The 443,560-nt window shown below is 42.0% G+C and overlaps 2 protein-coding genes and 2 long non-coding RNA genes across 7 annotated transcripts; 2 read left to right on the forward strand and 2 right to left on the reverse strand.

Annotated features, from left to right (window-relative positions):
* The first annotated feature begins 690 nt into the window (after window positions 1-690).
* PTPRG (protein tyrosine phosphatase receptor type G) lies at window positions 691-391,696 on the forward strand. The gene is made up of 29 exons (XM_063164912.1): window positions 691-860; window positions 87,890-87,994; window positions 210,025-210,204; window positions 215,548-215,696; window positions 257,269-257,364; window positions 282,185-282,251; window positions 293,468-293,625; window positions 297,785-297,977; window positions 311,356-311,540; window positions 313,473-313,581; window positions 315,264-315,313; window positions 317,628-318,423; window positions 325,120-325,252; window positions 349,600-349,691; window positions 361,786-361,877; window positions 371,579-371,675; window positions 373,276-373,358; window positions 373,586-373,720; window positions 374,374-374,508; window positions 374,913-375,085; window positions 376,238-376,373; window positions 376,718-376,864; window positions 378,716-378,809; window positions 380,077-380,153; window positions 380,569-380,697; window positions 382,938-383,084; window positions 383,812-383,954; window positions 386,896-387,031; window positions 387,735-391,696. Exons 1-29 carry the CDS (start codon window positions 776-778, stop codon window positions 387,879-387,881), a joined length of 4,269 nt encoding a protein of 1,422 aa, XP_063020982.1. The 5' UTR covers window positions 691-775; the 3' UTR covers window positions 387,882-391,696.
* A 15,831-nt stretch (window positions 391,697-407,527) lies between these two features.
* Window positions 407,528-411,365, reverse strand: LOC134422639 (uncharacterized). Of its 2 annotated transcripts, none has more exons than XR_010028859.1 (3): window positions 411,265-411,365; window positions 411,031-411,157; window positions 407,528-407,851 (listed from the first exon to the last, which is right to left on the reverse strand). It is a non-coding gene; the product is annotated as an uncharacterized LOC134422639 (long non-coding RNA). The 2 variants fall into 2 exon arrangements; XR_010028858.1 differs by having other exon boundaries at window positions 411,031-411,160; window positions 411,265-411,361.
* LOC134422638 (uncharacterized) lies at window positions 410,620-420,223 on the forward strand. 3 transcript variants are annotated; one of them, XR_010028856.1, is made up of 4 exons: window positions 410,620-410,678; window positions 412,033-412,113; window positions 417,583-417,657; window positions 420,158-420,223. It is a non-coding gene; the product is annotated as an uncharacterized LOC134422638 (long non-coding RNA). The 3 variants fall into 3 exon arrangements; XR_010028855.1 differs by lacking the exon at window positions 410,620-410,678 and adding an exon at window positions 410,843-411,086; XR_010028857.1 differs by lacking the exon at window positions 410,620-410,678 and adding an exon at window positions 411,087-411,130.
* A 10,964-nt stretch (window positions 420,224-431,187) lies between these two features.
* On the reverse strand, window positions 431,188-434,664 carry FEZF2 (FEZ family zinc finger 2). The gene is made up of 5 exons (XM_063164914.1): window positions 433,836-434,664; window positions 432,632-433,473; window positions 432,408-432,542; window positions 432,184-432,316; window positions 431,188-431,756 (listed from the first exon to the last, which is right to left on the reverse strand). Exons 2-5 carry the CDS (start codon window positions 433,415-433,417, stop codon window positions 431,500-431,502), a joined length of 1,311 nt encoding a protein of 436 aa, XP_063020984.1. The 5' UTR covers window positions 433,418-433,473; window positions 433,836-434,664; the 3' UTR covers window positions 431,188-431,499.
* Window positions 434,665-443,560: the final 8,896 nt, after the last annotated feature.

Here is a 443,560-nt window from a genome sequence, read left to right on the forward strand (position 1 = left end):
GGGGCGGCACAACGAGACACGGAACTCCCAGGGGCGAGAGCGCGGAGCCCGAAACTGCGAATTTCCGCGGCTCGGTGACACACCGGCCCCAAACCCCACCGCTGCCGGCGGCGTCCTCCACAGATCCACGCACACGGGCGGCGGCGGGAGCGTGCACGGGAGCGGGAGCGTGCACGGGAGCGCGCCCCCGCCCCGCCGCCGCGGCCGCTTTAAGGGCGGCGGGGGCGCGCCGCCGGGGCGCCCGGCGCGCCGCCGCCTCTCCTCGCCTCGCCTCGCCGCCGCGCCGCGCTCTCTCTCCCTCTCTCTCCCTCGCCCCGCTTTAAAGTCTCCGCCAGGATCCGGGCTCGCCCGCCACTTCCTGTACGGCAGGATGGAGCGCGCCGGGGCCCCGGCTGACCGCCGCCCGCCCGCCCGTGCGCGGAGGCGGCTGTGAGCGCCCCGTCCGTCCGCGGCATGCGCGCCCCGCCGCTGCTGCCCGCCTGAGCCGCGCCGCCCCGGCCCGCCGAGCCGCGCGGGGGGGTCCCCGCGCCCCGCCGGCGCTCACTCTGCGCTCCCCCTGCTCCGCGCTTGGGGGGATTTTTTTTTCCCCCCCGTAAAGGAGGCGAGCAGGAGCCCCCCGCTTTCTCCCGCAGGAACAGGGGTGCGGGGAGAAACTTATTTTCAACAAGTTTTTTTTTTTTTTTTGCCCCCTTCCCCCCCCCCCCCTTTTTTTTTTCCCTCCCCCTGTGTGTTAATTATTTTAGCCCCTTTCCCCTTTCGATGTGCGGCTTTGGACATGCGGAGGCTACTGCAACCGTGTTGGTGGATCTTTTTCTTGAAAATCACCAGCTCCGTGCTCCATGATGTGGTGTGCTTCCCCGGTGAGTGAGCGCGGCGGCTGGGGGGGCTCCGGGTGCCTCGTCCACACGTGTCCGCGACCCCCGTGGGGAACCGGCGGGGCGCCCCGTGGGCGCGGGGGATCGCGGGGACCCCTTTGCCGGGCGGCCCCAGCGCTGGGTGTCCTCCCGCTCCGCAGCACTCTCCCGGCTGCGGGCAGCGCTGCCCGCGAGTGGGGCCGTGAGCGGAGCACGGGCTGGGCTCCGCGCTGCCGGCGCGGTGTCCCCGGTCTCCGGTGCATTGCAGCGCGGGGGGGTCCTTGCGCGCTGCTCTTCTTTCGTGGGGCTGCCTGGAGCTCCCTTTGTGCTGCGGGACCGCCGCTCGCCGCCCCGAAAGGCAGCGTGACTCCGCGCTCCGACCCCGCGCCGCAGCCCCCCGGCTCCCCCGCCAGAAACTTGGCGCTGCGCGGCTCCCTGCCCTCCCCACCCCACTCGTGTCCGCGCTGGGGGTCTCGCCGTGCCGCGTGCTGACCTTGGCAGCGCGGGAGACAGTCCCGCGGGGCTGCGCGCCCGCTCCGCACCGGGGCTGGAGCTGTGCGGCCACCACCGCGCACCCGCGGGAGGGGGTTCCGCGGGCGGGGGGCACTCGGCGACCACCGTACAGTTCTCCCCCCGCTCCGAGCCCCGCGGCCGGTGCTTGCGTATCGCTTCTCGCCCCGTGTCGCACCGCGGGGCTCGCGTGTTCCGGGGCCGGGTGTGCGCCCTCCCGCCCCGCAGTGCCCCGCGCTGGGACGCGCGGCCCCGGCCCGGGGGAACTCGCGGGGCTCGGGCTCCCTCCCGCCGCCTCCGCAGTGCCCGCGCCGCCCGCCAGGGGCGCTGTGGGGCCGCCGGCGCCCCCGCGGGGCGCGCGCCCCTCCGCCGGCGCGCAGCGCGAGCCCCGCCCGGCGCGCCCCCGCCCCGCGCGCGCTCCCGCCGGGATCCGAGCGCCCCGGGCAGGGCCGGGAGCCCCGAGGGACCGCGGGGGTCACAGTGCCCGGGGCTCCCTCCATCCCTCCCTCCCTCCATCACGGCGGGGATGGGGCTCCGGGGCACCGCCAGCCCCTCTGCCAGGGATCTGCCCCCTCCGCGGCTTCTCCCGCCCTTGCCGTGGGCTCCGGGGGCTGCCCTGCCTGTTGGCCCCGGCCAGGTGTGCAAGAGCCTAATGAAATAATTCAGTTCTGGAGGTTCTATAGGAACTTTCACTTATGCGTTCTCATTTTTTTTCCATGTTAATTTTTTTTTAATTTCTTCCTGGAATGCCCTTTTTATCCTAACACCAAATGCAGAGCTAAGCAGATAGACCCATCCCATTCCTTCCAGCAGCTTCTCACGTGGTAAAATGATTTGAAGCAAAAAGAAACAAAGTTGGGGAGAGGGTTAATACCTCTGCAGCTTTTGACGAAACATTTATCTTCTTTGCATTGATTTGTTCTCAATTTCAGCCTTTGGAGTGATGCCTTTCTCTCTGGTTCTGATATATATTGTATAGTAATTACATCTAGAAGGCAGGCTCCGGGAATGCTGCAGGAAAACAAGCCCTGATGTTGGTTTAATATGACAGTATTGTATGACTTGCTGATTTAGATCAGCGGTGTTTGAACCAGATAATATTTGCATTATGGTTCGAATATGAAGATGGATGCAAGCAGAGGGGTAGCAGGACGCTTGCAGAGTGTTGGTAAACTCTTTAATGCCAGGAGCCATAAACCAGCTGTGTAATACTCGGGAATGTTTCAGGGCTCTTCGTTGCTAAAGCTTTGCCTGGAAAGCAAACTATTTTCCAGAAAGGCTTTTATACCTTTAGTTTTTGTACAGAGCTGCCGTGTTAGAGCCCGGTGCCTGCTCGCTGCCCGAGCTTCCCTCTGAGGAGCAGCCGGGGCTGCGAGTGAAGCATCCCCAGGAACGGGAGCCTCCGGCTCTGATCCCGCACATCGGAGATGCCCGAGGCAGGGAAGCTGCAGGGAGGATCTCTGTGGGCTGTAACAGGACATTGGTGCTGACAACATCCAATGGCAAATCATCGGAATTTGTGTTGGCAGGGAATCCCGGCCAGATATTAACCATTTAGTATCTACCACGAATGCTTCTGTACCTTTTCGTGGCATTTTTTAGAGAGGATTAAAGGAGTAAGGTGTTTGTCAGCTTGGTTTCAATTTGTAAGCATCCTTCTTGCCTCAGTTTCATATCTAGCTCCCTTTAAATGGAAGAGAGGTCACTACTTGTTTTCTCCCCTGCAAATCACTTTACTTTGTGAGGAGACATAAAGGCTATTCTTTTCTTTGTTCAGTAACAATAAATGAACCGTGTAGAAAATAAGTCTTTGCAGTATTTCTTTGTTAGTGGTGTTGTAACAGGGTTTCACTGTTTAAGTAGGTATTTTTGTTGTTGTGCCTTTGGTTGCAGTAAGGGAAAGGAGTCACTCTGAAAAAAAAATGTCTGTAAGGTTTTCCTCTTTCTGAACTGTTTAGTGCATTTTTCTGTGGGCTTGTCACTGGTAATTGCATTGGTTAATAAATCAAACCAGGACAAGGTAAGAGAGGTTGTTTCCATGGGGTCTGTTTGCTCATTAATCTAAATTCACAGTACCAAACATCAGTAAGACATAAATATTAGCATTAAGGCGATATTCTTACTATCTGATTTCTTGGTGCTTTGCCAAGAGACAGTAAATATTTTTTTGTGAAGTAAAAGGTACACATTTGTGCAGTTCTTAGCTCTTCTTTGACATTCCTGTCGTCTAAGCAATGACAATTGATACCATTATCTTAGGATGGATGCATAAATAACAGTAATTTTCTTGAGTCTGGATTAGCTCTTTGGTAATGAATCAAATTGTTGCTAACCTGGTAACTGCATAAATGGGATTTTGGATTTTGAATCTTCACAGATCTGAGCTGAGAGTTAATTTTGCATGTAACTGTCTTCTGCTTGGAGGAAAAATTATACTGGGAGCTATGCCTTATGAACTAAGTAAATGCTACTTCAGATATTTCTAAAGGTACAGAGAGGACTGGCTTTGTCTAGTGAAGGTTTTGCAGAGGAAGGTGCATTGTGCACGTAGAGAAATACGGAATGTACAGGAGAGGGCCCTCCAAGACTTTATTTAGTCCTGTGGCTTTTATGAAGATGACACTTCGTACATTTTAATTATCCCTTATTTTCAGTGCTGTTTCAGAATACGTTACAGGAAGTTGCTAATGGAGTCCTTGCAGATAAAGAGAGTCAAGTGAGCCTTCCCAGGCTGCGAGAGCTGAGCTTGTGGTTTGCTTTTTGTGGGGGGAAACTCCAGGGAGAGCTTTGCTAGTGGTTAATGGGGCCTGGACCCAGCTTGCGAAAGTCCTCAAGTGGTCACAGGAGCTGTCTGTGCTGGCAGCCAGAGGAAGAGCTTCCTAAAGCTGGGAGGGAGGAAGAGGCATCACAGAAGGAAAGGATTTTAATGTGTTCAAAAAAAAAGAAAGGAACACAATTTGAGGGTAACTGGAATTCCCTCACTGATACTGCAATGCCTACAAAGCCTGCATCCAGGCTGGGGATGTTGCTCTGCTTGGAAGAACAAGGAGGATTTTTTGCCTGTGTGTATGAGTTAGCATTTCTTTTATTGCTCTCTTATCCCCTATACCCTCTCTTTTGTGTCTAGGGAAGGAGGATGTGAGGGGTTCTAATCCTGTTCAGAAAAGGCATGTCTTAGAGCAGAGATGGACTTCTGTGAGTCAAGCAGAGATGGGTCCTTCACCCATCCCACCTGCATCCACACTGAAAAAACCTTTGTGGAACAAATAGATCCTGCTTGGTACCATAAAAAAATCCCTGGAAATCACGTATTGATTCAGTAGGGTGATGGTTTCACTCCCAGTTTCTGGGTCTTTGCAGGGCCAAGTGTTGGCTGCGCTGTTATCAAGTTCTGTAAGTTTAATAGTTGGAATTTGTTTCCAGTTACAGAAAAGACAGCTAACAGCTCTATCCATCTTATAATCAGCACTCAAGGACTAACATACTTACACTTTTCTGAAATAAATGTTATTAAAGTTGACTCTAATTTAAATGTTCAAGTTTCATGGTTAAATTAAGGAATGACTTCAAACTATTAATCTCAACTGTCCTTGGAAAAAAGTGCTAATCATTTGGTTGCTGCTTTTTAGCAGCCAAATGAACATGTGGCATGATGTGCTCTGAAGCCTAAGGGTCTAGTAATAACACTATGCTTTAGCTAATATATAACTTTAATCAGAGAAATTATGAAAAAAATGAGCCCAATTTCAGTTTGCCCAAGTTATTGTGCTTCCATTTTATAGAGTTGCTCTTGTGTGTTGATGAAATTGTAGTTATTTATGTTTATGTGCCATGCCACTTCAAGTTTAATTCTAAACAACAATTCTCAAGTATTTTAGGAAGTGAAGCTTGTCAGACAAATGTTTTTAAAAATATGGAGTCATCTGAGGATTTAGCTATGCACCATATGGGTTAATTTATGGTTTATATACTCCTTCTGGGGACTGCTTGCTGCTTTAGGTGTCTAAATATCTTTATCAAGTTTTTCCTTCTTCGTGAGGTAAACTCACGTCAGTGTTTCCTCCAAGTGAAAATTGTGGATCTGCATTTTCTTGCACAGGTTGATGGGAACATAACTTCACAGATGGCCAGGTACAGCCCAGTTCCACCAGGGAGTATCAGTTTTGTGAGCACATGCATGGGTTGGAAGCAAAGCAGAGAAGGAAGATGTGCATTAATGCCCCTTTCATCCTGAGCAGAAGAGCCTGAGGTGTGGCCAACTGGAGGTGCCCAGTTAGAGACTCACTTTTGATGAAAGCAGCTGATTTCCACATTTGTGTGTCCATAAACCTTTAGAGGAAAAAGAAAAACACAGAAAAATGATCCTTGAGTGCTGTTAATTTTCCCATTCCTCAGAATCTTGCCCTGATGATCATGTTATCTGTTTTGCAGGGTACAGATTACTTGCCCCAGGGCAAGTCAAATTGGTTTTTTCCTTTCAGTGCTGCTAACAGGTCCTCCAGTGCTCCCAGATGATCTCAGCCCACTTCACTGAGGACAAGTGCGCTCTTGAATGAATCTGGGCTGCGCTGGTTGTGTCTCCAAATGCCTGCATTTCAGTGTGCACTCATCTTCTTGAGGCACAGCTGCCAGGACACAGCAGATTCCAGCTTTATGCCTTGAGCTGTCACATATTTGTGGCCTAAGCAGAATCTCTTCCCACCCTGAAAGTGAACAGATGAATTAAGGGAGCAGATTGCAAGCACAGCAATGATGCTGCTGAGATACTCCATGGATATTGCTGCTCTTGTCTCATTTTTCCTTTCCCCTGATATTACTGCTGGAGGAAGCAGGGGTGGGAATAAACTCCCTGCTTTGGAGGAGGAGGAGTGAGGGCACAGGGCACTAAGGGAGCTCAGGAGTTCATGCAGTCACTGTGTTCTGCTACACTGAATGGCTCACTTTACAGCAATTTCAATTAGTATTCAAGTGAACTATGGTTAAAGTAAAACAGTTACTGTATGGCCTTTTGTTTTTTTTTCATGTGGTTTTATTATGCATCTCCAAGTTTGCTTGGGAGTTGAAGTACTAGTGCTCTTAATTATCAAGTCATTTGAATAATGATGAACAATTTTCTAGAACTTAAAACATGTCTGCATCATGCACCTGCCAGCAGTACTGGCACATAAAATCTCAATTGATGTGGGTGTTGGAGTTTTTCTGTGCACAAATGCTGCAGTCATGCTTGTGAGATGTTTATCCTGTCCAGTGCCTGCTTTGAGGGACTTTGCATTCATAGTGTGGGGGCCTTTGTAAGGAAAATCTAGGTGTTTTGAGACTTGGATGCTCAGCTTAGGAAAGCTCCTTTGAACAATCCTTTTCTCTGCTTGCAGCAATGTAATGAATGAAACCTTGAGCCCTGAGGAGCTGCAGTGGTATTTAGGAGCAAAATGCAGAATGTTATTTGGTCTTGTGGCAGCTGCTTTGTTCTTTTTTTGAAATAAAATGTGCCTGTCTCTCTGACAGAGTGCTGTTAAAAGTTCTGTTGGGAGACAATTTATTCTCCTGGCAGGAAAGGAAAGCTATCTGGTGACTTCTCACTGGCAAAGTGAAGAGTTGTTCAGTTTTCCCAAACCTCATTCTTTCCATCTTCTGTCCTTGCAGGAGGCTTGCAGGAGACATAGAAAATGCTGTAATACCTGCTTTAACCAAAGCAGCCCTTGTCCTTTTCTTGCTCCTATAAAATATCTACTTGGATTATTGTTTTTTAACAGTCTGAAGTCTTAGACCTGGAGTTCCTTGGAGAGGTGTCAGGCTGGGGGATGACCAGTGTTGGTTGGAAGAGGACTTCAGCGTAAGGAGAGGTGAACACTGAATAAGCAGGATATGTTGATAATGTTGTCCCAATGCACTGTAATAGTAATTTTTCTGCTGCAGAGGTAAATAAAAACATTTCTGTCCTGACCCATGTTGATGGTCCTCAGCTGAAAGCAAATTACTTTGGTCTGTACATTTCATTGGAACGAGAATGTCCCTGAGTAACTCCCATCACTGAGAACCACTCTCTGCCTTTGTGTCACTTTGGTGTGCTCAGAAATGCTTCCCTGAATAATCTGTTTTCCCCTTCCCCACCTTCCCTCTCCCCTTCTGGATTTTACAAGAATTTGGTTTGTATCTTAGTGAAGTTTGTGATGCATGCCTCAAAATAAATAGGTTTTGACAAAGAGTTTTTTAGGGCAAGTTTAGTGAATTCTTTTCCTTAGACATGTTTTTATTAAACCTCTGTTTAGTGGCCTCTGTGTGAGGCTTGTGTCCAGCCATCCCTCCCCATTCCCAACCCCCTGGAAACAATAAAGATACCTAGTAACTTTCAAATAATTAAGTGCAGATCTACTTTGCTATCAAAATTGAGTTTAAGGATTAATTTTTTATAGACTTTCATTGACATTTAGATTACTAAGGTGCTTTTAGACTTTTGGAGATTATGGTATAGATTTACTGCAGTCAGAGTGGAAATGAGGGATTGTGTAGCCTGTCTGTCCCTTAAACATTGCATCCATTCACTGGATGTGCAGAGAGAACCAGCTGAAAGTCTCTTCTTGTTGGCCTCCATTCTCCTTGTAGGTAGTTGACTTATTATTGTTACAGTGCAGTAGCTTGTGTATTTTGTATTTAAATCCATGCTTAAAATGCAACCAAAATTTGCCTGTTGACAGCAGTTGCATCATATTTTAATTGGTGAGAAGTGCTAATGGAGTGTTCAGGTTCTAAAATTAGTTGTTTATTTTTCCTTCTTTGCCCAAGGGTTTTGCATCAGATTATATCGTTTCTGTATAACTGTTTGTGTTCTGAAGTGACACCTTTGTACAGTTTTAGCTATTTAAGTAAGTGTTAAAAGTTTGTGCTCAGTGACAGCAGTTTCAGAAACTGTGACTTTTTAAATTGTTTCTTACTACATTGTTTATGCATTGCAAAGCGCTTCCCTCCTGTTTACTGTGAATTAATTCATTGTTATAATTGCAAGCTGGGGGTGCAAAATGTGCAAGTTCTGTTAATTTCTTCTCTTGGTGCAATGGCAGAGCCTCAGCTGCTGCACACCATTGTGGCAGGACTGCTGCTGCAGCTTTCACCAGGTGAGGGTTTGTGCCATAACCCTCATCATGGCATTATTCTGAAATACAACTGTGCTTGTTATTGTCAATATTCCCTTTGGGTGGCCTTGTGTCAGAGAGGTGCTGTTTTAATACTGTCTTTACACTTCTCTGAAAGTTTTTCTTTTTCTGTGTGGTGAAATGCAAACCCAGCTCCTTGTATGAGTCTGCCTGTGGTGAAGCAGAGATGTTCAATCTGTCCATTAAAATTCTGGCTCTCTGGAGGATGCTTTATTATATGTATCAGTCCTTGGAATTGCTGGCAGTTGTCTCCTTTAAATAAATTATTTGTTTGGTGCCCATTTTGAAATTATCCCAGACTTCTTTCTAAGAGTAGTTACCAAAATAAATAAGCCATCAAAAAAAGTGATGCTTGAATTACTGACTATCAAACTATAAATATCCAACTACTTTAACAACTGTCTCTTATCTGTTTCACTTTTCTCTACTAGTTGAAAGAGCCCTCTGATATTTTGTTACCATGAGAGTACTTCCACATTAGGATAAAACCATGTTACAATGTCCTGATTAACCCGGTGACCTGAACCTCACAAACCCTTTGTCATGAGATTTTATCCAGTCCTTGAACAATTTTTGTCAGGTTTTTTTTTTTTTTCAGCTTTTCTCTAGATTTTTTTTTTCTTTTTCTTTAGAAAGGTGCACACCAGAACTGAACACTGGTTTTGTTCATATAATGTATGTGCAATGCTATTGCCCTTTCTGTTTGTCCAGGGATTTTCAGTGCCCTATTTTTCTGGCACAGCAAGGAAGCTCATGTTGATTGTTTGCCTAGTATGACTTCTAGATCATTACTGGAGTCAGTGCTGAACGAAAAACTCTGCAGTTCAGTGGATGTGGCCTGGATCACTGATTCTTAGGGTTTCTAACTTTACTTACATAAGCTCTTCAAATTCATTTTCTCTCCCCCTTTTTATTTTTTATTTTTAACGTGGCTGGAATGCTGCTCTAATGGGAATTTTAGAAATAGAAAGAAAAGCTTAAGTCCTCTGCAGTCTTAGTGCTCAGATAATTTCTTCTGGTTTTGTTTGTTTCCTTTTTAAGCCCAGCAGTTTGTAAGGGAGTAGCAGTCTGTGCATCCTCTAACAGTCCAGGTGTGGATCTATCTAAAGAGGGTAACTCAGGCTTTGATTTCTGTCAGACACTGAAGGTTTCACACAGGTCCAGAACCTGCTTGTGGCTTTCTGGCCAGATTTATCACCCTGGAGTGATGACCTGGGTGTGGATAAGGGATGAGCTCCACCAGACACCTGGAGTGGGCATTGCAGTGTGTGTGGTGCAATCCCAGGGAGGCACTGCATTCCCAGGAGTGTGGGGGAGGCTTTGCTGTGTCCATGCCCCCGCCCTATTACTGTTAAAGGTAACAGTAGTAACAGGAATGGGAACAGTTGTAGTTTTTTTGGTAGAAAGTGTTTCTTTTCCTCCTTTGCCGGAAGTGAATGGGGGGAATGATATTGAGCTGTTTGTGCTGCAGAGCAACAGGTTGAACTGAGTGGATCCCAGGTAGCTTGGGAGGGCTCTGGGATCTTTGTGGCAATGTTTATTGTGCCAGCAGATGTCCTTAGGGGACCCAATGTCTTGCAGTGCTAAGTATGAGTACACAAATAGTGAAGAAGTGGAGGTGTGTGTTCTCCAGGGAGGATTTTTTTTTTGTCTTTTTGTTGGTGTTTGTTTGTTTGGATTTTTTTGTTTTGGTTCTCCCCCCTCCCCTTTAATGGCTTGAATTCCTTTCGGACACACCTGTCATGCTACGCTTGAGAATAAAAGAGCCTTGTTGTCTTCTGAGGTTCTCTGACCAAGGGGATGCTACAGCTACACCTTGTAGATCGGCTCTGTTACTGTGGCCCTGTGTCCTTTAGGGTGGCTGTGGGCACACAGCTTGTGGTAATTGGGGTGGGATTGTGCCTCATCCCCAATGAGCTGCAGCTGTGGAAAACAGGTGAGCAGCATTGAAGGTAACGAGCCAGGGAGTGCCCAGGGGCTCTGACCAACCACCAAAGGGAACAGAGGGCACACAGGTGCAATGCATTGACCATGAGGGTATAAAAGGTTGGGCTGAAGAACAAGAGGGGCAGTTGCTTGCAGCCTCCTGGAGTGGTGTGGTGTTACTCTGTCTGGGCAGATGCCTGAAGCCTTCTGATGAGGTAAGGTGTTACTCTGTTGGGGGAATGCTGAAAGCTTTCTGAGGTTGTGTGGTGTGTGTGTTGTGACCATCTCAGCTGTGATAGGTGGCCTCTCTTGGATGCTTTCAGCTTTTTACCTCTAAAGTTGTCATAGCTGCTATCACAGTTTCCCTTTGCTGTGGAATTTGGTTCGTGGGCTTCCTCAATGTCTTTGATTTGGTGTTTATAGAGAGAGGGAAGAGACACAGAGGCAAACTTCATGGAAATCAAAAGGAAAGGAAAGCAAGTTACTTGAAATCTAGCAGGCAAACTTTGACACTAAATGCTGAAATAACTTCAGGTGCTGCATCAGCCTATTTTTGTGGCATTGCAACTGTGTTTTTCCTTTGTTAAGTGGTTTTGGGTTTTTTCCCCCACGTAGAGACCCATGCAGAAAATGCAAGATGAAAGAGACCCTGGAAGAGAAATGTAAAAAATCTGTATAAAACGGATAAAATACACCATAAACTAGGGAAAAAGTTCCATGTTGGTATGAAAAAGTTGGTACCATGTATCAAATGGTGAAAAGCCAGTCCCTTCTCCCTGAGCTGATGTTATCTGGGAGGAGCTTGGAGTATGCAAAGGTATGTGCGAAAGTGGAGTTATTTATGAATAAAGGAGAGAGGGAGACCTGCCTTCCAAATATAGCAGCCTTCACAAAAACTCCTTAGAAGACCTGATGTGCACCTACCAGGTAATGCTGGCTCAAGTTCTGGTGTGCTGAAAGGCTCATAAATCACCCTTGATTGATCCTGATGCTGTGGTGTGCTTCAGGCAGGCCCTGGCAGTGCATGCTGTCTGGAGAGCAGAGAAGAGTGACCAGGCAGTTTGCCAGGAAGGTTTTAATTAGCCTTTAACGTGCTGGGCTGGATGGCCATCACCAAAAGTCCCTTGTAGAGCTGTTCTGTGCTGCACACGCTGTGCCTGTGCACCCTGAGCCTGTGCTGGCTCTGGAGGATGCAGTGCCGTGGCTCAGAGCAGCTCCTGGGCAGGGATGGGCACGGTGCTGCTGGTTCTGGGACCTGCTGGAGCGTGGAGCCCGTGAGTAATGGTAATGGGAACGCATTTCAATTTGTAACCCGTTCTCCTGTATCAAGATTGGACTACTTCTATTCTGTTGCACATGTGCATCACTTGGGGAAACATGCTGATAGTACTAAACATTTAATTGCTTCTCTTGATTTTATTTGTAAATTAGAATCTAGAGGATCTGTAAGGAAAAAAAAAAAAAAAAGCAAACCCAGAGCTTAATTGGACAACATTTTAGAGTTGCTAAGGAAAAGAGAACATAGCTCTCCAGCTTTTGGAGCTGAGACAAATGCAAACTTATTTATTGATCCATACATATGATATCATATTTTAACTACTGTCTAAACTGGAGGTCATCTCTATACTTGATTGCTTAAGAATCTGTCTATCTTATCACATCTTGTACTCATTTATAGTTGTTTCCATTTTTGGCTTTGTTGGAGAGACAGCTAGTGTTTCAGCCTAAATTAAAATCAATAAGAAGCAATTTCGTTTGTTTTTTAACTACTGGAGCAGACTTTTTTTTTTTTTAAATGAGTCTCTGTGTGTTCAACTAAGTCACTTGGTTCTTTGCATCAAGATAATTGCCAGGCCTCATTAATTCCTAATTTTTGCATATGTAGGAATTGGTTTATTTTCCAATGTACCTAACAAAATGTCAAATATGATTTAAAAATAAGCACTTAGTCTAAGTCATCACTGAGAAATAAACGCAGTAAAAAAATCCTTGGCAGTTAGAAGTAGTTTAAAAATATCTTGGGGGCTGTAGTGAATGCTGAGACCCTGGAGTCCTGCACTGGCAAGGTAGCTCAGGCTTTCCCTGGCACATTTGGGCAGTGATCTGCAGGGATGACTTCCAGTGGAAAAAGCAGAGTCTGGGTCTCTGTGCTTCCAGTCTTTGGCTGGGATATTCCTGCATTATGCCAATTCATGTAAGAAGCTGTTGTGTTGTCAGCTGGCTTTTACCCCACAGCCAGCAGATTGCCAGCAATAACAATTACCCTGAGTCAAATTCAACATGGAATTCACACTGCAGCAGTGCTGGGGCTTCCCAGGTAAGGCAGTGCTGAGCCGTCGTGTAATGTTAGAGACAATTCCTGCAGGCAGTGCTCTGATGAAATGTCCAGAAGAGGAAGAGTTGCTGCTCTTGTGAGTTGATCACAGGGTGATCAGGGTGACAAGGAAATCATCCTTGGTGGTTTGCTGGAAAAGTAAATGCCTGTATTTTTATCAGGTGGTTCTTTGTGTTGCTGTGATCTTGCTCAGTGCTTTTTGTAACTGAAGAAATGTTGAAGAATTCCTGGAATGCTTAATTCTGAATACAAGAACCTTTTGCTTGGTCTAAATCTCATTTCCTGTTTGACCTTCCTTTGAAGTGCCTAAGTGTTATGAGGTGCCTGTTACTTTAATTTCTTGGGTTCATTTTTCTCTCACCCTTTCTTTTCCTTCTGTTTGCTTTGGTTCAGATACATTCATGGGTTAAGGAAGGGGGCAAACTGAGGGCAAAAAAAGGCAGATCTGGCTACCTTGGTAATCAAAGCAAGAGACTGTTCTCTTAAGTTAACAGCTAAAGCAGTGTTTTCTAGGAACAAAACATGGTTAGTAACTGGATGACATGATGAAGAGCATATTTCCTTCACCCTTGGAGGCAGCATAGGAGTTGTGTATGAATTTCTTGAATTTGGTTACAAAACAGCAAATTAGTTAATGAGTAACTTAAAACCACGCAGCAATTTGTGTTTATGTGCCAAGAAACCAGCTGGGTTTAAAATCCATAAGCACACCTGGGAGGGATCCAGGGGTGTGAGGTAAAAGTGACTTGTCCACGCACCAGTGACACCAACCTTAAGCGAATCCCAAGCCATGGCTCAGTGTAAGGGGTAATACATCACAGCACAAACAGATGCTCTGCCAAAAAGGTAATTAATACTTCATGTCAAGCACTATCTGCATGTACTGCTTTCCCTATTTCATGCTATTAAGCACTGTGACCTTTTCTCTTTCAACAATTAGTTTTCAAGGTGAAAATCAACTTAGGAAGAAAATGAACTTTTTTCGTTGGCTCTGTGGAGTCTTAGAATTTCACAGTAATCTTGATTACACCTTCACACTGTACAGTTCTGACTTCTCTCTTGATCAATGACTCTTCATTCCTGTAGTTTGAGATTGCATTCCCCCCTTCACTCCTGTATTTGGGAGACATGATCAGGCATTTTGGGTGCAGAGGCAGATGAGGTCTGTAAGATGCTCACTGTCAATGAGTAACAACTCCAACTCATTTGCACCCTATTAGTAAGAAGTTCACTTGCTAAAAAGCTGAAGAGCAGGGCAGAATTACTGATGTGCCTGATGGTTTTGCTTTCAGTTGAGCTGAGGCTATGAGCACTTAATTTCCATAATGAAGCAGTGCTCTTTCTAAACTCTGTACACTGAGACATTGGCCTTACAGTTTGATTTTTACAGCCTCTCTGCTTCTGATTTGCCTTTTTGCTTCTCTTTGTGTAGTAGAGGCCATCCTGGAGTTTGCTGCTTTCAGTTGGATTCACTGGATGTTGTTGAAGCATGTGGGCCTTACTGGAAGTGTTGTTTCTTGGTGAGGTGGACATGAAATACATGACTTTGGTGAACACATTTCCACTGGCTGGCTGGGGCATGCAGTACTGAGTGAAATAAAGGGTCAGGGGTAGTGTCCTGTCTGCTCTGGAAAGCTGATGAAATATCCAGTGCTCCCCTTGGCACCTTTCACTGACTTTTGCTGTGATTGATGCCAGCAGCATCAGCAAAAACTGGACCTTTCTGCCTCCCCTGCTGTGTGTGACATGTGCTCTGTAGAGGTCTGCTCACTGTTTGTTGGTGTTTTATGGTGGGACTCTGCTGTCCTGCCTTGTCCAGTGCTGCCAAAGTGGCTGTGGAGGAGCTAATGCTGTGCGTCTGGTTATAAAATCAAAAAGAGCTCCAGAAACCTTTCAGCTGGACTTGTAAGGATAATGCAGTGTTAGTGTCTTGAGTATTTGCAGCATCTCGTAGAAATACCTTAGATTGAAGGACTGTATATTATTCAGAACTATCAATAACTTCAGAGAGCTGCTTTGCCATTCCTTTGTCCTTTCATTCATGTCTATCTTCCACCAATGGCTTGTTCTGATGGTCACTGCTCTGTGGTTCTTCTGATTGTGTTTGGGGTTTCTGAGTTGTTCTCCTTGGCTGCAAACCCAGAACCCAGCAGGATGTGCAGTGCTGCCTTGCTGAGCACTGAGCTGTCCTTGCTGTGGGCATTTGCCTCTCACCTGCAGGAATCCTCCCCTTGTGCCTGGGGGCTCCTCTCTTTGCCCTGTCCCTCCATGGTGTAGCTGGGCTTTTACACTCAGCAGGGTTTGCTTTCCAGCCCTCAGGGGGCAGCAGAAGGAGTTGGGGGTCCCTGGATTCATAGCTGTGGGTGGCTGTGTCATCCATCCCCCAGAGCTGAGCAGCTGGAGCACTTTAACAGACACCTGGACGTGATTTCTCAGCTATTTATCATCTCTGGGAAGGAGAATGCTCTGATGCTCTTGGATCACTGATACCAGAATGGGTTTCTTCCATTAGTAAAGCAGTAGGTGGAATTTGGAATAGAACAAATATTGAACAGATATTGTGTAGTAGAGTAGAACTGACTTTTCCCTGGGGATTTCATAATGTGTGTCTGAATACATGACTAGAGACACCATCACATAATCAGTTTGGCTTTTCTTTTTTAAAGTATAGTCCTGTCCAACCAAGTAACAAGGCTGTTTTATATGGCAGGAAAGCTCTTTGGTGTGTGATACTGCAGGCAGATGGCCTTGTGATTCCTTTGGCTGAAGTGTTCTTTGTTATTACTTTTCTGTTGACTTTGAAGCCAGAATTGTAGATGCCCATAAAAACTGGGTACCCCCTGTTAATTTTGCACCAGGGTCAAAGTGGTGGAGAAAGGCTGCATTACATAGAAACAGGTAGTTGGTTACACAGGACTATTGGTTTTGGTCTTGAAAAAAGTCCCCCTTCAGGCAGTGGAGATTTCTACCTTGAGTGTGATGGTGCAACATCAGATGAAATCTGACTGGTGAATGATTTATTGCAATGTTGACAAGAAAAAAACTTATCTACCACAGGCTACGATGATAGAGGACAATGATATTTCATTGCAGTTTCTTCCCTGAAAAGCTACAGTGGCATTGATGTTTTATATTTTACATGTTGCTTCATCAGTTTGGGCAGCTTGTGTCGTGGAAGGGAAATGTGTGGAGATTGCTTGTTTTCAAACACTGATGCCTATGGACACATTTTTTGCAATGAGGGAAAGCAGTGAAGAAACAAGCTATTTGGACAATCATGTTCACAGCCAGATTTCTCCCTTTTTCTGTCTAGGCTCTGTTTTGCCAGCTATATATTTTCTTTAGTGTTTCAAGAAAAAGCAGTAGAAACAGTGGTAACAGAGTCTGTGTAAAATACACACTGGTGTTCTAAAATCAGTTTAACATGTATTTTAATCTAAACTTCAGCTGTGTTTTTCTTTGCCACTCCTTTCCTAGTTCTTCTCTGTTTAGTGCCATCTTAAGGGTGTTTGTGAGGCCCAGAATTCTCCCTGTGGAATATGGGAGAATTCTGCAAGTGACAATTATAAGGAAATAGCATGGCATAATATACCAGATCATAGGTGATTTGCTGAAGCATAAACAAGTTGAAAAGACTTGATGATCATTTTGTGGGAAAAAAAAAGTCTGAACTCTACCGTGATTATGGGAGACTTTGTATTGGAGGATCTTAAACAGGATAGTTTCTGGTGTCCTGGTGTGAACCTTACTGTGAAGAAAGCACACCTTGAAGAGTGATGGGCTGTGTTCCCCTGATGATCTCAGTGTCTCCTGATGTTCCCATATCCCTGAGAAGGGCACCAATGGACTGGGCCATAGCTCTTTGTTGAGATGATGAAGCTGAACCAACATGCTAAAAATACCTTCTTAATTTGGCTTGTGTGTCACCAGCACTTCTCAGAGGACAGTGTGCATTTCCATCAGTTCCAGGATGTTGAACCTGGGTTGAATTGCTCTAGCTTTGATTGCTGGGGTTGGATCTGAGAGCCACAGAACAGCTGAATGTGATCCTCCATCCTTGCAGTGAAGACCAGTGTGAGCACATCACACCTGTGACTGGCAAACTGCACTCCTCTGCTCTCTGTTGGCCAAAGTCACTCCTGTTTAGAAGCAATTAAACTTAGACTAGAGCTATTTGGACCATGTTCTTCACAGTATACTCACAAAACAGAGCCTGTCCTGGCTCTTTATGCTCCTGTGTCTTGAGAGTTTGCAAGAGAAGCTCTGAGTAGGTGGCTGTGTTTTCTCCCTCTCAGCCTCTGGCTCAGCAGGGTCCTGGCAATGTCTTTGGTGGTGCTTTCAAGACCTTTCAAGGCTGCACAAGGATGAGCAGGTGTGTGCCCAGGTAAATGCAGCCCAGGCTGACTGACCCAGGATGGCTCCTCACTCTTGTGGCAAGGGAGGAGGTGAAGTTTCTGTGCTGCAGCTTGTTGTGTTTAGCTCAGCTGAGGTATCCAATGGCCAGACTTCCTCCTGCTTTACTCTGTGTAAAAGCACCGTGAGAGCAGCCAGGCCTTCCTGCCCTGGCAGTTGCACCTGCAGGTGTCAGCCTGCCTGGATTCCCTGCTTGGGAAGCAAGACAAGGAGAAGTTTGTGCTGCACAGCAACAGATTGAACTGAGTGGATCCAAGGGACCTTGGGAGGACTCTGGGATCTTTGTGGGCAATGTTTATTGTGCCAGCAGATGTCCTTAGGGGTCCCAATGTTTTGCAATGCTGACTATGAGTACACTGAGAGTGAAGAAGAGGTGATGTGTATTGTGTATTCTCCGGGGAATACTTTTTGGTTTTTTTTCTTTAATGGCTTGAATTCCTTTTGGACACACCTGTCTTATCAGACCATGCTACACTTGAGAATAAAGGAACCTTTCCTCAGTGTTATCTGAGGTTCTTTGACCAAGGGGATGCTGCAGCTGCACCTTCACCCTTTCAGCTTCTCTAAGGCTGGCTGCAGCATGAATCTGGTTTGCTCTGGAGGTTCATAATCATGAAATCAGCATTGATACTGAGCTGGTGGAATTGTTCAAAGAGGACAAATAGCAGTAGTCTTTCCATTTCTCTTTAATCACATAACCTCTTCTGAGAGAGGCTGTGAGCTGGTAAACTGATATGCAGTGCCTGAGACAGATCAAAAATGATACAGCTGCAAATTACTGATTAGTTTCTGAAAAAGCAGCTCTTTGTGGTGTGTAAAATAAATTGTCTCTGTGTGATGGTATTGGGATGCTGTTGATCATGCAATAACCATCTTCACAAGGCTGAGTTTTCATTTAAAAAGGCATCATTGTCTGTTAAATATTTGGGCATTCATATTCCTCCTGAGTTGATCAACTATTTGAAATGCATTATCTCAGAGTGCTGCCACAATTAAAGAATGGCATGCTCAGGTGAAAGGGTTTGTCTGTTTCATAGATTGGAGAGATATGCTCAGTGAAAATGAACATCCTCCCAAGGTTAAATTAGCCATTTAAAGCTCCTCCAATTACAATCTTGGATAGAAGGATTTTTTTTTACATGGATAAGAGTTAGCAGAGGACAAATGACATAATTGGAGGGGGAGACAGAGACTTCATACGTGCTTTCTTCTGGAAGAGTGAGAGGGAATAGGCAATGCCAGGGAACTGCCTCAGATCTCAGTCCCTTCTGGTTGCTGTTGTCTCAAACAGTTTTTGCAGGTTGGGAAAGAAACAAACAAGAGTAAGTGCTTGTGTAAAAATGTCCTGTGACTTCTCCCAGGTGTGCTATGTGGGGCTTGATGCTATCTGGGCTTTTTTGTAAAATGTGACTCCCATATTGGGATATATAAATAGTCTACTTTTGCTCACAAATAGCACAGGAGAATGTATTAGCTGGTGAGCTGAAGTGACATATTCCTTTGTGCACAAATTATAACAACTTAAATGAAAATTACACTCATAGAAAGCAAATGCACTCTGTTTAAATTAGATAAAGAGATTATGACAGAAAAAGATCATTGAATAAAGGAGGTTTTAAACTAGCCACTGAAATAAATGCATGACTTCAAACTTTGTCCTGCCAGAATTTATTAATAAAACACAATGAGGCATTTGGAATACAATGAAGACCTCTTCCTTTGAAGGTTACAGTGTAATTTGTGTAATTGTGTTTGTATAATTTGACTTCAAGAACTGTCCTTGTAATTTAGTAAACTGCAGATCTTGCTGCAATCTGCTGCATTTTTCTTGTGCCTCACATTGACACATCTAATTGCCTCATAAGTATATACTCTGTTTAAAGCCATTGCACTGCCCTCTGGACCTTGAAAAATTCATCTTCTGGTGTGTAATGATAATCTCTGTGTGGATCTTATCTGTGCAGCATCTGGCCACCTTTGCTTGCTCCCTTGCTGAGCACACACAGCTAATTGCCATCCTGAATAACCTCGGTTTACGACCACACAGCTGAGGAGAGCTTTACTGGATGATGCCTTAATTTCTCCCAGCTGCAGAATGCCTGCTCTTGGCAGGGGAGCCAGAACATGGAGTCACAGGCATCTTCTTGGAGCTGATCCTTGCTGAGAAATCCCCCTTTATTTTGTCCATGTGGCACAGTTTCAGCTGGTCCTGTGAGTGTGAGTCCTGTGTGAGTGGCTTTGGGCAAGGTAGCGATTGGTGTTGGTAGGATGTGTGTGAAATTCTGAATGTATTCTTCTAATGACACTCTTGTCAAATGGGTTTTACACTCTTGGGTTTTCTCATGGTGCAGGCTTTGAAAAAAGTTGCCATTTTGTTTCTGAATTGCTTTGAAATCAACAGACTCTGTAGGCAAACAATTCACGTTCGGAGGCATTAATGCTTTGGGTTTGTTCACTTGGAGAGTCTGAGTTTGCTCTTGGCTGATGAAGCAGGGAGAAATTTTAAATCTGGGGTAAAAGTTCAAAACACTGCTGAGGGAGATAAAACCAAATTGGATAAGAGATGCCTGTGGGAGAGTTGAGGGCAGAGAGTCGTGTTGAGGAGTTGAGTCACTGAACTCTGAGTGCAGGCAAAGCTAATTTAGAGATGGGGTTTTGTTGTGTTACAGTAATTTCTCCAATGGCTTTACACAGCAGGGCCTGAAGAAACGGCTGTTGTCAAAACCACTGGAAACTTAACATGCCTTTGAATCTTAAAATTACAGTGTTTTTTTTTTCCTAATTATTTGGGAAAGACACCTCTTCACATATGTATTGATTCTTAAATGAATGGTATGAGACTTGAAAAGAAATTGTGTAATTTACAACTTATTTCTGCGTCCTTGGATTGAAATATGTGTAGAGTTCAGAGCAGAAGATGTTGAGTGAAGTTATACAAGCTTAATAAAAATAAACCCATACATGACTTTGCATAAATGGAGGAAAAATCAAAGGACTAACAAATTTGCATAGATAACATTTGAATTGTTAATTCATATTGCACTTCATTGCAAGGATGTAATTTTTAATTAAGAATAAAATGTGGTAGATATTTTAAATGGGAAATGATTATAATTGCAGATGGAAATTGAGGTAATGAGAACTGGTTTAATTAATTGTTAACATTTTTCTATTTCATTTTTTTTAAGGCTTGTGGTCTGTGGACATGGCATTTGTTTTGTAGATGTGTGTATTTAAGCATACAATGATTAAGGCATGAAATGTTGGCAGCAAACACAGTTTTGGTCTTAAGTTGTATGTGTTGTTTGAAAGTCTCTGGGTGGATGGACATTGGGGAATCTTGAATCAGACTGGTTGTGATGTTTGTAGGATTGGTATGAAACTGAGGTGTAAAAATTATTTCCAAAACATCCTTTTAAAGCCACAATTATCTTTCACTGTGGACTTCACAGATGATGCAAATACTTCACTGGAGAAATTGAGGTTGTGTTTGTCCCCAGTACCCTTTGCCTTTCAAGTTCCCCATTGATGAATGTGACAGCATTGACCTGACCTGAACTCCCCAAGGCTTGGTGTGTGGCTCTGCTGGGCTCACTCTGTGCTTTCCTGCCATGGCCCTCAGGAAGCTGTGGGCAGCTCCTGGAGGGGCTGAGCAGATCCTGCCTGCTGGGGAGGGAAGGGAACCTGAGTGAGCAGCTCCCGACATCAGAACTGCTCCGTGTGTGGGGGAGGCTCCCTGCAGCTCTGCGGGGCAGGAGGGAGGGTGGTGCTGCTGGGGGCAGAGAAACTCCAGGTGCGTGCTGGAGCAGCCCTGGCGTGCCCAGGGGTGTTTCACTGCTCTGGGCACCCCTGGGTGCTCCCACTGCTGGACAAGGTCCTTGGACCCTGTGTGCACACCACACCGTGGCACTTGATAATTTCTTCTCGTCAAGGTCTCTGAAGGTTTTCACCCTTTGTTTTAGGGAAATGCAGCATGAAAACTTGCAGAACAACCATTTCCTATTCAGACAGCCGTGACACTGAAGTAAAGAAAAATACTTGAGCAGATTCCTTAGAGGAGAGATACTTCTGCCATTTGAAAACTTGGTAAACTTATTTATTGAGCTTAGAGCTCTGCGTTCAAAAAGGATTTTGAAGTGAGCAAAATTAGTGTTGCCACTTATGTTAAGAAGCACATATGAAGTCTCTGTCATCTTTGGTTGCAGAGGGACTTGGAGAAAACTACAATTAGCACTAATTGGTGTGCTGTCTGAATCTTCTGTCTGTTGGTGTGAGAATGGACCCTTGAAATGATTGACAGGAACTACCTGCCTGCTCTAATTCCCTCAAGAGCTGTTCTGTTGCATTGCAGCCCATCACAAATGAAATGAGTGTTTACCAGAAGCAGCCAGCTAACACGTGCCTGAATTATCCATGCGGCACAGATGCTGAAATTCAGTGCTAGTTACTGAATGTGCTGGGTACTGGTACCTGTAATAATGATGGGGTACATTTTTTTTCCTGACAAGTCTGGAGTTTTGACTCCTGCAGACATCATTGCTCTGTGATGCTCCACAGAATGTGTGGAAGGGATGTGGCACACCAAGCAGTTGTTTAACCTTTTCAGTGTGTGGGCGTGTTTTTTTAAATTTTGGGTTTTTTGTCTTGTCACTTGGAAAGCAGCATTGCACCTGAAATCTGCCTTATCCATGTTGGTCATGGGGAAACATTTGCCAAATTAGATAAAAGCTACCTATGTAGAAAGACATATCCCTGCTTGGTTTTGGGTAAATATAATAGAAACCTAAAGAGTAAACTAATAATCACTAAAATTATAGGAGAATTTACTTGAATGGCAATGTAGGGGGGTTTTTTTCCCCATGTGAAGTGTGCAACCAGAGATATGAAGTATGTTAATGTCACTAGGGTAATACTCAGCTGATAGCAGTGCAGTCATTTGCATTTCTTCCCCTTTCCTTGTGTTTCTTTTTCTCCCCTTAAGCACATGTGTTGGGAATTGAAAATGCAGCTTGCCTATTTTACACTGGCAGTAATCTTTCAATTTTTTTACTGTAAAAAATGAGTCCACAAACACGAGCAGCCGCTGATGTATGGGGCTATTGATGGAAATTGAATTTGCAAAGGGAAAATGGGATTTGGTTGTAGTCTGAAATGATAATGATGTAGCCCAAATGGATTTGTAATGGTCATTCATTCATTTTTTTCTGCAATTTTGTGGTTTGACAAAACATTTATGCAGGTGACTATGAAAGCAGTCCAGGTTCACTCTGTGTGGGAGTAAGCAGCTAATGGCAGGTAAAAGTATGCAAAGTCTGAGCTTGAGCCTGTGCCCACAGACTTCAATAGTGGAAGGATGTGATGCTGTGATTTGTTTTACTGAGAGGGAGGAAGTGGTTGGGGTAGTACTTTTTTGAGATCTAAGAAATAATGGTAGCAAAACGTACCTTGACATGATTCTTAAAAATGTATGGGTTTGTAGGATCAACCTAGTGAGTGCTTTATGTAGCACAACAAATGCATGAGAGACTTTGCTCTGTGTCTGGATAAGCACAGTCCTGGCCCTGAAGAATTTTCAGTCCAGCTGTGCTTAAACTATTGTGCATTGCATTGAGCTGCTGTGTTCCTGTCAGCTCTACCTGTGTGACAATCCCCACCAGCCTTTAGTCTGAATTTGGAGCTGCCAGTGGACTGCAGATTTATTTTTTTTTTAATATCCTGGGTGTAGTTTTATGTGCCTTATGATAACATCTGTATTGTTCTGATTTCAGTGGAGCTCTGTCTTCCCTCCTGTGAAAGCAAAAGAATGACATGCCAGTGTTCATATGGTCAGAATAAACTGGTGGTGACAGGAAAATGATAATTCAATGGTGTGGATGGATTTTTGGCTTTGTTTTCTTCTTGTTTCTATTTTTTCCTTCTTTTTATAGACCAGTGAACGTCACACTTGTAAACTGCCTTCCATTTTAACCAGAGTATAGTCCTTGCTAAATGTTGTATAATTTAAAAGTATGAATAGAAGTAATTATGGAGTATGGGGAAAAAGTGCTTCTGGCTTTATAAATATATCCCTTTTTATAAATTCTTTCCATTTCAAATCATTGCAGCCAGTGGTTGAGATGCAGAGGCCCATGTGTGCCTGCCCATGTAATGGACTCTGATGGACTCCCTGGTTCCTCCCTGTGCAGAACATTCTGTGGATCTGCTCTGCAGCTGCAGGGACAGAGAGGGAGCCCATGGGGAAAGCAGGGCACTGATTCACCTGTAATTAACATTGCCCCTGTTTTCATCCTGCCTCTGGCTAAAGCTGGAGCTTTCTGGCCAAGAGCTTGCCTTTAATGCTCTGGAGCCCTGGTAGGGCTGGAGCTGCAGGAAACCACCCATTGTGAGCAGGATCCCTCAAGTATTTCCTGCAATGTAACTTTAGCTGCTTTGGCTTTGGGCCTTACTGCCTTTGTAGTTCTGATTTTTTTTTTTTTTTTTTTTTTTTTTGTAACCACTCCATGAATGGTCCTGATGCAGAAAAGCCTCTGAGCAGCATAAATCTGTTTATTTTAATTGGCTTTGCTATCCTGAGGAGCTCAGGGCAGAGCTAGGTGGCTCAGAGGGCTGTGGGTGGGGTTTGGTTTGTTTGAATTTCAGTATTTGGGAGCTGCTGGTTTGTTTTAGAGCCAAGCAGGCTGGGTTGGTTGGACATCCCATTTGTGTGAACAGTTTGAGGCAGAGCCTGCTCCCCTGTCAGCATCTGCAGACCCTCCTGACCCTGGAGTACTGCAGCACTATAAGTAGCATTAAGGGACAGCCCTTCTCCCTATCTGCTTCCTCTGTGAATGACAGCAGCTTCTTTTTGTTGTTGTTTTTCATAATTTGGGATTGGCTGCTAAAGAGGCTGATATCTTTCCATGATGTGGTAATTCATGTTTCTGAAGCAGAGGTGTGAGACTACCCAGACTGTGATACCACAGAATGGGTGAGGCTGAAAATTGGCACCTTTGACAAAATCAATCTCAGAGGGAGGTGAGGCCCTAAAAAGTAATTTTGCAGATTCACCCTGGTGCAGTGGGTGCTGTGAAAGGCCAGGTGCCAGCACTGTGGGGTGAAGCTGGCACAGGGTTTGTGGGGTCCCTGCAGCAGCAGCAGAGTTGCAGGCACTGATGAGAACCTGCAGGCAGCCTCTGTGACATTTTGAGTTTGTGCTCAAGACACAGACAAATAAACATGGGTAGAACCCTTGTGGTGTTGACTTTGGAGCAGGAGCTCTTAGCCCATGTAGCAGAGACTCCTTCACACTGTTCAGTTTTGTGCCCTGTGCCCAGCTGGGTGTGTGAGGCTGCAGCCATCAGTAGTTTTGGTTTAATGCTGTGCTCTTTTTATATTGGCTCAACAGCCCATTTTTACTACTTGGCTTTAACTCAGGAACATGCTTAAACATGAACTTAACTCTTGAATTCTTTAAACGTATTATTGAATTGCAGCCAAAATGGTGAAAGTGAGAAGTTTTTCACTAAGCAAATAAATTAGCGGGGTTTTTGTTTTGTTTGTTTGTTTTTCAAAAACTATAAGTAAATTTTTTCTAAAGCCAAGTAGGTGATTTATTGCTTGGTGTTTCCCTTTTAATTTGCGAAATGTTTGTGTTGCTCTTAGAGTTTTTGCTGCATGTACAGCTCAAATGTCCTTTTCTGCAAAGGCAAGGAAATTGGTGCATTAGTGCATCCAAATTTCCTTGGCTCCAAATCCTGTGAAGTGTCTGAGTGAGGTTGGTTTCTCTCCTGTCTCCTGCAGTTCTGTAGAGGCCCACACTGCTGCAGCTCTATTATGAAATGTTTTGGTGATACTGTATTAATAAGATGGAATTGTCAAATGTAGCCCAGTAATGTTTTGGCTGATCAGTCGGAATATTTTTTATAGTTTATCTGTGTATGTGCAGATGTTTGATTTGAATGCTTTCATTCAATCACCCTGGGTTTCAATTGTTTTACTGGAAATACCAAGTATTTTTTGTCTTGCTTAGCACTCACATAAAACATTATGTTCATGAAACATTTATGGTAGCAATCCATTAAGAGGAAGATGAAGGTTTTCCTCTGAAGAGAATCTGCAGAATGTCTTGCTGAAATGACCCCTGTTTGCCAGCTGGTTTGTGTGCATTATTGCTGCCTCCACTGCAGGTTGGAAAGGTCCCTGTGATGTAATGCAGTGATAGCTTTGTGTGCAAAGCTGCTTGGAAGCAATCTGAGTCAACAGGAAAGCAGCATCTTCTTAAAGCTTGGGACATTCTAGTTTTGTGATCTTGGGTATGAGGGAGATAGAAAGGGCAAGGGTTTACTGCAGAGTCTCTTAAAGGCACGTAGAGTTCTTGAAGTAGTAATAAATGGCAGATTGAAATTGATCTCACTGAGATTTCCAATGTTAACCAGTGTTACACGAGTAAAGGACTTCAGGTTTTTGGCCGCTTTGTCAAATGGATCATGTTGTGTCATGGTGTCAAGAAACAGCTTTACCTGGGAATTTCAGCTATTCTGGGCCTTTCTGGAGTGCCTCTAGAACAGTCAGCTAAATGTAATGAATGATTGAATGACTGTTTGTGCATATAAACACACATGCATCATCCTAATAGAAGAGATAATGTTCTTGAAGACAAGATTAAGGATTCAGAGGAGCATTAAAAGCAGAAATATTTTTTTCTAAGTGAAGGGGAGATGAGTATTTATTATTAAAATGTTAAAATAATAATTAATACTGCTAGGAAGTGGTAGAAGAAAAACTGTCTGGTTGAGCTGGTACAGATGAGCAGCTTTAAAACCACAATGTGCAGTGAATCACTTCCTTCAAGTGGCACAGTTGCCTGGTGTGCTGCTGCCAGTGGTGATCCTGTTGGCTTGGGTCCCTTTCAGAGAACAGAGGGACAGATGTGTTTATATGTGCTCTTCTACAGTGGAGGGCAGCTGACTTTGTGGCTGCTGGATGGACATGGTGATGGGCTGAGATAAGCAGCTCTTTGAACACAGAGCCTTGCTCAGGTTTGCCATCAGCCTCAGCAGGCTGCTCAACATTTCCGCTGAAATCAGGGTGGCTGTGCCTGGTTTCACTGCTTCACTCTCTGGCAGTGCTCTGCTTTGGCCGTGCAGGTATTGGCTGTCCTGAGTGGGGACATTCTTGGTGCTCTCTGATGCTGAAATGCCACTGAATTGCACTGTGGGCTCCTGTGTACCCAAATACCCTGAAACAGTTACAGGGAGAAGGGAAGGTTCTAAGAAATAAATGAGGCATTTTTAAAGGCAGTGCTTTCAGTTTGGTTTGTTTTTACTTTCTTATGGATGTATGGTCTATATGAAAAAAAATCTATTAGTCATCCCCAGCACTATTATTACCCCAATAATAGGATAATATTTACCCTGTTAATATTACCCCAATAATAGGGTAATATTTACCCCATTATCTCTTTCCTGCACTTGAGTTTTTCACAGGAAGGCTCAGAGGTTTAATCTACTTGTCCTGGCAGTATTTCAGAGAATTCTAATGAAAGCTTTTTTAAAAAAAGTATGATATAATAAGTGTAGATTGTGTTTAGCTAGGCTCTATAGTTTCCAGAGGAAATAATTTCAATTTTGTCAGTTCCCAAGTGCTTAAAATGTCCAACATCTGACGGGGAAGTGCTTGGTTTTCTGGGGAAGGATAGAACTTAGTATATTATAGTCCATGGATGAATAAAGCTATTCTATTTTTGTTCTGCTGCACTGGTGTTAAATTCATGAAATGCAAATCTGAAGTGTATGTACTGTGCATATTTGCCTTACCCCTGGAAAAGAATAGCAGATTATTACTAAGCACAGGACAATTTTTCAGGGTGTTGGTTTGCATTCCTTTTGCTTACTAATGAACTATGGAAATTGGTTACTAATGAGCTATACAAATGGAGATTCTGCCTTCTCCCAAGAATGAAAGTGTTCTCCACACAGTAGGTAAAATGACTTGTTACAGGTTGTGGAGAATCCAAGCTGTTCAATATATTGCTTTCATGTTCTAGAGGGTCAAAACGCCACCAGCTCCCAATTTTGCTGTCACTGCCTGCAGTTTTCTTCTAATAACTCTGAAAAGTTTCTTCATTATCAATGCAAAAATCCTCAGCTCTTTGGTAAGCAGATTTTTGCAAATAGAAGTAATAAGCCAAGAGATGCTGAATCAAAATGGAACCTGTGCCATTTAGGTTTGCTTGGAAATGCTGAAATATTTCTAAACAGTGACTGCTTTACAGCAGTCCTTGTGTGCTGTGTGACACCTGAGAACACAGGTACTCCAGTGTCTGGTTCCTTTCTTTGAGTGCTTGAATACAAAATCTAGGGAGACAAGATCTGTGGAGTCTGTAGGAGGAGGTAGAATGTAGATTTTTCCAGCCACTTGCAGATCTGCCTGAGATGAAACTCTCAGCTTTGAAAAGAGATTAAGCAAGAGCACCTCCACCTGTGTATGTGAATTTCAAGTGTCATGAGCTTGAAGCCACTAAGTTTATGTACAAATAAAATGTTAACCCACCTTAGAGATATTGAGTGTGTGTTTGTATACACATGTGCATGTAGTAATACACAAAGGCTTTGGAAGGATTGTTATTTCTATACTGAAAGAGCCATGATGTATTTGGTGATTGGGAACAAACTAAATGCAAACAGAAATAGATGGAAACCATTTCAAATGCCTTGTTGTGCACCCTTCAAAAATAAACATTCTTTCCAGAGGAACATGAATGTATGCTTTTTCAAAAGAAAGTTCCTGGTTAGAGGGACAGAAAGCATAAATAAAGAAGGGAAACTTACAAGAAGAAATACAAACAAGGCACCAGCAGTGAAACTACTCATAAGGGAAGGTAATTGTCAGTTAAGAACTGGATGACTGATTTACATTTAATAAGAAGAAATATTTTGAATTCATTGAGACAAACCAAATATGAAATATTATCAAGGAGAAGGGTAAATTTGCCAATGTACAGTCATCTATATGGTCCTAAATGAATGTCTGTTTTGTAGTAAGAGGGGAACCAGCTGCTGTGTTTCCATATTGCAAAAATAATGGATGTAACTTTTCTCCAGTACGTTTAAAGACCCTGAGAAAAAGAAAGTGATTAGAGAACAATCCTTGCTTTCAGGTGGCTGAAATATGGATGATAGTGATGGCCTGAGATGCATTCCAGGCAAAATAAGGAAAAGTGGATGTGATAAGCAAAAAATAGTATGGATAGAAGGCAGGAATGCAATTCCTACAGATCATTGCTGTTCTATGGGAGCCAGTCAGGCTTCCTACTGTGGAATTGCATGTTTGACTGGAAGGCAGTGATGGGGTACTCTGATTTATGTATGACATTTGATTAATTTCCATGTGCCAATTTGGAAAAGAAGGCAGGGTAGGAGGGGAGCAATAGCTAAAATGGGGCACATTCACTTTGAAATAAAGCAAGAACGCTTAGTCCATGTGTCCCTGCTGGGTTGTAATGTTTGGATGCTGTCCTGGGGCAGCAGGATCAGATTCTTTCCCTAGAAATGGTAATTAAGAGGTTTCTTTTGCCCTGTCCATGAGCAGAAAGACTCATGCCAGAGGAAGCCAGGGCCAGTGTGAGCACCATGGGTTTGTTTGTTTTGCCAGCATAATACTGTCAAAGCTTTATTGAATGAGCTGACTTCAAGCTGTTGATATAGTTCAGACCTTGGCAGCTCTCTAATCTCCTTGAAGCTTTGGTGTTTGATTGCATTGGTTTGCCCTGCAAATAGTCAACTGTGTAAGTTATCTCAAAGTGAGAATATATTTTGAGCCTGTGTTTGTAATGGACAAGGTTCGCAGGAGTGCAGGGACCTTGTGAAGCACACGAGCTTGGTTTTGAATATGCAGTGAAATATCAAGTCCTGCTTCCTGCAACCTATCAAACCATGTGGTTACAAGAATCCTTTGGACACTTAGCTTTAATTATTTAATGGTTTGTGAAATTACTGTCTGCCTCTTGTCAGGTCACTGCTTTGTTTGATGGTGGCATTGCATGGTGGTGCTCTATTGGCTTTATGTAAAACAACATTTTTTGTCATTGTTAGAGGAGAGATGAGATTCATGAAGTGTGGGAGGATTTATGTTTTTGGGTTTTATTTTTAATTAACTGGTTGAATTTTGTTGCATTCTTTCGCAGGCAGGGTAATGTGTTCAAGGAAACAAATGCATGTGGTCTGTTCCTCATTGATAAAATATTTGCTTTCAACTGCATGATAGCTGAGGTACAATGTGACTTGTGCAGCTCAGGCTCTGTAAATAGTTTCCTTCTGAATGTCCCCTCCTAGGGCATTATATCTTCTTTTGGGTACCAATTTGACAAATCTGTGCTTAGTGTAGAACAGCATTTCTGAGAATCTGGGTAAAAATGTGTTTGCTGCTTTTTGATACTACAAAAAAGTGTATATTTTAAGAAATGCAGCTTTTTATTCCAGATGTTTCTGTTCCAGTCTGGTGTGGGACACAGTTGTTCAAACTGCTGTGCTTAAGAGTGGGAGAATGAACTAATGGAAAGGTGTGGGAGGATATCTACTTCCAAAAGTCTAAATGGAGGGTGCAGTTAAATTTCTGTTGTTGTTTCTCAATCTGCTGTAATAGGTCATAAAAGCTGCTGATCAATAGTACAAGCAGGTGATTAGCAGTTTTAGCTCTCTACACTTCCTTTAATTTGGTTGATGCAGTGTGCTGAAAATAGGATGCAGGACAAGGGTAGTGGTGGAATGAATGAGGGAAGGGAAAAAAAAGATATGGAGTATTTTTGTGAACTGAAAGTAACACAAAAGGCATGTAAGTTGTCAGATTGGAACTTGTTGCATTTTTATAACCAAAAAAAAAAAATCACTTGGTTACTGAGGATCATTGGCTTTGTCAAGATCAGTGGATGTACCATTAAAAGAAATATTCACTATTTGAAGAAAGTGATTCATTGCACCAGATTGTATAAAGGAATCATTATCCCATTGATGACATTTTCATCAAACACCAAGGATTTCAGTTCCTGCTTCATGCCTCCTGATAGTGCCATTAGAAATTTCTTCTTTTCAAGCACTGTGTATATCTGTCAAAATTCAACTGGAAAGGTCATAAAAATTAATTGAAAAGAAGCAGTAACGTGAGGTCTGTCAAGAAAGAGCTTTCTAACTTGCAGCCCAACTTGAAACAGCTTTGGATTGACCTGCTAGAATATTTTTCTACAGGTGTAGAACCCAAAGATAGTTTAGATTGTGGTGGCACATTCTTCAGTGCTCCTGCTCCAGTTTTGCAGTAATTTTGACATAAATCTTTTAAATATGTACAGAATTCATCTAAAGGCTATGGTGCCATGCAAATACAGCAGGCTAAAAAGTCTCTTTTGTCCAGATTGCTTTAATGTTGCCTCTTGAACATTTCAGTTTGCAGCCTTAAAATAGCTTTCCAATATAGCTTTTTGAATGGAATACACAAATAAATGCACTCTTCCTTTCCCAGAGAGGCAGGAAGGGTGTGTGAGAGTTTAACTATTTCATAATTCTTTCTCAGATGAGTTACTGACACAAAACAGTACTTCCCCCCTGCCCTATGCAGGAATTGAAAGAAGCACTACTTGGTGGAACGCGTGGTTGTATCCTGAAGTGATTAAAGAATAAGTTCAAAATTCCTGTTTTCCCCCCAAGGAAGTAGGGGTTCAAATTACCACTGAAAGCCTGGCAACTACAGAAATGCAGAAAGCCCTCAGGAAAGTTCTTATATGTTATTAACCTGTTTGAGAACTGCAGTCCTGTCCTTACCTCTGAGGCCATTCCTGCAGCAGCCTGGGAGGCCAATGTGCCGACCCTCCTGCTGAAAGGCTTTTCTCTCATGGCATCTGCAATACTGAAATCCCTGCAAGTTAAATGGTTTTCAGAACGTGTGAATTTCTGCTGCATAAATATAAACTAAGCAAACATAAAACATTTATTTCAGTTTTGCAACCATGATTTATCTGGTACCTTTCTCCTTTTTTACCTTTCTCTCTTCTTTCTGAATGTTCCAGTTTGTTATTACAGACAATTTAAATTCCTTACCCTCCTAATAATCTCTCTCTTGCACATACAAGATAACAGCCATATATATATATAGTTTTGCTGGGTTGCTAAATTGACAAAGCACCAGAATAAACAGCAGTGTGTTGCAAGAAGAATTAGCTGATGTTTTTAACCTTCTTTTTTAATTTATTCAGGTTCTTTTGCTCTGCCTGGCTCTAGTGAAAGCAGCCCAGTTGCTGCAGATCCTTTGGTGGCATGCAAAGCGATTACACCAAGCCAGCAGGGTGAATGCTGGGTGGAACCCAGAGAGCCTAAAGCCACAACATTTGCAGGGTTTTTTCGGCAGCCATCCAGGGGGAACCTGTTCAGTAATCTGTAAACGTGTAATCCTTTTAATGCGTCAACTTTGTTAGAACACATTAGTGTCAAATGTTAAGTGTAATATCTTAGTCTGTGAAGCATATTGCTGAAACAAAATTAAACTGGAAATATAATGTGATGATGGTGGGAGGAAAAAAACCCCACCTTTTGGGGTTGTTTGGAGATGGATCTTGGATTAGCTTTGTTAGCTGTTCTCCATCACCCTTCAAATGGAAGTGGCGTTACATTTCTGAGTGTTTGGCCTTTACCCTCTTGGTGGCTGCAGGAGACCTTGTCTGCTGTGAGGTAACTTTGCATTGCCATAAGTTACTGTATTGGGTTTTCTTGTTCATCTGTTAATTCATATTTAAGTGTTTTCTGATCTATAACCAACAGAAATTTAACTACTTTATGGTGGTGCTTTGTTGCTCAAGGCTCCACTTAAAGGAATGTCCTTTTCCAGTGGGGTGCAAGGAAGCTTGAGGGGCTCGAACAGTTACAGCTCTTTTGAACTCTGTGCTTTCAGCTTTGTGTAGCTTTTGGAAGCGAAAAAGAAATGTTCTTCTCAGTCTGCAGACCTTTCCTTCCTCTGTAATTTTAAACCCATTTCCTCCCCTTTTCTCCATGAACAATCCAAAGTGCGGAACTTTTTTTTTATTTTGGTTTTATTTCCCCCCTTGGCTGCAGGGTGGGGCTGGGAACGTGGGTGATAAGCTCAGCACAAGAGGGGCAGCCAGGGGCCAGAGCCACCTGCGTCACCAGCGTCCTGTGCTGCTCCTGGGCTCGGCTCCCTCTGCCCTGCCCTCATTTATTGAGGTACCCAGCTCTGGGTTTGAGTTATCAACAGCTTTTATACAGGTTGGGGATAGCTGTCCCCACCACGGCATCCTCCAAGGACTGAAGAGGGGTTAGATGGACACAGCGTCTATAAAATCAGAAGGAATTCATATAAATCAAAGCTTGCTTGGATTTAAGTAGCACGTTGGGTTGAGCCTCTTTAATGCTGCGTAACTCGGCTCTGGGCAGACACTGTAAATCTCCAACTTGCTTCCACTGCCTTGTGCAGCTCCTGAAACATCCCAACATTTTCTCTTAAACTTATCAGTGCTTTGACATTAAACATTTCAAGAGGGTTTTGTTGAGCAGAGTGTAGCTTTTTTTGCGTGTTCTTCTTAAAGGTTACTCCTTGTTGGAATGAAATCGAAGGTTGGGAGTTCTTGGCAGATGTTATGATTAAATCTGACTGGCTGTAGGCTCCTTCCTCCCCCAGCTCCCAAATGTAACATTTGGGATGATGAATAGCAGAATTTCTAAGTGATTTTGGTAGCTCTAATTGTTCAGGTTTTGTGTGTGTGTGCACAAATAAACTCATTTCCTATGAGCAAAAGCTGCAAAACTGATGGTTTTCTCTGGCTTGTAACTGTATTTAACATGTCCATAAGTCTCCTTCATGTGAGAGTGTCCTGGTAGTTGTGTATGAATAGTTTAATATATGACTTAAGTAGGCTCAGCTGGAGAGAAATCACACGAAGGACTGGATGTATGTTTAGTCTTGTCTTTTCTATATATCTGGTGGATGAGTTTTATACACTTGCACCTTTCAGCTATATTTTGTTCCTTTTAAGTGCAGGAACTAGATATTACTAGATCTCACCTTTGAAACAGTGCTTATTTCTATTTATTCTCCCAGTGAAATGGGCTGCTATCAGGCTAGTGTTGACCTAGATGTCCAATATGTGCCTGTTTTGCCTCTGGCTCTTCAGCCTTCAGTCTGTATAAACCTTGTTAAACAGAGCTCCATTGAAACCCTGAGTACTCCACCAACTGCTGATACATTTGATCGTCTTCCATGTATTTGTGTACATCCAAAGTTTGCAGGATATTGGGGAGAAATAGATTTTACTTCTCTAGTCTTTTAAATTTAGGTTTTAGTAGCAGTGCTGTGTAATGAAAATTAAATCAATTCCCCTATGTCTGAGTTCGAGAGATAAACCTTATTAATATACTTAAAAACAAGACTTCATGAAGTTTTGCATGTGTGTGTAGAGCTTATACATTCAGATAGGTGAAAACTGCCTTCTTCTTCCAAGGAAAGTCCAGGACTTTAAGATTCTCAAAATTGAGTCAGACTCTTCATTAGTAACATTTAAGCCTACATAAAGCCCTCAAATATGTTGTGTTTTGGTTTGGTTTTTTTAATTCTTGGGTCGAAGACATATTTTCAAATATAATTGCGCTTCTTTCATGTGGTACAGAATCCTACCAGCGTCACTCATGTGAGTGTAGTGTTTTGGGTGGTCCAAGGTGATCACAGAAAATAGCAATGTGTTTTTTCCTTCATGAACTCCTTGACCTTCTCCTCCTCCTGCTGCTCAAGCCAGGGAGGTGAGCAGCTATCTCATCATGTTTTTCATTGGTTTGGTCTCATGTAGAACCATCAAAGCTGTTTGCAGCCACTGCAGGCAGTTCCTAATGCCAGCAGAGATTTCTTGGTGAGCTCTGTGGAGAAGAAACCTTTAGCTATGTTCCATTAACAATACTATACCCTTGCAGTAAAAGGAATTATTTGGGGCAGAAGTCCATTATTTCTGGACCAGTTTCATTTAAAGTTACTTGTTCACCTTTGAACTGCTGTTCATTGCCTGGTGGCTTTACAAAGGAGCAGCTAAGGCTTACTGCAACTTAAAAATCAATTAAAAAAAAATCCTGCATCTCCATTTGCGACCTCAAAGTGGAGAAGGCAGGCAGATGCCAGATTGATTCAATTTTCTTCTTGGATAAATATTGATACTGAAGTATGCTTTACAAAAATCTGCTGAAATTCCTAGAAAGAATGTCTACCTTCAATAGATTGTTAGTGCCCTGACCTAGCAGAAGATAAAGTATTATTAACATATGATTTACATAGGAAAAATTAGCTGGCTGGGTGCAGCAGATTGCAGTGCTGCCTCTTTGCCTGCAGCACTGCAGAGGCTGCTAATGTGACTGAAATTCTGCTGCTGCCACAGTCCTGGGTCTGACAGTCCGAGCTGAGCAGGATGTTTGCAGTTGTCACAATGACAGTAGACTCAACATTGCTTTGTCTTTTTTTATACAGCTATAGTCTATATTTAGTGATCTTGAATCCTAGTTAGCAAGCAATATTGTTTAAAAGGAAAAAGAAAAAAAAGGAAAAGCTCTGTTCAACAACTAGGATAGGTCCTGGCCTCTCAGTGCTTTCCTGAGCTCTAGAGTGAGGCAGGTACAGCTGAGCAGGGTCAGGGCTGGTAATCCTTGGTTCAGAGTTTGAAACAGCAAACAAAAGCCCTTGAGTGATGAAGCAGGATGCCCAGCTGGGGTTGATCATATTGTCACTCTTTCTTCTCACTCAACTATTTGTTTAGCTTCTAATTTCAATGGTTCTAGGGAAGTAGTCTATTATTTTTAGTTATTAAGTGTGATGTGGAAACTGTAACATAAAGAGGAGATTTTGTTATTGCCTTCAATAGCTTTGTTTCTTGGTGCTGTTTAAAGTCTGTAAAGAAGATAACAGCCTCTGCTGATGGACATGAATTTCCCCTGTGTTGCTGCACATGAAGCCTCCAAGGAAGCTGCCATTTTAGTGAGCCAAATCCATCTGATTCCTGTTGCAAGTATGGCCAGAACCTTCCTATGTTAATGCTGCTTGAAATGGCTCTGTTCTTCAGGATGCAAAGGATGTGCTTCTGGGAACATCTGGCTGACTGTTTAGAAGGTGCCAGTGATCCAAGAGCTTGAATGAGACGTCCTTTTGGGTAAATCTGTGCTCATTATTACTTTAATATTAATAGAATGAGACAATGCATGAAATCCTGGCTGCAGCATCCTGGATGGCAGAATGCCCACTGCTTTCTGTATGCCTGGGCTTTTTTCCTTCCATGTCTTGGTTGCCATGACTTCTTTTTATTCTGTCGATGATGCTGCAATGAGCTGTTCAAGGGAAGGAGAAAAGCAAGCAAACTCCACACAATTCAGGCTGTCACCCAGCAGTCATGCTGCATGGCAGCTGGGGGAGTGTGACACTTGAGTGTTGATGCACCTTGAAGGTGAGCTGGGGCCCAGAGACCTCTCCAGGAGTGTGCTCAGGCAGTGTTCATCCCCAGAGTTCTGTCGTTCTCACTTCCCTCCTGCCTCTGCCACTGCAAATTAGAAATTGCTCTGCTCAAGTTAAAGGAACTAAATCAGTGTGAAGTGAGAAGAGATTTAAAATTGGGCCTCTTGATTTTTAAACTAATAAAAATAACAGAACTGAAGTGTGCTTTGGGGTTTTTTTAACACAGTTCTTTGAAAAAATAACAGTTCTGGCATTTGCAACTGAGAATAGAAGTTTTCCTGTTAAAGCTAACAACAGACTTAACTTCACCTCCCCCAGATATCAAGTATTGTCAAAACTGAAGGCCAGAGATCAGTGACATTTACAATAGAGAGTACATAGAGTCTGTATTAATGACAAAATATGCTCCATCCTTTTTTTGTCCTTGTGGGCACATGTGAGAAATATTTGACCTCAATGAAAATTGCTGCACTGCAAAGCTAAATGGTTTGAAGTCTTTGCTTTCATCTGTTCTACCATTCAGTTAACACACTTTTGTCTGGATTTGCTGGGCTTTCCACTATTGTGTGATTTTTGAATGTACTTATTGCTGCAAGTAAATGTAAGCTGTCTCAAAACAAAAATGCATAACCTTTTATTAACTTCTAACCATTGAAAATAATGCAAGATGCCAGGGTAATTTGACCTCTGACTTCCCTTGGAGCATAAAATTTGGAACCTGCACCTCTTGCTGCTTTGCTCTTTATTATTTGCTCTTTGCTTTTTATTTGTGTGGCAAGTTTGCACATCTAAGCTCTGCTCTTTGCTGTAAACTGTATTGAAATACCAGAACCAGCATTTTAATAGTTCACAGGGATTCAGCAGTTGAAAGTTTCTTTGTGTGTGGAGCATGGTGGCAATCACTCAATGGTAGCATTTACTCTAATGATGCAGACAAATTGTGCTTGCTCTTCTCTCTGTATATACATTTATATTTCTTCCCTGCTGTGCACAATTTTAGCGCCTGATTTATCAGCCTCAATTACAGTGGTAGAGCTTGATCTCTTTTCCTGCATCACTTCTATATGCAGCCAGATGGGTGCATTGGCTGCCATGTTTTTTAAAAACCAAAAACACTCAGCAGCCCATCTGGAATCTCGGTTGGCGTTGGGCAAAGCCAGCACCGAGCAGAGATTCCAGATAAGTGCCAGCAGCAACACATTTCTCACTTAAAAAAAAAAAAAAAAGGCATCATTTTCTTTCAGTTCTTGAGCTGCTGCTTAAGCTGGAATGAAAAACTGTGTTAGGTCCAAAAATACAAAAGCACTGCCATGTTAGAGATGCTTTCTAAAAATTCAGGGGCTGCTCTACAAATGTGCTGTGAATCCTGCAGCTTTTTGAAGAGGCTGCAGTTGTGCTGCACTGGAATCTGGATTGCAGAATGTGCAGGAATTTGCACTGAGCTCTGGTGGAGCGAGTGCTTCTACCACTGAGAATGAGCTTTGGGGGTGTGGGCTTCCATGTGGAATATGTTAGCACAGCTGGGAATCTGCTTACAGCTTTGGGTGGCTTCCCCAAAGTGAAAATGATTAAAAGTGAGGGGGAGTATGCTTGAAAAGTCTGACCATGTAGCTAGAGAAGCAGTTGTTCAGTATGGAGCTGGAAATATCTTTCTGCTTCCCAAGTTACTGACAGCATATGCACAGATTTTTAAGGTGATATAATAAGCAGTGCTAATGGGAAGTAAGAATGTAGTGGGAAACCAACAAATTCCCCCCTCCAATATCTTGCATGTGGAGCAGATACCATGTTTATCTTGGACTATGCCTGTGTGCTAGGAAGAACAAAAAGCATGCCTTGACTTCTTAATGATTTTTTAAAAAAATAAATACTCTTTGATGGTAGTTAATTAATGCACAAAAACATGTAGCAAGAGTGGGAGACACTCCAGGACCTAGTTTTGAATTTCTTTCTCCATGTTTTGCTCTTCCTTTTAATGTGAAGTAAAATGGGAAGCTTTATTTTGTGGATCAGTGGAGAAAAACTGACCCACCTGAGAAGGAACTCTGCCTTGCAAGAGAGGGAAAGCAAAGAAATTCCTCCCATCCAAAGTGCAATTACTGTAGTTGTGCTGTTGTATCTCAACAGATACTTCAACATGATTTTGGAGGAAAAGGGATGATGGAGAAATTTAGATCAGTAAACAGCTGTATTAAGAATTCAGATTCCTGAGTCTAGTTCTATCTTTAAACAAACCAAAAAGCTAAGCCCAATAAGAGTGAGGATTTTGTTTCCTTCTTAAAACTTGAGCCTTAATTCTAAGTTGTTCCAGCTTTGTATCCAGTTTTCCAACAAGGAGTGTAAATTTGTGAATATGTATTTTTTGGGTACATTGCAAAGCCTTATTATCATGTGCATGGGATTTTTAAGTTGTTTCCATTTTCTTCCATGATGAAGTATTCAGAGACTGGATGCTAACACAAGAGCCATAATAAAGTTAGATTTATTTACATGCAAGTGCCAGGGTGTAAGATTCAAGTTAATTCATACTGTTTTGCTGCATAAACTTCTTTCCATCTATCCTGTTTACGAAGCAAGAGTATTTTTGTTTCTTTAGCCTGGAAATTTACTTCTGTCTTTCAGATGTAGAGAAGAGATGGAACAAGCTTCATCTGTGCAGATGGAGCACTGCTGAAACAGTGTTACACACCTCTCTGGTTGTGTTAATGGTTTTGATTTTTGGAGCAATGGCTTTTGCTGTGTCCACTCTGAATTTTCCCTTGGCTGTCCTCTTACACATTTCTCATTGGGAATGCTTCTGAGTGAAATACCATGGTAAAAACTGAACAAATAGGATGTAGCCTGGTTGTGTGGGTTACACTGCTGTGTTTAGTGCAGTGGCTGGTGGGGTGAGCTGGGGAAGCCCTGCTCTGCCATGGGGCTCCTTGGTCAGCAGTAGCTGTCCATGGCAGGTCAATGAACAGCCCTCCCCTGAGTGACTTCTTGCCTTTCATTTTCCCTCTCATGTAAAAAGGGCACAACACTGATCAAAGTGATGCCTCCCACTTAAGGGAGGCCCTGGTTAAATGTGGAGTGCTGGATTTCTGTGTGGAAAGGAGGCTTTGATCCATGGGGAATTGACATGCTGTGGGCAGAGCTGGGTTGTGCTGTCCTCAGTCGCTGCTTTAGCAAGTGCTGTCACTTGAGCAGGCTCATGTGAGATGTGGCAACCCAAAAGTTCTGGTGTCTGTGATCTGTGAAATAGGCTGGGCTCCTGGGTCAATTTGTGGTACAAGTGGTTGCTGCCTGGTTATTGCAAACAAAGTTATGCTTGGAAGATTTTGGGCTGAACTTTTGAAACCTGCCTGGCTTGCTACCAAAGGATGCCGCTGACATTAGATGGTTCCTTACCCTCCAAATGTTTTATTGTTATTGTCAATGCTGTAGTTTAAAACAGTACTACAAAATGCTGCTATATTTATGTCTAAGGGTCCAATATTTATTTACAGTTGAGGTACTCTGTTTTATTTAATGTTCTTTATAGTCTGTCCATTTAGAGTGGTATTTGTAGAATGTATTTATAGAAACATTTTCACTGTGTATTATGGCATGGCAGTATCCTGATTAAGTTCTGGTTGGGCTTTGGCCCTTCTAATTTTCTCCCCGCATAACCTCCTGATATCCTTGCATACATCCTGAGTTGCCTGGCCCTGACTTCCAAAGGTCATAATCTTTCCTTTCCCCCCTGGATTCCAGCCAGAGCTCTGTTCAGCCAGGTCAGTGGTCTTCCCTGCTGACTTCTCTTTTGGCATTTGAGAACTGGCTGGGGCTGTAGGAGCACAAATAGGGGCAGAATCTTCCAACTTGTGTTTTGAATTTTCCAGGTGGTGTTTCTTTAGAGCTTGAATTAATGTGAGCAGTGAGAAAATGCGAAAGCTTTAGCATAATGATGTGTGGGTGTGGTGCCAGGAACTGTTATTTCCCTTGAGAATATTTGTCATTCTTTGAATAGGATCAGAAATAGATTTGAGTGCTTACTACTATGAGTGTTTCTTCTTGGTATTTATCTTATTCTTTTGTTAGGTGCTGTTCACCTTAATGTTTCCTCCTCCTCCCAATGCCTCTTACCCCTTCTGTGTGTTTAGTCTGCAGCTTGTCCTGTCTTCCTTGTGGGTTGGGACTTGTCTTGGCCAGGAACAGTGGATTCCTGGAAGGGAAGTGGTGTCTCTTGCTGTTCTCCTGCACCTTGCAGGGCCCTGAGCTTGGGAGCCATTGCTCTAATGCAGTGGTGAAGATTCTTGACAGCTCTTCTCATGTGTTTCTCATCTTCTTGAGATGGTTTTAAATTGAAAACAAAACAAAAAAGCCCTCAGAAGCAGCTCCATACTCTAAAAATAGAATATAGCCCCTGTCCCCCCCCCCCCCCCCCCCCATCCTTGCTGAACAGGATGCCATGGTTAACTCTGGCTTCAGCATCCAAGAGTGGCACAGTCTCAGCTGGGACCCTTGGTTGTGACCTCTGAAACCTTCTCCTCACCTGGGCCTCCTTAGATGCTGTTACCAGAAGGGGGGTTTGACTCCCTGAGTTTATTTTGGTTGGAAGGAAAAAGGAGAGTGGCTGCTCTCAAATTTATTTTAATCTGCTCTAGAAATTTAAACTTAACCCATGTATATGGCTTAATCAGAATTCTGAGCAGAATTCTGCTGTAAGCACAGATATGCATGTGGTGCCTGTTCAAATCTTGTAGGGTATTTGAGAGAACCTCTGACACCTGTGGGATACCCAGGTCCTTCTGCTGCAAAAGCATCACCTAAAACCCTGGTGAGTCACCCTGGAGCATCTTGGTGGTGTATGCAGGAGAAACTCCATGGTTCCATGTGGTTTTTGCCCACATTGATCATGTGGTTTCTGGATTGTGTGCTGATGGAGACAGGGAATGTCTTCATCTGTCCATGAGAGTGGACCTGGCACAGCTCAGGTACCACATAAGCAAAATTGAATCTCATCATCCATAGCTCATTTTTATTGACTTTGGTACTGATAGCAGTACATCATAAATGGGAACAGCATCTCATATCAAGCCAGCTTTCTGTGCTGCTGCTCAGTTGATGGGATCTGGGTGACAGCAGGCCTCTAACTCAAGGCATAATTTTCCCTAATTCAGGAAGTAATGTCAATATCCATGTTTTTACTGGCCTTTTCTGTTTACATGGGCACTTGTTTCTTGCCTGTGGCAGGCTGCTCTAAGAATTTTCTTCAGTATCTCTACTTTCAGTGTTTCTTTCAAGTTTTTTGTTTGCTTGGGTTTTTTTTTTATTATGAGGAAGGAATACTCTTTGTACTGTATTTCTGGCAGGATTGTTAAAATGTGAGCCTAATTTTTTTGCTGGTAGGGTATTTATTGCTCTCTGCCATGGTAGAGTTCCTTGTTGTTGTATATATCTCATTGCTTTTATTTCAGTGTCCCAAAGGAATTTAGAATATGCAGCAGTTAATCATGTCCTATTTTTCTATGCAATTATAATTTTTCAGCTTGTCAATTTTTTTGTGTGTGTGTGTACATTCCCAATACACTTTTTTGTTGGTATTTTGAGAGAGGGAGAGTGTGTGTGTATTTCCATTTGGCTGTATGAATTTACAGAGACCTGTAAGAGGCTGGTTTGCATATCTGGAATTGGAATGACTCCTTGCATCAGTACAATTTGTTATCTGTAGAAAACCTGGAGTGGTGGTGACAACTGCCATCCTGTGTGGCCAGGATAATGTGCCTTTGTTCAGCACAGTTCCCTGTCTCTGCCCAGCAATTAGCAGATGGAAGAACACTTGTACTCCATGTTTATTTAAATGTAAAAGCTTGCAAGGATCGATAGGCAGACTTCAGCACAGAGGTCACATCTGCAGTACCCAGCAGATGCAGCCATCTCCTGTAGCATGAGGATGCCAGTAAATAAGCACAAATCCCTGAGAAAATGCTGCTGTGTTTGAGGGGATGTGTGTTATCTCCTTTTATCAGCCTCTGAGCTGCTGCTGTTGTGCTCTCTACATGGGATTAGTAATAGTGGGATTAGTAATAACATACTATAACTAGGCAGAGGGAGGGGAGATGCCACATTCTGGAGCTGCAGTGCCTCCAGGAGTTGCTCTGATTGGGAAGAGCTCAGCTGTTTAGGCTATGTTTGGTGTGGGGATTTTATTGAGGACAGAAAGGACAGCTGTTGCCATTGACAGTTGTAATAAAAATCATAATAGGCTCATTTTAAATGGCCAGTATTTGTTCCTTCACCCTTTTTCCCTTCTATGAGATGCTGTATTTTCAATTTCTGCTTTCCCCAATGATTTGCGGAGGGAAGAGGTTGTTTCTTAGAGCTTTGTTCTTGTCCCCTTTGCTCTTCACCTTAACCTTCAGGCAATTTCTTCAATTCACAACTAAATCAATGCTAGCTGAGGCTATCATATCTGTGCAGATTTGTAGAATTGTCTCTGTTCACTGCTAAACTTCTGCTTTTCGATCTTGCATATTGGCTTGTTTCTTTGTGAAATGCTTTACAAATGTTCTCAGAGCAGGCAGAGTGTTCCAGAAACGTCAGCATCTCATTTGGCTCAGCACCACAGCAGACAGGTTATTCTGAGTTTTCTCCTTTTCCTCCAGGGTGTTTTCTTGTTTAGGCATTTTCCTGCTAACCTGTTCTGATTAATGTATATTAAATAAATCTGTCTTCTCAGTCCTAGTCATTACTCCTGTTGGTCTGGCCAAAACACTTGTTCTAACCCACTTGTCCACGCATTTCCTTTCTAGAAATCCCCTGTAAACTTCACATCCAGTTATTGTGTCTGATGGATACTTTTTGTCACTTGTGAAAGCTATACACAGCTGTGACCCTCTCCGTTTAGCATCGCTTGCTGGGCTTGCTGAGGTCCCTTGTCACTTCTGCTGTGCTCTCTGCTTGTCAGATATTTCATGATGCATCTTTGTGCTGCCTTCTCTGTGGCTCTCTGTGTATGTTAATTTCTGACCTCCCTGCTTTCATCTGCGCGGGTCTCTGTCCTGTGTGCTCAGTCCCTCCTGAGGACCTGTGTGCAATGCTACTCAGTGAACTGAGCTGACAGACATACAAATTGCTGACTGTTCCCTGAATCAAGGTTCAGGAAAGGGTTTGGAAAATGCTTGGCATCTATATTTGCTGGCAGCACCCACAAAGCAATAATACTTGACATGGAAATCAGTCTGACTTCTTGGTACAACCTCTCCACTTGTAACTCCTGGCATGGATGGCTGAATCATCTTTGTCTAAATAGACAGTACTGTGAACAGATGGTAAATAATTTACCAAAAGTGAAGCTGTGAGCAGCCCTAAGATTGAACTTTGTGTCATGTCTGTCTTACTGTCATAGATGTGGGCTTGCAGCTCTGAATCACAGCAGACTATACTCCATTTATGAGTTTTAAATCATTCAGGAGTAAATGAGACAAAGCTGAATTTCTTGATTTAGGCTAATAACAGGCAATGATCCCCCAGAACAAAGGGCTGTGAAGGAACTGAAATTGCCAGAAATTCATCTTCTGCCTCTACCCACAAGCCCTGGTCTAAAGTAATGCTGAAGCCACTTGTCATTTTCACTTCAGCTGTTCCAGTGACATGTTCAACCCAGCACTAGATGCTGTGTCACAAAGTTCCTTCGTGTTTGAAAAAATAACATTAACTGTGAATTCAGAAAGATACTGCAGGAGGAATAAATTCAGAATTTGAGAAGTAAGGGGCCATGTTGGTAACTGTGTGTTACCTGTGTAAACACAAGGTGACTTTGATAAAACCCTTTAATGTCCAGGATCACAGCATCTGCTTCAAGAGACGAGTGTAGAGCTAAATTACAAACCTCTTCCTGGCTGTAATAAGGGACTGAAAGTACTAAATTATGTTATTCCTGAGTTTATTATAGGTAAACTTGTAGTCATGTGTTTTTGGTTGGTGTGTGGTGTGTATAACCCCCCCATCCCCCCCAGTTTATATAACACTGATTCTCTTAAACTGTTCTAGGGGAAACACAGAGTATTAGGGCTTGTTTAATATCATACATCAATATGTAGAGCAAAAATTATCTTTCAGTCCTCCTGTGATTGTTTTTAAAGCAGAACCCAGGTAAAAATGAAGGGCTGCCCTGGCAGTCAGCAGTGCATGTCTGTGGATTCCCCACTGGCAGCTGCATTGCCACATTCCCAGTTCCAGAACTGGTACCAGCTCTTGCTGGGAGAAGGTGTCCTGAGCCAGCATAACACATCTTGGAGAAAAATAAAGCAAAGCAAAGTGGCACTCCTGTCTTTTTGATCAGTCAAGTCTGCCCAGATGTTTTGTGTCTCCCACAGCAGTTAAGGTATTGGCTGCCCAGTTGCTCCCTGCAGCAATTGTCTGTCAGAGGATGTGCTGGCTGAGGGTGCCTGAGCTCCTCTCCATAAAAATGAGTGTGTGGCTGCTGAAGTCAGTAAGCTGAATGTTGACTTTTATGGTTTGAGGTAGTCACTGCTCCCTTGAATAATTCCCTGTTCTGTAAGAGACCATGACTGACCTCTGGAGGATTCTGTCTCTGTTTTCTCCTGATGTGGACTGTTTTTCCAGCAAAGATCTGATTTTTGCCTATGGATTTGTTTACAAGAACCATTGCTTAGTCAGTAGCTGATAGCACAGCCTGCCAAGTCTTGCCATGCTTTGCATCGATACCTGCAGCTGCCCTGGGTGATTTGCTGACTTTGGGGTATATGTAGAACAGGGGGTGTGTAACCCCTTCAACAAGTGATTTTTTTATTTACACAGTCACAGCACTCCAGAGGAAAAAATAGCTGGTAATGTTTGCTAGGAGTCCAAATGGTATCTGACATACTGTAGTCAGTGTTTAGCTCTGAGATGTCATCACAGAAGGGAGTTTTATGGTGATTGATATGTGAAAAGTCTGAGATTCAGCTGGGGATTATACACTTTTTTTTTTAGATAGTTTCATAAATAATCTTTATACTTTTTAATTAAAAAAATAAATCAGTGGTGAGGCTGTTCCACACTAGTAACACCAGTTCACTGGTTGTGAAGACAGATTTCAGCCAAACTGATAAGTAGAAATTTTGTTTGGAAGTGATAATTTTGTTTAAGTACTGATAATGTAGACATTTTATCACAGAAATGGGTGATTTTATTTTTTTTCTCTTTGGTACAACTTGGATGCTTGTTCCTGCACAGAGTGAAAAAGACTGTAGTTCTGCCAAATAAGTAGTTACATGACTCATTACAAGGATCCTTAATTTTCCCTAATAATTTTTTAGGAGTAATTTGTGAAATCTATTAAGCACGGTAGCCCCGATGAAAACAGTGTGATCTGAAAACCACAAAAATTCTCAGAATTATTTTTGAGATGAGTGCTATCCTGTGCTAAAAATATGTTGTGCTACTGCAATCATTTTGTAGCTGGATTCACTCCATCACACAAGCTCTTTATCTGAAATTGCTATAAGCCATAACATAAAGCTTTTTACTTGCTCACATCTAATTGAGGGAATATTTATTTGGTGCATATTAAATTCAAACTGGCCTACTTCTGAAGGAATATTTATTACTTTAAATCTCAGTGCTTTGAAGACAGAAGTTTTAGAATGACTCTTAGTCATATGACAAAGTAAATTAGAAGTTTGTATTTCAGTTCCTGTAATATTTGAAAGGGAGTAGTGTAGTGTTTGACAGATAGGTATAGTAAATCATGATTTGTTGACAAAATTAAACTGCAAATGAAAATTTAACTTTTATTGTGCACATTTTGAAACAGTTCCAGGATATGTATGGAACTCCACAGACAAATCTGGTGTGTTATAACTCAGAGCTTATAATGCAGGAACGTCTATCGTGGCTCTTACAGCTTTTCATGCATTATGGATACATTGGAAAATAGGGACGTGTTCCCTTCCCTGCTGTTGGCTTGGGGAAGCAGCAGCATGGCTGGAAATCCCAGTGTCTTTTTATAAACTCTTGGGTTTTGTGCAAATGGAGCAATGTCAAGAACCAAAGCTGTGTCTCAAATATTTATTAAACACAAGCCAACCTGTTAGCTCTCTCTTTGTCCCTGAAGTTCTGCTGGTGATCCTGGAGCACAGGACCTGGCTTTATCCATGGAGGATTTCCCAGCTCCCTGCCATCACAGCCACCTGTCTCCTCCTCTGCAGCAGCAGCACTGGGTGTATTTTGAGAGAAAGCCATCTTCCAGTCAACCCTGCTCTCTTGCTGATGAGAAGGATCAAACTTCCCTGCTAAAAATCAGCAGTAATGAACAGCAATTACTGGGCAGAGTCAGCTGTAGTTATGTGCAGCACATGTTTAAAAATAGGTGAGAGAAGTAGTTGGTTGATAAGTTACAAAACGTGGCAAACTTTTGATGCTGCACATCTTGCACGGTTGTGTTGTTCTGAGCTGCTTGTGCCCTGCTCAGGGCTGTGCTCAGGACTCAGAGCTCTTTGCTCTCTGATTGCAGCTCCCTTCCCCCCAGGTAGGAACTTTGAGCCCTAAGAGTGCTGAACCCCAAACAGTGTATTTGGGGTGCTACTCATTTGTGGGGGAGTGGATTTGGATGGAGGTTTGGTGCAGCTTATGTGAGGAGTTGTGTTTGAGATAAGATCACTTGTTAAAGTTTTCCCTAATTGATTCATTTGTTTGCTTGTCATGTTTTTAAAAATGGCTAAAGTCTGAAATAGGTTCTTTGCTGCTGTTGAAGTTCTGAAAATGGAAATTTTTTTCAGTAACCTGGACAGAGCTCAGGCTTCAGTGTGAAAACTCTAATTATTTTATCTAGGCATTTCATATGTGTGCTGCTCTATGTGTTCTTTCATGAAGATTTTTCCTTCTTTTTTCTGTGATGTGCACATGATATCTGAGGTGTTGTGAGAGGTCCAAGCAAGTCAGATACATGATACCAGCTACCAGCTTGGAATGGATGTTGCCTTTTTGTACCTGCCCAGGTGCTGCTGAGAAAAGAGCAATACTGTCAGCTCCTTTTGTTCAAAATTAAATGAAAGCTCTTTCATTTAATTTTCAACAAAAGGAGCTTGAGGGTAAAGTGCAAAAATCAAAGACAACTCATGACCCACCTCGGAACTAACACAGGCCAAGGAAAAGATGACACTGAGAACCTGCTTAGACCATCCAAAGTCTTGACCTTGTGTCAGAGAGCTCTGGAGTACCTAGCAGAGGCTCAGGTTATGCTCTGAATGTCCCCTGAATTATTTAGAGGTCATTAATATTTGTTGGACATATTTGAGACTGATTTTAAATATAAATGTAATGATTGAAAATGCAGTGGGAAATAGGACATGAAACCCAAGTGAAGGTTACAATACATGAAGGGCAGTTTGGGGTGGAAAGGGTGCAACAAAAACCCCAGGAAAACTGGACACGTGTGGAGTCTGTAGCAGTTTTTGTGCCAACCTATTTAAACATTTTCTTCCTAGGATATTTTGTATATTTTTCTTCCTCTGGTTGGTATTCTTGAATTTCACACTGCAGTGGTTCAGCTTACAAGCTACTAAAGCAGAGCCTCGCATCTTGCAATGAAACATCAAGAAGACTTTTCTAAAACGCTGAAAACCATATGCTTTGAGGAGTAGCCTATCACAAGCAACTGGAAGGTGAAAGCCATACAATATGTTCTGCATCTTTAACTATGTAATCACAGCAGAAATGGCTTTGCTGGTAAAACAGATATCCCAGCAACAAATTCAAGGAGCCTTTGGTTTTTTTGCTATTTATTTTAAAGTCATAGTTGAATTCAGCCTCAGACTATTATGGAAAAAGGAGCAGTAATATGGCTCAGTGATCTCTGCAGGTGGGGAGAATAACTGAAAGTAGCCAGAGAAATGCTAGTGAAACCAACCTGAGCTGCTGAATAAGTCAAGGAAGAATCACCCTCTGAATGTTGTCAATAGCAGTATCAATTTTTTGGTACAGGTTTTTATTTAGTTTATCAGAACAGGGGATGGATTTCTCTTTTCTGAGTAAACATTTGCCATAACAAAATGGCAAGCAAGCATGGGAAAAGTAGACCTACTGTGGAAGGGTAGAAATAATGTTTGGCTGAAGTGAAAAAGGCCACTGATATTCCTGAGACAGTTACAGACTTCAAATGCTGAATGCATGGAGTTCACTGACCTTGTGCTTTAATTACTGACTGTCTTTAGCCCTATCAGTGGTTACAGCCAAGTGCCCTTCAGGTGGTTATTTTTCAAGTAGGAACTCTTGTTACATCCCACTTGTTAAGGGACCTTGTTTTCACTTTGTTGGGTTGTGATGGTTGTTGTATGTCTGGGTCCTTAGCGTTAGCTGTGAAGTCAAAAGTTTCATAAATAAAATAAAAGCTTATCTTGGTTCCAAATAAGCATCAGTCACTGCTAGAGACAGTATGGGACTTAGAAATGTGGGTGTGTTCCTGGAGCAGTGTGAAGCAGAATGGGATTGGGGATGGAAGTCATGCGAGTGGAAACTCTCAAATATTCTGCCAACAGTAGCTTGGATTTTTTAACATAATGTCACTTGCACAGAAGTTGCTTCTCCAAGTTACAGAAGGTATTTGAGGTGAAGGGAATGAGGGAATGTTAGACTGGATGTTACACTAGTGCTATAGCAAAGTGATTTTAACTTTTTTATTTTTAACTTTTTTATTAAAAATTACTCACTGGAAGATCTGCTCAGGGCATGGTTCAGATATTGCTTTGAGAAAACTGTGAGATTAGAAAGACCCTCAGTACAATGGTTTGCTTCTCATGGAACAGCACTGTTTTTCAAAATTGCCTCAGTCAGGGGCTGGGGCTGTGTTTGCAGATGAATGCAAACTCAGGCTCTGCTCCCAGCAGCTCTGAGCTCTAACAGGTAGCTGTGGCTGTGAGTTAACACCGTGGATTATTGGCTAAAGTGAGGAAATCCAGTTTGGCTGCACAGGCTCTGGTCCAGGCAAGCTTGGATCTGCCTGCAGAAGACTGTGAACAACCCGTGGGGAAGAGCAGACTTCCCTGCTGCTTCCTCATCTCCTTTTCTGACAGCTGCTGCCTGTGCCGAGCGCTGCGTGACAGAACTCAGCAACAACCCAGCAGGTCCTGCCAGGACAGCACACGTGGCTGTGCAGAGAAAAACAGCTCAGAAAGCTGCATCCTGGCACCTCTTAGCATTCAGAGTCAGTCTGCACTAGGAACAGGCAGGTTGTGAGATCTTGACCCTCCTAGGAGTAAATGGAGCTCCAGAAATCTAGCTGTCTTCAGTGGGATTATTTGTGATGTAAGGTAGTGTGTAACACAAGTAAGGGATATCACAATCTGTTGCCTTAAATTAGCAATCTGTTACAAAGATGAAATTAAAATCAAGGTCAAATTTCCTTTCTCCCATGCGTGTATTTGGCTGCTATGCAAGTCACCAAGAGTTCTGTGTGCGACTCGAGATACAATTTGGCCCTAAATTAATTTCATTACTAAAGCTGAAACTCAAACATGGTGTGAATGAGACATCTGCTAGTCTGCTGATTCATGTCTAAAGAGAAATGTCATAAAGGATTTTTAGAATGTAATGTTTCATAGGAGGCAGCTGCACTGACGCTGCAGATCAATCTGTTTCAAATGGAGTCTTAAACAATAAACCCTTCTGTGAACCTTTTTGCTGAGAATGTCTTGGAAAAGGCAGAGAAATTCATGTGCAACAGTGAAAATGAGGAATGTAATGAAAGACGAAGGAATCTTCCCATTAATGTGGAACCATCAAGTAAATTGTCCCTGTAACCAACTCCCCTTAAATCCTCTTGGTATTTTCTACTTTTACCTCCTTGAAGAGGAGGGCTTCAGTTAGGTGTGGCAGCATGCAGTCGTAAAAAGTCACATTCTTAGTAAATACTAGCTTAAAATTAGTCTCTTCTTGTTTTAGCTGACTAATCTCAGATTGATTTGGGGCTGGAGGGGACCTCTGGGGCTGATCTAGCCCAAATCCTCTGCCAAAGCAGCTCCATCTAGAGCAGGTTGCAGAGGATCTCATCCAGGATTTTGCACATCCAGAGAGGAAGACTACCCAGTGTCTCTGGGCAGCCTGTTCCAGTGCTCTGATCTGCCTTTTCCCTTCAATTTTGTCATATCTATTTTGTATTGGTGCTTTTTTCTTGTTGGAATTGTATTTGCTCCTATTGAGTACTCACATAATCACAAACCTTCACTAATGGTGACAAAATGTTATTTATTTATGTTTATTTGTTTTTTTTATTGGCTTTTATAGCATCTGTTTCCTTTGGCATGTGAGCTTCCCTGCTACTAAAACAGGAATTTCAAGAACGTGAGCTGAAACTGTAGTGAGGTTGCATTTGAAACTCCTTTTAATTTTTTAATTTTTTTTTTTTTTAATGGGAGCCTGGGTGTGCAGGGATGGCAGGGGTAGGTAACGTGCCTCTTCCAGTGAGAATAAACAGTAGGAACACAAGAATGTCAGAGCAATAACAGTCCTGTTTTCATGCAAATTTCCCAGGAGTAATAGAGGCATATTGTGGATGACACATTTAACAGGCTTGTCTTTAAATAGAATTTTTTTTTTCCAAGTCTTCCTGGGGGCACCAGTGACTGTGCAATGCAACATTAATGGATGCATTCTCCTGGTAGAATAACAAGGATTTGGAGACTGAAAGAGACACTAAACTTGGTTCCTGACAGATTTTGTACCACTGTTTTTCCTCTGAATCTGTACCTGGATTGAGGCCTTGCTGTGTCATAGCAAGGGAAAATCCACCCAGTGCCAGTGACCTCTTCCAGCAGGACTTGTCCTGTGGATATTTGGGAGATTGTGAGTAACTGGAGCAGCTCACACTGATTTCAATCAGGAGATGTATATTCCCTGCTGAGAATGGGAAATGTCTCCTGAGCATGGCTCATGGTGATGGAGAGATGCTGAAGAGCCTGTCCAATAATGCAGTTCTGGAGCCCACAGGTGCTGTCCACTGGATCAGTTCTGCTCCAGGAGAACAGCTCAGAGCTCCCAGGAGTTCATGCAGTGATGGAAGTGAGAAGAAAATGCAACTTTGGCCTTATTTTGAAGAGTGGTGTAGGTTTCTTCTTCTCCTTCCCAAAGAAAGTTTCCCTCTTGCCCCATATGATTAGTCAAATAATTTGGCTCTCTTTTCCAAAATATTTCACCATTTATCTGGTAATGTTTCTTTTTCTCTTTGGCCTTGCTTTCTTTTCATACCTTTCAAAATTGGGAAATTTGAAGAATGTCTCTTCTTTTATTGAAGAGGACACTGCAAATCAGTTTGGGCACTAAAACTCACCCTTTCACTCATCTCTGATTTCCTCTGTGTTGTCATTACATTTCTTCCTTTGTGTTTTGTGCTGATCTGACTGTGGCAAGACTGCGTGGAATAGCATTTTTAGCATCAGCAGGGTTTCACTGGTTGTGATGATTTTGGCACAATTTCCATCTGTGTTATGCATGATTTCCAGGTCTCTTTATGTCAGAGGGACAAGATGTGTTTTGTGTTTTGACAGGTGTGTGTTGTTTGTGTTTTAATTTACTGACTGGGATGAAGTCCTCAGCTTGTCTGGATGAAGGTGGCAGCAGTCAGCACATCACAGATTGCTACAGTGGTGTTCCAAGGACATGAAATATTTCAACCCTATCAAATATGTTTTGTGCCTCTCCAGGTTAGGTTTTTTGTTAATTTCTTTCCACTGAAGCTCTTGATGTATCCATTTTGTATTGGTGCTTTTTTCTTGTTGGAATTGTATTTGCTCCTATTGCTCCCCACTTCTGCTTAGTTTAAACACTCATTTTAGCAGAACCTGAAATTGAGTTCTTTCCTCTTGCAAGTTTTCTGCCCGTGGCAAATTATCCGAGCACCAGACAATTGAGCCTTTTTCTGATCCAATGAATATTTAAATATTTTATGCAAATATTTGCTATATATTATTTGAGAGCAAGTGAGCAAACAAGAATATCTCCATATGCTGATGCCTGGTATAGTGGGGGAACAGGAGCTCCAGTGCATGCTTTTGCAAGTTGTTGTTAGGCAGAATGCGTAGCTTTGATGTGGGGTTGCCCTTAGAATATCCTGTAGCTGTGTAGTGTAAGGACATTTGGTGAGTAGGAGATCCAGATCTGCCAGAAAGGAGGTTTCAACCTGCTTGTCTGCAGGTGAATGTTGTGATTACTTACCTAAATTGAAGTTCATGAGCAATTTTTGTTTCTTAAAACTGTATTTTTGGGGGTTTTTTTCCAATTCACAGAGGGAGGAGGAGTAGTCATTTTTTTTGTATTGGAAAGGAGCATTTTGGATCTCAGTTTATGCTACAGAATCACCTCTACTTGTGAGGCTGTCCTTCTGCAGAGGCCTGGAAGAGCAGGGCAGTGCTAACACAAATCCCCAAATGACTGAAATGCTCCAATACACTCCAAGTACTCATTTTTAAAAACATGAAAATTAGAATGGACCATATATGATAATTTAAATTATATTGCTTGTTTCGTGACTTGGCGTCTCTGAAATGCTAGAGCAGCCTGTAAAGAGTCATATGCCATTTCAGCCATTGATTTCTTTGCCATAACTCCCTTCTCTCTGAAGTACAAGTAGCAAGAGGAAATAAAAGCAACTAAATGAAAAAGGAGCGGCTAATCTTTGCTATTTTGTTTTACATTCACAGCTGATGTGCAGGTAATAATTAGTGTTGCTGCTCTGTGTAGCAGTCTGTAGATGTGTTTAAATGTCAGTCTCCTGTCATGCAAGCACCTCTGGCTATTACTGAACTGTTCTCTTGGAGTGAACGAAAGGGCTTCTGAGGAAAAGAGTAACAGAGCAAGGCTCTTGTGTGTGTGAGATTTTGTTTACCTTGTTCTTCTCAGAACTCTGAGAAACCTGGTGAGGGAGAGGGCATGGCAGAGCACTCTGCCAGGGCTCCCTGTCCTGGAAATTATCCTGGATGGATAAGGAGGTTGCTTGTCTGTGTTGCCAATCAGAGTTATTCTGCTTTGAATGATAGGGTAGAGCCTTCTGATATTTTTCACTCTTATCTTGGACTTGCAGGATTGAAACCTGTTATTTTACTGTCCACTAATTCTTGCTGTTAATATGGTAAACAACACAGACATTTTTCAGCAAATAAGCACACATCTCCATGAACACACAAGTCTGGCAATCACTTTGCTGCCAATGCTGCAGGAAACAATAAAACATAGCAGTAGGAATATCACTTACTGTATACCCTGGAATTCAACTCTGGCTCAGACTCACCCCTCACTGAAGGAAGGCGCTGATACCTTTGTATAGTTTCTGTATCTCCTGTTGTATAAAAATAGACATGTAGAAAGCTTGTTCTTCCATAGCCCAGTTATTTATCTTGGCTGAACCTAACAGCAGTTCTGATTTGTTCTGCCAAGATGGGGTGGGGGAAAAAAGGACACAACAAAAACTCTTCCCCAAACAAGTATCTAATTTAGTAGATTTGTTTGAGCTGAAAGAGACATCAGAGCTGGCAAGTTTTGCAACGCTGTCTTTTCCAGCTTAATGAAGCATTTTCTTTTAAAGCTAATTATTTCCCAGTCCCAAGTTAAACCCCACCTTCAGTCAAAACCAGAGTTCTGACAACACACTTGTATGGAGCTGGAGCAGCTGCCATGGTCAAGGACTGGGGGTTTTTCTCCTTTATTTTTTTCTTCTGACCATCCTCCAGAAGAGTAACCCAGAACATTCAAATCCATTAAGAAGCAAGACTCTCCAATATGTAGTCAGTTATTTATGTGTTGATAAATCATGTTAGTTCTTCAGAGGAGAATCAGGAGGGCTTCTGTATGGAAGTGGGAAGCATTGGATTTCCATTTTCAGCTCTTTTGCTGGATGTCTAGTACAGTTGTTTGACCTTAATGAGATAATTAAAAGGAGAACTTGTAGTAATCTTCCAAAAGTCAAGAACTTTTGAGCATCTCTGAAGGTGGAGCAGCTTAGAATCAGATGGCAGAGCTGCTTCATTTAAATTAAAAAGAAAAACGTTTTTTTTATTAACAGAAGTCTGAAGAATTTTTAGGTCAATGCTTTTAGGAAAACTTGTTTTTCTAGTAAATTTTAAGAGCAGTTCACTGAGATGGCTTTAGAATGCCTTCAGCACTCTTATACAACAGTTTTGAGATACATTAATATTCAGCAGTATGTGATATAATCTCACAAAGTAATTGATAAAATGGCTCTGCCAATAAGAAAGCTTCATTTTCCCATTTCTGCTAAGATCCTGGAAGCTGCTGTTGCCTGCAATCCTTGTCAGTGTGGGAACTGGGCTGTGAGCAGTGCAGTGACCCAGGGCAAGAGCAGGGTAAGTCACACTGCAGCTTGGTTTAGTCCTGCCTTTGTATCACCATGTGATGATCTGCTGCATCAGATACACCTTCCTAGAGCAGCAGAGAGTTCTGCAGCTCCCAGGTTTGCTGCTTTGCCTTTTTTCATTTGTGCTTTATTATTTAGAGAGATCTCCATCCAAGAGCAGAGAGCACTGGGGTTTGTGCAGTGTCTCAGAGCTTTGGGGCTCACTGAGGAGGGCAAAGCTCAGCCTGGGGCACCTTTGGGGTGGAGACTGAGCTCAGGCAAGATCCTGAGCTGAACATGGCACTGCAGACAGCAGGCTCTGCACTTCCAAGGCTGCTCCCAGCTCCTCCCTGAGCCTGCAGCTTGGGGAGCTTCGTGCCACTGATTGCAGGTGCTGCTGGTTAAATTAGCCCAGGAAACCAAACCAGGCACTGAGGGGAGGTTCTGAAGTGAATTTCAAGATGAATTGAGCATTAAAGATGAATGGATGTTTGAGCAAGCCCAGGGTGTGCTGGAGCAGTCACACAGGATGCTCTCAGCAGTGGCTCAGGGCAGTTCCTGCCCGATCCTCTCCCAAAGTGGGGATGAAGCAAAGGTGCCTTTGTGGGACAGCATGGTTTATTGCCCAGTAGGTGCAATTTAAAAAGATCTGAGGGAAGAGGTGGGAGATGTATGGGGAACTGATGTCCAAGTAAGGTCAGTTCTGTTTGGATGCCCTAGTATATTTGTGTTTTGAAATGTCTTTTTGAGAAGGAGCAGTCTTTAAAGGAAGAGTAAAGCCTTGCCAAACAACATGCTGTTTGATTTTACATCAAACCTTTAAGACAGGATAATATTCACTCCAGGGAGGAAGAACAGCTAAATAAACATGGAGAAACTTAAAAGGTACTGGGGTTTGGAGTAATCAGTGTGCAGTGTCCAGTGATGTCTGCTGAAATTTCCTAAAACAGCTCTGTGAATTCAGTCAGTGGAATTTACCCTGCACTGTAATTACAGGGTTTTGCAGAGGCAGTTGCCTCTCATAGGTTTGTATCAAAGTTTGTTCAGCCTGTGGTTTTTTGGTTTTTTTTTTTTTCAGTGACCCATGACTCTGCCCTTTCCAAGTCATCAGTCTTAACCCCCAGCCAATATCACCAAACACTTTTTCAGCAGGTCCCTCAAGTCTTTCTCCACTGCTTTGGTGACCTGAACGGAGCCCTTACATAACTGCATGATGTGATCCTCTGTGCCTCCTCCCTCTGGCATCTTCACCTCTTACCTTTGCTTCTAAAGTAGAGAAGCAGCTCCTTGAGAGGGCACCAGAGTCTCTGGCTGTGCAGGACTTAGCCTGGTGGATTTCTGGTCATGGTCAGGGCCTGTGAGCTGTGATTTATTGTTTTAAGAATGTGCTTTATTCACTAATGAAACAACTAATAGGGGGAAAAAACCCTGATGGAATGAAAAGAAGTGGCAAAGAATTGGAAAAATCCTACTAGGAGAGCAACAGATGATCCTTCTGCGGTTTTCCTTGCCAATTTAATATTTCATAGTAGGCAGTTTGGGGGTTTTTCCCCATAATGCAAAATTCTTGGCAGCCGTATAATAAAGTGTTAATTTTTAATAGCCTTTTTTTTTTTTGGTTTTGGGGTTTTTAAAAAATGTTAATGTAGGGTTAATCTGTCTGGCTGTTTGTTGTGTGTTGGTGAGGTTTTTTTTTTAATTCATATGCAACCTGACTTATGCTGTGAGGGACTCTCAAATATGAAGAACCTCCCCTCCCTGCTCATCACTGGTAAATCCTTGTTTGCTGCCTTAGGTGTCTGGCTCAGTAGAAGCCAGGGTGGGTTTTGCTCCTCTCCTGTGGTCCCTCTGGTCAGTGCTGCTCTCTGCCACTCTCAGGGAGGGCCTGCAGTGCCAGCAGCCAGCTGTGAGCAGCACAGAGGAAAGCTCTCCATCTTTGCTATGAGCCACCAGTAGGCTCATAGACACTTCTCCCTGCACCCCCTGCATACAGCTCATTTTCTGCTGGTTCTGTGTTCAGTTTTATTGATCACAGGCTGCTGCTCCTTCTTTGCAGTCATGGAGACCAGTTTGGGCCGCCCTTGGTGCCAGAATGGTTGCACGTCCCCCTGGGGAGCCCCTGGTGTGGTGTTTATGATCCCACACCATGCCTTTAGAGCAGAGCCATTCACAGGAGATGAACGGGACACTGGGAGTGTAGGGAGGAGGCTGTTCCAGGGCTTTAGGACCTACTGAGGCTTGGCTCCTTTGTGCTGGTTATTCCAATTTTTGTGATATTTAATCAGAAACCGAGGGCACTGCTTCCCAGAGAGCCCGGGTCCTGGAGACACAGCATTATACAAGGAGCCTGTCTGGGTTTTCTGTATTCATGTGTGAGTTGTTTGCTGGTTAGTGCAGACAGAATCCTGGGTCCTTAGAGAAAAACTTCAAAAATGTCACCCAATAAGGTTCTAAACCCAAAGCAAAGATTAAAAAACTAATGTTGTATTTCTGTACAAAACACCCAACAAGGAAGAAAATCCCTCTGCAGCTGTTTGTGAGCAGTCTGGGCTATGGTGCGCTCTGGGAAGTGAATGTGGAGAAGAACTTGCAGATTTGCATCCTGTGTTGCTTTTCCCCTTTTCAAAAAAGAAACAAGATGAGGGAGAAATAACAAATCTTTGAGGAGGAATTGTTCTTGAGGAGGGTATTGTGGATATCTTAAAAAGAACAATCCTTGCCAAACAGCTGCTGCTCCTCTTTTAATTTTTAAGTAGCTTTAAAATCAGGAGCTTGATAGTGGGGAGGATGGCATCTTTGCCTGCTTCTAGCTCAGAAAGGAATATTTAGTCATGTAGAAAGGGTTTATGAAAGCAGATTCCCTTTGCAAAGATGATTGTCACAGTAGCTTAAATTGTCTGTCAAGCATCATAATGGAGTTTTACTACTGTAGGAAAACAAAAGCAAAAGATAAGCTTAACTCAGTGAAACAAAAGAGAACAAAGGAGGGAGAACAGCAAAGAGCCTTTCTGATGATAGGAGAGCACAATGATTTTCCTGCAAGTAACAACTCAAAAGGGGCTCCTGAATTTAGGTTAATACACTGAACAGCTGCAGAGGCTGTTCAGGGCTAGCACAGGGCAGTAAGAAGTGTGGGCAAACAGGTTTGTGGGCTCCAGAGCAAAGCCAGGGGCGAGCTCTGAAGGAGCATCACCTAAGGCCACATACCCATCCAAAAGTTTTGTAGGGCAGAGAAGGAAAGAAATTCCCAAGTAGGAGGAATCATGAAGTAATGTGGCCCAAGACAATTGCTGACAATTCCTTGCCATCCTTGTTCCCCTGGTGGAACACTTGGATAATCTTGCCCTTCTCCTGTTTTCAGCTGTACTGGAGGCATGACTTAGGCCAAAAGATGATTTGAGAAATGGTGCCTGGATGAGGCAGGGGAATATTTGCCTTTAAGTTAAGCAGTTATGAGGCAGTGGCACTGTCGGGAAGCCAGAGCTCACTATCAGTCTTAAAATGTCATGTGTAGTTTCTGCCTAGCCCTTGCAGTCTCTATGGCTTCCTATTTTGCTTGCATTCCTGAAATTGTTTATAAATATTCATTATTGAATGTGAAATGAAGGACTGAATATCAACCAGGTGAATAGTTCCTAGCCTGTAAGAAATACTGTGTATCGGAATGTGGCAAGCAATCTTGGTTACCAGAAATTCAGCTCTGATCTTAGCATGTGCTAAGACATTTGGGCTTCCTGTAGTGAGTATTTGTGTGTCTAGATTTAAACATAGGACATGAATCTGTTTGTTGCACTGTTATGCTGAAAATGGAAAGACTTGCCAGGATTGTGTTGCAGTTCTTCTTGAAACACCCCTAGACCTTCACTTTCCCTATGAAAATGGAAAAGAATATATGGCACAAAGCCTTAAAAGACTAAAAACAGCATGACCAGGCTACTTCTCCTTTTTAAATGTGTTTGTAGTGGAGTTTTTTTTTTTTTTTTTTGCTTTATTTTTATATTTGCATATTTTTACATATGTATTTAATGTAACTACTAGCAGAATGGCAAGTGTGTGCCAGATGTTCACCCTGAGCTCTCCTACCCCATGGCAGTGAGTCAGTGGTGATGCTGTAGGTTGGGGATTGGATGGTTGCACCTCCTGTTTAGAGCTGTAGAATTCATTTATCTCTTTCCTAGAAAACAGATCCCTAATGTGCACTCCAGAGCAGTCGTGGTCAGCTGCTGATTGTGCCCTTTGCCTCTGCCTGCCTGAAGGACAGGGATAAAAGGGTTCATCAGGTGGCTCCTCAATGCAGAGAGGCACCAGGAAGGGCTGCAGGGCCTGAGTGGCCCAGGCTGATTTTGGGAGTCTTGTGTGAGCAGCTTTTCTGCCATTTGTCATTCATGTGCTTTTTCAGTGTGAGTTCATAACCAGCTGATACCTGTACTGCAGTTACTGTGCCTTGCTGCTAATTTGACTGGTATACATCAAATGTGCTCTACAGTAGGCTAATATCCTCTGGAGATAAAGGAGAGGCGATTTTGAGATATTGATATCAGTGTCTTGCTGTGGATCAGTGTCTTGCTTGGGTGTTGGATGCAAACCTGGCTAGGTAATGGTTGTGAGACCAATCAGAGGTTACTGATCAGTGGTTTTTTTCAGAAATGTATGAGATAATGTACTGAGCATGGCTCAGAAAAGGTCTGTCCTGGCACCAGCTCAGTTTAACATTTCTGTATTCGTAATGACTTGGATGATGCAGAAGGGAGTGTCCTTATTAAGCTGGCAGATGATGTGAAGCTGGGCTGTAAATACGTCACATAAATAATCTCTTTTTTTAAAAAATGGATGTGATTCATTGAAGAGAAATGTAGAACAATGGCTTGGATTTGTGCAGAAGGCTTCCAGAAAAAAATCTGGAGCTGTGGTGTGTCAGAAGCTGAACGTGAGTCAGCAATGCCATTGCTGCAAGAGCACTTTCCAGAGAAATGAAAAGTCCTTGTTGGGAGGAGCAGCCACATCACATTGGCTGTGCTGCCTGCAGGTCACCTGGTGTCATCCTGGTGTTTCCTGCTGTTCCTGAGACCCATGGGAATCCTCTGAGCCTGCTTTGGGGCACTGAGCTTCAAGGGACTGAGTGGGCTTGACTTGAGGCTGGTTACCCTCAAGAAGGTTGCCAGGAGCTGTGAGAATAGGCTTCAAGAGAGAAATCTGTTCTCTCCATTCCTTGTGCAAGAAACTTAATCAAGTGGAAAAGCTGAACAGTAAGGCTGGGAGGATTTGGGAGGGTAGTTTGAGAGGCTGTGGGTGTGTTTGACAGCCTCTAGGAACAGGCAGGTGGGGTTTGTTGGGCTCAGGGAGAGCTTTGGTGCCCTGTTCCCTATGGATTACAGTGGCTGTTCCAGCTGTGCTGGGTCCCATCCTCTCTGTGAAGGAAAGGGCACCATCAGCAGCTCTGGCTGTGCTGTGAACCTCAGACAGGGGCTCACTTGGCCTTGGAGCTCAGGCAGGATGCTGCCGTTGTGAGGCACACTGAGATGGGGGCAATGTGCTCTGTTTATACTTCTGTACAGCCCCAGTACAAGTGGTTGTGTGGAAAGGCTTTGTAAAATCCCAATGTCTGTTTGCTCCTGCTGTTGTGCATATCCAGGGATGTCTTGGTGAGTCTGTACCTGTGTGGTGGGGGATGTGGTTAAATCTATGATTTCTCTGAGGGTCAGCTTTTGCATTGAGAACTTGTCATGGCTGGGATTGGTGCTACAAGCTGTAGGGGGCTCTTCTCTGTGCAGGAAATGCAGACAGGAGTCAATCACAAACCTGCTCGGAGTGTGCTTTGCAGCTTTTCTGACGTGGAGGCAGTGCATGTTCCCTCTGCTGCTGCCTCCTGTTCCCCTGTGCTGGCTCCATGGGATGTTTACAGGCCCCCAGAGTGACCCCAGTCAATGAAATGAGCTCAGCTAAACACAGCCATTAAAGAAAACTGTTATTTTGCTGAAGGCTTTTTTTGGCTTAAATGTGGTTCCCCACTTGAACCCACAGACAGCTGCACCAGCCCAAGTGGGTTTTTTTGAGCAGGGAGAGGAATGAATGGAATGGGAGAGCTTGGAGAATGCTTGAACTTTTTCTTGTGCCAGGAAAGCGTGCCTTGCTGGAGCCCCAAGGCTCTCACACCCAGAGCAAATGGCTCCAATCCAACTGCTCTGGAATCTGTGGGCTTCAGGTGTGCCCCTGAGGCTGTTGCACCATGCAGGTGTAGTGGCTGTCAAGTAGCAAGCATGTAATTTGAATTCTATCGCCTATGTAAGCATTAAATTACATGCTGTTAGAGTTTTGAAGGAAGGTATTTAAAGCCATCTAAACTTTAATAGAAACAAGATTTCAATTATTCTTTTAATGAGAAGGATGAAAGTTTTCTAGTTTATCTAGAAAAAGCCCTGTTCTTTAATGAACCTCCATAATTAGAAATGCACTAGTCTATAACTGAATTTCTAATGAATAATCTATAGATTTAGCAGCTTCTGTCTTTTTTTTCCCCTTGCCCTTTATGAAAAGTTCCCAGTAAGCTGCATAGTTCCCACTGTGCAGCTCATAGAGCATGCTACTGTCTTGCCATATGGTTGCTTTCCTCCAGCAATTAATGGGACTGCAAAGGCCCCTGAATCTTTGGGGACTGGGTATTTGCTTGTGGTCTTGTCAGAACATGCAGCATTTTGAAAGGCAATTTCTCACATATATGTCCACTGAATAAAAAGTTGCCCAAAAACCAGTGTAGTAGAACTTAAACAGACCAATTTGGTTTATACAATCAAAAAAAAAAAAAAAGACAAAAAACCAAACCAGACCTGCAGTATAATTTCAAGTTTCTCAGGTCACATTCAAGAACTAGTTTTTATGGCTGGATACATGTAATCAGTTTCTTGGCAAGTGTGTTTACAAGGACATTGTTTACAGTCATTTTTTCCTTGCATTATTTAAAAATTAATATGACTCCATACAAGTAAACTTGAAGAAATCAACTAACATTTGTAGAGATGTAGTAAAGGATGGAGGAGAATGAAACAATAGTCAAAGGTCCCCAGTTAAAAAAGGGAAAAAGATATTGCATACCACTGGATTGAAGTTGCACCTTTAACCCAGCTACATGAGCACTGAAGCATTTGAAGATTATTTCTGATCCTTTCCACACAGATTTTTACCAGAGATGAAAACTATAGGCACCTTTTAAGAACCATCTTTGTCTGAATAATCTTTTGCTTCTGGAGCCTACTTACATGACATTTGCGAGGGCTTTGCATGATTTCCCCTCCCTCATGGCTCTCATGGTGCATCACAGCAGGAGCAGCTCTGCTCTGAGAGCTCCACAGCATTCAGGGCTGGGAGCTGCCCTGTGGTGGAGCATCCCCAGTGCTGCCTTACCCAGCTCACTGGGATTTTGTTTGGTAGGGATGTCCAGGAAGTGTCTGACAGGTGGATCTGACCGAGACTCAGTGGGAGAAGTCTTGTGTTCTTGTACAGCATGGGCTGCTCTTGAGGAAGATGTCTCAAGGGTAAAAATACAGCTCGGTTGCTTTAATGGAAATCTGAGAACCTGGGCTTGTCCATGGCTTTGGGGTAGCTCTGAATCAGCCTCTTGCTTTAGAACCATTTAGGCTGTCAACTTGTGGAAGGTGAGACGTGTCCCCTTCTGCATATATTACTGTGCCTAGTGAAAGGAACCTTTTTCTGCATGTCTCTAAGATAATATTAAGGATATCTTTTTGGCTGGAGTTTAGTCCAGCCAGGTGAGAAAGATGAATTGTGCCTTCTGCACAGAAATCTGTCTAGCACTGGGGACACGATGGGTTAACAAAGCTGACACTGAGCAAGTCAGGAGGTGTTTTAGTGCACCAATATTCTGGTGATTTGAGGGCTTGCTTACCTGCCCAGCCTTCAGGAGATTGTTCAAACATCATTTTTTTCAGTATATCAGGAAAGGGAGGCAGAGAGAGGATGATGGCAATTAATCCTCTTGTGGTGCTGGAGATGCTGACTTTATTAAACCTGTTAGGTTGCAGTGGGTCTGCCTGGAAACTGGCTTAGGGCAGGGGATTACAGAGCTTGAACCCACTGTCAGATGTGGAGCTGCAGTGCAGGGCCTTGCATCAACTCCTGCTTAAGGTCAAGGCAGCTTTGTGTGCAAACCTTGATTCCAGGATACCTCCTAAGCACCTGGGGAAAAGTTCTCCTCACACCTCCAGCTTATCTCTGAAAGGTCAGCATCTGTAGTTTTCCCCTTCTTCCACTGCCCTGCACCCTGGAATGGAAACAAGAGTGTGTCACGTTCAGCTGTGCCCTGTGAACATCAGGTAGTTTTGAGCAGATGCAAAGGATGCCAGGGAAATTTACCTCTGCAAACCTGTTGAATCTACATCAGAAAATCTGGCCAGGCATTTTATTGCAGCAAATATAGCTGTCACTCTGTTGTTGCTGTTAAAGATGGTTATATGATCTGACAATGTTAATGAGTGGGTAACATCAGCTGAGTCCAAAAAACTCATGCACTGGACGAATATATTAAATTTCATGGTTATGGCCACATTTTGCTTTCTTAGCTACCCTGATGAGGAAAGAAAGTGATTTATTGTGGAGTAACCCAAATGAATTTGGAGCAGCTGATCAGTTGATCCTTTCCTATTAAATGTCTTCAGGTAATACCTGAGCTGGAAGTAACTGGAATGCTGTGGTGCTTCAAGAAAAGTCCATGTGTTTATAATTCTATCTGGTGCAAGAATATCAAACAGCAAATGAATGGATAGCAGCTGTACTTTTATTTTGGGCTTTTTGGCGTGTGAGTGGTGGGGAGGTGTCAGCCCCCTTCCATGGTGGCTAATTACATTTCCCACATGACATTTCTCTCTCCTTGACATATCCCATCATTCGCATCAGTGGTGATTGTCACCAGCCCCCCCGGCATCTCCTGTGCTTGCCTGAAATATGAAGCCATTTGTTTAGGGAAAAAAACTCCCCGGGTTTTTTTCCACTGTCCTAATTTTCTCACCAACTTACTTGAGATGTTCTGTGAAGGTTTTATTCTCATAAATAAGCTTATTCTCCAGATAGGCTTTTTACAGATGTCCCAGCCCAATTAGATCCCTTGGTTTCCATGTGTTTGTTACCTGCAAGAGGAGTGTGTTTGACATGGTATTTTTGTAAATAGAAAAACATATTTATATTCCATACTTAATAGAATACAGCTGTTCTGTGTATTGAGTCTGAGCTTGGTGAAGCTTTGTTTAAGAAGGCATTCTCTGCATGTCTGAGTGTCCAAACAGAAATATTCTGTGTACATAATGTATTAAAAAATGACACCAGCTCCTTGTCTTCTGGAGGACAAGAAGGTTTTTATCATTTTAAAGGCCACTCAAGGAAATGAAACAATACAGTTCTAGTGATTTATTTATGCTGCTGCTGTTGTACCAATATCCCATTTAAATGTTCTTATTCCAGAACAAGACTCCACACTGGAGGTAACAGCAATTGCAGTATCTATTCCAGGAGTTGCTGTAATGGAAATGAGCGCAGTGCAGCTTCTTGGGAAGATGCTGAGCTTTAGGTCTGGTACAGGGTAACCCTTGTGCCTGGACTTTCCACAGTAAAGTCCCACAGGAATGGGATCAATGCTGTGACTTGGAGGAGAGTGCTGCCTACTTTTTGTGACTTCAGCATGAACATTGCTAAAAGCTGCTCAGAATCTCTGACTTTGTTTTTATTAATGAAAATAATTTCCCTATGATGTTGCCAAACTATGTTGAAAAGTTGTTTCCCCTTTACTGAGGCACTGCTGTGCCAGCAGATGTCCAGTTTCTGCCTCTCTAATTGCCTTTTAAACTCTTCTTCATTAACCAACTCCCACCTTCTTAAATATTCCAGGATATGTTAATCTTCATGGGGCTTTTTTTACCTTAGAAGTCAGGACTGAAACCTGGCCAAGCAATGGAACATTAAATTTAGAGCTGGGAAAGGGTTCCCTCTGCTTCTTACAAAAATGCATTGAATGTTTACGTGTGAGCTGAAAAAGGGGACAGGGAACATTGCAGAATTCTTTAGGCTGAGCTTTAGGAGCAGTGGAAGGGGGTTCAGGGATAGCTGGGAGGGAGGGTACAAGGGTGGTGGGTGCAGCACAGGAGGAGTCAAACCCAAGGCTGAACCTCCCTGACTCCTGATTATCAGGAGTCTCATGGTGACACAAGGCTTGGACATGACGTGAGCTGCTCAGTCCAATGTGGCAGTGAATTCTTGATGACAATTATTGATTCAGGCCTCAGAAACTGATATATATATTGGATTTTAGAGGCGATATGTTGAGCTATCAGAGAGGAGCAGTTTTGGCTCTCTGCCTGACAAGTGGATTCAGTCATAAGACAGCAATTGGAAGACATTAGGCTTGAATGGATCTAACTGGCTGGGGCAATTAGGGTGGTGCTCTTGTGGAAGGTGTGTTTGTCTGAGTAGGGAAAAACTCTGGAGGCTAGAAAAACAAAAAACCAAAAAGAGCAGAACTTAACTCCATTCCAGTCTTTGCCTCTTGCCAAAGGCACTGCTGAAAAATACAGTAAAGGAAGATGAGGGAATGCCTCATATATGTGTGTATGCATGTATATATGTATAAAGTACGTATAAATATTTTTATTTAGAGGACAGCAGACAGAATTAGAAAGGTTGTTACTCTTGGAAGCATATAACACATCTCATCTTTTGAATTTGTAAATTGATACCAGGTTGCTCCCATATATCTCTGAGGATCTTGCTGCTGAAAAAGTCTGTCAGCCAGCTTCTCTTGTAGTGACGTGTAAGATATGTGACATGCTGCATATCCACCTTAATCTTTTTTATTCCTAGCTAAACAGAAATGTTCTAAATATGCTCTTAGTCTGTCTGACCTTGGGCTCTTGTTCCCAAAGGATCTGTGCAGCTAATCAAAACTGGACCTGCATGCTGGTCAGTGCCTGATGCTGTATCAGGGCAGAATGCTTTGAACACTTCTAAAAGTGAGTTATAGATAACCTGGAATGTTGCAAGTACCAGGACAGCAAAGTTGCCCTGGCTGTGATAAATTGGTGGCCTCAGGGACTCAAGATTTAGTTAATGAAAAAAACTCTGTGTTGCTTTCTGTGGTTTCCTCAACTGACATTGAATGCAAAATCCACCAAGACTTGGAAGAGGAGCCTGGGAAGTCTGGTATGTGGAAAGGCAGAAGGGCTGGAGGTATGGAGGGAACCCCCAGCTGCACTTGCAGTCTGTGACATTTTACATAATAAGGCACAGCACTGAAATACCATTCAACTGTAATGCACTAAACTTTGAGATATAGGGTTTGGGGAATTCTGCTCCTAATGCTCTAAATCTGTAGATTCATTTGGGTTATTCTGTTTCAGAATAGAACAAACTATGGTCTGTTCCTCTGTTGCTTTAGAGCTTTGCATACTGGAGCACTCAGGATAAATCACTGATGTCAGTGGCAAAGCTCATGCTTCTTTTGATGGTGTCAGGTTTTATCCATCACAAATTGCTGAACATTTTAGAATTCAGTCAGATGTAATCAAAACATAAATGCAAATCGGTATCATCTCATAATGTAGCAAATACAGGGGGAGTCTCTTTCTCGTGGTGGTGTGAAAGACACATCTGTGCATATTTTTAACACACCTATGCTGTGATGAACAGATTAACTACTATGTCATTATGATCACAGGGGAGAGACATTTCATTGTCAGTGACTGATTGCTTCTGCTCGGCTCTCGTTCCTTCATCGTAAGGAGTCTGGGGATTATGATGGACAAGGCAGAAAAAATTATGTAGCTGTTTGCTGTGATTTCAGATGCTGGTGACCTTCTCTCCACCACTGGGATGTCAGATTCACAGTGAATGGTGAGAGGCAATGGGGTTTCATTCCTTGAGAGGAGGGAGAAAAAGTACCTGTGCATTATCTGGGAGTTAACTGTGATGATAAAATTACTGAGTGCTGATTTCAGTCCTGTGTGGATCTCCTTAAATCACTGTTATACTGGATAGGGTTTTGAGATGGTTTCTCAAAATATTTCAGGTAATTTCTTAAAAGGCAAGGAATATTTTCAGAAGCTTAATCTGATTTTTCACAATGCTTTCTGGAGAAAAACTTCTCAGAACATGATGTGCTGATGGTGGGATTTAGGTTCTTTACTTGGTACAATCAGTCAATTCACTAATTAAACTCTTCTTGAACCTTTAGGAAAATCATAAGTTAAACAGAACTGCTATTTTAAAACTCAGCCTTTAAAAACATTGAGGGGGAAGACTACCTCTTCCAAGTTATCTGAGTCAGCATGGGAACCTTTGTTATCCAATGTGATTCAAGTTAGGGAATGCAGCTTGTGAATCAGAAATGGGGCTAGGGTGTTAAAGAAAAGGTGGGGGGGGGGAGAACTATCCTATTTTATCTCCCAAGCAAGAATTTTAACTTGAAAGCTCTTTTCTCAGCTTCCCTGCTAATATAATGGGGCATAGCAGTGGAGGAGAAGTATGAAAAAGCCAGTTGGCAGAGTTGTAGGCAAGTTGGACAGTGATGAGATAGTTTTGGAAGTGGTTGTGTGAATTGCATAAGAAAATGGGATCAGCCTGTTCCTTCAGCATGGACCAGTGTGCCTGGATGGGCTGTGAGGAGGAGTGCAGGTGGGGTGTGCAGGCACTTTGGGATAAAATGAGCTATATATTTGTGGCCTTCTATTTAGGAAGCTTTGATTAACAGCTCTCTGTGAGGTTTCACAGTCTGCTCAGCATTTCTGTCACCAAGTATTGTGGGAATGAGGAGAATGTTCCTGCTGTTAAGGCAGTCATAAAAGAATGTGTAAAGTAAGTATTCCTGGTAACACGGTGAGTCTCCTCACCTGGGGTTTTGAATTAAATTTCTCCATGAATGTGCATGGTGGTCAAAGCAGAGACATCTGTAAGACTTTTGAGAAAGAGCTAATACATCATGCTGACACCTGTTACAATGTGACATGAAATTCCTTTCTGCTATATCACCATGACTAAAGGTGTTCTCTTTCTTTGTAGTGGCATTGGAAGTTAACCTGGAGATAGGAGCTTATGTCTCCTTCCTGTTATGTAAATTCCAAGTGTTGCTGGGGGGCTTTTAATAGTTAACTGCTTCCATTTCAATGTACTAAGCTGCAGGGTGTCCCTTAGGCAAATGCAAATTATCCTAATAATAAATTTTAAAAATATTTCATAAGAGTGTACCTACACCAGCAGGATGGAGAGTGGGGAGGAGGAGAAAAAGGAAGGCAGTGGGGTTTTGGCTGGGTTTCTAATGAAACTTGTGTAATTGAATATGTGCTAAATGAGAGCAGCATCTAATGAGAGTAGATGAGCAGAATGACAATTGAGGATATGTACTTCAAACTTAAAATCAGCAATGAAGGCAGTAAACATACCTGGGATTAGGTAGCCAGATAACAGAAAGTTTAAGACTTAATAAAAATGAGCAATGTTCTTTCTTCAGGAACACAAAAACGATTCCTGTAGCATTGTATCATGTCCTTTCTTTGTCCTTAATCAGCTGCAGCAGAGGCCTGGAGTTCAATACATATCGACTTAAAGCATATGCTGAAGTCTGAACTACTTGGGTTTCAAAACTTCGATTGTCAGGAGCAGCATACTAATCTTGGTTAAGTTATCTGTTCTTTTAAAGTTAATTCTGCAGTGTAGTCACACTTTTAATTCTAGCATATTAAACTTTGAGCTGTTTAAAAATCCATGCATCCCTAGCACTGAGCAGCCTGTTGGAAGAGCAAGCATATAACTTATTACAGAACTCTGATTGCCTTGGGAGCAGCATTGCCTGTGTCCATTAATCTCAGTAACATTATATACACATAATATATTGATAAAATGTTAATGACCCAACTTAATGCCAATAAAAGCTGGAAATGAGGGTGTAGGAGTTCAAAGTGTAGCACCCTTTAGCCTTCAGTCATTCTGGTTGGTTTGTTTGCTTACTGATTAGTTTTTTAAAACCTCTCCCTTCCCACCCCCGCATTGCCAGCAGACTGTCCACAAAAAGCACAGGTTGTGCCCAGATTCTAAACTAGCTATTCACACATCAGAGGATGAAAAATGTCCTCAGACTGGCCAACTGCACAAACATTTTGATATCCTGCTCTGCTTTGCCAGCATGTGCAGTTCTTTGGGCACCTTCTGTGCGCGGCGCTCGTCGCACCAGTGCCTTGGCCAGGAGCTGCTGCCTGCCCAGCCCTGGCTGCCCCCCGAGCCTCAGCTGTCTCCTGGCATGCCAGTCACTTAGTCCTGACTTAAAAGGCAGCTGCCACTGTGAGGAGGAGCATCCCAAGTGTAATGGTCTGGTTTGGAGCCTGTCAGAGTAAAACCAGCAGCAAACGCTTCTCAGTTCCTAAGCCAAGCTTTGCTGCTGTATTACTGGGAAACCTGATGGATTTCTGTACCTGGAACACCAGGAAAAATGCAGCCTGGGTGTAAGGTATTAAGGTTTCCAAGTGTTTCAATTAAAACTTAAGTCTGAACTCTGCAACGCGTTGAATGGACGGAAGGGAAACAGAGCAACAAAAATCAATATAAAAAGTAATTCATGCTAATGACATTTAACAGCCCTGCCCTGCAGTGTGTGATTGTCTGGGGAGGAGGATAGTGTGTTGGCTATTGAAGTCTTACATAATGTGTGATGTGGAGAATGTGTGCTGGAGGGCATCAATGTAAATCTCATAACATATTTTGAATTTTCCCCCCCTCCTAATTAAATCAAATGAAGCTTATGGTGATCCTCATAGGCTATTTCTTGAGAAGAGGGAAAAATAAACTGAGTCTAGTCTGTATGTTGAAGATTAATTCTAATAAATCAGAAAGCAAAGATCTTGTAATAGAAAAGTGTTTTCTGCACTCACCCAATTAAATGTTAGAAGCTGGATAATGGAATAATTGTAGTTAGTCAATTGCTACAAAGTCATAATAGCTTCAGTACAACTAAGACTCCAAGGCAGTAAAATGCCAGTGGTAAAATAATAAAACCATTATTTCAATAATAATCTCAAGTTAATTAGAATAAGGCAGTGCAATGTATTTTTAATATTAGACAAAAACAATTAGCATAGTACTTAGTAACAACAATATCCTTATTATCTGAAAGACAAAATAGGATTAATACAGCAGTAAAGCATTGAAATCATATGTCAACAAAAGAACACAGAGGGAAAATGACTTTTTAAATAGCCTGAGCCCCAGCACAAGTAATGGAAACTTCCACATCCAAGGAAAGGAAAATTTGCTTGTAGCAGATGTATGGATGAATTTCTTAATACAAGTATGGTGTTTTCCCAGTGCCAAATGTTTATCTGTGTGGCTTCTTCACAAAAAATCTTGAATATGTTCTGATTATTCCTCCCTCTTCTTATTCCTGACAAGAATGAGACATGATATATTCCCACATGCCTGCCTGAGTACAAAATAACTAAAATTAAGGCTAGAGGGATTATTTAAATTAGGATTTGACCTCCTGCAAAGCACAGACCAGAGGATTCTGCCCTGTTACTCTCATGTTATCAGGCTGACATTTGAAGCAGATGTGTGTTGTAGGTGCCCCAGGTTTCAGGAGTCTCTTACAGCTTGTGTCAGTCAGTACTGTCACCCTGTGACTCCTTAATAGGGTGAAAAACTGCGGTAGATTTTGTTGCAGTTGCCCTGGTGGAGATCTGGAAGGCTGAGAAAACATTAAGCATTCACACCAAGCCTCAGACAAGGGCTGTAGCCAGCCTTCCATGAGGACGTGTGAACACAGGCTTTCTTTGCAGGGAACAGTCAAGAACAAAATGCTGAGTTTTGTTCTTAAAGCCTTTTTAGTTGCTTTCAAGATGATCTCCTGAATGTTGTTGCACTTTGCTGCTTTTGGGCTGTTGTTACGTGATCATGTTTTGAGGTGGAGCAGGCACTCCTGCTCAGCCTTACCTGCACCTCATTTACTGGGGGAAAATGAGGTGCTCCTTCTCCAAGAGGGAAGAACCATTCAAGTCCTCTCAGCTCCACTGTTTTCCTCCCTCTGGGCTGCGGAGGGGAGACCTGGACTGAGCTGGAAATGGTGACCTAAATGGGAAAAGTCTTGTGGGTTGTGGTGTGGGGGGGAAGAGGTTCAGGGAAAATGAGAGCATGCAGCTCCTGGAGCCTCCTCACTGTGCAGTAGATCAGAGGTGATGGATGCCAGTGAACTGGGTACAGTTCTTTGAAAGGAAGATCTTCCTTGAAAACCTTGATAGTTTTGCTCTCCGTGTGTGTTTTACTCAGAAATACATATGCTTGTGTTCTGGCAGATGCCTCATTAGTACCAGTAGAAGAAAGGCTCTTTTTTTTGGAGCAACTTATCTGTTCAGAGAAACACCAAGAACTCCTGCACAGCTACCAGTATCTGCATTATAATATCTGCCACGTTGCAATAATATTTTGCAATTTAAGTCCAAGGACATAAATTCAGGAACTGCAGTATAGTCAATAAACTAAAAAAATTGCTTGGTGTGGATAATTATGGCACTGAACTTGCATTACATCTTAACCTACATGAGACCCTGCTGACTTGACAATGTTAGTTACTTCCTTTTCTTGTAATGCATGTTTCACTGCTTTAATCCAGCATAGTGGCCAAAAAGAAGGCCATGGATCTGTTCCACTGTGTCCAGTCCTATTTTGCAATCCAGCTGCTTGATAACCACTCTGTTTTACAGTACAGCTTTTTTATAACCACTAACTAGTTTGTATTCCTGGAAAAATCCAGGAGATGCACTGTAGAAGGAAATGCTCCCAAAGCATAACTTCAGTTTATTAGAATTGGCTGCTTGCATTTTCTTCCTTTTTGTTACCAGTTAAATTTTTGCTGTGAGTTGTGTATTCCCCTTGGGTTTTAGCCCTGGGAATAATGCCTGACATTTTGTTGGGGAGCACAAGGTGATGGAGAAGGTTAGGAAAGTTCCCTATTTCCAGTTGTGGCAGTTTCTGGTTTGATCTAGATAAAATAAGACTGTTAATGAGATGTGTCCTCTGATTAATTTGTAGCATTTTGCCTCCTGTTAATTATAACCTGCTGTCTGGGCAATAGGTAAGAGAGGGTGAATTCTCACATAGAATCAAGCATTTGAAAGACTCAAAAATATATAAGCTAATTTCCACAGACCTATCTCAAAGAAAGAGGCATTTCCCAAAGGCCCTTTACACAATGGGAAGGCTCCTATTTTCTGCAACATCCTCATGTCTGTGTGTTGTTTGAGATTTTCATGATGCTGTCAGCTGCTGCAGACATATGGCTCCAATTGATTTGTCCTGACAATAACAGTTACCAGCACTCATTTCTCCACACCAAGAATGAGCCACATCTGTTATAAATTTGTTGACTGTCAGGGACCAGTAAAGGCCTATCTGAAGAACATCCTTTTTTTGTGCTTCTCCCACCCTTCCCACCCCCTCTGAAGGGTGGTTGTGGCCTGCTGTCCAAGACTGGCTATTTAAAGGCCATTTCCATGGAATGGTGTATACCACGAGCATTGGTTTTTATCAAGAATATATTGCTGTGAATAAGTCCTAAGCACACTTTCTCATTTTATTTTGGGAATTTTTAGTTATTCAGAAAGGGTTTTGGAATCTGGTTTGGTTTCTACTCAGATGGTGATTTTGCCCCTTAGTCCCATTTCAGCCTATAGGCGATTATTTTAGTGTGTACTTTTGTCTTTGAATGCCTAAAAACATTTGTTTTACTTTGAGTCTGGGCTAGGAGATTCCTGCCCATGTATAGTGGGAGCTAATAGAAATGAAAAAAAAAGCATAATCTTTTGCAATATGGCAAATATACATAGAAATGGTACTCCAGGAGAATGTTACTCCCCTGCCACCCAAATCCCTTTGTTTTGTGGGTCTCTCCTGAATGCCTGGATGCACCTTCTGACTAGTGCAGTCTGTGAAATTCTTTTATCACCTTGGGTTTAACTTTGAAGGACAAATTGGTGCAACTGCCTGGATGGAATATTCCACTGGCACTCAGGTCTGATCCTGCATTTTAATTCTGCTTTGACTGATGGCTATCAGATGATACCAGGTAATGATTTGTCTTCTCTGCACCTCTGTTTTTCCTGCCAGTGCTGACTGTCTTTGCGAAATGCTGTGGTATCTCACATTGTGCAGGACTGTGTGAGCGCAGTTTTACCCAGCTGTGGGAGCTCCATGATGTGGGAGAGCCAGGGAAGGGGACTTTCCACAGCAGGCTCTAATGTGTTCCTGCTGCTCTCATTCCCCAGAATCAGAAAATACAAATATCTAACAGGTGTGGGAAGTTTATCTCTGTTGGCACAGCAAGCAAGACACTCCTGCCTTCCAGGTGGAAGGGTGAGAAGGATGGACAGGCACTGCAGATATTTTGCTTCTTCTCTGACTGGCACAACTCATTGGAGGATGATTTCTGTTCCTTTGCTCTGCCTTTCACCTGCCCTAGGGGTGGCTGTGATAACACAGAGCAATAGCATCTCCTTGTTATCCTCCCCTTCAGCAGGAGGAATGTGCACCTTGCCTTAGGACCTTTACTCTCCGACAATGCAAAGATGCAACTTTTGGCTTTACAGGTCTATGTGAGGCTTAATGAAGTTTGGTTTTGACTTTTCTTTACGTTTGCATAAAAATGATAAAGTTTCCTTTCCTGCCTCTCATTCAACAGCACAAGCTGAAATTCATAACACTGCAAGGGAAATATTAATTTAAAAGAAAAATCCTTTTCCTCCATTTTAAATTAAATTTCAAATGAAGAAAGACATCTCTATTCCTCCCACGGTAATCTTTCTTTTGTTTTTAATACAACGTATTATAACGTCATAAATAGAAATGTAATCTTATTAAAAGGCATGCAGCAAGTGCTACTTTATTAATTTTTTTTTTTAAATAATCACTTACCAAGTTGAAATATTAATGTAGCTGGCTGGAAATTGCAGATTTTTTACTAGGGCATCTTTTAAAAAGCAAATTAAAGTAGATATATTTTCAAGAAGTGAAATTTCCGATAGTGATAGGTTTTTATTAGCATATTCTGGCACCACTGTATAGTTTTAAATTTTTTTTTCTTAAAGTACTAATATTTATTCATATGTGAAGTTAAAAAAAATTAAAGTATTTTTCTGCCCCCTCTTCCCCCTGTATTCTGCATTGTCTGTAAGTTGAGTACAAACAAAATTATCTTAAATCTCAGTTTGAATGTCACTTGGCTTTTGTATAGTATAATTAAACTTACATCAACCCAGGGGCCTTGCCTGTGAATGACATAAAGAGTGTGCAACACCTTCTCACTTACCTAATTCTAAGGGCAGAAATGCAGAGTCTGCTGAATATCTCAGCTGCCTCAGTGGCAATTAAGAACTTGCAGCTCTTTCAAGGATTTCTTCTTTCCTGACTTGATATATTCCTTACTGTGACCTGAGAAGCACCTCTTTTTCTTTTTCCTTTCCTTACTTATACTGAAAATAATGAATAGTTATTGATTACATGTTGCTTAATGGGCTCTAATAAATTTACACTTAAAATAAGATTCTCCAGTGGAGTGTTTCCAGCTAAATCAGGGCCTTGTTCCTCTGCATTAACACCACTCTGCTGCAACAGAGTGGCCAAAAATTGCAAAAGCAGCCTCCTGCTCCATGGCTTTTTTTGTTATTGTAGTGTTTGGACTTAGAGAGTGGGTTCCTGTAAGAAGATGATCAGTGCATGGGCACCCATCCATGTGGTGTGCACATTTCTGTGGCTGCTTGGTTTGCCCTGTGTTTGGGTGCTCTCCTCCTTGCCCTGTCCCCAGAGTGCCCTGGGCAGAGCTGCTCTGCACTCCTGGCTCCCACCACTGGAGCCAGGGCAGGCTGCTGTGTTCCTGTCCCAAAACATTTTCTTTCTGTGACCAGTGTCCTGCTGACCTGTCAGATCTATCCCTGACCATGGTCTGCCAGCCAGACCAGCCTGAGTGAGAATTTTGTGTTCCTTCTGTGTAGCATCCCTCAGAAATGTTCCTGCTGCTCCATCCCCACACTACACAGCCCCCAGGGTTCTGTGCTGGTCTTGTATCCTTTCAGAAAGCTGATGGGATGATTTGTTTCCAAGCCTGTTTCTTTGAGTCTGGGACTGATTTTCGCTATTGCACCAACCACCTTCACCTTTCCTGTGGCTCAGTCTTGTCCCTGATTCCTTCTCCCTGGGGCTGGCTTTGCCCCTTGCTGCTGTTCAGTTTGGTTTTTTGTTGTTGTTTGGTTGGTTTTTGTGTGTTTTTTTTTTTTTTTTTTTTTTTTTAATTGGTGATTGTTTTGGGCTTCCCAAATTCTGGCAAATCCTAGTATCCATCTTAATAGGATAACGACTTGAGCCATCTCAGTTGGAAGCTAAGCTTCTTGCAGCTTCTTGGTATCTCAGCAGATCTGCTTAAACTAACTCCTTATCTCATGTTTGTGTCTTTTATTTCCCATCAGGGCAGTGCAGTAAACAGAGGGATACAGCCCATGTGAGCAAAGATGATATATATATGTGCTGTGTTGAGATGGGTCATATCAGTTGCCAAGTGTGCTCCATGTCAGTCTTTATATTCCTGCACCTCTAAACCTAACCACATTCAGTAGATGCTATTTTCTAATCAGAGTTGCATTTTTTATAGCTATTTCAAGTCGTGTGTTCAAACAGGATTTGGCTGTCAGTTGGCAAGTAGCTTGGGTGTGTGGATGCCTCTTTGTAATGCATCAGTTTGTTCATCAGAGAAAATTACAATGTCAGGAGTCCTCTTCCTCCCCCTCCCTGAAATTTTGATGCATGTTTTGCAGAAGTCATGAAAGGATTTAAATCCAAAGCTGAAAAGCCTGACTGGAACTGATTGCTTTGAGCTTCTTGTTTACACAATATGAATTGGGGGTTAAGAAAAGAAAGACAACAAGAGGTTTTCTTATGAATAGACTTGCTTCTGATTTCTCCAGCAAAGACTGTGGTGTGCATGGAGAATGTAAAAAAGAATAGCAATAAAAGTATGTTTAATGGTGAGCAGCTTTTTTTGAGGGAATCTCATTTTTTGATAGTCTGTGCAGTATTGATAGAAGTTCTTTGTAGTGGTTAGATGCAGCTTTGCTGATCCCTGTCATGGATAGAAGGAGGCATGTTGTCACAGAGCAAACACTGTATGTTGTCAATATTTAATGCACTTGTTATTCAAAAAGTAATTTCCTTATTTTAATGTGTTTTTAAATTGCTTAGAGTAGGAGAGGATATCTGTTTTGATATGAGTATCTCCTTTTTGTTGACAAACTGGAACACAGAATATCACCACGAATAAATCTATTTAAGTATTGCATAAAAGGGTGAATCTGTTTTCAGCATTGACACTGGCTATCTGGGAGATGGAATATTCTTACAGTTCACAGTGAAAGCATAAAAGAAGCATAAAATACAGAAATAACAACTGTGGAACACATGTGCACTCTTTGGAATTAACTCGCCCAGGGGGAGTTATTTTCTAGAGTAATTAAACTTTCTGTGGGTATTGAGGACCATTCTGGGGCTTTCTGAGTCAAGTGGGGACTAAGTACAAAGCTGTATTGTAATTAAATAGCCAAGCAATCTGCCTGGGAAGTGAGAACCTGCAGCAGTCAACAGCCTTGTTTCCTGCAGGTGGGCTCAAATCTTCACGTGGATTCTCATGATCCTTACAAAAACAATTATATTTGTCAGGCTGCAGGCTGCACACCAGATTTCTCTGGCCTTCCAAGGCACAGTGCTTTTGTTGTGTTTTTTCAGTAATTGAAGCGCTTGTAATGACTGTAGGGTTAGTAGCACTGGGGATGGGAATGTTGCAGGGTGGTTGGGATGGGAGCAGAGTTCCATGCCTGGGAAGGGATGCTCTGGGAGGGCAAAGCTTGGCCATGGAGTGGGCAGCTCCTGGCTGGTTTCTCCCATGTCTCTGCCTCTCTGGGAGCCCCTCAGGAACCCCAGCCAGCCCTCACTCTGCAGACACAGAATCTACAAAATCAGAGGGTTTTGGGAGAGCTGCAAAAGGCAGGCCCCAGAGGCAGTAGAACTGTGATTAGAGCTAAGCAGCAGCCATGAGATTGGTCAGCAGAAAAATTATTTAAACTGTAGAAAAGCAAGGACAAATTGAACAATGGTCTGTGTATTAACACTTGGCTAGAATAACACTCTAAGCTATAGAAAAGTTTATCTAGCAAGATATTAGGAAGTTTGAAGCTTAATAATGGAGCTCTGTGCATTGTGTTTTAAGGCTTACAAGTAGGCATTGTATTTGAAATAAGCAAGCATTGTTTTAACCAAAGGTACCTGTGCTTATAGTGGTTGGATAGAACTACTGTCAGTGTGCTTTTGCTTTGTGTGATCAGTCAAAAAATTTACTTTGGAAGTTGTAACATTAAGTTCTTGGTCTGCTGCCTGGGCTGTGAGCTGATGGCATCTTCCCATTGTCATAGCCATGTAATGAGAGTGATGCTGGAAAATAAAACAGCTCAGGGCACGTTCCACAGCAGTCCCTTCCCATTGGTGATTTGTACACAGACCCTGGCTGGCAATGGTCCCTTTTGCAGCAGCAGAGATACCAGAGACATCAATAGAGGATAAAAGGGCTGACTCTTAGCAGGGGTTAATCCAAGGTTTTATTCTAGGAGTCCTGAAGGAGCCCCTACACCTCAGGGGGCTCCTGCTGAGAGCCCCAGGAGAGATGTGCCAAGGTCACATTTAAAGGGAGGTGGAAACCTAAAGTAGATAACATTTTTCTAACCAATAAGAAAAATTATGGTGTGGGTACTGGGAAATGGATATTTAGGTCAGTGTGTGGGGTAACACTTGGGGGGTTGATCCCTGGCCTCTGGCTGATCGCTCAATATTCTGGACAGAAAGTTCTAGATGGAGGGAATGGGATTCTGAGTGATTGACAGAGAGCCAGGGTGGGGATTTGGGGATGATCTCAGCAGAGGAAAGGGATTACACAGGTAAAGGCAGAGGGTACAATCTGGGGTAAAGCGTCTGGGAAAAATACAGGGATACAAAAACAAAGCTATTACAAAGTATAAAAACACACCACTACACACCCGTGCCAGAGCAGAGGTGTCTCCTGCTGTCTCTGAGCCTGCTGGGGAAGGCTGTGTGCCCCTCTCTGCTGCTCCCTGTGCTCTGCTCTCAGCCACAGCTCATCTCCACTGACACTCAAGCAAAGCCTGTGTTGTTCCCAGCTCTTGTGTGCACTGAGCTCCTCCTCTCAAACCTGCCCCTGCTTACTTAAATCGTGGTGTTCAGCCTGGGCCTGGCAAAAGGTGAAAGCATCCCTTTGTTCCTTACTGAGCTCTTCACCTCCTCCTCCTTCACTCTTGTGCTGTGAGAGCACTTGTTGCCTGAAGATCACCATTTCTGAGTGCTCTAAAATCCAGCTCTTTATGAGGCTTGTTATGAAAATTGATGTATGCAACAAGGAGGTGGAGGGTGGAGTGAGGCTCTGGAGAGGATGACAAGGAGCACACCAGGACATGGCCAGGCAGGGCTGAGCAGCCTGGGCTGAGGCTGCCCCAGCCAGCACAGAATAGGGCACAAGGTTGATATTAAAGGTGCTTTGATCCATTTCATGTGCCATGTGTCATCCCCTGTTGTCCCTCCCTCTCCTGCCCCAGGTCTTGGATTTTTTTGCTAAAAACGAATTTTACTTTTTTTTGAGTAATAGGCCTCAAACAGCATGTGGCACTGCAGTGACAGGCTTGCCAAAAACTGTCTAAAACTGAGTTATTGCTTCCAGTATCTCTGTGCATGTGGCCCAGGATAGCAATTGTCTTTTTCTGCAGTGGTATTGCAGCATGAACTTCCATCTAATTCATTATCCACCCTAATACTCAAGTCTTTCTGCATTACTGCTTTCTAAACAGCACTCTCTCACTTCATTCCTGCACTGATTATTATTTCTCCCCCACTGCATAGCCTTCCATTTATCTTCAGTGGAATGTCTCACTTACATCAGCCTATTTCACTGAGCTTGCCAGGCTGCTGAATGTTTTTGAGCCATTCTTGCTGGCTTCTCCTCCTCTTGGTTTAGCATCATTTACATTTATGGGCTGTGGGGTTGGCTTTGTCCTCCAAATGGTTGGAGTTGGTTGGATAGGAAGGAACCGTGACCCTGTGCCCTTTCAGCCTGTGCTGCATCCCACCCCTGTATCATTACAAAGTAAGCATCACTGCTGGTGATTTTTGGTCTATTTACTTCATCTGAGCTCTGTTAGTGCTTTTATTTGTTTGTGTTTTGGTTTTGTGGAGGGTTTTTTGTGTTATTCTTTGTTTGTTTTTATTTGATTTGGTTTTTTTGTTCCTTCTGCCAAAGGCCTCAATGCTCTTGCTTCTGGTAGTTATGAGGTTCTATGTCAAGATATTTATTGGATTCTCTGGAGACAAATGGCCAATGAACCAAGTATTAATTTGGGATTCTAAACAGCACCAGACCTTCCTGCTGGGAAAGTTCCAGAAAAAAGTCTTGCCTGGGTGAAAACACTAATGGGAAACAGAACAGCCAAGATGGAAGTTTGATTCAGTTCACAGATCAGCTCTTTAGTGTCTTCTCCCTTTGAAGAGTGCAACTTATTTGGAAGGAAAGGAGAGAGCTCTCAGAGTAGTGGGTCATGTTTTTGGGGTATATATCCCAGACCAACAACTTGTTCAGTCAGCACAAAAAAACCCCTCTATTTATGTCAGTTTCCACTTTAGATTTATATTTTGGGAAATAAGTGTGGATGAAACCCTTTGCTACAAAATCTGTATGTAATACAAGCTGTCAGCATAAAAAAATAGATGAAAAACCTTGTTTTGTGGATTATAAGCCAAATTAAATACATTTTTACACAAATAAAAATGAATGTTTGCCTGCTTGATTCTACTCAGCTTTTAAGTTTGATCCCAAAATAATTTTAGTGGATCTGGCTGGAATTGCTGTCACATGCTGGAGGCACTAAATCTGTCTACCTGGGCACTACTGATCTGTTTCAGCACGGAATGGTACAAATCTCAAGTTATTTCTGCTCAGTCCAGAGGAGCATGCACATTTATGCTCTTCCATCTTTCCCACAGGAGATTGTGCAGCTGTAGGTGGCCAGACCTGACTGCAAACTGAGAGGAAGACATCTCACAGTGGGACTCTAGAGCATTTCTCCTTTCTTTTCTTAAATAGTTCTTTATTGAGCTTTCCACCTTCGGCATTAATTTGAGAAGCAAATAACCAGGAAGAGATTGATGTGGCCTCACTTTATTTCCCACAGTCGATAAATTGTTAAATGGGCCAAAGGACACAGGTTAAAAAAATCATTCTGTATAAAGAAGGAGGGGTTTTTATTAGATGATGAGCCCCTTTCTGTGAAAACTTGAATAGTGGGGCATGTTAGATCTCATGTCATGCAGTGGAGCAGCTCTGTTGGCTTCATAAAAATGAAGCCTCAGTGGGACTGAAATCAGCACTGTGCCTTGCATTTTCTGCTGGATGAATGCTGGGTGTGCTGCTTCTTCACAGTGGAGGAGGGTGAATTTGGGGTGAATTTGGGGGATGCTTTGGTGTGAGGACTCTTGTCAGCTCACAGAGCAGGGAATGCATAGGGGGAAGCTCTTGCCTAACAACAGTTGACTCTGGGGACTCTGCAAAAGTTCAGCAAAAACCCCTGGTTTGTAGGTAGATGTTTGTCTCTACTGATGGAATCCAAGGGGGCCTTTAATGGGATGAGAAATGAAATTACAGGTTGCCAACAAGGAGGCAGGAATATGTCTGGAAAGATGGCAGTGGGTGGACAGAAGTCATGCACAAAGCAGGTCTGTGTCCCACAGTCCTTGCTATGGTTCTTTGGATGAATCTAAGATTATTTTGTACCAAGATATTTCATGTTCTTGGGGGAATCCATTTTGAAAATGTAATGAGGCTGTACTACCACAAAGCTGGCAGTCGATGCAAGCAAATTATTTCTAGAGCAGAGAGGTGGAACTGCTGATTTTGCATAAGTTTGTGTGTTTTTGTGAGTACTGCTGGATTTAGTGAAATGATAATGGTCTGATTCTGCATTAGGCAAGGCACTGGAAGTACAAAATACTCCATTAAGGTCATGTTTATTTGCTGTTCAGAGGGTGATCTTTTAGCACTGTGCGTGCTGCAGCACCTGATTATGTGAGAGTAAGAGTGAGATGGGTGGTTCCAGCCACAGCATTTTCTGTTGCAAAACCCTTAAAGTTTGGGTACTTGCAATAAGGCAGGAAGTGAAATAAAGCTCCCCTTTGCAATTGTTAATGCAGTTAATCCAGTACAAGCTCCATTATATGTGTGTGGTTTATACGTTTCCCAGATAAACCATGCCATGAGTGAAGAGACCAAAGCAGCCTCTTCTCAGAGTGCCTGGGCTCATGGATTCAATTCTCTTCTGCACAAATATATTGAGCTGCCACTGGATTCTAGCTTGTTCAAGCTTGGCTTTGAGCTTGTCTTTGTGGAAACAGTGCAGAGGTGCTGGAGCTGGCTGTGTGAGCAGTGACTTTACCCCAATATTTGGGTTTTCATTGCCTCAGCTCCCTCTGCCCAGGCTACCTAAGGTACTGGAGAATTGAGTTTATCTGTTTTCTCCCAAGTACCTGCTGTGATTCTGTCAGTGCTGGCTGAGAGAGCATCAGCTGCCCTGTGGAGATCAGCCTTGCATATGAACCTCTGCTCTGAAGTTTTATTTCTGTGTTTGCGTCACTCATTACTACAAATAAAATTCACAGGTGACAGGACCTTTGTGAAGTGCAGTGGGGAGAGAAGATGAATGAGGATGAGGATTCCTCCTTTTAAGAAATGCAGATAATGATGGTTAACAGAGTCTGAGGGACTGTGAAGGATGCACAGAGCAAGAGTTTTCAAGGTTATAGAATTTTCAGGTGCTCCCAATTATTTTTCTGTCTGACTACCAAAATCGGAGGTGTCTAAAAGGACTCCAGTTTTTAGAATATAATGTGCTTTAGTCTTCTTTAAGGTATCTCAGCTCAGATGCCTAGAGTACCAGTCTGTTTGAAAACTTTTTCTTAAAGGTAAAAGGAGTGTATTTCTGTGTTCTCTGGGAAGTGTCAGGAACAGTTTGGTGGAGTAAGGGTTTTACAGATAGCTGGTTTTGAGGTGTCTGCAGTTCCCAGAATTGGGGGATGAGTGTTGCTGGGACACTCAGACTTCATTTCTTCAGCTGTGGCAGTGGGACATGGACAGCAGACCCTCCTTCCTGAAGGAGCCCTGCAGTTGTCTGGGATATTCTTTCTGCACTTTCTTCAGGGGGAAAAATACCAGACTGGCTTGTTTGGTTCTTTTTTCATTACATGTAGCTCATACATGGGTAGATGGGAGCTCATGTTCCACAGACTGGGAACCCTTAGTCTCAGGGTATTCTGCAAGTTCTCTGGCAGAAGCTTTGCTGCAGGGCACCATCCTCTTGGCAGGGGTGATGTTGCAGTTGGTTTATTTTGTGTGGCTTTATCTTGAGGTGGAAGTTGATGGCACTGTTTGTTATCTGGCTGACTGCTTGTTCTGAGCACAAGCGCTGCAGGTGATGCTGGTTGACATCAGTGGTCCAAATTTACCAGCTATGTCACATCTTGCACAGCTGATGCCAGCTAAGTGCAAGCCATGAAAATGCAAAATCAAGCCCTTTCTAATCATCCAGCAGCATCTGTCTCTTCCTGGCCTCCCAAGCTTCATTTTCTGTGTCCCCTTAATGGAGCATCATTAATGCAACTTGAAGTTGCCTCAGTGTCTTGCTAATGAGCTTTGCTCCTCTGGGTTATGAAGCCAGGCAGGCTGAGAGCAGGAGCTGTGGGAGCTCCTGGCTGAAGAGAGTGGTGTGGTTTGCTTCTCCTTGGGAGGAGCCTGCTCTGGGGGAGAGGGGCTGATGGCACCACAGTACAGTGAGTGCCCAGGGCATCAGAGACTTCCTTGTTGCCCTTAAACTCCATCCCTTTTAATACAAGGAAAAGTCTGTGCTGCAGATCTCTTTTCCCTTCTTTGTCCAGCTCTGCTGCTCTGGGACTTTTTGCATTGTGTTGATACATTGGACTATTACAAAACTGCACTGCATTTAACTCATGGCATTGAACACGACAGGTTAGCAAGGGGCACACACCTAGTGACTGCTGTGTTCATGTTTGGGATAAGGGCTTTTAATTCTGCCAGTTAATTTAATCCCCATAGTTTGACAGCGTATTCCTTGGACTGTTTTTCATCTTCAAATTGCATTCTGCTGGTTAGTTCCTGTAGAGGCCTGCTGTGCTCTGCATTTATGTTCTTGTTCTTAGGATTTGTGCTGTTACCACATCATCTATTAGACACAGAGAATGAATGAATGGTGTGGAAAGTCTCTGTGTCAGTTTTACCAATGGACCTGTGGATTCCATTGCACAGGAATTAAGGGGCTGTCTGGGTGACTGTCATCTGGGAAAGGGACAGATGTCTCTTGGCAGCTGTAGCATCTGGGTATCTGTTATTTCACTTAAGTTGTGAGGAACTCATCCTTTTTAACTCCCATATTTCATTAATGGAAAGCTGTGAAAATTGGCTGTGTGTTCACAGGAGAACAGATCCTGGCTTTTAGCTGATAATAGGAAGAAATCTCTGCAGCATTATCAAGGGATGAAATTGCATTCAGAATATAATTTGTTGATGCTCTCTGACCACTATATGTTGTTGTAACTTCCATCCCTCTTTGGCAAGATATAAAATAATCTGCAAAATATGGAGATCCATGTCTGAAAAGTCTGTTTAAAAGTAATGCACTATCGAAATGGCTTGGCTGTGCCTGAAATATTTGTAGATTTATTTGCTGTCAAAGGGTGGTAAAATATTTAAGGCAAATAGCCTAGTTGTGTTTAGCAATTTTACCATGAAAGAGCCTAGGGAGATGAATTTAAGTGTTATTTATACTAATTGTGCAAAATATTTTAATTGCCCAATATTAGAAATTTATTATCTATCAGTTTCCTTCCTGTTCTTTTCTTCTTTCCTTCTGGCTCATTTGGCAACATTTATTCTAAGAAATTGCCTGGAAGCCTGAACTCATTTCAGCAGAGTGTGTGTTACAGTGCATAGCATTGCAATGCTCCAGTTCACCTGCTTCTCTTTAGCACAGTCCAATTAAAACACAGTGAAGGCACCTAGATAAAGGTGCTGCTTTTTGCTGGTGAGGCTTGCATGGAGCTTTAGGCTTGCAGATGGGTGTCTTGGATCACTCATCTCTTTATCTCCATTTAAGAGATGGTATAAAAGCCCTTCAAGTAATGTCTCTGTGCTTTCATGCCTTTTTAAAATGCAGTGCTGTGCAGTCTTCAAGAAAAGAATGGTTTTCTTAGTTTTGAAAAGTTGCTTTTCTGCAGGCCTTGATTTGGTACAGCACTAATTGCTAGGATACCTTATGATTTAGTGCTTTTTTTGTTACACACTAACAAGATCTTTTCTTTAACTTCCCTGCTTGAAGTATTCTCATAGTGTGACACTACTCCAGACTCCAATAGACAAGGCTCTGTCTCCAAAGGCTGGCTGGTAGCTCCGTGTTGAACTACTCAGTTAAGAAGTTCATGCGCATTAGGGACTAGGAATAAAACTGTGGTTCAGCTGCTGCTATAGTCCATGGTGGCAAGTCAGGATGATTATGACATGGACAATGTGTGTACCTTTGAATTCGTCTCATTTTAATCCAAAACCAGATTTGTGTGCAACCCTTGTCTTCAAAGAAAGCTTAAAAGAATGTGAGTGTGGCACACAATCTAGTTAATCTACCATTATAACTAATGATTTCACCATTCAGACATAATGTATCGATCTTAAAGGCTTTTTCTTTCATAGCTGATGGCTTGATACCTTTTAAACACTAATGCCAAGGGTATAATCTCTCTGAATAGTGTAATAGCTTTATATTTAAGGTAGATTGGGGATAAAATTTTGTGTTTTCATGTGAGCTATGAATACCAGTAAGGTACTCAGGCAGGAATTACCTTATCGTACCTTTGAGGGCACTTATCAAATAATTTTTATTGGAAAGTTAATCTGTTGAGTCAGAGTGATTGGAGAGCTGCTCAGGATGCTGAGTGTAGCCAGCATTGCTTTTGCTGTCTGCAGATCTGTGGCCCGGGCTGATTCATTTAGCACATCATGGAAAATCATGTAGCATTCAGTGCTGCTTAAAGTGACATGAAATGGTGTGTAAGGGATTTCTCCGCGGTGGCTTTGAAGGATCCTGTCCTCCTGGCAGGGCCCAGCACAGCTCCACAGGCTGTGGGTGTTACACCCAACACACACCGACAGCCAGGGGAGCTGCTCTGGGTTTAATATCACACTTGTGTATCTGGGTGTGCAATCTCTCCCTTTCTCTTTTAATCCTGTATCTGCAAGCCTCAGACCGTATGCTATGGTGTTCATTTCCCCTCTGCAATCAGCACTGGCTTGATGGATCAAAGGAAACTTGCAAGGCAAGGGTTTCTGCTGTGCCTTCTCTTCATCTCTCCCTCCTGCTCTGTGTCCCTCTATTCCACCCCTCTAATTTGGCTGCTCCGTGTTGAGCCTTCCTGGAGTACTTTCCTGCCCCTCCTATTGTCCTGATTTCCACTTTCCGAACTTTTGCAGGGCTCCCAGAAGAGAGGAGCATCTCCTGTTTGCTCCCTGTCAGAGCAGCCTAATTGCTGGCTTTTCTCCAGCATCCAGCTCTGCAGGAGTGGAGCAGGAAACCACTTGGCTGCTCCCTGTTCTGGAGCTGTTAACTGTCTCCCAGCTGAAAAAAAAACTTTTGGAATCCTGTAGTTATTGGTGCTTATAAAACCTAAATGTTTTCGCAAAAACTTAAACTTTTCATTGGTGTCAGGTTGTTTTGGTCAGAAGGTGCAGCCCCACCTTCCCCTCCAAATCGGGAAAAAGTAGTGATTCTACCTGAAACATAAGATTGTTTTGCTGTATGAAGCACTTCCTTTTTTGAAAGAACTTGATTTGAATGCTTTGGCTCTTCCAGACTTTTATCTGAAAAGCCACTGTATGCTCTGTTCTGTACCTTGGACCCCTTGAGGATCAGAGAGCCACTGACCCCAATTAACACTGAAGAACAGGAGCACCATGAGATTGAATCTGGTTTTCTGATGACTTAACCACTGTGAGATATGGCCAGCAATATCTGTTTGTTCACTAGCACAACAATACCTGTGTTTTCTTGTGTTTCTGTGGCCTCATGAAGAAATGCCTGGTTGTACTGTGAACTGAGGGAGGAAGGGGATGTTGTGGCGTGATTTTTGTATGAGCCAGACCATTGCCTTTCCAGTTCACAGCATGGCCAGAGATCCTGAGCTGTCATCCTTTTCCCAGAGTTTCTGTCATCCTTTTCCCAGAGTTCCTGCAGCTACCCCATAAGTGCATATCTTCTCTAAATTGCTGATGACTACTGAATTACTGCATGTTTATAAGGGGATTATTATTGAAAACAATGTTGGGCTGTCTAGCAGTGGTACAGGATTTTATTTAGAATAGGATGTTTCTTTCTCAGCTTGTTTCTTTTTCAGTCCTACAGAAGCTATTTAGCAACCAGCAAGTCTCTTCCCCTAGTTCTCTTGCAAAGTACTTGAGCTCCCTCCTGGTTTGTAACATCTTTTATGGTGGGAACAAATTTGTGTACAGCATGTCTGTTCATCTTTTATAAATACAGATAGGTGCACAAATCTATTAAGTATCTCTGCAGAAAACTAAAACTGCATATTTTTATAAGAATATGAGGTTTATAATTGCATGAATAAGATGCTGACGGAAGCAAATGTTCAATTTCACATTAAAGTTAGGCATTCAGAGAGGCTTGGATTTGCATAATTTAATTTTCTGCACAGAAGACACTGAAAATCAGTGGTATGATTCATGGCCATACCATGGTTACTGTGAGGCTTTTTGATGGCTCCAGCTACAAGTTCAGAGGTGTTTACAACCCAAGATGTTTTGCACTGACTCAGACCCCCTGTACCTTCAGCAAATACAGATTATTTAGGCTCAGTGCCTTTCTCTGGATGTAAAGGCACACAGGAGGGCTCGCTGGGCAGGAGCACCTTGCTCTTTGGAGGAGGCAGTGTCCAATCTTCCTCCTGCCTGAAAGGTTCAGACCTTTTCAGCAAGAAAAATCCCACAAATATTTGCCTTCTCTGTAGAGGATGCTCAGGAGAAAGCTGCTGTCTTTCATTTTATAACAAGGAGAGGCTTCAGGTGTATTTGTCAGCACATATGATTTTTAAGTAAATAGGTTGGCCATTTTTTTCTGATAGCCTTTCCAGCCATCTGCCTGGGCTATTTCATTGTTCTCTTCCTTGGGCTTTTCATGGTCTCTTATCTTTGTTCAGTTCTGTGGGTTTTTTGCCAAGAATGTTTGGGTCTCCTCATCCCACACCCGTTCTTTCCTGCTGAAATGAGTGCCTGTTAACTCCCAACCACGTAGGCATATAAAAGTAAATAAAAAGAAAAAAAAAGACTGAAGTAAGATGTTTAATTTAGTATTTTTAGAGAGGAAAACAAAGCATGTGAGGTCGTGTTGCCTACAAATCCTGGTAGCATGATGTGTTCCAGTGTTTCTTGTTCGCAGCCTAGGGTGAATTTAACATTTAGAAAGTTGCCAAGGAATCTGGAAAACTCATTCAAATGGCACAATTAGTACCTTTGCTTGCACAAGAGCTGATTTGGCAGGGGGAAACCTGCACTGCCTTTCCTGAAATTGCACGACTTTTCCCACCACTTCAGGGTTCCAAAACGTGCAGAAATCCTCACTGCAGAGGGAAGGGTGCACCCAGAGCTGGGCAGCACTCATGGATAACCTGGGACACAGCAGGCTCTCTGCTGCTGTGCTGCAAGAGGCTCCCAGGAGCTTTTCCAAAGGGAAAGAAAGGCAAATTCTGAGTTACTGGTGCATGATGTTCAATAAAGTCCTGTTCCAGGCTTCTCTCCAGGACAGCTGTAATTGGCTTGGGAATAGAAGGGAATGCAGACTTGGTGACTGCATATGGGCAGCAGTGCTTCATGGGGTTTTGTGAAGCCTTAATTTGAATTATTCAGCTAGTTCCTTACTGATCAAATAAGCGGTTTGGGAGAAGTTGGGCTTAAATTTCCATAAAGCCATTTGGTGCATACTTGTTCCTCACATTCCATGTCTATGGATCTAAGGTGGTTTTTGTTTGTGTGCATTTATTATGGTGCTCTGAAAAGTGTAGCTGAATTTATTACAGACTTTCCACTGACATTTGTGAATTTACACACCTCCACTTTGGTTCAATCAGATGCATAGAAATAATAAGCCAAATGTGCACATAAAAAGCCCAAATACCCCACGTCATCATGGAAGCAATTCATTCCTTTACAAAAGAAAAAATAAAAATTGTTGGAGGTATAAAAGAAAAAGTCCTGGGATGGAATGTAGGTGGGTAGTGGTAGGATGTGGGGTTTTTAAATGGTTTTCTTGAATTTAACACCTTGTTGCTTGTGGAGTTTTACAGAGATTTCTCCATTCCTGTTCTCTCCCTTTCATGCTGTAAGTCATTGGCACAGTGGGTGTTTTGACAGACATAGCTTGGCAGTCATTGGCAAAGTAAATTTATCTTCTGGGTCTGAAAAGAGAAAGTTTGGTCATAGGTCAAGGCTCATATTGTTTGTTTGTGTACATCAGAATTTCCTTATGCAAATTGCTGGGGTTGTACAGGCACCCAGACCAGAATAATGGCATCAGTGAGTCCTGGCTTCTCCTTTGGATGGGGGCAGGTTTCAGCCTGTTAAATTCATTTAAGCAATCCCTGGTTTGTAGTCTCTGCTCAGCAAAGATTGAAGCTTCACTCTGCAAACTCCAGGGAGCCAATACCACTTTCTTAACAATTCCTGCTTCTTTCCTTGCAGCTCTGACTGAAGGTTATGTGGGCTCTCTGCATGAGAACAGGCATGGGAGTTCTGTGCAGATCCGCAGGAGAAAGGCTTCAGGGGACCCTTACTGGGCATACTCGGGTGAGTGACCTCTCCAGAGCACTAAAACATGAAATGGCTCCAGAATCAAATTGTTTACTTGCGTTTTATTACTACTGTGCTCAGTTTAAATTAGTTTTACAGTATATTTTCCTTCTTCTGCCTTCCTTGCAAATTCCCCCTGTACACATGCCTGCCTTTCTTGCATTTCTGCCATTTACCTGCAGGATTTGCCTTATTATTCTCTTCATCCTTTCAATCTTGTTTTTATTTCTTGACATACCATTGGTCAGGCATGCTCCCAAACTTTTCTTTGCTCTTCTGGTCTAATCAGTACATTCCCAAGCTCACCATGTACTTACCATTTTGTGCCTTCTAGGAAGACTGTAAGCATCCATATCTATATATATATATATATAGATAGATATATATCCAGAGTGAAAAAAAAAAACACCCACAATTTTTTCAATTATTTGTTTCTGTGCATGTATTTTTGTGGTAGTGTATAATGATAACAATGAGACTTGTCAGTGAATCAAGCCAGAATGTGTGGTGCTGAAAAGATAGGATACTGGAAGGGTATTTTATTGTTTGTCCCACTGCTTTCATAAAGTCTTATGGAAGAGCTCATGCACCTGCACAATTTTGAAATACCACAAATAAAAATACACTTCAGAATGATGTGCTGGTTGAATGATTTGCTGGTTGCTGTGTTTTAGAAATGGTGTTAATAGCTGTGTTGACTCTGTGGAAGATATCCAATATCTAAAATTTTTTTATGAAGATTTCAAGCATTATATTGAACTTGTGTGTGCTTTTCTGGAAGATATGTTTCAGACATTTGTTGCTTTTCCAAGAGGGTTGTTGTGCAGGGCTAGAATTAGCTGAAGGAAAAAATATTACTTTCTAAGAGGTCGGAATGCTGGTATAAATATGCAACTGTTACTTTTTGACTGCCAACACCCCTCTTTTATCCAGACCATTGATTTCATTGGGAATGAATGATTATAGGTAAGTGTAGAGGTTTTTTCCATCAATATACACAAGTTATCTCTATTAGATGTCAAAATACAATCTGTCTCATTTGCAAATGGGGTCAGGCAGTTAAAATAAATCTAAACATTTCAGTAATGTAGGACAAATGACCACTTTTGATTTTCAGCCAGTTCAGCCTCTCCTATCTGATGCCATTCTGCTCGTATTTGCTCACTGAGGGGACCAGAGGTTATGAAAATGCTGAGCTTCTGTGTTTAGGTTGAAAGTGGGAATAAATGGTGGGTGGCAGAGCCCAGATAGCAGACAGATGTTTGTTCCTAGCTGAGCACAGTGAGCAGGATGATCATGTTATCTGCTTCTTTCTCCTTGCTTCCTCATTCCCCAGAATATTTCCCAGGAACCCTGAGCAGGGCTTGGCTGAGCACTCCATGTACTGAAGTCTGTCCTGTGGGTAGGGTTTTGGACATGCCTAGGAAGTTTGCATCAAATGAGCCTACAGAGAGGGGAAACTTCACTCTGCAGTAAGCAATTAGCCCGTGCCAGTGGTTTCCAAGCTCTTTCACAGGCATTATCTGGTAGGCTGCTTCCCTTCCCTAGCCTCAGACGGTCAGGCCAGCTCCCCTCCAGTTATTTGTACAACAGCTGCTGGCCCAGCCCCAGCAGTTATGGGCAGGGAAGGAGGCTCTGCTGGGCTGAGGCTGGAGTTCCTTCTGAGGGATTTTGCCAAAGGGAGTGAACAAGACCAGGACAGCCCCTGACAGCCATCAGCGGCAGCTTCTGCTGAGCCCCAGCACACACCATGTGTGTGAGGCTGAGCTGTGGCTTTATATTGATTTCAGTTGAGTGGAACTGATTTACAGCAGCATAGGTCTCTCTCTTTTTATGGCTGTGCCTGCCTGCTTGCAGAGCTTTTGTATTTTTGGGCTTAAGATTTCTGTAGTAAATCTTGAGTTGGGGGTGGAGAGGTCCAAAAGCAGGAGGGCTGTTGTGGTTTTCCTGCTTGGGGGTGGGAAAAGGGCACAGCCATGTTGCAGAGAGCCCTCAAATATCCATCTTCCACAGGATGTATCTGTCCTAGACTGTGCTTTAGATTATTTCCTCTGTAGCCTGTAGGAAACCATCTGCTGCTCTCAGCTCTTGTGGAGGGTGGATGGTCTAGGGGCTGGTGTAAGCTCTGAAGATGAGGAATTTTCCAGTTTTATGAGTGATCTGTAGCATTGCCCTGTGCTGCCTGGTCATATTGATCCTCTCAGGCTCAAGAGTTTAGAGAGGAGAAACTTCATTCATGGATCAGGTGTTGAACAACCCTCAGACCTGTAACACTGGTATGAGGTACCCACATCCCTAAAGGTGCCTGTGGATGTGAACTCCAGTGCCTTGTGCACAGAGCTGCACCACACTTCTCCTTTCACTGGAAAGGAAAGGATTTTAAGCCTTGTAAAATAACCCTGTCTACAGACACAATTCTGACTATAACATTTATTCTAGTTCAGAAATAAAACTTGCAAAAGTAAAGACTAGATAATTAAATGAAGAAGGCCCATTTTGAATGGGTTCTGTCAAAAAGACAGCAGGAAACACAATCAGCCCTTTACAAGAAACTTCATTAAGTCTCTGCTAGCAGCTCTTTAAACCAAATTCAGAAGTGAGCAAATGCTGAAAACAGAAGACTAGCTTGTCTTTAAATAGGAACAGCAAAACTGAATGAGACTGACATCTCCTAGATGTTCTTTTTAGGGTTTTTAAGAAGCTCAAATGACATTTCCAGGGGGAATTCTCTGCGCATGTGTATTCATGTATGTTTTGGCAAAGTATTTATTGTGTTATTTATAGTATTATTGTAAGCTTTGAAATGATTGTGTCTTAGAGTTTGTCAAAGACTTCCTAAACTGGGACTGGCCACATTACCTGTGGTGCAGCAGAAATGTGGAATAGGCACAGCACAGTCACAAGGGGCAGGTGTGGATCCTGAATGTGTTTCACTGCAGTCTTTACTTTGCCAACTCATCTTTTCTGTTAGGCTGACCACTGAATGGACAGGTTTGAAATTATTTTTAGCACATCTTTATACTTGCCACAGAACTCAGTCTGTTTCTAGCACCTATCATAGTGACAGTTAGTAACAGTTCAGGTGCTTTTTCATCAGTGTGGAGATATTTTTGTAAATGCATAAATGGTTTTTTAAACAAAAAACCAAAACAATACTTGAAACAAACGCCCACAGAAATATGCTGCTGAAACATCTGCTAGATCCAGGGCTTTCTGACTGACCCTCCCTTGTGTAATGTATGCTTCTTCACAGAGCATAATATTCCAGACCTTTAAAGATGCCTCTCAGTGTCAAATGTTGCATCTGTCAGTGCTCAGAACACTTTGCTGGCAATCTGAGCAGACCCTAGTTTTCCTTGCAGTAGCCCAAAAAATGAGTAGCTTCTGGGTCAGGGCCTTAGGAGGAGATTACAGTGTGAGATGCTGATGGAGATGGTTGTACCCTAAGTGATGGTAGCCCTGGAGGACCTGTGTCTACTCAGACCTGTTCTTTTGAAAAGCTGTTGTGCAAAATTGATGTGACAGTCATTGCATGAAATTGTGGAAAACCAGAAGTAGGAAGGGGCTTACCCAAATCAGCAAACTCCTTTTCGAGTCTTCAGGTAAAAGACATGATGTCTAATTATTCCCAGTGTTAATTTTTGCGATGAATGGGATGGGATGGGTCTGCCCTGTTCTGGGGCAGGATGCTGTAGATGATGTTCCTTTTGTCACTGGAGTTCCCCAGCAGTGCTGGGTGCTGGCACTGGCAGGGCTGGCGTGCCCTCCTCCCTTGATCACTGTTCTGCTGATCAGCTTCAGTGTTGTGAGCTGACTCATTCAAGAAATAATCTTCTGAGTAATCAAAACCATTTGGGCTTCTCAGAGAACAAAAAAACAGAGGTTGGCTGAGGATGTAGATGTGTTCTTTTTAGATGTTTATCTAAGCATGGCTTTGTAAAAAGAATCCTGTGCAAAAAGCTCATGCAGTTGTTTTTTTCCTTTAATCTTATGGTGCATTCAAGGCATCTCTTTCCTCTTTGTAGCTTTAGTCTCTCCTATTCTGTGTGAAATTATTTGCACCGCTTATGATGCTTCTGTTATTTGTGCATGTCCTTACTGATATTTTTTTCTGTCTAAAATGTTGAATCCTTTCTCTCCAAGATTCTGTGCAGCTGCTGTGAACATTAGGAGAAGTTAATAGAAGAAAAACAGGCTTTACAAGAGTAGAGATGACCCTGAGAGTGGGGAAAGGTGTCCATTAAGAACAGGAACTTTGGCCATGCTGTCAAGCTAGTGGACACTATCAGTGTGTGAATGCTTTGTCCTACAACACTTAGGCACTTATTGCTGTCCTTTAAGATGCTATTATTTAAAATATAACTGGTGGTGAATGTAAGAATTGAGTGTTCTTCTCAAAAGCAATTGCTGGCATTAAAGCAGGAATGATGGGTAATGGTTATTTCCTGAAAGAACAGCAAATGGTGTTAACTGTGATGGAATGTAACTTGGCCATATCCTTTGTAAATGTGTGAATTTCTCTCTTTGCTTAGACTGTTCTCATTAAATAAGCTGCTAATGTGAATTGGACAGGAAATAATCAGCACATAGTAAGGAAAGCATCAAGACTTATTGAACTGAGAGGTAACTAATGGGCTATTTGCTGTGGTCAGTATTTCACTCCTTCAGTCCCTCAGAATAATAAATCTTGGTATTGACCAAAACTCTGGCACACCATGTGTTCAGTTATCATTCCTCTGTGAAAGTACTCATCTGCCTTAAATGCAGGATAGTCAAAATGGGGCGGTTTTGGCTCTCTTGCTTTCTCACTCTTTTGAGCTGACTTTCTAAAGAGGAGCTAAGCTGAAAGTAGGAAAAACATTCTCATTAATATCTGATCAGTAAAGTGAGCTTTGAATATTATCTGCACTCATCAGAGATGAATGGTAGTCTTCAGTGAACCCTGCTGGAACCAGCTGCAAGGCATTCGTTCCCATATGCATCTTGTTAGGGGAACAGTTGTTCCAGAAATCAACGCTACACTCTTTCATGGGGGGAGCACAGGAAACCATAGCTGGAGAGTTTGCTGCTACTGTCTGAGCATGAACCCTCGTTTTGAACGTGCACAGCTCAAGCAACTGCTGTGTGTTTTCCCAAATAAACTGGAATTACCATCTGTATGTTTTGATTGTTTGTATTCTGATGTTTCTGGTTCATGAGGCTTCATGTCCACGGCGCTGTACAGATGTGCACGAGGCACATCTGTGCCTGCAGAATCTGCATCTAAATGTGCCCATACCCAGAGCATGTCAGGGAGAGTTCCCTTTATCTTTCTTTAGCTATCCTGCCCCTGTGAAGGAGCCAGTACCAAATACTGTCTTTTGTTTCTGTTCTGAGAATGTGACACCTCATTTCTTCAATCCTTTCCCAGAGAACAGGATACACCTTCCTAACCACAGCTTGTATCAGGAGCTCACAATCAGCTTGTGTTGAGTATTTACCATCAGCAGTTCCCTGAGGAGAGCCAGCCTTGCCAGGAGCAGCCCGAGCAGTCTCTATCATTTTTACTGAGCCATAGTGCTGGGGAGCACTGCCCTGATTGAGAGTCTTGTCATTTGCTTTGTTTGTCTATTGGCAAGTTTCTAAATAATCTGCTAAGGAAACCTCAGATAGTAATTTAGTTTCTACTTAGACACAGACACGATTTCATTATTGAATACCATTAATACTGTTTACTCTCTCTCTTGCCACCTTTTCTTGTGTGCCGTGCTAACAGTTTATTCCAAGTACTGTCATAGTCAATCCTGGTATATCCAGTCTATATGGAAATGCTTGGCTGGATTTTTAAAAGTTGGATGCCGATATGGTGAAATTCCCTTTTTTCTTTTTTTTTTTTTTTTGGAAAGGTTCTCACTAGAATTTGATTGGTTTTCATGCTTAAGTGCATTAAAGCAAATCTCTGATTTTTGAGTGTTGGGAATTTTTTCTTTACTGTTTCTTAGCAGATAGGCCATTGGTAAATGAACAGCTTTGAGAGGCCGAAATAGGAGATGAGCAAGGAACCAGTTCCCTCAACTTTCACTCCTTCATGAATGATTTTCCCTAGCACAGCACAGAAGTATAAAATAACAGCAACAGATGCTGGATGAAATCTTCAGAGCTTTAGATACAGTTGTTCCAGTAGTGCATCACAAGCATTTTTACTTTGCACTGCTGCAATCCCAACTGTGGTGACCTCCCCTCACATGAAGGAGCACAAAGAGCTGCTTTAGCTGGGGAGGGGAGACCTCTCACTTCTTTAAATGTACTGTGCTTTTTGTTGCATTTTCTTTCAATGTGAACACTGGGACATTTGTGGAAAACCTCTGGAATTACAACAACCAGTGCACTCTTTCAAAGGACTGAGAATGTGCTAAAGTGCAGCAAAAAAGTTGTCAATTTAGTTGATCTCTAGGCACTGAAATAAGTAACAGGACAAAATATTTCAAGTTCTTTAGACATAAGAGCACATGAAATGCATATATTTTAAGTAGGCAAATGAAAGATGGATTGTTTGGGTAGCAGCTCTGACTGAGACTCAGCAAATGGACTGGAGAATACTCAAAGTTTGAGTCTGCTGTTTTTGAGGTCCTTGAATGATTGCAGTGATATATTGCACTTCCAATCTTTATTTCATATGTAACTGAACACATATAGGAGAATAACAGGGAGGAAAAAAGTATGTGAACAGCAAGGATACTTCAGTGAGGAACAAAGCAAGCACGGAAGCTCTGAATAGCCTTGTAGTGTGTGGTTAAAAAAAAAAAAAAAGTAGCTTGGCACAAACGTTATTGCAATAGTCCAAGCATGAAATAATCAAGGAATGAATGAGAATTCTAGTTGCAGGATATAAGCAGAGTCTTTGTATGAAATGGCTGAGCCAGGCCAGTACTGCAGTCTATGCAGTAGATGTAGAATTATTTCCATTATTTTTGTTATATCAGATGGCTTATTTCTGTCTTTCCAGTCACTGCTCAGAAGATAATCTTTTCTTCAGTGTCTCTGCCCCAGGAATTGCCCCATCTCTCCCCTTTCCCAAGAAGTGTCTCCATCTTGCAGAATGTGGTATTTCAGATTTAGGGGTTTTAACCATTGTGATCCTTGAAGAGCAGCCCCTGCCTGCCCAAGGAGCAGATCAGCCACACTGGGCTCCCTTCAGGGTGGAGGGAGAGGGGCAGGGCTGGGCAGGGCTGGGCATGGGATACAGGTGCCAGGTGTTGGTTCTGTGTCAAAAGGCACATGTGTGCTGCAGAAAGGAGGTGTCCCATGCAGATCCTGTGGGAGTGCAGAATGAATGTTTAGCAGCTACAGGAGCTCTGGTTCTTACAGGGGCTCTGAGCTGGAGGTGTTTGACGTGGGGCCTGAGGGACAGGGCAGGGTGAGTGACTCCTGCCTGCACCCACAGCAGAGGGGGAAATTCAGCGCCAGTCCCAGGCTGTGCTCTGTCTCTGAGGCCACACATCCCACCTCATCAGATGCTGATTGGAGACACCTTGGTTGCCTGGGAGATTGCCTCCTTTGGGGGACCATGTTGGTAGCACAGCTGCTGTGAAGCTCCTCAGATAACAGAAGGTCTTCTGGAGGTGATCAGCTATGGAGCTTAATTCTTCCTTCATCAGCAAACTCAATTTCTCCCTGTGCTGGTGCTTTGTTGAAGCTCTTAGTCTGTTCGATGCTTTCAGTTTTTTCCAGTGGGTTGGAGGAAGATCACGTTCTTTTCCTATTCAATACACAGAACATTTGGCTTTAAGTTACAAAGTTGTTTTTTTTTTTAAGAGTGTATGTGCCCAAAGAAGTTGGATGGGCACACTTTTAACTTGTCAAATTAAATAAATATGAAATCCTGCAATGGAGTGCAGAGCTGTGCATATAAATTACATCCTTAAGCAGCACTTGAGTGATTTTCTGGAAATGTTTTCAACTTTCCTCTGAACTTTTAAGGGTCATCTCTGTAGCGTTTCTATCTGAGGGAGGCTATTGGCACTGGAATGATTTATTGAAGAGGTATGTTGCTCTGCAGTGTAAAAATAATGTCAAGCCTCACTGAGAACCTGAGTATCAAGCTTCTGTTTTTGTAAAGCCGGGAAAGCAAGTGGGTTTAATTCAGCTGAACCCTGAATTAATGTTTCATAAGTGTGTGTTCCCACCCATTCCTGTCTCTTTACACTGCCCAGTTGTGAGAGGAGTGGGACTGTGGGATGATAATATTTTCAGGCTAATTAGTGGGATGAGTGGTTTCATTTGTGAAGCATTAGGAACCCTTTGTCCCTGTTGCAGATACAAAGATTGGCACTTGACCTGCCATAGTAAGGGCTGGTGGGTATTGCTGACTCATGGAGCCCTTGTGGTTTCGAAGGGTGATATACATTTGAAAAACACAAATCCTTTAAAAGTATCTAAGCCTTGGCCAGCAGTAACTCTATCACCAGAGGAGTCTTTGCTGCCCTGAGTATTAGCCTTTCCATCTTCCTCCATCTCCATCCTGCCTGTTTTCTTCTGAGCAGTACCTGCCAAGTTTAACCCAAGCCAGTCTGTTCTGGCCATGGCTGAAGTGAACCCCTCTCCCCTGCATCCCTGGGTGAATGCAGTCTCACTCCATGTTTCCTCTGGAGGGTTCCAGCCCTGCAGGCACGCACACAGCTGCACATCCCTCCTTAGCACAGCTGCTGAGAGGGAAGCTCACACTGTGTGCTCAGCTGTGGAGACCAGGAGGGCACAGGCAGGCTGGGTGCCGTGGCTCATCGCCCCAGTGTGCCTGCACTGAGCTCTCTGATGCTGCCCCGTGCTGCTTTTTTTAGCTTGATGTAAATTAAAGCATTCAGGTCAACATCTAAGGTGTGCTGCTGGAGGAAAGTGGAGGAGGAGCTGTTCCATGTGGAGTTCTTGATTTCTGACTCTCTTGAGAGCTTTTCTGAGCTGTCTTGGTGTATAAATTTCCTCAGAAATGAACAAAAGAGGGAAAGTCCCTGCAGCTGAATGCCTGAAGGTGATGAGTGTTGGCATGTGACTGCAGTTTCTGTTGCTTTCCTTATGTGGAACAGTGAAACAAATGTTTCCTATGTGTCCCAGCTCCCCATAATACACTCAGAGCTAGAACTGAGGTGACAAAAGTCCCTTAAATGCTGATCATTTGCTTTTGCTCTGTGCTGGGTTGGACCTCCCAGGGCCTCTCTGCTGTATTTCACATCATCTGGTCCTTGAGCCCTGGGGCCCATCCTGTGTCTCAAGCTCCTGGACAAACAAAGCACTGAATGGATGGGCTAGAATGAAGAAGAGAAAGTGGTGTGATTTGCTTTGTGTTTGTGTGAACACATTGCCCAAGTACAGAAATAGGATTTACCCAGAGGTAGCAGAGCAGTGAAGTCATGGAGAGTTGAGATCACTTCATGTTCAGTTTTACAGGCTGTCTGTTCCTCCTGAGCTGTGGTGGTGTGGCTCAGGCTGCTGCTGGAGCCTTCTGTGGCCCCTTGGGGTATGAAAATTCATTTCACATGCCAGATGCTAGTCTGCTCCTACCCAGAGGTGACGTGAACTTTTCAGACAGATTCCAACTTGGAAGCTTCTGTGGCACTTCAGATCGTGTACATTTTAATTTATATTTCTGTTGCTGGAGACGTGAAATTGAGACCACTTATCTTCATGATACACTATTAGCATATGCTGATCTCTGAGGAAGGGGATCTGCTCTGTGAAGGTGTTTGCAGAGGATTGGATGTGACTTTTGTAAGGAAGGGCTCAGTGCACGTAGCTCAGTTACTGCTTATGTTGCACAAGGGCTCCCCAGATGTCTGAGGGACATAATTGCTCTCAGTGCAAACACAGAAAAATTATCTCTGCCTTAAATTTGTGCAAGTCATCTGAGAGGTGGCTTGGTGTTCAATGCATCGATGGCTGAAGCAGAGTGCAGTGAGGTGAAGACTATGAGCTGGAGAAGGCACTAAGAGCTTCCTTTTCCCTGCTAAAACACCAGAGCTGTGCAGCTCTGTGTGCAGTTTAGTGCTTCATATTCCTGTGAAAAGTCTCCAGTGCCTAAGAAGCTCTGAGCTTATTTCATGGCCTCCAGTTGTGCTGTGTGCCACTGTTCCTGTGCTGATGCTTGTGCATCACTAAACCAGCGGCTGTGCTGTATCTGTAAGGTCACCCCTCAGTTTGGGTCAGAGTTACCCAGCAAATTTGAGAGTGTGTGGAGAGTTGGTAGCCCAGATGCAGTAGAAGGCTCAAACACATAAGCCTATTTCTTTAGGAAATTAGGCTAATCCATGATGGGCTTCTATTCAAAATGGCCAGTGCTCCCAAGAAGCTTTTCAGAACACGAGCCAGTAAAGTTCTGCTTCTGTGAGGAGACCCCTGTGAGTGTGGCAGATGGGTTCTGAAGGCTGAAAAATGTCTGGGTGGTTCAAGTGATGAAAATATTAGTCATAATTCTGTCCTGTTATGCTAAGTGAAGTATAACTGTTCAAAGGAGATAGTCCAAGTGCAGCCTTTCCATTGGAGGCCCTGATCAGACGTGCCAATGGAGGAGGTCTGCACAGGAGCCCTTGGAAGAGGGATTTGTAGGCAACCATCTGTTTGGCATTAGCAGAAGACCTTAAATGAGGGAAGGTGTTGTGGTGTGGCACCTGAACTCATCATTCAGCATTGCAGCGTATGATTTCAGTATGAACAGTATGGTAAACATTTTCAGCTTTTTCCCCCCAAAGTACTATTGGAAACTGTAATAAAAAGTAACTGCTGGGAAAGTAGTTTTGCTGAGTTATGCTATTTCTGAAAATGCATAATGCTCCATAGGCTTTTAAGTGATACTGGGCATATTTAACATTCTTTGATGTTAATTTCCTGGCATATGGACATCTCTACTTATTAAAATAAATAAGTACTTTCAAATTTAATGAAATGATGGAGGAAATGGCCTTTTTTCACATTCACGTCCGCTTCACTGGATAATTTAATGTTTTAAAATGTAAGTTCATATTAAAGTTTAAAATTCAAGTATTGGTTTTTAAAATTCTGTAATAAAAAGGTTTTGCTGTGGGAGAGCTATATGAATTACTGAGCATGATAACACGATTAGCAAAGTCTAGCTGGTGATTTCTCTGGTACAAAATGGGAGCTGTAAATCTTCCCAGTAGGACCTGCAGCACTGGTCGGTGGGAACTTCTGGTACTGATGACTGATCCATTCCTGGGGCATTGCTCTGAAGGTACACCTGTGGAAAATGTGTCCTGCATCACTGACCTTTCCCTCCCCTCACACACACATTTTACTCACTCTTGGAGCCCACACTTGAAGCTTCTTGGGGCAGAGATGAGCACTTGTTAATATTGGCTCCCAAAAAGATCTTGCAGTTTTCTTTTATAATAAACATGTATATTTGCTTCCAATGTGTTTGCATGTAATGCGAATTATTTTCTTTATAGCTGTTACTGTGTTATTATTAAGTACAGGGAATGCACTTTGGTCCTCTCTCCTGTACTGAGGGAGAACAAGAATTCCCTGGAGAATAAGTAATGTTCAATGTAATTGACTGGATATAAATATTTGAGTCCTAAATATTTAATGGAAATCGTTGTGTTTGAATGTAGCAATGTGCAGTTGATGGAAGTTTGCTCTGTGTCTTGCATGTCTGGAGAGACTGCTCACGTGCTGTGTTGAAGCCAAGGGTGGCTTTATTTCATTTCAAGGCAGACTAGAAACTGAAGAACTTATTTTCAGGAGAAAAATGGCAAGAGACCCAAATGAAAAACCTACTCAGCTGAAGCAGAGGTGACAAAGTTCACTGTGATTATATTGATTTTAAATTACTGTGTAGAGCTGGGACCAGCCTGTGTCTAGTCCTGCTCATGATGAGAAGAAGAAAAGAAAAAGGCATGAATACTCTCCTCTCTGCTTCCAAATATTTTGTTACCAGTATGAAAATCTGAGAGCAATCTTGTCCTCCTGACATTCCCAACAGGCAAAATAAAGGTGTTCCAGCATCTTCAGTGGAGCTGAAAGGGGATAGGAGGCACAGTGAGATCAAAACCTGTTTTTTCTCCCTCAGCAGCCTTGCCCTGTGCCCTGGCTCCTGAAGGGAGGACCACTCTGTGCCCTGTTCAGTGTGGAACAGATGCCTCCAGTCTGTGTGTGCCCCCAGCTCTGCCAGAGATGACGTTAATAGGAAACAGAGCATGTCTTGAGTTTGATGCACTTTTGGTGAAAAGAACTGCAACTGCCTATGCCACAAATTAAAACTGAGCTGGAATTAATAGCAATTAACAGCATCTATATTCATCTGCTAGAAGTTTTACAGAAGAGTCATTACTGTTTAACTTTATGTAGTTTGCATCTGTCTCACTGTCAATGAGAAAATTATCCAGTCATTTAGAGTTAACCATTTGTTTTAGACCAGTCATGTGTTTTAGTATCTAATGTGTCTTTGGGGAACAAGAATTTAGAGCAAATAAAGCTAATTGTGGTGAAAAATGGATAGATTATTATTAGTAGTATATATATTATTGTAATGAAACTCTTAGCTGCCACAAGACTGAAGGAGCACAGGGGTCTGTCCTGTACCTGCAGTAAATCCAGGGCAATTCTGATGGGACATGTTGACCCTCCTTGTTTGGTGTGATGGAGAGAATGCCTGAGGCACTTGGGTAGGGAAGAGGACTATTTCTGTTCCTTCCCCATGGTTTTTCAGCAGTCTGCCATGGTGTGCATTCCTGGGCCCGTGCCAAGCAGAGATGCGGCCTCCAAGTGCGACTTTATTACTTCAGTTGTAGATGATTAATTTTGTACCAAACCGTATGGGCCTGATTAACCCAGAGCACTGCAATAATGCTGTTTTAAAGATCTTTAGTGCATCCATTACTTCTGTTTCCAGTCTGCTTTTTCACTAGGAAAAAACCACTTGTTTCTTACCATTGCATTTTGAAGTAGAGTCTGGTCCGTAAAAATTACACTGAGCTGACAGTGGCTTGTTATGTTTAACATTCTCTTCATTGAGGGAATGTCCAAGATGTCCTTATTAGTAGCACCTTTGTAAGGTCAGAGGTTATTGCTCCCTCCACTACTGTAAGGGAGAAGAGAAAACCATTGTCTGTCCTGAGCCATCCAGGAGACTCAGGAAGCAGAGACTGGGGTCCAGCCCAGGGATTGTAGATGTGCTTCATCCCTTTTGAGACACAGCCCACTCTGTGTGTGGCAGCACAGCACACCTGTCTGAGGTGCAGGTGTGTTATTCTCTGACTGGAAGGCTCCAGCTCTCTGGAGCAGGTTATTCTTGCAGTGCAGGAGGGTGCTGCCTGCCTGTGAGTATTGGGCCTGTGTGAGTGGAAGACTTGGGGTGGTTCTGCAGGCAAGGCAGGATGCTTTTGCCATTCACAACTGTCTCAGCTTTTTTAATAAGATGTTTCAATATATTTGGGGTGTGCTTGTTGGTTTTATATGTTTTCAATTTTAAGCTGAAAAGTATTTTGTAGCTCCACTGTAGAAGCGCAGGTTAAATAATCTATCCATATTTTGCAAGTCACTGAAATTTAATACCTTTATTTAAAAGCATTTTGGGGGCACTGCTTGGCTCTTAGAAACCTGCTGTGTTTGTTAAATCACTCTTTACGTTTTGTATAGTTGAAGCCTTTAGAAAATAAAAATAACAATCTCCTATTGTCCCTGGAAAAGCCTTGTACCCTTATCAACATCCTCCGGCTTGGCTGGGGAAAGCAAATCCATCCCCTCATGCCAATGGCCATGTATGGACACAGCCTTGTATCATTTCTGTGGGACTGTGACTTCTGTGACCTCTTGCTGGTGGAGAATTTGCCTGAATAAACCCTATGATAATGTGCTGCTGGCAGAATTTACCCACACTGGGGGAGCAGCGATGCTGTGGTGCAGGGAGCAGCTATTCAGACTCTTGCACTTGGTAAAAGAGGCATTTTTTGCCAAATCTGGAAGAAGAAAAACAGTGTTTGTGGGAGTCACTTGTGTTTCCCAGCTGTGGCAGTTCTGCTTTCTGCTTCTCTTCAGACCAGGTCAGTGCAGCTGAAGCTGGAGGTGATTATCTCATTGGTCTCATTATTATCTCTTCTCATCACTCCTCAATTTTCTTGCCTTCACACATCTTTCTTCCTTGAACATCCATGGCAAGACAGAGATCTCCAGCCAGTTACACTGCCCCGTCTCTCCCACAAACACTTATTGATAATTGTGCCATCTCCACAGGACTTGCTTTCACAAAAGGATCTATTGCTGACTTTTTTAGACTCCAGATCACATTATCTTGATGCATACAAGTTGTCTTCTTAAATGAAAGGGAAATTACTTTTAATCAATGAAAATATAAATGCCATTCCTGTATGGATTTAAACCCAAAATGCTGGAAACAATCTGTGTCCTGCCAGCCAGCGCCTCTGAGAGGTGTTCCTCAAGCAAGCTGCATGCCCAGGGGCTGACAGGAAAAGCTTGCTTCTTAAAATAAACCAGTTCCTAAAAGTCAGGTTTTGGCTCCCTGGAAGCCTATATTTTTGCAGCCACCTGTCCTGGCTGCTTCCTGGTGTGATTTAAAGCTGTGCAATCTGCCACTGTGTGCTGCTAGAGATTGCTGTACAGCAGGCTGGGCTGCAACCACGTCAGGATGTGCTCTAGGAGTATTTCACTGCCTCCACTACCTGGAGGTGGGCAAAAACCCAGACCCCTGAGCTGAAACTCCACATGGTTTGTATGAAGCTGTTAAGGCTGTAGACTTCAATGGCAGAGAGATTGAACTGCCAGAAACTGGGTCCATCTTCTCTGAGAAAAAGGAGAGATAAAGGAAAAAGCACTTCCCGCAGGCAACTTCCATGAGTGGAATTTTACTACAAGCAGACCTCCAGACAAGGATTTTGATTCATGAGATAACAGTTACCTTTAAAATAGTGAAGGTTGGATTCAGGAGAAGGCTGCTGTTAGATTAATGAGTGTTGATGGGGGTGACTTAAGTACAATGGGGAATTGCTGCAGTGGATGGAAGTCACAGACAGAGCCAGCAGAGGCACATTGGGTTGGTTGTGTGCTCACATTATCTCTTGGGGCACAGGGGACTCATGAACAAACCTGGGTGAATGTGGAATGAGGTTTTCTGTGTTTGCTCTGATGCTGTGACTAAGAACTAAATACCTTTTCTTTTTATATATATCTAGGAAATGCATTATCAATTAATTTAAATGAAGTTCCTCCTTTGATAGTCAGTTTCTCTCCTCATATTCAGTCATTCCTGTTGTTTTTTTTTTACTGAGTATGTATCTTAAAGCAAAGCCAACTGATGGAAAAGAGGAATATATATTCCACAGCATTAAAATAGATTGAGAGTTTTGTCTTCCATGGCTTAAGAAGGCAATTTCAAGAACTTGCAGTATAAATAAATTCTGCAGACTTAAAACTTTCTCTTTGCTTGTTCAGTTCAAAATGATACCAGTATCTCCTACAGAAATTGATAATACAGAAGAAATGGACTTCATTTTCAGGGAGAGATGAATTAGGATTAAAAAATGCTACTGGAAGGGGAAATTTGGGAGAAATCTTAATAGAAATCTCCAATTAGTTGAATGGCTGGTTATCTGTGACAAGACATAATATTTACTAGACACTGCAAGCTGCATGTATACTTAGAAAAATTTAAAATTAAATTCAAGTTTGTGTACGGTGGGTTGTAATATGTGGGTGATCTTTGCAAGGCCTTATGGCTTAAATAAGGTTTTTAGAAAATATTGGGAGAAACGATTTAGTGGATTATAAGATTATGAAAACGACTGTGTTAGGATACCTTGTTAAAATCTTTGTCAAACAGCCATTTTATTACACTTGGCTCTAGTTTGATAAGCAAGGCCAGCAGAATGAGGCTCTTTTATTTCTGTCAGTAAAGGCAGTTCTATGAAATGAGGAGTAAGAGGATCTATCCCTTTCAGCACATAAATAAAAAGTGGAACTAACTGAAAGCTAGATGGTAAATGCTATGAAGTGTGAACTCCTAAATTCCTTTCATCAAATACTTTGAGTTTAAAAAAAATAATATATAAGTCCCACTGGAAGTAATTTTATGAAAATCAGAAATCCTATTCTTAGTCCTGGAGATGGTTTCAATCTTGCAGTGATTAGTCATAGGTGTGAGGATTGGGTGAAGTGTCATTAACTTGTTTTTAATTGCAAGGGATTTTATAATGTAGAATGTCTATAAGAGACTGTAAATGCAGAAGAGAGAAACAAGATAACTCTTGAAACTCAGTGCTACGTGTGAAGTGAGCTGCTTTGTCCATCTCTCACAGTTTTCCAAGTAATCTGCAAATCATGTGTTGGTTTTCAGCAACATTTCCTCCTGTCCATATTGTAGTGCAATATTAATTTGGGGGTTTGTGTGTTTCTGAATCTTGTGTTGTGTTTTTCAGTAGAGGTGGAGCCCCATGGTGGCTTCCATGCTGCTGCTTGATGATGATAATGTTTTCTCTGGTGAAAATGCAGGACATCCAGGCCTTTGAACTGATGTGGAGTAAAACTGGGGGATGGAAATGAGCCCAAGCTGCATCATGTTTCATTGTTGAGGTTTATTTCCCTGCTGAATTTTGAATGTGCCTGCTTCCCACAGCTTTGGGGTATGAGTGTCCTGGGAGGTGCTCCTGCAAAGGGCTCAGGTCACTGCCTAAAACATTGCATCAGCTGTACAAACCCAAAGATGGGGCAGAAAGGAGTAAGAATTATTTTTATGGGTTTTTTTTCCCAATAAGAGAAGAAAATGAGGTTGTTGACATGATGGCCAATGACTAATTATCACCTGTTGCTCCCACAAGAGCTGAGCAGGGGATTAGCATTCCCTGTGCTCCCCCTGCTACTCCTGCCCTAAATTGGAATTTTTTTCAAACCATGTTTCAGATGAAAATGCAACAGTCTGGCATGAATGAACACCGATATAGATCTGTCTAAGCTCCTTTCTCACTTCAAACTCAGTGATAGTTAAGACAGGATTATAAAGAAGCAAGAAAATGCAGCTCAGAAGTCTTGAAATCAAAGCAGCTCAGTAAAACGAAGGTGTTCTCAAACCTTTGTGCCAATTAACATTGGGCTGTGACAGCAGTCTCTTTTGCCTCATAAAAATTCTCACTTGTGCTTATTTGGGTGGGTGGATTTAAGCAGGGGAACCTATAAGGCTTACTTTTGATTAGCTTTCCCCAGGCACCGGGTCAGATCAAGCACTACTTGACAGTTGGATTTTTATCACTTCAAAGAAAATATTTAGCATGATATAGAGATTAGATGCCCATGCTGGTGCTGGTAACTGTGCTGAGGACACTTTTTTCAGCCAAATACATGTCCCAGATGAGACATTTCTTGCTACCCATAAGAAGCATTTAAATTTGAAAAAATTTCTACAGATTTTGGTTCAAATCCTACCTACAGGGAATCAATTCCAGAGCTCAATTTTTGCAGTCACTTCAGCAATCGTGAAATTTGATTCATATCAGTAATTCTGTAAAACTATACCTGGTGATTATGAATTACACTGCATATATCCTCTTAATATAAATGTCAGGACGCTGACGTCCAACTGTGCATGAAATAAATAAGTATAAATACTGTTGTAATCTTCTTCAAGCTTATTTCAATATTTATTCAACCCAAATAACATCATTACTTATACAGTAGGTGTTTTTATAGTGGACCTTTTCCATTTTAAAATTCAATTAATCATGGTATGGTGTAATTATTTTTTTTTATATTTTATTCATTCCAGGGAGAGAAATAATTGGCTGCTTTTGCAAGATGTAGCTGCTTTAAAGAAAAAAAAAATCCAAAATCAAATAAGAACATTTTCCAACTACCTAGGATCCCCTGAGAGTAATTACGTTACAATATACAGAGTTCACTCCATGCACAGCTGAAATGTGGTCAGCCAATTCCACAGTGAAATGAAAGAACCATTTAACAATGCTTAAGAACAGCACAGAACAGATCAGTACATGGAGTGAGGAATATTAAACTTCACTAAAAGTTTAGAGGCGTTTAGAATGTCATTACTAAAATGGAAATTGTCAGGCTCCTGGGATTAATACCTCTGTACTTACAAAAATTGCTGTAATGTCAATGACCACAAGTAGTCATGACCTTGGTTCTATTTGGAGGGATTTTAAAGGTCTCCCATTGACCTTAAAAACCTAATTTCCAACATTTTAGGTAAGCCCATTATTGCAAAGATAGGAACGCAGGAGGATCCATGCTGGAGCAGCAATTAGGAGCCTGAGTTCGGTGTTACTGCCCAGCTGTGGCCAGTGGTTTGTGCCGGTGAATTCTTGATGAAACAGGAGCAGTTGCTACCTGGCTGCAAATCCCCCGTGTGCTGCTGCTTTGTGCAGTGCCAGGGCTGCCAGTGCAGTTTGCAGAGAGAAGGAGCTGTTGCCATGGGGATTTTTGAAAGCTGTCATTGTTTCCCCCTTTGCCAGCAATTGTGGAGAAACAGGAGCCACCGGAGCAGACTCTTGCTCAGCCGTGCCGAGATGCCTGCCCGGTGTGGAGGCTGGGACAAGGAGGGCGAGGCTCCTTTTCCCTGCCCAAACCTCTGCGGAGCTCACAAGTGACAGGGCACGTTTGGAAATTCGTGAGCACCGGGGTTACTGGGCAGTCCTGTTCTTTTCCCAGGGCTTGTGCTTCCCCAGCAGTCTCCAGGAGGAGGCTTTCAAAGGAGTTCTCGATTGCTATAGAAATAGGAAAATGTGAAAATGAAAAAGTCTTTTGTAAAGGTCAGCCTGAGTAGGGTGCTGGGTTGACATTTATGCCTTTCAGAAGTTCCTCTGAGTTGTTGCTTTGTTACACATGATGGAGAAACTTACTTAGAGGGCACTAGGCAATTTTGGTTTATTGTTTTGTTTACTTGTAATTTTTTTTTTTTGTTCTAGCACCTGTTCAATACCTGTCTGGGCAATACTATTATAGGCAGCTGCTCTTGTGGTGCAAACCCAGATTTCCTGGCAAAATTCTCTTTCAGTCTTACACTTCACAAGCTTTTCCCAAGCCAGAGATGAATGAATACTCTTGGAAAGTCTGCTAAGATTCTTTAGCCTGCTATTTTCTGTGCTGTCTAAGAATTTAATCCAATAACCATTTCTAGTGGCTGTGTCAGACTTTTGGATCAGACCCAAAGCATGCCAAAAAAAAAAAAAAAGGTTTAGATGTGTATGAGAAACATTCTTCTGTGGCAAAAGGATATTGGAGCTATGTTTGAGTGTATCCTCCTATTTTCTTTTGTTTCTTACATCTGCTCAGATAAGTTTGGGTCTATTCTCCTAATTTTTTGCATGCCCCTTAGCTCAAAAGAGATGGAAATACAACACTAATTTTTTTCCCTTGCTTGTCACCTTTGGTCTTCTAAGAAAGTAATGGTTTGATTTCTCTCTTTGTGCTCCCACTTTTCACTTTTTTCCCCTTTCACTTTTTTGCCAGTTTGCTCACTGCCACTAGACAGGTAGTGTAGTGAGGCATGGAAGTGATTCCCCAGTATTTTTATTTAAAGCCTGCAAACTTCTTGCAGGTCTTTATGAACCTATTTATCAGGCTGCAAATGGATGCCATCACCAAGCTGTTTGCTAGATGGTTGATACCTTGCTTTTGTCCCATTTTCTGTGACTTTGTGGCCGGATGGAATTTCTGGGCTTGCTATCAACACATCCTCTGTATGAATTCAGAAACCAAAAAGAAATTTGAACCTGTGTTTCCTTATGCTGCTGCCTTCTTTCTTACCTACAAGGTATTTGTGGCAATGGAGTTAAGCAGATGAAGAGCCTTATCTTTCATTAATCCATGAGAAAAGGCAGAGCTGTGCTTATGAAAACTTTTGCTCTTGGTGAGGAAATCAGCGCCTGATCTGCTAATTTTATTTGTGTACTTTTGTTACCCATTTACTTTCTCCCAAGTGAAAGATGACTTCTTCATTGAGGGTTGTTTTCCCTCGGTTATCAGAGCACAGAATAAAGCAGCTGTTTGTATTGATTTCTTTTACACTGTAAGGATCATTTAGGATGCAGGAGACCAAAAACTTCACAAGCACTACAAGAAATCATGTGAGTCTAATGATGCCATTTAACAGACAGTGTTTTTCTTGGCATAAATTAAGACCCCCTCAGAAAAAATTTATAAAAATTGAAAGAAGCTGTGTTTTCTGAGGATGATGAAACAAAGGAGTGAATTGAGGAAGACAGTTTATTGGCTTTAAGAGCTGATAAATCTTCAGCTGAGTAAGAAATTTATGCTACCATACACTGAAGTTCAAGAATTGCTATTTTCTCAGTTAAGATGAAGTTCCTCTGTTTATGCAGAAGCATTAAATAGAAGATGATTTTTTAGTCTAGATTCTTGTAGTTCCAGGGCATTGACTTTTGACTCTTGAGAGAAGACATTGCAGAGGAGGCAGTGTCTCAATTGAAAGAGCTTTTCAGAAAGCAGGTAGGAAGAATTCATATTTCTAATACAGACACACAAAATACATGTTTAAAAGGTTGATTAAAGTGGCTACCCACATAAACGTGACAGCTAGAGCTCTGTTGTGCCTACAGCCTGAATTTTTAATGGGAAATCCCTTTCTTGAGTTCAAGTTCTCTTTTGTTGTAGGTGTAATTGACTGATGTTTCCATTGGTTTTGGTTTCCCCTCTTCACTGGGCTGTCTAGGATTTCAAGAGGTTTCCCACTGCTGTCACAGGCAGCACCTTCTTTACAAGACAGTCCTCAAAATCTCTTTTCTTAGGCTGTCATTCAGAGCAAAGTTAGACTGATTAAAGGATTTCTTTTTAGTAGTAACATCCCGGAATCCCATCCCTTATCCTTTTGGCATCAATTAGTTCTCTGTTAACTAGGGGGTGCTGTTACTTTCAGCACATCTTAAGAACTTGGAAAAAGGTAATTGTTAACCTAAATGCCAATAGGACTTTAGCAAAGGCTTGTTTAGAGCTCAAAGGTTTCAGCAGCAATCAATTTGATAAAATATTGGCTTCTGTTCCCATGTTGGAGATATTTCAGTCCTTTCAGGCACTGTTTGTTGAGTGGAGGGAAATAGTCATCAGATCTATGGTCAGTAGAAGATGCTGACCAAGCCACAAGCAATTCTGGCTTGTTCCCTGTAGTTTGCATATTTGAATGCTTTTCATTCTGGGAGTGAAACAGAGGCAAAAATTTTGTGTAAATCTCTCTTGGTGTGTTCAGCTGCTCATCAGAGCATTCTGTGCCACATGTTTCAATTCAAGAGCATACAATTTTATTTTATTTTTTTACTAAGGTTTCACTGTTTAAATCCTTGACAGATGAAGGTGCTGGCTGTATTCAGCATGTTTTAAAACCTGGCAAAAAGTGTCTCCAATTGACATCTGAATGTTGGTGCCCACCTCCTGCACAGCCTGTTAGGGATGGCTCCACGCTGCCGTGACAGCCTGCTGTTATTATACAATTATCTGCAGTGGCCTGCACAGCTAGGAGGGCTTGGGCAGCCAAGGGGGTGTGTGTCTGTATTTAAGTGTTCTGTTGTCACATTCCCTGCATTAAGGGGTGATGCTGCTGCTCCTTTCCCCTTTAACCCTCCTGTTGCAGCTGAACACTTCCCTGCTGCTCTCTGCAAGCAGCTGGAATTGCTCCAGAGGGGTCTGACGTTGGTTTGGCTTTTTCATTTTAAATTCATGCGTTGTAGTTTGAAAGACAAAATATCCAGCTCTAGCTAACTGCCAAAAGAGTGTATCACTTGCTGTAAGAAATCACTTGTCTGCCTTTTAATTTGCCCTAGGTGAGGAGTGAGAGTGCTGACATATGGTACCAGGCTGGGAACTTGCTAGAAGATTTGAGGGAAGCAAACTGAAGGAGAAGGCTTTTTTCAGCTTCCTATTCTTCCTTCAGATTGCCAGTAACATGTTGGGAAATAGTTTCATTTAATTTTTCCCTTTTGCACTTAATGGAGTTTGTTCTTTTTTTGGGACTCGCTCCTGAGAGCAGCAGTACCCACACATTGGGGGTTTTTCAGTGAGGAGGAGTGGAATGGTCATGGAGCCCATATTCCTGTGTTTGGTGGAAGCACAGCTGAGCTTTCTGACCCACGGTCAGGGATCAGGAGGAGAAGGAAGCACAGGAACCAATCACTCACCTGACTCCTCTCTCTGCTTGACTACTCAGGGTCAGCCTGTGACCACACTGCAGAGTCCTTCCAGATTTTTAATAGCACAAACACATTTTTGCAAATTCTACTAATATATCATAGTTTGTTTTGACTAAAACATTGTCAGGAAAATTTACCATCATACTGTCTATTTCTGTGATGTGACAGAGAAGAGTTTAATAGTTTGAAAATGAATGAATTTAAAATTGGATATTTGAAGGTCAGAACTTATAGTGATAACTCAGCTAATGTAATATTCATACCTTGGTCTAAAATAGTGCTGTATATCAATATGTTGTCCCTGTCTGCCATGATTATCTAGGGTAGAAAGACATTTGTGTACTGACAAATATCTAAGGGAGAAAGAGACAGGGTGTTATACTAACAGTGTGCAGGAAAATTCAGGAGTGAGTGAGGTACCTGGAAGGATTCATAGGCCACAAACCATTTGTCTCTTCTGACTAAAGCAAACTGTATTGTGTATGCATTAACCACTGTCAATACTTGCCACAGTAGAATTACCTGGGCCATCCTTCAGCTGGTTCTGTGCTCCAGATTAATGACTTGTTTTTTTAAAAAGCACTAAACTGGGAAGGGGGAAAATAGCTGATGTGTTTCTAGCAAGCCTAGTTCTCAAATCAACAATATGGCCTAGGAACTGAAAATTATTCCTGCCTCTCCAATACAGATGGACAGAATCAAACAGGATGCATGAGATATGGGCACACTAACACCAAACACCAGCCTCCTACAGGTCAGCATTCAGTCTGGCCCAGGCCTGAGAAGCAAAAGTTCATGCAGGGATGTCTTTTTTAATTTTTGACATTTTCAAGTTTTACAAGGATTGTGCTGGAAAGGATTTCTTGGACACTGCTTCACTGCCTGCTATCTCCCACTCTCATCTCAGATTGCCTGGCTGGGGAATTTTTCAGTGTGTTCAAAATCTTGGTTATCCTTTGTCATCCTAAAGTTAAGATGTGATGTATTTCATGAATTGTTCCCCATTGCTTGAATAAGAATGATCTGCCCCCTTGGTGTGAAGAAAAGCAGCATACCCTGCCCTAAAGAGGCTTAAAATGAGATACAGGACAGGGTCAGTGTGGATCCATGATTTCCAGACAGAGAATGAGGAGGAACTGCATTTACTTGGAGAACGATATAAAAAAAAAAAAAAAAAAAAAAAAAAAAAAAAAAAAAAAAAAAAAAAAAAATCAGCATTTATCTACTAACTCCAGTGAATTGCTGACTGAGTAGACTTACCCTGAATTAATTATAAACACTCAGCCTGCAGCTGGCCAAATGAACCTTCTGTGTGCATTTATTCTGTTCTGCTCCAAAAAGAGCTCATGGTCCTTTATTTGGTATCACAAGCAAAGGTCTGAACTGCAGAGCTGAAATCTCTTGGGAGAGAAATGCAGTGTTTTGCTGAGTTGGATGTGGTGGGATCAGGATTTGATATTCATCTCTGTGTGCTTCTAAATATTCAGGGCAAAAGTTGAACTTGTGCTAAAGGTTTTCTTTGTTGGGTGTTTGGGTTTCTGTTTGTTTGAAATTGGGATGACTTGAGGTTTCTTTAAAATCCAGTTTCTGTGTGCCATTCTTACAGGTATATTGCCAACCACATTAGCGAGGTCATTGCCAGGCTGGAAACATGACACCTCTGCTATCTAAAAAAAAGGGTAGAGTCTGTAAGAGCTAATCCACTCCCTGAATAGATGATTTATTTTTCCTGACTTTTGAAAGAACACTTTTTACATGAACATATGACAGAGGATCTTCTACAAAGGAGGAGAGGCAGTTACATGCAAAATGAGAACTGGAAAAAAAAAATTCTTCAAACATGTTAGACAAACCAATGTATAAATACAAGTGTTCTTCCTCTGTTCCTGTTACCAGTTTTCTCAAGAGTCAAGAAAATTAATCAAAAGTAAGCCTCCTTAAGAGGATATTTAAATAGATATAGATTTTTTAAAATGCACTTTGTATTTTGCACAGTTTTCTGGTTTATAAGCCCTTTTAACTCCTGAAATGGGAGAAGACTCATTGTGATACTTGACAGGTGGTTGCAATAGTGATCAAAAGCTGATCATCTGTGATTGTGCAGCAAAGGGGGGGTGGGTGTACTTTCATGCCATCACCAACACTCCTGTGGAGTATTTGTATGAATATTTTTGGAAAAAATATTTTAATGTGCTGTGTTTTAGGTACAACTAGAGTAATACAGTCCTTTCTTTTTGAAAAGGTTGCAGTCAGCTACTTGAAAAACAACATTTACATTTATAATAATCTCTAGGGGTTTATCTTCTGGATTTATAGAAACAGACCTTTCTGTCTTAAAAGCTTGTTTCTTATGCAACAAAGACAGAATTCAGATAAAAACACCAGATTTATTAAAGTGTACTTTGCAAATACTGGTAGCCAACAGAGAAAGAAGAAATCAGACACTTTCCCCCAGGTTCTCTGGTTTGCCAGGGTATTCTGTCCACCCTTTTACTCCAAGCCATGGGAAAGCTGTGTATGTGATTTTGGGTGGCTTGATGCTCTGTTTGCCTTGGTTGGAAGCTCAGACTGAAGCTGTTGGCATCTCCCTGTTTGTTCACTTGGTCTTGAATGGTTCCCAGATGTGCATCCAGGGCTTGGGAAGTTGTACCAATAACTAAAATGTGAGGTTCATCGCACTCAAGGCAGGGAAAGATGGGTCCCAGAGAGAGCAGCTGTCTGCCCTGTGACAACAGGAGATGCTAACTCCAGCCCAACAGGGAAAAGTTCACTGCAAGAAGGAAACCTGTTGCAGAATGATCTGTTTGTTGGGGATGAGCCATTTGTCGGTGAGGGAAAACTCGGACACTCAATATGAGTGTTCAGCAAGTTCTGTTTATTGAAGAGAACATCAGACACTTAGCAAGTAATAAACTTATGAATATTCTGTAAGCTATGCAATCTATTAGTTAAACTATACTATTAACTCCTCTTCATTCTTTTAGGCCTACATTCCCTATTTCCCACGTCTCTCTGTCTACTTGTTATCATACTCAGCTAGGCCCAAAGACACGCTACCTTGCAAGTGCAAGACTTAGAATTAGCCACAGCTTTGTGCTTTTCCAGTCTCTAGTCAGCTAAAATCCCAACAGAAACCCTTAGAATAAGGATGTTTATTTTCCCACTTGCTGTGAGGAATAAGATCCATCTTCAGTGGGATCTGTGTGATGTGGCCCTGTTGGAAGGAGCTCAGCAGTGTCCCCCCTGTGTGACCAGACTGGGGGGGCTCTCCCAGAGCCTTTCTGGTGCTCCAGAGGGATCCCCACAGCCCTGGGGACTCCCAGTGGCACAGGGGCACATCCCACCCACCCCAGCACTCCTCCCATGCCCAATGCCACCCCCTTTCTGCAGTGCAGGCTGAGTGTCCTGGCCCTGGGAGCCCCCCCAGGCTGGCACTGTGTGTGACATGCTGAAAACATTCTCTATGGTGATGCTTTCCTCTCTGTCACCAACCCAGGTATGCATAAATAAATAAATAACTAAACAAGCAACTCGAAAAACAATTTTGTGAATTTATTGTTGGCAGCTGCATTAGAGGGAGTGTAGCAAAGTGGGAGATAATACTTTTAAGCTCCTAATGGATTTTTAGAAAAGTTCTTTCTGTTTTTTTAACTGCAGGCTGGGAAGTCACTGCTGCAAAATGTATTTGAGAGCCATGAGATAGAACAGATAATTTTCTTTCACATAAAGCTTTAATGTTTTCTTTTTCCTTAAGTAAATAACACCTTGCTGAGCCATCTTTAAGTATGCCAATTTCTCCCTGGAAAGGAGATTGCAAAGGTGTTAATTACAGTGAGCAAACTAGTTATTAATGGTATTTTTACATTCTTGGCATCTATTGGTGGCTAAAGGAGGATGGGGGGAAGAGGTGTGTTACATTTGTAATACAGGTTCCTTTCTACCAGCAGGAAAAGGGTAGTGAGAACAGAGAGAGGTTTAAATTATTCTGTAAGGGTTAAAGGAGCTGACATTTGGGCATGGATGGCTGGTTCATAGAAGTTCTGAGGAGTTTGCCTTTACTGCCTTTCACTTTAGTGATCCGTGAGCTAAAATGTCCCCAAGAAGGATGTGACACAGCAACCTGTGACCTGCTCATTAGAGGCTCCTATTAGGGCCTGTCTGGGAGCTCTCTGGTGCCAGCTCACCGAGGCCATGGAGCAGAACAGCACCTCTGGAGCTCCTGCCATCCCCTAATGCAGCTCACCGAGGCCATGGAGCAGAACAGCACCTCTGGAGCTCATCCCCAATGGCAATGCCTCCAGCTCTGGCTCATGGGCACAGTCTGTGGCTCTGCTGTTCTCTGGGGATGCTCAGCTCTGCTCTTATGATTGATACAATGGGCCTGAGTTGGTTAATGATATTTTTACCAGAAATAATCATCAGATGGCCATAGAGCCATGAGCTGATAGGTGTTACTGTAGCAGAGTAATGCTGTATATGTAATTATAATCAACATGACAGTGAGGTATGGCCAAAATAGGAGTCCTCTGAAGGACTAACCCGTATATTTACTTTATATTGCTGCTACATAGAACCTTGGTTTTCCTCAGTCTTGAGTGCTCTGTGTGGTTCTAGTATTGGCACCTCAAGAAAAGGCATGGTATTTACTAAAAGAACCCACCTGTGAACAAGTGTTAAAGGGAATGCACTGTGTAACCTTCCTCACTCACTTTTGTGCCCTTCCCAAGCAGCTCCTTCAGCTGATGCTGCAGCAGAAAGGACAGTGGGCTGGCTGGGCATCTCTCTGAGCCACCAGGACACCCCCTGTGTCCCCACAGCCCTTACACAGTGTTGTGCTGGAACATGGTCACAGTAAAACTTGACCAGAGCCAAATGAGGCCAAACAGCAGGGAGTAACTTATATTTGAACATTAGGCTGCTTTGATCATCTCTGTCATCTCAGTGTTTTTGAAGATACAGTTGTTTGGTCAGCAAATGTGACTGGCAGTGTCATTTCATGCTGACAGAGCACAGAATACAGGCTGATTCTACTGAGAAGCTTTTTTGGGGAACAGGTGTGACAGAACATGGGTACAATCAGTTAATTCAGCTCAGAACAAATATATATGGCACTGTCTCTAACAGAAAATGCTTCTGTGAAGAGATGTGCTCTAAGGAATTCTGTTAGATTACACAGAGATTAAATGTGAATATAGACATGTTTTGAGGAGGGTTGTTTGGGGTTATTTGGTGGTTTGTTTTTTTTTTTTTTTTTTTTTTTGTGTGTGTGTGGCTATTTTCCTGGATAGCAGCACGGATTGTAGGATTTCTGAGTTAGCCAGAACAAGGAGAATCACTTACATGCAAATGTAAAGCTTCAATTGCATTATATCTCTGCTGTAGGTGTATGTAAACTGTGCATGTATGAGGAAATCTCTCCAAATTGCTGCATATTCAACAACTCCTCAGGCCACAGGTAGTTGCTGGTAGTGAAGGAACAGCAAAGCTCAAAGCTGTTGCTGCAAGAGGAGCTCTGGAAGTGTTGAACCTGCCTTGGGCAGCACTGGGTAAGCCCCTGGGGCTGTGTGGGGCACAGGCACGAGGGCTGGTGCCTTACTGGCAGAAGGTTTGAGAGGTGGAGAGTAATTTGGGGACTTCAAATATGTAAAAAAAGGCATTTTAAAGACTGTGGTCCTTAGTCTTGATTTCTTGGTTTGAATGAGAAACATAGTTGAAGGTGTGTGGTGTATTTCAGTACTTGAGGAAATTGTGTTGGTTCAGGATCAGGGTTAGCCATTTACTTTTTCTACTGTTTTTTTCTTGCCTCCCCTAATCCCTCAGAGTTTTGATGTTTTCTCAGTATATTTTTGATGTTTTCTCAGTGAATTTTTTTCCCAGCTGCAGCTATTCTGGTTTGGCCCTGTCTTTGTGCCTTAGCATGCGTGTTGTTTATTCCTGTGCTGCTGTTATTGAATGGTCATTGGTTTTGATCCCTCTTATTTTCTTAAAAACAGTTATTGCTTTGATAGTTATTGTTTGGTGTTAGTTAGTTAGAGGTTGTTTAGCTTTAGGTCTTCCTCAGAGACTGTGGGTCAAACCCTGAGCTGGGTAAAATCAATGTAATCAATAGAGCACTGCTGATGCACATCAGCACAGATGAGCCCTTGTGTAACATCCGCTCAGCAGAATCCTACTCAAACCTTTCCTTTATTTCCTAGTTCAGCTTTTGGAAGGCATTTATGGTCACAAACCACTTGTTTTCTTTCTGCAAATCCTGTGGTTTTCAAAGCATAGAGCAAACAGTACTCAATTAAGAATAATAGCTTTCCATCAGGCATGTCAGAAATGTACCCTTTTTTCTGTACAAATAACTTGAAGCTTGGAATTTTAAGAGGAAGAGGAATTCTTTTCCCCAATGACTGAATGTGTTAGTTCACAATTTCCATATTTCAGGCATTTGCCATATCATGTCACTTTCAAACAACAGTATCTCTCTTTATGCAGAATTAAGAAAATACCTGATGCCTTTTTGCCTTTGCCTTGGCAGTAAATCCCACCTACATGTGTGGGAGCAAGGAGAGCCAGCAGTACTTGGCCAGCCAATTTCTCAGGACATCAACCAGCAAATGTTCCTTTTGCAATTGGTGTTCCACAGCCCAGAATTTAAAACCACAGCTTTAAATACATGACCCAGCCACCACTGAAGAGGCAGCAGAAGGCTGCCAGTGGAGCCCAGCAGTGGTGACTTTCTGGCTCCTTCTCTAACCTTTATATATGCTGCCTCTGTGTGTCAGGAGACAGTAATACATCTTCCCAAAATAGATGGCTGCAGGATGTGCTGCTGAATTGGTTGACTGACAACAATGAGCAAAATCATCAAGAGATGGTTGTAACCAGTGTCCCTCATCCTGTCCTGGAGCATCTTCATGGGCAGTTAGGATTCCAGCAGTTTTCAGTGAATTTCAGAGATGTGGCTTCTTTTTTAAAATGCCCATTGTCTGCAAAGGAAGCTGTTAGGGTAGAAAGGGAAGATCTTTCAAAATATGACAGTAATTATGATTTGTTCTTGATGAAAAGCCTCTCCACTGCTGGGTGGGTACCCTGCATGGTTCCTATGCATAGCACACCCACTACCTGTCCCTGTTTCAAAATAGGAAAGGCTTAAAACAAAGAAGGGAAGAGCACTGATTGCCAGGAAATTGCAGCACAAAATGAAGGAACGGCAGAAGAAAATTCAGTTACAAGCAGGGCTCCCTTCCTGACCTGAGCTGCAGAGAGTTACAGGTCACAGCACAGAATGCAGTCCTTCATCTGGACGCTGCTGGGGCAGGCTGGAGGGAGTTTAGCAGGTTTCTTCTGGTGGAGGTCATATGCCAGATGAGGTGAACTTGGCACGGAAGAAGCGAAAAAGCCAGGTTTGAGATGTGAGAGATAGAGACAACATCATATTAAATATTTGTTTTGCCTCAGTAAACTCCGAGCTTCCACCTTTGCAATATCCTCCAAATTGTGAGAAGCAGGGCCATCATTTTCCCAAAGCACTTGTGCTTTTGAGCACGTCTTCATAGGCTTTGCACATGCAGATGGAAATCTGGGCAGAAAAGTTGCTTCTCCTTTCCATGACCTCACCTTCTGCCTCAACCTGGCCTGTTGTCAAGTTTCCACAACATTTTTCAGAAATTCTGCATTTTCTCTTGGTTTTTCATGGTCAAGGCTGTGTTATCACCAGTGACAGAGCACCATTACACCATTTACTTGATAGCTTGAGAAATGAGAATAGGCTCATCATTTACAGAATGCAGCCCAACAGTTGTACAGAACTCAAAGCAAGATTTTCTTGAATGTTTAAGACAATGTTGTGTTTACTGGAGGCAGCTGGTAGCTCCTTCCCAAGCTCTGAAATCTAAGATTATTTTGTAATTGAACAACTAATATGTAAATAATAATTAAGTGTTTAAATACCTTTGTTAATGTAATTGGGATTTTTCTGTTTTGGAACATTTTCCTTTTCCTTGGTTCAACTCTGAGCTTTGGTTTTAAGTGGTGCCACATTAAAGAAATTTTTCAGCTTTAGAAAAACCACATCTTCCAATCTGAAAAACAGTATCCTAGCTTGTATTTCAGATCTATCTTTGAAGATACCCTTGATGTAATTCATCAATACCTTTAAGGAAATAGAAAGGAGACTGCTCTCAGTTAATTACAGAAAAAAATATCATTACCTAATCATATACACATAGGAAAATTTCAGAGCTTTCACTGTGATTAATCATATGATGTGTAATACTTGGCAATTAGTCTAGACTGACTTTAAGGAGTTCCATGTCACAAATTTTAGGCACAAAAAAACCCCCACTTGGTTGTATTTTAGTTGTCTAATACTTTAAAAAATAGATTTGTTTACTTCTTTTAAAATACTCTTTAGAGCTCTTTTGAGTGCCTGAGTGTGTGTTACAGACCTGCCAAGGTTCTTCCTGCAGTTACACATTCACTTGTTAATGACTTTGTCTTAATCAATACTTTCTCAAATGGAGATGCTCAGATATTTCAAGAGTCACCTTAAAAGACCTCTGGCAGATAAATAATTAAACGACCTGCTGGCTGCCTTCCTGCATGCAGAGAACTTCTGGTAGAGACCTAATTGTTTGATTTCAAAAATCAAAACCTGCCAACCCCTTGAAAAAAAGGCAGTTTTAGCTGTTTGAAGAATCTCACTGCTTTTAATAGGTCATTGTAGTGATGAGCTGCAGAGTGAAAGAAGAGATGCTTTTGTTCATTAAATTTTGTAGCTTGCAGAGGAGAAGTAGAACGAAGGGGGGAGTGTTGAAAACTAGTACATAAAATCTCATCTTGTCAGGTTGCTAACTAAGAGCTTGATCCTGCAGTTGCTCAAGTGTCAGTTTTGTGGAGAGCATTACACACGTGCTTGAAAAATGAGACAAAGGAAATCTGAATCCCTTCCCTTAATTGCCCTGGCATTAACTTCATTAAGTTCAGTGGCAATAGGGGAATCTGAGCATTGGGGCTGGTTGTCTCTCTCCTTTATGTCCTTCTGACCAGTGGAGCCTCTGCTCTGACTGTTTTGAGCTTGACAGAAATAGCTTTGACATGGTGACAGGACGTGTGCTAAGCTGCACAAATGTGCATATTAATTTGGTAATAAAACAAGTTAGTATTTGTCATTGCTGCTTATTAGATTGATGTATTATCTATCTAGACAGTGCCCTGCATCTTCTGGAGGCAGTGCTTGAGGATGACAGCTGCCAGCACAGAGAAGGGGTGGAAACTGGGGTCTCAACCTCTTCATCTTCAGGAAAAAACACTTGCCAGAAGTACTCTGTTAGTAGCCTTTCTGCATTCAGAACGTCCTGTTTGTAAATCATTGCAGGCTGAGACACCCCAGAGGGTAGATTGGGAATTTAATTATGTTATGTTAATTATGTTACGGATATTGGATTGAATATTAAACTGGACTGTCGGATTCTTTGGAAAACATGGTGGCTGGTTCCTTGAGCAAGGAAGATGTGCAAATCCAGATTATTAGTTTTTAGGCAAGCAACATCTGATGTACTTTTGACTTGAGGATTGTGTGAATAAAGTTTGCTGCTGCTTTGAGAGTGTTCTGAATGCCAGAGGGCTCTGCTGACACTGACCTGTGAAAACTGGGGCATCTCCTTCTTTGTGTGCTCATGTTGGTGACAGATCCTCAGTGCCATGGCAGAACCCTTCCATGAGTGGGGCTTGTGGGAAGTCAGGTCATTGGCCTTGCTGGGATGCAAATAAGCCATGTTTAGTATTCACTGGTGAGCTGTGGAATTCAGTGGGATCAGCACAGCTATGCTTAGCTTGAGCAGAGGGGAGCCAGTGGAGATAAATGTGTTAGAGAGCATCCTTTGTGCAGATTGAGTTTTAATTTTGGTTACCTCTTTTTAGCTTCTTCATTTATGTGTGTTTGTATCACTTCTAATGTGGTACAAATATTGACTTTTCTTTACACTGAAGATCAAAATCAAAGTGTCTCAAGGAACTAAAAGAATAATTTAGCATAATATCGGGAAATAAGGAGTTCGACAATCTGTTAAAAAAAGTAACATAAAGAATTACATCATGCTGAGTTTTCAGGGTCATTGTGGTTCATGAGTAAGGTTTTTTTAAGATCATCAAGATCTTAAAAAGAATGCAACTCTTCATATTTTTGGATCATGATTCATGTATTATAATATATACAGTGTTTGGTCCTCCTTCCTCTGATCTATCCCCCTATCTACCTCAAAACTGGTGTGAGGGTGCTTTTTCTGTTCAGCTCCCAATTACTAAGTTTGTCAGATAAACTGCATTTTTATTTAACTGGCCTAGAGCTTGATGTGTTGAGCTCCCTGCAGTTATCAAGAGAGCCTCTTGGTTATAACAGCACAATATGTACCTTGTTATTTATAAACTTGAGGAGGTTGAAAAACCTCAAGTCCAGCCATACTCAGCATCTTTAAAGCTCTTTTCTCAAACATTTTTGCCATTAGCAAGAAAGCAGTCGCGTCAGACCTTTCCTTCTTCCCTGGTCAAGATAATTCTACTCCAGACAGAGCTGAGACTTGAACAGGGGAAAAGCTTTTGCAGTCTCCTGTCCACTTTTCTGCTGCAGTTTGATTCTGTGGAAAAGCTCCCAGATCCTTCAGTGATTAGATGCAATAGCAAAGCTCATTACAGGGATAAGGGTAATAAATGTTACTTTATTCTGCCCTTTTTGACAGAGAGGAATGGCACTTAGTGTTTAAATCACAAAGGTTCACTTTGCATGAGCTTGATTTTGAACCCTGCCTTCTGTGATATGCAGAAATGTAGTTTGTATGTACAAGTTGCATTCTATGCACCCTCTAAAGCTTCCAAAAGCATTTTGTTTGTTCAAAATTCAGCAAATAATGCTTACAAGATCACCCTCTGAACATGCCTTAGGGAGCTTCATACTTAAAGCTGATGTCAGGGTTGTTTCACACCCTTTCAATCTGACATTTGATATTCATGACATATTTGTCACTTGACAACTGCTTGTCATTGCTTGTAGGAGGAAATGTTTTCTGTCAGGACATGGCTGAAACACCCAGCTTTTTTCCTATTCTGCTCTGTGATGGGCCTGCAGATGAGTGTTTTTCCCTAAACCTTGGAATTCTGCCCTCAGAGATGCTCACTTTGAGGCTGCTGTGTGCTCTGCTGCAGGACCAGCCAAAGCAGAGGCACAGGGAGCCCTCACTCTGTTTCCTAAGTGATCTTCACTGCTGCTTGGGATGAAGTCTCTTGGGTTCTCCTCTTCTGAGATAATTTAGATAGCACTGGGGTCTCCTGCCATGTCCTCAGCTTGTCTGTTCCATTAGGTACTCATGGAAATAGAGGGATCTTTGCAGAGCTGATAATCCCATAATGAAGGTGAAAAATGCCTGAAAATGTTCCTCCTTCTGGTATCTTGCTCATCTCTCCAGTGAGGCTGGAAGTATTCAGATTCAGGCAGTTCCCTCAGCCCTAATCCTTGAAAAGCCCAGTCAGAAGATTGGTATTAAAACCCATACTGTTGAGAGGAAAGAAGAAAAATAGTGCTTTACTTTTTTTTCTTTTGAGTTGCTCTCTATTTCTTTTTGGGTGGCATTTATTTGGCTTTTCTGTGAAACCTGGAAGAATTGACTTTTATTTCCCCTGCCCCATTTTCTGACTGGAGTTGATAAGATCCTCCTGTAACCATCCCAGATGCAGGCACGTAGATGGCAGCTGAATTTCCAAAATGTAGGAGGCATTACCTTCCTGAGCTTCATTTGAAGAGGAGTTACCACGAGTCCCCATCTCCTGGAGCAGTCAGTTCATGGCCTTGGGTGCCTCAGACCAAACCCTGTGGGGAAGCACCCCTGCACAATCAATACTCCTGGTGAGCTCCTCTGTGGGTGCAGCCCCAGGAGGAGGGAGAGGGTCAGTGGTGGGTGAATTGAGGGTTGGCTGAGCTGTCATTCTCTGCTCCATTTCTGCCCCCTTGGCTGCACCTCCCATCTCTGTGTGAGCTCTGCAGGTCACCGTGTCCAGCGATGCTCCAGTGATAACAGTCAGGTCTAGCAGGCTCTGGCTCTGTGGTTTTCTGCTAGATGCCCCACTCAGGGGTAGACATTCAGACCATTTTGCCTCTTTCTAAGCAGATTTTTGTCTTTCTTTGGAAGGCTTCCAGGAGAAAATGCAAATAGAGTAATGATGGAGAGCATGTAACACTGATTAGTTTTATTCTGGAAATGCCATACACATGATCTCAGCTAATCATGCTATATATATATATTTATAAAAAAAAATATACTGTTTTTCAGTAGGGAGAAGGGGTTCTTCCTCTAGAAAATCAAAATTTAATTCCTTATTCTTACTGAAAAGGTGGCATACAGTCATAGATTTAATTAAAGGTATAGCAGGCTTTGTCAATCAAGGGAAGCAGAATTGTACTTTGGTTACTTTTCAAAATGGCAGAGGCTTAAAAGCAAAACTAAAAAGCCTTCCTCACAATGTGTTAACACATTTTGACCATTATTGCAGCTTACATTTGTTGTTGTTTTGCTTGTGCTGATAAGAGAATATCATTATACAGAAAATCAGATTGAACAGTTTCCAGTCATTGCTGGCTTGGTGCTTTAGATCTTTCTCTGCTTCTCTGTGTAACTTTAATTAAGCATTAGGTCAATCTTGGAGGGGGTAAAGCCTTTCAGAAAGTAATATGTAGGGAATGGTATGATAGTATTTCTTTCATTTCAGCAGAGGTTTCATTTGTTGTCAGGGCAAGAGATGCATAAAACTAATTGCAAGACTGCCAGGAAGAACATATCTTCTTGTTATGATAACAGAACTTTGTTTACCTGACCTTCCAATTAGTCAAATGTGGGTTCTTGTTTGTATCCTGACTGCCTGATCTCTGTGGGTTCAGCTGGTTCAGGTACAGATGCACTTCAAAAAGAAACCAGAAGAGCAACCCCCTCAAAGCTGATTTCCTTCATCTCCCACCCCAGCTTGTGGAAACAAATAAGATTTCAGCATGATATTAATGAATAGTAACAGAGTCAGAATAATTGGTACCCTCCTGGTTGTGATTAGGATTCAGGGGAGTTACTTAACAACCACTGTTTCTTAAATATGAATTCTGATTAATAACAGAGATCTTTTCTTCTCATCTACTGTGCCTGTAACTAACAGACTTTGCAGCTGCAGTACTTCAAAATTATATCTTTCTTTTTATGCACTATCATGTCTTGAATTGCAATAATCTCAGTAGGAAGTTTTGAACAGCATGTGTCTGTGTGACCCTTAGTTTTTATTTTTTGTAAAATTTTTCATTTGTTTATTTACTTTTGCCTTTATGATTAGGGATCACGCTGGTGCTGTTTAAATCCTCGTGTAAGAGATACTGAGATAAAGGTTCTTGGTTACCTCTGGCAATAAACATGCTTTGAGAGTGGCTGTTATGTAAACACAAGGATGCTGTAAGTGATTTCATTGTACTCGCTGAGTAATTAGACATGAACTGTTAATGTCACAAAAGTATCTTAGGAAATAAACTTTATTGTGGGAGGGGGTTTGTATTTGTTTTTGTTTTATGGAGGCCTCAGAGCTCAGGGAGAGCTTTGGCAGCAGCCCTGGCCATGTGTGCTGCATTAATCCCAAGCTGGCTGCCACATCCACTGCTCCCCTTGCTGTCACAGTTTGGTGCACGTCAGTCTTCATTAACTGACTATTTTAGGAATCTCCAGCCATTCCCAGGCTACAGCTCATTAAGAGCATTCTAGTGAGAGGAGGGCAGCAGGTCAGATGCTGTTTTATGAAGTGCAGTTATGTGTCCAGCAAGCCTCCAGCTGCTGCTCCAGCGTGTTGTGCTGCTCTGCAAATCTGCATGGAGCCGGGGGAATGAAAGGCACTGTCAGTGCTTTTCATCTGCCCCTTTGTTCCTGGGACATCCTGGGGTGCTGGACAGAGCACGGAGCTGCAGCAGATTTGGCTGTGCATCGGACTTGTCGGTGGTCTGGAGAGCCAGAGCTGCTCCTGTGCCTTGGCTTTTCAGAATTACCTTTGAAAGGGTTTGAGGAAAAAGTGCAGCATGGAAAATGGATGTTTCAGGAGTTTGCAGCAGTACAGTGAAATTTGCTGTAAAAGGAGCAAAGCGGTGGATTTTTCATGCCTTTTGAACTTGCTAACAGGTTTTCATATAAATTTAAAAATTTCCTCACTGATGTCAGCAGCAGATATTTCAGAACTTACTAGGTCAGTTACAAGCAAGAAGCACTTACTTAATAATAAAGTATTAATATTTATGGGGATGGCATATTTATTCGGGGATCTCAAATTGTGTTACAGATTAAACGAATTACTGCACACGCCACAGGTTGAGGTACAGAGGAGTTAAATTAAATACAAATCATCCAGGCTTGGAGCCGGTGAGGTTCTTCAGGGAGTGCAATAATTTTTTTCCACAGGCTGAGCATTTGCAAGTGCCTTGCAGAATCAGGTTTAGAGAGTCACTGGCAAGGCTGGGAATGGAGTGTTGCAGTCCTGTCTCTAACCAGCAGACCATACTTCTGCACCTTACTTCATCAAACAGCAAATTCCACTCCAGATTCAACCAGGTTCTCTTAGGTAGTTTTTATTTCTTAAAAAAGACTGGAAATGAAAGACTCACTCACTCAAATCATGTAGAGATGACTCAGATAGCAAACTTTTTAAATCCTCAGGCCTCTTTTTTTAAAAAAAAAGAAAAGAAAAAGGAAAGAAATCTGTGAACGAACTCCAAAGGAGTATCAAGAGACTTGGGCTGAAAGGAAAGTGTGTGAGCCATTCAGAGTACCATTAAAAGCTGGTGTTATGCCAACTTGTGGTCCAGCACTGTTCTTCAGTGTAATTTATTTTACTCCTAAAACAAACCAGCCCCACTAATGGCAAACAAAAAAAGCTCCTTTCATCCAGGTTTTGATTGTTGAATGAAAGGATTTTGGAGTAAGCAAACCTAAAACCCACTTAAATTTCATGGCATGTGCCTTCACCTTGGATTTTTTTGTGTGTCTCTGTTAACTTCTCCACTCTGTGCTTGTGCTGCTGTGACTGTGTCATTCAGGTCAGAGTCAGAGCCCAGAACCTAATCCCAGTGTATCATCTGTGCCTCACCTGGGCATTCTGGCCATGGCTTGGCAAGGGGATGACTTGGCTCACCCCCAAGGGTGTGAATAAAAGAGTATTTGTGGCGATTGTAAATCCCATTGAACCAAGGGGGTTGCTAAGTCAGAGCGCATATTTGGAAGGATGAAGGAATCAGTCCTCTCAGCTTTGCCTATGCTGAGAACTAAAAACTGAGTGAAATGAATAAATGTAATTCAATTAGGATTCATGTTTAACAGTTTATTTTAAAGCAGAATGCCACCAAGATGTTCAAACTCTTGAAAATACAGATTTGTAAAAGAAGCGTGAAAGCTCAGAAACTTTGCAAGACCCTGAGGGTGTAGAAATTGGGTATGAAATGAGTATTTTGGAGTCCATAAACATCCTGTGGCTGTGCTGCCCAGCAATATCCTGAAAGATAATTGAACTGAAGTTTTCTAGAGCACTATTCTTTTGATCCCGAAAATCATCAAAATTCGTATGGGTGTTCCATTGCAAAGATCTGAAAACCAAGTAAACACACTCATTAAAGAAGGTTTGTGCAGGAGTATGTCTACAATTACTTGGGGGGGGGGGGGGAAAAGAAGCCTGTTCAGAGGAATTTAAGCAAGGTACGGGTTAAAGTAATTTCAAATTCTGCATAAGTGTGTCGCTTTCTATGCGTGCTGCTGGCATTGTTTGGTCTTTTGTACCCATGTAATTTACTCCCACACAGAAGCCATTTAGGCTGCTCTTTGCCCTTTGGGAGTGGTTTAAAATGATCTTAATGTAAATGAGAGCCCTACCCTGAGGTCCAGGCTGCTCCCTGCATCTCCCTGCCTGAGGTTACTGCAGTTTCTGCAATCAGTGTGATTGCAGAGTGGGGATCTGACCCCCAAACTGCACCTCTGAGAGCTTTCCAAAAAGAAACTCTCTGAACAGTGTCTCATTACTTCTGCAAATCATATTTTTAAGCAAGTGTAAGGAAGATCCTTTGTAGCCTCCAAGGAATCTTTCCAGGGTCCAACCAGACATGAAATCTAAATCAGGCATTTACAAGAAAGGAGCCAGTTCAGGTGAGAGACCCTGAAAGCTGCTCTGCATTGCCTGAGTGCCATTGGGGCTGGGCCCTGAGATTTGTTTCTCTTAAATAATGAGGAGGAGTTTTTTTATACTTTAAAAGTTTTTTGGTTTTGTTTTGTTTTACTTGTCTGTAGCTTTCAGGTGTCAAGGAGATTTGATGGTCTTTTTTTTTTTTTTTGGAGTCTTCAATCTACTGACAGGTAAAACCTTTTCTGGGTGACTGGTCACGTAAAAAATAATTTAGCCCCTGTTATTGTTGCTTTTCCCCTGATGTTTGTACAGCTTGATTTAAGGAAGGCAGGAGGGGGGGAGGCATTTCAAGAACAAGAAATACTTAGTGGTCTTACTTGCAGTAATATGTATGTCCTAGAAAATGCCATGTTTTGACTTTCCTTACCAGTGGATGCAAAGCCAGATTTCTCAGCTAAGGACCTGAACTGGAGTGAGCAACATTCTGCTGCTTGTACCTGGACTAGGCAGGCAGATCTTGTGGAAACAGAGCTTCCTGAAATTTAGTTGTTGTAGAAGGAATCAGAGTTTTAATTGGAGAATTTTCAGTGTATGCTTCCATCATCTACCCAGGGCCCACTGGTTTGGGGGATTTGTTTTGAGGTAGAAAGCAATGAATTCTGATTATATTTCAAATATATCTCTGTGGAGCTATTCCTGGCTTCTGCTCTTTGCTGGTGTGGTTTGACCCTTGCAGAGGGATGGCTGCATTGGTAACAGCAGCTCCTCTTGACTTCCAGTTTATCTGACTGGATGTTCTACAGTGCATCCACATTACTTCAGAAAAGCAAAGGAACGTGCTGAGGAAAAGGGGTCAGGTGAGAGATCCCAGCCAAGTGTGGAGCTGGGTGGGTTTTGTGGTTGCCTTCTGCTGTCAGCATCACAGGCAAGGAGCTGGAGAGTGCTGACAGCGTCTGTGCTGCTGCCTGGCCTGTGAAGCTGCCCCAGGAGCTGTTCCCAATGCAGCCATCCCTTTGTGCAGGACAAGGCACACTGCATACAGACTCTCAGACTCCTCAGAGTCTGCTGCTTTAAAGCTGAATCTTGCAATCATTTCCTTCTTGACACTAAGGTCCAGCTTTCAGGGCTGAAAATGGAGCTGGAATCCTCCATATTTTGGGCAAATGTTCCTGGAACCTCATGTTACAGCACTGTTTTCAGAAAGGTGCAGAAGGGAACCTGGGAGAAAAAATATAATAGAAAGTCTTTCTACATAAGTCTTTCTAAAAGAAACCCCAAAATATATTTATGAGACCAAACCAAACTGTATGTACACAGTTTTGAACACTTGTGTACGTACACACACAGAGGTGCTGTAGCAGTATATCTAACATGTATGTTCTGCATATAAACAGAAAATTATATAGCTACTAGGTTTTGCAATTGTACATTGTTTTTCAAATTTCTGTATCATTTCCACGCAGAACTAGAAAAATATAAACCTATCAGAAAGTAAGCAGCTCTGCTTTTCTTTGTGTTAGGAATTTTTTTAAATAGAGCTTGCTTTGCCTTTAGCTGCAAAGCCTGAAATTTAAATTGCTGCAGGCTTCCTTGATTTCCATGGTTGAAATAAATGCTCTGTATCATTTTGCTATTCATGTCATTACTCCCCGTAATCACCACGCTCATCCCAGCACACTGTGGAGTGTGCTCAGTTGAATATCTCTGACTTTCAGGAGGCTTCCTGGCTGGCTGTTGTTTGTTTCTGAAGCTGCACAATGACATACTCTATTGGGCTAATTTGATAGTTTGCATTCCAGTTGCTGTGAGTTACGACTTGTGTTTTCTGTTTGCCATGTAAATGAAGAATTGAAATTTACAGGGAATCATTTGCTTCTGTGGTCTCTTCACCTGAATTTGCAGATTGTGATTAATGATCCAAGTTTGGTGAAAGTTCAGAACTTTCACCCTTTTCCCCTCCCTCCCCACCTCTGTAAAAGTTAATTGCTGCTGCTGCTGCATATTCAGCAGGGAGCTGGGATGGAAGTGCAGGAGAGTTAATTTCCTGCTGAACATGGGAGCACATCACTGCTTGGACTCTCTTCCTGTGATCAGATTCACGCACTCAAGCGTTCGTGTCCTTGATTCATGGGGTGACCAGTTAATTTCCCGTGTGTGTGGCTGGAGCTGCTCCTCCTGAGCAGGGTGAGCTGGGAGCAAACAGCAGTGCAGGGCTGGGAGCCAGCAGAGGCTGCAGCATCAGGCTCAGTGCTGCTGAAAATACAAGCAGTACTGTGAAAATGGACACATGCAATTAGGTATTAAAGTACAAGCAGTATTGTGAAAATGGACACATGCAATTAGGTATTAAAGTACAAGCAATATTGTGAAAATGGACACATGGAATTAGGTATGTTGGTGAGACAAAACAGTTTTTCCCAAACGCTTCTGAACATCCGTCAAGTTTTTAGCACGGTTTGAAAAAGTTACTGCCCACCAACCCCTTGACTCCTGCATTGCCACAAAAGGCCCAGATTGTGGCACAGATAGCAGAAACTCAGCGAGGTGAGATGTTCAGAGGTCAGTATAGCTGGTAGATTTGTAAATTAAATTGGTGTAATTACAGGGGAGTGTCCCTCTTTGTGCCCCTGCAAGAGAGAGAAGGCACAAGACAATGCAGATGCTTCCCTGTGTTTGATGCTGGACAAAGGTTGGAAAGCAGAGAATGTATTTTAGTATATTAGCTTTCTGTGGCTGTGATTTACTTCACAGACAAGGTCTCAAAAATCCCTTAATTTTGCTAGGATCACTTGGGAAGTAGAATGTTTCTCAGGGTGATGAGAAGTCAGTCTTGTGTGGCTTTTGCAGGTGTTCACACTGTGAGAGTGAGGACAATCTGTCTGTCCCCCATGTCAGAGAGACTCAGCACCTGCCCGCCAGGTTTGAACTAACAGTAAAGCCTTGCATACTCAAAAGAAATAAAATATAATTTCAAAGATCAAACTGTACTGGCAGGATCTGCCCGTCTGGAAGGGGTAGGAGGGAAAGGAAACCATATGTGGATGTTGTTTGCTTTTTTGAAATTACTTTTATAGCAGTCACTGAGAACTGACATCTTCAGTTTCCTGACCAGAGGTTGGCTGACTAATTACTGTTTCTATTACAATTCTGAGCTCCACATTGTGAGAGATGGGAGAAGTAAAATTAAAGGAAATGTGCTTGGATCCTGTTTGTTTTCTAGTAGATGAGACAAATCTACTTTGTGCTCTGCTTGCCATAATCAAACAAATGGTTTTAAAAATACATATGTTGGCAGATACACACACACACACACACATATATATATATATATATATCTCCATACTTGGGTTTATAGGTTTAATCCAGAGAGGTAGGGGGGTCTTTATCACAGAAGCCAATTTTAAATAATTATATTTAAAGAGTAACACAGGGGAAGTCATGCACAGCCACGGAGCAGAAAGGCTCAGTGTGTATTGTAGCTCTGTAATAGCTATTATTTATCACAAATGTGCTGTCTGTTTGTTCACACAGAGTAATGAATGACCTTTCTGTTTCCACAGCTAGACCTGTGTAGACTTCAGCTGATGGGGGTGTAGTGCAGGAGCTATTTATCATGCTTCACTTATACTGATCACTGGTTTAAGCTGTACCACCAGGGTAATGTGTTGGACTTACATTATGGTTTTAAAAGTAGCTTTTATGGGGTTAACAGCTAAGAGAAGCAGCTACTTTGTGTCCCTGTTATAATTCAAAATTGACTTTGCTGAAATTGGAATAAAATTACTGCCAATATTGTCATAAGCAAATTTATCAGCCAAGGACTTGTTTACTGTGTCTTAGAAATGCAGAGCCTGATTTGATGTTTTCCTTTTTTTTTTCTTTTTTGTGTGATTCCTTTGTAAAGCTTCAGTTTCTTACATTGATAAATGGGGTAGAATATATGAATGAGAAGAAGGTAACTCAGGAGAGGTAGTGCATACACATTTTAGTGCAGAAAAGGTATATTTAGGTATATAATATATAATAATAGGTATATATTATATTAGTGCAGAAAAGGTATATAAAGGAAGTTACATTTTTAGTTCCTCATACTGCTCAGAAATTAATAATATAAAGAACAAAAAAGGCTGTGTTTAGGAGAGCAGGGAGGGGTTAAGATGGGGTGGGAGGGTGAAGTGACTGAACCATTCTCAGGAACAATCAAAGTCTCCTGTTTTGTTCTTGCAAGTTGCCCCAGGTAGTTATATTTTACTGATGCAATCCTTGGATGTCAGGAGTCAGTCTTTTCCCATGTGGCATGTTAAAAAGCAAAATGCATTATTAATGCTTGAGGTGGGACCTCTGCAACTGTGGTGTAAAGCGTTAAATGACATTAATTTAGACAATAATACTATCATCACACTGCTTTACAAGCCAATAACCCAGCTCCTGTTCCCCCTTGTAGTTTATCTCAAGGAGGGAAGTGGATTATTGCCTTATAAAACAGGCACAATGGTGTAGGTGCTGTTCTGCTGCTATTATTGCAAATGTATCAGGAATACTGAACGAGAGAGGTGGCTGAACAAAAGTGGAGAGAGATGGAAGAGTGCAGCACTCACCCTGTGATGTGAGCTGGAAACTACAGAATGCATTCACGTGTGTAAAGCCACAATATCTTCCTGATGTGTTCCAGTGTAGGAACATGGCTCAGGAGTCACTCACATTTCTTTTTGCACAAACCATAGGATGGGAGAGAGACCCAGATAATTTTGGCCTCAAGGCCAGGCCTGCAGTTGCAGCATCATGCTTGGTCTAGGCTGAATTTGTGCATGGTTAGAGCAGATATTAACTTTGTGCTGCCTGACTATGGGCAAAGCTCTATCACCCAGCTTGTTCCTGATCAGATTTTGATATTCTAAATAACATTTACAGCCACGTTCCAGCAAATTCCAGATTATGCAGGGTGTTTCTGAAGGACAGTGTGAGGCTGAGACCAGAAAATTCAGCACTTGAGGTGACGCAGGGAGCCTTGGTTTTGGGGATGCAAAGGAAAGCTGGTGGCTCTTCCCCTTGGACATTGTTCTGGGGTTTGGAGAGCTGGGTAGGTGTTGCTGTAGCTCCTGCTGCTGAAGGGATGATGTGCATGGTCAGTTCCCCAGAGGGGGAAATTCACTTTTCAAGGTACAAACCACTTTTCTGTTGTCTGGCAGATGAGCACTATGTGGTTTGGCACAAAATACCTTGTAGCAGTGCTTTTCGTGTGTGAAATTAATGGTCTCTCTTCTCATTTGATCTTGAACTCCTTTTCAGTAAAAGCTTTTCAATAAAAACCTTTACAGTATTCAGTAAGATAAGTGGTAAGACAGCACCATTCGATTATTTAACCTTCCCCGTTATTTGGAACATGGTCGTGTCCCCTGACGTTGGTTAATTACTCTGAAAATTACCTCGGTTATCCAAAACCTCAGCTCTCCACACACATCCTGTGTCTCTGTGACATTCACACACCCAAGGTTGTTCCGTATTAGCATAAACATCTGACCAGCTCCCAGAAACCAAACAGGGAGGTTTTGGCTCTCATTACATTTATGTGTGTTTCTGCCAATCTCAACATATCTGCTGCTTTATATTCATCCTTTTAAACTGGAGATTTTTGTATTATACTTAGAGCTACCCTGTGCTGCATATTGCAGAAGATCATAGTATTATAATGTCCCCACCTGAATTTTCATCCCATCTACCAGTGAACCCTCTTTAATTAATTTGTCGGAAAAAAATCATAATTATTTTCCATTTACAATATTTAAATTGTATTACTGCTAATACTGCAGAATGTCCAGGAAAGCTAGATAAGAATGAGAAACTTAAAATTATGTGTATTTTTGGAGTGTGTTTTAAACATTCTTACTTTTCTTTTGAGTAACTGTTATTTGAAAATTATTTTTGCCTTGTTTTTCAGTAAAAGCATTCAGTAAAATGCTACCAGTCTCTATTTTCAACATTGCTATGGTTGTATTTTCAAAGCCACTGCAAACAGTTCAATGACATTTTGAATTGATGTCTAGAAAGTGTTTCTCTTATTACACCATTCCATTTAATTGTGAGTCAGAAGAAATAGGAAGAAACAGGAAGATATTGGTATTGCTAGGTTTTGTCTCAGCAATGTTGTGCATATTGCAGTTTATCAAAACATAGCTCAGGGTATCTGAGGTGGTTTGCATGGAGCAAAATATTTGACTTGCTTTTTAGATCCCATCAGAAATTACTCTAGAGAAAGTAACATGCAAGATTTGTGGGAGAACATAAAGCATTATATTGATGGATCTGAGGGTGTGGGAGGATGGAGAGGCAATTTGGAGTGATAAAGATGAAAATTTTATTTTCAAATCTCGGTATGATTGGAATGAGTGCTTTATTTCTTTCCCCATAAGTAATTATAACAGCAAAAATACTTATGTGCCAGGAGGGAGCCATGCTGCTGGTGGTTTGGCTTATTGGAATGTTTGGGGTTTAGTGATTCTGTTGCTTGCTCACACCCAAGCCACTTAATGCTAGAGGTGCCTCTTCTGGTGAAGGTCACACCCTATGTGTGCAATTATACTTTGAATAATGTATCTTGATTGTTAAATGCATCTTGATTGTTATTTTTCTCCGACTGGCGCAAATAATGAACTGGTAATCTATAAATTTGTTGACTTAACAGCAGTTAATAAGTGTTTTATGTGGATGAATTGGGTTGTCCTACAAGTGATGCTCAGATATGTAAGTGGGTTTGGAAGTGGGTTTGTTTCAAATGAATTAAAGAACATGGGGCTGCTGTGTTCCTGCTTGGTTTTTGTTTGTTTGTTTTTTCTTTGTAATACTTTAGTAAATAAGCTGAATTCTCTGGAAATACATGTGCTTTATAAACAGGGCAAGCAGCTCGGTAGATTTGGAACAGTACTTTGACATTCTTGATCATAGTTATTTTAAAAATAGTTTGAAATCAAGGGAGGTTTTAAGTAAGGAAATTAACTTATATTCACGTTGTATAATTTAGCAGGCACGGTGGTGTTACTACCGTGTTACTACCTTGTCAGAATCCAGAGAACATAAATACCACTGGATCTTGTCCTCAGAAGGTTGTCCCCTCACTGCCACACTCCTCCCTCCTGTCTCACAGGCGGGTGGCAGAGTAGAAGTTCTGGAGCGGTTTCAGAGGGTGGAAACCACAGCTCTCACTGTTCTGGCTTGTGGGGTATTGCCCAGATTAGATGGTGGAGATGGCAGCTGGGGGCAAGGCAGCCCCTCTGCTCTGTGCCAGTGCTGCCCCAGAGCTGGGCAGGGAGCAGGGCTGGTCCTTGGGGCTCTGCAGCAGCAGCGCTCCCGTCTGTGTGCAGCACGGAGCACAGCTCTGGGCCTAGGGCCCATCCTGCCATTTCCTCCTGCAGCAAGCTGAGGGACAGGGCAATAACATCTCAGCCTTGCAGAAGGACAGCAGGTAGAGCACAGCTCTGAACTTGGCACTGTGTGGTTGGGAGCGAGGATGTTCCAGTCCTCTGCCTGCTGCAGATCAAAGAACCTCCTCTTCCTCCTCCTCCTCCTCCTCCTCGCTCTTTCCTGAGCTCAGCTCAAGAGTTCAGTTACTCCTTGCTGAACAATAGGACAGTGAACATTACACGTCGTGTTTTGTGCTATTCCCACTTGGTCTGTGCAGTGAAATGTGAGAAGGTGGTGGGGATGGTTAGTTAGTTCACAGAGCCAGGAGAATAGATGAGGAACAAAGTCCGTTCCTGCTGTGGTTCTCTGTGGGAAATATCACTTATAAGCAGCTTAGTCTTGGTCCTAAGCAGCATTGAATGGGATGTGTTACCACAGTAGAAGCAGAAAGGATTCCATTACTGAAAGCAAGTACCTTTGTTGTATCTGACAGCAATGCAGTGAAGTTGCTGTGTAAGAATTAAAATAACAAAACATGATAGTTTCTACCACCTAGTAAAAACATAGAAAAAGGTAGTCTTCTAAGATGAGTAATATATTATGTTTTGGTTTTCTGCTTTTCTCTAAATCACCTACAATTTAAAAAATTCTTCATCTTTCTGAGTAGGTGGTATCTATTAATATTTTAATTGGGGTGAGGTTTTAAATCAACAATATTGTTACTAGCTAAAAATGCCTGATGGAGCACGTAGGGTCCAGGAAGAGGAGTTCTATTCCCTCAGCCTCTGTGCTTTTCTTTGCAGTGATTCCAGGACACCCACACTCAGCTTTCAGATGAGGAGCCATTAGATGGGCTAATGGGGCATTGACATAACCTGAGGCAATGTAGTAGGGAACAGCCTCTCTCTTAACATCTTATTAGAACTCCCTCAAGTATAACAGGAGGGTAGAGGTAATTAAGCTAAAAATGCAAATAAACACGATGTGACCATTTTTATGCCAAGTGACCAGCTAAAAATAAATATCTGCTTGGTATAAGTTGTTTCCATGGAGCAGGGTAAATACCAGTTCACTGCTTGTGGCAGGGTCGTGATCTCCTGCTGTGGCCCAGATTGAAAGGTGAAGATTCACAATATTTATCCTTTCAGAAAGTGTCTGGGGTCCTGTTAGAGGGAAGAGAAAAAGATGGACAATTTGGTAGGTTGCTCAAGTCATCTTCCCACATTGGGCCAACTGCAGCAGAAGGGGGACAGCCATTATCAGTGCTGGCCCTGTGAGGACAGTGAAAACGAATTTATGGCTCTAGTCCAGCTCTTAATAGAGCAACTTGTTCTAATTGTGCCTCTTTGCAGGCTCTACAGAGGAGAAATGTTTGGCAGAACATAGAGGATTAGCTACTATTATGCCACTGAAAATCCCTGACTCTGAGGAGAGCGTGAGGAGCACGTTTGAGGCAAGACTGTCATGCAACAGCTTGTCTTCTCTTGAGAGCGAAATCAGTCCATCAGTTTTCACAGACAATATGGCATTCTCCTTAAACCTCGTCCTCCATACACCAGTGGAAGTTTTGCCACTGGCATCCATGGTTCTGGAGTTAAAGAGCTTTCATTTTAGTCATCACAAAGCTGCTGATGCTGGTGAATGAAATCACCTTGTGAGCCCGTCACGAAAATGACTTCATACATTTCCCCTCTTTGTAAAATCCTTGTCCTCTCCTTGGGTCTCTAAGGATTACAATGCTGATGGTGAGCTGGTTTCTTACTGCACTGGTTTTGAACAGGAACAGTCCTCATTGCTCAGCCCTTTCCTGAGCAATTGAAAGAGCTGTGCAATTTTTTCCTGCACTCACGCTTTCTCTCAAGCATGCCAACTTGTGATTTGGGCAAGTTGTGTTTACATTAAATTTCATTCTCTCAGGAGGTTTTTCATTCAGCAACTGTCTAGCACAAGTTCACAGTAGAAAGTTGCTTGATGCCGAATGCCCTTTCCTCATGTTGGCTTTAAAATGACTTATGGGTACTAAGCTTCTTGCAAGATCATGTGCCATCATTTATTTTACACAACAGTCTGTTTTACATAATAAGATTTACAACATCAAAGACAGCAAGAATGTTCTTTTTAAGAAAGAGAGCGTGAACCCCTTACATGCTTAGGAAAAACATTATTTCCTGTGTGTATTTTTCACATACTGGAATGCCTGCCATTTAACAGTGTCTAGGGATTTAAATGAAAGCTGACAACAGAAATATCCTAGACATACCTCTTTTTAAAATACCTTTAACTTCTTTTAGCTGCCTGTCTTCTGGCTTTGCTTTGTCACAACAAAGGCCAGAATCTTAGAACTAGTTTGTTTACAGGATTTCCAGGGTACTCCAAATAATTTCTGTGCCTGGTGGAAACTCAGTAAAGATGTACGAGAGCACTGTCAAATATGCACCAAGGAGAAAGAGCTCTGGCATTGTGGGCTTTTCCCTCTCAGTGAAACACTGCCATTGACTTGAAATCAGGCAGAACCTGGCCCTTTCTTTTACAGCCTTTTCCCAAGGAAGAAGCCATGGAATAGAGACTTGACTGATCTCCTGTGTCCTGCTGAAAGGGCAGGGGCACCCAGGGATGTCTTTGGAGGGCACAGACCTGCCCTGCATCGCCCCTGTGAACAGAGACCTTCTTCAGTCCATTTGTTCAGATGAGCCTTTCTTGCACAGCAGTGCAGAGGAGGTTGAAACAAATCGAGGACTATGAGTAAGATACTTGTTGGTGAAGTGATTAAATACACCAAGTGTTAGATCCTTCTCTCATTCCCAAAAAAGAAGACAGGGACATACAAAGGGTGGAAGAGGTGGACTCGTAACCTGTAATGTCTGTGGATCAGGGGGTCAGGAAGAGCCACTACACAATGCAGGGATTTTTATAGGTTGTTTAAAGAGCTGGTTTGGTGAGTAGTAGGAGTGAGGGGTTAAAGTTGAGTGCAGAAGTCAGACCAGTTGATTAAACCAAAAATTATCAATATATTGCTCTCTAAAAATTTTGGACTTCCCATTCACTGGAGTCCTTTAAAGTCCTTTGCTGTTTCAGTGTCCTCTATCCTGCTTCTCATAACCTTGTGAGATGGGCTGGCTCTGCAACCTGAACAGACTTTCTGGCAGCTGCAGTACCCCAGAACTGTGCATTTTGGGATTTTGTAGCAAAAAGAGATCCATGGCAAGAAATACCTTAATTTTTTTTTCTTTCTTTCCTAATTTTAGATCATTTTAGTGTAAGAAACCACTTAGTCTTTCTACATTGTTGTAGAAAGTTGTAGGGTTAACTAATTTTGTTAAGATCTAGAATGTGCTTTTAAATATACTCTGGAGAAAAATTTTGCCATGGCAGGCAATGAAGATGATGAACTAATCAGTTGTCTTTGTCACCGGCTTTATGATTCATTTTTTATGGTGCTCTGTCTTTATGAAATCATATGAAATGTATGAAATTGTCCTTGTTTGCAAGACTCTCTTAAAATGTTTTGGAATTCTTATTTGCGAGCCGCGTTTCAGCTATAAATACACTGGCAGATTAGAATTTCATTGCTGCAGTTTTCCCCTAACTGCCTCAAGCACAATCTTCATGCAAATGGAATAATCCCTTTGCTCTGCAGCCTCTAGGTCAGAGCTGGAAGAATGTTTGCAGGGCCCTGAGTGCCTTTAGCTGGCTCCTGGAGGGGAGCAGGCAGACGCTCACTGCAACAGCTCGTGACATATGTTTGGCAGCAAAAGCACCCCTGATTCCACCTTCCAGATTATACTTCTCAGCTATGGCTGGCCCTCTTCCTGGGCACTCATTAGCTTTTCTTTTAGTCATTTTGCACCCAACGGAGGTTGTCTCCTTCTGCTGAGATTTTCCTGTTACGTTTGTTTTTTTTTTTTTTTTTAATGCAGAAGATAGGATCTTTCCTGGGTAGTGGTGGGAACGTGTTGGGGTTCCCTCTGGCTGAAAGGGTGGCTGGCAGGAAACAAGTGCATTTATTCTTAGCAAAGAGGGACGTGTGAGCTGGGGGGAGCAGCTCAGGAGAAGTCTGATGTGTGTCAGGACTCTTCCTTGGCAGCCTCAGCCCTGCCTGCTGCTGTGGAAGTCAGGACTGTGTCACCCTCTGTCTCAGACACCCATGCAGACAGACCCAGCCTTTTGTGCTTGGGCAGCAGATTTCTCCAGGTCCAGCTGGGTGCTGGCCCCTTTCCCTTTCCCTCTCCCATTCCCAGCTGCAGCATCCTATTTTTCTGAAGAGCAGGACCAGGAATGATGAAAACCACCCCAAGCATTTAAAACCAGAGAACAAATAGCAACAAGAGAAACCTCAGAATGCAGAGAGGTGACTGGCTGAGGTAATTTAAAATAAAAAATGGCTCTTGTCTAGCAGCTCCTTTATAACACATAGTTACTGTCTAGAATATCTCAGGAAAGCATTTTGTATTCTGCTAGTGTAAACCTAGATAGCAGATTTATCTATAAAGATTAGGAGTTATTTGGGAAAGTTTCATTTCATTGTTGTATTAAAACCAGAACATTCCTGTCTCTTTGTCATCTAACTGTTTTATATATTAAACTAATTACTTTAGTGAGGCTAAGTTAAACAATTATTAGTCAGACTGCGTATTTGAGTCTCCTTATGGCATCAAGATAAAAAGCCAGTCATCCCACATTATAAGCTCTTCCCTTCTCTTCCCTCAACTCCTCCAAAAAAGGTTTAGGTTATTTGGTTGTTTGTATTCTTTGAAGAATACAAAGGTTTTGCACTTCAGACAAGCCCATTTCCTTTTTTAATGGTAAAAGCTCCAAGCACTGCTTTTCAAACAGAAGGAAAAAGATTATTTTTGCAGGCTTCTGTTGAGCAGTTTTAGACAACACCCTTTAACAGGAAAGCATGGATTGTCCTCAATTTCTTCAAGGTGGAGACAGATAACCTTCCTGTTTTAAATTACTTACCACAATTAAGGGTTTGAGATGATGATAGTTATGTATAAGTTATTTTATCCTTTTACCCTTTCTATATGAATGAGTTTAGCGCACTGTGCCACTTGAAGGTTTTTTTTTAACAAAGAAAGGCAAAACCACAAACTCCTCCTTTAAAAAACATTTAAAGGAACAGGCCCAAGAGCAGACCCAGTGTTGAGAAAAATGGATTTAAGCATAGGTTAAAAGAAGGCCAGATCTCCAGTTAGGGGTGATTGCCCAGGCCCTTAAGGACAGAAGTGATGGAATTAAGGGGACAAATATTTAGTTGTGCTGCACAGAAATGTTTTGAACTTCCTCACGAATCTTTTAATTTTGTATCTGCTGATGAGTGCACATCCTAAAACTATTTCAGGAATGCAAACTAAACATAACCGCAAGTTTACAAAATACCAAAGCATTTTTGCATGTGGAATCATGCAGCATGGTCTGGGAAAGGATATAAATGCCTACCTAATTTCTAAACCCTTTAGTTTAAGGAGTAGTAAGTACTAAGTACATGTAGGGCACACTGATACATGGGGCATCCATGTGGTATTATATCTTGTATTTCTTCTTGCTGTTCTAGCTCTTCAGAGCTGTTGATGATTAGACATGGATAGAGACTAAAATTTCCATCTTTGCCCCAATATGATGGTAAATAATTTTGTGACGCCTTTTTCATACTCCTATAGTAGAACAGTGTGATTCAGCACTTGACCAAATTCCCAGTATCTGCCAGTCTGGCAATTTTAATCACAGTGATGAAGCATGAGGTCAAGATTGTAAGACATGCAGAGAGTGATTTGAAGATAAAAGTGCTGTTATTGAAAATTTTCAGGATTTCAGACTTGGCGGAAATAGCTTTGTTTTATTAAGCAGAGACTGTTAGTTATATGGGCCAAGGCATCCAGAAAGTTCTTCCTAAGAACCAGTTCTGGGGGAAGTGAGCTTCGCCTCCAGCATGTTCTTGGTTCATCGTATTCCATGGATGATTCATCAAGGAAAGTTCCTGCTTTTGCTTAGTTTAAAAAAGAAAATTAAACCTCCCAGCATCACTACCGTTAAAATGTGTTACATGATGTTCAGATATGCATGTTTTCAAAAAGAGCATGTAATTTTTTTCCTGATTTCTGGATTTCCAGAACCTAATGCTAACCTCCTTTCCCTTTCCTTTCCTTTTCTTCTCTTGTTTATTTGAACGATGAGCGTGAAGCAGAAAATAGCTTTCTGGCAGTAAAGGCTCTCCGGCATTGGAAAGTATTTGATGGTTAAGTTAAGAATGAAAAATATGGGGTTGGAATATGTGGTGGTTGAGCTGCTCTGCTGGCTGGGCACCTTCCCGGATGGCCAGACGTGTCTTGCTGCCACAGATTTATAAAGTGGCATTTCTGCAGAAGGAGGAAGAAAATACTCTGTGTAAATGGCGAAGGGAGAGGCTTTGAAAAAGAGAAGCTGTTTTTGCTTTGGGTTTTAGATGCTTTCTGAAGTCATCATTCATTTCTTGCCTAAAAAACACCACCACTGAATAAAGGAGTGATGCCTTGCATGGCACTTCTCCTGCAGTACCAGAGCTTTCCCCTTGCGTGTTTGGAGAGTGTCTGGCCCAAGGAAGCCCAGTGCTAATGGAGCCATATAGGGCACAGGACATTAATAATGTTAATGCCAAGCTCCCACAGCTGTGTTATGTTTCCTGTACTGTGGAATTACCCTCTTAGCCAGATAAGTGCCTGCTTTCCACTTTCCATTCCCTGCAAAAGTGAGATTCGTTTCACTGCTCAGTAGCTCAGAGAGAGGCTTTGAACATGAATTTCTCCTGCAATTGCCACAGTGGGACAGCCCCTGCATACCAGTGTAATTTGCATTGCTGTCTGAGGACACTTCCACGCTTTAAGCACTTCAGGAGCCACCAAAGCAATTTATGCACGGGGCAGCCAAGTGTGCTCCTTGCTGTACCCTGCTGTGCAGATCTCCCTACCAAGCAGAAACCCTGTGTGCTGCCCCACCTTTCTCCTTCAGCCTCCTGCCCAGCATTGTCCCTGGCAGCAGCTTTCAGCCCAGGGCTGTCTGCAGAAGTGCCTTTGCTGCTGGAGCAATCTCACCCTCCCTGGGCAGCACCTGGGGGTGTGCGGAGCAGGAGCAGTGTTTGGTCCTCTCTGTCATGATCAGTTTAGTGCACTGGGAGCTGCTGCTGAAATGTGCTGGTGAGATGCCAGTGAAAAGGTGCTGGGGATGACCTTGCACTCCCACACAGGCAGCCTGACCCAGAACAGTTCCCATGGAATAAACTTGTACTTAATTGCAAGTGTCAAGGTAAAAACTCACCATCTCTTTGTAGCTAAACACACAGCTAGTTCCACTGCAAACTTGTTCTGTGTTTTGGACTCAAGTGCAGCTTTTTTAAACCTGAAACTGACTTTGGTGAAGAACATCCTTCCTGCATCAGGCTGTTTGCAGAGCTATGGCTGAGCAGCCAAAGAGGAAAACAGAATGTGGTGTTCCCCATGAGTAACTGCAGTGCCAACAGGAGCACTCCTAGGGACCAAGATACTGTGGGGCAAATGACAGCATATGATTGGTTTGGTAGGAGAAAAGTAGATGTAGCCAAAGGAAAATAAAAGTAAGGATAACAATGGTTTACATGGAAATAGTCTTGTTACTGCATGATACTTGCTATTTTATACCAATAGATGCCAAGCTAGTGCTTAAAGCATGGAGAGCATGATTTATATTCAGGGGCCTAGCAACTGGTACTGTTTTAGGAAGAAAAGGCATATGCTTTTAATATGTTCAAATGTGTCTTTGGCAGCACAATGGTTTTAAAATACTATTGCTCTTCAGTCTCTGTCTGCTTCTCCCATATCTTGTTTCCCAAATTCCACAAGATCCAGCCATCTGGCCTTCTCATTATCTGGCCCATTGTATATTGTTAGTCTACTCTTCTCTGAAGAAGGGGAGACAAAGAAATTCATAATTAAACTTAGTGTAGTTATTAATTCCCTATTTTGAGTCAGATTTTAGTTTGATTTGTATTTCTTTAAGTGTTTCTTGGTCCTGCATGGTTGTACTGTGTTAGTGCCTGGGGATGGTTGCTGGCTAAGCGTGGAGGAGAGTCTGAGGTGTTGATTTTTGCTTGCTGGCTAAACTTGGAGGGTTTTAACCCTTTGTGCAGCAGGGACATGTGGCTTGTGCTCAGATTCAGCTGCTGCCAGCTGTGGGGTGGTTCTCTTTCTGCAGCCACCTGTTCATTTTCAGGAGCTGTGAAGGAAATGCCCAGAAACTTTCCTTGTGACTCCCCTCTGCAGGGACAGAGCAGGGACAGCAAATGCCTGTGCTGGAGGCTGTGAGACCCTCCTTTAGAGCAATGGCTGTGATTTAAACCCTTCAGAGCAGGGATGGGTCCTGGACTGAGCCCTCTGGGTTGATCCAGGTGGTGGATCAAGAAATATCAATATCATCTTACCAAGAAATCCAGAAGCTTACTCTGCTTTATTGTACATGAAAATTTAGATGTTTTAGAATCTGTTTGTGGGCTGGGTTGGATGAAAGCATCAGAGCAGGAGTCAGGGCAGAGCCATTCCTATCTCTGAGCATCTGAGCTCTGTTCCACATCAACTGGAAGGGGCTCTGTCTTCTCAAAAAAGCACAGGAGTCAAGGACTGGGAGAAGTTAGCAAAATCCATTGATATTAATCCAAATTAACCTTTGAACACCTCATGTTTTCTGCATGCAGTTTTTTAAATGGCAGCAGACAGTGGTAAATGATCTTGTTTAATATCTCTAGCTTCAGTGAATGTGAAACATTAGTATGAAATCTCTTATTGTTATAATAAATATCTGGTTTAGCCTGATAAGAGGTGAGATGGTTCATAAAATGCTGGATGAGTAAGCCTAAAGAATCTTAATTGAATCTTCTTTCTTACAATGTCAGAGTAGTCAAAAATAGAGGTCTGGGGAATTGTGGTGGAAGGCTGCTTTGGCATTTCCTCATTGGTGAGTTGGGTGGTGATGAACCTGTTTCCTGTCCCCATGAAACCAGCTGAAGACAAGTCACTCCTGACAGCAAATGAGGCATTTTCATCTAAACCTTTACTGTATGGAAATGTGTGTGTATCAGTTGGGAGGCACATAGCTTGATTTCATAGGTCAAATGAGGATGTGAGGCTGAATTTAACCACGCTGTCTGAAGTAGCAGGAAATGTGTTTCTTAATGTCACCATTTTTCCTTTTCTTTCAGGAACTGTTACATTGCATAGGGAACATTTAGCAGCTGTGTCTCTGAATCCCTGTTGTTTACTGATGTGACCTTTTATAGCGTTCAAATGTGGTGGGGATTTTTTTTTCCCTACATAAAATGAAGCTTGAATTTAAATTTCCTTTACCATTCACATTGGCATGGCTTTGTCTTACACAAGCTGAGCAAGTATCCCTGCCTCAAATGAGTAATCTGCTGGAGCTAGTAATAGGAGAAAAGGCTCTGAAAATGGTTATTACATGCTACGTTCAAATATCCATATTGCATATACAAGACCTTTGGTTTAGGTGACAAAGCAAGAAGATAAAAGCACAAAAAAAATATAATTTATAAACCCTAGGCACTTCAAAGGAGGTTAACAGATAGTTAAGGGGATCATAAATCTTATGCCTAGGTAGAAAATACCCACATTATACTAAGCAAATACAAAGAAATGCTTGTTTCTTCATGCATAGGTCTGAGCTCTGACCTATGGATTTCTGAGAGTTCTTGGAAGTTACTTCTTATTTTATGTCATGATGTTACTATTTCCTGCCATGCTGCAGCTTTCTCATCATCTGGGAAGAATCGTGTCAAGTTGTCAAACAGACTAATTGGTTTAATATTTTGCAATTCTTTCACTTGAAAACTGATTCTTAGCTGGTGATAAAATCACTTTTGTTTTAAATGTTAGTGCCTTTGACAGATAGAAGTATTAGATACTTTGATAGGATTTTCAGAATTGCCTGTGGGTTTTGGACATTTAATTCCCATTAATATCAGAGAGGTTCTTTGCTTCCCTCGGGACACTTTCAAAATCTCAGCCTTTGTAAACCTTCTGGAAATGCCTGTCTTTAAAATCTTTTCTTTTTCAACTTAGTGGCAAATCTGTTTCTCACCCAGTTTCCACAGCTATAAATGGAAGGTGGGGCTTTTTCTTGGAGCACTGGGCGAGGGAGGCAGCCAAAACAAGCAGAAATAGGATCAGAGTGACAAACCTCCCCGAGATCCTGACGCCTCTCTGGGAGGGAGCTCTGTTTGCTTTTGCAGCCCTTTGGGCAGAGTGCACATCCTCTCCTCAACACGAGCTGCTTCCCACCAGGGCTGGAGCAGGAGGGAGAGGTTTTAGAGGCACAGCAATCACCCAGAGAGGGCTGCTGTGGTTCCACTGCTGTGCTGCACCTCCCCATCTCCCTGTGCAGGGAGGATGCAGAAATTCCTGGTGGTGGTGGAAGAACAGGGATAGAGCTCAGTTCTCTTGATTTATTGTGTCTTGTATGTTCAAGCACAAGCCCCTAATAGAAGGACACTCAGCTAGAAGGATGCAGCTCTCAGGAAAAAAGTCTGATGTTTGCTGCAAAACCTTCCCTGTGGTTTGGTCTGGAACGTACAGCTTGAGGAGCTGAGCAAATTCTGGGTTAAAACTGGTGAGTGAATTCCGAGGCAGACAATATGGCCTGTGAAGTCTGGGCTGGTAGCTGTTGGGAAGCAGAACGTGTAAAACAGTGGGGCTGGAGGCAGACTGGGAGCACGGCGCCAGCTGCGCAGCCTTGGGCGAGCCTGCGACTTGAGATACACGTGATGAAAGCAGCCTGGTCCAGCAGGGAAACTCTGCCTGAAAACTTCACTCCTGCCCTGAAATCATCAGCCTTCATCTCTAGATTGCTGACATTTCTTGGCTTAGCGGTTTGACTTGTCAGTAGCAAAAGACAATGTGAGAAAAAACATCTTGCAATTCATGTTGTTCCTTTGCGTTCCTTCAAAATGGCTGCTGGGCAAGGGAGGGAAAGTCTTTTTCCAAAGTTTTAGAAAGGGAAGCGCAGCAGAGTGGCCCTGGGTCATGCTCTGTAGTCTGGCTGTGTTCAGCCTTAGCACTGATCCTCCCGGAGCTGCTCTGGAATGCCTGAAGCTCCTGAATGTTTTCCTAAATGGGCCTTTTCCTCATCACACGGAAGGGTGTGGAGACAGGAGTGACCTTTGAAGCTGTGTAGGGGTTGCAAAAAATACATTGCTGTTGATCAGAGACATTGCTGTAAAAATACAGAGCTTCCAGTGGTGCTGTCTTTGTTTTTCTGACTTGCATTTGTCTGCTGGTAATAAAGTCCTGTCCTTTGTCTTCAGAAGCACCAGAGAGATGTGCAGTATGAAAAGAATGATCCCGAGGCCACCAAAGAGTCCCATTTTTTGTTGTTGTTTATACCAAAGTATTATGTTATACTATTGGCAAAGTAATTTTCAGCTCCAAGTGAGACAAGATCAGTCACAGTGGTTTTCACAAGATTGATGTGAAGAGCTAGAGTGGTGCTAATTAATCAGAGATGGGGAGAGCGTGTGCCTGCATACTCAATTAGTGTAACATTTCCTAAATTGGAACGGAGCTCTGCCATGCAGGAATACTACAGCAAAGCCTGGAGGGTGCAGGGATGCAATTGATAATGAACACCTGAACTTGTTACTTGAATCCTTGCACCCCCAGACACCCCTGAGTGCTGAGCCCACAGTGATTTTCTGAGGTAGGAGCTGCAGTGCTGGGAATCACCAAAAATGCTGGAAAGGCAGTGTTTCCTTTGATTTAGATGGTGTTATATAACTAGGCTCCTTAATTATATTTTTGCCTAAACAGAAAGAAGACTGGGTGTTTGTTACAGTAAATCATCTTTGACATAAACAATACTTAGTTACGGCTGCTTCTCCCAGTTCTTTGAAATTCAGTCTCTTTTAAGAAAAACTGCAGGTTGTGAGAGCTGCTACAATGCTATAAATAACAGTAAAGTGGTAGTTCCAGGTTTGTTTTAATACTGCACATGGAAGCTTAAAAATGAAAACTGATCTTTAATGTAAAAAAAGTAGATTGTAAGCCACAATACTTTCTGTGCTTGAAATCTAAATCAATTTCACCCTTAACCTCTAGTATTTGTATTTGTTTGTTCCTAAGTTACAGCAAAGGTACTTTTTTCCCTATAGGTAGAAAAACCTGTAAGCCATTGTGACCTAAAGTAGCAGAAGATTTTTCTAAAGTCTTTGAAAATAAACTGATTTAGTGGCATAGCAGCTTTAATTTTATCCAGATTTGTAGTTTACATCAGGCACAGCTGTTGAGTAAACCTGCAGAATGAATTAGAAATGGATTAATGAAGCTCTAAGACAAATACATCAGAATATTTTAAACAGTTCTCAAGGAAACAGTTTTATTTAATTTTAGTCATGTAATGGCTTTATACCCTGAGCAAAATAAAGTAAAACAATAGACCCAAATTCTAAATTGACAGCCAACGTATAATTTTTCCACAGGCTTTTGAAGTATGCAAAACCATATAATTATTTTCTGACTATGATATTGGTTCATAGGGTTTCAGAAGAAAAGGAGCCCTCCCTAACAAGTCTGGTTTGTGGCAGCTGGCCTGATACCTCCTACACCATTCCTCTGTCTGTAGAACCAGAGGTAACAGCCCAATTCCACTTGTAGAAAAGTTCCAGTTTCCATCTGGAGGAAGTTCATCAGTTTGATCCAGCAGCAGAAACTCAAGTTGCTTTTCCTCTCCGAGTCTCTCATTTCAGGCCACGTTCAATGCCATGTAGTGTGGATGAACTGTGTCTGATATCTTTGATCTCTAAAGTCATGAGTAGGTCACTGATGTTTGATTCCTGAAGGGAAAGCACTCAGTTCAGCAGAGGGGTGAGGAGAGTGATACCTCCTGATAGACTTATTCCACTCCAGAAATGCTTCAGCTGCTCGTGTGCCTTCTTGGAATTTCTGCCTTGTTTCTGCTGAAACAGGCCTTGAAAACAGCAATTTCTCCCAGGTTTGCTGGTGGAACCTGGGCACTGGTTTCTCTCTCTCTCTGTGGGTTGTTGTTGCTCTGATCCTGTGTCACTCCTGCAGCTGACAGAACAGGAGCTGCCAAGCAAATTCAAGAAAATGCCAGCAGGTTTGTTGGTCTTAATCTCATACTGCTGCAGTTGAACTGCTGCAAATCTTTATAATTCAGAATATCCTCCTTTTTGCAGCTTGGCTGAAGTGTTACTACTGAAGAATTTAATTTGGCAGTAGGAAGATTGTACCTGTGTGGAAGGAGTGTTGGCCTCCCACTGACAGACAATTTTGCAGTTGCTCTGGAGGATGACTGTTGAAGCTGGCTAGAGATGGATTTATTCTTTGTTCTGCTTATTTGTGGCTTGGTTTTGTATGCTTGCTCTACAGTTGAACCTGTTCTGTAAGAAGTTGAGAAGGGATCAGGAATGCTTAACAAAAGAGCAGGTACTTGGGAATATGGACAGAACAGTGTTTGTAAAAAATAATTATCCTTGCCTTACATCAAGGCAGACAAGGTATGTTCTTCACCTTACCAAACATAGGTCAAACTGAGCTTAGCTCACTCTTGAGAGTTGAGAAAAGCCTGTGCATGTAGTTAAATTCTAATGCTGTGGAAAAAATCCTCTGGTTGATGTTCCAGAGTAGATTGTTATTCTAAAACTGCTACTGAAATTAGAGAGTAGACACAGGAGTCTGTATTGGCCCTCCCTTTCTTCAAAATTGGTTAAATTTTGAATTGCTCAGAATTTCATGACCTTTGGCCATTGAGCATGGCTTGTCTGGCTCAGGGTGATCAGCTCCATGCCCTGCAGAATCACCTGGAGCAGCATATACTTTTATTTTCTCATTGCAGTGACTTGGCTGTGCTTAAAGTCACTGTGAGTAAAGAGAAATAAAATTCAAGTCAATAAAATGTAATAAATAGCATCCCTGATACAGGTACAAAATGATACTGCTGTACCTCAGTCATGCAGTTGTACAACAGAACATGCAACTTAACTTAAAATCCTGATTTTTGACAATTTGGAGTATGTTTTTCCCATTTCTCTGTGACTTGATGGTTTAGTCTAAAAAAGCTCCTATTCTGTCTCCTAGACTGTAATTTGTCAGTCTTTGTTCCTTGTTCCTACTGCTTTGAGTCCTGTAATCAATCCCAATTATCTCCATGTCTCTGCAACTGATTTCAAAGGATGGTGTCATGCCATACCTAAAGCCACTGGGGTTACCAATTAGAAAAAAAATTGCTGAGTGGGTTAATGTATTAGCAACCTTTGTTCAAAATATTTTTGTGAAGATAATGTGAGTTATTAAATGGCTGAATAGGGATGCACCTTTTGTTATTTAATGCAGCTGACTGAAAATTGAGATGTGTCTTCTAATTGCATGGACAAACATCCCTGGAAGCTGTTTCTGTTGAAGCCATTGTTCTTTGATCAAAAGAAGTTTGTGGCAGGGATTGTTGTGTTTTATGAGATGGGAAATGTGAATTGTATGAAATGTGTTACCTTAATGTCATTTGTTATGTGTCCATGTTTTCAAACTTTTCAGACTGAAACACGATCCCACGGTGGGCTATAATGATAGGGTTGTTTGTTTTTTTTTTCTTTGTACGGGAGTTTCTTGTCTTTTCCTCACTGGTTTAATTGTAGCCCTGGCACAAGCTATGCCATTCTGATGTTTTCAGTGGCTTGTGTGAAACAGGGGGATTTAGCCCTCTTTCTGAAAGAGCAGGCAGTAACTCCTCATGAACACAGCTCTTCAGGAAGGAAACACCTCAGGCTTTTATCCATGAGAGGAGGAAGGAAAACCAACATGCTAAAGTCTCACAAATAAAAAATACATTAAATCATGGCCCATTGGCCTGAGCATTTCACATGTTCCCAAGTTCTGATGCCATCTTTTCAGGAGCAGCTGTGTCAGGGTTCTGGATGCTCCTTTTGCTGATGGATGCACTGAAGGATGGCCAAGCACGGAGGAACTTGGGAGCAGTTTGCAAAGTTTCCTTTCATGTACAACATGAGCTAACTCATGTTCAGCAGAGCTGAGTGTCCCCTCCCAGTACATTTCAGGCTCAGGGAGCCAGTTGCTGTTAAGGATCATTAGTGAATCCCCTGAGCTAATGAGCCTTCTTGTGATCCAGTGTTACCCAACCTGGACACACGAGCTGTCTGCCTGATGGAATGAATGCTTAGGTCCTGAATCAATGGTAGTATCTGGAATTTTTATTCTCCGTTTACCAGCTGGTCAGAAGCTTGACTGAAAGGCACAAATTAAAATCTACAGAGAGCTTTAAAGGAGGGCCAAGCAGATGGAGATCAGTGTGGAGACTGGTGAAGGGCTTAGAAAGACATGATACAACTTGCACTGCTGCCCTCAGGCTGCATCTGTTATTGGAAATATAACTTGGGGTTATCATTATTGTCACTTGTCAAAATGTATGAGCTGACAGAGAGCAATGCTGATGTCTCTAAACATTTTCATGGCAATGCATCTGCTGTTTCTGCATTAGGACACATCTCTGTGCTGCAACTTCAGCTGGAGCACAGAATGAACTCGTGAGGAATTGTGTGTGGCCACACCCCTGCTGAACATCATGCATTTGCTGTTAATCACAGGTGGATTTTATGCCAGGCCAGCTGTACATTAAGTTTCTGCCCTCTGTTTGCAAATAGCATGACTGTGCATATTGAGTCATATTATGGATATTTTATTGACATTAGGTTTCTTATAACCTTATACCTAGGGCTATGTGTTTGAGTGGCTTATCAGTGGCTGCATATCCACAAAATAAATTAAACACAGATATTTATAACAAAATTACTTCTTAAGCAAAGCAATGAAGTGATTATGGTACTTTTAATAAGCAAAGTTTTTTAAAACTACTATGGTTGCCTTTTATTTTGCAAGTGAATTAGTATAATTATATGTTTTAATTACTAAAATAAAAAGACAAACTGCAAAGAATGTTTTTTATTCTATTATTGAACTCTGCTAAAGTGTTGAGTCTTTAAATGCATTCTACTAAGCAGGAAAGCATGAGGTTAAAATTAAGAGAGCAGGCAAGACATGGGATGTGGTTGAAAAGAGGTTGAATTGGAACTTAAGACACCCAACAGTCCTTGGATAGGAGTTCTGCACAGTAGAGTCTGTGTGCATGTACACTGACAATCTAATTAGGAGTGCTTTAAAAAATGGCTTTTTATGCAAATTGCTGTTTACAAAATGTTTATTACATAAATTCTCTTCTGCTTTTGATTAGTGTGTGGATGTAAAAACCTTATTTTATATGTCTTTTTATAACTGTATATAGAAACAACCAAAGCCTAAAAGAATTCTGCAGTTCGTATAATAAAATAGTCCTGATGGTCTTAATTTGATCGGTAATTAAAAACAAAGTTGACTTGGTACTTGATTGAGATGTTAAGATGTTGGTAATTCAGTGTTTCCCTCTCCAGAACAGTAAAGTTTTGAGTTTTGGAGGTTTGGTTTATGTCGGCATTTCACAGTCATTCCAAGATGTTGTGTCTTATGTCTATGGGGGCTTTTATCTATCTATCTATCTATCTATCTATCTATCTATCTATCTATCTATCTATCTATCTATCTATCTATCTATCTATCTATCTATCTATCTATCTATCTAATCTTTTCTCCTTTGGATAAATGGATTTTGATTTTTGCAGATAGGTGACACAATCCACATAGATGTGACTGTGTTTACTGTGAGTTATGCAGGATTCCATATAACTTTTTAAAAGCTCTTGTATGGGGGTCTTGGCATTCTGGATTAGATGGTTGTGAGGTGAATTCTGCAGAACTGGGTTGTTGGACTGGATGCCAATATCTTCTGCTCATGTAAATTCCAGGGGTACTGCTGGTGTTGGATACTCTGAGTCCCTGTGGAGGACAGGCATAGAAATCCCTCCAGTATTTGCAATGCCAAGAAGTCCTTGCTGATGTTTTTCCTTGGCATGGACACAGGCTGACCTGGCAGAGGTTTGGGAGCTGCCCTGGCTGCCAGGGGAGGCTGATTTCTGCATCCATGTGCTGGATGTGCTCCAGGAGCTCTCAGAGCCTCCTGGTCACCCACTGAGCAGGGAGCCTGCATGGCTGACAAATTGACTTCTGCCCTATCGAAATGAAAAACAAATAAATAATTGCCTCGGGGTGACTGTGCATTGTAATATTAGTAATAAATCCATGGTAAATTACATTTATAAGGAAGCAGGGAGGCGCCATGTATCTTTGGCAATTTATATACACAAACTGCCAAGTTGCTGAGCTAATGGTAATTTGTGGGAGGTTATCAACCTTGGTCTGAAAGATAATTTAGATTAGACTTTGTATGATTCCAGTGCGTTCACATGGAGCTGGGGAAACAATAAAAATATTAATAAAGGAATTAAAAATGGAAATGCTTATGGGAAAGAAAAGGCCCCATAAATCCCTGAATAAATCTTGTCCCTTGCAGGCTGATTTATTTCTCAGTTCTCATTCTATTCTAGGATAATTTCTATAGTTTGCTAGCCTGTGCTCATCACTAGGGTTTTTCAACACTTTCAGGTAGTCCATTAAGTAGCATGTTCATCAGATCATTATTTCCTGTCACTGAGGAGAGGATTAAATAGTGATACTGGATCTATTAATCTGAGAAACTGTGCATCAGTTGCAGCAGACTGGAAAATAAATGGAGATGAGTTTTATTGGCATATGGCCTTGATAGAATATTGGTTCTTTACCTAAATTTGGGAGGTTTTCCCCTAATGTATTTGACTTTTTAAAAAATAAAATTTGACAATCCACATACTTATAAGGAGAATTACCTGTCTCTTACTAGGAATTATCAAATTACGTGTAATAGTTAAATAAAAAATGTTAGGAGGAGTCTCTCCTGTCAAGGAGAAAAAAAAAAATTATCATTATTTAAAAAACACTGTGCAAGTAAGCAGTCAATCTCCAAGGAAGAGGTGAGGAATAGAAAAATTACTGAAATATATTGAGATATGAATACATCTCCTGTAGGGGAAAACAAACCAGAAAATTCCATCTCCTGCTAGTTAAAAAGAAAAAAAATCCATCTGCCAGCACCTGAGATTGGAGGGAACACAAATGGACATCGACTAAAGTTATTATAAAATATTAAAGAAATATTTTAAGCTATTCCCATGCAGCATTCACACTTCACTGCTAGTATGTGCACAGGGACACAGAAGACCCTGGATTATGTCAGCTTGCTGGAGCAAGATGGAAAAACTCAGAAGTTACATAAGGATTTTCAAACACAGATCCTGCATCCTGGCAGGAAAACCAACTGTTGGGAACAGTGACATGTAAAGAGTTAGATAAATTTTTAATTCACTAAATTCATTACTTTTTTGAAGGCTTTTGACTACATAATTGAAAGTTTTCCAGAGTGCTGGTGTTATGCAATCGTTGCCTTTTTAAAAATATAACAAAGATTTTAGGAAACCAGCCTGTTAAAGATACTTGTCTTCATCAAGTTCCGCATTTTTCATTTATATTTATTTTAGAAGCAATCATTTAAAACCTTAGAGGGGAGGAACTAGCACAACCTGTGTACTCAGCTGAGAGAGACTTGTGGCCAGAGTTCTCCTGGTGATATTGATAAGATCAGGTTTAAAAGAGGAGCCAAGGGGTCTGAAATGCACATCCTGGGAGGGCTGCTGGAGCAGGAGGGGCATCTGCAAAGGCTTTGCACCTGCTTGGATGTGGCTGTTGCAGAATTGAAAAGGTACAAAGTTTAAAACAGGAGATTGTTCCATGGTGTTACAGGCTGGATGTAATTCCTGATGTTCCTGTAGCAGAGCCAGCCTGGGAAGGGAGGCAGGAGCACACTCACTGTCCCTGCTCTGTTCCCAGCACCTGGAGTTATCAGAAATGAAGGGTTGTTGGGAGGAAAAGCAAAAGGTAATGTGGAATGTTGGAATGGCACCGTGGGGGAATGCAGGGAATCAATGGGATGGCATTTATTGGGAGCGTTGTGTGTGCCTGCTCTGCAGTTGAAACAAAAAGACAGAAAGAACAGAGCAAAATGCAAGCTTAGGAAGTGCATTCCTTCAGTGCATTGCTCTCCTACCTCTGTGTTTTATTTGTTTAAAGAAACTTATAATTCGTTTATCTTCCTGGTTTTGCTGCAACAATTAGCTCAGCTCCTCTGTTCTCTCCAAGGGTGCTTGTGATGAGGAGTTAATTAGGAAATTACTTTATCACAGATTTTTAAATGCAGTTTGTTGATTGACCAATGACAACATACAGATGATTACCTCTAACTCTTTCTGATTTATCTTGTTTCACGGTAAGCTACATTTAATAACACCAACCTTGCTTTGCCTCCAGTCCTCTCGAGATTTGTTTCAGTCATCATGACTTGCAGATACAGCTTTGTTGTGCCCTGATTCACACCCATCAGCCCCAGAGAGGTCACACCTTTCACATTTATTTTTCCCATTTTAAGCAAAACAATATGTTGATAGAGAATAGGAAAATGAAAGAGTGCAGAATTTGTGTGTGAAGGCTGCTCTTGGGAACAAGGGCTTTGCCTCTCAGCTTCTGCAGAGTTTTCCTCAAGGGAACACTGCTGCCTCTAGATGATGGAGACAACTTTCCTTCTGCCAGGTGATCCAGTTTGCCTGAAAACTTGAAAAGCTGCTTCAGAACCTGAAGCCCAGATCAGGTTGTTTAATTGCTCAGGCTGATGATTCTGTCCTGACAAAAATCTTTGCACCTGCAGGAATGGCTCCTGAATGTCAGGGGATGGGAAAAGCAGGGTTAGGAGTGTTCAATACACTGCAGTTTGACAAATTTCATGAAAACCAAGGGCAGGGTAGAGAAGCACAGCTCTGTTGGTGCCTCTCCCTCAAAGTGGGGTGCTGCAGGGACTGTGCTTTCATCAGGCACCAGCAAATCCCTGGGGAAGCAGCTGCTGTGAGTGCCTGGAGTGGGGGAACCTTAAATCACATTACACACACTGTTAGATGCTGCTGGAGATAAGCACAAGATGCAAAATCCATCACAAATCCCAAGTTTCATTACTCTGGTACCCAGCTTCCCCTCCTGTGTGCAAGAGCGTGTTCCTGCGAGATGTTAAACACATTTTGCTGCAGAAGAGTCTGATCACTTGTCTTTGGTTTCCCCAGGCCCTTATGGGGATTTAGAGGGTTTTAGGTTGCATAATCAAACCTTTTCCAAGTAGACATTAGCGGAGAGGAAGTGGGAAATCATCCTGTGATGAGTTATAGTGCTGAAATTTCAGAAGTGCTCCAGCCTGTGTGTGCCAAGTGAGGAAAGCTCCCTCTATGTCCGTGCATTGTCTCTGGGCAGCAGTGACAGAGATAACTGACCATTGGGGTTTCTGGGAAAGAAAAGGGCACTATCATCAGGGAAGATACTGGAAAAATAAATTAGAGCACTAAATGAGCAAATATTTTACTGTCATTACTTCAGCGTTCCTAGGGAAAGAGATAACATTAATTGCCTATCAGAGAAATGGTGGAGGATTATGACAAATGGATAGATGGGAGACAGGGTGAACAGTCAGATATGGGAGAAATAAGGCAAAAACAAATAATAATAATTTGTGAACGTGTGTCGGAAATAGTTGAAAAATGTTAAAAAAATTTAATTAATCTTGTATGTGTGAGCATGCACATGCATTTTTTTATTGGATTAGCAGGGACATCTTTCAGAATTATGAAATACAAGCTGTATTCTCCAATACTGAGAGCTCTTATAATTGCCAGAAGTACAGTAAATGTCCCTATCATTCTCTGGGTTTAATCTCAGCATAATTAGCTCCTTGCACAATAGAGTGTTTAATTTGAATGGCTGCCAAGGCTCATTAAGTGAGAGAAGTAGTTCCTGAGATCTCTGTTGTTAAAATTGGGATTCTCATATGAGAGAATTTTCACTGGAGGTGTCACAGGGTTCTTTTTGATATTCCAGTAATAATTTTAGGCAGGAAACTAAATATTTAAAGAGATACTGCTGTATCTTTCCATCAGATGCCACGAGTTTGACTTCACACCCTTCTCGGAAATGGATCTGTGTTCTAGCATATTTTTCAGAGCAAACTGAGACAAAACCAGTGTGTAATCAGCACTGCCATCAGCAGGGAAAGAGAATATTTTTCTAAGGAGGAGAATCCATTTTGCATGTGTTAATTGCAAAACAAAGATTCTCCTTAGTTTGGAGAATAGGAACCCATACAGTGAATATGACAGTGATTTATTTATAAGAATGAAATCCTTTCATTAAGTATTTTCAATTGTATTTTCCTTGACTCTGATTATCTCTGTTCTGCTTCCCTGAGTTGCTTTACCACTGCAAAAAACCATTTCCAATGCCTGCAGTGGGACTCTGGTGCTGACTGAAGGCAGTTGTGTTCCTCCTGTTACCTGACAATTACCTGTGACTCATTCATGCTGTCACCCAAATTATAGCACTGCACTATTGTGATGGATCTCATATTTCTGGGTTTTTTTCAGGTTAGAATACTAGCAGTGCTACTTTGTGTCACCTCCAGACTGTTTGAAACTGGATGTCAAAGGCTGTACCAAAACTTTGTGGAAAATATCAAAAGCCAGCTGGTGTTTTTGTGGAGTTAGAGGGGATTCTGTGCACTCACATGCTGGTTTACACCTTTGGGACCTAGTCTGTGTTGCCTGTTGCTTAAGGAGTAAGGCAGCTATGTAAATACAAGCTGATGTGAAGGAAAAAAGCCTCTCAAAAAACCAGCTGACTTGTCTGTGGACCCTATTATTTTTATCTGAGTTTGGATATTTTGTTCTTTCAGAAATCTGATTTTTTTTTTTTAAGTAACAGCGCAGGCAGTGTGTTTCTTTATCATGTGCTTTGTGATAGACTTGGGACAGTAGAAATTCTATGATGAAAAAAAAGGTGAAGAATCAGACCCCTCATGAAAAGGTTTCTTTAACTGTGTTCATTACTGACAGTGCCTAAGTCTGGAATTTCAGAAAGCTGTACCAGGTGTCTTTATGTACCTCTCTTGCATTTGTTGGTAGTGATTTGTGCTTCCTATCCCTTGAGATTTCACAGCACTGGCCCAAGACTACTGGACATGGTTTCCATTGAAATTACCTGAAAGGTACAGTAAGGTTACTCTTGGGGTCCATCATGATTTATGGGTATGTGAAATAATTAAAAATATTTCTGTGGATCATGTTTCTTCAGTTATGGCATGATATCTGCATGAGATTCTCAAATGCTTTTCCACAGTACTTAGTTTGCCCACCTGGAAAGATCCACTCTTGTCTCTTTTTTGGGACAGTCTGGGAGAAGTGCATAGACATTAGCTTAAAATATTGAATTCTGTTCTTGAGGCTGTGGTTTGGAGCTGCCTCATCTCTGTTTCTAGTCTTCTCTGATCCCTGTGTTATGTTTTTTTAATATTGCTGGCTCTGTGAGGCAAGAACTTTCTCTTCCTCTGTTTGCAGAGGACACGATGGGACTCTGTGCTCAGCTGGGCTCTAAATTCTAGCAGGGTATCAACATAATCAGTACAAGCTTCAGACTGCAGAGGATGTGGAGGATGAATTATTTGCTTATTTAAGAAAAGCCTAAAGAGCTTAGATGGCAAAATTTGCATGAATTATACATTGCCTCAGAGTGGCACTTTAAATTTTCTGCTTATTCCTGTGCAGGTGATAGAGCTTGGGTTGTCACAATTTTTAGTGTGTGATCCAATTGCACCACATTTAAATGTGTCTCAGCTTCATAGCTTTTCATAGGAAAATACCCAAAGGGCCATAGAGGTTTGTTTAGCCCAACATTTTGTGGGGTTTGGTAGCTCGGTAAGCTGGGCTGCTGATGAGGGCAAAAGGAGAAGGCAAAATATTTGGGAGCTGCCCAGCTCTGGGCTGAGGGGCCTCTTCAGCCTCAGCTTGTGTCTGTGTAATTGCTTTCAATAGCCCTTGACTGGATTTTCTCCAGTGTCTTTGCCTAATTGACTTCTTGCACCATTTAAATATTTTTGGCCTCTGCAATGTCCTGTGGCAGCACTTGCCAAAGGAAGGAGCATCCACCTGAAGCTCTGGAGCTCTTGGCACAAGCGTGAGCTCTCCTTCTGTGTTCATCTCCTTCATGCCACTCCTGATTTTTAAAGGCTGCTGGTAGACTCCTCTCTGTCCACCCAAATCATCTCTTTTTTAGGCTTGGATTTTTGTTTTCCCTTTTTGAAACAGAAGCCATTGCATGGCCATGATCATCCTTCATGCCTTTCCTGATCACTTTTTTGGAGATGAGCAAGCAGAAATGCTGTCAGTATTCAGAAGGAGAGTTCCTAAGATGGCAGTGATGGTGTTTCACTCTTCTCTAATTCTTTAATAGTAATTCCTTGGGTTGTGTTTGCCTTCAAAGCCTCATGCAGCATGGAGGTGACACAGAGAGAACTGCCAGCCTAAGTGATTACTCCAAACTCTTCCCTGAATATTAACAGCTAATTTCAAGTCCATCAATGTATATATAATTAGCTTTGATTCTGCATTGATTGTCATTGAATTTCATCTGCTATTTATTGAGCAGTGCTGTGAGATCCTTGTACACCTCTTTGAAATAATTTTTGGTGCGTGACAGGAGTCAAGAGCTGCTGGTTAACAGACTTTTATTTTTAACTTCATCACAGAAAACTTTTAAATGTATTTTCGTAGATAAATTAAGATCTGTCTGGAGTGGGAATCCCTTCAGTGTCAATTTCCTTCTATGGAAAACCTGCCCAATTATTACCACAGTTTCTCTTCTTTTTCAAAACAGGGTTGCATCAACTTAACATGCTATGTGAACATGTTTTATTTTGATGTTTTAGTTCTACCTAAATTTTATGTAAAAGTAGGTTGTATTGTTGCAAATTAGGTAAAGTGGGAACGTGTTTAAGCTCACCCTTGTTTATAACCGGTCAGGGTGTATGTACCAGTTTAATGCAGATGGATTAGAATTTAAGTTGGTACCGTAGTATGTGAGAAAACTTTGCAGAAATGAGCTTATGTGGAGCTGACATTTAAATTTAAAATGTTCAAAAAAAGTCGATAAAATTTGTTTTAAAATAATTTGGGGCCTTAAGGCTGCTGTTTAATCTATAAAATTACCACTCTGAATTTATATCCTCTGAGTTTTTCTGAGTCACTGAATTCAGTTAAATATTTCAGCATTTAATAAAGCTCTACCATATATCAGAAGCTGTCATTTAGGGATCTCTTTCTCTTCATCAAATAATTAAAATCAATGAACTACAGCAGCCAGTTTTAAAGTCAGGAGAACGACAGTGGTTCTATGTTGTTATTTTAAAAACAAAACCTAATTAAAATAGCCAGTGATACAGAGATGCTTAAAATCTTCAGCTCTTCCTGCTCACAGGCTCTGACTAAGAGCTGACTGTAAAGTGAAAGCTGACTGGATCTAAAAATGTTGGGGAGGGAAATGAAAGGTCCTCAGAGGAATTGCAGAAGGAAATTGCAAAGTCTGAAGTCTTTGTAAGTTGAGTGTGAAGAAAATAGAGCTTTCATCCTTCCAGCTATCATCCTGCAGTCTGAAGAAGTGTAAAACTGAGTTTCTTTAATTCAGTCCTGTTTGGTACACGTGGCAGCCTTTAGAAGAAGTGATGCCCAAGGGTGGGGGGCACAGAGCAACACAAGGACTGATTGTCCCATGTCCCCACCTCCAGTGGGCATCCTGGCAAGGAAGTCTCATTTAAGCAAGGAAGGAAATTCTTTTGTAGTAGCTTGGATTTAGGCATATTTTTAATTGCCACCATAGAGTTGTTGGAAAACATGAGAAGGTAAAAGCAGCTCCAGGAGGAAATCAAAGAAGTTTGGATTTGCAGGCCTTTTGCTCCACAGCTCCTTGTGGGAAACACTTCTGGCTGCCTACAGGCAAATAAAAAATGGCAGGATCGTGTGATAAATTGTACTTGTGCCATAAATGTTGGTGTATTATATTGCAGTAGGGCTTATTTTGGGTTATAAGTATTTTATATTTGAGGGTTTTCATGTTTAGTTAGGAGAAGCTGCCTGCAGCATTGCAGAGGTTTGAAAACCCCAAGGTGCAGGCAGAGCTGCTCTTGCCAGCACAGTTCTTTTTAATCATATTGTGTGTTCCTTTTGCATCTTTGTAGAAAGCAAACAGAGCTTAATGTGACCAGGGTATTCTAGCAGAAAAACAGAAGTGGGACTACTGATAGTCTGTGAGGAGAATTTTGTCTTTTGCTAGAAATGTTCTTCAAACCAATGCTGTGACCGTTCCTCCATTAGCCCAGCGAGACAACACGAAATATAATATTGATTGGACATAAAAGGGAAAGCATGGCCACAGTCCTGCAGTTCTGGGCAGACAAATCCTGCTGTTCCTAGTGCTAATGGCTAAATTATGACCTCAGCCCTGTCAGCCCAAATGTGGCCCTGCAGGAATTAATAATGCAGTTGGAACAGAGCTATATTTTGCCTTTCATCTCCATTAGGTCTGCGGGTTGACAGTAGAGTAGGAATTGGCAGTTTGCCTCAGACTACAGAGATGGCCAAAAGTATGAAAATAAGATCTTGTTGTTCACTCAAACAAATGTCAGCCACAGGCTACTGAATCTTATCATCCTTGTTTTGCTTGTGAAATATTGTTGAAACTGCAGTGATTACTCATCCACTCCTTTATTTCCATTCATATTGTATCTATATCCTTCCCAAAGGAGGAGGGGAGTTAGTTTTTGCTTAATTAAGTGTAAATAAGTGATTGCCTGTTTCTTTTTTTTTCTTTTTTTCCTGAGTTTTATGGGCTTTTATTTCTTTATTTACATGTCTGCCTTTGGTCTGGGCTAGAAGACTGATCTACAGAAGGTCTGGCCTCTTTTAAAAAAGTGAAAGCTTGATCAAAGAACTGATCCATCCACACATGCAGTTCCTTGGTGCTAAGTAAACTAATGAAGTGCTGTGTGTGCCCTGCCAATAGAAGGTGAAATATGCTTCGTATTTTCCTAATATTACTCTTGGAGCTTTGCAGCTGGAACTAAACTGCCACTTTTCTTTGTAAATTGAGTTGTAAAGTGCTTGTGCCAAAATGACAAGGAGTTGCTTGAGAAGTTGGATGAATGGGAGGCTGCCTTTGGCCAAATTACTGGGCACCCAAGTTTAAGTGCATTGTGAGGGTGAAGAATGTGTCTGTTGTGTTCTCTGGGTAGTGTGGACTGTGTTGGCCATGAGCCACTGAACTCCACAAGGGATTGTGTGGGGTTGAGATTTATGGAGGAATCGGAGTCTGAAAAGAGGTTGACAGAGAAGGTACAGCAGAAATTGGAGACCTCTTCACTGCTCTTTTCTGACTCTTTTTAATCATTTTGTTTCTGGCAAAGAAATTGTGAATTCTTAAGGGTGAAGTCGTGGAGAAATATGGGAAACAGGCACAGGCTGCTTGGCTATAGATGCATCCTGAAAGAACTAATGTGGAATTAAATACAAAGACTTTTTATCTTCTTACTGATTATCCCAAATAGTATTAAAATAAGAAAAATACCATTTAAAAATACTTCTAACTTTCTATTCTCTACCTACTTATGTCAAAATTCTTCACAGTAAATTTTGTGAGGTTTTGGGTTTAGGGTCTTTTGGGTTTTGTTGGCTCTTTTTGATGTTTGTTTTGTTCTGTATCTGGAAGTTTAGCACCTGACTCCTGCTCTTTGTCTAGATTTATTGCATAAGTATTTTCATCTCTTTCACTACAAGCAGTGCACTTATGTGAAGCTCTTGATCCCTGTGTTTTGCAACCTCTCACTTCTGAATAGCCAAGTGCCTGTACAGGAATGCAGCTTTCCTTTTGAATACAAAAGCAGTTTCCTGGCCTTTGGCTTGAAAAAATAAATGCAGTGTAATTTTAAATTATATCTTTTGGTCGTCTCACAAAAATATTCTTTGTTGTTTTTGCTTTGATGGAAAGTCTGTGTAGTCTATGTATGTATAGTTCTACAGGCTGTTGCTGCATATAGTGGGAGAAATTTAACATGAATTCTCCTGCATTTAAAAATGGTAATTTCTTCTTTTAAGGGTTTTTGGAAGTGAAGGCTAACACAAATGGCTTTAATGGTTTTTTTTTTGTGTTACTAACAGCTACTGTTGTATATACATATACATTTCAGATATGTCATGCTGCAGGTTTTCCTGCTGCACAGGTCGTGGCAGATCCTTTGGGTTGTTGTGGCCTCTGAGTTCCCTGCAGCATCACAATCCTTCCAGAGCAGCTTTTTCAGACAATTCTTTGTGCATTCCCTGGATGGCACATAGTAATGGGGGAATGTGGCAGTTTTTCTCTTGTGAAATCACTGGGGAATTGGGTGCTTGCAGTTAAGTTTGGAAATTGCCATGTCCTGGGTTTTGTGTCAAGCAGCAAGGAGCTGCCAGCAGATAGAGCTGAGCTGATTAATGCCATTGTCAATGACATAAATTTTTATTTCTGTCCTTCTAACGTGTCTAGGGGCTTAGGACAGATCAAGGTTAAATCTCTTCCATGCAATATCTTGGGCATATCAGAGTTTGAAACTGTTACTACAGAGCCAACTACAGTAACTGCAGCTGACTGCATTTTGGTTGAGTGTTACCATAAAAAAAAAAGAAAATTCTGCATGGACCTTTTTTTCTTAAGGTGCTCTTTGTAGGTTCTTGTTTCAATCCCTTGGTGTTGGAAGAAGCCCTGATGACTGATGTGGATGTGTCTTGGGTAACCTGGGTGAGGCTGGAGCCAGTTTCCCCTGTGGGAAAGGAGGCTGAGGCAGTTTGATCCCAGCTGGCTGTGAGCATCCTCCCTGCACCCTCCCTGCCTGGGCAGCACAGGTGGAGATTGGCTCCCAGTGAGCAATTTTCCACTCCACACCATGGGGGAACTGCTGCCTAATTACTACAGCGCTAACAAGACTGGGAATAGCTGGCACTTCAACGTGGAAGGTACCATATTTGTGTGTAGTATCTGTTGGTGCAATTTTTTTTTAAACAGTATTATCTCTTAATTCTAAACATTATTGTGGTGCAAACAAGTAGTTTTGTGTCTATTTATGTGTTTGTTTCCAAAAGACTTGTATATGGTGATGGGATGAAAAATGTGTTATGCTGTGCTCACCACCCACAAACCCAATGGTGAGACAGTAAACTCACATCATGAGTGTTTGGAAAAGTCATATTCTTTGGGACATGAGAGGTTCTGTCCTGCCAGGCACGTAAAGCAAATGGCAAAGCAAATAATTTTTCTTGTACTAAGACCTCATGTTGCTGCAATATACATTTGTGTTTTTAAATTTATATTTTCCTGACCTTTCCTTGCAACGTTACTCTGTGCAAGCAGGTGCTGGAAAGAGAAGTGTTTTGTGTGGTTATCTGTCTGTTCTCACTGTAATTATGAACAGAGAACTCAGCCCAATTAAAGAGAAAGGGAATAACGTGGGTCATGATTATAGCACGCAACACTTCTTAATTTGTGTACGTAGTGGTTTAGTCTCCTGCTTGCTGAATATGATTCTAAATGGTTTCATTATTGTAAAAGAAAACTATGACACATTATCCTGTGCTGTTTAAGTCACTGGGCTGTGCTGCTGCTTAACCTATGTCAATTAAAGTTTATTACAATATCTGTGTCCAATGTTCTTAGCTGTTTTGTCTAAGGTAGCACAATTTACTTTTCTCCAACCTTAAGAGAGAATTCATAACTTGATTCAAAACCTAGAGAAAATCGATGACATTCATTCTATGTTAAAATTTCTCTGTTTTGTTCCTACAGAAACATTATAGGACTTAGTTTTATAGTTCATAATGTGTTAAAAGGATTTTTGGGTTAATGCTGATTAGCTGAACAGAAGGTGTAAGAGGGTAATTAAAAGTCAAATTTTATGTGTTCAAAAACTATGTTGCCAGTTTCCCAACAAAGGAGTGTAACAGATGTTTTCCCATTCAGACTTTAATCTTGGTAGGTGACAAATCATTATCAACAACTGTTGATTAAGACCATTTAATACTAAAGGGACATGATGATGTAGAGGTGAAAAACTGTTCACTGAAGACACTTCCATGTGCGCTTAAAATTTAAAAACAATCATCTGAGTTACTAGGACTGTTTTCTTCCCTTTTTTCCCTTCTTTTCTTCCTTTCTCTCCCCCTCTATCCCCCTTCTTTTATTTTTCTTCCCAGAAAAAGCATGTGTGTTCATTTGGATGAATTACCAGCACTGGAAAATGTTACATAGTCATCTGATCTTGGCATGTTTGGTAAAATGAAACGTTCCATTCAACTTCCCACATCATCCCCAAGTCTCTTATATTTGCAAGTTATCATGTGAACATGGAAAATAATGAAAACTTTGTTGTATGTTTTGCTCCTTTTTGTAGATGTTAACTGTAAAGCATTTTAAATGGCTTTTTCTTGATTTTCGATGCAGGGATGTGACTCATCACCTATTTTCTTAATTTTGATGGAGTGCAAATAAATAATGATCAGTGACTAATTTGTAAATTGAACCACAGTGCACAACCTTGCATTTTCTCAATGAAAGCCTTTGGCCTAGAAAGCCCAGACTGTATTTCAGGAGCTGGCTTGGCTCTGGTAGAGCATTAACATGTTGCCTTCTTGATAGAAAACCACACACAGCACTCTGCCACAATTTGAGTTTTGGACTCCGTGACATTTACAGCTCTTGCTGATGTTGAATCTCTGATGGATGTTGGGTTATGCAGCAAAGTAGAGGGAGTAGCTGAGGAGTGCTCTGTGAGAAATGCAGTAGCTCAGGGAATTCATTAAGCTGGTTTTGATCATCTTCAGTTATTGAAGAAAAAAGTGGATTTTATTTTTAAAACTTCTTTTAAAAAGGAGCTTCATAAAATTATTGCGGTTTATGAAGTATTGGCTTGCTATTATGCTGAACTCCTCATGTCTTAGTTATGTGTTTTTGCTTGTATAAGGCATTTAAGAGAGCAATATATGACTGGGTTGATGCCTATAAATTCAAATAAATCCTCAGCTGAACTATTTAGGGGCAATAGACACAGCCTGTTGGGGGAAGTGGGACTTCATTACATTTCTGAATGCATTTAGGTACATTCAAACAATGTTTAAAGTTTTGTTTAAACTGATAGATGCTGGAATATCTCTGAGTCAAAGCAGCAATTAGGGCAAATAGACTGTGTGGAAAGAGATGTGAATCCCTGCAGATTCAGATAAAATCCAATTTTATGACCCCATATACTGCTGTACAACTTTCTGACCTTGTGCAAATGAAAAATGATGCCAGAAGATTAATTCTGCTGCTCTGGCTTTGGCTCCCAGACGCACTGAGTGTGGGACATGGGGAATTCCAGCCTGTGCAGAGCCAGGCAGGGGCAGAGCTGTGCCTGGGGCTGGCAGAGCCCCTGTGCCCCTGGCTGTGCCCTTGGCTCTGGCTGCAGTCCCTGGCAGGGGCTGTCCTGGCACTCAGAGGGGTCTAAATGCTTTCCTGCCATGGATCCAAGCTCTTCAGCTGGGTGTCCTTGTTGGGATAAGAAATGGAAGGTGACAGTGGGGAGAGAGGGTGATGGAAGGAATTGCCCAAACCACCAATGGCTTTGGTCTCCTTTTCTTTTGATGCTGAAGCCCAGGGTGCCTTACATGCTTTTGTGCCTAAGAAATCAGGGGTGGGGGGGTGTGGGGTGTAATCTCAGTAATAACAGTACTGTATTTTTTGTGGGTGTGATTTGAGAACCTGGCAGGAAATACTTTATTGAAGGGCAGGAGCAGGTGAGAAATGAGAACAAGAGTCATTCCTTTTTTTCCACTTGTCTAACACCTACAATTTCTAACCCTTTATAACCTTTGAGGTTGCCTTCCAGAACCCATAGAGACATTATGTTGATGAAACAGCTCTCTTCTCAGGCTGCACATTTTCAAGTGAAACAGTAAAATCCATGTTTCAGTTTTTAAGGGCAAATTGTACGTGCAGATGTGTAGCACATTCCTGCAGAGTTCCTGCAGCTGTCTGAGGCAGCAGAACGTGGATGTGTGTTCTTGGCCTCTCCCACATGTGAGAGTAATTCAGTGTCCAGACTGAAGTGAGCCCTGCAGCAGCTCTGGCTGCCTCAACAGAGGGGCACTGTGGATGGCTGTTTCTCATTCATAAAGAGCCAGTGTGCTATTAAAGCAAATATTGAATTAATATTTGTCTTCTTCTGGTGTCTAGACGTTAACCTGATGTTCACATCCTGCTAGAGTAATACTAACTTCCCAATTTAGGAGAGTGAATCCTGCCCAGGTCTTCCAAAGAGCAAGGTTTGTGGCTAATTCCCTGCCCATAAACCACTGTGAATGCAGTGAGGGTTTGCTGGGGAGGCAGATGTTGCTGTGGTTGGGATGAATTGGCTGGAGACTCTGCCCAGGCTGCCCCTTGAGGAGCTGTTGGCCAGCTGTGCCTGCTTATTTGTGCCTTAGTTGCCAAATGTTATTCCACTGAGGTTGACGGGGTGATTGGCATGTCAGATTCACACGGGGAAAAAATAGATCTTTCATCTTGACCTAAGGGGCTGTCTGAGTCCTTAATGAAAGGAAATTGCTTCTGCCTTAGCGGAGAGGAAAGTAAAAGCTTTTGGGTCTAGCATCATCTCGCAGCAAGAATTCAGAAATCCTGCTTCAGCATCCCTTAATTGAGCCTTTAGAGTTTCCTCCTGAAGGGCTTACCTGGAAGAGTTAAATTAATCACCAAGTCCTTGTGCTGTAGCTGCTCTCCTGTTGTTTTTCTTGTGCTGGGAGATGATTAGTTGTCTGGACAAGCTTGGCATCTTGAAATCTGAAACTGTCTCTTGGCATTTTTTAGTGCTTCAGAATCTTGGTCAACGTTTAGTGTGTACTATTAAATATTACTATACCCCAGTGTTGTAAAAATTGATAAACTCGTTAAGAGAAATGCAGGGCAGGTGAGCTTTTGAATAATGGCTTCTCAGAAACATGAAATATAATTTTATATATAGTGGAGACTGTGTTTTTCTCTTGGTAAAACTGACTGTGAACGATTTTGTTGACATACCTGTTTAACTGTAACTCTGTTAGTAATACATCTTCATGGGAGCTGAAGTGAACATTTTAATTAAGTGGCTTTTAACTGGCCCAAAGGGCAAAGCTGCACTCCAAATGTGTGCTTAAAGAATATACATCCTCCTCTCTATCATAGTTAAGAAATTCCAGAAATCAGCAGTTAGAATTACACTGCTGAAGTTTTCCTTTTATATACCTATTTGTTATTTTATTCCTATCCATCACGCTAAAACTCAGTACAACAAGTACTAAATTAGCTAGTTCTGAAAAAATGTTATTTCTTTCTCAAAATATTGAATGAGCTTCTTCTGTAGTTATATTTGAATGTTTAGAACTTGGCTATGAAATATTTGCCCACTGTTATCAGCACTGTACTAACATCTTTGGGGTTTGGGGTTTTTTGAAGTTGGTTTTCATCTCAAAATTACTTTCTTTTTTTAAAGATGTGAGCTGAATATCCAGTTAGCTTCAGTGATGTTAAGTTAATATTTAATTTTTTAGAGGTGAAATTTTTGGAAAGTTCTGTTTTCAGCAGATTGCATTAGTATACATTACAATTATCCTATTTGCTAATAGTTACAAAAGTGGTGAATTCTGTGCATGGTTTTGAGTAATTGAGGTATCAAGGCATGTGCCATTGTTATTTTCCTTCAGTAAAAGCACATAAATTTTATACATTTCCATATATCTTGTTATGACAGATCAAAGTGAGACTGTGATCCCAGAAATGCAAATAATGTCTTTCAGTCTTGCCTGAATCAGACTAGTTTCAGATCCACCAGCTCCTGCACTGCTCATCTTGTGGCACAGAGCTGATTTCCCAGAATGTAAATATCTGTCAGAAACAGCCCAGTGTGAAGGGAAGGACATCACTAACCAGCCTGTGTGGGTCTCATCCCATGGTTTGTGCATCCCTGGGATCCTCTGCTGTGGGTCTGTGTAAAGCAGTGCTCACTGTTCTCTCAGTCATAAATTAAATTTGGGGCTTTCCAGTTACTGAGAACACAGCAGGCTGTGGCAAGGGGCACAGCACAGACTCAGCTCCCTTCCTGTCCCTTTCCCTCCTTGCATTTTGTGGCGTATTCTGAAGTCCAGAAGGTCATAACTACTTTTAGACCAATCTTCCAAGGCACCAGGGAAAGTGTGAGCTAAAAATGGGAGCTTTAAAAGCTGCATATTGTACCAATATTCCTTTTCCTATGTAGCATAGGAGGTCTAGTTCTTCTAGTGCATGTGGAAGCACAAACTAATAAATACTACAGATTTATAAATTACAGGTTTCTCAGATGTGATTTTTGAGTTAGTCAAGCATCAGTATTAATTTTTGCGTTCTCCATAAATGCATAGACGTATATTTATGCAGACAGTCAGAGCCACATGGGGTATCAACCTTGCTGTTTATCCCACAGAGAGATGGCCTTTCTCTGACTTCTCCTTTCCTACCACAGCCCAGCACTGAGTGCTGAGCATCGATCACAGAGAGCAAATAGGAATCAATTATGTTTTATGGGGTTAAATGGACCGTAATGAAAAGTCTGTTGATATAGCATATATTTATTATAATTAATCTACCTAAAAATGAATGATACTGATATAAAAATTATTGTAGCAATGTCAGTGTGACTGGAATAATAAACTCCTGTTGAGGTCATCTCGGGCAGGGATGGAATAGTTGTGTGTGTATTCACAAGGTCTGATGAGGATTTTTGTATTTGTGGGGTTATTCATTAGGGAACTCAGCAGGAGCTGCCCAACATTTTTGTAGTAAGGCTTCTGTGATTTCTGCAACATTTCAATCCTCAAGATGATGTGTAGAGAAAGCTCACAAGGAAATGTGCCAGATAATTTAATTGCTCTGGTAGGTAAGAGTCACTCGTTCTGTAAGGGTTCAGATGCTTTGAATACATTTTATTTTTCATCCAGCATCTTCAAATAACTTTATGGTTCCAAGTTTCTTAGGTAGCAGTATCTTAATTTTAAAATACGCTCTGCTGTTCTCCCTTTCACTCTTTTCAATGAGATTTATAGGTGATAGGAGCCTCTGGAAGGGAGACATATGTTTGCCAAATTCCAGGTTCCTCCTGACCCAGGAGTCACACTAATGGCCACCAGGAACCGTGCACTTAGCAGAAGAGCAAACTAATTTGATTTTGTGTGCTGTAAAAATGCAAACCAAGCATAATGATGATAATGCAAAGTGTAGCAGAAATATTGTATTACACTAACCCTTTGACCCAGGGGCATTTAACTCTCCAATATTTATGTATTAATGTTCTTCGAGAGGTTTCCTTCAGTATTGGAAAGCGATGTGTTAGGGGATGAATCTGTGAACATTTTCATCTTAACTGAGAATAAATGTTTACAGCAGAATTTCATGCTGCTTCTGACTACCTACCAGCTAGTGATTATATTTATTGGTGCTATTGTACAACTAACAAAATAAATGTTTAATTTTGGGTTTTTGTTTGTTTGGGGTTTTTTGAAATTATTTGTCTGTAAAGCAAATTGATATTTCATAGACATCTTTTTCCTGCTTCCATTTTTTAATTAAAATGTAATTACCAATTCAGATTTAGGAGTCTGTCATCTTTTAGCATTGGTTTTTCTTTATTAAACTGTAACCACAAATGTCATATAAGAACAAAACAATTGCCCTGTAATTTCAGATTATGGATTTTTGTCATTATGATTGACTTGAATATACAATATTTGAATATATATGAGATATGAAGATGCTTGGATGTTTGTGTTTTCTTTTAAAACAATGCATAAAACACTAAAGATAATTTTCATTGTTTTGTTCATACCCTTAACATTAAATCAAGACTAGCAGCTTGAGAGGCAAACATTCTTTTTTACTGCTCAACAAATCATCCTAGATTTGTGAAGTTCTGAATCACTGCAGAAGCTGGTAGAGCATACAGTCAGAATGGCTTCTGCAATGCAGAACATAATGGAAGTTCTTAAACAAAATGCATAAAGATGTGGGAGTCACATGTTGATCTGATTTTTCTTAGAGTTATGTTTAGCTAAGATCTCAGTCCCTTTATCATTTATTCAATATCCATTGTTTATTAGCATTGGTTTTTCAGTTACTCTATCTCTGTATGCTGCTACAGTTTCGCTTGGCGTTAAATTGTTCTTACTATGTGCACAGCCATCTTCATAAAAGATGCCCTTATAACACTTGATCCCCACCAATATTTAACAGAAAGGCTTCTTCAGACCTCAGGCTGTGAGTGCACAAGGAAATGCCCAGGTAAAATCATCTCTGGCTTTATTTACTGCCCTTAGAGTAACCATGGGCTGTGTTTGGGAAGCAGCTGAGGAGAACCTCTCTGCTTCTCACCTGGCCTCTGAGAAGCCTGTAAGGCTGGCAGCTGATGTTTTCATCACTGACTCATTTTGTCAGTGTTTTCATAGAATCCAATCATCAAATGGCCTGCATTGGAAGGGACCATAAAGCTCATCTCCTTCCAACCCCCTGCCATGGGCAGAGACACCTTCAGCTGAGATCAGGTTGCTCTAATCCCTGTCCAAGCTGGCCTTGGACTCTTCCAGGGATGGGGCAGCCACAGCTCCTTCATTCTGTGTGTCCCTGCCCAAGGTGAATTGTGGCTAAGCTGCTCTCTGACCTGCTGCAAGCCCTTGGTTCTGCCATAGCCAATTTGGGCACATATTGTGGAATAAGTACTCCCTTGAAGCATTGCTCCTGCTTTGCTGAATGCTTTTGCTGTTACCTGGGGAATACACTTTCTTTTGGGACGTAATACTTGAGTAAACAAATAAACCCCTCTTGCAGCATGCAGGGAAGAGTGTATGGAAGGGCACAGGGCAGTTTCTACCCAAGCTTTGTGTTATTACCTGCTGAATGTACTTTTGCAATGGAATATGTTGCATGCAAAAAATTGACTGTCCTCTAATGGTCTGATAATAAGCAGAGTCCTAAGGGGAGCTTATTCATATAGTGTAACAAGTTAATCTTGTTAGTGTGAGTTTTATCTAGCTTCATAATCACTGAATTTGGTCATTTCCTCTTGGATGCTCTTCTTCCTCCTGTTCTGTGCGTGGTCTGCAATTCCCTGCCCTGTGCTTAAGCTGAAGGTAGAGGATTCTGAACAGCTGTAGCCCCTTTCTGCACAATTCAGAGCTGCAAAATTCTGCAGGAGGATTTCAGGAATCCTGAAATGGGCTCTTCCCTGTCACCTTCTAATGACATGCAGGATAAGAAATTTTTTTAATTTTTTTTTTTCCTCACAGTATCTAGTCCTTGTGGCCAAATTGAAGGTTGTGCCTTGTGCCTGCTCTAGGATCCTGTGTGCAGAGACCAGCTCCAGAGCCTGACACAGGGCAGGGAGCTTGGTGCCTTCCCCTCTGCTCAGGCTGTGGCCACCTTCAAACCCCATTCTTGCACTTTTGAAGTTGAAGTAAAGAAAAGCAATGAAATGTTATTGAAAGTGTTAGCTTTTCTGCATTATCACAGTAGAAAATTGCTACCAAGAAGATCAGACCAGGCAGCCAGGCCACGATTCTTAATTGCAATGCTTGGCTTTTCATCTTCATTTTAAAAAGGTAGATTGATCCATTAAAATGTACATTTTAATTTTTACCAAGAGTGCTGCTTGCAATTAAAGAGCCACTGAAGGTCAGTGGTAAAAGGCTTGGGAAGGTTGGGAGCCTGAGAAAGTTGGGATTACAGCTTCCTGCAGTAAAGCTGTGGACATTTAAAAGGAGTGTAAATAAAAATGTATTCTTGGCAGGCCTCTTTCATGCCAGGCTGTTGGATCCCTCCCTGGGGAACTCATTATCTCCTGAGTGTGCTCATCTTTACGTGGGCTTTGCTTTCTGACACTGGGCTGGGTCTGGGGCTGCTGCCTCTCGGTGCTCAGCCAGCCTGTGAAGGGCTGTACACAATTTTGGCAGCATCTTTTCTTACTCTGCTCGCCTTACAGGGACCTGTGGCTGTGACAGTGCTCAGACAGCAGTGAGGAGTGAGCTCCCAGCTGGGAGCTGTAATAACTGTTGTCATGAGCATCCCAGAAGACGGGAGAGAGATGGATTCTGTTTGTTTCTATCTTTATTTCTGTGGGGAGGGGCAAGCAGTGAAAGCCTTTTTTTTAATGTCATCATTTCCTCCTTTAATTTTCCCCCAGCATTTTAAACGAGCAAACAGAAATGAGTGAAAGATGGCTGGCTGCCCTCAGGGGTATTGTGTTAATGTCCCTCACTGGGCTGCTGCAGCTACAGAGGAGCTCTGTTTGGGAAGATAATTAGTATTTTCAGTTGTGGTTACATCTACAGCGGTGAGGACCTATAATCCCCGTGCTGTCCCATGCAGCTTGCTCCTTGGAGGACAGGCTTTTGTGTGATAAACAGCAATAATATCAATCTGTAGATAATCTAGCCCCCTTTGCTCTGTTCCCCCTGAGGAAAAAAAAAAGCAGCAGTGGCTGCATGTCATCTGCATTTCTTTTAAAAGACAAAACAATGATCTTGAACAAACACAGTGGAAAAGAAAAGGCTGCCTCCCCTTATTTTTCTGTTGCCCTCAGCGTTTCCAAAGAGCAAGAGAATTTCTTGATGATTGGTTTGAGAACCTGGAGAATTGTGCTGAAATCCTGATTAATGCACAAGTTTTTCAAGCCTCTCTAGTGCTTTCAGTGTGAAAGGAAATGGCATTTGCAAGAGAAAGAATCATTGTTTAAATAGCAATGTCAAATTTCATATTTATCTTATTTTCACTGCCTTCATGATTCAGGTGAATGCTTGAAGCTTGCAGTCCTCGATTTAAAGTGTACTCTGAGCTTTATGTGAAAAATGAGCAGCTGAGGCATTCTTTCCTTTTTATATTTTGGTGAGAGAAGAAGTGGCCTTAATTCTGTAATTCTATGATTGTTTTTAGGGAAAGGAAATTAATTTTGAGCAAGAAAACTGAACCTACCAGGAACCCATTAGAAAGTGCATGGGATAACACTGTCACTATTTTAATTTAGCATTCTATACCCTAACATCTGTATCTAGGGGAACAATAGAGGAAATCTTATGCAATGACATTGAACTGCAGCCAATTCTGTTTGCATTTACTGCCCCTAGCTGAATAGCAAAAAATAATTGCAGCCAATTCCTGAATTAATGTTCCTGTGCCTCTCTGGATTAGAAAATATGTGGGAAAGTAAAATACAGTAAACTGCTCATCTACTGGAGTTAATTCTAATAAATCCAGAAGCCAAATAGCAAAGTCAAGTTAAGGCAGAAGCTTTTAATAAATACTTCTGTTCAGTAAATCAGATGATGTATTCGTATGAGATGTTGGTGATTTAAGTATGTACCATCACACTGACAAGTAGGCATGATATTGGACAGAAGGTATTAAAATCCATCATTTTTATATCAGTGGGGGCAGATAACTTGGATACAAGCGTTCCTGCAGAGCTGAGGAGTTGATTTCCACTAAGGATGAATGCTGCTAAACTGTTCTGAAGGAGATGCAGACCCAGCTGAGAGCCAAGATGTGAGGCACTCATCTTCTATGCTGAGGCTTTTCTCTCTCAGCTCCTTGGGACTGGAGGTTCAGTGTTTCAGGAACAGAGTTTGGTGACCACAACTAAGGTGTAAAATTTCTTATCTTGTAAGTGTGTCATGGTTTGACACTGGCCCAATGCCAGGCACCAAGGACAGATATTCACTCACCCTCTCCTGTCACAGCTGGGCAGAGGAGAGAAAAATTTAATGAAGGCTTCATGAGTTAAGGACCAGGAGAAAACACTCTGAGGGCAAAACAGGTTCAACTTAGAGGTACAACATGAATTTATTACTTACAAAGTCAGAGGAGGATAATGAGAAGTAAAATAAGCCCTTAAACACCTTTTCTTCATCTAACCCTCCCCTCCTTCCCAATGACAGTGCAGAGGGACAGGGCATGGGGGATTCGGTCAGTTCATCACTGAGGTTTTGTTTTGCTGCTCCAGGAGAGGAGTCCTTCCCCTGCTGTGCCCTGAGCCCCTTCCAGGGGCACACAGCCCTCCCCAAACTGCTGCAGCGTGGGTCACCCTTCCATGGGGTGCAGTCCTGCAAGGACGGGAGGCTCCAGACTGGAATCAGAGCCCTCTCTCCATCTGGGGTCTCCCATTGGATCCCAGCCTCCTCCTGGCACCCACCCACTCCAGCATGGGCAGCTCCCCCTCGGGCTGGGGGTGGATCTCTGTGTCCCCCATGGATCCCCAGGGGCTGGGGGTGATCTCTGCATCCCCGTGGATCCCCAGGGGCTGGGGGTGATCTCTGCATCCCTGTGGATCCCCAGGGGCTGGGGGTGGATCTCTGCATCCCCCATGGATCTGTGGATCCCCAGGGGCTGCAGGGGCTCAGCTGCCCCACCATGGTCTCACCATGGCTGCAGAGGAATCTCAGCTTTGGCTCCTGGAGCACCTCCTGCCCCTCCTTCACTGGCCATGGTGTCTCCATGTTGTTCCCTCACATGTTCTCACCTCCTCCTCTCCTCTGGCTAGGAAAAAACTGTGTCCCACTTTGTTCTGATTTTCTTCTTAAATCTGTTATCAGAGGTGTTACCAGCCTTTGTGACTGGCCCAGTTTTGGCCAGCAGCATGTCCATCCTCAGAGCATCAGGGACTGGCTCTGCTGGGCATGGTGGCAGCTTCCAGCAGCTTCTCACAGAGGCCACCTCTGTGGCTGCCCCAATACCAAAAACCAGGCTGTGCAAAGCCAACACAAAGTGCCACAATAGGCACTGCTGTTTGATTCTGGACTTTAATTGCAAATAACTTCAAGTCCTCTAAAATTCTCTGGTCCCAAGAGAATTCTGGATAGCCTCTTCTAATGACTGTAGGAGAATAATAATGTTATGTTAAAAGTTAGGAACAGGAGTAATGGATTACTTATTTTTTCTTTCATTCCATTTTGTGAATTGTTGTTATAATCTGAGACTTAAATTCAGAAGAGCTTTACTTTCTCTTCCTTGCTAATACAGTGATATAATTTTAATACATTTTACAGTGAAATGTATGTAGAAAACCACTCTATACATAATTACTAATAATTAATGTCTTTTGAACTGTGCAGTGTGTACAGGGCTAAGCATTCACACAGGAGTCCTTTATTTGCATTTGTAATTTATGCTGCTGTATTTGCACCAGCATAAAACCTAAAGCTTTAAATGTCTGTCTCCTCCTGTCCCTTAAATCTTTGTGAATAGATGTGACATTCTTACCCTGATGACAAAAGTACAGACTCAAGTTGGTTAAATATTTTAAGGCTTGTGGTTAGATCAATATTTCACAGCACTGTGCAGTGTACGTAGGATGTCACCCGCACTTAGTCTCTTTGAAAGGCAGCAATTAGAGTGATACGGACTTTAAAGGTGTGTTCAGAAAAATCATCATCTAATCAGGTGTGCTGCCTGGCAGTGCTTGCTTCTAGGTCAGAGCATTAGTTAATGCTCAGTGGGCACCCTGCAGCTGTTGGAACAATGTGAATTTGGTTGGTGGAGACATGCCAAGCAAGGCTTGCGTCTCCTTATTGTGCTTCAGGAACCGGAGCTTTCAAGAAGCCTTCTGCCCTGCAGTGGCTCAGATCATTGCATTGCTATGTCATGCTGAATAATTTGCAGCATTTAGCACTTAAATTGGCTCATTGCAGACAATCCAATTAGAATAAAGTCTATTATCATTTTGGAACCTTGGGATGAAATAGTGTTTAAGCGAGGAGCCGCCTGCGCTTCCCGTAGCTGCTCAGCCTCGCCGGCCTGTGTGCTGTGCTGAGGTGATGGAGGGTGCTCCTGCTCAGCCTCTGCTTGCAAGCTGAGCTCTCATCTGAAGATATGTTGGAGACCTGCAGTCTCAAAAAGGGTTTGAAGTGCTTCACCTTTTCCTCTGCTCATATGTAAAACTTTCTGAGCATTTTCCTTTTCGTCATGGCAGACAAATTAAAATGTTGATGCTGTGATATGAGCCTGATGCTGTATGGCTGATGAAATTTGGTGTGGCTGCTGGCCTGGTGAAGTTGTCCATCCCAGGCTCAGGAGGCCACATATTCTGCTGTGAATTTTGCTGTTCATCTTTTGTTCAGACTCTGGAAGCCAGCGGAGGCCAAGTTTGAAAGAGACGCAGTCAGATGTGTATGCAAATTCACAAAAGCACCCAAAATGACTTAGGCATTTAAATTCCTAGCTGGAAATGGCACCTGAGCTGCAGAGGTGCAATTTGTGTCCCAATTAGATATGTTCATAGATATGTTCATCATTAGATATGTTCAACTTTTGGGTTGTGTGATGGGCCTTTAGTGTCTCTCTGCTTTAGGACATGGGGTTTTGGTTGTATTTATTGGTGACAAATTGACTATAAGTGTTTTTTGCCCTTCCTCCCCCCAGCTTGTACCCAGCCACATGCATTCCTCTTGTGCCAGTTTTTGAGCTATGTAATGAGCTGATCTTGGAGCTGTCCCAGGTTAAAAATAACTCTTTTTCTTCATTAAACTTCAGCAGAAGCTGATGTAGCTAATGCATTCAGATGTTTTTGCTTTTATTCAGTATAAAAACTGTAATAAGGTAGATGGAAAACCGAATATGAGCAAGTGTCTATGCTGAAGTGTTGTATATAAGCTAAAAGACTGACAAGAGAATAATACATGGATATTGCATTTTAATACTAATATTGGTTCCTAATGCTTAGATAAGTCTCTCAGCACTCAGGATGCTTTAGCAAGGGGAGATAAGGGCCAAATCCATTAGCTCTGGTGAGATTTGGATCTGCTTACCTTTGGATTTCATGAAATCGGGTGCTTACATCCTGAGCAGTCGTTGTGCTGGTTGAATGCGGCTGTGCAGGGCACGAGCACACGGAGAAGCAGAGCAGGGAAATCAGCACTGAGAACATTTTTCAAGCTGGGAGATCAGATGTGTGTTCTGTGTATCGTTCATCTTGTTGAAAGGTTTTTATTTATGTACCTTAGATCTGACTGTGTATGTAAACATACATGCATATAACATTTTCTCAGCCCTGAAAGATGCAGACTGGGATAGATTTTTGTGGTGCTTTGTATTTAAGCCTTTGCTTTGTTCCTCAGTGACATTAATTTGTCCACAGAATAACAGTAAGCACATTAATCTTCTATCCAAGAAGGTATTTCATGCATAGTGTTTGGCATGCAGTAGCTGCCTATTGCCAAAACCACTTTGATAATAAAATTCTTCTATTAAAAAGAAAAAAAAAAGAAAAGCCAAGTGTAAGTATTTATGCAAGATACTTATATACTGTGACATATTGAAAAGGAGTGTTTTAATATACTAATTAAAAATATGCCAATTCAACATGTTAGAGTACCCCTGAACCTTGTAATTTAAGCAGCTTGAGATTTGTGGCCAGAGATGGCTGGTTGATATGGACAAACTAATTTTGCTGCAGAAGTTGGACTTGTTTTCTTTCCCAGTCTCATGGTACATGTGATACCTGAGATGAAATGTGTAAGCTTTTAAACCTTAAATGCCTAAATGTAGCTGAAACATGCCTCCTATCCTCTGTTGGCCCATCAATTGCAAAAGAGTGGTCCATTACATGCAAAAGCTTTTTTGTTCCATGGGAAGGTATAAAAATATAATTACCTAAGAGTCACAGTTTTGTGGTGCACCTGAGCCAACTCAAGATTGCATTCCCCCTGGAAAGCACCGTTCTGTCCTTGGTCACTGCCACGGGCTGCTGCCTCTCCTGGGCTCTGTTCATCTGACCCATTTGTGGTTTCTTTAGGAAGAATCCACCCCAGGAAGAAAAGGAGTAGCTCCAGGTCCCTGTGGGATCAGCCCAGCAGCCAGAGCAGTTGAGGGATGGTAGGTGCATAAAGGAGAAGGGTCCCATCCTTGAGCTTTGAGCAGCAGTCCCTGCTCAGGTTGGCTCCACCACAGGGCTGTGTCTCCCCCTCAGGCATTACTGCCCCAGGTCTGGGTATTTTGTTGTGGCTGATGTTTCACCACTGTGCTGGGAACCCTGTGGAGTTGAAGGTTTGTGTTCACAGTGTGAATATTTGCTTTGTGTTTCAGTCAGAATAATGCTTTGAGAGGAGCAGGCCGGACCAAGGAGCGGCATTTCTGTAGCAAGGCCTTTCCTGCTCTCCTGACTGTAGCACAGCTCCATGAGAAGTGTTGAAAGCTTTGGTGGGTTGCATGAACAGTGGTTTCAAGATAAATTTAGCACCTGCTGCTCCCTTCCCTGCTCACCAGTGTTGGCCAGCAGAGTGTGGCTGGTCAGTGCTGGTTCCATCCTGGAGCTGCAGGAGGATTCTGCTGAGGTGGTGCTTTGTGGCTGCTTTTAATACTCCCATTGGTGAGAAAAGAAAACACTAAATGTCTTCTGGGTACACATTGCTGTAAAATGCAGGAAAGAAGTGAAGTTTGAGTTGATTAAAAAGCCTCTTTGTTTATTCAACGGTGATTAGCTTCAGAGCAGTGGTTGGGTTTTGTTTTTAATTTGTACGTGCAGAGTGTCTCGGAGAATAACCAATTAACGAAAACATACAAAATGAACACTTCTTTTTAACTGTCCTAAAAATAGAGGTTTAGATTGGAAATGTTATCTCAACTTTACCTAAACAGTAGTGTAAGCCATAATAATGTGGCAGTAGTTGAAGTTGACACAGCAGGTAGTGGATCTTCAATTGGATATGAACTTTATTATCCAACGTATAGCTTCAACTTGAGTCTGTCTCTTGTTGTCACAAGAGTAGCATTTGCATAATTAAATAAATGATCTTAAAACTGTCTGCCCCTGTGTGGCTGTGAAATACAACGCTTCTTTCTGTCAGTGCTCAAGCTCATACTCATGGATTATTGGAAAATGCATCACAGAAAATTAACATCAAATGTTTGGTCTTTTATGAAAGGACGTCCTGAACCAACAGCCTCGGTTTTGTTTCTCATCTCGGCTAATTGATCTTGGAGCAACTCTTCATTAAAGAGAAGAGCTGAAAGGGGTATTTTGAGGGCCTTATTGCACTGGCTAAAATTTAAAAAATGACATGTCATGGTAAGGAAGACTGAAGGCATTAGGTAGTTTTGTAAGGTGGAGAGGTTGCTACGCTTCTGTTCCCTTTTTTAATTTACTTTCAGTTTTTCATGAAGCAGATTATGTTAAGACTCGTAGCATTAACATCAAAAGGCATTTCAAGGGTGTAGCTTCCTCTGTCTTCCTGTGTGGGCTTTCTTTTATTATTTATTTTTATCCTGTTGTTGCTAGGGACTACATTTTCCTTTTTTAATTGAAAAATTCAGTGCAACCCATGCACTGCTGTGTTCCCATTGCAATGCCCATGGAGATCATCAGCCTGCCATAGCTGTGCTCCTGCCAGGATACAAACCTGTCATTTTAATCCTGCAAGTCAACACTTTGGTCCCATGTTTTGCCCAAAGCAGTGTGCAAAGCAGAATAGTATCTTCCTACCATTTTTAAAAATCTGGTTTCTTTTTGTTGTAGCGCTGCCTGTGATCAGTTGTAATAAGGTGTAACCTCAGGGTGTCACTGTCAGTGTGTCCTCCTTGCCTGGAGATCCTTGGCTCTGTCTCCTGCAGCTGGTGAAGGGAGCTGTGCTCTGGAGGTTTAATTGCTAATGAGGCCGGCAAAACACAGGCATGGTGACTCAGGGCAGGTGTGAGACCCAGCACACCTTTGGAATGTGCTGGAAGATGTTCCCACTTGGGAGTGGGAACATCTCAGATTGGGAAGGAGACCAGGATGAAATCTGGTACCTCACTTTGAGGTCCCTAGTGTACAAACAAATCCATGCTGTGATTTTTCCTGTGGCTAGAGACACCACTCAGGTCATGGCACAGAGCAAAGGAGCTGCCTGGTGAAGCAATGTCAGTGGCATTGATATTCTCCTTCTGCCTCATCCAGCACCCACTAAATCCATGGAAGACCTTCAGCAGGACATGCAGCAGGGGCTTGTGGCACTTGAGAATTGTTACACAGGCATTGGCAGTTCTCAGGGAGGGGAAAAAAAAGAGAAAGAAACATTGCTAAAATGCCATATATACATTTCCAGGCTTTGTGTTTCTGTAAAGGTGTCAACTGCACCATGGTATTTTTCAGACATAATAGAATGTCATGGTTATACCAGAAACTTGATTGCCACTATAATGAAAGCCAGTGTACATCCATGTACACATTTTAAACTATTTTTGCCTTTATGCTTTTCTTGTTTAACCTGACATTTGCGATTACTTTATCCTGGTGCCTAAATATGTCAGATGTTTATAGCACATAGATTCCCCCCCCACCCTTTCTTTTAATAGCATTAATTCTGTGTGAACCTTCAATTTCTTGAAAGTTTTTCTCCATTGTAAGACAATGCTCTGTTAAAAAAGGGGGAAAAAAAAAGAAATACTGCTATGTGGCTTGTGGAATGAGGACAACTGATTTATAGCAACAGTCCATTCCTTTTTTTAATCCATTCATTGAATTCAGCTTGTTCATCCTGAATTTATTTCCCAAGACATAGAGCAAACATTTAGTTGAAAAGTGAGTAGCTTATTCCATTTCCATATGTTTTTAATTGTCCAGTTCCTCTGAGAGAAGGCCATTAACTGAACTAAATTACAGTTTGGATGTGAATTTTTCAGCATGGATCTCTGCCCAAAAGGTGATAAATTAGATGCTAAGCTGTCTTTGATAGTGACCTGAGAGATTAACACAAAACTGTTTTGAAAACAGAAGGAAAGATTTGTTAGCCAGTCAGTGACTGTCAGGTTCAGGCATCATAAATTCCTGCAGTTCTTGCTTTTTTTGAAGTGAATGACGATAAATAGGAAAATTTCAAGCAAACTTAACCCTTTGGCATCCCCATAAAATTTGAAATTAAACTTGAGCAGCAGTGATGTTGGAATTGTAGTCAGACAAAAGCCCTGCAGTGAACTACTGTTTGCTGTTTGGATTTTTGGTACCTTTGGTGCTGGAGGATGTAAAGAACTGATGGGAACCTATAAAGAACACAAGAGCTGTAATTGTGGGGTGGGCTCAAGTTACAAATAAAGCAATAACAGCAGACAACCAAACAATTAAATCTCAGGGCTTCTGTGGCTTCAGTTCTTGTGTTTTGATTTTATGCAACAACACAAGTAAGAGAGAGGTGTGTTTTTCCTCCACCACTTTTAACAGCCCTCGAGTTAAATGAAAAGTGTTTAGAGTGTTTTGTGCAGCTGTGTTTGCTACATTTAATGCACAGACATGCTGGCAGTATTGACCTGAAAAAGGAGAAGATATGCATTCCTGTAATTTTAGCTGCTTTGTGGTCATTAGGAAAATGTCATCATTTTTATGCTTACAGCTGCTATTTGGAGATGACCTTTGGTGAATGCTCCCAGTCCCCCTCATCCCATTAATTTGTGTTGCTGGGTAAGGCAGGGCTTTGCTGCAACCTGGCCCAGGCTCAGTTCTTGTGCCTGGTGTTGGTGGGGAGTCTGCATGTGGTCACTGTAGGACTCTGACTTTTCTTAGCCAGCTGTGCTTTAGGAGATGCTTGCTAAAAGGGTGGATCTGTAGGATTTGACTGAGGAGAAACTCAGTTCTGAAAGATGCTTGTTCTCTCTGTTAAACATTTCCCCTCTTAAAACGTCTTCTCCCTCAAGGGATTTAAAGAGAGCCTGGGCATGACATTGGAGTGGATAATCTTTGCAGCTGCCTTTTTCAGCAAACCTCTGGGGAGAAGGGGGTGAAACAAACGTCTGGGAAGCCAGAAGACAGGATATTTCTTCAGACAAGTTGAGAAATAATCAGGGGCTATGGGAGCTTCTCGGGATGAGAATGAGAAGGAACAGATGGATTCTGGAGATTACCCAGTGGGATTTAGGGGCCATGTCAACGTGAAGGGTAGGGGGAGGATGTTTAGTTTTAAGAAGTTTTCTGATTGCTTTTATTTTAAGGCAGCCCTAAAACTGGTGACAGGGCTGATGCTGTGTGATCCTTGGTGCTGCCAGTCCCTGACAAGGTTTTGGCTTGGTCTCAAAGAAATATGAAAGTAGCAAAAAGAGGGGAGCTGCCAGTGAGGAAATGGTACCTCTTACTTTTATAAAACCATTGAACTTGCCAGGACAGCTGGAAACTCACATTTATATCTTTTGTTTCCACTGGGAGATGGCTGGCATTCAAAGCTTGCACCTTTCTTCCAAGTCCTTTTTTTTCTGGACTTACATTGTTAAAATCCCTGGATTTGTGCTTCAGTGTCCTGGTCAGGTGTGAGAGCAGCAGGTCTGGAGCAGTGTCCCTCTCAACAGGCAGGTTAATTCAAGTCAAATGCCACCTTATCTGCTAAAAGGAAAGAAAGAGTCCACACTTTTCTGATACTTGATCAGGACAGTTATAACACTTTCCTTTGTGAGGCACTTTTTGTGATGACATGTTCTTTTATTCTTAAAAGAAATAGTTAAATTTGCTTCTGCAACAGAAAAATGATAAAAAGCACCAACTAGCTAGATTATTTCTGGTCGCCCCAGAAGAATTGAAAATGCTGTATTTTAAGACAGATTTTTTTAAAATAAGTTTAAGCTCTAATATGGAGACATAACTATCAAACATTAAACAGCACTATTTTTGGGCTGTCATCAAAGACTGAAGGACAGGGGGGCACACATTTATCCTCTCCTCTTCCTGATGACCCTATTCAATACAGTTGTGGGATTCCTACATTTTTTTCTACTTATTTTTAGACATGGTTATTCTTTTGTTTCTTGTTGCTTGGCAAAGCCACTTGAATGAGGCAAATCTCTGCAGAAAAATGATTGTAATTACATAGAAGCAAGTGCCTACAGGGTGATGCTAAGAAATGATTTGAAATGCTTGCAAAATAGTTTGAATTGATTGGCTGGATTGGTAAGTTACTCTAAAAGCATAATGAAGAGCAAATGTAAATAAAATAGAAAACACTATTCTCCAAGGGCAGGTAGCACTGATGTCCATTCTGCTCAAAATGGACTGTAAAAGGCTTGTAGCTTTTTGTATAAATCATGCTCCCTTCAGCTCTGTGAAAGCTTTCAGTGGAGCTTTTGAATCTTAAACAGGCAAAGCAGTCATAGCAGATGTAGCAGATTTTTTCTTTCCTTCTCCTTCCATGGGGCACAGAACAGTGACCAGATGCAGCAGCAGAGGCTGGGCAGGGCTGCAATCCCCACTGCCCTTGTCACCACTGCTGACCCATTTTGTTATGTAGCTCATTCTTGTACTTTTCTAATGACCCGTCTTCTGTGTTGCTGAATGTCATTTTTAATCTGCAGGAGCTGCCTTTTGGGTTTTCTGTGTTTATTTCCATTGAGAACGTCGTATAATAGATACAATTCATTGTGAATTTCAGCTCCCCACAGGACAACAGCTGGATTCAGTGCTGAATGTGTTTATCAGGTTGGCCTTTGTAGCAGTATTGCTCAAAATTTTGTGTAGGAAAATGTTTAGATTGAGACTTAAAACCCAACCTTGGTACTTGACACTTTTATCTTGCAAGTCTGCATTTGTAGCTTGATTTTTTTTTTTTTAAATGAACTGATAGCATTTTCTGCTGAATAACTGATTTGAATCAAATTTGGTCATGTGGCTGACAACTGTGTGTGGAATTGACTTTTGTGGCACTAGTGGCTTTGAATGAGTGAGTGTTCCCCCTCTGAGTCTCCTTGTATATTTATTAGCACTTCCTACACCCATTGCAATTACTGATTAAACACATTTTTCATCTTTACAAACTGCTGGTGCTCCTGAGAAGCTTTCAGGCAGTATAATAAAAGAAAAAAGAGTCCTTTATTGCAGTTTGAGGAAGACCAGATTCTTTGCAGCAAGTACTTAATGATAACCCTGAGGACACCAGCATTTTGTCCTGCTCACCATCCCATGCTGGTTTCCTGTTTAAATCAAGATTAATTTTGATGCAATGTCTATTACAGTGTTCTGTTTCCTTCTCTGGACAGTTAAGTTTATATGAACTACTTATCCATGTCCTTACAGGTACTGTTAGCTTCTTATGTTTTAGATTTGGCTTGATTTTTATGGTGGATTTGGAAACAACTGTGAATTTCACTGGGAATGTCATCATCATTCTTATTTTACAATTACTGAGGAGAAGAAACGAGCTCCACTGTAGTGCACAGATTGTGGAATCTTTGATTTGGAACTGCAATGTTTGGAACAAACTTCTGACCTCAGTTTGCATTGTGGTTTTCTTTTGCTTTTGTAATTGATACATAATTTTGATCTGAAGGGTTGAAATGCCTTGATTCAAAATGTTAAATTCAATTGATTCTACTTGTGCAGAGAGAGAGAAGCTTTATTCCTCTGCAGCCTCCCCTTGACTGCTTCCAGTGGAGCCATCTGCCAAATCCATCTCAGCTGGTGAACACTTAGCCCCCAGACGTGCTGTCTGGGCAGATGTGTGGGAGCCAGCTGTTTGCAGCTGTGCAGAGCCTGACAGTGGGGTGGAGACCAGCCCTGCTCTCCCTTCACCTCTAGGGACAATCATGGTGTTGGTATTGATGTGTGGTGGTCTTTGTAGTTTGGGGCCTGGCTGATGAGACTGTTCTGAGGTCCATGAGCTGCCAGGATGGAGGAGATGAACGTGAGGCCTGTTCATTTTGCATTAGTGGGGGGCCTTAGCTTGGAATTACCTTCTCCTGTGTGCCTTGTCATCTGCTGGCATTTGGGAGACCATGGGAGGCTCATCTGTCACCTGTGCTGCTGCTCACTGGGCTGATTGCAGAGATTGTGATAAACTTAATCTAGGGTGGGAAGTCTATTTCCCCTGACATTGCTCAATAAACCATATATAATCTTGTGTACAGGCCTGCCGAGCACATGGGATAATGCATTTACAAATCCCTAAATAGATGGACTTAAATGTCACGAGCACTTTTTATATACATGGGGGCTGTAGCCATGGACCTCTTTCAGTGTAGTCATTTTCTGCTGCTCTTTGTGTAAAACCCACCTCATTTCACTTCTCACGTCTGCTCTTGGGTGGCACAGTCAGAAGTGATGTAGCCCAAAAATACATTGACTCAAAGTGTGCCTCAGTCGTGCTTTGCTGCCTCCCCCTCAGATTCCCAGGGTTGTGTGGGCTGACTTGCTGATCCCTGGATGGCTGGATGGTGGCTTCATCAGAGGGATCCGTGCCAGCAGCCCAGGAGCCACTGTGTCATCAGCTGGGGTGTGACAGGAGCCTCCCCTGTGGTCACATCTGCTGGCATTGTCCCTCTTGGGGTCCAGTCAGGCAGCAGGGCTGGAGGGAGGGTGCACAGGTCTCCCACATCCTGTTGGGGAATCTGGTGGTGTTGAATTCCTGCCTCTGTAGAAACAAAGGTGGCAGTGGAGGTGATGGGGGTTTGTAGGAAAAGACAGAACATGTCCATGACAGCCCATGGGGGCAGACAATGCTGGGGAGAAGGGATGAGTTACCACAATATATTTGTATACCAAGGAACTGTCTTAATGTATCATCTCTGCCATGTTGTGTGACTTTGTTTCAGAAGCTTCTCCTTTTTCTAGTTGCTTTCTAAATGCATAAAGCAGGAATGTTTGCAAACCAAGTGCTTGCAGTTTGCGCAGATCCATCTCACACATTAAGCATTCGCCAGGACCGCTGACACATGGCTCTCCAAGCAGCCAGCTGGCCACTGCCATATATAAAAGTTTTGGCAAAATTGTAGAAACAGATTTTGCTTGGGAGAGAAAGATGTGCTGGCTTGAACATGTCTGATGAACAAGGTGGAGTCACCGACACAAACCCCAGCACTCCTGTCCCCACCTCTCCCTCCTTCTTTGCGTCTCAAGCCTTTCTGAGAGATGCTATAGTTGTTTTAGTAACTCCTCCACACATACAAATGTTTACATGTACAAGCTTGGGGTATGTTTGCTTTCCAGCACTAAGGCTATGAGGTTTTCTGAAGATCTAAGGTTTAATATTATGTGATAGTGGACCCTTTGTTCTTGTAGGACAATAAAGGTAAGGCAGAAATTGTCTTGAACAAGAAAAAAAAAACCCTAGTTATTGAAGGGACAGTTAGTGTGAATTTATGGGATTATTTTATGTGAGCCCCAGAACCTACAAAAAGCCAGACTCACACATTGGACTTTGTGCTTTTCTTCTGCTATGAACCTGCCACTGGTGGAGACTCATACCAGGGTGTACTTGTGGGTATGAGCAGTTACTGTTTGGAAAAGCATATTTCTGGATGAGGATATCTTTCTCTTTTCCTACCAACATGTGCAAGCATGAGCTGTATTGTCTTTGGGTAACCTTTTTTTCTTTGGATCACAGAGAATTCATCTCAGGAGGTTCTTGGGGAGAATTCCTCATGACATTTATGTTGTGAAAAAAGGGCCTTATTACCCATCTTCAAAGTCATGTGACAGTATTGTGCTACCTCTGTGAGACTGAAAAGTATAAACACTGGTATGAGTGAGACAGTCATCACTGGAGAATAAGCTGAAAGGTTGGAAAGCTGAGATGAAAATGGAGCTCCCAAAGGAATGTCAAAACCTCCTTGGCTCCTTGTCTGGGGCAGATGTGTTTTGGGTACAGCAGGGAGGTAAAAGCAGGACTTGGGGTGTGGTGCTTTACCCTGTGTAACACACATGAACAGAGAAGAATCCTCACAGGATCACAGATCCATTCCTTCTGAACTTCAGCATCTCCCCCCTTCTTGATGGTGCCTCCTTCCCCACCAGAACAGACTCCATCCCCTCAGACCTCTATTCTGGAATTACCCATCATCTTCTGCATTCCTGTGTCACATTTTCAGGTGCGCCCTCCCAGCTTTGAAAGACTCCCTTTCTGCCACAGTCTTCTGGCTCTGTTCCTAGTTGTTTACCAGCTGTGCAGTCTGCCCTTGGTCCTGCACCCCAGACATTTTCTTCCTTTTGCCTTTAGAGAGTAGGACATCACTGCTGCCCTAAGACAGCAGTACTGCTCCTGCAGCTTCTCCCTGTGGGGCGAATCTTTAACAGGAGTCCTCAGCCAGGCTGGAGACCTTGGCTGACCACTGGCAGGGAGCTTTAGTGGGGCTCTGCTGGCTCAGCTCTGATGGCAGACTGCCACTTGAATTACCTGGCCTCAAAATGTTGAGGAAATTTATTCAGTTCCAATTAATCTGCAGAAATACTTTAGGAGCTTATGTGAGAATCAGAATCTGATGTTGTAAAAGGATTTCACGTTATGAGATTCTTGATGCAATAAAATGTCAGAAATCCTCCCTGTTACTAAAGAATGTAGATGCCTGTGTGAAATTGGAAGAGCAGGAGGTGTGGTCAGTGCCTCTGTCACATCAGTCCTCACAGGACTGCAAGGAGGGAGAAATGGGGCCATCATCTCTGACTGTACCCAGACATCAAATCAACTCCTCTGGGTTACTTTACTATCCTCTGAGTGTATTTCTGAGAATTCAGAACCCAGATTTGTGTGTAATAGAGTTTAGGATTGTTTAGGGACAGGAAGCTTGACTGGGTGTGGGATCAGTTTCATCTTGATTCCCCAACAGTGTGTTAATATTTTCCTCTAGTGAATACTTAAGTAGCCTGGTGATTACTTCTAAGGAAATGAGATCAAACTATTGGTAATGGTGGTGAGGAATAGAAAGACAGTGTGCCAGAGTAATTTGTTTCAGGCTGTTTTTTATTGGAAATCACGATTATATTTGTTTCTCAGTAAAGCATGCAGGGAACTTTGCAGCTGGTGATAATTTTTCACTTGTTACTTATTTTAGATCTTGTAATTTCTGTGTTGCTTGGATGCCCTTATTGATACTGAGTTATTACAGTAAAAACCTGTGCATTTTTAGTGCTGGGACTCGTGTTTTGGGATGAGGGGAAAGGCCGTGGCTGTTTTGCAGCTCATTGGAGAAGTCTGTGGTTGGGTCAATGGGAACAAGGAGTGCAGCATCCTCAGAGTGCAGCACATGTAGTCTCCTACTCTGCTTTCCTTCTATAATCCCTGACTTTACTGGATGTTTTCCATGGGATTTTTGTTTCCTTTTTTTTTTTAAACATTAAGGCTGTTTAAAATGAATCCGTTGTAATCCATGTAGCAAAGCTGTGTAAGTTCCTCATAATGCCTGTTGGGTTGTTTTTTGAATGAAAATCCCTAATCTGTTATCTGTCTCTGTCTTTAGAATAATTTTTTGTAGCTGGGATTATCTCCTCCCTGGGTAGTTATGTCATAGTTCATTTTTGAGACAGTGGCCAAGCAGCAAAATAAGGGAGAGGAGGTTGGAAATGGGAAAAGCACTGGATCAGCCTCGAATGAAGAATAGCATTTATTCATGCTGAAATGTAAACAGGCCAAAAATTTTTCAGCTAAACAAAGCATTTCTTTGAAGCATGTTCTTAATTCCTTTTCAAAATATAACTCCAGTGCAAAATGAAGTTTTTCTTCAGAACAGACAAATAAAATATTTATTTTGCAGTTGATCAAAGTGAACATGTGAACTTTTCAATTTTTTTTTTAGCTGAAAATATTAAACTAGATTAATTCAGATTCAGACTGGCCTTTTAAAACAAACCCTACAGACTGATTTGTGTGTATCCATGGCAAATCCTGCTAACTTTGTCTCCTCATGAAAATAAAATAACATTTAAAATGGAAGAAAGAAGTTCAAATGGAATGGTACAGTGTGGGATAGAGGGATTCAGCAATCCCATGTTTCTAATTGCAGATCAGGAGGAGGTGGTTTTGGTAGCAGGGTGGAAATACTACAGTCAAAGGGAGCCATCTGTTCCTGTTTTAGCAGGAGGGTTGCAAGAAATGCCTGAAATGAGGCATCAGTCACTGTCTGCCAGTGGGTGATGGAGGCCGTGGTTGGTGATGAGAACCAGCTCTGTAGAATTTGTTGGCATTTCTTCCACCTCTGAACCTGCCCCTGCACTGAGGTCAGGGAGTAACAGCCCCATGTTTAGGAAAGCCTCGTGTACAGGAGGAAATTGTTCTATTAATTGCCATTGAGGTTTCAAAAAACTTGTACTACCTTGATCCAGGGAGCCAGGTGGTGTTCAGTAATCTCAGACTGCCCCAGAGAGCTGTCTCAAAGAACAGAAGCCATATAATTAGATATAATTACATTTCTAGATAACTGTTTTTCCCTTTCTTTTTGGTTGTGCTACAAGGCCAGTAAAAGTTTTATAGCCTTCATATACCTGATTGGCACATACCTTTCCCCCAGCCTGAAGGATCACTGTGTATTACAGTGCTGGGCAGTGATCAGTGGTACAGTAACAGCACTCACAAAAGGCTTGAGACCCAAAAGATGCACTAATGAGAGAGCACATTTTACATCTTGAATGTGAATTATTCTTTTGCAGCCTGAGTGCTTGCATTATGTCAGACACAAGAACTGAGGACTGAGGTAAAACTTTCACTGAAAAACTTTTGAGGATGTTTTCAGTGTAGTGGGATTGCACTGTCAGTGCAATTGGGATCAGGGCTTGTTCAGTCCCCACTTTGAGTGTTTTGCAAAATTTTTGGAAGCTGAACTTGCCAAAAAATCCCTTCACTGTGGATATTTGAAGGTAGGAACCGTCATCTGTAATCTTTGAGCAGTGCTGTCTAGCTGGGGCTAGATCCAAACTCTCTTTGTGTACCCATAGTAAGAACCCTTTTCACAGGACAGGCCCCTCTTCTGAACAGCAACATATAAGTGGAATGGCACTGGTTGAATTTTGGGAAATTTCTTCCAAGATGTCAAGTTGTGTGCCAGGGATAATCCAGCCACTGGCAGTGGCACAGTAAATGATGGAATAGTCAGGCATTGAATGCTGTCTTGTGCTATTTATTTGCAACTTTAAGAGAAGATTCTTACCAGAAGAAAGTTATTTAAAAATGCTAAGAAAATGTTAAAGTAATTGTCAAGATAAGAATTTGCTTTGTTGCAAACAAATGATGTTGCAAAATGTTTTTGCAAAGGATTTTGAACACCTTAGCTAGCAGGTTGTTTCAACCTTATCTTATTTCATACTAGGAGGGACAGTTTCACAGACATCTCGTGGGTGTTATTTTGTTTTGATTTGTTTGTTTTAATTGAAGTGCTACATACTGCCTCTTTTTTTCTTCCTTGCCGAAAAATATTAAACTGAATGTTGAGAATAACACACAAGCTGCTCATTTCACAAAACTCTGTGGCTGAAAAAGATTCTCAAAAGTGAGCTTATTTCTATTTGTGGAAAATACCAATTTTCCTTTGGTATTTGAATATCAAATCTGAAGGAAGCTTAAAGCTTACTTTCAGCATATTGCTGTTTTCTGGGCAGCAAGCTGTTATCAGCATAGGTATTTCCTCTTTAGATCCTGTGGTCTTGCATGCACTGTGCAGTCCTTGGAGAGCAAAATGAGGAGTTAGCAAAGTTGTTTGATGCCTCTGCCATCTGCTCTAATTTTCACTTTTCTGCTTCTTTTGTTTCCCTGTCTTTGGGTTTAAAAATGTCAACCAAGAGAAAAAGACATTTTTAATGGGTAGTTACAATTATACCTAGAGATCTCCTTGCTGTTAACTTTGCAGTGTGCATGGGACAGACCTCCATGTATCGCCTCTTTCTGGTTTTGTCCCTCAATGGATTTCCCTATTGAACTGCACATCTTTTTCACTTTGCTGATGAACTGTTTCTCCTAAAGACATTCACTTGGATTAATGATCCAACCCATCCTGATGTTCACAGGAGATATTTTGCAGGTTTTATGGTGGTTGAAGATAGTTTGTCTGCTAAAGGGCAGATGCAGAGAAAATGGCTTTCTGTATATTTTTACCTTTTGTTTATTTCCAGCAGCTTTGCTAATATGGACAGCCTGCAGAAATATATATGTGGCTATGAACAGGCTTGGTGGATATCTAAAATTTAAACAATTTTCTCAACATGTGCCAGGAATGAATGTGAAAACACCAAATTTGCCTGGATCCTTCAGACAGCTGTTAAGAAAACACTTTGTCTCCAAAACTAGGAATTAATTTGGTTTGGAATCTTCTTAGCCCCATTTGGCTTATGTGATAAATGGATGTATATAGGTGTAAAAGAGGCCTATATAATGCATGCATACATGCACAATAGCAACACATGCACATAAACATTTACAGTGAGCGTTAAACTTCTGATTGATCTAGGCTTCAGAGAGAAGCCCAGGCTATGGATTTTTCCATGCTTCTCACAGTAGTATTTCTCCTTTTGTGTGGGAGGAAATAGCCACTGTAAAAGCAGGACTCCACTGGAATAATTAAAAGCAATTAGGTCAGTATGTTTATAAGTAGTCTAACAAAGTGTCTACTGAAAAATAATCAGTGAAATTCTGGTAGTTCTGCAGGGGAACCTGTGAGGAGAATGAATACACAGGGGAGCTTCCGTCAGCGAGATGTGCAGTCCTCTAGCACTTAGCAAATCAGCTGACAAAGGGAGCTTTGAAAAGAAAATCAATTTGGGTAAAAGAACGCATTTATCAGAGCTTGATTAATGATGCAGAGATATCACTGGGAAAACAAAGGTTTTCACCCAGCTGTTTCAGAGTGCTGGCTGTGCCCAGGACAGCTCTGTGTGTCAGCTCTGTCTGTCCTGCAGCACGGGACACACACAGAGCACCCTCAGCCACCTGCCCAGGTTTGGGCTGTGCACCCTTGGGGAGTCCATGAATGGTATCTAAGCGAAAAACCCAATTACCTGTGGTTTAAATCTGCACTCACTGGGCTGTGCGCCCACCCTGGGAGGTGTTTGCAGAGTACAGCTCAAACAGGCTGCAGCTCCCCTGCCTTACGGCCTTTGCACCAGGAGGAGAATCAGAAGCTGCAGGATGAGGCACACAGCCCATATAGGAGATCCTGTGTATGTTTATGTAATTTCTTCAGTTCCTCATTAGTCTTCAAACTGGTGGGTTTTGTTTTGCTTTTTTTTTAAAACCTGGTTCTCAAGAGTTTTGTGACCCCAAGAGTTTGCTATTGTTGCAAGGAAATGATGCTCTCTTTTTTTTTTTTTAATGAGCAGTAAATGTTAAATAAATTGAATTTTAATGTTTACTATGGTCCCAAAGGAAGGTGAAACCATTACCTAATGACCATAATGATGAACAGATTTTATTTAAATTTGGAATAATATTTGATCTGCTATGCTATTAATGTTTATCCTGTTAAAAAAAACCAACTCTATAAATATAAAGGAATAAGTGTGATTAATGCTAGCAATATGAAGTTGAAAGTGATATAATCTGTTTGAACTGGAATTTACTTCTGTGCAAGCCTAGATGTTGAATCTATTCTGTTTGTAAAAGCAGAATAGCACATTACCCTACATGTATCTCTTCCTTTGGAATATTCTTCCCTTAAGTTTATCTGGGTGATAGAAAGGGATTAGTGATTATCACAGAATGATCTCGCAGGATTTAAAATTCATAGTTTTGTGCATCAGAGGTTTGGTTTTTTTTCATTGAAGGGATTTCAAAATCTACATCAAAAATATTTTAATGATGTTTAAGGTCTATATATGTTTGCCTTTTCATATATGATCACAGAGGAAATCACCAACATTTCATTTTTCTTGAAGATTGTTTTTAACTGATAAAAATGTATGTGAGGTTTATAAATCAGAAAAGCCAACTACTTGTGTGGTGTCAGTTCCCAAAAACTGCTCAGAGATCTTGTTCACATGAGTTTCAGAGTTCCAAAAAACCTATTTATGTACTGCTGTATAGGACAGAGCCCTGGGCCATGCCTGTAGGTTACTCTGGTCACAGATGATGCAGAAAAACAGGAGTGCTGCACATCTGGACTTGGTGCTCCAGCACTTAGAAGTCCCTCCCTGATCCCTTGGGCTCAGAATGCTGGAATGGTGCCAATCTCCCATGCAAAGTGAGGATTTGCAGCAGACCCTCTGTGCTGAAATCTCATTTAAATCTTTTTGTGTGGTGCTTGGGGCTGGATGCAGCTTTCACTGCTGGTGTAGGCTTCCCTGGTGAGGGAGTGAGAACAAGAAACCTGAGTCGTAGGGGCCTTGCAGGGTCCCTGTTAACATCTGGAATTGCACATGGAAGGAAATTGCAAGCCCACAGAGGCTCTGGAGAACAGCTGGAGCATGTTTCCCATAGTTAAAGGGGTATCATTATCTTGAAATACAATCAAATTAAATAAAAACTGGCCTAAAATTCTTTTATTGTTTCTATCCTTGGCTGTCCTGCCATTATTTGTTTTACAGCCATGATTTATGAGAGAATTGAGGTGATATCACCAAATTGGTTGTACTTCAAGTGGGTGCTGCAGATCCCAGCCAGATGCTGATTATAAATCCAAAGAAATTTTCCTTTTATCTTTTTTAGCATTAGTGAACCTGGGTGCTGTTTGGCACAGGAGTGGCTGGGGCACTCTGTTAAAGCTTGATGTCCTTGTGACATTGGGGAAGGAAGCTCTTGGCTCTGAGATGAGGCTGCAGTGATGACCCACAGCCTTGGAAGGGTCATCCAGTTCAAGGGAGGGCTGACCTGGGCCTGATTGTGCCTTGCAGACTCCAAAGCATGAGGCTGGTTACTGCTTGAAGAGGTGGTGTGCCACGTCAATCTGGCAAGAAAACCCTGTTAGCATGGGGACCCTTCATCCTGAACTTTGGTGAGGCTTCTCATGGTGAATTTCAGGGTGAAGCCTTTCCTAGCTCAGTGCTTTCATTCAGATTTTATTTATGTATCAATTAAGAAGCTACCTCTTAAGAGACTCTTTAAATATTCCTGGGAAGAAGTACTGGGGGTTGAAAATGTTGCAGTCTCTGGTAATCCTCTCTAATGTCACCAAAACATCCTGGAACTCCTACAGGCACTGGGAATCCCTCATAAGAAGATTCCCAGTGGGGTCTGTGTTGGACTAGCAGCCACAGGAGCAGAGATACTGCTTCTCTGTAAATGTTTGCATGAGTTAACCTGGCAAAGAAAGCTCAGGACATCCAGCTGTAAGGACTGTGTGTTAAAAACTGAATTAATACATTGTCATACAGATTAGAATGGAAAAACACACAGCCAGGTCTCTAATGTGTTTTCTTTACTGTGCACATGGAATAGCAATTATTTTATGAAGATAGTACGTGGTAAATATTTACAAATAAAACAGGCAAACAGTGAGACCACAGAGAATAACTAACTATAATATTGGAGTTCTGTTTAGGAATAATGTACAATTGCATTCCTCACTATAATCAAGTTCCTTCTTAATTTCACAGAAAGTTATAGAGTTGTCAGTGTTCAGTTCCAGTGGGGTGACACTGGATATGTTCTGGCTAAATTTTTGTTTAATATCAAGGTAGTATTCCTGTTCCATGCATAAAAGCAAGTAATCTCGAAATACAGATCTTTTTTGGGTATAGTAATTACTGCTTCTTCACCAACTAGAAGAGCAATTAAGCCCCAACTAATGACCAGTTTTCTACACTGTAGTTATTATGCTATATCTTAATAATAGTTATCTCATCAAATAGCTTTCTTCCTTTGGAAAAGAAGTGTCTAAATTCATTATGCATTTTACAGCTACTGGTCAGAAGAGCTTAATCCTTTTATCTTTTAAGGCAATTTTAGTTTCTTTCTGTTCTCAGATGCATCTGGTTCTATTTAGATTTTTTTACCCTCTTTAATTTGTCTTCTCTGGCCACCTTAGAACATAAACCTGCTTTACATGCAGGGCTGGAGCTGTGACTTTCATCTGAAATAATGACTTAATGCCAGGCAAGGGAGATGTCCTGCTCTGAGGGCAGATGCCTATAAAGTGTGAATTTCATTCTTTCTCTTTTATTTTGAGAACTAGCTGTTGGTGAGTTGAGGGGTTTTGGCATTCCTTTCTCTAACAATTTAAACTACCATATTTTGAAGCATCTAAGCAGTAGCTACCCAAGTAGAAAGGGACCCTGCACAGTGTGCTTTGGTGGGGAGCAGCTTGGAATAAAAAGGGGCCCATAGGGTAAGGCAGCACTGCCAGGTCTGGGAGTTTTATTGTTGTTCTCACAGCATTTGGTGTTTTTCTTTAAGCCAGAGCAGCTGGAGTCTTCTAATGAGAGGCAAATTCATCAGCTTCCGTGTAAAAAGGCAGCAGTGGTTATGGGAGAGGAGCTTGAAGGTCTGTTCCTGGTATTGCTGACTTGGGGGAAAAAAAGTCACATCAAAGCCCCCCCCCAGAATGCTTTGGTCATATTTTTGTAATTAAGTATCATCTTTCAGAAATTAAATGCATAGTAGGATTAGGAATGCTGTAAACAGAGAGGCAAGTTCTTCATCCACGGTGATCCCCTTTTCTTCCCAGTGTGTTGCTGCTGCCCCTGTGCAGGACCATGGCTCTGTGCGATATGGGCAGAGAGGAAAAGCCCCTGCAGGGGTAGTTTTAACACACCATATTTTTATTTTTTTAGGTTGGTGTGTTTCTTTGATTGCTTGTTTTTATTTTAGAAGCAAACACATCTTCTCACATGGATTGAGAGAAATTAATCCTAATGCTTTGTTAAACCACGTTGCCACAATCGTAGTCAGGGCTAAATCAAGGTAGAGATATGAGAGAAATGGAAGTAAGTCCTGTGGTTACTTTTCCTGTTAAAAATTCTTAACAGTTTAGAGCTGAATTTGTAGAAGCATTATTAAATAAACTCTGGCTGTGGCATGTTTGCTTTAGGACCTTGTTTAGCAAAGCACTTTAGTAAATACATAATGTGAAGCCCATGAATGCTATTATATCTGTGCAATGGATAGAGTACACAAGTGAATGCTCAGTGGCCAAGATATGAGGAGCCCTTGAACTGGAACTGTTCACACAATTGAAGTTAAACATTTGCTGAAAAGACATTGGATTATTCAGCTATTTAAAGTAAAGCATGTGCTTAAGCACTTTGCTGAATCAGAGCCTATAAAAAGAAATGTTCAGATCAACATGTGAATGCTGAAAATGGAAACTAATGTCTAGTTAGCTGATATTGTGTGGCTACACAAGTGAGCTAAAGCTGGGTGTGAGACCACTGTTGGCTGGGTTAGCTCTGTGCATCTCCCATCCAAGCTCCAGGCTGTGGGCTTTGCTCAGTAAAGTGTTTGTGCTGGCTGCCTGGGGTGAGTAAAACAGAAGTCTATTCTAGGGCAATAAATCCACTGCTTAGTTTGCAAGTCATCATAGCAGGAGCATTATGCTACATGATATGCGTGCTATAAAATGCAGGGCTTCTCTGAACCACTTAATCGAGGCATAAACTGGAGCTGTGAGGTAAACTCTGGAGGCTGTGTGAGTAATGATCAATAAGATGTGTCTCAATAACTCTTAAATTAATAAACTTCTACTACTGATTTACTAGCTTCTCTGTGTTAGTGGAGTTATAAGTGGTTACATCCAGAATTTTCTTCAGAATAAGCCCCGCTTGCTTTTTTGCTGCTGTGAGAACCTGAAAAGACCAGTGAGACCAGAAGTAAAAGACAGCTAGTATCAGTCACTGATAGTTAAAAAGAGTCATAAAAGCATTGGTGCAACCACTATCACAGAGTTTAACTATTTGCATGAACTTCTGTCCCTTAGAAAATAATCTCCTCCCAAGGGTGTGCACCAGGTTGTGTTTCTGAGAGCAGGGACTTGTACAGGACATCACAACTGAGGAAGAAGCAGAGTGCTGTATGTGCTTTTAAAGAAGTCATTGAAAAAGGCCTGGAAAAGATACAAATAAATCCTATTTTTCCAGAAAAAATCCCCAAAACCCACCATGTTTTTTATTGTTAGATAGTATGAAGTTTATAGGTGTCATCTAGAGTGTAGGTGTCACCCTCATTCTGAGATAAATAGCAATCCATGGATTTTCATTTGCTTATAAAGACAATGGAAGTGGCTCCAAGCAAGGCACTGAAAGGTGTTTGGCCCTTGGACACCCAAGTGGATCCACGTGTATTAGCCCAGCTCCTGGTATTGATGGGTTTGGTTTCTTTTGTTATTTCCCCTGGATTAGATTCTTTTTTGTATTTGTCAATAAAGTCAGGTACTCTGGAGTACTGCCAGGATCAGTTGCTCAAAGGTGGTGAGACTGAACAAAACAAATCAGGGAGATTGAGAAAAGATTGTAATTTTTGTGTGTGTGTGTGCACTTCAAGACTTTCCTTTGAAACCTCATACCCTGGAATGTTTCTAGTTTAAAATGCTGGACATAATTCATTCTCATGAGACCAAGACTTCAGTCTCTTGAGTCCAGCAACTATGGCCTTGATAAAGTCATTAAATTGCTTAAGACATGCTCTATAATCAGGAAGGTTGTGTTTAATTATCTATTTTGGTCCTTGCTCCCAAATACCGCTGCTGTGATTGCCTTAAAATACTTTGAATACTTCTAACTTCTTCCTATACATTTGTACTGGAAAGAAATTCCGGTCATGGATTGAAATCTATTTTGTGTTTTACTTTGAGCAAAATAAAACCACAAAGTCTGTCTGCTCCTCAAATGCTCCTCCTGGATTCAGAGTAAGGTCACAGATACCACAGGAATACAAACAAGTGCATCAGTGCATTGCTCAGCACAGTAGGAATTGATCTTGTCCCCACAGTGAGCCAGTCAGTATCTGGATTTTTGTAGATGAAACAAATCAGGGTTGACCTGAAGGAAGAAAAGAACATTTTTGATTATTTGTGTGTGGTACTTATGCTGGATTTGTTGATCTTTTTCCCCCACACTTTGCTTTATGGATGCTGAAAGTCCATTGACAAATTCCATCAGAGCTGAAAGAAGGAATCCAGGCTTTTAGAGGATATCTGTGATTCAGAGGAAACAGGATTCCTTTACACATTTCTGATCCAAGAGATATCCTCTAATTAGGGCAGTGGAGGGCTCTGTTTGGGTCTATTCAGTGTTCTCATTGAATCCCCAGCCTGGCTGACTTCTCTGAATGATAATCCTGGGCAGTGGGTGACCTTCCCTCTGGAGAAGAGTTATCCTGCACACCTGCATTTACTGATGGAGACCCTCTGCAAGTGTCTGGAGTGAGAGGTCTGCATGTCCATCAAGGGAAGATGCTGTCTCCTGAAGATCACCTGGAAGGCAAACAAGGACCAGGCTGGACACCTGCTGGGCTGGTGTAAGCTGTAAGCTGCTGATTGAAACTTGGAGAGCAATTAAACATGGCAACAACCTTTAGAAAACAAAACCAAAAATCCACACACAATGACGACTCAAGATTTGAGTTCTTCAATACTCAATACCTTTCTGAACAAGGTGAAAACTGTTTTAAAGGCTCTGAGAGGTGGCTTTATGAAGTGTGGTGACTCATGCTTGTCATGTCAGTATGTGTTATCCAACTGTTTATTCTGGCATGAAAACCTGTTAGTTTTCACTGATACTGTAAGAGTGGAAAACCAAACAAAACCTGAGATCCCTCCCCCTGGAACAGAGCAAGCTTCAGCAGTCTTTTGGAAACATTACAAGGCTTTCCTTGATTAAGTGAAGTGTTTACAGACCTGGGTAACTATCAGGGATGCCAGAGGTTAAGTGAAATAATTTATTTTTGATGAAAATCCAAAAAAACAAAATCTGGTTTCAATTCTGTGCATTAACATGCCAGTTAAGCAACTGGAAATACTGTTCAAGGAACATGTAGTTCATAAATGAATAAGGATTTCAGGCCTGGAGTAGAGAATCTGTACAAACTGCAGCAAAGGCTGCTCTGTTGGAGTGTGTCGTTTTGCATAACAGGTGAACTGAAAATGATGGGTATGACAGGAGCTATATTTAAATGAGCTGAGTTGAAAGCAGTGCAAGAATAGAGGAAAATGATATACACAAATCACAGTGAATTCTGTCCTCCGCAGATCTATTTCTTTTGTCCCAGGCAAAAATGCTGTGATGGAACATGAGGAACTAACTTTTGTGACCGAATGAGCCGAAACAACAGTCTGAGATTGGCAAAGGTACATGCCTTGTGGCATGTGAAGAGCAAAGAAACAAATATCTTCTGCAAAAAACTGAGGAAAAGAGAGGAAAAGAGCAGTTTCATTTTCCAGGGCTTCAGAAGGATTTTAAAGGATTTTTTCCTTATGTAGAAGGAAACTTCAAGGTCACAATTACCAGTGTTCTAGGTCAATACAGTCATTCAATTTCTGAAAGGTCAAGGTTGGAATGAAAAATACTGTGAATGGGTCTTTACACAACCAAGTTTCTGGGGTTTTGTCAAGTATTTTTGCATGTATTTTGGAGTTTCAGCTACTATTGGCTTAAAGGAAGGACCAGGATAGCATAGAGCAAGTGCTGTTGTTTTGTACATCACTGGCTGGACTGCAGCAGTGTGGTGTGAGGATCTCATGCTTTCCAGCCTCTGGTACTAGAAAAATACTGTGGTGTGATAAAAATCATTGTTTAGGATGTGTTCAAATCAGGAGAGCTCCAGAGGGTATCTTTATATTCCCAAGGGAAAGTCGTGGTGTTATCAAACTCAGTGCCAATCTTGTCACATCAGTGACACCAGTCTGCACTGGGGTTAGCCCATCATCCCCACACTGCCTCTGTCCTAAGTCACCACCTCTTTGTATCTTAACCTTAAATACAGCAGTAATTTTACTCCAGTTTTACTTCTTGGCATTATTGAAATGACTTAAATATTTCAAGTCATGTTCCTCGGTGGGCTCATTAGGTGGGGCATACAATAAATTCCATTTTTTTATTTAGGGAGTTTTCACTGCCATTTCTCTAGGCTTAAAAGCACTCATGCTTTAAATAGCAATTTACCTTTTTTTATTTTGCTGTAAAAGTTGAAATGTGCTGGTTTTTCATACTTCCAGACACTTGTAATCTCAGCTATGCTGCATTGAATTGAATCTCATATTTGCATTGTTTGGTTTTTCCCCCCCATTTTCTTTTATACCATGTGAATCCTGTGTCTGTCCTTGTTACATCAGGCTTCCACAAGAGACAATCAGGTTGATCTCCAAGCTCATCCTTTCAGTGAGCATCTAATGCTTACCAGGTTTATTTCCCCCCTAAAGAAATTTCCTACACGTTAAGCAAAAATGGTAAAAATGATACATTTTTTTGTTACCTCTCAAGAAGCTCCTGCTGGGATGGGCAGTGTGCTGTCTGTTAGTATTGTATCAGAAAGAGCTCCATTTTTCCTTAAAAGAGCTTTGTTATGAAGTTCATTTGACTGAAAATATTTTGCATGCTTAACTACCTGCTCGTGAATTTTTCTATGCCAAGTAATGTGTCAGGAGCTAGCGGAGCATAGTAAGTTAATTACTTGTGTGCATACTGTGAAGGAAAAGCAAACAGCAAGGCACCGGTGATAGGAAGAATGAGACTTCATTTCAGTCACCAGAGATTGTGTTGTTAATGAATCCACTCAATCAGCAGGGAATTGGTAATGTAGATAAGCCCAGGTATGGCTGTGTACCGATAGGAAGATTAGTCCCTCAACCAAAACATTGTTTTTAGTGAGAGTTTGCTAATATTGAACAGTTTCTCAGAAGCACCGGTGAGATAAAGTAACAGCCTGAATAATTATGCCTGTCTCGAAAAGACATGGTGACGCTGATGATCTTCTAATGTGCTCTGCAGACACCATATAAATCCAATATCTTACAGATTTCACAGCGAAGGGATGCACTCCAGATTCCATTTTATGGTGTGTGTCACCATGGGCTGCCCAAACGCTGCTGTGACTGCAGAGCATGGGGAGCTCTGTTCAGAGCTGGCTGCTGCCTTCCCCACACCGGACAGGGAGGGCTGTGGGAACCCCTGCCTTGCTTCCAAGCATCCTTGGTGGCAGCAAGTGAAGGTGCTCCCGTGGGAGGCTGTGGGAGCTGCAGGCAGTGAGGTGGAGAAACAGGTGATGCCCTTACATTCAGGAAAATTCATCCCGGGAACAGCTGCATCCCAAAGCCTGAAAGCTGCACTCTGAGGTGACCGTCCCTAAATGAACGGTTCATGTGGTGCTGGAGGAAAGAACTTTTATCCCAGCTAGGGTAGCTTTTGTTATTTTTATTTAACTTAGTGTTTAAACGTGCACCACAGGTACTGTGGAAGTGAATCTCCTGCAGTGCTCACCCTGACTCCACCCATCACAGGAGCTACTCGCTGCCAGCTCTCTGCAGCAGCTGGTTTTCCCCCAGAGCAGCTGCTCAGGTGCTTGTGTGCATTTATTTCCCTGCAAAGGGTGGTGCTGACAGAGGGGAAGGGGTCTGGGGCAAGAGAGGAGCTGCTGCCAGTGCCCTCCTCCAGCACTGATGGGTCACCACCTAAAACTCATCTGGAGAGAAGGGGTACAAGCAAATAAGATCCACATTAGGAACATTAGGTCCCTTTCATGACTTTGATTTGTTGGGTTTTTTGGCTTTGTTTGGTTTTAGGGTTTTTTTTGGGGGGGTATGTTTGTTTATTCCCGGTAAAGCTGGTTTGGAGCCATTTAAGCCATGTAGTGTAAAGTAAAGCTGGTTTGGAGCAGTTTAAGCCATGTAGTGTAACATACTGGAAATGACAGATATAGAACAAAAATGAGAGAACCAGTTATAAATGTTCTCTGTCAGCCACAGAAGCAGTGCTTCTGATGGAGTACCTCAGGCTGGACACTAGGGCTGCTTATTGTCTTCCTCTTCATTCCTCTTAAATTAATGGCAGAAACATAGACTGAATGTTAATAGAAGTTGAGGGCAGGGTTCACGATGTGTCATTAAGTAAAAGCTAGCAATCTCCCAGCAGCTCTCCTGGGAGCTATTTTACTGGTGCATATTAGTGACAGGGACAGCTGGATTGAGAAGGCTGTTGGAACAGAGATGCCATTAAGAACTTAGTTGGGCAAAAGTTGATTTTCACCTAAAAAGGCAATATCACAGCAAAGCCAGTATTTGTCGAGATTTGATGAGTGACTTTGGGGACTGTAGTGTTTTCTGTGATGTGATTAAAACAATGAGGTCCTAATCTGGTGGCTGTCTCTGGTCAGGTTAGGATCAACAAGGAGTTTTGAAAAGCTGAGGGTGACATGTTTCAACAACAGATAATTTTATCTTCCTGGCTTTATTTTTTAAATCCACCCTCCACTTAGGACACTTCTGTTTTTTGTAAACCTCAGCCAAAGCAACAAGTGAAAATCATTTTTGTAGTAGGTTTCTTTTGAAAAGATGAGTACTTTCACCAGTGCCTCTGGATAAGCTTTATTGATATCAGCCCTCCCTCCCTTTATTCCCTTTCTATATTGCTCTGTGCTCTCTGTGGGTGTTTTATTAACTTGCATCCTGCAAAAATTCAATAAAAATATACAGTTTTTTCCAGTCTTTCCTCCTCCTTTTCTTTTTTCTTTCCATGCTGGCTTTCAGAGACAGAGCTCTGGGGAGGGCTTCTTTGGTTAGTTACGAGGAACAGATGGGAATCAAGAAAAGGTACTTTCTGTTCCTGTACCCACCCAAATTGGAGGTAATTAAGTTACAGTGATGCATCATTTACGTTAGTAGTTTCTTTGGTGAGATCAAGCCTATTAAGGGTACATGTGAGAAGTAATAGAATTCAAGTCTGTGGTGCTTTGAGAAATAACTGGAACTGGGTTTTTTCTAAATGTGTTTGCAGGTACCCTGGTAAGATCTGTAGTGGGACAGTTGAGTCTTGCACAGCTTTTTATCTCCATAGCTCTCTTGAAGTTTTGAGCAATCCTTGCAGTTGCTCTGATGAGACAGGTGAACTTCTCCTTTTAGAAAGGAAGGGAGTGAAATGGAGCATGTAGCTCCTGGTGGAGGAAGGAGATGAGAAGCAAGATGGGAATTTTAGATTTCCTGACGTAAATGTCACGGTGTATTACTGTCACTGTCGTTCAGTGTTCATGTCTGAGCCCCTGGGCAGGTTCAGCAGCGTGGCAGCATTGATCCCTCAGCAGGGTCTCAGCCAAGCCCTCAAACAAACCCATGATCTCTGGTTCCAAAACCACAAAAGGGTTCCTGAGCCCATCATGTCTGTCCTTGCACATTTTCTCCTTGCCTCACTATTCCTGCAGGTGTGTCTCCCACAGTTTCAGCTCCAGATCCTGTGGGGAATTTCACCTGCAGTGCATGGTAAGATCACAGGCACAGAGTAGCAGGCTGGCTGCTTGTCTTCCTGGCTTTTACCTGCTCTGGGTGTTGGCAGTGCTGGCTGTAATTAGCACTGAGCCAAATTCAGGTCCTCTTGCTTCCTTTTCTTTCAACAAAGTCTCGCTGAAGCCCCCAAAACCTCCATCTGCATCCAACAACTCTTGGGTGGGAAAGTTTCTTGCCCATTTTCTTCCTCTTGTTTGCTCAGATTTATTTTCTCAGAGCTTTGTTCATGCTGTGCTTTCTCCTTGGAGTAGCACAGATGGAACCATGGTTTACATCAACATTATATGAGCTTGTGCTTTTTCATATGTTTAATTCTGTGAAATGCCAGACTCATTTTTTCCTTTATCTTTGCTCTCTGCAAGAAATGATGTTTTTTTTTCTTTCTCATGGGAAGGTTGATCACCTTTCTGGCGTGTTAGTGCCAGCTCTGGAAGATGGCCTTGGAGAAGAAAGCATGAAGCAAGGTGTTACAGAGAAGGGGAGGTTAGCCCAGGGGGATGCATCTGTTCAAGTTTGAGATATTTTATATTGTGTTTGTCTTGCATTGTTCAGTTTCAGCTTTTTGAGGCAGCAGCTGTTTGCTGGTGAGATTTGGAAGAATGGAACCCCTCTTCCTTCTGCTGCATTGGGGCACTAGAGCAGTATAAATATCCCTCCTTTCAAGGGCCATCATCACACAGCTATTACCCTGTAAATGAAAAAAGGATAGTTGAAAAGAGAGACCCTTCTCCAGAGAAACTTGGCCTGGATGTGACCTGTCCAATGCACCCATTACTAAAATCTGTGTCTTCCTCCCAACAACATAAAGTGCTCTCACTCAGCTACTGCATTGATTTGCAATACATCTTCATTCTGTAATTTCCATTAGGATTTATACTTTTCAAAATTATATTTAGGGAAAAATCTATTTTTATGTCTGTCCTTAGTCTTCATAGGGCTTTACTGAACTAGTATAAGAATAGAAGAAAGGTAATTTATGATGCCTTCATATAAATTAATCTCCTGTTTTTTCCTTATATTGTAAGTTATCACCTCGTTTATTATATGCAGCTCAGGGTGAGCGGTTTTAAAAGGCCTCTGACAGTTATGAAATGAATGGTGTGAGATGTCAGACACATTTATTAAAAATGTAGAAAATGATAAAAAACAGAGGATGTAGATATACATTGTCTCAGTCACTTGCCACCAGCGGGCACTTTCAATACCACAGTTTATCCTCCCACTCAGTGAGTTCTGCATAATAATTTTATTGATATTGTTGTGCTCTGTGCTCAGTATAAATAATTTTGAAATATTAGTTGTTAAATTCAACAGGTCATTGGGCAAGTCTATCAAGAGTTTATTGTGTGAGACACCCCTGAAAAAGCCCCAAACTATTTTGCCAGCACAGCTAAACTTAGTACCATTTTCACTTTTGTGGGGTGGTAAATTATTCAGCTCACAAATGCTAAAACTTGAAATGTTTTTGGAAAAAGCTTGTTTTAGTAATTACACTTTCTCCACTTTTTTGTGAGCTTCCTGCAATGTTTGTCCTAAGGTCCTGGTGTTTCCTAATGTTGGATATTTATCATACATTTTGCCACTGGCAGGTTGATAGGTACAGTGGGAGCTTCATACAAGATTCATGGCAGCTTCATACTTTTTTGAGGATAAAAACTGGGATGCAGAAAGTCTGTATATGGGGGGGGATGCATATAAAAAAACCCACTGCATTTGTGACTGTGTAATAGAGAATAGTTCACTAAGGAATACAAAGGTTGAAAACGCATTCAAAACTTCTCCAAAGGTAATTGAAGGTTAGGAAGTTTAATTAAAAATCCAGCAATAACTGTAGCATCTGTGGATATGAAAATTTAAGAACATGCATGGCACTCTGTCTTTCCATTTAAAAGCTGCAGACATTATAGGATAGTTTATATATAGGAGCATGATTTAAAGCCTTTCTTTGTGATTGCCACATCCTGGCAGTGTGACAGTGTCACTGACACGATCAGTTCTGAAGATCAGCTTTCCTTCCACAGCCCCATGGCTGGGCAGTGCTGGAGCTCTGGTGGCATTGGTGCTTCTGTGCTGCTGCTGCTGCTGGTGGCTCAAGGGTTATTTAAATCCAACCCCTTTTTGTTCCATCTTCCTGGATTCTGTGTTTGTTCCAACAAATACTGGTTAAGATATGCCTTATCAGAGATTGTTCTTGGGGAAAGTTTCTTTCAGATTTTTTGACCTCTCAGAAAACTGTCCCTGGTTGTTTACACCTCTCCCAAGCCTTGCACACCTTCCCTGCACTGAGCTTGCAGATTGCTTGGACCTGTTTGTGTCTCAGCAAGCTCTTCAGGATCTTGCCCTTGCTATTCGGTCTCATTTTTCAAGCAGTAATTGGAATTTTCTGCAAGCACGAGTGTCTCATGTTAAACAGAGTGATGACAGAGAATAATAAAATGAAAAGCCCTTTTCCCCCAGGGCAGGAAATCTTTGTTCAAAGCAGCACTGTGAACTCTTAACTACAGGCTCTCCTTCTCCATCCCTTTGATTTTGGTATGCCATCACTTTAGAGCAAGACAGTATAATTTCAGCAACTTTTCCCCCTAATATAATGATTTAACAATGTGGCTGGTTTCTCTGCAATGGGAAGACTTCTGAAAGATGCTACTGATTTTTATCAAGGCTTTCAGGGATTTTGATACCTTTACTCTGCAGCCTCATGCTAAATCAATCAGCAAGAGATGTGTCATTCAAATCATTCTTTTCGGCCTTGTGTCTAAGTGCAGTCTTTAGGCCTCATGCTACAGATTTCACTTCATTTCTGCTTCCCAGGAGGGGACTGCAGGTGAGAGGAGAGGGTAAAGGGAGGCTGATTTTTCAGCCAGTCTGTATCTGTAGTACTGCCTTGCTTCCTGTCACTATTTATGTGGCTTAAGCACCTTCCTGGACTTATTGGAACAGCTCCTTTTAAATGGCAAACAGTGATGATGAGATCTTCTGGCATCAAGTAACAGCTTCAGGTTTTTTGGTTCCAACTAACAGAGAGGAGCCCTGGGACTGAGGTTTCTGAAGATCTTAAAATCCTTCACTTCTGTAGTGAATTTCACTGATACTTGTTTGTTTAAAACAATTTTTTGCTGTTTGAAAATCCAGCCTGCTATTGAAGTTCATTACTTTGTAGCCGAGCAAGGGCACATCTTCCTTGTTCTTCCTCTGTGTGGAAGAAAGGAACGATTTTGTTTGCTGATGGTGACATTTCAGTGTTTCTTGAGATTTGGCTCGTGATGGAGCAGTTCAAGTAGGGCAGAGATTCAGATCTGTAGCGTTGCTCAGCTGAATGCTGGAATGCTTGGGCAGGTCATAGCTGCCAGTCCCTGAAAAGGGAAGCATCTCCATTTATCCAGAGCCTGTAAAATTTACAGAGGCTTTTTACCTGTTGTGATCCTTGAAGTCTGTAGGCTGCCCCTCCAGAGCTGTGCAAGCAAAGGCTGGGACCTCTGTTTTTATTTCAAGAGGAAATACTAATTTGTTCTGTCCATCCCTAATAACTGGTTGGATATTGTTCTAAGAGAAACATGGAATTTTCTCCCATATTGAGATGATGGGATAGGATGTCTCCATGAAATGACCAAGCTAATTACAGAAATGAGGGCATCTGATTGCTTTGCAATCATTATTGCCATTTTCATTCAGAAATGAAAAGTAAAGAGGCATTGAGTACAGAAAAAGATTTGTCTGAGGTAATTCTGTTAAAAAAAGGACTCAATAACAAATAATAAAAAACCTCCAAAATTAAAGCCTCTAAACTAGTTCTTTCCATGTCAGGCCTGAGGTTTAAAATCACATATTTGTAAAAATGTTTAGAAAACAAGTGAAATTAAAAAAAAAAAAAAAGCTTGTACTTCTACTTCTTTACAAATGAATGATGAAAATCCTATTACTCAAAATTTGCTAATTTCTGTTAAAATATATCTGTGTAAAGGTATATGTGTTACAGACCAGTTTATATCAGAGTAGCTGATGCATTAATTAAAAATGTACGCCAAATCTAGAAAATGCCAATGTTTTTAATGACAGATGTTTTAAAAAACACCTTCTCTATGTGAGAAAAACAAATATATTTGATTTTTTTTTAAGTGGAAGTTTTTATACAAGCTTTAATTAGATTTTGGCAGAATACATTACTTTAATAGTTTTTCATTAATGAAGACTGCTCATTTCTTTGTACAGTAAAAAGAAGAAAAAAGTAATCTTGGATTATATTTAAGGAGCAGACAGTGTATTAAAAAACTATTAAAGTTACTGCAGTCATTGACAGAATGATTTTGCATGAGAAAAGAATCTAGGAAGCATCAGATGATTTCAGACAAGGATGGGTGATAACATCTCTGGCATGAAGTGTGGGTTGAAAAGTGTGTGAGATCCCAGGTGTGCTGAGCTGCCTGAGCCCAGCTCTCCTTCCAGCCTTGGGATTCCTTTTGTCCCTGATGTCAGCAGAGGAGAATTCAAGTCCACAGAGACCTGGCTGCCACCCCAGCACACCCTGCTCTTGCATTTGGCTGATCTGGGGTGGATCCAGCCCTCCTGCCCCACCTGTTACACCCAAACCCATGGTTTCCTTTTCAGCTCCTGCCGATGCCAAACGTTATCAGTTATCATTCTGTCTGTGCTGCCTCTGCATCAAATATTCCAGCTCTAGGATGGGGCTGCTTGGTGTTTACCTTTGCCTGCAAGTTGTCCCACCATCTCAGTGGAAATGTGTGTTATTTGTTAACACAGGTGTGGGCTCTTAACTTGGCTTCTGAAAACCGAATTATTTATCAGCCTTAAAAGGCCAACTCAAATTCATTTGAAATTTTATTTGATTTAAGTCACCATGCTTACTGTTGGAAAAATGAAATACAAATAGCCATAAGTTCCTGTGTTTCAGATGGGTAAATGTCACACACAGAATTACAGGATTTCTTTTTTTAACTAGGTTTAAGTGAAACAGAGTCTTTATTTAGTGTCATGTTTTTATTTAAAAGCATTTATTTAAAGTTCTAAAAAACAAAGAATTCAATAAAGCAAGACAGGTGTAACTGCAAATGATTAATGATATAATTCTCAGTACTTTATAAAGTGTCTAACGCTGAAGAGATTTATACAGTGCAGAATGGCAATTGTGCTTTGATGGAAGGAATAGGTAATCAATATCTGCAAGCTTGGAAAAAGTGTTCTATTTCCTCCTCTAATGATATAGGGCTTTTTTGCAAAGTAAGGATGTCTGGAGCATGAGACACTTGGAAGAAGAATTAATTTGAAATCTGTAGTGGAAGATCAGTTTTAATTGAAAGTGCACTTGAATGTCCATGGAAAAAAACAGGCAGTTGGGCCTGAACCCTTCTGATGGCCACCTGGGAATTTGTGAATCACACTGCACTATTCTTGATTACATTTTATAGGTTGTTGAGTGCCTTTTTTTTTTTTTTTTTTCCTGGGTAGAAGCTATAATTTATTTCGTTTTGTTTCAAGCCACAAAGTTTTCCTCTCCCCTCCTGGGCCTGCCTTCCCCTTTCTGTGGTCATTGTTAAAGCTGGGGCAGCCCCAGTTCTGCACTGCTGGGAATTGAGGTGTTGGGGTTGTGGCCCCTGTATCTGTCTCAGTCTGCAGCCATTATGGTGCAGGTCACATTGCATGTATCCATTTACATATCAAAAACCTGTGAAAGAAATTAGTGGCAAGCCCAGGCATTTATAAAATCCTGGGCTGATTTTAACTAGCAGGTCTTGAACCTCTAAATCAGAGCTTAGCCTTATGACTGTAATTTGTGGTGTCAGGACTTGGAGTCACAGCACCAGCACTAAGTTGAAGTTTTGAATTGCTGGGAGAGTTTCATTGCATTAGATTTTTTTTTTCTTTAATAATTCAGCACAAGTATGGAAACATTTTATGCATGGAAACTTATCCTGTCACATGAAGAAAGCAGATACTGCTAGGCTTTATTTTGTTAGATTATAGATGTACAAGCAAGTGAAGCTACTGTGTTTATCAAAAGAGATTTATTGCTATTAAATTAATTCAAGCAAGTTAAATTAATTTAAGAAAAAAAGGAAGACTTGTTTTTTAAAATGAAACAAAGCCTTCAAAAGTCTGTGGAACACTACATTTCAGCAAGAGTCAGTTCAGGTACCTAAGTCACTTGAGGTTTTAATTCAACATGGTGGTTTGTTTGTTTACCCTTATGGCTTATTTTATTCATTTTGACAAGGCAGTTTCACTGCAAATAGGTTGAGAACTGGCTATACTTAAAATAAATAAATAAATAAATAATTGTGACATGGAAGAAACCCCACAGTCTCTGTTAAAATAAATCTGCCTACTAAAAAAAAGGAAAAAATTCCTCATTGACACCAGAATATTTATAAAAGAAAAACTGGAGTGCACAGCTCCTTTTGAATGCACAGCTGAAACCACTGCGATAGCCTCTGTGGGCAGAGTGCTTTTGAAAAGCTCACCCCTTGTTTATAATAAAGCCAGAAAACCAGAGCTGGCGGGTTTGATTATGTGTAGTGCTAGATATTTAAAGCAAATTCCCAAATTTCATGGGGTAGATGCAAGGTTATATGTAAAGTAAATCTGAGTTTCCAATTAACTCACTACAGACCAATTACTAAGAGCATCCTGATTGGAGAAAAATAGCTGTGCTTGAGTGGAAGACATTTGGTTTCCACTATGTAGGGGTTTTAATAATTCTGTTCTCCTTGGTTGTGGTACATTGGGAAATAGCTGAAAACAACTCTTGCTGACAATATAAGTTGAACCCCGAGATAAACAAAACTGATTTTTAACCTAGGCAGATGATGTAAATGATTTTTAAACTCTATTGCAATTTTGCCTAATTGTACTTGAAAGCAAAATTTTCTTATTGTCATTTGGGTACCAGGCAGCATTTGTGTGTGATGAGTATAGCAGAATCTTGCTATTGATTAAGTGTCCTGCATCAGCTCACAAGAAGAGAGCACCAATGCACTTTGCAACTAGACAGATTAAAACCCAGAGGCCAGAGAAACTGGCCTTCCCAACTGCTGGGTTTGGATGGCACTAATTGAATATACATATGCTGCTCAGATGCAAGGGTAATAAATGCACATTGGTGCCTCACTTCCTGCTGGCTGCCCACTGAACAGACCTGCTGACTGTGTGGTTCACAGGTGTGACATCAGGACTCTCAGGAGAGCAGAGTTCAGCTCTGGGTTGTAACTTGGTTTTAGCACTTGAGCCTGGGCAAGTTGCTTCCCTTCTCAGCCATCAGCTTCCCTGTCTTGACAGGGAGAATAATGTGGCTGATTCCTGCTGTAAAGCACTTAAAGAGCTGTGAGCAACAGGTGCTTTACAAGAAATCTATGCTGTCATTTCAGGAGCTTAAACCACTGTTTGCACTCTTAGGAAGATAAGCTCTCAGTCTCTGTTAATACAACTTAAAAGTTGGAGAGGCAGGTCGTAAGAAAAATTTTAAATTCATTTTAGATCCTCCTACAAGTGGTGCTGAGGGTCCCTGGTGTTCTAGTACATCTTGGGCTGGTATGTGGTGTGCATGACAAGGTCTTTGCCTCAGACCTTTCATTTATCCATATTATTTTAATTGTTCATCAAAACCAGAAAAGTCATGTAAGAATAGCAACAAAATAAGTTTACTGTGTATTCTTGAGAGGTTATTGTCCTGTTTACTTCTTCCAGAGTAATTTTTTTCCATCGTTGTTTACTTCAAATTTAGTAATATTCATTTCGTTTAATTCTTTCTTTTATTATTTTCTGGCTTCAAAACCTCCAAAAGAAATGAGATCATTAATAAAGATCATATTATCTAAGCACAGTATTGCAAGAACACAAGTTAATGTGTGTCTGTAACGTTATTTGTCCATAATGAAAGGATAAACTATATAGTAATATATTAAGGCTGGAGCTTTAGGGAAGTTCCTGGAGCAACGTGGTAATTGATAACATATGCACGGGAGGAGCTTGGGAACTGCAGAAAGTTTTATAGAATAGTTGTTTTTTAAAAAAGGCCATTGTTCATTACTGCCAGAGGCAAAGTTGGAACACAGCACAAAGCCAAAGGATTTCAGTCTCCTCATAAGTTAAAAAGTCTTAACCTCTTTCAAACGTGGGAATTGTAACTGTGGTGGAGTTACCTGGGGAGCTTAAGTGCTTCATCTTCATGCTTAAGAGTTCTCCAGCACTGGGATGCTGACATTGGTTTTTTTCACAGGTACCTATGGTCCTGAGCACTGGGTGACGTCCAGTGAGAAGTGTGGGGGGTCTCACCAGTCCCCCATAGACATCATCGACCACCTGGCCCACGTTGGAGATGAGTATCAAGAGCTGCAGCTGGATGGTTTCGACAATGAATCTTCAAACAAGACTTGGATGAAAAACACAGGAAAAACAGGTATGTTCTCTTCTGCTTGTCTCCATAGCCTGACTGCAGTAAATTAAAAATTCAAGCCATGTTTCACCCTCCTCCTTTTTCATTGTTCTGTTGTTTGGGTTTTTTGTCTTTTTTTTAATGTAATTTTTCAGTAGGAGCCACCTACCTCTGCCTCTGCATTCTCTTCAGAGCTAGTTCTACAGATTGATTTTAAGGGGTTTTTTTTAAGGGCTGCTTTTTTTTTGGTGGTTTTTTTTTTTGTTCTCTAGTCTAAACTAATTCTCTTGGTAGTCGGTTATTCCTCAGAATAAAAGGCAGTGTAAGAGTTTCAAGGTGTAACCTTGAATTATCAGCTTTGGGAGGCTGTAACACCTAATCCAAAGAATGCTGAGATGGAGGGCTCAGGGGGAAGGAGAGGGGAAGTCTTAGAAATTGGAAGATTTTAGAGAAGAAAGAGCAATAACTGCTCGGAGTAGTGGGGGCTTATTAATGTTTTTCTGGTATGATTATAGCACAGTGTTCTTCACTGAACTGAATCCTTTTCTGCTCTGTCTGTTCTGGCTTTTAGAGAAAAAAGAGCAGGCATGAGTACTGCTTATTTTTACCAAAACAGTTCAACGAAAGGTCAAGGTTGATTTATATGCAAAGCTGCATGCATTTGATTACTCTTTAATTCTAAAAATGTAAAAAGCAGAAATTATAAGGCCACCCTCTTCATTTGACAAGGTCAAGTATTTTTAGGGAATTGGATTAAACCACTAATTAATTCAATTTTATTTATTGGAAGTATATTTTTATCTTTATTAACATCTGACATGCATCTCTATAGTCTCTTTGCACTATGTCCCCTGTCACAGGTGGGCTAGCTGAGCCCAGGGCATGTACCTGCTCTGGAGCTGGTGGCTCAGCTGTGCACACAGTGTGACCTCAGATCCACCCATCAACTCCAGGGCACTTCACATCTGAGCCGTGGCCTGGATTCCAGCAAGTGCCTCAGATCCAGCTCCAGCAGCTCAGGATCTTAGCAGGAGTTACTGCCCCTCAGATGACATGGAGTGGCAGACTGTAGCTTGTTTTCCTTCACTACAAAGCAAATCCAGTTAATGTAAACCACAAGCATAGCTGGGGGTTTTGCTGCATTACTTGGGGGTTTTCCCAGATTCACTGAGAAGTGCTCCTGTTTGCTTTGTTATCCTGACTTGGTTGCCCTTGGTAGCAGCATGAGGTTCAGGCAAGGTTGAATGCTATGGAAATTTGGTGCTTAATTAATCTACTCATGTTATGCACCCTGCCCTTTATGGTCAGAGAGGCTGTTTGTGGTAATCAGCAATAAATGTAATTAAAAAGACCTGAAAAAGGTGATGGTGCTATTCTTCTAAGAAGCATGTTAATGCTATCCTTTACATATAACAGTAACTTTGCTGCACACACATTAGGAAATCATGTTAGAATCATGGAATCATTTAGGTTGGAAAAGACCTTTAGGAACATTGATTTCAACCATTAACCCAGCACTGCCAAGGACAGCACTAAACCATGTCCCTTAGTGCCACATCTACCCATCTTTGAAATACCTACAGGGCTGGTGACTCCATCACTTCCCTGGGCAGCCTCTTCCGCTGCTTACCAACCCTTTTAAATTCTTTCTAATATTTAATCTAAACCTCCCCTGGCAACACTGGAGGCCATTTCTTCTTGTCCTGTCACTTGTTATCTGGGAGAAGAGACTGACCCCCACCTGGCTGCAACCTCCTTTCAGGGGATTGTAGAGAGCAAGATTCCTCCTGAGCCTCCTTTTGTCCAGGCTGAGCCCCCCCAGCTCCCTCAGTAGTTCCTTATCAAACGTGTGCTCCAGACCTATTCCTAGCTCTGTTGCCTTCTCTATTCACACTCTAGCCCCTCAATGTCCTTCTTGTAGTGAGGGGCCCAAAAGTGAGCCCCGTGCCAAGGGTCCTGCTGGCCATACTGTTGCTGGTACAGGCCAGAACCTTGTTCTATTGAACTGAAAAGTGTCAGCGGATTTTCTGGTCTTGGCCCAGTTGGCAATGAAAGCTGAAGCTTCAGTCTTCTCTGCTGGCTGATTTTAGCACTGCTGCTATATTTGATTTCCTCACCCATTGGGGTATGGATTTTTGCTGACAAGTTATTGCTTCTCAGAGCAACAGTACCTGTCACTTTTCCTGGTAACTCAGGCCCTTTACTGGTAACGTGAAGACTCTTTTTGCCTCGCTGTCAGCCCTGATTTCTGCTGAGCTCCTAACTCCTCCCTTGTTTTATCAAGTCCCATTCCTTTTCTTGGTTTTCTGACCTTTTGAAGAAACTTGCCTGGCATTAATTTTTAAGGTGGTAAGTGGCAGAGCAGCACACCAAGTAAGATGTTTTGGCTTGTGGGTAGAAGATAGAGGCCGACTGTGCCATAAATCCCGATGCATTTTGGCAGCGGAGTCTTGGAGCAGATGGCTACACAAGACCTTCATATTGCAGACTGACAGAGACAGTAAACTAAATAACTGTTTAAGAAATGGTGATGGATGTAGAGGGCATTTCTCAGCAATTAATGTCTGGTTTAAAGAGACAGGGGTCCCTGGGAAAGCTAAAGTCCCTTAACCTTAATGCTCATTAACTGGCAGGAAATATGCTGCTTGGGTTATTGTTATCGCTGTAGGACCTAGTAATCTTTTTTTAAATGATTGAACAATGAATTATTTTTAGGCTCTGAGAGGTAATTCTGTTTAGATTTGTTCTGCTCTTTCTTGTTTGCGTCCCCCTCTCTATCAGGTAAAGAGCAGACAATGTACAGAAAACAGTGTTTCATTCAGAAAATATCAATGGATTTTATAGGTCTCTGTCTTGACTAGAAGTGCTTTTGTGCACAATTACATTGGCAAAGGCACTAACATGGGTTCAATTTCTTCACTAGAGTAGCTGACCATAGTATTAAGTGATAGAGATCACTTGGAGGATATACAAATTTCATAGTTGTATTTGCTTTAGTTATGTTCATACCAAAACTAAAATCAGGAGAAGTCTGCTTAGAAAAACTTACTAAAATTTCTGCCAGAATTTTTATTTAGTATCCTGTGTAATATGCATCACTCTGCCTGGGCCTGACCGTCAGAGCTGCTCTGCTAGGGCAGGGGAAGAGCTGCTTTGAGTCCAGGTTTATTCCTGCTCTCACAGGGGTGATGGGCATCCAACACCAGCCCTGAACCTGAAAATGGCATTACACAATTGTGGTCCTGGTGGCTGCACACCACTTTCTTTGGGTTTTTATTTTATTTAGTATTTTAATTAGTGGGCTTTGGGGATTGATTCCTTGCACTTTACAGAAATCCTGGGATAAAAGCATTGGCTCCCAAAGCCCAGTAAAGTGATTTTCAGTTTTTTCAGTCCTGGATACCTGGGGTCACAGAAAAAGGAGGGAAGTTCCTGGCAGAAAGGGGATGCTGCTTAGCTGGGAAGGTGATGGGAACATGTGTCATACAGCTCAGCAGTGTAAGAAATAGTGTAAAATGAACAATTAGATGAACATTCCAGATTGTACATCCTCCTAATTATCCTCTTTAATTATTAATCTAAAACAAGTAAAATGACCCCTGACAGAGCCATAAATTATTTGGGAACGATCAAATATTTATCAAATGCAACTGACTCTCTACAGAGGTTTTTAACAGATGCACGCGAATTTGCTTTGCTGTATTCCTCAATTCCTACAATTTCATCTGTGGAATTTGTAACTAACTGATTGAATGAGATTTTTCACCATTTAAAATACCGCTGAGCTCATTGAGAAATTTTTAAGGGAAGTAGAGAGCAGTGGTGCTTTCAGTCATGTTTATTTAAGGGATTTGGTGTAAGCAGACAGTGACTACCAGCAGTACCCTGGCTGACACAGGCACTACTATCCTGTAGCTACTTTTGCACCACCCATCCTCCTCCACAAAGCATGCAAAGGGAGTGCAGAAAGAAGCAGAAATCAAGGAAGAAAAAAGCCCCATGATTTTGCTGGCACAGTTTAGAAACATCTGAGCATCTCATGCAATTTAACATTAAGATGGTTTTGATACAAACCGTTGAAAGTTGAGCTGTGTGGAAAAATTGCACCGGAGATGATGCTGCTACTGTGGGTCCCTGTCAGGGGAGGGCACAAAGCCTGGCCTGCAGCACTGAGTCACCAACAGAGAAATAACTTTTATTTCACAAGTAGCTTGCTTTTGTTTTTTTTTCCAGTGGTGAATAAAATCCTCCTTCTTACATAACAAAATTGGATTTATATTAATGTTCCTGTTGTGATGACACAGTTGGCTTAAGAACACAGAGAAATCCTTGTGGGTTTTGCTATTTCCATTAAAAAAGAAAAAAATCTCCGAAATCAACCCCAAAACTTAAATTCTAGGATTCTAGGCACGGCAAGCACTGGTCTGCAATGATTTTTACAGAAACAATATTCAAATTTTAGTTCTGTTTTTGTGAGGGATGAGAAGAAATAATTTTGTGGGGGGCAGTTTTTAGGAATGGTATGTATTAAAACCAGGAAATGCTGGAAAGGAAGGGGATATTGTAGTGAGAGTAGCAGAAAGGAATTTTTTGAAAGCTGGAATCAGTTCTTGGTTGGACCACAGGCCTCCCCTGGTAACATGTACCAGGTTCCACCATATGATTCTGCCCTCTGTTTGGACCTAGGGCTTTTATTGTTACATAAAATTCAAAGGCTTTTGGAAGTGAAAAGAGAATACAAAGTAGATCTTTCTGACCCTCGTTGAATCACGTAATAATAATATCAGAGTTACTGTAATAAAACACAGTTTTGAGATGTGAAAATGTCTCATGACTGGGTCTCAAAAATGTTATTTTGACTCTCCCTATTTTACAGAGGGGAGGAGCAGGGAGGTTAAGGAAAGCACCCAGCATGTCCAGCAGTAGAGGTGGGACAGGGCGCAGGGTCCCCAGCAACAAAAAAGAGGAAATCCAAAAAACAGGACACCCATTCTTTTCTTAACTTGTGATCTACTGACCTTGAGGGGTTTATAAGGGCAGCGACCATGGTCAGCCATTACCCTCTGGAACCACATTAAACAGGTTTTGATGTAGTTTCCATTTAAATTTTAATCAAAGTCCAATAAGGAGGACAAAATGTCCTTGAGAAATTTGGACTTTGGGATTTTCTGTAGTCTGTGTAACTTCATAATCACTTCCAGAATTAGCCGACATTACTTGCAGACCTGATTTTTAACAATCCCTGTAAAGAGGAAAATGATGATCCAATATTTTACGTGCATTAGGAGAAGTATTCTGGTATACTGAGCAAAAAAGTGTTTCAGAAGAACTATGCTGAGTTTCTTTCTTGTTGTTCTGTGTGTGCAGTTGCTATCCTGTTGAAGGACGATTATTTTGTCAGTGGTGCCGGGTTACCGGGCAGATTCAAGGCAGAGAAAGTGGAGTTTCACTGGGGCCAAAGCAACGGATCGGCTGGCTCTGAGCACAGCATCAACGGCAAGAGGTTCCCCGTTGAGGTGAGTGGAGAGACGTGCTTGTGTTCTCAGAGAAAACAAAATCAGAATGTATTGCTGTAGTCCAGGGCAACTGTGAAACAGGGCACTGTTTCTTTCAGTGAATGTATCACTTTGCAGGCCCTTCTGGCCCTCACAGCACTCTATCCATCATCTCTCATGTGCTTCTGCAATGTCAGCTCCGAGCTCTGCTTTGCTGACCTTGCCAGCTCTTGTGTCCCATGGGTTAAGTTGCAAACAGCCACTTTTCTCGTTTGTCCCATAAGCTTTCCATGTGTGGGAGGATCTGCTTACAAATATCTGCTGAGTGACCTCGTTGTCCTCCAAAATTTCCTTTCCCATGACGCTTTCAAAGAAACAGCAGCAGTTTGGGAGCCATCGTGCTGAGACCGCTGTCTGTCAGCAGAATTGCTCATTGCCCACACACAGGACGTGACCTCTACCTGGGTTCAGCTGCTGTCCCCTGCCTGGCACTAACGGGACCTCTCCATAGACCCATGCTAACAGCTCTGTGTTTGCTCTGCCTGTGCTGCAGCCAGCTGGGCCCGAGCCAGCCCCAGCCAAGAGCGGCCCAGCTATCCCAGGAGTGAGGCCTGGCCTTGGACACGGTGCCCTGGGAACACAGCCCTGCTCTGAGCCAGGGCCAGGCACCTGTGTGCAGTGACATGGCTTCAGATGGGCCAGGCCAGAGCCAGGGCCAAGCACCTGCGTGCAGTGACTGGGGGGACATGGTTTCAGATGAGCTTAAGGCAAGGCACCTGTGTGCAGTGACTGTGGGGACATGGCTCCAGATGGGCTCAGGGCCAGGCATTTGTGTGCAGTGACTGTGGGGACATGGCTCCAGATGGGCCAGGCACCTGAGTGCAGTGAGTGCAGGGATGTGCCTTTGGAGGGCTCTGAGTGCAGGCAGGGAGCTGAGTGCTGTTGGGTCTTGGTTTGTGAGCAGTAGCCCCAGGTTGCTCTTTCGTCACTGCAGTGTTTTCTGTGTCAGCAGAGTTTGTTGATAGTTTTCACTCAATAGTCATGGTTTTGCATGGTGAGATAAACAAGAGGTTATCTAGGATTACCTTTGCCTGTGGGTAAGCAGATATGCAGTTCCCAAGTGTGGCATGTGGATCCTGAGCAGGTTGCCAGGAGTTGTGCTTGCTTTCCCAGAAAATTCATGGGTGAGCAGAAGTGGTAGTCTTGGGGCTTGATTCACCCCCCAGCTTGCCATAATTCATCACATGAGGCTTTAACCAAGTTACGTTTACCAGGAGGTGGGAAGAGGCTTCCAAAGCTCAAAGGAAGGTTGTCATAGACTGGTGCATTATCAAAACCTCCAATTTTCACCGGCATGTTCAAAGTGCCTCATCACACAAGAATTAGAACCTGGTTTTTATATCCCAGTTGTGTACGTGTACGTTAGATTTTCTGAGAGGCAGAGATTTTATTTTTGTCTTCTTTTTAATGAGCTTTTCCATTATTATCTCCTTGATGTAACTGTGATTTCTCACAAGGGGCCAACCCCTGAGCAGATGGAGCAAACGCTCAAACACTGTCATGTTGCCCTGTCTGTCTCGATTGGCAATACTGGTGTTTGTAAACGTCCTGATGCACTCAGGAAATCTACAGAGCCAGTCAACTCCTCTTCTGAAATTTGAGGGAGTGGAGGGGGGTGAAAAACGCTGGCCCTTCTTGTTTGTGTCAAAAATAGTATTTCTACTTCAGAAATGGTTTCTTAGGATTCCAAGGCCATTTGATGGTGGCTTGATGAATGAAAGTTCTTGTACTGTGGAAATAAATATGTGTCTAAGGAATAATTTTCTTATGGTGTAAATGTTCTTCATTTCAGTTGTTTAGGATATTGACTTGAAAACTGGGGGGAGACTGCCTTTGTTTATGTTATTTTTGCTTGTTTATGAATGCTGACCAAAATAAATTGCTGGATCAGATAGGTTTAGTGTTAATCCTATGATTTCTAAGTGATTTGTGTTTGTTGCAATGACATGGACCTCTGTCCTTCCTTGATATTATGACATTAGCAGAATTCCCACAGCCATTCCCTTAATTTTTTATTTTTTTTTTTTAAGGAAGAACAGTTTCCAAATCAAACCTTTCCCTGTTGTGATGCTATCTACCTCCTACACAAGAATTCTGATTTTCAGTGATGTGGTGCAAAGGATTTCTGTGCATGGTTTTTGGAGGGTCCAATAGGACTAAGGTGATAAAGTTGAGTCGTTATTGATGATAGATGCAAAACCTGTCTAAATAGTTGGGATTTGACTTCTCAAACAGTAACTGTACATGTATTCTCAGTGGGGCTTTTAATTGGTAATGCTAATTGTGGCGCAGCTTGCAACTGTCTGATGCAACCCCAGTTGCCTGATGTTGGGAGGTCTGTGCCAGAAACACGCTACTTCATTTGAGAAGTAGCATTTCTAGGGAGGCTGTGGAAAGGATAAACCAAAATTCTGTCCTACAGAAAGCAAAGCCTAAACCATTCTGATTCTTCTGAGCCCATGGCTGCAGGAAAACCTTACAGCAGTGTGCAGGTATTGGCATTCCAGGTCTGCAGCAGTTACAGTGGCAATGCAGCTGAAAGGAAATGTTTTCTGAGTCTTTATTTTGCAACCAGATGTGGACTATGCTAAACCCATTAGTTCCAAAGCACATCCCAAGGGAACACAGATAGATCAGCTTCATCCATAGAATGAGATCTGTGCACATTAAGTTTAGAAGTTTTTTCCTCTGGGAAACAAAGTGCTTGCTGGTAATCTTTTTTCTTGAAGAGGATACAGAAACTAATTAGAAATGTCAGATCTAATACAGAGCATTATTGTTTGACCATGTTGTTTGGTCTTTATTATTACAACTAATGTGTCAGATGGTAAGGCTGTCTACGTTAATTGGTTTCCTTCATTGAAGCCCATCTGGATCATATTTTTTTATGATTTATATGTTAAATTAGTTAGTAAGATATATGAGAACATCCTTTTGTTTTCTGCTTTAAAGGCATGTTGGATCAAAGGCGTATTATCTTGCAGTACTTTAATGTAGCATATTGTGACTTCTTTTTAAACTATGGCACATGTAATGGTGTTCTTTCATTATGTGGTCTTGATTGCTTATTTATTGATTAGATTTTCCTTAGTGATACTTGATCTTTATGAAGCCATTATGAGTTTGGCTTTCTCTGAAGCAGCATTCATGATCAGAGATGTCCATGTGCTTCAAACTTCCACGTACATCCAAATTGATACCAGGCCTTGCCAGCATTCACTAGAAACTTCTTTTCCCCCTCTTTCTTCCCACTTTGCAAGCAATATCTGGGTGAGGCCAGGAAGCAGTGCTGTGATGCTGCATTAAAGTGATACCATTAATGTATTGCTGTGTGAGTGGAGTGTGAATCCTAATGAGGACATGGGCTCTGTGCCAGTTTAGAAAAAGGCTCTCTTTTTTTTTTTTTTTTTCTTAGAGTTAAGAAAAGTTTTTAATGTTACATTTTCTAAATTTTAATGAATTGCTGACTCCTTTGTATTTTGTTATTGTTCTTCTCCACTATAATTCCTCAGGTTATTTTTTTCTTGCTGAAACCGCAGCAATACAAGTGGACATGCAAATGCTAGAAACCACTTAAGTGGAAAAGTGACAAAATTAAAATAAAAAAGATGAGCTTCCCTCAGGCCAGGAGAGAACCTGGGTTTCCCTCATTAGAGCCAAGAGGAGTAATTGCAGCACTTTAATCTCCCGTGCCACCAAACTGGTTCCCAGCAGCAGGCAGGGCTCACTGTGCTGGCTGGCTGCTCCGAGGGAAACCCAATGCTTAATATTTTGTAGCAAGTGAGGAGCTGACATGGCAGTGCTCTCTGTGCTGCTGGAGTGAGGTACCACCATCCCAGCATAACCATGAGGTTATTTTTTTAATTTTTTCTTAGCTGCCTCGTAGTAATTTTTATGCAAAATGCCACTTATTTCTGTGAAGAGCAGAAATCAGAAGAGTGATTTTAATCATGGCTGTGTTAATTTGATGTGAGCTTTGGCTGTTTATGAGCGTTCTCTTTAATGGTGATAATTGTCAGTTATAATGTGAACACCATTATACAGTACTATACAGTAATTTATTTAGTAAATGAGTATCTTATTCCAAGGACCATACTGCAATATGCCATAGAGACCTCATCCTTTTACTCTTACACGAGCAAACTTGCACTGTTTAGGCTAAATTGCTTCTGAAAGAGCAATGTGATTTTATACCCACAAGTACCAACATGCATGTTTTTGGAAATCTCAAGTTCTTTTCCATTAATTTAAAAAAAACCCAACCAAAACAACAAAAAATAGGCAAAAAACCCTCACAACCAAACAAAACAACCAAAAAAACCACCACCCTCACAAAACCATCCCGGCAGAAAATAGAGCGGACACCCTCTTATGTCAATTAACAAGCTTTTATATTATGTTTATGTATTCGCTTTATTAAATTATTATTACAAAACAATCATTTGCATTAACAATTCTTGCTGCTCTTCAAGTGTGTTTATTAGAAGACTTTCCAGGTTCTAATGGTGTCTTTGTTCTTGCTACTTCTTTGATTTTCTCCATTTTCTCTTTGAATCCACATACTGGCATCTGTGTGGTCTAGATCGACAATTAGTTGCTCTACTTTGAATGCTCAGATAACCTTGCCAGTTTATCATTGTGTACTGTTCTACCTCTCATTATATTACTTAAATTCTGATAGTTTTTATTATCACAGGCTGATGACAATCAGTGTCATAAAAGTAGAAGAAATGAGTGGTATTCAGTGCTAAAAACCTTTACTACTAAGAATAGTAAGAATAGAATAAGCTAAGATTAGTTACTCAGTTTACTAGGTTGGCTGTTTTTTTTGTTTTATCCTGAATGTTAAGACTTTCTATCACACCTGGAATCACCTACAGCATACATCCAGCCTTCTGTCCGCCTGTGAATGGCAGGGAATATTTACTTTGTAATGTTAGAAACAGGACCATTTCTGTTCTGTAATTTTGCTCTTGGTGCAGCTGTGAGTCTGTTTAGATTTGCACACACTTTGTGACATTAAATGATGAACATACCACAGCATGTTCTCTTCCTATACAGGAGAGAACTAACACTCTGTATTGCAGCTGGGTTTATTATTTCTGGCATCCAGCATATCTGGTAATTGTAATTTTGCAAAGATCTCTGGTGCTGATTTCAAGCACAAGTAAAGTTTAATTATGAAACAGGGAGCCAGTGTTGGGTTTATTTCCTTATATTTTGTTTACTTGTTGCTCTTCAAATTTCCATACCTCTATCTGGTAGGATGTAGCAAAGTAGAAGTCAAAAAATTATAGGGGGACCTAAAGAGGACCATTGGGAATATATCACAGTGAGATACTATGTCTGTCTGAAGTAATTTTAGTGCAATATTCTCTCCAAGGACCAAATCCACACCTATAAAGGGATACTTGGAGCTCCCAGTAACTCTGATGGGAGATGTGCTGGTGGAACTCTGGTTGAGCATTTGGCTCCATGCTCATGCTGTCTGTGCTGTAGAGTGTCCAGGGAATTTAGCATGCTCTGCTTATTCCATCTGCATTTCTTACAGCACCTCTGACTTAATCATCCAGACAAGGAAATGGCTTGGGGATTTTCACATTTAATTTCTTTTTCTTCAAAATGACACAGCATGGGGGATTATTTGGTTTTCTTACAGTCTTCTCCCGCTCCTTTCCCCATAGTCTTCAAGGGTTCAGATAGCCATAAAATACTCTAAACATCCAATGTACTAAAAAGCCACATCTGTGTCTCTGTCTTATCTAAAAAGCCAAATCTACATCTCCATCTTATCTCTAGTAAAGTAAGATTTTATTCCGAGTGTCTAGGCTTTACTCCTTTTTGATCTTCACTGCTTTTAAATCTTGTTCAAGTTTCTCATTGTCAGGAAAGCAGTGTGTCATCATTTTGAAAACATAAAATGGATGGATATATTGAGCACATCGCTGAGTTTCTATCTTGTTTCACTGTGAGTAGTGGAAATTAAACACCATCTTATCATTGTCTGGTTTACCGTTTTATTTTCCTTAGTGTAGCTGCTGCACTGCCTCCTCTCAGTTGTCTTTAGTGTCTCCCATATACTGACAGAAGAGTCAGTTGAGACTTTAATTAATGACTTTATTGTAATCAAGGTTCCATTTTAGTGCAGAATGCTCCATCTTAAAGTAGTGAAATATTTAGTCTCCATCTGGCTGATCTTTTCTGTGAATGTCCCATGATAATTAAGAAGAAACAGGAGAGGATGGTCTGAAATTAAATATGTTTAGTGGAGGGGTTAGTGTATCCTGGGACTGTTCGTGTAGAGACTCAGACAAAATTTAAGAATAGAACAGCAGTTTGGTTTTATGGCTGCATCTTCCTGCTGTCTGCCAGGCCCCAGTAATTTCTAGACTGAATTACAAATGTTACAAATGCATCCGGAGTTTTATTTTGAAATAACTATCCAGTAGCATGGATCAGAGATAACCCTTTTCATTGTGGCTGGGAATGTCCTGCTTTCCCCAAAGGATTTCGACTGACTTGTTGAAAAGGTCAGAGGCAGTAGCACTACACTGCAATTACAGTATGTTAATGATGAGCTAAGAGTTCTACATTCTTCTTAACATAAGTCCCTGATTTTCTACATGATTAATTGGAATCTGAAAAGACTGACAAGGAGAAGGAGGATCAGATGGGGTGAAAATAAGAGATAAGAGGCTGACAGCCAGCTCTTGTTGTAAAGGAGAGTTATTTTGAATAGGAGAAAAAATCAATACAAAGGTTGGAGGATTTTACAGAGTTGTAAGAGCTACTTTAATGAAAGGTAGCAGATTCAATAGGATTGTTACTTGAAATGTAGGATTGTCTGAGTTAGAAAAATGGGACTGTCTCTCCCCAGCTGTAAAGGTGAGCTTTGCCTGCTGAGCTTCCTGTGTACTTAGTCCACTGGATTTACTGGCATTTGCTCTGGGCACTCAGTATGATGAAAAAAGGGGGAAAAATATGTAGGGGAGCTTACTAAATTCTATTCTTCTGGAAAAGTCACTTGATTTTGGGAGGAGAAGGAAGAGGACAACAGGTGGTAGCTCTTTCTGCTGCTTTAGCATTTTAGGTGTCTGCCATGTGAGAGTGTCTAGCAAAGAAAAGGGATTCATTATGAGCAGGTGGCTTCGTTTGGCCCTGACTGTAATGAACAGGCCAGGAATTTGGTCGACTTGAAGGATGCTTAGCATGAACTGTTCTCTTGCACATTCATGCCAGCATCCTTTCCCCAGCAGAGATTGTGAGAGGTGAGTGCAGGTAGGGAGGCTGTGCACTGAGGCTTTCTAACCTGGGTTAGAGGTAGGGTGAGGAGTCAGCTGAACCTCAGCATCAAACACATCTTGGACAGAAGCACTTTGTGTGGGTAGAAAAGGGGACTTCAACAGTGCTGCAGAAGAAACTTGCTCCTGCAACTATTAAATGGGCTATTTAATTACTTTCAGTAGAGATGGCAACTTTAATCTTAAACAGGGAGCCAAGTTTTTGAGAATTGCTTGTAGCTTTTGAAGTTTGGGGACTTAAATGCCAGAAGGCAATTTTTTCAGCTTGCAGTGCACAGCCATGAAGCGTGTGAGGCTTACAGGGAGGGGAGCTGCAGATCCCTCAAGTGTGTCTGGGCTGTGGGCTCTGAGCACTAGAACAGGTGCACACTCCACGCTGTGCCAGGCTGGCTGCCCATCAGGGTCCTGGCATGTTGGTTAGGAACACATGGGGTTGATAAGTGCTCAGCACAGCCCCTTTCCATTGGGCAAGTCCAACAGTCTTTGGGATGTCTTCCCCTGGAGATGTGTGACCCTTCCTGATTATCCCAATAGGCTCTCTGGAAATAAAAAAGAGGGATGATATTTAGGGGTGTGAAGGATAAAAGAAACATTGCACAAATATGTTGCAACAAAACCTTAATGTGGTTAATGGGCTGGTTGGTAGCTGTCAGAAGGGATTTCCCATGGAAGCCATTTCAGTGGGACTCAAACAATCAGAATAGATTTCACTAATGTTAATCATGATTTAAGGCAGCAAGCAAGAAATTATTTAAATTATCTATTATACTGGTGCTTTACTGATTGCATTTTACTTCTTTTGGGTTTTGCTTGGGGTTTTTTTCCTGAAGAATTCTAAACAGTTGCTGTCATTTTGTGCCAAGAGAATAAATTACGTCAGACATGTTATTTGCTGTGAGAAAATTGAGTACATTTATTCAGACACTTCTTTTTTGTCATTTTATCACATGTTAAAGAACTGCATTTTAAGGGATGACTAACAAAAGTTTGTGAAAACCAGAAAGAAAGATGCATCTTCTTGTCTGGTTATTTGTGTATCCAGAAAGGTTTTTCATTAGAACTGATTTTCCAGTGCAGGTAACCAAAAGGCTTTTTAATTCTAAGGAGGAACAGGCTGTGAAATATATTCATTGTGGACTGTGCTGATCAGTAGTACCATAGTTACCTTCTTGCCCTTCCACCTGAATCCCTTAGCAGTTTCTTATATTGAATCTAAAAGCTCTTTTGGATAAAGAATATGTCTTTGCTGATTTTGTGCAGCACCTGTCCCAGAGGAATTCCTGCTCTGGGATGCAGCAATCTGAGCTTAATCCTTGTTATTTTCCCAGTTCAAAGACATTGTATTTCCTGACAGGATGGGAGGGTTAACTAAAGTAGAAAAAATATCTAAAATACAGCTAGAATTTACTGTCTGGTGGAAATGAAATAAAAATCAAGTAGCTGAAAACAAGAAAAAAATGTGTGTGTTTGCTCATGCTTTGAGACTCTCATCTTTCCATACAGAAAAAAGAACTTGGTGAAAATAGTTGTATCCCTGAATATGTGTCCTCTTGCTTCCTGTTTCTCTATGTGGCTTAATAAGAAACATTATTTTTTCCCTAAATAGTTGGGCTTTCCATCACATTCCATGAAAGGCCAGTAATGCCCTTTCTGTCATCGTCCCATCTAGATAGACTGGCTGGCTGCAGAAGGGGCTTTCCTTTATCCTCTGGCTTCAGAGAGGAGGCAAAGTGGGCTGGTATTTCCAGGAAATGCCTCCATCTGCCCTCACTGTTCACTGCCTTTGGTAGCATATCCCACAAAGACACTTGGCCATTGTTGGTCATTGACCATTCAGTAAGGTTCTTTAAATAAAACATAGCTCTGATCTACACATGTGTAAGAAATTCAAATTTAGGCTTCCCACTGGAGCTAGAAATAGCATTACCAGGTGGGAAAGAGATTTTCCCCCCTACAGTGGGCCAACAGTTTGTTAATAGTTTTATCAAGCACAAAAAATGGCACCTGGTGTGCCAAAGGAGCATTAGTTTCTCCAGATGGGATTGTTGATTGTCCAGGAAAAAAAATTGAGAGTGTTTCCCTACTAAATTAGGGAGGAATCATTCTTCTCTGGGACTGGGGGCAGATTTGACTTTTTTACAGACTTTTTTGCAGACTCTTGAGGACCAAATGCAGGGTGGAGAAGCAAACTTGCTCACCCCAAGTGGTGAATGTAATTTGAGAAATAAAAATATGCATTAGTACAACATCTCTCACACATTTGTAATGAAATGGAGAAAGAGATCTTAGGGATTTGATTGTGCCATAAATGGATGAAATTTCTCTAATTTTGTAATTTTTGCCCTTATATACATTTTTACTGCATTCTGTGTTTTGAAGTTCAGACCTGCAATAGTGCTTGTATTTGCTCTTTACTTTAACCAGATCGCTGTAAGGGTGATTTTAGTTAATTTTTATACCTACATAAAGCCCTTTCATTCCTTTGGGGCAGTAGTGCCTACAAATAAGATAAATTCAATACTCAATGCCTGCTTGCAGTGCTGAAGAGGTTTTCAAAGGGTAGAAGGTTTAGCTTTTTAAAGCTTTTTTAAATGCAAAACTACCCTCAGATGAGTAGTCAAAATTACAAAATTTGTTTGAAAAGAAGAGGAAAGCCTCTTTTGCTTCATTTCTCATCAACTTTGGTTGAGTGGGGAATTCTGTGCTCCTTTTTCTGTGGTCTGTGTCCTCCTAGGGCAGGTTAGTGCTCTTGAGGGAGAGGGTGGCTAACTGAGAGTTGAGTGACACATTTGATCCTGAGGTGGCATGTTCCAGCAGGATAATAATATCTCTTAAAAAAAAAAATGTCATTACATCCAGTTCGAAATAGGAGATGGGCAATAACAGGAGAATTTTGAAAAATATTCATTTGAAATTCTTTGCTTGTGAGCTCTTTTTCTGTTTGGGAGGCAGGAATGTGAGCACTCACTTAATGAGCTACATTCAAAAGGTAAAATTTCAAGAGAGTAAAACTGAGTATTTCCTGAACATAAATTGAGTCACCCATCCTCAAATCCATAGTTATGTTCCTCTCTTCAACCTCATCTAATATTCCCCTTGCTTCCTGTTTAACTAGGAAAAATGCAAATACCTGAAGTAGAGACTTTTGTACATACCAGTCACTGATGTTAAAGCGTGAGCTTCTTACTCAGTAATGCTGGAAGCTACAGTCTGCTGTTGCTGGAATACCATTTCTGAAAGCCTGGTAGCCCTCCCACTGAACCATATGGTGATTTATCAGACAGTTTAGCAGTAGCAAGACCAAGACCCAAGCTGGTCAAGTCTGAAAATGCATATTCCTTATGTTGCTTCTGGTAATATGGTTCTGTTCTGTTCCTTTGGTAGCATTGTGAACGCATGCGTTGAGCTGTGTGTCCCCTGGAGGGGAATTGCTGTATTTCCAGGCTATGGGATTACAGTGTTACGAGTTAGACTTTCAAGAAACTGAAAACATCAGATTCTGGACTCTTGCAGCTCTAATGGCTGTTGTGTTGGTCCATTTTAAAGAAAATAAATATGAAATATATGAAAGCTCAAATGCAGCTCTCATGAGACGATGTCAGAGGAAATTAATATTTTCAGTAGAAAAAGAGCAAGCTCTCATTTCAAAGAAAGCTTCCTAGCAAACCATTTTGGTTTCTTAACACTTGCCACACATGATCTCTGACATAATATTGCTGCATTATTAGCAGAGTTAGTTCAGATGTTTTCCTATCATACTCAAGTGAGGTAGCAGTGGAAAGCATGCTGGTAATGCTACAAGGAATAATTTGGCATCAGTCAGAAGCTGGAACTGAAAAAAGGCAGTAGGAGAGAAATAATTAGTAAGGATAATTGTCAGGCCTTGACAACCTGGTGTGTCTTTCTAGCAGTGAACGGATTCACCTGACACCCAGAGATAGCCATCTGATAATGGCACTCATAAAATCGATACATCAATACTTTATCCTTGAAACAGTATTTAAAGTCTGTTCTTAGATTCATTTTTTTACTTCTATAAAGTTATAGCAGTCTGAGATTTGAGATAATGCATTAATTACAGCCTTATTGGACCTTCTTCATTTGCTGTATTTTAATGCATCTATGGTGATTGCTGAAGAAAGATGCCTAGTGAGCTTAATCTGCTTATGCTTTAAAAAGAAAGGATGTTAAGAAGATTAAAATGGGGCCTCACACTGAACAGGTTTGAGAGTTTGCAGTGCTCACAGTGGCAGGGAGTTTTCTACAGGAGTTATTTAGAATTTAGAGCTTCCCTGATGCTGGCTCTGCTGACCTCATGGAGAGGGGAGGAGCAGGAGCTGGGCACAGCTGAGATTTTGCTTTTGTAGACTGAGATTGTGCACAGGCTCTAATAATGTCAAATTGTTGCTGAGTTAAACATGATGCTGCTTCTTTCTGTTAATGTTTCCTGCTTGTCCACGTCTTTTCTCACTGCAGAGAAATATTTGTGGGATTGTAATGCACATCCCAGGACCCAGAAATAGTGCGTGCATGGTTGAAATAATGCCCATTCAAATAATACTGTAGATAAGTATTACAAGAGATTTAGATTTACGTGTACTCATCAGATTTCCCCAACTGCATGTGTGTTGCATTAATTGAAATGGACTGGAAATTTTATTTTTCATTACATCTGCTGTGAAGGACAGGAGACATTCAACAGGACAATATCCCTTCCCTGACTGTACTACATATATGTGCCATCTCTAGCAAGGCAGAAGCTTATGTTGAAAGCAACCTATTTATCTAACAACATTAACAAAAAATCATTTTTTTGATGAAGGCTGTAAAGATCAGTGGCTGCCCTCTGAGTGCCTGAGACGAATTATTTCTACCTCTGCCTCCTTATTATTCATGGGCGCTTCATTGCAGGGCTGTAGCTGTCCCCGCTGTGCCACCACCAGCTTCACTAGCAGGTAGAAAATTCAGCACTTTCATAACCAGTGGGTTTTCTTCGTTTTAAGAAGATTATGGCATGAAAGATGGAGGAGGAGATCAGAACTGGCAGGAAGCTGTGATTTGAATAGGACCTTCAATTTGACACATGTTATGTCCTTAAGAGAGGAGTCGGTGCCTGGTTTTGTTGACAGGTGTGGCGACAGCTTTGAGGGATGACAGGCACTTCACTGAATCACTAAATTGATCTGATAATCAGTAAGTGAGTTTGCTAAGAGCAGGTACTACATGCCTTCTTTGGGGCTTGGTTAACTTAGTGACAGCTTGTTTTAAATATACTGGGAGGCCATAGTTTACTTTTCCTTTCTTTTCTGAGCAGAACCCCACTTAGAGCCAAATAAAAGAAGCCATTTCTCCTCTTTGGCTCTAAAACTAACCTGGAGATAACCAGACTTTGCTTTTACAAAGAAGCTGCTGTCACAGGTTAAGCTATCTCCATTTTCTCCAGATAGTAGTGACCATCATCAGCCACAAGTGTTTGTCCTCTCAATGTGGTTGCAGCCTTTCCCCTCCCCTGCCTTCCCTAGACAGAGAGCATCCGCTTCGCAGCAGCCTTTGACTTGCTCAGAGCCTTGATAGCAGCCTTGCTCCCATTTCCAGCTGCTCATTCCCAGCTAGCCTGGTAACCCATGGACTTTTTCTCCCTTGGAGCACCTAAAGAGGAGATTATTCCTTTCCTTGGTGGCGTGGTAGCCCTGCCCTATGCCAGAAGGGCAGGCAGGTGCTGTGCCTTGAGGTGCAGACAGCAGTGGCTGGAGGGGATCTCCCTCAGCTGTAACCTTTGAGCTGTTTGTTTGTGAGCTCATGACTGGATTTGCAGTTGCCTCCCCATTAGTTCTGCTATTTACTGTGGAAACTTGACACAGGACGGGTTTGTCAAATTAAAATGTTCTGCCTCCAGCATCAGGCATATGGATTAGAGTTTTTGTTGGTTTGTACTGGAGCTATTCAGAAGGGGAGTTTTGCTTCAGGTGTTTTCCAAAGGCGATAGAATTTGTAAAAGTTCAATATGGATTTATTTTATGATGCCCCAGCAGTATCTGTATAGTTTGCTTGGGTTCAGATAAAAACCATTTATGGTCAAGGTAAATATTACAAATCAGAGATTTTTTTAAATGTGCATTCATAGTTGTCCTCTCTTCTTAAGACATAAATTGAATTTGTGTTCTTCATACTGTCATGTCTAAACGATTTCCTCTTCAACAAAGAGTACATAACAAAGGTTAAAAATTATTTTTGCAATCCAAGCATTTAAGTATACATTACTATCTGTTTTAAGGATGGATAATCAATGTAAAAAATGATACTTCCGTGTATTCCTAATAGGTCACTGTGTAAATATCCATAATGGAATCGATCCCCTAGGTTATGGCAACCATTAGTACAGAAGGGGTTTCACAATTAATGTATCAGACATTTGTCTTTCCTACTTACATGCAAAATGATTATTTATTGATTATTTTCAATCCAGGTTAATGATGTTGAAGAGGTTTCAGTATCTCAATTTGAAGTACTTAAAGTGTGCTTCAACAGAAATATTATATCCCTTTCAAGAAGTTGTGACTAATATCTGATAAGTGATTTTCCTCTGCATTCTCTCTCATTTATATATACATACATATATATATAATTCATAAAATAAGGATGTCTGCACACCTAGAAAGTGTCAGTGCCATGTGAATGAATGGTCATGTGAAATGATTGTATTTTCCCTGTTACCTGAGAAGCATGTGTAAAACCAAACTGTATGCAGAAAGGCTTGCTTTCATAAAGCTCTCTGGCAATAATGATGAGCAGAGGGAAGTATATTAAAAATGTGTAATAAGTGACTTATGGTCCTGTGTCCCATTTGGAAAGGGACCTGGCTCATGGCTCTGGAAAGTTTCAGGTCAATACATGGTGGCTTCCTCAGTTCCCAAAAGTCAAGCCCACATGCATCAAGGTAATTGTTATTCCAGGAAGAGCTTGTTCTTTGCTCCTGGCCCCATTGGAATGTGTCTGTGTAAATACCATGCTGGCTTGTAGAAAGAGGTCTCTAAAAAGAGAAAGATGCCTGCCAGGCAGCCTGTCTCACCATAGTCAGAAGGACTGGCAGTTGAGGCAAGGACAGTCTGTTTTTTCTATTAAAAATGGGGATATTTTCTTCCTCTTTGGAAGAAATCACAAGATTCCAAAGAAACCAAGATGCAGAAAGTTAAGTCCATTTCAATTCAGAAGGGTGTTGAGCTGACGTGTTTGCCTGCACTTTCCCGTGCACACAGGCAGGGGTGGAGGCTCAGTGGCAGCTTGGGGAGGTGGTGGCCTCAATGCAGAGCTGTGGATGTGGTGAGAATTCCCTGCTCCATTCACAGGCAGAGCTTCATGTGAGCTCTGAGCCTAGGGCTGACATCTACTTTGCAGTGAAACTCTGCACTGGAAGCTGACATCAACCCTCTGTGCTGCTTTAAATTAATATTCTCCTTGGAAAAAGAAATTAATATTTCAGTGAAGGTTTGATATTTTTTTATTATTATTTTTTTATTTGTGACTCTCCTAGTCATTTTCCTGATTAAGTGTCAGCCCTTTTTCAATGAGTTTAAGCCTACTGACAGTAGACTGACTTTTCTTAATTATCTTTTCCAGACCCCTTTAAATTAGTCCCCCAGGGGTCTGTGAACCTCATATTGAAAATGACAGCTTTTATATTTCCTTACTAAATACATACAAAGAGTTGTCCAGGGACGCTAACTCACATAAGATTGTTAATTCCCCCTGGAAAACAAAAGAATCTGATTTAAAATGGCAATACATCTGAGAGACCGGGGCACAGTATGGAGGAAGAGGAGAATGGCTATCAGATGTGGCCATGGCTTTGTCCATGCTGGAAAGAGTGTGGGAGGGGAAAAACCATTTGAAGCCACTGAACTCATGCATAAATGTATAGCTTTCAAATAGCTAATTTTTTATGTCATAAAAGAAAACTGGCTAGGGCTGGTTCCTTCTTTATAGCCCTGTCATAAAATCTGAAAAATGAGGTTTATAATTTATGGTCTGAAACCACCTTAACTATTGCAATACAAACAGCATCACTGTGCTGCAGTTTATTTCTAAAATGCCTCCAGTGAAAATATTGCAGCGCCATAATTAACTAATACCAAGATCCTGTTTGCTTCGCTTTCTTCGCTTTCCCCAGAATTATGCAGTTAGTATAAATCCTCAAGGCTTGGAAGATGGCTTCAGAATAATCTTACATCACCATGTCAGTTAAGACAATCACTAATAGTGTTTCTGTGGCTCATAGAGTCTCTCCCATCACTGGTTGCATTTATAAGGAGTGAGTTACATAGTTTTTATCTATGTCTAGATATGCATGCATGTGTCTATGTCTACAAAAAAAAAAGGAAGTAAAAAGAAGTGCAGAGGAGAACAGCGTGCCTGCTGTCTCCTAATTACTTTGTTTTTTGATATCTCAGCAACATTGATCTTTCAAAATGATCTCTTGCTGGTGGCATCAGTTTTATGTTGGAAAATATTCCTGCAATTCTGGTGATGATAAACTAATTACAGACTATACATTTTTAATGATTTAATCTCCTGTCATATTCCTAGAGAGAAGTGATCCTGATTCCAAACAAATCTCCCATGCATGACCAAGCACTCATCATGAAATGTATGGTTTTCATTAAACCCCGTTGTTAATAAAGGCTTAGGATTGTTTTGTTAAAATGGGGAGAGGTTGGGGAGTAAAAGCATGCTGAAAGATTGCTGTAATAATGCTGCAGTAAGCTCTTTGAGTCACTCAGAGTTCCCAGCAACATTCCACTGCCATGTGCCTCCCATTACAGAGAGCTCCTGACCATGTGTAATGCTGGCAGAGGAGTTTCCATGGGTGGTGCATTCATATTCCTTGGTCTGTGCCAGGTTTGTGTCACTCACCCCATCTCTGTTAGTGTCTAGGTTTAGGAATGATGATTAGTCAAGCAGTGTCTCAAAAAACCAGCTTCAAGAGGTGCCCTTTTTTGAGATATTGAGGTCTCTGCTTTGTGACTTGCTGTTACACGAATGCACTTTATATCCTTGTGCCACTTTGGCTCAGTGCTGTGTGCCTTGGTGGGGATCTGCTTTTGAACTTTGCATAAAGACCAAAGCAATGCACCTTGGCCTCTGACTGGGGTCAAGGGTGTTGCTGCAATGGGGGAACATAAAGTGATTATCTCCTTTGCATCTGCTCGAGGGACTGGATCTGAAATGCCCTTCAGCAGCAGCTCCTGTAATTTAGCATCAGATCCAGAAGTAAAAGAGGGTCGTGGTTCTCTTGAGAGCACAGATGTAAGAGGTGCTGGAAAGATGACAGAGAAAAACAATTGTTAGAAATTTCTTTTACCTATGGGAGAAACGTCAAGTAATTTCACTGAGCTGTAAACATTCCTGCCAGTTTTGCTTGCTTTCAGGTACTTTTGCCCTTTTCCCAGAGAGCTCTTTTGTTGATTTTAACGACTCCAGTCTTTGGGAAGTCTGAAGATAAGAACAGCATTTAGAGAAGGCATTTAAAGCAAATTTTGGTATACCTGCACTGATTGTGTGCGTGGTGGTGCACTGGTAACAATCTGAGTCAGATGCACACACATTCACACAGCTAATAACAAACAGGGCCTAGAATTACTCAGCCTAGAGAAGGGAACATGGGGAGGGTGAATTAAGGTTCCTGTGAACTTTTTGTGGATTTCCTGGCAGTGTGACGATGAAACTCTTATTATGAACTAGAACTCCAATTTTATTAATGTTCTGAAGTATGGAAGGAAGCAACAAATCTGATTTAAGAGAAGACATTTGTCTTGGCAGTGTGATTTACTCCAGGGTTGTAAATTTGACATGATGGAGACTAAAATGTACTGAAACTTAAATTTCTCCCATATCTCACTCAAAGTCAAATGATTTAAAAAGCAGAATATGAGAAATGACATGTATCCTTGGATGCAAATATATTTTTGGTGCTGAAGATTTTAATTTCACATCTGAGGAAATTTATCAATTTGATGATGAAACTTTTAGGAAAACAAAGGTCAGAATTTCCAAGCATGGTGCGGGGATGCCATGACAAATGCATCACTGTCTCCTGCAGTGAAGGTTTCCTGCCTGGTAACCTCCTGTAATGGGTCCAATAATGATAAAACAGGTACTATGGAAGGTGAAATCTGCTTTGCTGACACAGATCCTGCTAATGCTCCTGTCCTGCCATGCACACCATGCTTCTGTCTGACACTGTGCCTGCCCTGTCTCCTGTGCTGTACAAATGTGTCCAGGACAAAATACTATGACATTTTAAAGTACAAGGTGTTAGCAAACCCAAGCATAGCTGGGGTGGGGGACTGAGTGAGTGTTGCAGGCAAAGGACCCCCAGCACAATCCAGCATCGCTCTGCTTCCTCTCATTTTGGGGGAAATTCATTGCTGGGATTTTGTCCTCTTAGGACCAGCTTGAGTAGATGGACCAAACCTTGGTCCCTGCTTTGGACTCTTCACCGTGGTTTTCCCTTCTGTTCAGTAATGCTTGCACTACTCTGAGGGTCACCAAACCCTTGGGATCATTTTCCCTCTGAAGGGATCCTGTCCTTCCACTGAGGATGAAGGGAAGTAATGGTGTTCCTCCACTCCTCACTTTCATACGTGTCAGAGGTGCCTGAAGTTTATTTTCACGCTTTGACCTTTTGGTAATCAGCAGAGACATGCTTATCCCCTGATGAACATAAACTTAACCCAATGGCTATAAGATCAATCTCTTAGAGCTCTAATCCTCCTATTCATTTCCTGAGTAATGCCTTTTAAAAATCTCCAAATTCTGGAAGTAAAAGCCACAGCTTAATTTTTTTTTTTACTACTTTTTAAGATAAACCAGTAACTTTTATGGCCTTACTCTGTGATTCCATGAAATGGGATTAATTTCTTAGCAGCAGTGGACCTGCTCTGTCAGTTCAATAAAAGTAATGTGGACAATTTCAGTCTATTACTTTTAAATTAACTCAGCCCATATGACTCTTCCTAATACACTGCCACCTTGTGAAAAACAGGGTTGCATTTTATTGATTCATGTGATAGATGAGAATATTAAGTGTTCCCTGGCAAACAGCACCCCAAACAACACGAGGCTCTTAGGCATGCCAGGACTGGGGAACTAATTATGCTGAGACAGAAGAGGTTATTTTACTCATATGCTGTAAAATGGAAAAAATATTAAAGTAACTTTATAGCTTAAAAAAGAAAGAAACCCAGCATTTCTCCTTCATCTCCCCCACAGCCTGGCTGTTATGTTTTTTCTTGCCATATTTTCAGTCAGTTTCTGAAAATGCAGAATTGAAGAAGGTCATTGGGGAGGGAGTAAAAAAGAAACCAAAGCAGGGAAAAGCTCAAATCACTGAAGGTACAAGGAAATGAAAAGAGGTCCTTGTAACATAGCACACCTGATATGTATGTAGTAGCCTTGCTTCCACAAAGTCAGAGAGATGAACAGGTATTGCCCCTTCAGAGATCCAAACTTTTCAAAAAGATTGCTTGTTAAATTTTTACTTGGTGAAAAATGAAGTCTGAAAAAGCTGGTGTGGTGATCCTTTGAGGACATTCTAGAATAATTGTAATAATGCATTAAAATGTCACGAGGGGAAATGATTAATTGGAATTGCCTTCATTTTTCTCCTCCATTTGCTCGCATTCCCGTCCTTAGTTCCTCATATAAAAAATAAAAATAGTAACATCCAGTGCTAGCACTATATATGAAGTCTTTTCTTACTGCACAGTGACATACATGAAGCCTTGCTACTGACACATGGAGTTGCATGTCTACTACTCCAATTGCTTTATTCATGTTTTGGCTTTCAGCATAAAAGCTAAAACACTGAAAACCACTATAAAATTCTGATCGTGGCAAGGACATTTATCATTCTGTAACAAAAACCAGGTGGATTGTTTGCTGGCTGTGTTGGTTTGTTCTTTCCACAGCAGAGAACCTGATTTTCAGTTATTTTTCTCTCTTGTGCTCATTTCACAAGGACTAACCCAAGCCAGCACACTGTGCAAAGCAAAGATCAGTGGTAGAGGTGACTTCTGTTCTCAAGGCTCTAAACCACAAGCAAAGTGGGAGTAAATGGCAGACAGATGTAACAGAAACAAGAGAAACTGGGAGCAGGAAGTTTATTTTCCTGAACTCTTGCCTGTGCCTGGTGGTTCACTCCTCCAAATGATGAGCTTTAAAATAGGCTGCTGGGCCAGCATCCGAAACTTGACCTTGTGTGGGTGCACTTTCCCTCTATGTGTTTTCTTACATAAATACTATGTGGTATTCAGGATGGGAATCTCATCCAGCATTTTTTTTTAAGTGGTTTTCTATTTCATCAAAAGAACTCAAGGAGAGGATAAAAAGCTGCATCACAAATAAGTAAAATAAGTAATCTGATTGTTGCTTTAGGTATGTTTCTGCTCATTTTAGTTTGTTGTCATTCAGTTTGATTCACTGAACTGATTCAATTTTAATGGTTCACTTATGCATGCAACTACCTGGAAAAAAAAGATTAAAAAATGCCCCTAAAGCAAATCTTACTGAATTTCTGGTCAAAAAAGGATCATAAATAAGCAGAAGTAAGAGCAAAATCTAAAACAATATGGCACACGTCAAGTAAAAGGAAAGTACAATATGTGAAGTGCAAAAAATAAACATGAGCTACAAAATAGAAGTTAAAAAATAGTACCTAAGGTAAAAAATCAAATTCAATATGTTTTACAATTACATAGGAGAATGAGTTTCTTCAACCTTTAGATTCTTTCTTTATTCAGTTAATTTAAAGACAACAAGGCTGAAAGGGTATCTCTTCCAAGGCACCAGCAGTTTCGTAGAGCCCTCGCTGAACGCTGGAAAATTTAGCAAGGAAGAAAATTGCATATACTAAGAATATAACATGATGAATATGTTGTGTCACATACATACCATCTGTGAGTTATTCTGATAGACAGAACAGCTTGTCTGCCAAACCCTAAAGCATGGCTTTGATTATTGCATACATTGGAAAATAATAATCTTGGGGACTTTGGGTGAATGGCATTATGACCTTGAGTTTGTACTGTAAAGGTCATGCCATCGAGGTCTGCAAGGGTAACTCTCTACTGCTGTAATTAGGTCTTTTGCTAATGGGTGCTGTAGAACAGAATTTTCACAAATGAGGCTGCCAGCAGTTACCAAGGAGAGCAGAAAAACTTCAGGACATAACTCTTAGGGAACAGGGATGGTGGGGTGTTTTTTCCTGCAGTGGTTGGAAAGAAGATGTGTTGTATCTAGCTCTTGTTTCTGAGAGAGAGTAATGCAAAGGGGAGTTTTGAACTTTCAGGGGTTGCAGCCACTCAAGGAGAGGTGGCCTGTGCACAGTACTTTGTTATTTACCTGCACAGCTCTGTAAATCCTCTCTTTTTGTGGTGATCACAGTGTTCCCCACTTCTTGGCCCCCTTGCAGGCGCTTACACAGTGGGAGAATGATTCAAAACTCACAGATTTGGTCCTTGCTATTCTGGTTTTTACTGCTGTTGAAAGTTAATTTCATATGCTATCATTTACTTAAAGTTGTTAAATGGTAGCCTAAGTTTTAAAAAACCCTCATTTTTGTGCAATAACATGATTCAGCTGTGATGGCTGCTGCAGTAAATGTCTTATAAAAGAGGTCCCTTCCTGAGCTATAGTGCCCATAAATATTAGCTTTATTTTTATAAGTAGTTGCTTTTTCAGCAGCAAAGTAGCTGTAACCATAAAAATGCTTAATAAGAAATGCTTTCTCAGTTGCTGTTTATATGTTTAAACATTTAAAAGAACCATTTTGTATTTCCTGAATAGCCCTCAATATTAAATGTAAGTTCTATGCAATTGTTTTTCTGTAGTTTGGGGATTTTCTGCCAAATTACTCTGAGCATAAGGCTTCCTATTTTTCTCCCCTTTTCTTTTTTCTTATATTTTGAAACTGTTGAGCTGCTCTGAGTCTTAAAGATCTAGAATTTGAGAATGAAAAATTTTAAAGGAGGCTTAAATGCACATCCTCTCTGAGCAATCTGTTCTAACACAGACATCACCAAGTGAAATCGAGGCCATTTCAAAACATTTACTCACTGTTCCTAATTGGTACCTGTTCTGAGTCACCCTGACTCGCTGTTGTGGTTTGAAAATCACGTTTTTTTTCCTGTCATTCCCCCTTTCCCACATTGCATGAAAATAATAGAGAAAACCAGTTCAAGCTGCTAATTATATGGAGTGACATATGAAAGGTTCAGGTGTTTTAGGTGCTTTTCTCCAGCAGGAGGAAACAACAAAAATCCTGGTGTGTCAAATCCCTCTTTCCTTTCTTAGTTGTTCCATGGGTGGAAAATCTCAGCACCTTTCTGATGCTCTTTGATAGGTATAAAAAGCTGCAAGCCTTGCTCGTGCCTCTCTGGAAGCAGAGCAGAATCCTGTTAAATGATTTGTGACTCATCCACTAGCACTTCTCCATATTTAAGAGCTACCCAAGCCAGGAGAAACCTTTTAAGTGTAGCAGACTTCAGAGTGAGTAAAGGCAGCCTTAGTGAGCTCTGTCATTTGAGTGCAGTCCCAGGGTGTCTTGTGCTTTGCTGGAAAAAAAAAGGAGATGCTCTGACTGAATCCTCTGAAAAATTATATCCCACCCTGTTCTCTGAGAACCTCTGTAAGCTTTTGCAGAGAGAGAATGAAATTACTCCTAAAAGTTTCATTCTGTGTGTTGGAATTGTTTATTTTGGAGTCTGCACTGAAAGGGAATAAAAATGGTCAACAGCGAGGAATTTATCACTTGATAACCAGAAGGCATAGTGAAACTGCAAAACTCATTTCCATTGTCTGTTTGATTTGATCCTATAAAAATCATGACAATGAACATAAGCAAGCATAATATATTCTTTCATTATGCTTCTATATTTATTTTGTGTAATAGGCAGAAAAATAAGCATGTCACTAGCAGTTGCCCTTTTTGAGAATATTATTGTTGATTGAAACATTTTGAACAACATTTTGAATCAACATTATTGTTGACTGAAACCTTTTAAAAGCTGTGTATAGATAGTGAATTTTCACTTCAGAGGCTTCTGTTTTTACATATTCGTGTTTTAAATCTACATTATTTTCATCAAAGGTTGTGATATTTTCTGAATAATACCATTAGAAAAAAACTTTTCTGGGTTTCCTTCGGGCATCCAGGGAAAGTCAGTAGCTGTGCTGAACAAGAGATGTGATTAGAAAAAAATAATTTGCGCTGTGCTATTAGGTTTCATTTGCACAACACCCAAAAGACCAGCACATAAAAGCTATGGTTGCTTATGTTTTCCATGGTGAATTTTATAGGATCACATCAAATAGTGTGAATGTAGGTTTTGTGGTTTCATGGATTCCATATTCTCCCCCTGATTTCTGTGCAGGGTGCAGTAATTGCCATGAATTCTGCAGAGAATTTGTGATCAGCTGTATTTTCTCTTGTAATAAGGGGACCCACTGTGTTTGCCAGCAGTAAGTGTTGGTAGCAAGTCCTTAGGGGAAAAGTTGTTCCTGAGCAGGAGGCCACTTAAAATAAATAAGCAGAATAAATAAGTGCAGAAAAGGAACATTAGGGTCATATAGCATAAACCAGTATGAAATATGCTACAGCTGTACCTCTCCAAATATCTTTTAGATGCTGCCTTGGCCACAGTATGGTGTGAATGAAAATAGTGGAGAAGGTTTTACATATTCCAGTTGCTTCATCATGGGAACTGTGAATTTCCACAGATCCAGTTAAAGTTAGATCTGGTTACAGCGGACATCAGTTCTGTGGAAGACCATGTGTTAGGAGAAAATGTTCCAGTCCAGAGTCAAAAATCTTTCTGAAACTATGTCTTAAAATATGCACTCAGCTCCAGAATAGCAGATGCTCTACACTCCAGATGCAGTGTATGGGATGAAGTCTGCATTTTTTTGGTTGCTGCTAAAATAATGTGTATTGCATTTCAGATTGGAGACACTTTGCAGTTGAGGAAGAAGTTCCCCAGATGGAAGGATGTGAATTATTTATGCAATGTTTATCTCAGGGTTTACTTCCCATCACAACCAATTAAGGCTATTTCATTGCATTAAAACTAACGTTTTCACATTGGGGAAATCATTTATCTAAGGAAAGCTTATATATAGTATCCACTACTTAAAAGCTTGAAAGCTTCCATCAATCATATAGTCTCAAATTCATTTAAAAATGTACAAGATGGGAAAGTAAAGATATTTTCCTATGTTAGGTCTTGCCAAAATGAATTATAATTAATTGAAACTTAAGAAGATATTATATTCATGTTTTTCTTCCTACTCAGTAGGAAGCAATGGCATTCAATAGCCCTCTATCACCTCAGTGTTGCAGTCACTGGACAAGCCTCAGCCCATTTTAATCTGGATACCTAGAGCAGAGAAGAAGCCTTTGCTCCCACACAATTATCTTAAGACTTTTCTTGAATAAGCAAAGATTGAGATCAAGCCTTACAGAAACAGAATATATTATGAAATAATATTGTCTGCTTGGTCTGTAACTCTGCATTTAAAGTGGCTGTATTTGTGTGGCAGTGAACAATTTGCTGTAATTCTTGTCTTTGTTCCTCTCCTGCTGCCAGAGTCCGTGTGAGACATGGGCAAAGTGTACCAATAGATAACAGTGATAGCCAAGGCATTAAACTGAAAGGTCAGCTTTATTATTAATTTTAGAACTGTTTTCCAGTTGAGGTACAGCCAGGACTCACCAAGGTTTCTGCAGATCAGATAAGAAGGGCTTGTGTATAGACCTGCTCCAAATGAATAGCATCAGTCTTGGGGAAGGGAGAAAGAGAGGCCATTACTGTCACTTGACAACTTCATTTCAGTCCTTGTCCCCAATAATTGTAACTCCTAGGAAAGCCAAATTGTGGAATTTGGGGAGTTAAGGTCTGGTCAAACAAATCACTGCTTTTTTAAAAGCCTAGACAGACCAGGAGGTCAATCTGTGAAATATGCTAGGAATATAGAGATAAAAATAACCAAAATATCAGGCAGAGAGCTTTATCTGTGTCTGTGATGAGTTGAAAATTACAGAAAATGCTGTGCCTAACATTCCTGGTAGCTCTTTTTGAGGTGTGGATCAACAGTATCACAGAAGGAATGTTAAAATAGTGATTTATTTTTTTTTTCTTGAGGCAGGTGGTATTCCTGCAAAATCTCCATCCCCTCCAGGGACAGGCACTAACTAAGGTCTTTGGAAGTCATTCAAGGCTAGTTTGTGAACAGCTAACATTTCTTAGAGTTTTGTAAGTAAACTGTAGTGCTCTGACAATCAGTAAGTGCAATTTTATGCACTTTAAGGAAAATAAACTTTGGTTTTCACAGTATCCTGCTGAAAACAAATCTATTGCTTCCCCAAGCCTGTGGGCATATATGTGTGTTTATTTATGTGGAAGCCGTGAATCTTTTAAAGACTTGTACATGTAACTATTTCTTGGTGAGATGTGACAAAGGGCATCTAAAAATGAGGGAAATTTCTTTGTATCATGGATTTAGTAAAATGCCTGGCATTATTGCCATGGAGGCAAGTTCATCCTTATTGATGCCTTGCTGCTGTTAACATGGTGAGAACAAGATAATTGTGATTGCAAACTCAGATCTGTATGTGACTGTAATCAGGTTGTGATATGGAAGGAAGGAGGAGGAAATCTCCCCTAAGGTGGCTCCAATAGTTTATGTTATGCTATGCATTGCGCCTTTGAACCACCTTCCCCAGAAATGTTTGCATGCCTGGATAGCCCAGAGACGATCCAAGAAACTCTCGCCTCTTTGTTAAGGTTCTTTGAGCTCAAAATACTGTGCAGAAGTCCTGTGGTTTGCTGGCTTCTGTGCTTGTAGCATCTTTTGAACCAGGCTTCATGTTTGTCAGGCTGGATCCTGCACAAACACCAAGCAAGGAGGCTGCTCCAGGTCTGAGCAGTGTACACATGGGTGGCTTCAAAGTGAGCCTCCTGCAGAGAGGGCTGCCTCTCACTAACCTTTGATTTGATTCTCAGCATCCCACTTCTGAGATTTTTCCCTGCCTAAAACAGGACTGTTTTAGCTTGTTTTGTCTGTGTGAGTAGGTAAAAAAGGAGTATCTACCTGATACAATTAAGAATATGTACCTAAACTTACTGATTGGGCTGTGGTGCTGTGCTGTAACTCATCTGGCACTTGTCAGGTTGCACTGGTCAAATGATTTACATTCTGAAAAGGTAATTTAATAGAGTATATGTATCCATGGATACTCCTGAATTTGAGTAGAAGATTTAATTTGCTATCATATACTTATAGATCACCTGATTTATTTTTTTTTTATCTAGAGAAGGTACAATGGAAAGTACAATGGAAATTTTTGGCCAGCAAGTTTTCAAATCTTTCATCTTGTTTTCAGTCATCATTCAAAGTGGAATTAAGAAAAGGAGCATTTCATGATACTCTGATAATAGATGATGAAACTACTTGATAGTTGGTGACTACAAATTGGCTTTATTGCAGTAATTTTAACTTTTACTTTATGTTTTAAGGAGATGGCCTCTATTGTTGATGGCTGTTTTTGAAATTACATCAAGATGTTATGCACTAGCAAGAAGGTACAAGAAGGTAAAAACAACAAGATGTTATGCACTAGCAAGAAGGTAAAAACAATCTGACATGGTTTGCTTTGGAGAGCTCATTATCTCTAAAGGCTTTGGAGCACCCCTGAAACAGGATGAGGACACAATTATTTTTATGCATTTTTCTTCCATGTTTTTACTCTTGACCATGAAAAGACAGCTTTTTCTATGGAGCAGCATGCCGAATCACTATTCATAGACCTCTGGTGACCAGAGAATGCAAATTTCTTTCCTCAGACTCTTTCGTTAGTGGGAGGAGTTTTAGGAAAAGCACCTTAAGGGATCATGAATAAAGGCCAATGTTTTATTTGAACAAGAGGTCTGCATTTGCCTGATATTCTAGAGCTTTGTGTGCTATATAAAAGCAAGTTTGTCTGAAAACTCTCTCTGTAGTCATGCCTTGATTCACTGAAGTTTGGACTGAATACTCTATTCTCTATTTTTTTTGCTCAGCAATTCTTCCCTGGAATGACAGAGGGATGTTCTGGGGGGACAGAAAAATTGTTCCTTGCCAGCCTATCTGTAAGAATTTGGACATTCTCAAGAGTTCCCACTCAGCTATCCCATCCAGTTATTCTTCCTCTGATGTTTTGCTAAGACAGCTTTCCTTGTGAATCTGAGTGCTAATTTTGCTCATAAGGTGTCTTTGCTGATGTTTAGAACAAATTTGCATACCCTGCTTTATTAGAGCAAACGGGGGGGGGGGGGGGGGGGGCTATCTCCTATTTTTCTAAGGAATTCTCTTTGAAGACCAACTAACAGGTGAGGAAAAATGTCCTATTCCCCATCCACATGAAAACTCAAATGGAGTGTCAGATATTTATCACTTCTTTTTTATGTTTCTGAGAGATTTAATAGTGCCCAGAATAATAGCTACGTGCTGTTTAAACTGAGGCATTATTTAGCAATTGGTGCTGTCTCAAGAGGATAATTACTCAGAAGTATCTATTTGAAAATTCATCTACTGCTAGTTGTATAAATGTCTACAGTGCCTGAAGTATTTAAATACTGAGAGGCTTTATGATTAAAGTTAGCATATTACAATATTAAACAGTGGTGGATTTCTATTAATACGATGTGTGCTTAGATTCAAATGCTGATATTCTCTCAGTGACTCAGGGGAATCTGCACCTACTGATAGCATTCCCACTGAGCTATCAGAAAGAAAGAGGGTACACTGTGTGACCTATAACATCGCCAGGTGCAGAAATTAGTGCTCTCAAGTTGAAAAAGGCCCAGGTTATCTGTGTGCAGATTGATGAGTTTGGAGGGAATGTGACAGCCCCTGAAGTGTCTGCTGCCCATGCTGGGCATGATGGTGAAGTGCTTTGTGAAGGAGGACAGGGAGTGTCTTCAGTGCCTTCAGTATTTGATCCATACTTGTGAAACTAATGGGGTCTCTCTTTAAATTTGCTACTTAACTGCAAAGGCACTTGAATGTGTGTCTTTGAATAGTTGAGACCCCAAGTGAGCAGCTGGGTTTTGATCATATTGGTCAATGCATTCTAAAATTATTATAAAGGTCTGACACCATCATATGCAGACACACACACAAAGCAGGATCATATAAATCTCATTTTCTAGTTTAACTGGGTTAGAAGACTCTGACTTTGCACATAGAGTAATGAAGATTAAATTAGTTATTGCCACTCAAGGAAGTGTTCCTTGAGTCCCTACAAAGAGCTGTCTGAACATGTGAGCTCAGTGCTCAGCAGCAGGAAAAAGGCAAAGAGTAAGATTCAAAAATATTAGGAAATTAGTGCATGGAAAAATCTTTACTCTGTGGTACATATGAATTGAGTGGTTCTGACTGCCCATCCTAAAAAATGCTGGGTATGTCCAAAAAAATAGGAGGCCTTCAGTGGCAAGAAAAAAAGATAAATAGTTGTTGTGACATCTCAGCTTGGAAAAGGTGACTCTGGGTACATGATTACACAGGGCTGTGAAATTTCAACAAAGTTAAATAAATGTTACTTGCTATATTTCCCAGCGTAGCTAAGGTTCTGAGTCCAGAGAGACAGAAGGTGCACAAAGGAACCCTTTTCCAGCAGTGTATCCAAGTGCATGAATTGTGGAGCCTCTTGGGAAATGAGCTTCTAGCAGTCAGCAGTAAATACAGGCTGGAAAGAAGATTTAACAGAGCTCTGGGCACACCAGTCAAGGATGGTCCTTGCGCAGCTTCCAGGTCACAAAGGCCTCTGAGGCTTCCTGGAAGCTGCAGGAGTATAGCTAAGGGAACAGTTGCTCTTTGTCCATGTCTTGATTTACTTTCTATTAGTGCCTGAGACATGATGCAGAGCCTGATGCACCTGTGGCTGTAATCAAGTGTTTTGTGAGGGCTCTCCAGAGCTGTACTGCTGCAGCCTGGAGTATTAGACAATATCCATGGCCACACTGCTCTGCACAAGATCTGTGTGGAGCATTTTTAAGAAATCAGCAGAAAGAGGGCACCTTGAAATCATCTAAAATCCATCAAAATACCTTCCAAGCTGGAAATGGAGCTGGAAATTAGCAGATGAGGCTGGTATTTTGTAAAAGATTGGTGCACATAATTGATAGATACGCTGGTGCCACCCTTGGCTGGCAGGCTGTGTGATGGGAGATCTTGGGAGTGAAAGGGCCAGATGATAATTGGTAAAGGGAAGGAGATGAACTGAAATACTTGAATTTTACAATCTCCTGGGATGTCAGGACCCTGCAATGCCAACCCAGCAACCACTGGCTGTTCAAAGAAGCCAGTCATGATCCTGAATGTGTTTTGAACTGCTCAGAGTAGCAGCGCTACCAGAAGCAACCAGAGCTGCCGCTGATTTCAGCAACGTCTTAACAGCCCTTTGGTGTGAGAGATAGGCATGCTGTCTTTTCTTTCTGTCTCCTTTTCTTTCCCCCATCTCTGTTGTTCTCCTTGCTATCTCTTTCCTCCGTCTGTTCGGCAGGAGCCTGGCACAGGGAGCCCAGACACACTCCTGTTACAGCGCTGCTGTGACCCCGTGCCTGGCTAGGCAGGGAGGAGCTGTGTCCTGTGCCTCCTGGCAGGAGTTGCCAGGTGCTGAAGTGGCTGATAACAGCCATTTTCATTGCCTGCTTTCCAGTATGAAGTTGCAAGTATCAGTCGCAGAAGCTGAGTTATCTGGCTGTGCGCTTCTTTTCTTTTTGCTGTTACATGTATTTTCCTGCAGAAATTAGGACTGGACTCCAGACCTAGATGTAGCCTGTCTCACCTGTTTTTCTGAAGAAGAATGTTTTTCACCACATTTAATACCATACATATATTGTTTTTGTAAGCAAAATCCATTTGCTTACTGAGGTGGGGATAAGGCATAGATGACTTCAGAAGACTCAATTGTTTATATTTAAAATTCTTGATTTTTTTTGTACTGTTCTCAACTTTTCTCCTATATCTTCAATTAAAAGTTGTAAAGATGTTTAAATCATTAGTGTTGCCATGGAGCTGAGCAGCCTGGGTCTGTGCTCTGAACTCAAACCAGGTTTGACTGCTCAGCCTTACAGACAAGGTCGTGTTAACACCTTAACCTACAACTCTTCATACTCTTTTAGTGGCATGAGTGAGCCAAGATGTTGGATGCTTTTTCCCCAGGAGTCACAGGCCCTGCTGCTGGAGGGCAGGCTGAGGCTCTGGGTCACTGGTGAATACTGGTATGTGAACAAGGTAGCTCAGCTGTCTCAGGATCAAGCAGGTGACATTACAGCTGTTGGATTCAGGTCACATTGACCACCTTTTCTCTGCAGCTAGAGAGGAGATGCATGCATTGGTTAAGTGAATGTGGAGATTATTGAGTAAACACAGGCTTTCTAATGTAGGGCTCTAATTACAAACCTGCAATATTTCTGTCATAAATTGACCTAGCAGACTTCTCTTAGTGAAGTGTTAGCATTAGCTGCTGACAGCCTTTGGGAGAGTGTGTGTGTTTGACAGGGGATGCTGTGGAAGGAAACTAGAATGTTGGATTAAAGAATGAAGCTAGGCAAGGTGGAGGAGGAAAGCTGGGCAAAAACTGCAGGAGGACATGAACCCTCTTTCAGGGACAGCAGACCCTTGCAGCAATCACTGCTGCTCCCGAGGCCTTGACATGAGAGTCAGGAGGTGGTGCCTGGACCTAGTTTAGGAGAAGAAATGCTGCAATGGGAGTATGACCTATGGAATCTGCTGGGGCAGGATGTTTTGTGCATCTGGTGAGGTTCTTTTCCTGAAATGCCCCCAGTAACAAACACACATACTAGTGATGTTTGCTTGTTGAGCGAGGAAATTGTTGTTTTTCTTACAATTGAACAATTTGAATAATGCTCTGGCTGTGCACTCTTAGGTGACTGATTATGATCAAGTCTGTATGGTTAGAGCACATTTGCACCATTTCTTGTTACTGTGTATTATTGACTTTAAAATTCTCTTTGAGATATCTTTCTGGGTTTAATCTCTTTTCAATATTTGAGTGTAGCATATGCTTACCATTTTCTAAACCTTCACTACAATAATAGGAAAGTTTAAAATTTAAATTAGGGTTTAAACTTTAATTCTGTTTCTTGAGCTATGATGCATGTTTAATAGATGGTGGTATATTTGAAAGATATGTTTGGCAAAATCTTGCTTACCAATATTGAGATTTATGCAAATAGTTTTATCTCAGACTTGTGACTCATCATACATCTTGTTATAGAAAGGTTAAATAAAAGGAATACAACTTTTACAGAACATAGGCTATAAACAGACTCTTGAATGAAACAGTGATTTCTAGGTTAATATTTGAATTTTTAACTTCAATGCCACATTTTTAATATATTTCAGGTTCCTTGATCCAAAGCTTACTTTATATTCTGAAGGCGTGCAGTTGCTGTAATCTCAAGAGAAGATAAGCATGACATCTGGTTCACACCTGTGGTTTTAGGGATAAGAGCATAGCTGCTTTATGTATTATTCAGGGCACTCTGTTGAAACTGCAAGGAATTTGACTCTTTGAGGCCCTTTGTCAAAAGGTTTTTGTACTTGTCTAAAGTAAACATGAAATATAGAAGTCTTCTCTCAGTAGGTATTGAGTAGACTATTTATTCCAGCCTGCCTGCTGCCAGGAGGGAAATCAGTTATGCAGGTTAATTATCAGATTTATGATAAAGACTTTACTGGTGCAACTCCCATATTTCAAAAGTTCCAGTGAGGCATTTTGTGCTGTGACAGAGCAACACCAGGAGAGGTGAATGCACCAGTAGCACCAACTGGTGTGGATTTGTGTGGCAGGTGGTGCCTGCCCAACCTCTGGGCAGCTGGGGCAGCTCTCCCTGCTGTGTGATGGGAGAGGCTGCACCAGTTTGGAGTGTTCCCAGTTCCCATTTGTGTTTGCTGGTGCAATCCAGATATCTGCTGCTGGTGGTGACAGGAGTGGCATGAGCAAGAATTGAATTGGTTGGGCACCTTTACAACCAGAGACACCAAGAGAGTGTTTTCTCTGGAGAGAGGGCAGCAGCTGTCACACTGAGAACCAGAACTTCTCTGGTGTCCATTACACAGGTGAATTGTTTGAGTGTGAGATGCTGAGGCAGAAGAGATGCTTTCAGAAATACACAGGTGTGAGCCAGACTGGAAATGTGACTCTTGGGGATGCGAATCATTTCTATGATTAAAATACAGTCGAAGGAAGGGATGAAACTGGCCCGAAGCCTGATTGAGCAGGGACACAACTGGGCACACCTCCCACCAGGACAGTGTTCTGAAAGCTCTACCAAACCAAAGCCTTTGAAATTTGGACTTAAATGCCAATCTGGTAGTGCTGTTGTGTTCTTTGGGACTCCTAAGAAGTTCAGTGTTCTTTTTTTCAACATCAACGGGCCTGCAAGAAATTGGAAGTGTTAAAGCTGAGAGGTTGTTTTAGTCACTTTATATAAGGTGATGCCACAAGTGAGCAGCACATCAGATGCACCAGGGGAGTCTCAACATGTTGTCTGCAGACAGGTAGAGCAAGGGAGGGGATGAGAATCAGAGCTGTGTTTCTGTTTCGCAGGCATGGAAGAATAACTTAGACATTTAGCAAAGGGCCATTACAGAATGTGTTTGCAAATGGTTTTGCAGCTGTGACAGTGGACAAGGGTTTAACTTTAAAAGGCTACACAATTTACAGCACTTTACTTTTCTGTCAGTTTTGCTGCTTGCCTGACTATTTTGCTTCTTGCTGTGCTGAAGTCTAGCTCTTTTTGATTTGTTAGTGTAAATCCAGAATCATGTGCTTAACACACTGGCGCCATTAAGATGGCACTTAGCTACTCTGTGTGTCTGTCTCTTAAGAAAAGAAGTTCACAAATTTCTTAACACTGCAGTCTAGATCTGTGCAGACTTCACTTTCTGCTCGGTAAAAGAGTCAGAGGGGAAGGGTAGAGAAACCTAGAAAATTAGAGACAGTACAGTGATATTACATGTAAGGTTTTCCAACACTGGGGAATTTGGGTAGGCCGCCCATGGTGGGGAAGGATTTCAGTTTGAAGCATTTTCAGGAGATCCTGAGTTTTAGAAAGGATATAGTGTGCTCACTCCTTGCGTATTAAACCCTTCTGAGAATTTTGAAGTAAAACACCCACAAAGCAGCTGCTTTGGAAAAATCCCTCATGTTCCAATGGGACAGCTGTGACAGAAGCATTGCTGTTCCTGCAGCACAGGCTGTCACACATCCCTCCAGTAATCTGCAAGTAGCTACTGAGGACAGTGCTGAGCACTCTGCTCTGCCTGTGGCATTATGATGAGGGCTTAGATAGAGGTGTATTCTGCAAAATATGAGAAAACCCATTATTATTTTTACCCTCCAAGTAAGCTCATGTCCTGGCCTGGTTCTGCTCTAACTGTCCATCTACTTCACAGTTGATAAATAAAAATAACTCTGCCAGTGTACAGCCTGGAGGATTTCACATCCCCTCAGAGATAGGAATGGCCTTTCGCCCAGCAAAATGCTGCTGAAAACGTGCCCCATCTGCTGCATAGCTTTGAATCCAGAGTGAAACTATAAATACCTCAGAATTTGTTCTGAGGCATTTGGAAGTTCATTAAACCTCTTGGAAGACCTTGCCTTCTCCCACTGAAAAAAAAAAAGAAAAAGAAGAAAACCCCATCATCAAGAAAAAAGACCACACACAGAGGACATTTTGAATTCCGCAGTGCAATATGAGGAATTTGTACTAAGACATGAGATCTCAGAGGAATGAATGCTTCTGCTAGTGCATCTTTAAAGTGAATGGGATGTGAAATTGTGTTAATCACACATGCTAGGAAAAGTAGCCTTTTGTGGGGTTTATTCTTCAAGTGCAGCTCCTTTGTTTTTCCTTAAGAGTGCTGGAGTATTTTTGGAAGGAAATCCCAGTTCTCTCCATTTTGGCAGCACTTCTTGGTGTTTAAGAAAGTAAATGGATGCCTGAAAGATGATCTGAAGTAGGGGCAGTTTGAATATTTTGAAGTTTAAAACTCTTCAGTAGTGATATTTTTTCTTTTAGGGAGGCCATGGGAAGCAGATGAAGAAGATCTCTAAAGCAGCCACTTTTGGGTGGAGTTCAGAGCTATTCTGTTCATGCAGTTAGTCCATCCAGCTTGTTTTTCGTTGCTGTGTCATTTGGTGCTTAGCCACTTTCTAAATTGCCTGTTTCAGATTTTCAGCCATGACAGCACTAAGTATTGCTTCTAATTTTTCCATTTGTGCAGTTTTAGAAGCCACGTTTGCCTCAGTGTTGTGTGCTCCTGCTGTTTTACTTGGAATATGCCCCCAATAGACAAAGCCACTGTGAGTGAGACTCAGAGCTCCTCAATAAATACACAAAAAAGTCTCTGATAGAAGAGATAAAGACCAGTGAAAGACACCAGGAGCCTCCCAGAGCCTGGGAAGATGCCCCTGGGTGTGTGGGTGCGCTGCCCTGCATCAGTTGTGTGCGCTGAATTTCTGCGACATCTGCCTGTAAAAGGGATGAAGGGATGTGGCCCACATGGCATAGAATGGTTTGGGTTGGAAGGAACCTAAAAGATCACCTGATACCAACTCCCTGCCATGTGCAGGGACACCTTCCACTAGATCAGGTTATCCAGATCTGGCCAGGCTGGCCTTGAACACCGCAGGGATAGAGCACAAACAACTTCTCATGACATCTCCTGTCAGTTATGAGCTGGTTGAAGTTGGCACCATTATTAAGGAGGCAATAGACTCTCTCCTTAGGGGACCTGTATGACTCTTCCTTATTGCAATATGAAGCAAATGAACAGCAACCTCAAAGCTATTTTCCTCCAACAACACTCCATGTGACGCTTAATTTCACATGGTTTTCAACTGTGTGTCATTCTTCCCATTAATTTCAAAATTTTCAAACTTTTTTCATAAAGCTCACACTTGAAGAAGGGATAGGCAATGACCACATGAGGAACTGAGGCCCAGAAAAGGGCAGTGATCAATGCAAGATAGCAGAAACTCTCTAGTAGCCTTTGCAGCCCAAGGGCTAATAAGTTGCCACATCTCAAGTTACCAAAAGACTTGATATTTAAGAAATATTCCTACCTTTGCATTAAAAAAAAACCCCAAAAACTAAACCAGAATACTGAACTATTCCTCTCTCCTTGCTTTCATGGGCTTCTTAATCTTTTCAGGAAGGAAAGAGCTTTGCATTTTCTAAGTCTTTCTTCCAGGCATGAAGGCAAGAGCCACAGTGATTTTAAAACTGCAGTGCAGGTTCTCCTGAAATCACATCATTCTGGTTCCTTGGACTTGAAGTGAAATACCATTTGTCAGGAATCCTCTGATGGAAGGGTAGAAATGAGCAATACTGTGTGGGGCAATCTTTTAGCCTTTTTTTATTTTTACCTCCTCTCCTTGGATCTCTTCCATCCCTTGGACATGTGGTTCACATCCCTTTCACAAGCTGACTGAGCACCCTATTGCACCAATTACCACCCACGTTTCCAGAAACAGAGCCTCCTAAATTTGTGTGTCTAACAAGATGCTGTGATATATCTGGATACTCAGGTATAATTACCACAGAATGAAGGCATTTTGAGCATTTTTAGGAGATGAGAAAGAAAGGTTCAAAAAAGCCTCTTGCTCTTTATGTTTCAGTTCTTGCTTATGTCTCAGTATTAAAGTGTTAATGTTATAATCTCCTGTGTTTGGAAGGAGGTCAAATATGAAACAACACTTGTAACACAGAGGAAGGAGGATAGAAACAAGAGACATTGCACTGGGAGGTAATAACCACAGCTTTATAATTCAAGGGTCTCGTGCATTTTGAAAGAGAAGACTTACTGCTGATTTTTTTGTTGGTTTTGAATGATTTATAGCATTTCACTTGTGGTGGAGTGTTGCAATCTATGTTGTCATGGAAATTCTATTGAATTTATAGTTCCATTTATCCAAAACGATTTTCCAGACTTCATTTCATGGTGAATCATATGGCTGTTACTCGGAGTACAAAGCAATTGCAAAAAAGTTTCACGTTATGGAAAGCATAAACACTGACACCGTTATTTTCATATTAGGATAATACAAATGAATGCAACATGCAGCTTCTTAGCATCAAATGGGCCTGCCTTGTGTAATGACTCACTGTGTACCCACGAGATGGATTTTCGTGTTAGGAATGGGAGCAGGCCTGAGGGGTGTTCATTTCTGGCAGCAGAAATCAGGGAAGTTTCTGTCTTGGCAAGGTCCTTCTCTCTTAAGATTTAGGACTTGCAATACTGAGTGATGTGGGTGTGATCCAACAATGTGTGGGAGCCCAGAGTGATCCCAGGAGTGCTGTGTGTCCTCCCTGTTCTACTGAACTGTCACTGGACCTCTCACAGGTTTAAATGCTGTGCAGACTTATGGGCAGAAGGTACAACAGCTATCACCCCTCAGGTTCAAAAAGACTCTGAAATTGCTTATTCTCCATTTATAGCATGGGTGCACCTACTGCATTGTTTGGAGACGACAAAGCAAAAATTTGTGCTTACTGTTAAAGAAGATGAAAGGGAAATTTACCATACTTCTGAGGGATATGAGTGTCTAAATTGAGTTAAATTCTGGTACTTCACTTGCATGATCTTGCTCTTCCTGTGTTACAGCTCCTTTCAGTTTTTTCAGCCTAGTATTATATTCATTATCAAGTTGCAATTACATTGGGACAAAGTCCCTGTCTGACTCTTTGTTTTGCAATTTTACCCAGCACACTTTTAGGCACTGTAGAATACCAAGTTATGACATTCAAAATACAACTCTCTACCTGCCTAACTATAGTTAAAAATTCACTGATGAATAATAGACTAGGCAGGAAAAACATGCCATTATCTGCTCCTGTTCAACTTTATCTTTTGAAAAGAATGCAATATACTCTGTGTTATTACATCAAGCTCTGGTAGGAGAACTGGAAAACATCACGATTCACTCTTCTCCATGCCTTTCCTAGGCAGATTTTGAATATGTTATAAATGATAAGTTTCATGGATTTTTTAAAGAGAATATAATGAGAAATCAAACATTAGACTTTATTGCCCCAGTGTACATCTCACACTCCAGTAAACACACAGACTGCAGGACAGTTATTTTGAATTTTTAGTGCTGCAGTGAAGATTACATTATGTCTGTAGAAAATTTTTATCCCAGCCAAATGAATCACATCATCCAGTTCACTGGAAATCTATGCACATATTTAAAGCAAAAGTAAGTTACATGCAAGCTTTCAATTAAGAAAAATCATGTATGATTCATAATCTCAGCAGAGAATTTATTTTTGTGCAAAAGGTTTTTAATCCAGTTGTAAAAGTGTCTGAGAATAATTTAGTCTTACAATGTAAGCAGCAAAGACACTAATTAAGAATTATTATATTCAGTGCTTAACGCCATTCATTTAAAGCAAACATTTCAGAATTTTTGTTTCACCACTCTGCAAAGAGTTGCAATCTACCTGTGCTGACTGGGTGTTGTGCTCTTCTGAAAATATTCTCAGTCTCCAAAGCAGTACATAATAATCCACATCACTGCTCCCTCTGCATTCTGCTGCCTAATTCATAAAAAAATTGGCTGGTCTATAAAACCTTTTATTTTTTAATGCTTTTTTACCGTGCTTTAAATTACACTGTAGTCCTTGGATTGCTGGAAGGAAATGAGCAGAAGGATAATTCTGATGATCCTTTCCCTTGCACCAGAATTCCTGATTCTATTGAATATTCTGTACTCCACATCTGTGACAACACAATGAGCCTTTGTTCATTTTTTAATCTAAAGAGAAATCTGCTGTAGGAGGTTGCACAGGGTGATAGCAGCCCAATTTAAAAGTCTTAATTATTTATTTTTAAAATACTTGGCATCTGTCTATGGAAAATGTACTTGCTTGGTTCCCAGTCTCTTAGAATTGCTTTGAACTCACTCACATCTTCTGGGATCTATCAAATGCTCATTGTGGCTTTTCTCTCATAAGTGCTGAATGAGTTTGGCCATGACAGTCTGTATTGGATGTAAACTTTCTGTCTTTGTAGTGGGATAATGACAGCAAAGAGATGTCATGCACAGGAATGGTGATTTCTGTCTGGATGCCTGTCATGCCAAGCAGAGAAACAGAGCCTTTTATTTGTGGATGGGTGGCGAGGGGAGGCCATTCATTGGAAGCAGGCTCAGCTCTTGCAAGCCAGTGACTTTTCATAATGAGGGTTTAGTCATTCAGAGGCAATTGCACTTAATAAAATCAGAACTGGTCTCTGGTGGGCAGTATTTCTCAGTAATACACACGGTTTGGACAGCCTGTCCTTACAACATCAGCATGGTGGCAGCCCAGTTTGGCATCAAAGTCTAAGCACAGACATTTTGCCAGGTCTGGGTAACACCAGATTTCTGTAGAGCTGAAAGAACACAGTTGAAGAAAGGTGTTCCTGCAGGGAGTAGGATGTCCTGAGGAGGAGGCAATTTCCTGCCCCAAGGGCATGGTGGAGGGGAAGGAGCTTGGAGGCAAAGGCTCTCCAGGCTGGAGAATCACCCACATGTTGGATGTGCAGGGTGTATTCACTTGTCTAAGTGTTGTAGGCTGGGAATAGACAGAGCTGGAAACTGTAGTGGCTGGCCAGTGGATCTTCCTGGACAGCAGAGACTAAAAACATGACTAAAAACATGTTTTCTCAGGGTGACTGGTGATTATCTCCTGGGTTATGGCAGAGTGAGGGCTTTTTCCTCCCTAATCCTCTGTTTTAAGGCACTTGTAACAGCCTGAAGATTTTGCCCTCAGTGATATTTTTTCAGGCTTAAATCTGTGCTGTACAGCAAATCTCTCTCAAGTTTGAAAACAATTCTTTTATAGCTTGAAGAGTGTTAAAGCATGAGGTTTTCCCATTAAAGGAAGTTCTTGCCCTCTCCTTGTCTTGGTAAAGCTGCAGTTGTATTAGTGTTAGCTTTTTAGGATGGAGAGTGTCTTCCTGCAGGAAAACTACCTTTGTTTCACTAGGGATGGTTTGTCTCAGCTTGGCTTTACCAAAATACTGAAAATTTCAGCGTGCTTGGACACACATGGTTTTTATGATGCCTCTTTACAAGGTAAATGCAATTGCACTGCCGTGTTACACATCAGAGATTAAGGAAGGCCATGTAAGCCTTTCCCAGCCTTGTTAGTTGTAATGGGGCTAGATGAGAAAGCCTTGTAAATCTCATCTCTTGTGCCATAGGGAGCAGGACACTCATGCCCTCCTGGCCCTGTGCCACGGGGAAGGCTCGGTGGAGCACAGTCAGCAGGGATGTGAGGAGCAGAGTTCTGACTACACACAGGTACTGTCACACTGCAAAGGGCATTTCAGGCTTTACTGTTGGATTCTCAGCCTTTAAATTTTGTAATTTTGTTGTGGAAACACATGCAAAAATGTGCAAAAATGCTGTTGTATGGGGCTGAAATCAGTCAGTGCCATAAATCAGGTTGGTTGTGTAAGCTTGGGTGATTCTCCATTCTGCATTGCACAAATAGCATATTATAATAGGATCCAAATTTTCTTTAGCTTAAAAGCCTCTTTGTTGCATTCTGTGCTGCTGCTTTTTACATCCCAGGCAGAGACAGTAGAAGTCATTTATATGCAAAATGCCCCATATATTGTATACACTAATTATATAATAAGGAGTAATAATGAAAATTTTCTAGCATGTTTAGGCCACTTAAGTATGCAGTGAAATTAATTTTACAGTTAACTGTCTTATTCCCACTTTGTACATAAAGAACCTTATCCCACCCATAGAAAATATTAAATTAACTATCTACTGATAAATGCATTCAATATTATGTATATTATGAATAAAAGAACAAAAATACATTGGATACATTTGCATTTTATTGTAAATTGGGGAAAACTGATGAGGCTGTATTATGGAAGAGAACAATATGTGATCACATAATTAGAAAATTGCCATAATGCTAATGCTCAGTAGTGTCCAGGTGTGGTTTTATGAGCAGCCTGAACCATGAGGCTTTGAGGGTGTAACTTTACTGTCTTTTTACCATTGTTTTTGCAGGGTATGTGTGTGTAAATTATATAATAGCAATTTCTCAAACATTGTATTCCTAAAATACTCCTTCTAGCTGTATGAGCACATAAGGAAGCTACTGCAGGACAGATGACAATAATTTTTCATGCAGGGCAGTTCCCCTTGACGTGATGGATGCAGAGAGAGCAGCTACGCTCTCTGGAAAAACACCAGGGAGCAGTGGTAAAATGCTCCAATGTGTATGGTAATCAAGGCAGAGTGTGGTTCTTGATTAGGCTGTGAGATTAAACTGCTAAGATGAGGGATCTGCATGAAAAACTCTTTTACCAGAGCCCTTTGCACTGGTATGCAAGAGTGCATGGTAAAAATTCATTTCCTTAAAATGCCGTGAGCAAAATTGATCCAAAATGATTTTGGCATATGCTGAACTCACTCAGTGATGCTTTTCTTCATAAACTCCTGTGAGGAATATATTGTGAAATGTTTTATGTAAGGCATAGATAATTTTAGACTTTATTTTAAAGAGGAGCAAAATGTAGTTTGTGAGTGTTTTGCCAGGTTTGGTCTGTGCTGGCTAAACTCAAGTTTAAGCAATTTTTCCTGAAGCAAACTGTTTCTAATTTCTACCTCAATGAATGGCTGTACCTTGCTCTGCATTTGTTCAATGCATGAGTTGTCAGAATCTGGAGGCACTGCCACCTCTGTGAGATACTGCCAGCATCTGTGTGTGTGCTGTGACTATGCTGGGAATAGGAAGGCAAAAGAAGGGGAAGAAAATTGCTTTCAAATGTTATGAATCTGGTGTAAGTGCCAATTTTTTCTCATTTCTTTGTGGGCTATTTAGAGTGTGGTCTTCCTTCTGCTGAAAAAAGTACCTCTACCTTTGAATGCTTTGACCTTCATCTTGACCTTTTCCCTATGTGGTGATGTTTTTTCAACTCTATAATACTGGCAAAGCACCTATCCACGACTGATAGTATATACAGTGAGAAGCCTGGGGATCACTAAATGTGAGTAGGAATGTACCTGTGCAAGATAAAAGAGTATAATCTCTCTTGGCATACACAAAATATGGGGAAAATAGTGCATTTGTGAATATGGTAAGATGTGTCATGCAGCACTATTTTGGAAAAACCCAAACAATAAAATAATGGCTGATAGAGATGGACTAACATCCATCTCTAGGGGCTTCTTTTGGAATGGAGGGGCTGAACAACTACTGGAGAAGCAGCAGTGTATTCAGAGAACTTGCAGAAGTGGGAGCTCAGCTACTGTGGGAAATGAAACCAGAACCATACTGGAAATTGAGAGCACGAGCACACACAGGCCTGGGTAGGCTGCCCTTACTCATGACATGTGTGTAGTGGAGTGGGATTGTTTACCAGCAGAAGGCATAGAGGAAACTGTTCTTCATCCTCTTGTATTTGTGTGACTCCAACACTTGCTTGTTTGGGGTAATCATTGTTCTCACCTGCTCTTACTTGGGGTTTGTGTAATTATTCATATTTATTATTCATTAAAAAATTACATCAATATATCTGTTTTTACTCATGCTTTTTGCGGAGTACTAATGCTTTGGAAATAAAAGTCATGAAATTTAACTGAAGACAGAGAGAAGTGTGACCTTAACTGATAGACCTGAATATCAGAGGCTCATAAAAATGCATTGCTATGGAGACAGACTTTTATCTTACAAATTACTTTAGGAGTAAAGGAATAACTCTAAACATCGAAATCCTTTTCAAAATTCTCTATGGATTTTGAGATAAATATGTTTAGCACATTTAGCAGAGCAGGAGATGAGCCTTCAATGTGCAAAGAAATGAAGAGTTGCTGGCAGAAAGCACAAAGTTTAACATCTGAACAGACTGGCCATACTGTTTACCTTTGGATTTGGTATTAAAATGCATTGCACCAACTCTGTTCCCTACTTACTGTCCCAGCAGGGCAGTCATGCTATTAATCAAGATGCTGGTTAAACAATTGTTCAGCAGAATTCCTTTATCTCAGGTTCATAACACTGGGTTTACATACAATGTGAATGCATTACATCATGTGAAAGCTGTATGAATCAACACTAATGTGATTCTGTTGTTGGTTTTAATTTTTGCAGATGCAGATTTACTTCTACAATCCTGATGACTTTGACAGTTTTGGAACAGCAGTTCTAGAAAACAGGGTGGTAGGAGCCATGGCCGTGTTTTTTCAAGTAAGTTAAAACAAAGACTATATCCATAAACCAAAGTGTTCACTGAGTACTATCTAATTCATTGGATTATTTCAAGCTTAATGGATGCATCTGTTTTCTTGTTCCCACCTGTCTAAGTGAAAGATATTTCATATTGTCTATGTCTGATTTAAAATGTAAATAAGTATATTTAAAAACATAATGAAAAATTTTGCCTGGATTGTTCTGACTTTATAGCTACTCTACAGATGCAGACTGGAGAACACATTTATCATGGAACTTCCTTTACTGCTGAAGCACATTGCTGCAGTCCCTGGAATACTAACAAACCAACACCAACTGGTTTTGTTTAGGGAAAACTTAAAATTCAAATGTAGCTTGAGAGAAAATTAATCAATACCTTTCATCAATCTTATCTGTAGCAGCTTCTTCTAAATTGTCATAGTAGCAAGTTCTTGAACAGACCAGATTTCCAAATGAGTGAATTTATGCATCCACTTGTTTGAAATGCATCCTGCGAGATGCAGACCTGGGGCTGCTGGGTGAGCTCATCTGTGGTTCCACACGCTCCAAATCTGCAGTGTGGGGCAGGGACCAGTGCTGGTGGTGGCAGTGTCACCTGTGGCAGTGGCAGTCAGCAGTGTGAGCCCCTTGTCACCTCACATCAGAAACGGGGTCTCACCTTTCTGACTTGAGGGTGAATTGAAGAGAGGGAGCTGGAGCCACTCCACACCACCAGGTTGTCACAGGCAGAGAAGTAGCTAATGAAGATTTGGAATGTCTTGGAGTCTTGCTTTTCAGAAGAGAGGAAAGATGGGAGGGAAGAGCAAGGAAAATGCTGATCCTTTGTGAGGTTTCACACTAGTTTTTACTGAGGAAGAAAGTGATCTTGCTGTTATCTTTGTGAAGCCAGATAAAAAGGAATATGCAAGTACTCATATGTAAATACCTCCCTTTTTCTTATGATGTTAGAGTGACAAGCCTGACTCTGCTGCTCAAATTAAGTAAGGTTGTCTTTTTGCGTGACACTGATTTTGATCAAATGCTTTGATAAGGAGGAAAGGACAGATCCTTGTATTGCATAAATTGCTGTAACTCTGCTGACATCAGGATAGTGGAAGGAGGCATGTTAAATTCATCACTGTTGGATTCTGAGCAGTTCCGTGACATTTCATATTAGGGCAAAGTTGGTGGAGCTGTGATAATTTACAGTGGCATGGCATGATGATGATTCCCCAGACTTCTTAGTCTCAGTGTGCTACAGGAAGCTTTGGGCAAGTTGAATTTGGCCATACAAGACAGAAGTTTGGAAGCAGAGCAGCCAAAGGCTGGCTCATACCACAGTGAAGCCTCATGGGTTTGGTGTGTGTGCCGTGTCAGAAGGAGCGTGGGTTTGTGCCATGGTGTGCACCACGTGTTGTGGCATCATCTCTCTGGAATTTAACTGCTAAATTACCCTGATGGGCTTCACATCAGCCACATCACACTGCTCCATGTCACATCACTGTATTCCCCAAATCCTTTTTTTTAACAGGATCTTAAAATTGTGGTGGGACTGTTTGGTATTCCCCACCTGCAAAGCCAAGTGCTGCACTTACTGTAAGTCTCTCTTTGCACAATTCCAAGGGAGCCATTAAAATAACTTAAAATAGTGTGTTATGCTGTTAAAACCCCCATCTTTGATTGTCAGAGACCGCAGGCTTTTCAAGACCCCAGCTGAGTGTTGTAGTCCCCTCAGGGAAGCAGAAATCTACACTACTCATCATTTCCAGCCCTGCTGGCTGCCGGACATGAGGCTGTAAAATCTGGATGATGGTGCAGCTGGGCTCCTCTGCTCTGGGAGCTGTGAAATCTGAGGCCATTACTGATGAACACCCTCTGATCTTTTCCAGAGAGTGGGGCCAAGGTAATTCTTTGGCAAAGTGGCCCAGGGACGACCTGTTTTGTGGCTGCAGGGAAATGATTTGGGGGTTTTGGCATATTTTCCTTTTCTTTTGGGTTGAAATGAGAAATCAGTGCTGTATTGCTGAACTTGTGAGTGTTTCAGGTTTTCCTTCTGGGCAGTTTTGCTCCAAGACAGAGAACAGTTGAGGAAGATTTGTAAAGCCCAGAGGCCCGAGTCTAGAAGGGCACGTGCTGAATTCTGACACCTGTAAATAAACCTTAGGGACACCAGTGTGACAGCTGCTCTTTTGGCCATCATGAGGATTTTCCAGAACTAGTCCCATAGGGCTTGAATTGTTGTACACAGGGTTATTAATGGATGATGATGATCCTTTTGCAGATCCCTACTGTGTTTGACCAAGGTGCTGTTTTAGCCCCCTCAGCTGCATATCATGTGCTGGGCTTGTTGATATATGACTTGGGAAAATCTTTTTCTTGAGAAATACTTGGTGTTCCCTGAGCCTTGTTCCCCAGGACTCCAGGCAGATAAACTTGCCATGGCTAGTATTTCAGGAAGCTAATTTAAAGCTATCTTTTAAATTTGATTCCTAGTGACTTCTAAATGAAATGTCCCTAAGATGTCCATGGTCACATTTTGATTGGCAGCTTATATTGTTCAAGTACTGCAGCTTCCTATTTTCCAGGGCTTTGGTCCCATCTTGAACTCATTTACCTAGAACACAGCTTTTAAAAATTGTAGCAGAGAGGTCATACTGTTTTTTATAAATGCATTAGAAAACTGTATCATGCATGCTTTTCTATGTAAATATTTTAACATAAATTATTGGATACATTTGCCATTAAGACTTGGATTTTTGCTAATGTGGTAATGCTGTGTTGGGATGAATGTGCACAACACTGACTGAGTTTATAGTCTGGCAGGTGGTTTTTGTTTGACTGATATTCATAAATGTTCCTTTGAAAATCAAGTTCTCCAGTGAGTGAACATTATACTGAACTATATAATTATTGGTGAAACATTAAATAATTAAGTACCCTCTTTCTTCCTTTTTAAATAATTTAACTTGAACTATACAAGAATTTTCCTTATTGAATTCATTATTTCAGGGGCAATTTCCAGGTAAAGTACATTGGTTCTGAACTTGGATAATTGAAGCACTTGGAATTTTGCTGTAATTAAAGCTGTGCTTTTTTCATTACTTTCATTTTAAGCTCTGTTGATAAATGCTGTTTCTGTTTGTGTGCTGCTGGTTAGTTGATCTGACAAAAAAAAATTACAAAACTAAGAAACAATTCTTGCAAATACAAGGTGGTATGACTGCTCATCTCTGTATCTCATTGTGGATAGACACAGGGAGGTTCTCACACAAAATAGCACTGTGGGGACTCTATAGCAGGTATTGTCAATTTGCAAATGAGATGAGCTGGCCCAAAATCTCTAGCTGGATTTTCTTTGTTGTTAAAGAGAACTCAGTTATAATTTTAGCAAAAATCAAAATCCCCTGGAGACAAAGGAGAGAATGCCATGACTAATGAGACCTTGTCTTCTGACAGGCTTTTGAGGAGGACACATCATGGCCATTCCTTTCAGTGTTGCAGTGATTTGGTGTTTCTCAGAGGGAAGCTGGTGCTGGTGGGAGATGTTCAAACTGACAAATCCATCACCTCCTGCTGCCAGCACCCTCTTGGCTGTCAGGAAAGGCTCCTGGATTTGCAGGAAGGGTAGTGATGGACCCAGCAGAGGGGCCCTGCTTTGTGGCAATCCTAAATGAGCCTCTGGCTGCACGTTGGTTCCACCAGCTGCTGGAACACTTGTAGCAGCTCCCAGCCCAGCCAGGCACCTCAGGCTTGATTTAAATGATCCTAACTTGAATCGTTGGTGCTCGTGTTTCATTGCAGCCCATGTAAGATTCAGCTTGGAGTTAATGATGTTCTGGCTCTGGGCCTTGGTTAATTGTCAGGCTGAGCTAGCTTTGAAGCAAACCAGGGGTGGAAGGCAAGGCCCAGGTCTCTCATGATTCCTGAGTCATCCGTTCATCATACATGTTATACATATTTATAAGTCACATTTAAAATGAGTAGTTACTTGGATTAAATGCATTCAGACATATTGCACAGCTCTGTTTTAACCATCTAACAATATAAATCATTGCATACTTCACTACTTGCTTTATTAAAGCCAAACTTGAAAGTGTTCAAAACAAACATATTGCTTTTGCATTTGAAATATTCATCTTTTAGTCCTGCAGTAGATTCATTATGGCAGAGAATACTTCATTCCTTGATTACTGCTGTGAAAAGGCACAATACTGATTCCCTAAGCACTCATCAAATATTCGATAGCTCAGAAATTCAGGAGGAGGTGATGGAATTCTTGTTCCTACTGGGAGGGCACATAAATCTATTTTATATTTGCAGAGAAAGCCGTCAGTGATTAGTTACTGTGTCTCAGGTACTCAAACAAATCATCTCTAAAGAAATTAAGTAAAAATGAATTTTAAAATAACTTTTAGCAATGCTTTCATCATTAAAATTAGCTCCATAATGATGAGTGATGTTGATACCTCGATCACTCAAGAGCTTCAGCAGTGCAGAGCTAGATTTTTAAAGGTAATTAGGTACTTGGCAGCAAATGTGCAACTAGCAGTATTTTTTAAAGTACACGGAATAAAAATCAAGGGTTTACATGTCTTTAGTTGAGTTGCCTTCCAATGCAGACATGTCTTTATAAGTTTGTCGAAAAAACTACTCTGTAGCCCTTTTAACTTTTGGAGCTACATGTGTATTATTTGCATATAAATGTCTTTATATTTACTAGCTACTCATGTGTCCAGGGATGTGTTCTTCAGTAAACTGCACGTTTGTGGCCTTGCTGTTTGTGAGGTTTTTTTGGTAGTAGTTCTTGGTCTGCATCATCAATATGATCAATCACTCACTTTTCACAGGGGCCTAAATGAGCTGAACACAGAATAAATTGGTGGAACACCATCAAAGCTGTTGAATATTTGCCAAAAATATGGTTTTTAAATGTGTGTTTCTCAAACTACATAATTCAGCTTTTAACTTCCCTTGGAAGCCTTTTGTTCCCTGTTCTTCCCTTTCATTAACTGTTTCATGTGTTTGCCACCTTAACAAAACAGATTCAGTGAATAAATGATTTAAATATGATGACTGTTGAGAAAACTGTATCCAGTAGGAGACAGGGTCCCTCCCATGTCCCCATCTCAATTCCTGGAAATTCCCTGATTCTGCCTCTCTTTTATTCTAATGCTTTTTGAAAGTCTGAGCAAAATTAATTTGATTTAGACAATGAGAATGGAGAGAGGTGTGCACTTCTCTCTGAACATTATATCCACCCACATGAAGCATAATCAGTACTCCAGTGTTTAGGCAATATCTTAAAGGTGATTTGCAGGAATGAAAATAACACATGGCATCATTAACATGCAGAGCATCATCTAGAGTCATTGAGAGACTTTTCATTTATTTTAATAGACTTCAGATAGATGTAAAGAACTTAAAATTGAATTACGGTATTAATTCTTTTAATGGTTACATCAGAACCCATGGGGTTTTATTAATAGTAGCTCATGAATACTAAAACTGTTGGTATTGATTAGCAGTGTTATTTAGTATCAGTACAGGTGTATTTTTATTATCTTCATACCATGAAGATAAGTACATCTCCTTATTCCGTAGCTGTATACCAATAACTCTCCATGTAAGTGAAGACAAGCAAAACATTTTGAAATGTATTTTTCTTCATTAAGTCCAGTTTTGCATCATTTTGAAGTGTTGCTGTTGTTTGAAAACAGTAGCTGTTACTGATAAAAGCAGTACTACGCCCTTTAAATGGTTTTAAAATACTATTGAGGTACAAAGTAGCTACCCTGACACAAAAAGACACAGCCAGGTGGATGTGGCCACTGCGCCACCACTTTTCTGAGCACATTTTTCTGAGAAACACCTTGTACAATTCATGCCATAGTGACATAGGAAGCATCTCTGGAGCAGGAAAAGATTCTCCTCATTTTCCCCAAATAAGTGGAGACAAAATTGCCAAAAATGATTTTGCATCATGGAGAATTTAAATACAAAATTTTGAGATTTTCTTAAGGTCTGTTGGATTTGAGTAGAGTTCAGTATGTAAATGACACAGACCACGCTCCAGAGGTGTTTTTTAGCCAAAATGTGCAAGTTTGGGTGCCTAATAAGAAGTGCTCATGCTGATCAAGTTCCTCTGAAACCATTTTGATTGGAGGAGGGTTTGGGTAGAAGACAAAAATTCATGGAAACTGTTTCTAAAAAAATCAATTCTACCCTTTCCATTAAAGAAAACAATTTTTTTTAAACTTAGCTCAAAATTCTGATTTTTTTATTTCAACTTATGTTGAAAGTTTCTTAGGGGAATATGAATATTTTTTGAATATGTTATGTAAAATAAGAAAGGAAAAGGAGAACAGATGGGGAGTAACTCTGAGAGTAAAATATATATATCTATATATCTCCATTTTGGTGCTTATTAAATTTCCAGTGCTTAACAATGAGACTTTCTTCTGATCCATACCTCTGCCCAGATGAGTCATGTTTCAAATGACGTTTAATAGTAAAACTACTGTTTACAACAGATTTTTTTATTTTGTTTTTAAATTAAGCTTTCTTGTGGTAATGTTCTTCATCCTTTATTTTGGTACATAAATGAGAAGGCTGACTCTTGAGAGCATTAGTCAAACAATCCCTGATGAAGTCTTGAGTTTAGCAGAGAAGCTCCAAAAGATTTATAGTTGTGGAGGGCGATGGAGTTGTGAGAAGGGCAGAGCTGCCTCTCTTGCTCAAAAAGGAGGGCAGATAAAAGGTAAGGAAGGGGCAGATGCAGGTGAGCCCTGGGACCTTACTGTGAGCAATTTGGGGAGCACAGGGAGCTGGAAGGGGTCTGTGAGCTCAGTAGTGTTCATCACTCAGTGCTGCTGGACTCAATAAACTCACTTTGTAAGTGAGCTGAATTGTACTGAATTGCAGTGGCCTTTTCACCTGTGGGGGTTTTTGTACCAGATATGCTTCAGTTCTCCAAACTTCCAGTGCATTGACAGCAGCACTGAGACACACCTCTGCTGCTGGGTTACTGTGCAGAGCCTGGGCTTCCCTGGTGTCACATCCCCTGCAAACAGGAGCAGTTTCTGTCTCTGTGCAGGGTGCCGTGGGCTCGGGCTCTCGCTCGCATGGCTGCACGCTCGTCATGGCTTGTCATGAGAAGGAGCTCATGTGGCTGAATGTGTGAGTGTGAAGAGCAGAGGTGTTCACACAGCAGCCTGAACATCCTGAGCAAGCCTGCTTGGAGGAATGAGGCACAAATGTGTGAGCGAGAGGGGGGCTGGGTTTGGAGGCACAGACTGACAGGGCGGCTGAAACAGATCGTTCTTGGAAGCAAACACATCGTTCCACTTCTGCTTGCCTGTGTTCTGCCAAGAGGCATTTGCAGTCTCTAGATCATGATGGCTGCAACCTGCTGTGTTGAAACTTTCTATCCACAGGCTGACTGTGCAGTGTAGAAGGGTAATTTACCTTATGTGCACTTATCTTCTTCAGAGCCCAAGCAATCGTCTTCCTTTCCCTTCTTCTCCGCACTCCGTGAACTTGTTCATGGTATTTTCCACTAAGGGAAAAAGTCTGATGACCTCCAAAATGCAATGCTTTCAATTAAAGCATTTTTGTTAGATTGAGTTTTAAAGGATATGGGCAGTACTGAAAGCGATGCCATGCAGTTCTTTTTACAGTTCAGAGCAAAATACCAGAATGCACAGAGAGTCTTTGGCTTTTATTTTGTTTTTAATCTCAGAAATGAAATTTCTGAGATTAAAATGAATTTCCAAAGCATCTAAAAAATCTAATTGAAGGTAAAAATTAGAATTAGATCCTTTTTCCCCCACAAATGCACTGTCAATGCTTTCTGAACTGCAAAGTCTGAGACCACAACTGACTACTTGTGCTGTCTCTGGCTTGGATGCAGCAGCAAGGAGGGGGGGATAACAGTGGGGATGGGTTACCAAGTGACTTCTGCTTTTTGTGATAAATCACAGTCCTTTGGTCCAATTTATTTAATGGAAAAATCACAATTATTGATGTTAAGAAGGAACTGCAAACTTTCTTGTTGTTGAGAGGACTTGGATTCCAAAGTTCTGCAATGCTGCAAATACAAAAAATGCACATTTTATGGGGTCTGTCCTCAAGGTCTTGAGCTATCAGTCATAACCATTAATGAGACCAGGTTGTATATGTTGCATGGGAATAGATCTCTGTGCTCTTCTGGTTTAATGTTCATTTGAATGTTTGGATCACTGTCTTTCAGTTTATAGCATTGTAAATGTTTTTAACCTGCAGTTTTTTTGCTTTCTGAATGATTCTTAATTGATTAATGTATTGAAATTAATCCCAAGCAGGATGCCATTATTAACTTGCTTCATTAAATTACATACCAACCTGTTAGCATTAATTCTCATAACTGTCCCCTTACATTTTAGTGGTTTTATTTTAATTACTTGCCTTAAGAACTTGATCAGCATGCATTTGTGTATTCTTTTCTTCCCTTTCCTTTCTCTCACCCTTGATGTTCAGAAGTGGAATCAGTTTAGAAATATTTATAGTGTCTAATATCATCTTCTTAAACACAGTAATTTACTTCTCTGTAATTTAAAAATATCCGGGTTAAAAAAATAACAAAAAACAAAACCAAATTATTTTGTAGCCATGCCATAAAATTTTTTAAATTTATTGAAAATGTCTTGTGGAGTTTTCATTACTAGATTCTTGAAAATGACACTTACATGTGTAATATATAAAAATTACAGTTGTCAGCCTATAATCTCACCCCTTCTGTGGTTCAGGAACATTGAGACTCAGGAAGTTTACTGATTATAATCATTAGACTGAAAAACAAATCAGTTCCCTATCTACAGTAGTAGTTTGTGCATCTTGGTCTCTGTTGTGCATTGTTGATGCATCACTTGGTCACCTTGTCAAACATCACAAAGCAAACCTAGAGCTGGGGCAGCGTGGAGGGACCCCCAGCCTGGCTGCACGCTCCATCACTGCTTTAGGTAGGAACAGCAGCCCCTTTTTGTGTCTCAGAGCACTGAAAAGCCTTCAAATGTGGCTTGTTTGTGACTTTGTGATACCAACAATTGCTTCATCCCTGTCCTTCTTACATGCCCCAAATCCAGTGCATTTTTGCTTGGCCTTTTATTTAAGAAAGAAAGAAGCTGTAAATAAAGAATCTATTTTTTTGCTAAGTTTTCGGAGAGTTTTGCTAAAATTGATCTTAGTTACAGATTCACAGGAGATGTGAAGATATACATTCTTGTCTTTTCCTCTCCTCTCTCCCAAACAGAACCGTTGCCTCTGGGAAGTCCCTTTTTTCTCCCAGTTTTTAGACATCCAGCCTGGATTTCAGGAAGAGAGTTTTTTATGCTTGCCTGCCCACCTCATTTTAAAATTTAATTTTATTTTTTTTTTAACAGGCTCTGTATTCATCTACCTCTCTAATCCATTTGTCTCTCAGAGGATTATAATACCAAATGTACTACGTGTGGTTTACATTTGTGAGATGTGGATGGAGAAATCTAACATTTCAGCCAAGAAACTCCAGTTCTCCAGTCATAGTTTCCCAGTTCTGCAGGATTTTGAACAGGATTTGTGTAACCCTTAAAAAACTTACACCTGTTTTTTGCCCTCAGTGTCTTCCATGAAACTGCAAAGTCTTCCTATGTCTCTGGTTACCAGTTAGTGTTATGGCACACTTTAAGCAAAGGTGAGCACAGGATCTATTCATAAATGATCGTCTAGTTTCACTTTGTGCCATAAAAGAGAGATTGGTTGTAAAGTCTGAATATATAAAATAGATGGGTAAAATTGGGGCTTCCTTTCCCTTTAGATCTTCTGGCTCAGATGAAAAAGTTATTAAATACAAGCTGTTCTGCCTGAAGAATTATTACTGTAGTTCTCAGCTATAACAGCACCACGTTTCCCCTTGTATTGGCAAGAATAAACAATACAAGCTTCAGACAGAATTTCCTGGGTAGCATACCAAATGTTCTGGAAAACCTTCTCGGACAGCAGCTGATACATTTTTAATACAAATAAAACATAATTCTTTAGTCTCGTTCCAGTTTGATCCCTAAGGTGGAAAAAGTATACAGACTATGCATAATTGATGTATTTGTTTGAAGTGTTTAGCTGGATACTCCATTCACAAAGTTTCTTTTTGTTAATAGGTTGCTGTGAGATGTAAGAATCACTTAGGGCTCTCTTTGTACAAATAAATGGAACGTGTCATGTTTGGTACAGGCACTGAGGTGGTTGCACAGTCATCCTGACTGTGTCTTTGTGCTGCCCACACTGTTCAGCCTTAGTCAAATCACAGAGCAGGTCTGGCTGAAATGTCAGTATTTTCCCAGATCAGAAGTGATGGGAAAGCATGAAAGCATGCAAGGAGAGAAGAGGATGGTTGGGAGCTTTCAGGGACACATGGATTGGTGTCAGGTTGGCGTGTCCATGTAAGCACCACCCCGGCTGTTAGCAATGATTGTGTGGTTTCTTGTGCAATTCTTAAATGTTACACATGATGCAGAGCCAGCATGCAGGAAAATATCCCTCAGTAATTTGATTATCATCTGTCCTAAATTACTATAAATCCAATGTTAAAGGTTACTGCCAGAGGGTTGAGTTGTTGCTGGGTTTTGTCTTCTGTAGTTTCTGTGCTGCAGGATGACTGTGGGAGAGATGATTATTGAGGGCATTCTGAGCCCATGGTTTTCATTCCAGAGGCCAGGAAAAATGCAATGAAAGTAAATCATAATCTAGTCTGTTCCCTTCTTGATGTCTTTGTACAGATGCAGACGTTTGTATGTATAACTGATGGTTTAGCTGATAATGCTGATGGCAGATAAACCCCAAAATAATTCTGCATGGCAGCTTGCCCAGAGCAATCCTGGTACCTGATGTTTTACCTCTTATGAATCTAAATCAGAAATCTTCAGGTTTATAGGGTGGAGTTGAGGGTGTGTAAACCTGGGAACCCTTTTACAGCATAACTTTATAGTAGCTTTCAGAGGTATCTTCTACATCTGGGATTCACTGAAAAGCTCACTAATTTGACTAAGGTAATGAGTTCCAAATGAGCTCAGTGGTCCTGCTTTGAGTAATTTAAAGCTCCCTTTGTTTGAAGTTCAGGTGTGCTGGTATCAGTTTCCAGAACAAAACCAGCACAGAAGCTGGGATGTGCTCTTATGCTCTGCTGGAGATAGGTGAGAGTCAAGAATGCTAATCACCATCTTATTCTATGCAGAAAAGTGAAATGTGTTAAATAAATTGCTTAAATCTGTTCGGCACCTCTGAACAGTGAGTTTTGGTGGAGCAGGATTTTTCCTAAGAGCTTATGGTGTTTGCAACTGCTTCACAGCTCTGAGGAGCCAAGGAAAAGCTGTCTGGCTGACACCATCAGAACAGTATTTAGCTGCTGATTGTAACTGTACCCTTTCTGTGCATCAAAAATGCATGGAAATGTGGTCATTATCAAGTCTAAAGAGACTCTCTGCAAGAGGGTATTGGTTTTGCAACATCTCTGCTGTATCAAATGAAGCCTAACTGGAGATTTGGCAAAGTGTTCTTTATGAGTAAAGTAAAATGATGTACCACATTAGAAAGGAGCGTGGTTATTAGAAAGCTCAGTCTTGCTCCTGATGAAATGGATTTTTTTCACCGTAAAATTCATCTTTACTTGCTGCTAGAATATTGCTAAAAGAGATTAACTTTGGATCTCACTGTATTTTATAGTGTGTCTCATGTTATTTTAAGGCTGTAAATATATTAGCTGATCTGTAAGCTTCACTTAAGTTACTGCTTTCTGGGTTTTGGAAGAAATAGGATCATGGTTATGCAGGAACCATGAAGATTGAATTAAATCACCCCTTTTGATATTTATTTTCCCTTGGGAACATGATATCAGATCAATATTTAAAAACAGCTTTATGGGTAAGTGTTGATTAGAAAGCAAAGCTCCATAACCTTAACAGCTAAGCTAGCAATTTTTTGGTACATTTTATCTCTGGTTTGTACGGTCTTATCCATATGCCTGTGTAAAAAGTAAGAAAAGAATTTTATTATTTTCTTACTCCTTCCTCCCTCCTGCCTACCTTGCTACCTGGCAAACCTACTTTATCATATCTAGATCCTATAAAAATATCTAACATAATTTGAAATGCTCTTGTGTGAAACATGATTAGACTGCATCAATCACTTTTCAAAGATTTTTTTTCCTCATAATTTTGTATTCTAAACTGCTAAAATCACACATTTTTATATCCTCCTGCATTTCATGGGAGGCATGAACAGACAGATAGTTCCCCATGTCGGGTACTATCCCAAAGTGCATACCAGTCAAATTAAGCTTTAGGTTAACATTTTGGAATGCTCTCCTCTTGCCAACTCATTACTAGTGATATGGCAAAGCAAACTGTTGCCTTCTGCTATTCCAGATATCTACAGAGATTTATTACATTTCAGATAATAAGCTTACCTTCCTAATAGCACACAGCCCACCCCACCTTATGGCTTGACTTGCCTCTGCTCATAACTTCAGCAGAGAATTAAAGGCCAGAAGTAAAGCTGGCTTTTAGAGCTGTCTGGGGGTCCCTGTGTTGTGGATGGGAACATCCATCACTTTGGAGTCTGAACTCACTCATTATCCAGACCAGCTCTGCACTGCTCTCAGGCTGGTACTGATCCCTCTCTGAGGACAGATGGTGGTGGGAGAGGAGGGTGATGCCCGGGCGGGTGGCACCACCTCAGTGTGCTGCAGGGCCATATGGGCACTCAGCTTTTAGAGAAACTTGGTCTGTGCATGCAGTACAGCTGGCTGCTACCACACCTGTCTAATAGAGTTGTTGAAAGACTGTCTTAATTCATGCTGAGCTGTGGAGATTATCTCTGTCAGCTGTTCTTGTGTCAGAAGCAATTTTTTTAAATGCTGTATTTGTGTCCTAAGTGCCCAGTCTGTGTCTGCCTTTTAGAAAGTGCCCTCTTCCTTCCTTCATCACTGCTTGCATTGCATCTGAGACATACAACTGAGACATATAGTGTCTTTAACCCTAAAAAGGACATTTTTAAAATGCCTTTGTTATCATGCCATATCTATTTGCTGCCCTCTTTAAAATCTGAGTGTAAAGAGAGCAGCAAGTGCAGGTGCATCCTACCAGTGTGCTGGGGGTACAAACCAGACTCCAGGGAACATGGGATGCTCCAGCATGAAGCTGTTGGGCCGTGGTGCTGCTCTGGAAAGCCTCTCATCCTCACAGCAGGCAGCAGTGCAGTGCTCCTGGTGAGCTTGTTCCAGCTGGGCTGCAATTCTGACTGTGCTGGGTCTCAGGCACTTTGGGCATGACTGGCTGGGCAGCCTGGCAGTGAAGATGTCCCTCAGTGCCAGCCCTCTGTGGATTGCCTTCACAGAGCTTGGCTCTTTAGCTCCCTCCATAACAATCAGGCTTTTGGCAGGGAAAAACCTGATGCAGGTTGTGGTGTCAGTTGCAGGAGGCTGTATGAGGGTGGTGACATCAAGAGACCATGCAGCCTGGTGGATCTTAAGAAGAGAGATAAGAAACTTTTCTAGAGGTGGACACCAGAACTGAGGCTGTGGCAATGCATGAGCCAGGAGCGTGGATGGTCCAGCTGTTCTGCCACAGCACTGGGGATCAGATCATAACCACTGCTCGTGAGCTGTGGACACCCAGGAGTTACAGTGCTGGGTGGGAGAAGAAAGAAAAAATAATAAGGAAATGTTAGGAACCACCTCAAATTAATAGGTTTTCTCATGAGCAAATTCAGAGAGGAGGAGATGAGATGGAAGAAGGTTCCTGTGAGCATTCCTATGTACATTCACCTGCAGGAAGCATCTTCACTCTTCTGGGTCAGGCTAGACTTGTTCAAAGAGCACCTTTTGTTCTAACCCTGTTTTAAGTTTTGTTTTAAATCCTGTTCAGTTGTATTTTACTTCTTTTCTCATAACTTTCCCTGAGATTTTTAGATTTTGGCAATTTTGAAGTTATACCCTGTGTAGGAGGAGGGCTTCCTGACCAGAGACAGAGCTTGAAAATGCCCTCCATAGATAGGTCACACTCCACAGGAGCTCAGGAAAGCTGTAAGAAGCCCATGGAGCAGAGGCATGAAGGCTAGAGAATCCTGAGGAGTTCTGTGGCTTTAAGATTATCACCTGCTCACAGTGATTGAATAGCATTCACTTTGCCACTGCTGAAATGTAGAACATCTTGAAACAAGCACACATGTCATGTTAGTTTTTGTATTTCTTTGTATTTCAAGAGGAAGAAACTGCTGCCACAAACTGAATGTTTGCCAGGCTTTTAATGCACTTGTGTTCTAAGTGCTGTTTTTCTGCACAAAACTTGCCCATTTGTTCTAAACATGAGCCATGATACTTGTTGAAATGTTTTTTTAAGGAACTGAGTGAGTTGTTGGGTCATGCTAACCAAGAGGAAAATAAACATCTTGACATATAAACCTCACTGTTTCTGTCTGGCGTTACACCAGGTGAAACAGTGGGGTTGAGCTGTTCTGTTGCTGCAGGAACCTGAGCAATTTAGAAGCAGCTGAGAAAAAAAAAAAAAAAATGCAGGCCACATCCTGCCACTCTTAATTCAGTGGCTTGAAGAGGATTGATATGGACTGCCTCATTTCTCTGCCCTGCTTCTGGAGTTCTGCTGTGACTGCCCAGGGACAGCTCTGTGGCTGGCTCTTGGTGCACCCACACTTCAATCCCACTGATTCTGGAGCCCTGGCAGCCCTGCAGCTGGTACCCTTGGCACCCTGTCTGCTGGCACCCAGGATCCCCTGGGCAAGCCCACTCACCATCCTCAGCAGCCAAAGCTACTTCTGTCTCCTGCCTCCATAAAGAACATCTCAGGGGGTGAAAGACCCGAGGAACTTCCTTGGAGAGGCAGGAGGTGGAGAGGAAAAGGTGGGAGAGTTGTGGAAGGATGCTCAAGGGGGATGTGGAGAGGAGGATGCTGGATGCTGTAACATTTGGGTGGAAAGAGACAGTGAGGAGGATGTGGCAGGTGTGTGATGGAAGAGGGAGGCTACTCAGACATAAAAGTGGAGTCAGAAGTGAGGAAATTTTGAGGATTAGTAGGTGCTTTCTGCCTTAGGTACTATGGGCACCAAATTGTGCAAGTTCATAGCATTTTGCAAAGCTGCACATACCTGCAAGAATTATATGACACTGAAAATTTACAGAAATATAAGTAAAGATGGAAGAGCTTGCTTGAAAGAAAATTAAAAATTCAAGACTGTATTGTTGTTGTCCTTTTGTGCTGGAAGGTATTGATGAACAGCACTGGTTTAACATTGGGTCCTTGTACCACAAAGATGCCTGAGAGCCCACCCAACCCATGGCTGCTGCATTAGAAATGGGGAATTTGGTGTAGCAAAAATTGCTGCTGCAGTTTTGGGAGGCCAATTTACACCAACCTCCTTAGAAATAGGTAAAAGGAGCAGCAAACAAGCTGTGCTGGAATTTGATTTTTCAAAGCATAACATTAAGGAGGAAAAAAAAAAATCTGCCCTACAATAATTTTCACTAGATTTCTAATTTAATTGTGAACTGAGGTGTGGTTGTCATTAGGGAAGTGACTGTGTAACTTAATTGACATTTCTGCATCCTCTGTGTTTGTGACTCATTGATGCTGGCTTGAGTCATCTGTAATGGCCTGGCTGGAGGGAGCCCAGGGCTGTGCTGGGAGAGACAAAGACAGGACTTTTCTTGTAGAATGAATAAAAGATGCTGGGAAGCTGAGACAATTCCTTTTCCTTATTTTAAAGGAGAGATTGATGTGACCTCTAGCACCAAAATCCTTTGTGTTGGCTGGAAAAGAGGAAAAGGCTGGAAATCTCTGCTGCATCCTAGGCAAGCTTAGCTGGAGCAATTCAATTAAACCCCTGCAAAATGCTGGAGTTCCAGATGTCCATCTGAGCTGTTCCTTTTCAGCCTTTGCATTTTGCCCAGGAAATTTTCCTGTTTAGCCAACAGACTTCATTGCTTTATTTTCATTTAAAAAAAAAAAAAAAAGAGGTGGAGATACTTTTTTCTCACTTGTACAATTTTGTACCAAATTCAAGCTAGGAACAGAAGAAAATGAGAGCTAACTTCCATTTGTGGTTTCACAGTTTTGAGTTTAGCCTCTCCAAATGTGTGAAGCTGTACATCAAGGAGTGGGTGTTGTAAGATGATCTGGCTGTAGTGCTTGTTATATTTTTTCATTACACCATTTCATTTTCCTCCCTACTTAGGTCAAAATGGTTATTTTTACCTAAAAACTGTAAATTGAGCAAATTGAGAAAACTCTTTTAAGAGACCAAACTCTTTTTTTTTTTTTGGCCCCCCCCTTTTTTTTTTTAACTCAGAGGATGAGAACAGTTTATACCTGATGGCAGTTTTTATAAAATAGCCTCCATCCTGATAAAATGTTACCCCCTGGTGTGTCATTTTTCCAGCTGAACTGCTGGTAGGATTGAGAGATCTTGCACACTGCTGCTTAAATAAATAGACTACATGCTCTATGAAGAAATCATATTATTTTCTCAAAGGAGAACAAGTAGGCTCAGTGCACTGAAATTGCTTTAAATAAACTTGCAGCTACTGTAGCCCTTTTTTGCGCAGCTGCAGATGGCAAAGTCCATCAATCAAGCTTCCCCAGCTTTGAGAAGCTGCCACTGATGCTGCCTCTCCTCTGTGTTTCAATTACATTTTTGTCTTTTACAGAACTTTGTATCTGAGCTATTCTATTGCTCTAATCAGATTGTGCTTTTGGGCTGAGCATATCTTTTGTTTTTCCTTAGACATATGTGTATTAAGATCATTCAGTAATTTGTTAATTGAATGTGCTATTCACTTGCAGTAAATTAGCTGAATTTGTGCAAGAATGCTTTGGGGAAATTAATTAATTTAGCAATGGAATAAGTCAAAGTTTGGGCAAAAGAGTGCCTTACAAAAAGAAAGGAAAATACATTGTCTGTTGTTTCTTGCCATGCTGCAGGTTGCAAATCTTGTGGTAGTGAATGGAAGAAATGCTGTGGAGAGGAAGCTGCAGAGTTTTCCTCAGCCTGGTGCTCCAATCAGCCACTGCCAGCAGGTTACAATGCACGATCAATGCTCCTCTCTGCTAACAAAGGAACTCAGTGTGCACAAACACAGAGCACTCTGAACTGAGTTATTAAGCAAACTTAACTCTTCCTCCGAGTTTCATGGTCTTGCTTTTTTTTGATACAGTCTCTTGTGTCAGGATGTTGCACCAACGCACAGATTCTGTTCAATGTTCTTCTGTGGTAGCCAGTGCTTTGCTCTTTTTGTGACACTGGTATTTCAGCCAACCTGTGGTGTAAAAGTGACTATTTATGCTCCTTGTGTTTTCAAGCATCCCTGCTGGACATAATGAAAGGGGAAGTTGCTGATCTATAACCTGCTTTGTCCCATCCTAGGCCCAGAATGTCTGCAGCTCAGGCGCAGAGGCAGCAGGGACAAAGTGATGCAGGGGCTGAGTTAAAGGCTGTGAGGAGCAGTGGTTGCAAACAGCTTCATTGCACTCAAGCAAAGATGAGGGACAGCCAGAACACCTGACCCCAAAGTCAGTTCAATAGCTCTTAAAACCATTGTGGACTTCAAAAAAGTAAAGGCAAAAGTGCAGCTTCCTCTTTGGCACTGCTAGTTAATACACCCTGCTAGTAGCTATCTTCCAATGCTGTAGTGAAATATGAAGTTCATACATCACTAGCAAGCTTTCAGTCAGAATGATGTATTATTCAAAGTGGAATTAGCTAGAAGGATCAATGCACACCCAATACTCTATTTAAAATAATTATTGGAAGACTCATTAACTTTTTTTTTCTCTTCCCTTGAAACAACATAGTGAATGAGACATTTAGGAGCACCCCCTCCTCCAGCATATGCACCTCTATGACTTCAGAATATTTTCATTCATAGCAGGATTATTAACACCTGAAGGCCAAAACCCAAATTTAACTCAACAGAGTTTGCCTTCAAATCCCTAAACTTGAAACCAGTTGCCATAGGCAAAGACAAAATCAGCTCTAATGCACGTTTTTAAAAAAATCAAAGGCCATAGTAGTATCTGTGTGAAATAGTGCATGTGCCACTTTAAGGTTCAGTGTCATATCTTGCCTGGGTACCTGTTATTCTCTCTGATTTTACACATGAGTAGAAAATTGAAGTATTAAGGGGGCTGTTTCCATTTCTTGTTTTCTCTTACAAATATATTCTGCAGGATACTTACTTTGGGCAGTCCATTCATTACACAGCAAATGCCTTCTGCCTCCCTGCTCACCTCTGTCAGGCTGCAGGCTTTTGGCCAGATTTGTCCTTTTGCATCAGCTCATATGGGAGATGTGCAATTATAGCTTATATGGGGGAGATGGAAGAAAATATCATCTGTGGAGGAGCAGGAATATATCATTCTTGGATCATTTGGTGCTTGTGAAGGTGAAAAACTTAGAGCACCAAATCCAGCTTATCATTATGTCGGGAGCTCTGTAGGCATTTTCTTGGCTTCATAGATAGCTCAGTGTGCTGTTGTGTCAACCAGTATCCCTTCTCACCCATCAGCTCTCCTGGAAAGCTCCAGATAAATATTTCCTGCTTTATTTCAAAGCAAAGCACATGTAAACTTTTCATATCTGTTCATCCGCATTCCAGATCCAGCTGGAATCTTTCACTTCCTTTTATTCAGTAATGTTTAAGAAACTAGATATTTATCCACAATCAGATTTTACAATGTGGACTTCAAAAGGGAGAGAAGCAAGAGGTGGGACAATAGAGTTAGTGCAGGGCAGAAGGGTGTGGACTACAAAGCCAGGATCCCTTCCAAGTGCTGCAGACTGATGCAGGTTAAAGCATCACTGTTCAGAAGGATTAGGAGTAGGGCTGCCCAAGCTGATAGCTGGCCCTGAATTTATTTGGCCCTGAAGACATGGATTTGAAGAGTTTCAAAAGCAATATCCCTAGTGCTTTCCCTTTAGTGAGGAAAGAATGTTTCTTTTGATGGTGATTATCTTGGATTCTTTAAATCCTGTTGCTGTGGTGTTAAAATACGTATTGTGTGGCGCAGTGTTCACATTAAATGGGATTCTTATAATTTCTGTTCTAACCAACTGAAAATCAGGTCCTTTCCCACAGAGATTGGAGACTGGCATCTGTCCAACATCACTGAGCTGATAGAAGAATAAATTGTTTAACCATGTTGATTGTCCTGAAGCCCTACAGGACAATTTAATCTCTGCAACCAAGTTAATTCATAATAGTTTTCTTTTTCTTCTTAGCTGTTTGTACAGAGTGCTTGGAGCTTGGGTTTTTGGCTGGTGACTTGTATATCTTAACTGCAGGCTGTATGGGAGCTGAAGGCACACAGTTGGGGGAATATTACCCCTGACTTTCAGTGTTGTAATTGAAAGTAGAGTTTGACACATTGGCATCTTTCTGTGTCAGCCATTGTCAGTGGCTTCAGCTGCCACGGTTAAGTATGTAGTCATTCATCCTTGGCAGGCAGCGTCCTTTGCAGCACGAGAGGATGGTCTCTGGATGTTAATGCTCAGCACTCTGGGAGCAGCTGGCTATATCGAATTCAAGGCATGCAGATTTTCTTGGCCATTTTACTTAGCAGATGGGTAAGGCTTGATAGATGGAAGATTTAGTTTCCAAGTCAAGGGCCAAATGTTGCAGTGGGAGAGAAAAGTAAATTATATCACTATTCAGAGGGGAAAGGCTCAGGTACTGTATCACAAAATTGTTGCCATTCATTTTCCTCTGCCTTGCACAAAATGCATGTCATTTCACCTTTCAATATAGCCGACTGTGGCATTCTCCTTCACTTTGAGATGCTTTGCAATACTGTCTGTGAGCCCATTTAATGAGCTTGAAAGCGGTTGCTGCAAATTTATGACGGTTTAATGTCTAAATGCCTGATATTTTTTAAGGTGGAAATGAAAGAGGAATTTGTATTTTGTATCAACCCAAATAGGTGAGTTTTCTTCAGTTCTTTTTTCCCCCACACCCTTTTCTTCCAACATATTTTTAAAAGGAAAATGTATTCCTTACTCCTGATCTGTTCAAATGATTAATATTCACCTACTTCTCACAAGGTAGCTGGTACCCAGTGATCATTAGAGAAACTTGTGGTGCTCCCTCCAGACCTCCTTGGTTGGTGGGAGGATAATCTGGGTTTCAGATTTCAGCCTTTAGCTTTGGGCAATGGGAGTGTCTGGTGCTTTGGACAGGGGTCTTTGAGTTAAGGTCTGATGTTGCTGTTTGGCCTCTCCAACTGCCTCAGTGTGTATTTGGGTGTTTCCTTGTTTTTATTTGTTGGTGTTTCTAAAATAAGCACAGTAAGATCAGTATGTTTGCCTGAGATCTTTTTTGCAGCTTTATAGAACTGTTTCCAGCAGAAAGACAGGTCATGGATTTCTTACATGACTTTAGCATATGGTTTTAATTATACAGCATGTGGCATAAATTTTAACACTTTATGATTCTGCTGAGTTTTGATAAATCAGGGTCTTCAGGAGGTTCTGAGTTTGTCCTATAAAATAATCAGATGAACAGAGAGCTTTGGCTGCTCTACAATGAGTGATAGAAAATGAGAACAGGTTGGTGTTTTTTAACTCACGAGGACAAGCTGAGCTCAGTACAGCTGCAGCACAGGGGTAGAACTTTGCCCAGTAAAGTCTATTTTCACATGCTGTGTCTTGGTGGCTGAACTAGCATGGTGAGCCTGGCTGAGGTGCTCTGGTCTGTCCTCTGCTCACATTCCTGCTCTGCTCAGTCACTGAAACTGTCCTCTTTGGAGTTTTAATGTTGTCCTGAGAGGGGGCTGAGCTCCCTGGCCTGCCTTCAAGGGTACAGATGTAGCAGCAGCACTTTGATGCACAGGGACAACACATTGTGCTGCTGAGAGGTGTTAACAGTGCTGCCAATAGAGCTCATGGCTGATCAGCCTTGTTCACTGAAGAAGGAATAATTTCCCAGTCCCTGCATCAGATGCAGGAGCTGTAAGTAAATCTAACCTGTATAGAGTAAGATTTCCACCATGCCTTCATGTGAAGAACATATCTGGTTTATGACTGCAGAATGGGGTCATTTGTGCCTTGCCTTTTGCCATATTGCAAATTTTTGTCTGAATAATTGCATTAACATCAAGCCACTCTTTCTATTCAGAATGGCATGTGCACCAGGTACTGGAGTCACCCAAAGGGTACAAAAAACAAGAGATTTTGCTTCTTCATATCATGTTCATCCCATATTTACCCTATGGTGAGAGCTCTGTTAGCACAGGAAGCTGCTTGATGATATCTCTGTGTTTGTTTTTCCATTGTGCTTAGCATGACAGTTACCTATTTATTGCTGCTGAAGAGGATTACAGGCATTTTTCAATTATAAATGATGCACACAAGCATTATTTCATCTGTTTACTGCAGACCTATAGAGTGTTAGTCAGTTTTGAGCAAAAGCATCCTGTACAGGAAGCAACATTTGTAGTAGTGGTACTGTGGGTATTTTAGGGCAATTTCAGGATGCTTTTCCATCTGTCTGTTAATACTCACTCTGCAGCATTGTAGGCTTGTGTTTGTGCCTAGAATTCCTTGTCATTCTTGGTGTTTCTTCTGGTAAGTTCTTGAAGGAGTAGGAGAGAAACTCACAGCTTTTCACTCACAAGAAAAGCCTTGCCCAGGCATGTGTTGGGTGAAGCCAAAGTGCCCAGACCCAGTTACAGATGTGTGATCTTTCTCTAAGGTACCAGCAGAAATGTGGAATGTAGAAATTCCAATCTGAATAATTCATTGCTGTTGTCCTTCAGGATATGTTCATAAGATAAAAAAATACATGTCTGGAAGAACACATATTATATAACAAAGGAAGTAAAAAAAACAGTTTGTAGGAGGATATAAGCTCAAACTTCATGGCATGGAATTGTAAAGCGGGTCAGAAGGACATTTCTTATTCTGTAGATTTTTTTCCTTTCTGCTATTTTTTTTTCTTCCTTTCTTTTAAGTATCAGCTGTTATCAGAGACAGGATTCTTGTATGGATGAATCTCTGATCTCAACCAGTGTGGTAGCTGCAGGCCACTTAAACCAGAGATGTGCAGCAATGAGGATAGAACTTGACATTTTGGATTTCAGAAACCTGATTTCCTCTGTGAACACAGGCAGAAAAAGGATACAAAGAAGTGAAAAAAAATAGAGAGATGAAATTCAAGGTGGTTTTTTTTTGGTTGTTTAAGAATTTGAAGAAAAAGATGTAAGAAAACTTTTGTTCTGAAATCTGAAGCCTTGTACAAAATGAGAAACCTTTTGGTCACTTTTCTAATGGTCTTGCCAAGATCCTGAAACAGTTGTACTGAGGTGTGAGAGAACTGTGTGTGAACGTAAGGTAAGAGGAAGGAAAGCACCTGGAAGGAAAATAAAGCTATATCCCGTGCAGGTCTGAACTGACATCTCTGCAAGTGGCACTTGCTTGAATATGATTTTTAAAGAAACATGAGATCCTGCTCCCCATACCCCTGGAGAAACAAGATTACAGATGCATGGAGCATTTGCCTTCCAGCCTCCATAGAAATCCTGTGCCTGTTTTGTGCTGCTGAGGAACACAGCACATTGCAGAATGTGCTATCAAAGGGGCTGCATGGCTGGATCTATACAGCCACACCACCTCAGATTAAAGGGGCGCTGCCAGGGCTGAGGTTAAGGATTGATCTACTTTGACACAAAATCCCAAAAGGAAGAGTTCTAACCTTTATGATCCTTTCTGTCTATTTGCTTTTTTCAAACTGATTGCAGCTGTCACCAGAAATAAAACCAAAGTAAACAGAATAAAACTCTTTACCACTTATAGTTAGGCAGCAATAAATAATACATTGTTTAAGTCCAGAGCAATATTTTCTTATGTTCTTGTCCTTAAATGCTAGCTGCATTTTAATGATTTTTTTTCCAGTGGTACCCATGGTTAGAGAAACCTGGATAAATGGAAAAGATGCAGGAATGTGTCACACAACAGGCTCTGTATTTTTAGTGTTTCTTTTTGATTTGTCAGATGTCAGAAAGAACCTACAAAGTGGATAATTTGGTCCACTGTCCTGTGATTATTATTTATACTGGATCCAAAGTGTACAGAGCACCCCTTTGGGCATATTAAAGTTCATGCTTCAAAGAGCTTGCAGCCTTCAGGGTAATGGTGTTATGTCCAGTAACATCTGAGCTGTATATATTTCAAAGCTGCTTTTGCTGCTTTGATAATTTTATTGCATTTCTTGCCCTAGATGATCATTGCAAGTTCTGGAGTACTGTGATGAGAGAGGATTTTCAATTTCCATTTACAACACCAAACCATTTTGTCTCTAGAGAAGTGCATGAGAATGTGTCCTGAACACAGCAGAGTAGTTCATAGGGCAAATGAACAGAAAAAGAAAAGTGGTTTGTTTTGGTTTATCTCAATGCAGTTGGCTGAGAAGATAATGAGGTTTCTAAGAATCCTAATTAGTTATGGGGAGGAAGGACAAGATGAGAGGCACTTGTGCTTGTGAAACTTGGGCAATGAATTCCAATTTTCTCATCAGGCTATTAAAATTTGTGATGTTATTACAGCACAGTTTTTGGATGTGCTGTGGTCAATGATGTCCTCCTAAGAACAGCTCCAGGCTGGTTCTGCCCTTCATAGATCAGTGTGCTCCCTGCTGGGCACAAGGTCCTTTTTCAGGATTTTCTCCTTTTGTCTCCATTCCTTTCCAAATGCATTAATACACGACCATAATGTGATTAAACACCGTTTTTCCTCATGGCATTGAGGCCATCAGCAGGCAGTAAAATACAGGGCAGCTCTTTTGTATGGGATGTGTTGCCCATTAGGAGCTGTCCATCCAGAAATTACCAACACTGCTCAGGTTCTGAAGCTGGTGGGGAAAAGAAGGAAGAATGTACCCCATGAGTAAGATACATGGCAGTATTTATCTCCCAAAAGTAAATTGGCAAGTATCTTAAATAGTGGAAGATGTTCACAGAAATTGTGAGTTATTCCTACAATACCTCTGAAGAGGCAAAAGGTTAAAAAAATGCATTATTGGTTGTGAATTCCTTGTCTGTTTGCAAGTAAGTGACTGAAATGATGGGTTTAATTTGGAAGTTGTGAAGCTCAACAGGGTTAATCCTTCCTGCTGCCTTTCCCTTCTCTCTCTGGTGGTAGATCTCACTGTTGTGGAGGACATGTTCAATTTCTGAGTGATAGAAGGAATGTTCCAGGTCTTGGTCTAGCAGTGCAGGCAATTACATTGTCTAAAACTGATTGGTTTTTTCTAGATCTTCTCACAGAGCTCTTTTGCCTTTCCTTTGTCCAAGTGACACTAAATTAAATAAATTTAAAAATATGAATAGCAATGAGATGCCAAGGCCAAATTCCATTAGGGCTGAAAGGGATCCAGCTTCCTTGACTGCAGTGGCAGCACCAGATTTATGGCCTTGTTGGTAAGGAATGGACTGGTCTGAGATGACTTCTGTTTATCACAGCAGTTCTTCTCTATGAAAGAAGGAGTAGATGGAGAAAAACCAGCTCTGTGTTTTTAGGCTTTGCAAGGCTGATAATTGGTTAATGCTTTAAAGAATGCAGAGGACACTTTTTGTTTTTATTTAACCTTCCTCACTATTTTGTGACACCATGTACCTTAGGCATTTGGTGAAGATCCATTGTAAATGTAAGAACTCAGCAGCTTGTTAGGTAACATCTTTTTTTTTTCTTTTCTCTCCTTAGAAGATTAAACTGAAACTGTTCTGCCTAATGCCAGAGTAGATGTAACCAATCCTGTATCCTTTGCATGTAGGTCAGTCAGAGGGACAATTCAGCACTGGATCCCATTATCCATGGGTTGAAGGGCGTTGTACATCATGGTAAGTAGCTGCTTAAACTTTCTACTTGTTGGGAAGGGGAGAGGGGCAGAAATATTGTCCTTAAGGGATCAGGTCACCCCTGAAGGACACAGTGAGCCCACACATTCCTCATTCACTGATGTTTAAGGGCATCACAGGCATTATTTGATAGGTAAAGATCAGAGTCATTTGTTACCTGAGAATGGTTTGGGGTGAACAGTAAACAATTTGTTTCTTTTCAGTCAGTGCTCCAGAATGCATAAGTTATCAATCACAACCTGCTGCAATCTATCATTCATATTAGAACTTCGAAGGCAGCCTGGATGCTTCACTCTGTTATTTATCTTCTGTTTGCTCTAAAAATACACCTCTCTGAAGTTTCTATTTGTAAATAAATTATTTGTCTTTCAAATTTAGGGAACTGATAATGAAACAGAAAATTAACTATCTATGAAAATTAATTAAACTTTGCAGCAGATGAACATCTTTCTAATGCTGGCATAAATACGACCATTCAGCTGTTCTGATGCATATACCTATTATCCTTGAACTTATAGCAGGTACTAAAATAAATATTAATATATTTTATACTTTTATAACTAATTTTTTACTTGGGAATTTTCCTGAAGCCTTACCACAGGTAATGCATCATCAGCAATGACATCAAGATGCTCCGGTTCCCAAAGTACTCTTGTCAGGTTTTAAAATAATGATTTGTAAAGTTTTAATAATCTCATTGTAATTCAAAAGGCATCTGCTGGAATGGTGCTCAGTACAATAATAAATCTCTGTTCCATCTATAGTGCTGTGATAAAACATCTTTGTACCTTTTCTGAGGATTGTCTTTAGACATTAGGTAGTGCTGTAGAGCTTAACAGACATTTTTTTTCTCTTGACTGCAAACCTAAAACTAGTTGACAGTGTTAGATTAAAACAAATAGGATCTTGGATTAATTGTTCTCCTTTCAGAATCATTTAACTTTGCAACTGGGAAGGCAAATAAATCCAAACACAGTGAAAAATGGGTTAAAAGATAACACGCCATAAAGTCCTTCATTTAGAGAATTTTCCTTAGGTTTTGCTGCTTATAAATTGCAGTGTTCTGCTGTGAAATAAAACAACACACTGAGCTGAAAAACTGGTGTGGTTTTCCACAAAAATAGAAGTTATTACTTTGCTCCTGCTGGATAACAAAACAGGCCAGCAAAAGCAAAGCTGGGATGCGTTAGGCTACATTTTTTTTCAATGTCTATGTAATTTGACACTGCAGCCAAGCTGCCATTTAACTGGACTGGGTGAAAACCTTTTAAGAAAGGTTTTCAGCAGTTCTTAAAACCTTCTGATTTTTATAGATTCCCACATGGGACCTGTTTTTAGTTTTGTTCTTTACCTGCTTTCTATTGCAAGACTCCAACCCCCTGCAAGCACGCAGTGCTTTGGCCACCTCATCAGGTTTTTCTGCTCCCTGTCTTGCTCCTCACAGACAAAGCAGCCACTCATGGATAATCACACCAGGGTCTCCTTAGAGGATTCTTCCACGCCCAAAATTAATTGTTTGGGTAGGATGTGACTCGTCTCCAGGCTGTGATTCCCTGGCCACACAATGATCAGTCCATCTCTGTGCTGTCTTACCCACAGCAAAATCTGGGTGGATAAAAGGGGTTTATTTTTGTTTTGCACACAATGCACAGAAGTCTGCTAGTGTTTCAAGTAAAGGAAATCACTTGATATATTTCAATAGCTTGTTTCCTTTTCAAAACATTAAGGAAGAAAAAGAGGAAAATCATGCTTTCCTTCCTGTTTCAAAGGCTCTGATTAAAGGCCTTTTCTAAGGTTCTTTTGGTGGTTACAGTAAAGGAATTTCCTCCTGCAAAACAGTTGTTGAAAGAGATCATTCTCTTTAACTTAAATATTGATAGAACACTTCAGTGAAGAATTCTCATATTATCTCTCTTTTAATGTTATTATATAGAATAATAGTAAAGATGTGAGGGTTTTATTCTAGATTATAACATTTCTTTTCTTGATGTGGTTTGCTTACATCTTGCATGAGCACAGCTTTATGAATTTATCTGAAAAGCTTCTTCCTGCTTTCCATTTGCCTTGCATTCAACTGAGACCCTAAGGCAACAAGGACTTTTTGGCTGAAACACAGTGAAAAACTCTTGTGGCTTTTGAATAGAGTGGTTGGATCAAGCAGGAATCCAACAAAAGAAGGCAAAATTGAAACCTTAAGTTTCTTTGCATTTTATAACATTTCCATCACCATGTTGGTTTTAGCTGGTTGTCACAATACAGAGGCATATACATATAATGTAAAATTAAGAATACTTACAAACGTTGAGGTTTTCTTGTCCCTCTCCCTCCATCTGGCAGAGCATGTTTCCTGGGCTGTGCTGCACACTCATTCAGTTCTCAGCATGGGAATGGCACACCCACACAAACCCTCATCATCCTCATTTTGTCATTTACTGGAAGGCCTGGCCCTGTTTGGGGACTCCACTCTGTGCAGAGCTCCCACACTGTCCCCACAGTGGTGACAGATCTGGTAACACTCAGGTGGATACACAGATGATACTCATAGATGATGAGATGGGGTTTTTTAAAATTTTTTGTATCCTTTTTTCTGTGAAGTTCTTGTGTTCTTACATTGCCCTTCCAGGGGTATGCAGACATTTCCAAAGTCACAAGTACTTTCTGTAGAAGTGAAAGCAATTTTTGCTTGATATTTCATCAGGGATTTGAATTGCTTACTAATTTGATGGAACATAAATAATTGTGCCCTTCACAGTGTCACCAGCTTAGTAACAATGATAGAGAAACATACACATAAAAATCAATACAGGCTTAGTTGCTACCTAGTTGATTTTGTTTCCTCATCTCCAGGCATAATTTTGTAGAATCTTAATGGTGACATTAAACTTAATTTTACATGAGCAACCATATAAAGTTTCTTAGCTGAAGGGGAAATCATGGTGTACCAAACTGCCAGATGATGTCTGGATATATGATGATGCTTTGGGGTCTGCCCCATGTTCTTTCTGCTGAACAGGTTGTTCCCACACCTCTCCCCAGCTCCTGCATCTGCCCTGCAAGAGCAGCCCAGGATCACTGAGAAGGCTCTTACAGGAGCTGTCAAATGCTTGTTGCTGATTTTGAAATTGCTTTTGGGTTTGTGCTCTGCCAAGGATTTGTCACACCTCCTGCCAGCCAGGTGCCTGCTCTTCTCACTGCCCCAGGGCTCGTGGGGAGCCACAGAGCCCAGCCAGGAGTGACAGCTGGGAGTGGGCAGCCCTCCCTGGGGAGGGGATGGGGTACGAGCAGGTGGGCTTTGGATTTTCTGGGGCTGACTTGCTCTTTCGGCTCTGAATGCTGGGGGTCTTTTTTAGCTCCTCTTTTAGCTCCTTTCATCATGAAATGCTCTTCTCATCATGAAAGCTGGTGGGAAGGGTCTATCAGCAATGCTGGTGCTGACAGGACGGAGTATGCATGTTGTTCATGTTGTAGTTGGATCATAGGTTAAAAAGCCACTGGTGCCTGGCTGTGGTTGCAGCACACATGGGGCAGTCTTGGGGCTGCACATCTGACTCCTCTGCCCATTTTGCTGCCCAGATGCTCAGCTGGATGCCCTGTCCTGAGCCCCTCTCTACTCCTCATCCTTTGTGATGCTGAGGATTGCAGGGCAGGAAGGAGCAGCTCTTGTGCAAGGGCTGAGGAGGCTGCTGAGGTCTCGGAGGGAATGATTGTGCCCTTGTGGGAATAGGGACTGAAATACCAGGTTATGTGTTATACAGTTGATTTGCATTAAAATGGCTATGAAAGCTTTTGCCTGCCACACATTCCAGCAAGGTCTCAGAGGAGCACCTGGCAGGATGGAGCTATTGGACAGAAACATTGCTTTTCCCACCTTTGCTGTCTTTGATTTGCCCTTTTTGGTACTGTTTTTGTGTAAGCCTCTTAGAGCCTTTTCCTTGTTTTTACCAGTGCCTGGAAGGCATTAAAATGAGCCTTCTTTCCTGATGTCAGTCCTGGGGTGGCACCCAATGCTGGAGGCTGTGTGACATTCACATTTTCCCAGCCTGGCATGCTGCTCTGCACAGGACCACAATCCTGTTTTACTGTGCAGGCCAGGTGTTGTCAGAGGGGACAGCAGCCCACACTACCCCAGGCCCGTGGAAAAGATTTCAGGGTGATGGAAACCATGTTTTTGTCACTCTGTCCTGTTCTCTGAGGCTGTCGTCAAGAATCTACACTGATCAGCAGAAAATTATTATTAGAGCACAAATAAATTACCACAGCAGAAAAGGCTCAATGTCACAAAAATGGGGCTCTTATTACCTTCCTTGTCAAAAGTGAGCTCTGAATATCAAAGTGCTTCCAGATCAAAAGCTTAGGTACAAAGTGAATCAATGGCATCTGTTGCTTGTTTGTGAACATGAGGTGGGGTGAGGGGAGGAGAGGAACCTTGGTTTATTTAAAAAGGAGGTTGGAAAAAATCTTAAAAAGCTGTAACTGGGACCCAGCATGGAGCCGAGTAAAGCCTTGGATTTCCCTTCAGATGGGCCAGAAGTGGTCAGGCAAGGGATTGCTAAAATTTCAGGTCTTGCTGGGGAGAACTTAACCAAAATACAGTGGAAACAACTGCTTTAATAATTAAAAAGGATAGAGAATAAATATGTTGCATATCTCTCCAGTTGTCCTAGGTGAAAAATCAGTGAATAACCTGTTAAAATAAATCAGCACTAAAAAAGAAGCAATCTAGACAGTGTTAGTTACCCTGTGGATCTATCACACCAGAGTGCATAATAACAAGAAAACACCATTAGCACCATGACACGTTTTTCCTTTTGTTTTGAACTTCAACCATAACACCGCCTGACAAGCTGTTTGCCTTCTACACCAAATATCATGGGGTTGTAAAGAAGGGTGGGGGAGAGGGGTGAAGGTGAGATGTGATACCATGGGACCTCATCTTTGAAAGGAAAACTTTGAAGGAAGCAGCAGCTCAATTTGGAAAAAGGAAAGACCATCAAAGGGAGAGCAACAGTGTACGTTAAACTGAGAAGGAAACGTGGAGGAGCATTTCTTTTTCCTCAGGGATGAGCTGGATATATTCTTTTGTTTTCTGATCTGTTCTTGTGTTCACAGTCAGAGTAGCCCTGTGAAAGGGGCCAGGACACGATTGCTGTGGAGCAAAGGGGAGGAGGAGGGAGGTGGGAAATGAAGATGAGAGCAGAGGTGATAAGTTCACACCTTTATATAGGGCAGCTCTGTGCATAGCTGCAGGGGTCTGTATCATTTAAAGGAATAAATGGTGGAAGTGTTGGAAATCTCTGGTCCTTCACCTGTCTGCTCTGCAGAAAGCAATGCTGGTCATGGCTGAGTAAAGATCAGTAAGCTGACAGAGAATTAATAATTGCACAGAAAAACTAACTCAAACTAACAAAATATATTGCACTTGTAAAAGTTAGGAATTAAAGCTGATGCTGAATGTGAACAAATCATCTGCAGGGAGTAGGTTTTGAGTGCTATGCTGGTGGGTTTTGGGGCTATTCACTGAGAAATGAGGGGTGGAGAAGCCTGAGAACATGTGGTTTTGCTCTGGCTCTGCAGGACCAGATGTGAACAATCCATGCTCCTCTGGGCACTTCTGCTTCACTTCAGCCTCTGCCAGAGTCCAGCTTTTGCCAGGCATCCTCCTCTTCTCTAAACTTTGTCATAGTTTCTTTTTTCTCTTATGGCTGGTGCTTATTCTGTATTTCTTAGTTTCCTTGCCTGTCCAGCCTCATGTGCCTCTGCCTCAGGTCAGGTTTTGTGAAACCTGGAGAAGTCTCATCCCAGTCTGGGATGCCAGCAGCTGCTCTGCATCAGCACTGCTTAAGCATGAAAGGTTCAGAATAACATTTTCCTTCTTTAAATAGTTAAGACTCTTCTCTGTAGCTAAGCCTTTTCCTCCTAAGCTGTTTTAAGAAAGGGAGTGAGAAAAATTAAGCCTGAGACCAACACGTGGCATGGAAATGGTTTTTTGTGAATAAGTCTTGCCTTTTTTATTCCTTCCTCCTGGCTTTTTGTTCCTCTCACTGGTTGTCTCAGATTAAATTAGTCTGCAGGACTGTGTTATTATCTCACTCCCCTCCTCCCTGCCATGCTGTGCTTGCTGTGTCCTTACAGCTCCTTACATTGCTCAGCAGAGGCTCTTTTAAAAAAAAATTTAAATAAAAGTGAGAAAAATAATTGCACAATAAATGACAAGAATTACCCTGACTATAGAGAACCGTCAGATACTGCTCTTCCTGCAGGATTTACACAGCAAGCATTCATCTGATGATTCTTTCAGTTAAAGTAATATATAACATTTGTAATCTCATCTTTAAAATCACCCTCACGAGTCTGGTCCTTGGCTGTGCTTTGCTGCCTGCTTTATCTGGGAAGTTCTGGCTCAGTGGGTGTGCAACATGGTGTCCTTTTGATTATTTGTGTATGTTTGCTTTTAAAAAATTTGAATGCAGAAGCTTTAGAATGTCTTGGCTCATTGTGAAAATGAAATTGGCAATAACATTGTTTAATAAATTTGGGAGACTTTCAAAGCTCTTCATATTGGTATTGCAGATTTCAGTTATTCATAGTGTAGCTGGGTACCTATCAGGCACTGCACATACGTTAATTTTGGAAATAAGCTCATTTTAAGATATTGTTTTCAATGCAGCCAAGTTCCTGTTTTCTTACAGAAAATCATGATGAAAGTCCCAAAGCATTCCATGAGATATAAATGGACTTGGCATATAGCTATTTTCTTGTGATGTCCAATCCAAGTTCCTGTTAGATTTAAAAGAGTTTTGATCACAGATAGTTGTGTGCTGTTTACCTGCATATCTCAAGAAGCCTCTTACTCTAGTGATTTGGTTAAAATTCAGGTCTATCTTTTTCCACTGATTTACAGACTGTATTTTTAGCAAGTCAGTCCTTGAAGGCAAAATGTTCAATTGATGGCTCTTTCAAAATAATATTTGTTGGCATCAGCTTCTGAAAACTGCAGTAGTTGGTGGAGATCCACTGCTGGTACCTGGTTTAAAATCTGATTTTTTCCTCTGCTCTGTAAACTATTGTGCACAATTTAGTATTAGTTCAGACCTAGTGGTGATGACTGGACAAAGAGTGTAAATAGGTCAGGCTTTTAAAGCATGTCTGCAGTTGCTCTGCCTTTGGGTCAAGTTGTGCAGAAATTGGCTTTGTCCCATGCAAAATGCTGGGGAGATTTCTCAGCCCAAACAAAGAATATGCTGGCTGTGACTTTTCGTGTTGTTGTTGTGAGACAGAGGCCAAGAGGCAGATGTGAATGGTGTATCAGAAGGTCAAATATGCTACCAGCTGGCTCAGTTAATTGTTTTTTGTGAATGTAAGAGTTGAAATCAATATTGTCCTTTCATACTGTGGAACTCTTAGTATTTTAAATGCCACATTCATTGTCTTAATGGTCAACAATGAATCTGTGGTGCTTGCTATTTTTACCTTTGAGGTGTTAGAGTGAACATGTTTTTCCAAGCATTGGTGCTGTAAACAAAGCATTGCTGTTTGTTACCTGTGGGTAAAACTGCATTTTTTGGGGTGAGGAGATGTTTTGGGTACTGTTCTTTGCTGCATCACCTGGGAGCACTGGTGGCAGCAGCAGGTTGCTGTTCTTTCCCAAGGGAATGCTCAGTATTTCGAGGGCCTGTCTTCAGGGTCAGCATCTCTGCTTTCCTGATTGTTTATATTTCTATTTGGGTGCTCACATGGGAGGAGGACAAGGAGCAGCAGAGAGCATTGCAGGGCTTACATGTGAGAGGGAGTAGGTGGCTCATGGGTCACTTTTGCAGCATTGAAATCAGTGATTCACAGGTGTTTGCAGGTGAACACATTTGCTTTGCTGTCTTTTATTGCTTTTGTCTGCCGGTTATTTCCTAGTACCTGTCTGCAAATGTTGTCTCATCAGTCATGTAATTTCCATCCTTTTCCACTTTCTTCCTCCTAGAAGCTCCTCACTCTACTCAGTCTGTTCCCAGCCTCCTGGACACAGTTCATGCCCATCCCAGGCACTGTAAATGGGAAACAGGAGCTGGTAATAAAAGACAGTGAAGAAAGGTTTTCTATTATTTCCAACCTTGTTCTTTTTCATTTAGTAGGAACTATGTATACATGCACACAGAGGCATGTGTATATATATTAAAAATATATCTATGATAATCAGTGAATGCTCTTGCTTAGCCTGGAAATTGTTCTCCTTACAGTTTTACCAACAACAATAACTGACTTAACGTTGAAGTCTTTGAAATTATATGACTTCAAAATGCCATATTCAAAACTGTCTCAAGGTCTTAGGAACTTTAATTTCATGGCATTTACTGTTTCAATGTGCTCTTGAAGGATATAGCAGGCAGGTACTGGAGTTTCAAAGTCCCTTTTTCTTTAAGTTTCATGTGAAGACCTTTGTGACTCCGATTTCTAAAACTCTGCACCATGCATCTAGATGGCAAGCGATACAACAGAATGATATGTTTTCAAAAGTGTTATGTTTTTAAAGCATAATCAATTGATTATCATCTATTTTGGTAGTCATTTTAATCCAATTATATGTATTTTTTCATTTTAATCTTTGGCATTCATTAATGAAAACTTAGAGTGTTGCTTGTAGCCATGATAAATTAGATCGAGTACACCCTGCCCTACTTAAACTGTATATTAGCAAAGCTACTTTTTCCTTGAGAAATATTCTTTTTCACAGCTGACTATGACTTCCCAAGTGCTTAGGAAAAAACCCTCCCTAATTGATAACCAAAAATTAATCATAGTCGGATACTTCCAGTTTGCATTCAAATAAGGTATTTCTCTGTCTAAATAAGCTTCCTTTACTTGATTATTCATATTGTAGTTCAAAATGTTTAAAAATGAAAGACAGAGTTGGATGAAATGTAGATTACTTAATACAGTGTGTATTTAATATAAAAGTTATGCATTATTCATTTTTGCAATTTGAATAACTTTGAATTTAGCATCCCTGTTCTTCATCTTTTCCTTTGATGAACAATTAATTATTAAAATATAATATTGTCAGCATATGGCACAAAAATCCTTGAAAGTGTAAAATGAGCTTCCTTCTCCTGCCATCCTTTGATAAAGGGATACCATATTTGTGGATTTGCAGAGCCTTCATCCAGCATCTTAAGTGATTCCATCATTGTAATTAAAAGATTACAAAAGTTAGAAATAGTTAAATTGTTAATTTTAACTGCAACATTTTTTTTTTAAATTTGAGAGGAAAACACTTTAAAATGTGCCTCTGCCTCCCAGCTCTTTCATGTGCAGTCACTGGCTGTTAGTGCAGGGGATGTATTCAGACACTCTTTGGGATTTATCATGGCCCACTGTATGCTGAGTGCTGATACAGAGAGACAGCTCTGAAATAGGAATCTAGTGTCAAGGTTTGTGTAGTGCATTTGGAAATCAAGTCCTGTGCCTGAGTTTCTAGTTTTTCTAACCAAGTTTTTCTGCATAAAAATGAGCCAATCAAATTAAATGCGACCTTTTGCTGTGATTATGACTTCTTGATTAGAATCTCTTTGAACTTTGGTCAATCACATATATTTTGGTATTTATTATTTAAGCATACTTTTTCTCACAGAGGTATGCTATGATGAGGAAAAAATGTGGATTGTTATTTTTTTATGTCCTTTTTGGAGATGCAGATATAGTCAAAATCTACTTGGATTAGAAGGAAAAGAATTGTTCACCAAGAGTTTGCAGTAGTGCCTTTAATAGAATTACTCATGTTTTGGAATGCTAAAAGCTATGAAAACATCACAGACCTGTTGATAATGTGCAGAAAATAGAAGATACGTGAAGTGTATGTATCATTGGCATCGTGCAGCAGCAGTGAAGTCACCCAATTATCAGACTGCTGCTAAGAGGCTTAGGCAACTCCTGATTTGATCAAGACTTATAGAAGACTGTGGGATGCTGTGGAAGTGAATTCTGCAGACTTCATCCCATTTGGAAGATGTGTGTCAATCACCAGCCCACCTGCTTCTCCCTTCTGTTGGGGCGGGAGGGGGTGGTGGTGGGTTTGCTCAGCAGCTCTGGTGAGACAGAAAAAAGACTTCCCTCAGCCCAAGTGTGGGCTCCTGTTTGAGGCATGCAGGATACTGAAAGTAAGGAATAGAGATGTCCAGGAGAGCCCCTCATGTCAGCCTGCCCGAGGCAGTGAGCACCTTTGCACTGAGGCTGAGAGGGCGCTTCAGCCTCTGAGTCAACATGGATTGCAGAGGATAAATGCTCAGGGATGGCAGGGAAACGGCCTTGCCTGCAGCTGTTCCCTCCTTTTGTTTGTTTCTTTTTCTTCACTGGCGTTAAATATTACCAGCTTGTCACTGTTACTTGCAGGTGAATGCTTCCAGTGCTTAGGTCTGCATTTCAGGCTGTCCAAGGAGATTCTCAGAGAAAAAAAGATTTGTCCCCAGACTGCTGGACCCTGGGAAGGACTTGCTTGGATTTGGGAGAAGGGGCAGCAGTTCTGCCTGTGAGATCTATTTGTGGTGGAGTGCTGGCTGTGTCTGGCAGCACCCTGGCAGTGCCAGCCTGCGTGGGTGCAGGCAGGCCTGAACAACTGCTTGGATGTTGCTTTGAGCACCACATTGAGCTTCAGCAGTGTCCTGTGTCCCTGCTCCTCAGCCCAGCTGCCTGGCAGCTCCCAGGGAAGTTTGGCTGAGCAGCATGGCTCTGCCTCCTCCATCTGAGCAATCCACTGAGGGTTTGACTCTGCTCCTGCATCCCTTTCTGCTGCTGGCAGGGATGGGACAGATGCAGTGCCTGGTGTGCTCTGGTCAGGCAGCAGCAAACAGGACCTGGCTGCGTCCCACTGGGTCCTGTCCTGCTGCCATCAGGCTGGAGAGGCACTGAGTACAGGAACCACTGACTACAGCGTTATTTCTGTACTGACATAAACCAGTGGGGTAGCAAGTGCACTTCACACCTGCACACGTTCAGATTAGGAGGGTGTGTGTTTGGGATGGGGCTGACTAACATTTTGGCTGCTCTTTTAATAAACCACACGTCAGCTCTTACAGAGGGTTTCCATTTTTCATTACATATATGATAAAATATGTTGTTGCCATTACACCTTGTTAGGCTGCCTAGCGATGTGATGTCTGTTTTAAAGACACATTTAAAAAAAGTGTAATCCTGCTTGTCAATCTTCCCTGCAGAGAAGGAGACCTTTCTGGATCCCTTTGTGCTGAGGGAACTTCTGCCAACGTCTCTGGGGAGCTACTACCGCTACACAGGGTCCCTGACTACTCCTCCCTGCAGCGAGATCGTGGAGTGGATCGTGTTTAGGAAGCCTGTGCCCATTTCTTACCACCAGGTGTGTTTGTTTGGTCAGTGAAGCCCACCCCTTCATTTGCCCTCCTTAACACAGTGTTTTCAGAACCAGCCAGTTTAATTTGGAGAACACAAATGTTTCTGTTGACAAAAAAGGAAGTGTTGGTGATTTTTTTATTCTCTAAAGTAATATTGTTTCTGAACAGGAGCCATCAGTCTTGAGAAGACAGTACAACATGAAACCCAGCTTCCTTTCAGTGATTTATTTCATATTGTTTTTGTTAAGATTAAATTAAGCTAGGGTGTAAATAGTTACATAGAGTTCCCTTTTATTCTTTTTAATTGAAACTTTCTTTTCAAAGTAAAGTGAGTGATTTCAGTTCTGCTCAGATTTAGTAATTTGAACTAATTACATTAGAAAAGACATCTTTCCATTAATTCTCCATGCTTAACTGTTTTTATAACACAGTAAAGCTGCCATTATGTGCTCAGCTAGCTGGTGCACAAATCTTTAAAATTAGCACATAGCAGCTTTTAATGTAAATAGACACAATGTCTGGAGTTTGAAGAATTGTTCTGATAAGGCAATGTCTAGATGAAGTCAAATGTTTGACGGTTCAGTGTATTTTGACATTGTCAGAGTGTGGTCTTTAGAAAGCCAACCTGCTGGATTTAGACTTGCCTCTTATTCCTCTGTTATAATCCACTGAAAAAAAATGTTTTTGCATTACTAATTCTGTGATGTGCACATGAACATTTCAGTGGGTGATCCTGACTGACAGATGTTGTTCTCAAAGGTTTCAGAAGTACAGAAGGCACTTGCCATACCCCTGCTCCAGGCTTTTTTCCTGTTTTCTAAATCTCAATGCAAGAATCTCCCATAGATTCTTTCATCTTTTTTTGACAGTCTGTGTTCAAAATCACTTGCAGTGCTTCTGCTGAGGCCCTCCAGAGGCTGAGGGCCACGTCAGGATTCATGTCTCAGCGCCCCATTCTGGTGTTATTTTGCTGTTTCACAAAAGTGTGACGGTGCTGCCTGTGTTCAGCTCCTGGTCAGCAGGAACCCTTTTGCTGGAGGCTTTCCCTGGAGCTCTGTGGCAGTGCTGAGCACACTGTGCCCCCAGGCAGCCCCAGTTCTGGCTGGAGCCTGGGACTCTGCACATGGTCCTGCTTGAATCAGACCCCTTGTTTTTTTTCAGGCTATTTCTCTGATTGTCGAGATCATTTTGAATTCTGTCCTTGACTGCAGGATACTTGCAATCCCTTGTAGCTTTTCACTACATCAATAAGTTTACTGTTTATTATTTGGTGGCTGCAAGGCCTGGCCCATGCTCAGTTTTATACCCTGTGTGCACATCAGGTGGGTCGCGACTTCTTTTTTCTTTTTTAACAAATGCAAATAAAATGGTAAATATCAATTTCAGCTGTTGGTGTAAAGGTACTTTATCCTGGCATAGCTCCTTTCCTGTGCTGTACAGAAGCAACTGTTCCAAATCAGGCCTTTAAAATTTGGCATTGTGCTGCTCTGTGCATGTGCATGTGGTTGAAGGGCTGGGAATTCTGTGTGTAGACAGACTTTCATTGATACTACAACACATGTGGAATAAATAATAGCACTCCCCCCTCCCCAGTAGCTGTAGATGTGTGTGTTTCAAGAGCCTGCCACCCTGCCACTGCTATGATTATTATTTGTTCCTCTAACAGAAACAGTGTAACATAATCCATTGCCATAGTTTAACCTTCTTTATCACAAACCCCATGAAGCAGCCTGTAATCCCAGGGGATGACAGTGATACTGTTTAAGCTTTGTTGCTGTTCCAATTAAATTCCTGCTTTTGTGCAAAATACCTTGCTGGAAAAAGGACAGTAGTGAAGTGGTCCATTTGTGGAGGCTTCTCTATTTTATTTGCAGTCCTCCATCATCATCATCTTCCCTGATAATTAGACAACAAACCAGGACAAGCTGTGTCACCCTGTGGCTGCATTGTGAAGCTAAGTGCATTCAATGACCCAAAGCATGGCATTATCTCTCGTAATGCATACCTCAGAGTAGCTCATTGTGCTCACAACAGTTTCAGTATTTTTAATTGCCATTTGTATATCCAACCCTTAGAAAACTACACATCAGGCTTTAATGGTTTGTAATTGCATGACTCAGGGTTTTAGATCAGGTTTCCCTGTATCTACAATAGTCTTACAAGAGCTTTTAATTTCTTCTTCTGAACAGGAGCTCTTGTACTCCTTGAAGAGCATGAATGTAGCTCCTTGACTGCAGATCTTAGAATATTTTTTTTCCTGGCAGCTATAGATAAATTAATTTCTCATTTGTCGTAGATAATATTTTTATAGTGAAAGTGATGTTGAAATGGCTTATATATACTTCAACACATAAAAAGTGGAAGGTTAAAAATCATGTTTGAATTGGCAGTTGTTAAAATGCAATTATACCTCCCCAAGGTAGCATGGCAGAAGAAAATATTTTAAAAGTTCTCTCTGAAAGTTTAAAAATTCAATTAATGTCACAGATGTCTAAGCCTAGAGACTTGACTTCAGAAGAGAAGTTACTACCCGAGTTCTTGCACTTTTATAAAGTCACCTTAAGCCCTGTTAGCTGGCTTCATCAAAACTGCTTCCAGTGCATGAAGTGCAAAAGGTATGTAAATAAGCACAAGAGTTTTGATCTGTGCTTTAATAGAAGGGTGCAGCAGGATCATCTGTTGTGGAGTTTTTTTAAAGACAAAAGTGCAAGTCAGTGCTTTCACCCCTTTTTTAATCCATCCTCCTATGCTTTTGAGGGGGTCCTGCTAATAATTACGAAATGGTTTTTGAAATTTTTCAAGTTGTTTCTTTGAAAGAATCAGAAACAGAATTGTGTTGAGAACCTTGGAATAAGGCATTCACATAAAATACAGGAGGAAATAAAAAGGACAATTCAAATCCCAGCATCCATGCCTGGAAGCAGCACCTGAGGTCTGAAAGTGGCACCTGAGCTCCCTGCCTGTGATGGGAACTGGTCACTGGTGGTCACCCCTCCCTGCTCATCCCCTGCTGTCCCTCTGCTGAAGGGGGCTCAGATTACTGGTTTGAGAGGAAAGTAAAGAATGGTGGTGGGTACCTCATGAGTCAGTGGGCGACGTTCAACTGCTCTGTTGCTTCTTTGATCATTTTTATCAGCTTTATCAACTGAGGCCACCATGATAATTCTTCCAGTTTTAAAATTTGGGGCTCACATGCTTCTCCAGAGCTTTTAGAGCAGACACACTTAATGAAAAGTGTGTCAGTTTCAGTGATTAAGCTGTCATTAAGCTATGAATGTTACTCAAGTCCCTTTTTGAATTCCTGGGCCGGATTCTGTGCTCCCCAAATCCATACTATCTATATGTGTAACTGATGTGATGCAAACAATATCAGGATTGATTCCTTCTCTGCTCTGTCTTGCTCAGTCTTTCCAGCAGTGACATAACTAATTCTGGTTTTTGTCCTGAATGATAACAAGATAACAGTAAATGCTGTACCTACCTTGATAGCTGGGAGAAAAACATTAGCTGAAAATATTTTCTCCTTAGTTTGCTAGAATTTTTTTTTTTCTAAGAAACACTAAGATACGAAGCAACAGAAAAGTTTTCCAATTACAGTCCTTTCTTACAGGTTAATACGTTTTCTTATAAATAGCTCAGATCTGAATCCAACAGAAGAACTTATTCCCAGAGGAGTGTATGCTAGCTGTGCCTAAAAGTGCTGCACGAGCTGTCTGTGGAGCTTAGCCTGGCAGCTAAACTTGGTAAGGTATTCAGAGATAAGGAGGTATTGCCTTATCCAGGAGAAAGCTCTCGGTGTGGAATGACCTGGAAGCGCTTTCTGATGCAGTACTGTGAAACAAAGCCGTGCCAGCGGTGCGGAGGGTTTGGCAAGGCTGTGTCACACACAAAAGGGATCTTAAGGGCAAATGTTTCTTTGCCAATGACAGATGTCCACAGGTTCTAGAAGGCCTTCTCCCATGTTGGGCAGGATAAGCTCTGTGCCGAGATAAGGTGGTTGGCAATAATTTCAGTGGGCAGTCTGACTTCCCATGTGCTTTTATCAGTCTTGGCATCAACATTTTACTTCCTTGCATTTTGCTGTCTTATCAGCCACCCGGATTTCACCACATTGTTTTTCTAATTACCATCTCTTCTCTCCCCTGCCATGATGGCTGCCATCAGCTGGAGGCATTTTACTCCATCTTCACCACTGAGCAGCAGGACCATGTCAAGTCTGTGGAGTACCTGAGGAATAACTTCCGACCAGAGCAAAGGCTGAACAACAGGAAGGTATCCAAGTCTGCTGTGAAGGATGCTTGGAACCAAGATATGACAGACATGTTGGAAAATCCACTTGGTACAGAAGCTTCCAAAGGTAGATTATACTTTAGAATTTTACACCTGACAAATAGGAGAATTTTTTTCTGTCTACTTTGTTATCAAATGGTATTAAGAACAGCTGTGAGCTACCAAAGAAATAATGCAGGTTGTGCAGGCATTCCTTGTTGGTAAGTGTCAATAAATTAACTAATTCTGCTTATGCTCCTGATACCTGTAGAACTCACTGTTACAAGGTACCATGACAATACAATATGTGGGTCTCAGAGCCACAAAATATGAATCTCAAACTGGCAATGTCCCTGGTTCTGCCAGCTGGCTTTAGGGCTGTGGAGATACCAGACAAAAAGGGAAAACCAAAGGGCCAAGGTCAAAGGAAAAATTTCAGCCCCATTAGCACTGAGGCATTGGGTGTTTGAATGGAAATAAAGTGTCCAGATGTGGTTATGGGATTCATTTCTCCAGTAACAAGACTTCTGAAAAACTGCCAACCTTTTAATTCAGCGTTTGTATCACTCTGTTGGTAATGGTGACAGGAGGAAAATAATCTCTTCCTTTTAGGCAGGTGATTTTCTAATGTCTTGCTGAAGTGTTTCATGTGCCTTTTTGTAGAGCAGCTGGTGCTTGCTTCTGTCAGACACCAGATAATGAGCTGGAGGGAGGTTCCTGTCGCACTGGCACAGGCAGCCCTGGCTACAGGAGCACATCAGAAATTCTGAGAGAAATGTGTTCTCGATAAAATAAGACTAGAAATAAATATCATTTACTACTTTTATTTGCCTCTATTTTACTGACTAGTGTTATTTATAGGTAGGAGAAATCACATGTACTTTCCAGTCTTCAGTCTTGCGAAGTGCTTGGTGCTTAACCAGTAGAGGTAAAGAAGAGAGGGGCAGTTTGCCAGAAGGAAACAGCTAAGCAGATTTACAGGCTTCCCTTTTTTACCTGGCATTTTCACCTGGCCAGGCACAGAAAGTGCAGATTTTAGAGGATGTGAATCATGAAAACAGCTGCGTTCAGCAGCCTCACCTTCCCAAGAGAGTGCTGGGAGAGTGTATTTCTCAGGGCTCATTATTCTCTGAGCATGCTTATTTATATATATATATATAATATACACGTACACAAACCTCATGTACCAGGCAGACTTGGGACAGAGAATTTACATCAGAAGTGAGAAGGAGATCTTGGGAATGAAGAAACTCTGCTACGCTCGGATGCTCTGGCCTGTAGTTTTCAATCAGTGTTGTAACAGCAACATGTGTCAGTAATTTCTTCAGTTATATCCTCTGTACATATTATTTACCCAGAACAGTGATGAAAGTTAATGAGTTACATTATGCTAAAAGTGACAGAACTGACTCGTTTTTATTTTGAGTGCAGCCAAGGTACCTCTGATATAACATTCAAGGAGATTTAACTGCTTTGGCCACATGCCTGCATATTCCTCACCTCACTGGATTGTTTGTAGGATTATAAAGAATCTTGGGGTGGTTTTCACCACCACAGTAAATGACTGAAACCTACAATTTTGTTAGAGCATTACAAACACTAAGGTCTGTAGTTAATGGGCTGATCTTAATTTGGAGCTGTCAAGAACAAAAGAGCACCTTGAATGACCAGAAAGATTCACCATGACTTTGATCTTTAAGAACCAAGCACACCTGGCTTAGTTGTCATGAGTGAGCCAGTCCGCAGGAGCACGGGACCAGCACTACTATTAGTCCATGTTTATGTGGTCTGGTTCTTGGGGACTTGTTTCCTGAGCAGATTTTCTGTGGGTCCTCTGCCATTATGTTCAAGTACCTTAATGCTCTGTATTTATGTCTGCCTGGGAATTTGAATTTGTGACATGAGAGACCCTCAGATGGGGGACATGCATTTCCCATGGTCTGACAACATTCAGCATGCCATTTAATAGTAGGGATGAGGCTGGAGTTGCTGATTTCTTCCTCCCCTCAGCTTTTGCTCTAGGAGGCTCTTGGCTGGGCAGCCAGTGGTTGTACCAGCTCTGTTAACTTGTCACTTTCTGGGTTGTGTGCACACCAGGGGACACTGAAAATAGGTGCATTTTTTTTCATGAACTTAAGATAAATAGGTCGGCACAGTGTTGCTAACACAAAATGTAGTATATCCTCCAAAGGTTACAGGGATGAGATATAGCTGTTCCAGAAATATAACAACATGGATGGTTCTGGCCCCTTTTTTGACAAAGGTGAGCAGCGATGATGTACCTGGTCCACTGCACATTCTGAACTACTGACATATAAATAAAATGAGTTGAAGTCATGATACTTGAGTGAAAGCAAAACCTGTTGTTTATTCAGCTAGTGAATATAGTACCACTTTATACAGTGTCATTCATGCAAAAGGACTGAGGAACAGAGTGCATGAAGTGCTTTCCAGCCAGACAGTCTTGCACAGAAGAGTGTAAGGTTAGCATTATAAATTTCTTTTATGCAGATTCTTCTGCATACCTCCTGGTTGCACCTCAGTGCTTTCCCCATTGCATTAGGCAATGTGACCAATGGCTGTCACATGGTGACTCCTGTCTGCCCTCCCTGTTCCTGATTTGTGTGTTGTAGGAAAGCCATGGTCACGAAAATGTGTCTTTTAGTTGCTGCAAGGTGATATGGTTTGTGATGGTCTCCAGCTCTGCAGGGGAAGTTCGGGTATGTTTGTCGGCGTGAATTTTTGCAATTTGTTTCCTCTGTCACACTCTATTAAGTCTGTGGGCAGTATTGCTAATCTGGAAAACAGTGTAGCATTCATTATGTAAGCCTTTCTTGTTTTGGAGGAAAATGTGCCCAGAACAATTTGCATAATGTTCAGAATAATTTTCAGAATTCCCAGGTGAATGGGGAATTTCAGATCAACACAAAGCAGTGGTCCATTGGCAAATGTGCCATCCTGAACAGTTTGGGACCAAAGGGCTCTCAGCTCTTTCTCTCAGCTATTAAAGCTATCTCAGGTCACAGAACTGTGACCAGTAGCATATCCTGCAGATACACCGGAGGAAAACTTTCTCACTCTCTACCAGCCCTCTGAGAATTTCTTAGCAAAGCCCCAGAAGTGGTGGCATTTGGTAAACAAAAGGTCTTCTGGGAAAGGCTGTTTTAGGTCAGTGCTCTTGTATACAGTTTGTTAACCAGTGTGAATGTTACCAGCCTTTTGCTTTGCAGTTACTCTCCTCTCCCTTCTCTTGTTTTAATTCAAACGAGGCAATGAAGAGAGGAGCATTGTTTTCCATCATCAGAATACAAGATGGTGAAATACTTCAGCTAATTTGAAATAGGACCAATTTTTCACTTAAAAGTGAAAACTCCAGATTTTTTTGTGTGTCAGAGTTTAACAAGAAGAGTTTTCCTTTATTCCCTTATCTTATTGCTTCCTCTTTTGCAGTCTCTTGAGGACTGTTTGTATTCCTGGAATAAAAGCATATGCATAAGACCTTTGCTGAATCAGAGCCCATGAGCTGAGCTTAATTTTTAAGTTGACCCTGGAGCTATTTCAAAAAACCATACAGATGATGTTTAAAGATCTTATTTCTGAAATCCACCATCCAGGTTAAATACTGTTCAGCTATGTAATTGTAGCAACTGGTGGGTTGATAATAAACCTTTGCACAGTGATTCTTTTTAAGAAGATGAGACTTTCAGAGATCCAAACTATGCAGTGGATCATACTGTTAAATGAGGCATCATTTAACAAGAGGGCTCACCATGTTGCAATACTAATTTATGTAAAGTTTTGAAAAGTTAGAAGTTCTCTGTACAGACATTCTAAGCCAAGAATGCATTTGTAAAGCATTAATCAGATACTGTAATTATCAGTGCCTGTGGCAGTGCCTGACTTTTTGGACAAGACAATCTCTGTTAAAAGTGCTTCCTTTCTTCTCTGGCCTGTCCTCTGTGGCTCAGGACTGTGTTTCTCTGTCACATCATATATTGTCATTGTTCCTGCAGCTCCTGGGCAGCTTTCAAGCAGCTCTGGTAGAGGGATTGCTAATTATTTATTGCTTTAATAGTGTACATTGCTCTTCAGGGACAAACAGAATTCTTACATAAAGGTCCATCCAGTTCAAGGATCTGGGTCTGCAGGGGATTCTCACTACTTTCATATGTTGTCCCATCAAGCAGAGCTGTATTTACAAAACAATACCTGCTTTAGTGAAGGTGTGGGCATGGAAACTCAGGAGGAAAAGGTGTTTCATTTCCTTGTTTCAGGAGGTACCCCATGTGCAACAATACTTGCCCATTTTATTTTGCTGATGATTACCTCAAATGTTGTTTCTTTATGTTTTTTTTTAACACTCAAAGAAACCCTTTAACCTTTCTACTCATTAAATGTGCTGCATGCCTTGCAACACTTAAACAAGCATCCCATGTGAGGGGCTCTTGACATCAGAGTTTTCTTTCACAGATGCCTGATTACTTTCCCAAAGGTGTCTGATTACTCTTTGCTGGAGTCTCAAACGGTGCTGTTTCCCATCAGTGGGATTTCGCCTCGGAGTACCATCTGTAATTATGATCTTAGACTAAGTTAAATAATGAGCAGTCATAAATTCACTCCAGTAAAACTTAGCTTTGGACTCTACATTAACAGTTGGGACATTTCTCTAGTACTGTGCAGGTGGTCATTTTCCTTACTGGTTTTTGTTATGTGATGGTAATTCACAGTTTGGAAGTCCTTTTAATTTAGTGCCACTAGAACATGGATAGAAGATATTTGGATTTTCCCCCCTGCAAGCCTTGTGCTGGAAGCATGGCTCAGGGAGGGGCCTGCAGCCAAAGGTACTGCACTCAAGCAAAGCAGTTTAGTTCTTATTCACCATTTCATGGCTCCTGATGTCAGAAATGAGACTACAGCCTTCTGTAAAGGTGCTGCCTTTCTGCAGAGCATTGGAGTGTCTCTCCCATGCAGCAGCATCCAAAGGATCAGAGATTCAGTGCACTGACATCAACACTTTGAGGCAGATAGTCTAGAGCATTGGCAGCAGTGTTTCTGAATGGGAACAAGTTATTTGTCTCATTTATAGCCTCTGTTATTACTCCCAGTAATTTGGTTTTGCTTTCTAAATGGCCATGTTTTATGAAAACTGTCTCAAAACAACTTTGCAGTCTCTTCATGCCCTCAGGTTCTCTCTGGGAGTCCAGAAGGAGTCTTAGGCAGAGAAGTTCTACTCTTGCAGAATGTCATTTTTATGGTTTAGTCAAACCTAAATTACTGAAAGTACCTCATAGTAGTATGCAACATATCCAAAACAACAACAAAGTGAAGGTGGATTTAAAATTATTCATTATTGAAAATTTAACTCAAGATGGCTAAATCAAAATTTAGCTATTTATTTTCTTTAAATATCACAAGGGGAATACAAATAAACAAGAACCTTTTTAAGTTAATTCACAGTAGTTTACCATTAGCATTAATTCTTTTTTTCCTTTGAAAGCATCTTGGAAGATTTCTTCATGGATTAATAACTCCCTCATTTTCTTGGACAACTGGGCTTTTCCTATTTGCTTTTTGATTTCATTTTGCTTTGGAAGTCATCATTTCCCAATTCTATTCCCCTTTAATCAGGTCAGCACCCTACTGGGTTTGGTGCAAATGAATTCATGTCTCATCATTAGGACTTCTGTCGGTGTAGCAGCCTGGCTTGGTCGCACTGGAGGGTGGTGACACTGTCCTGCCCATTGTTTGTCCCGCATCTTTTGCTGCAGACCTGTCTGTCTGCTACTGCCTTATTGCTCCAAGTAAAGGTGCTAGAGTCTCTTTTTGAGCCTCAAGTGGCTGCTGAATGCACGTTTTAGGCAGAAATCAGTGTGTTCCTTCTGCATATTTCATCCCTTCCACCTCAGCCCTGTCTTGCTCTGCAGCACTGCTGGGTCCTTGTGTGTGTCATGGAGAGTGTCCTGCAAAAGCAGGAAAGGACAGGCTTCTGCCTTCCAGACAGTTTCAGGTCAGGTGGAACACAAAGCTTTTCATTAAAAAAACTGACCCATTTTGAGGGGGAATTAGATGCAAAAAGATGTGGTATTTAACCTTGACATAGACCTCATGCTTCCCCTGCAATGGCTCTTTTTCTGTGGGGTTCTGTTTAATACTTGTAGTAACTTCTGTGTGGTTGTAATGTGAGGAGTGTGTGTGTCTGGGCCTGAATGTAGTGAACAATTTATCAATAGATTTATTAGTGAGCACTAAGTCACTCCTTAGACTTCTTCAGAGATTATAAAGGGTCCAAACCAACAGAGCAAGAGGAATTCAGTGTGAAAGAGTAGGTGAGGTTTGGGTTCACAGCTGCCACTAAAGCTGGAAGAGCTGAGCTTGATGATTTATTCCATTTACACCTGGAGGGAATTCCTTTCTGCACTGCCTACCTGCTGGCCCAGCTGTTCAGCCCACAGAAGTACTAATTTTAGTTTGAACCATGAGTCCCTGCAGCTCATCCTTTAAAAAGCTTCCAGAAACTATGAAAGGAAAGCTGCTTTCCTAATCTGATTTTGGGCATCCCACAGGCATGTACTGGGAGGCTTTACCAGCCCTATTGCTCTATCCTTCCTTGCTCCCCAGGCCAAAGAGAACATTGGAAAGATCAGCTTGGCTAACAGAGCAAATATGTGTCCTTCTGGCAGGAATTCCTTCTTTCTCCCATTGATACTGTTTGTGCCCCTGAATGTGATCACACATGTGGCACAAACACACTGTGTAAATAAGGGCACAGGTGTACATTTGAAACACAAGTCACCCTCTGTGTGCACACATGGATGTGTGCAATACAAACACAAAACTTGCAGGGCAGGTCCTTGTTGGACATCAGTTTATCCCAGCATGGCATCTGATGGTCCATGCCTTTCAGTAAAACAGGATCTGTTGCTGTGATGCCATGGAAATTTAGGTGCTATGAAGCCATACAGTTATTAATCCAGATGCTGGTTGTGTGAACACTTTGGGAAATGGGCCAGCAACAGAGGAGCAAACCCCAGCTTGTGCAGATGCCCTCAGTCAGAGTGACCCGTGTGCCCATTTGCTCATGAGGTTATTTTGCAGAGCTCATAAAACAAGTGTGGGGTCTGTGCCTCACACCTCAACAACCCCATCTGTTTGAAGCATAGTGGAAGGTAAGAGCAGGGAAGATAAATAGTCTGTCTCCTAGCTACATTCTGCCTGTGGATTGAAGTAGATCAACACAAATATTTGTGTGTACAGCATGCTCCGGAGCCTGCCAATGCCTGCTGGCAAAGTGCAGGCAAAGGTAAAGGAAAAATGTGTGCTACTCTTTAAAGCAATTATCCTTATGTATTAATAATGTCATTTGTAAGCACTCTGAGAAGTCAACAATGTATACTAAAGCAAAGCTGAAAAACTGCAAACATTTAGTAAAAGAAGAGGGAAAATGTTATAAGTATGCCTGTTAGCACTTTCTGATATACTAAAGCCTGTGTTGTCTGTGCATATGATCTTCATAGTTTATTTGTTATCCTTTGGGAGCACAGCCCTTGCTGAACTCTGGGATTGAATCTGACAGCCCAAAGCATGCTTTTGTTTATTATGGATTGGTGTCTCTTCCTGAGCACCTCCACTTAGTCACACCAGTTCAATGGAGCTGAATCTTCCCCTGTATCACTACCCCTACCATGGCACTGAAAGCAAACGTGTTTTCTCATTGCAGCACAGCCCATACTTTTGCATTTCAGGGTTTATTTGAAGTTTGGAGGATCTAATAATGAGAAGGAATAGATGTGTGTGTGTATGTAGGTATAGATGTAGTTGAAAGTATTTTCCTTCTCTTTTTCTGTTGGTGGCATTGCTTTTCTCTTGTCTGCAGTTGGGTTCCTGGGGGTGAGTGAACTTGGTGCAGTGTTTGGCAATAGCACAAGCACTGACCGCAGCTTGCAGGCACTGGAATCATCTGGGATGCCTGTGGCTGAGTTGGGTGTCATTACAGCAGCAAGTGATGCATCTGTGCTGCAGGACTGGCCCTTCCAGCTCCTCCCCAGGGCTGGGGCAGAGGGGAAGGAAACACCCTCTCTCCCCCAAGAACTTGGCCACCAAATTGTTTGCCCCTTTGGTGAAGAAAGACATGAAACCCCCATACTGACCTCTCAGCTTCTCTTCTACTGAGTCTGGGGAAAGAAATGCCCCAACTATCTTCCTTTGTGCCCCTTCTTTGTAAGGGAGAGACACTGTTCCCTGCCACTCATTCTGTTGAATGAATCCTCCGGCACATCCAGAGTAGTAACAAGAAGTGAGGCCTCTCTCACCTTACAGCCAGGAGCTGCCTCCCAGAGCAAGACAGGACTCTTGTCCCTTTCTCTTAGTTACCACTGAGCAGTTCTGAGCCAGTTACATGCTATGGGCACATCCTGGTGCTGATGTTTCCCCTTCCGTGTATGAATTGCCCTAGAAGATGCCCATGTCACCACAAGGGATTCAGGATCTCACTGTCACGTTGCTTTTCTGTGCTGAAAATTGTCAGGGCTTCAGCACACAACGTGTATCCCACGGCACCAAGGAGAGGAACAGCAGTTTTGCATTGCTGAGACATTCAGCAGGAGGTAGAGAGTGGGATTTTTCAAAGCAGGGCATAGCACAGCTAGAAATAACTGCCTTTAAAGTGGTGACATTTTTATGCATGGACAAGCTAACTTAGAACATTTTTAGAGGATTTTATAAATCCCACTGAGCCCAGTGCAACTAGATTCATCATATGAAGACCTGTTTTACAGGGAGAGAGTGTACAAGCCATAACTGAATACACATTTCTTGCACTCTCACAGAGTTTCCCTTAATAGGTCTTTTCATAACCACAGGTAGCATATGCAAAAAGAGTGATGAAACCCAGAAAGTTTGGCTTGTGTTGCATTTCTGTCTTTGAAAGAGAACTACAGGCTGCTTTTAAGGAACAGTATTAATTTTAAAAAGCTGCAGTATTCTCTTACATACCACTTCTGCATTCATGGGTGTGTCTCAGTACCAGCAATTAATTTTTGCAAAGCAACAAGCCCCTTTTTTTGTCTTTCAGCTCACTGAAATGGAGCTGCCAGGAGCTTTTGGATTAAGCTTTATCAGGCTTTCAGTTAGGAAACCTCATGGAGGTTACGTAGCCAAATACAACATACAAATCAAATTATGGGAGAGATGAATGCAGAGTTGTTAAATTAATTTTGTTTGTTCCAGCCCACTGGAATGTTTTTAACATGAAGAAAATCATTCTCTGCTGTATGGCTGGCCTGCCCAGTGCTTATGAGTGTATCAGCATGCTGCATTCATCTGCCAGTAGCAAACAGGTTTTTCCAGGCTTGAGTGAGCCCTGGAAGATGAGACTGGCCAAGATGCTGGATTCCCCCTGCCTTCCCCAGTGGGCTGATCTGCAGAGAAAAGCCTGGGTCAAGCTGCTGGGCAGCCCCACACATGGCCAGCAGCTGGGAGAGCCCCTCAGACTGCCTGAGCTGGGTCGGAGGGGCTCCCTCCAGATGCACCTGTGCTGTTCTGCCTCTTCAGGGCTTTTCCAGAAGGCAGCAGCTGCCTTGTTTGCCAGGTTCTCCCAGTTCAGGTCATCCCTGACAGGAAGGTGAGGGTGTTCTTTCCCTCCAGGAGGTCCAGGGCATGTCTGTGCCTGCAGTGGGGCATGGCCATGGTACTGCAAAGGCTCTTGCCCGTTCAGTGCCTCTGAGATGTGGCCTGGGTGCCCCGATGTCACTATAGGACATGAAACAACACAAGCACACACCACTGTTCTCAAGGTGAAGGAAAAAAGGCAGTTTATTTTCTGACTCTAAGATTTACAGTTTTCCAAAAGTGACAGCAGATTGGAGGGTGACAGCGACACCTCTCCAATGACATTGGTCAAACCAACAGTCTATCAACTTTCTCTTCTTCCATAAAGGAATGCAAAACAATGAGTTATTTACAAAAAGTGAGTGAGAAAGTTCACTACAAGAATGTCAATATCAGAAGGTTTAGAAAATCTTAAAAAACTATGGTGACACCCCAGCTGGGGGTTTCTGTCTCCACAAGTCTTGGCATGGGGCTGCCAGCCCAGGACACAGTGGCTTTGGTGTGCTGCCAGACCTGTGCAGGTATCTGCTCAGGATTGCACACACCACAGAAAGGCATCCTGAAAGCCCCCACAATATTTTAATATCCCTCAGGATCTGAATTTTAAACAGAGCATTAGTAATATTTTTTTCTAAAATTAGCTGAGATGCTATTTCAGTGTGGAATAATGCTGGTTGTTAGTTTTGGGTCTTACTTTTTTCCCAAGAAATCATGAATTCACAGGCTTTTCTTTTTTCTCATTAAGCCTGGTTTAGTTAAAAAAAAAAAAGAAAAAGAAAAGCTTGTGTTTCTCTTCAGTGTGTCCTGATTAAACTTCCCCTTCCCTGTCCCAACCATTTCCTGCATTTCTATCTCTTCTTCAGCTGCACATTTTGCAAAATCAGTAGAGGTCCTTTAGCCTGTGATTCTTTTAATCTTCTTTGAAAAATCCAAGGCACAGAGAGTATTGAAAGAAAAATTAGATCTCTGAGAAATGCCAGTTGTTTTATAGATGGTCAAATCATTGGACTTTTTTTCCTTGCCTTTAAGACATTCACAATGTTATTATGTATCACTTTAATTAAATCATCAAATTGAATTATTGAATCAAATGTTTCTTTATTCCATTGTGTCCTAAGCAGGTTTAGTTAAATTAATAAAAACATATGTTTCATTTTATTTAAAAAAAAAATCTTTTTTGCCCATTCATAAGCTGTTTAAAAAAATGCAGTTGAACAGAAAAGGTTGGTTAAAATTACTCCAGGTTTTTCAGATACCGCTCTCTGCCTTGGAGTAACTTGAACCAAGTCATGAAAATTTTGTAATATTTACTGAGAAATCACAGTATTGTAAATTCAGCCTCACTTTAGCTGGCTGTGAATGAGGCTTGTCCTCAATGAAGTCATCAGGGTCACTCAGGTGATTCAAAGTGCTCATGACCTGCTTGGATCAGAGGGCAGGGGCAGGGGGGGTCTCCTGGCTCTGAGTTTCTCTTTATCCTTGGGGATCCCCATTTCTCTGGCTGTTCCAGATGCCACCCAGGCTGGCTGCAGAGGGTGGCACAGAGCTGGGGACATGGCAGCCCCCTCTCCCTGGGCTGGCTTGGGGTCCTTGTGTGGAAAACTGGCCAGACACCACTCAGAGGGCTGCTGCAATTAAGGGGGATCTCTCTGTCTCTCAGGAAGGTTACCTGCTTGAATTATTTCTAAAACAATTTGATGCATGATTACTTTAAATATATAAATCTCTGCATGTCCTCCTGGAGGACAAGGACTGGGGAAGAGTTTTAGGTCTGGGTAGTGCTTCACCCTGGCTCTGTCTCTGATGGGATTTGATTAGGTGGAGCAGGAAAGGCTGGCCTGGCATTTTGAAGTGTAATTCCGTGATGACAAAGGGCGTCAAAGAGGGCAGTTATGATTTATTGGTGCAGTTATCAATAAACAGTGATGTCAGGGAGAATTGATCTGACCATCTCAGCGGAAAGAGGTGAGCATGGAGAGGCATACCAGGATCAGGGAGCTCTGTAAATAGTGATAACAGAGGTGGCTTTTGGCTGTCCCATCTCATCCAGGTCTGGCCACCTTCATGCTGTGCTTTGAGGGACCAGGAGGGAGCCAGAGGGAAGCCATGGGGTGGCTTCTGACTTTGTGGCACTGACAGCAGCATGCTGCTTTGATCCCTTCAGCTTGGTGTAAATGGAAACTCACATACATTTATCCAATGCTTCCAGATACTGTAGGGTTTGTTTGTTTTGCTGGATCATCCTTCTGGGTTGAGCAGAAGGATCTACTGCAGAACTGCAGGATTGTCACCCCTCATGGCAAGAGCAAATATCAATGATATTTCCTGCCCAAGCATATTTCTGCAATTCATGTTGTCTTGCTCAGCTAGCTACAAAATGTGAGTTATAACTGCACATAAAGGCATTTGACAGATATTTTTCTATTGTACTGGTAGTACTGGTGTTTAGAGCATTTAATCATTTTTATTTAAGAAGTGTAGCTATTTCAGTAATATAACAGCAGTGCTGCTTGGCCAACCTGCAAGTCCAGGCATAGGAATAGACATATTTCCCCTTCAGTGCTGCCAGGACTCTTTAGAAGTGAAGTAATGGCCAAATATACATGCAGTCACATACCTGCAGAGTGCAACCAAGCTCAATGTGTTGGCTTCAAGAGGAAAAGTCATACTGGGAAAAATAATTCTGCAAACAGTGTCAGCCTGTTGGGCTGGGTGACACTTAGCCAGAAGAGACCAGCTCCTTTGCCACAGCACATGTGCTTAGGTATCATTGCAAGTGATTTTCCTTGGTTCAGGGTTTATACTGAGAAAGAGAATGAGAGAATCTGCCCTGAATTGGGTATTTTAAACGTGATTTTTAAAGCTTGGGGAAAAAAATCTCAACTCTTTATAGCTGGGAAGAGGATGATGCAGTTTTCCCACAGCATGTGAGTGCCATCTAGTGTTGTGCATCCCCAGCTGGACCTTTCCATGGCAACTCCTTGAAAAGAGTTTCCTCAGCGCTGCCAGGGGACTCTGCACACCCCACTCCTCCAGGAGCCAGGATCATCTGTGCCTGGGCTTGGTCTGCCCTGCAGAATTTTGGGTTTGGTACTGCTGGAAGCAGAAGCCACGTTTGTTGGGTTTGTTTTTCCCAGGAGTTAAGCTGTGCCTGTGCTGATGTCCCCACTGATTTAAGCATGGCTGAGAAGTGACTTGTGCTGCCTCCAGGCTGCAGGCAGGGTTAGGAAGGCAGGGCTGCCTGGGGTTCCTCAGCCTGCTCAGAGGAGATGGCCAAGGCCATCAAAGAGCCACTCCTCCCTGTGCAGGTAATACATTACTGATAAATTGTTGAGCATCTTTGAAGAAAAATATACAGGAAGAGGAATATAAAATAACTGTAAAAATGTACTAGGGTAACAAAAGAACATTTACTGACCCAATAGTGCCATATTTTCAGAGGTCTCAACTCTTTCCAGGATCTGTAGAGCACATTGGGGTATTTACCCCTTAACAGCAGTGGGGTGGGGATGAGGGAAGCTGGGGATCAGGTCCACTGTATTTCTTAATGTTCCAGTGCAGAGCTCTTCAGTCACCAAGTTAAAGAGTAGGTGCAAATGTCAGGACTGAGAATTAAGTAGAGAGCTAAGCAACCTGCCTGCAGAGAATGGATTCTCTCATTTACTTTACTCAGGAGAGCAGAAAGCAGCTGCAGGTGGTATTAAATCCCATTGGTCTCAGTAGATTGCAGTCTAAGCTGTTACTGTAGGCCAGGGCATTAAAGAAAAAAACCCTAGCTCTTAGAGTGAGGCACTGTTCATTCTGTTTGTTTTCTCTCAGTTATTTAGAAGAGCTTCATATTTTCTCCTTCTGTTTTTCAGCTTGTAGCACTCCTCCAGTCAACATGAAAGTGCAGCCTGTGAACAGGACAGCACTACTGGTGACCTGGAACCAACCAGAAACCATTTACCACCCTCCAATCATGAACTACATGATCTCCTACAGCTGGACTAAAAATGAAGATGAAAAGGAGAAGACTTTCACCAAGGATAGTGACAAGGACCTGGTAAAAGCACAGCATCAACCCCAGACATATGTATCAAGCTACCCTTATATTGCTATTTTCTTGGTAGAAGTGGGTAGAGGAGGAAAGCAGTTGTCACCTTATAGGCAGGATAATGTTTGGCCCATGATGAATTGCTATTTAAATGTTCAGCATTAGCTGAGCATTGCCTAACAGGCTGCCCAAACACTGGAGTGTGAATTTATAGTTTATGTGAGTGCATGAAGGACTGAATCTGCAGACACTTTTTCATGTAGTGTTACTGTGAAGCAGCTGGCTCGGGAAATGGTGAGGCTCTGAATACCTTTTGGCTTGAGTTCAACTTAGAGATTTTCACATTAAAAGTCTGATCCCCCAAAATCTGTTCCTGGGCTCAGGCTTTTCACTGTGCATAGCCCCTTGCAGGCTTTGGAGCAGTTTCTGGCAGCTAGTGCTGCCAGAGGCAGGAGTTGCATAGTCAGGGCTTGAAGATTATTTTGGAGTGGCCCTGTACAAGCACTGCCTACATCTGGCAGTGTGAGAAAAAGAGAGAAGAGCAAGACAGTTCCAGCACAGATGGAAACACTGCTCTATCTCCTCCATTTAGGATTTCATCTGCTTGTCATTCTTGTCTAAGTGGAAGCAAGTATTGTACTGGTCCTTAACATTCTCTGCATATAAAACCAGAGTGACATATTCAGGTTTGAAAGGCCTCCATTTATTGTTAATCAAAGAAAGCCTCTAGAATAATGAAATCAGTAATTGTATATGCACATGAAAAATGCAGCAGCACAGTGTTATTCCTAATGACTGTTACCATATTTTTTTTCAAATACACAGTCCTCTGGGCCCATTCAATCAGTAATACAATAATACTCCTCTTATTCCCTCAGATGAAGCTTCTTTTACTTCATTTCCATTTATATTTCCAATTTCCCCACTAGACATTGTTATCTGGGTCACATTAGGGAACGATCTGCCTCATGAAATCAGAAAGGAATCCATTGAAAGGCACCCAAGGTTATGATGTATTGTAACCTCTCTCTTGTCATAATTTCACACTCTTAAGGGAGATTTTTTAATCAGGTATAAGAAGGAGAGCCTTAATCAGCAAAAATGAGGTGGGCACCATGAAAGCATCCCGTTTTATGTAAAAGAAATAATTACAAGTGCAAGGGATGTGATGGAGTGATAGCTTGGAAATAAATTGCAGTGAGACCTTGTGCTGTTCAGCAGAGGTTTGGGTTAAGAAAGCAATGATATCTTAGTCTATTTTAGGGGCAAGAGAAGTGGAAACCCATTTTCAGAGAAAAGTGCAGATTGTTTTCAGTGCTCTGGCAGATACAGCTGGGCTGTCCCATCTTGAGTCAGAGCTAGACAGTGTTTTGCTGTAGAGATAAAAGGTATTTCAAGTGACTCATGTAGCTACTCCTGTGAGCTGATGTGATTGTGGAAACTCTCAGGTCTAGGAGTAAGCAGGGATATCCCAGCCCAGGATGCTCAGCCATCATGTTGCACAGCACAGAAGTATCAAATTGCCTCAGCCAGTTGGTTGCAAAATAGTCAGTTTGAATATGCAGTGACTTTTCTGGGCTTATCCTGTGTTTGGGTCATAGATCTTCACTTAAAAAAATCTTATTAAATTGCTGTAAGAGTGAAATGACTTGAGTTTTAAGTTTTTCTGAGGAGAGCAGAGACATTGAGGCATGAAGACTCTTATGAGAATAGATGTGGGATTTGTTCATTTCTTTGTCATGGGCAGAGTCAGCAGTGTCTGAGTGCATCCCTTCAGCCTTTCCCTCCCCAGGGAACCACTGAATATTTCTGTGTAGAAATATAACTTGTCTTACATGCCATAAATGTTCTGTGTTAGCACAATGCTTTATATGTTTCAAACTGATCTTGGACAGTACTGTGGGGGTAAAAAACTGAATAATATCTATTTTTTTTAAACAGAAGGCCATCATTAGCCATGTCTCACCTGACATCCTTTATCTGTTCAGAGTTCAAGCAGTTTGCCGAAATGAAATGCGTAGTGACTTTAGCCAGACTATGCTCTTTCAAGGTAAAAAAAACACATACGAATTTTTACATTGAACTATTTTCTGTTTGTTTAATGTTTTCTTTGCAGAATGCAATGTGGTGTGAAGTTATTTCAGAAGATATTTGAATGCATGTAGACAATGCTATTTTCATATTGTGGCCAGTGACTTGAACTGAATATCATTTCCAGTGAGGAAGGTTTGCCTACACCTCCCACTGTCAGGTTTTGTCAGGTTTTAGGAGAATTTAGAGCTTTTCTTGGTACTAGTTTTCTGAAACAAATTCATCAGAGACTGCTTATGCATCAGAGGCACAGCTCTAACAGAATGTGAGTCTGATCGGTGTCTGTTTTATGTAAAGAGGAAAGGAGATCAGTCCTACCTTGACAACCTCATGTGGAGACATCCAGGTTTTACCACGCACGCAACCTCAGTGATTTCCAAAACATACATATTTAAACAAAATCAAAAGAACTAGATGATAAGCTGTCCTTTGTCATAGATTTCCTTTTAAGTTTATTGGAGAAATCTGGTAAAGCTGAGATTTGGTAGAAGAACTTGATTGTTTTTGAGGTTTTTTAAGTACTAAAGTTTTGCTTCTTCCTTATTATGACATTCTTTATTAAGTAGGGCAAATTTTGCCTCCAATGAGAGCATTCCCTCCCACTCCAGCTTATAGATGCATAAACCACAAAATGGGTAATGGAAGAATAAAACAAGCAGAGAGTTAAAAGTTTAAATCCTTAGGACAAAGCAGAGTTGTCACTTGGATCTGATGCTGTATATGGAACAAAATAGTAGGGACATTTTTCAGTGTCATTTTCAGAAAGGATGGGGGTTTTGATCCTGCTTTGCTAGCACTTAGTGTCTGAGGGATGTCAGGCTATGGACATGGTTTAGTTCTGTTGTGGTGGCAGAGAGAGCAGGATCAGACAAGTCCTGCTCTTGTCTGATCCTGTCCAAGTCACAACTCATGTGGAGCTCTGTTCTTGGTACCTCAGCACTGTGTTTTAGACTTCACTTTTAAGTGCCATGCAGAAGTTAGAAACTGATGTATTATTTATCTTTTACTAGATGATGGAATGGAAAATTCTTCTAAGTTTGACTACAATAACTGTTTAATCACGGTTAGGAGTACATCATTACTGGCAGCTCTGTAGGAGATCCTTTGGATACTGCAGCCCCATATTCAATGGAGTGAAAGTGATACACACATCTGCAGTGGGAGCAGATGATGTGATTCCTCCTACAAGTCCCCTAAAAGGAGCTGCTGTTCTAATCTCTGGCTGTACCCAATATCTAACCTAGAAAATCCACTTGAGCTTTCAAAACATTTATCAGAGGTTGATGGTAATAGTAGTTCAGATATATAGCAATAAATTATAATTTTATAAGGACATAAAAAAACTATTATCATCAAGCTACTCTTGCTTCCTGTGTAAGCCAGGGTGTTTCATCCAGCTTGGGGTTGAAGGAGAGAATTTGTTTTCTGTCAGTAAGCCAGCATTGCCAGGCCTGAGTAATTAAAGACCCACAAGTCTGTGTTTAGACACAAGTGAGTGAGTAATGCCCAAAGAGCTGAGTTGCCTTTGCTCCAGGCTGAGCCCTGTACCTGTATTCTGCAGCCCCATGTTGAGCAGTGCTTTAGCAGTTGTTCCTCTGCCTCCTCCCCTGCCCTGATGTGCTGCTCTTCTTCCCTCCCCAGCTAACACCACTCGAATTTTCGAGGGGACCCGAATTGTGAAGACAGGAGTGGTAAGTGACGGATTTAGGCAACGGGGATTTGGGGACATTTCCCACCAGGTGGCAGCACGATGTTGGAAATCTGCAGCAGGACCCAGCTTTCCTGGGGAAGGGGTGTCCAGACCTGTCGCAGAAGGGTTTATAGCATCAAATGCAGTTCCAATATGAAATGGTTTTCTGGCTTCATTCTCTGAGAGGCTTTGAACGCTGGAGAATCAAGTGTTAAAAAATTTTCCTCAATCTGTATTCAACCCATTTAGAGGGGATTTGTAAAATATTAATGATGACTGGAAATAAATTTAATTTATTTTATTAACTGTATGAGCAGAAGAAATAAGGCCTCACACACAAAGAGCATCTTTGCTCTTCCAGTGCTTTAAGGATACCTGCTGCTGTGTGAATAAAGCCTGAAAAAGTCTTTGTTTTATTTTAATTCAGGTGAGACTGTACCAAGTCACTGAGGCAAACTTTTGTATTCCAGAATCAGAAACGTTGGTACATTTACAGTAAAAGTGGAATACACTGTTTCAGTTCTGAAACTATCTTATTAGTTTATTTAATATAAATAAACTATCCATAACCTAAATTTCTTGGCATCCATTGTACTGAGTTGTTCAGTAAGATTTATGGGCTGGATTCATACTATTGAATTTACTCTAAGTACATTGCTTCTGGTTTTATTCTGATCCAGTTTGATATACTCCCCAATAAGGAAATAACATATACAAAGTTTGCATTTGAATGATTTATGTTTGTTTAATGATGTATAGAGGTATTCTAGATACATAAAATCTGCTGTCAAATTTTAATACTCAGTCCAGCTTTGAGACTGTTCATGCCAGCAAAAGGCAAATCTCACAGTGCCTTAGGGATTCAGATTGATAAGTATCTGAAAGTTTAGATGCTTATTTAAAGTTTTGGCTTGAAATCTCTAAAGCACAGGTTTTCATCTGAGATCTCAGGTTTTCTGTGATTGCAGCTGGTCAAAAATAATGTGAGAAAGCAGCATTGCTTGGTTTGCTGCAGCATTTCAACTACACAGCTTGACTGAACCCGGGAATTGCAGAGAGATGCAGAAATGCTTTAAAGTTACAAATTCCAGTTTCCAAAATAAACATTTTACATTTTTTTCAGTGTTCAGCAGCATCTATTTAACACTTTTTTGTCCTCATCTGGTGCATGCCTTTCCAGCTAATGGCTCTCCTGCTGATGAATTCAGTAATGTGAGACATTTTTCAGTAATTCAGAGAGGGAGAATGGTCAAGCTGTCCAGAGGAACCGCTGACACAGCTCTTCCACAGAATTATTCCTTGTCTTTAGACAGTACACTTCAGTCTCTTTTTCTACATGTAATTCAGGACTAGTTCCTTATGAACAGACCAAGGTTTCTTTATGTGTGTACAGAGGGGTTTTATTTACAGCAGAGCACACACATGTGTGCAGGACCCTCATGCATGCAGTGGGTTGACATTAGAATAATATTGGCAGGGTGCAGAGGAGGCAAAGTCCATAGTTCATCACCTGCTTTTTCTCAATGAAGCAGGCACTGCCAGTCCTGCCTGTCATTCACTGGTGCTGGCCAGGGAGAGTCCTGTGGATGTGGAAAACATGGGTGTCACAGCCTGAAGGTCCTGGCAGACATGGTGGCAGCTTGCTGAAGGGCTCCTGATGCTCTCCGAGTCTTTCAGAACTGGCCATGCTGCAGTTCTTTTCTAATAAGAGCAATGCCTCACAGCAACACCAGTCCTTATGAGAATAATCCTGGTGGATAAATTAAGGAAATAAAAATAGTATCCTTTGAGGCCCTCACAATGTGCGTGGGAAGAGCCAGAGTTCCTTGTCAGAGCAGCCCCACCAGCCATGGATGCTCACATTGGCAGCCATTATTTTGGGACAGCCGTTATGTAACACAGTATTTTTAAACTCCTGTCTTCTGAGGATTAAAGCACTGTGAGTAATACAGCTGAACTCATTAAACTCCTTTACATTCTTCTCACCCCAAGAGGAAATGTTACTCACAAGTCAGTAGTGATGTGGGAGGAGAAGGTCTTGATGTAAAATAAAGATAAGGATAAAGAGGGTTTTAATGATGATGTGGTGAAGGCAAGGAGGTTTCCTCTCTTTGTGGTTTGCTGGTAGCTCTGTGGCATGTTCTGTCCTGGCTCAGCCTTTCATCCAGCTGGTGTTGGATCTCTGGTCTTAGGAGACTAGCACGTGTGTGAAAAGGGAGGGAAAAGCAAGAGAATGACCCCAAGTGGTATGTTGGACCCCTGCTGATGTTTTCTGCTGTGTTTTCTCCCCCTGTGCTGCTGATGACCTCCTCAAGCCCACAGCATCTCCTGCCTCCTCAGCAGACATGGCTCCCATCAGCTCCGGCTCCTCCACCTGGACCTCTTCAGGGCTCCCCTTCTCCTTCGTGTCCATGGCCACAGGCATGGGCCCGTCCTCCAGCGGCAGCCAGGCCACCGTGGCCTCCGTGGTGACCAGCACCTTGCTGGCAGGGCTGGGCTTCAGCGGCGGGGGCATCTCCTCCTTCCCCAGCAGCGTGTGGCCCACGCGGCTGCCCGCAGCCGCCGCCCCCAGCAAGCAGGCCAGCCGCGCCGTGGTGGCCACCACCGAGGCCGCCGCCGCCTCCCCCGGGCCCGAGCGGGACTCGGGGCTCACCAAGGATGGCGAGGGAGCCGAGGAGGGGGAGAAGGATGAAAAGAGTGAAAGCGAGGACGGGGAGCGGGAGCACGAGGAAGAGGAAGAAAAGGATGCTGAAAAGAAGGAGAAGAGCAGGGCGACGGTGGCCTCGGAGGCACGCAATAGCACAGAGCCCAGCGTGGCCGCGGCTTCCCCCAACAGGACTGCTGAGGAAGAAGGAAATAAAACCCTACCGGGAGAACTGCCAAAGCAAAACGTTGCCCCCACGGCTGGAGGTGCCGAGAAGGAGAGCTCTGCCGAAGCCGACACTCAGCCCCAGCTGCTCCCTTCCACCCAAGTGCCACCAGCGTTCACCGACGAACTGTACCTGGGCAAGATCCCAAGAAGACCAGAGACTACAAGAAGTCCTCCTCCAAAGATGGACAGGTTTCCAGAGGAACATCCCTCAGATAACAAATTCATCACCATTAACCCAGGTGAGTGATCTTCAGGGAAACCGTGCTTACCAGCGTAAGTGTTGGAAAACAACACAATCCAAATTCCTTCCTGATTTCCAGTAGATCAGCATTTTTGTGGTGTCTGGCTACATCTGATTGGCAGGTTGTCACAGGACCAACCCCATTAGTTGTTACTGGGGGGAGCAGAGTGGAAAGGAATATCCTTTTATTGGGACAGATTCATGGTCTTTGTAGATTATTGGAAGAGAAAATCTGGAAAAATTTTCACTCCTAACATGCTACTTAAATAACTTTGTTGAAAAGAAAAAGGGAGGGGAATACAAGGAACTATAGCTGTGAAATTAATTTGGAAGAGCAGCTGCTGTGCTGAACTGGCATTTCATAGGAAGTTTGATATATGTGCTTCTAGCTAATTTAGTTTATCTGCAGGATTCTCCCTGACTGGGCTTTGAGATATTCTCCCAAATCAAGGATCATTGGTGGTTTATTTCTCAACGCAAAACCTTAATGTTCTGACCTTCCAAAACAAGGCACCTTCTGGGGAAGAAAAAAAAAAATCTTAACCAGGCAGAGTTCACATATTTTCTGTTTGTCCTGATGAGAATTGCCAGTGCTCCTGTACACTCCAACTCTGGATGTATGTACCAGCTCCACAGTGTGTGCACAGCAAATAGAACCTCTTGGAAGCCTGCCCAGGAGATCTGCATGTGCACCAAGCCTGGTGTGCTCAGGGTTTGCTGCCCAGGCCTCTGCAAGCTCATGGTCCCTCATGGTGCTCCCACGGAATGTCCACACGTGTTCCTGCTTGGGAGCTCCGGGCACTGGTGAGGAAAACTGCAGGAGGCACATGGAGTACGTGCATGGGGGTTTATTTTAGATTTATTTATTTAGATTTAGCTTGATGTATTTATTAGACATTTATTTGAGTGATTATCTGTATTACCACAGCATTTATGAGATAGTGCACTTCTTTGTTTGTTGTTTCTGGGGGTATTTTACTACTATTGTTTGTTTTGCTAATCTGTAGAGTGTTTTATAATTTTCTTTTTCCATCAAAGCTGTTCTAAAGTAGTGTGGAAAAGCCTTGCATATTTATTTTTCCCTACATAGATAAACACAAAAATGCAGATATTGTGCATTCAGTAATAGTTCAGAACCAATTTAAAAAACAAAGCTAAATCCAATCTTTAATAGCATTTGTTACGTAAATGCTGACCAGTCTGTAATGCTGGGAATCATAACTGTTCTGTCAGAGATCAGATTAACTATGCAGAAGCTGAGAAACCTGCAACAGGTTGTGCTGATTTTTTTTTAAATACTCTGCTGTTTTTCTTGCTCCTCAGCTGGGAACCCTCAGATGCCAGTGCTCCCACTGAATAAGGTCTGAGATGCCTGTCAGGCAGGTTTCAACCTGCCACTTGCCCTGATCACCTTTGGGTTAGGAAGGAGGCCTGTTGGGAGTGCTACCCTGTGAGAAGACACTTGGGAATGCAGGAGAAGACTTGGGAATGCAGGAGAAGGAGCTTTGCTCCATGCTGGATCTAGGTTACCAAAGACACAGGCTGGTGAATTAGACTAGTGCAAAGCCTAAGACTAGTTGCTTTAGTTTAATTGTTTTCCCCAGTAACATGGAAATTTGCAATTCATACAGACAGGCCTGACCTAACTCATGCCAGGAGTTGAGTTCAGTGAAACTCCAGCCATAGCAAGACCTCTTCCTGTGAGAAAGGGCCTTAAAGGTTTTCCATAACAAGGTAAGCCTGAAATCAAGACAAGTGAAGCCAAGGGGCATTGCCAGAAGTGTCTGAAAGGATTCCTGAGCAGCAGCACAGCAAAGACTATTAAGGCCACTTCCAAAGTAAGCAGAAAGCATCTGTGCAGTTTACTCTGTCCCAATGTGAGGGCAGAAACATTTTTGGATGTATCTTTTCTTCTGACATCTTTTCTGCATCTTTTAAAAGCAGGTTTTAAAAGCTGTCAAGGTTTCAAAAATGTTTTTGTGAGTAGAAAGTTTAATCATTTTAAAGAGTAGAAAATTGTTTCATAACAATATACATTTGTAAAATTAATTATATAGCATCAAATTAGCAGCTGTAAGGAGATAACTGAAGAGGGAAGTACTCATGAGTGTGCATGATTAGAGGAGAACAGGGAACTCATGAGAAATTACAGGGAAAGTGCGAGGCCAATTAGTGCAGCAAGGCTCATTTTCTTTTAGTGCTTACTTCACACGTACATACACACACACACCTCTCCTGAGGCCATGTCATTATTTTCCAAATGGCACTGGCCTCTTTCTGACTGTGGTATTGGCCAATGCTAATGATTGTCTTCTGTCACTGAATGCTTGCCTGCATTCTTCTCTTTCATTTCCCTGATCATCCTTTTCTCTGTTTTGGTGCCCACATTAGACTAATTGTACTTTTGGGCTGCAAGTGTGACACACACAGCTGCTCAGCATTGTCCGTGTCTCTGAAACCTGAAAATCAGAAAAACAGCAATTAAAATTATACTCTCACAAAAGAGGGAGGGGAAAGAAAATAAAAGGAAAATAAGCAAGGGGAAAAGCTGAAACCCAGGATGATGCAGTTTAATCAGGCTAAAGCAGATACTATCCCACAGAATTTTGGTTGATTGTACCAGACTTTTTTGTTTGTTTGTTTGTTTTTGTTTGTTTGTTTGTTTGTTTTTTTACTGGAATTAACAAGTGGACTGTTGTAAGCAAAGTAATGGATATGGGGTAGGGGCAAAAGCTTGAGTGGTGATCTTGCACTTAGGACAGAGAGACAGGTTTGACTCCTCATCCCAATTTCAGCCAGGTCCTCCCATCCTTCAGTGCTCACCCACCTCTGCTGAGTTCCTCCCATGAGAGGGCATTTTAGAGAGATCTTGATGTGCAGGGTTAAATTTCAAGCCTGATGTATGCATTTAACAAAGACTGAATATTGGATTTTAGAGCAGTCTTTGCCAGGTCTGAGGTTACAAAAGCCTTTTAGGGATTACCTCATTAGCATAATTAAACATCTGTGTAATTCTTCTCCATCTGCAGCAAGGATTATTAAGCTGTATTTTCATGTGGCACTTCAGCCATTTTCACACAAAATCACAGAGTGTATAAGTTGGGAAAGACCACTGGAGCCAGCTAGTCCAATCTCCTTGCTTTAGAAAGGTTCCCTATAGCATTTTAATCAGGATGGTGTCCAGACAGCTTTTAAATATCTTCAGAGATGTACATGGCAGCTTACAAGAGCAAACAGCAGAATGGCTTGAAAACTAAAGAAGTGAATTATTTAATGCCTACAAACTATGAATCTCAGATATAGGATTAAATATGATTGGCATCTGTTAGAAAGCAGCGAAAAGCCATGCTTAGTAGTGCACAGCCTGTAAGCCTGAATACTGCAGGAGTGCCTTGAAGAAATAGGGGGTAACAGCTGCACTATGGTACAAGCTTGTATCAAAGGTAATATTTCTTTAAGAAACAGGGGTTTGCCTTTTCATCATTTAATAATATAGTAAATATTATTCTCCATAATTAATTAATACCTTTGTATAAGTTCATAACTTCATTTACTCAAGGGAAAGATGAGCAAGCTGACTTTCTCTTAGGAGACCCTGTGGTCTGAGGCAGTTCAGCAGCAGGGCTTTTCTTTGGTTAATGGTATCTGAAATGGTACAACAAACAGAACTTTGTCCTGGCAGTTTGTGCAATGGCAAGGAATGATAAAAGTAGATAGGTTATATAGTACAGCTATGGTTGCTTATTATAGCAAGCAGTGTTACTTAAGGGAAATAAACATGTTTCTTTTCTCAGGAACTGTTTTCCAGGAATACACAGAAAAAAAGCACATTTCACAAACTCTAGAATGCCTCTTTCTTACCTTGACCTTTATGCAAGAATTGCACTGCCAGAGCCTCCCTGGCTGCCTGATGCCATCCAGTACTCCCTGTGCCAGGGCTCATCCATCCAGTGCCTGGGTGGAACTGCTGAATGGGAGGTTCACAGAAGTTATGGACTTTTCCAGACACAGGAGTAGATTTAGTAGTGCCAGGGCTTGTATCATGTGGGACCTCCTGAAACAGATATGCTGTAATAATTTTTATTCCTTCCTACTGGGATGAATTCCAAGCCAGTAAAAGGCAAACTGAATTAATTCAACGAAGGCATATGCCACTGGAAACTGTTTACATTTCTTAGCAAAAATGGAGTTTCCTAGTCCGTTTTTTAAGCTTCTCCCATCCCCTGCCAAGTACAGCTTATGGTGGGCACTGTTACAAGGATATGCTGTTGACACTACCAGGGCTTGACATTCTTGTTTTGGAAAAGAATGAAATGGTGACTATTTTTTCATTTCTTACAGTTTTGTTGTATGGGAGAACAGGAAACTCTAGAGGCCCAGATCTGTCTTTTTGTGTGTGTGTGTGTGTTTTCATTTCATCTTTTTCCAGCATGCTGGCTTTTCTTAGGCTATTTTGCCATAATCCTCAAGACAGACACCAGCTCTCCAGCTGCACTGCTCTACCTGTGGCCCCAGCTGCCATTCTTGTACAAGTTTTATTTGCACTGGTTTGTTTAGGCTCTCACAACATATTACTTAAACAGTGCAAAACACCTCAGACTTTTTCATCAAAGCCAGCACAGGAGCTATGTCTTTTCTTCTGAAGCACATCACTGCTTGGGCATTCCCAACTGGAATTTCAGGGTCAGACATCAGTGTTAGTATTTGCTATTCTGGCACTCAGCATACTGAGCACTTTCTTCTCCTCACATCTGTGGTACAGGGAGTTGGCAAGGGCACATTTGTGTGTTCTCCACACTAGACTGACTAAGAGGAGCATCGTGAGCACTGCAGAATTTAACAGTGTGCATTGGGACTCCAGCCCATGCTGTGCTTACAATGGAATTGAATTTTCTTTCCATGCAAACAGAAACATATGGTTTTGTGTTGAAAGATGTGGAGGTGAAACTAAACAGAATATTGTCATTGGAGAGAACTGAAACAACATCCTAATGGATATAAGGTGGTGGGACTATTTGGCTCTCCTACAAAGTTTCACATAGTTTTTTGATTTGTCCCTTTTACTACTCTGATTAGTAACACCTCACAGGCTTACTTTTTTTCCTGCTCTTTAATGATTTGAAATGCACTGGTAATAACTGATGCCCCAAGACTTAGCATTTCGTTAGTTTGGCAAATACAGAGACTAAGCCTTTGCTCTAATTTGGGGGTTGCTCTTTTCCTTATTCTTTGCTAGTCAAGGAATTCAAAGATGTTCAATCAAAGTACACCTTCACTTCCCCCAAACATCCTTCTGATTAGCACATCATTTAGGCTGCTTGCTAAAGGGCATTACCTCTATCAGCCTAGTTCTCAAAACTAGGAAGATTTCTTGCTGGGCTTGCAGCAGCCTGCAGCCATGCTCTGTTTTCAGCAGTCAGGCAAAAGCATTTACAATTAACCTTTACTTCCACGTTAGTTGAATTTTACTCCTGCCTATGGAGGAGTATAATCTAAATGCTATTAAAATAGAGTATGACTTCATGTTATGTGACATCTGGTGACTTCCAATTATCTGTGTTTTGCCTGCCTATGGTGAAAAGGCAATTATGTTCCTCTGGTAGGATTTGCAGCAGTTTCAGAAGCTATGATAATACAATACTGAATGAGGGCAAGGAAGCATGTTGGTAAGGAAAGACTCACACAGGCTTAAAAGTAGAAGTCAAGTGTGCATGTTTCAATCCTTCTTGAAATCTGAAGCTGTTTGTACTAATCCTTTCCCATTATGTCCTGTTGACAGGTATTGATCAACCACGGCCTGTTTGTTAGGAAACATGAATAAGATATGGAATCCGCTTCTGCATTTTTCTTTTATCATTCTGTCTAAACCAATTTATTCATCAAGTCTACATGAATTTGCACAAATTAGATGTCTTTTGAAATACACTGGTGCAGTGTCTATGCTCATTGGCTCCAATACTTGCAGAACTTCTAGATATTCATCTTATATATGATACAATCATTTTAGTGAGATGTCATGCAAAAAGTGAAGCGGAGTTAGCTCAGCCAGATCTCAGGGTATTGAGGAACTTTAATTTTGTTCAAAAGCTGTGGCATAATGATTTCTTCTGTCAGTTACAACACATCCTATCCATTCATTCATCCACCCATCTTGACAATCCATATGCTAAAAAGTGCCTTCGTATGCAGTAACCCACCAGATTGTGACAATTCTGCAAATGATGTGACATGACACCCAACATGTTGAGGATTTTTTATTTTAAGATAGTTACCAAAAAATTTATTTCTAAAGCTAAGTATTACACAGAGCTTTGCAAACAGGGCTGTCCTGCACTGTTGAGAAACAGAGTACATTTATCTGCAAACACTGGTGACAGAGCACAGCATTGGCTCAGTGGGATACTCTACATCTGATAATAGGTGCTTGCACGAAAGAGTCCTAAAAGTGTCTAAGAGACCGTAATTACAGGCAGTAGTAAAATCCTAGCCATATGTGGCAATAAACACCATACTTCTGTGCTCTCATGTCTCAGACTGGAGACAAATGGAGTCCCACCCTGCAGTTAGAGGATCTCTGCTCTGTTTACTCATAGCATGTAAAAGGGAAAAGCTATTTGTTTTGTTTACACATTTTTCCATACAGTATTTCTTTTTTCCACCCAGTGATTGGTTTTGTTATGTGTTTAACACACAGCTGGCAAGAACAGCTCCAGCATGGCCACGAGACCTTCTCCTGGTAAAATGGAATGGATCATCCCACTCATTGTGGTCTCAGCACTGACCTTCGTGTGCCTCATTCTTCTCATCGCTGTGCTTGTCTACTGGAGGTGAGCCTGTTTCCTTTTCAGTGGAAACTGATTAGGATTTTAAACACATTCCAGCTGGTGTTTTTAATGTGATCCTGTATTTTGTTATTTTATTAGAAGTTACAGTGATAGATGCATTAGATAGTTCTCTGGGTGCTAGTACAGCTTTGTTGGTTAACTATTCAGCTGTCTTAAATACTGATTTTTATGTCATGAAAATGAGCCTGGTGCAGTTCTACCAATGGTAGAGCCATCTGTAATGGTGACAAATATTTTCAAAATTAGTCCCTCCAAAGTAGCTATAAAAAAATTATCTTTGTCTCCGCCTTCAGGAAATGTGGTTGTGGGAGAAAATCCCAGTTAGACTGGCCTTGGTTTCGTGGGTGTCTTTGCCACAAACCTCCTGTGTAATCTTATGCAGTTCTTTCCTTCCTTTGACTGTACTTCAAGAAAGTGGGTAAGCTTGTTTCACATTCCACAGCTTTGCTCTCTAGCATTGGTGAAGAAGTCAGAAGTGCAGCCTGCAAAGTCTTGGAAGTAAAGATTGCCTCTTTCAGAGAGACACCATCATTCACACCAGTGGGCATTGGTTCAGTGGTGGAGACCAGGATTAGCATCAACAAATCCCTCTCCATTTGATTTAGAGTAAACTAAAACCTGCAGCACCTGCTCATGACAAAATCAGAACCCAGAGGCCCCTCATTTGTCTGGAAGTTAACATTAACCAGGGATAAGCCACCTACAAGATATTTAGGAATGACTTCCACTGATTAGTTGGGATAAAGTAGCTTTAATGGGAAATACCAGCCCATTGATCATTATATTTGCAGAATCCATTACAAAGGTACCAAGCTATTTTTCAGTACACCCATTTTGCTGACAATTAGTTGGCCCAATTGTTGAGGCTGAGAACATTTGAAAGAATTAATAACTAGATGGCAATAGTCTTGTGAAAATAATTTCTATTCACGTTTGTAAGTAATTTACATCATTGCAGTAAGATGGTGAATAAAAATTGCAGTGGCATATGCATAAAAGCTGAAATAGGAAAGGTTCTAAAGATCCCATTGTATCATCCTGTTTTTGAATATATATTGTCTTTATCTGAAGTACTAAACTTGGTCACATTCACAAGCAAGTCCTGGAAGGATATGGTATATCTCAAAACACTGGGATGAAGGATTAGTAGTATTTATCTAATGTTGATACAAAATGCTCTTCTAAGGCAGAAAGGTTTTGAAATACAATGCTAACAGCTATTATCTAGAAGAATGTTGGTATTATCATTGTTTGCAAAACATTTCCATTGCTTTGCAATTTCACTAGTGGTGCAAGAGAGATAATTGTAAAATTTATGTTTAATTTACTCAAAGAGTAACAGTACCATTCCTGAAAAGATATTAAAGTCGGTGGAGATTAAAAATTAATATAGACATGAAAATTATGTCATGTAGTAGTCAAAGTTTTTTGATAAATATGAAGCAAGAAATAAAGGAAAAAACTTGAGGACATATGTACTGCCTTCTAATAATCTGTGTCTAGTTATGAGTATTTTTAAAAAATACAGAGAGTGTACATGTGTGTTTTAGGATAAATCAGAAAGCAACTAGAAAACAAATCATTCCCAGTTACATTTCACATTGTGCAGACCATGTCACTGAAGCAGCAGCACAGCATTTCATTTGCTGTGTGATTGCCTTTCCTCAGGAAAAAAATAAACTGTTTACCTCTCTGAGTGTTTTAAAGTAAGGAAAAAAGGATTTTGAAGCACTGCAGACTCTAATTCAGAAGTTTGAAAGGAGCAGTAAATTGCATTTTCAGGAAAAAATACTTAGCTTAAGATGTAATGGGCAACATATGGAATAATTTGCTGAATAATACCATCAAAGCAAATGGCATGAAAACGAGTTTGAGACAGATATTTCAGAAAGGGAAACATGGTATTGAAGTGCACAGCAGAGAATCCTTGTGATGAAAGGATAACCCTCAAGGGGACAGGCATGCTAGACCAAGGGGTCTTTTCTTGCACAGCAGTACTTTGTTTTGGTGTTAGGAAAAAACATTATAAATCAAAACCCAGAGAACTAGAGGAAGCAGAGGAGACATAGCTGCTCTTGGCAATGCATTGTGAGGGTAAAACAAATTTTATTTTTGTTTTTGCTTTTTTGAGCATTTGTGGAATTAGGTGATTTGAGACCAGTGGTGACATAAGTGGAACAATGAAGCAGAGCCTTCTGCTTGTTTCTGTCTCATCAGTGCCCTATTATCCAAAATAAGGAGTTAGAGAAGTTGCTAGGGAAGGTTTGGCAAAGCATTAATTTTGTTTGGTCTCTTTGTGGCTCATTCTGTGATACAGTAAAGAAATAAGTTTTGTGAAGAAGACTTCTTGTAAGGAAGCTTCATTTTCCTTTATTTGAAAAGGAGACTGTCATTGTTTGATGAAGATTTCCTTTTTCCATCTGTTGAGCTTCCATGCTGTGTTTTAGAAACTTCTTGTAACTGAATATATTTGGAAATTATCTGTGCCATTTCTGAAGACTCGCTTATTTGCAGAGGTAATTTGCTGTTCTCAGTTCCTTTTTCATGTGGATCCTGGACAAATGGTGAAAGAATATGACTAATGTTGAAGAGAAAGGGTCACTTCCATCTTTTTTGTGTGGTGGCCATCTCAATAATGAAAAGGGATGGGAACTTGCAGGCAAGCAGAGCTCTGAATTACCTTTCTACTAAAGTTTCCTGGATTCAGTACTTTAAATGGCACTGCTGCACAAAGAGACTTGTGTGATTTTAAGTTGGTAGAGTGGAAGATAAACTAGGTCAGCATAATGAAGCTGCAAAAATTGTGCTGCCTTTTATCCCAGAAAAATGAGGAGAGCACAATCACAGGGTGACCACGAGCCACGACATCCGCTGTGGGCTGTTGCTAGTTGGGCTCCCAGGGCAGGAGGGACAATGATTCTGCACTTTCAGTTCGCTTCTGTGCATCTTTGATTCCTCTTGAGGAAAAGCTGGCCTGGCTGATCCTTGAGCTGTCATGGGCATGATGAAGGGGACTGTTGCTCCCAGGACCTTTAGTGCTTAAATTGATTTCTTTTAGCACCAAGTTGAGAATTTGAGTCTTAGCAGACAGAAAAGGTGAGGAGACCAGATCCTTGTTTTACTCACCATATGGATTCACCATTCACTTTTACAGTGGCACAATGGTGCTTCTTTCTCTGCTTTCTTTCCTTTCATACTGGTTCCAAAAATTGTGTGCTATAGGGACAACAACTGAGTGTTTCTGAAAACTGTACCCTGGGATTTTAGGACCTTCACTGGAGGACTGCTAGCTTGTCTAGAGCCCATTAAAACGTGGGTGTCATGAGGTGCTGTTTCCCAAACACTTTATTTTTGCATTTCTGGGCATTTGTTTTGCATCTGTGATTTTATACCCAGACTCAGTATCATGAGATCCATCTGCAGATCTTCAAGGTCAGTTTAAAATCTGACTTGAATTGTCTGCAGTCTTTGCCACTGTTACTCTCACAGCCTTTGCTACGAGCCCCGAGCGCTGCAGGGTGTGTTTGGTAGTGACCTCCAAACTATTTAGGGATTGAGTGTGACTTCAGTTTTTTTGCAGCAAGATGAGTTCCTATAGTGTGCTGAGCTGTAATGTGGCTTGAAACATGTCTGTCTTTTCTCGAACTTCCTCTATATTCTGTAGCAAATTAAACTAGTCCTGAGTATTGACACTTGGGGTAAACCCAGGGTCAGTGTCACTTTCATCTCCACACAGGTGCAGGAGAGTCAGGAAATCAACTGAAATTTTTTGATATACAGCAAGTTCTGTCCTTTGGGGGGAAAATAATATATTTTAGGAGAGTGTGGTAACCTTCCACTGTTTGTTTTTCATTCTGATTTTTAATCTAAACACTACAGTTCTATAGACTGTGGTTTCAAAGGGAAAAAATAAGCAGAGAATATTAAGAAGCAATTAAGATTTTAGAGTTTAGCCAACAGCAACTTTTAAATGAGAACTAAATTATAGCCATTTCTCATTTTCAGCTAAGAGGAAAAAATTCATTCACGACTATAGCTGGAGAGTTTTCTTTTTCTTTCTTTTGAACAGATACCATAATTCACCTTGAATTATTGCCACAATCAACATCATGATCCCAAAGACAAAGTGGGAATATTGTACTGCATTTCTTATTAAATCAAGCTGTTTATACAGTGCTAATATGTTTACTTTTGGGGAGATTTTTGGAACAACGCAGCTGCTGCCTTTCAAAGAGCAAGCAAGCTTGCATTGCTTGTTTTATAGCTGTGTGTGTATATGAGACAGCTTGGGAAAAAGATGTCTTTAATTTTCCTTAGGCAAAACCCTATAGAATTTAGTAGACAGAGAGAGTTTTCTTAAGTTTTTGTTAAGCATCCTGTCAAATTGAACTGAATCATTGGGACAAGCCCTGTGACAGAGCCTTGTCCTTTTCTGGCAGTACCTTTCTGTGCAGGAGAAATCACCCTGAGCACCAGGAGATGTGCTCTTTTTTCTGGCTCAGTCATTGATTTCTGTGGGACCTCAGGCCAAGTCACTTACGGTTTGAGAGTGTTGTTGAACTCAGTGGCAAAGATCTCGCTGGGAGCAAGCTCAGGTGTTCAATATTTCAGCATCTGAGTTCTGACACTGGTGAAATAGCAATGGAGAAGGTTGGTCAGCTGTATTTGTAAATCAACTTGTAATCTAGCAACAAAAGCTGCACTATAAAGAATCCTCATATTTACCATGTCTAATAACCATGCCTCAGACAACTACCTTTGGGTGTTAAATTCTGGGGAGCTTGCACAGCTGCTTAGCTAAGAGAGTGTTAAAACTTAATTGGGAGGGAAAAAAAAAAAACTTCTGCCTGTACCAGGTTGTAAAAAGTGCTGAAATTGTTATTTGAACCTATCTCTAGGTTCTATTTTATGAGTACACAATGTGTTGTTCATCTACTGTACTGATTGGAAAAGGAACATTGCAAATTTACAGACCATTGTAAAATTGTTTGCTTACAATGATAAAAGCTTCTTTCAGCTTACTCTAAAATGTTTGTGATTCTTCTCATTTTCTCACCCATGGAGGATCTTGAGTGGTAACACTTTCTGAGACCCTGGGTGTTAATTTTAAGAATGCCTCAGATGCAGTTGCATGAGTATTTATGTCAGCAGCAGCAGTTCAGGCAGGGTCCTCTGTTCCTGCCCTTGTTCTGCCCTCTGTGATCCCATTGCAAATGTTTGTACAACCATGTGAGGAGCTGGATTGCAAAATAATCCATGTTTTTTAAAAAAAAACTTTTAAAAAAATGAGAGGAGTTTTCGTGTCCTGATTTAAACCAGATTAGCTCCCAGTCTGGTTCATGTAGTAACAGGACAGAGCTGTACCAGCATAACTGAGGGAGCAGCACAGGGCAGGAATGAGAAGGATGGATGGGGATGCTCACCCCAGCATTGTCCCCAGCGATGCCTGAGGACCACATCCAGGCACTGTGCTCATCTTGGCAATGGCAGTGCCCCAGAGCTTGTGCACCACAGGCACTGAGGAGAATTGACAAGGACAAGAGACTTCCCTTCTCCCTGGAGACAGGCAACTCCCCAGGGAGACAAGGGTAGCTGTGGAGGTGAGTGCCATACCTGAAACTTCTTGCAGCTTCCATCTCTTTTTAGTGCCCAGCTGTGCCTCCCTCATACTGAACAAGACATGCCTTAGTTTTCCTCTGGGAATGGCCACATTTACTCTCATATGTTGAGGGATAAGGATGGGGATAGGGCAGATCAGTGCCTGGTAAATGGGATGCAACCTAGCTGATCTGGAGTCCTCTGATCTGCTCTCAATCCAGGAAAAGCATTTCAGCTCTTATTGCAGAAGATCCAGGTTCTGTAAGATTTTGTCACAGTGTCAGAGGTAAAGGTACTGAATCTTAGGCCCTTCTGTGTTTAGCATCTCAAAATGCTGCTCATTTTCATTAAAAGGGAGCAGGCCTGTGATTAGCTCCCTCTAATCCCACTCTGGGACCTGACCTCATCTTCTCTGCTGACATCAGGCACTCACTTTCAAACTGGATGCTCAGGACAGCCACTGGTTGCTTGTTCTGGCTGTTGGGACCATACTTCCAGCCCTCATCATTCTTCCTTTATGAGGAAAATCAATATGAAAACTTCTCAGGCAGCATCTGTGCTGTTTCATCCAGCAGGATAGAGCCTGGGGCAAAAGCCCCAAGTGGAGCCCAAGACCAAACCAGAGTGTGTCACTGCTGCCCTTCAGGGTGTTGGCTCAGGGGTTTTATTGTCCCCTCCTGCAGGGGAGCCAAGCCCAGCTGGTGCCAAGGCTGGTGGGACACAGGGCTGGGAGCTGAGCCCAGCTGGCCCCAAGGCTGGTGGGACACAGGGCTGGCTCCACGTGGAAAGGGCTGAGACAGAGGAGCCTGGGACTTGCACCTGCAGCCATCCCTCCCCAGTTTCTTGTTCCATGAGCATTTCCCAAAAGGCCACTTCAGGGCCTTTCAGGAATCAGGGGAGTTGTTAGTTGTTATGGTAACAGATCCCCTGATGCAGAATTGGCCCCAGATGTCCATTTGGGCTTTTGAACAGACTAACTCAGGCTCATTAGACAAAAAAGAGAGAGAGACAGATTTGCAGATGGAAAGTTGCTTTTTAAGCATGCTGGATGATCTTTTAAGAGCTTGACTGTGGAAAGGGGCATGTTCTCTCATTATCTGCCTGTTACTTTTACTCTTTTTTAATTAACACTAGGTTTAATTTTTTTTGTCACAAAACAGAATTCTACAAGATCCCATTTCCTTTCTGGTGAGGCCAATAGTGGTCTGCCACTCTAGAAACCAACATATTTTGTCTTCAGAAAGGAAACAGGTTTTTGGTAAGCTTAAATGCAGATCAGCAGTGATTTCTAGAACTATCAGGATATTGACAAAGCTCAGAAAATAGTAGTTTTAATTCTAATTATAGAGCATCAGGGCCAAAATCAATAAGCACATTCCAACCCAGGAATGTCCCATTTCAAGGAAATAGGACTGTCTAGATTTTGCTTCAGACCTGAGCCATCCTACTGGTGTTAACAGAGTGATTCCTGAATAACTTCTGCCAGCTACAACAGACTTTGTAAATTTGAGTCCACATGACTGACGAACCTGTATCATCTTAAATGGGTTCTCAGGAGTATGTAATTGCAGTATCAAATTTCTTCTTGCCAGATACTTGAAGCCAGCTTCTTCCTGTGTCCCATATGGCCAGCCTTCATCTGAATTTCATGAATCAGTGTTCTCCTCTCAGCTGTCCTGTAAATAAAAAGCAAATACAGTTTTATAGCAGGCTGATGTATCTCCAGGTGTAAATAAGAGAGGACTCTGGGTTTTTTTATGTGATTCACCTTTTCTGCAAGGAAGATTGTGGGACAGGCAGGGCTGGTAGCAGAGGAGGCAAATGCTTGAGTACATGGAAGGGGTCTGCAAGGAATCCATCATTTTCTGCCCCCATTGTGCTGCAGATGTGAGGGACCTTTGGCTTAAATTACAGCAAGAGAGAAATTTCTGTTGGGCATTAGAAACAGGAAATGATAGGAAAGACAATGAAGTGGTGGTCTGTAGCATTTTGATCATTTCTAGGTTTCAGACAAGGTTAAGCAACTCCAGTGAGGATGCACCACAGGAGTCTGATCCCTCACAGGAGCTTCTAGGCCTGTTCTCCACAGTTCTGCAATGCCAGCTTTAAAGCACACGTGGAAGAGTGAGAAAAGAGGAGGGATGGTACATGTGATAAATTGCCCTGTAAATCACAGGCTAGGAGTCTGCCTGTCACTCTTAAACTGATGCTTATGGGTCAGTTGTGTGAACATCTTCCTGCAGGCACTTTCATGGATGTGGCCACTGAACTCAGTGGGAGCCTAGATGTGCATCACCTTTATTTGGAAAGATAATGTCAAGCATGCAATCATGAGTCACAAAACAGGGCAATATGTGCTTTGGGTGTGGAAGACTAGAATTCAAAATATCATGTTGGTGACCTTGAAAACTCTCAAACACAAAAAGTATGATTTCTATTTTTAATTTGCTGTATGATGTGTCCCATAAGAGCTGAGACATTCATGCTGTAGTTTGCCCACAGGCCATCCTAAGGGGGTGAAGCTTATGCAAAAGTCTCGGCAGCAAATTGGCAAACTGCTGTTGACACCTTTCCTCAGTGCTTTGTTTAGAGGTGTAGCAGAATTTCCCCAACATTTCCAAAAATACCTTCTTCTGCACAGAGAGCAAAGGAGAATGGGCAAGGGTGGCTGAGGTCAGGCAAGGAGGGATCTGCACAGCTGCAATCGATCTTTCTGCTTTGTCTCTGTGGAACTAATTAAATGGATTAATTGCAGACATATTTTTTTCTCTGGAAATGCTTTCCCCTGTGCTGTTGTAATAGTGAGGTCTGGGAAAAAAAGAGCAAGATTTTATCTGCGCAGTTACTGGTTTAATAGTTTTAACAAGTATTTTTTAAATATCAAAAATTCTTTTAAATATCAAAATATTCTTATTAATCTCCATTAAGAACAGGTTTTTAAGTGCTCAGAAATAATATGCCATGAGGAGTGTGGGTTTTCTCATAACTACAGTGGTAGTGAATGCCAGGTACCCCTGGCATCTCCTACTCATCTGCTGGGTCTGTTCTAAGTTACTGTAGAGGAAACTCTTATACAGCTTTAAAATTTTTGAACTCTGACTTTTAAAGCTGTGAGATATTTTAAAAGAGAAAAAAATTCTGAAATTATATCACTTTATAAAAGAAGGCTCTATTAAGAAATTGATGCACTCTTTTTCTATTCCTCTTCCCAGCTCAAAGAAGCAATTTGCATCCTCATTGTCAGTTAGTCTGTTGCTAGTTAATTTCTTTTCTATAGTATTCTTAGTTTGTAAGAATATGTGTTAAAGTGTATGCAGGTATCTCTGGAGTAGATTCACTGTCATAAACTGGTAGGTTCAGAGCTAGAGCAATGTCTCAGACAAACTGTGAATGAAATATCCTATAATACAGCTGGATGTACCCTGAGGGAACAGTATACCTCTGCTGTGAAACTGTGAATTAACCACAGCAACCAGATAAATTATATTTTTTCTCTCTCCTTGTAACCATAAAATATAGCTATTGAAAGGCCCTCTCCTGTCCTCAGTCCCATGGCAGCATTTGGACTAACATTAGCACCAGCTATTTCACAGCAGGATATAGTCTGATTGTAAAATTATAGGGTAAGAATATTAAATCAATTTGGCAACCTTAGCTGCTTGGATAAATACTGGGAATCAGCAAACTAGTAAAACAATAACAAGCAGGGGTGAACTTCATTTTACTGTTCTTAAAACCTGTGCAATTTGGGGAAAAACAAGACTTTGGAATGCACAACACGTTGTGCTGCTGTTACAAATGTTGCAAGTACAGGAATTCATTCAGTTTATTGTGGAATGCTGAGTTGGTTGGTTTAAAAGAAAACAGTTCCTCTATTGCCATAAACAGCATGTGTTTTACTCTATTGACTTACAGGTTAAAATCCATTTGAGTTCCAAGTTTTAAGCTGAAACAGGCGTAGGCGGCGTGCCTGGGTCTTGATTGGTGGCTTGTTTCATATTTTGGAAACCCTGTCTTTTCCAAGAAAGAGCAAAACCTTTTTGAATTGTCCTACAAATTTATAAAGTGGCAGAAATTAGCCAAATTTGAATTGTAAAAATATTGTTAATGTTAAAAAAAAAAATGAAATAAAGACAGTCCTTACTAATGACAAATGTTCCGTTCCCTGAAATTTCAGATATTTTATGTATTTTATGTTTCTGATCAAATTATCAGTTAAATGGATGGATTTCTGTGCAGTGATTCACTCTCCACAGCCATTTTTTAACCACCATCAGGTTTCCAGTGAGTGCTGGTAAAATTCCTCACATTTTGTAGGAACCACATTATCATTAAAAATGATGATCATTTACTCTCCAGAGACTTAAAATTTTCCTAACTTTCAGTGTTCATCTGCAACAGTGACTAGTATTGCAGACATGAAGTGAAAACTGGGAAGAGCCAGTGCTCACACCTGCCTTATTATTTCAATTTATTTTGTTGGCTTTTGTTTTTCTTTTTAATAAAAGCTTGGGACATAAATGTACCAAAATGGTAAGTTTCTGCCCATTTGTACAGCTCCTTGTTTTTGAAGCATTCAAGTGTGCTGTTTCAATCAGGGAGTAAATGGGTTTGCTTTGCAGGCTCAGAAGAGCAAACTGCAAATGCTGGTTTAGTCAGTTAAGGCTGAATCTGGATTTATCCACAGAACCAACATTTAGACAACAGCAAAAAATATTCTGCTGACCTAGATATCATTACAGCCTTCATAATAATATGAATGAATGAATATAATATTTCCTCACTTTAAGAAACAAGCCTTTTAACTTAAAAGTGCTTTTCCTGCAACCTGTTTATTTTTCAGCAGGCTTTTCTCTAGGTCTTGTGTGACAGAAGTCGTGTTTTCTGCTAATACCTTGTCTCCCTACAACTGTACAATTGTCCTGTGTCCTTGTTCTATTTTTGGGGACCTGGAGGGGAAGGGAGAGGATGATGAACAGCTTTTCAAGCACCAAGGACATTTACTAGGTTTACATCTGCAGATAGTAACACAGTAACTCTGCAGATGTTTATGGTATGGAGTGGTTTATAAACTTTATATTTATTAGCAGTAATTCTTTATTAGAAAAAAAAATAATTAAAGCACACCATTTGCATGCACAAATCCCCATAGTTTGACTTGGGTTCTATTTAATACTGAATCTATCTAGGCAAAGCAATTGTATCTCTGTGGAGATCAATCCTAAAGAATAAAAGAGATGAAAGAATTTTTAAAATAGTTTGAGCAAAGAAAAGATTGTCTTCTTTTTCCTGAGACTATGGAAATAAAGTTTCTGCTTTCTAAAGGAAAATATAGTAATTAGGAAATTTGCAAATGGAAATTAACCTCTGTTGGTCTTTGTCTTTATTTATGTCATTAAATGCAGTCTTTAATTAGCATATATATTATTCATGTTTCAATATAATCCATTTTATAAGTCCAGATTCAAATATAAAAATCAAAATGGGTTTGATGCACCCTATTGTTCACATGCAAAGCAGTTAACATAGATGTAAAGATATGAGGTGAATTGAAACATCCATATTTCATAAGGATGCAGTCTACGTTTTCTGAAATTATGGCTTGAACTCTTATTTTTAACTTTTTCTCATTTGCATACATATTACTCCCTGTTTAAATGATGTGTTAATTCTATTCATTAGACTTCAGTGGATGCTTCTGACTCTCCTGATAATCAAGCACAGGTCCCTGGAAAGCAAATTATGGACTTTCATGTTGCAAAACCCATTGTAAACGTGACATTTATCACTGCAAAGCCAACTCCTGTGGAGCACTTGGCAGCAGTCAGGAGGGCAGGAGCCTTTTTCTTCTGTTCATGGCAATGATTGTCATGTGTGGATAAGGAGCTGGCATCAGGTCCCCAATGGCTCTTCAGAAATGGTTGGGCACTTCACAACTGCTTCACAGTCTTGATGGTAAAAATGCCAGTTCAGATCTTAGAGGGAAGAATTTGACTCAGGTGCTCACACAAGCAGCTTCAAGAAAATGGGTGGTGAGGAATTTTCTGTTCCATATAATGGGATGGTAGAGACCAGGATGGAGGGACCTGACCTGGGCTCTCTACTGTCTGAAGTGTATTTGGCTTTCAGAGCCAGAGCCTGTGGCTGGGGCTTTGCTGTGCTTCCAAAATACGTTTTTACTTTAAAATCTGGAAGAAGACAGCCCTGAAAGCAAAGCACAAAGGTGACAGCAGTACAACAGGAGTCATTTCTCTGGTTTGTTGAGCCATACCCTGTTGTGAACATGGGAAAAATCTGTGGGAAGAAAAGGGCCAGTGAAATAGTATTGGAGTTAGGTGTCTGCTGTTACATATTGATTTGCCAAGGCCCTGTCAATTCATCTCTTTAATTCTAGGTGTAAAAGCATTGTTATCCCAATAACAAGGTGATAATTTTGGAAGGTTTTATGCTGATGGGGTGAGCCCTTAATGCTGCCACACAGGGAGTTACCATGTGTGATCTGATTAATAAAAAAAGTTGGTGGGAAGAAGAAATATTTATATTGACATCTCTGTGGGGAAATCCTTGACATCTTTAAAAGCCCATAAGTATAGTTTCCATGTGATTTTTTGCAGAGCCTGAACCTTTTCAAAGGCAGTACTGATGTGCTACAGGGAATTAGTTGAGGTCTTTGTGATAGCAGAAGGTGAGAGTTCAACGTGTGGTTTTGTTAGGCACAGAGCTACAGAGAACCAGTTCCCTGTTGTATAGCTTAAAGGTTCAGATGGAGACTACTAGAAAGAGACCTGTTGTCCCTGCAGCTTGGTTTTATTCAAAGTGCAGAGAATAAGAGAGCAGAAGAGATCACTGCATTTGATGCACATTCTCAGCTACTGCTTCATCTCCCTGTGTCTGGCTGTGTAATTTCACTCTCAAGATCTTTCTGCATGAGGAAACAGCAGGGCATGGCTGAGCACAGGAGAAATGATCCCATTTCAGCAAGCTGCTGGTGGGCCCATGGGGCAATGAAAAATCTGTGTGTTAGTGAGTTGCAGGGTCTGAGCTTGCACTTGGATCCTCTCTTTCCTTACCAATGTCTCCTTGTGCTGTGCAAGGGAATCCCTGAGCTTTACACCAGCATTTCTGAAACACTTAAACCCATCTGCAGCCCTCTTCTCTTCCACTCCCTGGGCAGTGAGTGTTGAGTCCAGTAGGGCTTCTGCACTGTAAAGCTGGGACAGGCTGTGCTAATTTCCTGTGTGATGAGCACAGAAGAGGATTCTGAAGAAAAGGGGCTTTAACCTTAGCTCACAGTTTAAGGTTATCCACAGTGCTCAATGTCCTGGTTCGGGTTTTGTTTGTGTTTTATAAACGTGGAAAGTAGGCAGCTCACCTCTTTGGGGAAATGAGGCAGGGGATAAGCATTCTCCTTCCATCCTCTTGCCAGAGTTTTTCCCTTGGTGTGCCAAATACAGCAACTTCCCATCCCAGAGAGAGATGTATTGGCAACCTCACTCTATTTTGTTCTGTTGTCTGGATTAACATTGACATTGTCATAGCTCTCCAGCAATCTTGTTTAATTTACTGAGCTTCCTGCAAAGAATGAGTTAAATACATATGGGTTGAATGCTTTCTGTTGCAACTCATGTTCTGTCTTGACCTTCTTGGCTTCACATATTTCCCCCTTTAAAGTTACTAGCTGTATCTGAGATCTTAACATCAGTGGGTCATTTTGTGAAATTAATATTAATGAGATGGCTGCTGATTGCATTGTGTGGGTAGAAACAAATGTTTTTATAATAAGTGGAATTTAATATTAATTGAGTGGTTTGGAGTTAAAGCAGGATATAAAGTGACAAGCTCATGGCACAGCAAAATGCCCTTTGCAGGAATCCAATTAGAAGAGAGAGCAGCAAATTCTATGCAAACTCGATCACACGGGGCAATACAAGAGTGGAGCATAATTTGGATCCTGGGACCTGTCCCCTTGAATGTCTCATAATGTCCATGAATCAACATTTAGCTACTATGTGGTGCCAAGTTTGCAGTGTTCAGCTTTTTCCTGACAATGCTGCATCCCATGGCTCCACACCTCCCTCTCCAGAGGGAGACAGTGTTTTGCAATAAAGGACACATCAATTAATGCACTGTCCTGCTACATATCTGCAGGAGAAAAATGACTCATTTGTTAGCCTGCTGAAATTACTTTGCACTGAAAATCTTCTGCTGATGTAACAAGCTTTTGCCTGATCACTTGAAGCTGTTACCTTTGCCATTTCCTCAATGAGGATGATTAAGAGTTGTCCCCTTTCCAAATTGCTGTGTTTATTCGTGATTTGGAAAAATAGAAGGTTTGCTGAGATGTGCTGTAGCTAAATGGCTAAGTCCTGCCTCAAGAAACCAAGTGCAATTATCAGATATATCTTGTGTTATAAAGAGTGATGTAAAGTATTCATTGAGTTTGAATTGTTCAAAAATAATTTCTCTAAATATTATGTATTGTTTTCATCTGGCAGATGGAGTTGCAGAAGCTGCTATAGCACGAGTTTGTTTGTGGCATTTCAGACAACCTGGGTTTTGTGTGAAATTGGCTTAGCAAGCCTCTAAAAGGAGGGTGCTGAATGTAAAGTGAGGGTGTAGGAGTGATAGCCAGGGCAGTGCTTCCAGGCTGATAGAGAAGCATGTGGGAAAAAAAAAAAAAAAAAAACAACAAGGAGCAAGTCAATTTATCCATTCTGTCAAAATGGCTGTGATCAGCCAGGAGGCAAATGAATAAACGGATCAACAAGTATTTCACACTTGTGTGTTCTCGACAGGAAATCACAGATCTGAAACCAAATGTCTGGGACAAAACTACCAGAAATAGTGGCAAAATACTCTGCTGTTTAGTCTGCATTTTCAACGTTTTTAGCTCACAAAAGTCCTTGAATTAAAGCACTAGAATAAAGCAGGAACTTGTTACTACATTTTGCAGATATGAACAGAGATGAAAATATTTGGGGTGGGTCTAAACAGCAGGAGTTCAGTCCCCACTGGAATCTCCCTTTACTGCACAACTGGATGTGTCTGGCTGGCCATGGTGATGGCTCCTGTCTTTTCTCCTCCCAAGCTCACAGTCTGATGGCAGCCAAAGCACACCAAAGATCACATCAGAACATGGAAATGAAATGCATGAATACAGCAGGAGGAAAATGATGTGGATTGCTAGAGGTGCCGGAGCTGAACAGCTCACCTGGGAGCAGACATCTACTATGTTCCTCCAGGACACTGTGTCTGCCAGAGCAGCCCCAGCCCTTCATGAGCTTCAAGAAAGGGAAATGCAGAGCCAAGAGCTTGTTTTTAATTACATATCTGCTTCTGAGCAAGTGTCTCGTGCATACAGGCACATTTCTTCATACCTTAAGAAACACGTTTTTCCTGAGATGTGAACTGCAGTTCTTGTGGGGCTTTTTTCTCCTTTTCCCCAGTCCCACATTTATCAACACTGAAAGGTTAGCAAGCACTTAATAAAAGATAGTTTTAAGGTTTAGAAGTAGTGCAAATAAGAAGAGCAGTCCATAAATAGAGAATATATTAAACTGTATCTGGTGTTAAGGGCTCTAATAATTAACACAAGTTGAGTGAATTTCTCCTGTTTTGCTTATCTGCAATGAACTTTTGTCCTGAATCAAAATGTTCGGCTCCTGTGGTTAGCAGCTCTATCTACACAGTGATCAAGACAACAGGAGAGCAATGTTTTATTTGCATAAGTGTGTGCTTAGTGCAAAAGGGTTTGTCATGAGGATGAAACATGTTTCTAGTTTTATGTTTCTAATTTTCAAAATAATTTCAACTTATTTTTTTTTAATGGAAAATCTCTTCTATGTCTGTTATTTTATGATTTTTTAAATTCTTGGCTCTTCTGTGTAATTAGAAGCCTGTTAATAGACATTGTGGTAACTTTTCTGACACGCCTCCCACTTTGAATCCTTTTTGGCATTATCTTGGCATTTGTTTGTGTTGTTGTTGTTGATGCTGTTTATTTTGTAGAAACATTCTCACAGAAAATACAGAAAATAGCGGTTTAAGACAGATGCTACTGGGAGGGTCCTGCTGATGTGGGGACTTTTCATTGTGATATGTTAATTGATGTGGGTCTGTGGTGAATGGTGAAGGGAGCCCAGTGGGGATGTTCACACCACGCTGGCTGCCTGATTTAACCAGAAACCCCTTCAGCAGATGCTCCTGTGCAGCACAGCTCTGTGAGTGCAGAGCATCCCAGCACACAAGGAGTGCTGGAGCAGAGGAAGCTCTCAGCACCTGCATGGCTCCCTGGCATCCTGGGTCTTACTGGGGTGTCTCCCCCGAGTGAGGTAGGGATGAATTCCTCATACTGCAGCACAATACACAGCATGCTAACTCTCAGTGGTTGGCAGTGTATTGCCCCATATTTGTGTTTCCTTGTCACATTTGTTAACCTTTGAATGCAAGAAACTCATTAAAGCAATTCCTCAGATGCACACTCCAGCCTTCCCCAGAGCTCTCCACTCAGGCCCTGATTAGCATCAGCGACTGCAAGAAGCAAATCTCCAAATGGGTTGATTGATAGTGAGATTAATGATCCTCAAGATTTCTGTCCAGGTTTATTATTGGGAGGCTTACAAATCTTTGCTTTCAGCAAGATGGGTGGGGAGGAAGGAGCATCTGGCTGCCACCCAGTCTGTCTGTATTAGTGTGATGAGGTGATGGACATAGCCCTGATAGAGCACCAGCACTAGGCAGTGTATTTTCAATGTTCCTATTATCTACCAGGTACTAAATGATTTGCTCCTTGCTTGGTGCCAGCTGCTCTTTTCTTTTCCTTTGTGCTGTGCTTCCAAAGGTGTAATGCCATTCCTAATTGTATTTTAAACAGAGTTAACAGAGAGACTATGAAATTTTTAAAGTAGCTATTTCTTGTTGAAGTGGGCAGTGAAAAAAGCCCACCCTCCAAATACTCAGTGATTGAAAGAGGAAGGAAACAATCACTCTTTTAATATTTATCTTGGCCCCAGATACACTAAACATGAATTATGTCCAGCAGTGTTGGGAATTTTTCCTAGTTCTCCCATGCAGTTTTAGTCCAGGTGCACATGGACACATGTGTTGAGAAAGATGAAGCTTCCCACTGAGTATTTCATTACATTTAACAAACTGGCATTGCTGCCTGAAGATGTGCAGGGACATCAAAACTGAGGAACAAGCTGTGCTTAAATTTTTACAAGACTTTTGTGTTAGATTCCAGGCTGAGCCTTGGGATACCTGACATATCTGTCAGTTGAATGTCCTGATGTCCCATTTGGAGGAAGAAAAGAATATTTTTTTGTAAAGGCAATAGCAGAGCTCTTCTGTTTTGAGAGTAATTAGGTGGGATTAATTAGGGACATTTATGTGAATATTCCAAAGAGAGACTACTGTCTCTCTGTTTCTGTTGTAATCACCTAGGTTGGATCATCTCTGTTTTGTTTCTCTTATAACATTGTGTCCAATCCAGAGGAATTACACTTTGCATTTAAAATTACTTGCATTTTAATGTCCCACTGTGTGACCCTGGTTTTATTCATTCTTTTCCTAAGATTCATCATCCCAAAAGGAATGAATGTCCTGAATAGATGATATCAAGTATACCAAATTTTGAGATCTTGGAGGTGCTACTAAAAGCACCTTTCTAGTAAGAGGCAATCTTCATAGATTGCTGTGGCTCTTGTGATTATGGAACAGCTCTTCACTTGCTTAAATACAGCTTTCTTTTGTGAGAAAGTTTTAAGGCTCCTTTTTAATATTACATGATGTTTTGGGCATTGGAAGCACACATTTTATAGGAAGTGCCTGAGGTATTGTTTGATTGGAAAAGGCATGTCTTTGTTTCCCTCTGTAATTTTCTAGCCTTTGTTATAAATGTTGCATTACATAAATATTTGGCTCAGGGAGAAGAAAATTAATATGGTCAGGCTTTCCTTTGGTTTTTAAAGCTGTGCCTAATGTTAAACCATTTTAAGATACCACCCAGAGGTATGTCTACCCGATTTGTGCCTGAAGACATGAAAGTTCTCAGTGGTAATGCAGATAACCAAGGAGCTTGTTCTCTTGCTGTAGAAAATACTGATGAGTAAACTCATTCAGTCATCTGTAAAATTGCTGAGTGCATCCAAGGCAGATGTTGTGGGTATTGATTAAAGCAGGAGCGGAAGGTTTGGTGCCTCTGGCCCTGTCAGAGGTCACCAGGAGAGTAATTAGCTACCAAGTGTCACAGGGCCAAGTGTCATCACAAATTAGGTTTCACCATTGCCTTTGCTGTTCTCCAGGGACACCAGGGTGATGGGACAAGGAAGCGTGGAAAACGTTTGTGCTGAGTTAAACTAAGACTTAACCACACGATTTGCAATTAAAGAGCTTTCTGAGTGCATTTCTGCACTGGCCACCTGGGTGCTCTCTGCTTGTGCAGCTGATGAAGGGGGAGGACATGCAGGCAGCCCATCTGGGGGTGTTGTCATTTCTTAACTGTTTAATTATTTGAATGACCTTCTGAAAATAATGATGTCTCACATAATACCTGAGTTCAGTACTGTGTGTTATATAAATGAGTGTCTGGGCCCTGGTGCAGGGTAGGATCTCAGAGGATTGGGAGAAGAGGATTTTTAATTTTGTGGAGAGCTGTGTAGTCAGCTGGCAAATTTAGGCCATAAATATTAAATTAGCTGTCATTTTGTGTCAGAAATCCCTAGTCTTGTTTGCAGATCAATTTTTCAACTGGACAATTTTACTAGTGGTGCATTCTTCAGCACAAACGCTGTCTCAAAGTTTTGTCCACCTTATTTTTTTTCTCTTTCCATCTGCCATTTCCTAGCCTTCTTCCTGTGTTTATTTCCCTACAATACTACAAAATATTGTGGTTGGACGGGTGCTTAGAATTTGGAGACTTTTGTGGATCTGTGTGGGTCAACTCCCTAATGTGCAAAAGCGCTTCTCCTTGCCCAGAGTCAGTCCCCTGAAAGAGACAGTCTGCTTTGCACTGTTCTGTCTAGGATAACATGCCAAGGGCTTGGTATGCCATGCACTTCTGCACCCATTACCATCCAGACCTCTCCAGGTACCATATCTGGGTGATGCTTAACACTGCTTAAGAATATTTCAGGCAGAAAGTACTTTGTGGGGAGAAGGCAAATGGTCTTCAGGAAGGATATGCTGGAAAATCAGCATTACTGTAGGGAAATTTTCATCCTTTATCAGCTTTCCTTTATTCTCCTGGTTTTTATGCATCCTCCAGCAGCTCCAGTTTGGTCAGCATTCAGTGCCTTACTGCTCCAGCATGGCACAGGTTCTTTTATAACTTGGCTTTTGAATTCTGGTCATTAAGTATTAAGACCTGTGAAGGAAAATAACTGTAGAAAATTAGGGCAATATAAGCTGTTTTCTGGCCAAAAATAATAAATGCAGATGTTTCTCTGATACAATGAATGTAATATCACTGCTCCATGCTGGTCACTTATTCATATTCATAAGATCAGCTTTTTTCCTGTGGTTTTCTCTCCTCTTTTTCTTCTTAAAGCTTGAGTCAGTTTTATTGCTCATAAAAATCAGTGACTGATGACCCCAGCCAGAGCAGTGCAGACTGCAGACAGCTGTTGTCCAGGCTCCCATCCACTGCTCTGCTGGTGACATGGTCATGATTTGCAGCACTTCTGTTGTTCTGAAGTCTGTGCTCTTTTCTGAGGAGTCATTGCCAATTCTGACAGTGACAAATGCTTGCCAAGGAATAGTGAAGCTAGTTTAAAGTGCAGAGCCATGTGTTACTAGTACACTTGACTGCATACATACTCTGGTTTTGGTGCCAGCAGAAACCAATCTTAATTGTGTCTCCTGGAAAACATGCAAAACAGTTCAATGGGAATCTGAAGCAGCTTTTCTTCTATTGAAAGTGGGAATGAATGTACAGAGGTAGTGAAAGGGGGTTGTTTCCTGTCTTTACATCCTTGTTTAGGAGTTAGCTGCAGACACCCCCATGATGGAGGAGCATGGGGAATGAATGCCTGTATCCAGGTTGCATTTGGTAAAGATTAAGCCATGTCCTGTGCAGCCTGGTTTAGAGGTCCCTTGCAGATCCTAGTCTGACTCCTATCCCATCTTTCCTGTTCTTCCCACCAGCTAGAAGCTCTGTGTAAAAGTAGGATGGCTGCAGGACTATTGGCCTCTCTGTTAACAAATACAGATTCTGCAGAGGTTCTGTCTGTGGGAGGCTGTTTCTGGATGAAGGGTGCCTGAAGGACAAGATTTGCCCTGCTCTGACAGTAGTGCATAGACCTGCAGGACCCCAAACTGGCCATGCTTTAGCAGGTAATGACCCAGGAAGAGAGCCTAGAGCTCCTGGATGCTAGTACAAAAATAAATTATTACAAATCTGGCAGGCTTTGGAGAGGGGATGCACACTGCTCCAGCCAACATCAACACCTGGGAGAAGGACAAGTGAACAAGGAGCAATGAATGTGCTGGTGGCTTCAGCATGAGGCAGGGCATGGCTCTTGGGTGTCCCCAGAATGTGAAACATTCCCCTTTGGCTTTTCCTGTCTTCAGCCACTGCCCTGGTGGTTCCAGCCAGCCACTGCAGAGGCAATTCCTTGTTCCTCATAATCCTGGATCCTCCTCTCCCTGCCCTGGCTGCTCCAGAGCTCACAGGTCCTGCCTGTCATCACAGATCAGGGGATGCTGCCTGTGCTAGCCCCAGTATGGAGGAGTAAAGGCCAGGCAGTGCCCTTGGAGCAATTCCCAGCACTCCCATTGTCTGTGGCTGAGCTGTGTCTGCATTAACACTGAGGCACCACCTTCTACACAAAAATGAAATGCATCCATACTTTCAGGCCATTATGTGAACTAGTTCTCCCTCTTGCTTTTAGAGGAGTATAAAGGAGAAGCTGCTTGAGCTTTTGTAACTAATAACCAAGGAAACCTGTTTGGAGTGTCAAAATCTCACAAGGCATCTTTTCTTATAGAGAAGTGAATCTGGTATTTTGCTCAGCAGAGATGCAACAAGCATTTAACCCAGCTAATCAGGACCATCCTTTGGCATATTTTTATTCTTTCATCTTAATAATAAGGTGCTGCTGCTCTGGACTTTGCAATCTGTTAATTTGCTTTAGTAACTCACAGCCAGTATCTCTGCAAAAAGATTCTGGGCAGGGGGATGTTCTCCCTCACATTGTCTTTGCATTCCAGACCCTGCCTCTGCTGCTTCTCTGGGGAGATGCTAATCTTGCAGTGTTTTACTTCTGCATTTGGGTCCATATGTGACAACTGTGTGTCTGATCACCACAATCTCACACAGTTATTGTACCCCAGGGAAAGAGAGCCACAAAAACATATGGGGCTAGAGAAATTGGTGTGCTTCACTGCTCTCGGGCATGTTTCAGAGACAGCAGACTCTTTGGTATTTCACAGAAAAGATATGGCTCCCCAAAATCTTTTAGAAGTGAGGCAAGGTTGTGATTTGTTTTTCTCAACCGGTGCTGCAGAAATGCAATAATTATTCTAAAATTAGCATTTCAGTTATTAAGATTTTTAATAATCATTTAATCGATGACAAATCCCAGTTGTGCATTCACTATGGACTGCTTCTATTAGGAAAACAGCCCATTATTATTTTCTGCTGATAGTGCTGATTTCCTGAGCAAATGGGCACAGATATGCAAACACCTGGCCTTGTATACACACTGGGGTTAAAAGTTACAGACTGTTGTTCTTTTGTGAAAGTAGGTGTAGATTTGCACTTTGTCTAGCCCTGCATCCACTCCCCTCTCTCCTCTCTCCAGTGGCTCGAAAGAAGCAATTTCCTGCTCTCATCCTTTTCCTTTATCCAGCCCTCCCCATATACACACTCAGATTTACTGCAGCCTCTTGTAGCCTTAGCAACTGCTGCCACTTAAGGTTTGTATCTGGAGGAAAAGGTAATGGGGAGGGGAAATGCCAAGGGAAAGAAAGGAGCATCCTAAACTGGAGGAGGAGGAGGCAAATACTGAATTGTCTGAAATGCCTCTCAGTAGCAGCTATCAGTGTTAGTATAAACCAGAGGTGAGTTTCCAAAAGGCTCCACCTGGGGCCAGGTGTTGTCTTACTCAGGAAGAATGGACATTATCCAAACTGGAGTCATCTGCCTGGCACCCCGAGATGTGTTCCCTCCTGGAGCTGCACAGAGGAAAGATGCCAGAATGGGAAATAGACCCAGTAAGCAGAACTTGCTGGAAAATTCATTCAGCAAATTTGTTAAGCCCATAAAAGAACTTTTAAAGATCTGAAACACATAAGGGGTCACTAGGACAGGGATGCAATTGCTTGTGTGCAGTAAGCTCACCTGTAGAAGTTAAACTTAAAATATTTACAGCTATTATGAACAAGTGGAGGAAAAAAAAAGTTTGAGAAACATGTCTTCACAAAATATGCCAGTATCCAGTATTGTAAAGTAATGAAAGTGCTGCATTGCATATGTACATTAGACAAGAGTGTGATATTTGTGACTTAAGAAAACCTTTAGTCAAAGCCTAAGGTCTTTTCAAAACAGCTGCAGAAAGTCTTCCAGAACTAAAATGTAGACTTTTTAATTGCATTAATGGTTGTAGCAAACTTTACTATGTGAAATATTAATTCAATACATTGTTAATCCAAGATTGTGCTCAGCAGAGTTGTGCTGGGCTGGGTATTCAGCTATTGCCATCATGGGCCTTAAAATATTGCACAGTGTGATTATCTGACACATTTACATGTTTTGAGGCTATTAAGAAAAAGCCATCTTATGACTGTGTATAAAAACCTTAATGCCAGCTTTTCAGAGCCTCTGAGAGTATAAAATAACAAATTAACCAAAAAAAATTGCTTTTCTTCAATATCATCAGCTTAAAAAAATCCTGTAAATCCCTGCATAAAGGTCTGTCTTTTTATCAAACATCTTTTTAAGGCCTTCATTACCAGGAGAAGCCATTCAAGGATTTCTGTAGTATTGACTCAAGGGAAAGAGCCCCAAATACATCAAAATCAGGAACATTTTGCCTGTTTCATATTCATAGTTTCTTCTTTATGTGTGACTGATTTATTCCACTGCGTGCCCCCAGGGTGTTCATTGTCCAAAATAAAGGCTGCCAAAAAAAAAATGAGAACAGGGAGCAAGTGCTGAGGCGGGGGGAGTTCAACCCCTGGTTTTAAATGCTGTGAGACTACTGCACATCCTGCATCCTCGTGTGTAAATTCACCTTAAGGTGTTTCTTAACAAAAGTATACTCACTAAATATATAACTTGTGCAGAATGGAAGCCATCATGCCTGAAAATAGAAAGCTGCTCCCAGACAGTGACTCCATGCTGTGAAATCCACTCTCCCCTGTATTGTCTTAAGTTGTACTTGTGCTGCCATAGCTTTACTTGCATTACAAAGCAATGTGCCTGTGCACTGGAAAGTACAGATGCATGGAAAGCAAACACCTGTGATAATTTTATGTCTTGGTTTCACCCAAGAGAGTGGTTTGGTTTTCAGTGACTTATTTTCTCTCTGGCATGTATGGATGTTGGAAACAAAGGCACCACAAATGACTTTGCTCTGACGATGCATGGAGAGCACAAAACCCGAGTTGCAGAGCAGCAAACTGCATGAACTGCAAGGCAGCAGCCTGGAAGCCACATGTGCAAATCTGTTTGAGCAAGGGAACCTGCAGCTTACCAAAGGCACAGTTCACCAGGCCCCCACAAAGTTTGCCCAGGTGCTGAGGAGCAGTCGAAGGGTGACAGTGAGGGGGATCTTTCTGCACTGGGCAGCTTTTGTTTAGCGCCTCGACAGATGAGAGCAGACCCTTCTCCTGCCACAATAGCCGCTCACACCAACAAGGCTCATTAAATATTCAGTTCCAGCCTCAAGCAGCTCATTAAGTCAGCAATGAGCAGTGACGCTGGCGTTGGAAAACCCTGCCTCAGTTAACATCACCATGCAGAGTCTCCCTGGATCTCTTGATCTTATTCCACTCAGTACCTTTTCTGTGATGACCAGCTTGTGCTCTCTGCTTTGCATTAAATACAGGTAAAAAAAGAGTCAGGTGGATTTAAGTTCTGCTCTTCATTGTAGGCCTTTTTAGAGAGGAGTCCTGGGGCCCAAGGGAAGTGTCTATTGGATTTCTGTGTACCAGCATATGTAATACAAGTTTGCAGGAGGAGGATGGGATGAAGGTTATATGGCATTAGTATTAAAAAGCAAACAAACCAAAAACTTAATGTTTGAAGGATAACTTTCTTAGCAGAACATCATGATATGAAGCAGTTACAGATGCTGTGGTGGTTGTTACACAGCAGAAACTTTTACAGTAAGAGTATTTTCCCTGGAAATTGAGTGTCCTAGGTGGATTTGGGCTTGGAATTGTATGCTGAATCTGTTTCTTGTGTGCAGAATTACTTTCTGAATTATGTATTTGAAACCTGTTTTGCAGCCATTAACTTTTATTATTATAATTTCATATTTTGTAGTACTTAGCAATAATGTATAGAGGCATTTATGATGGGTGGATGTCAGATGTCAGTGAATTAGAGCACATCAGAATCTGGAATAAGAATTGTAATTGTAGAAAACCAACATGTTTTTGTGTATCAGTGTTTTAAAGTTATCTGAAAGTATGGAACAGAAATGGAGAAACACAACATGTGCAAAAGTTTATTTAGAGAGCAGTTTTTCACACCCTAAATCTAATTTTTTTCTTTTTTTCTTTAACAGAAAGTGTTTTCAGACTGCTCATTTCTATGTGGAGGACAGCAGTTCCCCCCGTGTGGTCCCCAATGAAAGTATTCCCATTATACCTATTCCAGGTAAGACTGCCTTAATCTCCTGTGTTTGTGCTACTTGGAGTCTGGATTAATTACATAAAGAAGGGAAGGTTGTGCTTGTGATAAATCACGGGGTTTTGGTAGAAATTTGTTCTATCGGTGCTGCTTCATTTAATTTAATGTGCTTTGTAATGGGGCTCCGAGTGGCAATGCTGTATTTTTCTGTAGACACCTCTCCCACTTAGTTTTAATAGAAATTTCAGAATAACCTTTGCAAAATGTCAAAAACATGAGTAACAAGTCTTGAAAACACTGAGGCGTTGCATCCAGGGTGAAGCCAGCTGCTCCAGCAGGGCAGGTTGCAGAGCAGGGATATTCAGTTCCACTGCTCTCTCGAGACTGGGGGCCTTGCCCCCACTTTCACTGTGTGTGGAGGTGGAATCTGGGGCTCTCAGAAAGGACAGCGAGACACAGGGATAAGCAAACAATCTCAAACTCCAAAGCCATCTGTTAATTTGGTATTAATAAAGTTTCCAAAGGTCAAATTCTCCTCTCAGCTATACTGAGAGTGATGCTGGAAGCAGTGTATAGTGCTATTCTCTCTTCATGAGGCATTTCCCTGGGGAATTATTAAGTGCAGGATGCAGCTGCCACGAAGCTGTGATGACAGAGAGCAGCTTGGTGTTACCGTGGCCTTTGCAGCCGCTGCCTTGTTTGATGATGGTCTGGCTCACAGGCAGAATTAAGGTACCAAAAATGTTATATTGACCTCAGTCTGTCAAAGGCTTGTGCTTGTTTCCTGAAGGTGTTTTAAGTTTCCTTGTCATATTCTGTATCTGCATCATCGATCTGGGTTTCAATCTGTAGCTAATTAGGTTCATTTTACAAAAAAACATTCAGAGCCTTTTCTGAGACACTGAAGAAACGTGCTTCCTAGCAAAGTAAAAGAGTCCGGTTATATTTTCCTTTATTTTATTCAGTAGACATGTGTGACTTATTTCTAGAAAGAGTCTTTCAAAGTACCCATGGGAACTAGTAGAAAAGGTCAGCTATTACATTCCTGCAGAAAGTGTTAGGCAGTTTGCCTTGCAGTCTGATGCTGTACCACTGAAAATAAAGAAAATGTGCTATTGTCCCCTCTCCTTTCTGTTGGAAACTAAAATGCATGTCCTGGCCACCTCACATCCTTAGCAAGCAGTCATCCTTCTCCTTCAGGGTAAAGGAGGAGACAGGTTTTAATCTTAGACCATCAGTGATTATTTTTTACAGAAATACTTAAATAGCTGGAAAACCCCATTCTTCCTACTCTGAAACCAAGAGGAACAAATTCCTGTTGGGGCTGCTTGTGGCAGGCAGTTCAATGATCCCACCATGTCTGCTCTCCCTGGAGCTTGTGGGGAAGGGCAGGCTGGGCTAAGCTGGACCCTGGTACAGCATAAACCCAGGGGATTATGTCTACAAGGCACTGGAAGGAGACAAATTCTCCCTTCAGACAAAAACCTCTTTGGCCAATATGTAGTGTTTTTACTGTAATTGAGACAATTTTTTTCTTAGATATAAGAAACCAGCAGAAAGTTCCATCTTCTCATGCTGCAGTGTGTGTTGTTGAGACAGTGGTTCTTCCCTGTTGCACAGAGATGTTTTGGTGGTCAGTCCATTAAGACTGGAGTCCATTCATATGAATTGTAGTGTAGGCTAAGGAACTTTCATTAAAACCATGCAGGCAGCAGGTACTGTCAGGGCAGCATGTGCACCAGTTCTTCTCCAGCAGCCTTCTGGCACACAGCAGAAAGTGACTGGGAACAGAATAAGGTATTTTGGGGACATTCCCCATGACTAGAGTAAGCCAGGCTGAGAGACCACAGCAGATTTGTGAGGTACATGGTGCTGCTGTCACTGCAGTGCTCCCTGTAGTGTGCTCAGACTCAGAAATGCTCACCCCTGATAAGGGACACTGCAGATTAAGGCATCCCCTGAGCAAATGCTGCAGGACACCTAGAGCAGCTTTGTAGTTAAAAATCTGTAAGGATTGCTGATGATCCTTAAGGGACATCAAGAACTGGGCCTTAGAAAGAGGTTTAGTCTAGTTGGTCACAAGAGTGAATCCAACCCTTGAATTCCCATCTAATGACATTTTTGTGGATAGAGAAACACCTGCATACAGACATCCAAATGAAGTTGATCTGAAGTTGAATGATGCCCAGAAAACCTTAAAAGAGAATGAACTGGTGCATTTCAAGATCTTAACACTGACATTAAAGCTATTTAGGCCACCAAAAGCCAAATTCCCCTCTGTAAGTGCCTCCCTCTGTGTGTATTATTACCTGTACAGGGATAATAGTTAATACATGGATACTTTCAGCCATGAAGCTCAAGTTAGTAGAGAAAAATTCCAGCTCTGTTGGCTTTTCCCAAATATGGGAGATGCTGCCTTGAAAGATCTGGAAGCTCTCAGAGGCATTTGCCTTGTTTGGAGCTGTAGCAGTGGGCTGGTTTCCCCCATATACCTGTTGCTACATGACAGTCTTCCCTGACGTCAGCTGCTGCTCCCACATAGGCAGCCCACTGAAATGCCTTAAGAACATGAAATGACAAAATTCTCCTTTAAACTGATGGCAACTGATGAAATGATAAGCCTCTGAACTTTTCCTCTGGAAGCTGCCGCAGGGTGTGAGAAAGTCTTACTTGCCATGTTGATACTAGAAGTAAAATGCAAGTGGCATTTTCACAGAAAGTCGCTTTTTAAAGTGACCTTGTTAGATTGTGAAACCCCATCTTTACAGGAGGAATTTGCCTAGGTCCCTGTGGGGCTGTGCCTCTACCTCCTACAGTTCAGTGGACCAACTTCCACCCTTGGTGAAGAGCAAGCAGCCACACAGATGGCAATTAGAGCAGCAGAGTTGCTGAAGGTGTCCAGCAGGTTTGCCGAGACCCATCTCAGCACACAGTGAGCTTCTGGGCAGAGGGAACTGAGTGGGTCTGAGTTGGCTGGTCCTGGCCCAGGTGTGCCTGAGAGGCAGGCACAGTGAGGTCCTGACACAGCTCAGGGTTCCAGAAGAGCACTGATGTTTCTGTGTGCCACTGCTCTGCTCCATGACGTGCTGGCACAATCACAGGTAGTGTTTCTGTTTATTTCTGCACAATGTCCTGCTCTTGGTTATGCAAACCCTCTGTTTTCTCAGCTCTGTGAGCTCTAAATCAGACTGCCAGCTACCTGCTATAGGCACACAGTGTGACTTTTCAGGTGTGACATCTAAAAAATCCTCTTGCAGAGAAATCATTTTATCCATTTTCTATTTCACTTCCCTTGGCTACATACTTAATTATTGTGCAGGAAGCCACATCACCCATAGCTGTGTGCCTATCTGCAGATTCTCCCTGAGATCCAAATGATTATCCTTATTCATAATTATCTGCACTGCTTGATCTAGAGAAACACAGGACAAAGGAGTTGTCATTATCTGAGTCACCCACTGGATATTACATCTGAGGTTTGAATCTCAGCTCACATAAACCTTGCACCTAGTAGTTATACATCTGTAATCAATGGCAGATTTCTGAAAACTCCCCTGCCATTCTGCCCAACAAAATTAATTCTCTGTAACTTCTCCCTTTGTCTCCATGTTCGGGTAATTTTAGCTACATACACATCATCTTTGCCTGGATCTCTTTTATGAAACATTTGCTCTTTGCAGGATCTTGTTCAGTAAAGCTGCCCCTGCTTCAGTTTGTTTGGTCTTCCTGTTGCTAGGTCACTATCTGATTGACTTTCTGGATCTTTCTGGACTTGATCCTTTCCAGTAGAGTCAGGAAAGTAACAACAACAGCAGCATCACAGCTGCAGACCTGTGAGTTTTGCAACCATGAAACCAAAATGCATCCATCCCTTAGGAGTTCACCTTTCTTCTCCTAGCAAGACCTGCTCCCCAGCAGCACTGCAGGAGTGCAGCTCTGTGCAACTTAGATGATATCAAACAGTGATATGAATAAAAATTCCACTTCTAGCCTCCTCCTCCTCTCCTTTGTGTCAGAGTTTTCCTGCTCTTGGGTGGAGCATTGTTCTAGATCTTGCTGTGACTTTACTGCTCCCTTGCCCAGCCCATGGGCACAATGGATGCTGTGGGACTTGAGATGAGGTCAGTACAGAGGGACTTGAGACTTCACCTGATGGGCAAGCTCAAATCTCTGTGTAGTTTTGACCACAGTCCATGGAAGCACAGTTCACAAAGAACAAAACAGCTGGAATGCAGCTCATTCATTTACCGTATTTTCCGCAAGTATTTCACGTCTTATATTTTCAGTATAAGTAAAATTTCTCAGAGGTGATGCCAATCATTTCAGCTGTGTCTAGAGGACAAGACTTAAGAAACATTTCCTAGTTGTCAGATCATGGTATGTTCAGTTTTAGGTTTAAATGACAGTAAAATAATTTTTTAACTTGTCATGGAGTTTATTAATAATGTATTTTAACAAACTGGTGGCAGAAGCTGATGGAGAAACACTCATGGTTCTTCAAGAATGTCTCGGTATGGGTGTACAAGTCCAGGAAATAGAGGAATAACAATGAAAAGTGCTTTGCCACCTCACACTCACCAGGGTGTGAAGGCCAGGGCACCCATGACCCTCTTTCATTCCCTCTATATCTTCATGGTTACAAGGAGTCCCATCATGAGTCCATCTTATTAATTCTTAGCTCTTCAATAACTTGAATATTGCCTTGAACCTTTCCTGACAAATGCCAGGGGTCAGACTGGATGTGTTTTTTACAGGCTCAGCTGCTGTGTTCTGGTAGCATGCACCCTTTGACAAACTGTTTCTGTTAAGAGGCAGCAATGAGCATCTCGTTTGACAAGGGAACTGCAGGTTCCCAGCACAGGTATCTCACTGTTTTCTGCTGAGATGTGGCTGTCTCAAGTTGCATCCCCAGAGCTGAAGAGCAGAGCCCAGGAGAGACAGTGCCAATGCACTGAGCACAGTGAGCCTTGGGAGGAGCAGGAACTGCAGCCTTTCTCAAGGGCATGAAGCTCTTCACTGAGCACAGGGGTGGTGCTCTTCAGCTGCTCATGACTTTATTTCTGCTCTCTGCTCCCTGTGGATTTATGTTCCAGCACCATATTGTGAATTGTACCTATCTTCAGCTTCAATTAAATTCATGAGTGCAATATGGCAAACACAGCCATCCTCTGAAGCCAAGAAAACATCAAGGTATTTTAGGGAACATCCACCTTCATTTTGCTTTGGTACCAGCCCTGCTCCTGCAGTAGTGCACTGTAGAATTTATGGTATGATGTGTAGTTGTGGTTCTTCTAGTGGAGGCTTCAGGGGTTGGCTACAATACAAAAGAATGTTTTTATGGTGGCCACGTGAAATGCAGATAGATCCTTTTCTGAGAGCTGTTACACTGAGAGGCAGAGCCCTGGAGTTGGATCTTCATGAGCTGAAATGTAAGGCTTGTGTGTAATTGAGGGCACAACTAGGACCTGAGGATGGAAATGTGTGAGATAAAAATTGTGTTCCTTAGCTGGCAATACCACATAAGATCGTGTTTAATATCTGGGCTAAGGAAAAATTCACATTATTTCATTCTCTTAGACTGAAATTGGCTTTTTGCTTAAAGGCAAGAAGTGTATTGCTATTACATTTATAATTAATGATAACCTAATCTTTGTACAAGCAGATTTAAAGTGAGCTCTTATTTTGACACATATAAAATTTTATCATTAACATCTTTATATTCCTGAGTGACACATGGCTAATAGCATTGTAGTAGATTAAGTCTTGAAGCAAGAGAAATGAATGTAGCTTCAGAATTGCACAGGTGGTTTTTCATATTCTGCTTTTTCATGTCTTCCCTTTATCAGAAGTCTGCCCTTGTGTTCATTTGAGTTGATTATAACAAATAGATAGCAATTATCTTGCTGAAAAGACTCCTGTTTTTCTTTCAGCATGCCCATCTTTCCAGGACCTTCAAATGTGTTCAAAGCGCTTTCCATGCCTTTTCACTTTGAAAGGTGCTTTTTGTTAAAAATAATACTTCAGAAACACACGATTACAAAGAAGTGAGCAGTAATGAGGAATAATGCCCACAGTAATAAATTCTTAATGAGTTCTTATTCATCTTAATTCATTTTAATTTATAATTTGTCTTAATTATTGAGGTCAGTGACTTCAGGAGGATGCCACCCTTAAGAGATTTTCAACAGGTATTTTGATGTCCTAGAATGAAATCTATTGCATAGTCTTTATAGTATTTATGGAGATTTGATCTCCACAGAAGGCAGACACCTTCTCAATACTAAGGCTTTTTAATTACTTTGTTTTATCATAAATTAATTGATACTAACATTATACAAATAAAGCTGTTATTATATTTCTGGAAATTTTTATACAGCAAGTAAATGCAAACAGTCAGAAAGATTAATTATTGCAATTGAAATACAATGGGTTTAGTTGCATTCTTATTCTAAATAGTTATGCAGGGAAAGCCAGTATACTGCAGAATTAAAGGCTCTGACGATATAAATGTATAATTCAACTGCATGAAATCTGAAATGGTTTGAAGAATGCTCAGCCCTGCCCTGTTTTACGTGTGGAATTACTCATAGAGTCCAGTATTTGGGTGATTTAGGGCAGGGGCTGGCTATTTCTGTCTGCTCAGGCATTTCAAATTCAATCTGTGCCAAAATTTGAGCAGTGTGTGAAGTTTCAAGCCCTTTTACATATGTGCACTTTGGCGTGGATGCTCAGTCTGCGGGTTTATATCCTTTTGTCTAAGCTTTTCTCTAGAGGTGGACAATTGAGTTGATGGGAATTTTTAATAACCTCTGCTGGGGCAGAATTTTGCCCCAAGGTATGCTATTCATCCTGGCAGTGTTCTATATGCTCAGCCACTCTTGTAGAGACAGAATATCACATTCCACATGGTTATTCCTGCTGCCATAGCTCTGGAAGCCTTCACTCTGGGATGTGTTGTAGCTTATGCAATGGCTCTTAGATTCCATTCTAAGTGAAATGCATCCTAAATTTTGATGGTAGGTATTCCAGCTGCTTGCATAATTTTTTTTCATCCTGCCTTGTAAAAAGCAAAAAACCCATGAAACTTCACTGAAGGTAGTTACCAATAAATAAATATCTTTTAAAAAATTATTGCATTCAATGTTGTTCCTAGGAATGTAGAGTAAGAGAGTGAAAGATGAAGTAGCATCCCAGGGTTTTGTGTAGCTAGGAATAGAAAGGTGCTTGTTTGCTATGGATATGGGAAATCATTTTTCATATATGTTATTTTTCAGTGAGTTAAGAGATCAAATCCAGTCCTGTTACAATCCTATTGGTAGATATTTTGGGAAGACTTTTTTGCAGAAAATGAGAACTGCAAGGATACACTGTTCATAGTGGATTCTCTATGTTCAGGATCAATGTTCCTAACCATATCACTGGTTTAATGATCATCATAAAAAACTTCAGAAAGAGAAGTCTCTCTGTCACTTCACTATTCTTCATCCTTATGAGTAGGATCAACCCATCTGTCCCACCAACAACTAATTCTTCCTCTTCCCCAGAAATCAAGAAATTCTTCCTTACAGCCATCAGCCAGCTCAGCAGGTGGATTCAGATCACTGCTCAGCCCCCCAAGCAGGGACAGGGCAGTGGGAGAATCCCTTCATTCTGTGAAGAGCACACTGAGGATTGATGGAGGTGCTCCTGGGATGCAGGGATGGCACAAAGCATTCAGTGGCTGCTGTGGGAGCAGATGGACCAAGGCATGTGACAGCCATGGCACATGAATCCAGGTGGCTTAGTAAATGAGAGACTGAAGTGCAGGGACTCACAAACCAACCAAATAAGCTTTTACATTAAGAATAAGGCATAAGGTGCAGGGAGTATATTTGATTTAGGAGGCTGGCTAAGGTAATAGCTGAAGAACAGAAAGCCTTTACAGACAGAACAAAAGACATGGAGAATTTTCTTACCAAGACTATTTCATGTGTCAAACATCTGGTGTTCAGAAACACCAAAACTCCATCTAAATAAAGGTAATATGAGGAAGCACTTTGGTTTTGACCTTCTTCATTAATTCCTGACCCAAACCCATCTATTCTAATACAATGCCACTAAACTATCCGGTGAGCTCTCAGACTATAAATGAATCAAAATGAATCTGAGACCCTATTATGTGGAAATGTCATTTCTGATAGGATATCCTATTTTTCTTTGAAAATTGGCCCCTATTGCTTTAACATTACAAAGGCAGCTTATTAAGTGGGAGCTATGGGAAAATCCTTCCTGGTAGGATTACTAATTATCCAAACTTAAAATGTAACCCGTTCCAACCTTATTGCTTCTATATGCTTTGGGCCTCTTTTGAAGGTGTCTGTCTTATAAAAGAATGTGTTAAATATTCTGCATTTGCAATTGCCATTTCTTTAAAAAGGAGGTGTTAGTGAAGGTTTTCCTCTACAATCATTTTTTTAAACAAACATGATTTTCTTCTTGGCATTGTGTCTTTGTGGCAGGAAATGAGCTGCCTTGTGCTCCCCTTTGGGTTTATTTGATACTCCTCTCAGGTGCTTGGCTTGGGCCAGCAAGTCAAGATGGGAACTCCACCAATATATTAAATATTTAGCACAGAAATTAAACATACCCTGCCACATGTCAGCCTTGGTAGTATCTGATTATAAAAAATATTACTAAAATATTGTCCAAGTATACTTCTTTCTCTGTGTAACACAAAGGGTTAGTACATTATTATGGTGCCAGATTCAGCTCATATTTCACAGTGAAGTAAATCCAGAATCACTTTATTGACACTGATAAAACAGATGGCTAAACCCAAGCCAGACAGAAATGTAATTATATCTGCAGTGTTAGAGGTGAAGGTATGTTATTAAAACACCTCCCTCTTCTCTTTGAATAATGTGTAGGTCTTTCATAATGTAAGGATTGCACTGACAATATCAAATGTCACTCCAGCTTCTTGATGGGAAAGAGTATATAGTGCAAAAGTGAATATGCACAGAACAATGGAGAGCTGCTAATTAGCCATTATAGGATTCTATTAATCTCTTCAATTGACTAAAAGAATTACAGTCATTTAAGTCTGTTTGCTGTAAGATGGAAAGAAGGCTTAACCAAAGCCTTTGGGCTGACTATAGCTAAAGGAAAATCAGGTTCTGTGCATCTTGCTACATCTGTTGGTTTTCCTGGAGAAGGTCACAGCCATCTCCAGATAACACCAGCTCAGGCCATTCCAGAGAGCTGGGTGTGTTAGCACACATTCTGCCAGAGGCCTGGCAAGCTGCCCATGGCCAAGCATGCCTGTATCCAGCTAAAGTGATTTGTGTTCCTGGGCAGGAGTTTGGAGTTGGAGGTTATGAATAGAAAATTCCATCCCAGATTGCTTCAGCATTTTCCTTTTTCACTGGTTCATGTGAGAGGCTCTGTCTCCTGTGCAGCTGCCTTCCTGTGGCCATCAGCTGGAGCCAGTGGCTGTGCAGGGAGGACCAGCCACATCCCACCACCCTGTGGGTTGCCCATTCCCTCTGGGCTGTGCCTGTCCCTGTCACAAACCATGCTGGACCATGTTACCCCTCCAGTTTGAAAGCTGGAAACCTTAAACTGTTTTTTAAGTTTCTAATGTTCACAGTCCTGATTTTAATCTTTCTGATATGTAATAATTATATTTGCTCCAGTGTGGTTTTCCTGAGATGATGGGCACCTTCATTTCCCTCTGACCCAGTGAGCTCATATGTCAACAATACTTCCTTATTAATTATTTAATGTGTAATTGTTACCCATATCATCAAATATGTTGAGAAACTGCACTGGGTTAAGGCTTCTGGAGGAGTTAGAATGAAAATGCAGAAGAGGAAAAAGGGAGGAGAAGCACTAAAGGACAGTTGACAAGAGAGAAGTGAAGTATCAGTGGGGATAAAGGTGGAGACATACTGCCACCATGCAGTGATGATGATAAAAAGAAAACTAACCACGCTTTGCCATGGATTTCTGGTGCAGACCCATCCTTGAAATTGGTGGGAATTCAATGGGCTGGAGAGCATGCTATCTCTAATGTATTTTTTGGCTCACAGATCACAATTAAAGTTAAATTCTGCCTTCTGCAAAATTAGCTTGGACACACCGGTCTGCTGCAGCCAATCCTTTACCTTGGTTGGTCTCAGTTGAGCTAAAACTACACAAGAAAAAAACCCAAATTATAACTGTGGAGCTTCTCTTGTGGGATTAAATGTAATTGCTATCATAGCAGAAACTATTTTCAAGGAAATCTAGGATGTATGGGTTACTTTTCAGAAGAGAAAATACTGTTTTACAATTTCTTTCTATAGATTTCTATGATTCCTGTAGATCATTTTATTCAAATGTCTTGACTGTGAAAATATTTATATAAATGCTATGAGATTATGATATTCCAAATATTATATAGAATAAATGTTACCACTTAAATATTTTTAAATGCCAGCATTTCTGCAGGCTGCAGCATTTTGTTAAGAGCATACACTTGTCAAATATTTTGAATTCTGCATTATTCAGTAAATGAGCATGTGGTTAATTAAAGTAGCATTACTATACTGTGAGGTGACCAGATTGCAAACATATCTTTAACAATTGGCCCTTGTAAATAAAATAGAAGAGAGCTGATTAAGATCTGAAAATGTCAATAGATGCAAACAGCCACCTTAGAGCGTTACCTTATAAAATAAAAGGAGAGAAGTAATGACATGGTCAATATTAACTGCCATCAGCTGGAAAGAAATCAGATTGTCAGGGATCTATAAAATTCTTGCCAAAGTAGAACCTCATTTACACATACAGATCTTCATACCCTTTGCTAAGAAAAGCGTGTGTGACAGCTTAGAGGTTTTAGCTGCCAAAGATCTTTCACTCTGAATACAGTAAATGTCACATCTATTTATTTATCGTTAAATTTTGCTAAGTATCTGTAGAAATATTTGGATTTTTTCTATCATAATGTAGATGTTTAAAACGAAAAGAATCCAGATTATAATGCAGCTGTAGCACCAAACCATATGTCTGCTAAATGGGAGCAAAAATACACCACTGAATTACTGGGAGTAAACATAACCTAGATGCTATCTTCAGAAGAATATTAAATGGATTATATAAATACAGGGTATTGCCATAAAATCACACAATCAGAAAATAGTAGCCATCAGGCAATAGATTATTTCATATGCTGAAAGTAATCACAGTTGTATAGCAATTTGCATTTTCTAAATGCCAGACTGAAAGTATTAACTGGTGAATCTTGGCAAGCACAGTTTTTCTGCCAACTGCAGTGGTGGTCATAACAATATCCAGGCCTTTTTTGGGAGCTAAATAGAGGAATAAGGCAGCCATCCTACACCCCAGCTTTATTAGAATCTGCCTGGAGTCCCAGGTGCTCCAAACAGTCTTGTTTGTCTTCCGTTTGAGTCTGCAACTTCCTTCTTGTACAAAAACATATAAGGGTGATTTATTGGTATATTGGGTGGCACTGCACTGTGCTGTGCAAGAGCAAATGGTCCAGTGGGATACTCAATAATATTCAATGTTATGAATGTCTGGCATGAGAGAGAACTCAAATCAGAGTGACTGTTGTGTTTGCCTGCTCTTTTGCTTAGAAGCAGTTTCATAAGTCCGTTTGGATTCTACATTATTGTGGGAAAGGGAAAAAAGTTAATAATTTTAATAAGAAAGGCTTGTGTGTTTGCTCAGTCTGGTACAACTTACTGGGAGTAATTGTCCACTGAATTTTCACATTTGAGGTCTCTTCTGTTCTTTTTATATAATGTGAAAGGAGAGGAGGTTTCTTCATCCCATTCCTGGCCATCTTCAAACTGAGCAAGAGCTGTTTATCCTTGAACTTCAATTGTTTGTAAATCAGCATCCCAGGGAGCAGGCTCTCAGTATTTATAATTGCAGTGCTTAGAATTGGAAATACAATGAAATGTTTACCTCAAAACTGGCCAGATTTATCAAGATTTCTTATTACTGCCTACTGAACTAGCTGTGCCCCTGGAAACTCTGATCTAAATGATATCGAGTGAAGTCTTACTCTCCTGAAGTTTTATGTATGAAACAAAGAGCAACTCTGAGTTTCTCTTTTTTTCTTTTCCTACAGATGATATGGAAGCAATTCCAGTCAAGCAGTTTGTTAAACACATCAGTGAGCTGTATTCTAATAACCAGCATGGGTTCTCAGAAGACTTTGAGGTACGATTAATGACCCACCTATACAATGTTGTTTTCCTAAAGTTAATTGTGTATTAATAATTGGAGACCATGTGACATCTGTGTGAGGCTGTCATGTCGGGTAAATGCAGTGCTCAAATGTATCAGAAGAAACAGGATAATACCAATTTTCTACCAACTATGAGCAGTGTGGGACTGGACATTTACAGATGCTTTCTAACCACCACAGATTTGGTGCCTTTAAGGGGGAGCCCGCCTAGGTTTTTCTTAAATAGGAAAATCCGCCTGCATGGCCCCAGGAACAACATGAAGACACAGTCATTTTTAATTTGAGGGTTTTCTTAAAATTATTTTACTCTTCTTGCTGCAGAATTTGCTCCTCTTGCTCATCTTAAAAGTCCTGAGTGAAACAGAGCTTGCAATGAATAAAATAGTAGAATTTGGTCTTTGATGAAAACCCAAACTGAGTTAGTTCCTTGAGTCCTTGTTCATGTTCTATTCAGAGAGGAGACACTGCTATCAAAGTCATTGATTATTTTGTTCCAATAAAACCAAGAAGAAAGGATTTGAGGTTTTCTTGGTGGTGTTTACCTAATGTGACTATTTTTGAATTTGCATCTTGCTACCTGTGTAAAACAGATTCTTACCTATAAATATGCTGTCATTTGGAGATAATTCCAATGGAGTGAAAGTAGTTTTTTACCTCTGCGTTACCAAACCCATATTATGCAAGCATGGTAAACATCATGCAGCATAAGACAGCAGAGTCAGTCTAATCAGTCACTGCTGAACATTTGAAGTGCTGAGAAACAGGAGAAGCCCCAGGAAGCCACATGGAGTTGCACTTCTGGCTTCTCCATGAACAAAAGTAAGTGTGTTTCTGCCTGTGAACCAGAGCAGCAGCTCTGTTTACAAACAAGGCCCTGAACCCAGATAGGTGGCCTTATATCTACAGCTTCTTTGCTTCCTGCACTGTAAAGACAAGATTGTATGCAGGAATTGTTTTTAATGGGATCATTTAAAACGTTTATTGTTGCTGTTTGGTTACTGTCTGTAAAGAGTGTCTGCTTTGTCTGATGCCAAAAAAGGGTTGTGTAAGTTAGAAACATTTTGTATTCATGAGGAAGGCAAATGTGTAAGGTGTTAAAGCGATTTAGTTCAATTGACTGCTGGCTGGATGGCTGAGCAGGAATATTGAGGCATTTAACAATGTTGATGGTATTCAGGACAAACATTTATTCTCCAGAGAGTAGAATTTGATCAGGATGATCAAATGCGACTCACTCTTCTCAATTATGTATGAATTGTGACCCCAGTGCTATTCATCACAGCTGGGTTTTACACCATTTAATTATTCAAAATAATCAACAACACATCTGTAAACTTGGTCTGGCTTTAAGCAAGCTTTGCTTCAGCTGTCACAGAATCACTGCTATTAACAAATGTTGGACACCTTCTGCATGTGTTTTAGCAAAGAAAAACACTGCTCTAATAGCCTTATTTTTTCCCTTCCTCCTGGAGTTCCCTGCTGTGAGTGCTTGCTGTGGCAGCTAGTTGGAGAGAGCTTTGGCCAATTAGGCCCATTCTGGGGAGCACAGGGTCCCCTCCAAAGGGAAGTTAAACTCCAACTGCACTGCGTGCACCAAATTCTATTCTCCATGCTGGCTTAAAACTTGGAGTATCTGCTTTGAAGTCAGGATAGCTACTCCAGATTTATTTCTCCATAGTTGAGGGCTCAGCTCCCTAATAGTAGATGAAATCTCCTGCTGGAGTAAGGAGTAGCAATAGGAACAAGGTGATCTCTGTCTGGGATGAACCACCCAGCTCCCCTTCATTGCTGGTGTTCTCGTGGGCCTGATTTGAAACCCAGGATTTTTCACAGAACCTATATGTAAAATGTTTCTCAAGTGCCCAAACTGACTCAGATGTCAGAGCCCCAGCTTGGAGAGTGGCTGAGGGACAGAGGACCTGAGGTTACATTTATTCAGTAGCTGTTGGAGTGGGTGCAGTGCAGCTTCTCACATCCAGTCGGATCCGTGGTCCGTGTGCTGGAGTTGCATCTGCCACCTATGAGAAATACTTAGCTAATGTTTTATGGAGAAATAATAAGATTCCAGCTAAAATAGAAAATCCAGGGCTGCTAGCCTGAGGTGGAAAGTGCCACAGTCATATCATGCCTTCATGCCTATGGAACTTTTGAAAAGAGGTGATGGATTCTGCAGTCATACAAAAAAAATACCACTTTTTACAGCTAACAGGGGAAGAAAAGAGGATGGTGAGGAGATGCTGAAATAATGAGATCAATACTGCAGAATAAATAAATCCTCCCAAAGGCAGTCACTGCATGAGATTTTGTTTAAAAAGGAAAGAAATTGATCAAAAATCTCCTCAGAAATTTCTGTGGCAGGAGGTTTAAGGTAGAAGCTGCAAAAGGAAAGACTAAGCTAGGCACACACAAACACTACACAATGTGGAAGGTGAACATCCTCCACTTGTTTGTTGCTAGATTTTGGTGTCACTTCCTGTGTTTTTGGCAGCATATTTAGGGCTGTGTTAGGTTGGTTTTTACAGGAAGATTCCTTTAAAAGTAAATTGTGTGAATACTCCCCCTTCTCTTAAATTGAGCTGTAATTACAGCTAAATATTTTGTGAATGTGCTTAGGAAGCATTTTATGTGCAGAGGAAAAAAGGACTTTGAACTCACAAATCTTCCCTTGGAAAGTACATCTGAAATGAATCCTTATTCCCTTTGGGTAATCGTAGTGCAAGTAGCCAGCTTTACTGTCTGATGATAGCTGGGCTTTCTTGTATATAGAGAATTTTAAAGATTTCCTTTGAGTCCTGTGTATTTTCAATTTTTGATATAAATTGGAAATACAGGACCCAATTTAGTATTGAACAACAAATAGCTTTTTAAAATAAAGATCCCGCATCAGTAGTGCTGCTCTCTGACATAACTCTTTGTATTCAGCCTTGGATTTTTTTCAGTAGTAGACTGAAAATGTTCAGGGAAGGTTTTTGCTTGCTCTCAGGTAACTCCAGCCCTGTCTTGCTGTGGTGTACAGGATGAGGTACCAGACTTTTACAGGGGCACTGGGGCAGGGTTTGAGGGCAAGACTGAACAGAGACTGAAAGGCTTCCTGAGCCAGAGATTATATCTATTCCTTGTCTAGCCAGAGATTTTCATGGCATCATTACATTTAACAGTCTTTGATAGACCTTTCTTCCATGACTTTCTGTCTCTTGAACCCTTTTAGGCTTCTGGTGTCCAAAGCATCCCATGGCAATGAATTCTACAATTGGTTCCACAAGAACAGACTTCCTTTTGCTTTTAATTCATATTGAATAACTTCTCTTGGTGCCTCCTACTTTTTTTGCATTACAAAGTGCATCCTTGTTTACTCACATCATTCTGTCTGCCTTTATATTTCCCCTTAATAATCCATTTTCAAATCTGAAGAAATCTAAATTATTCACTTCGTTTTTTGGGGGAAGCCACTCCAGACTTGCAATGAATTGTCCCTTCTGTACCTTTTTATCTCCCTTTACCATAATCTTGTCAAGATGAGAAGACCTCAGCTGTACACAGAATATGGCAGGTGGTTTTAATGCAGAGTTCAGTGACGTTTTCAGTTTTCTATTACTTTTCTCCTTCCTAACATAGTATTTGGTTTTTAACAACTACTGAGCACTCAGCTGACACCTCCAGAAAACCATTGAGTGTGACCCCAAGGCCTCATCACTGCATGGCAATAGCAAATTGGGAACCTGTCAGCATGTATGTATAGTTAGGGTTGTTTTTCTCCAAGTACATCACTTTGCATTTATCAACATTGAATTTCATTTGCCATTTTGTCACTCGGCCACTCAGTGCTGCGAGATTGTTCAGCTTCCCTTCACAAATAGCTTTCATTCTAATTATCCAGAATAACTTGGTATTGTAAACACACTTTGTCTCCTCTGAAGTCCACCTATGAATAGGTGAGGTTCCTGTAAGTCCCACCAGTGTAAGTTGAACACTGGAAATTCCTGGGCAGGTGAGCACCACCTCCACCCTGGTAGTGCACAAAGGAGAGTTTTCTTTTTGCTCCAAAACCAGAACAGGTTTTTAAGTAATATTTTCTGAGAGGCCTTTTCACACATTTTGGAAATTGATATGCTGCTCTCTTTTTGGCAGCCTGTAGACTTCTTCAGGGACCTCTCCCCAAGGTGTTGAAGGCATTCACCAGCTCTGCTCCTCAACTGTGGAGTCTTGCAGTTTGCCCCACAGAGAAGTCAGATATGGTGGGCTGCCAAAAACCCCTTCTGGATCTCAATTTAAAAACTGATGTCACATTTGTCATTCTCTATTCCCCTGATAGCCTGACTATATAGGACATATGCCCTTCCAATTCCTGTATCAAAAAGAGTGTGAAGTGCCACCTCCCACAGCAGAGCTTTTCACTCCCTCCCCCTGGCCGGTTACTGGAATAACACAGTAAGTTTTTTTGAGTAATCATGTCCTTTTGCTCTAAGAAAGGAACACTAAGCCAAGAAATCACCTTCCATCCCCAAAGCTAACTGTGAATTTTTACAGTTTAATGCAGCATTTGGATTTCTGAGATCAGGGAGTTTTACTTCCCTCCTCTGTAATTCTGGAGTGGGCTGGTCAGTGCTGCTGCAGGAGCAGTTGGAGAGGGGAATGCAATCTCTGCAGACCTCTCCTGCCTGTGGCCGTGTGAGCACAATGATTCATTGCCAATTTGGAGTCTGAACAGGCTCGCTGAACTCAGAGGCAGGCTGTCTAGCTCCCTCATCACATAAATTGAAAATATCTTTATACTCCAGTGGCACCTTCTTCTAAATGGCCTGAAATGTAAGAAAATAGCATAAATCTATATTTCCAGCCATGTGGCAGGGATTTGCTAATGTTATTCTCATGGTTGCTGCTGCTCAGGGCAGGGGTCACTGGCTCTTTTTAACTGGGGACCTCAGAACGTTAGCAGTGGGCTGCATTGAAAACAGATAATGCTGCACTTTGCACACTTCTTGAGATACTAAAAACCCAGTGCAGTTATCCAGGCATCCCTTACAGATTAAACACAGTTCACACCAGGCTCATGCTTGTAGCTGCATTTATACCAAGGAATTTGGCAGCAGAAAGATGCCATTTCAAAAGCATGCTGCTAGCAGGCAATACTGCATTGGGGATGCTTTATAACCTAGCCCAAATTTGCCTTAATTAGAGGTATTCTCATCCTTTGTATTGCTGTACTGGAGCCAGAGGGAAGCAGCACTGTGAAGCTGGAGGAGGAAGGATTGCTGCAGAACAGGGCCTTCCTGGAGTTCTCAATTCTTATCTCAGTGCTTCACCTACCCTGAGAAACTGGTGTTGGGAATTAAGAGATGAAGAGAAACAGTAAAAGCAGTTCAGATATCTGGGATTTCTATCACTGACCACAGCACCACAGCCATTCCCAAGGGTTGTGCCTGGAAGCCCCCCTTGGATGAGCCATTGGCTGGGCAATGCAAGGTTTTGGTCAGACTCTGACACCTCTGCCCCATCATCCTTTCCTCTCTCATGCATTTTGCAGGAGTTTTTAGCTCCTTATTGATGTTTTTCCTGTGTTGAGTCCTTTTGGTTTGTTTATTTTCACCTCTTTCTAGGCTGTCCCCAAGTCACCTCTCTCTCGAGTGCTGTAGGAGAGTTTATACCAGTGCTAAATTATTGCAGAAATCTACACTGTTCCTGGGGGATATCTTCAAATACTATCTGCAGTCTCTGTTGAGATGCTGTGATAAAACAAACAGAAAGAGTGCTACCACAGAATTCTTGTAATTTGGGATTAAAATAATAGATCAAAACTGATATTGGGGGTGGATGCTTCCACGCTGAAAAATGCCAACATTAATATCAAAATACAGTTATGGATCTTCTCAGGTTCAGTTGCTCAGATTAGGATCCTTTTTTTGTTGTGACTGCTCATTGCTATTCATAGGCTTTCACAGTTCAGCCCCTGCCAGGACATCAGCCTCAAGTAATGGGAAACAGCAGCAGCAGTGCTTTGTAAGGCCAGATCAAGAGACTGAGTTCCTGCTCAGCCACTGTAGCAAAAATTCCTGCTCTGAACCTTATACTGCCAGCAAGACACTGGAGCAGTTTGATTTTACACTTAAATGGAAATTCTTTGAAGTTTAGAAGAAACTAATCTGTAACTTGTTTCAGAAAGGCAATTAAAATGGGTCGTTAAACCTGGGTGTATCAAATTCCAATTAGCATTAGCATGGACAATATAATTAAAAGGTAAATTAGCCATAATAGCATAGACTAGAACACTTCTTACAGTAACTAACAGTCAATTGAAACCATGTACTTTGGTTTCTAGGGTTGTCAATGATTAAGTTGAAAGTACAGAATAAAGCCTGTATCCATTCATCCTGGGACAGTAATGTGTTCTGGGAGGTTAAACATGAGGAGCAGCAGTGTGCAAGCCAGCCATCATTAAAATCAGTGGAGGAGACTAAGCAGGATTAAGGAAAGCCAAAGGAAATATTCTAGAGATGAGATGAAAAGTTAATGGATGAATTATGAACATGGTGATGCAAATACTATGGGTCCTACTCCAAAGTGTCAGTAAGAGTTTTGTTCCTGCTGGGAGAGGACTTTGTTTAGGCTGAGCTGCAGTGAGCAGCCCTGACCTGGTGACCTGCCTGCAAACATGGGTTTTAGTAGTAATGCAATCATGGTGATGTTTTTAGTGCCACTGAAGGACTTGGTAGCCAGTAAGGTTTAGAAATCCCAGGGTGTTCATTGCAAAAACAACAGAAAATGCTGGGAAAGTAAATATGTGATATACATAAATGTGGTAAAATGGCATCATTAAGATGGGGACTTTTGGAGACTTTCTCCAGGGTGTTATTTATTAACACCAGGGTGTCCTCTTCTGCCAAGGGGTAAATAATACTCTGGACAGAGGCACAGATAACAGACTGCAGCTAGTCTTGTCTCCTTGCAGCTTTTGTGCATTGATGAAAGGCAAGCACCTCAGCTTCAATAACAGAGGAATGTGAAGTTATGCCTTACTGGCTGCTTGGGGGAGCCTGCGGTTTAGTAATTTGCTGTTAGGATTGAGAGAGATGAGCCTCAGAGGGTAGGAGAGTGTGGATACCCACCCTCTGCTCTCAACCCCATCTGGGGTCTGGCACAGCCAAACCCAGGCCAGGCTGGGGCTGGAGGATGTGCTCAGTCCCCTTCTCATTGGCAGCTGCAGTGTCCCAAAGCCTTGGCTGTGTCCTGGGCTGCAGGGCAGGGCTGAAGACTTTAAAAAGACAAAAATAGCTGAGGTATATTGGCAAGGGGGAAGCTTTTCTGTAACAGTCGCCTTTTGCCATGCTTCTGCATTGTATAGATATAGGAATCCACCATTCCAACAGCTTTCCAGGGTATTAAAAACCATTTAGAATGCTGTGTGTTAAGAAAAGCCATTTTCAGATCATCAGCTCTCACAGCATCAGACCTCCTTTTCCACTGCTGTGTTTTTCACCATCTTAGCTTAATCTTCCTCTTCTATTAACGTTATATTGGCCAGCTGGGAACATGTACAGCTGAGGAAACAGTCACCATCAACATAAAAAGGTTAATTAAAATGATTAACCTCCCCAACAATTCCCTTATGGAAAAATCCTATAGAATTTAATAGAAAATGATACATTTACTATGTAGTATTTAAACTGTCAGAGAAAATTCCTTAGCAGGGAGGTAATTCCCTATTAAATTCTATAACTTCTCAGAGTATTCTCCACAGAATCTTATTGGATTAATCTGTATTAAATTCTACAGCATTTGGCATAAATTTTTCAACGCAAATAACTTCTAAAAAGAATTTTATAGTGATGCAGGGATGTAGGGTTTGATGTGAGGCTTTTCAGAAGCGGGCAGGGTATTTTTTAGGAGTGACCAGTAACAGTACAGCAGTGATGTATGATTTCTAAATAAAAATATAGATAAAACAAAATTACATTAAATTAACCTAACATGTAAATATTTCTGCTCTTCTAGCCATGACTTAGGCTGAACTGATCCTGCCTATTGTGTTATCTGAAATCCCTTGCTTACTGGAGCTGACAGGCAGAATTAGGGGAAGAGAACACTTTAATATGGGGGGTTTTTTTATTTGATAGAAGTGGAACTATGAAAATTCCATTAGGGCCAGCTGAGAGTTTTGCTTGATTCGTCTTTGTCTTTGCTCAGCTCATCTCCTTGAGCACAGTATGTTTCTCCCTGTGGAGGGTTGGGAAGAGAGAGAGAAGCAATTGTTATTTGAGAGTGTCACATGGATATAAAAGCTATAAAACGTACAAGGTTTTAGTATACTTTGCACTTTTAAAATGTAAATGTTGGGGAGGATATCAAAATTGCTATGCAAGTCCTTGGTGAAATGTCTGCATAATGCTGAACTCCTACATCTGCTGTTTGTATAGCATTTCTTGTGATAATTTTTCTCTGTCACTTAGCTCGTGATCTTTGTAGCAGCTGTGAGCTCCTAATGACTTTGCCTCTTAGGTTCTATACTGTTATTTTTAAAGTCTGAAGTACAAAGTAATTTGGCACTTCCTCACATATCCTGGGGGGAAATTGGTTCTGTTTCGTGCAATTTCTGAGAGTCACAAAAGATTTGAATAAATATAATTTCTTCCACAACTTCGTAAACTTCAAATTTTAATATTTTTTTTAAATACGTCTTTAAATGAAGAATATTTATGGTAGTGATAATATTTATGCCAGTGACAATATTTATGCTAGTGATAAATCCTTTTCAGGACGATTATGGTTAAACAGATACTACAAAGGTGTATCTTGGAACTGAAAAGGCTCCTGAGTGATTCAGTTTGTAGGGCAGTCTCTGAAGGGTGTAGCTCTCTAGGGGAGTGGCTGCTTCACTTTGGAGTAAAAGAAAAGACCTTCCATTGCCCCATTTCAACAGCTCTGTATTCTGTTGTTGAACAGAGCAAGGGGTAGGTTAAGAACTTAAAAATTCCAAGGGAACTGGGTATTTAACCTACAGCCCCAGCTAGACAGACATCTGCATTTCTGGCTTCATGAGCACCCTGGTCTCTCTCTGCTTTGTAAATGTACATGGGTGCAACCTTCTCTTCACTGGATCAGGGCTGTTAATCAGCACCCAGGCAGTGGTATTTAAAGCCCTCATTGTTATCTTCTGAGATCTCTTTTATTTATGCTTTACAAAAGGCATCTCTCTGCAGAGAACTACCAAAAGGTCAGTGCCAAACTTAAATGTCAGAAACCCCATTTTGAGAGGTTATAAGCAGATAAGTTGTCCAGCTATCAAAAGTCTTCTGTTGAAATGGTTTTTGTTCTTAGTTTGTTACACTGCTCTGCATCTGAGGGACCTTATCTCAGCTCCCCAAGGAGGGACAGAGTGGGGCATGGCAGGAGATGCAGAAGGTGATGGACTGGTGGTCAGAGGGGACAGCTAGGTGCTCTCAGGGTCCTCATTTGTCCCCAAGCCTGTGAGTGTGACCAGGGACAGCTGACATGGCTCAGTGTGAGACCACAACATACAGGACAATACTGAAAGTAACTGTGAAAGACTCTGTGTTTAACCCAGCAATTAAAATTCTGATACTTTTGACATGGTTTCCATGAGCTGTTGCAAAAGGATACAAAACTCAAGGTTTTTTTGGACTGACAAATTTCCTATGTGAATAATCTTTGTGCCTAGGAAGTGCAGCGCTGTACGGCTGACATGAACATCACTGCAGAGCATTCCAACCACCCCGACAACAAGCACAAGAACAGATACATCAACATCCTGGCCTGTAAGTAAGCACTGGCCTAAGCACAATGAATAACCCAAAAGAGCACTCTCCTCCTGCAGTGTGTGTGTGACTGGGACAGGCAGGTGGCCCAGGGTACATCATTACACAGGGTGTAATAAATATGTGAAAGTGTGGCTGGGAGATCCTTTCCCTGTTAAAGGCAGTGAATGTTTTGACTTCTCTGGGGCCAGGATTTCACTCCAGCTTTTGTTTTGAAATGTTTCACAGCTTGAATGTCCAAGCATAGTTGTAGAAGTTTGGTGTAAAATTTTGCAGAGGAAAAACTGGGATAAATGGATGATCAGAGCTCTCCTGCCTGCTAATGCCTGAAAACTGGCCTAGGGGAAGTGCATGGAGGAGCAAAGAGTTTTACTGATGATTCCTGGGATTACCCTACAGTCCCAAAGATGCTAAATCTTACAGAGTGTATTTGCTGTATTTCAAACTGCTTTAGCTCTGTGTAGGATTTGGACAAATAGTGATCTTTGTAGCACAGAACAGGCTTTGCCTGTGTCCCTCTGAGAACTGCAAATCTGGACTCTGCTCTGGAATGCAAATTCTGGGATGGAAGTGCAGTAACTTTTTCCCTGTTGTTCTCTTATGTGGAATGGATGGCAGATGCAACTGTCACTGTGGTTTAGGGACAAACATGGAGAGCCCACTGGTAAAAAGTTCACAATGTTCATAAACATTGCAGTAAGTCTTGAATGCTTTTGATGGCATAGGAAGGAAATACACATCCCTAACAGATTTTCAGTAGTAAACAAGGTACTGGCTGAGGACCAATTCCCAGACCTGTGAAAGACTTGCCAAAGAAAGGCATTCTTTGAGCTTGTCCCAGCTCTGATTTTAGACATAGAAGTCTCATCTCTCTAGGTACAGAGATATGACATTGAAAGAGGATTGAAGCAGGCATTGCAGTCCTCCAGATTATCACTGGAAGATCCTCTCTCTCCCTTGGTCCTCAAGGAAGGCAAATGAAACCAGTCTTTATGCTTAAAGCTGGCTCACATGTCTCATCTCTGCATGAGTTGGAAGCACCACACAGCCCAGTGCTTCTGCCTAGAAGCAGGACTATGATTTTTTCCTGCTTTAAGGTGGAGTCAAGCATTCGAGTGAAACAAAAAGAGGAGCTAAAGATCACAGCCTCAAGTCTGTCCTCATGGTGTGCTGATGGTGGTGAAGGAGTGAGGACATTGACTGAGCTCCCAGAGCCAGCAGAGCTGTGTGAGCCCAGCACCGAGGGGAGGATGATGAGCTGAGCCAAGCAGAGGCAGCGTTTCACAGCCCCACGGGGTGCCCTGGCTCTTTGAATCTCACTACCCTGAGCGATGTAGATGATTCTAGAAATTGTGCTCCTGAGGCTCCAGTGCCCTTAAAAGAGAAGCTGTCCCAGCATGAACTACATACTTTAAGGGATGTGAAGGATGAAAACCTGCACATGAGCAGATGACCAAGAACAGATACTCCCATCTCCCTCTTGACTCCAGTCCAAGGCCAATCTCTTCTGTGTATTAGTAAGGGCAGCCCTGATTCCCAGGAAATGCAGTTCTGTAGCATGTTTCCCTAATGTTTCTCTGCTTTGTTTTTTGTCCTGCAGATGATCACAGCAGGGTGAAGCTAAGGCCTTTACCAGGGAAAGATTCTAAGCACAGTGACTACATTAATGCTAATTATGTCGATGTAAGTTGTTTTAATGTTTTTTTTCTGCTCCACCTTTGAATCCTTCCACAAGAAGGAAGTATTGTCACTTGTGATGTGATTATATTTTCTAACTTCACCTGATAATTTTGCTATAAATTCCTCACTATTCTGAATTAGAAAAGCACCTTTCTTGTTACCTCTAAAATATTAATTTTTCTGCCATGATACTGCTTTCATCTCACTTGGCATTATGGTTTTCTTTGAAGGGTTACAACAAAGCAAAAGCCTACATTGCTACCCAGGGACCTTTAAAGTCTACCTTTGAAGATTTCTGGAGGATGATTTGGGAACAAAATACAGGAATCATTGTCATGATCACGAACCTTGTTGAAAAAGGAAGAGTAAGAGATTTTCTCATTTGTTAGCAGTTGCTCCTTAACACTTCCCCAAATCACCTGGGCAGAATTTGTTTTCAATGGCCTGGGGTGATATGTACTGATGCATAACACATAAGTAACACAACACAGGGACACATCCTATTGTATTTGCAGGGTGCCCAATGAAGGAAGGAATGATGAATCTGAATCCATGTTCTCAGAAGGCTAATTTATTATTTTATGATACTATAATATATTAAAGAATGCTATACTAAACTATACTAAAAAATACAGAAATGATACTTACAAAATGCTAAAAAGATAATAATGAAAACTCATGAGTCTTTCCAGAGTCCGGACACAGCTTGGCAGTGATTGGCCAATGAGTGAAAACAATTCACACCAGAATCCAATTAAACAATCACCTGTGGTAAACAATCTCCAAACATATTCCACATGTGAGCAAAACAGAAGAGAAGCAAATAAGATAAAATTGTTTTCCTTTTTCTCTGAGCCTTCTCAGCTTCCCAGGAGAAAAATCCTGGGCGAAGGAATTTTTCAGAAAATGTGAATGCCACAACATCCTAAGCCATGATTTTTTTCAAAAAGCTCTAGTCACAAATACAAAGCAGCAGCTCAGGCCCTTACCCAACTCACCCACCTGTGTCTGTGTTCAGAGGAAGTGTGATCAGTACTGGCCCACGGAGAACAGCGAGGAGTACGGCAACATCATCGTCACGCTCAAGAGCACAAACGTCCACGCCTGCTACACCGTGCGCCGCTTCACCGTCAGGAACACCAAGATGAAAAAGGTGAGCCAAGCCCTCACTGCCCCCATCCAGGCCTCTTCTGGCTTGGGTAGGATGCAAGGCACACCAGAGCAAAACTCAGCGTTGGCGTAGGCAGCCTGGAGAGGCAGGTGGGTGGGAAATAAGTAAGTAAAGACAGGATTACAAGGAACCTGTTGCTAAGGTTTAGCCTGTATTTCTTTTTCTCAAGTGCACGCAGCTTTGGTGTCCTTGTAATTGCTGTTATTACCTCTTCCCACATGTATTTTTCCTCAAACTCTGTCTCCACCCATCAGCAGGCAGAGCTGCAGGTTTCTTCTGTCAGAGTCCAGCACTTTTGCAGCTGAGCAAGCCAGAAGGGACTGATGATATTTTTATGCTTCTTTTCCCTCCTCTCTCTCTTTTCTCTGCCCCCCCTTGGTACCCAGGGTCAGAAGGGGAACCCCAAAGGGCGGCAGAATGAGAGGACTGTCATTCAGTACCACTACACTCAGTGGCCTGACATGGGCGTGCCCGAGTACACGCTGCCCGTGCTCACCTTCGTCAGGAGATCCTCGGCAGCCAGAGCCCCGGACATGGGACCAGTGGTGGTGCACTGCAGGTATGGAGGCTGTGACAAACCACCCGAGGCAAGCACAGCCAGAGCACAGAGCACAGGGTGTGCCCTTCTGTGCCACCTAACACAAACACTGCAGGTTACTAACACAGCAGCAGTGTGTCAGCCCCTGGGGTGCATGTAGACATGAGCTCTATTTTGCCTGCCTCTTAAAACAGCTCCAAAGCAAAAGTTTCCCAGCTGATAGAGGGTTTTGCTATAGCCATGAACTGCTGAACTAGATTGCACTGGAATTGGAAAGCTCCTTGGTCAAAGCTTGTTTGTAGCCTGCCAGTTCAGTGCATGGACAGGGCAGGATCACCTCTGCTGGGAACCAACATGGACACCTGGGAATGCAATTGCCAATGAACCACACTCACCCTCACCAGCACTTGCAGTCACAGCAATAGATCAGTCAATATACTGGTTTGGGGATGTGGTCTTCATCACTTTGTGAGGGGGCTGCACAGCACTGTATCAAAGAGGAGGAGAGGATGATGAGGGTTACAGATCTTTCCTCAGCAGAAACAGAAAGTCTCTGAAGAGCTCCCATCTTCGGGAGCCCATCATGGGCCCAAGACTGCCATCATTCACTATAAGGAGTTCTGGCTCCACAGGATTAGCCAGTCCCCCTTTATACCTTCCCAAAGGGGTGGTATCACTTTCATTTCCAGCTCCACTGTGCAGCTTAAGTTTACCTCCAGGCTGAAGGCAGCCAGAGCCATGTCACAGCCTGGAGTGACCCTGGCACTCCAGTATAGCAACAGCTTGGCAAAGGGTGGACCTCTGTATGGCTTCATCCAGCCAACACCTGTAACTGCAGCAGTGGAAACAGGAGCCAAGTGTGAACAGCCAGAGTGTGAAGTTCAGGACCAGAGCAGCCTTATCCTCGTGCTGCTGGCACAGGTGTGATGGCTTGTATTGTGTTCAGCCTCCTCTTGGAGCACAAAAATCCCCACAGAAGGGAGGAATTATATACCTGGTAGTATTTCCAGAAATCCAAAATATTTTGCTGGGAAACTTTAATGTTTGAAGCTAGGAGGAAAATGGAAGCCCATGAACAGGAATATGTGAATATTTGTTTAGTTCTGTTGTAGCTACTTCTGCATTTGCTTTCATCTGTCTGTGTTTCATGGGTTTCTCTTATGTTCTCTGTAGTGCTGGTGTTGGCAGGACTGGTACCTACATTGTGATAGACAGTATGCTGCAGCAGATAAAAGACAAAAGCACAGTTAATGTCCTGGGTTTCCTGAAACATATCAGGACGCAGCGCAACTACCTCGTCCAGACAGAGGTAAAAAATGCACTGGGGTTGAATTTAAAGCCTTGTTCATTTTTATATTGTAATCAGAAGGATGATAGATTTTTCCAATTACTTCCCTGTAAAAATTGATTATATTACTGATATTTTTCTGCACTGGAATATCTCTTTCTTTTTAGACCAGTAACTTCAGATGTTGGTTTTGGCTTATTCAGAGTTGTATTTGCTACATTTATAAATATTTATTCTGAATTTGGCAGTATTTGCATGAGTGGCTTGTTTTGCACACCCTTTCCTTTAGTGTGCACTGCTCCTCAGACAGAGACATCCATTTAGGTTATTCCAAATGTCCACCTGACGTTCTGATGTTTTTCTAGGAGCAGTACATTTTTATTCATGATGCCTTGTTGGAAGCCATCCTTGGGAAGGAGACTGAAGTGTCTGCAAACCAGCTGCACAGTTATGTCAACACCATCCTCATTCCTGGCATAGGGGGGAAGACACGGCTAGAAAAGCAGTTCAAGGTAAGGCTGAACCACTGCCATCCAGAGGCACCTAATGCTCCTACCCCTTTTATATGGCCTGTCTTCACTGTCCATTGTCATGGCTAAGGAACAAACCAGAAAACTTGATCAGCACAGCTCAACATCTTGAGAGGTTCAGTCCTATACAGTCCTAGCTGCACTGCTGGAAATCAGTGCTCATGCTGTTTAGTCAGAGGTGAGAAGAGGGACAGGGACACTGGTTGGGACTGTGCTGCTGGTCTCCCTGTCCCCAAGGGGGCCTGGATGTGCCCAAGTCTGTGGTTAGCTTGGCTGGAAGTCTTTCCCCAAACTGTGGCTCACAAGCATACAAATATGGGGAGAGACAAGAGATGAGGTTCTTTGCACCATCTACTATTTCATCAGTGTAGATAAGGAATTACAAATGTTTTAAGACCAGGAAACACAATATGCCTTTCTCATTGCTAATCATGATGCTTGCTGTGTTTCCTGCTATGTGATAACTGCTTCCTTCCTAGCCAAAGTCATTTTTTTTCCCAGATCTCTTATTTGAAACCTGAGATTTTCTGACTGCACTTTATTTGAATAAATTGTAAAATATTTTGTGAGAGTTTGTATCATAAGGAGACACATGACATCTGTTTTCACAGCTAAACTCACTCAGTTAATAACTACCCAATAACTACCCAAGGAACTGAAGCTGTTAAATTACACCAGGTGCAAAGCTATTCAAAAAATGAATCTGAATTCACTTGTAGGAATCTCAGTATTTCTCCATCACTCAAGACATTCCAGATGCTTAATTACTAAATTAAAGGAACAAGTACAAGAGCACACACAGAAAATGCAGGAGGAGGCAAAGATTTGTTATTTTAAAAAGTGTTGCACTTTTACAAACAATCCTAAATTATATGTATAAATTATATGTTTTCTGATGACTCGTGCCAAAGTTTAAAAACCCTAAGTGCCATTTTCAGAAATTACTTTCTCTGACAACATTGCACAGTTATTTAGAATCCCCATAACTTCTAATGGGGCTTATGCCAGTGCACAGATGAGTGGAGTGCTGTCTTGTTTAGAGTGCATTTCAAACTGGGATGTGACCAGCAACAATTATGAGATCTTAGAGATCTCTCTCTTGTTTCTGTTGCTGCTACAGAGCTGGCAGAAAATAACTTGTGCTCATGGCCCAGTAGAGCAATTTACATTCAACCATCTTAGAGTGAAATGACACTGAGCAACAAGGTGTGAGTGCAGGAGATGTGAAAGCCACCTTTGCTCTCTTTGCTCTGGCAGAGTTTCCTCCTGTACTGGGGGAGTATTCAAATACAAATCTGCCTTTCTTTGTGCCTCTAGGCAGCCCAGAATGAACATGGCAGACCAGAGAATGTAGCCCATGGCCTCAGATCTCAGATGTCAGTGTGGTGGGTTCCCCAAAGGCCTGGCAAAAAAAAGACATTCTGCAGGAATGATCTGGCTATTATTTTGGAAAAAAAAAATAAAATACAATATTAAAGTTTTGTTGCTCTATTTTGGTAGCTTTTATTCCTCAAGACCTGCTTCTGACTAAACATTTCTGAAATTCTGTGAAATATATTCTCAAAGATATAGAAATGTAGTGTTCTGTGAAAATACATGTTGATGTATTTCATATGCAGGATGTTGCAAAGCTGAGAGCTGCAGAGATCTTTTTATCTATTAAACATGTTGTATGAAAAGGATGATTTCCATTGGAAACTTGAGTACTTTAAACAAGTTTTAACAATGCAGTTTATTCTTCTACTAATGCATCTTTGCAGGAGTTGGCAAAGAAACCTCCTCTCTTCATTTAGAGCGCTCTGAGGGCTGACTTACTACTTTATTCTCTTTCAGCTGGTTACACAGTGTAATTCAAAATACGTGGAATGCTTCAGTGCTCAGAAAGACTGCAACAAAGAGAAGAACAGGAACTCATCAGTTGTGCCATGTAAGATCACATCTTTGGTTTGATTACTCCCTAGCATAACTTTTTGTACCGAATTCTCCCGGTGTTATGCATGAAAAGACATAGCCACTAGGAAGGGGAAATGTAATCTTTTGTTCAGCCCAAGCTGTCTTGTCTTTCAGTATTACCCTGATGAAACTGAACAAAAGGTAATAGTTGCAGTGTCAGCCAGATATACTGTCCAAGGGAAATGTTAATTTGAAGTGCTTAAGAATTTGAATAATTAGGTAGGGGATAAATCTATGGAATACTGAGAGATTACTTTGATACCAGCTATCAGCTCTGGTGAGATCTCCCAGAGTGATTGGCACCAGTTGTTTGTAATTCAGCTACTGCACTCAGTTTCTCTGTGTGAGCCACCCCAGATTTAAGGGTATTTAGTGCCTGAGGACACAGTTTCACAGTCATTAAAATGGAATCTGTGTGTGGCTGTCGAACAATATGAACTTGCACCAGACCAAGCATGGGCACAATGTTATCCCCATCACATAACCCAGAGTACAGGGCACAGAGGACAGATGATAGCCAAGCTAGCACAGAGTAATAGTGGCACAGATACAGTCCATCATGAAGTTTGTTAATAAAAAGAGAAGTCATCAGAATGCATCTTAAAAACAGATGGGAACACACTCAAAATAGGCTGTGTGATTTGGCCCTTTGTGTCATGCAGCTGCACTGATTTCAGTCTGGCTTTTGGGGGCTGTCAGAGGGTTTGAGCATGGTGTTGAACCCAGCCCTAAAACAAGGGAAGCCTGGATCTGCAGAAGAGCACCCACTTCTGGGAGGTTCCCCATTAGGGAAGATGTTTGTCTCTGGAAGTTCTCTCACCCTGTGAAAGATGGCAGTGCAGCAGAGTGGTAGGGAAAACAAATCAGCTGGGTTTGTGTGCTGCTGGAGACAAATGGAACACTACACACAAGAATTACCCGAAATCCCCTGTTATCACTGCATATACTGTTATTTGGTAATTCAGCCTGCTGTGAAAATCTTTGCTATAGTAAAATTTGATTCCTGAAATTACTTTGTCCTTGTGGGAATATTGTGCAACATTCTCTTTTATATCCTGTGTTAGCAGGCAGTGCTTTAATGCAGTTAAAGTGCTGGCCTGCTCCTGTGGGAGATAGGAGCTGCACACTGTTTGCTTTGTTAACGGCTGAGAAATTCTTACTTTCTGCATTGTGCCATGATCAGACTTTGATCTTTTTTTTCTCTGTGTTTGTTGTTTGTTTTTTTTTTCTTAATGTTATAGCTGAGCGTGCTAGAGTGGGCTTGGCACCACTGCCTGGAATGAAGGGAACAGATTACATTAATGCCTCTTATATCATGGTGAGGAAGCCAACACCTAATTACAAAGTAAAATCAATTCTAAGGTGCTAAATACCAGATGCCTATAATTGTCTTAATTCTGTATGTAATGGCTGTGTATTAACAGATGAGATTTTAACACCTTCCCCATAATGTAAAGCTATTAACCATGTTTTATTAAAGATTCTTGCCTAAAAAAATTAATTACAAGATGCATTTAGATGGAATCTGTATTTCTGTGAGATATAGTCAAATAGATACTGAGATTTAATGTAAATTAAAGCAGTAGGGACTCTGTAGGATTGAAATGGAGTTAAGAAAATATAGTCTGCGAAAATATTGTGATGTGAAATGAAATAGGGTCCCCAGAAATTAAATCAATGCTTTAAAAGTATGGGAGGCAGTAAGTAACTGTGTGTTTGTTTTGCTGCCAAAGGGCTACTACAGGAGTAACGAGTTCATCATAACCCAACATCCACTGCCACATACAACTAAAGATTTCTGGCGAATGATCTGGGACCACAATGCACAGATCATTGTCATGCTGCCGGACAACCAGAGCCTGGTGAGTTGCCATGTCTCTCCTTGCATGGTGCCACTGTCACAGCCCAGCTGGGCACTGCACAGAGTCACTCATTTGCCTGCTGGGGCTGTTTTGTGGCTGAAAGCAAAGCCAGTTTTTGAGCCACCTACTCAAACTTTGCCATAAGCTGGTTAAAAAAATCAGATAAGTTCAGTGATGTGGGGGCTGTTCTTTTGCTGTTGCCTTTGCACTCACCCGTGGACATCCAGGGCTGCAGGGACCACAGTGCTCACAGATGCTGTCAGCATCTGCAAGGCTCCTGAGGGCTGCCTGGCAGGATGCAAGCACTGTGAGGGTTTGGAGAGGCTGGGGTTATGGTAAAGACTTCGAGAGGAGCAGAAATGCAAGGTAGGGAAAGGAGGATAATTGCTGTGAGCTTAAGGCTCAGGCCGTGCAAGACAAGGAGTGCAAGGCTCCACATGCCATTTTTAATGAAAGTAAGAAGCAAACAAGTATGTTAATTTAAGTGGAAATAATGAGTCAGACAGAGAGATAGAATAAGGAGACACAGGTGAAGTGCTAATCACTACTTCCAGATTTACTAGCACGTCTCAAGAGGGCGTGTTGAAAAGGATTAGGAACTAATCGGTTCGTTTCTTCATGCACGCATCACTGAGGTGAACAGACAATTGTAGCTGAGAGTGGAAGAGAAACCACCTTCATTACAGCAGGAAAATAGCAGTCATGAGGGGCTACTAAAGAGGCAGCAGTCAATATGCTGCTTGTGTGTGGGGATGAAAGGGAGTGCAGCACTGCAAAGAGCACTCAGAGACATTCTATCAGATCAGAAAGTGCTTATGAAATGAAAGTATGTCAGGTGGAAATGAAGGCTGAGCTTGTCTTCACATGTACATGAAATAGCTCTGCAGAACCACAGTGATCAAAGGGTAAAGGTGGAATGCTGGGCTCAGGCACAATGCTTTCACCCTCACCATTCCCAGGTGGAGGTGGCCAGGAAGGCAGTGGCACCTGGCCTTGGCTCAGTGGTCAGTGGGGGGTGTGTGGCTGGTGAGAAGGGGTGGCACAGGATTCAGACAGCACCAAGGTGCTGCATATGCAGTGCCAAAGGACAAGACAATAATGGAAGGTACCTGTATGAGGACCTGTCAGTGGCAGGACAGGTCCCTTGCCTGGCACTCAGCCATATTACTCTGCTTCCCAGTACTTCTGCTTATTTAGGGCAGAACAGTAAGGATGTAAAACCTTAAATCACATGTTCAGAATGAACACTGACAGCACAAATCTCAACAGTATCTTGTGTATCAGAGCTGCAGACCCACAGAAATACATTTGGTTTAAGAGAGATGTACAAGGTCATGGCAGGATGACATCAGTTCATAGTTCATGTTTGCTCATGAGTGAGAGATGGGATGTCCAGAACATGGGTTGGCTCTGTGCATGTGGCCAGGACAATTCTGTGCTCATGCTGCAAGGACATAGACCTTTGAAGCCAGGAGAAGAAACAGACTTTGCATGTAGGTGGTGACAGACCATAATTTCCCTTCTCTGCAGCACATTAGGAATTCAAAGAAGGGCTTTGACAGCTGTTTTAAGGAACAGCTTTGACTTACATCTTCCCAGTCAGACTACTTCAGCATGAATTTCTTCCAGCCTTCCAGTCCCACTGAGGTTTTAGTGTCCCTTCAGTCGAGGTGTTTTGCTGGAGAACTTGCATTAAGTTTAGCCAGTGTGTTTTTCAAGGCTAAGAATATTTGGGTTTTTCTCTTCCACTTCACTCCTCTGCTCACTCCTAAAAAGTCAAGTCTTACATAAGTATCCATCAATCTCCTACCTAGGCCTGGTCCACAAACCTAGAGTTTTGGATTAGACCACAATAAACACAAATTAAAAATAACAAGTCATTCATTTTTAAAGGTCAATGAGTTTTTTCTAAACAAATATCTGACTTTCAAGCAAAACTGTGTAGGCAGGAGGTCATAAAGCCAGGGATACAATACAAAGGTTAAGTATGAGTGAGCTAAGATAACAATTTCCCTGTGAAACCAATTAAAAAGCAGATGTTACCTGTTTCAACACACAAAGGGAGGCTCTGGCAGGTTTGCTGCCTACCCTAATAGTAAATTTGTTTTAGACAGAAGTGTTTTTTAAAGGTCAGTTCCTGATCATCTCTATTTATCAAAGCAATTTTTTGATCCACTGGATTTATCAGTTACACCAAGGTATCTGAAAGGCTGCAGTAGTGTGTTCTTTCATTTCTCCAGGCAGAAGATGAGTTTGTGTACTGGCCAAGTCGTGAGGAATCCATGAACTGTGAGGCCTTTACTGTGACCCTTATCAGCAAAGACAGACTGTGCCTCTCTAATGAAGAGCAAATTATCATCCATGACTTTATCCTTGAAGCTACCCAGGTAAAGTAAATCTTCAAATGTGAGTCTTAGCTTCTCACCAAAATTATATTGATGCCATTTAAATACAGAAGAGGAAGATTCAGAAAATTTTTGAAAAGGATTTACTGTGGATGCATGTTGCTCTCAGGGGAAAGGTATTTTCATTGACTCCTTCTCCCTCTCACATCTTCTACTGCCAGGTAGATTCCTGTAGCTAGTAAGGCTAGTATTAGTAGTATTAACTGTGTGTCTTGCTTGAAAGTGAAGACATGTGATTTTACCAAGGTGTATTGTCTTATTTCTGCTTACAAAATTCGGTATTTATAGTTTAATTGTTTAGGCATCTTAACTAATCATAAAAATGTAAGCTTGATTCTTTTAAACTATAAACCTGCTTCTAGTTTGTTACCTGGATTGCAGCTGGACTTTGCTGCAAGACATTTGTTTGCAAGCCCATTTAAATTTGACTTGCTTGCTCTTGCTTGACTTTTGAGCCATAAGGACTCTGAGAGATGTTTGATATGAGCCCTGAATTTAAATAGAAAATCTTTTATTGATTAAACATTTTGTCAAACTTGCATTATTTTAGGGTGCTCGCTGTTACAGAGATGCTGGAGCTGTGTGTCCTCTGTCTAAGTAAACTGTTTGGAGGAAGAAAGTTTCCCCCCAGTTTGCAGTGAGGCTCTTTGCTCTGTCCCTGTGGTGGATGGCTGAAGGGGAGCTCATGCCAGGCTGGTTTGTGTTGCAGGATGACTACGTGCTGGAAGTTCGCCACTTTCAGTGTCCCAAATGGCCAAACCCCGACGCTCCCATAAGCAGTACCTTTGAACTTATCAATGTAATCAAGGAAGAGGCCTTAACAAGGGATGGCCCCACCATAGTTCATGATGAGTAAGTCATCACTTTTCTCCCATTTATGTGCAGATTTTCACTCAGCTGAAAGACACTTGTTAGGACTGATGTCTATTTCTGCATGGAGTACATGGGGTTTAGTAGTCCAGGGAACAGATTAAGAATATATCAACTTCCAAGGATGAGTTTTCAGTGGGCATCTGAGGCCAAATACATTTTGCTTAGTGTGTTTTTTGTGTTGGTTATAATCTTAGCTTCTTCTGCTCCTGGAAATATTCCAAGCAAATCCAACAACCTGTTTCAGAACCCAGCAGAGCTTTGATTTAGATAAGGCTCTAAGCAGCCTAATGTGGGCTGATGGAAACAAGTTTCAAAACAGCTCAGGCTCCTGTCTACCAGCTCAGGTTTTATGTGCCATGTAAGACAGAACAAGCTTGGCTCAGCTGTGTCTCATGATAAGCAGCAGAAATATCCTGTGACAAAGGGCCTAGGTCTTCTAAAGCAGATTTATTCTTCCTCCTTTTGCTTCCCAAAAATATTCCAAGGGGCTCATAGAGTGCCAAGTGGGAGGGAGAGGGCCCACTGACTCCAGGCCAGCATGCCCCAACACTTGTCTCTTTTGTAGCACATGGTGAGCATTGTCTCACCAGCTATGCTTGAACACCCAGTTATGAAGAGTGCTAAGTACTGCATTGCATATTAATACTTACACACATTACGGAGCTGCAGAATACCATTGCAGTGAGGCTGGAGCCTGGCTCTGACCTGATTTCCTTGGAGGGAAAGAGCACTTCTTGGAGTCATTCTGTGCTTAAAATCCCAAGGAAGCCCAACTTCTGACACTGTTCATGCTGTCCTAAGAGCGAGCACCAAGCCAGCACAAACTCCTGCTCCACCTGCAGCCGCCTGCACTGCAGCCTTTGCCACAGAACAGAATCAGTGAGAATGCCTTGGGAACCTTTGCAGCAGCCTGAGTGCCACGTTCTGGTGTGTCAGTGGTCAGAGCAGGCACTGTGCTGTGCCCCAGGAGGACACTGATACCCACTGGTGCTGCCAGAGCTTTCCCTGCACATCCAGGTGTTGTTGCTGCTGCAGCAGGTTTTTCCCAACTGACTCCTGCAAATGGTGCCCCGGGCTGCAGCAAGTAGTTTTTCTCCACCACCTCCTCCTGCCTTGCTTATGCAGACTTTAAGCTCTGCTGCCTTTCACCAGCACTGATTAATTCCAGCCTGGTTTTAATATTCATGCTTTGGGTAGTCTGAAGTGAAGTTTTGCTGCTCTTGCAGTATTTAAGATTATGTTTTACAAAATTAGAAACATTATTGATTTGGGCATTTCATTGCTAGATGAAAAAAGAAAATCAAAATTGCATTCCAAGCAATGCTGAGTCATTCTTTCTGTACATTGCTTTTTTGGTTTATTTGTCATATTCAATGATTTTATCTGTACGCCTAATACATAATGTGGATTCTGCTTTTAATTGGAGTCTAAGGAAATGTAGCTGAAAATGAAAATTTCCCTTTGCTACATGCAACAGCTATATCACATAATCTACTAATAATTACAACTGCAGATTAATTCCAAATATATGAATTTGCAGATAGCTAAATTTATGTGGTATTTAGGAAGTACACGGTGGGATGAACTTGCTAACATTTTTAAAAGTTCAGAAATTCCATCTTGAGACAGTTGTCAAGATTTTTAAATGTAACTGCCCAAGTGTAGGCAACTATGTAAAGATCTGCTGCATAATTTTCTGCAAGAAAAGTCTTCAGATTGTTGGGATCTGGAAATTACCAGCCCAAGTGAAAATTATGCTATTACACCTTCAGAAGGATTTAGTTGTGTCCTGTCAAGTCCATGCATTGGGCACTTTGTCCACTGTCCCTGTGGGTGAGTCACAGCCATCAGCAGGTGCTGCTGCTTCTCCTCTAGACCTTACATCCAATAGTGCACATCCACTGTGGTTTGAGTAGTTTCCCATTACTAGATGCCTTGATTTCCATGGGATTGCTGTGCAAATCTTAGTGGTAATTTTGCAGTACAAGATGGTATTGCAGCATTTGCTGATTATTTCAGTTTCCATATAAAGTGGCTTAGAGAGCAGGTCAGCACTGGTGACCCCATTTACCAATGGGAACATTTAAACACAGACTTTCTCCAAGTCACAGAGCAGACCCATAGCACAGCCAGGACAGAATTTCAGTCTCCTGAGTACCAGGAGAGCAGAGGAGAGTGGAGGCTCCTCTATGGTGTAGGGTCCTTCATGCTGTGCCTACACCTGCACCTGCAGCCTGAGCACTCCCCAGGCTTGCAGCAGTGAGATTTCCACCTGACCAGTATCTCAAGGGTATCTCGAGGACTGATGTGGGCTCCTGATGAATAACTGCTGCTTGGGGTTTTATTACATGACAATACAGCTCAACTCTTCAAAATCTGAAATGTCTCCTGGGTGCCTGGCCCAGGGATGTTGCCTTTACCAATGAATCAGACCTAGGCAGGACTTTGAGATATGCCCCAGTTACTTGTGAGCACCACAGAGCTGTGTTAGTTTCCTGCAATTGTCAGATGTGGAGGAAGAGGCAAAGTCTCATTTCTTTCTAATCACTCATGTTTTGCTTGAGCTCCCACTAATGAATTTAAAATGCACTCTACTGTAATGCAGATGCTCTCAGCCCATGTGGTGTGGGAGAACTGATTTCAGTGTTACCATCTCCAGGCTGGGTATTTTGGAATGGCTCATGTTCTGCTGCTGATACAGTTCTGTGTTTAATAGAGCAGATACCTGAGATTACTGGTGTGCCATCAAATTTCTTCTATGAATTAAAATGACAAAAAATTAGCCACTATAAAACAAGAATTTAGTAAATACAAAGAGGAACTGCAGTAATGAAATAAGTCTATAACAACACTTTCATGGCTCTGTGTCAGTGCCCTGGTGTGTTTCTGAGTAACCCTTCCTTTTGGTGTGGTTTTCCAGGTATGGAGCAGTGTCAGCAGGAACTCTCTGTGCCCTTACCACTCTGTCTCAGCAGCTGGAGAATGAAAATGCTGTCGATGTGTTCCAGGTGGCAAAGATGATAAATCTTATGCGGCCTGGAGTATTTACAGACATTGTAAGTCTTTTTGAATGGACTATAAATAGATGGTTTACAAGGTTTCCATCTGAGACCAAAAGCATGAACTAAAACATGCATTGTGTATGTTATCAAGCCCCACAGCATCTGCTACCAGGCAGAATTTGCATTTGAACTTTTTTTGTAGTTGTCTTTTTTTGTAACCTCAAAGCCACACTGTAAGTCTCTGATTTGCACTTTAACTTATTTCTCATACTTTGGAGAGGAGCAGCCTACAGGCAAGTCCTAGCAGAGAATGACCTTTCAGTTGTCACCATCTGCCTGCCAGCCTCTTTAGAGCTGGCACCTTGTGGTCTGAAGGGATGCTCAGGGCAGGTGAAGCTGCAGGGACATGAGGCTCTTCCCTGAGTGTCCAGCAAGAGCAGCCCCTTCCCTCAGTGTGTGTGGTACAAGGTTCTGCCACACAGGGAGTGGCCTGGGGCTGAGCTGTGGCCTCAGGTTTTGTTCCACCCTCCTGAAGTGTTTAACAGTATATCAGAAATTATATAATCCACTCAGAACTGGAGTTTGGGTTGACAAAGTTAAACTGGATGAACAGAGGTAATTGCTCTAAGTCTATTTCTTTGCTATATGTTTGCTTCTGGTAATGAATGCCCATGACCTTCCCTGGAAATGGCAAATTAAAGTGCCGCTCATTTATGTACACTCAAAGGATTGAAATAAGTTGTTCTTTCTTTTCCAGGAACAGTACCAGTTTCTTTATAAGGCAATGCTAAGCTTGGTCAGCACTAAGGAGAATGGAAATGGTCCCATGACACTGGACAAAAATGGTGCTGTGATGGCCAGTGACGAATCTGATCCTGCAGAAAGCATGGAGTCTCTTGTCTAATTGGAAACCTGAAAAGGCACTTAATTTGTAGAACTTCTGAAGACTGAGTGAACTTTTTTGAGGCCTTTTTTGCCAGACTCTAGGTTATACAATAACCCAATTACTTTTTTACACTGATAAAAGTTTTGATATTTATTTTTTGCCATTTTATGTCTTAATGGTATCCTACTGAGCATTTGCACCTCTGTTTATTTCACACAGTGAAACGCAATTTTATCTAGTTTGCACTATATGATCAGTGTTACTGCCTATAATATCCTAATACAAGACAAGCCCTGATGTGACATTCCATGACAACAAACATATGCTTTTTCTGTTTTGTTTAAATGCAGTGAAGTTTTGCTAACTACAGTGACCCTGGAATCTTAAATCTTGAATGCTAGGCCAGATGGATTCTTTCTACAACAGATACTGTACCCCTTCATGCCATATTTATTCTTTAGTGATCATGTCAAAGTTTTGGTAACGGTGTTCTGCATTCCAGTGGAGTGGATGAGCAGTGTTCATCCTTTCTTGACAAATTGTGGCAGGTGATTATTAGCTACAGTGAAGGTCCAAGAGCCTTGTGGAGCTGAAACAATTATTTCTGTATTGTTTCAAATTGCTGTGTTGTACACTTACAGGCCTGAGACTTGCTTCACGTGGAATATATGAATTACATACAAGATAATTATAAATTAGATGCAATTCTTATGTGGGATGCAGTGATAAGTTTTGAATTTACAGTTTCAAAGTTTCCCCATGTATTCAGGAAAATGTTGATTTTGGTTTTTAACCAGCCCTGTGATGGGAAAGTATTTTGGTTTTATTTTCATCGGAGCCAATACAGTGAGAAATCTACGACAACCCAAAATCAGACCAGTTTTCAGATATATTAAAGGTAGCAATATTTTACATTACTAAGCTATTCAATATTTTAAACACATCTAATTTCCTTACTATTTCTTGAATATGACCTCACACCTAATGGTATGTTACATGATGACAGGCGTTTCTTAATTTCATAACTGTTAGATGCCATTTTTACAGGTGTGTAATTTTCATACTTTAGTGCTAAAACATAAAGTACTGATCCATATTTACTGGTGAAGCAAACTAATAAAAAAACTACCTATAAAGTTACATTCTCCCTCTTTTTTTTTGCCAGACTAATTCTTTAGCAAAACTTTAGTTTATTGTGTTTTCCCTCCCATGTCAATAGAATGGTTTTCCCCAGATTATGTCAGTAATTATTGTTTTGAGCATTTAAGTTTACATCCTCACTGGCTCCCTCTTCCTTTGTATTTGGTTGCAGTTCAACAAGGTCAGTCCCTGTTTAAGAAAAGAAGTAAGAACATGCTTAATTCTCCAGAAAAGTAAAATTAGTTGTGCCCTTCGTGGCTTGGCTGAGTAGGGAGGGGTTATTGAATCTGCCTGGAAAAGGAAATATGTGATTTCAGTCATGCTGACCCTTGGTGTACAGTTAAAGGCACTATCCCTTATACATGGCATTAATTTCTTCTAAACTACAGAAAACATGCATTGTAATTTTTCAGGACCTGTCAAAATATTGCAACTTTTTTTTTTAAATTTAAATGTAAACCTATTAATTTCTGCCAGTCCAGTCTTGCTGAAATCCGGACATTTGGCAAGGTTCTGTTTATTTTCACTCACAAGGAAGCTGAAAGCAAACTGCTTAAAAGGATATTGAGAGTAGATACGTTGGTTCAGAATCTCTTAAAATGCAAACTGATACAGCCTCACTGAGAGCACAGGAGCTGTGCAAGCTGGTATGTGCTAACATTTGGCCTTTTATCTTAGTAAGAGAAAGATTCAAAGTATTCAAGGATTCATCAGCAGCCTTTTACACAGTCACCTTTTACTTCTCAATTTGTTGAATCTCTCCATCCAAGCAATCCCAATAATTGCTAATACCAAACAATTTAACAAGCCCATGGTTTCAGTAAGGCAATCCCATGCCCAGCAACAGCTAGTCCAAATAAAATATCAGCAGAATGTTTCAGAAGATTGTAGTTTGCATCCCCGTTGCGCTGCATGGAGGTGGGAGTCAGTAGGAGTTAGGATGGCGCTCCAGTCACTGCACCCCAGTAACAGAATGGTTTAAGTAAGTTCTCAAGTGCTGCTCCCAGGGCTTGGAAGGTTTTGCTGAGTGGTTTTCTGGCCAGCCTGCATCAGCCTCAGAGGCTGCTGAGCCCCTCTGTGCCCCCAGTCCTGAACCTGGAGTCAGCCAATGCCAGCTGGTAGCACAAAGGGACTCCTGAGTTGGATCAGTTCAATCTGACGTATTTTAAGTTCCTGGGAAGACGTAGGGAGAAGTTAGAAATTCAAACCTTGACAACTCAGTGACACAAAGATTACTGCAGGCATCAAAAGGTTGGATTTGTTCAGTACTTTCAGGTGATTACTTTTCATTTCAGTGGCATGATGGAAGATAACTGTGGTTTGTGACACACTGCCTGAACACCCTTGCTTTAATTCCTTACCTTCTCACAAGCTTTAAACATCAATGAATGAAGGCTGCGGGGGTTGAACTTTGGTAGATGCTTTGGAAATCCATGCATTTGCATTTTCCAACACCTGAAATGCTTGTTTGGGGTTTAATCCATGGGGAAATAATATTCTATGAGTTCTCCATGGATTATTTCATAAGGGAGCTCCAGCTGTAAGTTAAGTGCTGTGCTGACAGCCAGGTAGGCAATAATGGTAGTGATGCACGAGGCTTGAAGAGGTGAAGCTAGATATTGCTTGTGAAGGTCAGGATTAAACACACAGAAGAGCCAAATCTATCCTCCTGTAAGCAGCTGCAGTTCTGCTCTCTTACACAGGTTTGCACCCTTTCCTTGGGACTGAGTGAGTGCAGAAGGAGCAGTGTCTGCTCAGAGATGGGCACTGATAAACCCTCCTGATGCTCCCACGAGTGTCCAGCCCAAGGCCTGCTCTGCAAATCACCACCTCTTGCTTTTGGGACCCCACCCCCTCGGCTGTACCCAGCTCCTGCCATTCAGTCAGGATGTCTGTCAAGCATCAAAGGTTCCCAGGCAATGTGCAGGTCTGCAAATTAAAAGGACCTGAGAAAATTCCTATATCAGAGTGTGGTCCTCAGCACCAGCCCTGAGAAATAAGGAACAAAGGACTGAAGCACACACATGTCTACATTTAGAGAATCCCATTTCTCCACGTCTTGCACGTGTCCTGTGCCCACAGACCGTGTGAAAGACGTGAACTGTGTCTTGAGACCATAAGAGCAGCCAAGCTTTCCAAGTGGGAATGCTTGGAAAGCTTCTGTGTCATCTGAACATCTGAAATAGGTGGCAGGCTCAGAATCATCCTCCAAACACTCTTGTGTGTGAGCTTGGCTTTGGTAGGAAGGTCTGGGGGAGCCGCTGGGACCACTCAGACCCCTGAGTCCTCTGCAGGATCAATGTCTAAAGAACATCCATTTTAAACAGCATTTGTCCTTAGTATTTCAGTGTCTGTTTCCAAATGCTAATTTAGAAACAGGGAAAAAGAAAAATCCAAACCCCTTAAACTTGTCCTTGTAAATGACTGTTTCTGTACTGTGGGTCTGCTCTAGGTTAGTGGAGTCATTTACAGGATCTGCAAAATTTCACTTGTGTTTCCAGTTTTTGACTGCTCAAATTGCTTGAACACAGAATGACACATTGGAACATTAGGAGAAGAATCTTTATGATACAGCACAACTACCTTCTCATTAATCTTTTTTAAAGCTGATGTATTTTATTTAAAAGCTAAAAATTACAGATATGAATTCTACCAAAGATACATGCTACTAATTCTCAGCAAAACAAAACCAACTTAGTTTAAAAAAAAACTGTAGTTGTCATGAAGATTTAGCAGTCTTTCTCAAATTCATGTCTTTTGACATCAGATCTTTTGTTCCGAAGTTTATGTTCAAATGGTGCCAGTGAACTTTTATATGAAGGGAAAATGCCTATTTGTTAATCTACTGCATTGCTTTTCTTCTTTTTCTTTTTCTCTCTTTTTTTTTCAGATGTAATTCACTGTTACCCTTTGCTCTTCTTCTCCTTGCTGCCATTCTAACAATGTGAACTGCATTGGCTTCACTTATCAAAGGAGAAGGAATGCAAAAATAAGGAAAGAGAGGAACTGTAATAAAGAGATTTGGCCTCTACTTTGTCTTAGCTGTTAAACTGTTTTTAGTGTTTTTGTTAACTATTTGCAAAGGGAAGCATTTTCTACAGAGGATAATTAATTTCAAGAAAAATGTCTTGAGTTTTAAGAATAAACGTCTCCAAAAGAGGAGATAGTCAATTTTATACAATGTCACAACTCTCCAACATTTGGGGTAGTGACTTTTTTGTTTTGTTAGAACACTTGAGACTAGCAAGCAGCCATTGTTTCTAAAGACCGAAGCATTCATGTGTACTCCTGTTTTCTTTTCCTTCATTTTTAAAATAGCAATGTCATTAAAACTGTAAATATTTTGTTGCTTAGATAAGCATCTTCTGGGAACTTTGTATCTATGGTATATAATCATAGAATTTTATATTTTCATATAAAGCTAATTTTTTTCTAGTTTCACCTCCTTCCTAGTTCTGTGGTGGTTATGTGACTACAAACCTTCTGTGTTTCAAGGTAGCGAGATGCCATCATCACACTCCAAAAAAGATTTCCACACATGTCATTTCTTTGGGGCAGTGATTGTGAAAGTTGGATTCTTTTTTTTCTTTGGATTCCATTGTCAGTGTGTGCAACAGGATTTAGACTTAGCCAGTCACTAGATACGTTTGTCTCATTGATCCATTCAGAAGAAAAATAAAAATGTGGTGTTTGGTTTGGGGAAAGGGTGGGAGGGAGTATTTTGAGGGAGACTTTTTGTTCATTTTTGGTTTTTGTTTGGGGGCTTTTTGTAACTTGAAGAATCTTCTTTTTGTTATGTTAAACTATATCAAATCATTCTATTATAGTGTTATTTAATATGTAAATTGTATTGCTATACATAAAATAAAGTATGGTTTTTGATGTATTTACGGACTTCTTACTTATTTGCATAGAGTACACACAAGGAACAGATGCAGGAGTCAGTATTTCATTGTCCCAGGCATGCAGGAATGATGAGATCCAAGGCCTGCTTTAATTAGATCTCAAATTTCCAAGCAGTACTCAGCTGGGAACTGCCACTGACAGTGGAGTTCACTTTTCCCTTCTTAATTGTCTCCAGCTGTTAGAGAGCTGCCAGTAAATAACCCCATCCCTTTCCACCAATGCTCCTCCCCAGACAACTGTGACCCATCAAAATCCCTTTTGGACAGGGAACTGTCTCCATCTTGAACAGGACCTCAGATCCTGCACTTTCTTGCCAGCTCCTTTGACATTTCCTTCCTTCCATCTATTTCTGCCTGACCAGCCTGGAGAAGCAGGGGCTTCCACCAAGCCACCATCACAATTTGCTGATGAATGGCATTGCTCACTAACCCAGCACTGTGGCAGGAAAAGCAAAGCACTCATTCCCATCTCAGACAGACTGGGGGGACACAGATGTCCCAAATCCTAGAGAATGCAGCAAAAACCCTCTATGGACTGTGTTAGTAGCCACAGCTCCTTGCTGCTCCAGCCAGGAGCTGTCACTGAGGTGGACACACGTGATGCCATCAATGCTCTCCATGTTTTGCAACAGAACCTTGGCAGCTCCAACACCACCTCCCACTCTGGTTCTGTGCTCAGGGCTGTGTCACCAATTTTGTTGTTCCTGGGGGGAAGCCACTCAGGTTTGTGGACAAATTTTTGTAGCAATCTGCTTCTGGCAGTGCCTTCAGAAACACAACAGCACTCAGCCTCCACAGCAGCACCTGCACAGGGACAAAAACATCAATAAGTCAAACTGCTTGTTGATGTAAAATTGCTGATTAAAATCAATACACTACATCTGCTGCCTTTTGTGCTGCTGCATTCTCACCTGTAAGATCTGTGTTCTGGTTGACTGGGTGGAAGAGGGATCCTGGAACACTGGATGGGGACTGGGATCAGCAGGACACTGCACAGCAGCCTGATGACCCTTGCCAAGCCCCCCACATTGTAGGGTGCTCCCTCCAGTCCCTGTTTTGGGGTGCTGCCTCCTGCATGAGCAGCAGGGAGCTGCTTCCCAGCCTGCCACACCTGCTCTAGGGGATGCTCCAGCACTTCCACTGCCCTCTATAACTTTTCCAGACCACAAGAAGGCACCCAGGGGAAGCTTCCTCTGCCCAGCTTGGCTGCTTCACCTCCATGGAGAAGATGGCAGCCCCTGCATGCACAGGTAGGTGGGTACACAACACTTCACAGCAACAATATGGGAAAAGAGCTGTGTGAATCCTGCTTGTCTGGGAAGTGCCTGAAGGATGGAGAGGATGGCAAGCTGACCATGAGCCAGCCCCATGGGCTGCAAAGTGCAGGTCTGGCAGGTCTACACTGGGACCAGGTAAGGACATCTCCCAGTCTCATCACAGCAGGGTTAAACCATCTCATTTTGGGAAGGGAGAACCACACAAACAAAAAAAAAAATGTAGCCCCACTGAAGACAGACAAAAGGAGAGCAACTGGGATGGTCAGTGAGCAGGAAATTTCAGCCAAGACAGGATGAACAGGGGCATTGCCTAGTGAAATGATGGAGGGAGAGGGCCTGGAAGAGGCAGGAGCAGAGAGGCTGTGAGGCTTGTCTCCTGAATCACCACTCCTGAAGGAAGGCTGTAAGTGTTCCTACATCTTCAGTAGATACAACAAAAACCAGAGTTTGGCAAGCCACAAGGAAGGTAGGGTCAGGCAGTGGGAACATGACCTGGGGCAGCCATGGAACAAGAAAAACAGCTCTGAAACAGCTACAGAAATCAGAACACCCCAAGGCAGTTCCTTAAATGAAAAACCAGGATTTTCACTGGACAGCAGCACCTCTGAGGTGAGCCCCCAGCTGGTGCCAGCCAGGTCATCATTGCACAGACAACAAACAGGGCAGAGGTCCCTGCACTGCCCAGGAGCAGGAGGCTCTTGCTCCTCCTGGTGAGCAACAGATACAGGAGCAGAGGACAAGAGAAAGGACAAAACCTTGGAGAAAGCACTTGGATCCCATGCCTGGGAATGAGGCCTGGCTGAGACCTGTATCAAGTGGAAAGATGCAGTAAGTAGTTCATTAATACTTTGGCAACAGAGATGTGATTTACCAGCACTTCCCACTACTAACAATATGCCTGAATTAATTGGTGGTATCAAGAGATCCCAACATCTTCTGTAATAAATAGCTAACAAGTTTAGCCTTTAAGGCTTCCAGAGGCTGCTAGCAGTCATTTTAAGCAGGCACAAATAATAGCAGCATTTTTATTAAGTGGATTCAATTGCCAGAAGGTTTATTTTCAAGACCTTTTACAACATAAAAATAGTTTGGATCAATGACTTGGTCCCACTCCTATTACTTAGCCAATTGAAGCCCCACAAAGTGCTTCCTGCACTGACATGCCATCCCCACCTGCTGGCAGCCACCTTATTGATCACTGGTGATTTCTGTTCCCCTTTGCTGCCAATCAATGGTTTTGATGTCTTTCTGACTTTGTAATGCTTTAAGAAGCAACACTCACAAAGCAATCTTTCCTGACACTGTGTTCAATCAATCTGACAGTCACTGGGCTTGCTTTTCTTTTCTGAAGTTGTTATCTTCCATGTGTCTGAAATCCTTGTTTAGGAGTCAAGCCTGCTCCGTTCGTGTTTTGTGCTATGGTTTTGAATTTTGAAAAGATTCTGCAATTCAGTTCCATGTCTCTTATGGGATCTGTTTCAAATATTTCTCATTTCCCTGTCTCTGTGTCTCTGAGCTATGCTTTCTGCACAGCTCATCATTTCTGTCACTCCCCAGTTTCAGCCCTGTTGGTCCTGTGTTCCATATCACAGGATATCCTTGCACTACATCTAATCATAAATACTTTGTTCCTTTGTCTGAGGAGCTGCTGAAAGAGAGAGTTTTTGGGTCAACATCAGAAGAAAGGCAGAAGGTACGTGTGTTTTGTCTTGGGAGAAGGCATTATTGGCTGGAAGCCCAAGGCTCAATATAGGGAACATGGCAGAGCCCCCATCATCTGTTTCACTGGGATTTTTGATCTAAAATGATGCCCTGACTGCTCAGGCAGGGAATGAGACACTGAGGCAACAGTGGGAACCTGCAAATAAAGCCCAAATAATAAATCTAGTACAGACTCTTTAAAAATATTTTCCCATCAGGATAGAGAAACAGCGACTTGTCAGCCATGCATCACAAAGACCCCCAGAGTCTGCTGATGTGAGGTTCTGTCAGTCAGCCTGGAGTTCTGGGATGCTGCAGGTCCCTTCCATGACAGGGAAGGCTGTGATCCCTTCCAGCTCCTTGCTGAGAAGGAAAAGCAAAGGGAGAGCAGATGAGCTTGATTTCAGGATAAAATGAGATCTTTATGCTTCTCTCAGCCAGAGCATGGGAGGGAAATTGTGATCTCTTAAGGAAAGCCTGACTGTTTTTTTCTGTTTGTTTGCTATGGGGTGCACAAGAGGGATGGAATGGAGGTGTCCTGTGTGCACTACATAAATGAGTATTTTTCTGTAATAAGGTGCTTATTGTGTTTCATCAGCATACAATCAAGAAGAACAGAAAACCATAGGAAAAAAACCACTTAATTGAGGCCTTCATTACTTGCAGCCTGATGGGACCATCAGCACCACAATTCTTCATTCTCCTAACAGGTTCAAATCATTACCTTCAATGGCATTGGCTCAGTGTAGAGCTGTTGGACAAACTCTGAGTCTAATCATCATATAAACATTTTAATGTAAAATATAATTTAATTTCATTTAAATTAAGTATCATTTCATGATGAATCTTAATACAGTGTGACTGTGACCAAAAGAGGCTGTTGGCTTGTGGCTGTAATATATGTAGCTGTATAAAAATGGTGACACAGAATAAAAGGTGACACTTTATTTATCTAAGTATAGAAAGGTTATCACACTTTGCAAGTAGCAAGGAAAGTCCTTAGTGCTGCTTAATATTAGACTTCAAGCTGAAAAACACTTTTATTGGTCTGGGGTGAAATCATAAAAACTCTTAAAGGTTCAGTACCTTAGGTTATGAAAGGCTCTGCCTTCTGAATTTTAGTGCTTTAAATAAGCTTCCTTATAACTTAAATCCAATTTTCTAGATAGCTTCCTACTTTGAGCCTCTTAGACATATGTTATGCCTTTGCCTGAAAGTCTCCCAGTGACCTGTAAATTGATTGCAGCCTGTGAAATTGGCCATAAGTAAATCTTTGCACCTTTTTCTTCCTCCTCTGTTTATTTTGTTTTCTGAAATAAAAAGGGGGCAGGTGGCTTGTTTACTCTCAGGCTATAGATCCTATATGGACTTCAGAAGCACTATTGACCCCCTAGCAGCATGCACTTGGAATAATAATAACTGACTCAGGCTAATCTAGATGAGCAGAGCCCTGTCACAACAGTTTTCTCTATTTGTCAAAATTCTCCTCCAGTTTCTCCATGGGTGCCTGATCAGCCAGAGCTCAGCACCTTCCAGTCCCCAGGGAAGATCAATGGCTGGTCTTTGATTCATCAGCCTCAATAGTTTCTGAAATACCTTGTTGTGCTGGTATCCACAACAAAGATAAAGTATGTAACTGCCAGAAAAAGACATTAAGCTGGAATTCTGTCACATAAAAGATAAGACAAAAATAAATAGAACAAGCTCCAAAATGACAAGCAAAAAAGAACATGGTAATTTAATATAAATTATATAAAATTGCTCAAATTACACCAAAGTTCTTAAATATGGAAAACTAGTATAGCCCCATTTTTTATGCCTTTATTTCTTTCTGGTTTTATACCCCGGTTACTGCATGTAGCTGGGTAAAAAACCAAAATGATAAAGCCAACTTTGCAAATGGCCACAAAGTCAGAAACACATGGCACAAAATGCTGGCCCAGTCCAATGCCTTCCTGGTGGTGTCCAGTTTGTTCACAGAATTGTTTTGGGGCAGCTGCATCCCCACAGACTCTGAGCCAGGTCAGACTTTGAGCTTTCTGTCACAAATGGCTGAGAACCCACCACTCTGGGTGCTTTGAGCAGATATTTGTTATTGCCAGGTATTTAATGACAGCCCCAGCAATGAACAGCCCTGAGCAGGATTGGTGTTTTCTGAGCACACAGCTACCCCTGCCCAAATTTTCTGCTTGAATCATGTCTCACCCTCTTTTCTTCCTCAGACTATACAGTTGTCCCGACCCAAAATAGAGAGTAAAGTCCTATTATGTCATTTCCTTCTAAGTAAGTCCAAAAAACATGTCCAAAAAGGTAATACTAACTTTGGATTCCTTGCCTTTTGGAGCTCCTTCTCCACTTTTTGCCTGCACTTCAATTTTTATTGATTTTCCTCTGCCACCTCTTAGTATCCTTCCTAGGCAGCATGATGCATTAACTTTCCATATAATGAATTTTCCCATTTGGTTCTGTACTCTGAAGTACACCCACCTCTAAATGAGATTTCAACACTCTGCATTGCTGATTTCCAGGTGTGGGCCACATCTCTCATTTTTCATAGGCTGGGAACACCAAAAGAGCCTTCAAGACCCAGAGGTCTTCCTTTTAACACAATCACTGCTGTACTGGGGGGAGGAGAGCTTTTATATTTTTATATTAGTTCCAACAATGAAGTTATTAAAGCTATTTTCCACCCTGCAAGAAAGCTACCTGATGATGATATTGTGCCTGCCTTTTAAACTAATTTTATTTTAATATGGTGCATTTGCAGGCATCATAATCTTATTGGTGTATGTTATTCCCACTTAATGACTGACAAGGTTATTGTTTGGGGAATGGGTTTGTTCTGGGTTTTGTGGTTTTGGGGATTTCCCTCTTTAATTTTATCAACTGCTAAAATATCAGATACTAAGCCAATTCTTTCAATAATTATCCATTGTTTTGTTGACTTCAGTTTCCTGAGAAGGATACAAGGTAGTTTTGCAAAGCAATATGGAGAAAGACCTACAATTATCCCAGATAGGATGGATGCATTCACAAAACTAAGGGTCTGTCCCAAGCCAAGGAAAAGAGCAGGAAGTGTATTTGTAGTTCAGCTTCTCATAGAAGAGGAATACATTTATATCTATGTTTCTATAGTCAGATCTTCCACACTGGATTTGGAAAATTGTGTCACTAAATCCACATCCCCTCTAGGGTGGCACCTCTGCAGCACTGGGACATCACAGTCTGCCTGACCTGAATGGCAGCAGACCTCCAAATAAAGGATCCCCAGATCTTTTATTTTCACTCTTAACTACTTACTGGAATTTAAAAAATTCTTTTGACCCTGTATAAAGCAGGATTGGTTCCACAACATGTTCATTACAATTACTACAGCTCACACTATAGCCCAAAAGTACTATTTGAGTCACAAACTTGAGGCATTTTAGAAAGTAACAAGATTCAGGAGAGTGGAATTTCAGCCTTCCTGCAATTATGACATTTGTGTTAAGAACACAAACTTCAAAGTCTTTTTCAGACACCCACATGAGCATGAGATCCAAGGTGGGCACGAGGTACTCAGTGACCAGGCAGGCACAGGAGGACATTGTTCCCCTGAGAACAGCTCTGTACCTGCCTCTGGATTGACATGGAATAGCTGCTGCCAGGGGTGACTTCAGAGGACATCACGTCACTCAGCTGGCTTCCACAGCTGTTCCATGCTTTCATTTCTCCCTGAAACCATCATTGCCTCTGCCCAGCTCAACACCTGAGCTTCCCATTTAGAGAAGTACATCTCCCTCTCCTCACAGGTGAGTTCTAGTGTACACATTTCCTACTTACAGAAAGATCTTGCTGATCATAAGCAAGGGCCTGAAGACAAAAAAAGTATTGAAAAAGGGATCTCATATTGTACCTATACCCATTATGGCCATGTTTTGTATTAAACTTCCTTTTATATTTAATAGGAATTAATAGATATTTTCACAAATAGGTCTCAAATGTTACAGGTGATAGCAGAGTTCAGCAGGTTGATTATTACTGCTATAGACCATTATCTGCTGATGATCTTGTAACCCATGTTATCCTTATCTGCTAGATGTTCATATTACCATTAATAATTTATAAACTAACCTCATTATAAGGCTGTAGCATCAACTGCAACAGATTAGAGCAAAACCACACAGGACTCAGGTACTAAAAAGTTTTTCTGTGCAGCTAATCCTGGCTTTATTATACATTCCTATTGAATTTTATTGTATTCTTGATATGCGGGAGAGCTCCACTTCTTCCTAGGGCATGGTTATCAATAATCTGTGGGCTGCATTTTGCCACACGGCAAATGATGCCTGTGGCAGGAGCTGAGCTCTTGCCATTGTGTTGGTGCAGACAGGTTTGGGAACAGGACCAGCTGAGGATTGTTCACTAACAATTCTCAGGGTGAGCAGAGCTCTACACAGGGTCTAAGTGCAGCAACGAGGCCACAGCAATGCCCATCCCTGGGCTGTTGCCTTCAATCTTCCTGGCACAAGAGACCTAATGTCTGACACAGCCTCACCAGTGCACTAAACTGTGCTTCCCTTCTGGGCCATGCTCTCCATAGATTTATTTCACTAAGGTGGTCACAGCACAAAGTATTAAACCTACAAGCAGAAGCACTTGCTGTAAAATGGATGAAGAAATTCCCAAAGGACAGGGAGTGGTTCTTTTCCTGATTTGTGTGTACAGAAGAGGGAAAAGCTTAGAGAAAAAAAAGTGGTATATGTTCAAGTCTTTAATTTTTCACAACAGTCCCTTTCCAGTCAACCTCTAAATAGCAAGTCAACCTCTGTTTTTTACAAAATCCTCTGCACTTGAATGTTTTCTGCCATTCCTCCCTCTCAAAGTGGCATGAAAACACTGACAGCCACAAGTGCTCAGCTGCAGGATCTGACTTTGTGAGAATGAATAGCTAAGCTGGAAAGAGTAGTACAGTCATCCACAGGGCACACATGCCTGTTAAAATCCATTGCTCTGAACACATGACAGCACACCTTTCCTTGGAGCCCCTTTGGGCAAGGGATACTCTCAGGACATCCAGGAAGAGCAGCTGTCTGGGCAGACTCTCAAGGCAAAAATCTGGGCTTTACAAAGCCATGGGCAAAGTTCATTTTGACTTCAGCAGAGCCAAGAATTTTCTGTCACCTTATCACTACATTTCTTGGCTTCCAACATTACTGAATATTTTTCTGAGCAATTTTAGGCAAACCTATCTTCTGACAAAGATATTCATGAAGAATAGTAATTATTCTGTAGTAGCATCCTGGGACCTTAGCTGTGGACCCACGTGCATCCACAGCAGCAGCGTGGGGATGCATAATAAAGAGACAGGTTGGGTCTTTATTTATGTATGGTACTCTTTACCTTATCCTCAGACATTGCCATGAAGGAGTTTAAACTGAGAAGTAAACACAAAGATGTGGATAGAATCCCTGGTTCAGGATGTGCCTGTCTACAGACTGCCAAAGCCTGGTAAGAATTGATGTCTGCTGCTCCTTGTCACCTTCCCTGAGTATCCTCTATTGTCCCTTCTTAAAAACAGTCTGAATTTTCCTCTACTCTCAGTAATAGTGATTTTTCAGCCTCTGTTATGTTGGGAAAATCTGTATGGAGCACCACTGGTGTAGTGGCAAACAAACCACAATCCTGCACCCTGACAGCAAAAGGATGGTTCTTTCTAAAGAACTCTGATGATGTTGCCTTGTTTTTCCATAAATGGGCCTTTGCAGAACATTCTTGTAGTTCACAATGAATGATGCCATTTCTAACTTAGTGTTTCCACCCAGATTAATCTGATTTTCTGCATATATTTCAGCCCATAAAGTAGCCAGTAATCTATCTGCCTTTTAAAAATCTTACTGAAAGTAAACAATTTGCCCAAGCCACATTTATAATAAATCTCAGTCTGGTAGGCTGTGAGAACTTTCACTGTCTCTCTTCCTCCTCACCCCCATATCATGCTGAGTCATTTTCTAAAATTAGTCCGGTTTATTCTCTATGAGAAATGAATGAAATCTAAAGTGAATGAAACCTAAACATAGGCTAGACCAGGTAGATGAGAAGGAAGACATGTAATCATAACTTTCCAGCCTTGCCAGAGCTGTATTTCCTTATAGTCCTGCAAGCATATGAAATGAGACAACAAAAAGAAAAAAAAAACTATAAGGGAAAAGAAAAATTCCCTTTTTCCTTAGATATGTATTTCCTTTCCACTCCATTCTAAACACAAGCAATTAATTGGAAATGATCCTTTACTGGCAGAGATTATCCTGTGGTGATGTACCTCCATACTTTGTGGGGTTTAGCCATGGACCCCAGTGCTTTCATGATCTCTCCTACAAGTAACACTCACATTTTCTCACACATGAATAGACATTAATATCCATTTCTACACCTGCCTACATGTCTTTTAGTGCAGAAACAATAGTCCCTCCTCAGAGTCTGTAACAAGTCTAAGACAATTCAAAGTATATAAAACTTACACACTATGTTTTCCAAATATAACTGGGAAAGCATAATTTTAATCATCCCTATTTGATTATTCCAGTTGGCACAATGTGTAAAAAGGTATCACAAATTATTTTGAGAGATTACCCAATTACAGAGAGACATTTCCAGAGAGGAAATTTAGAGCATCTCAGTAATGGCTTGATTAATACACCAGTCATATTTTAGCAACAGATAGTTTGATTGCTTATATGAACTGGTTTCATTCCGCTTACTTTAAATACAGAAAAATACTAAGTAGAAATGCAGCTCTATGAACAACAGAACTAAGGAGCCTGGCTTTCTATATACTTGGGTTGGTAGGAAAAAAGCCTACATGAACTCTCTGACATCTTATAAATTTTAAGCTCTCCTTACTACTTTTATTTTTCTCTAAATAGCCATCTATCTTCAAAAAAACTTTTAGAACTTTGATGTCTTTGGGACTAGTAAACTATTTCACTTGGTGTTAAATTTGGCAATTGCTCAGCTTCAAAAATCACTGGAAATAGAGATATGTGCATGCATTACATATAACACATAGGCCACATTTAAATAGAAAAGCATCCCCTTTAATAAACTGATATAAACTGCTCTAACTCTACAGCTTTTGCCCATCACTCCCATTTTCAGAAATTAAACCGTCAACCATCAACTGATATCATTCTTTGATAAGGTTTAATGAAGAAAATAAATGGTACTCCCTAAGGAAAGTAATTTTCTCATTCCTTGGAATGTATATCTTTTATATCTTTACTGCTTCATCTTTCCAGAGAAAGTACTACATTATTGCAAAGCTGAACCATAAATGACAGAAAAGCAACCACTGACCCTTTTCACATCAATGGCAGCACTGACATTTTTACCCAGCTATTCAAAGCCTGGACTCCACAGTGCTGTCCATAACTCTTATCATAAATACAGTCTGGTTCATTAACGCCAAAGACAGTCAACTGTGCAAGAAAATCTGACAATGTTGTTAGAACTTGCTGTTATTTAAATATTTTAAACTGCAGCATTTGAAAACCAACTTGAAAGCTAAAATTTAAATTCACCTGCCTTTCTGTGCCTTAGGCTACGAAATAAGTTCAGACAAACAGCCAACCACAAATAATGTCATGTAGGACTTTGTAATGTAAAGCTCATAGTGAGATCAAGCAAAGAGAAGGTTACATTAGGAAGCCTACACATACAGGAAGATTTTCACAACAGAGATGCTGTGTTCAAAACATCCTCCCAATGCCTGAATGGAGCAGCAATGCCCTGCACCCCTACACAGCACAAACGTGTCACAAACACAGTCTAGTTGGCAGGCAGAGCCAAGCTGGCTGCACAAGTTGTGCATTGTGTGTTTTTTACAGGTTTTCCCTCTGCAATATTATCCATAGCCAGAGGCACAGAGCAGCAGGTGACTCAGAGCTTTAATTTTCAAGTTTTCCCTCAATGAAGACCAGCAGCTGATAGCAATACTGACACTGGTGGTGGGATTCTGGTATTTCACCAGCGCAGCTCAGCTGAACAGGTCTGCTATGAGAAACTTCCCATGGGAAAGGCTCTGCAAGTCAGGCTTCCCTCCAAAGGTCACCAGAAAGCCATGACTCAGGCTCCCAGTCACAGATGGGTGAAGGTCTGTGATAAAATGACCCCATTCTCCCTCCCTCTCTATTCAGTCTAGAAGTTCACCTGTCAGATGCTCAAGCACTTCCCTAAGACTTCTCTGTTCCATAGAAGGTTTATTCATTACAGAATCATAGAGGGATTTACATTGGAAGGGACCTCAAAGATCATCTAGTTCCACCCTTCTGGCCATGGGCAGGGACACAAATGGATTACACCCATTTGTTCTTCTCATAGCACTATAATTTTGTTTTAAAATCTCTTTTCCACCAAGATTAATATTATCATTCTATTGTTAGTAGAAATCAGATACTCTTCCTCCTTCTGTTTTGATAAATAAGGCAAATATTTTAATCTTTTCTCACAAAACAAGTTTGCTTCACTCTCTTGATCACCCTGAAAGCTTCTTCTACCCTTCTTCATTTCTCTTGAACTCAGGTGACCAGAAACTCACCAGATCCATCACAGCTGGTCAAAGAAGCAGAATGACTCATAACAGGTTTGCAAGATGCTCAGCTGAACAATTCTCTCAAAAGTAAAGAGGGGTGAGAAGAGGGGTGAGACAATCCACCTTTTCCTCCATTTCCTGATTATGGGTAAACCTGAGGGGAAGGGATTAAACTGACAGATAGAATATAACCTGTAATTTGGGGTTAGTGCAGATTATTTGTGTCCCTTGGAAGTATTCATGAATTATGCTTTTATATGACTTGGATAACTCTTCTCTTTCTTCTCCTTCCAATTCATTCACACAAAGGAAATATGAAACATTGACATTTATACTTCACACAGTGTTATAAAGCAAAGTTGATTCTTTTTATAACACGAGGCTTGAACTACATAGATTCTGTTTGCTTTTCTTTATCATGATCCTTGCTTCTCTGCTTTTAGGATGGTTGTTAATATTCTAAAGGTTTTGTTACATTCTTTAAGACATTTCCTGGAAAGAATTGTTTATCAAACCAGTATTTTGTGTTTGTAAGAAATGTAACTTCTCTCTGAAAAAGAAAAAGGAAAACCACAACCAACAACCACATTTCATAGAAACAAAATAGAGAAGAGAGATTAGGCAAGAAAAAAAAAAAAAATTCATATCTTTTAAAATCTGCTATAAAAGCTTCTTCTGAGGCTTTTCATCTCTGGTTACCAAACAAAATGCTATTAGACTTTTTTTTCAACCATTTTAGCAAGGCTAAGGATACTGCTCAAAATTATGGAAATTGCAGGTCTAAGCACTCAGCTGCTCTAAAAATCAGGTGCTGTGTGGGTCAAGTTGGTCATTTCCTCTGAATGAACTACTCAAGAAAATGTTGGCTTTCAGCAAGTTGGTTCAGACTTGAATCCACTCTGGCAGAGATGGGAACAGAACTCAGGTTTTCTGACTGACTGATCAAATGGCTCGACTGTGCTATCACCAAGGAAGAGACTTTAAAGAATGACTCTGAAAGGTTATATTCATTGAATTGCTGAGTACATAAAATGTGTTGAAAGAAAGGGTAAAACTTCTTGAAAGGTTTTAGAAATGGTTATATTTCTAATCTGTTGTGGTAGGATTTTCAACTCCAGTGTTCAGCGAACCTAGACTGACAAATTTATTATAGTTATAAGGCCGAGAAACCTATTAGAAGAAATATAATGGAAGGTACATTTTTGTGAGGCTTTAATAGGAACAGAAACAATTCAACAAAAGACTAAATTCTGTAAGGTGGGAAAAGTCATTTATTAAATCTTTCTAAAAAGATTGACTGACCTTTCTTTAAAAAGTGGAGCTTTTTTGTAAAAAATGAAAAGCTCAAGCTTCATAACAACAACCCAGTAAAATGGTTTATTAGAAACTGGCTTCCTGCACAAGTTCAGTTATTTTTATTGTCAGTATATGTTGGTGTTAGGCAGCAAAAGAAGCACTGTTGCCTCCCTAATTTCTCTCTGGAACTAAAGAAATTCATAATAAAAGCACGCAAAATCTAAACAGAAATTTAAAAATAGAACACTACTGCTTAGGTTTGTATGGCAAAATCCAGAAACAATGGGCTGAGAATTCAGTTCATAAGGAAACTGTGCCAGAACTGTGAAGGTAGTGTTATTTCTTCTACCTCTGCTTACAGTAAAAGTCAAGCTATTAATATCAGGCATCTTGACAGTTGTATAAATGCATGTATTAAAATTCAAAGTACTTTTGCTGCTGCAGATGTATCATCATTACAGAATAAGACAATTTTAATGTATGACCAGATGGCAATAGCATTACTTAGGGTAAAAGTTATAGGGTGACTTGTACACACAATGCAAGTGGCCTGAAACTGAAGATGGTGTCCATCATCATCCCAGAGCACAAAGCTGAACAGTCCAGTTTGTTTGAAGCATCGTGTGAATGCAGTTGGAAGAGTGTTTAAATAACCAGCTATACCTGCATGTGCCTGAATTCACATGAAATTAGCAGGCACTGACCTACTCCTCAGTAAACTTGCTGTGGTTTCAAATAGGAATCTCAAAGCAGGCCAAAGCTGACAGACTTTCTGTCTGTGCAGCAGGCAGAGTCAGTCCTGAGGAGCTCCAGTGAACCTCCACTAGGGTGTGAAAGACATAAGCTGGGAATGGTTTGGAAGCAGATGGTCAGACACTGATCAGGTACATAATTACAGGCACCAGTCTGAGGAAAGCAATTTCTCAAAGCTCCCTACATCTGTAAAGAATGATACTTCTGCTCCTTCAGAGCAGCCCCAAATGCTCAGCCTTGGGTCTACACTGTGATCAAGGAGAGCTGAGCTCTCTGACTGATTAGGAAGGGAACCAGGGAAAATCAGCCTTCCCTTGTATAAACCATCTGACATGACTTTATGAGGCAAAAAGTGCATTTCTGTCCCTCTTGTTCACATGCACTCCTTATGCTCTCAGGAGGAGCTTGCCCTCCACGCTGGGGAAGAAATATCCAGCCTACACAGGTAAGAGAAGTGCTGGCTGAAATATCAGAGCTAAGCCATTCAAAGTACCATTCAAAGTACCACAAACAGGAACAGAGAATGGTGCTTGTCCAATAATTTTTTTATTGTATTTCCTTTGTGCAGTTTAGTGAAAACAGACAACAGGGGTTGTTTGAAATAAAGTTTTAATTTACTATCCTAACATGCTGAGAAGCGATTAGATTCAAGTTAATTATTGTAAATAGCTATTATAATTGCTTGTAAAGCATTCAACTACCTGTACATCTGTTAAAGTCAGTGGAGACCTGTACTTTTTTTTTTTTTTTTTAAGAGAAGGCTTAATGTTATTACTTAAGGGCCAAACTATTTTCATGAGCTCTTCAAAAAGAAGCAGCTATACCATAGACACCACTGATGGAGAGCACCTGTTGGGGCATGTATGCCCTTGACAAGACTGAGTGGGTGTATCAGCAAACTGTCTGAAGAATTGTCTAGTCTAGATTATATTTACAGAACCTTAAAAGAACTTTCCTCAAAAGAAAAAAGAAATAAGAAAAAAAAAATGCAGTTGAACACTGATTTTTCTTAGAGTGGTTTTATTTAGCAGTTTTCTATCCCTGCTTGCAGCATGAAGAAAATACTGTCTTGTTAACATCTTTTTATCAAGAACAGTATTTCTTTCTTTGACACTGGACAGAACCTGGCCTGGTGCACAGTTTTATACCACATTTTGACAGGCACAAAAGCAACTGGAGTTCCACCACTTCTGCACCCTCACACACACAGCTCTTGGTTCTTCCTCCTCACACAGGTCTTCAAACTCTTCTTCTGAACTTGGCCCAGCTGTCTCAAGTTTGGACTATTTTTGCACCAGCTGATGGTTGCTGAGCCCATCCTGGTCTGCTGTTTGGGTTCTGGCTCACCTGAAACAGATCTCCTGATGTCTGAGGGCAATTCCAACAAGAGCACACAGATTACATTCGTTTGTCTAAGCATGTGTTAGAATTTTTTTTTCAGCAACACTTCCACAGGTGCACCAGTGTTTCCCACAAAAATACACACCTTTAGCTACCAAAAAACCCAAAACCCACATACAGGAATATTTTGTTGAGTTGTCCTACAATTTATGAGCTTCATCTTAGCTCTAATATCACAGCTACAAAGAAGACAACAATTTGTAACATAGGACAGGGAAGGGTAGGGGACCTGACAACAGAAAGGTTGAGAGCTAGTCTCTGAAAATTGGAATGTGAAAGAGGAAGTAGAAGCCTGTTTTTTACCCTCCTAAGTTTAATACTTTATTAGCTCACTCCTGCTCTGGGAGGCATTTCCTTGCATGCCTTTGCCTTTTAGCTTGTAGTAACTTAAAGCAGCTTTGCCCAGGGCTTGTGCAGTTGATGGAAATGCTCCTGAGAGCCTCTGCAGCTGATGGAGAACTGCCACAAGCCAAGGTGATGGCCACAGGCTGCTCTCTGATGGGATTTCACAGCTCTCACACTGTCCCATAGCCCTGCTGCATTTTACCAATGATGTCACCCAACAAATATTTAGATAGACCTCAAAGTGGATATTCAGCTACTGTACCAACAGAGGTGTACCTCCAAAAGGTAAGGGAAGGAAGAAGTGGAAAGCAAAGAAAAAAAAAAAAAGTGCATTTCTTTAAGAAAGTTTTTAAGTGGTTTCATATAAGAAAACTCCTTTCTAACAGTTTTCCCTTTGAAATACTGGTGCCTTGCAATCCCAATATATAAAAACATTTCCTTTTTTAAAAACTGACATATGGCAAAAATTGGTAGTAGTAAATAAATGCACACAAAACTAAATCGTGCCATCCTAAATGTTAGTAAAAATGACAAAATAAAATACTATCTATATAAACTATGCACAGGTGTGTAGCATATTACAAGCAAAAAACATATCTTGCAATTATAAGCCCACAGTATTTATTTCAGTTGTCTGTAATTACATTTTTTTATATGTTTGTTTAGTAATATCAATCCAAGACATCATTTTGAGGATATAATTAACTGCATGTTAGAACAGGATGTGTTAGACTGTTTTTGTGTGCAGAAAGAGACAAAAATCTCTGTTAGCTGTATTTAAGTGCCATCTAGTGTCCCAATCCACCAATTTCACTCTGAAAACCCTCAAAGCTTCCAGAGCAAAATTAAGTCGCAGGGTTAAAAAACCGCAAGGGTCACAATGTTCCCATTTCAGCACTAACATTAAATCCTTAATCTGTATGGACAGTAAATACAGATCTCAGGGTCCCACTGGCAGGCATCTAGTTTTTCAGATTTTTACAGCTTAAAGCTTATATTCTTGACAACTTCAGAACCAATCTAGGTTAAAATAAGTTTATAGCTGAGTCACATTGTCACATAAGAAATTAGCCATTAGGAAATTATGTCTCCCGTCCTGTCTCTGTTTCCACTATACTGAACAATTGATAGTATCTGTAACTTCACTAAAATGCTCTTGGCACGCTCGTCCCAAATGGCATCTCTAATGGCCTATGTAAACCAAACTTCAGTTTGTCTCTTTTCTTCCTGAAATTCATTAAATGCTACAAAGAAAGATCACAGCCATTACAGAGAGCTGGTGTAGCTCAAAATAAAATATGGAAAAATACTTGGGCTTTCTGCTACAGTTAGTGTGACCATTACAATTAGCTTTTGGCACCATTAGAAATAAGAACTGACTCCTATGCCTCTGTGACATTTATTGGAAAGTCTTGTCTTTAAATCACAATGATAAAAAGAAATTAAAATACCTTTTTAAGTACTATTTATCCTGACTGCTACAACAAGTAAGGGTAAGTTGACAAGTACATTAAAGAACTTCTACTTATGTCATGAAGTGAATTAATGTGAATTTGTTGCAGAAATATAAAATGGAAAAAGCAGAAAATATAAAGATATGAAAAACCACAAGAAACAGCTTCTCATCAGCATTAAGAAAGGCTTGTGATGAGGTGTCTTAAACTAGGATGAGAGAATGCTTAGAATATGGAAATCATTTATGCAAGACAAGAACTTTCAGAGCAGCTTTTAGAAATCTACAGCTGCACACGTGCATAAATCTATTGGGCACAAATGAAATGGATAAAAGATTATTTTTCAGCTTTATCTAGCTTGGAATATTTTTGTTTGTGTTTTCTGTGAAGGACAAAACATTTACAGAAAGCAAAAAAGGTAGATTGCGTTTTTTTATTTGATGTATATTTTGACCTAAGTTTGCGTTTAAAGGACTAGACGCGGTTCAGCAGCCCTCCAGCCCGGGAAGGAACTCCGGTCTGACATACGGGCAGGATCACATCAGAAGGTTTGGAAACCATGTGGAGAAGCGGGCTGGAGCTGCCGGGCGCTGCCCCGGCTCGGACATGGAAATCTGTGCCTTGCACAGAGGGAGGAAGGCTTGTTTTAAACGCAAATCCCGGCAGGAACCCCTGGGCCTCCGGGACGCGAGCCCTGTGACGGGGAGCGAGCTCCGTCACGGGGAGCGCGAGCACGCGGCACCCGCGCCCCCAGGCGCCTCTCCCCGCGCTCCCGCCCCGGCCTGTGATTGGCCCCGCGCCCTCTCGCTCCTCCAATCCCAGGGGCGGAATCCGTTCCCGCCCCCGCCTGATCCCGCCCACCGAAGGCTCCACCTTTCCGGCCGTCTCCATGGCAGCGAGGGCGGGGGGTTTTAAGACGTCCCGGAGACCATTGCGGTTGGTTGCTTTGCTTTTCGAAGCCGGCGAGGCTAAAGGTAAACTAGCTAGTGTATTTGGTGTTTTATTTTTATTTCCTGACTTACTGTCCTGTAATCATACGGGATGGTACCTTTCAAAGAAATCGTAAATCCATCCTCCCCCCCACCCTTTCCCAGTGGTAGGGCGCAGGCGGTGCGCGGCCCCGCTGCGGCCGTGGCGCTCCCGCCCCGCTGGGGCCGCGGGTCCTGAGGCGGAGGTGCCGCTCTCGGCCCCAGGGGCTTCCCTGAGGCTGCTGAGATCCGGGGACTGCCCTCGGAGGTTCATCCCGGGCTGCCTCAGGCCAGGGCAGCGGCCGCCCCACGGTGCGGCGGCGGAGGATGCTCAGGCTGGCGCCGGTCTGTCACTCACCATGGTGCTGCTCTGTCGCTCCTGTTGTCAGCCATAGGCGCCCTTAGGGACAGCAGGTACGGGCGGTGGGATGCTCCGGCTTCCTCTGTCCCCCGTAAAGGTGTGTCACAAAGAGCACGAAGTGTCCCTGCTGAAGGAAGGAGCAGTGAATGGGTGTGCTCCCTGCTAAACGGGGTTAAACATTAGCGACAGGCCGGGCCGACTGAGGTGTTTTCACAGTGTGGTAAAACATACATTCCTAGAAGATGCACGCCAGCGTCAGCAGAGGCCAGTGATGTAAATCAGTGGTTTCAGAATTACGTGTGGCACATGATAGTCAGAAAGCCTTAACTAATGTCATCTTGATGACCTTTTTTAGTTCTGCCACCCTTTGACATTATCAACACGTGACAAGTTATTTAATTTTACTTAAAGTAAAAACGCAGTCACCTCTGAGGTGGAAAAAAATAGCCAAAACATTTTCAATCTTCTAAAAAGTGCTATAGGATCTTTATTTGCATCACGGGGCAGTTGATCTTAATAGCTCAGAAAAAAGCCAAACATTAAGTTCTAAACAATTTAAACGTAGTTTCCTGTGAACAGGTCCCTGTATCTGTGAGAAGTAGCTTCCAACTATAACTGTGTTCAGTGTAACGTGACAAAAGCCGGAAATCATCATGTAAACAGTAATAGTCATTTATGTAAGCACAAAGTGTGTGTGTGCTTGTAAGCATCTGAAACTTGAGAAAACTCAGTGCTGAATGTGAAACTGAAAAAAAAAATGTTTTTCATAAATTATTGGAATACAGTGGCATTTTTTCTAAAACATATTGTGAATATTAGTAGTGTGAATTATTAGTAGTATTCCGAGCAAATTGTAGCAATGCCTTGTGGCAGGTTTTGTGTAGATAGCTGACATGTATAATGTGTGCAGCTTTTTAACCAGAATTGTTTAATACTGGAAAGTGTACGTTAATGTACAGCTTTAGAAAATTTTAATCTTGCTTGCCTTTCCTTTTACAGAGTACAAAACTGGAGCAAACAACTGAGGATGTCATCCTGTTTGGCTCAGGAGGTTCACCTTGCTAGAAGACATGAGGAGATGTGAGTAGTTGTGCTCTGCCCCACAGCAGTTCGTGTTGGTTCTTGTGATTTTCTCCCTCCCTGCCCACGACCCTCGGTGCCCGATAATCTGAGCCCTGCGCAGCACAGTGGTGCTGCAGCAAGGGGCTGGAGTTCCAGGAGGTGGCACTCTTCCTTCAGCAACCATGGGAATTATTAGCATCCTTGCCTGCCGTTTAGGGTATTTGGGTTGATGAGGTTTTTGACTTCCAATGGTGGTACTGGTTTAAGATCTCCATTGTCAACCTGTCACTGTTAAATTCCTATTTGGGGAAGGTAATTGGATTCTCTCACTCAATGCCTCAATTATAGGGTTGCTTTTTGTTGCCCTGTAAACTCAAATTGTGAGGCACATACAGTAGTGATTCAGGAAGATTTGCTTTTCTTGTAACAACTCGTACGTGCCAGCGAGCAAATGTGGTACTGATCAAGTCACCCCAACCCACCCTGTCTTTCCTTCTTGAGGGAGATTCAGTGTTTGTGAGCACCTCAGCATCTGAGGACTGCTGGTTGCAATGTTACAGCTTTGTAGCAGCACAGCAGGTGATGCCTGCCTGTACCTTTTCCCTCCCCCAGCACACCCACCCTGCAGCCGGCTTAATTAGCCCATCGTTTGGAGAAAACTGGGTAAGGTAAAAAGGTTATTTTCTAGCTCCTGAGCAAAATGTTCTACCCACTTAGCAAAATGTTTTCCTTTGTAGACTGTCTCAGAGATCAGAGCTGCTACAGCAGATGGAGACTTATCTAAGAGACAAAAAGACTAAAAAGACATGGCAAACTCAAGCAGCTGATGCAGCTCATAAAAGGAATGCAGCACTTTTAAATGTAAGTTTCTGCAACTACCAGGAACCGTATCAAAATGTCACAGTTATGTAGCTTAGATAATTAAAAAAAAAAAAAAAAAGAGAAGTGTGTGCTCTATAGTTGTCATTTGAATTCCCTTCTATATGGTTCCCTCTTCTGGAACTTGACCAAAAAGTATTAAATGACAAGTCCTTATTATCTGATGGCATCACTACCTATTTCCCGTGCCCTTCTTACCAAAGCCTCGTGGTGGCAGCTGCTACTATGTATTTTTATTTCTTTTGGGCACATGTAGTGATGTAACACATGCTAGTACATGTCTGCCTGAGAGAACTTAGGGTCTGTCAGGACTCACAGCCCCTCTGCACTGCAGGGATGTTTGGAAATGGGCTGACCAGGCTGCAGGGGTAGGAACTGTTCTCCTGCTGTGGTTAAGTTGTGGAAGAGGTTCTCAGTTTAATATTTTTTCTCTAAAGAGGTGTAGAGTGACTTCAAGCATTTTACTTGCAAGTGTGTAAAAGCAGACTTCATAGGGGTGACACCACTAATAATGTTCATACCTGTTGTAATATTCAGGTAAAATTTGTTTCCTAGGTAATTAAAAAGGTCTAAGTTTGACTGAAATACTGAAAGGCTTCTCTGGAACCCCTAGTTCAGGCATCTGAGTTTGAAGAGATGCACTTGACCACTGACATGATGCATTTGAAAAATATGTGTTGCTTTTCCAGGAGGCAGCAGAAAACTGAACCTCCTGTGCCTTTTCTTTAAGCTCCTACCTATTAAGGGTCTATAGTGCATGTGTTGTGTTTATTGAAAAAGTAAGTTTTACTCTAGAAAATTACAAGAATCATTTGTGTCACCAGAATTTCTTTGGTTTTTGTTTCATGCAGAGCCTGGTTCAGATTTAAAATGTTCACATTTTGGGTGGGTATAATTCTATTGCACTAGACTGTGTATTTAAAAGAGATGTTTATTTAGGGAGGGGAAGACATGAAGAACAGTTAGGCAGGAATGCTTTCCTAACTATTCTGTGACAAAGAAGATTTTTCAGCTTGGGCTGGTGAGCTGGTACACTCTGGACAGGGACAATCAAGCTGCCCTTAATTTGGTATACCAAGTGTAGGTGCATCACTGAGAGGCTGAGGATAAATGGATGGTTTGGTTATTTTTTCCCTGGCTCCTGCTCCGTTCATTTAGTAATTTCAGCCATTATTATTCCTATTTTCCATAGGCATTTTAGATCAGTTTTTTACTTTGTAAATATAGGGTTTTATAAATTATTTGTGTTTATGAATGCATTCTCAGTTTACATATACAGACAAGCACAATAAATGCAGAATATATTTCTCCATCCTAAAAGCTATATTGTAGTGGAAATGGTAACAATAGCTCAGACATATACAGAGTGTAAATATTTCTGCAGTTAAACAGATATTTGCTATCTTCTGTCACATCCTCAAAATTGTTCCTTTCAAGTGTCAAAAATGTTGGTGTTTGTACAGAAAAAAAGCAAAAACATATGTATCAAAACAAATTCTGTTGCAGGATAAAATAGCATAAATCAATTTAAATCTATTAATTTTATCCTAGTTTTAACAAGCATGCACTCCTGCAGATGCTTTTTGATAACAGAAGAAAACAGGAAAAAAAAATCTATGCAGCATAATATATGAGAAGCTTGAAAACAAGACTGATTAATGTGCCAGATTCAGAATATTGTTCCTGATACCAGGCACTGTACATTTCACAGTTACCATGTGGAGAGTTGTTGATTTGGCCTACTCAAAAATACATGGACATGACGAAGTGTTATTTTTTTATTTGCATTTCTGGTTTTCTGCGTGTAAGCAAAATCAGTTGTTTTCAGTAATAGATCATAGCAAAAGCCATTTTTCTTTCTCTGTGCTAGTTAGAATTTATGCACAGGAAAGATTTCAAAATTAATTTAAATTCTAATCAGTAGGAAGCAAGGAACTAACCTTTTTTTTTTTAATTGAAATTTTGACATTATAAGCATTTGTTCAGCATTTTAGCATAATTATCAGAGTATTTTCCTCAGTGTCTTTAGAGGGAGACTGCAGATTAGGGAAATCTGTATCATTTGGTGCTTATATAATGTTGTCGTAATAAAAGCAGAAATTAGACTAGTATTTGTAATCTAATTTATGACATTTGTTTCTCAGTGATATTTCTTGTGTTTAGAAATATGTATTGCTGTGCAACTGCTTGTAACACGAAATAGAAAAGAAAGAGTATGCTATATAGTAATTAGTACTGGAAAGGTAATTTAGAACAAATTTGCTTTCCTTCCCAGGCATGCAATTCCAGAATTATTTAAGTGTGATTGTGCCAGACTGATATCAATATAAGTGACAGCTGAATTTGGTCCCCTAAAAGCAATGTATGTGTCATGCATTCCATTTTACCTCTGGGGAAAGGTCTTGAATTGTTTTTGTTCCAGTCCTTGTGGTTTTAGGGGAAGCACTGTAAGATGCTCTCTTTTTTTCAGTACAGTGACATATTAGATTAGCTGGTTTTTTTCCAAAGAAGTTTATACTGCTGATGTATTTATTTTTATATTGATGACAGGGATTTATTTTTCCTATAAAGCTTACCAGTTGTGTAGACACACAAGAAGTGCCATCTAATCTTTCAGTAGTTCCAGTTATTTTCTAAAGCATACTACACCTTCCAGCAAAAATTTCTTTCACTGTCTGTCATTAAATCAGTATTCTGAATGACAATAGAGTGCACAACACAAACTGGAGTGAGCAATAAAAAGACATCCAATATCTAGGCTATGCCAAAGTGACCTTCTCTACTAAACATATATGCACAACTGCTGTCTCCTTTCTTGCCTGAAAGACTTTCATTTCCTATCACCATAAACATTCCAGTTCCTTGGCTGAGTCTATAAAGAAATAATGATTGATATTCTTCTTCCTCCCTGTTAAAATTCCTGCAGTAATTAGGAAGAAGGAATCAGAAAGGAGGAAAATCCAGTGCAAGAATATGAGGTGAACATTACTGAATGATCCTTTTTCAGTCTGGTTTGTTATGGGATAACTTCTCCAGACTTGGCCTGAGCCATTCTGACACGAGCTTCATTTGTGCTGTTTGTGTGTGTGTGTTCTAAGTATGTGCAACAGAGAAATTCTGTGCTTAAGTCACTTAAATCTGTGTTGGCCTCTGTTATCTTGACATCAGGATTTCAAATGGCCTATGTCCTTTTTCCTGTTCCCTCTATATGTTTATTCCATTAGTCTCTTCTTACCTGAGAAGGGGCAGCCATTTGCTGCTTCTGAGAATTTGGATAAATCTGAATTAGTTTACTCTTTCTCAGGCATCACAGTATGGATTTTGCTGTAGAAAAGGGAGGAACAATTTTATTAGAATTAGGTTTGTAATTATGTACAAGAGAATATTGTAAAAGGAATTAATGAAATAAAATAAGATGAACACTAAATTGAACAATCTGACTGTGTGTGTCACTAAGTTAAACTTGAGCAAGGCTGGGTTTTTGCTTTTATTAATCATACTCTACTGAACTAAACTTGAGTTGGGCACTGTTTACTTATTGATGTGTTCACACTGGCTATTATTCAATACGAGTAATCATGTTTGGTCTCTCTTGTGGATATGCTCCTCCAGAATCTCACTCTTCTTTTCAGCAGCAGTGGTGGTGAATATTTGGGAAGTCCCTTTGGGGAATTTCCTCTCTCATTTAGTTTTTCTGTTGTACTCTTCACACCCGCTCTCTGCTCCCAACTCTGCCATCTGCTATACTTTCTTTCCCCCTCCACTCTGTTCAGCTTTGGCTTCTTCACACCCCACTCCCACGTCCCTTTCTGTCTCTCTTCATCTGCCCACCACTCAATCTCTTCAATGTTTGGGTATGGAACTAAGCCCACAAGAACAGGTCAGAACTTTAAAGGGGGAGGGTGGTTAGTTTGGGAGCATGCTTTGATTTGTTTGTTGCTGTTGATTTTTTTGGTTGCTTCTTTTTTATAAGATTTATTTGGGCCTCTGTGAATCCAGCACACATCCACTGGACAAGCAGAAACCCAAATACTGATTTTTTTTTTTTTTGGTAAGAAAACTATGTGAGGTGCATTGTCATCCAAGCTTGTCTGGTGAACAGCTTGCTGCAGCTCTACATTTATGTGCACATGTTATGCATGCATATTAGCAAGTCATCTTTGTCTTGAGAAGTAAAGATCTTGCACATAATTTGCCTAGTTACTTTACAGTTACAGTAGCTAGAATACATACTTCAGTCTTATGCAGCACAGAGAAAGATGTTCTGTTCCCCTCTATTTCCTTAAGTTTTATACAACAGAATTTAACTAATTTACCCTGGTATCCAGAGAGAATAGCAATGTTTACAGCAAAAGTCTTACTTGGTTGTGAAGTGTACTCTTGTGTGAAAAAGGTGCAGCAAACACATGTAGCAGCTGTAGGGTGTTAGTCTAAGTAGTACAAGTTGTATTTCAGAGAGACTAAACAAATATTTGAACTTCACTGTTAATTTTTGAATGCTGTTTAGCTGTAATGGGTTTATTTAGTTAATTTAATTGTCTTTATGTGTGTGGGGTTTTTTTAAATTCCCAGTGCTTGTTTTTAAAATGTACTTTGCTTGTGTTTTAGGATATAGAAGCAGCAGAAAAAAGGCTGCAAGAAAGAACATATTTACTTCCACATCCTGATACTGTTAAGTTAGAAGTAAGTCCTAGAACTCTGTCTTTTCATTTGTTTCCATTTGCTGTTTACCAAATATTTTGCTTTTTTTTTTCCCTGAAGCATGTTCTTAAAGTGAAAATAATTGATTTTAAAATCCAGTGACTGGTATAGCCAAAGGCCTGTGTACTGTTGTAGCAAGCTGAACCTAAATTCTGGGACAAGGTCCCTAGATTCTGGAGCATTCTGGTGGAAATATTTAGCAGCTTTCAGGTCTATACAAACTTCTATTTTAAAATGAACTCGAATATAAAAAATCAATACTGTGAATGTTAGAAGATTACTGTGTGTACTATGTCAGAGCTATTTAGTTTGTTTTATATGGTCATCCCATTCTCAATTTACCACAGATTGTCATCTTTACATTTCAGGGTCAGCAGTTTCTATCAGCATGAACAGGGAAAATTTCCTATCAATTATTTTAGAGTTGTATGGAAGCTTATGAAAAGTACTGCAGCAGGAACACTCGGTTCTTTTTTTTTTTCTTTCTCAACCTGCAGTCCCTAAAGCATTACTTCAGATAAAAATTTGAGCAGATTCCCATCTGTTTCTTGCCCCAGTGGTTGGTGTTTGTGCTGTGGGGTGGCTTGGTTCCCAGAGGCACAGGAGCAGAGTGTCCCGTGCTGGTTTGGGTGCCGGGGCTCTGTCAGAGCAGGGCTCAGGGCCAGGTTCCAGCACTGTCAGCTCTGAAGAGAGGTGGATTGTACCTCAGCTTCACACCTGCTGGGCAAGTGTTGGCATGCTTAGGCTATTACTTAAAGGAGAGGCATCACTTCTTGTTCAAAGTTTTCATCTGTCATTGCATTTTGTAAATAGCCTGCTGTGGCTGTGACAGGGTGCACGCTGGCTATGCCCCTTCCGTGGCTTTTTTATTATTTTTAGACATTTTTAGGCAAAAGGGTACATCCTTTCCTGAATACTTGTACGTTTTGAATGATGCTAAGGAAGATGCCAACCTACTAATATTAAACATTAAACCTGTCTTGGCTGTGTTCAGAAGGAGTTTTAGACTCTTCAGTGACTTTGGAGCTCCTCTGAGGTGTTTGGGTCAGTTAGTCCCTGGTGGGTGTGAAGCTGCTCCTCCACTGAAGTCAGCACACACTGGAGGCTGCAGAGCGATTGCTCGTGGCTGCAGAATGCCTGCACTCTGCAACAGTGGTGAAATTTTGGAGAGAGCAGAGTTACTATTTGAAGGAGAAGATCCTATTTCAGCTTTTTTTTTTTTTTTATGCTTCTAGAGAAGAGTGCTATAAATAGTGGGAAAAGAAAACTTTCTTTCATGGTGCAAAATTCTTGTGCGTGCTTTGTTCCAAAACACTTCTGAGCATATTTCACTCAGCCATATATGTGTCTGTATTAATATACTCTGAAAGTTATGGCTATAATGGATCCCCAGCTTGCTGAGTCGGAGTAGTTTTGTGTGACAGCACATATGCTTGTCAAAAAAGATTCTTTGAGTAAATCTGTTGAAGAAAATATTTTTGTAAACCTGCAAGAGCCATAGTTATATCTGAGTTACATGTAAGGATCAAAATGATTAGCCAGGAATCCAATACTGTGCAGGGAGATCATCAGTTTTATGCTGCACTTCTCCTTCATTATACACTTAAGTAAAGAAAAAAAGGCTCACTACATATGTATTATAACTGTTTTATACTGCAAAATTACATTTTTCTGAATGGACATCAATGGCAATAAATACATATGTGGATGGATTAAAGGGCTATCTTAGCACAGTTCTTAGAGCACGTTATTTTGTGGGGAAAAAAATTATACCTGGCGCTTAAAATATTCCTGAAAATCCTACCAACACAAAAATGATGAATGAGTAATAACACAGGTAAAGAATGTATTAAATTTATTACTCAGAGGCACAGTGTAAAGCAAGAGGAAGGGTTAGATGATCCACAGTGATTCTCCTAGACCACTCACTAAATATGCACCACCTTTTTATTATTATTTTAATTTGTGATCCAAATACTGGATATGATTACTCCATCAGTGAATTATCAAGTCTAAAATTTTACTCAAATATTTTGAATTATAGTTCTGTATAGTATTGTAAACTTTTCTAGAATGATCAATTTACATTGGTAAAGGGGCAGCCTTCATTTCTAACTTTTTTTCCTCTGCAAAATGAAATTCCAGTAACATACCTACTTAAATATAAAAACTGCTTTGGAAAAGTATATAATCATGGAAAATAGTTTATTAAAGGTACTCTAAGGTCTAAACTGATGTGTTGCTTACCACAAGAGGGCATATTCAGTCACTTCACAGTTTGTCCTGCAGAATGAAATATTTCCATGCTGATATTTTATATCATACAAGAGATTAAAATTTTCATATGTTAAGTACGTTGTTCTTTTCTGAATTGCATTACTCTTAAAGTAAGATTTAATAATGCATTGCATTTCTATATTGTTTTGAACTGGCTGACACAGATTTTGAAATTAAGTTTATTTTTTTCTTATATCTTTCTCAGACTCTCTATTGGACATCAATAAAAGAATCTCTCCCCAAATGGGAAGAGTTTCTTTTAGGAAGAGCAGAAGTTCCTATTGGCTTTAAGAAAATGAAAGTTACAAAGCAGAGCATAAACTACCCTGAAGAAGATTCACAAAAATAAACATTTTAGTTTCATTTTGTTTTGTAATTTATCACTTAAGCAGAGAAGATCATCCAGATATCAACAGAATATCATGCCATTAAACTGAAATGTAAATAATTTAAATTAAAATTAATTACATAGGATTATTTAATTCCATTGTTGCATTGTGTACGATTCATTATTTTTATTCTGTACTAGAGAAGCAATCCTCAAATGGGCTTTTAGTATCAAGAATGAGAAACATTTGTGTATAGATTTCCACCAAGGCAATTGGGTTTTCAGTGTGAGAAGAGTTTTATGTTATTTTTAATTCTCTGCTTCTACATATAAGCGCTATAAGTAAAGACAGATTCTTGCATTATCTTTCTTCACTTCAGTCATCTGTGCTGCATGCATTCTGTGTGGATGAGTCAGAAAGGAAGAATTTACTGTTAGCAAAAAGGCAGACTGTGCATCAGAGTTTAGCACCAGGAACCTGTGCAGGAAGAAACTTGAATTTCTGCATCTGGTTTTTCCCTGTTTTTTTTTTGTCATTGCCACTTTCATCACTCATACCCCTCACTCCAGGCAGCTTTTCCCAACCTCCTTCTGCCTGCATTGTATTTGTTGTCTAACGGGTGGGCAAACGAATCTCTAGGGCTTTGTGCTACTTCTATGCTGCTCTTAATTCTGTTTTCTTTCTGCTGATAAAATCTACAAGTGAGAACTTTCTGAGGTATGGAAAGTTTGAAGAAGCAAACTGAAAGGTCACTGGCAGTGGCTTTCCACGAGTCTGGGAAGCTTTTCAATGACCGAAAATGAAAATATTACATCTGCAACTTCTAGAAGTTGACTTTTATATCTCATAGAAGTTGAAGGTGTAATATTTTCATTTTCAGTTATTGTGAAAAATTCACTGGTACACAACTTTTAGAAATGTCAGTTCAGTGGAAGATCCTTTCTGGTGTGTGACATGGCCTGCAAAAAAATTTCTTTCCTAAGCAAAAGAAGCTGATAAAATATTAATTTCTTTTATTGTTAAGAACCTGGACAGATTAACAGTCAATATACTGTTAAAATTTAATCTCTTGCAACAACGTCATTCCACCCCCAACCTGGAAGTAGTAGGGAAAAAAAAGTACCTCTGCCAGTGTGTGAGGATATGAAAATGTAATGATTGCAAATATTACTAGTCTGCTAGTTATCTGAGCTATGCATCTTCATACTACATAGAGAGAGACTCCACCATTCAAAAAACATATCCCTATGCAGCATGAAGAATCACTGACACAATAAAATCAAAACTTTAGGTGCAATATTAAATTGTGTATTTTCTACAGGAATATTAGGAGTTCATTTTAAACTTTTTCTATTGAAGTGTCCATTAAACTGATAACTTTTTACAGAAACTGCCATCTTAGAATTATCCTGTTGAGTGGGTGTTGGTGTTTGTAACAATAACGTTGTTTTCATAATATGTGATGGCAGATTAGCACGCTTCTCTGCAGTGTTGTTAACAGTTGTAATTAAGGAATAAACAGTAAAGGGTGTCAGTCCGATGACAATTTCATCTATAGTGTCACAATACAAAATGTCACAAAATATTAGAACTGTTATATAACTACAAAAATATCAAATTAGTCTTTCATCTTACAAGCTGAGAGCTTAAAAAAAACTTGGCATAGAGACCATTGCAATTTTATACCTACTCTGTTCTGTCACAAAGACAACTTGGTAATATTTTCTTCTGTAAACTCACAATGTGATTCTCAATCTGATTTAGTGGGAATGTGTATGGATCTTACCGTTGTATAGCTCATGTTTAAAAAGCAAATAATTGGAACCATTTGAGCACACAAGAATGGAAAACCTATTCTAGATGATACTCAGAATGAAGGGATGCATGAACAGTTACTAACAATGGGACTCATCCTGTTCTTTGCATCCAAAGGGAAATCACTTCAACAAAAATCTGGGCCCCTAAATACTTTATACATGGAATAATCTGAGTCTTTATCTCTTCTGACTCTGCCTAACCACTGGGACAGAATGCAGGTTCTCACTCTCCTTGCCCTGGTGCTTTCCCCTGGAAGGAGATCTGGCTGTGTGGACATGGAGTGCATGGCAGCTCCATGGGTGAGAGCTTGGCAATGTGCATGAAAGGCACCTGCAAGCAGGGTTAGAGTGCTTACCCTGCTGCACTTAGGTGCTCACACAGCATGCCTGAGAGTAAAATGAAATTATCTTCAAGGAAGGAATTTAATTTTATTTCCTTCAGCATAACTTTAGAAGCAATAGGGCAACTAGTTCAAGGAAAACTATGTAGGAACATGTCCAGGAAAATAACAACTGAATGAAGAGAACCATTTAAAGCAGGAATATGTGTAGGTGACTGTTCTCAGAGACAAGGGCCTTCATGTTGGCCTGTGGTTTGAAACAAATAAATGGAAATGCCTATGACTGTGAAATAGCACAGTCATAGGGGCAGGGGCAAGTGTCTGCTGAGTTGGGCCATGCAGTGGCAAGGGACCATAATTATATGGGAACTCCTGTTCTGCTTAGATTTGTTGAGTTTAATTTGCCATGGCTGGGCTAGCTTGATACTTGCCTTTTTATAGATACAGATTTGAGAAAGCAAATGTAAAATTTTGGTGTGCTTTAAAAAAAAATTAAGAATCCCACTAAGTGATTTGTACTGATATGCCTATGAGATCTTGAATGGGTATTCTTCACCAGATCAAGGCAGTCACTTCAAACATATTGATTCTATGTAGTTATACCCTATCTTATCCCAAGCATTTATATATATAAAAGAAAATATAAAATATAGGAATTACATCATATATATCTGTTGTAATTTCCTACTCATCGTGAGTAAATTTTTTTCTCAAAAAAAACCCAAACTCACCACATCCACCCAAAAGAACAAAAAACCCAAAGACATACAAAAAAAAAAGCCAAAAAAAAGAAAAAACCACACCCCCCCCCCACCAAAAACCTTCTTATTCTATAGTCTTGACTTGCTGCTTGCCCTTTTGTGTTCCAATATATGTATACATAAGGTGCAGTGGTCCTCAGGGCCTGTTGCTTCCTGTGCTTTTCTGTTAGGTGGTGGACAGCAACTGAGTAAAGAGCAGTGAGAAAACCCAAAGGTCTTCTTTTTTGTAAGTTAATATTTTAGTATCTTGCAAGAAGAAATAATTAATCATACTTTTCTAGGTTAATGCACAGATGAGTAACCCCAATACTAACCCAGGAGCACAGCCTGTTTACCCATTTGTCACCTCTACCATCACATTCCCAAGCTTTTTACTTTCTCAGTTATTCTGGCTGTGGGGGCAGGAGCAGAAGGCAAGGCATGTTACTTTTCCCTAACATAAGAAATTTCTTACTCTGCAGAATATTCCACAACCCTATTAATTTAATTTGAGAGTATATTGAAATAGTAAGTTGGTTTAGATGCATATCTGACACTATGGTATCCTCTTGATTGTATTTATTCAGGATCATGTTTTCATAGAAGTTGGGAGCTAATTTTTAGGCTGAGTTTATAGTTCTTAATTTCTGTCTTTTTCATTCACATAGAGCAGGTTGGGGATGTAGTTGCTCAGTTTGAGCTTGTTGGTACTGAAAAATAAGAAAACCAAATTTAAAAGGGAATGTACTTTTAGAGGTTATATCTGAAAGAAAACATTATTTACTCCATAATGGTAATTTTCATAATATTTTAATACTTGTGTTCAGATACAACTTGACCTTAAATATCACCCCAAATGCAAGCTGTTTTAACATATTTGTAATGCTAAGGTCTTCATTACTGTGATATTCTGTTTGCTCAAGGATTATAATCCATGGATATACTCTGTTATAGTTGAAATAAAGCTTTGATCAGTGTTGCATTCCATGTGTGAGTTGGATGTGAGTTGGTGCCTGCTGCAGCCAAGTGTGAACAAGGAGTAGGCCAGTGATAAATAACTTTGCTTAGGTATGGTGTTTGCTTTCCTCTGACTCTGATATGCAATATTAATCTGCTGAGTGAAGATTAAAATCTCAGAAGTTTACTGATGAAAAATCCAAATGTAACAAATCCCAGATCGATTATTTACACTCTTCCTATTGTATAATAAGGTGTAAACTAAATTACTTCAGATATGCGATTTCTAGGAAGATGTAGATACAGATACTTAAACCCTTGCTAAGGAAACAGGTGGGGGAAAATGGTTCTTTAGTACATCCTCCTGCTGTGTGAAACTCTTTGTCTTTGCTATAAATAGGGTGATTTAATTTGGGAATTTGCTACTCCTTTTAAACACAGTTAAAACAGCTCTTGAAAATGCGCTAAGCTGTACCCGCTGTGTTTGTAGCTTTCCAGTTGTAGCTTTTACATTTGGCTTACTTTGAATACGTGTGTTTTTAACGCATACGGGTAGAAAGTATGCTCACTTCTTCCCATAAGTTTTATCGCTGTGATGATAATCTTAAAAATAAATGTGTGGTGTTCTTTCCCCTCACTCTCAGTCGTATCACCTACCAGAAAACCCTAATAAGCAACAAAATAGTGTGAGACAGTATTTACATCACACTTTTGAAACAGATTCAAGCAGAACCAGCTGCTGTAAGATTATTTTACAAGCCTATTGTAAATTAATAAAAGGAAAAAATTGCCTTCCTTTAGGTAAATTACAGTCTCCTTTACTAATTACCGTAGCTTGAAGCCGCAGTAAATAAGTACCTGCCTCACGGCGGTGAATGGGAAATGAGAAATGTAATTTTGGTAACCAGACTTGCCTTTCTTTACCCATTTAGTTCGTATGTGTTCCAATAGCTTCATTCACGGAGCTCTGAGTGTTGCTCAATAAAAGCTTCCGGAGGATAATGCGTTCAAAGTGAAGCACATGCCGGCAGCTTTGTTCAGCGCCGCCGAACCTGCGCGCTGCGCTCCGCGGCCGCGCTCGCCCCGCGCCCCTCCGCGGCCGCGGGCTCTGCCCGAGGGGCAGCGCTGCTTCCAGCCGGGAAAACGCCGAGCCGAGCGGCTGTGGGGAAGGGAGAAAGGAGGGGATAACAAACCCCGAAGGAAGCAAAGCCCGTGTGCCGGTGTTTGCCCGGTGGGAAGGAGCTGGCTGTGCGCGGGGGAGGACAGGCGGTGCCGGGCGGGCCGAGCGGGGCGCGGGCACTGCGGGAGAGGGAGCGGGGAGCGCATTGTGTGTGTGTCCTCCCTCACTCAACGGCGCCCAGGCTCCCAGGAAAGCTCTGGGCAGCGGGTTTGATTCCTTGGAAACGCTCGTAATAATAATGTTAAGGGTAAAAGACGTATCCGTAAACCCCTAGGAAAAAGGCTTGTCTATGTGACCCAAAGTGTCGCGGTCCCCAGACAACTGGAATCTATGTTTAGAGGGTGCTTAAACTACTGCAGCCGCTTTGCTCTATTTCTCGGACGTTTCTTTGTACTAAGTTTCCGGGTACACTTGTCTTTTTCCTCTATAATTAGCTTTCTTTTGCTGGATTCATTGATAGATACGATAATCCAGTGTTGGTAATATCTCAATTCATTAACATAATGAATCAGAAGGGAGAGGCTGATAAAAAAAGCTTCTATTTATGTGAAATATCTTGGCAACTGGCAGCAGTGAGAAGGCGGTAGAAGGAGTATCAGACAGCTAACGGGACCTCGGCTGCAGGAGGTCTCAGGTGCTCTGTGCGCTTTAAGCGCCTGAGCCCTTCACGGGACAATCGTGTCCATTGCAGTGACGCTCATGTGGGAAAATACCTGGCTCCCGTGGCCTCTGTCTCCCAGGTGGTTCAAAGAGCCATCCCCGTTGTGTTTGGGCCGGGACGGGGATCCCGCTGCCCCCCGCCGCTGCCGTGGCCCCGTTTGTGGCATTGCCCGCGGGCTGGGGCGGCCCGCAAGGGGCCGGGGATGCTCTGAGAGGCTCGGCGAGGAGCCGGGAGAGAAAAGTGGGTCCAGAGAGGTCCCCACTCTTTGTCCCATCGGCTGGGAGTACTTCTGCCCCCGGATCAGATCTCTTTTAAAGTTTGTTATCAGCCTGCTTCTTCTGCCAACGCAGAGGACGGCAAAGATGCAAATATTTGTAGAAGTCAAGTTTTGTGTTGTTTCGGGCTTATACACCCACAATTCTGGGAGCGGACTTTTACTGCGATCTGTGTCTGACAGCATTTTGTCCCCATTTGAGACAAAAAGGTGTTTTGGTGACTAAACACGCTCTTACCGGAGTCACTTTAAAGCAGAGTTTAAAATCACTGGTGACGTGAGGCACCCGCATTGAACGGCTGCTTGTGCTCCTGGGGAACGCACCCGAGGCTCCCTAAGGGCTGAGCCACACGGCCCAGCTGCAGCTTCAACACCTTATGAGGAGAAGCAGCCCATGAAACAGAGAGCACAGAAGTCTAAATGTACCCTTTTCCTTTTTCTTTTTTTTTTTTTTTTTTTTTAATTTTTAATTGAGGGCACGTGTTGCCGGTAATTCAATCAATTAAGCAATTGCAGTAAATCAATGAGATAAATACAAATAACACGAGGCTACGGCTTTGAGCTAGGCAGGGTTAGCAATAAGAGTAGGTTGGGGGTGGGGTTAAAAGCTGGGGCAGTGTCATTTGGAGAATCAGGGTGTCTGGTGGAAAACAGCTAGTAAGGGAATTTCCCCCTCACGTGTCTTCTCTGCGGTGCTATGGTGACGGTGACGGTGTCGGTCAGCACAGCACCGTACCTGTGACAGGGCTGCTGAGCAGGTGGGGAGGTGGGAGGGTGACTGGTTAGGGCAAAGCTGGCCGTGGTGTGGGGTCTGAGTGCAGGAACCCTCAGGAGAGGGTGGCCATGGGGTGACTGGCCGGCCATGGGGTGACCGCGGTAACCGCTCCAGGATGGCAGCCCAAGGGATGGGTCCCTTTCCCTGCTGGTGGCCCCCTGTGCCTGCCCAGCCCCAGAGGGGACACCCGCCCCATCTGCATGAGGTTCTCAATGGGTCTAAGGTAGCCGGGCAGGGAGCCTGTCGCCCTCGCTGTGGCCGCTGTCGGTCCCGGCTGGAGGGAAAGCCATGCCAGCTTTTCCCTCGGGTGCCGGGCACTGCCCCTGGAGCCTCAGTTTCTCCACAGCACTCGGCTGTGGATGGCGATGCAGCCCCGGCTGTCTGGGGGTACCCAGGGTATAAATTTGAAGGAGTTAGAGGGGACCTGAGGAGGTGTTGGGGGAGTGAGCAGGAGCCACACCGTGAGGGCTGGGGAAGGAACACAAGGGCTGGCAGCAGGAACCTAAAAGAACACAAGTGCCCTGATCGCAACCCTAGGAGGGTGAGGCCCGTGAAACCCGTCCCTGGAGGGGACCCTCGTGGATGGCACGCAGGGGTGGGCTGGCACCGTCGAGGCCCAGCGGGCTTACTTAAAAATCATGCAAATACTTCCGTAAAACGGCTTAAAGAGGCAGAAGGACAAGTCCTAGGGGCACCTGGGCGTCCTGGGGGACACGGCGGTTTGGGAAAGGCATGTGTCAATTTAGCCCTGGTGTTGACTTAAGCGAAAGTGCTAAGCCATTCCTAAACCTAAGTCAATACAGACTTAAGCCAAAATTGTTATTAACGAGCTCTAATCTGATTTAAGAGCCTCCGAGCGAGCCGTGTCTACACGCCGCGCGTTGCGTTGCGCTGCGCTCCGCGGTGCCCGCTCCGGGGGGGGTGCGGCGGGAGGGGTCGGGTTAATGCAGCCCCGGGGAGAAGGAGGAAGGCGGGTTTCGGGGAGAGCCGTGATTCGGCATGGCCGCTGATCTCCCTCCGCGGGATAACTCTTTAAAACTGCCCCCAGCTCGGCTGCTCGGGGGCGGTTCGGGCTCGGGTCTGTGCGAGCGCCTCCGGGCCGGGGCTGCCGGGCCCCGCTGCCGTGCCCGCCCGGGGTAGAGCCGAGCGCCAGCGGCTCCGCTCGCTCCGAGAGGGACATGCCAGTGCATTTCTTCCCCTGTCCCAATGGGGCAGTTGAGCCCTCCACTCCACCCCTCACCGGGGGCCTTTCTTTTCTTCCCCACCAGCTTTGAGCAGCGCTGTTTCAGATTGGCCTTTTTATGTTTGATATAAAGAATAGTTGTTGGCCAATTCCATCTTTTCATCGCTGCTCTCCAGGCCCGGGTCCAAGCGGCTTGTCAGATGCTCATTAACTCCCCCTTTGGCTCTTTCCAGTGTGTCTCCTAAGCTCATTGTGCCAAGAACTAGCGCTTCTTTCTCTTTACATGGCTCCCTTTCTCTGCTCCATCAGGGAGACAAATTACTTTCCAAAAGGGATCGCCAGGGATGGTTTAATGAGAATTTCTCCAGCGCTGGCCGTGGAAATCAATGTAGTTAACATTCGGTGCACTTAATTGGACTTTTCTCTTCTGCCTCCTTCAAAAAAACTCTGAAGCTATCCTGTTAATCTCTCATTTGTAATCAATTGTGTTGACTAAACAAAAGTCTAGGTCGTCCTTTCTTCCTGTCCCAGACAATCCTTTGTTGCCTCTAAATGCCTCATTCTTGAGTGCTCCTGGTCGTGTAGATGGGTCCGATTTTTGACAGTTCATTATTGCGCTTTTGTCCATTTAATCTCCCTCGCTGTGTTTTGCATGTGCATGCCTTAATGAGCTCCGTTGGCAATTAACATGTTTCTAGCAGCAAACTGGTTGCTCAGACGTTTGGAGAGCGGAGTGCAGGGAAAAGGGCAACGCAGCTGCCTGTAGGTTTGGTCGCTTCCCGGTGCCCGGCGCGGTGCCGGGACGCACCTGGGAGCCGCCCGGTGCCGGGGCAGCGCCGGGCCGGGCCGGCCGGGCCGAGGGGGAAGCACGGAGGCGCTGGCACGTCGCTCTCCGCTCAGAGGCACCTCTAACCCTCCCCCCGAGGCACCGGCACCGCTCAATCTGTTGTGCGCGCGGCTGCGGCGCCGGGAAAAGGGGTTTTTGTGCGGGTTTTGTGTTATTGAGGCTTGCTGGCAAGAGTGCCGAAGTGTGAGCAGTCGTGGACAGCAGAAACATCTTGTGAGGGAGAAGATAATTGGAGTCTCTGGCGTGTGTGTGTCTGACAGAGCCGCCCCTCCCCCGCGATCTGCGGCTTGTGTGTGCCGGGATCCGGGCGAGAGCCGGGGGGGGGTCCGGGGCCGGCCGGTGGCGGGCGCGGTGCCGCGGCCCCTTCCCGGAGCGTCCGAGATCGGGGGGAAACCGGAGCGACAGCGGCTCCGGGGAGGGCTGCCCATCCCGGGAGGGGCCCGGTGACCGAGCCCACCGGCGGCGGGCACGGCGTTCGGGGCACCCCGAGATGCCCTCAGAGTGACGGGGATGCCGCCCTCCCCCCAGACGGCTCTGTCAACAACGCCGCTTTTTATAAAAATGCGATAAGAACGCACTTCCTTAATTCCCTCGCTGGGAGTGGGTTTCGCGCTGCTCTCGCCCATCAGGAGAGCTGAGGAAGCAGCCTGCGCGCTGTCTGTGGGGCCCGCAGCCGCGCCTGGCTCCCGCTCTCGGCTCCCGGCTGGCAGCCCAGACCTCTTCCCGGCGCCCGAGGTGCCGAGGGAGCGGCGCTTCCCCCGGACCTGGCAGCGGGAGCGGCTCCGTGGGCGCCCCTCGGGATGCGCACGCCCCGCTCCCGAACTCCGGGCCCTCGTCCTGCCCCCGGCACGGTGTCCTCAGGGACAGGGGTCCCTCCCGCTGTCCCCGGCCCGTGGGTTGTCCCGCCCCGTCTGTCGCGGCGGCGGCGGCAGAGCCGGGCTCGGCTCCCTCCTGCCGTAGCCCCTTCCCTCGCGGGACCGCTTCCCCCTGACAGGATTTCCGGAGAGGTGACTTAGCGGTGACGGGGTTTGCATTTTTTTCCCCTTTTTTAAATTTTCCTTTTCACCTAAAACTCTCCCAGTTTTTTTTTTTTTTTTAACAAATTCAGTTACGATCTTTCCCCGCTGCCAGGATCACTGGACATTCTTTTTCGCTCCTCAAACCGTCAAAACCCTATTTCAGACACTAGAAAATGCAAACCCCGAGAAACTCTAAAATCGCCCCGTCTCTACAGCGGGAGCGCGGGGCCCGGAGCCCCGGCCCCAGCCCCCAGCCCTCTCCTTGGAGAACATCGCAGCCTAATAATGAATCCAGAAACCCGGAGCGAGGGGTTGACTCCCGTTCCTGCGCTCGGCGGCGAGCTGTGCTCGTCCTCGCCTCCCTCTATTTAACCACTCAATTAAGCGGAGAAAGGTGAGCTCCCCATTACGCCGTCCCCAGGCATTTCGGTGCCTCTCTCGTTCCCCTCTTCATTGGCAAGCCCGGCCCGAGCAGCACGCACACGCCCGGCCTCCTCAATCTCCTTTCTCCGCTAGAATAATATTGTTCCTAACGACGTGGCCGGAATAGACACTTGCGTATTAAAAGTGAGGGAGGGGGGGAGATGAGAAGGGAATATTTAGTGTAATCCAAGTGCTTGATTATCCATATTCTGATCACAAAGAGTTTCTGAGGCCTGCTGGGAGTGATTAGATTAATGTAATGCGGTTTGAAGGGTCTGTGTTTTCTCTCTTAATTTGGGTCATTACTCGGAAAGCAAGCGTGAGATCATTTTATCTGCATGCAAGGAAAGATAGTCATTCAGGAGCGGTTTAAACACGCCGTAATGAACCGACCCCGAAAAGCGGCGCTGGGAAACTCCGAGCCGCCCTTTCGCGCTGCCGCTCGGGGCCGCGCAGCCCCGCCGGGGGTCCTGCAAGGGCTCTGACCCTGTTCCGGGGGGCGGCAGCGGCCCTCTGAAGCCGCCCGGCTCCCTCCCGCCCTCCTTTTGCTCCTCTGGTGCCCGCGGCGCTCGGGGGACCCTGGAGCGGCCGGGCCCGGCTCCGCCAGCCGCGCTCGCACGGGGGGACAGCGCCGAGCAGCCCGCTCGGGCCGGGCCCAGGTGGGAAATGAGACACCTGCGAAGGGCCGGTTTATTGTCCCGTGATAGATATAGATATATTCCTCACTTATTCGAGCGTACATTTAAAATGGAGATTTACAGACACGTATAAAGAGCGCTGTCCTGGCGCCGGGCGGGGGGCGGCCAGCCCGGCCCGTCCTGGCCCGCTCCGGCGGCGCAACGCGCCGTTAAATAAGATTCCTCTTATATACAACTGCGGCTCGGGGTCGCTTGCTACCGGCGGCTGAGCTCGCTGGGAAAAGGACAGAGAAGCGAAGGCTGGTTTGGATAAATAGTGCTGGCCTGGGTGAGCAGGTCCGAGTGTGGCGGCGCGCCGGGCCTTTAGCTCTGCCCGCTGCGCCCAGGGTCCCGCGGCGGAGGAGCGCTGGAGACGCTGTCGTGCAACTTTCGGACGTGCTTCTTTAAATCAAAGTTTCTGCAAAATCCTTTCCCGCAAGTGACACACGTAAAGGGCTTCTTGTCATTGTGGGTGTGCATGTGGAAAGTCAAGTTATAGATCTGGTGGAAGGCTTTGTTGCAAATGGTGCACTTGTACTGCTTCTCTCCGCTGTGGGTCAGCTTGTGGTTCTTGTAGTTGCCTGCGAAAGAGGAAAAAAGATGGAAAAGGGAGTTACCCGAGGGTGCCCGGGCCGCACGGTGCACAGGTAAGGGGGGCTTTAGGAAGTGTCTCCACCCGCACCCCCGTCCCACTTGTCAAACTCGGTCCTCGTCAGCGCGGAGCAGCGCGCAACTGGCACGGCACAAATGAGAGGCAGGGTCAGCCCGGTGACCCGCGGCAAACGGAGGGCTCTGGATTAGGACCAAGGCCCGGCACCTTTCATTTAAAAAGCATTTAGGGGGAACCGTCAGCACTGCCCGGCGATGCGGCCCAGCTTAGAGGGAAAGTAATTGGGAGCGGCGGCGGATCTGCCCGCGCCCCTCGCTTTCCCCAGCCGGGCAGGGCTCGCCGCGTTTAATCCCCGCTAATGATGGGCGAGGGGCCCGGCGCGTCCCGGCTCAGCTCACCTTTCTGGTGGAAGCCCTTGCCGCAGAACTCGCAGACGAAGGGCTTGTAGCCGGCGTGGATGCGGATGTGGGTGTTGAGCGTGGAGCTCCTGTTGAACGCCTTTCCGCACTGGTTGCACTTGTGGGGTTTCTCCTGCACCGGGGTGCGAGAGGCCCGTCAGTGGGGGCTGCGCGGAGAGCAGGGGCGGCCGCCGCCTCCCGCAACCCGGCCGCCCCCCACCTACCTGGGTGTGGATGATTTTGTGCCGGCACAGGGTGCTGGCCTGGCGGAAGCCCTTCCCGCAGACCTTGCAGACGAAAGGCCGGGCCCCCGTGTGCACCGGCATGTGGCGGGTGAGGTTGTAGTGCGCGTTGAACACCTGCGGGGAAGCGCCGGGAAGGCGAGGTCAGGCACGGCCCCGCCGCCGCCGCCCCCGGTTCTCCCGCCCGATGCCGGCGCCCCCCTTACCTTGCCGCAGACCTCGCAGGTAAAGTTTTTGGGCTTGCCCTCCGCCGCCCCGCCGCCGCCGCCCCCCATCTTGGCGTGGCCCTTGGGGGGGCCGCCGCGCTCCGCCGCCGCCGCCTCCTTCATCACCTGGTCCAGGTGTCCCGGCAGCCGCTCCTTGTGGGCGAAGGGAGGCGGCGGCGGCAGCTTCTCGGCCGCCAGCCCCGCCAGCTTGGCGTTCTCCAGCAGGAAAAGCTTCTGGTGGGCCGAGAGCCCCCCCGGCGACGGGGCGCCCAGCAGGCCGGCCGGGAAGAGCTGTCCGTGCAGGAGGTCGGCCGGGTGGTACGCGGCGTCCAGGTAGTTGAAGTAGTAGAGGGAGCGGGGGGCGGCCGGAACGGCCCCTGCCTGGTGGATGACCTGCGGCTTGATGAGCCGGCCGCTGGGCTGGCCCAGGGCGAGCTCTGCCTTGCAGCACACGCCGCAGTTGGCTTTGCAGAGCCCCGCGCCGCCCCGCAGGCTGCTCTTCCACAGCTCCGAGTAGTTGAGAGTCTTGGAGGGCAGCTCGTAGCCCAGAGGCGGGATGGGGATCACGCAGGGCAGGGGCGAGCACAGGCTCAGCGGCTTCTTGCCTGGCTCCGGCCCCGGCCCGCCGTGCCGCTCCTCGAAGGCCGGCTTGGGCTCCGACGTCTTTGCCATGATCCGCTCGATGGAGAAGGCCAGGGTCTTGGAGGGGTTAGCGGTGGCGGCTCTGCCGTCGTGCCGGGGGCAGGAGGAAGGCATGACCGTCTCCAGCGACCCCGGGCTCGCCATGTCGCTCCGCCGTGCGGGAACTTGGTGTGAGCAGCGACTCGCTCCCGCGCTCGGCTCTGCATTCCAGAAAAGCCAGGAGACAAATCAATTTAATAAGCACCTTGTTCTCCCCCCACCCCACCCCCCACCGGCACCCCCTCCCTATTTACATTCAAATGAACATATTCAAGAACAATGGCACGTAGGGTACCAGATTACTGCTCATTAAGCGGAACACGCTAAAGTAACATGCAAGCTAGACCTTGTTAGTATTTAAAAAAGAAAAAAAAAAAAAAAAAAAAGGGGAAAGAAGAAGAAAAACCTTCCCCAGCCCCATGCCACCCAGCCGAGCCCCAGCGATGGCCATGGTGCGGGAAATGCGGGAGCAGGGGCGGGGGGCACGGCGAGGGGCGGCGGGGCTCGCCTTGGGACCGCTTACCTTTGCCCAGCTCCGGCGAGACTCATCCAAGCAGCGCAGCGTGGCCACAGTCACATTTTGATAGCAAACATCTTCCTGAGCGTCAGATCACGGTCTCGAACATTTAAAGCTGACATCATATGAAGTCACTTTGAGCAGAATGACATGGGGATGCCACCATGGATCTTCCCCAAGCCGAGGCGCCGGGCTGGAGAGCGGTGGGTTGGGGCAGAGAGAGGAAGACGAGCCCCCCCTTCTCCACGCACAATTTCCTTCCAGTTTAAGACGCACAAATCGCTCGTGTGCGAGCTGGGTTTTTCCTCTCTCTCTCCCTTCTTAAAAAGCAACTTGCAAAGCAGAGGAATCGTTTTGCATGTGGCAAATTAGAAGGCAAGTGCGATTCACAAGTTGGGTGGAAAAGAGTGCTCCAGTTCTTGCTGGGGTTAGAAGAGCCACTCCGAATGAGCGTGAGGATTTTTTTTTTCTTCTTCTTCCTTTTTTTTTTTTTTTTTTTTAAAGAAGGGGGAGAATGATTTTTTTTTTCTAAAGCAACTACCACGCAACCATGCTCGAGTTATTTTGGCAACCCATCTGCAATCAGCTCCGTTGCAACCGAGCTGGAAGATAATTAATAAATTGTCACTTATCTGCGAGCCTCTCCAGCATGTATAAATTAATAGCCAACCCATTAATTAGGACAGTGTATTAATGTTAATTAAACTAAGTTTAATTCCAGCCCTCTCCCCTCTCAGGGTAACTGGTGATTAGCCTTAAATAAATGCGGAGGGAGTCGTGTCCAGGACTCGAATTCGCTGCTGAAAAAAATTAAAAAAAATAATAATAAAAAAGACCCGTGTTCAGCAAAGGGAAGTTCTGCAAGTTGTCACCTCCTAAAGGTGTCCGCTGCCCCGGGGGCACCCGGCGGCTCTCCCTTGCCCTTGTAGCCCTTGTCCTGCCCCCCTCCCCACTGCCCCCAGCACTTTCTTCTTCCCCCTTTCCCCCCCTCGCCCCCCCAAACAGGCGACGGTACATTATAGCGCCTGGATGCCGGGGTTTCTTTCCTTCCTCTCTCTAATTAAAACACCGTGATGCGGGAGGGGAGGATTTGCAGAACCCTCAGATGCGAGGACGCGGTAATTGAGAGAGTCCCGCGTACACCTGTTTGGGGGGGCCCGGCTGCAGGGCAGCACCCCCGGGCTCTGATTAGCCGCCCCGTCCCTCGCCGGGGCTATTCAGCCGAACCAATTTTCCCCCGGCGATTCAGGGCGCTCAATTCTCTTTCACTTGTAGCCACTATAGCGCTGCGTGGAACCTGGTTTTGTGTGTTTCTAAAATAAAGGGGAGGATTATCCGGGGGAGAGGGGGGGAGCGAAGGGTTTAGATTGAGCCTGGCCAGAGGTAAAGCAAGCAATGAAAAGGCCCCTATATATATATTTTTCCCCCTCCCTCGCGCGTCTAAGAAAGTTTAGAGGAATTCGGGGGTTTTGTGCGGCGCTGACAAAGCCGCGCCTCCTCTCCCCGCCGGGACAGCTCGCCGGCGGCTGTTTGCAGACAGGCTTTTTCACCTGCGAACCACAACACGCTCCAGAAACAAACTTTAAAAGCGGCGGCCGTCCCGGGCTGCCTGCAGGCGGAGGGGAGCGCCCAGCCCCGGGGTTCACCCTCCCGGAGCATCCATCGGGCGCTGGATCCCGCCCAGCGCTGCCCGCCCGGATCCGCCGGGTCAGCGTGCGGGGAGCGACCGAACCGTCCCGCTCCCGGGGAGACGCTGGGACGGGGCCGCGGGGATCGCAGGAGCCGTGCCCGGTGTCTGGGCTGCGGGAGAGCCCGGCTGAGCCCCGGGAGGCTCGCAGAGCCCGAGCCGCAGTGCCCGCCCAGCCCGCGCCTCCTCCGGGCAGCGGGAGCGGGCAGGCGGCGCTGGGCTGGGCTGGGCTCCGCTCGCTGCCGGGGCTCGCCGGCTTTAGCGAAGTATTTAATTAGCCTCCACAAACTTCTTTTCCTCGCCTGCAGATTATACTGAGTGGAGGGTTGGGAACTATTTTACACCTTGCCACTCACATGTTAATTAATCTCTATCTAACCCTAATTGCAGTTTATTCAAGCACCGCTCAAACAGCTCACCCACACAATAAACACTGGGGCTGCTTTTATCCATATTACTCCCCGCTCACACGTTGAGTAATTAACTCCAGTACCAACTAATAGTGCAAACAAATATTTTCTGTAAACGAGATGATTTCGGGCAGGATAAAAGAAGTGCTGCGGAGCCGGGACCGGGAGCTCGCTGCCAGCTTCCCCGAGCCGCCCTCGTCCTTGCCGGGGTGTTTGCTGAGCCGGGTCTCTCCCTCTTTCCCTCCTTCCCCGGCCAAGGGGACAGCTGGCGGCTCGCTGCTGGGCACCCACCGCCCTGCTCGGGGCAGCGGGTCCCGCAGGCCTCGGGGCTCCTGGGGGCGAGGAGAGCCAGGGGGGCCCTCGCCGAGCCCCGGGGCTGCCTCCTTCCCGCATCCCGAGGCCGGGCACCGGCTCGGGCCGTGCCGCTGCCTCCCGGCCAGCTCCAAGCCGGGTGCCGCACGCCTCACGCATCAGGGCGTTGAGATCCCAGCTAAGACCCGGGCATCAGAGCTCAGTATTTTAATTGAAATCGCAGGTTTAGGCACAGCTGGAGGCCGTCTCTATCGATTCGACTTCTGCCGTTCCGGCGAGCATATTACAACTGACTGACTTTGAGCCAGCTGCCCCGGCCCCGCCGTCTGCCCAGCGCCGAGCCCGAGCCCCGGTGCTCCCGGAGAGCCGGGCGGGAGGGCCGGGCTGGCTCTGGCGGTGCCTCTGGGGGTGGCTCTGGGGGGCCCAGCGGCCCTGCCCAGCTTTGGGGGGCAGCGGCCTCCGCACGTCGGGCGCGCAGCGGGCTCCGGGCTCGGCCCCGCGTTCCGCCTCCGCCGTGGAGGCAGCTCTCCCGTGGGGCTTTAATCCTTCACCCCCGACATTTGGAGGGAGAAATGGTTTGCGGATTTTTCCCCAGAAGGCGCACGCCGCGGAGACGCTCCCATTGCGGACGCGATCGCTCCTGCGGTTATTTTTACACCGCTGCCTCCCCAGATAAACGAGTGCGGTGCCCGGGCGGGCCGGGCCGGGCCCGTGTGGGACACTCCGGGTCACCCGGCGCTCCTCCAGCCCCGCTGCCCTCGTGGGTCCCGTCCGCGCCCTGCAGCCGCAGCCCCAAACTCTCCCCGGGCGCTGACATCGAAAACCGGCGGGGGTTCCCCTTTCTCCCCTCCACAGCCGGCCCCGCTCCGTGAGCGGATCCCGGGGACTGTCCCGGGCCGGTCCCGGGCGGGCGGGAGCGCAGGGCCCCGCGGGCTCGGCCCGGCTCAGCGTCCGTCGGGCCGCCTCCGCCCGGGCAGCCGGCGCTGGGCATTTCTGGTCCACTGGAAGACAACTTAGGATCCTCCTAGTTATTTAACTTGGCAGCTGCTTAAACTCCGCAGTGGAAGCTGCCGAAAGTTATTAGCATTATGCTTCAACCTCCCCGAAATGGTGGCTTTGATTTCCATGCTGCTTTGCTTTTTATAGGTGTTTTTCTAAATACTTTTTTGCCCAATTCTTTTCCCTATTATTTTTTACTAGAAGGTGATGGACTGCCGAGTGAGCCGCTGGCCCAGGCAATTTGGATGGGGCTGTCTTTGTGAGCCAGGGTGGGGGAACAGCTTTTCCTGCGGCTTTGCAGCTTCGGGCAAGGGTGCGCCGGAGGGGCCCGGGGTCGGGCTGGGAGAAGGGCTGGGCTGCGGTGCTGCCCGGCCCTGGCCCCGCCGTGCTGGCTTTGGGTCTCTCTCCGTGCAAGGCAGCGATTGCGACCTCGAAGGGTCAGCCCAGGGATGTTCCCAACGCGTTTGGCCGCAAGTGAGTTTGCAGTGGTCAGAGACTGGAGAAAATAGCCAGCAACAAGCGGAGAAGTCAGGATAGCAAAGTTTGGGGCAGAGGTGAAGTGAGGGTTGTTATCCATGTGAATCTTTCAGGTTATTCCTTTGAAACTGCGATACTTGGTCCAAGGGAGCAGTGCCCCGACAGCTCTGTGTGCCTGAGTCCCCACGGGCACTCCATCCTGTTCTGCGGGACCCACAGCATTGGGGTGACCCTGCTTCCCTGTCACCCTACGGACACTGCCACACTGGGGCAGGGATGGTGCCTGGCAAGGCCACCTTGGATGGAGCAGTGGCTTTGAGACCCTCCCAAGGTATTTTTTCATTCCTTTTGTTATGTACGTTGCTGCCTAACTATAGGCAGATAATTTTATTTTATATTTTATATTTTTAGATTTTTTTTTTTTTTTTTTTTTTTTTTTTTTTTTAATTGGGGAGCTAAGTTTTTGGAGCACTGTAGAGGTTCCAGAGGAAGTGTGGTTAGTGGGATGTTGGAAGCAAACTGGCTGAGTCCTTGCATGGCTGTACTGGTCTATATTGTCAGCGATGGCAGGAGTAACATCGACATTTTCAACCTGAATCCAATTTTAAAAGCTGGTATCTGACCTGCTTCTAAAACCGTTTGCAATCCAGTCCCAGTGCAAAGCAACCGGCAGGGCACCGTGGCAGGAGCTGCACAGAGTGCCTCGATGGCAATCAAATGGGCTTATGTAATTCTAAAAATGGCAACTCCTTACTTGCCACATCTCTTTCTGTCTGTGCGGAGAGTCCTGCAGAGCTGCCAAACAGAAGCAATTGAATGAACTCTTTTCCCGGCTCATTCCTCCTTCCGCAGCTCGGAGAAAGTGAGCCAGAGCCTATTCTAGTTTGCCTGTCAACAGGAATGGTAACTAACGGCTCGATCCCAGCCAGGCTTTATGCCCCAAAAACGCTGCCTGCCTGCCTGTGAGGAGCAGAGAGAGCCATCCCGGGGGAAACCGAGCTCTGGTGTCAGACTGGTTTGGTCCCACAACGCAGGTGAGCAGTCCTTGGAATCCTCACCATGTCCAAAGCCAACCTGCCCAGTAATGCAAGGAGGAAATTGTTGAAACGGTGAGCTGCTCTTCTCCATCTTCATTGTCAGGAATATCATCCTTTGCATTGCAGTAATGGAGCAATGCTGCCTTTCATTTCTGAACACTGAAACTGAAAGATGTTCCTTCCTAATGTTTTGAAATGTTGGACCATTTTTTTTTTTTTTGACAGAGTGGGAGCTTTTAAGTTTTTCTGGGTTTGTAGGGGTTTTTTCCCCTTATTTTCTATTTAGGAGAAAAGGTGGGAGGAAGTAGAGAAGGAGAATATAATGGGGGGATGGCCTTGTTCTCACTTTCCTACTGAAAACGTTTCAGGAAAAGGAACACAAAACAGTGAAAATGGGTAGAAGCCCACTTCAGTTTCATGTTCCTATTCCTTCCCTTTTTTTTTGCTTGAAAGAAGGAAGGCCAAAAAAGTAAGTGGGACAAACTCCACGTGTTTTGAATTATTCTCCCCTTAATGAGATAGAAAAACATCTCATTTTCAAAATTACTTCCTTTTTCAATGAAGAAAATCAAACAGAGAAAGAATCCTTCCAAAACCAATCTTTCCACTGTCGTTTTCCCACTCACTCCTCACTCAATGCTGTCCAGTCTTTCTGGCTGTGCCACACCAGGTTGTTTGAGATTTGTATTTGCCATTTTTTGAATTGTTATCACAGATGTTCTCACCTGCTGCACAGCTGGACTCCGTGGGCTGCGTGGTGTGGAGGTGGCAGCACCTTGTCCCCTTGCCCTGGGGAGTGTGGGACAGGCTGGACTGCAGCATCCCTGTCCCTCATGGTGGCTAAGGCAGAGAGAGCCTGGCAAGGCTCCCAGATTGACAAGTGAAAGTGTTGCTGTGCTGCTTGGGCACAAGAAATGGGTTGATTCATGAAGACATGATCTAGAAAAGCCACTAAAAATCCCCCCAACAATGAGAGCCCAGACTAAAAAAATCAGACCTCGTTACTGGAGGAAAAAAACTTCAGTGCACAACCCAAGTATTTCCTGAATGTTCAAGAACACCCACAAATTATATAAAAATAGATGAGAATTTATTTATTTGCTTTAATTATGAGCCTAGATTGTGATTTTTGGGGTGGGGCTGGAGATGGTGCAATTGAAAAAACAATTGTGCAAAAAGCCAGGGCAAGTCATCAGCCCTGGGGCACAGAGGAGCTGCTTCAGCCCTTCCTCACCAAACACAGAGCACTGCAGAACCCACCAGGAGCTCTCAGAGTTCTTGGGTGTGGAGGACCTCACCAGGGTAGCTGTTTCTTCATGGAGCTCTAGGGCTTTGGTCCCACAGTCTATGGAGAGGCTGGTGTTCCATGGCCAGTTTGTGCTGGAGGGACTTGCTCATCAATTCCAGCTGATACACCAAGCACATCATCAAGGGTAGATCTGTCATGGTGAGCATTAGCTGCCCCTGGTAGGTCACCCTTCCCATCCCCATTGGTTGACTCCCAGAGCTGCTGAACCCGGCTATGGGAGATATTCTGTCCCTGCTGTGAGGGTCTGGATGTGCTCGGAGGCTGCCACGTCTCTGCCTCTGATGTAAAACCAAACCCTCAATCCTTGCCTGTTTAGCTGGATAGAAAAATACCTCTCCTGTCACCAGAGTTCATCACCACCACGTTCTCCACCAGCCTTTGAGGTTTTTATCTCCTCCTACCTCCCTTGCAGTGCGTGCTTCTCCTCTCCAGCTGACAGCCTGGGACAGCCCCGACATCAGCTGCTGGTGGAGCTCTCTGTGCAGAGAGCCAGTCCTGAACGTGTGGCCTTTGCTCCCCCCAGCTGTCATATCCTCCAGGATCTGCAACAAGTCCTGATTTTACAGACCCCATCTTGACAGTCCCCAATCTGATCTGACCACCTGGTTTGTTTTTGAATCGAGCACTTGAGTCATAACATTTCTGTTTATTTCAACAACTGTATTCCTTGCATAGGAAATGAGCCAAGATGGTCTAAGGCGGGGATAGCGAAGCATGTCATGGCTGTAATTACTTTTGCTCTCCCAATATAAAATTTTACAGTATAATCAAAACCTTGTTTTGGTAGCACTGGACTCTGTTATTGACTTAATCTTCTTAAGTGCTCCTATTATTCCAGTGATTTCATCGTTGTATGTTGATTTTAATCTTTTGATCTCCATATTAGCTACTGCCTGCAACTAATTTGTTGCTCAGTGTTTTTCTTTGTTTTGACCTGTGAGGCATTTTCCTCATGGCACACAACTCTGCTGGCAGATTGCATATAATCTCTGCACTTTTTTTCTCCCATATTTTGCATAGTTACAACAAATGCGGATTTATGACTTGAAATGGAATATGTATCTTTCAGAAAGGCTGAGGAAAATATCACTTCAGGTTTAGCTTGAAAGCCTAAACTTGTTTGATCAAAGGAAATATCATGGAATACAGCTCACCAGAGAGAGGTGTCACACAGGCTTTTTTTAGTCCAGCAAGTTCATGATGGGTGAAAACTGCAATAATTACCTTATATGCAGTCAGGATTGAAGAGTTCTGAAAGCAGGGCTAGACCTAAGATGGAGAGGGCTGGGTTTTGTGAATGGCTCAAAGGACTCTCCCAGCCAAGCTTGGTTTGATACAACAGTGGCTTTGTTGAATCCTGGCAACATGGAACAGGTTTTTGAACAAATACTGGTGATGGAAGTGCAGAGTTCTCAACTCCACAGCCAAAGTGCAGAGGTGGACATAGAGCTCAGCTGCATTTTGGTTGTGCATTAAACAGCAGCATTTTTCCCTTTGGTATTGATGTTTTAACCTGTGCAGATTTATCATGTGCTTTGTTTGCATTAGCTTTTTCTTTTAAAGCTTAGAGAAATAATTTTTGCCTTGGGTTTGCTGTGACTTTTTAAAAAAGAACACAGCCTGAATGTTGGCAAAATCATCTTTGCTTTGTTGCATGCCTGTTTATGCTTCTGAACACAAATTGTCTTCTAATATTTTTGACGTTTTGGTCACTAGAAAGGCAGAAAAGCAATTTCTAAGATGCCTATGGGCCAGAAGACATGCATTACAGCAGAGGGGAAAGAATCTGTTAGTTGGTGAAATATAAAACAAATTGGATGAACAGCTGCTGACACTTGTCAGTCAAATAGTTGATAGCATTTTCAGTCTCCATGCCACATGCTTTAAGTAAGTCTGTCAAAAAAAGGATATTTTCGCTGGACTTCCCTGTAAATATGAGAGAAGTTTTGGCCTGATCTATCATTTAAAATTTTGCTGGCAGAAGAATGAAATTTTCCTCTTTTTCCAAAACTGATTGACATAACTGCACAGGCAGATTCTTCATCTAGGTGCAGTTGTACTGGCACCAAGTCCTTTGACTGCTGGAGCTCGTTCCATCACAGCAGTGGGCTGAAGTGAACCAGCAGCAGATCTTTGCCACCTTTTCCAGTGCTCTCATCCATCCATATCTCATAGGTGCTGCCCAAGGTGTAGCTTTGCTCTGCAGGAGCTGAGCCCTGTCCAGACTGTAGTGTGTGCCCAGGAGGGATTCAAATCCAGGAAGGATTCAAACCTACATTGATATTTTTCAGGTAAAACCAAACCATTTTGCATTTGACATTTCTTCAGGGTTGACCCAAGGTGGCTCTTCCCACTGCTGCACCACAGTGCACTCATTTAGGGGAGGGTTGGGCTGCCAGCACAGCCTGGCCACATGCAGGGCTAAAGGCAGTGGGATCAGGGGCAGTGCACTCCTTTGCTCAGCCACAGGCTGCAGGCTGTGGAGTGGGAGGTTCAATCCTGCTTTGCAGCAATGCTGTAAGATCTTCTCCCTGCTTACACTAAAGTACATAACCTTGAAGCTCATCTTTTGGGTCCAAATGTCTTAAAAACAGTGAGTTGGCTAATGCTTCCCTGTTCTGTGGTCAAGCCTCAGGGCTGTGGAATTTCTGGGGTGCCTTTTTGGGGTTTGGGGTCACAAAAAGCTGTCACAGGCCATGGGGTCACTGCTCATGACAGAGGCACTCAGCTGAGGGTGTCCAATCACTGCTGCTTTAGGGAGGTACCGACGTGTGCTAGCAATGCACAGCCAGAGAGCATCTCCTCAAGGCTGCACCCACACTCTCTCATTCAAAAAACTGAGCAGGGCTCACTATTTTGAAAGGTGGCAGGTGGAAGTGGGCTGTGTTTTTATCCAATAAATATTTTGTGTTTAAAAAAAAAAAAAAAAAAAAAAAAAAAAAAAAGGGAGACATTTCCAGAGCAGAATCAAGCTGTTTCTCCAGCTCTGCTCTGCCTGACTGCCAGCAGAGCTATAAATTTCCATGTCCTTCAGTGCTCTTTGCTACCAGTCTGGTGACCACCCCAGTAAGGCTTTCCTAGGGCTTCCTCTTGGAGCTGCTGTCCTTCACAAAAGGCATCTAAGGGAGAGGATAAAGAGGGCATGAACTCATGTGTGCAGCAGTATTTGTGTGGGTCTCAAGGGGGTCTCAACCCCCTAGAAAGGACCAGGTGGTGCTTGCAGTTTGTTCCTTGCTTTAGATCTTGTGAGACTTGCTTTAACAGGGAAGTCCTGGGAGGGCTTCAGGGTGGGATTGAAGGCTCCAAGCATAATGAGGTCAAGGAATTGATATTTTTTGTGTGCATGCCCGTGACAGACCTGCAGAGGCATCTGAACAGGTTTTTGTAAACTGAGTATGACTTAAATACTCAATTATTACCCCAGCTCCTCCGAGGACTCAGGGCCAAGTAGTTGCACTATAAAGGTGGGTAAGAGAGGGAAAAGCTTCCTGTGTCTGTGG

Source organism: Melospiza melodia, chromosome 10, assembly GCF_035770615.1.
Source record: "Melospiza melodia melodia isolate bMelMel2 chromosome 10, bMelMel2.pri, whole genome shotgun sequence".
NCBI lineage: Eukaryota > Metazoa > Chordata > Aves > Passeriformes > Passerellidae > Melospiza > Melospiza melodia.

Coding starts and splice junctions, on each gene's coding strand:
- PTPRG (XM_063164912.1), top strand. CDS start 776: ATGCGGAGGCTACTGCAACCGTGTTGGTGGATCTTTTTCTTGAAAATC. Junction 373,359..373,585: donor TTAATGCTAATTATGTCGAT/GTAAGTTGTTTT, acceptor TTTTCTTTGAAG/GGTTACAACAAAGCAAAAGC. Junction 383,955..386,895: donor CCCACCATAGTTCATGATGA/GTAAGTCATCAC, acceptor GTGGTTTTCCAG/GTATGGAGCAGTGTCAGCAG.
- FEZF2 (XM_063164914.1), bottom strand. CDS start 433,417: ATGGCGAGCCCGGGGTCGCTGGAGACGGTCATGCCTTCCTCCTGCCCC. Junction 432,543..432,631: donor CCTGCGAGGTCTGCGGCAAG/GTAAGGGGGGCG, acceptor GCTTCCCCGCAG/GTGTTCAACGCGCACTACAA. Junction 431,757..432,183: donor CAAGGGCTTCCACCAGAAAG/GTGAGCTGAGCC, acceptor CCTCTTTCGCAG/GCAACTACAAGAACCACAAG.